This window comes from Balaenoptera physalus, assembly GCF_965194825.1.
Source record: "Balaenoptera physalus genome assembly, chromosome: 1".
NCBI lineage: Eukaryota > Metazoa > Chordata > Mammalia > Artiodactyla > Balaenopteridae > Balaenoptera > Balaenoptera physalus.
In genome coordinates this window covers 162783167-163359882 of record NC_138882.1, presented here as the reverse complement: position 1 = coordinate 163359882, position 576716 = coordinate 162783167, and the positions used below count along the sequence as shown (strand labels likewise).

The 576716-nt window shown below is 45.3% G+C and overlaps 7 protein-coding genes, 2 long non-coding RNA genes and 1 pseudogene across 52 annotated transcripts; 4 read left to right on the top strand and 6 right to left on the bottom strand.

Moving 5' to 3' along the window:
* Positions 1-1487: 1487 nt before the first annotated feature.
* Positions 1488-5495, bottom strand: LOC309653443 (general transcription factor IIF subunit 2 pseudogene; annotated as a pseudogene). Its single transcript, XR_014268811.1, has 2 exons — positions 4006-5495; positions 1488-2908 (listed from the first exon to the last, which is right to left on the bottom strand). The product of XR_014268811.1 is annotated as a general transcription factor IIF subunit 2 pseudogene (transcript).
* A 20414-nt stretch (positions 5496-25909) lies between these two features.
* Positions 25910-60471, bottom strand: RIMS3 (regulating synaptic membrane exocytosis 3). 9 transcript variants are annotated; one of them, XM_082447135.1, is made up of 11 exons: positions 60153-60471; positions 58347-58436; positions 57724-57870; positions 44621-44797; positions 39376-39540; positions 38761-39008; positions 33285-33426; positions 30210-30322; positions 27557-27658; positions 27088-27227; positions 25910-26381 (listed from the first exon to the last, which is right to left on the bottom strand). In XM_082447135.1, exons 6-11 carry the CDS (start codon positions 38975-38977, stop codon positions 26169-26171), a joined length of 927 nt encoding a protein of 308 aa, XP_082303261.1. In that variant the 5' UTR covers positions 38978-39008; positions 39376-39540; positions 44621-44797; positions 57724-57870; positions 58347-58436; positions 60153-60471; the 3' UTR covers positions 25910-26168. The 9 variants fall into 9 exon arrangements, with proteins under 9 accessions (XP_082303261.1, XP_082303256.1, XP_082303258.1 ...); XM_082447130.1 differs by lacking the exons at positions 57724-57870; positions 58347-58436; XM_082447132.1 differs by lacking the exons at positions 57724-57870; positions 58347-58436 and having other exon boundaries at positions 39376-39546; positions 44625-44797.
* Positions 60472-78624: 18153 nt separating this feature from the next.
* On the top strand, positions 78625-141220 carry NFYC (nuclear transcription factor Y subunit gamma). Of its 4 annotated transcripts, none has more exons than XM_082444433.1 (10): positions 78625-78862; positions 111527-111639; positions 119262-119333; positions 120748-120861; positions 124442-124537; positions 129397-129570; positions 133075-133233; positions 136390-136497; positions 138993-139052; positions 140322-141220. In XM_082444433.1, exons 2-10 carry the CDS (start codon positions 111535-111537, stop codon positions 140439-140441), a joined length of 1008 nt encoding a protein of 335 aa, XP_082300559.1. In that variant the 5' UTR covers positions 78625-78862; positions 111527-111534; the 3' UTR covers positions 140442-141220. The 4 variants fall into 4 exon arrangements, with proteins under 4 accessions (XP_082300559.1, XP_082300557.1, XP_082300560.1 ...); XM_082444431.1 differs by having other exon boundaries at positions 78667-78862; positions 140010-141220; XM_082444432.1 differs by lacking the exon at positions 78625-78862 and adding an exon at positions 91540-91662 and having other exon boundaries at positions 140010-141220.
* Positions 141221-152979: 11759 nt separating this feature from the next.
* On the top strand, positions 152980-209697 carry KCNQ4 (potassium voltage-gated channel subfamily Q member 4). 9 transcript variants are annotated; one of them, XR_014257185.1, is made up of 15 exons: positions 152980-153610; positions 185757-185847; positions 186505-186631; positions 186838-187013; positions 187656-187781; positions 188173-188283; positions 188466-188561; positions 191446-191534; positions 193274-193435; positions 200215-200435; positions 202158-202257; positions 204411-204542; positions 206823-206952; positions 207527-208111; positions 209496-209697. XR_014257185.1 is itself a non-coding variant. In XM_082439661.1 (14 exons), exons 1-14 carry the CDS (start codon positions 153297-153299, stop codon positions 207737-207739), a joined length of 2085 nt encoding a protein of 694 aa, XP_082295787.1. In that variant the 5' UTR covers positions 152980-153296; the 3' UTR covers positions 207740-209697. The 9 variants fall into 9 exon arrangements, 8 of the variants coding, with proteins under 8 accessions (XP_082295787.1, XP_082295786.1, XP_082295793.1 ...); XM_082439661.1 differs by having other exon boundaries at positions 200218-200435; positions 207527-209697; XM_082439660.1 differs by having other exon boundaries at positions 207527-209697.
* Positions 209698-228036: 18339 nt separating this feature from the next.
* Positions 228037-232118, bottom strand: CITED4 (Cbp/p300 interacting transactivator with Glu/Asp rich carboxy-terminal domain 4). Its single transcript, XM_082448176.1, has one exon. The coding sequence runs from the start codon at positions 229125-229127 to the stop codon at positions 228582-228584; it is 546 nt and encodes a 181-aa protein (XP_082304302.1). The 5' UTR covers positions 229128-232118; the 3' UTR covers positions 228037-228581.
* Positions 232119-307028: 74910 nt separating this feature from the next.
* On the top strand, positions 307029-337343 carry CTPS1 (CTP synthase 1). Of its 5 annotated transcripts, none has more exons than XM_082466313.1 (19): positions 307029-307306; positions 310508-310687; positions 312619-312789; positions 315088-315188; positions 316003-316119; positions 319227-319310; positions 319788-319868; positions 323217-323368; positions 324478-324610; positions 327155-327243; positions 328060-328154; positions 328838-328900; positions 330787-330830; positions 332081-332177; positions 333132-333187; positions 333291-333387; positions 333967-334111; positions 334697-334788; positions 336464-337343. In XM_082466313.1, the coding sequence occupies exons 2-18, from the start codon at positions 310522-310524 to the stop codon at positions 334779-334781; spliced, it is 1776 nt and encodes a 591-aa protein (XP_082322439.1). In that variant the 5' UTR covers positions 307029-307306; positions 310508-310521; the 3' UTR covers positions 334782-334788; positions 336464-337343. The 5 variants fall into 5 exon arrangements, with proteins under 5 accessions (XP_082322439.1, XP_082322440.1, XP_082322442.1 ...); XM_082466314.1 differs by having other exon boundaries at positions 307050-307185; XM_082466315.1 differs by lacking the exon at positions 307029-307306 and adding an exon at positions 307390-307911.
* LOC309663166 lies at positions 321177-323209 on the bottom strand. The gene is made up of 2 exons (XR_014265135.1): positions 322984-323209; positions 321177-322697 (listed from the first exon to the last, which is right to left on the bottom strand). It is a non-coding gene; the product is annotated as an uncharacterized lncRNA (long non-coding RNA).
* Positions 337344-340392: 3049 nt separating the features above from the next.
* SLFNL1 (schlafen like 1) lies at positions 340393-347036 on the bottom strand. Of its 6 annotated transcripts, none has more exons than XM_082466404.1 (4): positions 343835-347036; positions 341909-342424; positions 341656-341799; positions 340393-341020 (listed from the first exon to the last, which is right to left on the bottom strand). In XM_082466404.1, the coding sequence occupies exons 1-4, from the start codon at positions 344219-344221 to the stop codon at positions 340898-340900; spliced, it is 1170 nt and encodes a 389-aa protein (XP_082322530.1). In that variant the 5' UTR covers positions 344222-347036; the 3' UTR covers positions 340393-340897. The 6 variants fall into 6 exon arrangements, with proteins under 6 accessions (XP_082322530.1, XP_082322527.1, XP_082322526.1 ...); XM_082466401.1 differs by having other exon boundaries at positions 341656-342424; positions 343835-344412; positions 344972-347036; XM_082466405.1 differs by lacking the exon at positions 340393-341020 and adding an exon at positions 341032-341546.
* Positions 347037-350409: 3373 nt separating this feature from the next.
* On the bottom strand, positions 350410-548426 carry SCMH1 (Scm polycomb group protein homolog 1). Of its 15 annotated transcripts, XM_082466139.1 has the most exons (17): positions 548247-548305; positions 502518-502595; positions 494561-494690; positions 490019-490203; positions 489549-489572; positions 480965-481035; positions 468640-468874; positions 450509-450597; positions 432253-432496; positions 393316-393548; positions 389362-389488; positions 374049-374249; positions 371705-371896; positions 360317-360511; positions 357292-357357; positions 352595-352725; positions 350410-351541 (listed from the first exon to the last, which is right to left on the bottom strand). In XM_082466139.1, exons 4-17 carry the CDS (start codon positions 490110-490112, stop codon positions 351416-351418), a joined length of 2028 nt encoding a protein of 675 aa, XP_082322265.1. In that variant the 5' UTR covers positions 490113-490203; positions 494561-494690; positions 502518-502595; positions 548247-548305; the 3' UTR covers positions 350410-351415. The 15 variants fall into 15 exon arrangements, with proteins under 15 accessions (XP_082322265.1, XP_082322273.1, XP_082322276.1 ...); XM_082466147.1 differs by lacking the exon at positions 357292-357357; XM_082466150.1 differs by lacking the exon at positions 480965-481035.
* Positions 548427-548552: 126 nt separating this feature from the next.
* Positions 548553-564784, top strand: LOC309663169. The gene is made up of 3 exons (XR_014265136.1): positions 548553-548653; positions 548889-557692; positions 557731-564784. It is a non-coding gene; the product is annotated as an uncharacterized lncRNA (long non-coding RNA).
* The last annotated feature ends 11932 nt before the right edge of the window (positions 564785-576716 follow it).

Below are 576716 nucleotides of genomic sequence, written 5' to 3'. Positions count from 1 at the left end.
ACTCCCCTGACTGGAGTTACTCCCGCTACCAGTTGAATAAGCAACATTCAAGACTTAATCAAACTAATTTTCTTTTTGCCTCTTACCATCTCTTTAATATTCATTTATGGAGTAACCTCCTTCCCTGGAAGAGACTCTGGCAGACCCGCCCTTTTCTTCTCTAGGAAATAAATAGCCCTACAGTCACTTTAGGTCCCAAACAGTCTTGATACGGTGATAAGAACACCCAGACATGGCTCAGGGTTGAGCCCTCTCACCTTCCCCACGTGGGAACAGCTTCATCACTCTGCTCCCTCCTCGCTTCCTGCTGTCTCCTCCCCTATTCACTAACCACTGTTTGGGACCCGCCAACGTGTAAGGATGGAGGAGAAAGGAAAGTAGTATGTGAACTGGTACTCTTGAGATCTGATTTCAAGCCCTCTGGTGTAAGCTGGCACTCTGGTTGGCTCTGGTAGATGAAGAAGGTCAGTGCTCTCACAGGTGCTGAGCTGGTTATTCGGAGGTTTCCCATCACTGACACAGCTCTCCTTCAGTAAGCCTGACGCAGAGGAAGGCACCTCTGCTCTAGGTGTCTGCTTATGGTTCCTTCCGCAACCCTGGCATCAGATGCCACTTCTCAGCCTACGTCGACCAAGGTGTCTCCACCCCTCCAGACAGCCCTGTTGGACCCTAGATAACAGCACGCCAACTCCCTCTCTAGCTCCTGGCCCAGAGGAAACATTTGTACCCCTTGTCGCGGCACATTCCGGGAATGAGACCGGTCCCCGTGCAGCACAGCACCCTGAACAACGCAGTGAAACAGACCTCCTCTGGCCTCCAGACTTCCACGTCTAACTAAGACCCGGCACAGCCAAAATAAATGAAAATAAAAACCCTTCCTCAACCCCACATCCCTCAGCAGCCTTTGAAGGATGGGGTGGGAGAGCAGAAGAGAGACTCCACATCTCCCTCGTGGAGCTGCTGAAAGAAAAAAATTATCTAAAAAATGACATCAAGTCCTAAGCACAGCACCTAGCTTACACCAAGTGCATAAATGTTAGCCATTATTATTGTCATTGTTGCCATTTTTCTTGTCAATTTTCATTTCAGTGCTTGCTGCCAGAGTGGAATCTCTTTAAACGATGTTTCAGGCAACGATCAGGGATCCAAATTTAAGATACAACTCACAACTCCCTTGAAGTAAGGAAAGGATCTCTAATACAGCCTGTTTCCACTCCATCAGTCGGAGGCCATCCTCCTCTACCTGCCAACTGCCAGTTTTAATTATCTCACTCTCTTACTCTAAATATTTTTTCATTGATGTTTCTGCATATGAAAGGACCATATGTTTTAAACATTTCAAAAACAACTGTGTTCTTCAGTAATTTTAGAATGTAGAATTTGCTTGCTTCCACCCCTAACCCCAGCCAACCCTACCCTCCACCCCAGGCCCACCCCTGGCCCCACCCCTGTCCAGTTTCTGATGACACTTCTTTTTTTTCTTTTTTTTAATTATTAGCACCTTTTAATTACTATTTATTTATTTATTTATTTATTTATTTGGCTGTCTTGGGTCTTCGTTTCTGTGCAAGGGCTTTCTCTAGTTGCGGCGAGCGGGGGCCACTCTTCATCGCGGTGCGCGGGCCTCTTACTATCGCGGCCTCTCTTGTTGCAGAGCACAGGCTCCAGACACGCAGGCTCAGTAGTTGTGGTGCACGGGCTTAGTTGCTCCGCGGCATGTGGGATCTTCCCAGACCAGGGCACGAACCCGTGTCCCCTGCATTAGCAGGCAAATTCTCAACCACTGCGCCACCAGGGAAGCCCGACACTTCTCTTTAGACTGAGAGGAGCTGAGCTCTTTGGGGATGCAGCAAAGACGGGTAGTCCTCAGACAACATTTTCTCAGTTTACATCTTTTTTTATTTCCCTGTTTTACAATCTAAATGTGAATACTTAAAAAGATATTTAACCGCCCTAACTCTTAGCAATAACAGCACAGCCTCACATCACTTTTAGCGTCGGAAGATTGTCACGCTCATATTGGCACTTCTTGACAAAGGGCTGTCTCACTCACTCTTGGCCGCTGCCAGATAATACCGGTACTCTGCTTTTAGCTCCCATGTGTTTTTGTGGGGCCCTTTTACATTCCGAACACCGATTTCATTCAAGATTTCCTTCAGGTACACCACAGGTTGCATAGTGATGCCAACCAAGTCCTTTATGTTATAATACTGGTGTTTCTCAAAGGCAGCAAATAGCAAGGTTAAAACTTGATCTTTATCAGCCTTCACTCTCTTTCCATTTTCTTTCTTTTTCTTCTCATATTCAATATTGTACTGATGATTGGCAACAGGTTTATAATTGGTCGTGACTACCTTCTCCAGTTTCTGTACAGTTCTGGCAGGTTTGGAAGACTCCTCTATTTGCCTTCTCTTCAGCCTCATGTAGTTTTCACTCAGAGCAGGTCTGCATTCTCCCCGATGTACCACCGTTCCTTCCAGGGAGAGCTGATCCGGTGCACGCTCAGTCAGCGCTGTGAGGACCTGCCCTCTGACCCCCTGCAAGACAAGCTGATGCTCCCTGGGAGCGACGACCGGGGCAGGTTGTCCATCTGTACCCCGAATGTCTATAAGTTCCTTATTCAAAATAAATGAGATTTCAGACTTCCCTTGATTTTTGGCAATCTGCAGCTTCCCTACTTCACCGCTTCCAGAAGCTTCGGACCACTGCTGTGACAGGTATTTAGGAAGCTTCACCAGCCATACCCGCTGGTTCTGTTGGATTCCCTCCAAGCTGAGTGGAATGCTCTGGGGCTTGGGTCTGCTGCTTCTGGAGGCCATGTGCACCTGAGCTGAGGGTGCAGAGGGTGGGCCAGCTAGGGATGAAGAGGGAAGCAGGACACCAAAACCAGCTGCTGGAATCCAGGAACCTAGCGAGGAAATATAAAGCACATGCTGACTTCAGAAATGTTAAAAGATAGAGTCTTAGAATCTAAAGAGTGCTATACAACAATTGTCAAACGATTCATAATAAGGGAAGGTGGGAAACCATCATAAAAGTGGGGAGTTTGATAAATAAGTGTGGCACATCCTGAAAATGAAGTACTTCAGCAATTAAAATTACAGGAGCTCCTATCTACTGATGTGAAGAGTTTTCTAAAACACAGCCATCTCCTAAACGCCTTCCCTACAACCCTGTTTCCCCCTGTCCTTCTTCCCTGCTTTATTTTTCTCCAGAGCACCAGTCAATGTGAAATATCCTGGATAATTTATATTTTATATATTTATTATTTTATCGTATCTCTTCCCCACTAGACTGTAAGCGCCATGAGGGTAGAGTTTGTGGCTTTCAATGCTGTAGGCGTTTAATAACTTTATTTTATTTTTTTGAAGGAACGAAAGGTCTTATTTGATTGGTTTGTTTGTTGTGAAAAAATGGAGTGGAGGTGGACACCACGCCCCGCGCCCCGCCCAGGTCCCACCGCCCAGAATTCAGATATCCTGCCTTGCCCTCCTGCCTCCACACAAAATAAGAGGCACGGAGGGCCTTGGCTTGGGGGCACGTCCTCCCTGCCAACCTGGCCTGAGCACAGGGAGAGACCCTGACACCAGCTGTTGGCAGAGACATCGAGGCCACAGAGCTTAGCAGGTTCCAGGCCTATATTTTGTTTCTTCTTCTTCTTCTTTTTTTTCCCCCAGGCCTATATTTTGAGGTCCAGAGCGCAGGCGTCTGCATCTGACTTGCAGGCAGAGCAATCCTGCCTCACAGCTCCTAAAGCCCACCGTGGATCAAACACCACCACTGTAGCTTCAACAACCTCTGCTCTGCCATATCCTCTCTGACCTAAGTGGGGAAACCTTCCAATTCAAATCCAAATCCATTTAAACCAGCAGGAGCCGAGAGGCTGTATTTCTTAAGATAACCTCTCTGGGTGCCCTCATGCCTAAGGCATAGAGAGCAAAGAGTGAGCATAATTTTACAAAAGGAAGCCGGGAAGGAAGCCCCTTCTACCAGGCTGAGACTCACCAGAGCAGGCAGAGAGCTGTGCTGAGCAAGGCTTACAAGGAAGGGTGTTCCCTGATGAGCAGGGCTCACTCAGGCCCCAGGCTGCCTCCCCCTGGAAGGAAGAACCCACTCCCTCCACACAGCTCTATTTATTGCCACCTTTAGGGAGTTCCTTGATGGGATTGGGTTACAACCACCCTGGAAAGCCAATCACCTTGATTCACTTATGGGTTTTTCCCCAAATCTCCTAAAGCATACCCATGAGGGTGGATAGCTTAATGGATTATTTCCTCCACTGAACCCATTTTCCTTAATTCTCCAGTGTAGGGTGGGTTCGAGGGAAGGCAGCTTGCTTCAGCATCTTTAGAAAGGCTGGAGATGCAGGTACTCTAAGGAGTTATTCCTAGTCCCTGACCAGCTATTTTGACTCTGAATTAAAATTGCTCTCACCATCTTCTGGCTAAATGCAGAAAGCCCTTATTTCCCCTCCTGATTGCTCCCTTCATCTTAAAACATTCTCTTCCCGTGGGTTCCATGATGCCCCCTGCTTCTGGGTTTCCTCCTGCCTCTCGAACTGCCATGTCCAGTCTCCTCTGTGGGCACCTCAGTGTGTCTTGGGCCATAACTGCTGTTCCTTGGTCCCAGGTGCTATCCTTTCTCACTCTACACACCTTTTGAAGATTATATTTCTGCAGAATCCTCTCAAAAGGGCAACCATAGTTCAGATCTCTCTCCTGAGCTTCTGGCAGACCACCCAAATGCCAACTGATGTCCTGCAGTGCACACGATTCCTAATACGTCAAAACCAGGACCCATCACCTTCTCATGCCTTCTCCCCCGAAACAAACCTGCTCTTCCAGTATTCCCCATCCACCCTGTTTCCTAAACCAGAAACTTGAGTGTTAAGCTTACTTCTCCCCATATCTCGCTCCAGTGAGCCAGCAAGTTCTGCCCATTCTACCTCCTTAATTCATCTCAAATTGCTCACACTATCCCTATGCCCTGGCCCAGTTGAGGCCACTCTACAACTTTTCTCTCCTGATTCAGTGCAATCGCTTCTTCACTGAATTTGCTTCCTCGGTCACTATATTCCACATGCTGGAGTCAAGGTAGTGTTTCTAAAACATGTTTCTGGTGGTTTTTTTTTTTTTTTAATTTTATTTTGGTTGCATCGGGTCTTAGTTGAGGCACACGGGATCTTCGTTGCGGCATGAGGGATCTTTCGTTGCAGTGCGCAGGCTTCTCTCTAGTTGTGGCGCGTGGGCTCTAGAGCGTGCAGGCTCAATAGTTGCAGCGCGTGGGCTTAGTTGCCCTGTGGCATGTGGGATCTTAGTTCCCTGACCAGGGATCGAACCCACGTCCCCTTCATTGGAAGGCGGATTCTTAACCACTGGAACACCAGGGAAGTCCCTAAAACATGATTCTAAATATGTCTTTCTCGGGCTTCCCTGGTGGCGCAATGCTTAACAATCCGCCTGCCAAATCAGGGGACACCGGTTCGAGCCCTGATCCGCGAAGATCCCACATGCCACGGAGAAACTAAGCCCGTGCGCCGCAACTACTGAAGCCCGCACGCCTAGAGCCCGTGCTCTGTAACGAGAAGCCACTGCAATGAGAAGTCCGCGCTCCGCAACGAAGAGCAGCCCCCGCTCGCCGCGCGCAGCAACAAAGACGCAACACAGCCAAAAATAAATTAATTAATTAATTTAAAAAAAAAAAGAAATGTCTTTCTCTTTCTTAATAGCCTTCGGAGCCTCCCCACCTGTCATAGAATGAAGTCCATTCTCTTTCCGGTGGCTTACCAAGCCTTTCTAGAAGGGACTGCTGCTCAGCGTCATCTCTTGCAGAAACTCCCTAAAACTCCGCTTGTAAGGAGCTTGTAAACTCAATTTAACCTCCATTGCTCTCTCTCGCCACCAGGTCTTCGTTATTATTTCCTTTCACCGACCTTGCTGCCATAATAACCCCACCCCACTGGCGCAGCTAATTCTTCTTCCCAGCCCCTACTCACGCATAGGCTCCTCCCCGGCCACGTGACCCGCGCGATGCCGTTCTTCTTGCAAGGTCACCTGAGAAGTTTGCTCTCTCTTTCCTGAACCACCAAGTCCGACACAGGTACGCTCCTAGGGCTTGACAGTGTCTCCTCTGTCAGAACTGGGCACATGTTTCCTAAGGACCTTTTGTTTATTTGTGTCCCCATTATATGGTAATCACTTTGTGACAACAGATCGTGTCTGTCTTGTCCCTCACTGAATGCCAGCATAGGAGTTGCTAAATAAAAAGTGGTAGCATGAGTGAAGGATTGATGGAATCCTAAACTGGCATTGCCTTTTTGGAAAACCATTTGGCCGTATGAAACTAGAGCCTAACCCTTACAGATGTCGCCTCTGGACAACGGAAGAAGACAGCATAGTGTAGTGAGGGCTTGAAGCGCATGCTCTGGAGATGGGACGCCCAAGTTCAAACCCTGACCCTGCCACTTACTGGTTGTGTGGCCTTGGGGTGGGGGTGGGGAGGTGTCACTTAACCTATCCATGCCTCCTCTTCCTCATCGGAAAAATGGGAATAATAGTAGTACCTACCTTATAAGGTTGTTATGAGGATTAAATGATTTAGTAAAGTGAGTGAGGTAGTGAGGGCTCAGTAAATGTTAACTTGTTATCCACTAGAGTGTCAGTTCCATAATGGTAAGGGTTTTTGTTTTGTTTACTGCTGTATTATATAAACAGTGTCTGGCATCAAATATGTGCTTAAAAGATATTTGTTGATTAAATAGGCAAAATTCATATGAAACTAATTTTATTTCAGCATACTCATAATGGGAGCCATGATTCCAACCCAAGCAGTCTCTTTCAGCATCCAGGTTCCTAACCTCTACTTCTACTGCCTTAAAGAGCTAAATGTAAACATTTTAGGGGAACCAAAGGAGAACATTTTTGTTGTAACCTGGTGGTTGTCAGGTTTTCCTGAGGTAAACACAAATCATGAAGTAAGACTTAGGCAAGCCTAACTACACAAAAATGAAAATGTCTTTACAGAAGATTCCATAAACTAAAAGGCAAATGACAGACTGTAAAGAAATAGGTGCAACATCCAAAACCGACAAAGGATTAATAACTGGATTATATATAAAGGTCCTAACAATCAACAAGGACATTATTCTGTGAGGGTGTTTTGGGTTGAGGTTAGCATTTAAATAGGTGGACTTTTGTTAAAGCAGATTGCCCTCCATAGTGTGAATGGGCCTCGACTTATCAGCTGAAGGTCTGAATGGAACAGAAGACTGGCCTCCTCCAGGCAAGAGAGAATTCTCCAGCATATGGCCTCCAGACTCAAACTAGAACATCAGCTTGCCTGGGTCTCCAGCCTGTGGGCCCACACTGCAGTTTTTGGATTTGCCAGCCTCCATAATTGTATGAACCAACTCCTTATAATAAATTCCTATATAGTAAGTATCACATTAATATATTATTTTAATTAAACATGTTATAAATGTTATCTAAATATATAATATATTATGACTATACATATACTATAATAATATATTATCACTAATATATTATTATAATATAATTAACATAAATTTATATAATCTATATCTATCTATATCCATATCTATCTATGTCTCCTATTGGTTCTGTTTCTCTGGAGAATGCTAATTAATACAGCCTATTAAGAGTTCAGGGAAAGGTGCATGCACACACACATATACATACATACATAAGGTAATAGCACAGAATACACTGATAAAGCAGAAGTTCTGGTCCCAGGTGGAAGGCTTAATAATACTATAGCCTCCCTCTTCTGCCCTGAATCATAGAAAAGAAAGAAAAAATATTTTAATAAATCTATTACAATGCTAGTAACCAACAAACGTTTCTTCCAGTGGACCAGAAACTGTTAGGAATCCCTGAAAACCATAACTAGGTTAGTTAACAGGACATGTCAGTGACAAAAATGAGTGCACAAGAATCCTAAACATTTGATGAATTCTAAAATCATAGACGAGAGAGACACAACAGAGACAGAAGAGCCCAAGGAAACAGAGCAAGCAGAATAGGACTTCAGAAAAATTAGTATTCTCAGAGATGAAAGAGGTTATAGCATCATAGACATTAATCAGCTAAAGAGCTTGGAGATCAAAAACTTAATCTGAAATAAAATATTCACTAGAAGAGGCCCTATAGCACCATGGATGCAGGTGAAGATGAGATCAGTCAGCTGGAAGATTAAGCTGAGGAATTCTTTCAAAAGATATCCCCCAAACACAAAGATATAAAATGTTTTAAAGAAAAGTTGAGACAGGTCCAGAAGTTTCAACATCCGTCAAATGAGAATTCCAGAAGAAGAGAAGATACTGGAGAAGAGAGACCCTCTCAAGCAATTCTGAAAGGGATTTCCCAGAACTGATGAAACCCTCAAATGGAAAGACCTCACCAAGGACTTGGCAGAATAAACTGAAAAAGGGATATTGTAATGAAATTTCAGAAACCAAGGGTTAAGAAAAAAAATCTTAAAAGCACAAAGAAAACAGATTCCCTATCAATGGAGTATGCATCATGTTGACTTCAGAGTTCAGATGAAAATTTACAATACTCATTCTAAAAATACAGTGAAGCAATAGCTTCAAATTTCTGAGAGAAAATAACGTAGAACCTAAAATTCTAAACTCAACCAAATTCTCATTCTGGTGCGGGGGCTTGTCCCTTTGTGCTCCCATCCCACTTCCCAGTGTAGTCGTTTAATGGAAAGAGCACAGAACCAGGTGCCAGGATTCTGGTCTTGGTATTGTTACTCAAGGCTGTGTGCCCTGGGCAAGTGTCTTTGCCTCTCTGGGCATAGTTTCTTCTTCCTTAAAATGGAGGTAACATCCCTGTCTGGTGAACGTCTAATGAGACAAACAGTGAGAAACGTGTGGGAGCGTCTAATGCAATGACTAGAGGGAGGCTCTAAATTCTCCTTGACCCGTCCCCATCCCCCTGCTCCAGGTCCTTCTTCCCCCAGTGCCCATACCCCAGTGCCGTTTGAGCTCAATTATTGCTTGGTGAACCGGTCAGCATTAGCGTTTCCTTCACGTTCAGTCCTTTTCTGTGCATATGCAGCGGGCTTTTCAATGGTGGGAAGATAAGAGGCTTCTTGCAGGTTCTGACGACGGCTAGACAGGGATAGAAGGTGCCTTTCAAGGATGGAGAGTGGGCACCTCCATTGCCTCTATCCAGGGTGGGCCCTAATGACCAGGGGGGCCCCCTCCACACGCTGGAGAGCCCTGCACTTTGACCCACTCCCTGGTCAGCCTGGGATTGTTTTTATGAGCTCTGGATTGGATTCTACCCAAACTATGCCCCTAACTAACTGTTGGGTGACTTTGGACAACCCTCTGGACCTTTGTTTCTTAATTTATAAGATGGAGAAAGCTGTACTCATGGATCTCAAAGGTATCTTCCAAGTCAAAATGTCAGAGAATTTTGGACTCTCTGTTGATGGAATCTGAGTCATAATGACATCAAGCAAAGAAAGAATGCAGAACACTGAGCCCATCACTTCTCAGCGGAGAGCCATGAAGAAGAAGCTGCCCTGTCTCATTCCTCCTCAGCCTCCTCTTCATCATCCTTCTCCCCTTGCCCCAGCTCAGCTTTCAGCTCACTTCCTTCCTCCTGTCCTGCCTCTTGTCCCTAAGACTTCCCTGTCTCTTCACCCTGTGCCTGCCTCAGTCACCAGCTACTCAGACCAAACTGGTCCTCTTCCTACCACATGCGCAGACTGTCTCCCTCCTCTTACCAGTTTTGCCCCTTCCCACCTCCCTGCCTGGGTCACCTCTACCCTGGCCTGTCGCCCTGCTCCTCCTACCACCTGCCTTCCTCCTCTCCCTCTCCCTTTCATTCGCCGCCCCTTCCGCCTTGCTCCCCTCTTCTCCCACACTCCTCCCTTGACCCCTGCCCCTCCTCCGCACCCTGCTTCTTCCCCAACCTGCATGGGCCTTGGGCCCAGATAAGCCACCCCTGCTCCTGCTAGGACATCTGCCCCAACCAGCCCTCACCAGGCCTGATGATTCCCACTCTCCATCATGGGGCCTTGTGTCCCTACCAGTGGGGCACCTTGCCCATCCCAGAACTCCTGGGAATGTGGTACGCAGCATCCTGTTGACCTGGTGGACATGGGGGATACTGGATGATGACCAGCAGGCATACAACCTGGAGGGGCACCTCCCTCAGGTAAGGGTCTCTTTCTCAAGATGGGGTTCTCAGCTGCTCCCATGTCTTGGTTATCTTGCTGCCTGAGTTTAGCGTATGTCTCCATTCCGATTCCTTACATCAAATATAAATGGAGATCGTATTATTTTTATATAAGAGACTCCACAGGGAGTAAAGCTTAGGGAAAACTGCAAGTGGACTCTGAATTCTAACCCATGTGCATCTCAACACCGATGTCATGGGCACTGATACTCACGCAGACACACGCTGTCCTGCGCTAACAGTTCCCAGTCGCCATAACCCTGTACACAGATCAGCTCGGTAGCACGAGGCAGCTTTGGCCTGAGGATGGTGTGAGTGGAATTCTCCTGAGACATTGTGTTCTCCCGGCCCTTTTATACAGTCCAAAACTCTTGGTTTGGAGCTCTCGGTTTGCTTCTATAACATGTCGATCAGTTGAGGTCCATTTGGCCACAGTTCATAACATGCTTTTATCATCAGCCTGTGCAAGGTCCCTTTCTTGTTCATTTAGATACTCCCTTTTATGCCCATTTCTCACTTCTACTCCCCTTATTTAAAAAAAAAAACTCTCAAAATATTTTGACGTGTATGTGTGTGTATTCTTGCAAAATATGTGGTATTATTTTGTGAGCTGTACTTTTTTTTAAAAGATTTTTTTGATGCAGACCATTTTTTAAAGTCTTTGTTGAATTTGTTAACAGTATTGCTTCTGTTTTGTCTTGGGTATTTGGCTATAGGCATGTAGGATCTTAGCTCCCCAACTAGGAATCAAAACCATACCCCCTGCATTGGAAGGCAAAGTCTTAACCACTGGACTGCCAGGGAAGTCCCTGTGAGCTGTACTTTTAATTTTCATACATGGTATTATATGCTAGACTTTATTCTGTTTACTGCCTTTTCACCCAGCACTCTATTTCTAAGATCTATCTATGTGTGTGTATGTCATCTGTGCTTCTAACTTCTGCACTGTATCCCGCTGAGTGTCTCCTCCATGTTATACTCATCCATTTCCCCAGACAAATGGATACCTAGATTACCTCTAACTCTCCACCATGGCGGACAATTCCAAAACGACCATCCTTACACATGCTCACTTTTTTCTTTCTTTTTTTATTGAAGTATAGTTGATTAACAATGTAGTGTTAATTTCCGCTGTACAGCAAAGTGATTCAGTTATACATATATATACATTCTTTTTTTTTTTTTTTTTTTTGCCTATTTATTTATTTATTTTTATGGCTGTGTTGGGTCTTCGTTTCTGTGCGAGGGCTTTCTCTAGTTGCGGCAAGCGGGGGCCACTCTTCATCGCGGTGCGCGGGCCTCTTCACTATCATGGCCTCTCTTGTTGTGGAGCACAGGCTCCAGACGCGCAGGCTCAGCAGTTGTGGCTCACGGGCCCAGTTGCTCCGCGGCATGTGGGATCCTCCCAGACCAGGGCTCGAACCCGTGTTCCCTGCATTAGCAGGCAGATTCTCAACCACTGCGCCACCAGGGAAGCCCCTACATTCTTTTTTATGTTCTTTTCCATTATGGTTTATCTCAGGATATTGAATATAGTTCCCTGTGCTATACAGTAGGACCTTGTTATTTATCCATTCTATATATACTAGTTTGCATCTGCTAACCCCCAACTCCCACTCCATCCCTCCCCCACTTCTCCTCCCCCTTGGCAACCACACATCTGTTCTCTATGTCTGTGAGTCTGTCTCTGTTTCATAGATAAGTTCATTTGTGTCATATTTTAAATTCCACATATAAGTGATATCATATGGTATTTGTCTTTCTTACTTCACTTAGTATGATAATCTTAGGTCCATCCATGTTGCTACAAGTGGCATTATTTCATTCTTATTTATGGCTGAGTAATATTCCATTGTATATATGTACCACATCTTCTTTATCCATTCATTTGTCGATGGACATTTAGGTTGTTTCCATGTCTTGGCTATTTGTGAATAGTGCTGCTATGAACATCGGGGTCATGCCCAATTTTGATGCCATGTGGGAGCTCGCTGGGATGGGTGCCCAGCACTAGGAGCACTGAGTTAAAAGGTGCTCTAGTCTATCTTCCGTTATTCACATTAAGTGTTCTTATTAGGAGGAGAAATAGTTCATTGTATACATATATTCATAAGGCAAGTTCAGTAAACCCCCTCTGGGCCATTGATATGCCTGAGACCTAGGAATTGAAATTCTCAAACTCACAAGATTTCTTTTGGTTTTGCTGAGGTGAAGACTTTTATAACCAGCCTATATTTTACAGATTTGTGGAGTTTTGAGGCAAGTACACACATACAAATCAAGACTGTGGGCTCTCCACTCGACCACCAGCACCAGCAAACATTAGCTACTGGGTCACTACCCATCATTAGGCCTCATTTATAAAGGAGCTGCATGCCAGACTTCTGCAACTCTAAAGCTGATTATAATGATTCTGGGGCTATTTTCATATACTTATTAACTTTTGGAGTTTGCCTGTTCATTTCCTTTGCCCATTTTCCATTGTTTTCTTTTTATCGTCGATTTGTAGAACTTCCTTTTATATTCTAGCTATTAATTCCTTGCCATTTTTGACATTGTAAATCACTATTCTGTAATCTGGTTATTTACTTCTGTCCATAATGCCATTCATTAAATAGAAATCCTTACTTTTAATGTAATCACATTACACAGTTTGTAATGTATGATTTGTGCTTTTGAAATATTAAAAGTTCTTCCTTGTCCTTAGTTCACAGAACTATTTCTTTTACATTTTTCTTTTATTTATTTATTTATTTATGGCTGCACCGCTCAGCATGCAGGATCTTAGTTCCCTGACCAGGGATTGAACCCATGCCCCCTGCATTGGGAGCTTGGAGTCTTAACCACTGGACCGCCAGGGAAGTCCCTACATTTTTCTCTTATTAACTTTACATTTTAGGGACTTCACTGGTGGCACAGTGGATAGGACTCTGTGCTCCAAGGCAGGGGGCCCAGGTTCAATCCCTGGTCAGGGAACTAGATTCCACATGCATGCCGCAACTAAGAGTTCACATGCCACAAATGCGGAGCCCACGTGCCGCAACTAAGGAGCCGCAAGCCACCACCAAGGACCCCATGAGCCACAACTAAGGAGCCTGCCTGCTGCAACTAAGACCCCGTGCAACCAAATAAATAAATAAATAAATATTAAAAACCAAACAAACAAAAAACTACTATGCCTTATCCCTTAAAAAAAAAACTTTACATTTACCTTTCAATCTTGGGTCTAAGATAAACCATCTAGGGCTTATCTTTGCATCTTGGTGTAGGAGAGTGTATGATCAGGCCACTCAAGATGGCTGTTCTCTCTCTCTTTTTTTTTTTTGGCTGCACTGCACGGCTTGGGGGATTTTAGTTCCCCTACTGGGGATTGAACCTGCGCCCTTGGCAGTGAAAGCACAGAGTCCTAACCACTGGACCGCCAGGGAATTCCCTCAAGATGGCTGTTCTCTTGCTCTCTGTACATCCCCTGCTCAACCAGTCCCTGTTCACGTGACTATCCAATCCACTTAATAGTAGGGCTTAATCAGTAACTGCCTACCTGCTTGTCCCTTGCTCCAGACGCTGGTTTCCCTGGTAACTGATGAGCCAACCTGACATCAATTCCCCCTGTAAATGGTAGCCTCCCTCTTCCCTGAGTAGCGAAGGTTGCTGCCATGGCCCGCCTGCGTGCCTGCCATAGTGGGGTGTTGCTCCAGGACTTTTTGCTTCGGACGTGTAAGATTCCCCTCCAATAAGCTATTGATGTCTCTGTCGCTGTCTCCAGGCTCTTCTTCCATCTCAAGGCTAAACAATTACAAGCCTTACAGGCCTGCGGGGCGTAGCCCAACAATTGGTGAACCAGTCAGGAAGCTGATGTAACCCGTGAGTGCCGGGATGTCGGGAAGTAGGATGGGGAATGGAACATTGGGGGGGGTGATGCTGGTGGCCGTCCACTAGCACGTGGGGCCCTGTGGCAGCTGACGATCATGAGAGATGTCTTTTTCTTCCATTACGTTGATGATATTCTGTTAACCTCAGAGTCCCTTTCCAGTTTAAAAGTAGCAGCCCCGTGCTTGTGACTCATCTGACTTCACAGGGATGGCTGGTGAATACAGACAAAACACAAGGACCTGGATTATCTACAAAATACAAGCCCCTAAACAACTACAGACACAGGCTTTAGGGATATTAACTCAGGGACAGGCTTGTGAATTGGACATGGCCAGTTACTCAGAAGGGTTTGGTAAAGGCCTGTGGCAACGGCAAAATAACGAGAGTACCCTTGGACTTCTGGTCCCAGCTGTGGAAGGGGGCGGAGCAACCACATAGTGTGATGGGACAACAGCTATGTTCAGTCCACAGTGTGTTACAACAGGTGGAGGACATTATAAAAAGCCTACCCAAGTCTTTGAACGATGCAAAAAAAAAAAACCTGTTCCGGGTCTAGAACAGCTGTGTGTGACATATGGGATCCCCATGGACATCGATAGCAACCAAAGATCCCATTTTCCTGGCCATGAACTTCAGGAATGGGCCGATAAAAATGACATACACTAGCATTTCCACCTACCTTACAAGCCCACTGCTGCCAGGCTAATTGACTACTTAAAACAACAATTGAGACGGGAACCCCGCTCTCAACATGTGGACCAGGAGGCTAACTCAAGTCCTACGAACGATAACTTAACAACCCAGGAGCAATCATTCCAGTGCCCAAGCCATGTTAACCCAGAGGCAACTACTCAACACCATCTGAGTTCAACTGCTGACTGCCGAAGGACTGAAGGACCATTGCCAGCTGTTGGTCAGGACAATAACTCGCTTTTGCCCTTATCACAGGATCTACCCATAGTGCGGGAATACGTTATAAAATGGCCCTGGGACTGGCAGGTAAGCCCCTGGTGGTTTGGGTTTGCTGCCCCGTGGGGAACAGGATTAGAAAGGGACTTACAGATTTCAGCTGTCTTCTACCTGGCCCCACCTAAAACTACTAAGGTAATTAACCCAGGCCCCCTACTAGAGAAAGACATCATTATATTAACCCTGTGGTCCGTTGTTATACCACCTCTCCAGTATTCGGCACTGGCTATGGGGACAGATGGTGGACAGATGATATGGCAGGCCAGGACAGAATCCACAGGCAGGGGTGGTATTATCTCAGAATGCTGTTACTGCTTTTATTTTGCGTAATGGTCATGATCTCCCCTGTACGGTGCCTGTTAAACATCTCATATTTCGTCCTAGCCTGAGTGGAGGGAATCAGTTCACGGACTGGGTGACAACCCATGTAGGGACAACTGAAGACTCTCGCCTTCCTTCTGTCTTGCATGCCAAGTGCCTGGCTCCAAAATCGCCCACCTCTTGGCGAATCCTTTTTTTTTTATGGCCACATCATGCACCGTGTGGCATGCGAGATCTTAGTTCCCCGATCAGGGATTGAACCTGCGTCCCTCTGCAGTGGAAGCACAGAGTCTTAACCACTGGACTGCCGGGGAAGTCCTGCAAATCACTGTTTTTAGTGTAGTAGGTATCTTACGCCTGATGCTCTCTAGCTGCTGCCGTCTGTATTGCATTTGTGGTACCTGGTTGCAGTGCACCTCTACATACCTGGCCCCAGGGATATCACGGAAGAGGGGTGGACCAAGATTGTAAGGGTCGTGCAGGGTATATAGGGGTGGACTGTATAGTCAGGCCACCCATGGCTGTTCTCTTGCTCTCTGTACATCCCCTGCTCAACCAGGGCCTGCTTCACTCACATAACTATCCAATCCTCTTAATTATAGGGCTTAGTCAGTAACTGCCCACGTGCTTGCCTCCTGCCCCAGCCACTGGTTTCCCTGGTAACTGATGAGCCAACCTGACATCAATTCCCCCGTAAATGGTAGCCTCCGTCTCCTACCAAGTAGCGAAGATTGCTGCCATGTCCTGCCTGTCATATACAGTGGGGTGTCACTCCAGGACCTTTTGCTTTGGACGTGTAAGATCCCCTGTCCAATAAACTGTTGATGACTCTAGCACTGTCTCCAGGCTCTTCTTCCCTCTGAAGGCTAGGCAACTACAAGGCTTGAAAGTCTGTGGTGTGCAGCCCAATAGTAGGGATTTTTTTGGTCCAGATAGTGAACCAGGTTTCCTAATACATATTTTAAACAATCCACTTTTCCCCGTTGTTTTAAGGTGCCCCTCTTGTCATATGTTAATTTCCCAGATATACACATCATGCCAATCTTTGAGTTTTCTCTTCTTTGAACAGAAGTTGATCTAACCATTCATAGACTTATATTATTGCACATAAGTTGTAGAGTAAGTTTAGTTAACATACCAGCTGAAATTTTTAGATTATGTTGAATTTACAGATTAACTTGGAGAGTTAATATCTTTATATTAAACTGCCTTATCCAAGAATAGGGAATGTCTCTTCATTTATTCAGATCATCAACTCTTAGAGTTTGAAAATTCTCTCCATAGAGGTCTTACATATTCTTAAGTAGTCATTACTTAATAATTTAAATTGCTATTGTGGATAATATCTCATGTTTGCTGGTTATAGCTGTTACAGAAAAATGCAACTGATTTTTGTAGCGTGATCTTGTATCCAGCAACTTTGCTGAATGCTCTCATTAGTTCTAACAATTTTTTCTTAATTAGGTAGTAATCAGATTATCTATAAATGATAGCTTTATCCCTTTTTCAATCCTTTGCCTCTTTTTTTGTCTTTGTGGCTTTGTACAGGATTCCTAGAACTATTTTAAATGGTAATAATGATAATGGGCCTCCTTGTATTGATCTTTTTTTCCCCTAAATATGATATGTCTAGGTATAAGCTTATTGGTATTTATCCTAATTGATGTTCTCTGAGCTTCCTAGATCTATGGTTTGGTGTCACTAATTTTGGAAAATTCTTGGCCATTACAAATTTCAAATATTTCTGCTCCACTTTTTCTCCTTCTGGTATTCCCAATATGTACATGGTACACCTTTTTAGAAATCCCCAATAGTTCTTGGATGTTCCAGTCTGTTATTTTCACTTTTTTTTTTTTCTTCCAGTATGGGAAGTTCCTATTGCCTTATCTTCAAGCTCACTAGTTCTTTCCTTGACCATGTCCCATTTAATGATGAGACTATCAAGGGCGTTCTTCATTTCTGCTAGTTTATTTTTATTTTTACCATGTTTTTTGTTTTTAGAGGTTTCCTCTCTATGCTTGCATTACTCACCGTTCTTGCATGTTGTCTTTTTCATTAGATGCCTTAATATATTAACAATAGCTATTAACCATAGCTATTTTAAATTGTCTGCCTGATAACTCCCCATTGTGTATAATATCTGATTCTGGTTCTGCAGCTTTTTCTTTTCAGGCTGGGTTTTTTCCTTGCCTTTAGTATGTCTAATATTTTGTTGAAACCTGGACATCATGTATTGGGTAACAGGAACCAAGGTAAATAGGCCTTAATGTGTGATTTTATGTTAGTCTGGCTAGGAGCTGGGCTGTATTTAGTGTAACTATATGTGTCATAGATTTCAAATTTCCTCTGGTGACCTTATTTTTATCTCCCCTCTTTTTTTAAAATAAATTTATCTTCATTTTATTTATTTTTGGCTGCATTGGGTCTTTGTTGCCACACGGGGGTTTTCTCTAGTTGCGGCAAGCAGGGGCTACTCTTTGTTGCAATACATGGGCTTCTCATTGTGGTGGCTTCTCTTGTTGCGGAGCAGGGCTTCTAGGTGCGTGGGCTTCAGTAGTTGTGGCTCAAGGGCTCTAGAGCGCAGGCTCAGTAGTTGTGGCGCACGGGCTTAGTTACTCCGCGGCATGCAGGATCTTCCCGGATCAGGGCTCGAACCCGTGTCCCCGGCATTGATAGGCGGATTCTTAACCACTGTGCCACCAGGGAAGCCCCTTTATCTCCACCTCTTGATTTGGGGCTTCCCTAAGAGGCTGTGTCTGGGGCTTCTCTCAGAGGCTGTGTCTTACAGCTATTTCAACTGTAAGCCACTAGGTCCCTGTTCATATGGGGATAAGTTGTGGGGCAGAGGAAGCATTCTGTAATATGATTGTGCCTCATTCATTTAATGGGTCTATTTCCCTGTGTTGTGACTTTTTTCACAAGTGTTTCTTAGCTTTTCCTCTCCCCTTAGGTGAGACAGGAAATCTAGAGGGCCCTAGACTGGGGAAAATGCCCTTCTCCAGGGTAGGGTGGGCTCTGGTTAAGCGTTTTCCCTGGAGAGTAGGCTTTTGTCATGGAGGAGGTTCTGGATGTTTTTCAGAACTTTTCTCTTCCCCTCCCCCTGATAAAACCACTAGATCTTTCTCAGGTCTTTACTGTAGGTGCCTAGAGAAAAAGTCCATAAAAATATGCACCCTTCCCAGCCTCCAGTTGTTTGTCATTCTCCAACTAGTCCACACTCAGCCTCCAGCAATTAGTTAATATTAACATTTAAGTGTTCCATCAGTTTTTGGCTCCAGTGGGTTCTCCTGGTAAGCATATACTAGCTCTAATTCTCTGTATGTGCTTGGCTTTCCAGATTTCAAGGTAGCAGTTTGCCTTGCAACATCAGTTCTCTGACAGGTCCAGGAAACATCATTGATTCTCCTTGCATTGATCTTAGAATATGTTAAGTGTTTTCATTAACATAATATTTACTATAGGTTTTTTGGTATATGTCTCTTATCGAATCAAGAAAGTTACCTTCTATTTGCCAGTAGTTTTATTACAAATAGGATTAAACCTTATAAAATGCTTTTTCTGCATTAGGATAATTATTTTTCTCCTTTAGTCTATTGATGTGGTGAATTACAGTGAATTTTTCTAATGAACCACCCCTGTATTCTGGGGTTAACACCAGTTGATCATGATGTATCATTTTTTAATACACTATTGGACTTCATAGTTTGTATTTAGGATTTTTGAATCTACTTGGTTCTATTTCTATTTTCTTAGTATGGATTTTAGAATGGATACTTAAGGAAGATTGAAGTTATTCAATGTCTTTAGCCTCCAAGAACATTCCAAGGACCAATTTATGTGCTACTATTCTCCAATATTTTAGTATACTTTTTAATTTTAAAAAGTAAGCATTATTATAGTTTTATAATATATAAATATTTACTAATCTTATTTCTTTGCTCACATTTCTTTCTTACATCTCAGCCTTTCCATCATTTCCTTTATAATAGTAAACATAGTAAATGCTATGTGCCAGGCATGTTCTGAGCACTTTAAACATATTACCTCACTTGAATTCCCCCAAAACCCTATGAGGTATGTACAGTATTCCTTCTGTCTGAAGAATTTCTCTGGATCTCAGTTTTTGTTGTCTGTCCCTCTTGTCTTTTCTTTTTTTGAAAATTTTACTGGCTAGAAGCGCAGAAGTTCTTAAATTCATGAGAGTGCATGAGATGTCTCAGAGAGCAGAAGTGGGAAAGAAGTAAAAGACAGAACCCTGGGGAGCACCAGAGCTTATATATAGGTCTCATGGGCCTTACATCTAGAGGTGGTGCCCACTGGAACTTCAAGGCCAAGGCCAGAGCCAAAGCAGTGGAGGTCACTCTGAAGGGCTCTTGGGATGGCAGATGTCCGCCTTTCCCCTGGCAAGCATGTGCTATGACATTGCTATACTTTGTCCATCTTCTGTACTCCCAGACCCAGTCCTAGGAGGACAATGGCACTGCCCAGAAGTGGCTGTGTCCCTCCTTGAGGGAGGGGAAGGGGTGTTCCAGGTGTCACAGCACTGGAGGTCAACAGCTATGTTTACTGCTTGTATCAGGTGTGGCTGAAATAAGCAAGAGTGCCCCAGCCACATGCCTGAGAAGAGCTACTGGACCCAAGAGCTCAGAAAGCAGCAGTGGGTCAAAAGCAGTGGCCTTAGCTCCATATTATCTTTCCCTCTATTTGGCTCTGGGCATCGTCTGTGGAATCTGTGGGAATAGAAGGCTTTGAGGGCTTGTAAACAGGGATCCTGGGAGACAGAGCCAGGAAGCTGCCTGGAACAGTCAGATTCCATGGCTCAATGACATCATTGTGGCAACAGATTTCCCAGACAGGAGTCAGAAGCCCAGGTCAGCCTTTTTCTGAAATGTACTTCTCTCTGCCTCTCAGACAAGGCATCTTCTTCCTCCTTGTTTAGTCACCTGGAACCCTGTTTTCTCTCTCCTAGAATTAAGAACCGTCTTCAGAAAGCAACACATGGAACCATTTTCAAACGGACTTTAATCATTTTTTGCTGCCCAAATACTGTACATGCAGAAGCCATGTGAAGAATTTTCTCTTCAAGGGAATTGGCAAGAGTGTTGTAAGAAACAGCCGGCAGTCCTTCCCATCCATCCACCTGCCACCTGGGAGCCACAACGAGTTTGGAAAGATGCTGCACATAGAAAATGTATAGAGCACAGATATAAAAGGCTAATTGCTTCTTATCTAAACAGTGTGCTTCTCAGTCCCTATCTGCTCTCTCTCTTTGCAGGATGCATTTGGAAATTCTAAAAAAGGGGTTCTTGCCTCCTATGAATTTACATTCTAAAGGAGTGGATGGAATAATCAGGCCAACTTTTCCTAAGAAAGCAGCAGCCACTCTGCCTGCTGAGATGGTGTCTGATAAAAGACATTCTGGAGAAGAGTAATTTTTTGTTTCAAGAAGCAAATTACTTGGAAGGGAAATAAGTTCCCTCTCTCCTCCCATCAGAGAGCATCTCCCTTTAAAATTCTCCCATTTTCTCATTCTAGAAGCAGAAATGAGGACCAACCCAGCCTCATCTGCTGGTGGGGATACTGACCTACGCAGGATGCATCTGAGGTTGTGACATCACATCAGCACCTTGGAAAAAGTCCATTGTAGACAACCCTTAATTATCTCATTACGTAAGAAAACAACAACAAACCAGGAAGAGGTGGAAGAAGAAGAGTCTGTTAGGATTCCCAGAGTTCTTGTCGGAAGCAGCATCTGGGCATGGACGGGTGAGGACCTGCACCCAGCTTGGGCACCCGGGTCTGGAAGGAACCAGCCTGTGGAACCAGGTGCCAGGTGCACCAGGCTCACGACCCTCATCAACTCCAGATTAGACTCAAAACCTGGAGGGAACCATGGAGTAACTAGCAAATGCTCTGGTTTTGCACATGAGGAAGCTGAGGCCCAGAAAAGTGAGCAGTCTTGCACAAGTCTTGCACAAGTCTTCTCTGTATATAATAGCCTTTGATTCTCTGTAGCCAGCTGTCCAGGTCACTGACCATTGGGGCGGATGCTCTGTTGCCTTTGGAATTCCCAGGGCCCATTTCTCTTTGCCAAGCTCTCTGGAACCCAGTCCCAAGGACCCTTCCTGGCATCCGTGTGAGCTCCCAGGGAGGGCGAAGGCTCCTGTCCTTACTGGCCAAGTTTCCAATCAGAGCCTGGGAAGGTTTTCCCAGAGCAGTAACACTCATGCTTTTTGACAAGCATCCTCCCCAAGTCAGTCTGGGCCTCTGCGAGAATGCAAGTTTCCTTCACAGGCACAGCCTTGCTGGGCCCACAAAAGCCTGAGCTCAGGGTTTGGGGGAGGGGAAGTTGCTTTGCTACATGGAAAGATTAAGCCCTTTGTCAGAGAACGAGGTCCCACCATCGGGCATGCTGACACCTGAGCTGCACGTGTGCGGCTCAGCTGGCAGAGCTGGTGCCCGAGGAGGCCAAGTTGCTCTCTTTGGCATCACTGACATCGCTCTGAGATGCTCAGGCACTCTTTCAAAATAACCCTTTCCCAGCCAGACTAGGCTGATCCAGCCTCCATCAGGCCTCACTGGATCGGGCGGGGTTCCCCTGCCCTTCAGTCATGATTGCTTTGTTTTGATCCAATTTCTTCTGACCTGAGTGAAAAGCAGACTTGAGGGAGAAGGCAGGGGATGAGTCTATATTCCTATCTCCTTCCTGATCATTCAGTGAACAGTAATCCAGTATAGGAAGCAGCATTTTAAAGAACCTCTTTCTGTGTCAGGATATTGGAGAAGAAAACTCCAGGGAGAAGAAGAGAAAGGGAGCAGTCGGCAGGGCAGCAGGCCTCTTCTTTTCCCTCTCCTTGCAGCCACTGCAGAAACCCTGCTGGACCACCTCCTGGCCCTGAAGGACACGCCACCTGTCTCCACCATCAAGCAAAGGCAGCAATTGCTTGCACGGGCTTCGCACAGCGCAGGAAGCAATCAAAGAAGCGGAAGAGCAGCCTTCCTGAAGCCCTGATGCTTTCTGGGCTGAAGAAGATGGGGAATCGGAGGTATCAGGAGCTCTGGAGCCCTGGCGGGGGAGGAGCACGGCATCTCCTGGACAGCAGGGTGTGGAGCAAGAAGCCTGGTTGCGTGCCAGGGCTCCTGGTAACGCAGTCGAAGATTGTGCTACATTTCATTTCCAAAAAAGTACCCTTGGAGGGCTCTAGTGTCTTTAAAAGGGGTGGGAGGCTTCTGCTCTACTCAAGGCTGGCAGTAAAGAAGAGCTCAGGCATGCTTGCCCTGGTGGGGGTCAGGCCCCTGGGAGAACCAGTGATCCCACGAGTGATGAGCTAGAGGGGCACCCTCTCTCTTGGCCCCCTGAAATGCTGGCAGTGCCTGGGCTCGTTGCATACTGAGAGTCTCCTAAGGGCTCCTTTCCTAGGAGTGCTGGGTGGGGGGAGAGACTGGGTGGGGAGTAGTTTAGGAGATGGCTTGACAAAGGGGATGTGATTCTTCAGGGAAGAACCAAGACTTGGCCCCATTTGCTGGAGCCTGATTCATACCAAAGACCCATCACAGACTTCCCTTTAGGGAAGGAGTCTATGAAGGAAGTGGGACAGATTGAACAGAGCAGAAACGTGAAGACAGATGTTCTGAATCATCTGTCATGGTTCCTGCCCTCAGCCCAGCATCGCTGCAGGGCCACTGCTGTCTCTGCCACATCTTCCACGAATCCCGCCTGAGCAGAGGAAGATGGAATGACAAAGAGCCCACCCTGTCATCAGCCCCAGGGTCCCCTGGGGTAAGGCGGGGGCATGTGGAGTCAGGACACCGCATCTAACAGTGTCTGGGGGGCTCACGTTCCTTCCCTCCCCGCCATGCCTTCTTCAAGGGACAGGTGCTGCCCCCTCCAGGGAAGGCCAGCAGTCACACGTGTGCTCCCTCCTCTCCTGGGACAGGCTAGCTCCAGAACAGCTTTTCAAACAAGCCCCTGCCTCCAGGAGGCTGAGAGACAGACCCTTAAATCCAGCCACTCACCACCACCCATACACGGAGCCTCACTTGACTTTACCCTCATGGGAGAAAAATCCAGGTGGGGATTAGTAACAATTTGGTACAAAGGGTTAAAAATAATTCCCCAACATCAATTTGTGCAGGGAATGACTTCCCATTATTGAGGTGTAACAGTGGAGTGGCCCAACTCTTGGGCAGTTTTTGGCAGCTGGGGGTCATAGGCAGGTCAGCCCAAGTCACCGGCATGTCAGGCCCCACCTCTGGCTAGAACTTTCCCTGTGCCAGCCAACCTTCCGCAGAGGCAAGGGGCCAGCAGCCTTCAGCTCCCCAGCAGCAGCCTCTGCTGGTAGCTCCTTCTGTCTTCCTGGGCCTCTAGAGGAAAGAGGGTGACACCCCTCACTGATACCCCCATTCCCTGGGGGTAACCGCATGGTCTGCATATCACAGCTCGGTGCCACATCAGCAAATGCCTATGCTATCCTATGGGTCACTAATCATCCCAGCACCCCAAAGGCGTCAAGGATTTTCAGCCATTCTGAGCGTGGCTGCTCTGCATCACCCACAGGACACAGAAAGACGCTTGTGCAAGCGAGTTCCCACCCCCACTCCCCGCCCTGGGATCTAAGAGCGCAGAGCCCTTTGCCCTATTTTAGAAACATGAGAAATGCATGCATTACCCAGTCTGACCCTAGGAGAGAATCTCTGCAGCAAGAGAAAACTCAGCCTAGCTGTCTCTCTCTCCACACCCACAAGGGTTCCCACCATCATAATACAGGAATGGAGTCTCCAGCAGGAGCCAGGAGCCCAGGAGCTTATCTTGTCCTTACTGCCCTCACCCACTTTTTGTCTGTGGGCAGGACCAGTGGGGACCTGGCTTCTCCCCCTGGTTTTCACGGGAGGGAGGTGGCCAGGCCCTGGCTTCAGCCTAACATGGGTCCTGCCAGAAAGGAACCCCCGTGGGGATGGCTCTGTCTCAGCCTCTGTCTCCACCTGCCTGCCTCGGAATCCACCTCCAGGCCCGTCTGGCTTCGCTTATGGATGGAGTCCAAGCCCCTCTCCACGGATCCCCACATACGCGGGTTAGAGTCAGTGCAGCTCTCAGGGGTGATATCTGGGGAAGAGGCAGAGCGTGAGCCTGTCCCAGACCTTGACCCCTCCTGCTGCCTCTTTCCACCCCACCAGACATGAACCCAAGGGCTGCTGTGTCTACCTCCTGGGCAACCTCTTGCCTTTCATGCTAGACCTGAGGAAGGAGAGGGACAGATTTGGGCACTCCCGAGCCAGACTTCAGGATTCCCAACAGACATCTCACAAGGTCCAGTCCAGGCCCTGATGCCCACCCCCAGGGCCCAGCTGTCCAATCAGGTCAGGGTTTGAGTGGCTTTGGGAAGCTCCAACCAGACAAGGGTGGAAAGAAAGCAGAGGCAGGCACGGTGTCTACAGCAGGCCAGGCTACCCTCCAGAGGGCAGCAGCAGAGGGCAGGGGGCAGGGAGGCCAAGAGGGGTGAGTATTGCTTATACAGAGCTGGTGACTGTGATGGTCTAGAGTCTACAGCCAAGCTGTCCATGGAGCCAGGAGGCTGAAGCCTCAGTGAATCTGAGCTCCCAGACATGGACCCTGGTCTGGAAAAGAGCCAAAAAAAAAAAAAAATAGAGCCCCCAATAATCAACTTCATGCAGCTAATCCCCAAAGGTTGGACAGGATTCTCAGAGCAAGTCAGCCCCAGCCCTCCTCATTCCTGCCAGCATCCCTGCCCTGGGCACATCCTCAACAAGCCAGGCCCCTCCAGGACGAGCCCAGAGGGGCACAGGGCCACCCTCAGGGCCTGGGATGGACACAGGTGCCGCCAGGGGCTGCCCACTTTGGCAGGTAACATCCCTATGAGGTCAATCTCTTGCATGTCAAGACCGTCCACTCCACACCATCTGGGGTCCACTGGGAGAGCTCCTTTGGCATGTCGCAGGTGAGGAGGCTTGGAGGGAAACAGGAGGTGAACAATTCTAAGGGAGGTACCAGCACTTTCCTCCAAGGTACCTGGCCTGCAACCCTGGGAACTGACACCTCCTTGAATCTCACTTGTAGGAAGGAGGTGGCGCCAGCCCGAGGGAGAAAGCGGTCTTTAAGCCCTCAGCTTCCCAGCATCGTCTGCCCCCCAGAGCCCTGGCCAGGGCGCTAGGTGAGATGCTACATGCTGTGGATGCATTCGGTGGGAAGAGCAGCCGGAGTGCTCAGTGAAGAGGAGGGGTGTCAGGGTTCCCAGAGGGGCCTCGGTGTGGCCAGCTGCAGTGGACGCTACATTCCTCAAAAAAGAGCAGAGGCGCTGGGAGAGGCAGAGGTGGAACAAAGAACAAGACAGAAAACTAAGCAGGGACCACCAAGAACAGGCACAGGCGGGGACACGCAGGCTCTGCCCTGAGCCTAGGACCAGGTGGGATGGACCAATGGCTGCGTCTCCCACTTCCACCCCTGGACTCAAGGGGAGTCCTGTCCACGCAACTCTCCTTTGGGTTTCTTTACAACGAGACACAGAGAGACATGGATTTCAGCCCATATAGTCACTAAGACCAAATACACCCAGACAAAGGAACAGATCTAACATGGTCACACACAGACACACACACAAACACACACGCACACATACTAGAGTCTCCACTGCCAGCTGGGACAGGCCCAGTAGCCAACAGGCATGCAGCAAGGCAAGGGGTCCAGAAAGACGTGAAGACTATGTACAGGGGAGGAGACGGGGGGTGGCAGCACCCCTTCCCACACTGCATCCAGGCCTCTTCCTGAGGTCCTTAGGAGCATGAGGGGCTGGTGGCACTCTCCAGGGAGGACTGGGACAGGCGCCTGGTGAGGGAGCCGAGCGTAGAGTCTGCCACTGAGGACGTGGGGAAGAGTTTGTACCAGCCGGTGACCGCGGCACTCAGGTCCAGCTCGTCCAGCATGATCTGGGCCATGCCCATGAAGCACTTGTGGTCCATGCGGCCATAGTCTCCCCAGACGATCACCTGCCAGTGGGGAGGAAGAGAGAGGAGCTGAGCCACGTCTCCAACTCCAGGGCTGTGCAGTGGGCCCAGGAACCATGTAGAAGCTTTGCCAGGTCACAGATGGGACAGAGAGAGGCAAAACTCACACTGACTTTGGGCAGCAACTTACTGAGCACTTAAGGTGTGCCAGGCTCGACCCTACAGACTTTATATACGTTATCTCAACTGTTACAACCATCTAGGTAGAGGTGCTATGTATTATTATTTCCACAAAAAGGAAATGTATCTCAGAGAGGTTAATTAACTAACCCAAAGATACACAGTAATTGGTGGCTGGATCAGAACCTCTGACTTCCAGAGCTTCCCAGCATCCCAGGTGACAACCTTCCTGAGGGGGCAGCAGACTGAGAGTCCAGGACCTGGGTCACAGCTCCCGCTCTGCGGCTGGATCACAGTGGGACAATCAACATTAGCACCAGGTGGAAGAAGATGGTGGTCAAACCCTGCTTCTACCTACCAGCTGTGCAACCTGGGGGCAATCGAGTCATCCCCCCGAACCTTGGTGTCCTTATGAATCAACAGGGAGCAAAAACACCTTCACCGGGTTGTAACAAAAAATGGGTAAAGCATATTTAAGGCGTCTGGCACAAGATAAATCATAAATAAGACAAATTTTAAATCACAGTCTTTGAGAGTGGCCCCGCCCCACTGGCCCCATGACACTCACCTGCAGCACCTTGCCCTGGGGCCCCTCGTCAAAGAGCAGAGCCTGCTGGTACAGGGGATCACAGGTCTTCTTGGCCACCTTTGTCTTCTTCTTGGCCAAGCAGGCCCCGTTCTCAAGCAGGTAAACCTTGATATAGGTGGCTGAGGGATGGAAGAGAGCATGACGGGGAGGTGTCCAGGGGAAACTGCTGTGGCCCGCCCCATCCCCTAGCCTCCATGTGATCCTGGAGGGGAGCAGGATGAGCTGACCAGGGGACAGCAGGTGGAGAGACGGGCTCCAACACCGACTCCTCCGTCCTCCCCTCCCCCGCCCCCACTCACTGGCCTTCCAGGCAATCTGTGACTCCAGTGTTGAGAATACCGATTAGGCCAGTGGGGAGCTGGGACTCTCTAGACCCAGAACTCAGCTGTATATCCCTCCCTGGCAGGACCTCATTTCCACAATCCCTCTCCCAGCTGCTCTGCTTCACCTGGGAGGGATTTGGAGCCTGGTTTGGGGGTCAGGCCCCGAGCCTCAATCACTTCCACCTCCAGCTGGCCGCTCCGGTCCATGATGGCAATGTGCACATCCCCTGCAAGGGAGAAGAGGGACAGTTCAGGCAGAGCCAGACCAAGGGGCAGGCCGGCCAGCCACCGTGCAGCACGCCAGTCTGCAGAGGATGTTCCACCACTGGAAAGGGCACAAGATGGACAAAACTGTATGCGCCGGAGCTGCTCTCGGGAGACCACTTTAGAGCAGCTGAGAAATGCTTGGATAGGGCCCTTACGGTGGGATGGAGGCATGACCCTCAAGGGGCCGGTTTGGGGAACAACAAATGTAAGCCTGGTTATGGGCGGTGGAGGGGTGTTCTGCTTCACTGAGCAGAATAGCAAGTTTGGGCACAGAGCTTCCTGTATCAGGAAGACAGAGGGGAGGCTGTGGGCTCAGTGGCTCTTCTTCACCTGCTACACAGTTGTCATCAGCCACTCCCCTAAGTAAACATCAAACAAATATTTAAAGGATATCAGTTTGGAGAGACGCTGAGATACAAGCCTGCCCAGGACACGAGGCACGTCCTGGAAATGAGGGCCTGCTCGTACCCTTGATAAAGGATGGGGGGGGGAGGTGGCAGATGTCCCGGGAGCACAGAGTGAGAACTCCTCTCTGTGCCCCACAAGATGGATTATCCAGCTGGGGCAAGTTCTGTGTGTGGAGGCATATCAGTCGTCTGACTTCTAGAACTCTTGGCTTTGTTTGACACAGGTTAGCAGAATTTGTAATTCTGCACTAGTCACTTGGGACGTCCTTCAAAGGGGTGCAGAATCATAAGCCTGATGCAGAAAAACTAAAATGGGCCAGACTTTGGGTTTAGCCACCCATTTTAGATTCTCTGAGCCGTCATGCAACTGTTTGTATTTGCACACTTTGGAAGATGGAGATTTATGACTTTCAGGAGACATCCTGGAATTCATCCCTCTCCCTCTAGCTATTCCTGACCTCCCCATGGGGAATAGGGAGGGGGAGGTCTCAGGAATTAATCTCCACGTCTCACTGTAACATCCCTAACAAGGTGAGCCAAGGCAAACCGGTCCTTCCCAGTTTAGGACACCAGGGGGCACCACACACAAGTGTTCTAGGCTGTGATGGCGTATTAGCCTTGTGGAAGTGGCTGATTCCTCTCACTGCCTCCCAGCCCTTGGCCCAAAGCAGACTATCCAGGCCCTTGAAAGCCTGAAAGCGGACTTCCCTGGTGGCGCAGTGGTTAAGAATCCACCTGCCAATGCAGGGGACACGGGTTCGAGCCCTGGTCCGGGAAGATCCCACATGCCATTGAGCAACTAAGCCCGCGTGCCACAACTACGGAGCCTGTGCTCTAGAGCCCATGAGACACAACTACTGAGCCTGCGTGCTGCAACTACTGAAGCCCGTGTGCCTAGAGCCTGTGCTCAGCAACAAGAGAAGCCACCGCAATGAGAAGCCCACGCACCGCAACGAAGACCCAACACAGCCAAAAATAAATAAATAAATTAAAAAAAAAAAAAAAAAAAAAAAAGTCTGAAAGCAAGGGCTGGGAATTAGCCAAATCCCACCCAAGAGCCCAGTGGGAGCTGACATTCACCCTCTGAGGGTCCCTGTGGACCCCTCTTCCAGCAGACAAAGGCTCCTGTGTGAGCAGTTTAGAGGAAGACAGGGCAGTACAGTGGGAGGAGTCCTGGCCTGGAATGGAATGCCAGCTCCACCGCATGGCTCACAGCAGGGCTGTCTGCACTCAACTTCCTCATTTGCTGTGAGGTCAAAGGTTAGACACTGTCTATGTGAGGGCTGAGTGCAGACGTCTGGGTCAGACACTGCTCAGGTCAGACTGATGGGGAAGGAAGGGTGGAGGTGAGGAGGCATCTCTGGGGAAGCTAGCCTGGGAGTTGCTGCTTGAAGCCAACACAACCAGGATCTAAGGGAGAGAGAGAGGGAGGGAGCCAGAACTGCAGCTAAAAGGACCAAGAATAGACTGTGGGGAGTACTTCCTAGCTGCAGAGAAGAAGGATGAGAAAATTACTAAAAGTCTTCTAGGTGTCAGGCACTGTTAGAAGTAACAAGTCAAATAAGACACAGTTCCTAAGGCGTAAATGAAATATTTCATGCGAAGCATCAAATAGGGACTCAATACATTGTCTTTAGATCGCAGAACTACGGCAGGCATTATTATTCCCATCTCACAGATGAGGAAACCGAGGCTCAAAGAAGGGATGTGACTTGGCCAAGGTCCCACAGATAATCAGTGATGGAGCAGACTCCATGGATGTCAATGCCATGATGATTTTTGTTCACCATTTTATGCCTGGCACTTAGCACAGCGGGGCACACAGTAGGCGGTGAGAGAGTGGGTGAGTGTGTGGTGATGCGAGGGAGGGAATGTGCTGGAAAAGCTGCTGCAGGGCGGCTGGCAGAGAAAGGCTGGAACCCCTTTCCTCTCTGCTGCGGGAGGGATTGAGGAGTGCATGCTGACTCCTCCTCACTGGCACAAAAGCCCGAGTGAGGACTCCTTTCTGCTGCTTGCATCGCATCACGCAGGGCCCCCGCTGAGCTCACCCTTTCTGCTGCGTGGCTGCCGTTGCCCCACTCACCCTGCCCTTGAGAAGACTCACCCATTGGTGGCGTTGCCAGCGTCTGTCGCCCGACAATCTGGGCTGGTCCCAGGCCATCCAGGAAATCGCTGAACTGGCTTTCACCTCCAAGCCGGGTGGTGGGGAAGATGAACCTGGAGAAGGAGGCGTGAGGTGCGTGAGGGCATCTGGATGGCGGGACGCAGTGGTTCTGCCCCTGGGGCACTGGGCACTCCCTCTGTGCCTCAACCTCCCCTCTACTGTGGCTGGGGTCAAACAGAACTGTTCAGCTCTGCACATTAAAGAAAAATACTTTGATGCCACCTGAGAAAAGAGACTAATAAACACACATAATCATGGTATTTAATCCTCAAGCGCCAGAATTTCTAAGGTGACCCTGAAAAGGCAGGGCTTGCTGGACACTTGCATCCTCACCAGAGGGTGTTAATACCAAGAACCAGAGACAAAGGCCAGAAATTACAATGCCCGGAACAAGTTCTAAGAACTGAGTTTGAGTTGACTATAAGTTTGAAATCCAAGTCAATAATGTGAGGTGGTATCCAAAACAGCAACTGAGACCAAAATAACACAATTTCAGGTTTGAGATTAATGACAAGTGATGGTGGGTGGCCCATGGCTGTGGGGAGCCTGGAAATAGTAACAGAAAAAACTGACAGTGATTGAAATTTGGCCAGATGCCAACAGCGCACTAAACGCTCCACTGTATCATTTAACCCTTACCACCACTGTGGGTGGCAGGAGCTATTATCCAGTTTTACAGATGAGACAACAGAGGCTCCAAACGGTAAGAGGCTTGCCTTGCCTACAAAACGGAGATGAAACCCAACTCATACAGGGTGATGGTGAGGATTAGGGCAGATGGTGCAGGAGCAGTTCCAGACAAACAGGAAACAATCAGCGGCAGTTATTGCGTCTGTTGGTGTGATCATCATGGGAAATGTGCTACTTTTGCATGTCCTCAAGCCTAGATGTTCCGGGGAGGCCAGCAGAGAAAGGACAGGTGAGGGAGGGCTGGCCCAGAACTGCCCAGAGGCTACAGTGGACCAAAGAAAGTTCTAAGATCTCCTAGAATAGCCCAGGCTCCTGCCTAGAGAGAGAAAATGTTGTCCCAGAACCAATCCCCTGTTGGACCATTTGGCCTGAGGCCCCCTTGGCCAGAGACAGGCAGGAAGGGGAGACAGGCTACATACACTTATTGGAAAGGACCTGTGTCTCTCCTCTACCAGGCTCAGCCTTCACACCCCAGGAAGGGGCTTCAAGGCCCATCCATTTTTATTGGCCACAGTCAGCAATAGCCTAATATCACATTTTTTAGGATAATGGGATCTGAAAAGGTTAAATGAATAGCCAAGATACGGAAGCAAACTAAGTGTCTATCAACAGATGAATGGTTAAAGATGATGTGATATATATATATCACGTATATGTATATCATATATATATATATGATGGAATATTACTCAGCCATAAAAAAGAATGAAATAACGCCATTTGCAGCAACATGGATGGACCTAGAGATTATCATACTAAGTGAAGTAAGTCAGACAGAGAAAGACAAATATCATATGATATCACTTTTATGTGGAATCTAAAAAATAGTACAAATAAACTTATTTACAAAACAGAAACAGACTCACAGACATAGAAAACAAACATGGTTACCAAAGGAGAGGGAAGGAGGGATAAATTGGGAATACGGGATTAATAGATACATATTACTATATTAAAAAATAAACAACAAGGACCTACTGTATAGCACAGGGAACTACATTCAATATCTTGTAATAAACTCTAACAGAAAAGAATCAAAAAAGAATATATATCTACACACATATATACGTATAACCGAATCACTTTCCTGTACACCCGAAACTAACATAATATTGTAAATCAACTATACTTCAATTAAAAAAAGAAAGAGAGAAAGGATAACAACTATAACAAAAAGAAATGTAGATTCTTGAGGTCACAGAATTTCAAGAGCTTAGTATAGAGTGTGTGGAGATTGTGAAAAAAGGTTTTAGGGTCAGATGTCCTTAATTCAAATCCTAACTCCACCACCACTTAATAGCTGTGACCTTGGAAAGGTACCATACCCTCTTCCTGTGCCTCAGTTTCTCCACTTGTAAAATGGAAATAATGGTAGTACCAACATCCCTCAGGGTTGTTGTATTAAATGAGACACTGTTTTTGGCCTGATAGTGGCTGGTAGGTCCCAGAGTAAGAGGCACTGATCTGAAGTGCCATTCTGCATATGGTAAATCCTAGCAGCTACTCACATTCATAGAAGCAGGCATAGTAGCAAGACACGTGATCATAGAATTTAAATAATATAGCCACAGAATCCTGAAATCATTGGGCCTTGATGAAGCTGATTCAGAAAATCTTAATCATATAACCATCATTTCATAGATTTAGAAGAGATCCAAGAGAATATCTAACCCAGAGACTTTCAAATTTTTGACTGCAACCCATATGCATATGTAAGAAATACATTTAACGTCATAGACCTACGTGCATCTATACATCTATCTATTGAAAAGTTCACAAGGTAATTTTTCCTTCCTCCATAGGATACATCTGAATTTCCTATTTCCTTTTCTAATGCTGGTTTTGACCCACTAAACAGATTTTACTTCCTGCCTGTGAGTCATCATCCAGTTTGAAAAACAGTGATCTAGTCCAAACTCCTGCCCTAAGCTCCAAGCAAGTCCACCTGTGAGAACTCCATTCAGCTGAGCTGTAACAACTGTTTCAGATTTAAAAGATTTTAGGATCCCATTTTCCTTTCCAACCCTTTCCTCTGGAGCAGGATGGTATGGAGGTCTTGGGAGGTGGGAGGCATGAAACATACTGGTGGGATGAACTGCTCCTGGGCCACTGGGGTATTCTGATGGGAAACAGAGGCCGGCCCAGAGCAATAGGAAGACTGGGGCCCAGGCAGCGGGTGTCCAGGGGAGGGGGACAGAGGGAGGCGGGGATACAGAGGAACTCAGATAATTGGGCTGGAAACGCAAGCAGATTTTCCAGCCCTGTGCCTGTGACCAGAGGACCCAGGTGGAGGGTGGGTACACGGTGGGGGTGGGCTAAACGCACGTGCCATCGGAGCTATTGCTGTTGGTGCTCCCGTCCGTGGACTCCCGGCTGCCCTGGCGAGGGACCCGACTCCGCATCTCCACGGCAACACCCGTCTCCGTGCTCCGCCGGATGTTGCTGCGCAGTTTCTTGGTGGCCCCCTCTGTGACACCCCCCGAAGCACAGACAAGGAACAGGTCAGATCACTGAGGAGGCTTCTCCGAGATCACTGCTAAAGTCATCCTCTTGGGAGGGGGCAGGATAGGCAGGGCTCTGACTGGAGACAGGGCCGCTGCTGAGATGACCTCTAGAGCCGGTCTGCAGCCTGACCCCTGGCCCTGCTCAAGGCAGTGACGCAGACAAAGCAGACTAGAAGGATGGCTGGAGGCAGAGTGGAGATGGTGGGGCTACGGGTGGGGAGTCAGCAGGCAGCGCTCAGCCCTGCAGCCCTCCACCCTTGGTCTCCTTCCTGCCAGGCTCCCCTGACCCACACCTTGCCACTCAATTTCAGCCCTTGCCCCAAAGGGTTAAGTTTCTTCTTCTGGAAAGTTTGCCTTCTCTGGAATTTCCAGATTTGCTTTTCCTCTTCCAGGTACTCTCCTGAACCCTGTCACTCCCAGACATCACAACCCACCTCTGTGATAACTTCACAGGTCCTATAAAAAACAAACAAACCCATGTGAATCCTGACCACTGGCAAACTAACACCCATTCTCAAGGTGGGTCTGAATGTGGAGGGGCATGTGTGTGGAGACGTGGAGAAGCCACTAGAAAAATAAGACTGAGAGAGAGACTCCTAGGCTGACCTGAACTGACTTTGGCTTTGAGGGAGAGGTCTGCAGAAGAACCTCAGAAGCTGTGTGGTGAGAGTTCACCCCCAGTGTCTCTGTAGCTCCTGTTCGGGGGGCCCTCTACCCCTAGGTCCCCTCTTCAGCCTTGCATGGAACACGGGGCACTTTGCCTCTCCTAGCAGCGCACCATCCTGCCTGGGTTTCCATGGCAACCTCCTCAGCACTGCAGTGTGGTCCCTTTAGACGCTCTCTCTGCCTGGCGGGGGCGGGGGGGGGGCGGGGGGGGCAGACAGAAGATGGGTTGTGGGTTTTCAGGGACTTCCCCTCCTGAAGCTTGGCTGCCTGAGGCGCTTGATGGGGAGGGAAGTGACGCTCAGATAGGGACTATACCAAAGGAGTCTTTTGCTGTCACTGGTTAGAGGTCCAGGCAAATTAAGAGTGGAGTTGCTTACAGGGATGGGGAGAGGCCAGGGTGAGGCAGGCAGCACAGCCCCTGAAAGCAGCAGGGAAGGGGGAGCTGGTTATCCTGGAAATTCCCTCTCCCACTAACACCCAACGGCGGGTTGGGAGGGGACGTTCGAGACCCCAGTCTGGGAAAAGGGGGACTTTATTCCTCCTGCTTTGCCCTACTTATCTTTCAGGAAGTCCCATCGGGAGAGGAAAGGCTGAGAGGATGGGATGGGGGGACTGGGAGTGGGGTGCTGTAAGGAGGAATGTCTTCCCTGAAACCACCCCAGCTTCTGGGATATTGGAACAGCTACTACCCAGGAATCAGTGAGACCATCAACGTGTCTGTCTCTCTTACACACACACACCCCCCACACACACAGAGTCTTATTAGCTCATGCATATTTCTTTCACACAGGCATAAGCAGACACACACGAGTGCCAACAATCACATAATGTTTATACAGTGATCTCACATACAAGGTCATGTGTATGTTCATATAACAGTCACACAGCCACAAATGGTCTTACCAAGTCTTAGTCATACGTACACATGACACAGTGTGCCACACACATGTGACCTTCACACCATAATAACACTAGGAGCTGAACCCATCCGCTCAATCACACACATAGATGCAAACCCACAAATGGTGTGTGACCCAGCACACACAGAGGGCTGGGCAATAATTGTGGGTGGGGGGGACTTGCCCTGTCCCTTGCTCCTAACTGCCACATCCCCTCTAATCCAATTAGAAGACAGAAGGGCCTGTGGGGGCCACACTTCACCCTCCTTCTCCTCAAACCCCCCCAACATACACCCTGAGCTGAAGTCAGAGCCTCACCACCTCGTGACCCCAATCCCCCATCTTCTAGAGCTTAGGAAAGCTTTGACCCATTTGGGAGAAAATTTACCTTCTTTGATCTGGCCAACCTACTGTGAGCCACTGGGTAGGGAAGTTACAGAATCCTGAAATGCCATTTCACAGATGGGGAACCTAAAGTCCAAGCACCCATAGAGCTGGGGCTAGACCCTAGGCCCACTGACTCCCAGTTCACTGATATGCTACTTTTCACTCCCCTCCACCAACTCCACACTGTTTTGAGATGTGATTCAGCAGAGATTAAGTTCCATGTCTCTGGGTGAGGAGGAAGGTCTTGCAAACTCAGAGAAAATTCCTCTACTGGTTTCATACCTGTCCAGTCTCTGAACTCTGTCGATCTGGGGAGTAACTTCATATAGCCTCTCTCCCTAGAGAACTGGACCAAGTTGCTTGCAATAATTCTGTGGTCCTTGGAGACCAAAAGACTCCAGGGACCATCCCATCTGTCCCACCATGAACAAGGGAGAGGAAAACACAGCCTCCAGCAGCACTCCCCATGGGATCTCCTGGAATGATCCTGAGCCCTCGCCCCAGCCTGGTCCAGGGCCCAGAGACTAGGAGGGGAGAGCCACTGTCCTTGGTACTGAAAAGAGAAGCTCCATTTGGGCAAAGGCAAGGACAGCCCAGGATGGCCCTGTGTAGACCCAGCCTAAGGCCAGGCCAGAACCCACCTGTGTCCTGGGAGCCCAAAGATCTGACCCCACCTTCCTCTCTGCTCCCACAACTTAAAGAATGTTAAATCTAGAAGGAAGCTGGGAGACAGCCTTTTAAGCTCCATTTTACAGAAGAGGAAACTGAGGCCCAGTGGGAAAGTGACTCTACCAAGGTCCCATGAGGAGTTAGAGCCAGGACTAGTCCTCTAAAGTTTCAGGGTGAGTTTCTGGAAGGCAATTCTAGGGCAACATAAGGAATAAGATGGAAGGGGCAGGCAGAGGGCAGGGGAACTAGAGGGGAGGCTGGCACAATAGACCAGGCTTTGAAACAAAGAGGATAGGATGGGTGGGGCTCAAGCCAATGAGCAGTATGGAGGACCTGGGAAGGGCAGACTCATAGCCCAGAAGACTGGGTCCTGGAGAGGAGTTCCTCCCCACTTCACACAGCCCCGCCCTGCAGGGAACTGAGCCATCCCACCGGGGGCAGTAGGGTCACCCTGCTAGGATCTTATCCCAGAACAGAGTTTCCGGGGCCAATGCCCACAGTGATCGGCCCCATACCTCCCTCTGAGGCCAGACCCAGGATGGCGCTTTAAGCTGGGACACGGGCAACCTCAAGGCCTGGGAGAACAAAATGGGGACAAGTAATTATGAAGAGGAGAGGAGTATTCTACAAGCAAGGGGCAGAGCTGTGGAGGCCAGAGAAGTCACTTTTTTTTTGGCCCTACTGTGTCCCCATGGGTAATAATAACACCAACAGTTTACCAAGTGTCTAGTACGTGCCAGGCAAGAGGCTGGGTACCTTTACACATCCTATCTTATTCAATCCCCTGGACAACACAGCAAGGCATTATTGTCCTTATTCTACAAATGAGGAAGCGGGCTCAGAGAGGTGAAGTAACTTGCCCAAGTCTCCCAGCTAGTAAATGACAGGGTGTATCTCTGAAGGCCAATTTGAAGTCCTTCTCCAAAAAAGTGCCTTCTCGTCTCCAGGCTCAGATGCCTCATCAATAAAATGAGTACATCAGACCAGAGGATCTCCAGATCCCCAGGGCCCCTTCCTGCTCTGACATTTGGCAACTGGATGATTCAGAGAGACCTTTGGTTAGAAGGGCAGTGGGCAATTCCCCTGGCTCCCCAGGCATTCAGCCATGCCCTTGTATACCGCAGAGACAAGTGATCTGGAAGCCCCATCATCGTTCATTTCCCCTCAAGGCTGGAGGTCATCCTGGTGTCTGCTCCAATCCCTGCCTGCTGACTGTGGAGCCTAGGTAGGTGGACAGTCCCAGGCAGATCACTGATATGTCTCACAGTGACTCGGGCACCTGTCCTGGCCTTGGAAGACTGTCCCTCCAAATCATTTGGGCATGAAGAGACCTTTGGGTCTGAAGCTGAATCAGCCGATTCAGCCAGAGATCAGCAGGGCTTGGTTTCCTGAAGCCAGACTCCTGGGGGCCCTCCTAATCTTAGTCCCCCAACCTTAATGCCACCCCCTTGGTCCTGTCCCAGCCGAACTCCTGGATTCCTAGATCCCCATCTTCCTGTCTCCCTAGTGTCAAGCATATTCACAGGGGCCATGCTCATCCTGGGGCACTCATAATCTCAAGCCCCCTCCCCATCTAGCATTTCTCTGAGCCAGAAACCATATCGCAGCTTGATTGCTGGAAAAGACCATCCCACATGCTCCTGTGGAGGGCTTTGTAAAAATCTATTTTAAGGCCTGGAAAAGTCCCCCAGCCCCAGCCCCACCTGGGAGTCTTGATGGGCATTCTCCCCGGATCCTCCAGTGCCCCACCCCCTCACCACCCGCATCCAGCGACCTATTTGAAGGTTTCTTAGAGAAGTTGTTACTCTGAGCAAAATAAGCAGGAAGAGATTTTAAAACAAAACCAGCTGGTGTCTGGGCTGATGCCACAAAGTGAGGAGGTCTTGGTGGGGGGATGACGTGAGCTCCAGGTGTGACTGTGTGTGACAAGGTGGGTCACCCGCCAGGCTGAGCATAAGTAGGATTCTATAACCACCTGTCTGAGAAAGCATGCTGTATTTATCAGGAGGTAGCTGTGAAGGTAGTGTGTGAATGTGGCTTTGTGAGGTATATGCATACACACGTGATGTGTTTCTATGACCACAGGCCACTGAGTGTGCATGTGCGTAAGGGTAGGTTTCCTGAGCAATTGAGCATGCTATTTATGTGGTTATGCAAGGCATGTGTCTTTGTATGTGTGTGTCTCTCTCGTGGCTTTGTAACATATGCGTGCAGCTACTTGTACTTAGGAAACTCGAAGATTACAGGTGAGACTGAATCTCGTAGATGTTTCTGTGAAGCTGTGGTGTCACTCAGCACAGTGCCAGGAATATGATGGCTGCTTAATGAATAACTGCTGGCAAGTGTGTAAGTCTGTGCAGAGGCAGCAGAGCACCAAGGTTAGGAGCGTGAACTCGGGAGCCCAATGCTGGGGTTTGAACCCAGACTCCACCACCTACTAGCTGTATAGTTTGGGGCGTCTTACTTCCCTTCTCTGTGCTCCAGTACCCTCCACGTAGAGTTACAGAAGGAGTCAGTGAGTAGGACACGGACTAGACCCAGAGCAGCACCTGGTACATGGTAAGTGCGACATAAGGATGCGTGGGGGGTGGGAGTGCCCACCCACGAGAACCGGCCCTGGGAGCCCCGTCACTGTGAGGCGCCCCGCCCCAGCACGGGGTGCCCCACACCCCTCACCAGCCTGGGGGAGCTGGAGGGTGCTCCTGCTCCACTGGGTCAGGCCCACGACGGCCACCATCTTGGCCCCGAGGCTGCTGCGCCGCTTCTTGGCGGTGGTGGTCCCGGTCCCGTCCCCAGCCTGCTGGGATCCGCAGATTTCGCCGCTGATGCTGGAGCTCCGCACCACGTTCCTGGAGGCCGCAGCTGAGGCCGGACCTGGCTCCCCGTTAAACATGATCCACGGGGCGGCAGGGCCTCAGGCAACCCTGTGGGGCAGCGGGAGAGACAAAGGGGTCCCACGTCAGACCCTGGGCCCCTCTACCGCCGCCCCACCCCTTCCTAGCTGTGTGACCTCGGGCAAGGCGCTCAGCCTCTCTGAGGTTGTGGGGATGAAATGAACAAGTCAATGTAAAGGGTGTGCCCAGAATCTGGCTCAATGAACGGGACTATTCTCATTAGCGTGTGGCTGCCCCGACAAGTGACCTGGTTTGGCGGTGAAGGCGGAGGCCGTGCAGTTATGTGACCCACTCTTGAATTCCAGAGGCCTCTACCCACTAGCTGTGTGACCTCATGACCAAACATCTCGGGGGTTTCAGTGAACACCTCAGCAAAATGAGAAATGAAAGCACTTACCTCGTAGGACTGTTGTAAGGATTAAATTAGCGCAGGTGAAAGTGCCTGGAACGGTATCAGGCACGGAGTAAGTATTCAGTAAGCGTGACTGTTGTTTTCACAGCCAAAAAATGAGAACAGGCAGAACAAAACTGGCTCCAGCCTGGGCAGACTGTGGAAGGGGTCCTCCTGCTTGAAGCGGGTGGGACAGAAAAGTGTAAAGAAGCAGGGAAAATCACCCTTACTGGGAGGCGGCCACTGCAGGCATCTTAGCCAATTTCCTCCCAGTCTCTTTTTCACACATTTCAAAAAATAACTGAACTCATACTGCCAATACAATTTTATATCCTGCTATTTCTCATTTAATGTTATATCACAAGACTTTCCAGTGTTGTTAACACTTTGTAGAAATGTTTAAATGCCACCAGTATGTTCCATTGTATGGAGGCACTATAATTGACTTAAATGTTTCAATACGGTTACTGCTTAGATCAAGTCCAACTTTCTCCTCTCTCTCTCTCTCTCTCTCTCTCTCTCCCTTTCTCTCCTGTCTTTTAAACAACACTGCAATAAAGATCTTTGTACACTGATTTTTATCTGCTTATTTCCCTAGGATCAACTCCTGGAAATGAGGTGACTGGGCTAGTGAGTGTGAACGCCACTGGTAGCTTTTCACTTCCTGCTTCCTGACAGAGCTCTGGTTTTGTCCACCTCATCCCTTGTTTTAGAGGCAGATCCTGATTTGTTTAAAACAATCAGTGAGTGGCATTCACCTTGGTAACTCTTACTGATCCAAGGGTGGGCATATGACTAAGTTGGCCCAATCTGACTTAAGGGGAAGATTTGGATTCCAGGCTTACAAGAGAGGTGGGTGCTTCTCCGTCTGTCTGTCTGTCTTTTCCCTTCCTCCCTTACTACCTCTCTCCCGAGACAGAGCCCACCCCAGGATGAAGCCAGTGCTGCTGAGGGTGGCACGGCACAGAGACAGAAAGGACCTCAGGCCAACCTGGAGCCTGCCTTCTCTGGCCTTCGTGCTATGTGAGACAATGTGTTTTCCATTGCCTAAGCCAGTTTGACTCAGGGTTCTCTGTTACATCCAAAAGCATCTTACCTAATACTGAGAGCATAAACATTTTTCTGATTCTTGGAATATATTGCCAAATTCCTTTCCAAAGTAGACAAATTTTCTCTCTAATGCTGCATTCAACAAATACCTAAAGGGAATATAGCCAATATTTTATAGTAACAATAAATGGAGTATTACCTTTAAAAATTGTGAATTACTATACTGTACACCTATATAATACTGTACATCAAGTATACTTCAATTAAAAAAACGATTCCAAAAAAAAAATGTCAGTTATTCCTAAATTAATCTTTAGATTCAGCACAATCCCAATCAATATTCTAACTGGCCTTCTTGTAGAAACTGGCAAGTTGATGTCCTAAAATAATCAAGGCCATTTAAAAATTTTTATCTATTCCTTTTTAAAAACTGAAGTATAATTGACCTACAACACTATGTTAGATCCAGGTACACAAGATAGTGATTTGATAGTTCAATACATTACAAAATGATCATCACAAGTGATCCCAAGTTTTAAGTATTATATTTATGCTAAAGGTCATCATTTTATTTAATAATATACTTTAGAAAGATATTTTGGGGGGAATTTACTGGCGGTCCAGTGGTTAGGACTCCGCGCTTCCACTGCAGGGGGCACGGGTTTGATCCCTGGTTGGGGAACTAAGATCCTGCAAGCTGCATGGTACAGCCAAAAAAAAAAAAAAAGAAAAATATTTTTTCTCTGAGTATAAAATTGAGAAAAAAATGTTAAAAAAAATTTAAACCCCTAAAATTCCAAGGCCTCTGCTGAGTGTCAGTGATACAGTAGTGAGCCAGGCCGACTTCGTCCTGCCCTCCCAGAGCCTCCAGTCCAGGAGAGACAGACAGTGAATAACTAGTTATGCAATTAAATATTTAATGGCGGTTCCAACGAGTGCTAGGGAAGAGGACAGAGGGCGCTGGAAGTCACTCCGGGGAGCAGGGCAGCAGGTGCCCGTGGCTCTGTTTAGTGCAGAGGTGGGATCTCCAGCTGTCGCCCTCTACAACTTGGCTGAAAGTCCTAGGCTCGGACAGAGTACAGGAGAGACAGCTGCAGGCAGGCTCCGCCCCCAGCCCTTCCCAGCTCTGCTGCAGCCCCCAGAGCTTTCCCCAGGGCAGCTCCCATCCCAGGGCTCAGGGCCCCATCACCCTGAGGAATCCGACTTTTCAAAAGGACATAGAAAGGAGAGGGGAGATGGGGGTGGGAAGGGAAGGCACCACTCCAGCTGACGAGGAAGACAGTCCCCAGACAGCCGAGAATGGCCACCTGGGCTCCTGATCAGCACGCCTCCCGCCGGCCTGGTGAATGAGGGATGACAGTAGGGATGAGTTAGAGCCATGTTTTGACTTCTTTGTGGCTGTTTAGACTGTTCTCGCTGGCCCTGTGATGTATGCAGAGTCTCGGATTGTGTTTCTCCATCCATCCCCCATCAACCTTGCAGCTAATGGAAAGTCCCCCTGGACTTGGGCCTATGATGACCTCTTCAGTTTCCAATTCTAGTGCCAGTTTGTGTGTTTTTTTGGTATCTGCATGGTCTTTTGGTGGACGGTGGGAGAGGGCTTATCTGATACTTTGAACCAGCTAGAGCAAAAGCCTAATTTACTCCTTAAAGTATTTCTGTTACATGTGTAGTTATCTCCATGTCACAGATGAGAAAACCCAGTCTCAGAGAAGTTAAGGCCTTGCCCATCCAACCCAGCTAAGAAGTGGCCAGGCCTGGACTCCTGTTTCCGGGTCTCCTGTTTCCACGAAGAGACAGACACGCTCAGCAGCCCTTACTCCTTCACCCCAGAGCTCACCCAAAGAGGGGGCCCAGGCCTCCTGCTCAGGCTTTGCCCCGGGTCTCCAGGTTCTTTGAGAAAACTGTAAGCAAAGTATCTGTGATGAGAAAACCCACTCTGGCCCAGGTTCCCACGGCTGGCGTGAGCATCTGAGGGGCAGCAGAGATGCCACTCAGACCACAGCTGGAGAAGCAACTGCTTCCCTGGTGCTGCCGACAGGAAGCTCAAGAACACTGCTCCCAGGGGAAGAGAAGGAAAGAGGGTAAGGGACAAAATTCTTGACCCTGCCAACCCAGGGGCTCATGTTTCCTCATGAATAATGAATGGAACCGACAAGCAGATGGTTTGACATCCAGGACTCTGCACCATCCGCAGCCACATTCTCATCTTTAACCACCCGGGGACCACCCAGGGGGCCTGGAGAGCTGACGAATGTTTAGGAGGGCCCAGCAGGCAGGGGCTACCCCCAAGGGGACAGGAGGAGCCGAGCCTGACCCAAAGCACTGGACCCAGGATCTTAGGGGCTGCCCCCCGGTCCCAAGTCCAGGGTAGGGCAGCCTGGGAGAGTTCAGAATCAGGAGGTGGGATTAGAATGTATACTGTATAGATTAGATTCTTTGTGTGACCTTCTCTGGGCCTGGGTTCCTCATCTGTGTGTAAACTGAAGGGGTCAGATGACGTGCTCTCTAGAGTCCTTTTGACACACATGGCAGCAGCAGGCTCAGCATTCGGGCTCTAGCTGATTCTCTGGCAGCCAGTCTGGCTCAAGACGGGCAAGACAGAGAGCCAGTCAGAGCTGACCACCTGGCCCCTGTGAGGAAGGCAGTCGTACTCACAGCAGTGCCCCCAGCCATCAGACCTCAGGGATGGGAAAGGGGCAGCAGGTGGATATGGTGGCAGAGTGATGAGGGGCCGGCAGGACACAGAACACAGCACTTCACATACTGGTGGTTCTAAAAGATTGCTGAATGAATTTCTACAAAAGTCACTTCAACAATTCCCTGCCTCTGAGCAGGACTGTCCCTTTCCCAATCCAGGTCATGGCTTCTGATGGAAGGAAACCCTCCCATGATCTTGCTGGGTCACAGAAACCTTACTCTGAAGTTCTCCCTGCTGACTCCCATCTATTGCTATAGCAGCATCTATGGCCACAGCTTGGACATCCCCTCCAGGGATCCCTTCCTACTGCCCCCCCAACTCCTGCCAAGCTCCATGCCAGCAGATACCTTCCGAGTTCCCCAAGGAAGGAGCCTAGTGTTTTCTTTCTGGCCTTCAACGTTTGACCTCTACCCTGGGGTCTCAGTACCCGAAAGGCTCACAAAACCCTCTCCTGATTCCTGACGATGGCAGGACTCCGGGCTCTGCCTGGCCACCCTGGGCCCCTTGGTCCTTTTGACCATGTGTCTAACCAAGTTAATAAACCTTTTTTGAGCATCAGTAAGGCAATCCAAAAGCCCAAGATGAAACTAGCTACCCACGCCTTCAACAGAAAAGACCAAGGAATCTGTCACAGAGTGACAGACTGTTAGGCTGGAAGGGATGGCAAATTCCTAAGGCTCTTACCACCCCTCCCTATCCTCTGCACATAGCAGACATCACTAATCCTTCTCTCTTTCTCATCAGGGCCAGATTTAACCTCAGAATCCCTCTTAACACAGTGCTGCATCACCAACTGATGAGAACCAGCTCATAAGGTCAAACTGACTTGCCTCCCTATTCCAACCTGAGCCTTTCATTTTGCAGAGGAGGAAATCAAGGCTCAGAATGGGAAAGAGTAATGGAAAACTGATGAATTCATAAAAGTGCTAATAGAAGATCAAGATGAAAAAAAAATTAATTACATGGGACTGAGTGAACTGATGAGGATGATTATAATTTTTGTGACTTTCTGTTTGAATAAAAAAAAAAATCCCACAAGGACTCAGAGGCAAAAAATATACAAATCAATTTTCACTGCAAAGTAAAGGAGCTGTTACAGTGGAGGATTACTGGACTGAATGTCAATATTATGACATAGTATGAGTGTGTTTCGTGTTTGGTAATTGCAATCATTGTTGCTTTTGTTGTGGTCATCCATTTACAAGGCTTGGTGTCAGTTTATTTATCTCTTGTAAAAATAAAATACAGTGTGTGTGTGTGAAAAAAAAAACAAACAGAAAGCTAATAATGGAAAAAAAAGATTATTGTGATGATATGACATTATAATTTTAACATCTTAAAAAAAAAAAAAAAAAAAAAGAATGGGAAAGAGACACACCCAGGGTCACACAGAAAGCTGTTGACAAAACCAGAGCTCCAAACCAAGACTCCTAACTCCCAGGTCCTACATCACCTGTCAGGTGCTTCCTCCCCACCTCTCACCTCGAAGACAACCCAAACTCACCAAACTGATGAATCTGAATGTGGTGTTCCCATCACAGGGGGCTGTGCCCCTCCCAACAGCACACACCTAGGGCATTTACACAAGCCTTCTGTTAACTTCTGAGACACCAGTTTTCAAGAAAGGAGGTGAAGACAATCAGGGTAGCTTCCAGGAGGAGGTGATGTGATAAGAGTCTGGAAGGAAAAAGGGGAGCTTAGAGGAAGGGCTAGAGAGGACATGTGTCCTCCAGGGATTCTAGTAGCTTGTGGAGTAAAGAGACGGACTTTGGAGATAGTTGTGTGACCGTCAGCAAATCATTCAAACTCTCTGATGCTGTTTCCTCCTTGTCCAAACTCCTGGGTCCCCTAATCTGCCTTTAGGCACTTTAATGTTAAATTGCTGGTGCTAATGCCAAGGGACTCATCCAGGTCCAACTGCTAAGGAGCTCAGACCCTATTCTTCCTCTGTCCTCACCCTGACCGGTGGGGTCTGTGTCCCGCCCCAGACACTCTGTGACACGACCATCGGTCAGGAGTGTGTGTACTGGGGGTGTATCAGGGGGCCGACTCCCAGCTCCACCCGCAGTGTGTGATCCTGAGCAGGTCATTCAGCTTCTCTGAACCCTCATCTCCTCTTCTATAAAATGAGTCTACTGGCCATCTGGACCCAGCCTGACTCTCCGGGCTGGACCGGGGATCAGATGGGTTAATGAGGAGGATAGCACAGTAATTAAAAGCACAGGCTTTGGAAGCAGACAGACTTAGTTCAAAACCTAGATCTGTCACTTACAAGCCATATAACCCAGGGCAATTTCCTTAACAAACCCCCTGAGCCTAGAGCTCCTCATCTCTCAAGTGGGGATAATAATGCCTGCCTTAGGATTCTTAGATGAAATATTACAAAAATAAGGATTGGTACATGCTAAATGCTCAGCTGGGCAATTATATTATTACTATTCATAATGTGCCTTTGTAAATGGTAAAGGACTTCACAGGTGTTGGTGCTTATTAGTCTGGATTGCAACCAGGTGCAACCACTTCATGGGAAGGCTCGGAGACCAACAGGATCACCTCCCACTCCAGCCCTGGGTGCAGGATAAGTGTGGGATCTGGGTCCCTGCACCTCTCAGTTGAGGTGGGAGCTGACATGTGAGGCTGTGCTTTTCCCTGCCAACATCTCAGCTCCTGCTCCCTCAGCGGACGCTGGGTCTGGCATTGGAGACCCCTGCCCCAACCCTTATCTAGCACTAGGGCTGCCCACCACATTGCTCATGCCAATCTGTGCCCATGTCAGAGGCCAGACTTAACCTCAGAATCCCTCTTAACACAGTGCTGCCTCACCAACTAATGAGAACCAGCTCATGAGGTAATACTGATTTTTTTTTTTACCTGCATCTACAGAAGGTGGGGGTATCCCTTGTTTCTAGCCTTCTCTTTCCCCCTCAGGAAGAGACAGGTGGGTGACAGAGCTGGTGTGTGGTGGGGGAGGGTAAGCTGGACCCAGGGAGCACACCCAGCCTGAGTAGGGAGCACTCTGCCAGCTCCTCTCCTGGTTATGTGACTTTTATCTCCTCCAAACCAGGCTCGCACACACACTACGCATAACCGGGAGAGGCACAGGGCACAGAATTTCAGATGTGTGATTACACACCATGCAGACCCACACAAACGATACACACTTGAAGACACAATCACATGCGTACACAGACATGCACACCCCCCCCTAAGATACTCATCCACACAAAAGCACACAGGAGTAGCCACACTGACAGCCACAGGCAGGCAGACACACACACACACACACACACCCTCCCCCTGACCCCCGGCCCCTGCCCAGCTCAGAGGCAGGAAGAGCCCCATCCCTTCAGTGGGCAGGGAAGCAGGAAGTGTCTTACTTGGATCTGTGGGTTCCCTTGGCCAGGCATGCACACCAGCTCTGAGCAGGCGCTCGTGTGAGCTTGCACACACACACACACACACACACACACACATACACACTCTGGCCCCCAATCTCACCCCTCTGGCCCCCATCCCCACAGGCCGAACAAAGGATGTCATCATGAGGTCTGTGGCAAGGAGATGAGAAGGCTGGCTGGGAGCAGCTGCGGTCGCCATGGCTACTGAGCTGACCCACTTCTCCTCCACCCAGCCTGGCCCACTCAGCCCAGGCAAGAAGGGACAGGCAGCTTTGGGCAGGGGGCCCTCTCCCATCACACACAGTAAAGGGGCGGCCCTCTGAGTGTGTGGTAGGGATGGGCTGAGCAGACAGACTGGGTCCTGATACAAAGGCAAGAGCCAGACATCTCCTGAGGAGAGCCGGGTGCTCAGGCCTCCCCCAGCCTCAGGGGCCCATACGGGTCATGCACTTGCCCTGGACAAGTTCTCAGACACAGTCCTCACAGCAGGGCAGGGGCTTGGGTGGCTGGGCCCAACCAGTGTCCTCCAGACTCCAAGGACTTGGGACACCGAAGGGTGAGGCAGACCCAGAGCTGGGTGAGCCCCGTCTCCTGTTTGGAGCAAGGCTCCTGAGGGCACGGTTCGTCCTGCCCACTTGGACTGAGGGCTGCTGGGGGCATGGCCAGGCCTTCCTTCCTCAGACAGGGCTGCCGTGTGTCTTCTCTCAGCCAGGGGGCTCCGGAGGCCATGGCCGCACATCTTCCCTCAGAACTGGGTTCACAGAGGAACAACTCGGCCTTCAGACAGCTCAGTCTTGTGAGGAGATGGCTCACAAGGCAGAATGAATCCCTCCTGTGGGACAGCCTCCCGTAGCTCCCTGCTTCCTCCAGGAGAAAGTAAAAACCCCTCACAAGGCCCACAAGTGAAGTGACCCAGCGCATCTCGCACTCCTGCCCCTCCTCCGTATTCCAGCCACACTTGCATTTTTTTCATTCCTCAAAAGTGCCACTCTGTCTCCTGCTAGCCTGGAATGCTCTTCTCCAGTCCGTCCCCACCCTCGTGTCCTGCGGACCTGGTATGTGTCGCACCACCTTTGGGGGCTAATGCCTTCTCCAGCGCTCAGTCCCAGGCTGGATGTCATGTCCTAGGAGAGTCTTTGCAGACAAGGTTAGTCCCCCTGTCATGCTCCCCCAGACCCTATACCATCCTTGCCTGTTGTGCGATGAATTGTGCGCTCCCCCTGCAAAACAAAGACATGTTGAAGTCCTAACCCTTGGTACCTCAGGATGTGACCTTGTTTGGAAATAGGGTTGCTGCAGATGTGATTAGTAAAACTGAGGTCATACCTAAGGAGGGCAGGTCCCTAATCCAATATGACTGGTGTCCTTATAAGAAGATGGCTGTGTGAAGACAGAGAGAGACCACAGAGAGAACCCATGTGATGATGGAGGCAGAGACTGGAGTGATACAGCAACAAGCCAAGGAACACCAAGGATTGCCAGCTGTCACCAGAAGCCAGGAGAGAGCCATGGAGCAGCCTCCCTCGGAAGGAACCAACCCTACTAACACCTTGATTTTAGACTTCTAGCCTCCAGAACTGTGAGACAATAAATTTATGTTGTTTTAGGCCATCCGGTTTGTGGTACTTTGTTACAGCTGTCCTAGGAAACGAATACACTGCTGGCCCTAACTCGTTCAGTGCCCGTTTCCCACACCCCGCCCCGCTGGCTGTACGCTGCTTAGAAACAGAAAGCATGCCATCTTCTTCATCCTGAATCCCCTATGCTTGGCACATAGTAGGGCTCTGTAAATATTTGTTGAATGAATGAATGGTGATCTAAAATAAACTTTAAAATAAAAAATGGTATTTATAGCTGGATAGCAGAATTGTGAGTCATTTTTATTTTCCTTATGTGACATATTGTGTTTTCTAAAGTTACTACTTTAGAAACTGTATTAATGATCTCATAAAGAAAAAATGAAAATACATATTTTTCTTTTCAAAACATACATTAAAATAACAGACATTTCCACCAATGTGTAGTTGTGAAGAGGGAAAAGTTCTGCTCTCTGCTTGATAACTGTCTTTTTATTGATTAACTGATTCCTCCTCCTGTCACTCTAGTGGATTTACAGAGCTTGAGCTCCAGAGCCTTGTGGGGCATAGATTCCAGGTGGAAGCATCCAGAAAGAGTGCACATGCTTCCTGACCATCTCCATCACCCATCCCTTCTCATAGCTTGTGGCCAGATGTGGCAGCTGTTGCCTGACAGGGGCTGCTAGACTTGGCACTTGAGAATGCCACTAGAAAACACCCTGGGGCTGAAGCCACTCCCGAACAGAAGCAAGATGCCGCCCTCAGTGGATGCAATGTCCAGTGCCTCTCAAACTTAAATGTGCACACAAATCACCTGGGGATCTTACTGAAATGCAGTTTCTCATTCCATGGGTCACAGGAAGGTGGAGCCTGAGTGTCTGCATTTCAAACAAGCTCCCAGGTGATACCCACGCTGCTGGTCTGAGGACCACCCAAAGCACTGAGAGGTAAAGATAAAACACCCTGCCTGTTCTGCAGAAAGAGTGGACACTTCAGGATGGGGAGACCAGAGCAGGCATCACAGAGAAACTCTCTGCAGAGCAACTCGAAAGGTGGGTGGGATTTAGAGAGGTACAGGTGGCAGGAAAGAGGTGGAAACTAGCTGGGAAGGTCCAGAGAAAGAATGGTATGTTCAGAGGCTGCTAAACAGAGCAGTGCAGTTGGAGCAGGAGGTATGTGCAGCTGTGGAAGAGAGGGCTGGGAACGTAGGCTGGGAACAGCCAATGAAGGGCTCTGAATGTAGGGTTAAGAAGTTTGGATTTAATCCTGAAGGAAGTGAAATCTGACATGGTTGAGATGTAACATTTTACAGAGATCAGTCCAACACAGTGCAGAATCAGAAGAAAGCCCGACAGCAGGAAGAGCAGTCAGGAGGCAGGTAAGAAGCGCTGCACTGCTTCAGACAGTGCTGGTGGAAAGAGGAAAGGGGTGCAAGAGTTGTGGGAGGGCTTGGGGGACTGCCTGGAGTTAGCGATGGGACAAGGCTGGGGGAAGGGCAGAAACCAGAATCCAACATGATTTACAGCAAAGGTGAGGGCTGACAGATGCCATCCCCACAGCGTGAGGTCCTAGAGGGAAAAGTTGGCTTGAGGGAAACATGAGTCCCTATTTTAGATATGATGAGCCTGAGATAATTTTGCAACTCCCATATGGAGGTGTTGGACTGGTAAGCAGATTCCTTGGAGTTCAGGAGAGCAGTGTGAGTGGGCAGGATTTAGGTGTGTTCCCCAGAGGGAAAAGTGAGGTGTGGAAAGGAAGGAGAATGCCTGGAGGAGGGTACAGAGTGAGGAAAGGGTGAGAGGTAATACCTACAGTTAGGGGTAGGAGGAAAATGGAATCCACTGAAAGAGGGAGAATCAGCAAGTCAAAGTAGGAGAACTCAGAGAAGATGTCGTGAGTACACAGATGGCCAACCTGGAGGCCCTACACACCCTGACATCGAGACCAAGGAGAGGTCTGCCCAGCCCAGGATGCAGGAGGGCAAAGGAAGCCCAGGCCTGAACAAGAGCACAGCTTGAATGGAAAGCAGAATTTGGACTGGTAGAGAAGGGAGCTGGATGCCCTGCGGAGGGTCTGGGTTGCAGCAGGATCCCAAGGGGCCTGGGGCTCCCAAGCCCTTATTCCAGCTCAGCCCAAGCACAGGAAAGACAGTATCCCCACTCACAAACACACACACCGCACTTGCACACCCATTGACTACAGAACCCCCGGGACAGAGCAGAGAAGCAGGGGAAGAGGTCTTTGGGGCAAAGCCTCATTGCTGGGGAGCACATAATTTATCATCCAATTAGGACTCTTTCAAAGAGTGAACAGAGACACTACTAACAATCACACCAGAACCACAAGTGTAAGTTAGGACTGTCCCAGGCAAACCCGAGCCCTGAGGGATACTGGATCCCTCCCCCCCGCAAATACTCACTTGGTCCCTGTTCCCCCTTCCTAGAAAGGGTGGTAGAACTGACAGATAGGTGAGAGGGACGGGCTAGCTCATCCTCAGAGGGAGGGGCCCCGCTGAGGGTGTTGGTGGATGGGGAAATATCGCCCCCTCCCAGCCCCGCCCCAGCCTGAGCGCCGACGCCCCCGCCGAGGGGGAAGCGGCAGCACCACGGACAGCGGCCGGCCCCGCTCTCCCTGTTCCTTGCGGGTCTGGCCTTATTTGGCCAGGGCCGCCGCTAGGCCGGATCAATATTTCATGGGGGAAGGGGCTCGGGTTACCAGCCCCGCTCTGAGCCGGAAGGCGCCGCCCTCGCCCGCCGCCCGCCCTGGGGACGCTCCCCGGGAAGCCAGCATACCCTCGGCCCCAGCCCAGGCAGACACTGCCCTCAACGCACTCGGCCTTCCCAGGCACGCCCCTGGCCCCCCGCACCCTCTCTGGAGCACAAAGCCCCAGGTGCACGCCACACACTTGCACACAGCCACTCGGACACACCACAGAGCCAGACACGCGCTCTACAAAGACGACGACACAAACAAAACAACAGGCACACACCACACCCAACGTGCAAGCCACCAAGACGCACAACACACACACATACACACACCAGATGCCTCACAGACACACATTACACAGAGATACATTCACCACAGACCCACATGCACATCACACACAAGACACCCTGCCACACATGCCCAAACTCACACAACGCACAGAGCCTCCCCACAAAGACCCTCAGACATATCACTCAGAGGTCCTTTCACCACGGACACGCACACGTACATACAAACTCTCTCTCTTACACACATGCACACGCACACACAATATGCCTCCACAGAGACCCTCAGACGTTCGCCATGGATACACAAGCACACACCCCACACCGCCCAGGGCCACCACCCCTCCTGGAGCCAAGGCCTGCCCTCCCGCTGTGGACATGGGAGTGGGGAGGGGCAGGCAGGACTTTCCTCCTGCCCACCTGGCCCTGGTCTTGCGCCCTGTGGATAAATCCTCTGTGTCCTCTGAGGCCCCCTGGGGTTGCTGCCCCATCTCCAGGGGCAGGCAGTGAGCGGCACAAAGAGGTGGGAAAGGGGAGAGCAAGGAGAACAGGACCTTTCAGACCCCAAAGCCTCCTGGCTTTGCCGCCCCTGGGCCCCAAGCCCTGGGGACACCCTCACCCTAACCCATGGCCCCCATAGCCTCCTCACTCCCTGGGACTCCTGCCCTCTGGGAGGCCCTAAGGCCCATGTTGTGCATGGGGACCTGGAGGATTGTGGAGTCTGCACCCCCCGCCCAGGAGTGCCCAGGTCCTGCCTCAGAGGCAAGAGGCATCCTACCCCCATCCAGACACCCCAACTCCAAAAGCCCCCCTCTCAAGCAAGCTGGAGGACAGCAGCCCACGTTCTCCTATCTACAGGACAATCACAGCACGATTCTCTGAAAGCAACCCAAGCCACGGCACAAGGTGAGGAGAAGGGAGTAGGCTGGCACAGCATAAGAGACCCCCAAATTCTCCAGGTAGGTGGAGGGGATCTTAAAGATTATCTAGGTCCACATCCCTGACATCCCTGTACAACTTCCCAGTTTTGCATTATCCACATAACATTGTGTGTCCCTCAGTGGTTTATGCCAAATCTCCATACGCTTGTAAGGCTCATTAATTATTTTCTTAAAATTGGCACTTTTAAGTTAAATGCATTTATTTTAAATAGAAATTTTGTGTTACTACTATAAATGGAAAGCCAATACCAATTTTAATAAATAGAAAATGACAGTAAAATAAGTACAGTGAAAACAAAGCTATATTATTAAAGTTTAGCTACACAGAGCTGCCAGTCACGATCTCTGTGGTTTTTTGGGTGTTTTTCTTTTTGGCTACACCGCACGGCTTGCGTGATCTTAGCTCCCCGACCAGGGATCAAACCCAGGCCCCGGCATTGAAAACGCCAAGTCCTAACCACTGGACCACCAGGGAATTCCCCAAGATCTCTGTTTAAAAGGAAGGGCAGGGACTTCTCTGGTGGGGCAGTGGTTAAGAATCCGCCTGCCAATGCAGGGGACACAGGTTCAATCCCTGGTCCAGGAAGATCCCACATGCCGCAGAGCAACTAAGCCCGTGGGCCACAACTACTAAGCCTGTGCTCTAGAGCCCGTGACCACAACTACTGAGCCCTCGGGCTGCAACTACTTAAGCTCGCGCGCCTAGAGCCTGTGCTCCACAACAAGAGAAGCCACTGCAATGAGAAGGCCACGCACCGCAACAAAGAGAAGCCCCCGCTCGCCGCAACTAGAGAAAGCCTGTGCGCAGCAACAAAGACCCAACACAGCCAAAATAGAGTAAATAAATAAATAAATAAAATTTTAAAATTAAAAAAAAAAAAAGGACAGCAAGTGTTGGAAAGTTGTTAAAGACACACCAGCATGGCACTGACACTTTCTTCCTGGGACAAACTTGGACCTGATAGAGTTGAAAGGGAACCAACTTTCTCAGTATGTGAGCCAATGCCATGCAGTGGCATGTGCACAAGCCACTGAAAGTCATCTCAGGTCTCAATGAAGGGACCAAGCTCACGTTGGGAAGGAAGCTCTAGGCTTGCCTGCCTCCTGTAGGACCTTGGATGGCACGGTGGCAAGCTGGCACCCTGTTGCCACATTCCATTCCCGTAATAACAATCCTTAGAAATTGCTCAGTTCTCTCCTATTTACAAATTGTCCTTACACCTACCATCTAATAGGAGCCTCACAGCAGGAACTACCATGCATGGTTCTTCCCTGAGAAAAGGAAATGAGCTGAGTCTTAGGAGATGAATATGATTTTGACAGAGAGAACTGTCCTGACTGCTCACGCCCTCCTCATCCCTCTCTCCCCACTCCAAAGAGAGGTGAGAAAATCAGGGTCTCATCTCCCTAACTCTCTGCTCAGGCCTCTGAACGACATTTGACAGGCTCTTCGGAGCCTACCCTGGGCACTGCTGCCCCCGGAAAAGACTCCTCTTGAAGTCACAATGCTAGGTCTGTTTTTACCAGCTGCCGTCCTGATGGAAGGCTGGGGCCAGGCCCACCTGGCACTGTAAGAATTATAGCAGATGTCTTTTGAAGTATAATACTTGCCCAGATTACAAACAAACAAGAACCATGTCTGCATGTCTGACTTTGTTTTCCTTCCCTGCAGGCTGCAGTTGATTGGACCAGGGTGGGTACTTGACCCCCTCAGAGCCAATCAGATCCTCTCCTGGGAGTTTGGACTTGGATCTGCCAAGCCCTGGGTTCTATCTCTGAATGTAGCTGGAACTGAGGGATGAAATACAGGAACTATAGGTGGTCCATTATCTGGAGAAGCTGAGAAAACCCAGTGTGTGGAGACAGAAAGGTGAAGGCAGCCAACAAGGTACAGAGAGCAGCTGCTTCAATTTCTCCTGGCCTACAGGTCTCACCATCCAGAGGCTAATGATTTTCCTACTCCTCAGTTCCCCCAAACCCCTTGTGTTCTCGTAATAAACCCTTCTTTATTACTGAGGCTGGCTTGAGTGGGTTTCTGTATACAAGCAAAGACCTAATTAAGGACAGGGGAGAAGCTGGGAGCTGGAGGCACAAAGATGAACAATCTCTGTGCCTGCACCGGAAGAGTTCAGTTTCATGGGACACAAGGAGGAAAAGATGTAGACTCTGTGTGGATGTGGCGGAGGTGGGGGGGGGGCGCTAACTCTGCCCAGGGAGGGCCGGGAGGGTTCCTCAGAGGCTTCCCAGCAAAGGTGGCAGCTGAGCTGGTTTTGAAGAATGAAGGATGTTCTCCAGGGAGACAAAGCAGGGGTGGGGAGGCATTATAGGCAGAGGGAACCACAAGGGCAGAGGCACAGAGGCACAGAACAACAGCCTGATGTGTTAGAGGAACAGGAGTTCAAAGTGTGGGGAGGTGGGTAGGTAAGCAGGGGAGATGAGGCTGGAGGGGCTCTCGGGTGCAGATCATAACGTGCTTTGAATCCCATGCTAAGAAGCTGAGGCCCTTCTTGCCCTCAATGGGGAGCTATTGAAGTATTTTAAGTAGCAGGGTCAGTTCTGTGTTTTAGAACTCTGGGGCTATACAGAGAAAGGACTGGAAAAGGCAGGCCTGGAGGCAGGGAGGCTAGTTAGGATGCTGCAGCAATGATTCATCTATTCCTTTCATTCACAGAACAATTCATTGTTTACCTACTCTGTGCTGGGCCCAGGCAAAACTGGATTCCTGACCCCACAGAGTCCACAGTCTAGCAAGAAAGAGAGATGAGGAAAAGCAAGTCAAGTGTGATGAGTGTCGTAAAGAAGTACAAGGTCCTATGGAAGGGGCTGATGTTTAGTTTCCAGTTTAGGCTTCTCTGCAGAAATGATGTTCAAGCTGGTATCTATCTGAAGGAGACAGATAAGCAGGGGAAGGGCATTCCAGGATAAGGGAACAACATGTATGAAAGTCCTGCAGCTTAGGGAGAGGGTAATTGGTACAGACGATCCAAAAAGGTAGGCAAGGACCAGATCCCACAGGGCCTTGCAGACTACGTCAGTCTGGCTTTTATTCCAAGAAATCTTGGAAGGGTCTTAAGCAAGGAAATGACACAATCAAACATTTATCTTTAGAAGATCACTCTGACTACAGTATGAAACCTGAAATGAAGCCGGGCAAAAACAGAAACATAAGGAGACCAGTTAGGAGGCTGTCACAGTGGTCCAGGTGAGAGCTGATGCTGGTCTGGAGTGGGGCAGTGGGCAAGGAGAGAGATGACGGACTGGGGAGAGATATTCAGGAGAACCAACAGGACTTGCTGAGGACTGGCTGTAGAATGTGGGGGTGAAGGAGAGGGAGGTGTCCAGGAGAACTTCCAGCTTTCCAGCTTGAGCAAGTGGGTGGATGGTGGTGGCAGAGATGAGCTAGGGACACGAGGCAGAGCAGGTGCCAGCAGGCAGAGCTGGGACCTGAGTTTGGACCTGAGACTGATCATGAGACATCTAAATGTGGTCCAAGAAGTAGTTAGATTTGCAGGTCTTGAGCCCAGAAGAGAGCATTAAAGTCAAGTAAATGAGATTACCTGGGAGTGGGGGAAGAGTGGGCAATACAGGGCAGCTCTGAGGAATCATGGTTGCAGCAGGGCCTGGGCACAGAGTGACCGGAAGCTCTGAGCTTGGAATATCAGAACCATGAAATCCAAAGGCTTCCTCTCTCAGCCCTGGGAAGCGTCTGGCTTTGGCTCCACCTCCCCTGGCCGAGTATCACTCCTGAGCACAGGCACTTCCCGGATGAGACAGCCCTCCCTTCCCCACACACCTCTTTCCTCCTTGGCAAACTCCAAGTTATCCTTCAGACCCACCCAGCTTAGGAGGTGCCTCATCCTAGCGAAGTCCAGCTATGTCCAGGACTGGACATGCCTCGTCCAGGCATGTGCTCTCCCATCTGACAACCTGGGTTTGATGCCACTTGATGGCTGTGTGACTTTGGCCAAGAACCTGAATCTCACTTTCTTCATCTATACAATAATACAGATGAATAATAGGAAATAATAATCGTACCTACCTCATAGGGCTGTTTGAAGATGAATATGTCAAGTGCTTAGCAGAGAACCTAGCACACAGTAAGCACTAAATAAATGTTACTATTATTAACATCCCACCCACCTTGGGACAGTTAGTCATGCCCTCCATCTTACACCTCCTCCATTTGGGGACTAATTTGCAGGTCTGTGTCGCTCCCTGCCTCTTCCTATTCCAACCCAATTTGTGGGGCCATATAATACGCAGGGCCCAGGGCTAAATGAAAAAGCAGTATCCCTTGTTCAAAATTATTAAGAATTTCAAGATGGTGACAGTCAAACATTAAACTAAGCGTGGGGTCCCTCTAAGCACAGGTTGCCCTGTGCAACCACAGACTGGTGAATCTCGCCCTGCCTCCACCCCCAGTCAGCCCTAGGCCTGGGCCTGGCCCAAAGCTGGTGTCAACCCCCCTGCAAGAGAGTTAAAATGCCAACTGACATTGCAATAGGGTTTTGTGATTTCCATCTGGAATTTCATTTTATCCTTCCCATGGACAGATAACATCAACCCCCTTTTACAGTTGAGGATACTGAAGTTCAGAGACAGGTGTGCCTTGCCAGAGGTTACCCACCTCAGAACCGCAGAGCTGGGATGTGAATATAGGCCTGGCTGGTGCCAAAGCCCTGCCTCTTGCCCTCTGGCTCCCCAGATAGGTCGGGAGAACCTGGGCCCAAGAGATAAACTTCATCAACAAGACCCAGAGAGAGGGAGCTGGAGGGACTGGGCCTGGCCTCCTCCCTCCTGGGGTGAGTCACATAAACAACCTGCTCCCTGGGCACAGGGAAGGGGGCATGAGAGGGCAAAAGGTCACTGCTGAGAAGGATCTGCCTGAGGGCCACAGACCCCAGCCCACGCTTTCTGGAAGTCAGCCCCTGCTTCTTCTGCTTCAAATCCTTTAGAGGCTGCCATCGGCTTCAGGATAATTCCCAAGTCTAAAGTATCCTGCTAGATAGACCAGGAGGTCTGGTCTGGCTGTACTGACTCCTGCCCCCTCTCTTCCCTCTCTCCACGACTGCTGCCCTCGCCACCATACCAGGCCTGTTGCCGCCATCACCAAGGCCTTAGCACACCTGGTTCCCTCCTTCTCTGCCTCCTCAACTCCTTGTCACGCTACCGTCGCTGCATCTCTCCTTTCAACACATGTCACATGCTCTGGGCCGTCTCCCAGCTAGAATGCCCGCTCCATGGAGGCAGGAGCTGCCAGACACACAATGCTTAGTGCATCAGGTGTCTGAGCACATCGTCCTCCAACAGAGGCAGGAGGGCCTTGTACTCTTTCTCCCCTTCTCTCCACTCCTCCTCAACCCTCCTTTTCTTGTCCAGGCATCTTGAACTCAAGGTGCAAGGAGCCCAAACTTGCAAAGGGAAGAGAATCATCACACAGCCTGCACCCTTCACCTGCCAGTCCTGGGCTGGGTGCTGTACATCCAGTTACGACATTTAATCTGCCAAGCACCTTCCAGATGGGGGTGGGGCAGTATGGGTGTAAATTACTCCTATTTTTCCAGAGGTGTCTGAGACCTGAAGTGTAACAGAGTCTGGAGGTGGAGGATGCGGGACTTGAACCCAGGTCTCTCTGGTGCCCAAGAACCTGGAGTCCTCTCTGCCGCTGTGACTCACTGTTCCCAGGCAGCTCACCTCCAACCAGAGAGCAATTATTTCTAACCCGTGGCCTCCCTTCACACACAGCCCAGGCAGCACAGCTCCTTTGTTGGGTCAGCAAAACACCAGTGCAGGAAACAGCTCCACTGTCAGTGAGAAGCCAACGTAGAAGTCATCCCTCCCCTGGGTCAACAAAATGCCAGTGGGGGAGAAACAGTTCCCAGGTCAGACAAACACTAGTGGCGGAGACACCCCCATGGTCAGCAAAATGCCAGTACAGGAGGCATACCCTGCAACCCCAAGTCAGCAGAAGGCCAGTGTGACAGACACTTCCCTACAGCCCCCTCTACGTGTCATGGGCGTGCACAGAGTCCTCCAAGGTGATGCTCCCGGGGTGGGGTAGGGGAGGCAATGGGGCTGGGCTGCCACCCTGGGGAGAAGGCTGCAGCCTGGGAGTGGGGCAGACCTGGGTGAGAGTTGTCACATGGCACTAATGAAATCAACCACCAGCCTGCCCCCTCCTCCCCAGGGACCCTCCAGGCTCCAGCTGATGCAATGCCCAGGCTGGATAATTGTTTTCTTCCCTCCTTAAAGGGCCAGCTGCTGTTGCAGCTGCAGACATCACCCAGACCCCTGACAGACCCCAAAGAGCTTATCACCTGGTTAGGAACAGGGTGAGCCCAGAAAGTAGCAGCTCAGCCCTGGGCTCAGCAGAGTAAAATCCAATTATGTCCAGAGACCAGATGTGTCTGTGAGCAAGGAGGGAGGGAGAGAGAAGAGTTCAGGCCTGGCCCGCTGAGACCGTATGCCCCGAGGGATGGGACCTTGGTCCCTGCTGGATCCTCAGCCCCTGGCTCCTGCCTGCCCATCCGTCAGGTCCTTGGCACAGGGGTTGCTCAGGAGTTCAGCAGTTACCTACTGAGCTCTCCTGAGTGCCAGCCTCTGTGCTAGGCAGCTCAAATCCACCATTTCATTTACTCCTCTCAGCTGACCTAGAAGGTGGGTCTGTTCTACGAAGGAGGCTCAGAAAGGGGAAGTGATTTCCTCAATAGTGCATAGCCAGAAAGTGGCAGAGCCTGGGTTTGAAGCCAAGTTTGCCTGACTCTGGGCTTCATACCTGCAGAAGGTTGGGTAGGTATCAGACCCCATGGCTGCAGGTCCCTAAGCCAAGCAGCTGGCACAGAGGGCGGGGAAGGGGTCTGTGGGCCCTAAACAAGCTCTGAAGGGCACGAAGCTTGGACTGAGCACAGGTTTCACAGACTCCTTCCCCCACCCCCTCACCTCCACCAGAGAATGCCCCATTAGGCTGCCCACATGCCCCCAGGGACAGTTGGCAGCTGCCTGATTACAGACTAATTGGTGGCTGGCAGGAACTGTGGGGCTGGCTAGTTAACCCCTTGGTGACCAGGCCTAGCCCAAAAAGGCCCTCTCCTCACCACTTCAGGCCCCAAACTCAAGGAGCCCAGACAGAAGAAGTCATCACAGGCAGAAGACAGGACCAAAGAGGCAGCAGCCTTCTTCTCTACATCCAGACAACACCCCTGGGGCTGGGGCTAGACACAGATATTATATTCACCCAGGCTCCCCACTCACGAAGGCCCACATCCAAACAGCCCCCAGGTGGCAGTGCAGCCAGCGCCCCTGTTTTCTGGCCCTGGTATGGCATTGCCCACCCCATCCAGGACCACAAGAGCTATGGGCCTTCCCTGGGTTTCCAGGCCCAGGGTACTGGGAAGAAACCCACTCCTCAGGGATGGGTTATCCAGAAAAGGTGACGTGGACATGGGTCCAGGCAGCCTGGGGGCCAGCAGGTGAAAACACCCTCCCCTTGCATGAGAGGGTGCCCAAGTTGCCCACCAAGGGTCTTGCCAAACCTCCCTGAACCCTGGATTTCCCACCGTTGATTGACCAACTACCTTTCCCAGCTTCCCAGAAGCCCCCTCTCCCCACCCTAGGGCTGGAGTGGGCATCACCCCTTTTCTTTCATAGGGTGGGGGGTAGGGGTCCTCTGGGCACCACAATGGTGTCTCACTGGGAGGAAAGAGTGGCCAGCTTCTCAACCAGGGCACAGGCAGGAGAGAGAAAGGGAGGCTGCCTTCCAGCTCCCTTTCCAGGAGAGATTTTAAGCACTTTCCAAAAATGCCATGGGAGACAATGCTGTTGAAGACCAGGGCCCCAGGTGCTCTGAGCATCAGCAAAGAACTCAAGACTCTGGGGCCTTCTACTCCATTTTCCGGGCTTCCCCAAACACCTCATGTTCCCTTCTCATACCTTAGCCCCCCAGAGTCATCACACACACTGTGCTCCGCCCCCGGGCCCCCGCAACCCCCACCCAGACCTTGCACACTTAAGATCCCTACGTGGCGCCTCACGACCAGAGACCCCTCCCCCGCCCCGTGGTCCCCCAGACCTCCGCAACCCCCTCCTCACGTCCACTCCCAGGCGACCAAGGCCTACTGACTTACCCGGAGGTGGGGCCGGGGTCCAGACAGGGAGGGGTCTCCGCTGGCCGAGGCGACTCCGCAAGGCGGGGCAGGTGCTCCGGGACCCCGCCCCGCGGACCCGGCGGAAGGCGCGGCCCGGTCCCAGGCGCGCTGCGGCCTCCGAGGGGCAGGGGCGCGGGGCGGGGAGGGGCGGCGGGAGAAGCTCACGGGGGCATCGCCCGCAACCGGGCCGGGCAGCTCTGCTCCGCCCGCCTGCGCTGCCTGCTCCGCAGCCGCCACGGTTCTCAGCCACCGCCGGGTGCAAAGCCCAAGCCCCGGCTGGCGGGAGGCAAAGAGGGAGGCGGGGCCTGCTGGGGGCGGGGTCTCGATCGGGGGAGGGGCCATTGGAAGGGGCGGGGCAGGTGGGGCAGGGCTTGTGGTGGTGGGCGGGGCCTAAGGGAATCTGGAGAGTCTGGGTTTGCCGGGTTGGGGGCGACCTACGCTAATAAGGCCTCGAAGGGGCGGGGTGGAGAGGATGCCCGAAGCCTCTCCAGGTCTCCAGAACGCTCCTGCTCATGCTTGCCCCCCCTCCACCTCTACATCTATCTGTTCTTTCTCATCTTCCTTCGCTCTGGGAGACCCTCCAGGACCTCACTGGCACCTCGGTACCCCTGTCACACCCTGGACCAGATCCAGGAATGTCCAGGATGGTGAGAGAAGGGGGAAATCACCTACAAACATCAAATCCAGTTTACAGATGGAAAACCTGAAGCCCAGAGAGGAGAAAAGACTTGCCCAAGTGCGTGCTATGAAGAAAAAGACTTTACGGTGTCCGTTTCAGACAGAGGGTATGGGAGTAGAGAGTGTCTTGCCCTAAGACCCATGTTAACCTCCCTCCCCTCACCGCCCCTCTTCTCCTAGAACAGTGGTTTTCAACTTGGAGTGATTCACCGCCCCCCACCCGGGCCCAACATTGGAGAGTGTCTGGAGACATCTTAGGTTTTCACAACTGGGGGTTGCTACTGGCATCTAGTGAGAAGAGATGAACGGTGCTGCTAGACATCCCTCAATGCACAGGACACCCCCAAATGTCGCTAATGCCAAGGCTGAGAAGCCCTGCTCTAGGATCTAGCATCTGCCTAAATGGAGCTTCCAAGTGGGCTCCCTGAGCACTGGGACTTGAGGAGGATGCCGTATAAAGTCTCTCCTAGAGTTATGCCTGCCCCCATCTTTCTGTGCTTAACCTTGCTCAGCTGGTCAATTCCACTTTGGGGCTCCAGTGTTCTTAATTCACTCATTTACAGAGCGCACAATATTATTACTATTTGCCTTCCTAATTGTTTGCTGAAGGCAGGCAAAACAAGTAGTCTCCCTGCTGAGGGCATAGATTAAAATGTGAATGGGGAGTGGAAAGGTGTCGGGAAAAAGGAAAATAATTGAGATTATTTAATAAAAGTGACCCTCCTGAGGATAACTAGCTATACCTTCTACATACCCCTCACCCTATCTCATCCCTCCTCACCTGGTCTGTGAGAAGGGTAAACTGCGACCCAACAATGTGGTGAGCCTGAAGCTGGGTCCCAACAGCTGACTAGTGGTGGAGCTGGGACTCACAATTTTATTCACTTATTAACTAAACTTTTGTTAACATCTAAACTACATCAGGCCTACAGCTAAGGCCTGTGATGTAGAACGGTTGCTCTGGAGCAGCAAGGAGGATTAGATTTGGGGAGGGGGGACAAGATGGAGGGCAGGGAAGTAGCTGGAATGATGGTGGAGGTGAAGGATGAGGAGAGCAGAGCCTGTGAAGATTTGGAAGAGAAGGGAGGAATCAAGATTTCTCTGTGCTCCTCCCATGCACCCCATCACAGAGACATGTAAACCAGTGGCTGCCTTGGGAATCAGGTTCCGCTTGCACATCTGATGAAAATTTGGACTTTCCCTCTGGAGAAATGTGCAGACGACACTTCACATATAATTTCAGGGGTTCCAAAGCTCCATAACAGCTACCAGAAGGATTAGTCAGGGGGTTAGGGGTAGGGGTAGAGGTTGATTCTTTTACACACACACACATATATATATATATATATATATGTGTGTGTATATATATATATATATATATATATTTTTTTTTTTTTTTTTTTTTTTGGCTGCATCTCATGGCTTGTGGGATCTTACTTCCCCAAACAGGGTTTGAACCCAGGCCTGGAAGTGAAAGTGCTGAGTCCTAACCACTGGACCACCAGGTAATTCCTGCACCTTACCTGATATTAAAACGTACTTTAAAGCCAATGTATTTAAAGCAGTATGGTATTGAGGGAGACCTAGAGGAATCAGTGAAACAAAATGGAGTACAGAAATGGACAACCATGCAAGGGAATTCCGTGTAGGATAAAGATAGCACTTCAGGTAAATGAGGGGAAATATAGGACTTTCAACAAATGGGTGGAATATCAGGCAAGTTATTTGGGAAAATAAGAGAAAGCTGTGTCCTTACCCTACACGGGAATAAATTCCAGGTGGAGCTCATATTTAAATTATAACACCATAATGTACAAGAAGAAAACATTGAGGAATGTTTTCACAATCTGGGGGATGGAAAAGACTTTCTAAGCATGATGAAACCTGGACGCCAAAGGGAAATCATAAATTTGACTATAAAAACTACAAAACTATAAAAACTTCTACAGAGAAGTGATCATACTCAAGTTTGAAAGACTTGAATGACAAACTGGAAGGGATACATCCCAGTTGCCCTCTACTTTTGCTTCCTCTGGCCCGCCAGCCCCTCCCCCAAGCCGCGAAGGGCATGAGCGGAACGGACGGCCGTGGCTGTGACAGTCAAGGCCGAGTACATCGCAGAGGCTCCTCCCACGACACCCTGGCCAGCGCCCACCTGTTCAGGGGCCGGGAAGCCCCGGAAATCCCAGCCGGGCCATCTGGGTCCACAGCAGGTGCTTTAGCAAAACGGAGCCAGAGTCCGCGCCGAGGCTGCTCACCACTTCGCTCCTGTGGCCATACTGGGAACTGCAATCCTCGGTTCAGTTCATGCAGCTTCCCAGAGTGAAGGCGGGAATATTTTTCTTAATATAAATAAGAGTTAAATTTTTGAGGAAGCTAACAATGTTCCAGGCATTGTGCTAAACACATAAAATAGAATATTTCCTTTGACCCTTAAAACAACTCTTCTAGGTGCGTCCACTGTATTATCATTTGACAGATGAGGAAACAGGATTTGACAGAAGTAACTTGCCCAGTCTCTAAGTGGTGGCGTAGGGATTCAAGGTCCGACTCCTCGCCCCACTTTTAATGCAAGAAAGCCAGGTTCTTGGCGAATTCAATAAAACAAAGTTTTTTGAAGTTAACCTTGATCAGGCCTCATCCCAGGTGCTGGCAATTCAGAATTGAGAAAAACAGCCATTAGGAGAGACAGGCAGAGAAATATTTCTGATTCAGTGAATCCCGGAAACAGCAGAGAACATGTTATTCCTGGTAGGGGTTGGGGCAGAGGGCAGGGATCCCAGAGATGTCCTTGAAGCTGTGGAGTTTGAGGGAGGGGGAAGGAGTGGGGTAGAACTTACAAGCCCACTGCAAGAAGGAAGAGTGAAGCTTTGGGGAGGAGCAGTGGTTTATGTGCCCTGAGTCTGGGGTAGCTGGAGATGAGGCTGGACAAGTACACAGGACCAAGCTAGAGTTTGGGTTCAGAGGAGTTAGGGCACAAAGATTTTGAGAACTTTTCCATGTTTCTGTTGACTTGGTCTAGGGACCACCTGCTCTGCCAACCCAGCCTGCCTCGTTCCTCCCAGATGCTCCCCACCTGGGGTCAAGGTACCAGTTGCCTAACCCAGAAACCTGGGAGTCACTCTTAACTCTTCCGTTATCCTCACCTCCGTCCAGTTAATTATCAGGGCCTGCCCGATCTACCTCTTAAATACTCCCCAGGTTCACTGTCTGCTCTCCATCCCTGTGGCCGCTCCCCTCCCTCCAGATGGCCTTCCTCACTCCTGAATCCAGCTGCTGGCAGTGACTAGGGCTCACCACCTCCAAACTTTCACATAAGAGAAATCCTTATAAAGCAAATCTGACCACATTCCCTCTCCTACTGAAAACCCTTTCACTTTTATATATAGAATGGATTAACATCAAGGTCCTACTATATAGCATACGGAGCTGTATTCAGTATCCTGTAACTATTACTATTATTGTTATTATAATTAACACTTATGGAAAATTTATGTCCTAGGACCTGTTCTAAGGACTTTATACATAGTAACTCAGTTAATCCCCATAGCAGGACGCATGGGTGATGTTCTTCACCAGATCAGGGGAGCCCAGAGGAGGACCAGGTCGGGGAGATGCTGGATGTGTTCAGATTCAGGTACGGTGGGGCATCCGGATGAGGGGCTGCAGAAGGAGCTGATTAGGTCTGGAGTTCAGAGGAGCAATTGTGGCTGGAGACATAAGATTGAAATTGTTGGGACTTCCCTGGTGGCGCAGTGGTTAGGAATCCGTTCGAGCCCTGGTCTGGGAAGATCCCACAGGCCGCGGAGCAACTAAGCCCATGCGCCACAACTACTGAGCCTGTGCTCTAGAGCCTGCATGCCACACCTACTGAGCCCGCACGCCTAGAGCCTGTGCTCCGCAACAAGAGAAGCCACCGCAATGAGAAGCCCGCACATCGCAACGAAGAGTAGCCCCCGCTCGCTGCAAACAGAGAAAGCCCGCGTGCAGCAACGAAGACCCAACTCAGCCAAAAATAAATTAAAATAAATAAGTAAATTTATTTTTAAAAAAAGAAAGAAATTGTTGGCAAATACATGAAAATGGGACAACAATCAACCCGTCTGGAAAAGGTAGGAGGAAGGAGATAGCTAGATGCTTTTTAAGGTTTCTCCTGGTAGAAGAACATGTGTAGGATTCCAAGTGTTGAGGTTGGTAGGACCCCAGAGACAAAGAGAAAAAATCCACGTGGCCTGAAAAACTTGACAGATGCTCCTTGGAGGCTGTTATTCTTTCATCTGACTTTCTTTTACTGAGCAGCTACTATGAGCCACATGCTCTGCTGGAGATGGAAGGATCAGAAGATCCAACCCCTGTCCTCAGGGACTCCACAGCCTGGCAGGCAAAGGACAATTCCAAAATAGGAATCCAAGTGCCCTAAGGCAAGCCTGGGAGACCTAGGGATGAGTCCTGGAGGACATGCCATCCAAGACAAGAGCGGACGGTCAGCAGAAGAAAGCTGTGTGGGGAATCCGGGCAGAGAGGATTGTTCATGTGGTTATTTTAAAGATTCTCATTCCTCTTGGATTTTCCACTTTGGACTCTACTCATGTGCCCTGAGAGTCCATTGCAGGTGCTGGGAACCAGACAATAGTACTTGCATCTCTTAGGCTGTGTTGAATTTGCCTTCCTCTCCTGGTTCCTTCTCCTCAAAACTCTTCCTGCCTCAACTCTACCCTCCCTGTCAGGGCTTGGATGAGGGTGGGGCAAGAGAGGCACCTAGGGCACAAATTTAGGGAGGCACTCACTCGCAGGGGCATGCAACAGCTCCTGGCCCTGCACCCTGCTCACACCGGTACTGTTCACACATGTGGCTCCTTCTGTTTACAGTGACCCTCCACCCACCCCTATCCTGCTCCAAGGCTCAGCTCAGCTCAGATATCACCTCCTCCTGGATGGCTGCTGCTCTCCCCAGGCATCCCTGCCTCCTCCCTAGGCGAAGGTGGTCCTCTGTGCTCCAACAGCATGGTGAAGGCTGCACAGCATAGTGCTTGCCAGAGCAGGCTTTGGCATCAGAGCCCTGCTGTGCTGTTTATTATCTGTGAACTGCTCTCTGAGCCTGTTTTCACATGTGTCACACGTGGTGCCGACTCCACAGGGGAGCTGTAAAGATTAAATGAGAAAAATGTACGTAAAGTGATCAGCAGTGATTGGTACAGGGTACTCGGTAAGTGGTAGCTATTAGGACTTTGTTTATACTTCTAAAGCACTCATACACTTAAAGATGTAATCTAGTTATTTTCCTGCCTCTGTCTTCACTATATCATAAGTTCCTTGGGGCAGGGAGGAGAAGGAGAGGAAGGAGGAGGAAGAAGACCTTCACAGATGACATTTAACAGGCTTGTCTGCTACACAACTCAAGGAAAGAAATGACAAATCCTCTGGGGAAAGTTCTGGGCAGGAAATCTGGAGCTTTGGGCTCCAGTCACGTGGTCCCAGGGATGGCACCGTGCCTGCCAGACTCACATCCACTTTGAAGAAAAGCTCCCCAGACCACAAACACAGTTGGGGCCGTGCTTTAGACTACTTGGCCCCTCCAGCTTCTAGACGTAGCAGATGGGGGCCAGCACAGAGCCAAGGGTTGCCGTCTCATATATTAGCTGGTGACCTTTAACTAATGGCCCAGCACAACAATCCGAGACAGGGCAATTAGAGGCTCTCTTGAACCAAGGAACAGAAAGAAATGGTCAGGCAGCAGAGGGAGGTGAGGTAGGGAGGTCAGGGACAAGCGCGCCTGAGCCAATGAAGCCACATGCCAGCGAGCGGAGATAAGAAGGAGCAGGGACCAGGAGTGAGCAGCAGCCTGGCAGGAGGGAGGGAGGGAGGGAGGGAGGAGGAGGGAGGAGGAGGGAGGAGGAGGGAGGAGCAGTGCAGTGCAGAGACGGGGAGGGTGTGGGCAGAGGGAGCATGAACAGAGCAGTGAGTCCTAGAGCTGCCTCGTTCCTGCTGGTGTGTCAGTGTCAGTCCTTACGAGAAACTCCTTTACATGTGAGTTGGAGGAGTTGGTTTCTGTTCCTTGCAGCCCGTTGAGCCCGACTATTTGTTACCTTGGCAAGTCTTTGCCCCTCACTGGGCCTCGGTTGGACTAGACCATCTCTAAGGTCCTCCCCAGATCAATGTTCTCTTTGAACACGACATAGGATGGTTTTTAGACTGTGGGCAACTGAGTTCAGTATTAGTTACAGCATGCCCATGACATCCTGGGTCCCCAGATAGCTTGGTGGCTGGTTAACGAGCCTGGAGGAGGATCCAGCACACACCGGCTTTGAACCTCAACCTCCCTCTTCCATTGCATTCTTTGTTGGATCACAGAGGAACTGAGGAACCAGGCCTGGTGTTTCTCCAGCATCTTTTGGCTGTTGAATGCCCTACCTGGCCCCTGAACACTTTCCTGGACCCATGTCAGCATTTCAGAGGATTCCAGTGCCAGGTCTGCTCCAAAGAAAGTGCCACTCCAGGAAGAATTTGAACAAAGAAAGTTTCCTTTTTTGGTGTTAAGATTTCTTGCCTTCCAGCTGTTTGGCTCTCAGCCTGTGCCCTGCCTTCATCCCTCTAAGCTAACAACTATGTTGATAATAACACTTTCTTGCTTTTGTATGGGGCTTTGTACTTTTCAGGACATTTTCATGCTTGCTGTCTTATTTGATACTCACAGAAACCCAGGGAGGATGGGCAAGAAGGAGGGGTAGATGGTAACACCTACCATTTTTCCCATCCCATCCATCCCCTTAAAACGATTTATTTTAAAAGAATTTAGAAAAATTATCCCTCTGCTCTTTTTCAAACAGATGGAAATGTTGAGATCGAGCTTGATTAAGTGATCTGCCCAAGATCACAGAGCAAGTTAATGGCTGACTGGATCTAGGTTTCCAATCATGGATCATACTTAAGTGGGACTGACTTAATACCATCGTGCAAGACGCTACTGGCCGTGGCAAGGGGCCTCTGAGAGAAGTGGTGTTTTTGGCATGGCTGCCCCTTTGAGGCCTCCAGGAGTTATCCACAGTCTTACCTCTCCAGGCCCTCAAGAGGCCTGACTACCCACCAGTGGCCTGGGTAGCAACAGGAGCTCACAGAAGTGAGCCAGGTTAGACATAAGGATTCAGTAACAGTTCCTCTGGTATCAGCCAGGATAAATGTCGTTAAAAGAGTCAGTTTTCTTGTTTTGACTGCAGAGCGCTTGGGGGGAGGTAAGACAGGAAACGTTGAGAACCACAGGTCTATCCCTCCATCAGCTCCTCTGAAAAAGAGGATGCAGAGGTCATAGTCCCTGCCCCTCGTCCCTCCCTAAACTCTACTCTGCAGCAAGGGCACCCTATCCCGGCTTGTCCATTTTGGGCCCCCTTGCCAACTGTGCTCCTTGCTGTATTCCCACCCCATCATTCCACAGCCCATCCCTTTCAGTCACAACGTGGAGTCAAGTTATCTTGGGAGGCAGGCAGTTAAGTTCTCCATCACACAGTTCTAATAGTTAGGGGAAGATGAGGAAGCAAAAGGAGTAGGAGGCTTTCTCTGTGCTTTCTCCAGGGTCTCCCTTGCTCCTGTCCCAATGCTCCAGCAGAGAGCTTAATGTTCTGCTCTGTGGCATCACCCAGCTCAACACCTGCAAACAGCACACCTGGGAAATTAATCATGGCAGTCAGCTAATGGCCAGGGCAGTACCATGTCAGTCAGGGTGAAGACAAGAAAACAGAAAACGTGCTTGGAATTTCAAACAGAGGTAATTTATTTCAGAGAACTGGTTGGCTTGAGGAAGCAAAAGGGTAAGGTGAGGAAGAGTAGAGATGAGTAGTTGCAGGAAGCTTCTACCACCCCTAGACCTGGAGGATCAAATGGAAGGGTGTTTACTAGATCCAGAAGTGCACTTGCTGCTGATGCTACTGGACTGTTGCTTTTGAAATGATGCTGCTGGCAGAACTGCCAGAGGTCACTGGAGCCTAGAGCTATCCCTCCAGTACCACTGACACTTTTGGAAACACTGAAGGTCTCTGAGCCCATAACCACCAGCTGCTGCCAGAGTCTCTAGCGGATGCAGAGAGAAAATGGCTTTGCCTCTCCTCCAGCCATCCCATCTCCAGCCAAACAATTTCCCACCTGTACTTCCCATTGGCTGAATTTGACAGGAAGCCAGCTAGCAAGGGGAGTCTGGGAAGTGTACTTTTCAGGACCTTTCAGGGCCTGGCACTCTTCAGTACAAAGCAGAGCATGGAAAGGCTAGATTAGAGCTCAGAGCAAATAGGCAAATGACCAGCACAAATGTTATTGAAACTTACAACTAATTTTGGCACCTCAAAGGCCATGTGTATTGGACATTAGTTGATTACCTCATTTCTCCATTTCCCCCTTTGCAACAGCCCCTGATTTCCTTTCTAGGATCCATGTGTTTCCAGGAAGCTGACTCCATCAGGGAAGAGGAGGGGTGAGCTGGTCAATCTCACTGGCCAGAATGATTGGTTCAGGGTGGTGGTATGAACTCAGCCTGTCCAATCATAGTGAATCTCAGGATTTTCTTCTCAGGAGGAAAGAGTAGCCCAAAGACTAGGAGACTAATGTTTAGGCACATATGGAATGCACATGCTGTAGCCACTGCTTAGGAAGCTCTGGCATACTTCATCAGGCTCATGTCCCTTAGGGTGCCTACTATTGGTCACAAAGCAAGACCAATTTACAAACATCATAGAAGAGAAAGAAAGTTCTAGGAATCAGCCACTCTTCTCATGGTCTCATCCTGGAACAGTGGCTTTAAAATATGTTTTACTGTACCCTCAATAAGAAATAAACTTTGCAGTATACATGTAGCTGGATATATAACTGAAACAGAAGTTTCACAGTAGTTTTCACAGTATTTACCCTTGCTATGTGTAATTAGTTCAAATTTTCAATTCTATTCCATTTTTTAAAATAAAGCTGGTTGCAAACTTCTAAGTGATTTCATGGTCTACTAATAAGCTAGGACCTGCAATTTGAAAAACACTGTCCTAGACCATGCCATCATCAATTGCTGCAAAATTTAACTTTTGATTTTAAGCTTCTTAACCTTTATGAACTTTCCTGCTTCTGTATCCATATTCTCTGTCTTCCTTTGCTCTGAAGAAAAGTCTCAGGGTCCCAGCTCCTATCAGAGGTCAAGCTCTACCCAATCTGTGCCAAGGACCCCAAAAACTTACCTCTGCAGATCTTTTCTCTCTTTTGCATTGTCAATTTCTGCCTGTCTACTGGAATACCTAGTTTACAAAATTGCTCTAGAGTTTTCCTTCTTAAAACTAAAACAAACCAACAAATAAAAAGCTTCCCTTGACCCCATTTCAACTCCTATTTCTTAAGTCGAAGGAGAGTATATATGGTTGAATGGGACAGGAAACAGAAGGGTGGCCTAGAGATGAACTCAGTAGAAGGGGTGAGGACCTTGTCAAGAAGGCAAGAAGTGGGCATTCAAGGGAGAAGAAGGCATCATGATTTGTGTAAATGTATAGAAATCAGAAGTGAATTTCGACCCCAGAACTGCCTTCCTTAAACTCCTCTTTTGGCAATCCTCTTGCCTCCCAAATCTTTGCTGCTGGAGCCTAGACTCTGGAATCATGGAAGCTCAGGTTCAACTCCAGCCCTGAGGTTTCTGAACTGGTTAACTTTGGATAAATTACATCTCTTCTTTAAGTTTCCTCATCTGTAAAATCAGTCTAATAAAATCTATCTCGTTGAGTGGGCTAAGGATTAAATGAGATCAACATAGGTTAGCTCTTATTATTATCAAGGCTTTCCCCAATCATTATGCAAAAGCTTTCTCCCCCACTAATAATCATTACCCTTGTGACCACTCATTGAGCAATCCCTCTGTGCCAGGCAATATGCTGGGGACCTTACAAACAGGGTTTCCAAGCCAAGAAGGATACCCTGGCACCTTCTCACTGCAGAGTTTTCTCCTTTTGATAACTTAACATTTTTAGAGTGTCTACCATGCACCAGGGAGTGGACTGGCTTACTTGCATTCATTCATCCTACAGATGTTAATTTAACACCTACTATGGTGTCTGGAACTTACTAGATGATGGGGATACCAAGAAGAACACGGCCCTGAACCCTGAAGGGATCACAATCTAGTCACACAGTAAGTGCTATGTAATGAGGGTATTTTATGAGGTGTTCTTTTCTTCTAGCTTCCTGGTCTAGGCAACCCCAGCTTTGGCTCCAGACCCCATGGCTGACTGTTTATGACTCTGTTTTTCTGGCTTGACCTTGGAGCCCTACCTTCAGGACATGCCTTTGGGTTTTTAGCTCCCCATGTGGCCATCAGGATTAAGAGAAAATTTTTGTGTTCCCTGTCTCTCCGTGCCTGGGATCCCCCTCCAGAGGAAAGATACTTAACAGATGTCCAAAAGACAGGTAAATTGCTGGTCTGGCTCTTACCCCAACACACTGAACACTTCTCTGTCTTAATTCACTCAGTCTCCTAATTGCTAAATCCAACTGACTTTTTGTCCCTTTGCAGAATCTTTTGCCCCTTTCTCTCTTTTTGGTATCCTATGTTGTTTACTGTTCTTTACATCTTTTAACTCTACAGCTCAAAGGGGTCAAGTAATCTGTTCAATTTATAAGAAGCAGAGTTGAGACTTGAACCTAGGTCGGGCTGACTCCAAAGCAGACGCAATAGCCAATATTCCATGCTGTCTTCCCAAGCAGATCAACAGTGTGGTCTGTACTGTCCAATATGTAGTCATTAACTACATACAGTTATTCAATTTATTTTTTTTTAAACATCTTTATTGGAGTATAATTGCTTTACAATGGTGCGCCAGTTTCTGCTTCATAACAAAGTGAATCAGTCATACATATACATACGTTCCCACATCTCCTCCCTCCTGCATCTCCCCCCCTCCCACCCTCCCCATCCCACCCCTCCAGGTGGTCACAAAGAACCGAGCTGATCTCCCTGTGCTATGCGGCTGCTTCCCACTAGCTATCTATTTTACATTTGGTAGTGTATATATGTCCATGCCACTCTCTCACCCTGTCACATCTTACCCCTCCCCCTCCCCATATCCTCAAGTCTATTCTCTAGTAGGTCTGTGTCTTTATTCCCGTCTTGCCACTAGGTTCTTCATGACCTTTTTTTTTTTCTTTTTTTTTTCCTTAGATTCCATATATATGTGTTAGCATACGGTATTTGTTTTTCTCTTTCTGACTTACTTCACTCTGTATGTCAGACTCTAACTCCATCCACCTCACTACAAATACCTCCATTTCATTTCTTTTTAAGGCTGAGTAATATTCCATTGTATATATGTGCCACATCTTCTTTATCCATTCATCCGATGATGGACACTTAGGTTGCTTCCATGTACTAGCTATTGTAAATAGAGCTGCAATGAATATTATGGTACATGACTCTTTTTGAATTATGGTTTTCTCAGGGTATATGCCCAGTAGTGGGACTGCTGGGTAAAATGAGGAAAAAAATTCAGTTGCTCAGTTGTATTAGCTGTCTTCAAGTGCTAAATAACCACATGTGGCTGATGATTACTATATTTAACAGCACAGATATAAAACATCTCCATTATTGCAGGAAGTTCTATTGGATAGTGTTGGTTTAGATAAAGTGTAGGATAGCATTGGGTTAGATAGTGTTCTGTCCTCAGACCCCTTCTCTTTACCCTTTCCCCCCTTATTTATTCTCAGAGAGTGGGCAGCCATTGGTTGGTCTGCCCAACTCTCTGCTCCCACTTTTCTATCCCTACGCGCTACCACACCTTCATTCACAGGTTTACAGTGGCTACAGCCATGTGTATACATGATCCTGTACCTCATAATGATGTTGATTGGTTCAGGGGCAAATTTCTGGCTAAAGTTAGTCCAAGGGACAGCTCTCTCTCCCAGGAATTTGAAATTGAGCCCAAAAATCTAGTCACCTGACTGATCTCTTTAATGTAGGTAACCTGGGATCTAGGGATGACCACATTTTCTTTGATTTGGATTGGGAAAACTGGTCTTTAGGGAGGTAAAGAAATGACAAAAACAGTTACACATATCGGAGAGAGTTGGATCTCAGAGCCCAAAGGATGTCTGGGCACTGTGTCCTTCTCTTTCTCTGAGCTCTGCCTTCCTCTGTGATGCCTTCATGCTCAGGCAGGCTCTGTCCATAGAGCAGAAATGATAGCCACCCACAGATCTTTATGGCTCAAGACCTACAGAAGAAAAGTCCTGTCTCTCCTATATTTCGCACCTTTAGGAAGGCCTTGCTTAGCTTAGTTTGGGTCATGTGCCCATCTGTTCAGAAACTGTGATCTGTCTAAGCAAGGGTTCCTAGAAAACAAAGCCTGAAGAAGGGGTTAAGTGCTAAAGCTTTATATGGGATGCACAGTCCTAGGGCAGTGAGGATAAGGGGATAGGGGAAGCAGGAAAAGATGGCAAGCAATGCAAGGAAATGTTTGCTGCTATTTCTTTACGATGAGCTGTGAAGAGACACATCTAGTCTCTGGACAGGTCTACCCACTTGGCCATGCAGAATGCCTATAGATGGGTTGTATAGAGAAACTATACCTTGAAAGAGTCCATCAGAGGAAGAAAGGGAGAGTGGATTGTTCCCCCATTAATCATAGTTGGCCCCATGGGCAGTTAAATCTCCTGTACTTCTAGGTTGCTTCATTGACCCCTTCAGCAGCTGCTTAGGAAGCCAGATCTCATGCTCTGTGAGGTGGTGTGTCCTCAGGGTCTGGAAATTGCAGGAGAAGCCAGAGAATCCATGTTTGCAACTAGTTGGCCTCAGGAAGTGGAACTGTGAGGCCTCACTCAGAGTTGGTCAGCCACGTCTGTGGTTGAGGTGGACCAAGCAGCTGATGGTCTGGGAGCCAAATGATGCAGAGAGATTCTGAGGAGGCACTGGGCCAAGATGTGGGGATCATTATGATTGGTCAGACTGGGTCATAGGCTTACCCCTATGGCTGATGGGGTGTAGAGGAGATACTACGATCTCATCCTCCCTCCCCTCATGTCAGTTCAGATCCTCAGAAAACAGACACCTAGACAGGGTTAAATGCAAGACATTTATCACGGAAAACACCTGTGAGGGAAAATGGGGGCAAGACCTAAAAGAGACCGGGAGAGGACCATCTGACAATGAGACAGGCCTGACCCTAAGTGAAGAAGAAAGAAGGCAGGAGTTCCAGGTGGAAGCATCTTAGACTGCCGTGCAGCTCCAAGGAAAGGTTGTGAGGTCACTGAGGAGTCCTTGAGCCAAAGCTGTCCATCAGAAGAGTGTCACTTACCCCAGGAAGAAGCCTGTCCAAAAATCCCTGCTGTGCTCAGTCATCGGCCAGGAGTAGCTTGTGGGAAGTGAGGCCTGGGGGTGAAGGGCAATGGATTTCAGAGCTCAGCAGCTGGGCTGCAAGTAGAGTGCCATTACCATTGGAAAGGGCAAGGGTGTTGAGCAGGCAAGACAACAAGTGTCCATCCTAGAGTTTACAATGTCCCACTCGCCATGCTCTGGAGAAGTCCAGAAGTCTGCATCTGGAGACTACCATCCTCCCATGTGGGAAACCTGGGGGTCATACTACACACCTTCATTTCTCTTGATCTTCACCCCTACAGCAGCTGATCAACAGTCCAGTCCTTCCAATCCTACATTGGCAATATCACCGCTGCATTTGTATCTTCTTCCCTCCATTCTCACTGCTACATATGTGCTCAGGCTCTTGTTACATCTTGTCTGATATGTTGTGGAAGTCTCTAACTGGTCATTCTGCAACCCTATTCCATCCTGTTATCTCTGCCAGATAGTCTTTAAACACAGTTTTGACCATGTCACTCCCCTCTGTAAAAACTTCTATCACTGGGAATGTAAAATGGTACAGCTGCTGTGGAAAACAGTACAGTGGCTCCTCAAAAAATTAAACATAGAATTCCCATATGATCCAGCAATTTCACTTTGGGGTATGTATCCCAAAGAATTGAAAGCAGGAACTCAAACAGATATTTGTACACCAATGTTCATAGCAGCATTATTCACAATAGTCAAAATATGGAAACAACCCAAATGTCCATTGATGGATGAATGTATAAGCAAAATGTGCTATATACGCACAATGGAATACTATATTCAGCCATAAATACAAATGAAAGTTTGGTACGTGCTATGACATGGATGAACCTTGAACACATTATGCTAAGTGAAATACGCCAGATACAAAAGGACAAATATTGTGTAATTCCACTTATATGATACACTTAGAATAGTCAAATTCAAAGGGAGAAAGTAGAACAGTGGTTCCTAGGAGCTGGGGGAGGGGAGGATGGGGAGTTATTGTTTAATGGGCACAGCGTTTCAGTATGGGATGATGAAAATATTCTAGAGACAAATAGTGGTGATGGTTGCACAACGATGTGAAAGTACTTAAATTCTATGAACTGTACTCTTAAAAGTGATTAAAATGGTAAAACAAAATAAAAACAAAAAAAACTTCCACCACTAACTCTCCTTAGCAGAAAATAAAACCCAAGAGCCTTAATCTGACCACAATGTATTTTTCCAGATGATTCTTCTTCCTTATCCTCTTATTCTATATTTCCTCCATCAATCCCCTGCTTCCTATATTTGCTCTAGTGGCCACCTACACATGGCATGCTCTTCCCCTAATTCTACTCATTTTTTAAATGTCACATCCTCACAAATCTTTCCTGAACTCTTCCCACTATTTCATACTAAATGGAAGAAATCTCTCCCTTTTTGAACTCCCACAGCACGTGAATTATATCTTTCTTTAGCACTTACCGCTCTTCTTTGAGATCAAAGAAGGCACACAACGAGATAGAGGGGTGTAGCTTAAGGTAGTCTAGCTGGTTGTGTAGACAGGTCCCTCTACAGTTCTAAAACTTCAAGGAATTTACCATCATCCCAGAACTGGTCCTCAGCCTTGCAAACTCAGAAGCCTGATTTTAATAGTAAGCACAGAATGGAACCATCTCCCAGGGGGGCTCTTGTATTCTCTAAGTTCACAAAAACTGATAGCTACATAAACCAGAATCCAATAGATTAATTTACAATGAAAAATGCAATTATCAAAAGAACTTGGATCCTCTAGGTGACAGATCGCTAAATTCTGTCCCTGCAGGCAATACATTTGCTGGGTGAGCATAGAATCACGCCAGGAAAGCACATTGATCTTAAGAAGCATTTCTTAGCTGAGGCAGCCTGAGATATTCTCACCCACTATAGGGATGACATGGACAAGGAAATGTTAATGCCCAGGTCGGCCTGACTGAGACAGGGCTCAGAGGGACAATGCTAATGCTTGCCTCTGTGACTGCACTGTTTTGAGTTGTCATGGCTGATTAAGCCCTTTGGTTCACAGACTCTCTCTCCAAATAGGACACAGAATGATTGGTTGACAAGATTGATTAGGCTTCTGTTTATTAAATTACAATCACATCTGCCTTGAGATTCCTTTCATATGAACTGGATCAGACTCTGGTTTATTTTGTGATCATGCTTGTAGCTAAGCTCTTGGCTTACCCCTACAGATAGCTAATTTCAGAACTGTATTTGCTAGTTCAGGCCAGCTAAGTTATGTTGCAGTAACAAACAACTAAAACAATCTCGGTGGCTTATAGCAAAGGTTTATTTCTTACTCACATTACATGTCTTGTGCGTTAGCTGTGGCTCTGCACATCTTCATTCTGGGACCAAAGCTAGAAAAGCAGCTCTATTTGCAACATGATCCTCTCAGGGCTGAGGAAAAATATGGTGGAATCATGAGATGGCCCATACATTTCTGCTCAGAACTGGATCAAGCTATTTCTACTCACATTTCACTGACCAAAACAAAGCCTAGCTTGATGGCATTAGGGTGAGAAGTATAACCTCCTAAGGACAGGCCAGATGGGGAGGGTTTTAGAAAAGGAAGGGCAGAGAATATTGATAACCACAGTCTACAGCAAGGACTAATATTCAGCCTGTATGTACTAGTGTGACTGTTGCCAGTTATAATACCGACTATTAAAATACTGAAATACTTTGGTACTAGCTGGTAAATAGCTGCTGTTTCAACTCTCCTGACAACTCCCCTCCCCTGGGACCTATTTAAAAACTAGCAACTGAAGGGTTAACACTTAGCACAGAGGGATGTCTCTTGGACCCTTCCTGGAATTCACATCTGGTAGATCAGTGCTTGAGCAGTACCAGTTGTTAAATATGCTTACTATCACCATTAGCTAATTTCTTCTACTATGTAAATTTTTATTAGTTTAATTCTGAGGGCAACCTGATTTCCACGCTCCCGGAGGGAAACTGACTGCAGCCCCTATATACTGTCAATACTTAATTATAATAATGATAACTAATAATACTAATTTGTGCTGCTTCCTGCACATTTTTCTTCTCTTTCACAAGCACAGTATATGCAATAATTGCTCAATAAATATTTGTAGAAAGACTTACCTAGCTTTTTCCCATTAGCTAAGCTTATCTATCTCAACATACTATTTCTTGAGTCTGTTTTTAATTTTTTACGCCATTTCTCAGGTCTGAAAAATCATTATCACTAACTTCTTTATAACACTTTTGCAATTTACAAAGCACTCTCCCTTATGCGATTTCATTCAATCTCCCCAACACTCCCAGGAGGTAGGAATTAGATCATTTTACAGATGAAGAAATCGAGACTCAGTGAAGTCAGGTGTCTTATAACTAGTTAGGTTTTGTTCATTCATTCATCAAATATTCATTGAATGCCTGAAGTGAGATTTATTAAAGTTGGAGTTGAAAACAATTTTCCTGAGTTCAAGTCAAGGGTTTATTCCACTATTCTCAACTACTTTATCACCAGAGTCATAAACTCAAAGGAAGGAAATAATAATAGTGTATTGATTTTATTGTTGAGGACCCCTGCAACACAAGTCTCAGAAAAGTCATTTGTAAAATTCAAGGTAACCACCAGCAGAAGCAGCCTCACTTCTCTTTGTGCCTGCAACCTAATGCAAACTGTCTCACTGTAGATAATTCTACTCAATACATATTTGATGTATTTATCTACAGGTTTGGGGGCTATTTAAACTGAGTCTCAACACTTACTAGCTGCGGAGCCTTGATCAATTTAACCTTTTTTGCGCTTCAGTTTTATCACCAGTGAAATAAAAATAATGCTGATGCCTTCGACCAAGTAGTTGTGGAGATTAAAGCAGTAAAGTATGAAAAAGATATAATGTTCATTGCAGTTTAGTTTCCAATTGTTTTTGAAGAAGTTTTAAACTCTGCATTCAAGTGAGAAAAGCAATGTCCATGTCGACGTAAGGTTACAAGTGACCACTATTGGGAAGTGCTGCTCTTTATTTTGGAGTATATCATTTTACAGTTTTGGTGTTATAGCCCTTCTTTTACGGTACTGGTAGCTATCATTAAAGGCGCACTTAATTTGGCATTCCCATGTCGCCCTCCAGTCCCCAGCTTTGCTTCCGCCCAAATTAAAATAAAAAACTCACAAAAACTTTATTCCCCTAAAATTCAAAAGCGTGCGCACCACAGCAGAGGTCCACAAAGGTAGAACGCTCTATGCAGATCACTACTAAACGCCTCCGGATCCCCCAAAGGGGGCGGGGTCAGAAGGTTCTCGCCTCTCATTCCGCCTCACCAAGTCATCCCCCCCCTTCTCAATTCTCGCGAGACTTCAAGCAACTAAGCTTCTGCGCATTAAAGACACTGGGAGTCGAAGCGCCAAGGGAGGGGAAGGGGGAGGGGGAGGCGAGGGGGAGGGGGGAGGGGGGAGGGGGGGGAAACGGTGCAAACGGCGTGGCCGCCATCTTGTTTGTACCCCCGCTTCGCGCGCGCTCCGTTCTCCGTGACGCACGCTTCCCCCTCCCCTCCGCCGTGCCCAGGTCTCTGCATTGCCCGACTCCGCAGGAGCGCGGGGGCGGCTTCTGCTCTTCCTTGGACTTCTAAGCAGAGGCGTGTGAGTGTGCGGGAGCATCCGCGGGAGGAAGGGGGAGAGGTGAGTAGCGGTGGCGGGAGGAGGGGCGGCGCTTCCCGCCTTCGGCGGAGACCTCACTTCCCTCGCGCGGCTGCTGCTGTAGTTCGGTGCGGCCTGCCCGCCGCCATGTTGTGTTCTCGCCGTGCCCGCCGCTGTCGCCGCCGCTGCGCTCTTGGGGTCCGTACGCCTTGTCGGCCCGGCCCGCGGGCTTTCTCCCATTGGCGGAAGGCGACGGCGGGGGGGCTCGCTCGTGATTGGTCGGTGGCGGGGAGGCCGAGGACCTGGCACGTTATTGGTCGCGCTGGCTCTGGCCTAGGGGGTGATGAAGGAGTCGGAGGCTGTAGGGATGCGCGCGTCTGGGGCTCTCTGGCTGCAGGGTGATGACCCCCTACGGCGCAGGCGTGGGGTGGAGGTTGGGGGCGAGCCTAGAGGCCTTAAGGGGGAAGAGTGGGAAATGGTCTGGCCAGTACTTCGCGGGTAGCCTGTGCATGGCCGGGAGTGGGAGGCACTCCAGATTCCAGAGGTACCATCCATGGAACGTGCATGGCCCGGGATAGGGCCGTGCAAGCGCCAAGGGTGCCAGGTTTGGAAACACTGAAACCCGAGTTACAGGTTGAGAGGATCTTCGAGATCCAGGGGTGCTAGACTTGGAGTGTAACACAGGGAATGACCCTGATGTCCACGGGTGCCAGGTCTGAGGTCATGGTATAGGAGGAGAGGGCATCAGGGCCCTAGAGACATACCCGACGAACAATAGGATCAGATCAGGAATTTTGCTAGGGAGTCCCAGTTTTGAAACACTGAGGTTTTGGTGGAGCCCTGGAGTCCGTAGTTACCAGACCTGGGCAGTGGTGTGAGGAGCAAGTAAACAGACCCAGACCGAGAGAGGGTTTCTACTGGATGGGTGTGCATGGTCTTAATAACTGAATGCCGAGTCTAGGAGGCACAGCATTAAGTAGTGACAGATCTATAGGAGTGAAAAAGTAGAAGCATTTTTGGAATTTTACGATTTGGGGATTATATTAATAGAGTAGTTATAGATTATCGGGTCTCAGCACCATGCTGCTAGTTTTGAGATGTTCTACATGAAGTTTTACTGTTCTAGGAAAGATACAGTTCAGGGCTGAGTTTCCAAGTTTCCAAAGCTGCTCTTCTTAGCAAATATCAGATACTTGGCAATTATTTGTTTGAAAGGATATTGTTAGGTTCCTCTTTAGTGGAAGAGCGCTTGACAGAGATCCTGGATCTTGGCTCATTTATTTCTTTTTATATATGACTAAAAAATGCACCCACCTTCATACACACTTTTTTTTTTTTTTTTTTAAATAAGCAGCCGGGAATGAAAATAAGCTCGTGCATAGCTTCTTGCATCTTGTCTTAAGTTAGAGGACTTGTCAACTCTCTGTGGTTCATATTTCAAAAAGCTTTTGTTCTAATTGAGAGTTGTTAGAGTCAGCTTGTTGGGGGTACCTTACTTTTCCATTGAATTGTGGTAACTTGGATTGTTCTACATTTGCTCCTTCCAAGGTTTGGGGATCATGGAAACACATTTGTTAAACCTCTGTGTTTTCCTAATTTGTTTTTCCTTGTCTGTCTTAGGTGGTTCTTTCAGCCTTAGATAGATGTTACACTTCAGTTTTTATACCATTTTCAAGAAACTCCTGTGATTTTCACATTTCTCAGTTTTATGTGAATGCAATTGAATTTTCAAGAGAAAAGGGGAAAGTGGTAGAGGAAGGGAATTGACATTTTGGAGCACATTTAACACATTTCCTGTTAGGTAGGCATTATCATCCCCATGTTGCAGATGAGAAAATTGAAGATCAGAGAGGTTAAGTAGCTTGTCCAGTGTCACTCAGTGGTCGAGCTGGGACTCACATCCAAGTTGCCTGATGTCAAAGCTTGTAGTTTTATCTACTATGTCATGATATCAACGTAAACCTGACTTGTCAGACTCCCAGGTAGTTTTATATTTCACAATGGATCATCTTTCTTTGACTTCTGGGTGTTAGGAGTGTATTGAGTAGGGAATTTGAGTAAGAATTTGTATTTATTTGAATAATTACAATAAGAATTTTTGTACTGTTCAAATCACAGAATAGTAACCATATAGATTATAATTTTTTCAACTAGGTATTTAAATTGTATCCCTTGGTTTCTATTGTGAAGGGAGGGATTTACAAAGTAAATTGCTGGAGTTTTTCTGAACCCAGGTAGATAATGGGGAGAATATGTATGGAAAGCTTAAGAATCTGCATCCTTTAAAACCAGGCTTCAGAATGTTGCTGACATAGTCTTTCTATATATGGAAATGATTAATGCCAAGCAGTGAGGAACTACCAAGTGCATAGTGTAAAGAGCTCACTGGGGAGCTTTTTCAAACATCACCAGTTCTTTAGGATGTTTGTCCCCAAATACTGGGACCTATCTAAAAACCTAGTACCTTCTTCAAACTGTGGGGTGATCCTAGGATATGCTTATCCTCAATGATGTGTAAAATTAAAACTGGTCACAACAAAATATTTGCAATTCCAGTTTTGCATGGAAACCTTTAAATAATTCAAGTTTCAAGGGGAGACCAGTGAATTGGAAGTCTTAACTCCTCTGTGTCTTGATATGATTAGGTGAGGGTCTCCTCCCTCATGTTTGTAATTACATTGCAGTGTGGAAGATAGAGTCAAAAGTATGAGGGAAAACAGGGCTTGCCATACATTTTGTACATTGGTCATCTCAGCTTCATTTGGCTTAGTCATTAAGTTAATCAAATATGAAGACTGTTATGGCATCCATAACTTAGTTTCTTTTTTAGCAAATCTGGTCGAGGTTATAAAAACAAGTGTATACATATAAATATCTTTTTTATTCAGCAAGCATTTCTTGGCGGTAGTTCTTCAGCACCAGTGACACTTTCATTCTACATTAGCCCATGTACATTCTGCATTAACCCAGGGCCAATTGCTGGGCCTTGTTATTGATATAATTTGGAACTGACCACCCTAGAAATCTTGAACTCCCAGGAGGTCTGAGTAGATCTGAGTTTATACTAAAACCTTGTGAACATCAGCTTTGTCTTCTAAGCAGAAAGCATACTAATGCTTTGTACTTTACAGACTGTGTCTATGTCATCTTATTTAATCCTTATAACAAATAATTGTTACTTCATTTGCTTATACATTTTCCATTGGGCAAAACTGATTCATGGCACTAGAAAAGATTCAAGGTTCCTTATCTCCACTTACGGAGAAGGCAGAGTGAAATGTGGGGCCATGGTAGGTGTCTTTCTGAGGCAGTTTTGAAATTCCCCTTTCTAACTTCTTAGTTCAGAGGTACTGAGCCACTAAAGATATATGAATAAAATTCAGGAATGTCATAGTTACTGCCTTTTATTGAGTTCTTACATTGAACCAGCAAGCGTACAAATATATATATTATCCTCACACAGTATGAGATAGGTACTATTACCACCCTTATTTTTACATATGAGGAAACTGAGGAGTAATTTGCTCAAGGTCACACAGCCAGTCAGTGGCAGAGCCCAGATTCAAACATAAGTCTGTAACTCTTAATTCTTACACAGTTTGTGAAACCCTTACTCTTAAACAGTGTTTTCTCTTTTTAAAAAAAAATTTTTTTTAAATTAATTTATTTATTTGGCTGCATTGGGTCTTAGTTGCGGCACACGGGATATTCATTGGGGCATGCAGGATCTTTCGTTGCGGTGCAAGGGCTCTCTAGTTGTGGGCTCTAGAGCCTGTGGGCTTAGCTGCCCCGCAGCATGCGGGATCTTAGTTCCCTGACTAGGGATCTAACCTGCATCCCTAGAAGAAGAAGGCGGATTCTTAACCACTGGACCACCAGGGAAGTCCCTTAAATAGTGTTCTCTTGACACCATAGAATATGATGAGAAAAAGAAAAACTCTTACATCTTAGCTCAGGAAGTGACCTTTGGTTCTTTCAGGCACACCCTTTGTACTGAGGCCCTGAAGAGTGTGATGACCTTGAGAAGGTCATTTCTATGTAAGGGCAGAGCCAAGTGTATGCCAGATTACTGGATTCCCAGGCTAGTGCTCATTCCACTGGACAGCATTTCCTGTTGGAAGCATTGACTTGATGGCAGAGGTGACTCTAAGGCACCTTTTTTTTTTTTTTAATTTTATTTATTTATTTATTTATGGCTGTGTTGGGTCTTCGTTTCTGTGCGAGGGCGTTCTCTAGTTGCGGCAAGTGGGGGCCACTCTTCATCGCGGTGCGTGGGCCTCTCACTATCGCAGCCTCTCTTGTTGCGGAGCACAGGCTCAGCAATTGTGGCTCACTGGCCTGTGGGATCTTCCCAGACCAGGGCTCGAACCTTTGCCCCTGCACTGGCAGGCAGATTCTCAACCACTGTGCCACCAGGGAAGCCCTAAGGCACCTTTTTTATTTTGACAAGTTTGCCTCATTCACAGGAGGGAGACTAGCAGAGGACATTATTAAGGTCACAAATGACCTCCTTGAGGTTCATTCCAGCCTCAGGCATACAACCTAAGAAGAACATTCCTTAGCCAGCAAGTTGTTCTTTTCCATTCTATTTCTTGTGCTTACAGCAAACTGATTGTGAGTTATCTGATGTCTTACAGTCTCTCTTTTCATTTTGTTTATTCAGTTTTGCATGCATGTACTGTGACTAGTTAGGAAGGCTACAAGGTCATTTTAGTATTTTCCCACAGAGACTCAAAGCACCTAACATAATATTAGTAGATTAATTGTAGGAGGAAATGGATTTGAAATACTTTGGCCCAAAAGTGCCTTTGGGAGGGGCCAGTGTACTTGCTGACCTTGGAGTCAGACCTGGGAAAGAATTCTGTCTCTGTAAGTTGTTTACCCTCCGTGGGGGAGCGGGGTGGTCAGATTCTTAACCTGTCTGAGCCTTGGTCTCTTCCTTTGTAAAGTAATGGTTAATAATACCTATCTTATAGAGTACTTACTGAAAAATGAATACAGTAGCATATGGTAGGTGCCTGTCACTGAATGGACCTTAATAAGTGAGAGAACACATCACTTTCTTTTGAGAATAGCATAAAATCTGCCTGACAGCCAATTAGAGCTTCCTTGATGAGGAGGCTTTGTAATCATCTGCTGTGTTATGTACAGTAAGATTTCTACATGGCGGGGGGTGGGGGGGGGCGGGGAGCCACTTGACATGAAAGAAATAGTCTAATTTAGTTGTGCTGTTGTGGTTTAGGAGCTGATTTCTAGTGGACCGCTGTGAGGTCAGTATTACTTATGAATCCGCAAAGTCGTAGGATCATTTGTTTCAGGGTTAGGTTGTTTCCTGATCCCCTCTGTTAATCCCCAGGTGCTGAGTGGTAGTGATTCTGATGAGAAGAAAAAGTCTTCGTGTTTGCCAAAGAGCAAGGATTATTGAAATCAGAACAACCAGTTTTATCATTTTGTCCGGGAAGGGACTTGCATTATAGTCATTTGAAATTTTTTCTAGTTATAGAAATAGTCAGTTGAAGTAGGACTGTCAGTTTGATTTGTAGTCACCTGGATAACATTTTCTTTGAAGTAAGCAGAAAGACAACATTGTGGAATGGTTCAGGAAAAAAATCTCCCTGCCTGCAGAAATTTTTGCCAGGTTGCAAAATTTGCTGCATCCTTCCCACACCTCTCCATGTTTTAGCAGTGCTGCACCTGATAGCAGTGAGGTAACCTCTTTACTCATTCTCAGCATGGGAGTTGTATTTCCCATTTTGGTTTAAGTTCTTACTTGTCTGCAGGTTGCGTTTAAATCTGTTGTACTTTCTTTTATACAGTGAGAGCTTTCTGATGGATAAACTTAAGGTGCAGTTTTTAGAGAGAGGGACTAGTCTAACCTTTGCATTTGAATGTTTCCAGTAGAATAGGTTTAAATTAAAGGTTCAAATCTTCATGTTCAAGGTATATAAGGTGTCCTATTTAAATGAACACCCTTATTTAAAATCAACAGTATATTGTTATAAATCAGGTTCAAGAATTATTCTTAAACGCATTCATGAATATGAGCTAAAATAGTGATCTTGAGCAGTGCTTCAGTAAATGCTTCAGTGACTCATAGGAAATGATATTGGAGCATAGAATATTTTATATCTTATCATTGGCTTAAATTTGTTAGAGTTACTGAAGGTTTTCAAAATCCCCTAATTACTGTTAACCCTGTCCTCAGGAGCTGCAGATTTTCCATTATCTATATGAAGTGAGATTCTTTGCCCAGTGTTAAGAAAACGTATCCCCTTACCAGTGGCATGATCTGTCCATTTAAAAGAGAAAAAAGAAAGTACATGCAATCTGAACATTTTTGTCATTTTTAACTGTCTCAAACACTATTATTGTACCCTGAAGGTAAGTAGCTTAGAATTTGCTCATTATCAAATGACAAAGTTGGGGCCTTTTTAAGAAGCAAAGCATACTCGGTTGGCAGTTATTTGAGAGGCAGAGGATTGCTATTTATGGTGATATTTAAGGTCATTTTCATTAAAAAGGGAAATGCCATAATGTGTGTAAAACTCCAACCATTTTTGAAGAATAAACTGACCATTCTGACCAGAATAGACTTGCCTGTGGTCTTCCTTTCATTTCACTAAAATTTGTAAGTGGCTTAGAGCAGCATTTCCCAAACTGTTCCATTGAACATTAGTTCTTATACAATGCTAATAAGTGTCCTCTGGGGATGAAAAAAGGATCCTTGACAAAGTAATGGGCAACGTGAAATGCATTTCTTTTCTGCAGAGTTAGTATTGAGAACGTTTGTGCTCATATCCCTTAACAGCCCTTCAAGAGAAAGGATACATTATGCATTGTTTCTCGAACTTATTTGGCCATGGAACCCTGTTTGTGAGAACACCTAATAAGCATTTCATGTTATGACTGGTGTGGAGTGGAGCCCAGTTGAGCAATTCTGGTGTAGAGAGTTTATGAATAAAAAAATGAATCCTTTTGTATAGGATTCATAGTTTGGCCAATAGTGGGAAGGGACTTTTCTGGGAACATGTAAGATATGTTTCCAAACTAACATAGACTCTTAGGGATGAATGTGATTTCAAAGGCCATCTAGTCCCATTGCAAATAACAGTAATAATAGTAGCAGCCTCCATCTTTTGGAGCATTTGCTGTTCATCAGTCACTGTGTTGTCCTTCTACATGCATTATTAACCACTGGACTCTCTAGAGTAGTTTACCATCCATTGGTCTTCATTTGTGCTTTGGAGAATATAATTTATTTTTAAAAAACAAATAATTCAGAATTTATAATCCACTTATGGTCTCATATATTAGTTTACTTTATTCATTTATTTATTGAGCAGCCATTTACTGAGCACCAGCACCATGTTCCTTATTCTAACGATGTTATCATTGCTCAAAATGTTTCTGGGACTTCTTTGGGGATTATCTTCAGAACATCTGTCAGATACTTTCAGATATGTGTCGACATACCTTTTTTTAAACCTTGAAGGTGATTTTGATTTGCTAAATAGCTAACAGTTGTTCAGAACCAAGTCAGGTGAAAGATACGGGTCAGAAGTTACAATCTGGCAGCGCTCAATTTTCTTTGATCTGCTTATACGTTTTTTAAAAAATTGAAACAAAATTGAAAATGGAAAGATTTAACATTAAAACAATCTGGTTTCCTTTTTCTTTTTCTTTTTTTTTTTTAAAAACCAGACAAAATCATGCTATTTATGAAGCCGTTGCAAGGGTTCTGGAAGACATAATGAGGGTAGTGGCACAAGGAATGGGCATAATGGATGTTCTCTGTGATGCTATTTACAATATTTTAAAATTGAAGACATTGAAATTATTCAGTAATATGGAACTGATTAAAAAATTATATCCAGTGGAATATCATTCAAATATTATAAATGATACAGGTCTGTATTTGATAGGGAAAATTTTTCACATTATTTAAGTGAGACAAGATTACAAAACAGTTTGTATAGTATTTTTGTATGGTATTATCTAATATTGGGGGGACTAACTCAACCTCACATCTCATTTACATGAGAAAAAAGTGTATAACCCAAAATACTAATGCTGCTTGATTCTGGCTGCTTGGATTAAAGGTGTTCTTAAAAAAAGTACCCCAATCCCACTAACTTATAACAACATAAGTGCAAAAGAAACTGCTATATACATCCATCTCATCAGCTTAGTATATAATAAGGCACACAACAGATTTAATAGTCAAATGAATATGGCTTCATTTCCCCATCTCAACATATGAGAAGTTCATTTTTCTCTAGAGATTCTCTTCTATGATATTTCCTGGGACCCACAGGTTTGCTTACTAGTCCAAAAGGGTGAGTTAAGGACACCATCAATAAAATGTTCAGGCCGCTGAAGAGCCCAGTTTCTTTGCTGCTCTTTTTGCTTCTGCTGGAATACAGTGTAACCTCCAAGATCAGGTAATCTGGGGTACTGAGCAAGACCCTGTCCTTGGCAGGAATTGTCATGGTGGTTGAGGCCAACTTCTGCCATAACTCTGGTTCTTTAGTCATTCTTCAGGATGCTATATCAGGAGTTATGCTAGCATCAACTTTTTGTGTCCAGGATCTGGCTTTTGCTTCTTTTATTGAATCCGAAGCTCTTACCGCAGTGGACCAGCATTCTTCCATAGCCCTCATCAGTTGGAGCTCAGTAGTAGCTGCCCCCTACCACCCCCACCATTGGCTGCGCCACATGGCTTGTGGGATCCTTGACCAGGGATCGAACCCAGGGCCCTGGCAGTTAAAGTGCCGAGTCCTAACTACTGGACCACCAGGGAATTCCTCAGTAGCTGCCCCTTTAGATGAGACATGCACTCTCCAGTTTTCATCAGTCCCCACTACTCCCTGTTATTTCACTGACACTATGGCCAAGGTCAGGTGTGATTTATATCTCCGTACTGAGCACTGAGGATATATGTAGATATAAATAAGACACAGTTGCTGCCTTCAAGAAGCCTTCCTCTGGTAATAGAGACATGATAAAAAGTAATTATATGATAGGTGCTATAGTCAAGTGTATATTTAAATATTAATTGAATACCTACCACATGCTAGGTATTAATGCTGAGTGCTTTAACTCACTTAAGCCTCAACACTTCTGTGAGTTGGTGTTGTTTTTTCATTTTACATGAAGAAAATGAAATGTTACTTGTTTCATTTTACACATGAAGTGAGCTCAGAGATGGTTAAGTAACTTGGCCTAGGTCATACAGCTAGTAAGTAGGTAATTGTGATTCAAAATCAGTTTTCTGACTAAGCGCATCAGTTCCCACCCTGCCTTCTTTGGGAGCATTAAAGCTTGACCCATGTAACCACATGCACTCGTTTTGTCTCAGGGTGTTTATTAGGGCAAGATGATGCAATTGTCTGGTGTAGAGGGCTGTTGAGATGCAGGACCAGGGAAGAATATGAGTTAGAATCTCAGAGATCCAATGAGGCTCTTAGTCCACAGTAATGACAAGCTAGAGAAAGCTATCCTAAGTGAGAGTGCCAGATGGAAATTCTAGGATAATTTGAGTTATCTTCTCACTAGTGGCTTGAATTCTACTAAGATGACTGTTGATGAGAAATAGGGGTTGAAGTGTTTTTCTTGCAAACTGCCAAGAACTAATAAAAAGTATGCCAAAGACCTTCACAAAGTATCAAGAGACATGTTTGGTTTAATCTGGTACATCAAAAGCAGAGTCAAAGGGTAGGCTTTTGGAACAATAACCAGACTTCAGCCAGGATTGGTGGTGAAAGGCACGGATTTCCAGCATAAAAACTGGGGAAGAGTTTTTAGTAGCAGCTGGGAAGTCCTCCTGTACTGCCCTTTATGGCTCAGGAGTTTCTGCAGGGTTGCAGGGTACGCTGGAGATAGAAGAGAGACATTGCTTTGTGGTAGCTTTGGGGCCCTAAGGAGCTAGGCCTTTCTGAATCTTAACCGCTGCATAAAACAAGGAATTTGGATTGGATGACCTTTAGTACTTTACATTTTTTTTTTCAATGTTTATTCAGACACGGTACAGTATACTTTATATATGCTGGCTCATTTAATCCTTACAGTGGCTCTGTGATATAGATGGTGATAAACATATATTAAGATGAGGAAACTGAGGCTCAGGGTTAGCCCGGTGTCATACAGTTAATAAATAGAGGAATCAGAATTTGCAACTAGCTCTGCCTGACTTCCAAGTGTTTATTGTTTTGCCGTAGTGACACTAATTAATGATCAGTGATGTGAACATGTTTTCCATATTCCTGTGCCTCCCACCCTTCAAAGGAGCTTCTTTACTTCCTTGCAGCTGACTTGACCCCCAGTGTTGAGGTTAAGAGAGGCCCTAGTGTGAAGAAGGCACACAACTGGCCTGTTGGCTTTCTGCCTTCTCTTCCGAGGCTGGTAGCTGTTCAGAATCTGTGATCTAAACTTTTCAGAAAAGAACTACAATACCTGTAACTCTGTGAAGCTTCAGGAATCATCCAACAGCACACCCTGTTAGCATAGCTAAGCTCTTATTTAGATGCCATAGTGAAATTGCCATGCATTTCCTTAATATTTTAATGTAAGGTGTTTTTAATGATTTAGTTGTTTCAAGTCCTTATAAATTATACAAGTGATTTGCTACTGGTTAAATGTTTCTAGTAGTTTAGTAATAAAATTTGTATCAACTTATAGAGTGCTGTTTGTCAGATACTTAGCTAGATCTCTAACCAACATATCAAATTAAACATTAGTCGAATTTGTAATTTTTAAATTAGTGAAGTTGGGTGTAATGATTTATGCTACCTATACATACAGTCAGGCTGTATCTGTGAATGCTGAACTCAGATACAGAGGGCCAGCGATATTAACACCATTTAATATAAGGGACTTGATCATCCTTAGATTTTGGTAAATGCAGGGGTCCTGGAACCAGTTCCCCATAGATAACAGTGAAGGACTGTATGTGACACCTGAGATTTTCCTTGGATGTGCCCTGAGGTGCTCCATGTCTTGGTAAGCAGTGTAGTGCCATGGGAAGAGTACCACCCTAAATGGGACCTGAGTTTGACTCCTAGATGAATGGCTAGGGGCCAGTTGCTTAACTTCTCTGCACCTCACTCTTTCTCTAAGAGAAGTTAATATGGCAAAGTGATTGGAGAGTCTGCCTTGCTTCTATTTCAGGGACCTGCTGGATCTCTGCGTATACCTATAATGACCGCTCATGTAAGATCAACCAGGGTTTTTCTAGAAAAGATCTCATCTACCTGGCAAAACAGTTATGTTGTTTAGTCCTGGGATACTTTGCTTTGATGAGAGGAAGCAGATATAAGGAGATTGTTAAAGGCCTCAGGTGATAGTGAGATGTTTCTATTTGAGTATTAAAAAAATACATATTAACTGATTTTCACCATATTAGGAGGCTCCTCTTAAAACCTGAACAGTTGGGCCCACAATCCATAAACAAGTCTTTGACTGCCACTGGTTAAACTTCCGCACCCCAGAATGTCTTCAGTAACCACGATACTTACAATCTCTCTTGAGATCACCCCTGCTGCTTATTCTTGAAAATGTGGTAGAAAAGTTTATCTTCTATGATATCAAAACTGTTATATTAAAAGCTAATCAGCAACATTTTATAACCACTCTAAATAAATTAGTTAATCTGTCAAACTATATTGTGTTTTAAACAGTATATTCACTGATGTTCACTCATCTTTGCCAATTTTTTTTCCCCTTTATCATTATATTTCCCTCTTGGGTTCCTGGTAGACTTTTTGAAAATGCCACTGTTCCTGTCACTAACTTCATACATTATCCCAGAATTTTCCTATTTAGATTAGTTTGTATTTCAAAATAAAGTGATTTATTACACATCGTGGTACTAATGTGTGCTTTTAAAATTACCATGGACATAATGATAGATGCCTTTTTGGAAATCTTGCAAACTATTGTATGACCATTGATATCACTCTTCGTTACTTTAAAGAAGCTGTATTTTCTTTGGTGACATTGGATTTAGCCCACCCAGTTTTCTTTTTCTTCTTCTGCTAATGCTTAACAGAAAACTGAAGATAGTTAAGTCACAACTTTCCGACCTTGTGCACATTGCTTCTCTGGTTTACTGCCATAGGATACTGTAGCAGTATCTTACAGACATCTCTGATGGCCAATCAGCAGCAGTTAAATTACCTTAAATTTTTTAAATGGAACTCTGACAGCCAATAAGAAATCCTTTGGGTGGGAACTGTAACAACCCTGTCGCATGATTTTAAGAACAATTCTAAATTTTCAGTATCTTCTGTTTTGGAAGCACATGTGGCCCTAGTGCATCTGCTGTGTGCATTTGCCAGGCATTTTGAAGCCTTAAGTTCTTCGTAGTTTGAAGTCTGGATCTGACCCCTGTTCTGCTGCTCAAGGTAACTTTAAAACAGGAAGTGTACGAAGGAGGTAACTGATGACGTGAACAGCCAATCATGGTTTTGTGTTCTTAGCTGATAAAGCAGCTCAGCCAATAGGACCACTCTGGAGGCAAGGTTTGGTGTCAAATAGCATGCTAGATTGAATGCCTTTGACTGTTAAAGTGGAAGGAGGCTGCAGGGCTTCATTGGAGCCTCGGAGTTTTTCACTGAGGCAGGGGTCAGCTGAAAGACAAAGAAAAATGGCGAATAGTTTGCTGGGGGGTGGGGGGACAGCTGTTCGGGTTTTCACTGGAGTGGACATTCCAGACTCAGGTTTCTGCATCTCCTGCTGCCTTTTGTTTCCTCCGTCCTTTTTTGGGGGGGAGGGATAGGAGTGACTTAAATTCTCCCTGTCCGAGGAGATATAAATAACTACATGTAAAATTAATGCAGTTCCCGGTAAGTTTAATTCTTTGTTTTGTGTTAAAATGGTAGAAACTGTTTAGCTTCAGAGAGTGTAGACAAGTTGCACTGTTTCAGAAAATGGCCACTTTACATTCCATGCATACCTTTTGGTGCACCTAGAATACCTTGCTCTGTTTAGATTTTGCATGCCCTTCAACTAGGATTTCTTTTCCTAGTTGAGTATTGACTAGAGCACGTACATGAAGAAAGGCTAATCATTTTTCAGGGGCACACAGAAGCAAAGCACTTTCTCTTTGCATTCGGTAAACTTATCTGTTTTCCAAATAATTTTCCTTTGTTCAAGTGCACTGAAGCTTTCCTACAGAATAAGCTGAGTTGTTGTAAGACTTTTTCTGTTTCCATGCACTTTGTTGACATTTGTGTTTTCAGAGGTGGAAGCAACACCATTGCTGTTCTAAATTCGTGTGAAAATATGATTTGCAGTGATGCAGGTTCTAATGGTAAAGGCCCACATGCCAGTATGACATTCTCCCATAACTTTCTTGATTTACCTGTCTGCTTCTAGATTCTAATAAGTACCGATTAATTAACAATCTTTGTTTTAAAATGCACATTTTAGCTTATAATGCTGGTTAGAAACATCTCCACTATATTGGCAGTGACAAGAGCAGATCTTTTTCTGCCAGTTTCACACATTTTGTCAGGTGTTGATCTGGTTCCTTTAAATGATGTGAGCAAAATGCTTTTCATTTTCTGTATGATATCTTTAAAATCCTAATTTACCTGCAGTTTGTGAATAGGAGAGTTAAGAGTACAGGCACCCTGTCTTTTGCCCTTGGTATTTTTTTTTCCCTCTTTAGGGATATGAAACTAATGTAGGTTGCTGGCTAATCGGTAACCAGCCTATTCTTGTGAATAGTGAAATCTTCCATGCCGTGTACTAAGATCTATAATACACTTGATTTGAAAAAGCAGTTCTTTGTTTTCTTTTTATTTGCAAATATGGAATGAAGGTCATTGGAACATTCCTGCAGCAGACTCAGCACGGAGCAGTGAACTGGCGGCACTCAGCCTTCGGGTAGGGAAGAGGAGCAGGCCCTGTTAGGGGAGAAGTTTGGAGGGTGTTGGTTTGCCTTCCCCTTGAGTAAAGGATTTACCTGAGAGGATCGATAGGGGTTTAGATTTTGGGCTCTTGGAATTGGAGTGGTGTAGCAGTCAAAGTTGCTAGATGGAGGCCTCTGTCGTTGCTCGCAAAAGTGACCTTGAAAAACTGCCGAGGAGTTGAAAGATTGAAGGACAAAGTTTGTTTATGCAGATTTGGACTGAAAAGCTGTATTTAAGATGAAAAGAAGCTGTACTTCTGATGTTCAAGTCCAGTGGTTAGTAGGAATATGTTATAGATTCAAATTAGGAGTTTTCAAGCAATAAGACAATGGGGCTGTATTCATTCTCTCCCACTCTTCTTCATTCCCTCCCCCCAGCAAAAAAAATTTAAATCCTTTTGGTATGATAGTTGAGTGAACTGCCTAACAGATTGAGAATTCCTTGCATGCTACCTTGTCTTCTATGTAATCTAGAGGGTTCTTAGTGAAGAATGGTATTTCAGGAGTTCAAGGTAGTTATGTTTGTGAAACTTCTTTTGGGAAATTGGAATGCATATGGTAAGAAAACAGTCATTCTGAAAAAAAAAAAAAAGGCAACGGTCATTCTGGGAAGTTAAGTCCTAAGAGAAAGGCATATGTGTTAAAGATTACGTTTTAACAGTTAGTTATTTTAACTTAAATTTATTGTTTACAAGTCATTGATCTATATGTTACCAGTTACTCCAGTTTTTAATAATGGGATTTAAAAAACAGTTGTAGATACTGAATGAGCCTATTGGCCCTGGGAGAAGGCCTGGAGCGGGGGAGGCAGAAGGTAAATGGCTCACAGAATGAGGCCTAGATAAAACTCTTTAAATTAAGAACTTTGTGGATTTAGCTTCTTGGAAAGATACGTAGCTACTGCCTCTGGTCTGGGTTGTTAACCTTCTTAGGGTCATGGACTCTGAGAATCTGCCCTACAGCCTGGGAAAGTGCACATAGGCATGCCTATGCAGAGCCCCTGGTGACTAAGATATTTTCCAGTATATGTTGAATGGTGTTAATATGATCTCCTCATTTAACACTTTAGCCAAATAAATGTTTCCCAGAGAAATGAAGAAAACTCTACTTCCATAAGGAGCAAAGACCTACAGCTAACTATAACTTAGGCTGGAGGGTGGGTGCGTGTGTTGGCGGGGGAGACTTAGATGGGGTCTGAGATTTGGGCATTTATTTACTCTGATTACATTATTTGAGGCAGCATCGTGCAGTAGCAAAAGCAGGAGACCTGTGTTCAGCTATCACCAGCTTTGTGAGCTTGGGCAAGTCAGCCATTTAGTGGCAGCTTCCTCACATGTAAAAATGGAACCTAAAAATAGCACCTTTCTATTTAGTGGTGAGTCTCAAATGAGATCATGTATGTCAGAGTGCTTTGCAAGTTGTGAAGTACTGCATTAACGTTAGCTGTTACTAGTCTAAACTAGGGGTTAAATGCTTATGGAGTTAGGTGTGACATCAAAGAGAAAATGCCATTATTTTAATATGTTTACAAAAGAGTTTGTTTAAACCTGGTACATCTCTTTTTAATCTGGTTTCACATACCTTCACCTGCATATACCTGTTTATGCTGACAGGACCCTATGTAATGCAGACATTGAGACCATCAAACATTCCTTTACCAAGATTCCTATGGAAGAATTTTAACCCTTCTGTCAAAAATTAAGGGCCTCTTAGAACAAGATGAAATGAGAACACTGACATTTTTAAAACCCTTGTTAGATTTAGGAACCTCCCAGAATAAAAACTGGGAACCTGTTCTGATTGGATACTAAGATTTGCAATATAATGCAGGTAGGTTGTGATATTTTCAGATGTTTACCAAGCAGGGGTTAACATTTTTAGTTTGTGTACCAAATATTTATAAAGTAAACGGGAGCCACTTTTTGTTTGCTTTGTGGTCATATGATCTCTTTTCTGTCAGTTTTCAAACTTGGGAGGTAGTTTTAGCTTGCAAAGTAATAGTAAGCTAGTAAATGTTGGGATGAAGACTTTAAAAAAAATACTTGGTCTCATCAAAATATAAATGCGGGAATGAATTTCTCACAGTTGATACCTATTGTGAGATACATTTCCAGGGTAAATGGCAGGAACCCATGGGGGTTTCTTTCTCACCCATTTTACATGCCTGGTGTCATCTATTTTTAGGGTTCCCCCACCCCCACTGGGGGTGGTGGTAGTGGATATTTTGTGATCTATTTGATTTCCTGTCCAATTAAGTAATTTCCTCTCAGGCATGGTCAGTCAGCATTGATGTCTGCCTCCTTTCTGTGCATTGAAAGAATCATAAGAAGATGGAATAAGGTTTGGCAAAATTGGCATTGACCTCTGCAAATAAAATTCTAGTTCAGAGATGTGTATGTTTGAAAACAGCAGTCATGGTCACTGGGAACTTTTTGTTCCTAAAACAAGATGGGGGTCTCCTTTTAAAGAAGCTATATACTTTTGTGGAGGCTCCAGTAACCCAAAAAGCATTTTTAAAGCTAATCATTTATACATGGTCTTCTTCGTGAAAGAAGTTATTTTTGCCTATCCCTATTCCCAATAAAATATGCATACAGAGTTTATATAGTCTTAAGTTAGCCTAATGGAAATTATTTAGGGATCTAGCCTAGTTCCCTTGTTGTAAAGTGGGGAAGTTGAGGCCCAGAGAGGTTAGTTGTCTCAGTCTTTCAGCTTTTTAATGACTGGCCTTTTTAGTGGCTGGTCAGAGATTCAACTCCTGCTTAGTTCATTCTATGTTTCTTTTATTCCTCTAGGCTGTGTTTATTTCTTATTTTTCATATTTGTCTTCCTTTTTGGTACATCTGTACAGGTTTGCTCTTTGAACACAGAAGGAACAGAGAGAAAGTGGGCCATGGAAGAGGTTCAGAAGTCTTCATGTGGAGTCTGGTGGTTAGAAAGTCTTCTGTGGCAGCAGACTTACTGTCCCTTTTGGGATCTGAAGATCTCTTGCCTCAGCCCGTTGCTTATTCAGAAAGCTGAGAATAAGCTAGGAAGCTAATGGTACCCACCTGGCTAAGCTGTCCCAGAGAGCTGGGTCACTTATATGCATTACAAGGAAGTAAACTAAGGTACACAAATACGACACCTGCATGCCAGTTAGTCTTGTTGTTGTTGTTAACACACCTCAAGAACAAGCTAATTCCCAAACAGGTTAGGGCCTGCTTCTTCGAGTGTGTCCTTAAAGCCAACCTGTATTTAATAAACAGAGATCCCAGGATCATTTTAAGGATTTGACAAGACTGAAATAGAAATCATTGTCTGTATACTCCCAAAATAATATTTTAACTATGCTAACTTTAATCTTTACTACCAGCAAAGTAGTATTATGTATCTGCACGTGTGTGTGTTTGGGTAGTTGTAGGTTTCATTTTTGTTCTTATTTTGCATATTCTGTGGTAGAGCATAATCTACTTGAAATTTTTAAATTTTTCTCTTAAAGCCAGACTCCACTGTTCAGTAATTGACCAAAAGTTTTTCTCTAAGAGTATTTACTATAAATTAAATTACAGTTCTACATCCTGCAGTGAAAAAGGGCAGTTGAAGGATAAGAAATGAAGGTAAATTCTAGTGTAAAGGCAGAAAGAACTAAAGGAAAAAAAAAACCTTGTAAATGTTTAACTTTAAAGTGGCATAACATAGCTTGTGACCTTGTGTTCCTTAGTTCAGAGTAAGAAGGGAGACTAAAATAACCACAGCAAACAGCAGTGCTGATTCACTTGGTTATCCTTTTTTCTTGGGGGTACTGTCATTTTGGTCTGTCTCCATAGTTTCAATTACATAGAAAACTAAAGAGAAGACCCTCTTGACTGGAAGTATCCAGACACAATGAATTTTTCTTTTATCTACCTAAGCTATGTAGTTCTTACCATTGAGAAAATACTAAAGTTGGATGCTTTATAGTTTTCACTAATTGACCTGCATGCATGTCTCATTTATGTGGAGATTTTTAAAATGTATACAAATAAAATTTTACTACAGGATCTAACAATCTGATAGGGGAGACAGGTGATATATATCAAGTATATGAAACTGATATGGAAAGTACAAGCAAAGGACACAGAATTCAGAGGAGGGGAGACCTTTTCTTCTGGCTTAGGAATGAAGGAAGGCAGTTAACTGGGTGTTGGACTCAGGGAGGTAGGCACATGGGCACTTCAGGCATGGGGAACAGAAGGAGGAAGGTCATGATTCAGAAAGTGTAGTGTGGGCTGAAGAGAGCAGTAAATGGTCTAGTCTGCTTAGAACATACGGAGATGAGTTAGGGACAGGAAGGAGTGGCAAAAGAAAGAAGTCTGAAGAAGTAAGTTGGGGTCAGATATTGGAGGGCCTTGACTGCCAGGCTAAGAAATTTGAACTGTCTCTGCTTGATAATGGGAAACCATTGGAGATTTTGGGTAATAGGTTGATGTGGCATTATCAGAGCTGTGCTTTTGTAAGATCTATTAAGCATCATTATGTAGAAATGAGTAGAGGACAGTAGAAACAGTGAACATTATGCATTGAGTTCACATACTAGGTTCACAATCCTTAGGATTATTATGAGGGTTAAAAGAGATAGCAGTGTAAAAGGCTTAGAACCATACTTGGCACACAGTCCTAAATGAATAGCATTAGTTATTACCGTCATCTTTATTATTACATGGAAGTGATGAGAACCTGAACAGAGATAGTGGCAATGTGAAGAAAGGTCAGGAGATGGACACTGTTATTACAAAGTTTAGCAGTTGATTAGAATTGAACAGAGTCTAGGATGACTCAGATTTCAAGCCTGGGAAACTGGAGGATAGAAACAGAAAAGTTAGAAGGAGCAGGTTTGGGGAAAGAAGATAGATGTAATTTTAGACAAAAGGAGTTTGAGTTCTGGGTGGCTTTCCAGGTGGAGATGTTTAGCAAGCAGGACTGGAGCTTTGGAGAAGTACCAGAATTGGTAACATATGTTTGGAATTTAAGCTCATAAAGATCATAGCTGAACCTGGAGAATGGATGGGAGAATCAAGGGAGAAGGTGGGCAGAGGCCCAGAAGAATAAAGCTTCTTGTTAATGATGGAAACGCAAAAAAGTTTGGCCCCTGAAGTTGAGACATCTAGAAATGGGCATGGCGGAGTCCTCTAGGTCAGTGTTCTCTAAGCTGTTTTGGTTGTGCACCCCTATTATCTGAGTGTGCAGCTGTCATATATGAGTTAGTATTCTTTACTCTAAAAAGTCACTTGTTCTGTTTTGGAATGTTAATTTAGTTAAAACTAGAGAATATCTATATCTTCCCTTATCTAGGGAAACATAACAAAGTGAAGGTATCGCTACCAGCCCACATTTTCCTCTGAATACTTAGAGTATCCGTGCGTGATACACGATCTTGTCACAAGTTAAACTGAGCGAGGATATCAGTATCAGCCCATAGGTTAAATATTCAGAAAGCTAATACTAACACATTTTCTGTGTGTGCCTTGATATGAAAAAGATTAGAAATACTGCCCTACGATCTGGCCTTCACTTTTTCTGAAGAAGTACAAGTATTTCCTTGAAATGTTATGCATTAGCTCCTTGAGATTAGTTATGTGTATGTTTATGTCTGTGTGTGTGCATGCATAACCTCAAGCTTTCTTGTTTAAGCTCTAAGTATACACCCACATCTCCATCCAATGCAAAGACTTTTTTTTTTCCTGAGTTGCATCAGGCTTAATCTTACTGGTGTTAGCTTTGTAAAGTCTTAAATGACAGCATTCTGCATGAAGCCAGCCATAAATACACAAGTAGGAATTTGGCAACATTTACTTAGCAAGTAATTTATATACACATGGTCATGATAACACTGAAGAGCAGCACACACAGTAAATTACCAGGAATAGGATAGCCTCATCTGTAGGATTTAGCAGATTTCTAGGCTAGGTATGTTGTAATTATCCTCAGTCTAAAATAAAGGCAATAAGAAACTTTTCACTAGAGAAACAGTGGTAAATTTCCAGCCATCTTACTTGGTTATTTGTATCTTGAACTCCATGATTATTTCTCTCCTGGTAATTAATTGGCCAAATGCCCATGAAACTACCCTTGAGGGTAGCTAAGCAATGTAATGTGTTTGTATGAAACATAGTACTTTGCAGTTAATGGAGTGATTTTTAAAGTTTTTGTCAAACAAGATAGGTGAACACAACCCTCTTTTCAGAACAAAACATAGTGCAAATAGATTATATACTAGTATGAGTACTACCAGTATGTTGGGAAATTGTCTTGTGTTAATCCTAAATTCACTAAGGTCAGATAACTAGTTGAAGGATTTCCAAATAGATATGAGGTTAGAATTGTGTTAGGTGTTCTATAGTGTTCTTTTCTTCCTTCCTCCTTTCTTTCTTTGTTGGGTCTTCGTTGCTGTGTGCAGGCTTTCTGTAGTTGCAGTGAGCGGGGGCTACTCTTCGTTACGGAGCACGGGCTTCTCATTGCGGTGGCTTCTCTGTTGCGGAGGGCGGGCTCTAGGCGTGCAGGCTTCAGTAGTTGTGGCATGTGGGCTCAGTAGTTGTGGCACACGGGCTTAGTTGCTCCGTGGCATGTGGGATCTTCCCGGACCAGGGCTCGAACCCGTGTCCCCTGCATTGGCAGGCGGATTCTTAACCACTGCACCACCAGGGAAACCTATAGTGTTCTTTAGCTGTGCAAATCTATACTTTGTGGTATGTATTGGGCACCTTTTATATTTGAGTTCTTATCTTGAACCACAGAGATTGATATTTTTAGATGAGTCATGGTGTTCGTAAATAATCAGTTGCTTTGTATTTCTTAGCTGTGATTTATGATCTTAGTTTTATCCCTAGTAAGGTAGTTGGAACAGGGATTTTGATTCTGAGAGTAATGGCTGCATAATCAGAATAACATCGTCACCATGTTCACAGTGTTGCAAAGACTGTAATTTTGAAACACTGCATAGAATTTAACCAGATGATTCCTCCTATAAGTGTGCAGCTATGAAAACAGCTCCAGTAAGGGGGGCTAGGCTAAGGCTATTCCTCTGAACTATAGTGAAAAGATAGAGTGACTTCTCATCACCAGGCCCCCAGAGAGTGAACTTGATCTACTGGACCTTTTTATCTCTCCTCTTGGTTGGTGACCAGATATCCCCAAGTCCCAGTCCTTGTGGGCAACTGCAGCTTTAACAAGCTTGAAAAACTTAAGCTTTCCACTTCGAAATGTGTAAGAATCTGACATCTTGGCATTTTGGAGTACTTTATTTATTTACCTATCTATCTGTCTATCTATCTATGGTGGCATTGGGTCTTCGTTGCTGCATGCTGGCTTTCTCTAGTTGTGGTGAGCGGGAGCTGCTCTTCCTTGTGGTGCGTGGGCTTCTCATTGCTGGGGCTTCTCTTGTTGTGGAACACGGGCTCTAGGCACTTGGGCTTCAGTAGCTGTGGCACGCAGGCTCAGTAGTTGTGGCTCGCAGGCTCTAGAGCACAGGCTCTTTGGTTGTGGCGCACGGGCTTAGTTGCTCCGCAGCATGTGGGATCTTCCCGGACCAGAGATCAAACCCGTGTCCCCTGCATTGGCAGGCAGATGCTTAACCACTGTGCCACCAGGGAAGTCCCTGGAGTACTTTTTTCCAGGAGAATGATCAGGAAAACTAAAGATAAAAGGCTTGATGGATTTATGTTCCAGGCTGAGAAGATCCACAGGTTCTTAAATTCTTAGTCCTCTACTGAGTTATCAATTCTAAAGAGGGAAGAGAACATGCCGTGAAAGAGCACGAAACTGAGAATAAGGGCATGTGGGTTGTGGTTCTGGCTCTGGCATATACTTGCCCTGTAACCTAAGGCAAGTCCCTCAGTCTACCTGGATAAAGTATCTTTATCTGTCAGATGGGAGTATTAGTACCTGTGTTGTGTTTGTAGTGAAAAACAAATGAGATAATGTAAAGAAAGCTACTTTCCAAAGTGTAAAGCATGTACAAACGCAAGGGATTAGCATAACCATCTCAGGTGCTTTGCATTCTTTGAAGTGATCTTTACATTCTCTGTTCGTGACAGCTGTATACACGGAGGTTGGGAGATTTAGAGTTTGGTTGACTTGGAGGATTTGTTTATTCTCATGCCCTTTCTTGCTTGCTTTCTTTTAACTTTCAAATCAATGCTAAAAGACGCTAAGCAGAGGGGAGAATTCAGTGTGTCTGTGAATCAGCAGAATCCATACAGCCAAATCAATACAGCCAGGCTCTTACTGACACTCTTATAACACCCTCCAGGTTTTTAATCGAGAATTCTCCAGTATTTAGATAGATTAACTCACCAGCACAATATTCCATTTTCCAGTGGAGTCTATGATTAGATAATTATGTACATTTCTGCTACATTTTCTAAAGTAGAACGGATTTCTCCCCATCCCCACTCTTTTTTGGCTTTTCCATTGTATTACTACCAAAGGTCATTGCACAGCTGAGCTCAGGTACTTGAGAAGGGATTTCCCCGTATGCACATTTCAAAGAAAAGAACCCAGAGTAAAGTCAAAGATACTTGGGGTCTTGAAGTAGTTCTTGAGGAGCTTGTATTTGTTTATTCAGTATATGTGTCCTATTCATAGGTGCTACTGACTGTCCCCACTATGTGCAAGGCATGTTTCCCTTGAGGATGTGTCAGAAACAAAGACAGTTACATAAGAACTGGGGAGAAAATAGGAGCATGGAAATTTTAGGCTTAAGAAATAATGTGCCTAATAATAATAATATTCAATATACGTCTGAAGAAAGTGAATATGATAATTGTAGAAATAGATTTTATTGGGTGCCAGGAATGGTTTCTTAGGGAGAAAAAAGTTTAGTGGTCACTGGGTATATTTATTTCTTATAGTTGTGCATACTGTGAGAGCAAGCTTCTTATCAGTGCTAGTCCCAAAAAACTTTAAAAAGTTGGTTTCAATCCATGAGATAGTCTCAAAAATTACTGCTTTCAGAATATATTCCCTTTACTCCAAGATCTTGGATGGAGATAGAAGCAGCCAGAGCTCTCTTCAGAGCTCAGTGTTCTGTTGAATTTTCTTCTTGGTTGGTGGGGCCAGATGGGGTAGGATACTGCCTAGACTTCAGGTCTCCTCTGCCTTCCTTCTGCAAGACAAAACAGCCACATACTTTCAGCTTACGGAAGTCTGAGGTGTACAAGGAGACAAGTTCTAAGAATTTTTATATTTTTGGGTTTGTCTAGAGGGAGAGCCCGTATGGCTACTGATCATTGACATTCCCAAGGATTTAAGTTAAGAGCACTCCTAGTCATTTCCATCTTGAATTCTTTATTTGGAACTAGTACATTCATTCTAAATTCAATAGTTTAAAGGGCTTTAAAAATTATTTTATGCTTATAAAAGAGATGGAAGAAGATTTCTCACTGCATTTGTTTCCATGCATCTGATGCAAGACTCTTAGGACACATGTTAAAAATAAAGTTAAGTAGTCTAAATTAGAGAGAGAAAGAAGCAAATTGGGTTACTTGTTACAGTACGTGAGGGAGATTTGTCTTTGGGCTTGGTACTGTGTTTGAGACTGTTCAGGCCAGGAGTAGATGTCTTATCTAGCTCTGAGCAGTGATTTTGATATGCCATCTGGCATTTATATGATGCTTGGTATTTTTCAAGGCCTTCTAACGTGTCTTTCCCATTTGTGTGCTGCAGCTGCCCTGTGAGGTGAAAGAGGCCTCAAGAAGTTAAGTGACAAGTTAGTAGCCAAAGAGCAAGAACCTCCAGGTCCAATACATTTTATTTATGTATTTACCCTGTACTTTACTGCCCCCCACTGTTTGCTGCTGAGTATTCACAGGTGCTACTGACTGTCCTAGAGACAAGCAAGAGGGAAGGATAAAATAGAAAAGAGAGTGATGGAGCAAGGAGAGAGACAACAGAGAAATAAGAGAAGGATGTTTATATGATAGGAGATAGCAGTGCCATTAGCATCTCTGTGATTGCCACAGAGATTTTGTGAGCAAGTGGATAAAAATGATCTTTTGGGTTGAGGATTTGAGTCAGTGATCCAAGCCGACTGCTCATCTCCCTGGATGGTTTGAATATACACATACCTTAAAGCAACAAAAAGTGAGAATGAACAAGCTGTACTAAATCAAGAACAGAATTTTAGAGCTTTTGTATTTCCAGCTGCACCATTTACTATATTGTGACCTTGAGCAGGTGATGTAAGATACCCAATCCTCGGCTTTCTTATCTGTAAAATTGGAATGATACTGATATCTTTGGCACTGAGCTGAGTGAAGACCAATTGAGGGTAAAACTCTAAAGCTTTTAAGTTGGCATCTTTGAAACATTCTTCAGAATCACACTTTTCACCTCTCCTGGGCATACATTAACACAGGATCCTGCTAGAAGCTGGGCAAAAGATTGTTCTTAGAGTTTCTGAGTCTCAGAGGGGATCCAGTAAGCAAAATGGCTCTTTGTTTTAGATTACGTTTTAGCTCAGACTACAGGCACTATTCTTTCTCCAGCTCATGTTAGAATTCTCTTTGAGGCTCAGGGTCTGAAAACCCAGTTACGTACTTGTCATTCTTCCTTCAAGAATTTATTTACTTTCATCAGGTTGGAGTGTCAGAGAGATTAACAAATATTTCTGTAGGGTAGAGAGGGCTGGCCTAGTTTACTCCTAATGGAGGTTAAACAGGTGAGGAAGCAATGTAACAGCTGTGTGATCTAGGGCAAGCTTTTCAAACCTCTGACACTCAGTTTCCCCATCATTATATTATCAGATCCTTTTTTTTTTTTTTCCTAAAGGGCCAGATAATATTTTCAGCTTGTGGGTCATGCAGTTTCTGTTCTGGCACTTCAGCTCTACTGTTGTAGCGTGGAAACAGCCATAGACAATGTAAGTGAATGGGGGCTGCAATCTTCCAGTAAAACTGAATTTACAAAAACAGGCTGCACGCAGATTTGGCCTGTGGGCTGTAGTTTGTGGACCCTTGCTTTAGAATACTTCACTAAAGTATTTGGTCTTTTTTCTCCATCATACAAAATACTGATAGTGTTTTGTTGCTGTCATACATGCCAGCGTATAGACGTACATGTCATGTAAGCTGAATATCAGTAAAGGCATGAGGAAGATACTATGTGAAGTAAGATGTTCACATACCATTTCTGTTCCACAGGAACAGGTTTTTAAATGTTCTGGTCATGCCTTCCTGTTAAGTTTCATTGCTTATACCAGTTGCTCTGCCTTCCTTTTTTTCCCAGATACACTACGTTATGATCTAGCCCTTGTTTGAAAGATTATGTTGTGGTAGACAGCAAACAGAAACATGTTTTGTTTTTGAAGGAAGAGTATCTCTGCTGCCAATTTGAAAATGTATCTTTGTGAGCAGATCTTTAGGGAGAGTTGTATGCAGCCGCTTCCAACCCATAGTCTTTTGGAAAGCATGATTTCTCCTGTAAGCAGTTTGAAAAGGGGCTTCATACTTAACCGTTTGGAGCTCGAGACAGACACACCCTCAAACACTGAACTTGGCATTGTTTGGGATTGGGGAAAGAGATCTACATTATTCATTCTTAGAGTAGTGGGGTACTGTGTAATAACCTGCCAGTAAGTATGACCATCTGGTACCCAGTTATGTTTAGAATTTAAGTAGTAAGGTTTCTGGCACTAGGCTTAGTGCTTTCTTGCTTCAGTAGAAACCTTAGATGAGCTTAAATAAAGACTGTTGAGGGACTTCCCTGGCGGTCCAGCAGTTGAGACTCAGCGCTTCCACTGCAGGGGGTGCGGGTTCGATCCCTGGTTGGGGAACTAAGATCCCGCATGCCATGTGGCACGGCCAAAAAGTTAAAAAAAAAAAAAAAAGAAAGGACTGTTGAACCCTCTTTTCTCTCTAGTCACCCTGCCTTCCCTTGTATTCATTCATTTATTACATCTTCAAGCAGTGACGTGTAGGCCTTCCGTACCAGACCACCCCTTCGGCCTTTGGAGTGTGTGTTCAGTACACATTGCTTCTGGAATGGCTTAGTGAAGTGACTGGCCCGAGGCCACCAGCTTGTAGGCAGCAGACCAGTTCACAAACATAGATCTTTTTATTGCCAGAACGTTGTTATTTTTCTCCTGAAATTGTCAGTGTAAGGTTGGCTTTATTGTGGAGAACATATGCCTCCTTAAGGCTTGAAATGCTTTTTAGCCATTGTGATTGATAATGGTCCTTATGTCCGTCTGTATAAACATGAGAACCAGCTTGATGTTGGTGGAATTGTTTTGTTTTGTTTTAAATGTATTTATTTATTTATTTTTGGCTGCGTTGGGTCTTCGTTGCTGCACGCGGGCTTTCTCTAGTTGCGTGGAGCGGGGGCTGCTCTTCGTTGCGGTGTGCGGGCTTCTCATTGCGGTGGCTTCTTGTTGTGGAGCACGGGCTCTAGGCGTGTGGGCTTCAGTAGTTGTGGCACGTGGGCTCTAGAGCGCAGGCTCAGTAGTTTTGGCGCACGGGCTTAGTTGCTCCGCAGTGTGTGGGAACTTCCTGGACTAGGGATCGAACCTGTGTCCCCTGCATTGGCAGGCGGATTCTTAACCACTGCGCCACCAGGGAATTCCGGTGGAATTGTTTTGTTTCAGAAATTTTAGTTCTCAAATTTAGTTTTCACTTTTCTTTGTAGTTTGGAAGAATATCTAAAATAACAAGTACAAGTTAGCTTAAATCTTACCCCCTTTCTTCTTATTCATTCATATTAATATTCTTTCTTTATCTCTCATTCCCCATTTGAAATATAACATCCCAACAGTTTTAGCCAATTCAAATAAAGAAGCCTGGAACTAATGTCAATAAATACCTGAGCAGTACTAGAACATAAAATGCATGTGATAGCGCTGCTAATTGGGCAAAATAAAAAGCATGTCATCTAATGACAGGAAAACATGATCAAAATGCAAGTCAAAAAAGCAAGTGAAGAAGTTAATTTGCTTTGAACATAGGGAGATGCTTGATATATGTTAAGTTGGAGACACATAGGAATGATTGGGGACATTCTCAGCCTGAAAGGCCTAAAGGCTGCAAGTTGGATTGGGGTGGTGGTGCATTAAGATGAAAGATGGTACCAGTGTTTAGATTTGTTTTTCAGTCACAACTGAGCTAAGAGATACTTGCTTGCATTTGACAATGAGAGCATTATTTTTAGGTAAAATTTGACTGCCTGGGATGGGGCAGCTCTAGTATTTTAATAGGAAGCAGCATTGGGCAAGGATTGGGCTTCATTTTAGGGGAACTTTCTGTGGTCCTTTTTCCTTGAATAGTTGTTGTGATGATAGGGATTTAGGTATTATCTCCCAACAATATCTATTTGGTTTCAGTTGTGTCAGAGAGCTGTGTTGTGGGTTTAGGCATATTATAATGTAAAGGATTTTTGTAGAGAGAGTGAGGTACATGCCAAGAAATAGAGAGCCAAAACCTAAAGGTGCAGAGTTTTAGAAACTAGGGAATATTGTAGTAAAACCTTATGTTTCTTTGTATTTTATGAGGTTGGTCATTTTGATACATCCTGTTCCATGTCTAGCATATTACTAAGGGAGGATTTGGTGAGAATGGTAACTGGTCGAAAGAAAGAGCTTGAAAGACTTCCAAGGGAATCTTAAAGGAGGAGCACTCTGCTTCTGGGATATTTTGAAAACTCCTTAGGTCTCTTTCTTCAAGAATGATAAAGAGTAACCCGATATTAGAATGACAAATTGTCTATCCTTGAGTGATCTGATTGAATCATCCCAATTTGATTGAATCATCCCATTTCCTCCATGATTTTCTCCTTATCCTCCTGGCAGTGGCCTAACACAGGTCTCCCCACTGCCCCTTCTTCTCCTACTTACCTATTGTCATTAATTTTTCAAACTTTGCTAATCTATCCTGGTCACCTTTCTGAGAAGATTCTGACTTTCAAAAGGTTTACGCTTGGGAATGGTATGCACCCATGTTTCTAGCCTTTGCAGTCTGCCTTGCAACTTCCAGGACGTACGTGTGTGTGTGTGTGTGTGTGTGTGTGTGTGTGTGTGTGTGTGTGTGTGTCCCCTTCCTATCATGCCCTTTTATCTTTAAAAAAAAAAAATTTATTTATTTATTTATTTGGCTGAACCGGGTCTTAGTTGCGGCACGCAGGATCTTTAGTTGCGGCATGCGGAATCTAGTTCCCTGACCAGGGATCAAATCCAGGCCCCCTGCATGGGGAGCGCAGAGACTTAACCACTGGACCACCAGAGAAGTCCCATGCCCTTTTATCTTAAATTCACTTCGGCAAGTCATGTGGATTTCTGATTGTAGTCCTACTTATACTTTCAAGGCCCAGAGAGAACCTCGTTTATTCTGAAACTCCTAGGATAGTTTGTAGTCCCAATAAGTCTTATTTCAGGGCCAGACTTTCCAAGAGGCCTCTTTTTTCTCAGAAAGGCCATATGCAACAACTCTCTTGCTCCTTCATTCAGAAGTAATTATTTTTCAGGCTTTGAGCTAGGTGCTGTGAGGGAATCCAGAGATAAATCATGCTCAGGTCCTACCCACAAGCTTATAAATCAGAAGGGGAAATATGGTAAGAAATACATAAATAATGATCATACAAGGTAATGTGGTGAGGGCAGGAAGAAGTACAGATTAAGGGCTCTGAAGGTTTACAGGAAGGAGTGATCACTTGGGGTTATTTAGAGAACACTTGTGGAGAGATGGCAGTTGATTTGAGCATTGCAGAAGTGGTCTTTTCTTGATGGACTTTGATTCTTCCCATTTTAGTTTTGGAAAGCAAACTGTTTTTAAAACCAGATAAATTAAGAGATAATGGGAGTTGAGATTTCTTATAGCAACAAACATTCAATATTTCATCTGGTCCTTAAGTCTTTATTAAATAGTTAAACAGGCAGTCTTATTCAAGTGTTTATAATCTAATTAATGAACATGAATAATAAATCTAATATTAATTATGAACTAAATCTGGGAAATTCTATTATGCATTTTTCATAAGAGTCATCTAAGCTAATGCGGCTTGGTCTTACTATATATAAATAGCTTTATCTCATGATAGTGATAGCAATTTAACATGGAATAAAAAGGATCCTGGAATATAAATCTCTTTCTTACTTTTAAATACATACCTTTCTTATCACTCTAGAAGATGAACCTGGCATATTTGACATGGGTTGTAGATGTTGTAAGTAGGCTACTTCTGTAGCAAAATCAATTCAGTTGCAATTTATGTATTAATTATTAAAATAAGTGATAAAATTAACTAAGGTTACTGTATATTTTTTAACTTGTTGGGTGTTTGGTGAGCAAAATTTGTTTATGATTAGGTTTTATTATTTTAATGTTAAGTTTTGCCACGGTCAGAAAATATTGAGAACACCAACTTGTTTTTGTAAGATCTGTTGTGTGACATTTGATCTAATTTTTAAAGCCCCATGTGAAGACTGGATCTGCTTTGGGGAAAGCCTTTTGAATAAAAATACTCACTTTCTAGGAATTTATAGTAACAATTTATGTTCTTCCAAGAGTTTTTTTTTTTAAGATTTATTTATTATTTATTTATTTTTATTTTATTTTTGGCTGTGTCGGGTCTTAGTTGCAGCACGCAGGATCTTTGTTGAAGCATGCGGTAGCTTTCGTCTTGGTGCCCGGGCTTCTCTCTAGTTGTGGCGTGTGGATTTTGTCTTCTCTAGTTGTGGCACGCAGGCTCCAGGGTGTGTGGGCTCTGCAGTTGTGGTGTGCGAGCTCTGTAGTTTGCTGCAAGCAGGCTCTAGATGAGGCACGCGAGCTCAGTATTTGTGGCGCACGGGCTCAGTTGCCCCGCAGCATGTGGGATCTTAGTTCCCTGACCAGGGATTGAACCTGCATCCTCTGCATTGTAAGGCGGATTCTTTACCACTGGACCACCAGGGAAGTCCCCCAAGAGATATTAGGATAATTAGCTACAAATCATCTCTGTGTAGAGATGCTAGAAAACATGCTCCAAACCATTTTCTCTTTTTCCTCATGAGAGGATCTTCTGTCCCTGATGAAAGTATAGTAGTACCTTTATTTTTTTGGAGTCAGGAATTTATGAAAAGAGGTTTCTCAATGGAAAAAGCATAAAAGTTGTAACTCTAAATCAAAAGCTGAAATGATCCTTTGTTTGTAAATTCAACTTAATGTAAAGAACAGTGAGAGCTGTCCAAAGATGGAAAAGAATGCCTTACCAGTGAGCCAGTTTCTTAGAACTATAGCGGGAGGAGCTCCTGTTTAAGCTAAATGACTACTTAGGGTGGGATTGAGGGAGGTGGGCAGAGCTTGAAGTAGAGCTGTAAGCATCTTTTAGAGGAGCTGATCTGGGTGGTTCTTAATGCCTTTTTTTTCTCCCCCCAGTTTTAAACTTCTATGATGAAGTAAAATGTAAATGACATTATTACTGACTTGAATTTCTTTTACCATTATCCATTTATGATTTTCTAATTCAAACAGGTCTCTCAAGTTAAAAACTTAACCTTTAATACATTTGTCAGTTCCAGAAAGATTTGTTAACTTCTGTTCTGTACCCAACCCCCACTCTGACAGTGTGTGGCTCTGAGACAGCCAAAGATTCATTCATAATCTATTGACTGCACAGATGTTTGGAAACTGATTGCGCCAGCACATCCTTAGTTGGGGCAATTCAAGATTTAAAAGCAGACTGTGCACAGATGGTTTTAAAAATGCTTCTTGAATTGTGTACCTTGGTAATGTTTGTGGGAAGAGATCAGAGGACAATCAAAACTGGTTACCAACTTTCTAAATCTCACAGGCCTTTGCACTCAAACTACACCTACTCATCATTAGCAAGTTATACAGAGACATCACACTGGCAGTTGTGCATCTTCCTCCTTTGACCATAGCAGTTTTCATGGCAGATTCTGTTAAGATCAGTCATGTACAGGGGTCCATACAATGAAAGGTTAGATTCTTTTTAAAGTTTTTTGGTAATTATTTTCATTTCTAGAAAGATTTTATTTGCCCCATTTAAAAAGGTTAGAGTCTCACTCTCATCATTGTCATGAGTACCTCGTAAGAATCTATTAATACAACTAAATAATTAAATTTCTGTAGATTACCTTGGTTTCTTTGTTCTCAATACATCTAAGAGAATAGTGTATAGGCCATGTGCATATGGTGATAAGTGAAAATGTCATGGGAGCTGAGTTGAGAGGATCTTACTTGGTTGTTTAGGACTCAAGATTTTATCTAGTCATTTCCAACTGTGATTCAACATTCTCCACTTTAATTCTCTCCAGAAACTCCAAGATCATATTGCTTCCTAGCACTTAGAGTTCCTGTTGATGTATAGAGCTGCTTGTAGGCCTCCAGCACCAGAAATTGGCTCCAAACCTTTTCCCATTACATCATCAGCCACTAATGTCATTACACCAGAGTGAAATCTGCTTTGAAGATTGTACTCTTGTTTTCCTTTCATTTCTTTCCTCTCATCATTTCCTTTAGAAGAAAAAGGGGGAAAAAAATTAGAGACCTCTAGGACAATCCCAGGCAAACATTTAAGAGTGAATCAAACATCCTCACAGTCTAAACCTAGATTTATCAGCCTTCATTCCATTCTGCTGATAGAGAGTGATGTGCCCAGCATGCATCCACATGAAGCCTGGAAAGTAGCAATTTGGTCATGTGACACCTGGCTTTGGTGCTTTTCTTCCAGCCCTTCAGAATTAGTTCTTAATGACTTACATAGCTGTCCACCAGCATCCTGTCACTGGCATGTCAAACCTTTTCAAATAGTTTCCCAGAATAGAAATTCTTAGGACATCACTAAGTTTCTTGCTCTTTGTGTTTAATTAAACTGTTTCTTGGGTGTAAGTATTTGCCAGATAAGCATTTAAGCCATCTGGAGTTTTTTACTTCCCCCCTGTAAATCTTTTAAGACATTACAGTGTTACCTATATTTATAGCTGAGGTGGGGATCCTTATTCATCTTCCCTCCCCCATCACAAAGCAATTGACCAAATGCAAGTTCTGACTCTCTTTTCTCTGTCCTAAATTTAATTCTTCAATGTTTTTCAACCATCTTTAAAGCTTCCAGTTGGTCGTGTGCTTTGTTTGGCTTTGTGCCTAACAGCATGGTTCAGGTAAGGAAAGAACTGGGAAGTGATTTCAGTTCAGAGACTTTGTGTCATCCACTCAATTATTGGCCTAGGCTTTAGTGCTTTTGTGTCCTTTGAGGCAGATTAGCTTGAGATTAGAAAGAATAATAATCATCAGTAGCCCCAAAGAAATGGGACCACAGTGTCTAAAACAAAAGAATAAACTTGACTTTTATTTTTTAAGACTTTGGGTTTACATTTCTGTACAGTATTAATCACTGGGGACCCTTAATGTATGTGCTGCAGGCTGTGGCATGGAGTGTGAGAAGCCACATAGAACTTGAAAAACACTGGAGAGAATGGCATTGAAAATTATGGACCAGACTGGGGCAACCAAGTGCCTTTTATTCTTTCCCCTCCACAGAATAAGACATTAAAAGTCCTTGATTCACATTAGGATTTGAGTTTGGATTTCTAGCGATTTTTAGATTTTCTGCTTGGAGCTCCTTGTTAGTCTCTGCGGTATGAGCTGGATAGAAGGGAAAACTTTCCTCCTTATTTTTTGCTAAGACTTAAGTCGGTGTGAAAAACCCCTTCAGCACAATTTTGTATACCTTCTCAGGCTGAGAAATGGAATGAATTAGTGAAAACATCCACAAGGAAAGCTATAAATAACCTGGACAGAAAGTCTGACTTTATTATTTCTAATGTATCTCATGTATGTGTTTGTTTTTAGTTGTCAGAATGTCCACAGAAGGAGGATTTGGTGGTGCTAGCAGCAGTGATGCCCAGCAAAGCCTACAGTCCTTCTGGCCTCGTGTCATGGAAGAAATCCGGAATTTAACAGTGGTAAGGAAGAATGAGAAACTTCTAAAGAGTGTAAAAGCTTTGAGATGAATAACCAAAACTTAGACTAAAGTATTTTTAATCTCAAGCACATTTACAAAAATAGAGTTCATTTCTGACCTTTGGATAGGAAAATGAAAATATAATTTACCTTAGGTGAGGTAACTACAAGGATTTTTTTAATATCTTAGTGGCTCTCTTTAGGCATGTGGATGTATAGTGGATGCTTTGACTTGGAGATACTTTAATGTGAGGCAGATCTTTTAGAGAATGCAGAAAAGCAGAGCTTACTTTCCTCCAGTAGCTGTAGGTCATTTCTTAAGCCTGACTTAGTGGCCCTGCCAAATTCCTAGGACCTGGTGAAAACTATTGGGCAGTTTATTCAACAACAAATCTATTGTAAGCAGGCACTCTTTCCAGATGTCAAAAGATACACTTAGATTGGGGTTTCTTAACAGCCTTATTGACATTTTGGGCCAGATAATTCTTTGTTTTGAGGGGCTCTTCTGTGCATTGTACGGTGTTGAGCAGCATCTCTGGCCTTTAATCAGTAGATGCCAGCCAGTAGCACTCCCCTTCCAGTTGTGACAACCACAGATTTTGCTAGACATTGGCAAATGTTCCCTGGGGGCCGAAATCATCCCCTGTTGAGAACCTCTGACATAGAAGCATCAAATAAAACCCTGGCCCTTGAGGAGCTTACAATGTAGTAATTACAACCAGAGTCATTTATTTGATAAGTATTTATTAAATAGTTACTGAGTCAGGCACAGTGATGAATCTGAAGCAATAAAAGTCAGAGTATGGTGTCATATCCTTAATGAAGAATGTTCCATTTGGTGTCATTTCAGCAAATGCTGAAGGAGCTCTCTGTGTTAGATGTGTCATTCCCGCCCTGAAGGTATCAATGTTAGCATCCTGGCAGAGTAAACACCGGATTCCTTCTTGATGTAGAACTCATGTTGCATTTTCTTAGAGTTTTGGTCCTTAACCTCTAACATACGTAGTCAGTTTATTTGTTCACTCGACAAATACTTATGCACCTACTATGGCTATGCTAGTTACTGTGGATCCAATTGTGAACCAGACAGATGGAATCATTGCGCTCACAGAACATGTATTCTGGTGGGAGAGACAGACTATAAACAGGTAATGAATGAATAAAATAAACAAAATAACTTACTGTGATAAATGCCCACTTGACTTCAGGGGTAGAGAAACTAATTTATATTCTGAATGTACCTGTGGGTCATGTTTGTTTATATGGGGGATTTTCAGCAGTTGAACTTGGCTTGAGCTTTCTCGGAGTGGCCTGTGTTCACAGGTGGATTTCCACTGAAAAATCATTCTTTCTCTTCTGCGGTCTAAAGGTGGTAGTTATCTGTACTATCTTAGATATAAAACAGAAGGAAGGAAAAAAATGAAATTATAAAGTCAAAAGTGGGGTATTTTGTGCATGTTTTGAGGGGATAATCTCATGGTTAAGCTTATCAGGTTTTAGTGCTGGGATCAGCCTGGTGTAAAACTAGTGCCCTCCTGGGGTATGGTGGGACTAGGCCAGTGCAGCAAGTCTGTCCTCCAGCTTGAGCGCAGAAAAAATCCAGGATCAAGCGAGCGGTCAGATAAACTCTGGAAGTTCAAATTCAGCACCTAACTTTTCTGTATTTTGTTGGACTTTGATTTTTGATTTTTTTTTTAAAGATTTATTTTATTGATTAATTGATTGATTGCTTGATTGATTGCTATGTTGGGTCTTCGTTTCTGTGCGAGGGCTTTCTCTAGTTGCGGCAAGTGGGGGCCACTCTTCATCACGGTGCGCGGGCCTCTCATTATCGCGGCCTCTCTTGTTGCGGAGCACAGGCTCCAGACGCACAAGCTCAGCAGTTGTGGCTCACGGGCCCAGTCGCTCCGCGGCATGTGGGATCCTCCCAGACTAGGGCTCGAACCCGTGTCCCCTGCATTGGCAGGCAGATTCTCAACCACTGCGCCACCAGGGAAGCCCTGATTTTTTTTTTTTTAATTGTGGTAAAATGACACAATGAAATTTACCATCTTAACCATTTAAAAATGTACAGTTCAGTAGTGTATTTACATTGTTGTGAAACAGATCTCCAGGACTTTTTCATCTTGCAGAACTGAAACTTTATACCCTTAAAACAACCACCACCCACTTTTCCCTCTCCCCAGCCCTTGGTAATCACCATTCTACTTTCTGTTTCTATGAGCACTCTAGGTACCTCACGTAAGTGGACCCATACAGTATTTGTCTTTTTGTGCCTGGCTTATTTCACTTAGCATAATGTTTTCAAGGTTCATCCATGTTGTAGCATGTGACAGGATTTCTTTCCTTATTTAGGCTGAATAATATTTCCTGTGTATGTGTACATACCACACTTTGTTTATCCATTCATCTGTCAGTGGGCATTGGGGTTGCTTTCATTTCTTGCCTATAGTGAATAATGCTGCAGTGAACAGGAACGTGGGCTTTGATTTTTATCCTACTTGGTTTAATTTTCAAGTTTGATTGACATCAGAGCAGATCGTGGTGTTGACCAACTTTTTGTCGCTAGACAGCTAGTCCTTCAGAGGTTAAAAATGGATTTGGGGCTTCCCTGGTGGCGCAGTGGTTAAGAATCCACCTGCCAATGCAGGAGACATGGGTTCGATCCCTGGTCCGGGAAGACCCCACATGCTGTGGAGCAGCTAAGCCTGTGCGCCACAACTAGAGCCTGTGCTCTAGAGCCCGCGCGCCACAACTACTGAAGCCCGCGCGCCTAGAGCCCGTGCTCTGCAACAAGTGAAGCCACCGCAGTGAGAAGCACATGCACCACAATGAAGAGTAGCTCCTCCACCACTCACCACAACTAGAGAAAGCCCACGCGCAGCAATGAAGACCCAACGCAGCCAAAAATAAATAAATAAGTAAATAAATTTATTTTTTTAAAAAGTGGGTTACTTTGAGGAATTCACTTTTAGTTCAAGTTTTATGAGTAAGGAGAAAGAAGATCAAGGAGGAAAGTCATCTTTAATCATTCTCCTACTGATTGCTAACTAAAATTTTCCTCCTGTGTACCCCTGAGAAAAGACTCCTAGACTGCTACCATCATATCTCTTAACATCAGATGCTTAGAATGATGTTTGGCATATAATAGGTGCACGTTAAATATTTGAATGAATCAGATTCCTCTGCCTCAGATTTAGTGTGAAGCAACATAGTGCCAAGTTTGAGTGAGAATGCAGTCCAATAAAGTCCGTTTGTAAAACTTTTATTTTCCCTCTGCCTATGGCACACGAAGAAGGCATCTGCTTCTCTGACTGCACTTCTGCCTGTGTAATGTGGCTGATGTTTTAGTGTTTAGTCTGTGCCTTTCCAGAACTCAGCAGCACTTACAACCAGACTTCCTCAGATACATCAGAGCCTCTTAGGTTGACATCTCAAAATGTCTACCAGATTTTTTTAAAAATCCATATGTTCAAACCATCCAAACATAAATAAAACTTATGAGAATACTCATAAGGTGTTGTGGTCTCTCTAAGACTGGGACAAAGATGTTCCAAAAACAAGTAATTGACGTTTGCTAGATGATATAGTTCATGATGTATTGGAGACATTGGCCCCAGTCGTTTTGGTCTGTGTTCTGCAAAAGCAATTTGTCTTTCATCTCAGCTTGGCCATCAGGCTCTCCTCACTCTTGAAAGCTCTGCATTGTCCATAAACCCAGATGGTGTTCAGCTGGAATTGAAGTTGGTTAAAAATCATACCAAAATGATTGTACACCAGGATGATTGTGTAAAATACTGTATTCCTGCTTAGCAGAACTCTGGGAACAATAATTAATAGACTTCTTGGCATTGAATTTTACCCTTCTAGACCTCTTTGAAAGGGGGGAAGAAGAAGCTAACTTTTGTCTTTTGGGGGGCAGGTGGGGAGGCAGTAATGCTGAATCTTAAAGAGAAATCTAATCCTCCTTTAAGCTCCTTCCGTACATCCCATTTAGCCTTCAGTTAGCTGTAATTTAATGCTTAGGTCACTTTCTTTTAATCGCCAATTATATCTTTTCATTCTTCAATGCCTCCAGATTGGAAGATGACATTTCCACCATTACAATCAAATCAGATAACCATTTAAACAAGAACTTGGAGGTAAAGGTTGGTGGACTGTTAAAAAATAGGTCCTGTGCTGTTTGAGCTCTTCCTGTAGAACAGTGCTTCTCAGAATTTATTGTCTATATGTGAACAACATAAGGGTCATGTTGAAATACAGATTTTGATTTAGGAGGTTTGGATTGGAGCCTGAGATTCTGCATTTCTTTTGAGTTCCCAGATGATGCCATTGTTGGTCTAGGGACCTCACTTTGAGCAACAAGGCTTTAAAGCAGTGGTCCTTAACCCTCACTGTGGATTACAGTCACCAGGGTAGTTTTCAAAAAATGTGATGCCAGGACTCCACTCCCTAGAGTTCCTGATTCACTTAGTCTGGGGTAAAGCCCAGACATCTTGTTTTTCAAAAGCTCCCCCAGGTGATTCTAACATGTTGCCAAGGTTGAGAATCACTGCTTTCGAGAGGATAGAATCTTGACTTTGCTGGAGTGAGTGCCTGACTAGGTAGGCCTGCAAAAGATTTCTCATCATTATTTGAAACTGTGGATGTTCTTTAGTGCAGCCTGAGACCCATTGACTTTTCTTTGGCTTTGAACTCTCATTGAGTGAATTCAGACTTCTTGAAATTCGGCAATTTCAGTTGGCAGCATTTTTAAGTGTAGTTCTTTGGTTGTGGTCAGGAGCACGAGAATGTTCTGAGAGAGAATCTGCTCTTCTACCATGCTGATGTCACTCCCAAGAGTAAAATGTGTTAGTTGTTCTTCCACTTGGATTAGCATCAGGAGAAGTTTAATGTTACTCATGTCAGTTGCATGGTCTCCAATGACAAGGGGAGCATTGACTTGAAAGCCAATTTACTGATAGTGAAGGGGCTCCCCTCTCCAATAAGCTTGTCGTAAACCCTTACATGTGACTGGAAAGCTAGGCTGAGATTATAGAAAACTGGGCTGTCGTCAGCGATAATGAGCCACACACGCACATCTGAAGATCCTTTAAGATCTCAAGGTTTGGGGATCATGAGAAAGTTTCTCACAAAAGAAAAGGTTGGTGGGGCTTAGAGCAGAGCTTTTTGTAAATTTCTGCCTGATTTTACACCTCATCAAGGTGGGGATGATATCCTTGACCTTTTCTTGTTTTTTCTTTTAATTAAGGACTAGTCTCATAGAAATTCTAAAAGTAATATTTTATTCTTTCAAGTTGGGGAAGGAGGTCTTTTTATTAGCTTTGGGCTTTAGTTAAGTAATCTTAGAGCAGTCTTGTGGGAATTATATTAAATAACCAAGCCAAATGAGAGCACACTTGCCAGAGACCTAAATCTTGTGGTCATAATCTTGTTCTTTGTGTATCATCCTGGGAGGCCTTCCAAAGGAATTATCATCCCTAGTATTCTCTTTGGCATTTCTGTTTAACATCATCATTTTGTGTGATATGCCACACAAGAAGGAAGACCAGTGATTGATTTCTGTAGTTAAATGTTTTTTAAAAAAATCCCTTTAGAGTCTGGCCCCAATCCAGCATTCCCTTTCCTGCTGTTCCCCTCTGTACTAAGGTCATACATTGAAAACTTAAATAGGCCAGGTTTTTTGTCTCTGTGCTTCTGTGCATGCTGTTTCCTCTGTCTGAATAACATACTTTTCCAGCAAGCAAATTTGCAGTATCCCTAGACATAATTCAGATTCAGCCCCTCTGTGGAACATTTGCCAGTTCCTCTCGCTCACTCCAGCGCCCCACACCCCCCATTGCCAGCTGGTCACTTCTTTCTTTTCTGTGTGGGATTTTACACCCCCATTCTAGTATAGGATAGGGAATTATAATGTTCTTATGTGATAGTCTCTAACAAACTATTTGGCTATTCAAAGGTAAGAATATATTTGCATCTTCCACATAGTAGTAGGTATCATACATTTGCTGTTAGTTGAGTTGCATGAAGTAATAAATGAAAGAGGAGGAGAAAAAATAAGAATAGTATGTGTCCTGCTGTCTCCTTTTGGTGAAACTTTAATAAACTGGACTTCTAAGCCTCTACCACTCCAGGGTTAGATTTTTAGAGGCTTATGGAACATGATACCTAATTTGGAAAAGGAAAAGATGAAAAATTAGTGTTGGAAATTTGTAGAGGTGAGTGGTAGCCAAGCAGCTTGTTGGGTTTGGGTGGAGAAATTAGACGTCTTGGGACTTCCCTGGCGGTGCAGTGGTTAGGACTCCATGCTTCCACTGCAGGGGGCATGTGTTCAGTCCCTGGTCGGGAAACTAAGATCCTGCATGCCGCCCGGCATGGCCAAATAAATAAATTAAGTAAGTAAGTAAGTAAAGTAAGTAAGTAAGATGTCTCGGTGTACATTTTATCCTAATAGTTGCTCTTCTTCTGTATTCATAAAATAGATTCTGGGAAGGCTGGTGATGTTTTTCCAAAATGCCCCACTGCCTTCTTTGATGTATAGTTGAGGTTTTCTGTTGGTCTTGGAAAAGAAACTTCACTAATGCATGTTAATTATACCAAATCTCAAATAAGAGCTGCTTCCTCCTTAACGTGATGATGTAAATTCCCAGGTGAGCATATTGGGTTTGGTGAGTCACGTTTCAGACCACTTATAGAATCAATCATTTGACACCTAGTCCCAGTAGGGATTTTGCTGATTTTAGCTAATCTCTACCTTTGCACCTTTCTCTTCATTGCAGCTCTGAAACCCAAAATTGATTTTTATTTCTAGAATTGCATCCATCATTGGTCATGTGTTTAAATACCAGTAGTATCAAAATAAAATGAAAAAGCACTTAAATTGCAAGTAATTGAGTAGTGCTAATCGAAAATCCCTTTCCTAAATCCTATCCACAATAAAGTTAAATGGTTTCTCCCCAGCTTAGTCTTGTTTGTTAAGAAAAAATTGACAGGGCTCTTCCTAAATGACAGCTGGTAAATTCACCCTCACCCTTTTTCCATACTCTTCTACTCCCACCCCCACCCCCAAGCAGATTTTGGAGACAAGGCCTTTGCTGCTGTGATGGGAAAGGAGCTCCTCCCCAATTTCTGGTGTCACATTAGTGCAAAAGTCAGAAATAGGCAGTGCCACATTGGCTGATTAGAACAATCACTATGGTCAGGTGCTGCTGGCACTTGCCCTTGCAGTCCTTGATTAGAAGGAAGAACTGGAGGAAAATCCCTAAGACAAAAATCTCATTTTAATCTGCATGCAAGCTGGTCAACTTTCTTGGGGGTGGGAGAAGACACGTATAATACATCTCTGTATCGTGCTGGCAAAGAGTCTGGTATTGTTTGGGGCCGCTTTTCATGAGGGCACTGTTAGAAGCCATCATAAGTTTATCCTGAAACCCTTTGTTTGAAGCTTTGCATTGGTTAAGAAGTATTTTGCCTCTAGAGCTTGTATTTTGTTAATTTCATTTGTACTTCCTCTCCTGCCATATTTTCTGAAAGGAGGGACTAAACCAATCAGAGTGTTTCTTGCTGCCTGTCATGCCCTGTTGATTATTCCTACCATTTATGTACCTGTTGTTACTCATTTCAGAAAGATTTCCGAGTACAGGAACTCCCACTGGCTCGTATTAAGAAGATTATGAAACTGGATGAAGATGTGAAGGTGAATTCACGTTCGTTTTCGTTATTCATATTGAAAGTAGAACGATGGGAAAATTATTGCTCATTTCTCTAGAGCTCAAAGTTTAATTAAACAAAAATGAAAATATTGTGTTGCTTCTTTATTTGGATCCTCTCTAAAATTGTTATGTGAGCTAAAATTGAACAGTTTTAATTGTTGTATGGTCTTCTCTGAAAATTGGGGATATCCTGTTTTCCAGATGTTGAAAGATGCTGAGTATTTGCGTTTTGAATCGCCCGATTCTTTTCACTGTGTAGTGTAAACATGTATCATCACATCAACAGGACAGTGACGTCTTCCTAGCGTCTTATTGCAATCTCTAGTTTGTTGATCTGAGCTCTAAGAAATGTTTGATAATGATATTGCACTTGTTCTAACTTTTCAATCTATGAGTTGTTTCACATGATTTATCCTTGTGAGAGGATTTACTTGGGGGTGGCCTTATCTGTATTCCTAGGAGTCCACCTCCTGTTACAGTCCTCACAGGAAAAGAGCAACTGTCTCTCTTTCCACTCAAAATTGATAGTCTCTTGTATTTGTGTGGGAAGCTAACAGTTTACCACAGTTTTCCCTTTTAGTAGCTCACTTCTTCCTCATAGTAACCCTGTGAGATTTGATAGGATAAGAATTGTTAGTTTCACCATTATATAGATATGGAAAGAGACACAAAGAGGTTAAAAGTGTCTCCACCCAGAGTAGGAGAACCAAGATCCCAATTCTCACCTCCTACTTCCTTAACTCCAGAGCTCTTCCCCTGGCTATATCCTGCATAGACCACCTCACCAAGGGTTCAGAGCTTTGTTTGACCAAGAGTTTGAACTTTGAATTCAGACTTGGCAAGGCAGCTTGCATTACTTGAGCACTTACTGTGTGCCAGGCCTTGTGCTAAGTGCTTTTATATATATTATCTCATTTGATTCCCACAGCAACCCTGGAAGGTTGTTATCCTCTTTTTCACTATGTGAAAAATAAAGCCCAAAAGGATGGGAAGCCAGAGATTTTCCCTAAATCCATTGGCTCTCATACTCATTATCTTTCCCCACATTGTCTCCCTTTGGATTAGAACCTAAATCCTACCACTTACTGGCTCTATGGCCATAGGCAAATCACTTCATCTCTCCTAAACCCTAGTTTCTCTGAAAGGCTACTATGAGAGAAAGAAAGTGCATGGTAGGTGCTAGATAAATATCCTTTTTCCCTCTTCCCTTCTTCTATCCGCTACCTGCTTTGTCCCCTACTCATGGATTTATTTTACCTTGGAATCTTGTAAGGCTACCACCTTCTTGCTTTCTAGCCCTTGCCCCATAGCCCAAGAGCAGGACATGAGGTAAGGGATGAACTGACTGGTTTGAATGACTTGCTGGTGATTGACAGGGAGGGCCTACGTCTGTTGCAGATGATCAGTGCAGAAGCCCCTGTGCTGTTTGCCAAGGCGGCCCAGATTTTTATCACTGAGTTGACTCTTCGAGCCTGGATCCACACAGAGGATAATAAGCGCCGGACTCTTCAGGTAATATTGTAGAAAATTAGGCAAGAGCTGCCTTTGCCTTCTTCTGTTGCATGGCTTTGGACCAAAGTTTTTGTTTTTCCTTAGGACTCTGTCAAGCTGATATGTTTAACTGGCATCTTCCTCTACTGGTGGGAGGCAGGCAGACCATATATAGCCAAGATAGTCTGTATTTCCCCACCAAGAATCTTAATTTCCAACTCTCCTGTTTTTCACAGCTCAGTGACTGAACTTTGTACTTGGTGAGCTCTCACTATAAACAGACGCTAAAGGGGTATTTATCTATTTCCAGATCTAAACAACTTCTGGTTGGAAGCCTTGAGAGACTCCAGAAAAGAACAGTCCTAGGAAGAATAGTCTCACTAACCTCATTAGCCTTTTTGTTCCTTCCCTACTCTCCTGGGAATCCTTTTCTTCTTTCATGTTTCCTTTTTTATTTTAATCCAGCAAATCAGCATTCATGTTGTATGAGGACCCCTTGGTCATTGGCTCTAGAGGCCCTCTGCTCAACATCCAGGCCCTAGTTGTTAGAGGAAACGTTTCCCAGACATAAGAGGAAGGGTGTGACAGATACAAGAGTGACAGTATTTTAACAACAAAGCCAAGGAAGTAAATTATGCTTTCTGTTTCCCTTTATCTCCAAAATTGAAAATACATGCTTTTATTCATTTATCTTACAGATATTAAATGAATACCCACAATGTGCCAAGCACTGTTCTAGGCCCTGGGGACTAATACACAAAACAGACAAAAATTCCTACCCTTGGGAAGTCTATATTCTAGTGTGGCTAGACATTGAAAACTTATTTTATGCTGTCTTGAAGGAAGTCTATGAATCTAGAGAGATCCAATTAAAGCTACCTTCAAGATCAATTCAGATAAAAAAATAAAATGGGCAAAGCACTTGAACAGGCCCTTCAAAAAAGAAGATACCCAGATGACCAATAAGCATATGAAAAGGTATACAATATCATTTGTCATCTGGGAAATACAAATTAAAACCACAGTGAGATACTGGTTTACACCCACGACAATGGCTAAAATAAAAAAGACTGACAATACCAAGTGTTGACAAGGAAGTGAAGTTACTGAAACATTCATTGCTGGTCAGAATGTAAGGTGCGATCACCTTGGAAAACTATTTGGCACTTTCTAATAAAGTTAAGCATGTTCTTATTCTAAGACCCAGCCATTCCACTCCTACGTGTACACCCAAAAATGTGGACATTGTTGTATTAGAATGTTCATAACAACCTTGTTTATAATAGCCAAAAACTGGAAACAACTCAAATATCCATCAAGATGTAAATATATTAACAAATTGATATATTCATAAAATGGATTACTACTCAACAATAAAAGAAGCAGACTATTTATTCATACAACAACATGGATGAATCTCAATAATATTAAGCAAAAGAAACCAGAGGAAAAAATTACATAGCACGTGACCCCATATATTATCACCATCTGTGATGATAGAAATCAGAGTTGTTGTTGCCTCAGATTGGTAGGGGAAGGAAGTTGACTGGAAAGGGATAGAAGGAAACTTTGTCTGTTCTTATCTGGGTGATAGCTACCTGGGTGCATATATTTATTCAAATTCATCAAGCTGTGTACTTAAGATTTCTGTATTTTTTTTTTTTACTAAATATGATAATCAGTAAAATACTAGCATTAAAAATGGCAAAATAAAAATGTTAAAAAGACCCATTTAAGTATATCTGTTTCCAAAATTCTGTAGAACACTTTGGTGTATGTTTGGAGGTGATTTTTTTTTTTTCTCCCCCTCATTCTATCCATAGATGAGCCATTTGGGTAGCTCAAGTAGGTGACATCATCAAGAATGTGATACTATATCGTACTAATCTTAAATGAGACCTGGCAGCCTTAAGATGTGCCCTGCTTCGGTTGGGAGGGTTTATTATCAAGCTGGTGGCTGGCAAGAAGGGTGGACTGGAGTTTTGCATTTCAGTGGCTTGGGGCCATCACAAAGACAAGGGAAGGAAAATTTCCATCCCCTCCTATTTTGTCTGATGAGTCACCTTCTTTTAAGATGTGATATATAGAGCTTGCTAAGGATTTCTGTTAGCATGTTGACTTTTCCCTCCAACATTTTATTATGTTGGAGGGAAAAGTCAACATGCTAACACACAAAAAAATTTAAACATAAGCAGAGTTTACAGTGAACACCTGTATACTTAGACCGCCTAGATCCTACCGTTAACATTTTACTTGTTTTGTTCCCGTGTCTGTCTTTCCCTCTATCCATCAAGTCATCTGTTTTTTTTTTGAATATGCATAGCCACCATTGCTGCTCCAAAGTCAGTTTATTTATTTATTTTTATTTTTTATTTATTTTTGGCTGCACTGTGTCTTCATTGCTGCGCGTGGGCAAGTGGGGGCTACTCTTCGTTGCAACGCGTGGGCTTCTCATTGCGGTGGCTTCTCTTGTTGCGGAGCATGGGCTCTCTGTGTGCGGGCTTCAGTAGCTGTGGTTCGTGGGCTCAGTAGTTGTGGCTCGCGGGCTCTAGAGCGCAGGCTCAGTAGTTGTGGCACACAGGCTTAGTTGCTCCGTGGCATGTGGGATCTTCCCGGACCAGGGCTCGAACGCGTGTCCCCTGCATTGGCAGGCGGATTCTTAACTACTGCGCCACCAGGGAAGTCCCCAAGTCATCTATTTTTAAATGCATTTAAAAGTTTACATTCCCCTGAACACTTCAACATATGTATCACTCACCATAGTTCACTATTTTTTTCTGTTTTTTTCCTTTGCTTTAAAATTGTCATACAGTGAAGTACACAAATCTTAAGTAGACATAGTGTGTTGGTTTTTAATTAAAAATCTTGTGATTCTATTATTTAAAGAAAGGGAATGTCACTCTTAGAAAGAATGCCATCAGAGCAGGCTGTAGCATTAGGCAGCTGACTTGGTCTCTACCCACCCTGCCTCTATTCTAGTGGCTTCAGACTTCCAGTGTTCATGTCACGTGGAACAAGATTTAAACTGTGGATTTGACATTGTGATTTTGAATTTCAAAATAAAAATTGTAGCCTTGTAGGAACTAACCTATATAGATCCAATGACTAGAAAATATTGCAAAAAGTTATTGAATTAGGATTTCAGCTAAGAGATTCAAAATAGATTATAACTACTTGTGAACCAAAGAGCCAAAATATTATTTAGGGGCTTAAAAAGGTTATAAGGTCGAATGATAGTCTAACCTTGCTAACCACAGAATGACCAGAAACGTGTCAGTTAAGATTGCTAGATTTGTACAGATGTATCTGGAGGATGATAATTTAGGATCCAGCTGAGGTGGTAATAGTTGGAGGCTCAAATATACAGTTTGTAGAGCATGAGCTACATTTCTCTCTTTTTTGTCAGTGTTTGTCCATCAAGTCTGATCATTTGAAGTTTGTAAGAGTTTGGTTGTACTTCTTTTGGCTGTAGGCATGGCCATGGGTATTTAGTTTGGCTTAGCAGTCATCGTCTTACCTTATTTGTAACTTGGAGAGTAGAAAGCCAGGTGAACTAGTTTCTCCCCAGGCTAATTTTTCACTCTGCTTTTCTTTGTTACAGAGGAATGATATCGCCATGGCAATTACAAAATTTGATCAGTTTGACTTTCTCATCGATATTGTTCCAAGAGATGAGCTGAAACCACCAAAGCGTCAGGTGAGCTGGGAAGGCATTGCTCCTGCCGCTGCTGCTGACTAGAGAGTGCCTTGCATCCTGGTGTCAGATACGCTCCTTTTCCAGTCTCAGCACAAGTCATTTGCTCTTCTTTTGCTTTTCTTTCTGTAGACCAGATCCATCCTTAACATCTCCTTCTGTTACTCATTTAGGGATGCTTTTAACTCAGTGCCTCTGAGGTGGTATTTCAGTGAAAATAGACAAAATGAAAATGAAAGACTTTAGTTACAACAGTAAAGTGAAGCTCATTTCGAGGTATCCTAGGAAGTCTGTCAGAGTTCTTAATCTGGGATGGGAGAGCAAGTTACAGATTTTAGATTTCCAAGAAACAGCTTCTGTGTGTGCACAGTGGTGTTTGGAGTGAGTGGACTGGGTTTTCTCTTACTCTAGATTGTGGTTCTCTGCGCAGTGCACTGGCTGCACATTAGAATCACCTGTTAGGGTTTAAAAACTACCAGTCCTTAGGCCCCGCCCCTACACCAGCTGAATCAGAATCTGCGAGGGGGAGGCCCAGGCATTAGTGCTTTTTAAAGCTCTCCAGGTGCTTTTAATGTGCAACCATATTTGAGAACCACCACTTCAGCGACCTTTCTAAGCAGTCATGAGAAAGAATGTGCGTGTCTGCCTTTCCTGCTCTTCGGTCTGTTCCTCTCCATAGGTCACACCATTGTTTTTCAGCACTTTGGGTGCATAAAGCTCTTAATTGCAATTGTGATAGACCCCTCTCCTGTATAGCTCATCATTTTAGGCATGCAGATTGCATGACTCACTAGATGCAGTAGAGATGCTTGGGGAATAGTGGCAGAGTCTGGCAGGAGCAAAGCTGAGCCTTGATCTGCTTTCTCTGTTTTGTTAATAAAATTTTAAGTGTTTTTAATGAATTATTTCATAGTGTATTGTCCTGAGAAACAGGAGTCATTCAGTGACGACCATTCTCCTGTGCCGTCTCATGTTAATAACGAGTAAGAGAGTGTAGGAGAAGTGGGCATCTTAAACACCCTTTGTAATCCCGACCCTGCCTGAGGGTCTTTGGGTTAGCAAGCCCTCTGCACCTCCTTCCTAGAGCGGGGTGCCTCACTGCGTCTTCGTTCTTTCTGGGCAGTCTTTGCTACTGTAAACATCCTTGACTGGAAGCTGTAAGGCGTTCCAGGGAGCTTTCAGTCGGATGTTTACAGCGGCAGGCTGCCACGGTCGTCCCGCTGTGCATCGCCTTTGAAACATTGCAGGTTTGTGCCCACGGCTCAGTTCCTCCTCTTAGTGCTTCCCTCCTCTCTGAGAAGTCACTACAACAAGAACTCAGACCACTTCTCTTCCTTCAGAACAGTTGATACCATTCCATTCACCCATTCTCCTTGTTGGAATTTGTTTCAGAAGCCCCCTTTAAACCAAGGTGGTGAGCTCTGTGACAAAATCAGGCCTTGCTCGGGCTCCTTGCACCAACTCCTGCTTGTTCCCTGGGGCTGCCTGCCAAGCCAGCTGGCTAGAGAGAATGGTCATGTCCTCTCCCTTCCTCCAGCGTCCTCAGTGCTTGACTCTCTTAGGGTGTCAGAGAGCTCCTTGTTACATCCTAGCCTGACTCAGAATGCTATGATCCATCTCCTTTAAAGTGTGTCTAGCTGAAACAGCTCAGTTTCTGAACTGAACAGGTTCAGTTCTTTGCAGGTGTTCAGGCGATTGATCGACATCCTATTCGGGACAGCTACTGCCTGGCCTTTGAAAGGTTGAGATTGCTGAAAGCTGGCCTGAAATTCTAAGATAGCACTTTTAATCCTCTGTAGACATGACGTTTTCCCAAGCTCCAAATTGGCTGGCACCTTCCTTAAGTCCTTTAAAAGCGCCTACTCTCCAAAACTCACCCTTTCTGAAGGAGGCAGCAGTTCATTCTTGCTACTGAAGCAAATGTGCTTTTTCCCAGTCTGGGGCTGGCTGCACAGCACTGTGGTGATGGCTCTAGGATGTGAGGCTGCGCATTCTCTGGCGTTGTCTATCAGGCTCTACTTCTGAAGAGATTCCAAGAGCAGGCACTCTGGTTGGGGAGGCCACTGCTAAAGCTGGGCAAGTGCCCCATTCTGGATTGATCCAGTCATTCAGAGATTGTTGTAGCACAGGGGGTGATTTCCCACTGCTGGGGAAAGAAACGAGCCAGAAATACTGAGTTGTGGATCTAAGGCCCTTGACTTCTCTGAGATGCGTGGGGATGTCTTCTTGTTCTTCGGGAAAGCAAGTAAAGACTACTCAAGCAGAAGATAGTTGAGGCCTGACTTCTGCCCCATTAAAACTGTGAGTTGGAAGTTCCTGCTCATTGAAATGTCATTTCCTCTTCACCCATTTCTTTAAACCAAGCATAATCACTCCCTTGCTAGCTTGACCTCCATTGGCAGAATGAGTATTCATAATGCAGAAGAAGCTTAGATATGCCTCCTTCCATTCCAGTTATTTGAGAACTGTCATGCCTGTCCTCACAACACAAACCTTGGTGCCTCTATTTGATACTCACAGAAGTGTCCTAGACACTGCCTAGTTCATAAACAGTTTAAGAGCATACAGTAGGCATCATAGGAGAAGCTCTTTACATGTTCTCACAGCTTTTGGCAAGGGATATTTTAGCTTCTGAAGGTGGTACTTAAAGGGTTTGCTATTTGTCTGGCAAAAAGACCATATTCACTTGCAGATTAGCTACAGTCAAGGATAACTGGAGACAGAACAATGACAGGTCAGGGCTGGTAAATGCCTGTGGCTCCCTACTCCCCAAGACGTCCTACATGTTAGTTCTAGGGGTCTTAGTCCTCTATACCCTCTCATCACCCAAGAACTTTTCCAAGTTAGTTTGGATTTTAGTGGTTGATGTTTTTTATAGAATGGGAAGGGATTTCTGAGTGGAAAATAAATTCACTGAACCTATTTCAGGAGCCTTGAAAAGAGTAGTTGGCCTTTGTTTCTTCGCTAAGGAGGGTATCAGTATTATCCCTGTCACAGCCAAGATCAAGTTGACTGGCTGACCTTTATTTATAATGTGAGAAGTTGGGGTTGAAGTGGAGGTGATGTTGTCACAGTTAAGTTGTTCTGGAAACTGAGACCTAGATGAAAATAAAAGGGGACCTCCTTCTTCTTCTGCCTCAGCATGATCATGTCCAGGGTTCAAACTGTTTGGGCCTGAAGCACAGAATACATTAACTTAGAAAGTTGGTTCATGTTTGAGGACTAGCTTAGAAACCCAGAATGTTACAAGTGTCTGCCTAGACTGGGTGAATGGCCATTAGGGAACCTTGTCATGCAGAGATCCAAGTTTCTCAGGGGCTAGATATCAGGAGTCCTAGTTTTAGTATCCTGGGCCCCCAGTCACCGGGCAAGCAAAAGAATACCCAACCCCGTTCTTTAGCGGACAGGAGTGTCTCCTGCACTATGGCCACAGAATCCTAGAGGTAGCAAGAAATTAGGGATTCTTTTCTATTGCTAACAGCTGTTGGATTCAAGAGAATTTGTCATACTCCCAACTTGGGTTAAAAAAAGTACTTTCCTACCTCCAGTTGTCTGCCTGGCTCTATGAATCCATTCATCATTCAGCAGCTGCTTATTGAGTGCCTGCAAGGAGACAGGTGGTAGGGACAGTGGAGAGCAAGAGAGAGCGAGGCCTTGCCTTCACAGGGCTTTCATTCTACCAGGGAAAGTAGTGGAATTTGGCAAGCAAGTACAAAAAAGTGTAATGAGAAACGGACTGTGGAAGCACAGACTGGGGATGGGGTCAGTACCAACTTTGTAAATGTCACTTTGGAGAGCTTTGGTCCACAGGGTCTCTATACCTTCAAGAAGTATCTTCTTTTCCTCTTTCCTTGAACATGGCAAACTTAGTCCAGAACATGGAAGTGAGTAAATTTAGCTGATATTTTGCTCAACAAGCCCAAGTGGTTGTATGTTTCTGTTGTTTTTGTTGTCCCAGGCAGGGCACCATGTGTCGCAGGGCCCTCCGGAGCAGACGCCGATCTGTGTCAGTGGTCAGGGGCCGGCCACCCCTGGACCCTCAGGCTGTAACCATGCCGTAGTGTGTGTAAACATCCTACACTCTCAGCTGTGAGCTCGAGGTGGCTGGGAGAGGGTTGTTTACTCCTTCTGCCATGGAAAACGTCAGCTGAAGAAGGAACGGTCTCTTCACCCAGCAGATCGGCCAGAGGCCACCCCAGTGGAGGGCTGTCCCTCAGGCCCCCTGGGTTGCGCTTCTGTGGCTAAGTACCACCTAACCAGATGTGATGCTGGATAGACATGGCCTCAGTGACCACAGAGCTCTCGACATGCTCTGAAAAGCTGGGCTCTTGCCTACCAGTGTTCTTGATCCTGACATTTGATTCTGAAATTCCAATCCAGAAAAAGCCCTGTTTCCCTTTCCCCTGCTCTTTCCCTCCTGAGGTGGTGGGAGCGAAATACGGAGAGCGCTGCCTGTTTGGGAGATTGGGAGCCAGCCTGAGAGCATGGTATTTGGGGTGCTTGCCGTTAGCACTGTTCTCAGATCATAGGCCTTGACGGCATTTACTATCAAGCACTGCTAGTGCGTGGTTTTTAGTTACGGTAATTATTTGCCCATTTGCAACTCGTCACGCAGTGGGTGATTACTCTGTACTTCAGAAAATTGGCTGTATGTTTTGTGAAGCCTATGGAATCTGTTATTTTTAGTTTGATTTAGCGCAACTGGTCTCTTCGAATTCCACTTTCTCTTGGCTTCAAATGTGGAGAGCTCAGCATTCAGCAGGCAACTGCACAGAGCCCGTTTGGGGGAAGAGTGGAAATTCACTGTGGCGGCTGCTGAGCCGGTTCTTTTCCTCTTACCTGCCCCTCCTTCTGCCCCACAGGAGGAGGTGCGCCAGTCTGTGACTCCTGCCGAGCCCGTCCAGTACTACTTCACGCTGGCTCAGCAGCCCACTGCCGTCCAGGTCCAGGGGCAGCAGCAAGGCCAGCAGACCACCAGCTCCACAACCACCATCCAGCCCGGGCAGATCATCATTGCACAGCCTCAGCAGGGCCAGGTCTGTGAACCGCGGAGGGTGCCGGCCCAGCCAGACAGCACCTCTTAGGTTTGGGATGGGCAAAGTGTGACTAGGGCAGAGGGGCAGTCAGATCACTGTAGAGTACTGGATTTGAATTCTGGAGACCTGGGCTTTTCCCCAGATTCAGCCACTGAGGTGATGTGTCACCTGATCTCTCTGGACCCTGGTTTCCTTGTGGGTCATATGAGGAAAGTGCAGTGAGCAAGACATTCTCCAGGATCCCTAAAAAATTTTAGGAGGAAAAAAGTCTTTATAATGCCCCCATGAAGAATAGTGACATCTTTTAAGTGGACTCCGTGCCTGCTGTCTGTGTCTCCCACCAGAATTGGAATTTGTACCCTCAAGGGGGAGATCAGGCATCATTGCCAGCTTGCATACCTCTCCTCCCCTTTTCCCCATCATTTCTGTGTCCCACCAAATTTGTGTCAGGTGACTTTCTCTTTTTACAATAGTAATCAGAAGATTCCTTCTCTGTCTGAAAGCAGTAACATCCACATTGTTGGGGATCATGAGAGGCTGAAGAGAACTCTGTGTTTTTGTTTTTGTACATCTTTATTGGAGTATAATTGCTTTACAATGTGGTGTTAGTTTCTGCTGTACAACAAAATGAGTCAGCTATACGTATACATATGTCCCCATATCCCCTCCCTCTTGAGCCTCCCTCCCACTCTCCCTTTCCCACCCCTCTAGGTGGTCACAAAGCACCGAGCTGATCTCCCTGTGCTATGCAGCTGCTTCCCACTAGCTATCTATATTTGGTAGTGTATATATGTCAATGCTACTCTCACTTCGTCCCAGCTTCCCCGCCACCCCCGTGTCCTCAAGTCCATTCTCTACTTCTGCGTCTTTATCCCTGTCCTGCCCCTAGGGAGAACTATGTTTTCTGAGCTCTGACTCCAGATTCCCTGCCAATCATTAATTTATTTATTCATCAAACATTGAACGTCCTCTTAGATAAAGTCCAATGCTATGTGTTGGGGATACAAACATGAATAAAACAGTCCCTATTTTTAAGAATTCAAGAATCTAGTTGGGGCTACAAATACTTGAAGGTTACACCGCTTGCCACGTGGGAAGTGTAAGATATTCTTAGGATTGTGTAGAGGGTGTTATGGGAGCACTTCAAAAGGGGTACCTAACAAAGATGTGAGGGAGGTGGAAGAAGATGTCAGAGACAGTTCCCTGAAGGGAATAATATGAGTCTTAGAGGGGACAATGGAAATGAATCAAATAAAGAGGGAAGGAGGGCTTTCCCAGGAGAGGGCACAGCACGAGCAGAGGCTTGGAGGTGAGAAACAGCACAGGGAATGGTAGGAGGGGAGGGTACAGTCAGCATAGCGGAACGTCTAGGCAAGTTGAAAAGATAGGCAGAGGGCACATCCCAAACAGCCATGTGTATTCTAGTAAGGAGCTGGGTTTGCCTAAAGAAAAAAAGGTTGGGACAGGGGTAGATTTAAATATTAATTATGATTTTAGGGTTTATTCCCTGCTCGTTTTCTTATCCATGTAACAGAAATTTATTGAGTGCTTGCTCTTTGCAAGACACAGTGCTAGGCAGACGGGGTTTAAAGATGACCACAGCCCAGTCCTTGCCTCAAGGCATCCACTGCACCATGATGCCTGAGGGACCTTCTTTGGCTAATGCTTGTACCTCTGCAGTGGTGAGAGCTTTACCTGCCAAAGGCTTATCCCTGTACAGAGCAAACTTCAAGGGAGTCTGCCAAGAGCTGGCTCTGATTGGCTGACCATCCTAAGAAGCTCATGGCTATTGTGCCCCGACAGCAGGGCATCTGCCATGCTAACACGAGCCCTCGTTTTCCTGAAATGATTTAGAAATACCTTGGAAATCCTCTTGGGGAAATTGAGTTGGTAGTACAGTGATGAGTTGGCAGTATGCATTTTTTTTAGTCAGCGAGAATTTCACCTGCCTCTTCTTTGCCACCCCAGACTTGCTCAGCTTGGAGCTGATAAGGCTTGTGAGGGCGGTGAAGTTGGTTCCTCCCAGCATCTCTGTTGTTTCGCTGTCTGGCTGGTTCAGGGTGGCCTTGTGCTGTGTCACACCTCCCTGGACCTATAGGAATTGTTGTTTCAAATTGAGTTCAGATATCTTCGCAGGACCAATACATATTAAAGTTGGAAGAAAAACATATTTTGTTAAAGTGAATCCTGTGTTTTCTGTCATAAAATTGGAAACATTTATTACTGGAGGTTTGGGGAACAGGCTGAGTTGGAAATCATGGTGTGAGTATAGGAGATGTTTCCTGTTGACCTAACCCACTGCATGTATTGCCCTCTGTCATCTTTCTTCCCTACCCTCCTGCAGTTTTTAGTAATTTCTCCTTATCTAGTAATCCCTTGAGTCCCATCTACAGTTCTCAGAACATATCCCCTTCCCTTGTAACTTTAGATGCAGAGTAGACCTGTGCAGTCAGAAAGTGAGAGCATCAGAATTAACAGCATCGATTGAAGCCCAGGATTCATTAAGACTCTCAGAGTTGTCTTAAGAGGTGATTCTTAATTCAGAGTGGGGAGAAATCATATCCAAAGTGAGGGGTTGGGGTGCAGGTGTGGTTAAAAGGCTCCACTAGCACCACCACCAGATGAACAAGATATCCTGGGATCTGTAAAGGTCACATCTAGGGCTAAAGTTTTGAGATCTAAAGAAATGACTGATCCTTTTGACAGTTTGAATCTACTGTCTCTCAAAGGAGCAAGTTTCATTGGGCAGTCCTCTTAAGTATGTGTGAAACACAGAATCTTCATATACATTAGACAGAAATTCCTTAAATCTGCGATTCCTGTTTCTAGAAAGTTAAAATTCTGGCTTTATAAAATTCCGTTTCTTACGGGTAGCCTCAGTGAAGGTCCAGGTCTTAACAGTGTCCAGGTCTTAAGGGTGTTTGCCTCCCCCGTGGGAAGCAGTGCTGTGATCCAGAGCAGCCGGCTGGCCAGAGTGGGCAGGAGTCGCTCTGCTGCTTGAATCGGGGTGAAAGCCAGTGTGCCCTGTATGTTTCTTCCAGTGAGAAGGAGCCCAGGGTCCTGAGCTTAGTTAACCCATACTGACCCCACTTTCCATTTAGTTTGCCCTGTAAACTCACCTGCTCCAGACTTGACTTCAGCCATGTCTCAGGCAAATTATCGTGGTTGCTTTTGATTCTCTTGTACCGTATGTGCCTTTCTATCATTGAAGGGGCTGTGAAGAGTTGCAACATTTGAAGCATAGAGGTATTTGGGGCCGAGGCAAATGTTCTGTACTCTGAGTCTAAAAATCCGTTTGGCCTTCCTGTCTTTTATTTTGGAGAGTGACTTTAACAGTGCTCTAAGCCCAAGGGATTCTGTAGGTTGAGTATTGTTAGTGTTGCGATGAGGTCAGGCATTCATGGAGGGGTTTGCTCCTGCTTAACTGCTCGTTATTAACCCCTTGGTAGGCCTAATGGCTCTGGGCTGGAGCTCAGTCAGCTTTCTCATGACTCTTCCTTCCAGACCACACCCGTGACCATGCAGGTTGGAGAAGGTCAGCAGGTGCAGATTGTCCAGGCCCAGCCGCAAGGTCAAGCCCAGCAGGCCCAGAGTGGCACTGGACAGACCATGCAGGTGATGCAGCAGATCATTACGAACACAGGAGAGATCCAGCAGATCCCGGTAAGTCCTGCCCTGCCTTAAGGTCTGCGTGGCACTGTGCTCAACAGTATAACAGGAAATAGTTAAAGATTTTACACACACACACACACACACACTTTGTTATAAACCTATATTCCCATTACCCCAGAACACAACTTGCTTCACCGTATACGCCCTGCTTTCCTTTAATCCAGGTTCGGGCTCACCACGATGGGGCAGCTCCTCTCCATTTCCCCTCACTCCACCTACGCAGAGAAATCATTGTAACCACTATTCTGTGCCAAGGCCCAAAGGCCCTGTGAGGCAGTCCTAGTCCTGTGTTTTGATTTGCAGAGAATAAGAGGGAGGTGTATAGAGAAGGCCATAAATACACTTGTTGCATATTCATGAGTCAGTTCCCAGTGGAGCCTGCAGCAAAGTGTATTTTTGGCTTTCATTTAACTTATCCATTCCTTCACTGTGGACTGCTACTTCCTGTGTGCCTTGAGGGATTTCATTTCTTAGATTTGTTGGCTTTTTCGCTTGTACTTGTTCTTTGGTGGAAAAAAAAAAAAAAGGTCCTTATCTTAACACTTGCCATCTATTCATTGGTCAATTTGCCACAAAAAAATGTGGAAAATGAGTGACATGGAGCAGGCCTGTTCCTGCCCCTTGCCCTTCCTATTGTAAATGAAATGTAGGCAGATACAGAAACTCACTTGGACTTGGTTAACCGCTTCCTCTTTGAAGAAAGTTCAGAAAGTATCCTCAACTCTGTTTTGGGGACTGTTCTTCTTAACAGAGTAATAGGCCAGGAGAAAGCTTAGGAAAGGGGAGTGTGTGCATCCCTCTGTTTATCTCTTTCCTTTTCATCTCTGTCTCTCTCTCTCTCCCCCACCTCCCCCGACCCCCCGCTCCATCTCCCTTTCCCCCCTCCCTTTCCTTCCCGCACGGGGTGGGGCTGGGGGTGGTGGCGCCACACACACGCGCCCCACCCCCCCCCCATCAATTCCAGATTCCTTGCAGCCACCAGCCCATGACTTCTCTCATAAATGGTTCTCATTTTTGCATGTGAGGACACCAAAACAAGTTCAGCTAAGCCAGAGAAGAGTTCACACTTTGTAGTAACTTTAACTTGAGTCTTTTAAAGCCTCTGGGGCACAGAAGACTTGTTGCAGAATTTAGGAGCTGGTCTTCACTGTATACCTTCTGCAGGAGTCTGCATTCCTAAACTCACCAGAGTGCTTGTATTAGTGATGACCTTTAGGAAGGAAGCTTTGCTCCTCTTTTGAAAGCCCAGGGGGTAGGCTTCTGTGCTCTGTAATTTTAAAAAGGTGTGAGGGTCCCCAGGCCTACCCTTGTGGCAGAGGACTGAAGGGCAGAGCATCACCAGTACCTAAACCCAAGCCTGAAAGAAGAGCTTGCTTCTAAGAACTGCTTGGAACTGTTCGGCTCACAGCTTTTCAGTCACATTTGAGTTTCTGCAAAAGAGCTCTTCCCAGCTGGGAAATGTGAAATCCCTATGGCCAGCAGTATACCTTCCCCCACTCCTGGGATGAGGCTTCGGTCTTTCATCCCATGTTCCTTGGCAGGAGTTCTGGTGACTCCTGGGACCAGCCACCATCAGTCTTGGCGGATGAGGTTTCCCAAGCCTCCACCCAGCTGTCTTCCTCCCCATAAGCAACTTAATGTTGCCTGGAAGCCGCATTGTGGGATTTAGTGGGGAGTTTAGGCTTGGCATCACAACTTCCCAGCAGCTCCTCTTGGCGTGTTCTCAGGAGAGAAATGACTACAGGTCACAATACCTTGCCCCGTCTCCTTTGAACCAGATTATTAACGGGTTTAGATTTTGTGTCCCTCCATCTTGCCTTAAGTGGACAATACTGGAATGTTCTACCAGGAACTTCAGTGTTAGTCTTTTCTTCATGGTTCAAATCCGCATTGAGTCTGAAGTTTCAGAGAAGCAGTTTGATTTAACACTGCATGCAGAAGCTTCATCCTGTCAGCATTTTCCTCACAGAAGTAAAAGCCCCTGCAATGAGGTTAGCTCTTGAAGGCAAGGGGAAAATTTGCTCCAGGACAAAGAGGCATGACTTGCCTGTTACCCTCAAGAGGCTCACCCTTACAAGAAAATCAGGCTAGGCAGCCAGGGAGGGTGATGTCTGGGCCTCCAGATAGAGAGAGACCAAATCTGCTGGTCCTCCTGGAGCCGCTTTCATTCCCCACACCCTGAGTGTGACTGTCCGTAGTCCTCCTTTGCTGACTGTTTTCTCTGCTGAGCCACAGTTCCTCTCACCTTGTAGCTGCCTTGGTCCTCTCCTCATCCCCATGCTTGAAGCACTAATGCTTTCATGGTACGCTGTAGCATTAAGAGCCTGAGTTAAGGCTTTTAGCACACAATTAAATGCAGCATGTGGTATTATTGTATTATCTGAGACTTATTCTTAAGCATGAGGGACTCTAAGGGCATTTTTGTAGCTTTGGTTTCCCATGATGGGGTTTTATGTGAAAGGTTTATTGATTCAGCTTCCCTTTGGGAGGTATTTGGCCAGAAGCTAGTGCTGAACACCAAGGATCCTAAAAGTCCCACAGACCCCTATTGGTCCTGGCTCTTGGGGACAGAGATAGTAAAGCGGGCCAGCTTTCTCTTCCAAGATGTGCAGCATGGGGCTGGGCAGTTCTAGGGCTGTGGTGCGGGGTGATGGCCATCTGCTTTAGGCTCCTGGCAGACTCTGGGGCTCTTCTCAGTATTAGATCAGCCGTCCCGGGAACAGGGGTGGGGAAGGGTGGAGACGGAGGGGAGAAAGGCCCCACACTTAAGGTATAAGCGTTCCGATAATGTCAGACAGCTTTTGGCATCAAATCTTAACATAAACTGTGAGCAAATAGCTAAGAGCCAGTGAATGTTGAGGGTCCAGCCATGCTGTCCTCGCATATATGACAAGATCCTCTGGGAATTTTTCCCCAAGTCCATTCAAGGAACATATTCTCTTTTGTGTTGTATGACTTACGGGGTAGGGATATTATGGTTTTGCTTGTTTGGGTTTCTGTTAAAAAGGGACTTTTCAGGGTCGGCCTTTTTGGAGGGGTCAGGGTGGGGACGGGTAGGGGACAGTCACCATTTCTTGTCATGGAAAGTTTGCTTGTTTGAGGTTGCATTCAGTCTCCGGTGGTTTGCTTGTCTCTGACCCTGCCTAGGTGCAGCTGAATGCCGGCCAGCTGCAGTATATTCGCTTAGCCCAGCCTGTATCAGGCACCCAAGTTGTGCAGGGACAGATCCAGACGCTTGCCACCAATGCTCAACAGGTATGTGCTGCAGAGATTCAGGGCTTGAGTTGGGAACCAGCAGGAGCTGGCTTCTGACAAAGGAGTGCTCAGCACACAACTCTCTCGCCACCCCATCCTTCAGCAAGAGCCGCCTCCACCCCCTGCACATCTGTTCTGCACCCCAAGGGACAGATGGGGTTTATCGGAGGATTGGATTCAAAGTGTGTCTCTTACCATCGTGCTCTTGAGCGACAAGGAAACTCAAGGCAGGGGAAGCCTCAAGGATACTTGAAGAAAGCCCAATGTGTGTGTGCGCAGGTCTGACTGGAGGAAGCCTTCTGACAGACTGCCTCATCGTCAGGCTGAGTTTCCATCTTTAAACCTGGATGACTGTTGTGATCTGGCACCTCCTGTGCCCTTTGGAAAGCTACTTAGGTTTTTACTTCTACCTTCTCATGCACCCGTAACCAGAGACTGCCCTCCTCATCTCCTCTCATGCCCTGAGATATTGAAGGCTGAGCCACAGGTGCTGAGGGGGCTGCCTCCCTGGGCTTTGGGGATTGGGGGATGTGGGTATTATTTACAGGGGACGGGGGATGCTGGACAAGGGGAGGCATTGTTAATCAATTCTTTTGCCTCAGACCCAAAAAAAGAAGCAATCGTTAAAGAGCTGGACTTGTCTGGCCCAATTGCATTTCTGGTGATGTATCTATTGACAGTGGTGACAGAGCTGAGTTTGTAGAGCAGGTCTCCAAAGATGTCATTTGGGAAAATATGAGGAATGAGCCAAAAGCAGGGTTTCTGAGTTCCATATAGTCTCTGGGATCTTTAAAGGCCCACTCTAAACCCATTCCTTGGCTTGCATAAGGATTTGGGCTTTTCCCTAATTTCCTGGGGATCACTGGCATGGAATCAGATCTCAAGATTGGTCCCACCCTTTAGTGTACCCCTCTTTTTTTCTTTTTTTTTTTTAAACTTGTAAGATTCTAGCCTGGGATCCAGAAACTTTCTGTGGCACAGGGTGGGAGGAAATGAGAAGGAAGAGTTCTTGGTTCCCCAGAGGTCAGTTTTGAGACCAGGAACTAAAGCCAGAAAGTGGGGAAAGTTGGCTGTATAGAGAGGAAGGAGTGAAGCAAGAAGAGGGTGCCTGAGGACAGAGTCTATGTAACAACAGATTGTAATTATAACAACGTGGCATTTCGTAGGTGCTCAGTAAATGTTCGTTGAATGAATGTTGAATGAATGTTAACATGTAAATGGAATTTAAAGGTGAATGAAACTCCTCTCAACTGATGTGAAGGACAATCCTGCTGGCCACAGGGCACAGTTAAAACCTTCTCATCTATGACGAATATTTTCCATTTGTCTCAGGATCATTCCTTTATTCTGCAGATATTTCTTCAATACTTACTTTGCACTGGGAGATAGACAAAACTTAGCTCCTGCCCTCAAGCAGGTGGGAGGAGAAAGACCCAAAACAAAGAACACTAGTAAGAAACACTCATGAAGCCCTTTCGTACCTGTCCCCTTGTTTTCCTCATAGCCTCATGGGTAGGCCCATGGCCGACGGGTTGTTTTTGGCCATAGTGAGGACACTCGAGAAGACAGTCCTTACCTTGCAGGGTGGCTGTGATGATTCCAGGAGAAGGTACACAGAAAACATCAGCTAGTCAGATGTTCCATAGATAACATGCACGCACACAAACATTCTTCAGTCTTTTTTCTAGTCTACCAAGCTGTCTGCAGCAACTGGCATTATATGATGCAGTTCTCTGTGTCCATAAATTTCCTTTAAAATGTATTTAAAATGCCCACATAAGATTTTAAGTACATGTGATAAATGTTTTCCTTACCCCCCCTCCCCCTGCCTTGGCCCAGAGGGTTGCACGTGGCCTCTCTCGGAAAAAGTACTTCATAGGTTTGCCACAAGGGCTTCCAGGGCCAAGGCCACCTGCTCGCCAGGGTGTTTCATATTCCAGTCAGATAATCTGGGTGATACGGGTTTGGTTTGGAGCCCACCTTCCAAGAATGAAAGGGACCACTCACCACGTTGCCCAGTGTTTTGCAATCTGCCTTCACTGGTTGAAAGACAGACTCTTAGGGTTTCTGCCTAAACCATAAATGCTATGCCCTGTCCTATCAGTACCTAGGAGCTAGGTGTTTTTGTTTGACTAGAGCCTCAGGCCCCAGAAAGACTTTTTTAGTAAGGGGCTGGTTTCGGTGGGGCGGGGGTGGTTAGGTGGACATTAAGAGAGATGGTTGCAGAAGTTGTATATTGCATGCTCCGGGGTCCTCTGTGTGGTGCCAACGCTGAGTAGCTGTCTGTGCTAGGGGGTGGGGAGGGACCCTTGTTTTCCTGCTGCTCATCAAGCCCCTGTTCTGTGCCCGGCCTCATTCTGGGCACTTTATGTGCATTGTCCATTTGATCTTCATGACCCTCTCCTGGCTGGTGGGCTGGTGGGCTGGTGGGCTGGTGGACCGGTGGACCAGACCCTGCAGCTGATCTGCCTGCTTTGCCGTCTTGGTTCCTACAGATCACACAGACAGAGGTCCAGCAAGGACAGCAGCAGTTCAGCCAGTTCACGGACGGACAGGTAGGACACCCGGCCTAGGCAGGAGCAGAGGGTGAGGAGCTGTGACAGGGTAGCGGGGGACATCTGTGGGTTTGCATGGCTAGGGCAGCTGTCCCATCATCTGTTAACAGTGAGTGGACAGAAATTGTTAAAACAACAGTCTTGCCTATCCTCTAGACTTATAGACTTGGTGGGAGTTGACGATAATCCTAGACATTAGGTAGCCCCAGTCCGCGTTTTACAGATGAGTGAACTGAGCCCTGGAGGTGGGAAGTGCCTTGTCTGTGCTTGCTTAGCTGTTCATTGCAGAACCAGGACTAGCATGCAGGTCTCCTGTTTCCTTTCTTTAAGAATAGTTTTTCTCTAAGCCATGCTCTTTTTAATCGCATGGATTAGTTGAAATGCAGAGAACATGTGACCTCTCAAGCTCTCTAGGTGCCTGGAATTCAGTAATTCTAAACTCGTGAGGAAGGGATCTTCCCTTTTCCTGCCCCCCTTCCCTTCGCACTATCTTCCCAGAGACCCCTGAGGACATGATAGGATGACATGCCTAAGCCTATGTTCTCTGCTGCCCAGAAGGGAGAGGAGCTGGCATCAGGACCCAACTCTGGCTTCTGCCAGCACCAGATGCCAGGCTCACGTGCCAGGGCTGCTGTGGCAGGGGGTCTTAGCTTTTGGTTTCTTTTGGAAACACCTGAGAAATCATGTCCAGTTGGCCCTAACCTTCCGTAGTGGCTACGCGAGCATCTTCGCGGGTCTTCGCTGTAGTAAGCGTTTAATCCCAGGTGACCTGCCTCCCCATCAGGGCCCATGCAGGAGATGGAGATTCAGTGTAGCCTCAGCCTGAGCCAGATATTCTGAGGAAAAGAGGAGAGGGGGTAATCCCTACTGCCCCTGCCAGTGAGGATTACTGAGTTGGGGAAATGCTGACTTCCAAGCTGCTGGTACAGTGGTTCGAATTGCTTGTGTTTGTCACAGAGGAACAGCGTGCAGCAAGCTCGAGGCTCTGAGCTAACGGGAGAGGCAGAGCCCAGAGAAGTGAAAGCCACAGGAAATGCAACTCCCTGCACCTCTTCCCCGCCCACCACACATACCCCCTCACACCGGGCTGGTGCCTCCTGTGTCTGCTGCTCCCAACCGCAGCAGAGCTCCACTTCCCCTCCTCCCTCTGACGCCTTGCAATGGGTGGTGGTTGAGGTATCTGGGGCCCCCAACCAACTCGAGGCCCATAGGGAGCTGCATGCCCCTCTCCCAGGGGTGACCTCACTCTCTCCTCTCCACCCCTCGCAGCAGCTCTACCAGATCCAGCAAGTCACCATGCCTGCCGGCCAGGATCTCGCCCAACCCATGTTCATCCAGTCAGCCAACCAGCCCTCCGACGGGCAGGCCCCCCAGGTGACCGGCGACTGAGGGCCTGAGCTGGCAAGGCCAAGGACACCCAACACAATTTTTGCCATACAGCCCCGGGCAATGGGCACAGCCTCCCTCCCCAGAGGACCCTGCCGACCTCAGCGCCTCCTGCAGGCTAGGACACTGGTGCACTACGCCCGACGCCTGGGGGCCGAGATTCTCCAACAGAAAGATGCAATATTTTTTATTTCCTTTTTCCCATTTTTTTCTCCACGGAATCAATATTTCAATATGTTGAGCTGTGTGTCCAATGCTATGAAATGAAAATATTAAATAACATATTTATGGCATTTTCTTGAAGCGTGTGGTTGAAGAAATATTTCTTTTGTTTTTCTTTTTTTGGTTCTTACTGCCACTTCTTTTAGGAGCAGATCTCCTCAGGGGTGTATGTAATCTCCTGACTCTTAGAACAGCTGCTGCCCCAGGATTTACCACCTTGTTCTGCCCTCAGGTAAAATTAGGTGAACGTGTATAGCTTCATTTTCACTAGTGCTCCTCTCCCCGCGTCCCTGCTCTTGCCCCAGAGCTCTGTGGATATGCATCAGAGGCCATGGAAACATTCCATGCATTTAAGAGACTTATTTGCCATGGGGAGTGGATGGTTTCATTCCCAAACCCTTCTCTTCCAGGGACTCAAGGAGACTAGGACTTTGTGCATTTGCCCCCCACCCCCCAGTTTTAATTTTATTTTATTTTTAAATGCATTAAAAATTGTGCTAGTCTCCTTTGCTGCATGGACTTCAAACTGCATGAAATGCAATAAATCTCATTTTAGATAATTTGGAGTCTGGGTTTCTGTGTCTGGGGACATTCATGGGACCACTTTGCTTGGGAAAGGCTTGGAAAGGTTTGTCTGCCCTCAGGTTGGGTGTCTGTGAAGGAGGGGGACACCTTTATGAGGAGGGGGGATGTCCAAAGCTAAGGGAACTTGAGCTGCATGTCTGATTCAAATTGAGATCTTCAGCTGATTTAAAAAAGGAACTTCATCAGAATGTTTGCTGCTCAGAGTTGCCTGCCTGCCTTATTTCCTGGACTACGTTATGACACATGGGCCAGATTCAGCCTGTGTCCTTCTTGGCTGAGGGTGAAGAGAGCATCTCTCATGGAGAAAGCTTTCTCTGTCCTTAAGCAAGGACTGAAGTACATCCCTCTACTCCTGTCTCGGCACAGGCTGGCACTCTGAGCTGCCTGCTGTGACCATGCCCATTACCAAAGGCATGGATGGCATCTGCCATGGAAGGTAGCCCAAGCCCCTTGTCAGCCAGCAGGTCAGAAGGGTTCTACAGCCAGGGCTTGAAAGTAGGGAGAACAGAAGGAGCATTCCACTTCTTCATGGCCTCTGTTGGCCATAGAGGCCAGTGGTGAGCCGTCTTTCTTCCCTTCACCATGCCATTTACAGCCAGAATGAGGCCTGTTGTCATGGGAAGAGCAGAGAACTGGCTGCCAGGAAAAGTACTGATTTCTTCTCAGTCAGTAATATGTCATAAAACCTTAGGCAGCTCCCTTCTTTTTGGGACTCTCTTACAGTGTGAGGCAGAGATAGGGAAGAGGCTTTAATATTCGGTTATTTCAAGTCTGACCCTGATGCTCTCATAATTCCCTCACCGAATATCCCCCACTGTTAACCATGGTAAGCACTTGGACATCTGTCTCATCTGTTTCATTTTCAGTTACTTACCTAAGTGTACCTTACCTTACTCCACAAGAAAAAATAAGACGGCTTGCATTGAAAACATACACAGTGAAAAAATATGACAGATGAGAATTAGGAAGAATACTGTTGAATAGGAAATCAGGATCATCGAAAACAAGAACAAATATTCTGGCTGCAAAGACCTACAGAGTTCTTAAAACTAGGTTTCACGTTCGATCCTGAGCTTCCTGACCACCAAAGCAAAAAGAGAGATGGGGCCAGGTAAGAGATTCACATCTAAAAGAAAGAAAGGTAACATTGTTCAGCAAAAGCAAAGACTTTCCTAGCTGTAAGGTTTTGGATACATGGTACCCCTCCAGTGTCGTCAAGGTAGATGAAGCAGGTGATACTGTCACCATGAGAAGTCAGGTCTGCCCCCTTCATTCTAGCCCTGGACTTTTCTCTGAAGGGGATCATCTGGCCTTTCCCACTGTCCGATACCCAAACACGTCTCAGTGAGACCTGCAGGTAATTCACTGACAGCACGTGCCCAGCCCCACGTGGAGAGGATTCAAGAGAGCACTTGCGAATGAGAAGCACCCAGAAGGGAGGCTGGGATCGGAAAAGGCAGAAGCTCAGCTCTTTTCATTTCCTGGCTAACCTCTCATATTGAGGTCACTGCACAGTCCCATCTTGCTGCTCTTCCACCCATTCCTGAAAACCCAAGCATAATTGAAATTTCAGACCAGTCAGTGGGTCCCCATTTTCCTACAGACTTCCATTCTTATTTTGGAGATGTTTTGATCAGTTGCCTTACTGAGCACGTTCCCTTTAAATTTCCCCGCCAGCAGGGCCCATGCGGGTGTAAACAAACACTTTGGTGCTGCCCAAGAGAGCCCCTATCTAATACCCAGCACGATCCCCTTACATCCGGAGCACTCTTAAACATTTTTCCTAGCACTTGCAGCATCTGTCCTCCCAATGATCTTCACAATGACCCTGCAAGGGGAGACAGGAAGAGGGATGGTGATCCCTGTGTTACAGATGGAGACGTAGGAGGCCCAGTGAAGTGCAGTGACTTGCCCAAGGTCACTCCACGAATAGGGGTAGAGCTGAAACCAAAACATTGGTCTCCTGACCCCCTGTGCATACATAGTTGCTTTCTGGCCAAAGGTGGGTGTGTGTGTGTGTGTGTGTGTGTGTGTGTGTGTGTGTGTGTGTGTGTGTGTGTGTGTGTGTGTGTGTGTGTGTGTGTGTGTGTGTGTGTGTGTGTGTGTGTGTGTGTGTGTGTGTGTGTGTGTGTGTGTGTGTGTGTGTGTGTGTGTGTGTGGTGAGAGAGAGAGAGAGAGAGAGAGAGAGAGAGAGAGGGACAGGGCTTTATAAATATGAACTGTCTCCTTTCGCTCTGCCTCCCCAAACCCGCTGGCCCAGCCTTGAGTATATGTGGAATAAATAGAGCAATTAGGTCTGGTCTGTGGACAGCTGGTGGTTGGGATAACTTTCCCAGAAGGCGATGCTGGGGGCTGGAGGCCCTTGGGATTATGAACAGACCACCTGGCCAGCCTCCTTACTGCTTAATTCTGCTGAGGCCACAAGGGGGCAGCATGTAGCACTCGCCCAAATCTGGGAGGTGCCCTGTCCCACCCTTACCCCAACTTCAGACAACTCTAGGAACTATGGGGTATGACTGTCCCCTTTCTCAGTGGGTACTAGACCTTTAACCCCTTTCCTGATAAGACCCTTAACTTTTGAAGGGAGGGGACTTCCTGGGGCAACAGCGAGGGCTGGAAACACTATCCTCTCCAGAGTATTACATCAGGGTAGGTGGTTAGATTTTAATAAGGAGACTTTTTGACAGCCCTTCTTATCTCCCCAGCTTTGTGTCTTTCCACTCTTCCTCCCCCCTGCACTCTACATTCCTGTCACACTCAATTACTCACTGGTCCCTGAACTCACCTCCTTGTTTTCAACTGGCCCCAACGCCTGGGTGTCCTTTTACTTCCTTTTCCACTTATTGATCTCCTATACATACATCAAGGCCCAGTTTAAATGGCCCTTGCTGAGAAACTTCTAACTCCTAGGACAGAGTTAGCGAAGACTTCTTTGATGCTCTCGCAGCAACTTCTACAGCCTCTATTATTAGTGCTCATATACACAGTTGTTCAACAAATGTTTCTTTGGCACTTTCTGTGTTTCAGACATTGTTCTGGACATTGTGAAGACAGCTGAAAACAAGCCAGATAAGGTTTGTGCTATCATGGACCTTATATTCGGTTGGGGGCAGGGGGAGAGGTGGGAGTGGGGAGGGGAGAGATAGACAACAAACACAAGACCAGTTAGGCTCTGAACAGTCTGTTAGAACTTTCTGGTTTTGGCTGTCTTACTCACCGATGGTCCTCCAGCTCAGGGTCATCTCCATGCTTCCAGAGCCCAGCTCAGGGCCTGGCACCAAGAGAATGACAGTAACTGATGAGTGAATTAACAAACACGAACTCTTCCCTGAAGATGGGGCCTCCAACACTGCACACATTGCTACCCCTGCTCATTGGCTCTCACTGTCACTTTTTTGTTGGGAACAGTTTTCTACTGAGCACTGATGATATGCTAGGCAGGGGTATTCGATGGAGATTATTCTTTTAAGAAACTTCTGTGTAGGAAAATACATCTAAAGCTAGATGGATTATCTCATTTCATCTTCACATCCTCATTAGGTAGGTATCCTGCTCATTAGTGAGAAACTGAGGCTCAAAGAGGTTAAGAAATTACCCAAGGGCACCAGCTGGTTGAGTGGAGACAGATGCTCCAAGAAGTCTCCTGTCCCAGGCAGCTCAGCCCCACTGGTCTCGTCCCCTCTGATAGTGATTCTTTTCCTACAGAGAATGAAAGTCCTCGCCCCCCAACTCCTGCATAGGGACCTAGCTTTTGTCCCATTGCTCACTGACCTCCCAGGAGGAGAGGGCCCCAGGGTAGAGGGCCAGGCAAAACCTGGTCACATGAGAAACTTGGGCCTGGCCTCCTCAGGGAGGCCTCTGAGCCAGACTGGCAGTGGTACTCCCCAGCTTGGGTGCTGGGCCACTACCATGAGGGGATAAGAGGACAGCAAGGCTGGCACTCAGGAGGGGAGAACCTGAGCTGGGCCGCGGCTGAGACAGGCTGGGCTGAGCTCCTCAGGCTGGCTGGTGCTGAAGACAGGTCCAAAACAGAGCCCAGTCTCCCTCCGCAGCCCTGAGCCACATCACCTCTCCAGCTCCCAAGCCCTTGTGCCTCTCTCTTTCAGCGAAGGTCCATGTGACAGAAGCTTTCTAAGATATTGAATGTGTCAAAATGTCTTTATTTTGCCCTTTATTTAAATGACAGTTTGGCAATGTGTGGGATTCTAGGTTCACAATTATTTGCCTTCAGCACTCTGAAGATACTATTCCATTGTCTTTTGGCATCTGTTGTTGCTGATCAGATGCTTACTGTCAATTCAATTATTGGACCTTTGTAGATAAGCTATTTTTTCTTTCTGGTGGCTTTTAAATTTCCTCATTATTCTTGTTATTCTACACTTTGGCTACAAGGTGTCTAGATGTAGTTTTGATTTGTTTTTAAAGCTATCTTACTAGGCACTCTGTGGGCCTTTTTTTTTTTTTTTTTTGGGGGGGTGCCTTTTAAATCTAGAAATTCATGTCTTATTTCTGGAAAGAGCTTAGTCACTCTTTCCAGTATCTTTTTCTGGAAGTAATAATATGTATGCTGGAGTTTCTCATTCAATCTTCTTTGTCTCTTTTCTTTCATACGTTTAACTGTTTTATTGTTCTATGCTTCATTCTGGAGGATTTCCTCAGTTATAGCTTCTAATTAACTTATTCTCTCTTCAGCTGTATTTACTAACCCATCTATTGATTTTTTTTTTAAAATGTCAGTGACGTTGATTTTTATTTCCAAAATTTCTAGATAGTTCTGTTCATATCTGTTACATGTTTCTGTTTGATATCTTTCTGTTTTTGTTCTATAGATGTTATTCCTTCCTTTATCTTCTTGAAGATTTTAACTAAAACTTCCTTTCAGATTGCTCCATTATCTCTAGATCTTTAAATATGAATTCTTCCATGAGAGAGGTGCCTCTTAAAATATTGTATTTCTTATATGTTGTGAAGTTTATCCTTGAGATAGTTAGTTTCAGCACATTTTCCTGACTGTACCCTGGGATATGGAGGCCACCCTTTGGGGCAATTTCTCAGCTGTATCTGCCCAAGCCTTGTAGAAAAGCACCAGCCCCAAACTAGCTCTTATATAAGTGTCTTTTGGGATTTTTATATGTCGTGAATATCAGATTCTGAGACCGCATTCCATGTGAATGGGCTTAAGGTGTCCTAATCATATGGGTACTCTTTCTACCCAAAGCCAGGACCAGGCAGCCAGCAGGCAGATATTTTAGTCCTGTTTATGGCAGGCAGCACTTTCCCAGGCCCAGCTTTAAGCAGGGATCCTACCACAGCCCTTGCCACTAGTGGGGTCTGCAAGTGTACTTCCCACCCCGCTGGAATGCTGAATCCCTCCTCAGAGGTACAGCTGCAACTCCTGCTCACCACCAGAATTCCCTCTCATTTCTGGCCCTTAGCGATTTCTCATTCTTGGCTTTGAGCTTGGATACGTGTTTTTGTTTATGTTTTTAATTATCCAGCATTTATATTGTATATCTACTATTTTAAGGAGGAGGGACTTTAATAGGTGTTCAATCAAGTTTGACCTGGCAGGGCTTCCCTGGTGGTGCGGTGGTTAGGAATCCGCCAGCCAGTGGAAGGGACACGGGTTCGAGCCCTGGTCGGGGAAGATCCCACATGCTGCGGAGCAACTAAGCCCGTGCACCACAACTACTGAGCCTGCGCTTTAGAGCCTCTGAGCCACAACTACTGAGCCCGTGTGCCACAACTACTGAAGCCCGCGTGCCTAGAGCCCGTGCTCTGCAACAAGAGAAGCCACCGCAATGAGAAGCCCATGCACTGCAACGAAGAGTAGCCCCCGCTCTCCACAACTAGAGAAAGCCCGCGCACAGCAACAAAGACCCAACGCAGCAATAAATAAATAAATAAGTAAATTTATTTTTAAAAAAAAGTTTGACCTGGCAGTCCTGCTCTCTGGGCCTCCTATCCCTGTCATTGAGCCCCTAGCCTCCCTTCTGAGCCCCCATTCTCCTTTCTGAACCTCTATGTCCCTTACCAAGTCTCATCCCTTTTCAGAGCCCCCTTCCCTGACACTCAATCTGCCATCCCTCCTACTCACGTCCTCTCCCTCCCTGAACCCTCCTCCAGGTTTCTCTGATCATGGGACCAGAGAGAAGGGAAGCTTTTTCCCACTGTACTCTCAGCAACTCAGAAAAGGCCTTCCTCCTCACTTTCCAAGGAACTCCACTGTCCCAGTGGCTCTCACTGAGAACGTGGAGCCTGCCAGCAGAGCTGCAGTAGTGTTGTTTTCTACATGGTCTTCCAGGAGTTGGGGTCATAGAGGAAGAATCCTGAAGGCAGAGGAGAAGCAGTGCAAGAAGGGATGGCTTTGACCTTCATTTCCACACCTCCTTCTCCCTCAGTGTCTCCTCCTTGTGGGCCCCCCTCCAGCCCTGAAGATCAATGGGGGTTCACTTTCACTGAGCTCAGTGACACTGCTCCCTCCGCTTTCTGTGGCTCTGAGCTGACTGGCCCAGAAGGCTAGCAGGGGCTGGGCTAGGGACAGCTCAGTGGCACACCCAGATAGGGGGGAGAAACTCCTTGGGCCCCTCTAGCACCTCCACCTGCCAGGTGGCCTCAGTCTCTTGTCCTCTCTGGCCTCATTGGGAAAATGAAGCAGGTTCGATCTTTCTCTCATATTTCCTCCTGCTCTCAGTGGAGGTGGATCTCTGGAGGCAAATAATGCACATGATGCCGACACCCATGAGAACCCTCCATTCCAATCCCCTCCTGCTAGGAAGACTTCCCACGAGGAGAAGAGGTGCTAGGACTAGGGAATTCTCACAGCATCTCCCAGCCCCATCCGAACACACACCTGAAGGGTGATAAGATCAATGGTTCACCTTTGTACAGCTCCCTGCACGGTCGTGAACTTTTCATGTATTACTGCATTTAGTCCTCCCGATAGCCAGGGAATTTGGGGCAGAGGTGGAGTGACCAAGGTCACCAACTAGTCCAAAGGTAGAGCCAGGAAGCCCAGACATAACCTGTTGTTCAGTGATCTTTCTGTCCCCGCCCCCCAACTGCCGACCTCCCTGGGTACTGGCACCTCCAACTCTTCCTGTCCTGAGCTGTCTCCTACAGAGCCCGAGCCTCTGTGGCATGCTCAGTCTCAGCCCTGGCCAGTCTCCCTGTTTCCTATCAGGCCGAACTGGACCCTCAGCACAGCATTCAAGGTCCCTTCTGTCCCCCTTGTCAAACTTGTTTTTCCTCCCCCATGTTCTGTAACATCCTCCCCATCCCCACACCCCACCTACACACACACACACACACACACACACACACACACACATTCACTATAGCACAGGGGTAAAGAGCTACACTAGGCCAAGTTTCTTCACTGAGTCTCAGCCTTCTCGTCTGTAAAATGGGGGTGTGAATAGAATTACCTCAGAGGGCTGTTGGGATGCTGAAACAGAAGATGCAGTTAAGGCATCCTACACGAGGCTCTGGGCCTCATTCATGGTAGCTGCAGGCATTATTGGCTGCACTTCTCTGCACCTCTCCAAGTCCTCCCTACTCCTGTGCCCAAGAAAGCTTCCTCTGCCATTGCCAGTGGAGACTTTCCCTCATCTGACTTCTAGCGACACTCAGAGCTATAAGAAAACCCAAACAGGGGCTTCCCTGGTGGCGCAGTGGTTAAGAATCCGCCTGCCGGGCTTCCCTGGTAGCGCAGTGGTTGAGAATCTGCCTGCCAGTGCAGGGGACACGGGTTCGAGCCCTGGTCTGGGAAGATCCCACATGCCGCGGAGTAACTAGGCCCGTGAGCCACAACTACTGAGCCTGTGCGTCTGAAGCCTGTGCTCCGCAACAAGAGAGGCTGCGACAGTGAAAGGCCCGCGCACCGCGATGAAGAGTGGCCCCCGCTCGCCGCACCTAGAGAAAGCCCTCGCGCAGAAACGAAGACCCAACACAGCCAAAAATAAATAAATAAATAAATTTATTAAAAAAAAAAAAAAAAGAATCCGCCTGCCAATGCAGAGGACATGGGTTCGAGCCCTGGTCCGGGAAGATCCCACATGCCGCAGAGCAACTAAGCCCGTGTGCCACAACTACTGAGCCTGCACTCTAGGGCCCGCGAGCCACAACTACTGAGCCCGCGTGACACAACTACTGAAGCCCGCATGCCTAGAGCCTGTGCTCTGCAACAAGAGAAGCCACTGCAATGAGAAGCCCGTGCACCGCAGCAAAGAGTAGCCCCAGCTCGCCGCAACTAGAGAAAGCCCGCGCGCAGCAATGAAGACACAACGCAGCCCAAAATAAATAATTAATTAATTTTTTAAAAAAAAGAAAGAAAACCAAAACAGTTTCTGGGGTGTGGAGAGAAAGGAGGGGGAGGTCTGGTGGGTGGAACCTTGACCTCCTCACCTCAATTCAACCAGAACACCTCTGCTTGAATGCTCTTTACATATTGGGGTGCTACCTTAAGATTCTGTCTGTACAAAGGATTCCATGGCTAATAAAGTCTGAAAACCACTGACTTAAAACCCCTTTCCCACTCCAAGAAAGGAATCTGCATCCTTGGTTGACCTGAAGTCACATTGGCAGGGCGTCAATGACAGGCTTGAACCTGGCCGCAAGGTCCCCACCACTTCTAGACCTCAACCCTTTGAGACCTAGGAGTCTCCACCCCTGGCAGGAATAAGTCCTAGAGAACTAAGATGGGGCCATCTATGGTTCCCCTCAGTACTGATCCCAGGACCCAGTGCACAGTGGGTAGGTGCCAGCCAGGGGAGAGGACGGGTCACAGGCAGTTCTGGATACTGGCTGTGTATCCTTAGGTGAGTCCCCACATGTCTCTGAGCCTCGGTTGGTGCTCAGCAAATGGGAGCTCTCTCCCTCCCCACTCTTCCTCTCAATCAATACTTGCTTCATTGATGGATGGAAAGGGACAGTGATGAATTACAGAAGATCTTGGAGCCCCACCCCCTCCTTATGGGCAGATGGGGAAACTGAAGCCCAGAGCCAGGAATGGACTTGCCCAGGTGGGACAGAGTGAGTGAGTCAGGGCACAGCGGGATGTTTTTTTGGCAGTGTTACCTGGGAGAGGTGTGGCGGCTGGTGGGGGTGGGTGGGAAGGAAGCTGCTGAGGGTGAGGTGAAGGGAACAGGTGGGAGAGAGGGAAGGAGGAGGGTGGGAAACCACAGCTCCACGCCCCCCCACCCCCCACCCCCCAGCAGGGAGAGAGCCTGAGACAGCTGTGTGCTCAGAAAAGTGTCTTAGTCACTAAAGGCTGCTGTGGGGAAAGGCCTTCCTCCCGGTCATGCTCATGTCCCGGGAATCCGGACAGGGCAGGAAGGCCGCCGGGTGACCCTCAGAGTGGCCACCTGTCCTCTGGAACTGGACTTTCTCCTCTGCCTCCTCCACCTTCCCATGCACACACATACACACACCAACCTAACTTTGCTTACATCCTCCTAGAACCATCCCCCCATCCTCCCACCCCTTAGGAAGAGTTCCATGACTCTCCACTTTATTTTTTATTTATTTATTTTTGGCCGCACCGCACAGCTTGTGGGATCTCAGTTCCCTGACCAGGGACTGAACCCGGGCCACGGCAGTGAAAAACCCAAAATCCTAACCACTAGGCCACCAGGGAACTCCCACAACTCCCCACTTTAAAAAGTGGTGGGCCTGTCCCATTACACATACACCTACAGGAGAAACGGGCCTCTGTGCCCCATGAAACTCCCTCCTGAGATCTAACTTCCCTCGCTCTAGCTGCAGCCACAGTCTCTTTCTTCCTCTTGCTGCCTTTGAGGGGCTCATCCGGAGCTGGAGTTGGGAAAGATGATGAAAGACCCTCTTCTCGCAGTGAGGGCTCCTCACAAGGAGAGGAAGGGACTTTTGCAGTCCCCTAAATGGGAAGAGAGGCATGGCATCCAGGGGTGATGCTGAGCTTGATGATCATCTTTCCCAGAACAGACCCAATTTCAGATATTCTGGGTGTTGATAAAGGGCAACCTGTGTTCAAGTGCCATTTCTGCACATAAGAAGAGCCTCAAAAAGACCCCCAAGAAACACCCCCCAGATCCCTTACAACTGCTTTCCCTCCCACCATTTCAAGTCCCCAGACCTTAGTCCACCCCCCAGGACCCCTGACTGAGGAAGCCCAGTCAGGCAGTCCCATAGCTTCTGGGAGGGCAGTGCTGCCTATCTAGGGAGTGCTAGCTTCAGCTCATGGGGAGACGATGGGTTAACACAGCCGGGACAGTGCATCCATAGCTGGGCCCTGGGGTCCAGAAACCTTTCCCAGCTACCAGTGAGGAAGGGGCATAAACTGCCCAGGGGCACCGGGCTCTGGCCCTGGGCACACCTGGAGCCAGGAGCAGCCAGAGGGATTCAGGTCGGACCCCAAAGGCAGCCTCTGCTATGCAGAGGGAAAAGGGTCACTGTTGGGGTAGGGGTGTAAACGGCTGTCAAGCCCAGTTTGGGGTCCCCCAAGTCCCTGCAGCCCCCTCCCAGCACGCCGGCAGCTCTGCCTCCTTCCCTCCCCCACTGGCGCTCAGCAGATCAATGCTGCCTTTGCTGACAGCTGAGAATCGAGCTCGCCTTCCCACCCCGTCCCCCGCCCCTCCCGCTCGGCTCCGTCCCCCGAGATCCTCCCGGAGGAACCGGGAAGAGTTTGCTGCGGAAGCGCTTCACCCTGGGGCAGGGCCTGCGGAGGGAGCGGCTGGTGTGGCCGAAGCTTTCGTCAGGGGACGAGGGAAGGAGGATCGGGAAACCCAAATGACCACCGTGTGCTGGGCCAACAGGGCTAAAGGGAACGAAAGGCCTCCCCCAAAGCTAGAGAGAGTAGGTCAGGCACCAGGAACTTTCCGGCTGGAGAGGGAGTGCCGTGGGGGCATGTCCCGCCGCTTTTGGGTGTGATTCTGTGAGCCTTTGGGGAGGAGGCTGCCTGGCCTCCGCGCTGGTTCAGAGCTCACTTCCCAACACCTGTGTGCCCTGAACCCTGCCCTGCCCTGGAAGCGAGGCAAGGGAGCGCTTCAGACTGGGCTGGTGCGGAGCAGGCCCCTCTGATCAGAGGAGACTCTTCTTTGGGGCAGAGTGGCCTAAGCGGGGTCTCTTCCCTCATCCTGAAGAACGGACGCTCAGAGGCGGGGGTGGGGTGGGCGAAAGAGCAGACACACCTGAGGCCCACTGTGCTACACACACAGGCCTTTCAGGCACGAGCGCACCCCGCTCCACGCGCACGGGGCATGGCCCGACGGGGCACACCTCGCTGACGCCGCCACCGCCAGCGGCCCGGACCCTGCACGCCCATCCGCACCGCACCTCCTCACTCAATCTCACCATCACAGCCACCCACTGCGCCCACACAGCAGGCAGCTCTGCATCCACTCACACTTAAACTCTGCGGGACCCGGGTCCCATCCGCGACGGCGGCCACGACTCCTCGCCCCACTCGCCACAACCGCACATGAGGCATCCCGCCCCCAGCCCGGCCTTCGGGTCCACGCAGCCCCGCGCAGCCCCGCGCAGCCCGGCGCTCCGCTCGCACCAGCCGGGGGCCGCCGCCATGCGGTCCGGTCCCCGCCCCAACACGGCGGCCCGCGCGGCGGGGACGCCCTCCCGCCGCCTCTCCGCACGTCCCCTCCCTCCGCCCGGCCTCGCCGGCTCGCTCGCTCCCTCCCGATTTGGGAAGGCGGCCGCGGGGCGGGCGGGGGCGGCGGGGGAGGGGCGGGGCGGGGGAGGCTGACATGTGAGCGGCGCGCCGGCGGCAGGTGGAAAGGCGAGCGGCATGGAGCGCGTAATAAGAGAGTTGGAGTCGGAAAGAGCCGCCCCAGTCGCCGGGGAAGCGGGCGGTCAGCGCGGGCTCCGGCGGCCCCCCGGCTCTGAGCGCCCGCCCCCGGCCCCGGAGCGGCCCCGGCCCGGCCCCTAGCCCCCGCCGACCGCGCCCGCCTCGGGCCGCCCCGCCGGCCCTGGGTCCGAGCCATGCGCCGCTGAGCGCCCCTCGCGCGCCCCCGCCCCGGACCGGACCCGGGCCCCGGCCCCCCCCGCCCGGCGCCGCCCATGGCCGAGGCCCCCCCGCGCCTCCTCGGCCTAGCCCCCCCGCCCGCGGACGCCCCCCGCGCCGAGCTGGTGGCGCTCACGGCGGTGCAGAGCGAGCGGGGCGAGGCGGGCGGGGGCGGCTCCCCGCGCCGCCTGGGCCTCCTGGGCAGCCCCCTGCCGCCGGGCGCGCCCCTCCCAGGGCCGGGCTCGGGCTCGGGCTCCGCCTGCGGCCAGCGCTCCTCAGCCGCGCACAAGCGCTACCGCCGCCTGCAGAACTGGGTCTACAACGTGCTGGAGCGACCCCGCGGCTGGGCCTTCGTCTACCACGTCTTCATGTGAGTTTGCCACCCCGTGCCCCCGACCGTGCCCTCGCGCTGCCGCCCCGCGCGGCCCCTGCCGGAGCCTGGGGTCCCGGGGGACGGCTGCCCCGCCTTGGCTCCGCCTCCTGCCCACCAGTCCCCGAGTCGGCCGACCCTCATCGCTCTGCCCCCAGGCCTGAACCCGATTTCCGATCCACCCCTTCCCCCCCAGCCTGACCCTAATCCCCCCTCTCTCCAAGTCCTGACCCCTGCTTGACCTGGCTTCTGACCTCCCCCACCTCAACTCCTGATTTCCATCCTGATCTCCAACCCCTGCTTCTCTGTCCCAGGAACGCCCCACGTCCAGCTTCTTGTCCCCCATCTCTCTCCAATCGGGAGCCACTAAAGTGCGGCTCCCTTTTTCTCTTCCTCACTTCTGTCTCCCTGTGTCCCAGACACAGAGGGCCCTTTGGCCCCCGCACACTGTCACCTTCTCCCCAGTTCTGTAGCTACAGTGGCCTCCCCCCTGGACTCCCTTCGGAGATGTCCCTCTCCAGGGACGACCTCCACCCCAGCCGAGGGCTGGTCCCCAATTATAGGTGTTTGGGGGTCCCCTTGAGCCACCAGAGTTCTGATACTGGCGTGTGCTGTCTGATTTTGAGTCTTCACTCAGTCTTCCCCTCCACCCTCAACTTCCCAGCGGCAGCAGTGGGCCCTGCCGCCTGCCCTGCAGGCTCGGCCAGCTAGCCTGCCCAGCTTGCTGGCCGCTGCACCAGGCCTGGCTCTGGGCACCCTGGGGGAAAAGAAAGAGGAGAGGAGTAGGTTTGGAAACACTCACGCTGCGGGCCCCCTCCTCCCCCTCACCAGGCTCCTACAACTTTCAAAAACACTGACCCTTCTTGGACGTAAAGAGCGAATTTTGGCAGCTCAGAGCTCAGTCTTGGGGGACGGCCTGGCCCAGCCGGGAACATGAGAGGCCCCGCAGATATCAGTTGAAGGGCTGGGCCTGGCTCTCGGACGCTCGAAGGTGCCCGAGAGAGACCTCTCGTCCCTGGGAAATGTGCTGATATTAATCCCTTATTGCTGCCCCCAGAGAGGGCCCTCTGGTCTTGGGGTCTCCTGGGTGGTCCCCTTGCCTGTCCACCTGACTGTCCCACAGTCCTTCTGCCTGTCTGGCTGTCCCTCTGCCGGAGTGAGTTTCTGCCTGTGTGTGAGTTGTCCTGTCTCTTCGTCTCTCCAACTATCCAACAGTCTTTCTGCTTGTCTGTTTCCATCCCTCTGTTGGCCTGTCCAGTTATCTGTGTGCCTGTCTGTCCATCTGTCTATCCACCTGTCCACCTGAATCTCACTCTTCTACTTGTCTGTTTCCACCTGTCTTTTGGTCTGTCTTCCTGCCTGACCCTCTGCTGCCTGCTTGCCTGCCTCTGCCCCATCCTAGCTGGCTCACAGAATTTCAGAGCGGAGGGGAGGAAAATGCTGGCAAAGGAGCCCCCTGACCACAGGGAGGGTAGCGGAAGGGAACTCTTTCAGCCTGTATGCTCCTGAAGGTAGCAGCCACGATTCGGTGCAGAGACCTCCTGTGGTGGGCCAGGGGTGGCGGGGGCAGAGAGTTGAGATCGCTCTGGACGTGAGGTCACACTTAGGGTCAGGGTCAATGGTTAGGAGTAGCCCAACCCCCAATGCCCATTGGCAGGGCCTGAATGAATCTTTTTCGCTGCAGAGAGGGCTGCTGGAGTGCTGCAGGTTCTCTGCTGGGGTAGCAGGGACGGTGGAGTTGGGGATGAGGGGCAGGGGACTGCTAATTAAGAGCCGCTGCGTTGAGGCGCCCTTGCCCACCCTGCAGCCTGGGTGCCCACGGAGGCTGAGACACTTCGCAGGGAGCAGCTGCATCCTCTGCGGGCTCCTCTTGGGAGATGACTTTTCCGAGGCAAGGCTGGGCCTGGGGAAGCAATAGAGTTCTGAGGTGGAGGTCCTCAGTCCCCGGGCCTGGCCTCTCAGCCCATATGAGGGTGAAGGACTCGCCTCGTGTCCTCTGGCCAGCACTGTCTTCACCTCCTCTGGAGGGGCCTCTCCTTCCTCTCCAGGAGCTAAATCCGCTAGTACCTTTGCCCCACATCCTGCCCTTTCTGGATGCCAGAAATGCCCTGGCCAGGGACATGGTTGTTCTGACCACTTGTCCCCAGGAGCCCAGGGCTGAGGCATCTCTCAGGAGCTCTGGGAGAGGAAATGTGGCGCAAAAACGTCCAGACATTTGGGGATCTCGGGGAACTGGTCATTCATCTTAGAGGTCAGAGTGGGCTGAGGGGTCAGGAACCCCACCTCTTGCATGCTGTGCGATCTTGGGTTGATCACTGCGCCTCTCTGAGCTTTAGATCTCTAGGCCATCAAAGTGGGTAGAAACCCCAGCCTTGCGGGCCTCCCTCTTGGACGAGTTAACGGGTGGGAAAGAACTTGGTGAGCCGCAAGGGCCTGTGGGAGTGTGAGGGGTTGGTGTTATTATTGGGCCTGGGGGAGGGGGCCGCACAGGAGGCCTCTCCTGTTCTTGAGGAGCTCCAGATGTGGGGCTTTGCAGTCACTCACTGCAGGGTCTTGGGCGAGCCAGGACGTGCTTCCTGCTGTTGGACTTCTAGCCTGATTATTGCACTTTTTGGTCAAATCCTTCCCCCATCCCCAGTGACTCTCACAGGCAGTCCAAGCAAGGGGAGTCCAGTGTGCATAGGTAGCTAGGACCCCCTTCCCAGAGACTCAGGCCCTGGTGGGAGGGGCCCCAGCAGAAAAGCCTGCCAGAGAAGGACTCAGCATGGAGGGAATTGAGGTGAGCCGGGTCCGTTCACCCCAGGGGACACCTCCCTCACACCTGCCAGCCATGTCCCTCTGAGCCCCACCCAGAACCTGCACCTTCTCTGGCCCCGAGGTGTGGAACATCACCCAGAGGACCAGCCCCAGTTCCACCGCTTTTGCCAGCAGCCGCAGGCCTCTGGGAAGTGGGAACCGCTGACTCCTGTCTTCTTCTCATTGAGACCCAGAAGGAAGGATTGCTGGCCCCTCTCCAAGCTCTCCCTCGTCTCTTTAGGCCCTTGGTCCTGTCACCAAGCCCCTACCACACCCCCTGTGCCCCAGTCCCTGATTTCAGCCCTCAGCCCTTCACAGGCCCCGCTCCCTGAATTTTGAGAAACACCACATCGCTGCCCATCCTGCTTCTGAGCCTTTGGGAGGGATGTTCGCCTCCTTGCTGCACCCTGTCAAAGGCCACCCTGGCCTCCCTTTTGAAGTCAGAGGCCTGGAAGGGGCAGGTACAGACCAAAGCCCCATCTCCCCTCATCTTCCCCACACCGCCTGCCGCTGCTGTGAGACTCTTGTAGCTCCCAGCCCCCAGCTGCCCCGAGAACTTTCTCTAAGTGAAGGTTTGTGCTCTGTAAACATCCTTCGTCAGCCTTGTCCCTGGGGTCAGAAGCTGTGGGAATGGAGAGGAGAGGAGGTAGCAGCAGCTCCTGGGCCCCTCAGGCTCCCAACCCCGGTGCCCCCGACCAAGCTCCCACCCTGACCGTCTGAGAAAGAGCATCACCTGCGTTGGAAATAATCCCAGCAAAAGGTGCCCAGAGCCCCCAGGCAGGCATCCCTGCTAGATGGGTCCGCACATTTTGACAGCCCCATTTTGTTTCTGAGAAAACTGAGGCTCTGGAGACTAACGTCGCACAGTGGATCAGTGGCAGATGCAGGCCCAGGCCGAAGACTCCTGATTCTCTGTGCAGGGCCTCCCCGCCGCTCCCTGAGGCTGCCTGGGTTGGCTCTTGGAGTTTGAACCGAAATTGCTGATCACACGTGGAGCCATCAGCCATGTGCCGGGCACCGTGCTGAGTGCCCTCTATAAACCACTCTCACTGTGTCCTTCAGCAGCCCGGTAAGGCGGGTGCTGGGGTCCTCCTTATTTGCAGGTGAGGAAACAGGCTCAAGAGAGGTCCCCCCAGTCAGCGTGGAGGAGCCTCAGCCCAGAGCTGGTGCTGCCTCGGTGCTGTCTTCCTCTTGCACCTCAGCTCCAGCCAGCACCCCAACCCTGGGCTCCTCAGGAGCCACACTCCTGCGTCACTGTCCCTCTGTGCCCCCAGCACACAGGCTGTTGGTGGGGGGGGGAGGGGGTGGGCAGCGGCAGAATTTTGTGGAATCGGGTGGAAACTGCCCAGCCTCACCCAGTGCAGTCACACTTTTGTTGTGCACGGCTTTGCACACACACATCCCTGCTACATGCCCGACGGTCTGTCTCGTGCATGCACTCCTGGCCACTTGGACACACCTGCCCAGGGATGTCACAAGAGCACACACAGCATACATCCAATGCAAAGAAATCTAATGCACAGCAGCTCCCACCTTTTCTCTGCCTTCACAGACGCACACCTGGGCCTGCGCCCCAGCCTAGACCTCTAGGACAGAGCTGAGTCGGCCCCATCTCTTGCGTTTTCTGCCTCCACCTGTTCACAGCTACAGGTCTGCCCTTATGGATCTGTGTGCGTTTGTGCATCCGCCTTGGAGGGCAGCCCCAGACCCTTGTGGGAGTGGGTGGCTGGCTTCTTAGGACTTTGCTGGCCTTTGCTTCTCCTGAAGGGCCCTCCGAGGTCCTCTGTCCAGCCCTGCGGTGCACTGCTGGGTTTACCAAGGCACAGAAAGGGGCAGATACTCGTCCGAGGTCACCTCCGATGAGTCGGTGGTAGAACTATGCCAGTAACCCAGGCCTTCTGCCTCCCAGATCAGGACTTTAGATAGTATTTTTCCTCCCCCAGCCAATAGGGAAGACTGCTCCAAGAACTTGGCTTTGCAATGGAGAAAGTCTTGGGGTGTGACCCATATTTTTCATGCTGCTATTTTTCAGTCCTGGTGCTTTTGTTTGGTCTTTGTAAGAAGGGCGTAGTGGAGAGACCATCCTGCTGGGCTTCTAGCCCTTATTCTATCTCTCTCCCTACCCCTTACACCCCCTTTGCTCCTTCCTTTCCACGTTCTCCTTTGGGGTCACTGGAGCAGGTTGGATTTCTCACTGTCTTCTAACCCACCCCAACTCCATGGTACATTCATTCCTTCCATCGAGGAAGCCCTGCTGGTTGTCTAACTTCAATCTCTATTGCTGCAGAAGCCTATATTCTCAGAATGCTGGAGCCAGGAGAGTTTCAAGAGGTGATTATTCTTGGGCTGATGGCAGCAGTTTGAATGGGTGATTAATTTAAGGTTCTCTGAGCCAGTCAAGGGAGCTGAAATTGTCTGGGGAACAAGGAGAGAGGAAGGCTCTGCAGAGCGGGCCAAGGCCCTGCCCCCAGAGGAGGCTGTGCAGGGAACTTCCCCAGACTTGGAGAAGCCAGCTGGAGGTTTTCTCATCCCACTTCCTCCCCTGCACCCATGTGGGTCTTTGGCCAGGGCCTACCGTCTTGTGGGCTAGGGGGCCCAGCGGGGAATGCTGTGTCTGACCTGTAGGCAGCCCCTTTGTTAAAGGCCCCGGTATGGGAGTTGTGGGGCTGAGGTGGAGGAAGAGGGGCTACTTTTCATTTCTCCAGAGGCTGCCCCTCAGGGGGCTAAGAGCATGGGATCTGAGTCTGACGGATTTGGGTTCATTTCTGGCTCCACCCTTAGCAGTTGTGTGTCCTTGGGCAAGTTACTTAACCTCTCTGAGCTTCCATTTTCTCATCTGAAAAATAGGACTAATAATACCTGCCTCTGGAATTGTCAGGGCCGAGTGAGTTAAAGCACCTGACACCATGCTGGGCACAAATAGTAGCCGTTATCATATCACCATTATTATTATATCGTTATTATCATCATCGTGCCCCTTCCTGGGGAGCGGTTTGACGGATGTCCTCGTCAGCATGGTGAGTGTGTCTGGGTGTACCTGGGATTCAGCAGGAGCTGCGTTCGCCTGGGTCACGGGGTGAGCGGCTCTGCGCGGGGAGCCTGAGGACGCGTTTCTGTGCACCTAGGATGCGCCGTGCCCTGCCTCTTCCCGGCATTCTCTCACTTAACCCTCACAGCCATTACATCAGGTGGGCACTATTATTATCCTCATTTCACGCTTGAGGAAAGTGGGGCTGCTGAGGAGACATCACCCACTTGCCCAAGGTCACACAGCGAGTGTAATGGTGGCACCGGGACATCAACCTGGGTACCTAGGATCTCACTGACTGTTCCTCCCTTCACTTGACAAACAGAGTTAAAGAGCATCAACTCTGTACCAGGTCTGGGGAGGCAGAGGGAGAGACAGAGCACGCCTGCACTCCGCTCCGGAGTGCGGGGGGAGGGTTGCCCAGTGAGGAGGCTGTAGAGGCTGCCTGGACCACTGGGCTCTCCTGCCTCCTCCCCAGGGACTTGCAGAGAAGGAGTAGGCGTGAGCATGTCTGTGTGCGTACAGGGAGGAGGGCGCATGTGAGGGTGTCGCTGTACGGCTGAGATGTGGGCCTCGTTATCAAACTCTGCAGCTGGTCTGGCCCCAGGCAGGTGGCAGTGAAGCCGTGGTGCCCAGGGGGACAGCTGGGGACTCCTGGGAGGGGAGGGCCATCCCCCACTCTCTCCTGAGCCTTTCGTTCTGGGGAATAGGGACAGGGAATCCCAAAGGAGACTTAGAGGTCTCAGTCCCAACACTTACTGGGAAGGTGTCCACCCCTACTCTACCCCAATCCCTGAGCCTCACTATCCCCCTCTGTAAAATGGGGCTGAACAGGAAAGTGGATCCTAAGGGCTGCCCGGCCCAGAGGGACTCTGGATGCATGGGAGGAGCCGCTGTCTCAGACCTTGAGTTTTTTAGGGTGGGGGTAGGGGTGGGGTGTGGGGTGGTGGCACTTCTTCTCCAGCACCTTCTTCCTGAGCTCCTCAGAGGACTGAGCAGCACTTAGAAGGGCACCGGGAAGGCTGCCTGCCCCCAGCGGGGACTCTGAGGGGCTGGGGAGAGGGTGCTGATCACACTTCTGGGGCCTCTGTCAAGCACTCCCCCCAGGACTCTAGGCTTTCTGGGCAACTTGTCCCTAGGGCAGGATCTGCGTGCCCTGGGGGTTGGCACCTGGGGAGGTGAGACTGGGAGGGGCAGCCCCAGGCAGCAGACTAATTGGGCAGTGCCTGAGGGAGGGAGGCAAGGGAGCAGGGAGCTCAGCGATACCTTCCTCTCAAAGATTTGGGGAACAGTGGGTGGAGCGGGGTCTCCGGCCCAGGGGCCCTCCGCAATCCCTGCAGGGAAATTTGGGGAACGCTTTCTCCTGAGACTCCTCAGACATCTAGGCCACGCAGGTGAGACAGGGGGAGAGCAGCTTGCTGGAGATAAATGGGCCCACTGAAGCAGACGAGATAGAGGTCAGACAGGAGGAAGGACTGACTGCCCCAAACCAGGAGGTAGAGTGAGATTCCCTGGGGTACTTTTTCCAAAACTTGGGAACCCATGTCTAGCTGGCCTGGACAAGATTTACTCTGCTCATTGTACCTATCAAGCAGGTGGCACCCAACCCTCCCAGTGTGATGGAAGGAGAGTGGATGGAGCTGCTCCCTTTGAGCCCCTCTGTTGGTGGGGGGGCAGGGGGGGATCAGATCAGGCACCCTTTTGCTTTTCGTGGGGCGGTGATCATCTCCTCCATCTTTGCTTACCTGCCACTCCGCCCTGGGAGCCTCAGGCCTGTCCAGGTCACTGTCTTTGGGTTTATTTTTTGCCGGGCTCGGCTGTCCCCTGGGAGGGGAGGGGTAGGGAGAGAGGAGGGGAGAAGGAACAGCTTTGTCAGCACAATCCTGGCACCTCTGCTTCTGCCCTCCTTGGCCCGGCTGCCACCCTCTTCTGGAGGGACCAGTCCCTGGGGACAATGGGGACCCAGACCCCTCTGGGACCTCCTCCCCTGGGGCAGGACCAGTAGGTCTGGACTAGGTCTTTCTCCCCTCACCCTTCCTCCGTTCGTCCTGCCACAGAGCATCAGAGGCAGAAGGGCCTCTGAGCTCAAGCAGATTCATGGCTTTGTTTCCCACATGGGGAAACTGAGGCCAAGAGGAAGGACACAGCACACCTGGGGCCTTCTCCACCTCCCCTCCGCGATACATGAGAGTGGTGCTGGAGCCGCCGAGAACCGAGGAAAGCTGCCTCCCATTCCGCCCTCTACTCTGAGGGAGGGGGGCAGCCCCTGATTTCATTCACTCATCCAATCTTCTGGCCTCTGGGGACTGCTGCCAGTCTGGTGGGAGAGACCCAGGATGGGGGCGGGGGGAACATGTGACCCAAGCCTCCCTCCATGCCCTTTATCTTCCTTTTTGTCGAAAAGTAAATTAGCCCCATGTTACAGATAGGGAAATTAAGGCCCAAAGTCAACATAGCTAATAAGTTGTAGAGACAGGATTTGAACCCAGACTGTGGCTCCTGGGATGCTGCCGGGCTGCTTCCTGAGGGGCCCTTCCTTGCTAGCACACGCCCTTCCCTTGACTCTCCTCAACCCGCCTCTGGCTCTTCCCTGGGTTCTGTCAGCAGCTCTGCCCCCTCCTTCTCCCCTTGAATGTTGGGTCTCCTGGGGACTCTGTCCTCCTCTCCATGCACAGTTTCCATGTGTGTGCACGTACTCCTGTGACTTTGGGGGGTCAACTCTGTGATGACAGCCTCCCCCTCTGCGATGACAGCCTCCCCCTCTGCAGTTTCATCCCTGAGCTTCCGGTGGATGCCTCGCCTTCTCATCCCCTGGGCACCTCAAACTCAGCATCTGTCTCCAAACGTATCCACCTCCCCCCAACAGTGACTCCTCCACCGGCAGTGCCCAAGTCAGGAACCCCTCTCTCGAGCATCCTTTGCTCCTTGCCTAAGAAACAACCTAGAGTGTCCCCAGGTGTGCTTTTAATACTCCAGATGCTTTTCCTTCCACCCCACAGTCCGTCCCCTCTCCCGCCCACCCCATCATCTAGCGAACTCCTATTTATCCTTCAGATCCCAGTTTGAGCACCACCTCTTCTTGGAACCGCTCCCTGCGCCCCCCCACCCCTGGCTTGACTGGGGGCCCTTCGGAGCCCCCTGATCTCTACTCACCCTCCCTTGTGTATTCTGAGCTCTTCTGTATGGCGGGGTTGAGCACAGTGCGTGGTCGGTAATTAGTGAATGTTTGCTAAGCCAGGGAATGAAGGTGACATTGAGGCTGGTTGTTAGGATGAGAAGGGTTTTGCCGACTAGAGAGAAGTGGAAAAAGGACTCCTGGGTCCTCGGTGCAGGCAGTGAGCTGGAAGCCCTTGTGATTTTTGTCCTGAGCGCGCTCCACGTGGAGGCCACAGCTAGAGCAAAGGCTTTGAGGCAGGACTCTGTTCTTCTACCCTCTTTGCCCCAGGATCTGCAGAGTCTGGTGTGTCCAGAGGGTCAGGCTACAGAGGTGGGCTTTACCCTGTGGACGACGGGGAGCCATAGGCAGCGTCAGGACAGGGAGGCGCCGCTGGCTGGGAGCCTGGGCTTGATTGATCTCATCTCAGAACTAGTGCTCTGCAAACTCTAGACCGCTTAGCTCTCCAGGTACCACTGTGTGGCAGCACTATTCATATTCCCATTTTGTAGATTGGAAACTGAGGCTCAGAAAGGGGAAATAATGTGCACCAAATGACACAACTTGTCCGTGGTGGAGTCAGGATTCAAACCCATCTCTGTGTGACTCCCAAGCCGAAGCTCCAAAATGGTTCTCACACGCGTCAGCAGACCCGGGCTTTTTTCAGTGGCCTAAGGCAAAACTGAGAGAAATAAGGACAACGTGGTGACTTTTTCACAAAGCTAAATTTATTTCATTTAAAGGACTGTCTTTTAGTCTGAGATTATGTCCTTTCTTTTATGAAATGATGGGCCTGGGAATTTTTAAAAAATGTCCTTACTTGGCAAAATAAAAAGCTGACAACCTCATGCAGTCCCTAAATTGTTTTTGAAAATTTTACCGGTGCGTGAAATCCCTGAGTCTGGGCGCCATCCTGCCTTCTCCCTCCTGAGCTCTGGGGCCAGAGGTGGGAGGAGTCTGGGTGGGGATGAAAGGATTAGAGGGATGGGGCAGCCGACAGTCTCCCCGGTCTATTCCTCCTGGGCCTCAGGGCCTGCCTGCCCTGGAGTGCAGTGAGGAGCAGCCCAGGGCTCTTGCCAAGATTGTTCTCGGGGCGGGGGCATGAGGGGTAGGTCACCCAGAATCAGGGCTTACCCCGCAGTTAAAGGAACATTGAACCAGCTGTCAGCAGGCTGGGGTTTGGCTCCCGCCTCTGTTTCTTAAAGGTTGTGTAACCCCAGGCAGGTGACTCAACCTCTCTGAGGCTCCAGCTTCCATTCATGTAGAATGACAATTATCATCTCCACCTGCCCACCTCCCAGGGCCGCTGCCTGCATCAAGTGCTTCATGAACTACAAAGTGCTTTGAAGAGAAGAGGGCCTGTTGTGCTTTTACTCTCCCTGCCCCCCAGCGCATGCTCCCTCTTCTCTTGGGTCCTGGACCCCTCATCTCACCCTGGCCTGCACTGGTTTCAGCCCTGAGGAGGGGACATTGTGGGGGAGGGTGGTTGGTATACAGGTCCTGTAAGAGCATATCGGCCAGACTGGCATTTGCTTTCCTCAGGAGCCCCCTGCACAGCGGCCGGGGCTCTGTGACCACCTTCCTGGGGGCTCAGAAGCTCAAGAGTTCTAACGGTTTTCACATAGTAATGAGTTTCATAGTCTAACCTATACGGGGTATGGTGCCAGATCCGGGGTATTTTCCACATGCTACTTCATCTGATACTTCTCAGAGCCCTAGGAGGTAGGCACTGTCATTACCCCATTGTACAGAAGAGGACACTGAAGTTTAAATGGTCAGCATATGCCCTGTCATGCAGCCACTAAGCGGTGAATGTCCAGGAGGATGGAATTGAAGCCTGAGTGTGCGGGGACTCTGGAGTGAGCGGGTGGGAGCAGGTTTGCCGGGCCACCGTGGGCGGGCTGGTGTGGGGGGCACTCGCAGTGTATGTGGGGGGAGGGGGTTAGGGTGGGAAAGCAAGAGACACCTTCCTGCTGGGTGGCTTTGGGCAGTCACCTCCCTCTCGGAGGCTTAGCGTCCCCCGCTGCTATGGCTCTCAATAATAATAAAGACAGTAACAGCCGATGCTTATGGAGCGCCTGCTGTACGCCAGATGCTGCTCTGAGGACTTGCCCTTTTTCTCTCACTTTTTCCTCTCAACAACCAGAGGAGGTAGCTACTGCGGTTATGCCCATTTTTCAGAGAGGTTGAGTGATTTGCCTGGGTGTAGGTAGTGGGGCCAGGATTCAAACCCCGCAAGTCCAGCTCTGGAGGCTGTCATCTTTTCCACCATATTATGCCTAACTGGCCCTGATGGGCCTGCCTGCTGGGAGGCTGCTGTGAGGACCAGTTGAGCCTTAAAGTTCAGGTCCTATCTCCACCCCAGTTCTACACTGGGGACTCATTCCTTTCTTCCTCTCTCATTTGGGAAGCCTTGACTGGCAGTCCCTGGGGGCCAGGCCCTATCCCATGTGCTGGGGACAGAGCAATGAATCAGACCCTCCCGTGCTCCCGGGGGGAAGATGCACCAGGAGGCTGGCAGCTGTCTGGGTGGAGTCCTCTGGGGGCTGGCCCAGTCCCAAACTGGCCGTGGCTGGGAAGGCTTCCCAGAGGAAGAGGTTTCAGTTGAGACCTGAAACGTGAGCAGGAGTAGGAGTCAACCAGGCAAACAGGAGGAGGGAATAGCATTCCAGGCAGAGGGACTAGCATGGGCAGAGCCCAGAGGTGGGTCTGAACATGACATTTGCAAAGAACTGAAAGACGGCAGGAGAGTGGGAGCCTAGACGGGGCAGGAGGTGTGCAGAGAAGGGGCTGGAACGTGAGCAAGGCCAGGCGGAGGAGCTGTGGCTTCCTGGAGGAGGCTTGAGTTCAGGAAGGAACTGAGGACGGGAGTGCCATGGGCAGATTGGTATTTTAGAAACACCTCTCTGGGTCTGGCGAGGAGGATGGTTGGGGGAAGGCTCTAGAAGGGTGCCCTGGGGATGCCAGCCATTTGGCCTCTTTTTCCCTTCGCCTTCCCCTCATGGCCCAGCCCCCTGAGCGTCTCCTCTGGAGCTGCCCACTAACCCTGCCAGGGCCTGGCCAGACCTGGCCTGAAGCCCTTGGATTTTGCCTGTATGGAAAGTTCAGCTGCATATGCAAAGCCTGGCTTGGGGGAAGGTGTGTGTGAATGAGCTGAGGGAGGCCTTGGAGGCAGAGGGGGTGGGTGCAGGCCCTGAGGCTACCTGCAAAGGGGGTCTGGGGTCTAAGGGGGTCCCCAGAACAGTGACCTTAGAGCAGCCCCATGAAAGCACCGGGTTAGGCCCAGTTGATGGCGGGGTGCCCTGGGGAGGGGGCAGAGCCCAGGAGGCCCAGCCTGCCGAGCTCCTTGCTCCCTCCCTGTCTGCCAGCTCAATAGGGTGTGGAAGTCACAGATCCCACCCAGCCCCCTCACTCTACCTATGGGGAAACTGAGGCCCAGAACAGGGCATAGACCAAACTTAGGTCAGTGGCAGAGCCTAGGCTCAGCCCAAGAGTCTCAATTGTCCCCAACAACAATAAATAACAGTGAAAACCTCTCTGCAGAGCTGGCCTGGGCTCAGGTCCCCTCTGTGTTGTCTTGGGTAGGTCTCTTCACATCCCTGAGCCTCAGCCTCTGGGTCCAAAATGCTGCCTCATACTGGGAAGAACATCGCCTCTCCCACTTGATGCTTTAAGGCATGCCTGGCCCATTGTGGGGCTTAATTAATGTTTACTCAATGAATCCCATTGAAATCTCATAACTCTGGAGGAAGATATTTATTACACTATTTTATACTGAGGCTCAGAAAGGAGAAATGACTTGCCCAAGGGCATTCAGCTGAGAAGTGGCTGATATGGGACTGGAGCCCAGGTGTCTGGGCACCTGTCTAGGACCCCTGATGGACACAGCTCCTATTTTGAGCTCTCAGTGAAAAGCAGCTGGTGTCCCAAGCAAGATCCATCAGTCGGTTGGGCAGAGTGTGTGTGTGTGTGTGTGTGTGTGTGTGTGTGTGTGTGTGTGTGTGTGTGTGTGTGTGTGTGTGTGTGTGTGTGTGTTTTAGGCTGGGCTGGCCTGCAGGCTGGAACTCAGCTCACATCAACTCCTGTGCCTCTGTGCTTGGGCCAGGCTGCAGCTGCTGCCCCATGGGGAAGGGGACCTTTCCACTTGCCCTCCTGCATTGAGGTTTTTTTCTCTTGGCCTGGCTGGCTGGGGAGAGGAGCTGGTCGTGGGATGACCAACAGGGCACCTGCCAGCCCCTCCCACGATGGAGTCTGGCCAACTAATGCCCTGCACATGACAGGCATGGCGTGGGCACTGGGCTGGGGAAAGGGATTTGCACTTTCCTAATCTGGGGGCCGCAGCCCTCCTCTGTCTTGGCCAGGGCCGTGGGAGAGGTTTGTCTGTGCCCCCGTGCCCAGTGGCCCCAGCTCAGATCCCTGGCACACACCCAGCTACTCTGCTTGGGGCCTTCCCTTGCCCTGTTCACGCTCCCGCCACCCTCCAGCCCCCCACTGATTTAGGCAGAGTTGGGACTTATGGGGGCAAATGCTGGGGCATTTATGGCTGGTGGAGATGCAGTGCCATGCAGGATTTGGGGCTGAAGGATGGGGGCAATGTCAGGGAGGTTTTGGGCCCATGTTGGGGCAGAGTTAGGGGGAAGACCTCATAGGGGTACAGAGCTGGAGTGTTTGGGGCTAATCCTGGGCAACCTCTTCCTGGAGAAATTTGGCTACAAGTCAGGGAGGCAAATGTGTGGGCTATGCCCCCCCTCGCTGGGCGGTAAACACAGCCGTCGCCCAGGAGACGGGCCCAAACATGTCAGCCCCCCACGGTTATTTATACCAGGACTCCCTCTCCTTCTTGGGCCTGGTTTGGCCTCTCAATCCACTCCTGAGCTGAGCGTCCTGAGTGGAGGGTCCAGCCCCCGTCAAGGCAGGAGGCCCCAGCAGCAGGCCTGCTTAAACCCCACTAGGGACTGGGTACTCACCACCTCCCAGTGGCATGTCCGTTGGAGGCACTGGGTCTTACTGATCGGAAATGTGCCCATGGAGGCCAGGGCCTGGCCAGGAAGCGGGAGCCCTGGGATCGAGCACTGGATTTGCTCTAAACTGCTGCATGACTGTGGTCCCTGTAACCTCAGCTTCCCCATTGTTCAGTAGGAGGGAAGGGTCCTGACTGGTGCTTTGCAAGCTTTTAAGCAGTAGATCTGGTTCTTTAAATGAAATGTGACACAGGAGCACAGGAGTGACACAGTATATAAAATACATTAAAGCAGGGCTGCTCTAGGTGAGTCAAAGGCGGGGGTCCAGGATTCTGCCCGCTCACTCTGTGGCCCTGCATACCACCAACCTGGAGCCTGTGCACGGCCCTCCTTCTTCTAGAACACCTTCCAGGGGACCCTGGAGTTCCCACTCCAGGCCTTGCACAGACCTCTTTGCTGGTTCGCCATCCCAAGGGCCACTGTTGTGTGAGTGCTCCCAGGCCCAAGGGCAGCTGTTTGCAGCCAGTGTAGTTGAGAGCAGGCTGGGGGCAGCCACAGGAATGTACCCAAGGCCCCCTCCGGTGAGGGATGATCCCAGTGTGGGAAGAGAAGTGGGCACACCATGGGCCAGGGACTGGAGGGTAGCAGGGGCTGGCTGTCCCCTCCCTGCCAGATTCCAACATGGGACTCCAAGGAGTCCAAGATTTTAAATTCAAGCCTAGCCTTCCAGATCGTTATGAAGCTATATGTGTCAGGAAGGATAGATCATATTTTATTTAACAGCTTGTTAGCTTGATTTAAACTTATAAATATTCAGACTTATAGTGTGTGCATCTCCATTTGTACTCTTTCCCAGCCCCACCAGAGTTTGAGGTGGGCTTGCATTGGCCCTCCCTCCACCCACCCACCCACCTCTGTAGCAACCCCAAGATGCCCTTGCTGAGAACTCTTGGGCTTCAGAGGACAGTGGGACATTCCTGACTCACTGATGCTTAAGGCCCTGGAGACCTGGGCCTTCTTGTTGCCTCCCAGATACTGTCTGAGCATGTACTGGCCAGCCCGCGGGATGTGGAGGAGTCAGAACTGGCTTTGCCCTTGATGGTTGGATCCTAATGAGCCTGTGGGGGGTGGGGAGTGGACAGAGGTAGGAACTATCTCAGCACAAAGAGGTCCTGGGGTGCCCAGAGGGGGCCAGGAATCCCAACCAGGGGCTGGGGGAGCACTTCTCCTCAGAGCAGATCAGGGATTTTTGGGGAGGAAGGGGGAACATCCCAAGGAGAGGAGAGAGCATGAAAGTCACCAGGGTGGAAATAGACAGAGTATGGAGAGGTGGAGCGTGGCTGATGCCTAGCATGTGCACAGCCTCAAGCTCTGGGCTGAGGACCTCAGGTTGTGAACCATGAGAAGCCACTGTAGGATTGTAGATGGGGGAGGGGTGCACAGACTGCAAGGTAAGTGGACTGGGGGTGAGGATGGGGATGGTGCTGGAATCGTGGTCAGTGAAGAGGTGCTGGAGGGAGGAGGAATGGGGTGAATGCTTGACTGGATAGGAGTAGGGGGGCTAGGAAGAAAGAGTTGATCTCAACTTTGCCTTCTGGAACCTCTTCGCTATGTCCTCCTTCGCTCTGTCTTGGTTCCTGCCTCTGTCTCCCACCATTCTGCTGCCCTGGGTCTCCATGCTGGGGAGAGGAGTTCCTCTTCCCAAACTCCCCTCCCCAAATAGGTGGGGAGTGTGAGGGGACCTGCTCATTCATTCATTCACTCAACAAATATTTATCGATAATCTGCTCTTGCACCAAGCCCTGTTTTAGGTATAGGAGAGATAGTGGTGAACAAGATAGATAAGTCACTGCATTCATGGAGCTTACATTATGGGGGGCCAGGGGCCCAGAAACTGTGTCTTTCCCTGGTGTCCACCCTCTGGCCCATACCCCTGGATACCCGGGAGCAGGGACTCTCTCCATTACCCACTCGTTCATCCCAGCTGCCCTGGTATCAGCACCCATCTTCAGAACATTGAGGAAGGGGGTCCAGTGCTCAGGGTCCCAACCCCAGGAACCACCCATCTCTATTAGACGAGCCCGGGCCTGGGGGCAGGACCTGGGCTCAGGCCCTAGTCCTTTTCATTTCCATGTGACTTTGAGCCCCTTACAAGAACCTTCCTGGCCTCAGTTTCTTTATCTGTCAAGTGGGGCTTTGGGGAGGCCCTGAGGAAGTGAGGGGAGGGAAAGACCTGTCAACTCCAGTATTCCCCATTGGTGGACAGCTCCTTTGGCTGTGGGTGGAGGTGGAGGTGTGCCCAGGGCTCAATATCATCGTCATTATCAACCCAAGATAATAATAGCTACTATCTATTGTGTTCACTGTGGCCAGCCTCATGCATCTTCTCTTTTAATTTATTCCCCACAACCAGCTCTGTGTGGTCGCTGTATCTTCCCTCCCCATTTGCCAGATGAGAAAACTGAGTCTCAGTAAGGTGAAATGACTTGTTTGAGTTCACGTGCGAACCTACCTGACCCTGGGAGCCCTTAAGGACTGTGCAATGAGGGTGCTGCCTGGCACCTGCCCCTCCTGGGCACTCAGCCTCGAGAGTAGTAACCCAGCCCTAGTGCCTCCCCCCACCCCCCTCGGGGGCTGGCACCACCCCGAGTCTGGGCACTGGGTCCTACAACACTGGCCAGGGCAGTACCAGGGGCCGGATCAGGCCAGGACCCGATTTACGGTCCTTGGCACCTCTGGGTCCTGGGGCGCTCAGTCCCCAGCACGCAGCGTTGGTGGGTGGGCGAGCCGCGGGCAGTCGGGGTGTCGCGTCCCCATCTCCGCCCCCGTCCTCGGGGACGCGGCGGCACCTTCACACTTTCCGCTTGGCCCGCTGCTCGCCTTTCAGGCCGCCGCGTTTTCAATTGTTAATTTGGAAACGGAAAAAGAAGCCGGCGGGGCGGGGGAGGCCGCAGGGAGGTAACCGGAGCCTCAGCGCCGCCCGCGCCCCTCCCGCGAGCGGTGCCGGGTGTCGGCGACGCTCCGCCCCTCCCAGGGACAGCACGGGGCCCCGCCCACCACCGCGTCCCGCCCCTTCCAGTATGCCCCTCCCCGTGCTGACAAGGCGGGGACAGCCCCGAGGACCCCTGAGCTGGAAGGGGCTCCTGAGGGGGAAGGGGCGGAGGCCGTGCCGGGGGAGGAGTCCCCCAGGAGCCCTCCTCCCCAGGAATCCCTCCCTCTCCCGAGGAACCCGGCCTGGTGTCAACCTCCTCTGCGTCCCGAAGTGAACCCAAGCCTTTCTGCAACCCCTCAGCGCGGGGTTCATCGGGGCCAGACCCCTGCCTCCAGGCTGCCGCACTAGGGATCATTGGCCCCATTGGACAGACGGAGAAACTGAGTCCCAGAGAGGGACAGTTCACTTGCTCAAGGTCATGCAGCCAAGGCTGAATTCTTGAGCCTGGCAGGGGTCAGGATCGGAGTTGAATTCAAGCCCTGTTCTTTTCGCTCTCAAACGGTTAGGGTTCTGTCTTCCTCAGAAGAGGAGGGGGCTTCAGGACCAGAGGTGCAATTTGTCCCCTTCCCCCGACCTCCAGCACTGTTTCTGTGGTTAATGAGCTATTGGAAGTCCTGCTTTGGTCTACCCTGACTCCTCCTTGCTATGATTATTCAATCATAGGGGAGTTTTGGAGGTAGAAGGAGGTCTCTCTAGACTTTCCACGCACAGGAGTGCCATGCAAATGAAATGTAAAAGACCTTCCACCTCTGGGAGACTCTAGAAGTGCCTCAGGACTGCAGCTTCAGGAGCTGCCTCATTCATTTCCCTTTGGGAAGTCAAAATCATCAGTCCCAGATGGATCAGCAAAAAATGGGGCTCTTGGAGACCCTTACTCAACCCCTTCCTCTCCCTGAGAAGTAAACTGTAACTCAGAGACAGCTTTCCAACCCGTCCTGAGTGGTGGCAGACTCAGGATAGAGAGCCTGTTGACCCAGGTTCCTAGCTGTGTCCACATCCTGTGCCTCCCCGTCTGCTGCCCCCAACCCTGACACCTTTCTCAGAGCCACGAAGCAGGGCCTTGCCTTTCAAGGGACTCTGAATCAGGCGGAACCTCCCCGCTTAAAGGCCGAGGAAACTTGCGGGGGGAGATGTCTGCAGATGTGCTTCCAGCTTCCAGCCTAAGACCCTCCTCACCACTCCTCCACCTTGGCTGTGGAGCAGGCCAAGGTCACTCAGCAAGCCTTTCCCAGCTGTCAGGGCCCATTGGAGCCAGTCTTGCTGAATTCAGTCTGGCTGGTCCTGGATTTGGGGTTCCCATGGTGAGCAATGCTCTCAGGGCAGCTGTAACCAACTGCCCCAGGTGTGGCCTGTGTGTTTGCATGCTGCTTTGCTTGTTAGTAGCAAATGCATCCAAACGCTCCCCCCCATCAATCCCCCTAAACCTCCCACTGGGTGAGATCCTCAATGGCTGAGTCTGCAGGACTCCCAGGCTGTCCTCCCTAGGGGGCCCAGCCCTCCCCAAGCTCCTGTTCCACCCTGTCAGCTCTTGGTGCCCTCTCTGCTCTGGGAGAACCAAGTGGCGGGCACTAAGCTCTCTTTCCCCTCTTTTGACTCTTCCCTCCCTTCCCCCTTCCCCCTTTGCACAAGTTCTGCTGATTCAGAGGACAGAAAGCTTCTAAGAGGTGACCCTGACCCATGCCAGGCTCAAGTGGCTGGAGGCCTGGGTAATCCTCGAACCCAGTGCCACCCTGACACATACAGCAGGAAGGGCAGGGGCGGGCCCCAGTCTGCCGCCAGGATGAAGGAATTTTCAAGGTGGGGATGAGGGACAGGTGCCTGGGTCCTTCTACAGAAAGAGGAGAAATCAAAAAACATTACCTTAGGAATAGGGAACTCTGGGTGCCAGTCCCAGCTCTGCCACTGATCTCCTGTATCATCACAGGTAGGTCATGCCCCTCTCTGGGACTCAGTTTCCCAACTATAAAGAGAGGATTCATTGACCCTAAGGGATCTTTCTTTCAGTGCCAAAATATAGTCAGTATCTGCTCACCTTTTGCCACCTCTATTCCCGTTGTACAAGTCACCATCACCTGTCGCTTGGATTAACCATTAGCGTCTCAACTCAAGACAGGGGTGAACGCCATTGCTTTCCCCATCCCCTCTCCGTGCCATAGTCTGTTCTCCACTCAACCTCCTGTGTGATCTTCTGCAAACATAAGTCAGATCACGTTACTTTCTGCTCAGAACTCCCCATCTCACTTGGACTAAAAGCCCAAATCTTCACACTAGCCAGTAGATGCTCTGCTTCCCACCTCCCTCCACTGCCTACTACTCTCCCCCTTCCTCACTCCGCTCTGGGAGCACTCCTTTCTTGATGGTTCTGGAACACACCAGGCACCCTCTGGCTCAGGTCTCAGGCACCTCTCTCAGACCTCATTTCCTTCTGCCCAAATGTCAGTTTCTCAATGCTGCTTGCCCTGACCACCCTCTAGAGAATAGCTCCCGACTCCCATGCCAATGTTCTTTGTCCCCTTTTCCCGCTTTATTTTTCTCCGTCATCATCTGACATTTTGAACATTGTCTTATTTATTTATTATCCATCTCCCCCCATGAGAACGTAAGCTCCATGAAGCCAGGGATGTTGTCGGTCTTTGTGCCTGGCTCACGGTGAGCACTCACTAAATACGTACTTACTGAATGAGTGAGTGAATGCTCTGTGGCTCTGGACTGTGGGATTCCTGGGTGTTGCTGCCCGCCCCAGTTCCCTCATAATCCCATCTGCTGCGGGGAGGGTTGAGGTGTGGAGCTGGGAGCGGCCAGCAGGGTGTGGGCACACTGGGTACCAGTACCAGTCAGAGGTCCGGTGCTGGGTCGTCCCCTCTTTCAGGAAACTTTTACCCAGCTCCCATCCTGAGTTGGGAACAGGGCATTCCAGGTGAAAAGGACAGGACCTCAACGAGCTCTTGGTCTAGGGGAGGAGGCTGGTACTCAAACAGTGCTTTTCATGTGTTGAGGCAAATGCCATGATGGAGGTGAGTGTAGAGCTGGAGATGGGGGATTAAGGGAGCATAGAGTGGGGGCTCCCACCTAACCCAGCCAGATTGGAGGAGGGGCAGATACAGCATGAGCAAAGGTGAGGAGCAAAAAAACAGAGCAAAAAAGCTCTGTTTGCTTTTTTGGGGGGAACAGAGCTGTGACAATGGAGTATTGTGTGCCAGGTGGGGCACTGAGTGGTGGAGAGTCAGGTGGCCGGGTGAGTAAGGGCCTGCCTTGCAACCATGCTTAAGGTGCTTGGGCCTGAGCCTGCAAGTCGGTGGATTTCACACTTTAAACAAACAAAAAAAAGCAGCAAAGCTCTTTGTTCAAATGAAATCTTATGCCAAGCTCAGCATGTAAAACTGAGTCACCCAAATCCACACAAGCTGCTCAGGTAGAACCAGGGGAAAGTTTCCATTGGCCATCTTGTTTAAGTTTCCAAAATTCAGGCTGCCTGAATTCCACCCCTTAGTTTGCTTTCACTTTGCTGGCCTCCTGCTTGGGAGGCCACGCTCCCTGTTTATTTGAGGAGTCAGCGCTGCCTGGCCAGCCCTGAACACATGCATAGCCCCTGCTCCCTCCTCGTTGCCACCCTTGACATGTTGCTCAGCCCACTTACCTGGTGCACCAGGTAGTCTAGCTGGCATGGCAGAGGGAAGCAGCAAGAACAAGCAGGAGGGTTTGGAGCTGGTTCAGGTGGGAGGGCATGAGGCTGTGACTCATAAAGCACCTTGTCGAGAAGACACCGCCTTCCATACCATCCTGGGACCAAGACCATTCACACTGGCTCAAGAAAAATTGGCATGTGGAGGTGGAGAACACCTACCGGAAGGAGAGGGAGGAATTTGTAGAGGCTTCATAGCAGGAAGCACATCTGGGCTTCGTGGAGTCAAGAGGGGGAGATGAGATTCTGGAGCGACAGTCTCATCTCCACTTCTCTCTGCACCTCCGCCAACGTGCTTCTATGGTTCTTTTTTTTTTTCCTAAGTCATACGTAATCTTTTCCTAAGTCATACGTAATCTTTTATTTTTTTTCCCTAAATCATACGTAATCTTTTATTTTTTTTTCCCTAAGTCATACGTAATCTTTTATTTTTTTTTCATTCATTCATGTATTATTTCTTTAAAAAATTTTTTTTAAACTTTAAAAAAAAATTTTATTTGTTTATTTTTGGCCGTGTTGGGTCTTCGCTGCTGCGTGCAGGCTTTCTCTAGTTGCCGTGAGCGGGGGCTACTCTTCGTTGCGGTGCGCGGGCTTCTCATCGCGGTGGCTTCTCTTGTTGCGGAGCACGGGCTCTAGGCGCGCGGGCTTCAGTAGTTGTGGCTTGCGGGCTCCAGAGCGCAGGCTCAGTAGTTGTGCCGCGCGGGCTTAGTTGCCCCGCGGACTGTGGGATCTTCCCAGACCAGGGCTCAAACCCGTGTCCCCTGGACTGGCAGGCAGATTCTTAACCACTTCGCCACCAGGGAAGCCCTAAAAATTTTTAGTGGAATCTAGTTGATTTGCAATGTTGTGTTAGTTTCAGGTATACAGCAAAAGGAATCAGTTATACATCTACAGATACCCACTCTTTTTTAGATTCTTCCCCTATATAGGCCATTACAGACTATTGAGTAGGCCTCTGTGGTTCTTAATTCCATGCCTAAGAGAAACAATCTGATCGGCTCAGCCCAACCTATGGGGGGGGGCGGCTTTCTTGCGTCAGTGTCCGTCTCCCGGAAGCCGGGAGAGGGGCACGGAGCCACGTGGTACCACATGGGGTTGGCCCTTCCAGGGCTGTGGTGGCTGTCAGGGCCATCTCCAGGGCTGCCCCATGTCCTGTGCGCCCTGTACGATGCAAAGGGCTGGGTTGAGAGGGTGAGTGGTGCCGAATCCAGCCTGTGCTTGAGGGTGGATCAGCCCAGAGCAAGGGTTGCCTCGTTCTAATGGGGTCATTTGGAAGGGTCAATTTCTATCATTTTTCAGGCTAAAGGGAATGCCTTTTCTAATTGGTCCTCCAAGAGCGCGCATTTTTTTCATAGTTTGTACTATGTACTGGCAGCTGCTGTCCCTCCAGGGACATCCTCAAAGAATCTGGAACTGAGCTGAAGGCCAGCCCTTTCCCTTCTGCCCCACGGCTGGAGAGTTGTAAGGCTAAAGGGACTTTAGCCGTCGCTGAGTTGTCCCCTACCTTCATGTTGCAGATGGGGAAACTGGGGCTCCACTGAGACCTCACCCCTAGCCCTGAGCTCCAGCGCAGGCCTCTGGCCCAGAGAAACGGCGGCCGCGGCAGCAGCCCTGGTGCGGGGCCCTGGGTCACGTGCTTTTGCTCCCTTTGCCATATTTAGAATCGCTGGATCAGGGGAAACTTCTCGTCCCAGCCCCTGAGGATTCTTGGAAAGAGCCTCGCTCTGAGGCCTGGCTGACTGCCCCTACCCTTTATTCCCCTGCAAGAGACAGTTCGAGCCTCTTCTCCCCAGAGGAGCCTGGGACCCTCTGGGCCACACTGCACCTCTGTCCGGAAGTGCCTCTCGGGTCTAGTTGAAGTTCCTTCGTCAGTATCAGCTTGGGTTTGGGGTTTAAGAAGCCCTCTTCTGCTGGAAGGTGGTGGGGGTCATGGCCTCTGCCCTCCAGGAACCTTGGCTGAATGGGGACAGACTGGCCCCAGGGTTCCATAGCCAAGGGAAGGTAGAACCTTGCATTTGGGGTCCTGGTCTGGGAGGCAAGGAAAGAGTCACACACTCCCAAAGCCAGATGCAGAAATGAGAGAGCCGGCTGGTGGCCACGCCGGGGGCAGACCCTGGCAGGGCTCAGTGTGGGAGGAGGGACACTGGAGAGAAGGAAGGAAGGAAGGAGACCCAGTGGGAAGGAAGGGGCAGGGCCTGGAACTGCATTTACTTTGGCCTTGTGGGGAGCGGGGAGGTCCCCTCATCCCACACAGGCTCCTTCCTCCCTCAGAATCATCAAGCTTTAAAAACCAAAAAAAGCCCAACCCAACCCAAGCCAAACCAAAAATGCGTGTGTGGAGCACCTGCGATGTTCTAGGTCTTTTCTCCTATCCTGCCCTATGGGGATAAGGGTCCTGTGTTCCCGCTGGACCCCTCTCCAGGGCCTGGTCAGCTCACTTTCCCATTCTCCACACCTGCGGTTTCAAACCTCTTCCCCCTCTTCAGACCCCCACCCACTCTGCTCCCTACTGAAAAGTAGATCTGGCCTCCTCTTCCCAGAGAAAGTCGAGTCCCCTGATGGGGGCTCTCTAGGCTTCTCGCATCTGTCCCCCAATCTCCTCTTCCACCTGGTCTCTCCCTCTTCCCGCCTGTCACCATGGAAACTGGCGGGGTCCTTTCTGCTCAGCACCAGCCCTTCCCCTGCTCTGGATCCCAGCCTCCCAGCTGCCCTGGGGACTTCACTCCATTGATCACTCCGTCTCTCTCTCACATCTTCAACTTCTCCCTCTCTCCTGGCTCCTTCCACGCTGGCTCTCTCATCTTAAAACAACAACCACAACCACAAAAAGAACAATGGCTTATTCCCTGTGCTCCGTATCCTTCTCCAGCTACCGATCTCGGCCTCTACACTTTAAACTTCTTTAAACAGTTATACCTCCACTCACTGTCTCCACTTCCTCACTGCCCCTCTCCCTTTCTCATCCCATCTAGACCTGCTCCAGCCCTCCCCTCCCTCTGTGGCTGGCCTTGCCAAGGTACCCAGTGACCAACGTGTCACCGAATCCAGTGGACATTTTTCAGGCCTTAACTTGCTTGACCTCTTGGCAGCATTTGACACTGTCATCCACACTCCCTCCTTGAAACACTTACTTCTCCTGGCCTGGCACCTCTCTCTTCTGGTTTCTATCCCATCTCACTGGCTGCTCCTTCCCAGTCTGGTTAGAGGGTCTCTCCACCCACCGCACCTCTGGGGTTCCATCGGTTCCTCCTCTAAATTTGCCTCATGCTCTCTGGACTGTCTCAGCCGCACCCATGGCCTCAGTCACCACCTCTCCCTCGATGTCCCCCAGATCCACATTTCCGGCTCAGGTTTCTCTCTTCATACCCAGAGTGTTTGCCCAGCCCTCTCCATCTCAACATGTCCAAAACGGAGCTCATCACCCCCACACCCGCTCCTCCACTGGGCTCTCCCATCTCAGTTCAGTCACGGCACCTTCATCCATCCAGTCCCGACACCAGAAATATGAGTTATTCTCTCTCATTGTCCCCATTTCCAATTAACCATCAAGTCCTACTTCCTAACACTTTCTAACACTTTCTCCAGTCCATTCACTTCTCTATCGTGTTGCCACTGTCATCTCTCATCTGAATTATTGTGGAGCTTCCTACTTGCTTTTCCTGATCAGTCTCTAATCCATGGTCCCCACTGCCCCTGAGTTGTGGTCCTGAAACACAAATCAGACCATATCATTCCCTCTGTTAAAACTCTTCAGTGGCTCTCCATTGCCTTTAGGTAACGTTCATAAGGTCTGAGGGTGCCTGATCTGGCCGTCTCTGGTTTCTCCTCTGCCCCTTCGTTTTAGGCCCTCACTTGCCAGAACTACCGGCTGCCCTGGGCTGCCTCCAGGCTCCCACATCTCTGTTGCTTGCACACACATCCTGCTTCCTCTGCTTGGGTCACCCCACCCCTGTCCTCATCACCTCCACCTCTTCACTGATCCCTCTACTTTGGCTCTGCTAAAGCCATCTTGGGGTTCCCCCCAACCCCTGGATACACTGTTATCACTTCATCCATCATATCACCACTGTGTTACACTTGTTAATTTCTTGGGGGCCTGTATGATTAATTGCTGGCTTTACAATAAAACTGGCTGAGTGTGGATGGCAATGAACAATTTCTTTTATTATTATTATTATTTATTTATTTTTGGCTGCATTGGGTCTTCATTGCTGCGCATGGGCTTTCTCTAGTTGCGGCGAGCGGGGGCTACTCTTTGTTGTGGTGTGCGGGCGTCTCATTGCGGTGGCTTCTCTTGTTGCGGAGCATGGGCTCTAGGCACGCCGGCTTCAGTAGTTGTGGCGTGCGGGCTCAGTAGCTGTGGCTCGCGGGCTCTAGAGCGCAGGCTTAGTAGTTGTGGCACATGGGCTTTGTTGCTCCACGGCATGTGGATCTTCCCGGACCAGGGATCGAACCCGTGTCCCCTTCATTGGCAGGCGGATTCTCAACCACTGCACCACCAGGGAAGTCCCTGCAATGAACATTTCTTAAGTAACTGAGGCTCAGAGAGGTTAGGCGATAACTTCTTTTCTGCTCCCTAACCCACCCCACCCCAGCCCTCTTGCCTTCCATATCCCCATCTCTCCAGCCTCCAAGCATCTGTCTCTCCAGGGACATCCCCAAAGAGTCTGGAACTGAGCTCATGGCTCACCCTTCCCTTCCACCCCATTGCTGGGGAGTCGTAAGGCTGACACTCCCCACCTCATATTGCAGACAGGGAAACTGAGGCCCAGAGAGGCACTATGCCTTGGTGGTCCAGGTGGACTTGGGTTCAGGTCCTGGCCCTATGACTTTGGACAATCTAGTATACCTTTCTTTCTATTTTTTTTTTTTCCTTTTAAGTAACAGCTTTATCGAGATACAATTCACATACCATAACCACCTGCCTCCCTTTTAAAGTGCACAGTTCAGTGGTTTTTAGTGTATTTACAGAGTTGTGCAGCCATCATCGTACACCTCTCGGAGCCTGTCTCCTCACTGATGGGCCATGGTGACTGTGGTGCTGCTCTCATGGAAGTGCTGCGAGGAGGGGTTAGGAATATGCACAAGGAGGGCTCCACCAGTGCCTGGCCAACAGGAAGCCTTGGCCAGCAGGACCAGTTATGGGGTCACACAGCGAACCGGGGTGAAGCTGAGGTTGGCATGAGACCCACCTCCCCAGCAGGCTTTTCCTCCCCCCACCCCACCCCCCCATCCGCCTTCTTACACTGTGGCTAGGGTTAGGGTTAGGGTTAGGGTTCCCTGGCAGTAATTTGGGGGTGGGTGGGGGAGGCCATAATTACAGCTGGTTAAAAAGCCTTGAGTTGGCTAATAACTGAGTCAGCCACAACCGCTCCCATTCACTAACCTAGTGATTCTCAAAGTGTGGTCCCTGGGGGAGAAGCATTAGAATCACCAGGAACTTTGTAGAAATGCATATTCTCAGGCCCCAATTCATACTTACTGAATCAAATGCTCTAGGATGGGGCCCAGAAATCAGTATTTTAATAAGCCCGCCAGGTGATTCTGATGCCCGCTGTCGTTTGACAACCATGGATCCAAGCAAACCATTCACCTATTCATCCCTAATCTCCTTGCTGCCTTCCTGAATGAGTGGGATAGTCACAGAATGGGTGAGTGGGGGAGGAAGGCTTGCAGTAAGTCTCACAATAAGCTCTAACCTGGGAGAGCCAGCCAGGCATCACCCACCCGTCCCAACTCTGCCTGCTGGGCTGGGCAAGGGAGAACATGGGCCCCAAGTTGCAGCCGGGCATGCTGGGTAAAGATGCTCCAGTAAGCGGCTGCCAGCCTGGCCTTTCTGCTGGAGTGATTTTAGAGGGCCCAAGCCAGCTCCTGTGTACCATCTATACTTTGTAGATGGGGAAACTGAAGCCTCAGAAGGGGCCAGAGACAATCCTTAGACAATCCTTATTTGTTGTATGAATGAAGTCACACGCTGGTTCTGGCAGACACGACCAGATCCCAGCTCAGGGCTCCTTCTCCCTGTCTCCTCCATCTCTAAGCTCCAGACATGATCTCTCTCTGCTGTCCCAAGAATGGGTGGCTGTGTGAGGACCTCTCAGGAAGGCCAAGGCAGCTTGGGCCCTAGCTCTGCCATGGATTCACTGAGTGATCTGGAGCAAGTCTGTCCCTCCCTGGGCCCATTTCCTCAACTGGAAGATGGGGATAATTATTCAGCTGCCTGGAACACAAGATGTTCTCTGACAAACTAAGTATATCTTTTCAACTGTGTCGAGCATCTAACCCCCAGCCAGTGTATGAAGGCTGGAGGAGGTGAAGTTCAGGGGTTTTTTAAACAGTGTCTACCAAACAGAGCTGGTCAAGGTTGAGACTTGCCTTCTCTTCGCTTCTCAGGAAGGCTGCTGGGGAGCCCAACGGGTCAGGGATGGATGTGCTTGGAACTTTGGGAGCCCCTGCAGTGGGTACAAACTGGGGGCTTTGGTGACATGATGTTTTGAGGTTTGTTTAAGGTGAATTTCTGCTGTTCGTTTACTCAGTCTATGAAAAAATAAATAAAGCAGATTCAGGGGAGAGAGAGCGGGGATGGGGCCATTACTTTGGAGAGGGGGTGGCTGGGGAAGGCCTCTCCAAGGAAGTGATGTTTGAACAGAGATCTGGATGAGTACGGGAGCAATAAATAGGCAGAGGAAACAGCAAAGCAAGTGCAAAGCCTGGAGATGGAAAAACTTTTGATGTGTTCCAGGAATGGCAGGGAGGTAGAATGGCTGGAGCACAGTGATGGAGGGGCTGGAGAGAAGCAGATCAAGTTCAAGGGCTGGGTGGGACCGGATCTCGCAGGGCCTTGCTGGACATGCTGAGGAATTTGACTGCCGCTCTCTAAGTGCCATAGGAAATCAGAGGAGAGTTCTGTGGAGAGTCCTGGTTTCCAGCTTTGCTTTGTAGGAAAATCACACTGATTGCTTTGAAGAGGGTTCCAGTTGGGCTAGAGTGGAGGCAGGGAGACCAGTCGGGGTGAGATGATGGGGGTTAGTCTGTCCAAGGCTACATTCTGTAGTTAGAGCCAATAGAAATTGCTAAAGGACAGGATGTGGTGGGTGAGGGAAAGGAAGAGTCAAGGGTCACTCTTAGATACTTGGCCTGAGTCCCTGGATGGAAGGTGGTGCCATTCCTGAGATGGGGCGACCGGAGAGGAGAGAGATTTTAGGGCAAATTGAGAGTTTGTTTTCAGACACGTTGGGTTTGAGAGGCCCCTGGACAACCGAGAAGAGATGTTGAGCAGGCCGTTGACAGGTGAACTGGACTTGGGGAGAGGCTGCCACACCCTCACACCTGCTAAATGGCCAAGGCTGGGGGCGTCCCTGGTGGCACAGTGGTTAAGAATCCGCCAATGCAGGGGACATGGGTTCGATCCCTGGTCCAGGAAGATCCCACATGCCATGGAGCAACTAAGCCCGTACACCACAACTACTGAGCCCATGTGCCACAACTACTGAAGCCCATGTGCCTAGAGCCCGTGCTCCGCAACAAGAGAAGCCACTGCAATGAGAAGCCTGTGCACCGCAACTAAGAGTAGCCCCCGCTCACCGCAACTAGAGAAAGCCCACGCACAGCAACAAAGACCAAACGCAGCCAAAAATAAAAAAAAAAATAATAATAATAATAAATAAATAAATTTATTTTTAAAAAATGGCCAAGGCTTTTGTGGTAAAGGGGTGGGGACAGAATTTAAAGTTTCCCCCCCCGTTTGTATTTTTAAGGAAATGCATTTTAAAATTGATGTTAGTTTGTTATTACCCAGGCAGCCCATGTTTATTCTTTAAAAATACTAAGAAATGAAGATAAGCAAAAAGCAAAACAAAAGCCAAATCATTCTTAATTTTGCCACCCAGAGATCAGCCCTGCTGACTCTTGGTATGTGTATAAAAAAAAAATCTATATTTTAAAAGTTGGAATCACATTGCTTTAAGGTTTCATAATCTGCTTTTTTCACGTAACCTATTGTGAAGTGGACATTTTAGAGATGTGTACTATCGACATGGAAAGAATAGTGGTGAGAAAAAAAAATTCTTGAAACACTCAGCAGGAAGCCCCAAACGTGACCCATTTACCTGAGGTTCTGAGGTCAGCTGAGCAGTGGGATTGAAGGATTTCTGTCCAGGGCTGGGGTGAAGGCCCATCAAAATTTGGCTGCAGCCCTCCCAGATGAGGGGGCTGGATGGAATAACCTCAGGAGTACCCTTCCGCCCCGAGCCCTGTGTCGGTGGTGGTCCCCATTCCCGGTGGATATGTGGTGCTGGGTTCGCTGCGTTTTCTGTGGTTAATTACTGAACGTGAGGAGCTGGTGTTCTCCCCCACCTCTCCCTGTGCCTTACGTCTTTGCTGACTCAGCTCCTGCCTGGAACTGGCACAGGAGGCCTCCTCTTCCTCATTCATTCAACCAAAACCTTTTACTGACATCTACCACCTACGTCCTACCCCGTGGGGCATGTGCTGGGCTGCAGCCCTATACCTGCCCTCCACGCAGCCTGTCCAGGGAGGTGTAAGTGGGCCAGGGTGGAGCCACGCCCTTCCCATGTTCCACCCCATCCCCCCGTCAGCCCCCACTTTACGGATGCCGAGACTGGCTCAGAGAAGGTAGGTGACTTTTCCAGGGTCACACACACAGCAGGACCAGAATTTGAACCCGGGTCTCTCTGACTCGGAGCCCATGCCCATGCCGCGATGAAATATGAACACAAATAAAGCGCCATAGACAGTGACTTGGGAGGCAAGCACTGGGAGGGGGCGTTCTGAGGGAACAGTGGGATGGGGGCATCCCAGCAGGAGCGTTGGGGCGAGGGGAGCGTGAGCAGCATCTCATCAGGCTCCAACGGTGTGTCGTGAGTCGTTTCAGGCAGAATGCAGTGTCAGCAGTCCCAGGTGGGGACACTCTGGGAACACTTTGGAGAGGCTGTAGGTCTATGCGTTTCCGGAGAAGCCCATTCCCTCTGGAGTCTCTTCCAGGAGCAACACCCCCATCAAAAGGAGGAGTGCTTCCGGGAGGCCAGCCTCGTTCCCTTTTGCCGCATCTGCAGCCTGTGCCCCACATCTTGTCTTCCCTCACATATTCACATTCTCCCTGAGTCCAGCAGCTTCTCTCCTCACGCCCTTTCCCCTCTTCCCATCCACTGGGGAGTTGGAAACCCTGGCTCTAATCTCACCCCTGTCCTGGACATCCTGGGTGACCTTGGGTGAATCCCTTTCCTCCTCTGGGCCTCAGTTTCCTCATGTGTGCAATTAGGGTTGAGGGAAGTGTCGGATGAGTTGGATTCTAAAGTTCCTTCCATTTCTAACCATCTGGTTCTGGGCCACTCAGTAGCTTCCCACTGCCCTCCGGGAAGTTCCAGGCCTGGATGGCATGGCTCCCTGCTGCCTGATTGCCCTCCACACACCCTCTCCCCCTCTGCATGTTCCCTCCCTACCTGTCTTCCCCAATCCCCTTTCCTTCCGTAGCTGTCTCAGTATTTAATTCCATCAGGCTCCCTGACTTCAGACTATACTACAAAGCTACAGTAATCAAGACAGTATGGTACTGGCACAAAAACAGAAACATAGATCAATGGAACAGGATAGAAAACCCAGAGATAAACCCACGCACATATGGTCACCTTATCTTTGATAAAGGAGGCAAGAATACACAGTGGAGAAAAGACAGCCTCTTCAATAAGTGGTGCTGGGAAAACTGGACAGGTACATGTAAAAGTATGAAATTAGAACACTCCCTAACACCATACACAAAAATAAACTCAAAATGGATTAAAGACCTAAATGTAAGGCCAGACACTATCAAACTCTTAGAGGAAAACATAGGCAGAACACTCTGACATAAATCACAGCAAGATCCTTTTTGACCCAGCTCCTAGAGAAATGGAAATAAAAACAAAAATAAACAAATGGGACCTAATGAAACTTCAAAGATTTTGCACAGCAAAGGAAACCATAAACAAGACCAAAAGACAACCCTCAGAATGGGAGAAAATATTTGCAAATGAAGCAACTGACAAAGGATTAATCTCCAAAATTTACAAGCAGCTCATGCAGCTCAATAACAAAAAAACAAACAACCCAATCCAAAAATGGACAGAAGACCTAAATAGACATTTCTCCAAAGAAGATATACAGATTGCCAACAAACACATGAAAGAATGCTCAACATCATTAATCATTAGAGAAATGCAAATCAAAACTACAATGAGATATCATCTCACACCAGTCAGAATGGCCATCATCAAAAACAACATCTAGAAACATCTAGAAGCAATAAATGCTGGAGAGGGTGTGGAGAAAAGGGAACACTCTTGCACTGTTGGTGGGAATGTAAATTGATACAGCCACTATGGAGAACAGTATGGAGGTTCCTTAAAAATAGAACTACCATATGACCCAGCAATCCCACTACTGGGCATATACCCTGAGAAAACCATAATTCAAAAAGAGTCATGTACCAAAATGTTCATTGCAGCTCTATTTACAATACCCAGGACATGGAAGCAACCTAAGTGTCCATCATTGGATGAATGGATAAAGAAGATGTGGCACATATATACAATGGAATATTACTCAGCCATAAAAAGAAACGAAATTGAGTTATTTGTAGTGAGGTGGATGGAGTTAGAGTCTGTCATACAGAGTGAAGTAAGTCAGAAAGAGAAAAACAAATACAGTATGCTAACACATATATATGGAATCTAAGGAAAAAAAAAAAGTCATGAAGAACCTAGTGGCAAGACGGGAATAAAGACACAGACCTACTAAAAAATGGACTTGAGGATATGGGGAGGGGGAAGGGTAAGCTGTGACAAAGTGAGAGAGTGTCATGGACATATATACACTACCAAACGTAAAATAGATAGCCAGTGGGAAGCAGCCGCATAGCACAGGGAGATCAGCTCTGTGCTTTGTGACCACCTAGAGGTGTGGGATAGGGAGGGTGGGAGGGAGGGAGATGCAAGAGGGAAGAGATATGGGAACATATGTATACGTATAACTGATTCACTTTGTTATAAAGCAGAAACTAACACACCATTGTAAAGCAATTATACTCCAATAAAGATGTTAAAGACAAAAAAACAAAAAACCCATGAAGGCAGAGGCAATTGTCCTCATTCTGCAGGTGAAACCATGCTTCTGCCGTCTTAGAGTTCATAGGGAAGGGGGGATTCCTGGGTCCCTCCGTCGACCAGCCCAGACAGACCTACCACCCACAGCTCAGTGACCACCTCTGTGAGCGGCAGCTGCCTCAAGGGCAATTGAGAGAGCTGTAAGGTGTCTGTGAGCTCAGCAGCCTCCTGGAGCTCTGGGGCTTCTCCCTTTGGTGTCCAGCACCAAGCCACAGCTCCAGGGAACTCTGATTCTTAGTCTGCTTTCCAGATTATTCTTCCCAAATGAAGCTTCCCTCCTCCTCCTCCTCTGACTCTGCAGCCCCCTGCCAGAGGCTCCTTGGCTGCCCTGTCCATCCAGCAGTCTAACCCTCTCCTTCATGCTGCTATTGCAGATTTTTGCTGGTCTTCAGCTGCCTGGTGCTGTCCGTGCTGTCCACTATCCAGGAGCACCAGGAACTTGCCAACGAGTGTCTCCTTATCTTGGTGAGTGCCGGAGTCTGGGTCTGAGGGAGGCTGTGTCGGGGTAGCACCTCTGGTCTGAGGGTGAAGGTGGAGTGAGGCTTCTCATACCATGGCTCAGAGAGTGGCTTGCTGTGCTGTGTTCTCTGACCTGGTGGCTGCCCCTCTCTGGGCTTCATCCCTTGCTTTATAGCAGGTGTTGGGAGAGCTCCCGCCTCTATGCCAGGGCTTATGGTGGGCCCAGAGGAGAGCCACTCCTTCTCAGGATCAAAACTGCTAACACCACTCCTGGTGTGATGGGGGTTTTCCCCCTAACGGGAAGCACCTTGGAGGGTCACAGTGACAGACAACCAACCACCCCTTATGTCACCTGGTCAGGGTTACAGAGGCTGGGATGGCTGGGAGGGGGAGGGTGGGATGAGGAGAAGAAAAACCCAGACAGCTCATGGGGACAGCAAGGGAGGACAGATTTGGGCTTTCAGTCTCTTTGGAAGACATGGAAGAAGCCACTTCCTTCTGGAATCCTCCTCAGGTCCATCCAGGCTTAAGAACCTCCAGGAGAGGTGGTCTGAGGAAATCCTAGTCCCCCTAACCCAGGGACTCCGGGCTGGGTGGGTGCTGTGTGACTTAGACCCCGGTCCTGAAGAGTGGGGACCAGAACTCAGGCCCCTGGTCCCACAGGAATTCGTGATGATCGTGGTGTTTGGTCTGGAGTACATCATCCGCATCTGGTCCGCTGGATGCTGCTGCCGCTACCGAGGATGGCAGGGCCGTTTCCGCTTTGCCAGAAAACCCTTCTGTGTCATCGGTAATGGGCCTACCCAGCCCCGCCTGACTCTTGACCCCAAGCCCCAGGGTTAACACCCTGACCCCAGGACCCTGGCTGCTGACACAGACTCAACAGACCTTCCCAATCGCCCCCTCGGCCCCAGGAACCCCAACGTCGGGTCCAGGCATGGGGTAGGTTGGCTCCCCGGCGCTGGCCATGACCTCGCCCGCTCTCCGCCCCTGCAGACTTCATCGTGTTCGTGGCCTCAGTGGCCGTCATCGCCGCCGGCACGCAGGGCAACATCTTTGCCACGTCTGCGTTACGCAGCATGCGCTTCCTGCAGATCCTGCGCATGGTGCGCATGGACCGCCGCGGCGGCACCTGGAAGCTGCTGGGCTCGGTGGTCTATGCTCACAGCAAGGTGAGGCCGGGCGTGTCCGGGGGCGTGTCCGGGGCGGAGCTGGTGCGGCAGCTGGAGGGGCGGGGCCGAGCGGAGGCGGGGCCGTGGTAGGGGAGACCAGGGACCCAGCGCGGGCGAGGCCACAGGGGCTACCTCGGGGGGCGGGGCAAGGGCGGGGTCTGGAAGGGAGGTCAGGACCAGGCCAGGAGGCGGGGCCTGAAGGGCAGGGCTTGAGAGTCTCAATTGGAAGCTTCGGGGTTTGGGGGTCTACGCTTACAGCGAAGTGGGGAGCTGGAGCGGGGTCTGAGGGTGGGGCTGGGGCGGGACAGGATGTGGGGCGGGATGGAAGCCTGAAAGTGGGGCTTGGGGGGCGGTGCAAGATGGGCTTGTGGGCGGAGGTCTGAGCATGGAACCTGGAGGGTCAAGGGCAGGGCCGGGGCGTGCTCTGAGGTTTTGTGAGGGCCTGGCTCTTCCGTGAAGGTGGGGCAGGGTCTCCCTGAAGGGAGTTGCTGAGAAAGAAAGGCAGGCAGAGCCACCTCCGGGGACTTCCGAGAGGTGGGTACTCTTATCCCCTTTCAGAACGCCTCCCATAGGCCATTCTGGGAGCCGTCCACCTCCCCACCTGTGCCAGGTGTGTGGTCTCATCCCTTGCTGACCCCACAGGAGCTGATCACTGCCTGGTATATCGGGTTCCTGGTGCTCATCTTCGCCTCCTTCCTGGTCTATCTGGCTGAGAAGGACGCCAACTCCGACTTCTCCTCCTACGCCGACTCGCTCTGGTGGGGGACGGTGCGTGAGGGTCTGTGCAGGGCTGCCCTTCTCTCCCTGGGACCCTCCCAGGCCTGATCATCGTGACCCCGACCTAGGAGCCTGTCCCTGTCCTCTCGACTAAGGCTGGGACCTTCGTGACCCGCCTCTGTCTTAGTCCCCCAACTTCCCCAGTGAACCAGCATGTGAACCCATCTAGTTCCCTACATCAAGCCCTTGTGACCTGTACCCCTCTCCCCCTCCAGCACGGGGGAGGGGGAGAATCCATTTATGCTTCTAACCAGCCCCCGTGACAAGTCCTTGTGACAGTCCCTGTGGGCAACCATGGAGGCCCCCACCTGCCTGTGACCCAACAAGCTCCTGTGGGTGACCCCCGTAACCAGCCCTGCAGGTAACCTGTTTGTGTCCCCAGATTACACTGACGACCATTGGCTATGGTGACAAGACGCCACACACGTGGCTGGGCAGGGTCCTGGCTGCTGGCTTCGCCTTACTAGGCATCTCCTTCTTTGCCTTGCCTGCCGTGAGTCCCCCTCCGCTTAGGATGGCCCAGCCCTGGGCGGGGGCGTCCTGGGGACAGATCCTGCTTAAGCCCCATCCAGCATTTGCATGGGTGGTGGCGGGCACCTCAGATGGGCAGCGGTGGGGGCACCTTTTGTTGTCCCCACCATCACCATATTCCGCGAACCATGCCTATCGTCCTAGGGCATCCTTGGCTCCGGCTTTGCCCTGAAGGTGCAGGAGCAGCACAGGCAGAAGCACTTTGAGAAGCGGAGGATGCCAGCAGCCAACCTCATCCAGGTACCCGACGCCCAGGAAGCCCCTGAACTGAATTGGTGTGTCAGCTCTGTATGGTGACCCTTGTGTTCCAGCTTCACAACTATGACTCCACTTTGAAGCTCAGAGAGATGTGACTTTTCTGGGGTCACATGCCAAGTCAGGGACAGAGCTAGGATGCTGGCTAAGATTGTCAGAAATTTCTCCCTGCACCACATGCCCAGTTCAGGGCTAGCCAGAGCTGTCCCATTGACCCACTGCAACTCCAACTCCACATGGCCTGAAGTGGAGTGGAGCCTGGACAAGAGGCCCTAGGTCCCTAGTGGAAACCCAGTCCTGCCACCCATCAGCTGTGCAGTCATCAGTAAGCCTGTTCTACTCCCAGCACCTTAATTCACCCCGCAAGCACTCCCACAAGTGAATGTTGTAGCTACAAACCGAGAGAAACACCTTGAAAGAAAGAAATGGTTCTCTGAAGAGCATTTTCCAGGGGACCTGGCCTGATCTGACCTTAAAGGGGAACTCAGGGATGACTACACTGGGAAACTGACACTTGAGCAGAGAGCTGGAGGATGGGTAGGAGTTAACTAGGTGAAGAGGTGAAGAGGGAAGCCTTCGAGGTAAGGGAACAGCGTGTGCAACGGTCCCGTGGTGAAAGGGAGCAGGGTGTGTTTGATGACCCGGAAGGAAGCTAGTTAAGACTGGAACAGAAAGCTCAAGGAGGAGTGTACAGTGGAAGGGTTTGGATAAGTGGGCGAGGCCTAGACCTGAGGGCCAGAGAGAGGAAGTTAACATTTTCCTAAGAACAATGAGGATCCATTAACAGGTATGGAGCAGGAGGAAGGGGTGACATGATCAGATACGTGTTTTGAAAAGTGGTGAGTGGATTGGAGGGTGACCCGGGTGTGTGGAGGGAGCAGATAAGAGGCTCTGGGAACAGTCTGGGTGAGGCGGGGTGGCGGGTGACTTGGACTAGGGTAGCAACAGATGAGACGGAAAGAAATGGGCAGATTCTGCATATTTAGGAGGTGAAATTAGTGACATCAGGAGTGAGGGAGAGGGAGATGGCAGGGTGACTGGCTTGCCTGACTGGATGGTCGATGACCCTCCTCACTGGAGGGGGACCAGACTTGGGGCATGGAGAATGTGAGTTTGGCTGGAGCATGCAGAGTCTGAGGGGCCTCTGAACCCCTGAGGGGGGATGTTGAAGAGGCCACTAATGTACTGGTGTGCAGCCGAGGTGAGGAATGTGCTGGGCCTTGTGTGCAGATGATAATGAAGTGCTTGCCCAGTGGGGAGAGGAAAGAAGGAGGAGAGAAGATGGTCCAGAGCTGGGCTTTAAGGAACCTCAGCATTTCGTGGCTGGGTGGGCAGAGTTGAGCCAGCCAAGGAAGCAGAGAAGGAACAGCCAGAGGGGTGGGAAAAAAGCAGGAGTGTGTGGGCTCAGTTTTCCCCACTGTCTGAGGCATTCCGATGGGGCACGGGCTGAGGCAAAACTCTGATTTTTTTGTGACTCCGTGACTCAGCCTTGTGCAAGAGAAACCTCTGCGAGAAATAGTTCAGGGAACATATGCACAGCCCGCCTCGGCCTGCTCCCCAGCTGGCCAGGGCTCTGGCCCCCCAGCCCAGGTCTGACTCAACGCTCCCTTATCTTTCCTCCCCAGGGTGGAACCCCCCTCCCATCTCTGCTATCTCCAGCCACCAGCCCAACCTTTCCTTCTTAGCATCCCTTGGGGCACAATGGCTGCTGTTCCCTGGGAGCTGGCCTTCCGAGGGGCATTGTAGGGGCAGGTGGCTGGCACTGGCCGGGCCGAGAGACAGCTGGTATTGTGGTGCCCATAATTAATGAGACAGCTCTGGCAGCTGCCCCCCAGCCCAAGCCAGGGGCCTAGGCAAGCAGGAAGTAAAAATATTCCTGTCTTGGGAGGGTGCCTGGCCAGTGAGGTCACCAGTGGGCCGTCCCTTAAGGACAAGAGGCACCGGAAGAAGGGTCCAGTTCTGCTTCCTCCTGCCCAGCACCTCCCATGCCTTCTTGCCCTCGCTGATCACTCCACTCACAGTCCCTACCTGGCTCTTCTCTTTACCTGTGGGGAGAGGGACTGTCCTTCCTCTTGTCTGACCGTCATCCCTCCTGCTGCAGAGGAAACCCTGCAACTTCATGGATGCTGAGGGGTTGGTAGGTGATGCTCTTTCCTCCCCTCGTCAATCCCATGGGCAGTGACAGGCAGCTGGGAAGGAGGGAGTGGGGTTATTATTAGTAACAATGGTTTATTCAGGCAGTGTTCATTCCCCAAACATTTGCAGAGCACCCATCAGGTGCCAGAGGATACGGTGCTGACCAAGACACAGCTTACAGTCTAAGGAGAGAGAAAGACATTAATCAAATACACAATGAATAGGTATTTATCAGCTGTGGTAACAGGAGATAACAGGAGTGTTTAAAGGGGGCACTTGGTATTAAGTGCCATGCACTGCGCTTGGCATTTAATATACATTTGCCCATTTAGTCCTCACAACACTCTGTTAGGTAAGTAGTATTATGTCCATTTCACAGATGAGGAACCTGAGGCTCTGCACATTTACTTAATTTGCCCACGTGAGTCGGTGGCAAAGCTGGGATTGGAAACCCACTTCTACCTGGTGACAAAACCGCAGCCCTTAACTCCCATGCTCCAAGGCCTCTGGCTCTGATGCTGACTGTGTGTCACCTTGGGGAAGGCTTTTCTCTCCAGGCCTCCTTCTGGCCCTGCTGGTGGCTATGGAGTTGGAACTGGCCTCTGGCTCTGAGTACCCTTCACCTGGCCCGAGGACTGGGTTCTTTTGGGGGCAGAGGGCTGGTGGGGGGCTGAGAGGCCCCTCTGATGCCTTGTCCCCCACCACGTCCTTCCCCTTTCTTCCACACCACCAGGCTGCATGGCGCCTGTACTCCACCGACACGAGCCGGGCCTACCTGACAGCCACTTGGTACTACTATGACAGCATCCTCCCATCCTTCAGGTAGGTCCTACTGCAGGGGGAAGGGGAGGTGGGTGGCTGGTAGTAATGCCCCTTGGGGACAAATGGCTGGGACTCAACCCTGGAGGGGGGCAAAGGGGTAGACAGCTCCCAGGGGAGCATCTGGGGCTGGCTCTGTAGATCCTATGTCACCCAGAGCCTGGAACGTCCTCTCTCCCACTCTGCTATGCCAGGGAATGCGGTGACACTGGACACAGGGCATGGGGTGGAACCCTGCCCTGCTGGCTGAGCCCTAGGTCCTGGGGTGTTGGCAGGCCACATGCTCACCCAGAGTTGTTGCCACTCAGGGCAGTGGCCCAGGCGGCTCACTCCCCACAGTCTGAGTTGGGGGCAATGTTAGCTCTTGCCAGCCTGGCGTATTGCAGCTGGGTAGAGACAGCGTGGTGTGGGCAAGAACGTGTGTGCCATGCTGGGTACAAGCAGCCACCCCAGCACCCCCATGCGTAACTGATTTTACTGTCCCAGGCAGCAGCCTTAGGGCCCAGAAGCGGGTTCGCCCCACTGGCCCAGGCTGGGGTAAGACTGCACGGGGGTGGCTCCACACAGGGGATCATTAATAGCATCACCAAGGTTCGTGTGGCCAGGTGCCTGGCCAGGCCCTGAGGCAGGAATGAAGACCTTGGAGAGCGGCTCAGTCCCGTGGGCAGGCAGGCAGTGAGCAAGGCAGGGCCAGGCTGCTGCGCTCAGCGTTTCTGCCGGCGCCTTTTTTGCCTCATTAGTTCTCCAAGAGCAGCTGTTGCGTGATCCCACTCACCCCTGCACCTTGCTGCCCCCATCCCCGCTCCCTCTCAGCCCCAGGGGCTTTCCAGAGGAGGAGCAGGAGAGAAGGGGCTGGGAAAGAGGGGCTCCCAGAATCACACTGGTTCCCCCCATCTCTCCACCTGGCAGAGGCAAGCTCCCACCTTAGAGAGGGATGGTGGTTAGATTAGAAGGAGCCGTCCTTTCTAGAAGTAGTCCTAAGGACTCAAGGCCAGGCCTTGGGGAGTGGGGCAGGGGCTGGTTTGTTAGAAATATGATGTGTGTGATGGGGAGGGAAGATTTGGGGACGTGGTCTTGGGTCCTCTGGAAAGAGGAACAGAGCTTGGTTTGGAAATTCTGGGTCCACTGATCCTCCTTTTCCTTGGACCTCAGTTTCCTCATCCATGCAATAGACAAAGAGGACAAAGAGGGGAGATATCCTTCTTGGGTTATAGAAACAAGAAATGGCCTGAGAGTTAGGAAGAAGCTGAGCCCTCAATCTAGTCTCCAAAAGCCCAGCGGGAAGAGTGAATGCTGCAGGAGAAGGAAGCTGGGCTGCCCTATCAAGTCTCCCTCCTCAGCCTCAGTTTCCCCCTAAAATCCAGTTGGATCTGGAGGGCGAGGATTTCAGGGCTGCCGCTGGCCTCCGGGTGGGCAGAGCTCCATGTCCAGGTGCTCGGCTTGCTGAGCAGAGAGTGAGGTGGATTTGAGCTCCCACCTGCCCCCTTGGGAGGGTGCCCTCGAGTGGCGCCCATCCTGCACAGTCACACTTGGCACCCTTGAGGGTTTCCCAGAGGCTGAGTATAGAGAGAGAGGGAGGAAGGCTAGTCTCCCACCCCCACCCCTGCCCATGCGGGCCTGGGGTGTTTGCCGAGCACCTCCAGAGAGGCAGGGCCTGGCAAGATCTGTCAGGAGCTCAGTGCCCTCAGGTGAGGGGGCAGTGCCAGGGCCCTGCCTGCTGCTGACGGTGCCCTGTCCTGCAGAGAGCTGGCCCTCTTGTTTGAGCACGTTCAACGGGCCCGCAATGGGGGCCTACGGCCCCTGGAGGTGCGGCGGGCGCCAGTACCCGACGGAGCGCCCTCCCGTTACCCGCCCGTTGCCACCTGCCACCGGCCGGGCAGCACCTCCTTCTGCCCTGGGGAAAGGTAGGGGCCCCCCGGGGCTGCCACCTCCTCTTGCTTCTCCTCCTCCTCTTCCATTCTCTGTCTCATCCTCTCTCAGACCTGCCTCCAGCCACTATGTGGGTGTCTGGGCCTGTGCTGGGGACTCCCAGACCTTGTCATGAGGCCTGGACCAGTTGTCATCAGAGGGTCTGACAGGTATAGAATGAGGGTCTCTCTGGAGAGGCCAGAGTGGACTCATCGTTTTGTCACCTTGGGTTCCAAGGGTCTGAGTGGGGGATATGTCCACATCATCCTTTCCCATCACCTCCTCCATTCATTCCATTGTCCTCTTTCTTTCTCTGTTTCCACGTCCCCCTCACTCTTCCATCCCTGCACCCCCACCCCTCCCGGGAAGCTGGAGAGAGGAGGAGGCCGCTGGCCACAGGTGCTTACGGCTCAGGTAATCGTGGACACCATACTGGGGTGTGAGGGCAGGGACCCCCCCTCCCCCAGCATGTTCCTCTAGAAGGGGCTTGACGCTGAACTCGCCTCTCGGGAACTAGATGCCACCTGGAAAGAGAGCTCTGTGACTAAGAACTGCTGTAGGGCCTATGTAAACTCAACCAATGACTAATGCTCTTGTCTTGTGCAAGCCTTGTCCACAGCTTTGCTAATCCCAGAGGGTCCTCCTGGGATTCTCCCACAATGCCTTTCTTCCTTACAGAGGGACATTTTGCCGTCCCAACAGTCTCTTTCCCCTTGACCTGCCTCTCCTGGAGCTTTTGCATCTTGAAAGAAGAACAAAGAACAATGCTTACCCTCATGTAAATGTTCATAAATAGTGGAATTTCAGGCATATTTGGATAAGGGAGGCCCACTAACTCACAATATGGGAAAGCGGCTTCTCCTGTAGAGGTGTAGCTTTGAGGTCAAGGATTCAATCCCCCCACCGTCACAATCACCCCCTGTTGCCTACCCATCTCTTTGTTTTGTCTCATCTTTACATATCATCCCGGAATCAGCCAGGTGGACATCTGGGCCTTGAGCCTCAGGTGTGATTCTGAGTCCCAGGCCCAGAACAAGGGAGGGGAGAAGAGGTGAGCCACTCGGGGATCAGAAGGAGGTGCAGTGAAAGCCTCTGCTGCCTGGTGCTGTGTGTCCTTGAGAAAGTCATCAGGCCACTCTGAGCCTCTGGGTTTCTGGGCTAAAAGGGCCTGGGGAACAGGGAGGAGGGGGTTCTGGTGCAGAGGATGCTGGGAGCAGAATTCCTTTTCCGGTCTCAGTGAGGGCACTTCTGGCCAGGGGCTGAACAGGAAGTGGGTAGAGAGGGAGAGCCCCTCCAGGTCTCTGTGGGGAGGGGAAGCATGATTGGCCAGGGTAGGCTGGGAGTTCACTGGAAGAGGGTCCACGGTGCAGCCCCACTTGTATTCTTTGTCACTATCTGAATGTCCTACAGTGTTATCCCCACACCCACCCAACCACAGCTGACAGGTAGAAACTCAGAAGTTTTGGCATTTGAGCACCATGGCCCACGGCCTGAGCCGTAGCTTCATTTCGCTCTGGTCTCACTCTGCCTGAGTGGGAAGACACTGAAAATGGACATTATCCTGGACTCCAGCACTGGTACCACCCCCCGCAGCTGCTCTGGGTCTCTGGCCCCTCAAGGCCTAGGAACAGATGACTGCCGAGAGCTCGGCCATCACTAACTCCCAGCCTGTGTCTATCTGCCCTGCAGTGTCTGTGTGGCTGGGGCTTATGGTGCTGGTGGTGGAGTGTCCCTTCTTCCCAGGGACGCCGGGGGCTGAGCTGGGACTTCTAGGAGATCAGGCACTAGCCTCAGGCCAAATGGCCATATCCTTAATCTTGGCTCTCTGGGCCCTGTGGGGTGGGTGCCCAAGACAGGACCACCCCCCCAAACACACACACACACACACACACGCACACACACACACACACACACACACACACACACACACCCCTGGTTGGCCACACCTTTAGTGGTGCTTGTGGGTGGATCCAGGCTGAGCACGTTCCCAGGGGCACAAGGAGCAGGACTTCCTGAGGGGTGGCATTGCCAGGGCCAGGACCTCTCTCTGTGGGTTTTGTGCTGAGGTGCTAAGACAGTGGTTCTCAAAGCATGGCCCACTGACTTCCTGCATCGGCATCCCATGGGACATTTGTTCAAAATGCAGGGATACTGGACCTCTCCCCACGCCCACGGAATGAGCATCTCTGGAGAAGAGGCACAGAATTCTGCATATTTAACGTGCTCCCCATGAGATCCTTGTGCAAAGCTGGAGAACCTCTGCATTCTGGGCATGTGGGCTGGAGGATGATTTGAGCTGGGGGGTCCTTCTCTCCCACCAGCCACAGGAGGCCAGCCCCATCCTGGCAGCTCCCCATGCTCTGCCCACCTGCCTCATTCCCACTAACCTCTGTTTGTGTCTTGTTCTCAACTTTCCAGCCAGATGTTTAGTAATAAACGGAGTTTCTTTCGGATCCACGCCAGCTGGAGACCGAGGTACCCCCTCGCCTGCTCCTCCAGTTCCCGCTTCTCCTTGCCCCACCCAGTTCTGGGGCTGGAGAGGGGGACAGGATGGGCCAAAGACAAGGTGCATGTGCCTGCCGCCTGCCATCTGCCTTGGGGCCCTGACGAGCCCCTCGCCTTCCTGGGGATGCCTCTGCCAGGTCTGGTGCCCAGTCTGCCAGGTCTGGTGCCCAGTCTGCCAGGTCTGGTGCCCAGTCTGCCAGGAGGGACACCTGCAGGAGCCTTGGGATGAGTTCTGGCTCTGCCGCTGACCACCCCTGCGTGATCTTGGCCAAATTGCTTCCCTTCTCTGGACCTCAGTTTCCCATCTATGGAATCGGCAGATTGAACTAGAGGCTCTCTGAGGGTCCTTCCCACTCTGACTTTTGCCAGGCCTTTAGCTTCCTGGCTCCCCACTGCCCACCTAGATCCCAGCAGATGCCTGAAGGAGCTGGGACTGGGACCTCCTTCGCTAACTCCAGAGCCCAGTTCTCTAGCTGCCTCATTTAACCACTACATCCCTTGGTACCTGCCCTGTGCCAGGCCCTGCACTAGGAACACAATGATGAATAAAACATTGTGCCTAGAGAGTTGCAACGAGTAACTGCTATTCGGCGTGATGAGCACGGCTAAAGGCAGAAGCAGAGGGCCTGTGGAGCTTGGGTCAGGCATTTCACCCGGAGAAGGCCCCCAAAGGAGTGGGTGTGAGGGAGGGCCTTCCAGGCCAAGGAAGCGGCGCGCACCAAGGGGAGAGGGTGAGAGAGAGCGTGGCTTTGGCAAAGAACAGGCAGCCCAGTGTGGAGGTCAGGAGCTGAGGCTGGGTCACGAAGAACCCAAGGGCCCCATGTGAGCTTTATCCTGTTGGCACTGCCTGGCAGCTTGGGCTTACAGAGTCCTGGGTTTCCCAAAGTGCCTCAGGAGCCTTGAGGATCAGGGGCCCATGAGGAGGAGACGGGTGACAGAGCTCCTGGCTGCTCTATCAAGAAGCAGTGTTTCTTAGAAACACGGGTTCTGGATCTGAGCCTGGCTAGGGGACCTCGGGCATAAGCCCTCTGTGCCTCCGTTTCCTCCCATGTAAAATGCGGACGATCATAGGGTCTGCTTCCGTTCAAACTGTGCCTGGCTCAGAGGAAGTGCTATATAAATGTCGGCCTCATGCACTTTGGTATGTTATGATATGAGCTTGGAAACCATGGCTGTAGGACACGGGCACATGCTGGAGGATAAAGCTGAGGAGTCTCTGGGCCAGATCTGCCCCTTTGCAAGATTCCTTGGGCTGTGTGGGTGTGGTGGGCAGGAAGGGCGAGGCCAGGGTAGAGAGGCCAGCCACGCGCTGTTTCCCAGTCCTGAAGAGAGGGGCTGTATGCAGCACCAGAAGGGGTAGGCTGCCTCCCCCCACGCCTCCACCGCCGAGCTTGGCCTTCGGCAGGCAGATGGGGTCCTTCAAGAAATCCCTGTGGGAGTGAGCACAAGGGTTGGGTCCAGCAGAGCAGTCAGAGGGCAGCCAGTGCCCCGAGCTTACCCTCTCGCACAGGGAAGCCCCAGTCAAGCCCACACATCTGTGCCCCAGACACCAACAGACGCTGCAATCAGTTTCTCACTGGCACCATTGATGTTTTGAGTCAGAAAATTCTTTATTGTTGGGGGCTGTCACATGCATTGTTCAGCATGTTTAGCTGCGTTCCTGGCCTCTACCTAGATGCTAGGCGCACCCCCCAGAGTGACAACCAAAAATGTCTCCAGCCAAATGTCCCCTGGTGAGCAAAACAGCCCCCACCTGAGTATCATTGCCCGAGACCCTATCCTGGCGGCTTGTCCCAGAGAAAGAACATAGTCTCTGCAGTCACAGAAAACTGGGTTCCAGGCCTCGTTCCATCCAGAGGAGCTCTACGACCTGGAAGCCGAGTCACCCCCTTCCGTATCTGTAAAATAGGGGTGGTAACTCTGGAGCCCGCCACCTGAAGTGGCTGAGAGCTGAAAAGGCTCAGGTAGTCAGACTGGACCTTGTGTGTTCTGAGGAGCCGGGGAGGGAAGGAGCTCTTTCGATGTCCACTGTGTGCCAGGTTTCTTTCCATTTTCTTTGAGCTTTTAGGCTCCAAAGAGGCTGACATGAGCCATTTTCTGGGCGCTGCCCAAGGAGCTGGAATCCAGGGCCGCCCCTGGGAAAACAGTGCCTTCTTACCTTGAAGAGGAGCCCAGGGTCTCTGGCTGGCTGGAAAGTTACAGAACCCCACAAACCACGCTGGAAGCTCCTTCAACCATCACAGAATCAGAGCTGGAGAGGGACCTTTCAAGACCTCTAGGGCAAGCCCCCACCCCCTTCCTTTATCAGTCCTGCTGAGTGCAAACTCAGTCTTGCTTGCACACTTCTCGTGACAGGGAGGTCACCCCCTTCCCCCAGAACACCATTGGAGCGTTCTGACACTTGGCTGAGTGTCAGGGCCTTCTCCACCCCCCTCTCTTCCTCTGCCCCTTGGAAGAGTGGAGGACAGAAGGAGGGGCTGCACGGATGGGGTTGGGGGTGCTTGCCAGCATGAGGAGAGCCTGAAGGAACAGCTCTGCGGAGGAAAGTTTGGGAGAGCCATCCTCAAACTTTGGTTGGAATCTTTGGGATGTGCTGAGGGGATCCTGGGCCAGCAAACAGCATGCTGGATTGCAGGGGCCGCCCTGTCCTTCTCTTCTGATATCTTCAGGGCCCCCATCCTTGACCTGTAACCTCTCCCCTCTGGGCAGAGGTTCCTACCCCTAAGGATGGCCCTACATCCCAGTTGCCTTCCTGAAGGCACCTGCTGAAGGTGCCCCTGGTTTCGAGGTCTCCCTCACCTCAGCACCTCGGCTCTATACTCTGTCCCCCATGCCCTGGGCATGGAGGACCATGGCTCCCACTCTGCCCTGAAACCAGAATCTGTCCTCTCCTCAACCCTGGATCTGAAAGTTCCAGAGACTAGGTGACACAGTGTCCTCCCCCAGCCCCGGCCCCATCTCAGAATTCCTCCCAGACTGGCTGGTGCTCTCCTGAGCCAGGGCCCTGGACATTTGGGGTGGAAGGGCCCCAAACGTGTCTGAAGGGGGCCCTTCAAGTGGCAAGCCACAGCAGGGAGGCAGTGGTGACACCACAGGCCATGGGGTGGGGATGTTTGCATAGGTCCTATTCAGACAGCGACAACGTGGTCCTTGAACCTCTTGGACACAGAGTTACTCTACCAGGTATTGGTTAAGCAGGGCCTGTCGCGGGGAATCTGAGGCCTCCCCTCACCTGTCTTCCTCCAAGATTTGGGGAATGGGTGAGGAGTTTGGATGTGGGAAGGGAAGTCTGAGTACACACACAGATACGCACACGTTTGTTCACACATACACAGACATGTAGATGCTGTTGAACTGCAGACTCAGGAGGCTGAGGGGGGTCACATGAGCAGGACGTCCGTCTGGGTGGGCAGAGCTCAGGCAGGGGAGACCACAGAACAGGTTATAGACCTTCACTGGGAGGAGGGGCACCAGGCATGGTCTGGGCATACTTGTGGGCCCATGCTGGGCCAAGAACCCCAGCAGGCCAGTGCACTGCACACCTCCAGGGGCACCATTCTCACTGAAGTCTGAGTGATGGAGACTTTGGAATTTTGCAGTGCACTGCCTGTACAACTGTACCAGGTCCTAAGGCCCTGACCTGACCAGTGTGGGGTCAGATAGCTCCAGCGGTGGACAAAGGAGGAAAATATAAATTGACACGTGTATACACATGCTGACGTAGGTACACACACTGGCACCTGTGGGCATGCAAGCACACACCCTACACATGCACATGCCCTCAACTCCACACAGCCCGCCCCTGTGTACAGGGAGGAGCTGGGGGCCTAACTTAGTGTGCATGGCCAGGTGAGCTTCTCCATCCCTCAGCAGCCTGTCTGTCCTCAAAGGGGTCACCACCTCCACCCACCCACCTGCCTGGGCCAGGCCCAGCTCCCCCGTCCCCCTGTCTGTCTCTAACTCCCTTCTTGGGTTTCTGTCACTCTTTCCACTCTGACATCTGTCTCCTGTGCACCCCTTATCTGTCTGGGCAACAAGGGGTGGGAGGTGGGAGTGGGGAGGGGAGTTGTTCAGACTGACCCTGGATCAGCTTCTCATAGGAGTCAGGGCCCCCCTCACCACACCCTTGTCCCATCCCAGGAAGTCTCCCCTTGGTGGAGAATCAGCCCCAGTAGCTGCCCCCAAGCCCTAAGTCAGCAGTGTCCCCACTCTCACCGGCCCCCAGCTCCTGCTAACTCGGCTCTCTCCCCCACCCAACCTGCTGTGCCAGCAGCCGGATGGGTATCAAAGACCGCATCCGCATGGGCAGCTCCCAGCGGCGGACAGGCCCCTCCAAGCAGCACCTAGCACCTCCACCGATGCCCACTTCCCCGAGCAGCGAGCAGGTTGGGGAGGCCAGCAGCCCCACCAAGGTGCAGAAGAGCTGGAGCTTCAACGACCGCACACGCTTCCGGGCCTCCCTGAGACTCAAACCCCGCGCCTCCACTGAGGGTGAGCCCGTGCGGGTCTGGGGCCAGGACCTGCTGAGGGTGGCAGGGCGGACACAGAGTCTGGGCTGGGGGTGGAAATACTTGGTTCTAGCCCCAGCTTTGCAGCAGATTGACTATCTTTGGGCACCAGTCTTCCGGTCTGTAAAATGGGCATCATAATACCTGCTTTGCTGATGCTCCAGACAGTTTGAGAATCAGAGGAGAATGTAGAGGTGGCATTTGGTAGTAGTTAGGAGCACAGGCTTTGGAGCCAGGCTGCCTGGGTTTGAATCCTGGCTTTGTCACTTATCTTGGGCAGGTAACTTAATCTCCCTGGGCCTCATTTTCCACATCTATAAAATGGGAACAAGAAGCATATCTACTTCATAGGATTGTTGTGAGGATTAAATGAGATTATCCACAGTAGGTGAACGGAAGAGTTCTGGAATATAGTAAGTGCTCAACAAAAGCTAGAAGTATTATAAACATGCTCTGGAAGGAGCAGGAAGCCATCCTTGCTGAACTGAGCCCTGACTGTGTACAGCCCCATGCTGGATTATCTCGTTTACTTCTCTCAACAACCCTGGGAAGTAGGGTCTGTCTCTATCCCCATTTTATGGATGTGGAGACTGAGCTCTCTCAGCTAGTGAGTGGTAGAGCTGGTATCCTCAACCACGTCTGTCCAGCTCCATGGCCCACACTCCCAACCCTGGCCCTCTTCGCCAGCCCAGCCTGGGGATGTGAGGCTGCGAACCTGGTGGGGTTGCTTTTAACTGGTTAGAGAGGTCACTTTTTTGAGTTCGAGCTCCATGACCTAGGTAGGATACTGCCCCTTTCTGTGCCTCAGTGTCTTTTTCTGGAATACAAGAGGGTTGGACCAAGTCCCCTGGAAGACTTCTCCCAGCTTTGACCTGCTTCAGGGCCCTGGGTGGGAAAAGGAGTTGGGGGGGTAGACAAGGATGGAGGTTGGGGACGGGAACCTCGGAGGGAGGGGACCCAGCCATGCTGCCTCTGTCCGTGCTGTATCAGCCCCCAACATGCTGCTGGCTGACCACTCGGGCAGCCCTTTCCTGGAAAGTTACAGAACTCCACAAACCAGTCTTTGGGAGGTGCTGGAAGTCTGGGCATGGCTGGTGCCCGGGGCCTCCTCTTCCCTGCCAAGAAGCTGCCTGGCCTCCTGCCCCTCCTGCCCCTGTGAGGCCAGGATAGCATTACCTGTCTGTGCAGTGCAGGGCACCAGCCTCGGAGAAGCTGTTTCTCTCATGGGGGCGGGAGGGAGAATGACTTGGTTTAGGGACTTTGTCAGTAGCAGAGCTGGGGGTGGGAGCCAGCCCCTTGATTGGCTCCAGGCTGAAGGATGAGGCTGTGTGCGCCAATTGTGTGCAGAGGCCTCGAGCCCCTTGTCTTTGGGGCTCACCGGCCTGCGTGCTGGGACAGGTGGGACTTCCTCTAGGGCTGTGTGCGCTTTACTCCGGGCCAGACCACATGTGCCCCAAAGCAGCTCCTGCTCACCAGCCACCAGGCAGATGTTTACACGGGGCAGATGGGCATGCAGCAAACGGAGGTTTTCACTCTGGGTAGGACAGCCAGGGGGGCAGGAACCTGGTCTGCTTTGTGCCCCCAGGAAGGTTCTGGGCCCTTCCTGAGGCTCTGTCTCCCTCTCCGTACCTCTAAGGGTGGTGGTAGGGGTTGGGCATGGCCCCTTCTGCTGCCACCACCTGTCCCCCTGCCCCCGACTTTTCAGAGGGCCCCTCGGAGGAAGTGGCAGAGGAGAAGACCTACCAGTGTGAACTCACAGTGGACGACGTCATGCCCGCTGTGAAGACGGTCATCCGCTCTGTCAGGTGAGGCTGAGGCTGGAGGCGGGCCGCCCACTGCTGCTCCCCATCTGGGGCCTGCTCTCATGGCCAGGCCTGGCCTAGCTCCCAGCACGCCAGCTGCTGCCTGCCTGGTACCCTCAGTGGAAGACGGGCGGGGTGGAGAGGTGGCATATGGCTCCCAGCAGGCTTTGTGCAGACACATCGTGTCTGGACGGCTGGCCGGGTGGGGCGGTGGGCACCGCTGCCCGTCGTGGTCCCTCTGCTCACACCTGCAGTGTCCTCTCTGCTTCTCTCCCCTTCTTCTCTCTTACTTCATGTCAGGCTCTCTTCTCTTTATTTCTCTCTGCCTAGCTGGTATCGGCATCTGCCTGTTTCTCCCTGGGTCTCCGTCTTACATGTAGTTTTGCTCCATCTCTGTGTCTCAGTCTCATCCTCCTCTTGCCTCTGTGACTCAGACTTACTGTCTCTCCTTGGGTGTCTTGACCTCTGCCTGTCTGTTTCCCCCAGGACTTCCTCCAGAGCAGTGTTTTTCAAACCACAGGTCACAACAGTTTGAAATCAACTTAGTGAAATCAACTTAGGGGGCCATGGTCAACATTAAAAAAAAAGAATAGAAAGTATCAGAGTGCATCCCTCATAGTAAGAATAAAAATGTTTATGAAACTTCTATTTCAGTTGTGTGTGTGCGTGTGTGTGTGTGTGTGTATACTAGCTTCTGTAAACTGTATTTCTTATGGTGGGTCTTGGTCAAAAAGTTTGAAGGCCCCTGCCCTACTGGCTTTACTGGCTGTCTCCCTCAACAATTCAGGGGGGGCCAGAGTCTCCTGAGCCCTTTAGCCGTACAGCCAGGGATCTGGCCCCAAGCTCCTTGGAATGGAGTTCTGGCCTAGTCTCTGTCTCCACCCTGCCGCTCCAGATTCACCCCTAGGCCTTCTAGACTCACGCCCTCTCCTCCCTGCCTCATGCACCTGCCTGGACACCCTCCTCCCAGAGAGTCTGAGGCCTCTCCCCACCCACTTTTTACACATCCTGTCTCGCCCCTCCAAGTGCCCAGCTTCTGAAACACAACGCCTGAGCTGCCCCCTGGCTCAGGTCAGCTCTCCTTGGCGCCTCACACCCAGCATGCCCCAATCCTATTCCTCCTCCCATGTCCCTATGTCAGGCAGTGGCACCGCCATCCACCCTGTGCCCAAGCCATGGGGTCGTGCTGGACTGAGACTCAGAAGCCTTTCAGTCCTCTCTCCTGCACAGCTCAGAGCTGTCCTGTGTCTCCACCCCACTGCCCTCTCCCAGCTCTTCCCCTGCAGTGGGTCTTCCCACCCGGGACTCTGCCCGTCCGGGGCATCCTCCACACAGGCGTGCAGAGGATGGTTATGCTGAAGCAGAGGAAGCCCCACGGCCGTCCCCACTGCCCCGACCTCCCAGTGCCCAGTCGCTGCCAGGCATTCAGAGCTCTTCAGAGTAACCCCCCACCCCAGCCCCGCAACACATACACACACCTCCCCTGCCTCCCATGGATTAACCCTTTTCCTTCACATCCTGTTCCAGCTACTCTGAACTGACTCTCACTCACACATCTCCTTGCCTGTCTGTGTCCAGAAAGCCTCCCTTCGTTCCCCTCCTCTTGCCCTGGGACTGCAAAGTATCACTCTTAAGACTTGTCCCCTGACCTCCCCACCCAAGCTCTCCCTTCTCATGGTCCCCAGTCCTCTTTCTCCATTCCTTGACATCACCCTTGTCACCCCATAATTGTCTGTGTCCTCTCCGTCTCCCACCCCAGACCAGTGTTCCTGAGGCCAGGGATTGGATCTGATGCCCTTTTGGGTGCCCAGGGTCCAGCACAGCAGTGCTAACAGGCATATGCAAAAATGTCTTCCCCTGAGCTGTCATCAGCAGCAGTGTTCACAGATGCCTACCTTGTGTCCCACCCAGCAGAGAGAAACCAGGCCCAGTCCCTGCCCTCCCAGGTGACTGCAGATACAGGCACATTAAAGAATACCAAACAAACTTAGGGGACCGGGGCAGAAGCGCGGTGGGTAGGTAGGCAGGCTGGACACCCGGCAGTGGCTGTCTGCGGTGGCCCAAGCAGGAGCTGCCCTCGTGCTGGACAAGGTAGCAAAGGACGGAGAGGGGGCTGGAAAAGAATCCCTGTCCTCTGAGACCCCCTCCCCCAACAGGATCCTGAAGTTCCTGGTAGCCAAAAGGAAATTCAAGGAGACGCTACGACCATACGACGTGAAGGACGTCATCGAGCAGTACTCCGCAGGGCACCTGGACATGCTGGGCCGGATCAAGAGTCTGCAGGCCCGGTGGGTGAGCCGGCCCCCGACGGGGGAGGTGGGCAGGGCGGCTGCGGCACCAACCCCCGCACGAGGTCCGCTGGAGCCCATCTGCCGGTGCCCGAACGGAGCCCCAAGCGCCCCCTAGGGGCCGCTGCGGGAGCTGGAGTTTCTGGCCTGCAGCGCGCTGCAGCCAGAGCCCGCACCTGTTATTGAACCTGAAGAAACGCCAAGCCGCAGGTCGTCCCTGCGAACCCTACTGACCTGCTTGTCTCAGGAACGTCTTTAGATGACTGTTTTCTCGTCCTGAAGTAACAGGCTTAAGATAATCAGTGACCTCCCATCTCCTAAGGGAATAGGCAAATTGTCCTCAATACTGCTCACCTCTTGCCTCTGGAATCCTCCAGCACCTCTTCTCTCCACCCAGCGTATAGGAAGATTCTCACACCAAGACCCCAATCACCTACAACTCTTCCTTTTCCTCTTGTGGCTTGCATTCTCACTGCCCATTCATTTGTTCTCTCAAGAAATAGTTATTGGGCATTTATTTGTTACTTACCAGACAGTGGGGATATGGTAGAAAGCAAATGGCTCCTGCCCTCATGGAGCTTTCATGCCAGTGGAAGGAGAACAGATGATAGTAAGTGAAACTAGAATATGTCAATTGATGATAAAGGCTAAGGAGAAAAATAAGGGTTAGGGTGTTGGGATTTGTGATTTTTAAATAGGCGAGAAGGTGACATTTGAGAAAAAAAAAAAAATTGAAGGTGAGGCAAACAGTCCCATGGTTGTTGTTTAAATAAAGAGTTTCCAGAGGGAACAGCAAGTGTAAAGGGTTTGAGATGGGCAGGTGCCTGGGATGATGATTTAGGAACAGCAAGCAGGCCAGTGCGCCTGTCCTGGCACGAGGGAAGCAGGAGATGAGGTTAGAAGGCTAATGGCACTTAGACTATATAAAGCCCTGTAGGCCACTGCAAAGATGTTGGCATTCATCAGAGTAAGATGCAAGCATTGGAGGTCCTCGAGCAAAGGACTGATGAAATCTGAGGTATATTTTAAAAGGATCACCCTGGATGCTGTGTTGAGAATGGCCTATAAGGGGCTAGGGTGGAAGTAGGGAGACCATTGAGGAAGCTACTTCAGACATCCAGGCAAGAGATGATGGGGACTTGGACCAGGTGGCAGCAGTTGAGGTGGGGAGAAATGGTCATATTCTCGATATATTTTGAAGGTAGAGCTGACAGGGTTTTTGGACGGGGTGTAAGAGAACAAAAGAGAGAGAGGGAGAGAATCAAGGATAAAGCCAAGGTTTTGGCTTGAGCAAGAGGAAAAAAGTTGCTCTTTATTGACATGGGGGAAGTCAATGAGTGGAGCAAGTTTTGATCAGGAAAGTTGGGACATGTTGGGTTTGTGATGCCCATCAGACATCTAAATGGAGTGTTGATCTGGCAGAGGAGTGTGGAGTTTGGAGGAGAGGTATAGGCTGGAGATATAGATTTGGTGTCAACAGTGTATAGAGGAATTGAAAATCTGGAACTGAAGACATCAGTTAGCGAGTGAGAGTAAATAGAAAAAAAGAAGTCTCAGGAATGAGCCTTGGGTCCTGCAATGTTTAGAGGTTGTGGAGATAAAGGAGGAACCAGCAAAGGAGACTGAGAAGGAGCGGTGAGTGAGGTAGGAGGAGAACTGGGCGAGGCTGATGTTTGGGAGTCCAGATGAAGAACATGCAGGAAGAAGGGGTGATCAGATGTGCCGAGCACTGCTAACAGGTCAAGTATAATGAGAATCAAATTTAACAACGTGGAGGTCATTTGGGAACTTGACAACAGTAGTTTTGGTGAAATGGTGGGAATGAAAGCCTGATTGGGGAGGTTTTGGAGAGGAAGGAAGGAGAGAAATTGAAGATAGAGGATAGAGCTAACACTTTCAATAATTTTGCTATAAAGAGGAGTAGAAAAATAACGTGCATCCAGCTCCAGCCTTGTCCCCCTTATAACTCACATTCCTACTTTCGTCTCTCCCTCTACCCAGTCCACCGTTGCCTGCCTGTGCTCCCGTCAGGCAGCTGTTTTACTTGTCATGCTTGCGTGTGGTGCCTTTGCTCGCCTGGTTGGAAAACCCTCAAAGCAGCGGCCGGGTACCTCCGTTTAACTCGGCCTCCATTTGGCAGATCAAACCGGCCCCTCCCTCAGATTGCCTGCTCCCACCGTGCAGGATGTCTCTCTCCCCTTTCTGCAGGCAAACTCGACTTCTTGTAGGAGAGAGTTGTGGCGAGTGTCTGGGCCCTTTGACAGTTCCCTTTCCCCACAGGGTGGACCAGATTGTCGGCCGGGGTCCCGGGGACCGGAAGGCCCGGGAGAAGGGCGACAAAGGGCCCTCCGACACGGAGGCGGTGGATGAAATCAGTATGATGGGACGCGTGGTCAAGGTGGAGAAGCAGGTGAGTGTCGGAGGGAGTTTCGCTGGTGTGGTGGAGCTAGTCGTCGATCAAGAAGCTCTGGAATGCCCCCGGGTCAAGCCCAAGGGGAGGGTGCGTTTCTCAGAGCAGCCCGGAGCACCCGCGGGGCAGGCATCCACTGCCCGACCGACCCCGCCCTACAGATAAGCCCCGCCTCCCAGGAGGCCCGCCCACTCCTGCTAAATGACCCCGATAAACCCACCCCCTCTGGCCAAGCCCCGCCCTACGTTGCTAGCGTCTCAGATAAGCCCGTCGAAGTCCCACCTACTTCATCTGACCCCCTCCTCACTTGTCTCTGTCGATCACCCGGACTATCCCAACCAATCACAACTGAATTTCGTTCATGGGGGGCGGGGCGGGGAATAAACCCGAGGTTCCCAGCTTCGTTCCGCCCTCCGGCCAAGCTCCGCCTTTCCTGTCGCACTCCCTCCCGGAGGAGTCGTGTCTCCCAGATGTGACCCTCCCCGGGCAAGCCCCGCCTCCCAGCCGCGTCCCGCCCCCAAGTCCCGCCTCCAGTCCCGGCCAGGCCCCGCTTCCAGCCGCGCCCCGTCCCCAGGTGCAGTCCATCGAGCACAAGCTGGACCTGCTATTGGGCTTCTACTCGCGCTGCCTGCGCTCTGGCACCTCGGCTAGCCTGGGCACCGTGCAAGTGCCGCTCTTCGACCCCGACATCACCTCCGACTACCACAGCCCTGTGGACCACGAGGACATCTCCGTCTCCGCACAGACGCTCAGCATCTCCCGCTCTGTCAGCACCAACATGGACTGAGGGGCTTCTCAGGGGCGGGGTAGCACACGGCCAGCCCCTCGGCCTGGCGCTCGGACCCTCCCTCTGAGGCCTCCGGACTCCTCTCTTACTTGAACTCGCTCCCTCGTGGGGAGAGAGGCCACACGCAGTATTGAGCTGCCTGGGTGGGCGAGATACCCGATGTGGGTGCCAGCGACCCTCCCCACCTCAGGAGCGTGAGATGCCAGGCCGCACGGAGGGCAGCAGCGGCGGCTGTCCCGCGGCCTCTGGGCCCCCCAGTGCCCTGCCCGTTCCATCAAGGCCCGACACGGCCCGCCGGGCAGGGGCATTGCTCCGGGAGTGGGAGCAGGGCACTGGGGCCTTGGGCCCTGACTCAGCTTCCAGCTATGCAAGGTGAGGTCTTTGGCCCGCCCTTTGGACAGAGCAGGGAAGCCTTCCCGCCAAGTCCCCGCCCCACTTGGGGGTGGGCCCACGGTGCCCACACAGGTATCCACAAGCACAGGACCCTGCCGCAAGGCAGGTGGGCACCATATATGCAAACTATGTTAAATATGCAACTTTGGGGACCCCCATGGGGTCCCTCTGCCCCTCCCCCACTGGGAGATGGGCCCCCAGCAGTAGCTGGTCTCAGGCTGCTTGGCTATGACCCCCATCCCTGTTCTTTGGCTTATCAACTGCTCACCTCCCAGCATGGGGCCTGTTTCTCCCTTGCCTCCCAAAGGGCAGTGTCTGGGCCTTTCTTCCCATTTGCAGGTGTCCCCTCCCAGGGGCTCCCTCTTCAATGTTCACTCCCCTCTGGCCCTAGACACCTTCGACAGCACAAGTTTCTGTGTTCTCCCCCCAACCTCCCACAGACAATGCTCCCACGGTCACACAAACACGCCCCTACAGTTTCCCCAGATGTGCAGGAAGTCTCTCACACTCGCGCTGACACGCACAATCACCCACACTTGGAGACTTGAGCACAGAGCCACTCAGCCTTTCCTGGGCCTCTGCAGCTGAGGCCAGTGGACTGGCCTTGCAGGGCAATGTCCACTCCTACCAACTACATCCAGGCAGGAGAGGGAGCTCTGATGTGACTCCAGGTCTCCAGAACTTTACCAGCTCCCCTTTCTCAAGAAGATCTACTCCTCACAGGTCCAGGAGCCCTAACTGCTGCCTCTGCCTGCCCCCGAGGGCCCTCCTTAGCATCCCCACAGCACAACTCAGGCCTAGGCCTCTGGGGCCTGGACAACACTGGAAAGACCACAGACCCTTCCCCAGGGTTATCAGGCCCACTTCCATCTAGGCTTGCCCTCTTCCTAGTTACTCTAACTCACTCCCAGAGAGAATAAGGCATCTAGCGAGTACCATTTGTCAGGCACCAACTGTGCATATGGCGCTCACATGCACTGTTTCCCCTCCTTCCATACTCCACTTTTCACTTCATTTGGCAGCCCCCATACTGCATAAGCCCCCATCCACTCCAGGCCCCCAGCACCTCTTTGGTATCCCTACCCCTTCGTCCTTCTTCTGCAAAGCCAGTGCAGGTGGCAGGAGGGTGATGGGTAGTGGACCAATGGTGACCCTTTGTGGGGCACCAGGGAATAAGGGGCTCAGGCCCAGCTGCCTGCATCTCATGACTGGGGACCTGCATGCACCAGCGCCAGGGCTGGGGTTGGATCTTGCTCAGCCCCATGGTGCCCAGCCTCTGCCCCCACGTGCCCTCTGCATGTGACCGTCATGCCCTGGATGGAGCCTATCCTGGCTCACCTCACCTGCACTGCACTGTCCCCAGAGAGCCACACCTCCGCCCCCTGAGAGACAGAGCTGTGGAGAGGGGCAGGAGAATGGGATTATCCTATGACCAAAGGAGACTCGGGAAGAAGCCCTTCCTGCTTCCACGATCAAGGTTCCCCACCAACCCGGTTCTCGGATATGCAAGTACCTCACTTTGTTAACTTATTAACTTATTGATTTCATTAAAGTTTTCAGCAGGAGGTGGTTGGTCTTGGCTGTTCAGTGCCTGTGGAGTGGGGCACCTGGTCTGGGGGTGGGGATGAGGAGATTTGGAAGGCAGCTATGCTCACCACTATACCACCAATGCTGCACAGGAGGACGAGGAGATTTGGATTAGTCAGGACTCTGGTTGTAAACAACAGAAACGCAACCCGATAAGCCTTAAGAGGAAGGAAGGGAGGGGGGGGAGGGAGGGAGGAAGGAAGGAAGGAAGGAAGGAAGGAAAGGGAGGGAGGCAGAAATTTATTGGCCCAGATAACTAAGAAGTCCAGGGGATAGATTTGGCTTCATGCACAGCTAGATCTAGGTGCTTAAATGTGTCAGGGATCTCTCTTCTGTCTCAGCTCTCCTCTTAGGCAGGCTGACCTCTCAAGATGACCCCCAGCACTTCCAAATTTACTTTCTTTTGGTTTAGTGCCCCAGTGAAAAGTGAGTACCACTTTTCTAATAGTTTGTATCAGTCAGGGTCCAGTCAGAAAAACAGAAACTACACTAGGTTTTTCAACACAAAGAATTTACTCTAGGGAATGGGTTACACTGATGTAGGTGGACTGTTAAGAACAAACAGAGCCACTGCAGGAAGCAGCTCCCACTCTTAAGGCAGGAGTACAGGGGAGACGTTGGGGCTAGCAGAACCTACAGGCTTGACTGGGGGAACCCTAAAGTGCTCGGGCTCAGAGGTCTGGAGAGGGGGTGCTGTCTGGCTGATGCTAGTACCTCCCAGGGGACACAGTGAAGCTTGTCTGGGAGCACAGAAAAGTAGCTGAGGGCTGGGAGCAGCTGTGGCTACCAGGCTGTTGCCGATGAGGTTAGTAAGCAAAGGAAGAAGGAAAGTCTCCACTCCTTCTGCCTTCCAGTGTTTCCCCAGTGTACCTTGTTGTCAAAACTAGCTGACAAAGCTGATGTGGTTTGCAGAGTCCCAGCTCCAGCTTCACAGAGCAGAGTACAGAAGGCTGAATCTGGAAAAGACAGATCTGTCTGATCTGACAGATCTGAATCTGTGAAAAGACAGTAGCTTCACACCTGGCACCGCCCACCCCTTTGGACACTCAGTATCCATACACGTCAATCCACACGTTTGAAGGTCCATCTAACAACTATCCTGCATACAAATGAAGAGACTCTAACTCACTCCCTGGAAATGAGAAAAACAAGTAGTCCCAACATCCAATAGATGTATCCAGCTCCAGGAGTCAGTCACTGAATCCATATTAGAGTGATGTTAATTACTCTAATTCAGTCACAGTTGCACCTGCAACTGAAGAGTAAAGTTAGCAATTGCTTACAATCTTAAAGTAATAAGGGAAAAGGAGAGGGGAGGGAAAAAAATCACTTAATATCACACACACACACACACACACACACATACCCCAAGCAAAGAAGAACATATGCATAGCTGCAATAGACCTTCTGGTAACTGATCACGGTGCCATAGTTGTTAGATGCATAGATACATAGATAGATACATAGATACATTCAACTGAGTAAATGTTTCTCTTTAAATATTATATATATTTCACTAATTGAGTGAAATGTATGTGTGTGTATATATATATATATATATATATATATATATATATATATATATATATATATATATATATATATATATATATAAAAACTTCTTTCTTCCACTGTCCTTCTATGTTCCCTTTGCCCTCGCCAGGATCTCAGCTAGTTGGAGTTTGTTACATGGTGGAGTGACCCAAATAATCATTCCTGAAGGGTCTGAAGCTTCAGTGGTCCTGCACAGTTTTGGGTGCCATAGCTTTTTGTTAACTTTTGTACATGGAAGTACTCAGAGGACCCACAAGAATCCCCCGGGTCCCTTCCTTGCCCTTGCTGTATATCGGCACCCTAATTTCCCTTTAGCAGTGAGGATCAGTCCGGCAGCCAGCATATTAACTCTTTCTTTGCCTGCTGTTTGAGTGGCATGAGAAGCCCAAAATAGCCAGTTAGAAGTTTCAGCTTCCAATTCAACGAGAACTGTGTTGCTTCCCTTCTTCCCTTGATAACTGAGACCTCCAAACTATCGGAGGCCAATGTCGTGGGGACACGAAGCAAAAGTTTCACGAGCGGCTGTAGTAGCCTGAATAATGACCACCCAAAGATATTAGGTCCTAATCTCTGGAATTTGTAAAATGTTACCTTATAAGGAAAAAGGATTTTTGCAGATGTGATTAAGTTAATGATCTTGACATGGGGAGCTTATCCTGGATTATCCAGGGGCCCTAAATCCAATTGCCAGTGTCCTTTTAAGAAAGAGGCAGAGGGACTTCCCTGGTGGCGCACTGGTTAAGAATCCACCTGCCAAAGCAGCGGACATGGGTTCGAGCCTTGGTCCGGGAAGATCCCACATGCCACGGAGCAACTAAGCCCGTGCGCCACAACTACTGAGCCTGCGCTCTAGAGCCCACGAGCCACAACTACTGAGCCCGCATGCCACAACTGCTGAGCCCACGTGCCACAACTACTGAGCCCGCCTGCCTGGAGCCCGTGCTCCGCAACAAGAGAAACCACCACAATGAGAAGCCTGCTCACCTCAACGAAGAGTAGCTCCCGCTCACCACAACTAGAGAAAGCCTGCGCGCAGCAGTGAAGACCCAATGCAGCCAAAAATAAATAAATAACTTTATTTAAATAAATAAATAAATAAAGAGGCAGAGGGAGATCTCACACATGCAGAAGAGGAGGAGGCAATATGAAGACAGAAGCAGAGATTGGAGTAACGTGGCCTCGGCAAAGGAATGCCAGCAGCCACCAAAAGCTGGAAGAATCAAGGAACGCATCCTTCCCTAGAGTTTTGGAGGGAGTGCAGCCCTGCTTACACCTTCATTTAGACCCAGTGAGGCTGATGTTGAGCGTCTGGCCTCCAGAACTGTGAGAGAATAAGTTCTATTGTTTTAAGTCACCAAGTTTATAGGAATTTGCTATGGCAACTACAGGAAACTAATACTGAGGGTTACTTGGTGTAATCATGAGAGACGCCACTCTCACTTACCTTCCTTTGATTCCTGGAGCCGCATATACTGGCTATGTCAGTGAGGATGAACCACTGCCTCCTCCATGAGAGAATAGATCCAGTGGGATCAACCTGGTACCAGGTGGCTTGATGAATTCCCACAGAATGGTGATATTTTGGGTATTCAGCACCTGTCCCTGCTGATGGTTGGTTGGACATACATACAGTTGTGGCCTTAGCCAGACCAGCCTCGGTGAGGTAAGTCCATATCGTTGAACCCATAAGTAGTCTCATTCTTGCCGCCATGACCACATTATACAAGAGCGTGTTGAGCAAGCACTGGAGGGACTCCGGAGAGAGGCTGACTGACACCCACAGGATGTGCTGTCTTAGCCTCTGAATATCCAGAGCCTGCTCTCCATGGATGCCCTTTGGTGAGATTTTTCCTTGGGATAGAAATATATTCACACCCTGCGCCCATTTCCGAATGTCCACCTAAATACCTCTTTCCAAGTCTTCCTTATCTGCAATCCACCAATTCTGTGCTTTCTGAGTCCTGACCATCTAGCCAAACCGTGAGCCACTACTCAGAAACCAATGTAGATCCACACTTTTTTTTTTTAATTGAAGTACAGTTGATTTACAATGTTGTGTTAATTTCTGCTATACAGCAAAGTGATTCAGTTATACATATTATATATATATATATATATACATTCTTTTTTATATTCTTTTCCATTATGGTTTATCTCAGGATATTGAATATAGTTCCCTGTGCTACACAGTAGGACCCTGTTGTTTATCCATTCTATATATAATATCTTTCATCTGCTAATCCCAAACTCCCAATCCATTCCTCCCCCACGTCCCTCCCCAGCCCACCTTGGCAACCACAAGCCTGTTCTCTATGTCTGTGAGTCTGTTTCGTAGATAAGTTCATTTCTGTCATATTTTAGATTCCACATATAAGTGGTATCATATGGTATTTGTCTTCCTCTTTCTGACTCACTTCACTTAGTATGATAATCTGTAGGTCCATCCATGTAGCTGCAAATGGCATTATTTCACTCTTTTTTATGGCTGAGTAGTATTCCATTGTATATATGTACCATATCTTCTTTATCAGTTCATCTGTCGGTGGACGTTTAGGTTGTTTCCATGTCTTGGCTATTGTGAATAGTGCTGTTATGAACATAGAGGTGCATATATCTTTTTGAATTATAGTTTGCCCAGGAGTGGGATTGCTGGTAGATCCACACTTCTTGTCATCTCTCAATCCAGGCAAAGTGGGTGACCCAATGTACTGAAGGGTGAGTAGGATTTAGCCAGGCATGGGAACAGGGATGGTGAATGTTCCAGCTAGAGGGCATAGCACGTGTAAAAGTCCAGCGACACTCATGTGTTACATGAGTGGGGAAGAAAGAGATCCCTGGCTGGGCCCAGAGGGAAAGGGAGAGAGTGGTGCAAGATGAGACTTTAGAATGAGACAGGAGTCAAGGTTTATAGGATCCACAAATCATTCCAAAGAGATAAGACTTAAACATGAGGGCAATGGGGAGTCAGTCAAAGATTTTGACCAGGGATCAAACAAGGATAGATTTGCATTTTAGAAAGTTTTCATCCCAGGGTGAAAGATGGATTTGAGAAAGTAAGCCTGGCTGCAGGCAGACCAGTGAGGAGACTGCTGTAGTAATCTGAGCAGGAGATGCTGGTAATCTAGACAAGTCCCATGGCATTTCACTAATTGAATAAATGTGTATGAAGCACCTGCTGTATGTCAGACCCTGGCTCAGCACAATGCACAGGATGATCAGACGCAGGAGACCCAGTTATGGCCCTGAGGTCATCCAGCCCCTGGAGGAAACAGATGCACAATTACCCAATGCACACACCACTCTTTATCTTCTAAATTTGTCTGGCTCAGCAAGGAGGGTTTGCAGGTGGCTATGGGAGTCCCCAGACTGTCATCAAATATGGCCTTGAGAGCAGATATGATTTTAGCTGGTGTGTCACTCATCTACTGCTAGGTAACAACTCACCCTACACCTCAGTAGCTCAAAACAACAACAATTTTATTTAGTCTTGATTCTGTGGGTCAGCAATTTGAGCTGGTCTCAAATTCTGAGCAGTTCTGCTGGTGTCACCTAGGATCCGGGGTGCTCTGTATGTGTTACAGTTTTTACACTCTTGCAGATCAAAGAAAACCATGCCACATAGTTCCCAATTTGGATAACTTATTTCATGTACTTTGGACGGTTCCAGTTGTTGAAACATCTTCTTATTTTCCATCTGAGAGGGATGTCTCTTTCCCTTCCACACCTCTTGTGTGCAAGAGGGTCCTGAAAGCTGCTACCTGCTGTATTAGTTTGCTGGGGCTGCCATCAAAAATGCTGCAGGGCTTCCCTGGTGGCGCAGTGGTTGAGAATCTGCCTGCCAATGCAGGGGACACGGGTTCGAGCCCTGGTCTGGGAAGATCCCACATGCCGTGGAGCAACTAGGCCCGTGAGCCACAACTACTGAGCCTGCGCGTCTGGAGCCTGTGCTCCGCAACAAGAGAGGCCGCGACAGTGAGAGGCCCGCGCACTGCAATGAAGAGTGGCCCCCGCTTGCTGCAACTAGAGAAAGCCCTCGCACAGAAACGAAGACCCAACACAACCAAAAATAAATAAATAAATAAATATTAAAAAAAAAATGCTGCAGACAGTGGAGCCTTAAACAACAGAAATTTATTTCCTCACAATTCTGGAGGCTGAAAGTTCAAGAAAAAGGCATCAGAGTGTTGGTTGCATTCTGAGGCCTCTCTTCTTGGCTTGTAGATGGACGTCTTTTTCCGGTTTCCTCACGTGATTGTGTCTCTGTGCATGTGTTTGTGTCTGATCTTCCTCTCTCTCTCTCTGTGTCCTATTTTCCTCTTCTCATAAGGAAAGCAGTCATAATAGACTAAGGCCCACCCTAACAATCTGGTGTTAACTTAATCACCTCTTTAAAAGCCCTATCTTTGGGGACTTCTCTGGTGGTCCAGTGGTTGAGAATCCATCTTGTAATGCAAGGGACGCCGGTTCAATCCCTGGTCGGGGAACTAAGATTCCACATGTTGTGGGGCAACTGAGCCCGCGTGCCACAACTAGAGGGCCCGCGAGCCTCAGTGAAAGATCTGGCGTGCAGCAACGAAGACCTGACTCAACCAGAAAAAAAAAAAAAAAAGGCCCTATCTTCAAATACAGTCACATTTTGAGGTACTGGGGATTAGGGCTTCACCATATGAATTTGGGGTGGGGTCACAATTCAGTCCATAATACCTGGAGTGGGGATTTGACCCACCTACCTGGCCCCCTTTCTGCTCAAGGTGCACAGAGCTGAGGATCTACTCTGGGGCTTGCCCCTTCCCAGCTGGACAGATCCAGACACACGTCTAGACATCACGGAACCCAGTGGTTTGGAAACCTTTTTTTTAAGCCGCAGAACTTTTGCTACAACATAACCTTTTATGGGACCCTAATATAGAAGATAAAAATCAGTGCAACCAAAAAATGGGACCTCTCAGATGTGGCCCCAATTCTCGCCTCACACACGCATTGAGCATGTGCCCAGCATTTTGTTGCAGCCAAAATAAATCAGATCCGTCTCCAAGATGCATTCTTTAACTATTATAGTAGACTGTATTATTTGTCCCAAAGGCTTCCTTTCTTCCTCATCATCGCCATGGCTACCTTTGGGTGGAGTGTACTTCCCTACCTGTCTTAAAATGGCTTTCCTACAAACAGATTCTGAGAGAGAGAGTGGTGTGCAGAAGGTTTATCAGGGAGTGTTCTTAGGAGATTCATCTGAAGGATGTCAGGAAGGCAGGACCAGGCAGAGGGAGAAGCTGATAACGCAATGTGATTTCAGCTGAGGCATCTGCAGATCTTCAGGAGCTCCAGGGCTCAGAGTTGTGCCAAACTGAGGGAAAGAGGCAGGCCTTTGTTTCCATGCATCAGCCAATCACTGGTCATGAGCCTCTGGGAGGGGCGTGGCTTTAGATGAGGCAGTTCCCAGGGGTTGACAGTTGTAAGCCAGCAGTGGCGACTCCCAGCAGCTGGGGAATGAGTGCATAGTCCCTGAAGGGGGGGATCTGAGCACCACAGCCTCCACTCTACCATCCCATTGACCTTGGGCTTGGCCATGGGATTTCCTCTGGCCAATGGAATGTTGGGAGAAAGGACAGTGTGCTTGTTCCAAGGTAAGGCCAAAAGAGGCCTGGTGAGTTCTGCCAGACCTTCTGGTGCTTCCTTCCTCCACCATGAGAAGACTCAGATAGCCGTTGTTCCTTCATTCTGGGTCCAGAATACAGACTCTTGGAACAGACCTGAGCCAGATTCAAAGTCAGGAGTCCAGCCTGGTCCACCAAGCGTCAGCTAAACTGCAGTTGATCTAAGGCTCAGGAGTGTGAATTAATCTCTGATTTTGTAGGCCCCTGAGATTTGGGGGTTGCTTGTTTCACAGCATTATCACAGCAAGACCTGGTTAATACAGCTGGTGAGGTGGATTTTACAGGAAGCTGTGCCGTGGAAGGTTTACATTGCCCATCACAAAGCAGAATGTTGTTTATACTCTCCTCTAACATCTTTGTTTTTGTCCCAAATGGCTTCTCTGGGCAACAGACACCTCCTCTTCTCTTTCTCTTTTTCCTACACAGCCTCTAAAGTGGATAGGAGACATGGAGGATTTCCTGGAAGAAAGTGGGGAGATTGCTGGAGAACAGATATCCTGGGAGGAGTATCCTGAGGCCCGAGATGCAGGCTTCCCTGCCTGCTCAGAACCGGGGTGGGGTGTGCACTTACCTCCTACCCTCACTCCCACTAGACTCCCCATAGCTCCTCTCTTGGATCTTATGACCCCCTTCCCCGCCTCTCCTTCCCCAGGTGTCACTTCAGCTCCTGGAGGGCCAGAAGCACACCTGCTTCTCATCTCCGGTCATCACCATCACAAGGTGATTAAGAAATGCTGGTTGGCAGGAAGGGAGGGAAGCAGGGTCACCTGGGACTGATCATCTTTCCCGGGGGAATCCTCCTAGCCCCTGTTATGTGTCCCCATGGCCACAAGGCGTCAGTAAAGACCTTGGCTTGGTGTTGCAGTGCCAGTCTGGAGCCAGGAGGGAGGCTGGACTTCTGGCACCAGGGCACCCCACAATGAAGGCCCAGTAGTTAGGGCCAGTGTGTCTGGGAGAGAGAGAGAGAGAGAGCGAGCGAGAGATGCAGAGCTGAACAGGGACTCCAGGACTTGCCTTAGAGAGTCAGGGGCTGCATTCTTTGTCCTTCACTCATTTATTCTACAATTGTTTGTTCATCTCTACTACGTGCCAAACACTGTTTGAGGTGCCAAGGTCAAAGCGGCTCTCCCAAACTCACAAAGCCCCTGCTCACGTGGAGTAGACAGTAGATTACTGTCTAGACAGAAAATAAACAAAAAACAAGATAATTTCAGAGAGCGATAAGAGCTATGAAGAAAAATTAACAGGAAATGGGATAGTGACAACGTTGAGGGGGAGCAATTTTTCGGGGGCAGGTGGGGAAGCTCAAGGTGGAAGCAAGAGCCTTCAGAAAAACATCAGAGCTGCCAAGGCTCCCAGGGGCTAGGCTGGTCCAACAGACGCATTTTGCTGATGGGGAAACTGAGGCCCCGTAAGACAGGGCAGAGCCTAGAACTGAGTCCACGTCTCCTGACCTCCAGGCTTGTCCTCGGGTGGCCTTCCTCCTCTCAGGTCCTTAACGTGCTCGCGCGTCATCTCGGGGGGAAGGAGCAGACGTCGGGGTGCTCTCAGAATGTGAGGGTCAAACAGGGACCAGAGGAGAGAGACACTCAATAGTTCCGAGTGCGGGAAACACAGAACCACATTATCGTGGTAGAAAAGTCCCGGAGTTCTGATTTTCCCCATGATACAACTTCAATGCTTTTAAAAAATATATTAGACATCAAATTCTTTTCCAAATTTTGGTTGTGGTGCCTCTGCTTTGCCTGCTTGCAGGGCGTGACCCTGGGAAAGTCATTTCCCCTCTCTATGAGCCTCGGTTCCCCCAACGGCAAAATATGAACCCAGCTTTCCTGACTCCAAAATCACTGCCAGGACAGTCCTCGTAGGACCACACTCACCACTGCCTCCACCGCACCCCCGCCTGGGCTCATCTGGTCTGGATTCCCTCCCTCGGTTCCTGAGCCTGTCCCCGCTGCCCACAAGACCATCAGACACGACCATAGTCGTTTAGAGACTCCCAGTGACCCCAGAGGTAGGTTCGGGCTAGTTATCCCCAGTTTCCCAGCCAGGAAGCAGGACTTGCTCAAGGTCACACAGCCAATAAGCAAGAACTAGGATTTGAACCTAAAGTTCCATTCAGTTTCCTCTGCTCAAGGCTCTCATCCAAGATGGCGACCTTTTCCTCCCACAAAGCTTTGGTGTTCAGGGAACTAAGCTTTACTTCCCTGGAAATATATTTACGTGCCCTGTGTCGGTCCAGGTGCTGTCGCTTGGTGTGGTGCTGCCACCTCCTGAGCAAAAGGGGTATTGCACCCTATCTCGAGCTGGAACCGTCTCGGCTAAACCCACGCAGACATGGGTCACTTGACCCACGAAAGCACTGAGGTGGGAGAGATGACTTAAACAAGCCATGGACCCTGGCTGATTCTTCTTGCTCTTTCCCACCTCCTGCTGACCCCCTGCAGCCTGACTCTGGCCCTCCGCTCCCCTGAAGCTGCTCTGGCAAACTCAGTTTTCACTTCCTGATTGATAAATTGAACAGCCTCTTTTCAGCCTTCATTTCACTTGACTTTTTAGCAGCATTAGACCTCAGCTTTCAGGACCTCTCTGCTCATTCGCCTCCTGCCTCCCCAGATGCTTTTTCTCAGGTTCCATCCCTCCCTTCTCTTAAATGTCTGTGTTCTCTCCTTGGCCACTTGCTTCTATTACTCGCCATCATCATCCCTATGGCAAGCACGGATATACTAATAACACAAAAAGTGTTTATTCTCAGTCCATACCTCACTACTGAGCTCTTGGTGCATTTATCTGGCCTGCCTCTACCTGAACATCAACCCAGGATGACCCCATATGTCCATTCTGACCTTATCCCACTCTCCCCAATCTGTTCTTTCTCCTGGGTCCCGCCTCAGGGAAGACCTGTCCTGTCCTCCACCCACATTCCATTCCTGGGAATCATTTCTGGCTCCTCTCTTTCCTGTAGCCTCCACTTCAACAAGCCATTATTAGGACTGCAAGTTGTCCCTGATATCCATCCCCATCTTCTTCCTTAGTGGGAGAACCTCCAAAGTTTACTTAGACACATGGGTCACCCAAAATAAAGACCACATTTCTGATGCTCTCTTATGGTTGGGGGTGGGCACCTTCCAGAATATGCCCTTCTCCTTCTCTTTTCTTCTTCTTTCTGGCTGGAATGTTGATACAGTGGCTAGGGCAGCCTTTTTGGACCATGAGGTCTGACTCATGAGTGACAAAGTAATAAGGTAAAGAAGTGTGGATATTTACATATGATAACCACACCAGTCCTGGACCACCTACCTGGTTCATTTCATTTAAGCTGCTGTTATTCTGTCACTCAAAGGCACACACCTAATCCTAAATAACCCAGGTATAGAGTTCCTTCAGCAAGCGTGTCTTCTTATACCAGATTTTGTGTTCCATTCTTTTTCAAACCAAATCTCCCTTAAGGCTTATGACTTCTGTCTTTACCATCTCTCCCTTCTACCCCACCTTGCCACCACTTGTCGTAGGGCCCTTATCTCTACCTGAATTGGTATGATAGCCTTCTCAGCATTCTCCATTTTTCCAATGTGCCCCTCTCAAATCCATTCTACTCACAGCACAAATTGGAAACGAAGATTTCCAAAACACAAATCTTACACTTTTTCCATCCTGCTCATAAAATCCAGGGCTCCCCATTACCAAAAAGATCAAGTCCAAGCTCCTCAGCCTGCCACTCAAGGGTTATCCTTCTTTGACCCTTACCAACTTCAAGTATATCCCTTGCCTCTCTGAATATCTACCACACATGCTAACATTTCCTTGTTGCCTTTCCCAATCAAGTCCTATTCATTCATGCCACTTGGCCATTGCACACATTGACACCTCCCCTGGAATTTCTTTCCTTCATGTGCTCATATACAAATTCTACCCCAACCATTCTACCACATGAGCACCTAGTATGTTAAAAATTTTGGTAAGTGCTTTCTCAGCAGCAAACTGAGAGTAAGTCCCATTATTATCTCCATTTTACAGATAGGGAAACTGAGACTCAAAGAAGGGAAGTGAGTTACCCAAGATGCACATTTACAAGTGATGACTGACCTGATACCAACTCAGTTCTCTTTATATATGACTCAGGCCTCTGACATCTTCCCCACTCCACCAAGTGCTCTGGGACAGAGGAGACTTGAGTTCTAATCTCAACTGAGCCACTCACTATGGTAGAGACTGTTGGTTGCCCACCAAACGCCATCCTTCCCATCTTCCATAGTAACTGAGTTGTTGATGAACACGATTGCCACCTAGAAGCCATATTGCCCAGCATCCCTTGCAGCTAAGTGTGGTCATGTGAATAAATTCTCGTCAAGAGAATCTGAGTGGAAGTAATGTGTGTATTTGGGTCTTAAAAGATTGGTTGCGCTCATCTCCTCACTCTCTTTCTCCTGAGAGCTGGACATGACCCAGCTTCCACTCCACAGACAAAGACCAAAAATGAGAAACAAAAAAAAGAAAGCAAACTTGGATTTGAGCTGTCATCTTGGTTCTTGAGGTTGGGGTCACGTAAGGCAGGGCAACAAGAAGGAAGCAATCTGGGTCTAAATGACTGGGTGGAACTAGAATGAAATATTTTCTGCTTTTTAAGCCACTTAAAAAAATTCCCCTTTGTTACAGAAGCTGAGCTAACACTTAAATATCTCTTACTACGTGTACCATCCTAAGTACATTAAATACTTTAACTCAATAAATGACTAGCTGTGTGGTGGTAGGCAAGTCATTTCACCTCTACAAGCCTCGGCTTCCTCACCTCTATGTGACCTGGAGTAATAGATTAAGTCAGATCACTGAGAGAGTTAGGTGAGATATTATGAGATATTATGAGTCAGTACTGGATTACATAACAAGCAGACAGCTCATGTGGTTAGGGCACTAGCTGCAAATCTGAAAGAATTTGACTTGATGAAGGAAAGGAGGAGGAGGAGGAGATGAAGCATTGCTGTTTCAAAATAGTTACGGAAAACTGAAGAACTTTGGGGGATTCCTTACACTAATTTTACAGCTTAGTATTATTTTATTTTGAATCACATATGGGGGGAACAGGCAAACTTGTCCAAACTTTGATAATCACGGAAATAGAAATGAAATACCCTTTTTTTTTTTTTTTTTTTTTTTTTGCTTTTAGAAAGGTAAAAACTAAGACACTGCTAATGTCCAGTGTGGTCAAGGGCATGAGCCAATAGGCACAGTCACAGAGCTGGCAGGAAGGCGAATGGGATCAGCCACTTCAGGAACTACTTGGCAGCAGCTGTCACAATTTTATTTGCTCATCTCTTCTGATGCAGTAATCTCCCTTTGAGGAATCCACTCTACAGAGATGTTCCCGTAAGTGTTCCAGGGTAAATATACAAGGATGCTCCTTGTAGCATTATCTGTAACAGTGAAAATTTGGAAACAAGCTAAATCGCCATCAGTTGGGAACTGGGTAAATAGATTATGCACAGTGCAGTCATTAAAAGGAATTTACTGACGTGGAAGATTTCCAAAATACATTAAGTGAAAAAAATCCAATGATAGAAAATTGTATAATTCCATTCATGTGAAAGAGAGATGTATATTATGTATGTAACACATAACATAATGTTCTCATTAGATGTGTGTGCGGGCGAAAACTTGGGGGAGGTCTTTGACTTTTCACTTTACATTTTCAAAATTGTTTAAAAGTATTGTGCCTCCAGCATATATTATTTTTGACTAAAGACAAGGTGTTTGTTTTAAAAACAAACAAACAATGATTGGCTCAGATTCTGAGATTCCGCAGCCAGTGTAAGCTGGGGTGCCCAGGGGGAGTCTTGCTGCCGGATGTGCCAATTTTATGGCAGAGCCCCCAGCCAGAGCTGCTCACCAGGAAGAGGCGAAGGAGTGAGTCCCTCTGGAGACCACCCTCTAATCAGCTGTGTAGGACTCCCTGCCCCATCCTGGCCACATTCCTGCTCCCTGAGGGGTATCTGGACTGCACGCTTATTGGTATCCAACCTCCTCCCATCCTACAAAAAAGAGGGTCTTCTCAAGAGCCCTGCCTGGTTTACCATGTGTCTGTCCATCCATTGCACTGCCTGTGTGTTGTTAAGTAGGTTGCTTAACCTCTCTGAGCCTCGGCTGCCTAGAATGAGGCCAGCAGAATAAAATGAAGCCAATAACTACACCCGCCTCCCGGAGTTGTGAGGACCGCAGGAGAGAGTGCACATCAAGCCCGCTGCCCCACCACGATGCTAGGGAAGCATCGCACTTCCTTGCCCTCCTCCCTCAGGCCAGCCTCACCGCCTCCCAGTACCTTCGAGGCAAGAGGGCTGAGGAATGTAGTCCTCCTCATACAGAACTTGGAGAGCTCAAATGACATGCCCAAGGTCACAAGTTTGTGGTTAAGCTGGGACTAGAGCTCAGAACTCCCAGTGCTAACTCAGATGCCAGCCCTGGGCCATCTTTCAGCCCAGCTCCCAGCTCAGGGCTTCACTCCAGCACTTCCTAATACCCACTCCGAGCCACACATGGGGTGGAGGTGGAGGCGAAGGGGAATCAGGTTCTGATTCCTCAGACCCTTACAGTCTAGGGGGAAAGACTCCCCACCAATCCTTCTATGTGATGAAATAGGTCTTTCACAGGCGGAAAAGGCCCCGGGGAGGGCATTTCTGGCTGAGGAAGCAGCATAGGCCGAGGTATGGAGGCATAAGGAGCATCGGGTATCAGGAACCTGGGTGGCTGGAGTGGAGGGTGGGGAGGTAGCTGGAGGCTGGCTGGGACAAGGCTCTCTCATCCTCGTCCCTGTGGTCATGTTTCCCAGCAACAGCTCCCATCGGAGCCACTCATGGGGGCAGGCACTTCACATCACCTTCATTCTTTCTCACAGGTTGCCTGTGATGTCTCCAGTTGACAGATGAGAAGACTGAGCTGAGAGTAGCTTCCTTTATTTTCTCCATCTGCCAGGGCACACGTGGGGCCTCGGGACTTTACCTGGATGTCCCCCCTCAAGGTGCCCCACACCTTACCCTTTCATCACCACCAGTTCTCAGGGCTTCCCAGAGCTCAAGTTGCTCAGCAGCACTTGCCCAGAAGCCCCGGCATGTGTCTCTGCTTTGCACACTCCAGGCTGGCCCAGATCTCAAGTCCCAAAGTGTGTGCAGGTCTCCTGTCTCCAGACCAGCTGCAGGGTAGAGGTCATGGCTAGTCACCCCCAGCTCACCCCAGCCAAGCAGTGCTTCACTGTTTGCAATGTGCTCTTAGAAACCCAGTCTCATTTGAATCCTTGCACACATACCTCGGAGGGTGGGCTTATTCTCCCCCTTGTACAGAACAAGAAACTGAGGCTGAAAGAGGCTCAGTGTGACTTCTGCATCGCATGGACACAAAGTAGCAGCACCAGGTCTGGGACTCTGCTCTTCTTTCATTCAGGCTCAGGTCCTTGGCCAGCCCCAGTCCCGGGAGGGAAAGGGCCCTGGATAGATGGGAGTGGGCATGCTCACCCCATCACTTACTGGGGTGTGACTTAGAGGAGTAATGCACTGTCTGAGCCCATTTTCTGACATCTGGAATGGGAATAAAACCACCTAGTGGTGCTATATGCAGGCTTGGGTGATAGTTAAAGGAGGGGCTAGAAGAGAAAGAGCACCTACTGTGTGCTGTTAGGTCCCATCATGCCTGCACACAGTAGGCACTCAATAAGTCTGACTTAGTCCCACAGTCAGCCGTAATCCTGACCCAGCACTTGTAACAGCGTGGTGGCGTAAAGAGTTAGGCAAGGAAGGATTAAGGAATTCAAGAGGATTACATAGTAATCAGCTAAACAATCTAAGCTTCCTGGGAAAAGACCAGGCTCAGACTGTTCACTTAATTTACTCAACAAATGACTGTTGAACACTTAGCTGAGCTGGAATGATGGCGATGATGATGGTGATGGTGATGATGATGATGATGATGATGATGATGATGGCAGCTCTCTATTGAGAATCGACTATGTACCAGGTATTTATATAGACTCTCGGCACATCAACCCTATTAAGGTCGATATTCCTTAAAAAGATTTTTTTTTTCCTTCTAATAGGGACGGTGCTAGTCAGGTCTGGGACTAGGGAGAGGCGAACGAAGCTGCCAGAGACAAAGTTAAAGAGGCAGTCTTATGACACTCGCCTCACCCTAGTTCCCACTCCAGTGCTTGTGGTGGACACTGTGATGTGCTGTCCAGTCCCTGCTTCCTTTAAATTGTTCCCTGGGCTGCTGGGAGTGCTGCCGGCAGATGGTCTTCCCCTCCTCACCCGCCCACAACTCCCCCAGGGATGGCTCCGGCAGGGGAGAGCTGCCCTGCCCACCGTCACCCCACTTCCCTGGGCAGCCATATCTGATGACTGCTGGGGGAAGGAATAAAAAGGAGTATAATGGTCGGGAGAACTCTGAAAGGCCCTTCCAACTCCAGATCTCCCTGTGGGGTTGGCCAAGGCTCTTGATGGGTCTGCCACGTAGCTTCCTTTGTTAGCTTCTGCTCTGGACCCTTCCTTCCCTAATAAAATTCTTGCAGGCTAAACATCATCTCAGAGTTGGCTACAGGCAACCAGCAACAGTGTTACTGTTGGAGTAACCCTTCTTCCTAGCTGGTTACAACACAGCCTTTCTAAAGACTCTAATATAAAGTATCGCCAGAAAGCCAGGGCTCAGAGATGGTAAACTACAAGCTACACTGTTCTAAATACTTTATGGGAATTAACTAATTTAATCTCCACTGCAGCTCTATGAGAGAGGTACTATTAGCATCTCCATTCTGTAGATGAGTTTGAGAGAAGTCATAGTTGGAAAAAACTACTTGCTAATAAAATCCAGTCAACCGAAAGATGATTCAAAATAACAAACTTCAGCCTGGGGAAACTTTTATATGAAAAGGAAAAAACAAAACAAAAAAAAGATGAAATAATGTCTTGCCAGTCCCATGACTCAGTTCCCAACCCTGAGGGAGCCTGACGCCCAACCCCAAAGACCCAGCCCAGGTAGGAGAATGAAATCCACAGGATTGGGGGACGGGGAGGTCAATGGGTTATTTTAAGAGGTAACCTCAGTAAGAGGTAAAAAGTACCTATTGAAACCACAGGAAGCTGGTTGCAGAACAAGACTCAAAAGGTAAGTGACTTACTTGAGGTCAGGCAGCTAGTAGGATCTGCTTCTGGAAATGGACCCCGAGGCTATCAGACCACAAGCCTCCTGGCAGGATGGACACTCCATCCTCCTCTCCAGCTGGGAGGGTCAGAGTCCTGCAAAGTGTCAGGGATTTGGGGATCCAGGTGGTGGGCTGCCCCAGCCTTGCCTTTTCCTCTGTCCATCTGTTTGCTATCCAACTAGTCAGCAGCCCCTCTGGGAGGGATGGTGGGTGGGAAATAGCTCAGGAGCTGGACTCCCTCTTCTATTCTTTTTAATTCTAGGAAGAGGCGGGTGTTGGGTTTCCATTGTAACCCCTTCCATATGGAGAGCTCTTCAGAGCTTACCTACTGCTTATCCTCCCACCCCCTGAATCTGCTCCCCACTTACTATGAGGCTTATTGTCTTGTGAAATAGTAGGGCAGGGTTATTAGCCCTATTTTACTGGTGGAGAAACTGAGGCCAGACCAGGGCCAGACCCTCCCATCCCAATCCAACCATTTGGTTTTTATCTCTGGCCTGGGATCTTGGGCAAAGTGGAGCAAACACTGGCTGTTCTAAGCCCAGAGCTCGGGTCAGTTCTTGCTCAGAAGCCTCTCTGCCCTTCCTCCCCGACCTGTTTGAGGATACCTCCAATATCCTAGGGGAGACCTTCATTCATTGGCCAAACACCTCTGTTGCCCACTCCATGCCTGTCCTGGTGGCTCGGGAGCTGGTGCTGACAGTGTGCTCTGGGTGAGCTCACAGGCTTGGAGGGAAAGGCATGTCAACAAGCTCGGCATGAGGGTGAGGCCAACCATGGGGCACCGAAGGTCACAGCTCCATGTTCCTCTACACAGGGTCTCTGGAATTCATTCTCTCCTCTCCATCCCCACTGCCTTGTTCTGGCCCGGTCCTCAGCCTCTCTTCCATGCTTTCCTTTCCTCTCTTCCTGCCTTTCTTCCACACCCCTGAAGCACCTAGGGATCTTTCCAGAGAGAGGCAATAGCAGAGGGTGGCCAAGAGCTCACGCTACCAGGTCTGGGCCAGCACCACATCCTTCGTCTGTAGAACAGGGACGGTGCCTACCTCCCAAAGTCACCATAAAGCCAATAGACCTTTCTAGAGACCCCATGCCTTCCCGTACAGGCCCTGTACTTGTATGCCTCCCTGCCTTTGAGTGGGCTCTCCACTTGCATGCCATCTTCTCCAAGTCCTAAAGACATACTCATCATTCAAGGCTCTTCTCACCACATCAAATACCACTGCCTCCCTGAAACCTGACCGGACCTGACCCCTTGCACCAGCTGAAACCACTTCCTCCTCTGGGTTTGCCCACTAGGCCGTCCTACCTATTTTCTAGTCCTCATCCCGCTATTACTTGTACCAAGATGAGTTGATTTCCAGGCCTGTCACCCCCTACTCCCACTTGGACTGTGACCCCTTGAGGGCATGATTATTATTGTAGAATCATCATCATTATCACTTATTGAGGGCTGCCTAGGTGTCTTGCACTGTGCTAAAGGCCTCACGTTGCATGTGATCCTCACAACCACCTAAGACCGGGACCATCTGTCTCTGAGGAAATGGCTTCAGAAATATCAATGGATGGTGTCTTGAACAAGAGAGAGAGCTCCGGTTCAAAGCCAGAACCTGAACCCTCAGGTACACCCCGCTCCCCTCTAGCCTCCATGCTGAGCAAACAGTGAGGGCAGCACCCCCAAGCTCCCCCCACCCCTCCCAGGAGCCGGGAAGTCCTTTGGGTTACCTTGCCACCCGGTGGCGGCAGCCTCTGCCTTCCAGATTATGACATAACAATTGCACAACTCACAGATATTTTCGAAAGAAACTGTCAGTTTCCTCTCCTGACCACTGCCAGGGGCTGTGTCCTCCATCCCACCCAGGGCCTCCAACAGCCTCAGGACTCTAGAAGCCAAATATAGTTGGAGTTATAAGGAAATGAAAACACCAGACTGGAAAGTGACCCTGTTTTATTGTGGTGCTGGAGGTCAGATGGGGTATTGCTCCACTCCGCAGGGGTGAGGGCTGTACATTCTGCCCCTCCCCAGGGCGGGAGGCCCAGCGACCTCAGGGCCCAGGCAGCGGGCTGGGGGCCTGGCGGGTGGGCGGCTCCAGGCACCCGGTGACCACAGTGGTTTGCACAAGGAAAGGGGGAATCAGGCAGAGGCCTGGGATGGCTCAGATTGGGGGTTGGGGCGGGGGAGGGTCCGAGAGGAGAGGACACAGAATCTAAGAACTGGGAGTCCGGAAGGGGGCGTCCAGTCCCCTTCACTTTACCGCTGAGGCTCCGGGGCAGAGATGAACCCAAACTGTCATTCTGCAGGAGGCAGGGCCTGGAGTGAGGCCAGGCGTTCCAGCCCGGCGTCGGCTCGGTGCACTAACTGCTGCCTCCACCCTCACGGAGGGTGCGTGCGGGGTCCAGGCGCTGGGTGCGGAGTCCGGCGGGCGGGCGGGCCGGCCTCCTTCTCTCGGGCACGCCAGCAGGCGCCCGGCCTCGCTCAGCAGCTCACCGAGCCGGCGGGCTGCGCCGACCCCAAGTCCGAGAAGCAGTCAAACTCGCTCTGGCCCAGGAAGAGCTCGGGCAGATCGCGCACGCGGTGCAGCCCGAGCTCGAGCTCCAGCGACGTCAGCGCCTCCTCGTCGATGAGTTCGGCGTCCATGCCTCCCAGGGCGTGCGCGGGCGGCGGCAGTGGCGGGGCCGGGGCGCCGGGCACCGGCTGCGAGCCCGGAGGTCCTCCCGGGGCGCCGGGGGGCGCGGTGGCGCGGCCCGGGTACAGCGTCGCCACGGGCTGCAGGTGCGCGCTGCCAGCGGCCGGCGGTGGCACGGCCGGAAAGGGCTGGAAGGCAGGCGGCGGCCCGAAGGCCCCGTACGCCAGGGCCCCCGGTGGAGGCGGCGGCGGGCCCCGCGGCCGCAACCCGCTGTCCAGGCCCGGGCCCGAGTAGGGCTGCAGCGTCCGAAGCGCGTGAGGGCCATGGGCGGGCGCGGCAGGCGGCAGCCTCGGCACCCGGCTGTAGCCCTCGGCGAGCATCAGGTGGTCGGCCATGACGGCGGGACGACTGCCGGCAGCGGCGGTGGCGGGCCGATGGTCAGCGCGGGCCTCCCCGGGTCCCGGCCAGCTGTTCCTCTGCAGCGAGGGATCCGAGCCCCTTGCCTTCACCGCACCTCAGCCGGGCAAAGGAAAATCGAACCCGACCCGTGCTCCTGCGCAGCCCTGGACACACCGAACTCAGAGCTCTTGTGCACCCCAGCTCAGGTCTGAAATGACCCGGCACACCTACACAGTCCGGCTGCTAGACCTCTGCGTCGTGCCCCCGGACTCGGCGCCCTCTTATACCCAGAGGCGGGGCTGCCCCGGTCCCGGGCGCTCATTGGCTGGATGAGACGTTCCTGGGAGGGTCGCGCCGCACCTCCAGGAGGCCTCAGCCCCGCCTCTGTCAGAGCTCCGCCCTTTGGCCCTCAGGCCGCGCCTCCGGCTTTGAGTTCTGTCTGGGAGCGGGGTGTTTGGCACTTTTCAAATGGTCTGGTCTTGGCTGCCCTACGCTTAGTCTCGGGGCTGGCTGGGGCCAAGCTTGCACGTACCAGAAAGTGGAGTAGGAGGGCCAGAGGTTTAGGCCCTCAGAACTGCAGGATCACAAGCCCAACCTCTTAACCTCTTAATTTTCCAGATTAAGAAAACTGGCAAGGCTCAGCGGCAGAAGGGGTTTCCTGGGAATACACAGTAAAGCCTTGACAGAAGCGAGACTCGAACCCAGGCCTTTTGATTGCTACCTCTACACAGGGCACAGGCACCTTGGTGGTGCAGGGTCCCGCGGAAGATCAGCTGCCCGTCCCCATAATCCCAGGAGAGCCAGTTGCTCCTCCTCCGGCCCTCACTCACTTGTCTGTGGAAGCATGTACTGAGTTGTCATTAAACTAATTTATGGGCTTGTTTCCTGAAGGACTTGTTCATCTTCATGTCCTCAGCACGTAGCCCAGAGCCTGGCCCAGAGCAGGTTTTCAGTAAAAGTTGGATGAATGAACAGATGATGGAATGAATTGCAACTCATTCCCCTGAGCGTCAGTTTTTTCATCTGTAAAACGGGACAACGACAGCATCAATCCCACTGGCTTGTGGTGAGGGTTAAATGAGGTGATGCGTGCACAGTGTCCAGCACAATGCCTGGTGCATGGTAGGTGCTCAAAAATGTACCTCAAATGAATGAAAGGCTGGATTTAGTTCTGTCCCTAGAGCTCGTCTGAGTGGGGGATGTTGCACCTTCCCTTGATAAGAATAGTTATAACTTGGGCATTAGAATGCTATATATTCTACAAGCATCTTACTGGAGGCAGGGCATGGATTATCAGCCCCATTTTGCAGATAAGGAGACTGAGGCACATAAAGGGAAAGTGAGTGTCTTGAGGTCATACACAACCAGAGTTAGCATGTGAATGCCTGTGTCCTTAGAGCAGCTGGAGTCTTTCCTGGTGGCCAGGAGACAACTTCCTGAACCGTGCCCTCCACGTGTTTGCCACTCTGCCCCTCCCTTCTCTGGCTCTCCTCCCCTGGTAGTGTTCTTGGGATTTCCTGGAACTTGGGTTTATCCAGTTTGTGCAGAGGGGAGAACCCTAGAGTGAGAAGCCAGGGGCCCAAGTTCTAATTGTATCTCTACCACCCACAGGCAGTATGACCGTTGGGTGTCACGAGGGGATGTCACTTGGTTCCCCAGGGCCTCAGCTTTCTACTCAGTGAAAGGGAGATTGTAGTCCCTGCCGGGTCACCTGAGAGCTTGTGAGAAGGTCACAAGTGACCATGGGTGTGATCACATTTTTTGCAAAGTGTAAAAGCTGCACATGGGAACTGAGTCTCCTGAGTCCTTCTCCAATAAAGATTTCACACAGAAATTCCTAAACCTGGCTGCACCTCAGACTCACCTGGAGGGGTGGAGGTGGGAGGGAAGCAGGAGGCTTTGAAAAATACTGAATTTCTGGCCCCACCCAAACCCCTGACTCAGACTCTCTGAGAGTATTTTGAATCATAAATTTGTATTTTTAAAAAGCCACCCTGTCATTCTGACATAGTTGTCTAAGAACACCAACATTTGGGAGCCAATGTGCCACTGAACAGTTTTCCTTTTTCAAAAAAATACGTGTGTGTGTGTGTGTGAATCATGTTTTAAAAGGTCTTTAATTTAGTCAACAAGTATTACTGAGCACACATTCTATGCCAGATATTGATCTACAAGTGGTTTTCAAGCTTTGGGGATCAAGTAAGCCTTTGAGAATCTAATGTAAGCTACTGATTGAAAATTAATAAAGGGAAACCTCACTAAAATGGAGTTGGGAGCCCAGAAGGGGGAGCTCTCACAAAGGTGCCACTGGGGCATCAATACAGATCCTAACAGGAAGAGACCTACCTTGCATCTCCAGCAGGAAGCGACGCTACTTTCCAGCAGAGGAAGAAAGATTTTTCTCCTTGCCTGGTAACAGCTCAGCCAATGAGAGACTGTCACAAGTCAGCCAATGAAAAGTCGCTATACTTCAAACTCCTAGTTTCCTCCAATGGACTTTTTGTTTATAACAACACTTCCAACTTCCCTCCTCCTCTATAAAAGAGTTTCCTCTCCATTGCTTTACCTGGACTTGTGTGTGGTTCACCATAGTTGTATGTCCCAAATTACAATTCTTTGCTACTCCTGAATAAACCTGTTTTGCTGGTAAAATGACTGGCTGTTTTATTGTTTTAGGTTAGCACTACAGACATCATGGTCACAAACTACTGCGTAGAAATTTGGCAGTTAGCTGATCCCTGGAGGATCCAGGGGGTCCTCAGGGGTTCATGGGGTCTGGGTTAGAACCACTCTTGGGTACTTGGGGACATATAGTTAACAACAAACTAAGTAAAACAGTTATTCACATGTTAGAAAGTGGTAGACACTATGGAAAAAAGGAAAAACAGATTAGGGAGGAGATTGGGGGTACAGGGGGCAGTGTGCAGTACTGCACAGAATGGTCAGGGTGGGCCTCATTGAGACCGTAAGGTTTGAGCAAAGACTTGGAGGAGGAGAGGGCAGTAGCCACGTGGTATCTGGGGCAAACTGGTTCCAGCAGAGGGGACAACTGGAGTGTACTGCAGTACACTGGAGTGTGAGTTAACCAGGGACTGAGGCATCAGCATGACCAGGGACCTTGTTAGAAATGCACATCTGGGGCCCCACCCCAGACCTGAATCAGAAATGGCTGGGGCCCAGTCACCTGCATTTTCATCTGCCCTGCAGGTGATTCTGAACCCGTGAGTTAGGGTAAATCCTGGAGGCAGGTGTGAGCCACAGCCAGGAGGGAGGGTGGCTGGAGCAGAGGAAGCTTGGGGTGGGGGAGGTCAAAGAGGGCAGAGGGAAGAAGACCATGTGGGGCCTTGAAAGGGTCCTGTTAGGCCCTGTAAGGACTTTGGCAGGGGAGTGACGTGATCTAACTTATGCTGTGAAAGCATCGCACTGGTTGAACCTGGTTTCTTTCTAGCGTTTCCATGAATTGCTTCCTTGCTCTGCTTGGACCACCCAGGCACATTCATCTCTCGGGACTCATGCTGTTCCCTCTGCCTGGGATGCTCTTCCCTCAGACATCCACAGGATTCACTCCTTCCTTTGGTTCTGATCTCCTTCTAAATGTCCCCCCTCACAGGGACCTTCCCTGACCACCTCTAACCCACTCTATGTCCTCACCCTGTTCTGCTTTTCTTTTCAGCACCTACCACCACTTGGCATTATTTCAAAGACTCTCTCCCTCCCCCTGAGAGCAGAGGCCTTGCCTCTCTTGTTCTGCACCGTATTTCTAAGGCATTAGAATGGTGCTTGGCACATAGGAGGGACTTAAGTGTTCACTGAATGAATAGATTAGGCAGAGTGAAAGTTATTATCTTTTTTGACAAAGAAGAAAACTGAAGCACAGAAAATAACTCAGGAAGTTGGCCAAGGTCACAAGGTGTGTGTGGTGGAGCGAGGGCTGGAAGGGACATTTGTAGTCCTGGAGCAGGGCAGTCCCCACTGATCCAAGCTGCTTTCACCCCAAGCCATGTCTTCATGAGCCCATGGTGGGGAGCAGGGGGAAAAGCCCTTGAGTCTACCTGGCATGAGTTGACAGGGCCACATTAATCCTTGACCCACTTGGGCACTGGTCAGTGGTCACCAGGAGAAGGAACTAGTAGCTCCTAGGGACCATCTTGTGTCACCAAGTGAGAATGCAATTCTTCCCTCTTCTTCCTTGTGTCCAGTCCTTCTTCTTGAGGAGTTATAGAAAGATCCACCCCAAGTGGCTTCAACTTGTTTCAAAGACCCCAGGTTCTGGTTGGCAAGAACTTTTGGGTTTTACTCGTGCGACAGCCCCCTTTCTAGCACCCGAGGCAAAGATTGCCTGAAACTGGAGGGCTCAGGAGTGGTACCTAGGGAAGACCTCGCTCTGGCACCTCTGAGCTGGCTCCCCAGTCCCTGGCTGAGCAGGGTCCCCAATCCCGCCGGGCAGCTTGGCAGACTTGGCATTTAACCCCGGTGGCTGCTCTGAGACCTGAGCTCCAGGCTTTGACCGGCAGGCAAAGTTCATCTCTTCTGCAGCTTTTCCTCAAGGTTGTAGAGCAGGGGAGATATTTCTGCAGATGCCCTAAGGGCCATGTCCTCCAAGAGCCCCTAAATGGTGACTTGCACCACTACTAGATGCTCAGATGATGAGAATGTGGCTTCTGCACCAGATCATAACAAGAATAGCATTAGCTAATATTTATTGAGTGTTTACTATGTACCAGACATGAACTGGATGCCTTACATGTAGTATTCTTTTAAAAATATTTATTTATTTATTTGGTTGTGCCGGGTCTTAGTTGTGGCAGATGGGCTCCTTTGTTGCAGCTCCAGGGCTCCTTAGTTGCGTCATACATGCGGGATCTAGTTCCCGGACCAGGGATGGAAGCCAGGCCCCCTGTATTGGGAGTGCAGAGTCTTATACACTGCACTGCCAGGGAAGTCCCTACATGTAGTATTTTATTTAAGCCTCATAATCAACCTGTGGGTAGTTACTATCATTTCCATTTCACAGACAAGTGACTTGCCCAAGGTCACACAGCTAGTAATGGAGGAAAGAAGTGTGGCAGTGCCACTAGTTTCCTCCTAGTGTCACTCTCTGTTTCTTCATTACCAGCATGCCAGGTAAGCTCCTGCCGCGACAGCTCCAGGTCTTCCCTCTGCCAGAACAATCTGCTCCCTCACCCCATATCTGCATGTCTAATTCCCTCACTTCCTTTGAGTCTTTGCTCAAATACTACCTTTCTCTTGACTACTCCATTTAATTGTAGTGGTTTCCAAAAATTTCCACAAATTATTTAAGAGACCGTCTCAAATTCCCCTCTCCTTAAATGTGGGATGGACATAGTGACTCACTTCTAACAAATAGAATATATAGCAGAAGTGACAGTGTCATTTTCAGGACTAGGTCATAGAAGATAGTGTGGGTTTCTCCTTGCTCTCACTCTTGAATCATTTGTTCTGGGAAAGTTAGTTGATAAGCCATGAAGACACTCAAGCAGCCCTAGTGGAGAGGCCCACATGGCAAGGAACTGAGGTTTCCTGCCAACAGCTCGTGAGGAACTAAGACCTTTTGCCAACAGCCATATGTGTGATTTATCTCAGAGGTGGACCCCCCCATCCCCAGTCAGCTTTTGGATGTCCACAGCCTCAGCTGACATCTTGTTTGCAACCTAGATAAGCCAGTTGTGGATTCCTGACCCACAAAAACTGAGATAATACATGTCTGTGGTTTTAAGCTCCTAAATTCTGGGGTAATTTGTTACATGGCAATAGATAACTAATACATTATTACAGCAGCCAGTTCCTTGTCCATCTACCAAATGGACCTGATTTTGCTCTAGCTTTAATTTTTTCTAAGCAGTTACCATCTTCTAACACATTGAATAATACTCTTATTTATTACATTTAATTGTTTATCTCCTCACCACTAGAATGTCAGCTCTACACAGGCAGGGATTTTGTCTGTCTCATTTATTGATTTATCCCCAGCACCTAGAAGAGTGCCTGACACTATATTTCGTTAAAAAATGTGATACAGTCATCCCTTCATATCCACGTGGGGATTGGTTCCAGGACCCCCGTGAATACCAAAATCTGCAGATGCTCAAGACCTTATATAAAATGGTTTAGTATTTGTGTATAAGCTACTCACATCCTCCCATATACTTTAAATCATCATAGATTGCTTAAAATACCGAATACAATGTAAATAGTTGTAAATACATGTAAATAGTTGCCAGCATGTGGCAAATTCAAGTTTTGCTTTTTGGAACTTTCTGGAATCTTTTTAAAAAGTATTTTCAGGGGCTTCCCTGGTGGCGCAGTGGTTGAGAATCTGCCTGCCAATGCAGGGGACACAGGTCGAGCCCTGGTCTGGGAAGATCCCACATGCCACGGAGCAGCTAAACCTGTGCACCACAACTACTGAGCCTGCGCTCTAGAGCCTGCGAGCCACAACTACTGAAGCCCGCGTGCCTAGAGCCCGTGCTCCGCAACAAGAGAAGCCACCGCAATGAGAAGCCTGCACACCCCAACGAAGAGTAGCCCCTGTTCGCCGCAACTAAAAAGAAAGCCCGTGCACAGCAACGAAGAGCCAACGTAGCCAAAAATAAATAAATAAATTTATTTTTAGAAAAGTATTTTCGGGCTTCCCTGGTGGCTCAGTGGTTGAGAGTCTGCCTGCCAATGCAGGGGACACGGGTTCGAGCCCAGGTCTGGGAAGAACCCACATGCCGCAGAGCAACTAGGTCCGTGAGCGACAACTACTGAGCCTGCGCGTTTGGAGCCTGTGCTCTGCAGCAAGAGAGGCCGCAACAGTGAGAGGCCCGCGCACCGTGATGAAGAGTGGCCCCCGCTCGCAGCAACTAGAGAAAGCCCTCGCACAGAAACGAAGACCCAACACAGCCAAAAAATAATTAATTAATTAATTAATTAATTAATTAATTATTTTTAAAAAAGTATTTTCAATCTGTGGTTCATTAAATCCAAAGATGCAGAACCCGCAGATGTGGAACTAGCGGATATAGAAGGCCGACTGTGTTATCAATATAAGACGATTCTTATTTTGGAAAAATTAATGTGTAAAAAGAATTCATGAAAAAAAAAAAGAATTCATGTGTCTGAGGATCAATAAAATATGATTGTAGGTGCTAAGTATTAGAATATGAAATGACCGAGTGCTGATTTTGTTGAGAGCAGCAATGTGCCCAGTCAAAAATCAGACACATTCCTGGCCAATGAGTTATAAGCAGAAGAGGCTGGGTGGGGCCTCCTGGAAAGCTCTTTAAAAATAGATGGAATTATGCAGACGAGGTAAAGCCACAGAGACAAAATGAAGATTGGTGGTTGCCAGAGGCTAGGCAGCAACCGCTCGATGGGTACAAGGGTTCCTTGGAACTAGATAGTTGGTGGTGTACAACATGGTGAGTATATTAAATGCCACTGAACTGTTCACTTTTAAATGGTTAATTTTGTGATATGAATTTTACCTCCATTGGAAAAGAAAAAACAGATGGATTCATCCAGTGCTCACGTTTTGTGCTTTGCCTTTCCTCCTTTCCTGCCAGGGATGAGGATGTGATGCCTAGAGGGGCAGCAGCCATTTTTTCAGCATGAGGATATAACAACAATGACAACAACAACAACAACTAACATTTATAGAGCACTTAACATGTGCCAGATTCTGTTCTAAGCTCTTTACATATATCAACTCACTTAATTTTTACAACAACCTTATACAGAAGGTAGTTATTCCCATTTTATAGATGAGAAAACTGGTACAAAGAAGAAACATGATGGCATATGCTAAGGATGGCAGAGTGGAGTCTAGGAGGAGCCTGGGTCCTCCATGTACTATGGAGCCTCTGTAGCAGTCCTGAAAGCCCTACTTTGGTCTTCTTACTATTTGAAAAAAAATATGCGCTATTTAGTTACGCCACTGTAGCTAGGGTTCTGTTCCAGGCATCCTGAGATTCAGAGTCAGGTGTATCTGACTTTAGTGCAAGTGCACCTAACGTCTATGCTCTCTTAGCCTGCAAATCAGTTATCAAGGGCTGTTTGGTCCTTCTGATCCCACTTGGTGGTGTTCCTCTAGAGTAGAGATGGGGTCTCCCTCCACTTTGAAGCCGCATTGCCCACTACAGGGCCTGGTCTGTACAAAATAGTGCAGTGTGATTTTGGGATTAGCAGTTTGGACCAGGGAAAGGAACTTGGAGTGCAGGAGGGAGATGGTCCCAGGTGTAAAGCAAACATCAAAGATGCAGTGATCTGTGAGGTGGGGGAAGATATCATGGAGGAGTGAGCCTTCTCATATGGGCTGGATCTGGACAGATGGAGAAGGCAGGGAAACGGGCTTTCTTGACAAAGAGCACAGCTTTTGAATGGAAACACCAAAGCATGAAAGTACACAGTGAAGTTCAGGAAGTACCAGGTGGCTGGGTGGGGCCAGAATAATGGTCATTTGTATCTGGACAGGGAGAGATCAGACCTGAATGATGAAGGCCCTTGAAAGTCGGCACTCATAATACTGAAAATCATCTGTGCAGAGGTTTCTATATCTTCTCACAACAACCCAAGAAAGAGAAAAGGCAGGAGGTGTTTCACATAGAAAGGAACTGAGACAGAGAGAGGGGAATCAATTTGGCTACTTTTGCATAGCTAGCAAGTGCCAAGGGTGAGACTTGAACCTGGGTCTTTTAACTTCTGTCCTATGTTTGCCTGCTTAAGCAAGGGATTGTCAGCAACTCTGTGTGCAGGGAGGGGCCATGGAAGGGCTCTGAGCAGGGGAATGATGATCCTCCTGTTGGTACTTTCTCTCTTGCCAGTGGAAATGGACAAGGATGGATTTGAGGTAAACTGCTGGGGCACGGCCACTCACTCATTCATTCCTTCATTCAACAAATACTGAGCTCCTACTGTGTGCCAGGTACTTCCTGGCCTCATAGAGCTTACAATTTAGTGACAGGAGAGACAAGAGCCAAGTGATAAAACAAAACGATTACAAACTGTCAAGGACTAGGAGGGGAACAAGCAGGGTGATTTGAACTTACTTTAGGAAGAGGGGTCAGGGCCTGCCTCTTGGGCGGGGGACGTTAGGTTGAACCTGATAAAGAGGAGGAGCCAACTCTGCAAAGAACAGAGGAAAGATGTTCTGGGCAAAGAAGCAGCACATGCAAAGGCTCAGGTGGGAAAGAGCTGGTGCATTTGAGGAACTGAACAAAGGCCCTGAGGCTGGACGCTGGTGAGCCGAGGGTCAGCGATCAGAGAGGTAGGCAAGGGTCAGGTCAGCTGAGGAGGTGAGTCAAGGGCTTGGGTGTGTTTCACGTGGGATGGGAAGTTACTGGAGCCAGGAGGTGCCCCATCAGGACCAGAGTCCTGTGACCCTGTGGAAGAGGCGGATTGGTAGCAGGGAGAGCTCAACCACTTATAGCGGAGTCAAATTTAATAGGGGCGGGGCCATTAAGTTCTAAAATCAACATGTAAGGCAAAAATCACGTGTAGTTCTTAAGGATCCCCTGTGGAACTTATTACATGTACATTTTTGCATGTTCAATCTTTATAATAATAGGTATATTTGTATGTACTATATGTAGTAACATACAGTGTATGAAAAATCATACATTTTGGAAAAAACACATATTCAAAATATAATTTAATATTACTCTTAAACACACAAAAGGGAGAAGTAAAGGCAAGAGTCAACTAGTGCCCATGTATATTGGCGTGAGACTCCCTGTAATGGACGCTGTTGGCACCCCGCATGGATCCCCTTTCCTGGCTAGCGCACCTGCCTGCCAGCTGCCGGGATGTGGGCTGCTAATAATCACAGCGGCCTGCTTCTCTTGAGAACTGCCCTCAGTCCAATGGAAGCCTCTTCCTCCCTCACTCCAGCCCCCACCAGTCCTAGGGACTGACTGATGAGGGTACAATAGACAAGTCTCCTTGCCTCAATGTGACACTGACTCTGTAGGGCAATGGCCCCAGCGCTCCCCGTGAGTCAGGTTGGAACTCCAGCTTTCTGTGAACCCTCCTTTCTTTTCCTCACTCCTCTTCTCCTGAGAGCTCAGCTTCTAGGGGATCTGACCTAAGACCCTCCCTTGAAGTGCATGCCTATTAGGTGCTGGGGGCTGAGGTCCATTGTCCTATTTAATCCTCACAATAACCCTTGGGGGGACACTCCTCTGAGAAGTGCCCCCTTCCTCATTTTACCCATGGGGGTCCCCGTTATGCTATATGACCCACCTTTGCTGGACAGAGCGTCCTATGCCATAGACCAGAGCGGTGGAGCTTAGGCCCAGATGGACCAGATTCTTTCTCCCAGTAGTTTGGAACTGGGACTTGAAGACAGCAGCCAGACTGAATGAGGTTGGGAGTGTCACACATAAACCTCTGAGTGAGCTCTGCGGGCAGCCAGCTTTGGCTACAGGCACTAGATAAACGGAGGAAACCCATCTGCAGAGGGAGAAAAATGAAGCAAGCATGGAGGGAAGAGAAATGAGAGGCGAGATGGGGAGGGAGTCTTGCCTGAATTTCTGGTGGCTTTACAGGCGGAGTGTCATGTGCCCTTCTGCCTTGGGGTTTCAGGAGGTGCCCTGGTCTCCTGAGACAGTCCTGATTTTGCTTAAGCTAGCTCGAGAAACATAAAAAGTGTTGAGTCAGATGGGGAGTGTTGTCCCCATTTTACAGATAATGAGAAGAATACTCAGGAAGGGTAGTCGCCAGCTTATTATTATTATTTATTTATATTATTATTATAATCGCCAGCTTATTATTTCCAGAACACAGCCGGAAACTGGCACAGCTAGAATTCATCGCGGGGTCTGGCTCATTCCTAGGTCAGGTTCCTTCCACTGCTCATGCCTGCCCACTGGGGACAGGGCTCTGGGCACGTGGATGCTGCATCTTTGAGAATCCCAATTCTGGGCTGGCAGAAATTGCTTCCTTGGGCTCAGGAGTTCCCAAGCTGCTTCGAAGGTGGCAAGGGTGTCCCCTCACCCTGGAACCTGCTACTTCTGACCTGGCATCCACAGATATCCTGTGAACACATGGCCTGTACCAAGCTTTGTAGCCAGGATCAAAGGATGGCCACAGAGCCCTGGACCGTCCCCCTGAGGATGACCTTGACCTGTGATTGCTGTGTAAGTGGGACCCTGAGACCCTGCACATCTGTGGGAAGGGGAGTTTGGCCTGAGTGGCACTTCCTTACCAGCATCGCCCATCCCTTAAGAATCAGGCTGATAAAGAGCCACTGCTGAACCCAAAGCAGGTGTGATTAATCACTTCCTTCTCCACACTGCTGCCACTGCATCCTGTGTCTGAGTCATTTCCGCATCCCTGTACCTAACATGGTGCCTAGCACAAAAGAGGTATGGGGGCACTTTTGCTGAATGAATGGCATTGAATCTTACACTGTTGGACATTGTGTCCACTCGATCCCCTTGATGACACTTAAAGCAGCATGAGGGTAAGGCCCAGTTTTACTCTGTGATGGGGGATGGGCCAGTATGGTGCAGTGCAAGAGTGTGGGCTCTGCAGAGAGTCAGGAGTCTTTGGTTTGAATTCCATCTCTGCCCCTCTGGGTCTTGAAATCTTAGGCAAGTTATTCCTCCTCTCCGAGCCTCAGTTTCCTCATCTGTAAAATGGGGGTGGTAATAATAACAACTATGTGATCATGCAGTCAGGAGGATTTAGTGGGATAATATATCTAAAATTCCATCACGGGCCTAACACAAGGTAGGAGCTCAGTGAATATTGATTTTCTCCACTCTGTTATTTCTCACAGTGCCTGGTATATGGCAGACATTTAGTAAATGCTAGGTCACCTTCAGGCCATCCTGGACCAAGCAGGTCAAGCTACCAGCTGACAGCAATGGCATGAATGGGCCCAGGAGATGCCAGCAGAGCCCAGCCCAGCATATAGAATCAGGAGCTAATAAATGATTGCTGTTTTAAACCCTAAGTTTTGAGGTAGTTGTTAAATTACTAGGTAAGATACTAAGTTACTGAGACAAACACTGAAGTTGTAGGAAGGGCTGGGATGGAGCTGGTCTTAGGAGCAACTGGAACTAGTACTCTCTCTCTGTGTCTCCTGTCTTTGGTTTTTTCTAAACGTTACCTTTTTTCTCTTTCACGGCACAGTGATTTTCTTCATGGTGTAGAAAATATAGCTGAGTGTTATACCTTGCGCCTTCAGCTCATGGAGGAAAACTGACTCCTTTCCCTGAGTCTGCAAGTCCCTGGGAAAAGACCAGTTGGCTCAGCTTGGGTCAAGCCCCACCCCCGCCCAGTGATGGGATGGGGAGGGCGAGATCACAAAGCACATCCTAGATGACACAGGCTGAGCACAGGGTGGGGCCAAGCACTATTCTAGGGCAGGACAATCCTATCTGAGCTGTTATATCTCTGTTTTGAGGAGAGGGAGCTGAAAACCGAGAGCTGGAGTAACTTGTCCAAGGTCACAAAGCCAGAAGGAGGTGTAGCCAGGATTCATACCAAGACTGTCTGACTCCGGAGTCCACACCCTTATCAACCACACTGCTAGCCTCTCAGATTGAGCTCCTGAGGAGATCCAAAGGATTGAGGGGTGGGCAAGGTGGAGGCCCTCCGAGGAAGGAACTGGAAGGCTTGGCCCAAAGAAGGGAAGCCTCCAGGAGGCCTTAATCACACTGTCTTCAGGTCTCGAAATGGCTGTTTCTAGGTAGTGAGAGTGGAACATTCTGGGTGACCGCTGAAAATGAACCTAGGACTACTGGGAAGTGGGTTTCAGTTCAGTGGAAGGAACTTCTTTAGAGTCAGAGGTGTCTGAGGGTAGTATGGTAGCTTCTGGAAATGTGAGTGCCTCGTTGCCAGGAGTTGGAGGAGCCCCACTGTCAAGGGAATGGTTTCGAGGATTCCCGCTGTCCCTCTCTCGTCCCTGTACCCCTGAGGGTACAGCCTGGGCAGGACAAGAGGAAGGCTCTGGGGGGTGGGAGGCTGGACTCGCTCAGTGGTTCCCAGATCTTTGGATCAGTAAACCATCCCCTTCCAAATTACAGCAACTGCTGTAAGGTGGCTAATTTTTTATTTTGCCAAGTCAGGACATAAAACAGCCCAACTAGCCAGCCAAACAAACCAATAGCAACTACCGGCCAGCCACTTCACCACTTCATAAGAGGGAAGCCATTTCAACACCAAAAAATCCAAACAGACATAATCTCAGAATAAACTATTGTTTTCTTTCAAGGATGAGCAGTTGACAAATTTGCATAAACATGACCAACAAAGGACTTATTAAAAACCAATCTACAGGCAGAAAAATTAGGGCCTAACACTTTGTCCAACATGATTATGTGCTAATATGATTGTTTTCTTGATACGAGTTTTTCTGTTTGAGGATCTGGAATTGCTAGGACAACAGACTCGTTTGGGGACTTAAAAAAATTCCACTTATTGTTGAAAATCTTGTTTTAAGCAGGAATATTGAGGGAAATGGAAGCAATACCCTTCCAGTGATTTCATTTTGCAGGTGAACTGAGGGGAATTAAGGAAAAAATAGCTTCTGGGTTTCTCCAGCCCCTTTTCCCTTCAGCATCACTCCACCCCGCCGGACCCTGCTGTCTGGGGGCTAGGGGGAGGGGGAGCACAGGAAGGGGTTGCCCGAGGGCCAGGGTCCTTCTCGCCCCGCTGCCACCCCAGTCTATGCTGCTTGAGGACTTGGCCTGCCAACGCTCAGCAGAGGGGACATTCAAACTGTCACAGATTCGTATGCCTGGTCTTTAAGAAGGACTGGACCAGACACCCTGCAAAACCCCTTTCCAGTCAAAACTGTGTCCTTCCAACAACTGGTTCTTAGAGTCCCTGAGAAGCCCCTATGGCAGCCTTGATTTGGCTGATTTTATAAAAAGAAGTCTATGAATGAGGAAGGATTCTGTTTTTATTAATAATAGTAACAGTAGCCGATGTTTTATGAGCCCTTTCTCTGTCAGGCCCCACACATGCATTATTTCATTCAGTTCTTACAACAACCCTGCAAGGTATGTACTAGGATTGTTCCCATTTCATAGATGAGGAAACTGAGGTCCAGGGAGGTTGCTCAAGGTCACACAGCAAGCACCTGGCCAAACTGGGCTTTATCCCTGAAGGAGTGCTAAGGTTTCACTCTTAACCACTGTGTCCTGTTCTTAATTTCCTTCTCAAAATGTGGAGTGGAATATTGGTGGGCGTGGGGCTGGAGAAACAGGGCCTATATCTGCCCATATCTCAGTAAAGATCTGCTGTTTTCCAGCAGATGGAGGCTGCTGTGATCATCTCCAGTTACCCTGTGGGTGTGACCTGCCTCCTTGGCTGGTGTGTAAATTCCCTGGGGGAGAGTCATGTGCCCCCTTGAATCCCTAGCCTGGCTGGAGACTATGGGATAGGGGGCCCCCCCGGAGCCTGGCTCCAACTTAGGGGACAAAGCTGGGCCAGGCAGGAAGAGGCAGTTGGGGGTTTCCTCAGGGTGGGTCGGCCTGGCTCTTGCTGGGCTGGAAGCCAGCCTGAAAAGGAATTTCCTAGTCATGTCTTTTTTTTTTTTTTTAATTTATTTTTGGCTGCATTGGGTCTTCGTTGCTGTGCGCGGGCTTTCTCTAGTTGCGGCGAGCAGGGCTACTCTTCGTTGCGGTGTGTGGACTTATCATTGTGATGGCTTCTCTTGTTGTGGAGCAGAGGCTCTAAGTGCATGGGCTTCAGTAGTTGTGGCTCGCGGGCTCAGTAGTTGTCGCTCACGGACTCAGTTGCTCCACGGCATGTGGGACCTTCCGGAACCAGGGCTCGAACCCATGTCCCCTGCATCGGCAGGCAGATTCTTAACCACTGCGTCACCAGGGAAGCCCTCCCAGTCATGTCTTAATTCTGTCTTCCTTGTGGAGCGAGCACACCGTTGGAAGATGGGCTGGGCTCTTCACTTTCCCAGAAAACAGCTGTTCAAGGGAGAACAGGAGACTTGAGGTACCTTCCATTTGGGGAGGAAACAGCACTGTCTCATAAGGTATCAGGGTCTGATTCTTCCCTCCTGGGAAGAGAATATACCCCAGCAACTCCAGAGCTGATTGGTGCCCAGGGAGGAAATCTTGGCTAAGCTGTGACCACCAGCTGTTTATCCAGAGTTGTGTAATAGAAATACAGTGTGAGTCACGTGTGAAATTGTAAATGTTCTAGTAGCCATATTTTTTTTAAAAAGGAAACAGAAACAAGTGAAATGAATTTTAATAACAAATTTCATTTAACCCAATATATCCAAAATTACATTGTAACATGTCACCAGTATAAAAATTAGTGAGGTATTTCACACTTTTCATATTAAATATTTGAAATCTGATGTATTTTTATCCTTACAGCACAATTTGGATGAGCCACACATCAAGTGCTCAGTAGCCCCGTGTGGCCAGTGGCTACCACATTGGACAGAGCAGTTTTACACCATGGATTCTGGATGCGAAGACCTGGAAGTCTCAGAATTTTTGTATCCTAAGATTGCCTTTGGAAGGATTTCAGGGTCATCCAGTCACACCTGTCGCAAATAAGGAAATGACTTTCCTCAAGGTGACCTACGGCCCCTAGCAAAGCTGAAGTCCACACCTGGATGTCTGTGTCCCAGGGTCAGATAACTCCCCTATCCCATCAGCCCCCTGCCTGTGGAGATGGTTTGCTGACAGCCTCCATCAAGGTGTAAAACAGGGGCAAGAGGAGAGGCGGGAAGACCCCGGAAGGAGGAAAACATCCTCTCCTCTGCTACCTTCTCCCGTTCTGGAGGGAACGTCTGGGCACAGAGTGGGCAGGAATTCCTTTGATGACCCCTCAAACCTGAACATAAACTCAGGCCCACGTCCTCCCTTCTGATTCTTCTCTTTTCTTTTCATACATATTGCTGCCTTCAATGAGTTAGACCCTGTGCTTGGTTGCAGATAAAAGATAGGTCATGGGAATGTAAGTTGGTGCAACCACTATGGAAAACAGTGTGGAGGTCCCTCACAAAACTAAAAATAGAGTTGTCATATGATCCAGCAATCTCACTCCTGGGCATATATCCAGACAAAATTATAATTCAAAAAGATACATGCACCCCCCTATGTTCATAGCAGTACTATTCGCAACAGCCAAGACATGGAAACAACCTAAATGTCCATTGACAGATGAATGGATAAAGAAGATATGTACATATATGTGTATATATATGTGTGTGTGTGTGTGTGTATGTGTGCATATACACACACATACACACACACACAATGGAATACTACTCAGCCATAAAAAAGAATAAAATAATGCCATTTGCAGCAACAAGGATGGACCTACAGATTATCATACTAAGTGAAGTAAGTCAGAAAGAGAAAGACAAACACCATATGGTATCACTTATATGTGGAATCTAAAATATGACACAAGTGAACTTATCAACAAAACAGAAACAGACTCATAGACATAGAGAACAGGTTTGTGGTTGCCAAGGGGGAGTGGGGTGGGGGAGGAAGCATGGTTTGGGATTAGCAGATGCAAACTATTATATGTAGAGTGGATAAACAACAAGGTCCCACTGTATAGCACAGAGAACTATATTCAATATCCTGTAATAAACCATAATGGAAAAAAATATGAAAAAGGATATATATTGATATATATACGTATAACTGAATCACTTTGCTGTACAGCAGAAATTAATACAACATTGTAAATCAACCACACTTCAATAAAATAAATTAAACAAAAACAAAAACAAAGGTCAGACTTCCTGGGGGAAAGAGCAGTTAACTCTACCTGGGGCAACCAGGACAGGTTTCCTGTTGGACAGAGGCAGAGGAGCGGTGGAACTCGGTGGGGGTGTGGGGATGATGGGGGCAGGGCATGAAGGGAAAGAGCTTTCAGGCAGAGGGTGACAGTCGGAAAGAGGGGAGGTGTGAGGGAGCTGGTCTTCTGTTTTCCCAGGGGCAATAGCTGCTGTTATTCTTTCTCCTCCCCCCGACCTGGGGTCCTAGGAGTTGCCATGGCTTCCCATGAAAGAAGGGGCCTCCATTTTTTATATATCTGCCCCATCTGAGGTCCTAAGAAGACCAGCATATGGTGGGTACCCAGTGGATGGAGGGGAAAGAGGGAAGCAGATGAAGGGGACATTAGGGAGACTTCCCTGGTGGCACAGTGGTTAAGACTCTGCACTCCCAATGCGGGGGGACCTGGGTTCGATCCCTGGTCAGGGAACTATATCCCACATGCATGCCGCAACTAAGAGTATGCATGCCGCAACTAAGATTTCACATGCCATAACTAAGGAGCCCGCCTGCCTCAACTAAGACCCGGCGCAACCAAAAAAAAAAAAAAAAAAAAGAGGGGCTTCCCTGGTGGCGCAGTGGTTGAGAATCTGCCTGCCAATGCAGGGGACACGGGTTCGATCCCTGGTCTGGGAAGATCCCACATGCCGCGGAGCGACTAGGTCCATGAGCCACAATTGCTGAGCCTGCGCGTCTGGAGCCTGTGCTCCGCAACAAGAGAGGCCGCGACAATGAGAGGCCCGCACACCGCGATTAAGAGTGGCCCCCACTTGCCGCAACTAGAGAAAGCCCTCGTACAGAAACAAAGACCCAACACAGCCATAAATAAATACATAAAATTAAAAAAAAAAAAGAATTTGGAGATTTGTAACACAAAATTATTTAATAAAAAAAAAAAAAAGAGGACATTAGTTTGAGTCCAGACCAGCTGGGCCAGGGAGTACAGGGACCAGTAAAAGGGGCAGGAAGGGAACTGGTGTGTCCTGAGCACCTCATGGTCAGAATCTCATTCACAACACCAATGGCGGGAGGTAGGCGATATTTCTGCCCTTTTAGGTGAGGAAAATGAATCTCAGAGAGGCCCAATGACCTGCTGGGGTTAAGGTTCATTCTGTCTATTTCAAAGGCCAATCTTTCTAGGTTCTTCCTGGGACATCCTCACCTGGCTACTGCCCAGAACCCAGCAGTGACCAAGTTCTTAGCAGGTACCCCCGCCTTTGGGGAGGCCTGCTTCACTGGGAGTTCCTGGTGAAGTAGAGGGTACCTAGAAGAGCCTCCTGTAAGAGTCACCACCCACACTGGGCTTGGAGATACCCCATCACCCCCACGCCCCACCCCAAGGTGAGGATGGGAAGCAGCTCGGAGAGGTAGAGTGGCTTGTTCAAGGTCATACAGTGAGGGGGTGGGTAGAGAGAGGTGAGATTGACACCCCTGCCCCTGGGTGCTGACTTATGGCAGCTGCTGTGGGAAAGCCACTGCTAGGCTCTCAGCCTTGGCTTTCCCAGCTAGGCAATGGGTAGGATTGTTTTGGTGTATCTGCCTGCACCTGGCGCCAGGGAACTGGGAAAAAGGTGAGCACGGCGCATCACCAGGGCACCTCACCCTCACCCTGTTCCAGTGCCAACAGCTCATGGGGCATTCCTCCCCACGGGCAGGAGCCTTTCCAGTTCTCAGAGGGACCAGGCCAGGCTCTGATGTGGCTCAAATCCCCAGCACCCAGCACAGGCAGGGTGACCAACTGTCCGGGTTTGCCCAGGACTATCTCAGTTTAGCATTCCAAGTCCTGCAGCCTGGGCATTCCTCTGTCCTGGGCAAACAGCACCCTTGATCACTCTAGCCCTGGCACGAAGTCAGTAGTTGGCACTCAAGAAGTATCCTAAGTGAATGAACACAATCAATGGACTCAAGAACAACAAATGAGCAGCAGTGCTGGGACGGGGGCAGAATGGGGACTGCTGTGCCCATTTTATAGATGAGGAACTGAGGCCCAGAGAGTGTAAACTTTCAGGTTGCTGGTATATATCTCATGCCTTTTCCTCAGCATCAGATCTCCTCTAAACTGTCCCCTGAGTATTCTGAGCTGGTCCCTGGGGTGGGAGGCAGCTTGGCACAGAGAAGGCATTCAGTGGATTTTGCCCATCCTGAACTTGAGGTTAGAAAGGACAAGGGAGAAGATGGGCTGCTCTATTTCAGCTCCACAGTGGAGAGCTTTGGTGTCCCTGCTGGGTTTGGTGGGTTCAAACCTCACTTCAGCCACTTCAGCTGCGTGGCCTTGAGCAAGTGACTTACTCTCTCAGTTTCAGTTTCCTCATCTGTAACATGGGAATTAAATACGAATGCCCAGTGTCTGAGGTTGTTGCGAAGATTAAATGAGATAATGCACAGAAAGCACTTAGCACAGGGCCTGGCACAGAAGAAGTGCTCCAGAAACGTCAGCTGCTGTAATTTTTCTTATTTGGCACCGCAGGCATTGGTTGTGTACTACTCACTGTGTGGTGGAGCCCTAGGAGATGCCTTGAAGGACAGACGTCTGACACTCTTGTTACTGTGTGACCTCCGCAAATCCCACCGCCTCTCTGTGCCTCCGTCTGTGTGTCTGTAAAACGGAGTTTTACCCCATTCTGGGTGTTTGTGAGGACTAAGTGAGCTGGTGTGTATTTGCGATGGTGAAGCACAGAATAGATTCTTAATTAACGAGCCGTCCCTTTCCTCTCCATGCCCACCCTAACCCTCAGAACCTTCCCGTGAGACACATTATTATTCCCATTTTACTGAAAAGGCAGCCATAGCACAAGGTACTCCGCTAACGTCTGTTTGGTGAATAAGTGAACGAAGGAGTGGGGAGGGAGTGGGTGCGTGAATGAATGAACGGATGAATGGCGCGTGGGAACCCGCCTAAGAGCTTGGCCCCTCGCCTTTCCCAGCCAATCGGGGCCCGGCGCCTCGCCGCCGCTCCCCGCCCAGGTGTGGGGATGTGCATTACGGGGCGCGGGGCCCTCGGAGTCGCCCTTGAAAGGAGCCGCGAGCTCGCCCAGCTCCGCCCAGTAATCAGCGGCGGGAGAGCGGCGCGCGGGCTTATCGGCCATCGCGGCCTCCCGAGCGGGCGGGCTCCCCACGCCGCTGCCGCTGCCCCGGCTAAGAGCATGGAGGTTCCCACGCTCGGGTCCGGGCCGGGGGCGTTCTCGGGACCGCTTAGCCGCGCTCGCCACCGCCGCGGAGGCAGGGCTGTAATTAGGGTAATTGCGCGGCTCCCCAACCGCGGTTGCTCGGGACCCCAGGCTGCGGGGAGGGGCAGAGGCCGGGGGGCGCCCCAGCCCCTGGCGAGGCTCATTCCTCCAGAAGAGTTGTCAGCACTCCTGGGCCGCCTGGGCCGAGAAGGCGCTCCTGAGGTCTGCTCTCTGGGGAAAGGAGGGAAGGGAAGAGGACTAGCCTTGCTGACCACCTGCTGGATGCCTGTGGTTGGCTAGGCGGTCCCGTTCCTGCGCAACACCGGCTACTGTCAGGAGCAGATGAGAACATCTGGACCGCCAGTGGTGCCTGGCCCAGAGAAGATGCTCAGAACGTAGCATAGTATCCTAATCCGCCCAGCAGTTTAATAGGTGGGAATTGGAAGGCCCAGAGGGGTTAATTGACTGTGTCCAGTATTTCACAGCCAGTGCATCCATGCTTCAGCGAGCAGGAAAATGAAGACTCCATGCCCAGCAAATGTTGGTTTTGCTTCCTCCAGTACTTCGATTTTACTGCACCTTGAGTCTCAACCCTAAAGCCCATCCTTGATTTTTAGGTTCTTGGCAGCCCTAATCATAACCATCCTTACCACTGATACAAATTACAGAGAATCCTTCTGGAAAGGCAGTTAAAAAGAAATAATCCAATTTCAAGCTCACTCTAATCCTAAACCCAAACCTCCTCCCAACCCATACTTTAACCCTCCTCTACATTTAACTCCCAGATTAATCTTGACCTTGGCCCTTGCCCATGCCTTCAACCTTCTCTCTCAATTAACCCCCATCAACCCTCTAATCCCCTCCCCCAGGTACCCTACGTCTGGAAGGTCTGCTGAAGTTCTCCAGCAGCTACTTCAAGCCTCTGGACCTTTGCACATGCTGCAGCCTCAGGCTGGGTTGTCCTTTTCCCAGGGCCACCTGGTAAACTTCTCTTACCTTTTGAGGTTCACTGCAAGCCCTTTAGGTGCCATCTTGTCCCCTGGCCAGGCTCTCCACAGACTCTGAGCTCTTAGAGGGTAGGATCAGAGCCTGCTGGGAGTAGAAATTGAAAGTGGAACCAATTAACTGATTATGAATGAGTGAGTGAATGAATGAATGAGAGAATGAGGGAGTAAATGAATGAGTGAGAGAATGAATGAGTGAATGAATTTATTGAATAAACAAGTGAAGGCCTATTCTGAGCCTAAATCTTTAACCCTCTGCCTAGCCCTAGATCCCTTCCCAAGTAGGGAACAGTTGACAGACCAAGGGACCCTGAACCTACCCCACTCTCCCACCCCCTAGGTGCCCTGAGACTGTTAATTCATTGTGTCTGTGACATGTGTGCATATGCTTTTGAGCCTAGGACTTTGAATCAGACAAGCCTGGAGGCCATTCCTGGCCACAGTGTTTTCCAGCTGAGTGACCTGCACAAGTGACTTCACCTCTTTGGGCCTCTGTTTGCTGATCTAAAACATAGTAACAATAATAAAACCCATCATGGAAAATTGTCCTCCTTCAAGCCCCTTTTCTGTACCTCAGGCTTGTAGTTCAACGCTGCAGGAATGGGGATGGAAGGAACAGGGCAGGTGTGTGTGTGTGTAAGGAACACAATCTTTCTTGAGGGCAAGGAACACCAGTGAGGGTAGGAGGCAGGGCCACAAGGAAGGGAGGCAGCCCCCTGGGTGGGGAGGGAGGCTTCGTAGAGGATGTGAGAATCAGTTGGAGTCTGCTGCTGGACAAGTCATGGCAGAGGCAGCTGCATGTTCAAAGACATCAGGCTGTGAACAAAGGGTTCCCTATTATTGCTGGAAGACAAAGTGGGAGGTGGGGGGTGGTGGCAGAAATTGGGGCTGGTGAGAGTGGCAGTGCCTGGGTAAGGAAAGGCCTTGAGGGGCCTTTGGCTGTTGCACTTTTTCTTGTAGGCAATAGGGAGCCATGGCAGGCTTGGGCAGGGAGGGATGGTCAGATTCGGGCTTTAGAAAGATCGCTCTGACCAGCAGTGTGGAGGATGGCACGGAGGTAGCCCCGGTGGGAAGCAGGGAGGCCTGTTGGGAAGCTAGCTGGGGAGTACAAGTGACGTCAAATGATGTTGGTGATCAGCCAACCTTTACTGAGTGCCTGCTACGTGCCAGGTGCTGTTCCAAATGCTGACCTTTAGTTTTAACTCACTTAATCCCCACAGCACCCATACAAAGCAGGTGCTCTCATGACCTTCTAGAAATACAACCTATACGTGAAAGTCTTCCATAGGTCTATCTCTGGCCTGCACCTCCCCTCTCTTGGATCTATATGTCCAACAGAGCATTAGCTTCTCTACGGATGTCTAATAGGAATCTTAACCTCCACGTGTCAAAAAAGGATCTTCCCAAACCTGCTCCTCTCTGCATTTTCCGCATCTCGATAAACAATGACAATTTCATCCTTGCAATTGCTCAGGCTAAAATCTTTGGAGTCATCCTTGTCTAACTCTGCCCCCAGCCCGACTCTCACCCCTGGCACCCTTCCTCTCCCTCCTCACATCCAATCCAGCTGCCAATCTTGTTGATTCCGACTTCAGCACATTTCCTCAGTCTGACGGCTTCTCACGTCCCCTCTGCTGCCTGTTGGGCTGGGTCCCACTCTTTCTTGCCTGGGTTATGGCAGTGGCCCCATTTCTGACTGGTCTTCCAGCCTCTGGCCTTGCTCCAGCCCCTTCAGTCTATTCTTCACACAGCAGCCAGTGTGACTTTAACATACAAAGTCACATCAGGTCCCTCCTCTGCTAAAATCTGCCCCCAGTTCCCTAGCATCAAAGTCAAGGTCCTGACAAGAGCAGCTAGATCCCTACATGACCTCATCCTTCTCTCCCAGCTCCTTATCAGACTTCTTCCATGCTCTCCTCCCTCCCTCTATTCTGGCCACACTGACTTCTTTGCCAAATCTCCAACTCTCCAAATCCCCATTTGCTTCAGCATTCTGGTACTTGCCCTTCCCGCCACCTGAATGCCGACTCCCCAGCTATCCAGGTAGTTTGCTCCTTCAAATTTCTGCTCAAATGTCACCTTGTTAGTGGTACCTTCCTTAGCTGTCCTATTTAAACTGAAAACCCTCCTTCCTTCCCTGACCAGGCACTCTTATCCCCACACTAAAATGTCAGCTCCATGAGGACAGGGATTTTTGTTTGCCTCACTGCCATATCTCCAGTGCCTGGAATATTGTAGGTGCTCAATAAATTGTTTTTGAAATTGAATGTAGAATCCTCATTTTACAGATGAGGAAACTGACGCACAAAAAGGTTAAGTAACTTACCCAACACCGCACACTAGTAAGTGATTGGGCTGGGCTGATGAGACCAGAATATGGGCAGTGACCACAGCGAGGATGGAGAAGAGGGATGGATGAAAAAGAGGACCCTCCCGATGGGCTCAGGTGACTGGCTCCAGAGTCTGGGGGCTGACTGCTGCACCAGGGGGTAAACTTGATATTGTGGGACCTCTCAGGGTTGACATGAAGCTTAAATCAGTCTGGAATTGAAAATACATTGTAGGGACTTCCCTCGTGGTGCAGTGGTTAAGAATCCGCCTGCCAATGCAGGGGACATGGGTTCAAGCCCTGGTCCGGGAAGATCCCACATGCCGCGGAGCAACTAAGCCCGTGTGCCACAACTACCTTGCCTGCACTCTAGAGCCTGAGAGCCACAACTACTGAGCCCACGTGCCGCAACTACTGAAGCCCGCGTGCCTAGAGCCCATGCTCCACAGCAAGAGAAACCACCGCAATGAGAAGCCAGCACACCGCAACAGAGTAGCCCCAGCTCTCTGCAATGGGAGAAAGCCCGTGCGCAGCAACGAAGACCCAACACAGCCAAAATAAATAAATAAATAAATAAATAACTGATTCTTTAAAAGAAAAAAAGAAAATACATTGTATATGTAGTAAAAGAAAGATTTTTGAAAAGCTATCCCATGAATTTTTAATTCCCAGCAATTTACCTGCCCTTCCTCACCCTTGACACTGAGGCATCTATTGCTTCTAGGCGAGAGGGGAGAGAGATTCAGCAGCTGACAATCCTCAGCTTTGACTTTCTAAATGGCTATTTTGAAAGAGTAGAACAAACATAACAGTTTCAGAATCCACAATTTCAGTTTAAAGACCTACACACTTGGGAGCGATAAAGAGTTTTTCTGAACCGCCCCCTTGCCCTCAGCTTCCTTTTACATGTCAAGACCTGGAATCTGGCCAAGTTAGAGCATGGACTTTTCACGATGAGCTCCAGGGGGAGGAAAGGTATGAGGTAGGGCAGTGATTCTTGAATTTGACTAGGCATCAGAATCACCTGGAGGGCTTGTTCCAATATGGATAGACCCACGTTGTGTGGGCCCCAACCCCAGAGTTTGTGATTCAGTAGCTCCTGGGTGGGGCCTGAGATGTTGCATTTCTAACAAGTTCCCAGGTGATGGTGACCACACTTTGAATAGCCCTGATGTAAAGGATGTTTCTCTAGCCATGCAGGGCGGCCTCACAGAGCCCACCTCCTCCAGGATGGAGGTATGGAGAAGGGAAGGCAACCAAGAGTTTCCGGGACTCCAGGAGATGGGGATGTATTGTAAAAATGTCCAGGAGGACGGTGGGCTAGAAGAGCCGGGGTCAGAGGAGAAGGTGCAGAAGCTATGGCCAGGAGCAGTCACGGGCAGTGGATGCCAAGGGACCAGCCCAGAGGACAGGTGAGGTGTAAACATCAGCCACAGCTGCAGAGGCCAGAGGCAACACTGGAACCAGAAGTACCCTCCCCCACCGTGAGGTTATCCAAGCCCTCCCCTCTACCCTGCCTCTTCCTAGAGAAGGGAGGGAGGGGAGTGAAAAATCCCGAAAGACTGAGGATTTTACCCCAAAGGAGCCAAGTGGACCTGGAGTGGCACAATCTAGAATTTCTTGCCAAACGTTGTTGATTAATTCCTCTGCTCCTATGAGAGCACAGGGAAGTGGCCCCACGGTTGCAAAGTGGTGATTAAGAACCCAGGCTGATAAAAAGAAATGAAATGGAGGTATTTGTAATGAGGTGGATGGAGTTAGAGTCTGTCATACAGAGTGAAGTAAGTCAGAAAGAGAAAAACAAATACAGTATGCTAACACATATATACGGAATCTAAGGAGAAAAAAAAAAAAAGCCATGAAGAACCTAGTGGCAAGACGGGAATAAAGACACAGACCTACTAGAGAATGGACTTGAGGATATGGGGAGGGGGTGGGGTGAGATGTGACAGGGTAAGAGAGTGTCATGGACATATATACACTACCAAATGTAAAATAGATAGCTAGTGGGAAGCAGCCACATAGCACAGGGAGATCAGCTCGGTGCTTTGTGACCACCTAGAGGGGTGGGATGGGGAGGGTGGGAGGGAGGGAGATGCAAGAGGGAAGAGATATGGGAACATATTGTATGTGTATAACTGATTCACTTTGTTATAAAGCAGAAGCTAACACACCATTGTAAGGCAATTATACTTCAATAAAGATGTTTAAAAAAAAAAAAAAAAAAAAAAAGAACCCAGGCTGTAGAGTCATTTACTTGCTATGCAGCCCTGGGCAGGAGATACCCTCTCTAAACCCTATTCTGCTCTAATGAAAATTGAACGTGAAGCTCGAGAATGCTTTACCGGAGGTCGTGCCTGTGGTAGAACACCAGTGTCTGACACAGAGTACACATTCAATAAATGGTATTCATTCTTATTATGGGTTTTAAACATTCTTTCCCTAGAATCTTTCCTTCTCTCTTCCTCCTTCCTCAAACACTCACTGGCGCCTACTATGCCCCTGACATAGATTTTGTTCTACAAAGGGGAGCAGACAGGTCAACAGGCGATTACAGACTGTGGGCTGGTGTTGTGTTGGGTGAGCCCAGGGTGCTGGGGAATCAGAGACGGCTTCTTGTAGGACAGGAGGGAGTGTTTATTTAGCTGGCTTTGTTAAAGCTGGTAACAAATCAAAAGAAGATTTTTAATGAATAATAACATTTGGGAAGGAAAGAGTAAAAATTATAGAATTTCTCCCTTAGTCAAGGTTCAGAAATGTAATTCCAATGAGCATCAGTTTATAATGGAAGGCAGGAGAGCATGGTGGACTTTGGAATCAGACTAAGTTGGATTCCAGACTCTGTGAAGTTTAACAAACTATGTGTCCTTGGGCTAGTTACTTAACCTCTCTGAGCCTCAGTTTTCCTTACCTGTAAAATGTAACTAAAGATATTTACTTGATATACGGGTTGTCGTAAGAATTGAAGGAGGCAGGGTGGGGGACATTTCCCTCAAGATGATCCTCCCCTTTGCTGTGATTCCATTGCCCACTATCATCAAGGAACTCTCAGACTTCCCTTCCCAAGTCCCTTGATCCAGGAAAGGAAGGGTCCCAGGTTAGGGAGAGAAGGAAAGGGGTGTCCACCCTGATGGAGTGGCTTCTGAGTTTCACATCACAGTCCTGCAAATTTTAACTGCTTCCTGGGCATCGCAGGAAGAGTTAATAAGTCCTGGAGAGCCTGGTTGGAGGGCCTGGTGCTTAGTGAGTACTCAAAAATGTCAGTTCAGAAAAAGGAAATGTGCTTTAGTGTGATTCCCTGATGCCAGCAGTGTGTGATGGAAGTGGTGCTGCGTGACCTCTGAGGGAAGGTCAGGCGCAGCCTTGCATCTTCTTCTTGCTGTCCTGGATCTCTGGCTCCCGCTGGACACAGGACCCAAGTCCAATTCACCCGATTTAATTTACAAAAGCTTTTCAAGGGCTCAGTGACTTGGCAAACCCAAGACAGGGGACATATTCTTTGGGGAAATTCCTCCAGTGGATGGGGGCTTTCCTGGTAGAAGGTTTCCAATGGTGCCCAGCCCTGGCACTCCAGGGACAGCCACCCACTACAGTTTACCTCTGGAAATTGCAGCTTTTCTGAAGCCTGGATCCCAGATTCCAAATTCTGGAGGGATTCTCAGGGCTTTAATTTAGGAAACCTTGACTCCCCCAGGCTATGGTACCCAGGCAGGTCTTGGGTCCTCCCTGACCCTCAGATCCCTCAGAGGTAAAATGTGGGGAGCAATTCTTGCCTCCTTTCTCCCACCCCTACCTCAGCTCCTCTCTCTCCTTCCTCATCCCACTACCTTGTCCCCTTCTCCCATGTTTCCCAGTTTGGGAAACACTGCCACTGGGAAACTCCTGCCAGTGGGAGTTTGGTGGGGGTCATTTGCTGAGCATTCCCAGGGCTCTGTGCAGGTGATGAGCTTCCCTACCACTGGCTGGATCCCTGCACACTGCCTGTGTCACTCCTGGTCAAGGTAACCCTCACTAACAGTGGCCTGGCCAGGCCTGTACCTGGGCTGGCTTTGAAGTACCTTGACTTGTGCTGTGGGTTCAAGCTGCTTCTCCTCTGCTAATTCCTTCTGCTCTGGTCCATCCCATGCCTCTCTGTTCTAGTTCATTCAGTTTCTTCATGTGTAGGATAACATAAGGATTTTAAGTGTACCTACATAGAGGTTCATGAGGCCCAAATGAACTGTCATGGGTCTAAAGGGCTTAGAACATGGTGGGTGCCATGTAGGTGTTGGTTGTTAAGCAGATTCTGGCCTATTCTGTTTATTAAGTGCTGTGTAATTCTGAGTCACCTTGATAAGAATCAAAGCCCTTCACTCAATTTCTAGAATCAGATCAGTTACAGACTAAAAGCTCCTTGAATTCAAGGGAGGCCTAGTACCCTTGAGCTGGGACCCTGAAGTAACATCACAAGCGTCTGCTCTACATCTTCTTTCTAGCCATCCCAGAGGGAACTGGGACAATTAACTAGGGTAAATGTGCTGGGGGGAAAGGGAAAAATCCAGATCTTTGGGACAGCTTAACCCTGAGGTTAACACTAGTCCCTGGAGACACGGTGACACTTTGGTCCACAAGTCAGGGTGATAGAGCCTGATCTTCTCACCACCCCACAGGGCACCATGCTGGTCCACCACCTTAATGATACCATGCAATAAGACTTGCTGAGCAGGAAGTAGCAGACACCCTAAATTCCCTGGTGAGTTACATGCACGCTGGAGCTAGGAGGTCAATGTCACAAAAATTCAGGGGCTGGTACCTTGTGATATTTTTGGAGGACTAGAGGTCTGGGGCATGTCATATTCTCTCCTCCAAAGTGAAAGGCAAGTTGCTGCACCATAATCCCTACCACTAAAAATGGAGCATGGCACTGGTGGGCCTATGGAATTTAGAGGTATGGTGTTCCATATTTGGGTGTGTTATTTCTACCCATTGACTAAGTTATCCACGAGGCTTCTGCTTGGAGTGGGGTCCAGAGGAAGAGAAGCTTCCAGATGGGGCAGGCTGCAGTTCAGGCAACTCGGCCATGTGGGGCTTTTGACCCAGTGCACACAATGGCACTCAATGAGATGGGTATATTAGGATGTAGTATGGAAACTGTGGCAAGCCCTGGATAGAAGAAGCACAGGGCAAGCCCTTGGTTGTTGTGTTGTTTTTTCAAAAACAGCTTTATTGAGGTGTTACATCCACATATAATAAACTGCATGTTTTTAAAGTGCAGAATTTTATGTTTGATACGTGTATATACCTGTGAAACCATCACCATAAACAAGATAATAAACAAACATATTCATTACCACCAAAAGACTTCTCTCTTCCTTCTATAATCCCTCCCTCCAGCTCTTTTTCTCTGTCCTCAGGCAACCACCAATCTGCTTTCCATTTTTGACACTTTTTTTTTTTTTTAAATTACTTTATTTATTTATTTATTTTTGACTGTGTTGGATTTTTCGTTTCTGTGCGAGGGCTTTCTCTAGTTGTGGCAAGCGGGGGCCACTCTTCATCGCGGTGCGCGGGCCTCTCACTATCGCGGCCCCTCCTATTGCGGAGCACAGGCTCCAGACGCGCAGGCTCAGTAGTTGTGGCTCACGGGCCCAGCCGCTCCGCGGCACGTGGGATCCTCCCAGACCAGGGCTCGAACCCGTGTCCCCTGCACTGGCAGGCGGACTCTCAACCACTGCGCCACCAGGGAAGCCCTTGACACTTTTATATAAATTGAATCATGCAATAAATAAATGTTCTTTATGTCTGGCTTCTTTCACTCAGCATAATTATATTGAGATTTATCCATCTTGTTGCACCTACTAGTGTCTTTCTGTTTTTATTGCTGAATAGATTCCTTTGCATGAATATACTGCAATTTACCCACTCCTCTGTTGATGGACAGTTGGGTTCCCAGCTTTTGGCTATTACAAACAAAGCTGCCATGAACATTCATGTACAAGTCTTTCTACGGACATATGCCTTCATTCTTCTTAGGTATATTCGTAGAATTGGAACAATCAAATCAAATGGTAGGTGTATGTTTAAGTTTTTAAGAAACTGCCAAACTGTTTTCCAAGGGGGTTGTACCAGTTTACATTCCCACCAGCAACATCTGAGAGTTGCAGTTCCTCTGCCTCCTCACCAACACTCAGTATGCTTAGTCTTTTTAACTTTAACCACTGTCATAGACATGTAGTAGCATCTCATTGTAGCTTTAATTTGCATTTCCCTAATGACTAATCATGTTGAGCACCTTTTAATGTGCTTATTGGCCATCCATTTATCTTCTTTAGTGAAGCGTCTGTCCAAATATTTTGTCGATCAGGTATTGAACAGTGAAAGCATCCAGTCCTAACCACTGGACCGCCAGGGAACTCCCAGAGTTACTCGTTTTCTAATTATTGAGTTTTGAGAGTTCTTTATATATTCTAAATACAAGTCCTTTATCAGATATATCATTTGCAAACATTTTCTCCTAGTCTCTAGGTAGTCTTTTTATTCTCTTAACAATGTCTTTCAAAGAGCAGACATTTTAAATTTTTATGAAGTCCAATTTATCTTTTTTTTTTTTACTTTTATTTACCATGCTTTTCATGGTATATTTAAGAAATCTTGATCTAACCCAGGACCACAGAAATTTTCTCTTATGTTTCTTCTAGAAGTTTTATAGGTTTAGGTTTTACATTTAGGTCTATGAATCTGTTCTGAGTTACTTTTTATATATGATACAAGTCGATTGAAGATTTTGTGTGTGTGTGTGTGTTTTAACATATAGATGAACAATTGTTCCAGCACCATTTGTTGAAAAGACTTTTTTCTCTACGGATGTGCCTTTGCGTCTTTGTCTAAATCAGTTGTACATATGTGTGTATTTCTGGACTCTCAATTTTGTTCTATTGATGTATTTGTCTGTTTTTATGCCAGTATCACTGCCTTGAATATTGTAACATACTGTAAGTACTCCAAGACAAAAGCATAACTGACTGATAAGCGGGGGTGGGGAGAGAGAGAGAGAGAGATATTTTTAAATAAGCACACTTGCCAAGGAAGATCTTTTATTATCCTTGGAAAGTGAGAGGTTACATGCCCCCTTCCGAGGTTCCACCCTCTTCCCGTTTCTAGATAAGACAAACACCTCCCATCTTCTAGAGACAATACTTTTCTTTAAATTGGTTTTTTTTTTTTGTTGTTGTTGTTCTTTTTTTTTTTTTAATTTTTATTTATTTATTTATTTATGGCTGCATTGGGTCCTTGTTTCTGTGCGAGGGCTTTCTCTCGTTGCGGCAAGCGGGGGCCACTCCTCATCGCGGGGCGCGGGCCTCTCACCATCGTGGCCTCTCTTGTTGTGGAGCACAGGCTCCAGATGCGCAGGCTCAGTAATTGTGGCTCACGGGCCCAGCCGCTCCGCGGCATGTGGGATCCTCCCAGACCAGGGCTCGAACCCGTGTCCCCTGCATTGGCAGGCAGATTCTCAACCACTGCACCACCAGGGAAGCCCCAATACTTTTCTTAATATGGCCCAAGATTACATTAGGTTTGTGGTAATTACTGTTGACGCGCATAAAGCTTGCTAACAACTGAAACTCCTTTGTTTTGCAAGTGATCCTGCTAAGCCAGGTCCAGTCAAACCCTCTGTACTGACCAGTGTGCACTTTACAATACATAACTTTTGGTTAATAATTGTGTGTCAAGACTCATGCTAGGTACTTTGCATAATAAATTACTGTTACGGCTACCATACACTGAGCACTTTTACTAAGTACCAGATATTGTGATAAACTATTTTTTTTTATGCTACGGGAATTTATTGGCTCATGTAACTCAAATGTCTGGGAATTGTAAGATTTGAGGCACAGTTTGATCAGGCCTCACGAACTAAACATTTGGCGTGCTTCATTCAAGCTTAACAACAACCACTTAAAATAGGCTTTACTGGCCCCACTTTATTGTTGAAGATATTGAGGCTTTTAGAAGTGACATCACTTTCCCAAGGTCATCAGCCGGCAGGTGGCAGAACCAGGAGGAGTTGATTCCAGTGCCCACACTGTCCTGCTTTCCAGTTTGTAGAAATGAGGAAGCAAGACTCAGAGAGGTTAAATAACTTGCCCAGGGTCATACAGGTTGTAAGCGATGGATAAGTAGGGATCAGGACCCAGGTCTGCCTGGCTGCAAACCTGGGCTATTCCCCCTATGTTCTTGGGAGAGGAACCTTGGGCATGAGTAAGTCTGGGGCAAGTCCCCTCAGGCTGTAAGTGATGACCCACAAGTTAGGGACTTTTAAAGTCATAAAGCACCAATCCAGTGTGCAGGGAGTCGTTCCTATCATTATTGTTACCTTGGCTTGCAAAGTCTAATTCAGGAGACTGAAGAACCAGCGTCACCACAATAGTGATTGATTTGGTTACATGAAACAAATTCCAACTAGTTTAAGCAAAAAGTGTAATTCAGTATAAGGAGTCAGGGCTATCTCCAGATCTCAAGGACAGGCAAGTGACCCAAAGACGTCACTCCTGGGACTGGCGAGGCATCAGGACGGAAGGCCCTCTGGGAGTGCCCAGCTTCTCCCACCCCGCCTCCGTGCTTCTCTCAGAGCCCTGGTTTCCTTCCTCTCTCTCAGACCTGGGTCCCAAGTGGGACTCCTCAGCAAGTCTGTTATCTTGCCTGACCCATGCTGAACTGACCAGGCTCTTCTCATCCTAATTCCAAAGTTCAGGAATCTGACTGGCCCCATCTGGCCAGGTGCCTACTTTTGGCCAATCAGCTGGTCAAGGAGGGGCTGGGCTGCAGAGAACAAAGATGGGCCCAAGACCCCCCTGGGTCAGGGTCAAAAAGGGGTTTGTGAACTGAGAAGGTCCCCAAAAAAGAATCTACTTTCCTCTTGCCTGCCCTGGAGACTAAGAGGAGGCCAGCTGGGTCATTTTTTCTGCCAATCATTTCTCAGTGTCAGACTTCTTCAGGGGTAATGTTCCTCTATCTGGGATCCCAGTGCCTCTGGAAATTCCAGAAAATTCTGGAAGAGTCTAGTGAAGAGTGTGTAGCTCATGTTTTGGGGGCTGATTAAGGCTCCTGGGGACTTGCCTACTTGTTTTTCTTAGTCCCTGAACAGTGGTTTACAGACCAATCCCAAGGAATTTCCTGTCTTGCCTCCTGAATCACTGCTCAGCCTTGGAAACATGACAGATAAACATGATACTTTTGACCAGCTCCCTCTCCCGCTGATTCCATCTGGTCTCAGTGTTTTCCTTCCCTGGGTGTGACTCTTTGAATCATAGATTCCTAGAATGTCAGGACTGGAAAGTCATTGTGTCCCAATGCCCTCTACCTCTTGGATGCAGAAACTGAGATGCAGAGAGGAGAGGTACCCGAGGGTGCACAGGAGAGGATTTTAGGTCACGTGGTCAAACGCGTGGTTATCGTAACTGTATTTAAATGAACTATACTATTGCTTAGGCCGAAGCTAAATCTACTGAAGTAACATAGTCAAATATAGACAAGCATGGAGTAAACAGGCTTATAGGTTGTAGTGGATAAGGCAAAGTGATGAAAGTAGTCTGGGAATGAGTGAAGTTTAGGAAACACAATACTGACAGATGAGTGAGTGAGTGAGTGAACGGACGAATGAATAAATGAATAGATAATGGGCAACAGTGGAATCTTTGGGTTTCATTCGCTAGTAGACTCAGAATTACTTCCCAGACCTTTCCTTTCAAATCAGAGAATCATCACAGGCCCAGCCTCCGTGGGCACTATGCCTGTCACTAGGTGGAAGAGAAACTGTTTACCACACTGTTCTCATTTTCCAGGTCAGTAAATTCTAGCCTCGGGGCAACTGAGTCTACCTTTTAAGGTGAGTGTCTTAGGGTCCAGTTGCCCAGCTCCTTTGGGGCTTTGTCCCTGATGTTACTGAGGGGAGGGTCTTGAGGGACCAGAAGGGTTCTTGACTTCTGAACCTCAAATGCAGTCCTTGTTGGCAAAACTGTGGACTGAGTAATAGAGGGGACTTCACCCTGGATGGAAGTCGAACAGGCCTAAGTGACCTTGGGCATCCAATAAACACCTACTGAACCCCTACTACCTTCCTGGCATTTGCTTGGCATGTGGGCAGATAGAGGAATTGGACTCAGTGTCTGGAATAACCCACATTCAGTGGGGTGGGGGAGAAGGCACGTATAACATGATGACAGCCACTTCTGCTCAGTCCTGGGTGATGTGGCCAGCCCCTGCCAGATCCGGAATCCCCAGAGTGTGTCAGTCCAAGGAAAGGAATGTGGGTGCACAGGGCTGCACCGGAGAGGTGTTGGTTCTTAAAGGTAAGGGCAGCCCTGGGCCCAGCTCCAGATCCTTCCTCCGGCCCACAGCAAACCCAATGAACATGGGCTCTGGAATCAAGCAGATCCATTGGATCCCTGAGCAACTAGAGCAGGTGGCTTCAATTTCTGGGCCTCGGTTTTCCTCTTTATCAAAAAATGATGGTAACCCCAAGCTCCCCAGGACTTATGAGGTTTCCATAATTAGTATAAGGATAATGTCAAGAGCCTGGCACAAGGCCTGGCACATAGTTTGGTCCCACCATCCAGGCAGGAGGTGGAGGAGCTGGACAGCTCCCCACCAGGGACACACCTACCTCTCCCTCTCGCCTCCCTTGGCTGGTGTGGCGTGGGCTCCCTGGCTGAGGGCCTCCTGCCCCAAGAGGTCTTGTTCCAGCCCTTTCTTGTTCCTACAAATGCTATGGTGGGTGAACATCCCCCCTCCCAGGCTAGAGCCCTTTCCACCACGCCTCTCTGCTCTCCTGATCTGACCTTGAACTTGGTATTTGCAAGGGGGAGACTGGCGGGGCTGGAGCCAGTGGGACTCCTCTGGGGAAAACCTGCCAGGGCTGCGGGTTCCTTCTTCTCTTCCCAGCAGTGGGTCAGCACTGGAGCTGCCCTTTCTTGCCCAACAACTTGCCCAGGACAGGGCGATGTCCTTCCTCCCTTCTTAGAGGTAGGACTGACTGGCTTCCTAGAAGAAGGCAGGCAGGACAAGCCCTGTGTCAGATGCACCAGGGGAGGGAGGAGGGAACCTAGCTGGGGTGAGAGGATGGGAAGGTCTGGAGCCCCAGGAAGTGGAAGAACAGGTTTGCCCGCATTCTTGGCAGGGCTCAGGATTCCAAAGCACTTTCTGTTTTTGTCAGCCAATCGCTTGCTCTGCCAAGGCCACAGGGCACTGGGCTTTCCAGAGTCCTAAATCTTTCCACCTGCAGTTCTCATTCTTCACGAGCCAGAGATGGTACCCCTGGCTCTATTTTACAGATGGAGAAACTGAGGCCCCAAGAGAAAGAATCACATGCCCAAATCCAGAAGGGCTGACGGAAAGGAATTAAGCTTTCATTGAGAACCTGCTACGAGCCAGGCCCATGCCATACAAGAATGATCCCTCCTTTCAATAGCCCAGAAAAATGCCTTGTTGGTGTTTCCCCACTTTGCAGATGAGTAGACAAAATCCACACTGGTGAAGGCACTAGCCTGGGGGTCCCAAAACTAGTAGCACTGAACTGAGATGTGAACCTGGATCTGTCTGGCTCCAGGTCCCGCTGTGCTGACCTCACCTCCATGGTAAAGGCAAGGAAGCTGAGACTCAGGAAGGTTCAAGCTGGACCCAAGGTCACACCACCAGCAAGTGGCAAAGCTAGATTTTTTTTTTTTTAAACATCTTTATTGGAGTATAATTGCTTTACAATGTTGTGTTAGTTTCTGCTGTATAACAAAGTGAATCAGCTATATGTATCCATATATTCCCATATCCCCTCCCTCTTGAGTCTCTGTCGCATCCTCCCTATCCCTCCCCTGTAGGTGATCACAAAGCACCCAGCTGATCTCCCTGTGCTATGCAGCTGCTTCCCACTAGCTATCTATTTTACATTTGGTAGTGTATATATGTCCATGCCACTCTCTCACTTTGTCCCAGCTTACCCTTCCCCCTCCCCGTGTCCTCAAGTCCATTCTCTACATCTGCATCTTCATTCCTGTCCTGCCCCTAGGTTCTTCAGAACCATTTTTTTTTTTTAGATTCCATATATATGTGTTAGCATACGGTATTTGTTTTTCTCTTTCTGACTTACTTCACTCTGTATGACAGACTCTAGGTCCATCCACCTCACTACAAATAACTCAATTTCGTTCCTTTTCATGGCTGAGTAATATTCGATTGTATATATGTGCCACATCTTCTTTATCCATTCATCTGTCGATGGACACTTAGGTTGCTTCCATGTCCTAGCTACTGTAAATAGAGCTGCAATGAACATTGTGGTACTTGACTCTTGCAAAGCTAGTTTTTAACTCAGGTCTGTCCAACTCCAGAACTCCTGCCTTTTCCACTAAGCTACACTGTCTCAAGGAAAACTTTTTTCATGGAGTAACTGGCTGATACGGAATGACTACAGATATGTCTCAAAGACAGAAAGACCCAGGATGGAGAGGGCCATGAACTCTATTACTAATATCATTAACACTACTATTAATTGTTAACATAACATGTTCAGCATTTATACTGTATGGCTCAGATGTGCAGAAATAAAACTTATTTCTTCTGCAACTAAACCCAACTGATCACAGCTCCCTTTCCCCTCTCCTTTTATTTCTGGGTGAAAAGTTATTCTCTTCACAACTGAATGCAATGCCTGATCTTGCATTTTATTCCGTTATATAGGACATTTGGGGGCAATTGGTAAAACCTGAAGTAAGTGTATAGCTTAGATAATAGTGCCATATGATGTTAATTCCCCAATTTTAATAATTTTACTGTGGTTATATAGGAGAATGTCCTTGTTTTTAGGAAATACACATTGAGGTATTTAGGGGTAAAGAGGCATCATGTCTGCAACTTTTAAATATTTCAGAAAAAAATACACATGCATTTCAGAAAAAAAAAACGCACAGAAGAATAAAGCAAATGTGGTAAAATGTTAACATTTGGAGAATTTGGATGAAAGGTATCTTGGAATTCTTTGCACTATTCTTGTAACTTTTCTGTAAATCTGAAATGTTGTCAAAGCAAAAAATTTAAGTAAGGGTATTCCCTGGTGGTCCAGTGGGTAGGACTTGGCCCATTCACTGCCAAGGGTCCGGGTTCAGTCTCTGGTCAGGGAACTCAGATCCCTCAAGTTGCACGGTGCAGCCAAAAACAAAAACAAATTATTTAAGTAAAAAAATTTACTCTCCTTTGGAAAAATAATCAAATCAGGATCCAAATTCTCTATTAGGATTTCTCCGTCTCATGGTGGTGCCCGCCTCCCACCCCTCAGGATGACATCTGGTGGCAGAGGAGCCTTCCATGACATCCATGGCCTCGGGCCTAGGCTTCTGGGCTTGATGGCCCTGCTGGCTGCCTTGTCTTCTTGGGTCTTTGGCGTCAGCTTCCCTCCGCATCACTTCTCTGCTGGTGTAACTGGTTTAGCCTGACTTTGGGCCTGAGCATGACTCTGCAGTCACGGCCTCCGGTGTCAAGCCTATGCCCTCCAGCCCTCCTCATCCTGACCCCAAACCTCTCACAATCATGCCTTATCAGTGCTTGGATCTGCCCCCACTGGAAAATTTTGATGCTTACCACGACCCACAAAAGCCTTGGGGGAATCAGGTTGTTGCGTGACTCTGTCCCATCAGGAAGACAGAAATCACATGGGTTGTTTTAAGGGAGAAAATTTAATATAAGGAATTGGTTAGGTCGTATTTGACAAGTAGTAAAGCAGACAGTGAGATATCACAGGTAGTAACTGCAGGAAACAGATACCACCCCTAGGGATGGGAGGACAAGGGAATAAGTGGAGGTTATTAGAACCTAGAAATGGGGACCCAGACCCCTGAGGAGGGCACACCTGGTGTTGGTGCTGATATACCTGAGGGGCCATGATGAGGCTGGCTCTGGGAATGTGGAAAAAACTTGGAAATTGGAACCAGTTGCTACTGGGACCAATTGCTTCTGCCAGAGCGAACGGCTACTGTGAGGTGATGCTGCCAGGAAGGAACAGCAAGCAGAAAGCATGACGTCCTTTCTTCCTGGTCCAGTCTTGCACTCTCTAGTGCCCCCTATGGACAGAGCCATGGAAACAGCTGGCACAGTGCCAGCCCCAGCATCCCAAGACAGAATATAGAAGGGTGGGTTTGGGGCTTAATGACTGGCACTGGGAGAGGGGTGGGATGTGGACTGGAGCTGGGCAGAGGGAACGTGAGATTCTCTCTCCCTAAATAAGCCCACAGCCATTGCATCTCCATTACGGCTTCCCCCACAGGGCCCTCTGTGGGGAGGGGTCTTCTCTAGTACCGGGGGGAAGAGAGGCACAGCCCCTTTGCTCTGGGGTCGTCTGTCTCAGGGGTCCCCAACCCCTGGGCCGTGGACCGACACCAGGTTGCACAGCAGGAACAAGGAACCGGGCTGCACAGCAGGAAGCAAGCGGCGGGCTAACGAGAGAAGCTTCATCTACCACTCCGCATCACTCCCCGTCACTGGCATTACCACCTGAACCATCACTCACATTACTACATGAACCATCCCCTTACGCCCCCAGTCCGTGGAAAAATTGTCTTCCACAAAATTGGTCCCTAGTCCCAAAACTGTTGGGGGCCGCTGTTATCTGTTTCCGCTGGACGTGCACCCTGGGCAGAAGGTTCAGGGGGCAGTTCCCAGACTTGAATCCCCTGCTCTTGTTTTTTTTTCTCTCAGTTTCTCCATCCAGCTAGCAAGAGTTCCTCATCTGATACGAGAAACTGCCTGCTCTATGACTTCAGTAAAACGTTTATTCGCTGGGTTGCCCAAGTTGTATTTAAAGTTTTATGTTAAAGTTTATTTAAAGAGAAGATTTTAGAATTCTGGAAAAAAAATTTTCTCTCTTATACATGTTGACTCTTGCAATTGAAAGCCTGGTCCTTCAAAACAGTTTTGCTTTGGACTCTTTTAAGAGTCCAGTTTGATATTCAGTGCTGAACAATGACTTCTTTCTCCGAGGCTGTTCTCCACCGTCCCCTCAACAATGAGGCCATTAAACAGCAAGAAACATTTCTTAATTTAGAAACCCCAAATATTATCCTGCTCCAATAACATGAACTGAGTACTAACTATGTGCTTGGCGCCATGCTAAGTTCAGCAGCCGTCATCATATTTGTCCTCTCAACAGCCCTGTGAGCAAAGTGCAAAGGTCTCTGTGACTTCAAAGCCTGAGCTTTTTCCCACTGTGCTACATCGTTTTCTGGGGCCAGTTCTATCCTTTCACCTTTTGGAAAACTGAGGCCTAAGTGGGGGCGAGGCAAACTAGTAATGAATACAAGCTCTGGAACAGTCTAGCATTGGGCAAGTCCCTGAGCCTACTTTACATAATGTAGGGATGCTGTAAGGATTTGAGATAAGGGATGGGAAGTTTTTGGCACAGTGCCTGGACAATAATAGATATGTGATCAATGGTAATGCTATTAATAATAATAATGATGATGATAATAATAAATGTTTATTGGCCAGTTACTCGGGCAAGCACACGGGTAAGCACTTTACATGTGTTAATTATTTTAGTCTCCACAATCTCCATCCGTTCATGCTGGGATATTCTGCCTCCTCCCACCCAGCCCCTCTGGGAAAACTCACAGTTTCTGTCTTGTACATGCTGGACCCCACCCCTAGGTCACAGCTCTGAGAGTGAATAATGCCAACCCACAAGAGGACCACCACTGCACTCAGAGTGCATCCATCGGGATGGTTGGAACCATCTACACAGCCTATAGCTTTTAGCTAGTATTGTGGTTTTCTTTCCTTCAGCTATTTGAGTGTTATGTAAGCTGCAGTTCCCAATCCTTGTATGAACAATTTTGCTCGTTTGAGAAATTTTGAAGGCTTTGTGATTTTAGCCTTCTCCTTGTTATTTATTTTTTTCTTTTTTTAAAAATTTATTTATTTATTTATTTATGGCTGTGTTGGGTCTTCATTTCTGTGCGAGGGCTTTCTCTAGTTGCGGCAAGTGGGGGCCACTCTTCATCGCGATGCGCGGGCCTCTCACTATCGTGGCCGCTCTCGTTGCGGAGCACAGGCTCCAGACGCGCAGGCTCAGCAATTGTGGCTCACGGACCTAGTCGCTCCGCGGCATGTGGGATCTTCCCAGACCAGGGCTCGAACCCGTGTCCCCTGCATTGGCAGGCAGATTCTCAACCACTGCGCCACCAGGGAAGCCCTCCTTGTTATTTTTTTATACTATTATTTGGACAGTATTTTAGATTTACAGGAGAGTTGTAAATGATACAGAGAGTTCACCTGCTTCCCTTAATGTTACACAAAGTTTCATAACCAGGGCACATTCATCAAAACTAAGAAATTGACACTGGCACAACACTATTAATTACCGACTTTATTTGGATTTCACCAGTTTTTCCACTCATGTCCGTCTTCCTTTCCAGGATCCCACATAGGATCCTGCATTGCGTGTAGTTATCATGTTTCTTTAGTCTCCGCCATTCTGTGACAGTTTCTCAGTCTTTCCTTGTTTTTTCATGACCTTGACTTTTGAAGGGCACTTGTCAGGTATTTTGTAGAATGTCCCTGAGGCTTTGTCAGATGTTTCTCATGATTAGACTGGGGTTATGGATTTGGGGGAAGAATACCCCAGAGGTGAGGTGGCCTTCTCCTCACACCGTATCTGGAGACATGTGATATCAACATGCCTTCCTTGTTGTTAATCACATGGTTAAGGTAATGTCTGCCAGGTTTCTTTACTGTAAAGTGACTCTTTCTCCACTTTCCATCCTTTAGAAGCGAGTCACTAAGTCCAGTCCGAGGGGAAGAGAATTAAGCTCCACTTCCCAGAGGGAGGAATATCAAAGAATTTGTGGACGTCTGTTTAAACCACTATGGTAATTAGTATTTTGAAGAAGATACTTTGAGGCTAGGGAAATATTCTATTTCTCCTTAAAATTTTACCCACTCTTTTAGCATTTATCAGTGGATCCGGCCTGCAGCAAGTATTAGTGTGCTATAGAAGAACAGTTCTTAGCATAAAGAATACCACAGTGTCCATTATTTAGAAAATCCATAATGTCAGTAAGCTATTGTGAAATCAGTTTTTGTATTGTATAAACCACAATAAAATCTCCATGGTCTAGATGGATTTAAACCTTATTGTATTCAGGGCTGATTCAGAGCTGGGACCCACCACTGCAGTCAACTTGGCTCTGAATTTTTAAAATCCTTTTGCCCTCATTGGTAAATAGTTAGTTATTGCCTCCACCCTGCTCCAAGTCCCAACCCTTCCCAAGTCTTTGGAAACCTCTCTTCATGTCTCCACAGTTAAAAAAAGAACAAAAAAAGCAAAACTCTCCAGACATTTCGGTTATGAGTACATTCAAAATTTTGTTATAATCTTGCTGCAAGGGAAAAAGTCTTTAGCAGGCCAATTCAAAGATTCACTCCTGGAAGGGACATTTTATGGGAAAAGAGAATGACTGGAATAATTATTGTTAGATTGGCAAGAAAAAGAGAATATTGTCTGGTTGTCTGTAGGGTGGGAGCATGGGCTTTGGAGGCAATTTTGCTTATTTGACACTATCCAGCAACTGAAGTGTTAATATTCGGCACAGGACTGCAGCTCTCCTCCCCTTTTTCTCCCAGCTTGGGGTTAGACAGCTTCCATTCTGAAGGTCATCCCTGTGCTGAGCTGGTTGTTAAATACTTTGGCTAGCACCCAAGTTTTGTGTATTTACACAGGACATATTAAATAATCAGTCTACAGTTTGGTTCAGGTACAGTTAATTCACTTCAGAGAAAGCAGGCTTGAGAGCTTTCAAAACCCCAAAAGAGCGGGTTTTGAAAACCGATATTGAATACAAATTCTGGAACAGTCTACCATCAGGCAAGTCACTGAACCTCACTTTATATAAAGTAGGGGTGTTATAAGGATTTGAGATAATGGAGGGGAAGTTTTTAGTCCAGTGCCTAGAAAATACTAGGTATTTGGTAAATGGTAATACTATTAATAATAATGATAAACATTTATTGACCAGTTACTACGTCAGGCACAGAACTCAACACTTCACGTGAATTAATTTTAATCCCTACAATAATAGTGAGTTAGGTGCCTTTAGTATCACCCCCCACTTTATAGATGATGACATTGAAGCTCAGAGAATTCAAGTAACACATTTTAAGTTCACACAGGATAAAATGTTGGTGGAGCTGAGATTCAAACACAGGCAGCCTCACATCAACACCTCTGTGATAAACATGCGGGACATGGGTACCCACTAAGCCCTTGTAATAACTCTGAAGCCTTCCAGAAATCTACAGCCCACAGGGAGGGAGCTCTTGCTATAGACCAGAGAAAGACCTCTGGCTTCTTACGAAACACTTCTGACATCAGCAGGCTTTGGTACTTATTTTGATAACTTTATAGCAAGAGGAAGACAGATAAAAAGATACAGAGATTCACGCAGTTACCCAGAAACAAACACTGAATGTCTTATGATACTTGGCAGGCAGAGTGCAACAGTTCAGAAACAGTCATGGACAGTGCTTCTTCCCAAAATACGATCTCAGGGTGCCCGCTCGAGATTTACGGCCCAGTCATCCACTTTCTCAGATTTCACAAAACTTTCTAAAAGTCTGAAGGTAACGAACTATGGGGCAAAAAGTAAAAACCGGGCGTCTCTTGAATAAAAAATAAAACTAGGAGTGACATGCTGAGAACATTTTTTTTTCTGCTTTAGCATAAAAGGTGTCAAAAATTCTTTCTTGTTTCTCTTCCAAAGGGTGAGGTGGGATGGGAGGTATTTCCTCCACGACCCACCCCTACTCTACTCCCACAAGTGAACTGTTTTCAATTTCTAAGTTCTGGCCCTGCTTCGGGGCAATTCAAGATCTATTGTTCAAAAGGAGTTTCCTGAATCTTTGGGGTCTGGGATCGAGAATGAAAGTGGTTGATTCAGACAGTGGATGACCAGGGACACTAAGAGGCACAGCCGGAGAGGTGATGGGGCTGGCCTGATGCAGCGGAGTGATGCCCACAGCCTCTCAGTGCTTGGAGCAGGGACCTGGAGCCACTAACAGAGAGGGAGTGCAGTGGGAGTACTGTATCCAGGAGCAGTGCTGCCTGGCAGGAATGCTGGCATCACACGACTGCCTTTGGACTTTAAGACTCTCGTCCCCATCTTGGGAGTGAAAGTCAAGCAGGTCTTCTCTTGGATTTTAGAAGCCCTAGCTGTTCTTGAATGATTCAAAGAGGTCAGGGTGGTGGGAGAGGGGAGGCACTGTCCACAAAGGGTGATCTTAGACTCTCTGCTAATCTAGCCAGGGGATGCTCAAGAAGATTTAAATTCAATTTGGATAAAAAATTTTAAAACACCCCACAAGTTCTTTCCCAGTTACAGAAGGATAACAATGGCTTCCTGCCACATGGGGACTTGGCAAGAATCAGCACTCCTGGTCACCAAGTTTTTCTTGTCCCCATCACCCATTGGGCTTAATTCACCGGGAACCCACAAAGCCCCTTTGTGTGTGGTGAGCCGGAGCCCAGGCAGTTGGAAGGGCCTGGGCTGGCACTGTCCTCAGAGTTAGCAGAGAGAGGTAATTCTACTGATGAGTCTGGAGCCAGGAAAAATAGAAGGTCTAGGAGGAAAAATAACCTGTCACCAAAAAGCTCCAGTCTTGTGGAAGAGCAGTATCACATCGGACGATCGCTCCTGCGACACAATGGGACTTTCATTATTCATTGTGTTTCAAGACAAAAGATCTTTCTGTTCAGGTTTATGCTGAGCCATTTTTAAATTACCTGGAGATGGAAACCTGTTTTGAGAGAACAGCCTCTATTGGCAACTTGCATCCACTCTTGAGGAGAGCCTAGCACTTTAGCCAAGACCCCAAAAGCCGATCCAAGTACATCACAAAGCCTCAGTGAGTAAAGTCAATTTCACTGAAGATTTCGTTGAAGGTGGAAGACAGGGCTGCACGGACACCACAGAGCAAAGCTCAGTAAAAATGCTGAGTAGACTCTTCTGTCCTCTCCTCTGCCCCAGAATGTCCTTCTTGACTGCCGGCCCCCGTCTCCTCTTGCCCCCTTGCCCCTGGCTGCACTCCACACTCTCATCCATGTCTTCCCATTGGCCCCCCTCCTGTGGGCAAAGCAAAGTGGAGACCACCTGGCTCATCCTACTTTGTGAACATCACCCCTCCCTCCAGACAGACGACCCTCTTTAGGAGCCTTGGAGTCTACTCTCTTGGTTTGGGGTGCGGCAGATGTAAAGAAATAATTTTTCCCTTTCAAGGAGATTTTTTTCTACTCCCTTTTTTAGACATTATAAACACAAATGTCACTCCTCCCCCCAAAGCATCACACATGAACTCAGAGTCTAGAATTTGAAGGCAGAAGAAAATGGCAAAAGAGGCAAGGTTGGAGAATTAATTGATAATCTCTTGCCTAAGTGGGACCTGGCAGGCATGCACAGGACCTCCACCAGCATGCAGCAGGATTCTTAGGTGGGCCCGGCTCCTGGCTTCCGTCTGGTGACCTAGGCTCAGCCTCATTCAGCTGTGCCCCAGGACCAGCTCCTGATCAGGTGTCAACAAATGTTTGCTGGACGAACGCTCTTGGGCACACCACCTCGCATCTCTGCCTCAGTTTCCTCACTTGTAAAAGGGGGCAATAATCCCTTTCCTGTCTACTTCTCAAGGTTGTGGTGAGGGTCAGATGAGTTAATGGATGTGAAGGCACCAAGGAAGTGTAAAGAAATCAAATCCTTACCTGAATTCTTGATACCACTAGCCTTGGCAAAATTGTGGGGAAGGTAAATAGCCTTTAGAGGTTACCACTTTCCCCTCCTCCCCTTCCTGAGTCATTTTCCTTTACCTTGCTCAGGTTCTCCTCCTTTCCATCTGCCCTCCTCTCCCCCTTTATCCAGATTCTGTCTGGGTAAAGGATCAGCTGTCAGCCATTTACACCTGAATGCGAATTTCAACCCACATTCATCCACTGAGGAGCCTGTGGGCTTTAACCCTGGTCTCTGAGTGTGATGCGAAAGGCTTTATGGCAGTTGGCCCTCATGCTCCAGTGGGCACCAGATGGCAGGTTCCGGGACCAGGCCCTGCGATTTTGGGTCTTCAGGTTTGGGTCAAGGCCTAGAAATCTGCCTGTCATATGAGCAATACAGGTGATTCTGATTCAGGTGCTGTGCTCATGGAACATAGAAGAACACTGATTTCTAGAGTTGGGGACTTTAGGAAGAGATAGCGGAGGTGTGTTGGAGTGGGCAGGGGATCCCACTGAACTCCTGCCAAGGCAGAGGCCCCAGTCTTCCCAGGGCAGGTCTCCTTTGGGCATCAGAGAAAGCCATCACTGTGTCAAGAAGAATAACAATCGTCGCTATTGTTAAAAGCCTTTTTTATCCCAGCCATCCTTCCCTAAAACCTGGGAGGGCAGGTGATACAGTGCCTAGCACTGGGGGACAAAGCTGAGGCCTCCAGAAACCGAGTGATTGGTCTCAGTCTCCCCCCCTTTACAACCCCCCACACCCGCATGACTGAACCCAGGGGTGCTGCCCCCAGGCCAGTGTACATACCTGTATTTTGCATTGCTGATCATGGGCCCAGAGCTGTTGGATGACTCCTTCTGGGTCCCCACTTCACCTCAGCCGTCCTGGTCTGGTCAGGCATGTGGTAGGAAGTGGCAGGGGTCCCTTCTGAACCTCATTCCCCTCTTCTAATCCTCATTGAATCACGTAATGTCTGCTTCCTAAATACCTCTGGAACCCACCCACTCCTCCCCTTCCCCACCCACCACCGAAGTCCTGGTCCAGAGGCCAGCTGTGCTCTCACGGGTCCACTGTGCTGGTGTAGTAGACACCAGATAGGGCACCTTCCTGGCTGCAGTTTCCCCTTATTGGGCAGCACAGCTGACAGCATGACTTCGTTTGCCACATCGTCTCATGTGTTCCTGTCCCCGGAATAAATGATTGGTGCAGAGGTGGGCCCCTGACCCGGGATGGACCATGCAGGGTCCTTCACAAAGAAGGGAGTGGTCCCTCTTCAGTGGTGGGCACTAGGGTGAGGGGCAGCCTCCCAGCGTTTGGTGGCCATTTCCCCACAACCTGGCCAGGAGAACCAGTCAGGAGGCTGAGGGGAGCAGGTGTGTCCAGGAGGGGGTGAGGACTGAGAACTGACCACTGGCCTTGCCGATGTGGCGGTCACTGACAACCAGACAAGGGTATTTCAGTGGATGGATGCAGAAGCCTGCTGGGAGGGGGCTCGAGAGAGCAGGAGGGGAGGAACTAGAGATAGCCCGTGTAGATCACTCTGTGGACCTAAAGGGCAGATCGGCCCCAACAAGGGGTCTCCATAAAGAAGTGGGATCAAGAATGGTTGGTCGCCTTGCTGCAGATGAGAGAAACAATAGCTTGTTTGTAGGCTTATGAGAATGTCCCAGTCAAGGGGGGAAATTAGATGCTCTGGAGAGAGAGGGGGATTACTGAGGGGTGTCCCTGTGTAGGTGAGAAGGTGGGCTCTGAAGTCGACACAGGGACTGGCTTGACTTTGTGGGAGCTCAATTTCATCCCAGAAGGAGGGAAGGCTAAGATTACGAGCAGAGATGCAGGCGGGGGTGATATGCTGGTGTGGTCAGGCTCTTCTGTTAGCTTTTGTGTTCACAGTGAACTAGACGAGGAGGCTGAGGTTTGAGTAGAAGGTAGGAAGTAGTCAGCTGGGTGAGTGGCTGATCTAGGGACACGTGGAGGCATTGCCAGGCGCACCAGGACACACCTGGGGTGAGCGAACATGAATGAAAGTGAGACATGTCAGCATGGGTGAATCCAGCCTCACGTCCTTCTCTCTCCTTTTTGGCTTTTCCAGAAGGGCCCCATCCTCTGGGGAGACAGAAGAGGAAGCCCCCCATGCAGGTGCATCTACAGCAGGTGGATGCCCAGGTAAAGGTCACCTTGGCCTCCCTCAGCACCCTCAGTGGTCCCTGCTGGTCTGGGCTGCAGACCTTCCCCCTCCTCCTGCCCCTCCCCTCTCCTGTGTCACACCCTCTGTCTGAGCCAAGTGTCCTCTCCAGGGGTGGATTTTGGGTCCCTGACAGTGAAACAGACTGCCTTGGGAGGAAGCCCGGGCTTTCTCTCTGGAGCTGGCCGCTCAGAGGGGGTGAGCAGGGAGGGACAAATTTTGGAACGGGGAGGAGCTGCGTTAGCCGACCTTGGAGTCTGAAGATGTGTGTTTCGTTCCAGGCACAGACACTCTCTAGCTGGACATCCGTCAAGTTCATTCACGACTCTGAACCTGTTTCCTCATCTGTAAGACGGCGACAGCGACTGGGCTTAGTGCATGGGCTGCTGCAGGGATTCAGGGGGCTCACACTCCCCAAGTGCTTCGCATGGCGCACTCTCATAGTGGTGGCTGTTTCTTTCCAACCCTATGAAGTTTCAGTCTGAAATAAACGGCCAGTGCAGGAAAGAAGGAGCGTTGATCAGAGATGGGATGTGTGCTGGTGGCGCAAGGAGAGAAGATAGGACTAGAGAGGTGGGCTGTCTTCTTGCTGCCTTTCTCCTAAGCAGCGGGCTCCCAACATGGGTCAGGTCTGTGCGGACCCCGTTCTGCTGCTTGGCCGAGAAGCTCAGCCTCTCTGCAGAGTTCTCCAGTGGCCAGCCTCTTCCCAGCATCCTAACCTGTGCAGACACTCTGCAGTTTCCAAAGCGCTTTTACGCACACTGTCTCCTTGGATCTACCCAACCATTCCTTCCTGTGCTGGGGGTATTATTTGTCCCATCTTTCAGATAAGGAAATTGAGGCTGGGAGAGATCACAGAGCCGGGACTTAGCTCAGGTCTTCTGCTCCTGATCCAATCGATGCTCTTCCCGAAGCCAAGCAGCTGATGCTGCTCTGGATAAACTAGGCCCTTCAGCAAATGCACTGAGTGACTGTGGACGAGGCATGCTCTCTGAGCCCCACCTGCAGGTGAAGATGGCCCTGGGTGTTCTCTGGAGCACCTCCCTCCCCCATTCTTTTAAGATGTTGGGTGTGGCTCTCCCGGGGCCAGAACAATGCTCCAGGCTGGCCAAGCTCAGGACTCCATGTTCCCACCCCACTGCCCAGGTCCCCTCGCCAGCATGCGTGGCTGCTTCCCAGACAGCAGGCAAACAAGCCTCTACTAACTCTGGGTCATGGCTAGAAGAATGACCCTTTGCTGGGCACGTCGCCCCTCTCTTCTCTGTGTCCTTGCCCACAGGAGAGGCATTCAGGTAGGAAGCAGCCTGGCCACAGCTCCTTCCCCAGGGACCCTAGAGGGAAGCAAGGGACAGAATCCCACCCCAGCCCCTGGGGGAGGCCTCCACATCCTGCCCTCTCTCCTCTCTGTCACTTCACAAGCTCTCTGCACACTCTCCCATCACCCTGGTCGCCCTGCCCTTACTCAGGGGAGGTCCAGTTCCAGATGTCTCAGTGTTAAAATCCTCCCCACCTTTCCAGGCACTGCTTGACTACCAGCTACTCTGTGAATCCCCCCTAGAACGGGAGCTTGTCAAGAGAAAGAAATGTGGCTTGTCAATATCTGTACCCCTGCGCCCCACCTGGAACTTGGTCCAGAAGAGACAACTCAGAGTCTCAGTCACCGGCCTGAAACCTGACCAACCCGATACCTGGTTGGTCACAAGTTCTGTTGATTCTTCTTGAAAAGTCACCCAAACTCCTTAGCCTGGGCCTCACAGCCCTCCTCTGTGTGGAGTCAACCTACCCAGCCGCCTCCTGCACAGCCCCTCCTTCTCCTGGCCCGGACTCTCTGCTGTTTATTCATCCTCCTGCTTTAACCCTGTTTATTGAGCATATACTATGTGCTGCCATTGCTCTAGCAACTGGGGATGCTCCAGGAAATGACGCAGACAGAGTCCTCTCCCTCAGGGATCTTACAGTCTCTTTAGGGTAGACAGCCAATAACAAGAGCCAAATGACTAAATTATGTAGTATCAAAGAGTGTGATAAGAGCTCTGAAGAAAATCACGAAAGTTAAGGGGATGTGTGTGTGTAACAGGGAGGCTGCCACCGAGGTGAAATGGGGCCGGTGACGGAATCTGTGGGACTTGAAGTCACAGAGGAAAGGCCATAGTGAAGAGCTGACATCTTCTGCAGAGAAGATGGGAAGCTACTGTGTCATGCTCATTCCTGACCCCAGGCTTTGTCCCATGGGTCTTGTGCTTGACATGCACTCCCAGAGCCTCTCCAGCTATCTGTCACACTTGGATTTCTGGACCCAGTGCTAATCTCATCATCATTCTGAAGTCTTCTTTGTTTCCTCCAGCCCACAATCATCTCTTCTTCCAAATTCCTAAGACGGTACCTCTGGGCTTGAGGCTTAATTGTCTAGACTGTTCAAGTTCAGAGTCTCAAACAATTACTCAGCAAACAATTACTCTCAAACAATTACTGGCTCTGTGCCTGGCTCCATGCAGGTACTGCACGTGGGTGATTCATCCAACCCTCACCAACTCCCCGTGAGGTTCATATTATGCCCATGTTTTACAGATAGGTAGACTGAGTCTCAGAGAGGTTCAGCAACTTATCTGTGGCCTGACATTGAAGGAGTGGTGGGGGCAGGGTTTGAATGGATAGCATCTGACTCCATGAGTCCAGCTCCATTCTTACGGGCCCAGAGGTACTTCTCCTTTGAGGTGCTTGGTGATGGTAATCAGGGGTCTCCACGCCTGCCCCTGATCTCCTTCCCCACCTTCTCTTCCCCAGCGACCCTCTCCTCACAGGGACCATCGGGGTGGGCACCCTGCCCTTCTCTGCATTCCTTGCCACTCACAGAGTAATGAGCACCCCACAGGTGTCAGCCTGGGACAGGGGCATCGAAGGGTGGGCACTGCCCCCTATACCTCTCTCCCCTCCTATGATGGGTTCCTGCCACGAGAGTCAGGGAAAGACCTCACTCTAACCAACACCCTCACCCCAGGACCACTCAGTCATATAGCAGAACCAGGGCCCAGGACTTTGGAAAAGTTGCCACATCCTAGGGTTGTATTATTGTAAATACAACTGTTTCTCCCAGGCATGTGGCATGATGGTGTGGGAAAAGCCATAAAGGCCTTTGTTACGGTAACTCTTCACTGGCACCAACCAACCTTAAACTTTTCCTTTTTGTTTAAATTTGGGATGTCAGTGATAATAATAGTAAAAAACAATAATAGCTACTTTATCAAGGACGTGCAAAGTGAGAGGAACCTGCTGGGCATTTTGTGTACATTATCTCACTGATTCCTTGTAACAACCCTAGGATGCAGGTGTGATTATTAGTCCCATTTTACAGACTCAGAAACTGAGTCTCAGACAGGTGAAGAAACTCACCTGAGGTCTCAGAACTGATAAATGCTGCAGTTCAAACCCCAGCCCCAACCCTGGTCTGGCGGATCTCAAAGTCCTCGATCTCAGCCTCTGCAACCCAAGTCTGCCTCCAGGTTTCGGGAGCCCCATCCCAGGCACTGGACAGGTGAGGAAGGCATAGTTACTGGGGCTCCTAGAGAGGAGCACTGCAACCAGGGACGCTCAGGGCACTGCAAAGACACTGGTCTTGGTGTCAGGCAGCTCCTGGCTCTGCCTCCTCCCAGCTCTGTGTCCTTGCTTACATTGCTTACCCTCTCTGTGCCTTCATTTCCTCAGCTGTGAAATGGGATGATAATAAGTCCTCCCCACCTGCTGTGAGAAGGAAGTGTGAGGTTTGTGAACATGTTTTGAGGCCGTGAAGCACCACACTCAGGGTATAATTACCCATCCCCCAGCCATCTAGGATAAGTGGACAGCGGGAGAATCGGGAGCAGCACGGGGGAAGGGGGAGAGGAAAGAGCTGGATCAGGCTTTCTCTGAGCAGGCAGAGGCAGGTGAATGTCTTGCTCAGCCAACCTCACATGACAAGAGGAACCTGCTAACTAGGTCACCTTGCAGTGGGAAAGAACTATTCCGGGATCCGCCTGCCGCCTCCCAGAGCAGGAGCTGGGGAGCTGGGCTATTGCAGGGGTAGTGCAGAAAGCTCACCCAACAGCTCCATCTTGGCTCCTGGCTCTGCCTTTGTGCCTTGGGCCTTGAGAGGCCAGGTGGCTCTGGTGGGCCCGGTGCTGGCACCCCCTGGGACAGGCAGCGGCAACCTGGGCCCATCACAGCACAATTCTCCCCACCCCCTGGAAACCACCATCCCAGGCGAGGATGACGAATGAGGACAGCAAGACGCTAGGCTTGCCTTTCCCAGCCTGGCTGCGACTCTCAGCTCTTGAATCCAATAGCCCCGTGATCCTGGGCATTTCACTTTACCCTTCTGGGCCTGGGTTTCCCACCTGTAACGCAGGGGTAATGGTGCTTATGTCGTAGGACTGTTTTGAGGACTGCAACTAAATGAAATAATGACATAAAGCACCATGCGCAGGGCCTGGCCCAGAGGAAGACAATAAGTGCCTATTGTCTCTGACTGAGCTTGCGGGGTACTCCATGCTGCAATGGTGACCGTGACTGTGACCTGCTCAGCAGGCCTGAGAAGAAGCCTGCGTGGGGTAGGGTGGGTATGGGGGTCCCCGAGGGAGAGGTTATGCTGAAGAAGTTGGGCTTTTGAGGCCCTGGCTCTGGCTTGACGAGCACAGTAAAGAGAAAAACTCTTTCAGAAGGAACGTGGGCTTTGAGACTAACTCATGTGAGAATCGCTCTGCTCCGTGCAGTGTGTCTGTGCTCTGGGCTCCAGGTGCCTTGTCTGCAAAACGGGGTCAGAAGCACTTCCGTCCTACGCTCTGGCGAAGAACACATGGGGTCACTAATGCAAAACCTTTAGCACAGTGCTTGGCACCTAGTAAGCACTGGAGAAATGCCAGCTGTTACTATTATCTCATTTAATCCTCACAGCCACCCCATGAGGAAAGTGTTATTCTCCCCATTTTATAGATGAGGAAATGGAGGCACAGAGAGGTGAAGTAATTCACCCAAGATCTCACAGTTAGGAAGAAGTCTTGCTGAATCCAGTCTGATTCTAGGATTTGCACTTTTCACCACCATTCCCCTTGCCTGGCATGTAGCAAGCACTCGATAAAGTGCATATAGATGTGCAGATACGTACTTATGACAGGTGCTCAGTATGGCAGAGCTATGTCGTCTGCACTCAGAAATGGGCACCTGTTGCTACTGTGATCATTAGTCTCATCATGATCGTTGTTCAGAACTGAATTGGAAATTATAAAGTTTGAGAGTGGCTAGTGAAGGTAGAGGGTGTTCAAAGATATTGAAAAGGCAACAATCCCATTCTCAAGGGAATTGTCAAAACTAAGGGGCAAAAACTAGAGTCATAAGCAACTTCCTTGCAACATTCTCTGTAATTACAAGAAATGTAGCAAACGTATACATCAAACAGTAAAGGAGTGGTTAAGTAAATTATGGTTGATCTTTGGTAGAAAATTACACACCCATTTAAAATGATGATAACATGACTTAACATGGAAAATATTTAATGCGATTACTATTAAAGGGAAAAGGCTGGATATAAAATTCTATTTCTGTTCTAATTATACCTCTATTAAAAATATCAACTGCATGTAGAGAAGAGCAGCGAGGGAATATGCAAACAGTCGATGTGTTAAGTGCTGGAGTTGAGGGTTTCTCTTTTTGCAACTGAATTAATAATTCAACCATAATTTATTGAGCACTTACTAAGTGTCAGTCACCATGTTAAGCGTGGTTATTAGTGTGGGTTACATTAGGCTGCAGGAAGGCTTAAAGAGAAAAGAGGTTTTATCGCCTCTCAGAATATTCTGAGGGTAAGCAATTCAAAGGTGATGTGGCAGTTTCAGGGAGTCAGGGACCCTGTATCTCTCTATCTGGAAACTCTGCCATTCCAAGGGAGTTACCCTTTTCCACATGGTCCAGTAGGGCACACCACCGTGTCCACATTCCAGCCAGCAGGACCAGGATGGGGAGGGGAGGGCATGCCCCTTCCCAGGAAAGGTGTGCCTGGAAGTTGCTCACACCACCCCGTTCTTATGCATCGGTCAGAACTTTGTCACTTGGTCACCCCTAGCTGCCAGGGAGATGGGACATGTCATTACTTTGGGAGACCATGAGCCTAGCCAAAAATTCTAGCTAATGTAGAAGAAGGGAGGACAGCAACCGAGGGACCTCTGCTGCAGGATGTCAAGATAAGTAAGTCAAGGTCACGGTCATTGAAGAGCCTACTGTCAGTGAAAGAGAAACACATGTCAAGAAATGATGGCAACATAGTGTGAGCAGCTCTGTGATTGAGTGATGGGATTACTGGGGATAGGATGGCCGACACTGCCTGGCAGGATGTTAGCAGCTCCATCTTCCATGAGGATTTTGCCCCATTTGTTCCACATGGCGCAGTGTCCCCCTGTGCCAAGGTCTGATTGATCTGAGCAAGGGTGAGTCAGCACTCCTGACTCAAGCCAGGAGCACCCAGTACCTTCTGGGCACGTGAATGGAGTGGAGAGACACAGGATCTGGAGTCACGGCAGCCTGTCCCCTGAGGGCAGCAGACTTCCACTGCATTCTGGACCCACCCTTCCTATTGATCGTTTATTCAACTCCTTATCCTTTCCATCTGTGAGGTGCCTCCGTAGCCTCCCAAGAAATCCATCAAACCCCCTTCCACCTTTTTTTGGGGGGGCGCTTAAAGTAGCTACTTGACACCAAAATAAGCTGAACTGATTCAAGGTCAGGATGAGTTTTGCTGAGATTCAATTGAATTCAGGTGGATTCCAGGTGGATTTTTTTCCCCCAGGTGCCATGAGAATCCAGGAGGGTCTTAGGGAGGACAAAGGGGATGGTTTTCCAGGCAGTGTAAAAATCTGGAAGCCATTTACGTCTGTTAGTGGTTTATTGATTATGCAACAAAATGACCACTGAGCAGAGAAAATACTTAAGTCACTAGAGGGACCAGGGAGCTGGCAGCTGATGGTGGAACTTGGGGTGAAGAGGCTGGAGGTCCGCCATCCAAGGCAGATCTGGTTTCCGCTTTGCTGTGTGATCGTTGGCACCCCAGGAAATCTCCCTGGACCAGTTTCTTCCGTCCTAAGAGAAAATCAAGAATATTTAAGTAATTAAATAATCCACAGCCATATCTATGAAAACTCTGCACCACTATGACCTGGTTTAACCCTTGTGGTATAATCATCAGTCTCTTCTGCCCTGATCCTCCCTCTGCAGTCAGTCTATCAGCGGCTCCCAAGAGCCCAGCCTCCACAGGTATCCGAGTCCATGCACTTCTGCACACCAGCTTGGCCACGTGCTTGTCTGAGCCCCTGGACCGCCCCCTGCTTCGCCTCCTGACTGGCCTGCCTACTGTTATTTTTGTTCCCTTCCAATCTGTTCTCTGCAAACCAGCCAACATGATCTTTTAAAATAATCAGATCAAGTGAAAGAAGCCAGTCTGAAAAGGCTACATATTGTATGATTTCAACTACATGACATTCCAGAGAAGGCAAAACTCAGTAAAAAGATCAGTGGTTGCTGGGCTTTTGCAGGGAGGGAGGGATGAATAGGTAGAGCACAGGGGACTTTTTGTGCCATGCAACTATTCTGTGTGATACTGTGACAGTGAATACATGTCATTCATTACACATTTGCCAAAACCCATGTGCAATACAAAGAGTCAACCCGAATGTAAAGGATGGGCTTCAGTTAAAAATAATGTATCAATATTGGCTCATTAATTGTAACAAATGTATCACACTAATGCAAGATGTTAATAATACAGGAAAGTGTGTGTGTGTGTGTGCACACCCATGTGAGTTAGGGGGTGAGAGGATATATGGGAATTATCTGTACTTTCTTTTTTTTATTTTTTATTTTTATTTATTTATTTATTTATTTATGGCTGTGTTGGGTCTTCGTTTCTGTGCGAGGGCTTTCTCTAGTTGCGGCAAGTGGGGGCCATTCTTCATCGCGGTGCGCAGGCCTCTCACTATCGCGGCCTCTCTCGTTGTGGAGCACAGGCTCCAGACGCGCAGGCTCAGTAGTTGTGGCTCATGGGCCTAGTTGCTCCACGGCATGTGGGATCTTCTCAGACCAGGGCTCAAACCCGTGTCCCCTGCATCGGCAGGCAGATTCTCAACCACTGCGCCACCAGGGAAGCCCCCTATCTGTACTTTCAACTCAATTTTTCTGTAAACCTGAAACTCTTAAAAATAAAGTCAATTAATGAAAAAAAAAATCAGATCATGTCATTTCCCTGTTCAAAACCCTCTAACTGCTTCCATTACACCTTGAAAAAAAATAATAAATGACAAAAGATAATAAAACTCCTTTCTCTGGCTCATGAAACCTTCAGGATGTGGCCCCTGTGTCACTGTTCCCCTTCACTGACTGTACTGGGCTTCTCTCTGTGCCCCAAACACACCCAGTTTGTTCCCGTCTCAGGGCCTTTGCATGTGCTGTTCCCTCTGTCTGAATGCTTTTCTCCCTAGTTCTCAGATGATTGGCTCCCTCATATCATTCAGGGCTCAGCTAAAATGCCTAACACTGACCACCCATCAAAAGCAGCCACCTAGTCACTGTTTGCCATATAATCCTATTTTAACTCTACATGAATCACTGGCTGATATTTTTCTTGCTTGTGCATTTGTTTCCCTAATTAGTAGCTGGATCCCCACTAGAATATAGTTGCCATGGGAACAGGGGGTCTTCTCTGCCTTCTTCACTGCTGTATCCCCAGCTCCTAGAACAGTGCCTGACATATCACAGGTGCTCAGTAGATTCTTATTGAATGAATGAATGAGTGAGTGAATGAATGAATGAATTCATTGAAACTCACTCAGGGCTAGGCCTGAGCTGGCTCCTGGATCCTGTAGAAGACATCGTTCATGATCCCTGGGATCTCACAGTCTAATACAGAGTGGTTTATACCGAGCCTCCTGAATGAAATAGTGGAGGGTTAACAGCATGGGCCATGGAGCCAGATGGCCTGGTTTCAAATCCTGGCTCTGGTCCATAACAGCTGCAGTCTGTAAAACACTCAGAAAAGTTCCTAGGTCCTATTATATGCTCAGTAAATGCTAGGCTTTATCATTTTCATGCAGGCCATGTAAAGACACACAAAACAGCACTCCTCTGCCACCAGAGTTCAAAGAATGTAGGAAATCACTTGGTTTATTTATTCATTTGTTTCAGGATCATTCATTGCAGGTCTTTGGACGTGGGCATAAGAGGTAGGGTGTTTTGGGGAACCTTCATCCTCCCAACAACTCTGGGATAAGTACTAGGGCTATTTCATAGATGAGAGAGCTGAGATTCCGGGTGGTGAACTGATTTGCCCCGTGTAACACAGCTAGTAAGTGGCAGGACCAAGAATCACACCCAGGTCTGATGAGTCATTTGGTACCCTCACTCCACTTCCCCTCTCACCATTCCCGCTCGGGAAGCATGGGATCTAGCCCGGAGCCTGGGCTTCCACAGCTGGCAGCAAACCAGAGTGGGCAGGAGGTGGGCTGTTGGTGTAGATAGACTTGATTCAAATCTCAACCTGGGCGAGACCTGGGGCAAAGCTCCACATTGGAAAAGCGGGGACTACAGTAGTTTCTGCCTCACGTACCACAGACGGCGGCTCTCAGGACGGTAAATACTCACGGGCTGAACGCTTGTGGAGTTGTTGTGAGGGCTGTGAGGTGAGGCCGGTCTCTCAGATACGTGATAATTCCCCAGATTCCATAACAAGGACTAGATCTGGTCTACTGCACCGCAGGCAGTATGGATAGGAGTTCTGAAGAGGGCCTCAGAGCTGGGAGAAACAGGGGCAATTGTCCTGTTGACACATGAGGTAACAGAGGCCCAGAGTGGGGCCTGACCTGGCCTGGTCACCCAGCAGGTTGGTGGCAGACAGCTGCAGAGTGTCCACGCTGGGAGAAGGCCACGCTGCTCAGGTCGCAGCACGCATGCGCACCGCATCCCGTCCCAGCTCGGGCCCACCCCTTTGCTCCCTGGCCGACCTGGATTCGAGAACCGTTCTGCCCTTTGCTAGGTGTGGGCTGCTGGTTCAACCACATCTCTGAGCCTCAGATTCCTCAACTTTAAAGTAGGGAAAATAGCTCGGAGCTTCGCAGAGTTGTAAAGATCAAGTGCACGTGTGTACGTAAAGCGCCAGCACAGTGGCTGGAACGTGGTAAGTGGACCATAAATGTTAGTTCCCTTCTTTCCTCACATCCATTCCCTACACTGGCATCAGAGGCAGCCTCCTTACCCTCGCCCTGCTTAAGAATCATTGACTCTTCCAATGGCCCCTAAGACAAGGACAAAATTCCTTAGCTTGGCATCTGGGACACCCCATGCTGTTTTACCTACCAGCTTTTCTGCCACCTCTTTATAAGTAATGTGTTGTCAAGTTAATAAACGGGTCTATAACCATTTTCGGAAATGTTGCACACATATCCCAGTCTTGCCGATTCAGTGAACTTTAACGTATTAAAGGTTCTGAGAAAACCTGCAGGAAAGAAGTCTATTTAACTTTGTTCAAACCAGAATTTTCCAAATGAGTTTGACGGCGGAACCCTATAAATATCCCACAGAACATGCTTCTGTTTCCTGAACACCCTTTGCAAGTTTCCTGCCTGCAGGCTCTGCGTAGGTTGGTCTGGCTTCCCACAAAGCCCTTCCTCTCAGCACATGTTCACTCATCCCTGGGGGCCCAGATCAGAGAGCTCCCCTCGGTCTGGTCAAGTGAGCCTGTCCTCTGGGCTCCCTCAGCTCTGTGTACGGCCCCTAGGCTCACTCTTCCGCCCAGCCCCGTGGTGCCTCTGCAGGCTGCCAGCTCCCACCCTCCCCTCCCCGGCATCTGCCTCCCTGCCGACCCTGCCCACGAGCCTGTATAAGTCCTATCTGTGCTCTGTTCTTGGAGGACAATCCAAAAGCACCTCCTTTAAGAACCCTTTCTATGTACCCCTATCAAGAAAGATCTCTTTTTCTCAGGCTTTTAGAGTTAGAACAAAAGCTTGGTGAAGGTAGGATCCATATTTTTTATCTCTCCAGTGTTTTGCACTTAGTATAGGTACTCAGTGAATGCATGTTTATTCATACATCAGCCAATATTTATGGAACACCTATTATGGGTTCTATGCTGAGTGCTGGGGATACGATGGGAAACCAGACAGACGTGGAAGGCAGAAAGGGCAGTAGGAAAAAGCAAGGACTCTGGAAAAGTCAGTTCAGCTCAGGTTCAAATCCTGGTTCCACCATTTACTAGCTGTGCATCCCTGGGCAAGTTACTTGACCTCTCTGTGTCTCAGTTGCCTCATTCGTAAGACAGGGAAAGATACAGTATCTATCTTAAAGGGGTAATTATGAGGATTAAATGAGATGATAAATGTAAAGTGCTTACAGTACCCAGCACATAGTAAGGGTTGTATATATGTAGGCTATCATTATTATAATAAATGTTTTTTTGTGCCTCATAGGGCTAGATGTCTAATAGGGAAGACAGACATTGAGTAACTAATTATACAGATAACTACTTACCTGTTCTGAGAAGTGTCAAGAAGGAAAAGAACAGTGCACAAGAGAAGCATAAAATGGATGGCCTGGGTTTGTCTTAGAGGGTCAAGGAAGCCTTCTCAGAGGAGGTGACATTTAAGCTAAGACTGAGGATGAGCAGGAGTTACCAGATGAGTTGAAGGCCATTCCATGCAGAGGGAATAGCATGTGCAGAGACACAGAGTCAGGACCGGAGTTGGCATTTTGGAGGGATGCAGAGAAGGCCAGAGGGATGGAAGGGCAGAGAACAGGGGGCAGCGGTAGAAGGTGAGTTCACAGAGGCAGGGGGCAGGCCACGCAGAGCCTGGGGTGTCTTCCCAGGAGATCAGGAGATCTGCGGAGCCTTCAAAGGTCTAGATCAGGGCAGTGATCACATGCAAGTGTTAACAGACCATTGCAGAGACTGGCAGAGGACCCAGCAGGAGACTGGTCCAGGTGCTTAGTGTAGGGTGCTGGCTGTGGGGAAAGAGAGAGATGCATGCATTAGAGAATGGTGAGGAGATCAAAGAAATGACAGGAGGTGATGGAAGGAAAGAGGTGGTGAGGATGTTTCTAGATTCACGGTCTGAGCAACTGAGAAACTGCAGAGGAACCTGCTCCCATGCAGGGACCAGGTGAGTTCAGTTTGGGCACGCTGTGTCTGAGATTGCAATGTGATTAGTGGTTTAAGGGGAGTGAAAATAACACTTTAAGCCAGATTGTACTATATTAAGAATACAAAAGTAGGCGAAGGAATTAATAGGTTGAACAGAGACTTTGGGTTGAGTGAGAACGTGTGTATTATATCAAAAAAGGGTGGGTCTGTTCCTTTTTTTATGGAAAAGAGTTTACAAATAGAGATGGTATTAGTAGAGAGGCGATGTGGGTGGGCAGTTTGGTGGGGTTGAGGCCATAGCAGGCTCACAGCAGACCCTGTCTTTCACCAGCCCTGGAAGTGGGCGGAGCAGCTTGACAGGAATCACAGCGCAGACTCACTCTGGTGCCGATTAGGAGACTCACTCACTCAGTCACTCAACAAACATTTATTTATCTACTTATCCATCTATCTATCTATCCTTGTTCTAGGGCTCGGGAACATAACTGGTCTAAACATTCCTTAGCTTCTCCTGGAGGAGACAGACAACAAACACGTCAGTACTAATTTAACATTAGATCAACTGCTAGAAAGGAGAAAGAAGACAGAGGATTGGAAAGAGATGGGAAAGCTCCGTGAGTCCAGTGGTCAAGGCATCTCTGAAGGAGAGGCCTTTGAGTTTCAATAAAACAATTGCAAAATTACAGATTTCTGATATGGAAATACAGATAAGGGTACCTTCAAATTTTGTCATCTTTAAGTGTATATTATTAAATAATTGGCATGACTATTTAAAACTTAATAGAGCTTGAAATAAAAGCCGTAAAAGTGAACAATGTAACCAATACAAAATCAATGGAAGAAAATGGTAACAAAAAAAATTTCAGGTCATTCCAAAAGTAGTAACTCATTAAGACGAAGAGATAAATTTGAAAAGCAGGTTATGAAGAGGCTCCTGGAATCTCTGATAACCCTTTGATAAGATTGGATCACATGGACACACTGGAAAAAAATATGTACTTTTTTTTTTTTTTTAAAGATTTATTGATTGATTGATTGATTGATTGCTATGTTAGGTCTTCGTTTCTGTGCTAGGGCTTTCTCCAGTTGCGGCAAGCGGGGGCCACTCTTCATCGCGGTGCGCGGGCCTCTCACTATCGTGGCCTCTCTTGTTGCGGAGAACAGGCTCCAGATGCGCAGGCTCAGTAGTTGTGGCTCACGGGCCCAGTTGCTCTGTGGCATGTGGGATCTTCCCAGACCAGGGCTCGAACCCGTGTTCCCTGCATTAGCAGGCAGCCTCTCAACCACTGCGCCACCAGGGAAGCCCCGTACTTTTTTTGCACTTGACACAAATCACTGAACTAAGAGAACATAAAACGCGTAATGAGCTGCTACAAACAGACAGTGACGACAAACTGGACAATGTTTCATCAGTTGAGAGGGTTTATGATTAGGATTAGTCATTCCACAAGAAAACTTAAAATGTCCTGAGAGAAATTTGCCAGAGGTTTTCCCCAGTTTGATAATAATCCTAAAAATTTATACAACATGACCACTAGCAAGTGGTAAAACTGGAAGAAACTTTTCTAAATTATCACTAAAAAGTTGTTTTCCATGCTGGAAAATAAACCGTGCTAGAGGGAAGGCTGAATCATCTCTCTCTTCTGCCTATGGAAACACAAAATTACAAAATTATTGTCATGTGTGAAGAGGCAACCAAAGAAAATGCAGCCCCCAAATGAAGGAATTTATAAAGCTATGTCAGACAGAAAATTCATAAAAATGTTATGTACTTTTCCAGATTTTGTGACTTTTGTGCTGTCAGCTGCTAAAATTTAAGAATCTGTTGCAATTTATTCTCTTATTATGAACAAATCTTCACTTTTATAACTGCATTTGTTAGCTATTGCTACAATTCTGCTGTGTAACATCCCAGCCCAAAATTCAGTGGCTTACAACCACAATTCTTTATCTGCATAGATGCAGATCAGCTGGGGTCCTGCAGCTGGGAGTCGGGTGATCTGGGCTGGGCTCAGGGGGTTGGCTCTGCTCCATGGATCACATCTTTTTCCTGGGACCTGGCTGTTAACCAGGGAACGTCCTTCTTATGGTGATAGAAAGGTCCAAGAAGGCAAGTTCCAGCTTCAGCAATGGCATGCTGTCACTGCCATCCCACTTCACTGGCCATGCAGGTCATGCGGCCAAAGAGTCAAGAACCGTGGAAATGTACTCTGCCGCTTTAGGAGCCAGAATTGCAAAGTCATCCAGCAAAGAAATAGACACAAGGAAGGGTGAAGAACTGGGCCCAATAATGCAATCTCCTGTCAGACCTACTTGTACATTTGTAATTTTGTAATCTTTTTCTTAAAGAGCTCCTCCCCCCAAATTGTATAAACCTCAGGCTTCCACAGAACCTAGATCAATCCCTGGTAGCTGTGTTCTTTTGTTGGTGCCCAGGGCAGCTGCAGGGTGGCTGCTCTAACAATGAACATTCTGCAAATAAGAACTTCATTAGTCCTTTGAAATACTTGTTCAAAGTTGCACAAATACTTGTGCAAAGTTCAAAGTCCACTAACACTCTTTCAAGCAATTTCTTTCATCAACGACAGAAAAGGAAGTGCTGTTAGATTCTTTAAATAAAATTTCAATTACTGTAAGTGCAAAAATGGTTGCAAAAAAGTGGTGATGGTCATTTGTAGAGGTAATTATTTAAAATTTTTGGTCAGGAATTTTGTGTAGCCATAAAATCTTATCTAAAAATTTATGTTCATAGAATTCAGCTCAGATCTCTTAAGTTAAAACTTTGAAAACATTTTATTTAGAAGTGTTTACAAATTCAACATTTGGTATCTTTGCTAATTTTTTTTCAGGGGGATCCCAGATGCACTTTTTTTTTTTTTTTTTTTTTGGCTGTGCTGTGGGGCATGCTGGATCTTAGTTCCCTGACCAGGGATCGAACCCTTGTCCCCTGCATTGGGAGCGCAGAGTCTTAACCACTGGGCCGCCAGGGAAGTCCCCTGGATGCACATTTTATGGTGAGTCCTGATTCCTGGTGGGCAAGTCCCTTCTTCCTGCCCTTCTCAGAAGTGTCCCATAGTGCAACAGGGCACCCTGGAGGGAGTGGGACAATCTCTTACATAAAAATGAGACATCTGTGGTAAAGTAGAAAGGGTGAGGGATTCAGAACCAAATTCAGATTGAATCCTAGCTCTGCTTTTCCTAAATGAGCGGCTTCAAGTACGTCAATTTCCCTTTTGAATGTTGGGTGTCAGTGTGTAAACCTGGGGTGATGACCAGCAAAGGTGTCCTGAGGATCAGACAAAACCTTGCGAGAAGAGATCTTGCCACAGCGCCTGTCTGTTGACCCTGAGTGTGAGATGGAGCCCAGAGAAGTTAAACGACACACTCAAGGTCGCAGGACTAGATGGAACCTGTGCTGCCTTCTCCACTGCCAGAATTCAAAGATAATTTCTAGATAAGTTAGTCTTCTCAGTTCCTTTCTCCTGTTTTCTTCCTCTCCCTTCAAAAAAAAAAAAAAAAGAAAAATTTCCGAAAACTCACAGCACACCATAGTTCCCAATGACCCTGTCTGCTTTGGCTTTTTCTTATCTGATGGGAACAGAGTGAACTGGATAAGGGTCTCTCTAACAATGGTGGAGAGGAAGCCAGGTTTATTTAAAATCGAACTTTTTTTGGCCCCGTTACCACTGGCCTTGGCTGAGCTATGGCTTGGGGCATCTGAAAGCAACCAGGTCTGGATGTGGCTTCCAGGAGAGTCCCTGGGCTGACAGTGAAGAGCCCCTGGAACTTGAGAATCGTGGAAATCCCAGTGGCCTGGAGGGTTAATTGCTAAAATCATCCCTGAAGCAGAGCCCATGTGTGTGTTATTCCCTCTGTCCCTCCTAATCCTGCCATGGCCCCTGGCATGGAGCAGGTGCTCAGAAGTATTTGTTGAATGAATAAATGAACGCGGTCAGAGACATGAAGAGTCACCTTGAGGAGACAATTTGACCTCATTTGAGAGACACTAACACTGCCAGGGGGGAAGGTGGACAGCTTACCAGAAGATCTGGTAAAGCCTTACAGAAAGGTTAGGAAAAGAGAAAAGGAAATTTGGTATATGATAAGGGTGGCATTTCACATATGTGAATGGAAAATACATGTTAGGACAATTGATGGGCCACCTGGAAAAAACTCTAGCTGTGTCCGTAACTCATTGCATACGCTAAAATAAACTCCCCACAGAGTAACTATGTATAGATAACAAATAAAACCATAAAAATTCTAGAAGAAAATATTAGAGAATGTTTTCCTAATCATGGAGTAGGAAAAAAATCTTTCTAAAACATGACACAAATCCCAGAAATTATCAAGGAAAAATGGATAGATCCGACTACATAAATATTTTTAAACCTTTATAGGGAAAAAAATACACAAAGCAAATGACAAACCCTACTCTGAAGAATATATTGATTTCCTTTCCATATGATAGATGAAGGCTAAGAACCTGATATGCAAAGAGCTCTTACAAATCAACTTTTAAAAAAGGTATAAAGAAAGGAAAGTAAAAAAGAAAAGACGAGTAAGAAAAATAGGCGAATAACATGGGAAAGTACACTTTACAGAAGCTGACATTCAAACAGCTAATGAACACACGAAGAGATGCTTGATGACACAGAAAAACCAATCCAAATGAAAACAACGTGATAATATTTTTCATCTATCAGGTAGGCAAAAACTTAAAGGAACCCAGTGTTGGGGAGGAGTCTTCCCAGGCTCTCTCAAATTTGGTCCATTATTTTTGGAGAGGAATTCATCAATTCCTATCAAGACTTTATGTTTATGGGTCTTTTGATCCAGTCAATTCCGCCTTTCAGAATTTATTTCATAGAAACGCTGGCAAGATTGAGCAAAGATAAATATACAGGAAGTTCTTTGCAGTATTGTTTGTAATAACAAAAGACTGGAAATACATGGGTATCAGCAGAGGATTGAAGAATTCATGGTATGTTCATACTGCACAGCTGATAAAGAATGAGAGAGAGCTATCTAGATATGCCAACGTGGGAAGATGCCCACAACTTAGTGTTCTATTTTGAAAAAAAGAGCAAGTTGAATAATATATATATTGTCTCTCTATATAATACTATTATACAGGCAATTTATATATATTTAAATGCCATTCTATTTTTATTTATGTTTTTAAAATGATCTCTCACTCTCTCCGTATATATTTGTATGTAAACACACAGACGTGTATATATATATATGATTAGATGTGATTAGATGTATCTGGAAATGTACACACCAAAGGCAAAGGTTGAAATTCACATTTATTTCTCTATCACTTAACATTTTTTCGCTGAGCACATGCCACTTTTGTAACAATGTTAAAAATCATTTTTATTAAAAGGATTTTAACTGACAGTTTGGTTCACATACCGATGTTTGTGAATTGGTTACTGAAAGTCCGTCTCTGAGGACAGACCCCCAGCCTGCTAACAAACAGGGTTTTTTTTTGCTGGATCACGTTTCCCTCCCCTGGCTATTAGAGACTTCCCCCAAAGTATCCTGGCTTCCCTTTGCAGGTAGAGTTTGCAAGGATTGCCCTCTTTCCTGAGGGAGCCAGAGAGGCCACTTGTGTTTGCACAGTACTCACTGGGGCGTAACATATACACCCAAGTGCAGTCCAGGTGAACCCTTAGCAATTAAGCTCCCTCGTTCAGTTGCCCTTTCACAACGTGGTCACAGAAGCTTTCCCTTCCCGCCCCAGATTTTGAGCTCCCCCAGGGCAGACACTAGGTGCAACTGCTGTCTGTATTCCCAGGAGCCAGCACAGAAAATGTTTCTTGACCTTATTTATTAACACAAACATAGACCAAGAGAACTCACCCACTAGGCAGATGGTGAAGCCTGGCTGTAAAACTGACCTAAGGAAGGGAGAAAAGGGATGAGCAGTGGGCCATCTATGGCAGGAGGGCAGGAGGGAGGAAGGCAGATACAGCAAGTCAGTTTACCAAATGGTCCCTTTCGAGAAAGGGAGAAGGCAGCACCTCCTATACACTTTAGTTAGGACTAATGGGGCATGGAGCTTGCCCAACTCAGGAAGAGAAGGTGGAGAGGTGGGGGGACAGAGTGGGAGGTGGGACAGGCTATACTATATTCTATCGTACAAAGCCAGTGGGTGAGGATATAGTTGGTGTTGCTGCTGATGACAACTGCAGGGAAATGGCTTTTGTGATGGAGATAAATTAATAAAAGCATGTAGCGGCCACTCACTACAGCCCGCAAGAAATTGAAAGGCTGGCTTGTAGGACTTATTTGTCTTTGTATCCCTGGTGCCAGGTCCTGCCACAGAGCAGGGTCTCAGTAGATGCTTGAGAAGGAAGGAAGCTAGGGAGGGCAGCAGAGAAAGGGGAAGGGAGCAGATGGGGAGAGATCATGACCCAAGGACCAGCAAGCTCTTTTTTAGTTTCAGGCTATCAGGGAATGCTTTGAGGGGGTCCTGGAAAGCTGCCTCCACCTCACTGCCTGTCCTTGGGCTTTCATATTCTTATCTACGTAGCAGGAGTTGGAAGAGAGAGAATGTTGGACTAGTTCAGTGATTCTGACCTGGAGTCCCAGAACCCTAGGGGACTCTCAAGATAGAAATAGGTACCATGAGCTATTTTAGTACTTCTAAATGCATAACAGGGACTGTGCATTTGCTCAGGATAAGGCTATGTGTGCTGACAGGCCAAGTATCTTTCTTTGGGGCTGGAACGCCATCACTCCCAAGAAACAGGGAGGCTATTGGTTAGAGCCCACTCTGCAGGAGGGCTGACCCAAGGTAGAGCATATCCAGTTGGGCCTTTGGCCAAGTGACCAGCCTCTCTTGTGCTAGTTTCCTCTTCAGTGATAACAGTACCTCCACTCAGAGGTGTAGGGTGGCGATTAAATGAGCTAGCACACGTAAAGCACTTGCCAGCCCTCGGCAAATGGTTGTTACTATCATTATTAATTCAGGGTGGTGAATATGAACATCTCATGCTAATCAGAAACTCTGACTGGAGCTACAGATATTGATTAATAAATAGCAGGAAATGGATGAATTATTAACTATTTAGAGCAGCTTTTGGGAAAACAACACCTTTCAAAACATGAGACCCCTTGAAGAAAAGTCAGGAGTGTCCAAGGGGGGAACAAAGATTGAGCCCCTCTGGGTAAGTCCCCTTCCAGCTGGGGTGTACTAAAAGACTAAGCTCTCCCTCTTATGGGGCTTGGCACAATTGTTCTCTCTGCTTGGAATGCCTTTCTCTTCCCTCCCCTGCCTGGCTGCCGACTCCTATGACACCTCCTCCAGGAAGCCTCCCATGGCTCTTGCTCATCTGAGTTGGGGCCTTTCGGCATCACACTGGACTCACTCCTTCGAGGGCACCACTACACTGTACAGTACTTTCTTTTTTTTTTTTTTAATTTTAGAATTTCATCCATTCTTCCGTTCAGAAAGCTCTCATTAGCTACCCACTCCACACACATCAGTGTATACATGTCAGTCCCAATCTCCCAATTCATCCCACCACCACCCACCCCCACCCCCGCCACTTTCCCCCCTTGGCGTTCATACATTTGTATGGAAAGTATTTGCAGTACTTTCTTAGATCAATGATTCTCAACGTTGACTCTGCATCAGAATCAAACTAAGGGCTGGTGAAATCAGAGATTGCTGGGCCAGAGTGTCTGATTCAGTAAGTCTGGAGTGGGCCCTGAGAACATGCATTTCTTACATGTTCACAGCAGTTGTTGTTGCTGCTGGCCCCAGGAGTCCCACTTGGAGCACCTCTGGTTTAGAGCATACGCTCTAAGACATGAAGTTTATTCCCCATTGCACCGCCAGCAGCACCTCAGTCTCAGTCATTATCGCATGGAAAGAGAAATCAAATAACAAGATGCAATACAAAAGACTTCCCAAGGCTTTGTGTGCTGACAGCCAGACAGCAGTGGTGACCCAGCTGGAAGTGTGACTGGTCTCTGAGGGCTGGAAGCGCGGTGACCACAAACGTGGCAGGGAAGACTAGAGGCCCTTGTCCTAGGTCATAGCGCCCTCTGGTGCCAACAGCTCAGCTCTGCACCTGGAGCTGTGAGTGGATGGTTGGCAGAAGGGACCTGTTTTCCCCTCTGGACTTCGTTCATGTCACCACCAGAGAAAATGTGCTAAAAGCCAGCTCTGACCCTCTACCAGGTTAAACCCCACCCATGGCTCTCCACTGCCTTCTGGACAAAGCTAAACACTCAAAGTCATTGCCCACCTTCACCCCTACTCCCCCCCACCCCCACCCCGCCTTGTCCTTAGTAAACTGCCCCTCTCTGGGGAGCCCTCTGTTTTATACACACATACAGGCCATGATTTTATGCCTTCCCATATGCTATTCCTCCCAATAGGACTGCAAACTACGTTCTCTCCCTGAGAAATGTACTCTTTCTTTAATGTCAAATAGGGCCTCTTCCATGAAGCCTTCCTGGATTCTCCCAGGCAGAAGTGATTGCCTGTATCACCCTGTCCATAGACCACTACAGAGACCTCGCAGTGCATGTAAGTACAAGCTTGTGGAGTCTGGATCCTCCTTGAGACCATGAGTGATTTGGGGGCTCCGGACTCGGCTTTGGTGCTGATGTGGAAAACTCAGCCTCTGTGCACTGGTGACGAATTGAATCTTGGAAACAGAGGCTTTTGGTGAAGTAGAAAAGAATAGCTTTATTGCTTTGCCAGCCAAAGGGGAACACAACAGGCTCATGATGTGAAAAACTGTGTGTCCCAACATGGGAGGATTTGGTGAGGAATTTTATAGCAATGGTTCAAGGGCGGGGTTGCTGATAAGGATCAGGGTGTGTGCAGGGCCTGCACTCCTTTAATCTGGCCTCAGGTGGTCTCCTATTAAGCTTCTCTGGTTCCTTTAATCTGGCCTCAGGTGGTCTCCTGACGAGCTTCTTGAGGTTATCAAACTGTGACCTTCCCTGGAATGAAGAATGCTAACATCTTCCATTTGTTAGGGGTTTTAGTTCTGTAAAAGAGCTCAAAGATACTATGTGTATCCCTTGAGGTGGAACCAGGACCTACCTCAAAGCTGCACTATTGCTTCTTGACTGCTCCTCCTTTGTCTCTGCATCCCCTCCTTTCCCTGACTAGCAACTGTTCCAAAGTCTTCCATGCCCAGGAACCCCACAGGGTCCTGCTCAGTTTCAGTGCCTCATTAAATGCTAATGGAATCTAAAGAGCTGTTTTCTTACCTAAAAAATAAAATATATTATATCCCATTAAAGCAGCGATAAATGAAATTTAAAGAAAATTAAGCAGGGATAGAAATTAATGGAGGGGGACTCTTTTAGGCAGTGTGGTTAAGGAAATTCTCACTGATGAGGTGATATTTGAGCAAAGACCTGAGCAAAGGGAAGCTCTGGACTGTGCATGTTTCTGAGAGATACATGCTTTCCTGATGGTGTACAAAGGCCCTGTGGTAGGAGCAGGTTTAGCATATACTAGGAACAGTGAGAAGGCCAGTGTCTTAAGTCAAGGAATCCAGAAGCAGATGTTAAGATGAGAATTTGTGTGCAAGTGATTTATTAAGTGCTCCCTTAGGGATGGGGGTGGGGAGTAACCAGCAAGGGCACGGGGGAAGCAGGGCTGGAAAACGAAGCCAAGAAAAGATTGAATTCAGGCAGAATCCTGCAGAGGGTGGGCTCAGCCTGATCTCAAAGGGAGCTCTGGCTCATGAGTTACGTCTTAGAGTTTGTCCCAATCGAAGGCAACTGAGACTTTCATATTCCCATCAATCCCTGATTTAGGGTCACTCCAAGGAGATGTAAATGCTCAGGCGCTTTATGTGGGCAAAGTGGGCTTCAGCAGACTAAAGGCTGCCCTGCCACCCAAAAGAGCTATGGGTACTGGGTATTGGAAACAAAAGCATATCAAAGCTGGGGGCCACACACACAGTGGGAAAAGGGGATCTGAAGGGCTCTTGATGGAGCAGTAACATTGTCTGTCATAATCAGTAAGGTTGAAGAACAGAAGTCAAGGGGAAGAATTATGAGATGAAATCTGAGAGTCAGTTGAGGCCAGATTAGGGAAACCAATATCTGATTTTGCCCAAGGAGGCAATGTACCAAGCTAAAAAACTACATTTCCCATCTGCATCTAGGGTGGCTAGCTCTAGACACTGAGATGTAAGTAGAGGTGTGCTGAAGGCTTCTGAGAAAGCAGTGATTTCCTGATGGAGGCGCCACTTCCTCCTTGCTGCACCGTTCTTCCTGCCTGGAATGTGAACCTGAGGCTGGAGCTAAAGCAGCCACCTTGTGATCATGAGGACACATAGAGGCAAATGTGAGAATAAAAGCTTCATGCTAAGGATGGAGGAGCAGAAAGACAACACCTCTGCCTATACCTAACTGCAAACTGCAGGAAAAGACTGGATCTTTGGTAAATGTCTGTCATTGCAAAGCAAGAAACCAAGTCCTTTTATAAGCTCTGTTACAACACTTTCAGGCAGAGCACAAGAAACCGGTTGCAAGTTAATAGCCTGCACTTAATAGCCCAAGTCAAATATCTCACCCATTTGCAGAATCACTCAATTCACCAGCCTACATGAAAATCAGCAGCACTAAGTTTGGGGCTGAAGAAGCAAATAGAGAAGTTGCCATTTCCAAACAATCTTATGGATGCACTGAAAACATCTCAGACATAGAACCAAAGCTAATCTAGAAGCTCCAAAAATTTTGCATCGCAGAGTGACGAATCTACAGGCATCAGTAACCACAGTCAGTTAGAAGCAGCAGCAGAATTCTCAGAACCCAGTGAGGAGGAAGTAGTCAGAGGTAAATGAGCACCTTGAATGGACCACACCAGGTGAGTATGTGGTCTCCGGGGGTGGCTGCAACAACACAATGTCAAGGCTTTACTTCACAAGTTCATTCCCCAAATCCTGAGATTTCAGGAGCACATTCTTTCATTCATAGAAAGTTATCGTCTGTAAAGATTTCCTGAATTCCACAATCAATGATATGATCAAAATGGTGAATTAAAACCCAAGGCTCTCAGCCATGTATATTTTCAGCCTTATGGGAAGAAATAGGACAATAAAACTACTTTCTGCTGTTTCATACAGAAATGGGTTGACTCTCCAAAGAGAGCTTTATCAAGACTTTATGAGCTTAAAAAAATAATAAAAATGAAATGTAAAAATTGTGAACCAGGCTCGCTTTACAATTTTTTTTGAAGGATAGTAATTGGCTTCAAAATATGACTTACTTAATTGACATTTTTGAGTCTAAATGAACTTGATCAAAAATTATAAGAATCCTAGGAAAGTGTCTTTGTGTAGTCATGAGTTAACGCAGCAGGCATGGGTGGCCCAAAATTGCACATTGCAAGGGTCTTTGGGACTAGCCTTTGACCAGCTCCTGGAAGATGATCACTGTCATAAACCATAACCATGAATATACCACCTTTTCTGAGTTCTGTGAGTCCTTCTAGCAAATCACTGAGCCTGAGGGTGGTCTTGGGTCCTTCCACACAATATTAATATGTGCTAACAACATTTATGGAAACAAAGAAAAAATTTACTTTTGGAGAAGTGAAACGACTGGGGAACTAAGTTGGAGTTATTGTTTGAATCCTAAAGAAAAATGATTCAGACTAATAGAGCATTGTCCGTGTAAGCTGGAAGAAATTTTCATCATAATTTTAAAGTACTTAACTTGAACAAAGTACTATTGTATTCTAAAGGCCTTTATATTATTAAGAGAAATTTCAACATTACATTTTTCAGTGAAAGAAAGAGCCGAATCACTAGATTTAGAGAACAATTGCATCATTAAAGTAAAATTCAAAGGATCCTAATTCTATTAAGAACAAGAAAGGAGTTTCTGACAAGTGGGGGAAAAATGATAGATCTCACTGCCATTCACAGCATCTGCTTGTGAACATTTCTTGTCAATTGTGATGTTCATGAACTCGAAGAGACCATAATTGGAAGAACATAATCAGGAACTTTGTGGCCATTTCAAATATAGAACCTATTATAAAATGTTCATGGAAGCAAGCTGATTTCTTATCAAAAATTTGAAAAGATGTTATTTGGAAGTTTTCTCCTAATTCAGTGGTTACTATTTTCCTAAATACTTTGTATTTTATTTCTTTTCATAATTATGTACTATCCAGAAAATGTACTTAGTATTTTCACCCAGTCCTATATACACATTCCCAAATCTTGAGTACACCCTGATGTGTCATATAAATACTGTCATTTTCTACATGTTCCACGATGTGAAAAGCATTGGGAAGCACTGAGTTAAAAGAGTCTGATTGTTATTAAAAAATTCAAAATAATGGTGGCTTAAAAATATTGAATTGTATTTGCCCCCAGGTAACAATCCACATGTAAGCCATCCCGGGGATGGTGTGGTGGTTCCTTAGCTCTCCACCTAAACACATCCTCTCCAGCAAGAAGGTGAAAGAAACTATCCTCTGTCTAGTTTCACATGTTTCTTTGTTGGGTTCAACATAGATTGTTAGTTATTCCCTTACCCACCCTGCTTTCAGGCCAGGGAGCATCTCTCATCAGATTCAGTAGTCCTGGAGTCAGACAAACATCTCTGCTGATTACAAGCTGGGGATTTGGGCAGGTGTTAACACTTCCTAAGCCCCAGTTTTCTCATCTGTAAAATAGAGTGAAGAAGAGCACCAACCTCAAAGGGCTGCCTTGAGAAGTAAATGAGGGATGCAGGTAAAGCAGTCAGGACTGAGTCTGGCATCTAGCATGTGCTGATGGAGCTCTGGGCTTCTCTGCATCCTTGGTATCCAGCATGGAGCCCGGAACAGGTGGGCTTGCATCAGCATTGGTTGAGGTGAGCTGAATTGAATTGGACTCAGGGGAAGGACGTTAATTCTCCAGTGCATCAGGCCTGCCCTGTGTGTGTAGCTGGCTCTGGTAGCCACAGAAACTCCTAGGTGAAGATTTTCAGGAACAAAGAGCTGGAAGGCAGGGTAATGTGCCCTGGAGGGCTAAGGATGTGGGCAAGGTGATGACAGCATCTGCTATACCGGATGATGCCATTTTTATGTTTTTCTAGAAAACTTAGGTCTGAGTAGACTGTAAATTTTGTCTGGGATGGGGAAGGGGAAGGGATATGACCAGAAGTGAGCAATGCAAGCAGAAGAGAGTGATTATCCCTAGGCCTTAGGTGGCAGCCAGGCTGTGGTGGACTTCTGTTTTCCCCCCAAATCTATTCTCCACTTTTTCCATAGTCGTAAGAGTTTACCTGGGCAGATGGTCACCCTGCTAGGGATAACATTTCCCAGCCTCCCCTACGGCCGAGACATGGCCCTCTGATTCTGTTCTGACCAGTGGGATGTGACAGAAAAGGTGTGGGCAACTTCTACATTATTTGCTTAAAAGGAAATCGTTTTCCCTTCACTTCCTTTCTTTCCCCACTCCTGCAGGAATGTGAATACAGCCACGGCAGGAACCCAGCCTCGACCACGCAGATGAGGATGACACCCTTGGGAAGGCAGAGTAACAAGATGGAAGGAACCTGGGTCCCTGGATGAGCAGCCTGTCAGCCAGGACCACTCACCTGAAAGCTGTTACGTAAGTGAGAGAGAAATATTTATCTTAGCTAAGCTATTAGGGTGTCTGTCACGGAGGCTTAGCTTCCTGTCGGCCGGGGGCAAGGTGGCCTTTGATTAAGGCAAGAGAGTACACCCTGGGCCTGTAGGAACAGAGTGAGCCTTCAGGACCCTTCACACACTGGCTGTGGAGGAGGTCTCTAAAGAACGCAGGTGTTCACACTGGAGAAGTGAGTTATGCGGAGAGGGAGGCTGTGAGGCAAAATGCAGACCTGAGGCCAGCGCTTTCTGGAGAAGGTAAGAGAGGCAGGCTGGGCTCGCTGGAGAAGAAAGAGGATCTTCACGGCTGAAAGCAGCGTTTCCCTTCTGCCTGAAGGAAAGGCCTGGGAGGCCTGGGGGGAGGATTCACTGCAGCTCCGCACCCCCTGCCCCTCTCCTGCCCCGCCAAGCAGTGACAAGACTTAGCTTGGACTCTGAGTGGCTATGGGTACGGGAGCTGCCAACCAGAATGGGAAGCCAGGGTCTGACAGAGAATGAAAGGCAAAGAGCAGAGCCACGACTTGGAGGCATTCAAAATTGAAAGTGACAATTCCAAGTGGAAAAGTCGAGGGTGTTTTAGTTGGGATATGCATTCAGTGGAAGGAGAGCCCCAAAGCTACAGGAGCATTAGCCTAGATGGAATTTCCTTCTCTCACCCCATATTCCAGGCACGAGCAAGCCGGGTCTGCTGTGGTACCCCTGGAGCCAGCATCCAGCCTCCTTCCCACTTCTTGTCCCCTGCACTCGAGGTGTTCCAAGTTTTACTCTCAACTTGGTTAAAGTGGAACCATATTTCCTGGAAGCCCTTTCCCTATAGAGTTCTGTGTGAGAGAGGGTCCAACAGAGGAATTGCTGTGAGGATTGGGGGGTGGAAGCACAGCGGCACCATTATTGTCTGAAGGGGGGACATGGTGATAGATGCAGACATGCTCGGTGGGGTCCAACTTGTCCTCTTAGCCACACTCAGCTCCTCTCCCCAAATGCCCACAGTGGCCCTGGGCACACCACCAGAGGCTTGGGCCTGCTGCCGTGTAGCTACCCGAGGCCCCAGCACAAGCCCCCCTTCCCAGCGGCCGGACACGCCCTGCTTCTCTGTTTCCCAGTAAGCTCCACGTTGTCCACTTTTGATCATTTTCTAGGAGGATTTGTTACCGACTTCTCTGATCCCCCTTCTCCCCACTCTGGACCTTCACTTCCTCAGCTCCCCCTACAGTTGTACAAGGTCTCATTCCTGTAATAATCCCTCCTGCCCTCAGTGTAAACCGACTCGGTTCTGTTTCCCCACTGCTGGCTGGGGTTTTGTCTTTGTTAAGTTTGCTCAGTTTTCGTTCATTCATCTAATTTCTTGCTTCCAAAATGTTTACTCCTGTCATCTCTCCTGTTCTCCCCGCCTTTACATGGATTTACGTATTTTAAAAAATCATTTCTTGGGCTTCCCTGGTGGCACAGTGGTTAAGAATCCACCTGCCAATGCAGAGAACACGGGTTCGAGCCCGGGTCCGGGAAGATCCCACATGCCGCAGAGCAACTAAGCCCGCGTGCCACAACTACTGAGCCTGAGCTCTAGAGCCCGCGAGCCACAACTACTGAGCCTGAGTGCCACAACTACTGAAGTCCATGCGCCTAGAGCCCATGCTCCGCAACAAGAGAAGCCACTGCAATGAGAAGCCCACGCACCGCAACGAAGAGCAGGCCCCGCTCGCCACAACTAGAGAAAAGCCTGTGCGCAGCAACGAAGACCCAATGCAGCCAAAAATAAGTCAATAAATTAAAAACAAAGAGAACCCCCCCCCCCCCCCCCGCAATCTGTAGGTGCTATGCTTGGGGAAATCCAGGCAACAATAGAAACATGGGGGAGAAAGATGAACCCCAACTCAAGGGAAGGAGGCTGTCCAGATGAGTTACTTCGGGGACGTGAAGGCCAGGCTGAAATGTGACTTTAGTAAGACAAAGGGGATATTCCATCGGTGGTCTGTGTGAAGATCCAGATGTGAGAAAGAGAACAAATGGCATGTTCAGGGTACTCATGAGTGGCTAGAGCCTAGGGTGGGTCATGTGGCTAGAGGGGTTAACTGAGGCCAGTTTTTGCACAGCCTCATACTTCAAAGTGCAGTTTTGACTTTATCCTGAAGGCAATGGGGTATCATTAAAGAGAAAAAGTTCCTACCCTTATTTTTCCTTTGCTTCATTTTTCTCTCATATTTTACACACACACACACACACACACACACACACAAATGGCCTTAAATCCTTTCATGAACAAAGTGAGGGTATACCATCTAATTCGCCAAATAACATCATTAAAGAAAGCTAGCTCAAGGGAGGAAAATCCAACATAACACATTCATGCTAAAACAATATATAGCCAATAAGAAAGGATACAAACATGTGCACAGAGTGTCTCTTGAAGGATAAACAAGGAACTGGTATTAGTGGTTGTCTCGAAGAGGAAAACTAGGTCGCTGGGCATAGGTATGGGGGGAAGGCTTTTACTGTGTATTTCTTTTTACCTTTTGAATTTTGTACTGTTTACATATTTATTAAAAACTAAGTAAAATGTAATTTTAGAATAAATAGCTCCAATCTGGTAAAAAAAACCCAAAAACCAAAAAACAACAAATTTAAGTCAATAGTTGTAGGCTCTCTCCTGCCCCATTGTTCCAGCAGATAATCTACCAGAATGCCGGGCTAGGATGACAGCATATTGATGTGAAAGCGAAAAAAGTAACTCAAAGGAGCCTTGGCTAGAAAACAATAAGCAAGATCTGGTGATGGGTAGAATGAGGGGTGCAAAATGGAAAGAGGATTCAAAGTGAAACTTTATATGTGCTCTTGGGAGGGCATTTATGCTTTTCAGTCTTGGCTCCATCATATGAAGTACAGCAATAATGGTGGCATGTATATCACAGGGCAGTAGTGGGAATTAAATATGCTGGATCCTGGTTATTAAAAAGTGAACAAGACTGTACCTGATAAGGGAACTGAGACACAGAAAGGTCAGGTAACCTCGGGGAGATTACAATCTGGTGTGGAGGAGACAGACAAGTAAGTAGTAGGAAATGTGAGCCCACTGTGAGAAGTGTTTCAAGGTAAGCGAGTGCACTACCGGGGGGGACCTGCAGGAGGCGTGCTGCCTTAGGCTGGGCTCCCTAGGAACCAAGTCTGAGATGGGGTTCCCGGGTAATAATTGAGGAATGCTCTCAAGTGCACCCTGTAAGGGAATGAGGGAGGCAGGATAGGGCAGGAAGAAGCTGGACAAGAGGTGTGTTTAGCTTAGGGGTTGGCAAACTGGCCTTCAGACCAAATCTGTATTTCTGTAATTAAAGAGTTGTACTGGAACACAGTCACACTTATTTTGTTTACGTATCATTTATGGTGGCTTTTGGGCTATGAAGATGGAGTTGAGGAGTTGTGACCGAGACGGTATAGCTCACAAAGTCTAAAATATTGACTATCTGGCCCTTTACAGAAAGGTTGCAATCCCTGGTTTAGCTGAGTCTAGCCTCAGACTGATCCCAGGGGGAGCTCTGGAGCATGAACAGCAGCACAGAATTGTCGCAGCTGAAGACAAGGTGCGTGGCCTTTTGTACATTTGCTCAGGGCAGACTTTGGGACCTCGTGCTTAGAAGGGCCCTAAAACTGGAGATAAGGAGAGAGGTCTAGGCTGGAAATACAAATTTGTGAGTTGTCAGAATATAGATGGTATTTAAAGCCTACTATTTAAAGTCTGGTATTTAAAGCCTGAATGAGATCATCCAGAGAATGATTATAGGTGGAGAAGGGATCTTCTGAGCCTTGAGCCATACCGATGTTTAGAGGTCAGGAGGCGGAAAGGAGATGCAGGAGAGGCCTATGAAATAGGAGAAAAACTGAGAAAGTGGTTTCCTAGAAACCAAGTAAAGAACACATTTTAAGGAAGGAGTGACCAGCTGTGACAAACACTGTTAGCGAAGTAGTAAGTTTAGGGGCAGGATGTGGGCACAGGATGGCTGCACCCAGAAGTCCACAGGGAGTCTGTGAGCTCAAGGTGGGTGAGAGGAGCTGCCCAAATATGCAAATACACACACACACACTCACATCATGCATATGCAGCCACACTGGTGTCTTTATCTGGGGCTTGTGAGTCTAGGCTGGTATACAGAGATGAGGTGGGGGAAGGTAGAAGTTAATTTTTGACAAGAGCAGTTTCAGTGGAATTACATGAGCAATAGCCTGACAGAATGAGTTCAAGAGAGAGGGAAGAAATTGGAGACAGCAAGCGTAAACAACATTTTCTAGTTGTGTTGAAAAGGGGCACAGAGAAATGGAGGGATAGCCAGAGAATTACGTAGCGTCAAGGGAGGGGTTTGGTTTTAAGATGGGAGAAACTGCATCATGTTAGTGGAAGTGATCTAGGAGAGGGGAAAATCAATGACGCAGGAGGGGAGAACTACTAGCGGGACATTCTTGAACTGATGAGAGGATATGGCACTTGAAGCAATGAGAAGAGGCTTATGGACAGTTTGTCCACAGCACAGAAGACAAGGCAGAGCTTGTATGCACAGACGAAAGTAGGTTGATGGATAGGGTGGTGGGAGCTCAAGGAAGTTCTCTTGATGGCTTCTATTTTCTCAGTGAAATAGGAAGCAAGACCATCCGCTGAGAGAGAGGAGAGGTTTACAGAAGGAGAGGAAAGGGTAAAGTGGTCACCCAGTAGAGTGGCTAAGTGAGGGGCTAATTTTATCTCTTCTACAGCTCCTTCGTTACTTCGACAAGTATGTTCTCAGTGTCTGTCACGTCCCAGGCACTTTGATAAACACCAAATGCTTCTTGAAAGAAGTGTGGCTGTAAAACACCCGAAGCATGTTTTAGGTCTGGAGCTGAGTGCAGCTTGCAGAGCAGGAGAAGTGGTGATTCAGATGGAAGAAGCCAGAAGCCTCTCTTTGGGGCCACTGCAGAAACCTCCTAACTGGTTTCTTGGAATCCATTTGGTTGAGTCATTTCCCTGAAATACAAGTCTGATCACGTCACACCTTTTCTTTACATCCTTTAATGAAGGTATACAAGAACTTTTGACAAACTGCTTCTAAGAAAGAAAACAGAACACTGGGATGCAGAGACTTACATTTTAAGTATACACTTGTATAGTGTTTGGAGAAAAAAACGGGTGTATGTATTCAGTATTCAAAGCAAAACCAAGCCGCCTCCTCAAAAAACTTTCTATGGCTTTCCACTGCCCTTAGGGGGAAAGAAAATCCTTGGTCTATAATGCTCTGCGCGGTTAGGCCACGCCGTATTGATCTCTCTTCCCCTGGCTCTCTCCAATGCAGCGACACAGGCCTCCAACTTAGCTGGGCGAGGCTCTCCTGGGCCCCAGGGCTTTCACACCGGCTGTTCTTTCTGCTTCTCTCATTCTTACTCCCATCAGATGAGGAAGGAGCCAGCGCCCAGCCGCCGTCTTGGCCTTCCCTGTAATAGAGGCGGAGAGTGACACTGTCGGCATCCCTTGGTTCAGAGGGCGCCGCGTGAGAGAGAGAGATGGGTTGGGGTCGCACCACCTTGCCCACAAGGTCGGACGGTTCAAGGACACGGTGTGACGGATCTCGCCTCTCCGAGAAGGCCTTTGGGGAGGTGGGGCTGGAGCCAGGCGATGGATTTGCCAGGTGTGAGTCAAAACATGGTCTCCTCCCCCTCAAAAGAGGAAGCCTGAACCACTGGCTGTGACAAAGGCTGCAAGGCAGAAACGCCTGACCTGCCCCGTCTCGTACCTCTTGCGTCTGCCGGGCGACAGCAGCGCTGGGAAAATGATCCGGAGTAGCCGGCCGCGCTACTAGCAAAGCGCGCCGGCCTCGCGCCGGCGCACTCCGGACCCTGAGCCCGGCGCACCCAGGTCCCGCCCCGGGGCGGGCCCGCGCCCCACCCCGCCCCCCGCCTCTGCGTGCGCACCGCCTAGAGCCCGCCTCCGTGAAAGACTGCCCGGCGCATGCGGTCGGGCTGGTGCACTGGCTGCCGGGGGCTCAGCGTGAGCGTCACCCTCTTAGCTCTTTAGCCGACGGCAGGATTTAAAGGCGGCCTCAGGTAGGCTGACTCGAGGGATCCCGCGGGAGCTGTTCTCCCGTGCAGGAGTCAGAGGCAGGAGCAGAGCCCGGCGCGGGACAGCCCCACCGCCGGTGACAGACACAGCTCCCACCAATCAGGGGTGAGGTGGCCCGCCGGCCTGCCCAATGGGCTGCGTGCCTACAGGGAGTGGGGCGGGCGGCCAGGCCGGCGAGGAGCCGGCTCCCGCGCACGGGGCCGCGTGGCCGGGCGCCGCCGGGGAGACCGGCCGCGGGGGGCGTGGGGCGGCGGGGAAAGGCCGCGGGGCCCGGGCTGCGGGGCCCGGCAGCGTCCATATCAGCGCGGCCTGGCTCGCCTGACCAGGGTGCCAGGGTGGCTCGTGGGACGGAGAGGGCCGTAGAGGCTCGGGAGCCCCCGCTGCCCAGCCCGCCCCGAGCAGCCCGGCGGTCGCCGTTCCATTCGGACTGCCGCGGCCCTCGCCCCTTCTGCGTCAAGGCACGGCCTTAGCCTCGCTGGAGGGGGATCAAGATCCGAGCCAGGCCCGCCGCGGTGGGGGATGGGCTCGGCGGCCTGGCTGCGGCCCCCTCCGGCGCGCCCGGACTTCTGCAGGCGGAGGGGGCCTGGGAGCTCGCGGAGCCGGACGGCCTCCAGGTGCTGGGGAAAGGTCGGCTTCGGCCCCACAGCTGGCCTCCGTACTTCCCGGCCGCCCGGAACGAAGATGCTGCATTTTAAAGAAGTTCACTACGTGTGCGTGGCGCAGTTAGGTCCACACTAATTATAATTGTGAATCCTCAGCAGTCCTGTGACACAGGCGATGCGGAGATTCTCAACCCGGTTTAACAGATGTAAGGACTTGGGCTTCAGGCGGCTTCTGTGACTTGACAGGTCCCAGTACACAAGTGGTGGAGCTGGAACTGGATCTCAGCATTTAACAACAACATCTTTGTTGTTGTGTCATCTTTGATGAATTCCTTTGATGCATCTTGATTTCTGTTACTTTTGTGCTTGAAAACCTTCCCATGTCTCTCATCACCTTCAGACTAAAGTTCAGATTGAGCATTCAGGTTGCCCCATGATTTGGCCCCTTGCCTAAATTTCCGATTTATTTCCCACCATCTCCCCCTCACCCCCTCACCCCCAGTCCTTCCTTGGCCCTGCCTCTGTGTTCTGTAGATAGCTGTACCTCCTGTCCACTCTGTTCCCTTTCCCTTCAAGGCTGTTGCCAAGTCTCAGGTCAACACAGTGGGAGCCATCTGGATCCTCTCCTCCCTTCACTTCTCTCACCTTTCTCTCATGGGCCATGGTCCTTATCCTGGGCTTGCCACTGAAAGCTTTCTGCTCTCTCTTCTTCTCCATTTATACCTGTCACACATCGTCCCTCTGCTTCCTACCATCACTGGATTACTCATTTATTTGTAAATGTTCTGTCTCTCAAAATGGATTGCAACTTGAGCTATGGGCCCAAATCTGAGTAATTTTTGTAGTCCCCGAAGTGTCTAGCACAGTAGCACTTACCTACAGGGTAGTCCATACATGGGGGTGACTGGTTCCCATCAGCCTCTCCTGCCTGGTCTCTGAGTACATGGGAATATTTATTGCCAGGCACTGTGGGGGACTGCAGGCATCTCCCCTAAAGAGAGGTGTTATCTTCTTAGAGTAAAATTGGGGCCAATCAAATGCAAATGGATGAGATGAGTCTTCTAGAGAAGTAACCCACTCTATAACCCACGCGGGATGGCTGAGGAATTTCTAGAACATCCAAAATTTAGTCAGTGAGTCCAGGGTATAGTCTCAGGGATATGCCTGGTTAGGATGTCTCTAAAATGTAGCCAGGTCTGATGTTCACATGTCAATAAGACACTGTTCAGCTGTGAAGTGACAGAGCAGTGTTTCCCCCAAATATTAGGGACTTGGGGTCAAACAAGTTTAGGGAAACTGCAGACTGTATATCCCTTTTGGGAGATCGCAGTGCACATTAGCTTATTAAAGGCTCCCAGAGGTCTTGCATTAAAGAAACCAGTTGACTGTTTAACCAGCATTTCTCTGATTTATCTGTCCATAGAGCCCTTTTTGGGTATCCCATATGCATTTTGAGGAAACCAAGGAGCATGCTTTTGGGAGTGCTGCAACAGAGACTAGAAAGAGCAGGACATGTTTGGGTGTTTTCCTTGCTGTCCGAGGGGGGAAGACATTCTGAGCATTCTCATCTCTTTGCCAAGTATGTTTATTCCTGCCTTGGGGAGGAGCGGAGCGGAGCAGGGAGGGGGAATGCTTCAAGCAGAACTCCCCAGTTTCCTTGTTCCCTTCTGAGCTTATTTTTAGTATAATTTGGCTTCACAAGAAGTGTTCCCAGAGGAGGAAAATGTCCCAGACCATGCCAAAGCAAGCATTCTCTTCTACTTGTGATTGTGTTTCTCATTTTGATCACATTCAGGTTTACTGACCAGATGCTATTTCTGAGCCTCCAAAGCCGGGGCCAGTGATAAATTCTCCCTGGCGAGCCGGTCGCTGTCTGTCTGCTCACCTCTTGCCCCTGCTGCTCTTGCATCCATCCATCCCTTTTATCTCTCACCAAGTCTGTTTCTTCCGTTCCCTGCCACAACTGTCCGGCTCTTAGGATTTAATCTAATCTCCCCTCTCTTTGAGTCCTCTGCCCATTATGTGCTTCAGACTGGTTTATTGTCTGATGTCCTTTTCCTCCAATATATATTGTCTCTCTTCATGGCATACCTGGGAGAGATTGCTGGCAAGGAGCAAGTTATTACATCTCAGAAGAGAGCTACCTTTAATTAAAAGACCTTTAGTTTTAACTGCTACTCCTTTTAAATGTTGAAGTTCTTTTATGCTGTCTTCCATAACCTAGAGGAGCTGTGTTTTCTTGGCGATAAATTTTAGTTTAGCCAAAGACATTATCTCTTCCATGGGGAATCGGAGTGCTCATCCAAGATTGAAATTTTTTTCCCCATGTAGGGAAAATAATGAAACACCTGCCTGACATCCCAGTGTCTGGCGGCAGTGTCAGCCAGCATTGGGGGCATAATGTTCTATCAACAGAGCTGGCTTTTTTTGTTTTAATTATGTTGGCTCTCAAGGTTGTTAGCTGTCAAAGTTTTAAACAAAAGCTGCATTATTTAATTAGCAGTTGTTTTTCAAGTCATACTTGATTAAAGCCATTGAGTGATCCAAGAAACATTTGTTAGGATCCCATATAACAACCTTCCAAAGTCATGTGACAGATAGGGAAACCGAGGCTCCTAGAGGCTTCATAGCTAGTAAGTGGCAGAGCCAGGATTTGAACCCAGATCAGTTTGATTTGTTGAGGTATGTTTTTTCTTTTTCCCAGGTCAACAAGTAAAAATGAAGTACATTCTAGTTACTGGTGGTGTCATATCAGGAATTGGAAAAGGAATCATCGCCAGCAGTGTGGGCACAATACTCAAGTCATGTGGTTTACATGTAACCTCCATTAAAATTGACCCGTATATTAACATTGATGCAGGAACATTCTCTCCTTATGAGCATGGTAAGCAAAATGCATTTCTTTTTTCTTATTTAAAAATAATTATGTAATATGTGAAAGAAAATGTCAGCCCCTGGAAATTGTGTGTATTTTGCATTCCATGACCTCCACTTCCTGCCTTCTGAGAAGGGTCCTTAGCATAGCAGAGTGATGCTTTTCTCACTCGGACAGAGAAGAAGCAGAAATCTTAATAGGCAATGGAATGATTAGAGTTCAGTGGTTTCTGTAATAGGAATGATATTTTAGGTAGCTGAATGAAAGTTTGTCTCTTCTCTTGAAGGAAGATATCTGGTGACACAGTAACTTTCTTCAGATATTTGAGAAGAGGGATTATGTTTATACTTTGTGGCCCCAATCTTTAGGAATAGGGTGGGTGGATAGAAGTTGTAAGGCCATGGATTTTGGCCCAGTGTAAGATCTTTATAATAGTAAGTGCTCTCCAAAAGTGGGGTGAAGATTTTGTGAGTTCCCTTTGGTAGAGGTGTTCAAACAGAGACCAAAGGACCACTTTGTAGGGATTCAGGCAACAGATAGATGTTGAATTTGGATGATCTGTATGCTTGAGATTCTGTTTTGCTAACAGAATTTGGATAGTAAAAACAAGCATCTTTCGAAGTGAGTGAAAAGTAGAAACTGTTAAGGTAGGGTAGGAAAACAGCACTATACTTCTTTGTTATTGCTGATTACCTACCAACTGTGTGATGTGTAACTGTGTCTGAATTGCCTAAGAGAGTAATTTCTTAAAATTGGGGGTAGATGTACTATTGAGACATGTTAAAAAATACTTCTCAAGTATTTATTTATTTGTTTGTTTATTTATGGCTGCGTTGGGTCCTCGTTGCTGTGCACGGGCTTCCTCTAGTTGCAGTGAGTGGGGGCTACTCTTCGTTGCAGTGCGCGGGCTTCTCATTGTGGTGGCTTCTCTTGTTGCGGAGCACGGGCTCTAGGTGCGCGGGCTTCAGTAGTTGCGGTGTGTGGGCTCAGTAGTTGTGGTTCGTGGGCTGTAGAGCGCAGGCTCAGTAGTTGTGGCGCACGGGCTTAGTTGCTCCGCGGCATGTGGGATCTTCCTGGACCAGGGCTTGAGCCCGCGTCCCCTGCATTGGCAGGCAGATTCTTAACCACTGCGCCACCAGGGAAGTCCCTCAAGTTTTTAATTGTTTTCATACTCCTACTTTCTAATGTGAGGTAAAAATCTATGAGTGTCCTCAGAGCAAAAATCTTTATGTAATAAATAGTGTCAGGAAGGATGGAAAAAATTGGAGCAATATTTCAGCATTCTTGAGAGCAGAGGATGAGGGAAAAACAAGACCATTTTTACTTTCCTGTTTTTGGGCTTGTCTCCCATTGTGATGGTAGGAAGGCCCCATTTGGGGCAGAATTTCTAGAATGACATTTCAAGGTATGAATGTTAAACAAAGGAATAGGAGGAAACTTGAGCAATTTCACACCTTTGTTTTGGACTAAAGTGTGGCCCAGAAGCTGGTTTCTATAATCAACACGACTGTAACATATATACCTTGTTTTAAGTTTTTGGATCAAATCCTACTTTTATCACATTCAAACCTTTCTCTGCTCAGGTAGGAGACTTGAGCCGAAAGTTCTTTTTCTTTAGATGGCGGATGCCATACCATGTAAAGTTCTCTGTGTCTTGCTTGGCTGTAGTTTCCTTCTGTTCATCCCATGCTGTTTCGTGACAGAATCTTCTAATTCAGACTGAGTTTGGTGGTAAACTGGAAGTATGGAGTTAACCTTTTGCAGAATGATTGGTGATTTTTCTTTCTTGTCATATTTACTTTTCTAGAAATAAATTTCCCTGCTTCCTGTCAAGTTAATGCAGACTTTGTTCTGTTCAAGTGTTTATATTTGGGAACTCAAGTTGGGCCATGGTATGTGTATCTTTCATGCCCCCTAACCGTTTTCACTGTTCACTGCAGGTGAGGTTTTTGTGCTGGATGATGGTGGGGAAGTAGACCTTGACCTGGGTAACTATGAACGTTTCCTTGACATCCGCCTCACCAAGGACAATAATCTGACCACCGGAAAGATCTATCAGTACGTTATTAACAAGGAACGCAAAGGAGATTACTTGGGGAAAACCGTCCAAGGTAGTACTGGATTTGCCTTCAAGATTTAAAAGTCTTAGCCAGTTTAATTTCTTTTGTGTATAAAAATGTGCCTTTTATGCAATTTCATCATGAAAGTATCAAGGTATTGTTACTGAACTATGTCTTCAGTTGAAAATTCAGAGTTGCATGGCTGATTACTCAAAAGGGAACTTGAGTAGGCTCCCGCCTCTCTGTGAATGGCATTGAAGCTGACAGTCCAGCTTCATGATTTGAGTTCAGAGAGCTCTTGTTTTTCCACAGTGATGAGTGTGAAGTGATGACGGCAACTAGGTGAGGGCCGTAAGCCAGACGGTGTATGTCGTGCATCTGGGACGTTCTGTGTATAGACAGGGAGAAGGAAAAGGACTCCCATTGTGTCCATTGGTCTTTGGGCTGGTTATGGGCTAGAGGGAGTCTGAGAAGCGGGTCTCTGGGTCCTCCTGAGCTTTCACCAGCACAGCGTCTGTCTGTCTGCTGGGTGGAGGTTTTGCACAGCGATTATTTGAGCCTAGTGCTGCTTTTTAAAAGTGGGTGTTGGAAGGCCACAAGTCTAGTATGATGGCATAAGTCCAGATTTGGGGGCTTGCTGAAGAGTGGCTCTCATCTGAGTTATGAGAATAAATCTGCTTTTGACTTTGGACTTTATTGGACTGAAGGCTGAGGGTCACGCTGACGGCTGTCTCTCCCCTGGGGCCACCCTGGCCGGATTCTGGGCTAGGGGGTCATGTGTAGGTCTTAGCTCTGCCACTTAACCAGCTTCGTGAACATGGGCAGATTACTTCCCCTCTTTGAGGTCTAATCTCCTTTTCTGTGAAACGGGGATAATAACAGTACCTGCCTCTCCGGGTTGTTGGGAGAATTAAAGGAGCTGAGTCAGTGGAGTATTGCTCTTGAGCTCCCAACACACAGAACGGGATCAGTTAGGAGTTGCAGGGATCTTGATCAGACAGTCTGCTGTTCTAGGCCTCTAGTGTGTTAATTCATTCATTCGCTCATCAGCGATTTCTTGAGCGCTCAGTGTGGTCACACCCTTGCTGGTACTGGGAGTGCATGATGAACAAGCCCAGTGAGGCCGCTGTCCTCATGGAGGTCACCTTCTGGGAGAGAAAAAACCAAACTGGTGAAGTGAGTTGTCTGATAGGAGCTGAGAGGGAACTAAATAGAGTGCGGAGAGAGAGAGAGAGAGAGTGGTGCGGAAGGCAAGTCTGGACAGGTGGGCAGGGAAAGCCTCCAAGAGAGGGCGTGTGAGCTGGGAGGCCAGCCCTGGGAAGGGCAGAAGGAGGGGGGCTCGGCGTGGACAGAGGTCCCTGGCCGCAAGGGGCCTGGTCAGGGATCAGGAGGGAGACTTACGGCACTGAGACCAAGGGGCAGGTGGGAGAGGTGGGCTGCAGCCAGGTTCCACGGGGCCTCCCGAAGGGCCACGGCATGGAGGTTGCATTTTACTCAGAGCCGTGGGAGGCCATTCAGGAGGTTAAGCCTGGGAGTGGTGAAGTCTGAGTTGCATTTTAAAAGACCACTTTGGCTGCTCTGTGTGGAATAGGTAATATCCTGTGCTTGAGGCACTGCCGGTTCTATACATAGCAAGTTAAACAGCAATCTCTGCCCCATAGGAGCTGGCCTTCTGAGCCCCACGACTGTGGTTTAAAAAGCGCTGAGCCATGGCTGGGGTTGATGAGCACCGTCACGCAAGGGCTCTGCTCAGCAGCTCACCAGTGCTCTATCGCTGCCATGACTTCAGGAAGTAGAAGCTCTTACCTCCAGTTAACAGATAGGGAGGTCGAACTTAGGAATAGTTAGGTAATTTGCCCAAAGATCCACACCTAACGAGTGGTGGAACTGAGACTTGAATCCAGGCATTCTGGCCCCAGATGCTGTGCTTCCGACCACCCTGCTGCACTGCCCTGTCTCTGCAGTAGGTTATCTACCCTTGGGTAGACTGGAAATGCAATGGAACAGGGTCCTGGTGCTCTCTTGTCCTTGAAAAAGGGTGTGATGTGCTTCCCCCACCCAGCCGTAAGCAGTAGGAGTGGCCAGAGTAGATTCTGCTTTGAACCCACTGCTCTGAGGTGGCTCAGGTCACCCCTCGAGGCCCTGCTCTCCTGTAGGGCTTCTAGTCACAACCGGGAAATCTGGAAGGGAGGCCGGGGGTAGTGTGATTTGTTAAGGGCATTTGAGAGGGGTCTCAAAAATATTGTTACGACCCACTGCTACTCTGCAGTTTGTTGTCACAAAGGGTGTGTCTGCCTCAGTCGATGCGGATGGGACGTGTGGGTCACGTATGTCCTTTCTCTTCCTCAGTCGTCCCGCACATCACAGATGCAATCCAGGAGTGGGTAATGAGACAGGCGTTAATACCCGTGGATGAAGATGGCCTGGAGCCTCAAGTGTGTGTTATTGAGGTTTGTTGAGTCTGTTTGGAACTCTGTGGTACCTGCGCATGTGACCAGGTGTACATTTTCTCCTCCTTAGTCACCCACCAGCAACTGATAAGCCAGTTGCCTGTGAAGCCCTTGACCCTCCGAAGGGCAGCGTGGCAGGTAAGGGCACAGTCACCGTCATGTGGAGTGACTGCACCATCGAAAGCAGTAGTTCGTCCACGCAGTTCTCCTTGTTCAGCATTTATACATTTGCTTGGTATGAATTGTACCGATAAGAGTGGCATGACGCATTTTCGTCTGTCTCTTGAGAAAGTCAGGTGACCCAACCTTCAGCTTTCCTCTGGCAGGAATGTTCATCCCTCTGAATGAGCCTTTTTTGGTTTTAGTTTCTGTACTCCTGCTTTGCTGATCCCAGCTGTTGGATCTCAGTGTTCCTGTGAAAACAGGAGACTCAAAAGTTCCAGCAGTTTGTTTTATAACTGCTTTTTAATATAGAAGTTATTTATGGCTAAGTAGATAAGATTACAGTTTCTTTGCTTTGTGACTCTTCATACAAATAAAATTCCTAGTGCATCTTTCACCTGACCGTTTTCTTGAAATGATGTGGAAAGATCCATGGTAACCTTGGGGAATGTTGAACCTATCATAAAAAGTAATCTTTTAGCACAAGGAAACGTCCAGTGTCAGTATGTTAAATGACATTTTACAGGCCCAGGGAGTCTGCATCACACTGTTACTGATCATTGAATTGAGATGACAGAGTATGTTTGTTAGACACCTGAACCACAAAAGGAAGGTTTAGTGCTTAACCTCTAAATTAACTTTGTTCTTCTAGCTTGGTGGGACAGTAGGAGATATAGAAAGCATGCCCTTTATTGAGGCCTTCCGTCAATTCCAGTTCAAGGTCAAAAGAGAGAACTTCTGTAACATTCATGTCAGTCTAGTTCCTCAGGTAAGGCATTCAGAGCTTTACTTTGGGGGATGGAGAGGAGGGAGGAGAGGATGGTTTTCATTCCTTATCTGTTTCAAATATTTGAGGTGCAGGAAGCAGGGAATAAAACACTTCTTTGTGAATTTTAAATTATTACAATCATACTTTTTGAAAAGATCAAATGGAAAACATTTGGAAAATTAATCAGGGAAATTGCAGTTAAAGACAGTGGGTTGCATGTGTCCATTTGTCTTTACTATGTGATGAAACTCCACTACAACTGGAGTAGAGGGAATTTCTTTTTTTTTTTTTTTTAATTTATTTATTTATGGTTGCGTTGGGTATTCGTTGCTGCACGCAGGCTTTCTCTAGTTGCGGCGAGTGGGGGCTACTCTTCATTGTGGTGCGAGGGCTTATTGTGGTGGCTTCTCTTGTTGAGGAGCACAGGCTCTAGGCGTGTGGGCTTCAGTAGTTGCAGCACGAGGGCTCAGTAGTTGTGGCTCACAGCCTCTAGAGTGCAGGCTCAGTAGTTGTGGCACATGGGCTTAGTTGCTCCGTGGCATGTGGGATCTTCCCGGACTGGGGCTCGAACCCATGTCCTGCATTGGCAGGTGGATTCTTAACCACTGTGCCACTGTGGAAGCCGGAGGGAACTTCTTTTTAAGACAAAAATTCACAAAGATAATTACTCTGAATGGAGTCAGTAGTGACAAAAATTAGGAAGGCAGAAAGCAGATGGCCATGTAGAAATGGACTGAGCAGACCTGGGAGAGCTGGATTCTAAGCCTGCAGTGGAGAAAGCAGGGAAGCAACCCTGCTCGCCCTGCAGAACCCCGAAGACTCAGGAATGGGCAGCACCGGGCACCTCTGGGGCTGGGGGTGGGGCTCGTTATAACTGCCGTTTCAGAAGCACTTAGACCCTGGCATCCCCTTCCCTGTTATGCACAATTGGGCATCAGTCCCTCTCCCGTCTTGGCAGAGACTGTAGGCTTTTTCTGGATGAGCAGGCACTAGGGACAGTGTAATTTCTGCTACTTGATTTGCAGAATCATCACAGCCAGGCAGGGACCGTCTACGTAGGAGACTGTAAGATTCTTCTTGGGCTATGCAGCTAACCCAGGAGAAAACACACTGCCCTCAGAGGCTCCTCAGTGAAAACAGACCAGCCAGATTCCCGCAGTGAGGACCCTGGTGGACAAGCTCACCCACTCACAGAACTTCCGGTTAGCTTTTAGAGTGAGCCGGCAGCCGGTGATCACCAGACATTTGGAGAAAGCACTTAGCGTGCAAGAGACCAGAACAACAGAAAAAGCAGAGGAAATTGAGGCTCTGCAGGGAGTAGGAAAAGGAAACCTTAAAAAAAGAAAACAAAGCAACATATCGTTAATATCCTCAGAATTAAGAGGAGATAAACTACATCTGTTAAACAAGAGCTGTATACCTTAAGAAGAGAACATTCAGAGAATAGAAAAGAATTCTTGGAAATTAAAAATTGGATAGCAGGAATGAAAAAAGTTTAAGGAAATACCCAGGAATTAGAGAAGAAAGGTCAAGAGAGAGAAAATAGGAGAGAAAAGGCAAGAGAATTAGAGGCTGGTCTAGGAGTTCTGATCCAAATAATGGGATTTTCAAAAAAATAATAGAAATGGAGAGGGAAGTGTGATGTGAACCAGAGGTCAACAGACAGGCCAAATTAACCCACCCTCTGTTTTTGAAAATAAAACAGCTCTGCCCATTTATATTAAAACATTAATAAGAACCTACTGTATAGCACAGGGAACTCTACTCAATACTCTATAATGACCTATATGGGAAAAGAATCTAAAAAAGAGTGGATATATGTATATGTATAACTGTTTCACTTTGCTGTACAGCAGAAACTTACAACATTGTAAATCAACTATACTCCAATAAAAATTAATTTAAAAAAAAATCAGAGTTGGGTAGTTGTGACAGAGACTGTGGCCCACAAAACCTAAAATATTTATTGTCTGGCCCTTTATAGAAAAAGTTTTCTGATTCCTGATCTAAATAATTAAGGAAATTTTCAGATAGGAGTTTCTAGATTGAAAGGGCCCACTGAATGCTCAGCCTATTAAATGAAAAATGACCCCCACCAAGGCACATTGTTGTGAAATTTTGGAATAATGGGGCAGAAATTCTAAAAAAACTCTAAAGAAAAAAATCAAGAGTCATTATGGCATTAGACTTCAACAGCAATCCTGAAAGCTAAAAGGTAGTGAAGCTGTTTCCTTAAAAATTCTCAGGGAAAATGACTTCTAACTTAGAATTCTATACCCAACAAATGTATCTTTAAGTGTGAGAGGAGAATAAAGATAATTTAGTACATAGAAAACTCAGCATATCAACAAAACAAAACCAAAAAACCAACCAAGGAAAACAAATAATTGGACCAGAAAGGAAAAGTTATGGCACGTGGTTTTCATGGTACACAGTATGTAAATACCCAAAAGTATGTAAACACTGAAGAGGGATCATGAAATAGGGGTTGCATACACAGGGCAGGTGCATGTAATGGAGGCAGGGGAATGAAAAGAGTGGATTCCTTACCCAACAGGAAGTCAATAGAAAATGCCTCAAACTAAATGTCAAGAAGTAGCAGTAAAGCATACCAGGAGGATCATTCAAGAGTGGAAAAGTGAAGGACCTACGGTATAGCACAGGGAACTACATTCAATATCTTGTAATAACCTATAATGGAAAAGAATCTGAAAAAGAATGTGTATATATATATATATATATATATATATATATATATATATATATATATATATATATATATATAATCACTTTGCTGTACACCTGAAACTAACATAACATTGTAAATCAACTATACTTCAAATAAAAAAAAAAGTGAAAGAGTGGCTATCTCTAGGGTTTGGAAAGGGGAAGGGGTAGATAGGGCTGCTACTACTGCTTTTAGGACAAACCTTACAGAACTACTTGACTCAAATATGTGCATGTGTAACTTTGACAAAGATAAAAACTAAACTAGGTAAATGGTCAAATTATCTATTTCCGTATTATAAAAAGAGATTCGGGGAAAAGTCACACCTGAAAATTCCTTTTCATAGAGAAATTAACTTTTTTTTCCTTCTGTAAAATAGCCAAGTTCAACAGGGGAACAGAAGACTAAACCCACCCAGAACAGTGTTCGGGAACTCAGAGGGCTTGGGCTTTCCCCAGATCTGGTAAGATTTCCTGGTTACCTGGTTTCAGAGTGATCTTATCTGTCTAATTAAGATCTCACTTCCATGGCAGCCAAAACCTTTTCTTGGCCCCCATTTAGTTAGCTGATGGTGGAGAAGTAGGGTTAGTGCTTAGTGAACTGGGTTGTGGTTTGCAAAGATTTCCTTAACTGGTGTGTGTGAGGTCATGTCTTCTCCTCCCAGCCAATCATTCATTCTCCTGTCCCTCCTACCCAAGAACATTGGTTGAGGAAAACCCCAGTTGGCTCATTAATCTGTCTGTTTGTCCTGCCACTCTCATGTTTCTCCAACTTGGGATTTAGGAATTTCAGTTCTGAAAACAAGTAACATTTTTACAGTTTATGTGCATTGTGCTAGGAGTTAACATTTTCATCCAGCTTGACAATGTGGTGTCTACTTTAATTTCAATCAGGAGAAAAACCCAATTTTGTAACCCCTTCTGTCCATCCAAATGTCTAGGTTGTGTGCAGGTGCTCAAATCCTCTCGACACATCAGTGAAAGAGAAAATATCAATGTTCTGCCATGTTGAACCTGAACAAGTAAGTAGAAATCCCATCTTCACATAAATCATTTTTTGCTGCTAATTATCCTAATGTCTCTTAGCCAGTTTCATGAGGCTTGTTATTTCATAATTTGAGACAGTAGACTGTTCCGTAGAAGAACTGATGCCCACCGGCCCTGTGATTCTCCATCACCTTATCTCCTGTGGTTGCGCGAACATCTTTTACCTCTCCTGTCTGTCCCCGCTCCTCGTGCTATTTGCTCCAGCCATGCTGAGTGGGTGTTCCCCTCTCCCTGTAATAGGCCTGGCAATCTCCTATTCATTTTCATCCTTTGGAGCCCAGCTAGGACACAGTATTGTCTGAGTAGCTTTACCTTCCAAACCTCCTCAGACCTCAGGGTTAATCTTCTCTGGGTGACCTGTGTGTCTCACAGGTCCTGGTGGTAAGCCTGTCATACTGCCCCTTAGTGTGTATGTGTTCCTGTGTGTGTGTGTGTGTGTGTGTGTGTGTGTGTGTGTGTGTGTGTGTGTGTGTGTTCATCCGTGTTTGTCTCTCCTCATAGACTGAGCTTCTTGAAGGCAAGGATCACTTTATTCAACTTTATATTCCTGTTGCCTGCTGTCTAAGGTGTTGTAGGCTCTAAACATATAGTCTTTTTTGTTAGTTGTGCTAATGGAGGTTACCTATGGTACAGGAAATTCAACATTTTGGAACCTGTGATATTTCTAAGTATGGTGCGTGTAATGGAAATTCCAGTGGTGCTAAGTTGGGATTGTGGCTTTGGTCAGGTTTGGCTGAAGGAGAGTAGAAGGGAAGTTGAGGTCAAGGAACGTATGATTAGGTTATGGATAGTTTGTTCTACTGCTAGGTTATTTGAGGATCAGGAGACTAAGCGGGGAGCCCACCTGGCCTAGAGAGGAGTGAATGAGGCAGCAGGGTTAAAATAAGAGAAATCCATGTGAGGGTAGCCTGACACCTGAGATCAGTGTTCCTGGGCACGATGCCTGAGCCAGGAGCCCATCAAAGGGATTCTGCTTCGTACTAAGTACATGGAACATCAGAATACTTTCATTGTTATGAACAGCCTTTTTTCATGCACTTCAGTTATTTTAGATATTTCTGTCCCAGCAAGTGAAGTACTTCAATTCTATAATAGGATAGGTTATCATTAAAATTAGTCACTATTAAAAATGTGACAAGTGTTTCTATATTTAAATTAGAACTTCACATCTTTTGCCTATTTTTAATTGGGTTGCTTATCTCATTGAGTGATAGGAGTTCTTTATATATTCTCAGTGCAAGTCTTTTATCAGATATATGATTTGCACATTTTTTTCTCCCAACTTGTGGTTTGTCTTTTCATTTTCTTTTGTTTTTTTTGTCTTTTCTTTTTTTAATTGAAGTATAGTTGATTTATAATGTCATGTTAATTTCAGGTGTATGTCTTTTCATTTTCTTAATGGTGTCTTTGGGAGCATAAAAGCTTTTACATTTTGATGAACTCCCAATTTATTCATTTTTTTCTTTATAGGTTGTGCTTATGGTATCATATCTAAGAACTCTGCTTAACCAAGGTCATGAAGATTTTCTTCTGAAGTTTGATAATTTTAGGGCTTAACACATAGGTCTAGGATTCATTATGAGTTAATTTTTATGGATAGTAACTTTTCAGTAAAATTTGCAATTCATCTTTTTGCATGTATAGATATCTAGCTCTTCCAGCTCCATTTGTTGAAAGAACTGTCTTTCAATAATATCCTACAATTTTCTTTTTAAAGGTGGTTTTTAGACTTATTTATCTTTGTGAATTGTGTTTTAAATTTATTTATAGGTATTCATAATTTTTGTTACTATGTGAATGGTGTATTTTTTAAAATTATATTTCCTGATTAAATAAGACCCATGTATAGGAAACCCTGCTGACTTTTGCCCATTGATCTCAAGCTTAGCAACCTTACTAAAATTGTTAGTTCTGATTTAAAAAATTTTTTTTTTTATTTTTAAGTTTTTTGGCTGTGTTGGGTCTTCGTTGCTGTGTGCAAGCTTTCTCTAGTTGCGTCGAGCAGGGGCTGCTCTTTGTTCCAGTCTGCGGGCTTCTCACTGCGGTGGCTTCTCTTGTTGCGGAGCACGGGCTCTAGGCCCGCGGGCTTCAGTAGTTGTGGCTCGCGGGCTCTAGAGCGCAGGCTCAGTAGTTGTGGCGCATGGGCTTAGTTGCTCCGCGGCATGTGAGATCTTCCCGGACCAGGGCTCGAATCTTTGACCCCTGCATTGGCGGGCAGATTCTTAACCACTGCGCCACCAGGGAAGCCCCGTTAGTTCTGATTCTTTGCCTGTAAATTCCTGTGGTTTTTATGGGTGAGCAGTTATATTATATGCAATTAGTGGCAATTGTTTCTTATTTTCCAATTCATGTACATTTTTTTTCTTATCTAATTGTAATAGCTAATATCTGTAGTACACTATTGAATAGAAGTAGTGATTAGTGACCAGTTTTGCCTTGTTTCAGACTTTAAATATTAAGCATTAATATTAAATATCAAACCAAATGATGTTTGCTGTGGGGTTTTTATATTTTCACATTTTCTCTAACACTCCTAATTTACCAGGAATTGTTATTATGAACTGGTTTTGAATTTTTATTAAATCTGCATCCACTGAGATGATTTTTCCCCCGCCTTTAATCTATTCATGTAGTGAATTCTACTGTTAAATGTAAGTGGTGTGGGGTGCAGTATGGGCTTTTGAATTTTTAGAAGCTCTCCCAAGTGATGCCAATGGCAGCCAATTTTGAGAACCATTGTTCTTAGGACAGTTCCTACTTGGACGTGATTTTTTTTTTTTTTTGGCTGTGTTGGGTCTTCGTTTCTGTGCAAGGGCTTTCTCTAGTTGCGGCGAGTGGGAGCCACTCTTCATCGCGGTGTGTGGGCCTCTCACTATCGTGGCCTCTCTTGTTGCGGAGCACAGGCTCCAGATGTGCAGGCTCAGTAGCTGTGGCACACGGGCTTAGTTGCTCCGCGGCCTGTGGGATCTTCCCAGACCAGGGCTCGAACCCGTGTCCCCTGCACTGGCAGGCAGACTCTCAACCACTGCGCCACCAGGGAAGCCCTTTTTTTTTTTTTTTTTTAACTAATTTGTGGTTTGGTTTATGAACTTTTTTTTTTTTTTTTAAGGATTTTTGCATCCATGTTCATAGGAGATTAGCCACTATGTATTCTATTCTTCTTGAGTCAGTTTGGTAATTTATATTTTTTAGAAAATTGTCGTTTCTTTGTTTTCAAATTTAAAACAGTTATTTTCCCAAGGTCCTAAGAGCTGGTAGGAATCCGTCAGCCCAGTTAGTTTTTGTTTGTTTTAATTAACTAACCTTTGCTCATTTTTAAACAGGTGATCTGTGTCCACGATGTCTCGTCCATCTACCGAGTACCCTTGTTGTTAGAAGAGCAGGGGGTTGTAGATTATTTTCTCCGGAGACTTGACCTTCCTATTGAGAGGCAGCCACGGAAAATGCTGATGAAGTGGAAAGAGATGGCTGACAGGTTTGCTTCATAATAAGGAGCTGGGAGTTCGAGCCTTATTTCTCTTTTTTTGTAGGAGCTCAGGGAATTCAGCTCTTTCTTACTTGTGCTATCAGCTCACATTAGAAAAGGCCTTCATGGTAAGGGGTGTAAAGAAAGGATCTTAGCCCTCGTGTAGCTGCATCATGGATGAGGAAGTCCCAGTAGAGCTGGCCCGGGTCCCAGGTCTCAGGGAGTTCAGATCACACAGCTATCACCCTTGTCTCCCACGCAAACAGGCCTCCTTGTGGTGGGCTAGCACTGGTATCCGAGGCCCACATGGATGGCTGGATGTGGCTGGAGCACTCCTGGCTGCTCCCAAATACCTGAGCTGTGTTTGGGAAGATGCTGCCCACCCCATACTACAAAAGGATCGACAAGGGTGTCCAGTCGTTCCTTACTGCTACTTTCAAAACTCATCAGTTTGAGAGCTGTCCCCACTCTGCTTGCCTCCTCGCTCTGTGATGCTTGCACAGCACATCACAGATCCTCACACGGCGCCTCGGAGCACTGGGCGTGTGGTACCGTAGCTGCCGAGTCATCTGGATGGCACTAATGAGCATTTGTGGAGGGAGCACTTGCGCCGTTGTTCAGCGATACTTATTTTCATCTTGACATTTTCCCTTTCAGTCTGTGTCCATTTGCTTGTATATCATTATGCAGCCACAAAAATGGCACAGTTTTATTTTTGTGTTACTAATTATACTTTATAATGAAAAAGTTTAATGAGTATGGACTCCTGTGTGGCTGCCCCATAACTTGACTGTTCCCTTCATCACATTAACTCTTGTGAATTGTCTGTGTTTGTTAATTTTTTAACTTAAAAAAAAAAAAAAAGAAAACCAAATTTGGAACAGATTTTGAAGCCATCTCTTTGTAACAGGTTCCAAAATCCTACTTTCTTTACAAAGACTGCCATGTTGATCTGAAAATTGCTTCCTCTTTACTGTTCAGTACATAGAGCACAGACAGTAGTTGCTCCTATCATATTCTTCCCAGACATGTTTTTCTTCTCTTTAAAAGGTGATTTTGACCTCACAGGAGTATGTACATTCTGAGTGATTTGGTATTTCTTGACCTTTGTGTGATAGATATGATCGCCTGCTAGAGACCTGCTCTATTGCCCTCGTGGGCAAATACACCAAGTTCTCAGACTCGTACGCCTCTGTCATTAAAGCTCTGGAGCATTCTGCACTGGCCATAAACCACAAATTGGAAATCAAGGTGAGGAGGTGTCACACAGGTACAGGGAGGCCGTCTCTACTCTCATAGGTGCTGCGTGCACACCTGCTTTATATTATTGGAGCTTAGAATTTCTTTTTTAGGAATCAAAAGGATTTATGGTTGGCTCCTGGCTGGGAGAGAACAGCCGAGCATTTTCAGGAAATAAGGGAAGATGTGGTCAGAGTAGAAGCCAAGAGAGTGAATGCTTGGATCTGAATGTCAGGTGACCCTGGGAATGGGGAGTCCTGGTGGCTAAGCATGCTGCACAATTGCTGGCACCTGTGCCAGGGTCCACCCCGTGGAGCTGGGAGGTTTCTCAGGAACAAGTGTCCAGTCACCCAGCCAGTGCCGGGAACACGGGCAGCGCCCAGTGAACGGTAGTCACTGTGTTCTGCTCTGGACGTGCCAGGCAGAAGCTGAGCTGCTGGTATGTCAGGCTGGAGGCAGTGGAGTGTCGAGGTTCAGGGCAGGGGTTCCAGAGCCAGGCGGCCAGGCCTCCGAGTCTGTGTGATGCTGGGCAAGCTACTTAGCCCTCTTTGGGCCTCAGTTTTCCCATCTTTAAAAAGAGTTGTCACAGGGCTCTTATTATAAGAATTGAATGAGTTCATATAAAGTGCTTAGAACTGTACCTGGCAGGGAGGAAGTACCATATGGTTCAGCTCTTCCACTTGTCCCTTTATACCTTTTTCCCAGCAAAGTAGCTCCCAGATGGAGCTTTTCAGGAAGAGATGGAAATTAGAAGTGAAGCTGGAGCTCAGTGCTGAGGGGTGTTGACTGGGGGGGCGGGTGGGGGCAGAGCTGATGGCACCGGGCAGCTGCCCTCGCTATTGGCACTGGAGTTGGCCTCCTACTTTCCAGGGGCTTCTCGGTGTGAAAATGTAGCTTGCTTTATGCTGGTGAACAGGTGCTGAGAGGATGAGCAGTTATACGTGTTTTAAGAATCGTGGGATCTCATTACCGTGCCCTGACTTATTTTTTTGTTAGTTCTTTCAATCATTCATTTATTTTATCTCCTTGGAGGTAGCCTGTGCCGGTCATGTGTTAGATGGTTGAGGCCGAGAGGGGAATCCGAGTCAGTGAGGTCTCTCAGGTGTGAAGGGAGCAGGCAGAAGAGGGGGCGAAACTGCCCTGAAAGACATGTGAGGAGGGGCCCGTGGGCAGGTTGGGAAGATGGGTAAGGCAGCAGGGAAGGGCATTGCCGACGGCAGGGAGCGCATATCCAAGGACTTGGAGGTGTGGAGTGGTTGGGAACTCAGTGGATGGAAAAGTGTGAATTGGAGGGTGTCTGGAGACAGGCTGGCGAGGGCCTAGTCATGAATCCCGTCAACTGGGCCACTCCTGGATTTTGCCCTGGGGTTCAGGGAAGTCACCGCAGGGTATTAGGAAGGAGCAGGAAAAAAATGAACAACCTAGTAGAAAAGTTGGCAGAAGATTTGAACAGACACTTCATAGAAGATGCACATGATATACACAAAAAGATGCTCAACGCCTTTAGTTGTCAGGGAGATAAATGCAAATTAAGTCTCAGTGAGATACCATCACCCACCCACCTGCGTGGCTGAGCGTGTCAGTGAGCGTGTGGGGGTGTAAACTGGAGCAGCCGCTTGAGAAAACAGTCTGGCGGTTTCATATGAAGGTAAACACACGCCTACTGTGTGTGACCCAGCAATCCCACTCCCAGATATTTACTCGAGAGAAATGAAAACGTGTCCACCGAAAGAATCTTATTTTTATACAAATGGACCAATTAGTCATAACAGCCAAAATCTGGGGACAGCCCAAAAGTCCAGGACGAGTCGGTGGATAAACATGTCGTGTGGTGTATTCCTACAGTAGCAAAGTACCCAGCAGTAAAAGGGAATAAACTCCGTGGTGATACACAACAACACGGGTGAATCTCAGAGGCATTGCACAGAGCTGAAGGCGGCAGACACGGAAGGCTACACGCTGCATGGTTCTGTTTGTCTGAAGTTCTAGAGGAGCTACAACCTGCGGTGATGAAAGCAGAGCCAAGATTGTCTGGGGCAGGAAGCAGGGAGGACGGTGTTTGCAGGGGGCAGAGGGAACTGGGGGGAGGTGACAGGAACTTTCTAGATCTTGATCGAAATGGTGGTCATACCTTTGTGTGCGTGTGGGACAAAACTCATGAAGTGCACACTTAAAATGCTTGTGTTTCATTGTGTGTAAATTATACTTCAACACAGTTGAGAAAAATGAGAAGTGACCTGGGGGGAAGATGGACTTGGGGGGAGACATCTTGAACAGAGAGGACACTTCAGGGTCTGCGCTAGCGGACTGAGTGTAGAGCGGATAGACAGCCAGAGTTGGGAATTAAATGATTCGGGAAGGAAACTCATATTTTAAAATATAAGAAAGATCTTAAAGTTTATTTAAAAAAGATTAGTAAGTGTAAATACATTAAGGTTGTTTTTAAACTTTATTTTAAAATTAAGAAAGATGGAGTGTTGGTAATATTGTTTAGAAATCCTGAGTGCTCAGGAGTCACGAGGCTGCTGCTTTTCTCTCCGCTCTGACTGCTCCCAGTACATAGATTCCACGGACCTGGAGCCGAGCACCTTGCAGGAGGAGCCCGTGCGCTACCACGAGGCCTGGCAGAAGCTGTGCAGCGCTCAGTAAGCGGAACTCGCTACCTTTGGTTTCCAGGGGTTTGGGGTTTGTTTTAATGAACCAAGTGCTGTGCTCTCTTGTGCTGGTGGTAGGTAATCGGCTTGTTTAAATGTCTTTTAATTGTTGAAAGGACTACATACATACTGGATGACCGAAGCCTCACAGAAATATAGCTTATCGGTTTCATTAAATGTGAAGAAAACTCGTTCTGATTTTATTGATAATGTTTACTGAATGCATCTGTGGATAAGGCTTATTTAAAGGTGTTTCATCCAGAACATTTGCTGAGTACCCGTCAGTCGAGTCTCATAAATAGTTCGTTTTGGGCAGCTCTTGCCTACAGTAGTAAAAAATCAGCCTGAATATCTAGTTCACTAGAACAGCTGAATCTTACGGAGCCATACAGCCATGGTCAGTGTGGCACGCCGAACTGACCAGCAAAGGCCCCCTTCCTACTCACGGGAGCGCTTCAAGCCAAGAGGTAAAAAGCAATTGCAAACTTAAGGAAAGAATCCCTGCCTGGGACAGATATTGTGCAGAGGTGGTATTACAATCATGTACAACATCTTTTTTTTTTTTTTTTTCTTGACTGGTTATAAGCATTTTCTGATGTTAGTAAGAAAAGTGGATGGTTTTGTGTGCATTTTCTAAGTCCATGGTGTTTCTACACGGCTCATTGGCAGTGTTGAAATTACAGTCCTAGCCCCAGCAGCCAAGGGTGTGGAGTGACTTCATGGCACCAGTGTCTTGGAAGTGACTCCTTGGAGGGTTATTGCGAGCTGGACTGGAAAGGGGTGCTTGTGGTATGCTCTCTTGCACAGTGGTGTGCTGGTTCCAGGAGGATTTGGTGTCCGAGGGACTGAAGGAAAAATCCAAGCGATCTCCTGGGCTCGGAAACAGAAGAAGCCTTTTTTGGGTAAGGAGTAGGAAAGACAAGAAAAGGTGCCCCGTGGGAGCCTGTAAATAAAACGGAGATCATCGAAACCAAACATAGATGCCATCTTTCCAGATAGCAACTCAAGTACAAGCCTTTTTGGTTCTGTTTTTTGAGAAATTCAAACTGGTCTTTAAAAGGAAAAATTTAAGCTTGAGCTCCATGTAGCTGTCGTGGAATTTTGAGAGAATGAAATAGCAATTAGGAAATCTTGTCCATTTACTGAACCCAGCTGTTTGGCAGGACATGTGAGACTGGGTTTTATATGCTTATTTGGAACACCAGCTGTCTAATTGGGCAGAATGATTTTGGATGCTTCCTGCTGCTGTAAATTTTAGTCATTTTCAACATGACCAATTGTAACTGGGAACTTAATAAGATAGGGTAAGAAGACTTGAATTTTAAAGTACTGAAGAGAATATTATTTATTTCTAAAATCGCATGACTTCTAAAACCTGGAATCATCATATACTCTTAGACCCCGTTTTTGAAATCTGGTACAGATAAAACATAGCAGGGGGTTGCATGTTTATAGCAGGGAATTACGAGAGTTTGTAATTGGAATTCTGGGAACAATCAGGACACAGAGTCCACGTAGGCGGGTTGGAAATGTGGGAACTGACTTTTCAGTGGAGTTTCATTTGTTTTTCCCCTCCACCTGCAAGGCGTGTGCTTAGGAATGCAGTTGGCAGTGGTTGAATTTTCAAGAAATGTGCTGGGATGGCAAGGTAAGTAAGTGTCTACTTAAAAATTTGTTAAATTCTCACTTAAGTGTTTCTGGCAGCTGTTGGGTGAGGGGGAGCCATGGAGGCCAGGCCTGGTTTCTCAGTACCTCGCAGCTGCAGCTAGGGGAGCTGCTGAATTTATTGAGGGAAAACGCTGTCCTCCAAGGGAACCACCAACCACCGGAGGAGGGAACACGGCTGAGCAAGTCGCCTGGCTCCGCCCCTGCACCTGCTGCTCTGGAGATGCCCGCGCTCCTGTCATCACCGCCACCGTCCCTGAGCTGGTGTCCGGCGAGAAAACTAACTCTGGCTGGTGTGAGGTTGTGTGGTTATTATGAACTTGGGCGCTGGAGCTGGTCAGACCTGGGCTCAGATTTTGACTTTATCACTCAGGATGGGTGATGTTAGGCAAATTACTTACTTAGTCTTTCTGGACCTCTGTTTCTTCTGTAAGATGGGGGTCCTAGTGGTACCTACTTCACATGGTTGTAGGAGTTGAATGAAATAATGCCTATAAATAGTCCCAGCACAGTGCCTGGCACTTGGGGAATACTCACTAACACTGGCCCCGTGCCTCACGGACTATATTACTGCGTCCAGACCGAGAACTCAGTGGTTTCCATCTCTCAGCACCCTGTGGGCTGAGTGGACTGGTACCGGCTGTGTGGTTTTCTGCTCCCCGTGGTGCGTCTGAGCTCGCCCTGTCCAGCGGGGACAGGGGTTCGGCCTCATCGTTCACTAATTCAGCTGCGCTTCCTCACAGCGTGGTGACTTTCTGGCTCCCGAAATGCCAGGCTTGCTGTGCAGGCTCTTACTGAGCTTGCTCGTGTCCCACGGCCGAGCCCAGCCAGTGGGGCAGCGGGCCACGCACGGCGTGAGCCCTGGGGTGCGGTGGCCCCATCGGGGCTGCCAAGGGAAGGGCCTGCTACAGGACCCTTATGAGCTCTAAGAAGACTCAGCGGAGCAACCCGAGGAATAGAAAGACCGCCCAGCTTTACCAGTGTGATTCCCTGTGCCCAGCTGACCGTCAGGGCTGGGTTCACGGCACGTTTTTCACGTAACCCCACGGGGACGGTGGCTGAGTTCTGTAGGCATCGTGCTCCCCGGTGCTGGCTTCTGAGCTCCTGGCAGGCACTGTCCTACCACCCGCCACCCTAGAGGTGGCCCTCGGGCACCCTGGACCCCTTCACGGCCATGATCTCCTGCTGCTGCACCCCCTGGGGTCCCCAGGTGGATGAGTGACCTGGTGGTGAGCTGACTCGCATCTGAGGCCTGGCCCTTGTGTAGGCCCCAGAGGGGAACGATGTCTCGCGTGTCGCACAGAAAGAGCAAGCAGACGCGCGGTGCCAGGGACTTGGTTCTTTCCCGTTTAGTCTTCAGTGGTTTCCCTTATGGTTAGTCTGTAAATTCAGTAAAGGATAGAAAGGTGTTTCGGTTTTGAAATCAGTTAATTTTTGATTTAGCTCTTGAGTGGGGCAGTTGGGTAGTGCAATGCATAAGATGCCGAGGATGAAAGAAATGAAGAAACGGTATTTGCCCATTGAGGAGAGATACAGTCTGAAATGAAAAGTGAAAAAATTGAGACAACAGTATAAGAGCCATCGAAAGGCTTGCACTATCTAAATAAGGATTGTTAGGTTATGCCATCGGCTTTGATTTCCCCATTTTGTACAGCTTGACTTCCCAGAGAGTTACAGGTTTAATGAGAAAAAATTCACCTGTGTTTGTGTGTTGAGTATCTTACATCTTAAAAATGTTATCCCTGGTTTTGGTTCTAATCACTGAATAAACTGAGGAGGGAAATTGTGATTTAGAGCTTAGGAATGAAACTTTTAAAAAATCAGTTTTGTTGTAACTATTTTTATAACAAAGGTATTTTGGTTTCTCAGATGCCAATTCTACGGAGTTTGACCCTAACACCAGTCATCCTGTGGTGAGTCCAGTGTCTGGAGCATCTGGAAGGGTGTGGAAGGGGTGTTTATGAAAGTGATTGAGGGTTGGAGGTGGGAAATGAGACCACTGGGTTCATTCCAAAGAACCCTGAGGTCCCACACGTTCAGACGTCCCAGATAGGGAGAACTTTTATTTTTCATCGTGTAATTTCTCACTACTCTTCCCAGTCTGCCACAGAAAGTTTTTAAGACAGGTGCCACCGCAGCCTGATTGAAGTAATTCTCCACCCCTGCCCTCTTACCTCCCAGGAGCGCTTTAGAACAATACTGACATGAAACACTTAGGTAGGCACTTATTATGTACCAGGCACTGTGTTCACTGCTTTGATTATATTAATTCACTTAATCCCCAACAACCCTCGGAGATGGGTGTTTTTTTAAAGAACTGCTGGAATTTAGTACTGATTGTTTGACGTAGGCCCGAGCCCTAGGAGGCTGGCGGCATTCCTCGTGTTATGTCTCCCGTCAGAGGAATTTGGCTCGTGGGGGACAGACAGTGCCTTTATTCATCTTTGAATCCCCAGCCTAAGCGTGACAGGCCTGTTCTTGATACTGAGGATGTTGTGATAAACAAGGTGGACAAGACTCTTGACCTCAGGGCATTTGAACAGCATTAGTATGTGTTTATTGACCTGAAATTGAACTTTGCTAATACTCAGACCTCAGGAAGAAAAGAGCAGAGGTTTTGAAGCGTGGGACCCTGGGGAGGTAGGGGAGCACAGAGAAGGTCTGCCAGGTCCGAAGGTGCTCGGGGGAGCAGGGGAGCGGGCAGTGGGCTAGGCTGTCACAGCTGGGGGGCCTCGGCCTCCGTGTCCCACAGATGTTCACCAGACTCCTCCTGGTTCACAACCAACCCCAGATGAGTATCCCTTTCCTCTGAGCAGCTGTCAGTCTAGTGGAGGAAACATGTGCGCACACGTCTGGTCTGGTATCCACGCTGCTGTGTTAGTCTTTATTAGAACAGGCACTTAGGATCCAAAGTGCCGGGGCAGGAACGGCCAGGGGAGGGGGCAGCTGTGTCTGGTCCTGCGGCTCAGGAGGACGGGCTGAGGATTAAACACTTACCCAACAGAGGTTTAAGAGTGATCATTGGGAGGCATTTTCCTCTGCAAGTATCACTTCTAAGGAAAGGCTGGGCCTCCTCACAGGCTCACTTCGCTCAGTGCGGGCGGTCTGTCTCCTAACCGAAGCAGGGTTTGGTAGAGCATGTTTGTTTTTGGAACGCCTCCAGGTCATAGACATGCCAGAACACAACCCCGGCCAGATGGGCGGAACCATGAGGCTGGGCAAGAGGAGAACCCTGTTCCAGACCACGGACTCTGTCATGAGTAAGAGCTGCCTCCCATGGGCCCAGCCTGTGGCTGGCATGTCCAGGACGCACGTCTTGGTGCTGTGGCCAGGCTGGCATTTTTGGTTTTGTTCTTACATTTGAAGTTCTTTTTTCCTCTCCTGGTGACACTCCTTAGGATGCACTGTAATAGCCAAAGAAAGCACTGTGGCTCTTAGAAAGGTCACAGGCAATACAGCTGGGGACCTGGGGGACTTTGGGTGTGGACCACTCAGCAGAATGAGGCGGTTAGGTGAAGTCCACTGCAGTCTTAACTTTCCTATCCTATTAGGTTGAACCAGATGAAACTGCTGATCTTGGTGACTTTTGTCCCACAAAAATGGCAGTTTCATCTGGTTCAACCTAAATAGATTTTATTCTACAAGTACTAATATATGCTAAAGACGTAGGGGAAATTTGAGGAGGAAAATATTTAAAAGAACTCGATTGGATTTTCTTTTCTTCCCACTGGGAAAACTGTCATTGTTGGCAGGGCACCCGTGCATCTATCTGGGGTTTGTAGGCACCGTAGTTTGCATCACTTGAGTAGGTGGTCGTCCAGTCCTCTGGCTCTAACGTCCTGTGGTTTGGGGGTCTCACCTGGCTCAGGGAAGACACCCCCTGGCACGTGCTGCGCTGGGTTCCTGGGCACAGCAGGTGCCGGGCGGCTTTGGGTGCCGCCAGAGCACTTTGTGCCTCTGTAGTCACGTGTGAGAGGTGGTGGTGAAAGTCTGTTTCTGTTAGTTTTCCTTGGTTGCAAAGAGTCAAAGCCCAAGAATTAGTCTGAACTGTGCTGCTAGAGCAGGCGGTGGGGTCGGTAGGAGAGTCATAGAAATAACCTTCAAAGGGCCTGGCCGTGTAGGTGATAATAAGCAACCCGGGAAGCAGGATGTGGTTGTGAATAGGCTCCTTTGTGAAATCGGAATCCTTTAAGCCAGCCTGCTTCTTTTGCCAGGGAAACTCTACGGAGATGCAGATTACCTGGAAGAGAGGCACCGCCACAGATTTGAGGTGAGGATTTGAGCTTTGTGACCTTTCACATTTTCTCCTTTCTGTTACGCTGGAAACACAGTCAGCTGAGAGCCCAGCAAAATTGTTCTTCATGCTTCGACAGGTGAATCCAGTCTTGAAAAAGTGTTTGGAGGAGCAAGGCTTGAAGTTTGTTGGCCAAGATGTTGAAGGAGAGAGAATGGAAATTGTGGAGTTGGAAGGTGATCACTTGGGCCGTTGTGTTTAGTGGGGAACTTAGTCAGGCTTTCTTGGCATGTGGGGGAAACACAGCAATGTAAGTTGTTGTCCTTGACCTAACCAAATCAGGCGGCAGCGCTGTCTGGGGAGCGGGGAGGGGTCTTGGTGAGCGAGGTTCTGGAGCCCTGGGAGGCTAACCCTTGCGCTGCGGCCTTGCCATTTGACCTCTGGCTTCAGGTCCTTGTTCTCCAGAACGAGAGCTTGGACTTGGTACTCAAGTCTAATCTCACGTGACCTGCAGGACTCAATCCCGTGCAAGTCAGGGAGCTGGGGTGGGGTGGGGGGGGTGGGGGGTGGCGAGGGGAAGGGTGGCAGGAACCTGGAGAGGAGGCGCCTTTGGCCGCAGGGTGACAGCGTGCAGGTGGGAGAGCATCGGTTCTCCCGTGCTTTGGGGTTGCCTCTACCCAGGCTCCCAATAAGAAGTTGTTTTCAAATCATTTTAGGGTCTGCAGAAATGTGGAGCATTTAACAAGATTTTTTCCCATCTTTCACATGTTATGCAGACACACAGTGAAGCTGGTTCTTTTGCATTTCTGTTTCAGATCATCCCTTTTTCGTTGGAGTTCAGTATCACCCTGAGTTCCTGTCCAGACCTATCAAGCCTTCTCCACCGTACTTTGGCCTCCTCCTGGCCTCCGTGGGGAGGCTCCCACATTACCTCCAGAAAGGCTGCAGGCTCTCGCCCAGGTGGGGTTACGCTCCCTTAGTCCCTCGAGTGGTCACTGATTCCTTCCAGCGGGCCATCATCACACCATCAGTGATGAGCAAAACCACAGGAACGGGGGGCCTTGCTGGGGCACTTCTTCTCGTGCTGACACGCAAGCATCCTCTCCTCCTCCGGGGTTTTCTCAGGCTGCTTCTGTGCCACCCCTGGCCTTCCCCAGCCACCCGGCATGGTGGCCAGGTCTCCCCCTCTGCAGCATCTGGCGCCACGATCACATCTGGGACCCTGTGGTCAATGGGGAACTGTGTTTTTTCATCAGGGTGTCGGCCACAGCCTGGGTGGATTTCATGCCCCACTGCTACCTTTATCTGGAACCAGTCGGTTACCGTGTCTTGGTGGTTAGGGCATCATGACTGAAGTATAAAGCGAATGTGTATCTTCTGTAACAAGAAGAAGAAAATCCCTCTGCAGCTTTCTGCTAAATATATAATGTCTCTGATTTCTGCTGTGTGCAGACAAGCATCCCTGTGGTAGTGGTGGCTGTAGAATGAGGGAAGTAAAGCGAGTGTTTGGTGGGAGCTGACGAATAAACCATCTGAATTCTACAGGGACACCTACAGTGACAGAAGTGGAAGCAGCTCCCCTGACTCTGAAATCACTGAACTGAAGTTTCCATCAATAAATCATGACTGATGGTAACGTAAGTGATATTTTTAAGCTTTAGTTTTGTTTTGTTTTCAATGGTGATAACACTAGAATTGTAAGGATATCATGAAAGTTTAGTGTTGAAAATTTTCATCTGCCAGAGGATGTAAGTGGTCAGGTCAGCGTGGGCATCAAATGGGTGAGACCCACCCGCCACCCCGTCCCAGTTACAGTACATCTACCCACCCTGCTTTGGGGACTCCAGCAGGGGGACACCAGGCACGGGGCAATTGTCTCCTTGCCGATTGCTACATTCAGGTGCCAATCTGACCAAATCTGGGGGAACTGGATTCTTAGAGCCATGTTATTTCATGCAGCCGTAAACTTGGAGATCTTGAAGGAGGTGACAGGTATGAAAACATAGTGTCATTTCTGCAGACCCTCAAGCTTGCACCAGGAAGTGCTTTATTTTTAAAAATATTTTTATTTTTTGTTTTTTTTTTTTTTTGCTGCATTGGGTCTTTGTTGCTGCGCACGGGCTTTCTCTAGTTGCGGTGAGCGGAGGCTACTCTTCATTGTGGTGCGTGGGCTTCTCATTGCGGTGGCTTCTCTTGTTGCAGAGCACGGGCTCTAGGTGCATGGGCTTCAGTAGTTGCGGCATGCAGGCTCAGTAGTTGTGGCGCACGGGCTTAGTTGCTCTGCAGCATGTGGGATCTTCCCGGACCAGGGATCAAACGCATGCCCCCTGCATTGGCAGGAGGATTCTTAACCACTCTGCCACCAAGGAAGCCCCAGGAAGTGCTTTAAAACCAATACATACAACACTTTTGTGTTGATTGCTGCTTATTCTTCAAATCTGTTAAAATCGGAGCAGTTATTGAACAAACTTGGAATGTTTGTCTTTTGTGACCACGTAAGTTTATAAAGTGCAGCAGCTGTGGACGACTGCCGAGAATTGTATAAATTCCCATTAAGATAACTGAGCGAACTGTCAGCAGAAATATACAGTCAGAAGGGGGCTGGGGCATCAGCCGGAACTTTGTGGGGTTCAAGGGAGAACCAGGGATGTGGGGGTAAGATGAGCCCCCGCCTCAGGCACGGGCAGGTGACCTCCCCGAATCCTGCACACCTTGCCTTCTCCACCAGGGGGCCTCTTCACTCGCAGGTCTGGTCTCACGGTCCCATGGCCGTGCCCCTCGGCCTTGGCTCATTAGCTGCCTGGCCTGTGAAAAGCTTAGTCGGGTGGGTGATGTGAGAAGTAGGTCTAAATCAGGAGGAGGGCATTGGTTGCCTACTCTGCCAGGTCAGCATTTAGCACTGATGTACTCATTAATCTTCACCGGATAGTTTGCTGTAGGCAGTTTGATAGTCTTAAGTAACTGCCGTGGAGAGAAAGGAAACTTTGTAACAGTAAAGGGGTAGATATTTGGTCAATGATATGGAATTTCTAACTGCCTCCCCTGGAGCATGTATTCCCTGTCAGTGGCACTGTTAAGAGCCTGGTGCTGTGGAAAAGAACGCTTGTATTGGGGCAGAGGTGGAGTCCATGTAAGATCTTGAAAATGTATAATTCCATAGGGATCAGAAATTTAGCTTCTCATCATGTTAGGCTCCTACTATGACTGGTCCTCGATAAAAAGCAGGCATAGTTTACCGTTGCAGCTGACTACAAATCCTAACTTCTCTAACATACATCATGTAATTGCTCAATTTTTTTTTTTTTTAAACAGGGATGATTCTTGAAGAGAGGCTTTGGACTTCAAGAGTTTACAGCTTTGATTTTACATTCAGCTTTTGACACTTCCTTTAAATTATGTTTTTATTAAGATTATTTTATTTTGAGGGAAGGTATTTGTGACTTGCATGTCCCACCATGTGTACCGGTTCCCACACCGTGTGCGGACTGGTGTCCCACACTCTCCTTTGCGGTCCTCCAGCCTCGGGCGAGAAGCAGGACATCCGGGCGGAGTGGGTGATGGCCGGGCGCCAGGGGAGCCCATCGTTCACCGCGCTTCTCCAGCCACCTTGCGTCACTGTGGCTTCGAGCGTGTAGCTGTTCCTTCCCCCGATGCCGAGGCCATTGTAAAAGGTGGGCCGTGCGGCCTGTGTGGGCAGTGAGGGGCGAGTCCAGCTGGTGCCCACAACCCAGTGCCGGAACCCTGCTTGACCAAGAGCAGTGAAACCAGAAACAGAGTCGGCTCTGCCCTATGCTGGAGGACTCGTTGTCCAAAAGGACAGTCAGTTTGGCGTCACACAGAACGGCAAGAACTCTGTCTCTCTGAAGTCTGAGTTTAGAATCCGCGTCCTCTTGAGAAGCCGCGCTTCTCTTCTTGGGAATCACTCCTTGCATCAAGGGGTCACTTAACAAAGAATCTTTTGGGGAAACTGCCTCTAAACCCTGCTCATATGGGGTTTTGCTCGAGGGGACTTTACAGCTTTGCTCAAGGGGACTTTTTCCTTCCAGAATGGTGTTACTACGGTTGAAATGCAATATGAAAAGCTATTTTCTTAATGTGGTGTAACGACAGGCAGAGCTGCGTGCCCATTATATCCTGGCTGGACTCGGTGTATACTCTAACTTAAGAAATAAACAACGCAGAGCAAGAGACACACTTTGTTTGTAATGCTTGTGTCGCAGCCGGATGGGCGCCGTCTGAGCGCGGGGCCGGCCTGTGTGCGTCCCCTGAGCCGTCAGTGCCGGCCTGTCCTGGGGAGCAGCCACCTGAGGTGGGTGATCTGATTGTTTAAAAGCTAAGAGAGGAGCCTTGCTTTTTAATAGGAACCAGAATTTTCCAAAGAGGCTTCAAATTTAGGTTCTCAGCGTGTAGAGACACAAAGAAGCACGGTGCAAGTGTGCTGCTCGACCTTAAGAAAGGGCGGAACAGATGTAGTATTTATGAAGCAGGCCCGTCCGTCTGCCGGGCGTGGACCGGGGGCAGCAGGTCTGCCTCATCTCCCCCTCCGCTCCCCCGCCAGCCCTCCTGCACCCAGGCCTTCTGCGTGCAGGTCGTCAGCCTCACTGGTTTCTCCTCCAAAGTGAAATTCGAGATACTGAATCCACGCTCCTCGTGGCACGTTGGCAACATCGGGACCACCCGCCCTCTGGCTGCGGAGCACACCTGCCCGTGAGCCAGCTTCTCTGCAGAGCGTGTCTGAGGCCGAGGCTCAGGGCTCAGGCTGGGCTGTTTGTCAACGGTCAGCAGGCTTTGCTTGTTTTCATTTGAGAAAGGGGGGGTTGGGAGAAAAATGTTTCTCACCATTTGGCGCAGCCCCTCCATCAGAGAGATCCAGAAAGGAAGCGGGCTCCCTCTTGTCCCAGCATGCACTGGTCCAAGGCCACCATCATGGCTGAGGCCCCGAAGCCCGTGTGGGAACACCGCTTCCTGACCCAGGGCAACCCAGCTGCCTCTGTCAGTGTTTCTCATGGGCTGAGTTACAGTGTCTTCACTTACAGAGGCCTTCGTACTTGCTTAGGTACTTGGAATGTGGCTGACTGGGTGAATTCTAACCCCTTCTCCCATCTGGTGGTCCCATCAGACAGTCTTCAGTCGTTTTTATAAAAGCCATTCCCCAAACTGAGAGCTCTTACGCCTGTTGGTGACAGCAGCTCCCTACAGCAGTGGGCAGTTTTCAAAGCCTCGCAGGGTCGGCTGTGCCCGCCCCTGCTTGGAGAGGGCCTCCGCTGACCGGTTGTGAAGTGCTGGCTGCTTGCATAACCTTTCTAGAAAAGGGACCCCCCCCCCCCGCCCCCCAGGATGGCTCTCCAGGGGCTGCAAAGCCCCACCAGCCTACCACCCTGGCTGTGGAGACAGGGCAGTAGCGGGGCCGAGGGCTGAAGCCGAGACTGCCCGGAGGGTGGCCTTCACGCCCGGTGTTGGCTGCCCAGTGCCCAGAGGCTTCTCTTTGGGGAGGAAGCCTGGCCAAGTCCCCCCACCCTTCTCTTCAGCCCTGGTCATCTAGACAGGTTCTGCCTTCGTAGAGCACCTCCAAGGGCCGCTGTGCCTGGGCGTCCATGCGCCTGGCCCGAGGGGGGCGCTCAGCAGCGGGTCCCCTCTGACCTGTCGAGCTGCACATCCTCTGTGCAGTTCTTTTTGTTTTTTAATTTAATTAATTTATTTATTTTATTTATGTCTGTGTTGGGTCTTCGTTGCTGTGCGTGGGTTTTCTCTAGTTGCGGCGAGCTGGGGCTACTCTTCGTCGCGATGTGCGGGCTTCTCATTGTTGTGGCTTCTCTTGTTGTGGAGCACGGACTCTAGGCACGCAGGCTTAAGTAGTTGTGGCACATGGGCTCAGTAGTTGTGGCTTGCGGGCTCTAGAGCGCAGGCTTAGTAGTTGTGGCGCATGGCCTTAGTTCCTCCGTGGCATGTGGGATCTTCCAGGACCAGGGCTCGAACCCATGTCTCCTTCATTGGCAGGTGGATTCTTAACCACTGCGCCACCAGGGAAGCCCCTCTGTGCAGTTCTTAAGTGGCCTCTGAGAAGCTGGCTCAGACCCTAAGGTCAGTGACCCCGAGCAGTTCAGTGGGTTGGTAATCCATCATGAGATGGGCATCCGTTACCACCTTAGGGCCCTATAACCAGTGTGTTTGGTAAATGGGAAAACCAAGTTTCAGAGCAGTTGTGATTGGCCCACAAGGGGTCCTCTGTTGTCTACTCCGTGGATGTGGCCAAGGACCCCTAGGCTGGGGGAGGGAGAGGGGATCACTGAAGTGTGTTCCATGCACCCCCGGTCCTGTGAAATATCCTCTTTGACAAAGTTTCATGGTTTTCTAGTGCCTCAGACCCCAAATTTAGGAGTATCCTTGATTCTTTCATCAGCAAATATTTACTGGGCATCTACCACATGCCAGCTATGTTTTAGTTTCTAAACTTAAAGCAGTGGACAAAACAGACCAAAATCCCCGTCCCCATGAGCATGTATTCTAGTGAGGAGGAAACAACAGATAAAAGCTACAGAGTGGGATTGACAGGTGCTCTGGAGAAAAAAAGATGGAAGCAGGGAAGCGGGGAATGGAAGTGCTGGGGGGAGGGGGTGTAATTTGCAATAGAATGGGTAGGGAAGTTCCTTTCCTCGCCACTTGAGGGTGGAGCATTCCAGGCAGAAGCAACCAGTGCAAAGGCCCTGAGGCCGGTGTGCTCATGAAACAAGTGGGCCAGTGTAGCTGGAATGCAGTAGCAAGAGGCAGGAGGCCTTGAGGTCAGGGGGGATTGTGTAGACTATTGTTTGGGCTTTGCTCTTGATGAGATGGGGAGCTCTTGGAGGTCTTTGAGCCCAGGCATGTTCTAGAAAGAACCATTCTTGCCCGGGTGCAGATGTTGGCTTTATAGAGCCTCTGGCTCCACTGGTGGAGATGACAGGGGAAATGGCCAGAGCAGGAATCCTCTCCAGTGGCTGGAGGGTGCATGGAAGTCAGACCCTTCCTGTGCAGGTGTTGGTGTGTGCTGGAGAGAAGCAGGGTGCCAGCTGCCCCCTATTGTCCTGTAGCTGAAGAAACTGAAGCAGAGGTATTATGATTTGCCCTAAGGTACCCGTCTTCAGGAACCCAACCATCCAGGCTCCTTACCCCACAGCTTTGTGGCGGGGGAGGAACTCAGGGCCCCCTGGACAGAAATGGGCTGGGCATGGGACTCTACCCAGCTGCATCCAACCAGCCAAGTGTTCTAGAAAGAACCATCCTTGCCCGGGGGCATGTAATTTATTACAGAGCTTTGACAGTCCCAAATCCCAGCAAGCCAGGGGTGGGTCTGCAGGGTGGCCTGTCCACCCTGTAACCGCAGTTACCAATGTACTTTGCCATCTGCAGAGGGGCTTTCCCAAGATGACAAGTCCCTTTCTGGCCCTGCCTAGCCAACGGGAGTCAGAGACCCAGAGGAACGGTCCCTTACAGCTCAGCCCAAGGAGAGCTCTGGCCAAATTTTTACACGTTCTTTCTAAAAGTAAGTTCCCTTGGGGATCGTGCTAAGCACAATTTCTCAGCTACACAGATCGGGGTCTGCTCAGGACTGGCACCCCGTGGGGACCAGCCCCTGGGAGCACACTGTTGTAGAGGGAGCCAGCAAGTGCAGCGCTCCCATCCTCCTCTGAGCAGCCCAGACTGGCCTTACTGGGGGGACGTAGGGTCAGTAGGACGGCCCTGCGTGTTCCAGGTAGAGCGCTGGGGCCCTCACAGGACGCAGCAGGTGCAGGAGATGGGCTTGTACCGCCGCAGCTGCTGCTGGAGCTGCTCCTTCTCGGCCGTCAGCACCCGCAGCCTCTCCTCCAGCTTGCTCAGCTCGGCTGTCCACTTCTGAAGGGACATCGGAGAAGCGTGCCTAAGCTGACATCATCTCAGAACCGGGGCTGAACTGATGGAGGAGGGGAAGGCCCAGAGAGCCTGGGGGGCCTGCTCAAGGTCTCTGGGCACCGTACTGGCCCTGGCAGGTGGAGGAGCCAGGTCTCCTGACCAAATCAGCCCTGGGGTCTCGGGGAGAGTCCTGCCAGCATCCCAGACCCTGGGGTAACCCGTCCTCCGTAGCCTGCACAAGTACCGGGGGAGGCTCAGGCTGGCAGCCCCCCGCCGTGTCCTTCTCCCTCTCTGTCAGCCCCTTGCCCTCTTCTGTTTTTCTGTCATCTATGTTTCTCTCTTGAAAAGGCTTTTCCTTGGGACTGTGTCCAAGTGCTGTGTCCAGCACTCACTGCCTCCCCATCTTAAGGGCCTCCGCCCAAACGCAGCCCTCTGGTTTGTCTTAGAACTTCAACATTCCACTCTCCCGGCGGCCCCAGCTACACCGCAGAGGGATACCGGAGGTAGCGGGGTTGTTGCAGTCCAGCCCCTGGGGAGCACCAGAGGAAACCCGACGGCCGCGAGCCTACCCAGTGGGTGGCTGGGGGGCCCAGGGCCAGCGTGGCCCCGACCCTGCCTGCCCGGCCTGGGCCACTTACCTGCCTGCCCCACTCCTGGATGGCGCGTACGGACAGGGGGCCCTGGATGCTCCCATCCCGCCGCAGGAACACCTCCCCCTGGTCCGTCTCGTAGAGCTGCGGCTGGGCCTGGGCCTTGGGGGTGTGCACGCTCAGGCGGATCACCTGGGGAGGGGCAGCGGCAGCTCTGTGGGCGCTGCTCCGGCTGGTGTGCAGCCCCAATCCCACCTCGCTGGCTCCGGGGCAGCCTGGGGGCGCTGGGGGCAGGGCTCACCTTGAGGGGGGTGCCGGTGGCAGAGGTGCTGACCACGGGGATGAAGGTGAGCTTGTAGGCGTCGGGGAAGACCTGGGGCTTGAAGCCCTGCAGGATGGAGTCCACCAGCAGGCGCACGCGGTCCTCGTCGCGGTGGCTGCAGCGGATGCCCTGCACCAGGCCACTGTCCTCCACGCCCACCAGCAGGCTGCCGCCCTCGCTGTTGAGGAAGGCGCACACGTAGCGACGCAGGTGGTGCTTGAAGGCCTGGCTCAGGTACTCGCCGCCGCCCCTCTTGAACTCCACGTTGCGTGTCTCGCTGCCCAGGAAGGCGCCCTGGAAGAGGCGCTCCTGGCCCAGGATCTCCTGGTGCACGATGGCGCTGTCTGAGCGCGTGCCACTGGGCCGGCCCGGGGAGTCCCGCCGTGGGGTGGGGGCCTGGGTAGGAAGGGGTCCGGCGAGCCAGGCCGGCGGGAGGCTGGAGCCCAGGATGGGGCCAGGGCTGGGGCTGGGGCTCAGACCGCTGTCCTCCTCCTGCTGGGTTGGGGGATAAGAGCGGGGCGTATGGGCCCAGGCAAGAGCCAGGAGCCCTGACCTTGGCGGCCAAAGGAGGGACAGGCGGCCAGAATCCCCCCCTCCACCCACCCCATCCACCCAGGGCCCAGCCCACACGGGCATCCTGATGTTCCTCCCAGGCAGAGGGGGCTAATTCTGCCCACCATCCCAAGGCCAGTGCGGGAAGCCCTGCTGGGTCAAGGGCTGGAACCAGCCAGTGCTCCTCCCCTGAGGCTGCCCTCTTCCCAGGTGAACTGTGGGATGCACATGGGTAGGAGGAGCTCTCCTTCCCGGGTGGGACCTGGGACACCTGCAGCCATTCTCTTCCCACCTGGGTTGCGGGTCAACCTCTGAGGCGCAGGGTTGGATCATCCCAGGAGACACCTCGGCACCCTGAGGTCCCCTGTGACAGAGCTGCATGTCTCTGAATTGAGAGGGGTTCCCAGAGATGCCACCCTCTTCCTGATCTCCCTGAAAGCCTTGCTGAACCAGTCCTCCTGAATTTCTACTTTCCTCCGGCCTTCCTGAGTCCCTTTCACGGTTTCTGCTCTGTTCAAGGGCTCTGGGAGCAGCCTGCTCAGGGCCGCTTCCCTGCTCTGGGCCTCACCATCGGACTCCCGGCCTCCAGGCTCTCCCCGTCCTATCCATCCTCTTTGCTGACCCCAGATGCAAGTCACACTGTCATTCCTCCCTTAAAACCCTTCCCTAGCTCCCTGCTGCCCTCCAGCCTCCAGAGGTGGCTTCCAGGGCTGGGAGCTCAGTGTGGGCTGGGGTGTAGCGATGAGAGGCACATCCCTACCAGCCCTGCAGCTCCCAGCGGAGACAGACTTAGCGGAGACTTGAGAAAACCACCAGCTATCATACAAACATGCCATCAGGCCACAGGTCTTGAAGTGTAAGCCCGTTGAGCTGTTGAGCTCTGCAACAGTTTAAATGGCATGGAGTCTTCATCCCGAAGGCTCATCGATGCAGGGCTCCCTGAGGGCAGGGTGGAGCCTCTACTCTCTGCTGTACTGCCCAACAGAGCCGGTGTTGGTTTTTGCAACTGAACGGATGAGGTCGGCCAAGGAGAAAGCCAGGACCCTCGCGTATCCTCGTGCCTGGGCTGACCCGGCCCAGAGGCCGGATGCAGACGGGCCGGGGAAGGGTCCGACACTCGGGTCTTCCTTCATGTGCTTCCAGGCTGGAGGCAAACTCTAAGAGTCAGTGTCCCTCCAGTGTCCCTCTGGGACCATAGTCATTTGAGTAGCAGCCCCCAAGTTTGCAGATTTGTCCCCAGTTTCGCAAAGACACCCCTCACCCCCACGCAGCACAGGCCATCCGCACCCAGGCCTCCCACGAGTGAGGCTCGGCGGCTGGAGGGCCGCCTGGCTCGGGGAAAGCCTCACTTACCTCTCTGCGGTTTGAGGGCTCCCGGCCCTCACCCAGCACCAGCTCCTTCCCGGGGGCCACCAGCTCCTTGATGATCTGGTGCTCCTCCAAGGCCGTGTGTAGGCGCCAGGGCAGGGAGGCCAGGGTGTCCTCGTGGGCGGCCACCTGCACCAGCGCGTAGGCCCTGCGTGGCTGCCTTACCACCTGGATGTGCTCCCGCGCCACCGGCAGCTCCAGCCGCTCCAGGGCGTCTCGCAGCAGGCAGGCGAGCACGGGCACTGAGAACTGGGGGTTCAGGTGGCCCACGTAGAGAACATGCCTGCTGGGAGCCGCCTCGGTACTTGAGTCCTCAGACACGGACTCTTCTGCGGGGAGCTCCTGCAGGGGCCGCTTGCCTGGGGGCTCCATGAGAGGCTCCTGCACCTGTGTCGCGGTGATCTCTTCCTGGAGGTCTCTGGAGGGGTCTCCCTCGGAGGGGCTTCTGGGATTCCTCACCGCTGGCCACTCCTCCCGGGGCCCTGGGCTCTCGGGTCAGCCCAGGGCCTCCCAGGGGACTCGGAGGGGCCAAGGCTCCCGGGAGGTTCACAGATTGGCGGGGGCTGGGTGGAGCCAGAGAGCGAGGGTGGGCAGAGGGCCGGCAGGAAAGGGCTGCCACCCGCCCAAAGCCTCGGACAGGAGAAAGGAGAGTCAGACAGGGCTGAGCCAGAGAACAGAGCATGTGGGCCTGCCACTCCATCCCACAGGAGGGAAGACTGAGGGCATGTGCTCAAAGCGGGGCAGAGGGGACCAGAACTCAGGTCTCTGAGGCACGCCCCCCCCATCCTTTCATTGGCCCCAGTGGGCCTGTCTTCCCTCACCAATCCACGGGCTGGGGCCTCCTAGATGCCTTCAGGGTTTCCTGCCCAGCCTCCAGGCACCAGAGAAACCTTTTCAAGGGGCCTTTGGAGAAGCAGCCTTAACCCAGGGCTCTGAGGACTGGTTGCGGCCCCCCTGGGCTTCTCCTTGCCTGCTCTGAAGCCGGGGTGAACCCAGCAGAGTTTCTGAAGGGGTCAGGCTGGGTCAGAGGGTTTTAGAGCGAGGTTCTTCTGCTTTGGGCACACTGATGAAAGCTACGCCCCCCCCCCCCCAGAACAATGGCCTTTGCATATATATACATACAGTTCGAGGAGGCTCATCTAGACCAGATCCTCTGGTTTGGGTCCAGAGAGCAGAAGTGAGGAGGGGTGGATCGAGGGTCAGAGCTGGGCCCTTGTGTATGTCGCCCACCACCTCCCGCTAGGCCAGGGGTCCTCACTCCTGAGCTGAGCACACATGTGCACACACCAGCCCCTCCACTCGCCCCCATACACCCAGCCTCCGGTCTGCGTGGCAGGTACCGCTGGCCTGCATCTTTTCAGATCGGATCCTTGAGGCAATCAGGGCCTGGGCGCCACCACTGCTGGAGTGGGGACGTTCAGGGCAAACGGGAATAGGAGGAATAGGGAGGCCTGTGTCCCTCATGTCCTGATGGTTCCTGGGGGAGAGTGGGAGGTGCCAGCCCTCCGCTCCCACAGACCTCTGCCCCCTGCCCAGCAGCTCCCCAGGGTGCTTGGGGGCTTGGCTCAGGGAGGGGGAACCAGGGCTGTAGGAAGGGGGTGGGGCCTGTGCAGCCACCTCTGTGATCTCAGGAGAGTCAACAATGCTTCTAGGCTTGGCAAGTGAATCAGGAAAAGTCCTCCCTGACTCCCCACCCCAGTGTAAACGGGTATCTCATGCAGCTTCGTGGGGGGGCTTCTTCGGGGCAGCTCCTAGAACCCAGGGACTGAAGACATACTTCCTCCCTCTGTCAGGTCTCTCCGGGCCCTTGTGCCCACACAGGTCCCCGCCTCCCACCTCGGTCACCAATCCCAGGCTCCCCTGAGCATGGACAGGGCCCAGCTGCTCCCAGAATGGATCAGAACGCAGCTGGTTCCACGGCTCCCCTGACACCAGGCTCTTCTCTTTGCCAGAGATGGAGGTTGCTGTCCAGAAGAGCCCTGAGAAATAGGTCAAGCCCTGCCATCTCTTTTGAAGGACAGGGTTGTCACCTGCTGTTTGACCGGGGACCAGGACTCGGGTGATGCACAGCCTTTGTTAATGCAGAAATCTGTTCTTGGGTGGGTGGGGGCTTTGAAAGTGCTTTTCATGATGCAGGTGTAGGTAGCGCTTTCCCACACTGCTTCTGGAAGTCTCGATGGGGTGAGGGGGCGGAGGGTGGTGTCTGGAAGCGGATGCTGCAGACCGGGGAAGCTGCTTGACAGCGTGGAGAGAAGGCTGCCTCTTTCTCTGAGCAGCCGTTCTGAAGATGCTGATGAATTTGTTTCCCCGAGAGACCGAGGCAGAAGCTTGGGTGGGGAACTTGAGAAAGGAGACTGTGGCGTGGGGGAAAGGAGGAGGCCCGAGGCCCCAGGTGGTGGCAGTGTGAGGCTCGGGGGAGGGACCCAGCAGCCAGGGCTGACCCGCCTCTGCATCCACAGCCGAGAGTTACGGAATAACGGCTCTAAGCTCTCCAGGCTTCCCCCTCTTCTTCAGGCCTCTCTGGACTCCGCCATCAAGAGCTGCTCTCACAGTAACAAGTGGGGCTGTGGCTGTTTTGGACGGTTAACTCGAGTCATGATGAGTTATGCAGAGACAGACAGCTGGCCGGGAGAGGCACCCTGACAGATGAGCATACACGTGGTTGTACCAGAGAACATAACAAACACGTGAACATAACGTACTTCTCTAGGGGCCTCGCTATCAGGCAGCTGTTTGGCATGAAATTTCCCAAACTGATTTGAGTGCCAAATCTTTCCCCATTCTTACTGGAAATCTCTTTAAACGATTGTATTACATATTTCCCTGGGCTCTGTTAACAGCCTATGTGAGCTGAACATCAGTTCCACTTATTTTTTGGCGGGGGTAAAAATTGTCTTTCATCGTAAGCATTTACAAAATGATATTTTACGTACTGAAACGCACCGCGGTGTAAACTGGGTTACTTACAGCATCTCAGGCTAACAGCTGGGTGATGGCGGACACGAGTTCAGCATTGTGGAACAGCAGCCCCTTTTAGTCCTTTCCCTGGATGTCTGTGACCTTACTGACAACCCCTACTTGGCACTGGAGGAAGAAAACCTCTTGAATTTAAAGTTAAGAATGAAAGGTGGTGGGAAGCTGCTGCACAGCACAGGGAGACCAGCTCGGTGCTTTGTGTCCACCTAGAGGGGTGGGATAGGGAGGGTGGGAGGGAGACGCAAGAGGGAGGAGATATGGGAACATATGTATATGTATAACTGATTCACTTTGTTATACAGCAGAAACTAACACAACATTGTAAAGCAATTATACTCCAATAAAGATGTAAAAAAATATATAAAATAAAAGAATGAGGAAAAAAAAAAAAGAACAGAATGCAAGGTGGGCCCAAAGATGAGGGGCAGAGGGAGGCTGTGGATAGGGCTCTTCTCACGTTATCTGGAGAGTGTCCACTTGGTGGCGCCTGTGGCTGCAATCCTCCACACCGTAGCAAGCATGGGTGTCTGCGCGAACCGCCCAGGGAACCCCAGCTGAGGGGCAGGGGACGGGGCAGGGGCGAGGGCTGAGCTCAGCCGTTAACGTGGGAGAGGACAGGCTGTCAGGAGAACAGACTCTGGACCTCGGGAAGAGTGGTGTGGACGCGGCCTTCGCCATCCGGGCCCCGGGACGCTCCAGCCTCAGTCTTGACTCCTCCCCTTGCCTACCAGCGGCTGCCTGTTGATTCCTGCCCATCCTTTGACAGGACCAGCCCAGCTGCCCACAGATATCTCGGGCCCGGTGTCTGTACCCTGGGACCTGTTGGCCACTGGCCCCTGGCAGCATCCTCGGTGGCTTTGGTGCTGGAGGACAAGCACACACAGTTCTCACGCTTGGCCTGGAGGTTTCCAGCTGGGGAGCTTCCCTGATGGGATGGGGTGACTTGGGGCATTAAGGTAAGGAGGCTGCAAAATAGCTGAGGGACGACAGGGGCAGGAGGGAGTGTCTGGAGTCTCCTAGGCAAGACGGTTTCCCGTGCTTTCAACTTTATTTGTAAGACAAGGGGCAAGTCACCTGTGGCTCTTCTGAGGAGGGGTCGTGGCATCGGGCACGAGGGCAGAAACTGTGTCCACTTGGCCCGCCGGTGCCACAGCCCAGAGAAGGGTCTCAGGTTGTTCCACAAAGATGCCGAAGAGGGTGCTGTGGACACTTCCGCTCAGGACTAACAGCCTGGGCAACAGAGACAGAGCGGAGCCCAGGGCCACGGGCCACGCAGCTGGCAGGTGGGGAGGGGCCGCAGGTGGGGACGGGGCAGAGAGGTTCCCCAAGGATTCAGCCCTGAGCGGAGCCTGCGCTCTTCTCTTCTCTCCTGAAGTGCCTGGGTTTTTCCTTCCTGATGTTCCTGAGCACCGGAGGCAGTCTCTCCTTGTCGTGGCGATGAGGGTGGGCCCAGGAAGCTGCTGCCAGAGGCCTCTGTCCCCAGTCCCACTTCCCCCACACGCCTCCCCGCTTTATGGGTGGCTGCCCTGTCGGGGTCAGTGGTGTGGTCTCACCCGCCGGACACCATTTCAGCTTCTTTGCATGACTCTAGGTCACTATTAGAAGGCTTGGCTTTGTGAAACAGTTTCAAAAGTCGAGGTTTTGGGTTTTTGTTTTTGTTTTTGTCCTCCTAAATGACGTTCAATTCTGACCCCAGAGGTTCGGGCAGCATGAGTGGAACAGTAACAAATCCTTTCCCCTTCTGCAGAATTTGACATCTGGTTACCCTTCTAGTTCTGTTCCCTTGGAAACCAGATAATAATGGAATGTCAACCATTTCAAGGCAACAGTGCTTATGATAAAACTGACCCCTAATTGTAAATCACCTGGTCTAGGAGTGCTGTGCATAGACTGTAAATAGCCCTTCCTGCAGGGCTTCCTGAGCGCAGGGACCCAGTAGGCACGTCCCTGACGGGGACCTGGAAGCTGTGCCTATGGCACTAGGGAGTTACTGGCTGCCCTGGGGCACGATGCTTCTAAGCCAAGGTGAACCCCACTTCTCCCTAATATGTCTTATCCCCTTGCACCTGAGCTGTCACCTGGGCAACAAAGAATGGTCGTGGATGACTGTGGGCTCTGCAAGGACTGCTCCACCGGAAAGGCCTGCTTTATGCTGGCAGGGTGTCCGGTCTGTCTGCAACGTGAGCGCCACCCCCAGTGTAGCCTGTGGGAGTCGAGTCTGCACGGTTAGCAGGACCCAAGACAAAGGCTGCCTGGTGGGTGTGGCAGGCAGTGTGCTGTCTCGCACCCCTCGTCAGCTATGGAGTTTGGGGCAAGTATTAGAACTTCACCTCTCTGAGCTTTAGTTTCCTCATCTTTAAAATGGGGGGACACGGTGGTTACCTCTGAGAGCTGTAAGCGAGGTTTGAGCGAGCTAACGTACACAAACAACCTAGCACCAAGAAGCCCTTAACGAGTGTTCCCTGGAAAGCTGAACGTGCCTGCTGACGAGGGACGGTGGGGGTGGGAGCCGTTTTGCTCCACAAGCCCAGCCTGGCAGCACATCTGGCCTGCCTGCATGCGCTTGTGTTACCTCCACATCCAGAAGCTTGTCGCCAGGGTCCAATAAGGCCCTCTTTGGGAGTACCCTGAATGAACAGCACAGCCTGCGGGACACAGGTCCAGGAGTCTGTGGAAAATGGGCTTCTTCTAGTTCGGCAGCCCCGACCCTGACTGCTTCACGGAGCCCATGATTAGAACCTCACTGTGGCCAAGTGGAAAGCACCGTGCTGGGACTAGTCGCTGGTGAGGGCTGGTAGCAGCCTTAGAGGTCTCCTCGTCTAACCCCCTCATAGCCAGACGGGCCCAGAGGAGCGAAATGACCCATCTAAAGCATCGCAAAAAATAGCTGCACTGGCTGGAAGCTCGGCCCTGGCCTTGGAGTCAGATTCCTGGGCTTTAAATGCCTACTTCGGCAGTTCCTGGCTGTACGATCAGAGCTTAAGTTTCCTCATCTATGAAGTGGGTCTGCTGTGAAGATTAAATGAGACCGTTCTAATTCAGATGGAGCAGCTGGTGGGGCACACAGCGACGTGTTAGTCATTATCAGGTTACACTGCACTGCTGCTGCCCCACGCCTTCTCCTCCGGGGGCCCTTTATAAACAGGGAAGTGAGGTCCTGGACTGCAGTACTGGCCCCTGGACGGCGCCAGAGGTGCCCTGCAGGCTAGCCCGGGCTAGCCTGCATCTCTCCTCACCCCTGCCCCTGAGGCTCCTTGGAGCTGTTGACCCTAATATTGTCCTTCCTGCTCGGGCTTCCTGTGGCTGCTTCCTCCACACTGCTGTCTGGCTGCACCAGAGCACAAAGCCCTTTGAGGGCAGAGAACGGATCTCACACCGTCTCCCCAGGGGCTACGCCATGCTGGGGCCCCACTGGGCATGTGGCAGACAGCCTGTTCTCTAGGGATTGCTGGAGTCACGAGAACTCAGGGAGCATCTTGTCCAAGTTTCCTCATAGATAAAAACGAGGAGCAAAGACCAAGACAAGGGGAGTGACCTGCCCTTCGGAGGCACACTGATTACCTGTTGACTGATTACAAAGACACTGGCATCTATATTGTTTTTTATTTATAAACAAATTGACATAAAATAAGTAAGTCCAGATGGCAGCGGGGGCAGCTGTGCTGCTGACTTGCTTACAAAGGAAGCATGTGGACAGTGGAGTGGGTACAACCAGACTCCAGCCTAGAGACCCCTTTCTCCCATCCATCTTAGGGCCTTCTTGGCTTAAAATCATTGGGCCCAACCTTCTTCAGCGGAAATTCTGGCCAGGGCAAGGAGCTGCGGTGGGGACAGTGCAGGGCAGGGACTCCCATTCCCACAGATGAGGCAGAGGCTGCAGAGGGCCCAGCGGAGGAAGAGAGGCAAGGGGACAGGGACCCTAGGTAATGTCCTCTGAAAAGGGGCCACACCGCTCTGGAGAGGGCCTGTCTGGGGCCGGGGCAGGGCAGTCTCCCTCCTCCTGAAACCCAGTGTCTGGAGCGAGAGGGGTATGAACTGGAGGGCTTGCCCAAGTGCCAGAAACAATAAATTAACAATAAGAAAAGATCTTTTCTTAAAAAAGGTAGAGGTCTGCACCATGAGTTTGGAGTCCGCGGATCTCGTGAGAAGAAGGCAGGAGCCGTGGGGCAATGGGGAGCCACACCAGGCCCAGTGGGTGGTGAGGGGACCGGGCACGAGTGTCACTTCAGGGCCCCGTCTTCTGAGGCCTCAGGGGTCAGCCCCTTCCTCCATCACTTGGAAGGCGTTCAGTCTAAGCTCCTGGGGAGAGGCCGGCCAGGCCTGAGCAATAAATACAGGAGACCTCAGAGCCGAGGCAGGGCTGAGGGGAAGAGCAGCGCCAACCCGGGGCCCCATGCCCGCCTCGGCCCTTCATGGAAGGACATACCATGGCAGGAGGGGCAGTGCTGGCAGCTCCACACAGCCTCCTGGAGTCCTGAGGCAGCCTCGGACCCCACTGAGGTGCCTGGGAAGGGGCCGACGGCCCTCCTTCCTGGGAGAAGAATGGCCCCTCTGCTCGATCCCTCGGTTGTCTAGGCTGCGTCTCCCTGTTCAGAACTTGCCCTGCTTCAGCCGGTCAATGTGGTAGGAGAGCTTGAGTGCAGGCCCCAGCTTCAGACCCATGTACTTCATCATCATGTCACTGCGCAGCAGAAGCAGGGCCTTGCCATCGATCTCCTGGGGGGATGGAGGGAGGCGCCATCAGAGGCCTGGGTGGTCTGACCAGCCCAGGTTCTGATTAAAGGCCACCCAGGGAGATGCCAGCCACGTGGCAGTGAACCTGCTGCGATGCTACAGCCTACCTGTTCTCCCCAGCTTCTGTCTCCAGCCACCCCTCCCCAGCATCTACTACTGACCCCCCGGGTTAAGCTCTTCACACACGTTTATAGGAATCTCCTTTCTCTGCTGCCCGAGAGGCAGTCTCCCCGTCTCCCAAATCTCTGAGGTCAGCTCAATTCTGTCTCCTCCCAGGCGGCCTCCCCGGTCAGTGTACTTGTCACTCGTCACGGACTATTTTTGTATTGACCCTCAAGGGCTAGCCGGTGAGTCACCTTCCTTCCTGAGCAGCAGGGACCCCCCCGTGTGAGCCAGGCACAAAGCAGGCACTCGCTGAGCAGCTGTGAGACCTTCAGGCCTGATCTAAGAGCGCCCTCCAAACCCACTGGCATGAAGGAGTAAGTGACCACTGAGAGGTAGCAGAGCTGTTCTGAGTGCCCCAAGCACAGAACAGCACCAAGCGGTAGGGGCTACAGGGAAGTGGGTTTGAGCCCCAGATGAGGAGTACGGTCACTGCAGGGGGGTCAGCAGCAGTCCCTGGCCACAGGGCCAAATGGCCACTTGAAGAGATGGGGGAGGCTCAGAGCGGAGAAAATGGAGGATGGGGTTCTGATGAGGTAGGAGAGTTGGGGGTCACTTGGCAAGAGACTCTTTAACTCGGCCTTAGGCCACAGCAGGTAGCTAGGAGAGCAAGTGCTCCTAGGAGAGTCCTGTCCCTGGGACCCAGTAGGAGTGTGGCTGAATCAGATCCTACACTAAAGGAGTGAGCTGAATTCAGTGCCCAGTGAGGGCTGTTTGGGACCCAAGATTCTGTCTCTAAGTTTGTATGGTGTCACCTGTGCTCAGTTTCAAGGGACCTAGAACAAGTATATAGCTCGTGCCCCTTTAAAAGTCTATAAGTTGCAGAAGCAAGACTCCCAGCGGACACAGGAGAGGTCAGGCAGGGGCACCTACGTGTTTGCGAAAGAGGTCAGCATGGGGTCCAAGCTGAGGATCAGCTTCCCGGACAAACTGCATCACGTCCTCGACTGTCCACGAGGAGGGGTCCCGGCCACTCTGTCGAGAGGCATCCCGGCGGTCCGACCCTGCAGGACAGGAGGACACCTGCATAACGGGCCGGGACTGGTCTGTCACTCCCCAGCACTCTCCTTGGCCTGTCCCAATGGCCCTGTGTGACCACTGAGGCTCAGCAGTGCCAGAGCAGAGGAACCAGAGGCAACCGAGGGAGGGAAGGGTTTTCAACAAAGGGACCAAAGGCCTGAGACCCTCTTCACTCAAATCTTAAGGGTAGGTCTGATTCTGGAAATGGTTAGAAGGAATTTTAAACTGAGGTTGTGATCCAGCCTGGACTTGAATCAGGAGTAGCAATGAAGTAAGGGGATTACCTAGATTGGGGGGTGGAGGAGCTGGTAGGTGAGGCTGCTTTTGCTTTGGCTCTGGGGACCATTTCTAGAGAGACCTCGAGAGCTGGGTAAGATTATAGCCAAGTCCTTGGGGCCCAGGAAGGGAAAAAAGTGATGGATAGTTATACCCAGTGCCTCTTCCAAGGCTGTAGCAAAGTCAGCCAAACACTTGGAGGCAGAACAGTTTTGCCTTGGCTGCCAGGAATCTCAATGTTAATCTAGTGGTCTGCTTAGAGCTTTTATCTCAATCTTGGCTCAAAAACAGCCCCTCCCATTTCCCCTGTGGGATCTGAGCTCTCTGTATGATCATCACCTGCACAGATCTCTGGCATGCTTCATCCCCTCTGCCTGGAATGTGCCCCCTTCTCTCCCTTCAGTTTCTCCTTTTTTTTCTGGCAAACTCCGACTTAGCTAAGCAAGGGTCGGCTTCAAGGATCAGCTCCTTTATGAAACTTTTCCGGTCTAATCCTGAAATAATTGGTCTCACAAAGCATTTCATGGATCTCTTGGTTACAGCTCAATCTCTACACACTTTCCCCCATCACATCACTCTAATAATCTTTTCTCCATAAAGCAGTCAAAACAAGCTTTAAAAAGTAATCGGATCATGTCAATAAATGCAATGGCCTCGAAATGCGTACCTGAAATAAAGTCGAACCCCTTACCATGGTCTAGAAGGTATCCCATCATCTGGCCCTTTCTATCTCCTCTCTCCCTTCCCCCCATCCTTTACTCACCAAGCTCCAGACACTCTGGCTTTCTTTCTGCCTCCTGAATAAGCCATGCTTTTATTCTTTGACCCAGACACACAATTTCCTCTGTCTAAAATTGTCTTTTCCCCACATCTTTGCATACCTGATTCCTTCTCAACATTTGGGTTTCATCTCAAATATTGATTCCTCTGAGAGGCCTTCCCTGATATCCTAATAAAAGTACTCACTCCCCACATAATCACTCTCAATCCAGTTACTCTAGTTCCCTCCACCCCCAGCACATATCACAACCTACAGTAATTTCATGCATTTATGTTTATCTGTCTTCTCCTGTTCCCTGCTATGTCCTTGTGATACTGTGATTAATAAGAAGAAACATATGTATTTGTCTTCATCCCCTTTTCTGACACAGAACTCCTAAAACTCTAGGAATTTCCTAAGTGGTCCGAGAAATAAAGGTGTCTTTTGCTAATCATAGCAATTCCCTTTTAGCCACACCTGGGTATGTTAATGAGGTGACTTTTGGAAAGCCCCTAAGGATGGGGGCCGGTTGCCAGAGGGACCAACCAGGTGATTAGAGGGTGGGAAGTTTCAGCCCCACCCCCCAATCTCTGGGGAAGGGAGAGGGGCTAGAGATTGAGTTCAATCACCAACAGCCAATGACATAAGCAACCTTGCCTATATAATGAAGTCTCCATAAAAGCCCAAAGGACAGGGCTTCAGAGAGCTTCTGGGCTGGTGAATGTGTGGAGGTACTGGGAAAGCAGTGTACCCAGGAAGGGCACAGGAGCTCCACACCCCTTCCCCCATACCTTCCCCTACACATCTCTTCCATTGGGCTGTTCCTGAATTGCATCCTTTTAATAAAAAACTGGTAATCTAGCAAGTAAACAGTTTTCCTGAGCTCTGTGAGATGCTCTAGCAGGTTAATCAAACCCATGGAAGGGATCACAGGAACCTCTAATTTAGAGCCAGTCAGTCAGAAGCACAGGTAACAATGTGGACTTTGAACTGGCAGCTGAAGTATGTGTGTGTGGGGGGGTCAGTCTTGTGGGACTGAGCCCTTATCCTGTGGGGTCTGACGCTTCCTCCAGGGAGCTAGTGTCAGAACTGAGTTAAACTGCAGGAGGCCCAGCTGGCATTGCAGAATTGCTCGGTGTGTGGAGACCCAAACGTCGGCAGGGAAAGTGAAGCAGTGCTGAACAGAGTACTGAACGTGGGCAGACAGGCAGGAGGAGGGCGTTTTCCTTTCACAGCACAGAAAAGAGCGCCTGCTCTGCCACAGCAGATGTTCAGACACGTTTGCTAAGTGAATGAACGATCCTATGTAATAGTTCCACGTATATTTTTCTGTCTCCCCGCCAGACTAGGTCTGTCTTGAGGCAGGGACCTTGCCTTGCTCGTGTCGGTATCTTCACCACCCAGGAGATGCCCAGTCAACAGCTAACTGTCAGAGGTGAAACACCAGTGAAAGTAGAAAGGCCCTACTCTTCAACTATGTCTTGCAAAGGCTAAAGATCTTCTCTCATATTCCTTCATTCCAGGTCCCAGGTCTAAAAGTCAAAGCACACTTGGCTTGGCACCCCTCCTGCTCCCTGGGGAAGAGATTGGAACATATTACCTCTCAAGCTTGTAGCTGGGCACTGACCAGACCAGAGAGAAGTGTGCTGGAGCAAGCAGGGTGATTAGCGCCATAGACATTCCAAAGGCTTTTTAGAGGGGTGGTAGACAGGGAGCTGGAGAGGGCTGTGTGAGCCAGCCACTTCTCCCTGCCCTAAAAAGTCCACTGCGATGCTGAGACAGAAACCAACTGCACGGATGATGGAGAGCAGGGAGCAGATACTACACATGAATATGTCCATCTTAGCTTCTTGGACCATCTTAGCTAATTCCTCTACCCAGGGGAGCTAGGAATCACACACACACACACACACACACACACACACACACAGTTATACACATACTTATATAATGATATTATAAATATATACACATATATACTCACATATAATACTATTATATATTTACATGTTTGTCTGCTAGCCTACTCCATTAGAACATACACTCCATGAGGGCAGGAGGCAGGAAGTTGCTAATTTATACAGTGGTCAGGAGAGCATCTCTGAGATGACATTTGAGCAGAGACCTTGAGCAGAAGACTGGCATGTTTAAGGGTCAGCATGGAGGCCGGCGTGCTGGAGCAGAGTGAATGAAGAGAACATGGCAGGAAATAACATCTGAGAGTATGTATGTATGTGGTGGGGTGGGACGAGTGGCAGGGCACATCACAGAGGACCTTGTAAGCCACTGACAAACCACTGGCTTTTTTGAAGGTTGGTTTTGAGCAGAGGAGTGACACGAACCAACTTATACTCTGAGTCTGCGTTGATAACAGTCGTTAGGGGGGGCAAGGACAGAAGCAAGGGAGACCAGTTGAAAAGGAGGCTACTATAATAGTCCAGGCAAGAGACGACTGGGATGCACCAGGTGGCGGTGGTGAATGTGGCGGAGAGTGGCCTGATATACCCAGAACTCCCAGCAGTGTCAGTTCATTTGACCCTTAAAACAGCTTTTGAAGGAAGTATCATCATCTTTAGTTTAGAGATGAGGGAACTGAGGCCCAGAGAAGTGAAGTGACTTGCCCAGGACCACACAGCTAGGAAGGAGAGAAGTTAGTGCCCTGTCTCTGTCTTTTCCTATGCCCGTTCCTGCAGACAGACTATACCAGGATTCTCTCTCTCCACCCAATGGGCACAGCTGGTGGTCACTCTTCACGCAAGGCAGAGTGTCTCAGTCTGAGGATGACCAAGGAAGGTGGGGCGCATCCACAAGAGGCCAGACTGACAAACTGAGGCCCGACCATATGGATCAATGATATAAGGGAGGGCATAGACTTGTCATCTAAATTCTTTGAGAGAAACAATTCTAGGGCCAACCAAAGAGAATTCTCTCATAGCTTTATGAGGATCTTCAGGGTCAAAAGAGATTCAGACTGTGACTTGGCCAACAGACTCCCAGTGTATCCCAAGGGAAGAGTGGAGATGCCTGGGAGACAACAGTGGCATCTGAGGCCAGTGCCAAGCGAGGCAGCCTATCAGTATGATGTCACTTATGTGTGGAATCTAAAATATGGCACAGACGAGCCCGTCTACAAAACAGAAACAGACTCACACACATAGAGATCACACTTGTGGTTGCCAAGGGGAGGGGGTGGGGGAGGGAAGGACTGGGAGTTTGGGATTAGCAGATGCCAACTATTATGTATGTCAATAGGGTTGGATAAACAACAAGGTCCTACTGCAGAGCACAGGGAACCCTATTCAATATCCTGGGATAAACCATAATGGGAAGGATTATAAAAAAAAGAATGCCTATGTGTGTATAACTGAGTCACTCTGCTGTGCAGCAGAGATTGGCACTACACTGTAAATCAACTGTACTTCAATAAAAAAAAATAAAGTTAAAAAAAAAAGGAAGCACTCCTAACAGAAACAGGGCTTTGGGGAAGAGAACACTAATAATAACCCCCTCACACCTCGGGAATGATTTAGTTTCCAAAATGACCCCATATCCCTGCTTCCATCTGATCCATTTAACACGCCTGTGAAAAGAGCAGGTCAGTATCACCACCTCCACTTTGTGTATGAGGACCATGAAGACCTGAGAGCCGAGGTGACTGAAGGCTCAAGGCAGGGCACCAACTCTCCGCTCTGCCTCTACTTCAGAGCTCCTCACGCTGCTCCATTTGGGGCCTTGCTGGGGTTAGGGGCGGGGCATCCCAGGCTTCTCTCCCTGTCTCAGCCTTCCTGAGAACCCCCTCTGCCACTGCAGGCCTGGCTACTGGAGTCTTCTTATTCTTTCACACCTCATCCATCCCTGGACTGGGGGAGGCCACAGTGGGTGTGGAAATGGCATTCTCCTGTCTCCCCACTGCTGCTTTTAGACCATCTTTTGATGGAAGCTCGTGTTCTTCAGAGGCCAAACTTGTACCGACCATCTGCTCTTCCTGATCACTTTCATCTCTAGATCTCTGGGTTTCTGCTCTTTGTTAAACGAAGACTTTTGGGTACTTAACTCACTACCTTTTGTTCCACCCCAATTCCTGCCATAATCCTCAGAGGCAATCCATTCAACTGCTGCCTTGCTTCCAGAGACTTTCATCTCTACTATACTTCAAATGCTTACTGCCAAGGTTACTGTCTGGTTCTTGCATCACTTGGAACAAATCCACTTTGGAATTTTAAGCACCCCCCTCTCCGATCCCAACATCCCACCTTTGCAACTCTCTTGGGACCTATGTCCCCATAATCATTATGTCACAAAGATCTTTAGCACATCAAACTTATAGTCTCCCCATCCTTCAGCCTTCTCTCAGCCTTGCTTCTTCCCCACCCTGCCCAGATCCAGTGTTGATGATCTAAACTGCTCTTCTTCCAGCTCCACTGAGTACATGCTCCCCCGCTCCCTGCCCCCTCCTGCCCTGCTAGCTCAACATAAAAACTTAACTCTCAAACTGTCTTTTTTCACTCCACACCTAGGTTTCTGAGAACCACACAAGAAAACCATAGCTCTTGTAAACTGGCAAACTAGCCTCCAAGCTCCAAGCATCGCTGGGCCTTCGTGTTTCCTGCAAACCATCCCCTCCTCCTTGACCTATTTCCTCCTGTCTTCTTTATGGCTAGTCCAATCTGGCACTCTGGAGCCCTTCCCTACTCAGCCCTCTCTCCATTCCCTCATGGCCACAGTCAATTTTCCCTCCAGTCTCAGGGAGCAAGGTGTGCCTCCTTCTGTCTTAAGACTGATCCCTAATCCTTTCTACCACCCCCAAGGCCTTACTTTCTCCTCTTTCCTATATTCTTAATTTCTTCTTCTTGGAAGGCTCAAGTTGTCTTCTGATAAACATGCCCAGCGTGCACCCACTCTAGAAGACCTTCTTTTGAAGGTCACCTCCTTTTTTCTCATCAAACCCTCCTTGATATCCCCACCCACTGCAATCTGCCCTCACCACCCTCCAGCACCACTGAAGCTGCTCTTACTAAGATCACCAATTACTCACTAATCACCATATCCAGTAGATATTTCAGTCCTACTTTACTGAACCCTTTTGGGTTGTACTCGTCTTAAAACACTCTCTGTACTCCTGGCCACCACAGTATCAAATTCTTCTGTTTTTCCTCACGTTTGACTACTCCTTTGTCCCCTTGGTGGGATCCTCTTCCTGTCCCCTCCTCCTGAACTTTGTTGGTCCCCAGAACTCCTTCTTTGGTCAACTGTTCTTTTCATTCTAGACATACTCCTGGGAGTTGGGTGTCATTCACCCTACAGCTTCAACTTCCATCTATTTGCTGATGACTCCCAAATATTTAACTTCAGCTCAGTCCTCTTCCCTGAGGATCAGACCTGCACAGCCACTGCCTGCTGGGTATCACCTAGATGACCCACAGGCTCCCTCCCCTTCTTTCTCTTCTATGGTTGGTTCCCTCTCTCAGTGAATGGCACCACCATCTATCCAGTCACCCCTTCTAGAAACCTGGGAGACATTCCCACTCCTTCCTCACAACCCTTGAATCTGACTCAATTTACCTCATGAAGAGTTTTCAAATCTATTCTCTCTTCTACAAACCTTCTACCACTGCCCTAATCTAGGCCTTTATCATTTCTGGTCTGGCCAGAAACCTAAGTAACCTCCTAAGTGGTCTCTCTACTCTTGTCCTGCCTCAGCTCCATCCACAACACAGTAGTCAATGATCTATTGGAAACACAAACCTGCTTAGGTCTTGCCTCTAAGTGAAAGTCTCCAGAGCTTCGCATTACCTATAAGATCAACTCCAAACTCTTTAACGTGGCATTTAAGGTCCTCTGTGATACAAACCCCTGACGCTTCCAGGCTTTTCCCTTTGAAGTCCCAGAATTACATTTTGTTTTTCAGCAATACCAAACTGCATGTAGTTCCTGGTACAATCTGTGTTAGTTCTTATCCCTTTGCCCTTGTCCATACTGTACTCTCTTCCCTGGAAAGCTCTCCTTCCCCTACCAATCCTAATACATTAATATAGTCAACGTTTAAAATGTCAGACACTTTCTCAAGGAAGCTTCCCCTGGATACCAAGCTTGGGTTAGGTGTTCCTTCTTGCAGTTTTCATGCAACTCAAAGTGTATCTCTTTAGCCACATTCAAGATGTTGTTTTCCAGTTATCTATTTAAGTGTTTGTCTCTCCCACAAGACTTTGAGCTCCTTAAGGACAAGAAGTGATTGATTTTTGCGTCCCCATGACAAACACAGACGGTGTTCAAATAAATGGCTCATGAATGAATGAAGGACTCCTTCCCTGTCCCTTTGGCTCTAGGCCGCTGGCTCTTAGTTTCCGTTATTCTCAAGCTAATCCCAGAGCTTCAATTGCTCCCCAGGTGCCTAGTCAGGCACAATGGTAGCCCAGACCCCAGTCCAACCTCCAGGCAGCAGGCAACAGAGTTAAGTCCTTTCTGGCCTCCCAGGGTTCAGGAAGGAAAGAAGGAAAGAATGAGAGAGGGCAGGAGAGCCAGAACTCCGAAAAGCTTACCCCTGGAGCAGAATCTGCGCACAGCCGAGGCAGTGCTCAGTGGGAGGCCACAGGATGGAAGCAAAGGCCGGTACCCAGGGTTTCGAAGATTTTGGGAGGTGCTGACAAGGTTGGTGGGATTCAAGGTGGAGTCCATTGAGTCTGAGTGTGGCTCCAAGGACCGGGCCAGACTATTTCCCAGGGCAAAGGTCTCACCTGGAAAACAGTAAAAGCAGAGTTACAGCAGGGACTAGCCTGAAAGGACTGCCAGGGCGCTGGCTCCCAGGAATCTGTTTGGGTGGAGTAAGAGGCAGCAAAGCAGAGAGCCCTGGGCTGGGTCACTGGATGCCTGTGTACCAGTCATGGCTCTGGCTCTCACTAGGTGGCCTTAGTCAAGCCCAATGCCACTCTCTGGACATGGATCTCCTCAGAGACTTTTAGACTAGATGGTCTCTGAGTTTTCTTCTGGTTTGGATGTCTTAGGCTTTTTCTGACAAGGAGAACCTTAAAAAAAAAGAAAGCTAGTCTGGGAAGAGTCTGCCCTAACACAAGATGCTAGAGCAGGGAATAGGGGTGCTGAAGAAGAGATACATTTGCTTAGAGGAGGGCACTTTAGAAGCTGACCCTCTTAGCCAGCAGGACACCTCAGAAATGCTTCTGGATGCCTGGCTAAAGGCCTGTCTGCAAAGGATCTGCTCCTATGTTTCCTCCCTCCTTTCCTATTTGCCTTGTTTTATGGAAACATTCCAAGGAAGCTGGGGTTGTACCGTAGTGAGACCACGGGCGTGGAGCACAGAATCTGGGTTAGAATTTGACTCAGCCACTCAGCAGACAAGGTGCTTCCCTCAGAACCTCAGTCTCCTAACCTATAACATGGGAGGCCCCTTTCTCCCAAGGGGTTTGTGAACAGCAAAAGAGAATGGCTATGAAAGCCTTCGTAAAGGGCACCTCATCCTGACATTTCTACACCCAGGCCACGGCCCAACCCCACGCAGCAGCCCCTAATCATTGCACTACAGAACCGGAAGCAGACTCCCTCTCATGGTTGGGTTCTACCCATACTAAGTCAGATCCTCTGGCCACTGCCTTCTCTGCTTATGGGACATGTCTTGGGTCCTGGACCATATCACACTGTCCTTTGGGGTTTTTCTTAGAGATTAGGTGTTTAGATAATGCTTGGGATTCATACAGGGCCTCTGATGAACACTAAATTCAAGGAAATTGTCTGGTATACAGTGAGACCTCTTTGGCAAGATGGTTTAGGATTTTAGGACTACTTTCTAATTCTCACCTAAAACTGCTTGGTAAACCATGGGATTACAGTCAAATCTAGCACGAGACAGCTATTCATCCATATCTCAGGAAATTTAACTGATGAAGCCCTTTCCTAGAAATGATTCTGAAGAGAGAAGTCTCTGAGGCTCTAGGATACCTAAACCATATCCCACCCCATTTCTGCAGGTGAGGTTTCAGATTCCTATTTTCCAGGAGAGATGATTATAGCAATGTCCCACTTTGAGACAAGGACAGGAATCCAATCCAGGAAACAGGACGCCTGGGTTCTACTTCTGGGCTCCTGCCTCTCACTAGGTATGTGATTCAAGGCAAGATATTTGTCTTTTCTGGGTACTAGTTTCCTCATCTGTAAAATGGGGAAAACTCACCCTTTGTCATGCTGAGAACATCAAATGAGAAAACAGAATGGGATGGACTTTACAAAGGTGGGGAGCTGTATTTTATTCTTCATTCAGAGTTAGAGTGTAAACCGAAGTTCTCTGCAATAGCTCAAGTAAAAAATGAACTCTAGTTTCTGTATTTATCAGCACAGTAATAACCTCACCTTTCTAGTACTCATTTTACTCAGCAAAGACCTACTTCACGTGAGCTAACAGATGTGAAGAATAATTATGATGACAATGCCAGGGGTTCACCAGATGCTGATGCAAAATCAGTAAGTGTCTCTTCTCTTGGCAATGCTAAGAATGGTAAATGAAATCTGGACTCTGAGTTGAGAGGTCTGAAAATCTGGACTGGTGGCACCTGGACTAGGCAAGGTCATTAAATCTTATCCTAATGAGATGAAGAGGAAAAATGAAGCATCATGCCCAAGGCTCTGAGAGGTCCTAGTCAGCTTAAGGCTGATCAAATGAGGCCCTGGCTGCCTTCAGTAGGATGATGCCAGGGCAGAAGACTGCAGTGCTTTCCAACTGCGCTCCACAGAGCCCTGCAGAACTCCCAGCTCCTGGGTAGAGCCTGGGCCTCATCCCAGCTTCTATCAAAACAGCTCTGGTTTTAGCTTTTATACACCAGAGTTTCATATAATCTTACTTTTGCAAAAAAAAGGAGTTCTACTGCTAAAACAAAACAAACTTTGAAACCACTGGCCCAGGGATCAGAAGTTGGGGCTGGAACACTTGAGTTCTATTTCTGGCATGATGATTAGTCAATGATCACCACCTTTTTTCTGGGATTCAGCTTCTATAAAATGGAGATGAAATCCCTTAGCCTCACAGGATCAACATGAATTAAATTCACCATTGAATGCTGGAGACATGAGAACAATCAGCACGAGAGGGAGCTGGTTCATTCATTCAACAAACATTTGTTGAGCACCCTTTGTGTGCCAGCCACGGTGCTAGGTACGGGGTATGCAGAGGTAAACACAGACAAGGACCTTGCCCTTACACAGCTATTTTCAGTGAGAAGCAGGTCTTCTGAGTATCACATTGCACGGCTGACCTTAAAAACTAGAGTTCCCAGTGGAGGATGACCAGAACGGTGGTGAGAGGCCTAGAGTTCATGGCAAAGGAGAAAGAGGGTAGGCATATACAGGCTGGAGAAAAGTCAGAGGAGACAAAGACACCAAGGGCAGTCATGGGTAGAGAAGAGGGCTGGAGGTAGATTTGCTTTTTGGAAGGCAGAGAGTAGAGCAGGGGTAGGAGTTATAAGAAGGTAGATTTCAGCTCAAAAAGGAAGGCATTTGGTAATCAAAAGTATTGAACAATAAAACTGATTGCCAAAGGTGACTGTGAGCAAGATATCATTAGGGGTATTTAAGCAGAAGTCAGATGAACACAACTGTCTGCTGGGCTAGATACTAGATCATCTCTAGAGCCATTTCTGCTTCTGAGATTCAAGGACTCTACGCTCAGAAGCATGCTTTCCCCTTCATGGGGGTAGACTGAATGATCAAGAAACGACTACAGTTGTGGATCTAAGAAACTTCTTACACCAACACAGGACTCAGAGGCTAGCACAGTTCTTACGTATCCTTAAGACAGACTTAAGTCTGTCCCATGTTAAAAAAATATCCTTCTCTGAACCACGTGTCCCACATCCTCTACTAAGTATCCTTTCATTCAACAAATATTATTAAGTACTTATTATGTGACAGTTAGGGTGATGGATACTGAGAATGGTGAAAAAGATAGATTTCACCCTTCCCTTCATGGAATATTTAATTTAGTGGGGAGGATGACAAAATACAAGCTCATAAAAAATAGAAACTGTTGTAAATATTCCTAAGAAAGGAATAGGGAATTAAGACAGAAAATAACAGGGGGACCTTTTTAGATGAGGAGACCCTGAGAGGCCTCCGTGGCAACTTGACAAGTTGTGCTCTGAAGAAGAGTCCAAGTGGAGGTGTGCCAGATAGTGTGCTTGGTTTTAGGGTTCAATGGAGGCCCTAAATGAATCCCAAAGCATTAGCTAAACAGTTGATTTCTAAGGAAAACTACAAAGGATAAGAATGTGGTCCAGGACTCAGGATACTCCCCACATGCAGAGAATTTTATGGGTCTGGGTAGATCACGGGAAAGGATCTGCTGTAGGTTCCCTGGTGCAATGGCTAGGGGCTGCTGCCTGGTCACATACAGAAAGACCCTGAGGTAGAAACAGCTGGAATATTCAGGGAAATGGGGAAAAACAATATAGCTAAAAGGTAGGGAACAAAGAGATGAATTTGGAGAGGTAGGCAGGGGCCAGATCATGCAGGACACTGCAAACCAAAGTAAGACATCTGGATTTTATTAAAAGTGCATTAGAGGGACTTCCCTGGTGGTCCAGTAGTTAAGAATCTGCCTTCCAATGCAGGGGAAGCAGGTTCGATCCCTGGTCGGGGAGCTAAGATGCCACATGCCGCGGGGCAACTAAGCCCACGTGCCTCAACCACTGAGCCCGTGCACTCTGGAGCCCACGTGCCATAACTGGAGAGAAGCCAGCGTGCCACAGTGAAGAGCCCACGCGCTGCAATGAAAGATCCCGCATGCCGCAACTAAGACCCGATGCAGCCACATAAATAAATAAATAAATAAAAGTGCATTAGAACACCACTAAAGAGTTTTAAGTGAAGGAGTGCCATAATCTAATTTATGCTTTAAGAAGACCATTTGGGCTATTAAGTAGATAACGGACCAGAGAGGAACAAGAGAGGGAGTAAGGGGACCAGATAGGCCAGAAAGGATCTCTCAGGCCAAGAGAGGGAGGATGATGGTGAAGGCAGTAGAGATGATAAGATATCCATGGATTCAAGATACATTCTGGATTTCCGCTGCTAGCTAAGGATCAGACATAGCCTACTGCTTCAAACAACTAAAAGAAAAGACAAAATATATAAAATAAGTTTTCAGACACTGGGCATTAGATAGTGCAGAATAGAGACTCCTGAAAGAGGAGAAACAAATGAGATGAGCCCTAGGCTTGCTCCCAGCTTACTGTGTGGAGAGCTTCCTGGCTACAGTGCAGGGAGGGGAAGATCAGACAGTGCCCAGTGATCTCCCTGAGTTGAGGAGTTGGAGCTGAGAGTCCAGGTAGAACATGGCAGCTAAAGTTCATAGGCCAGAGTACTGGAGAGGTGATTATAACTATATTTCATATGTTCAAGAAGGTAAAGCAAAGACTGAGCAGGTTAAGCAGACACTGAAGATATAAAAAGACCCATACTGAACTTCTAAAAATGAAAATACAATGTTTGAGATGAAAAATACATGGGATGGATTAACAGTAGATTAGACACTGCCAAAGAAAAGATCAGCTAACTTAACCATATCTGTAGAGTTTACCCAAAGTAAAACACAGAAAAAGGGCTAAAAAATATTTTAAAAGCATCAGTAAACTGTGGGAAAATTTCAGGAGGATTAATATATGTCTAATTGGAGTCCCCAAAGGAGATGTGACAAAATATATATGAAGAATGAATGGCAGAAATTTTTTCAAATTTGATGTAAATGACAAACCCTCATATCCAAGAAGCTCAGTTAACCCCAAGCACAAGAGGCATGAAGTAAACCTCACCAAAGTACAGCATAATCAAATTGCTTAAAACCAATGATAAACAGAAAACCTAAAAAGCATCCAGAGGGAAAAGACGAATACAAGAGACCAAAGATATGAATGACAGAAGACTTCTCATCAGAGGCAACGCTAACCAGAAGACAGTAGAGCCACATCTTTAGCGTGCTGAACAACAAAAAAGTCAACCTGGAATTCTAAACTCAACACAAGTGCCTTTCAAAAACAAAGACAAAAAAAGACCTTTTTCAAAGCAACAAAAGCTGGAAGAACTCAACTACAGTAGACCTGACTATGAGAAATGTTACAGAAAGCCCTTTAGGCAGAGAGAAGATGATGGTATGAAATGGCTCTACACTAAAGAATGAAGAGTAGCAGAAATGGTAACTATAAAAGGGTAAATATAAAACAATTTTTTCTTATTTGAAAAAAATCTTTAAAAGGTAAATACCTGTTTAAAGTAAAATAGTAACAATGTAAAGTGGAATTTATAAAATATGTAAAAGTAAAATGGATAATAACAATAGCATAAAGGCCAGGAGGTGAGAAGCATACTGTTTTAAGGTTCTTATACTATATGTAAAGGGATATGATTATTACTTTAAAGTAGATGGTGATATGTTACAACAAATGTATAATACAAACTAAAGCAGCCACTAAAATAACAAAACAAAGAGTTATAGCTGACAAGCCAACAAAAGAAATAGGATAGAATCATTAAAAAACTGGATTAATCCACAGGAAGGCAGAAAAAAGGAAAAAGGGAACATAGAACAGATGGAACAAATCTCTCCACCCACAGCTTTTCCCTTTGTTCTTTGAGTTGCTGAAAGTATAGATCTGGGCTAGCTGGTACTTTCTTTTAGATAATTACACTAATGGTTCTTTTGGTATGAAAGGCAAGGTCTGGGCATTGTGTAGAAGGGGAAAGCTGAGACAAAAGCAAACAAAATTATTTTGCACCGTAAATTAATTTGGAGTTGCCTGCTGATAGCTTGGAAGGGAGGAGGTATGGGATGGAGGGAACAGAGAAATCAGAGGGCAAAGGGAATTCCTCCAAATCTAGAATGGGTCGCAGAAAATGGCAATAGGCGGAGGCCTAAGGTGAAAGAGGCCAGTAAGATATTTGCTATAACATCTGATAAACACTAAAACAAAAATGTTAAATTGCTTCCTTTTCTTTGTGGTAAGTATCCTTCTTTCTACCCACAACTTCAGTACAAGTCTAGTACACTTAACAGACTTCTGTTGGCTTTTCCTTAGGGAAATGAAGGATGAGGAGATGGATCAAACTGTTGGGGCAAAGCACTGCAGGAGAGACCGTCAACTACAGGAACTGACAGGGGAAAAAGGGATTAAGAACCAACTCAGAAGCAGGAATTCTGAGCTAGAAGTATGCACTACTACGAGGAAAATGTAACCTCATCCTGGGTTATGTGGGATGGGCGGGGGGGGGGTCATTTAATTTTATTTAGATTTGGATATCAAAGGAAAGGACAATCCCCAAATCTAGGAGGCCTTGCAGAATTCAAAAACCTCCAACTGGTTTCCCGGCCTACCTCTTGCTCTACTCCAACTCTTCTCCCACACAGTAAGTACCCTGAGTGAGCTTTTGAAAACACAAATCTGATTATGTTATTTCCATAACACAGTCATGGCTTTAAATACTTCAATAGGTCCTCACTGCTCAATGATATAAAGTCTGTAACCTGGTCAATTAGACCTTTTCTGCCTGGGCCTTTGCTACCACTCCAGCCTCATTGCTCACATTCTTCTTTTCTACCCTATATTTCTGAAACAAGTCAGGTTTCCTCTTGCCCCTCACAGTCTCACACGCTCAGTCAACAAGAATACTCTTCATCATTCCCCTCTTCCATCTCTTTGGGTCTGTGGCATCTTTACCTCATTATCCTACTCCTTCAGGTCCAAGTGTATATATCATTTCTTCTGGAAGGTCTTCCCTGACACACCGGGTTTGAACTCTTGAACTCTGAACTTGTTCCAGTAAAGCGCTCATCACCATGAATTAATTTGTTTGCTTATTTGTTCATATTCTTTACCAGGCTGTAAACTCCGTGGGTGTAACGACCTTGACTCCTAGTTTACAATGGAACCCTCTATACCTAAATCAGAGCTGTCAATAAATACTGGGTTGACTGACTGTCTGACCGAATAATGGAATCACTACAGTTTCAATTAATTATAAACATTTGAATCTTCTTAAAACTCTGACAGTTCTATGAAGAAACCTTGTGTGGGAATGAAGGGGCATCCTAAGAAATTATGAGTTCTTATCTGGCTTTTATTCTGTGAATTTTGGGGTTTTGTCAGGAGAACCACTTTATAACCCGCTTAGAAGACCTGGATGGAACTGGAAAGACAGGCACGAGGAACTCACTGTCATGGGACAAATGAACTACTTCCTTCAGCAGAGAGGAACCAGCAGGCCCAGAGGTGACTGCTAGGTGGATTTCAACTACAGCTAACATTAACAGTCACTGGGATCAGCTAAGTTAATACAATCTCCTGTTTAATACCATTAGTTTCTAGAGGACCAGAAAGAGCTCCTTCTCACTTAATCTTTATAGGCCTCGTACTTGATCCAACCACATGTGTAGTTCTTAAGAAGGGACTCTGAGCTGCCATTGCCTCCCTGAGGGATCCTTCCCTGACCTCTTCTTTCACCTTACTCCTTGCTCATCACTCCTGGCTGGGCCAGAGTACCTTTGGTTCCATGCTCTTACCACATACATGTTTACCTGTATCTCCTCTCTCAGCTGGGAACTCTTTTAGAGCAGGGATTGAGTCGGTTTTCTCTCTGTCTCCCCAGAGTCCAGTATAGGATCTAGCACAGAGTAAGTATTTGATAAATGTTTGATGATCTGAACCAAAACAACTGGCCTGAATTCTTCAAAATGCCAATGTCATATCATGGAAGGTAGATAAAAAAGGCTGGAAAACTGCTCTAGATAAAAGAAAACTAAAGAGACAGGATAACTAAATGCAGTGGATCACCCTTCACTGGATCTTGGATTAGGAAAAAAAAAAGCTACAAAGGACATTACTGGGACAACTGGGGAAATCTGAATATGGACTATATATATCAGCTAGTAGATTTTATTAATGCTACACTTCTCGAGAATGATAATAGTATTGTGTTCCTTGTTCTTAGGAGATACATACAAACGTGTTTAAGGATCAAGTCTATCATCTGCACTTAACTCTCAAATGGTTCAGTAAATAAACAAAAAGTATACAGAAACGCATACATGTATATATACTTAGAGAAACAGATAAAGTAAATACTGCAAAAAGCTAAGTAGCAAATCTAGGCGAAGAGTACCATGCTGCTCACTGTACTACTGCATAACTTTTCTATAAGTTTGAGGTTTTTCAAAATAAAACACTGGAGGAAAAAACTAAGTCTCAACTTAGGTAAGGAAGCCTAATAGTATGTACACTTGGTGACTATTTGCTATACTGGAAATGTGTAGTCAGTCACCCTACTCAGAAATGGGTAGGGTAGCGTGGAGACAGGGCTGTAGGGAAGGAAGAGGGGGCTGGTAAGCTCCTGGATAAGAGAGGTGGTATCTTCAGATGTGGAACTAGTAGAAGCGTGTAGCCAGGCAGAAGGGTGGGAGTAATAAACACCAGATCCAAAGGGCAAAGCAAAAGAAAGCCCTTATGCACATCAAGCTCTTTGGCAGAGGTCTGAGTAACTAATCAGAAAACTGTAGGAAATGAAAAATGATCAGAGGTGGCACAAAGGGTCAGTAAGGCAGGGAGGGAGGTAGGTAGGCAGGCAGAAAAGATAAGCGAGGGAGCACAGAAGAGTTAGAAATCTAGGCAAAGGTCTAGTTTGTCTGGGCAGAGTTAAAACATTTCAGGGAAGCAAACAGAAACTAGGGTGAGAGCAGCCAAGTTGCTGAGCACCCACTATGAGAAACAGAGGTTAGAGAGCACAGGAGAGCACAGAGAGTTGGCTGAATCTGTCTGAAAAAGAGGGAAGGGAAGGGGGGCAGCCAATGCGGAAGGTGATAACCCTGGTCTTTGTCTCTTCTTAGTTGGTAAGGCAAGAAGGAAGAGTGGCTAAAGCCTGCTTCCTCTTATCTGGTAGTTGAATCAGAGAGATGCAAACTGGAACAGAATTCCCAGGAAAGGTCACGCGCCCCAACCCCAAACTATCATCACGACTGCAGGCCCATGATGTATACCCCTACCAGCCTCTGCATGCTGCTACCAGTGCGTTTCTCTTGGTTGTTAGTGGTGTTATTGCATTTAAGAATTCTGGGGCTTCCCTGGTGGCGCAGTGGTTAAGAATCTGCCTGTCAACTCAGGGGACACAGGTTCGAGCCCTGGTCCGGGAAGATCCCACGTGCCGTGGAGCAACTAAGCCCGTGCGCCACAACTACTGAGCCTGCGCTGTACAGCCTGCAAGCCCCAACTACTGAGCCTGCGCGCCACAGCTACTGAAGCCTGTGCGCCTAGAGCCCGTGCTCTGCAACAAGAGAAGCCACTGCAATGAGAAGCCCGTGCACCACAACGAAGAGTAGCCCCCGCTTACTAGAGAAAGCCCGTGCGCAGCAACGAAGACCCAACGCAGGCAAAAATAAAATAAATAAATTACTTTAAAAAAAAAAGAAAAAGAAATGTTTAAAAAAAAAAAAGAATTCTGAGTTCCTATTTCTTTGAGAAATCTCTCTTTAGACTAGCAGCTACACTCATGGACATGCTACCCTCTCTCGTGTATCCATTCTTCCAGAATCTCAGGTAGGGCTAATTTTAATTATTGAAGTGAAGCTCAGAGTTCCTGAATGCCAGCAGCAGGGGATATCTAACAACCTGCCTTTGTGTGCACCAACTCCACCGTGCCCAGCCCAGACTCCCAGGGCAATAGCCTAACTACAAGTAAGAATGCCCTTTTCTGTTCTCAGAGAGTGTGACGCTGAAAGAAAGCAATCTAGAGTAGGTCAGATGAGAAGTTCCCTCTGAAGAAAAGGGTCAGTGAGAGGTTCACAGATATGTCTGCAAGGACCAGATGGTGGGGCCCCCAGAAGGAGCGTCTGAAATTCAGGCAGCTTTTTGCCCTGCCTGCAAGTCATATAAGCAATTCTCCTTTGGGTGCAGCAGTACAGATAGAGGCGATGGATGGGGGGTGCTGGGTGAGCAGTCACTTCCCCAGCACATTCTTTCACAAGTGGCACTTTTATCAGGAGTGGTTCTGACAATGATGAAAAGACAACAGGGAAGACAGTGTGGGAACAAGACTCGTGCAGGTCAGAAGGGACCACCTTTTAGAGTTACGCTCCCCCATCACCAGGCAGCACAGCCCCAGCGCTGACAGCACTGCCTCTCTATTCCTCTGGCCAGGACAAGGTCCACAGGACTCTTTTAAAGAGCCTTTCCTCCCTCTTGCCATAATGACCTACCTCGCTACGTTTAAGGCCAAGCTTCCCTTCCCTCCCTGTTGTTCTGTGTCCTGTGCTCCAGATTAGAGATGCTGAGTTCCATTCACTCAAACCTCTCAGAAGTGCTTAGTCACTGATCCGGCCACGTGGCATCCGCTTTCCCGTTGTGGGTCTGGTATGTTAACTAAGAAAGTTATTTTCCAGCCTAGTTAGAAACAGCAGGAACTTGAATTGACTTGCTAGACTGGCGGTGCTGGAGGAGTTATGGCCACGTGCCAAAGGAAAGAGTGGATGGCCAATCACCCGGGAGCAAATTTCTCAATCTGTAGCCTGAGACTAAACCTTCCCGCTGGCAAGGGAGTTCTATGTTAGGCCTTTGCTGCCAGATTCACACGGGGAGATGTCTTGTGACTTCACGGTGGCTCCACATACAGATTCAGGAGAATCATGAACCACCATTTTTTTAGGGATAAAAATCCAGAGGAAAGAGGGTTAATCCTAAAGATAGGAGACAAAATCCTGAAGAGACAGTAAAGATGAGAGGAGACCAAAAAGTGCCAGACACGGCAAAGTTAAGGGACAGAAAACCAGATCTTGGGGTAGAAGGTGCCAGGCTAGCAGATCTGAGGGCCTGGCCCTGGGCCCTCGCTGCTGCTGCTACCGCTACTACCCTGCCCCCCTTTCTTAGCCCAGACCCCGTCCCAGCTCCTACCTGGTAGGTACCTGTCGTGGCTGTGGCTGTACTCTGTGGTGGTGAGTGACAAGTGAGTCTGTGTAAAGGGCTGGTTGCCAAACAGATTGTCACTGCGAAGGTTGTGGCAGAGTTTCTCCAGGAAGCGGAGGACGTAGGTGATGCTGTTGACTGCTGGGAGGTTGAGGGTGTGCTGCTCGCGGTCAAACACGGCTGTGGAGTTAAGCAAACAGGGCTGAGCACGTCAGCTCCTCAGCTCAGCAGCGCAGGCAGGGCAGGAGGAGTCCAGCCCACTGCTTGCCTCAGGCTTCCCTGGTTACACAGAGGCAATCGGTGCCCAGGTTTCCTCCCTCCTTCCCTTCCCCTCCCCTCCCTCCCTTGAGGGTTTGATTTTTGCCTCCAACTCCAGGGCTTGCGATGATGGGAGTGGCCAGGGCAGGTCTGTTGCACCTGGGGCTCTGGAATGATTTTACTTAGCCTGTGAAACAATTGTGAACATAATTCTATCTGCTCCATCAGTTGGCTGGGCCTCCTCCAGGAAATCTGTTCATTTGGGGTTCCATTTCCATAAGAACTGCCCAAGAACAGAGAAGCTGGGCAGAAGAGGAGAATACAGCTATTGCCAGCAACGGCTGAGGCGTACAATCTGATCTGGATAAGGGCAACTAGAATTTCGGCAACATTTGGAACTATTCCACGCCTGTTTTTTTTTTTTTTAAACTCCCCACCTATTTCTATTCAAAATGTATCTGTATAATCCTTAACAAGCAAAAGGCCTCTACATCTGTCTCTGAGGGCAGGAAGGAAATGGGGAGATAGGTCATTCTCAGGAACCAGTTTTGGGGCAGAGGAAGAACCCTAGAGAAGGTGGGTAAGAGCTGCTAAAGAAAAGTCGTAAAGAAAGCCAGGTGCCTGTAGACTGCTGCACAGAAGCAAAGGAGAGGCCAGGCAGAGGCCTCAGCCTCAGAAGGAAAGGGAGGCTTGATTTCCCATGCAGTTTTCAGCCTTTTATAGCAATTCCTTCCCTGCCTGCCCCCATCCTCCATGCAGCCAATTACTCCCTCGTCCGGGCTCCCACACCACCCTGCATGCATTTCTCACATATTATAACACCTCCCGCAGTTAGCTGTGAGCTAGTCTTTCTTTTCCATCAGGGCAGAGCCTGAGCATGTCCTCTTCTTTTCTTCCCTTCCCCTGGCCAGTGTCTGGCAATAACCTCTAACACAGAGTAAGGACTCAATGAATGTTTGCTAAAAAGTGGTATTTATGGGGTCTTCCATGTCAGCTGGGTTTCCTGAGGCTGGATAATGCAACTAGTTAGAGGGCAGGGGCAGGAGATTATGGAGTAGTGTACAATTAAGACTGAAAGGCTGGGGCTTCCCTGGTGGCGCAGTGATTAAGAATCTGCCTGCCAATGCAGGGGACACGGGTTCAAGGCCTGGTCTGGGAAGATCCCACATGCCGCGGAGCAACTAAGCCCGTGCGCCACAACTACTGAGCCTGTGCTCTAGAGCCCGTGAGCCACAACTACTGAAGCCCGCACGCCTAGAGCCCGTGCTCCGCAACAAGAGAAGCCACCGCAGTGAGAAGCCCGTGCACCGCAGTGAAGAGTAGCCCCCACTCGCCGCAACTAGAGAAAGCCCACATGCAGCAATGAAGACCCAACGCAGCCAAAAATAAATAAATAAATAAAATAAATTTATTAAAAAAAAAAAAAAGATTGAAAGGCTCTAGGTCAAGTCTTCACAGGTTTGGTGGGTAAAGAATGGGGTTTTGGACTTAGGAAAACTGAAACAGAGCAGGGCACAGCAGAAAAAGTGACTATTCTCAGTGAAAACAAACAAACCAAAAAACCATACGCTGTGCAACTGACTCAAACTCTCATAGCGGGAAAGAGAGGGATGATTCTTCCCACTCTGCCCTGAGATTCAATTCCCCTGTATCAGGGCTGGCTTAGGACTGGGAAGCTAAGGAGTCAAAAGAATGAGAGAAGAGTTCTGTGGTTCCCTGAAGCCAGCTAGGAGGCTATGGCAGTCTGGAGAAACTCTACTGTTTCCACAATACAGCCTCCTCTGGATTTTTTCTTTTGACCATCTTTAAAGCAACACAGCCATATACTTTCTGTATGGGAGAGGCTAGGCAGGGAGACAGAGTCTGCGTGGGTATTCTACTTGGCAGCGATATGCAGAAGACCTGGAGGGGTCTCTGGGAGTTGAAAATGAGGACTCTCTGAGAAATGGAATACTTTCATATTTCTCCAGAGCCTACAGGTGTGAAGTAGAAACCAGGATGCCTTGCTAGAAATTAGCCAGTTGAAAAGGCCCGCCCCTCTGACTAGGAGCCACACCAGCCCAGGGGCGCTTACCTGAGATAACTGCACCACCGTGACCCTGTTTGAGGAAGCCGAAGACGGTTTTCTGGTGATAAGCACAGTCGATGCAAGCCTGCACAGCCTGCTGCAACACCACGGAGGCTTGGGCTGGCCCAAAATGGTCAGGGAGCTGCTGGACCTTCTTCTTATCTAAGTGCGGGCCTGTGCTGCCATTCTTGTTCAAGTAAATACAAACTGCAGGAGACAAAGAATCAAAGCAGCTTATAGAGTATCCAGGGTAGAGAAGTCAGGCAACAGTGCTCTCTTCGTCTTTCATACCCTGGCTCTGGTCTCTACAGGATTCCCAGCTGCTAAGCTGTGAAACACCGTGGGAGGGGGTAGAGGGTGGCTGTACCCAGCTGCTGCCAGCCCAAACTGCATGACCAAAGCTCTGGGAACGCAGCCTGCTGGGAGAACAGCCCAGACCAGCCAAGGCACAGAACTTGCACTTTGTCTTCTGTACACTGAAAAGAAGATCTAAGCAATTTTCCAGATGTATGTACTTTCATTTTCGGTCCTTGGTTGCCTTACATATTCTTGGTATCTCTTACATGCTCTGTGTACGGAGCTGGGGGCTCTGGCAATGTTAGTGCTTGTGTGTGTTTGGCTTTGGACTTAAGAGTGGTCAAACCACCAGTCACTTGCCTTGCCTTCCATTCTGGGCCTTAGAGTCCCTTTGTTATCTTCTACATCAACACTCAAAGAACGTAGTGAAAATAGAAGAAAGGCTCAAAGAAAGTAGTGAAAATAGAAGAAAACTGGAATAAAGAAAAACATGCAAAGGACCTGAGGGTCCCACCTATGTGTTTCTCTGTTTCAGTAGTTTCTCCTGTCAAGACAGCTGGGCACTCTCCTAATTGCAACCTCCCACCTGGCACTGTGCTAGGGCAGAGGCAGGGCGAGCACAGAAGAAAGAGGCAGTCCTACCCAGACTTGCTTCTTGGTCTCCAGAGAGGACCCGCAGCTGCCTGGCCAGCTATGGCATTCCTTCTGCTGACCTGACTTCTAGGCTTCCACTTGAGTAGGGGGTACTCTGCTTCTTCACACTGTCCTGGCTCACTAACTGAAGGGCAGGAGGGCAAAAAGTCTCTTTTGTTATTAAAGGTAAAAAGATAAGAGCAGTAGCTGTGTGGGCTGTGGATGGACTACTGTCCTCTTTGGGCCTCAGGTTTGCCATCCACAAAATGGAGGGGCTGAGCCAGATGCTGTCTGAGGATTCTTCCACCGTCGTCATTCTAAATCTAAGGGGAAGCAAGATGGAAAGAAGAAAACAAAAAGAGAGAGGCAGGATGTGGAAGGTGACGGCTGAAAAAGAAAGGAAAAAAAAGAAAAGGGTAAACAAGATGCATTGAAATATAGATTTAACTCTTTTTTTCTCTTAAAACCCACTAAAATGAGCCAGATAACAAGAAAGGAGACAACTTAAAATTCCGGAAGCTGGAAAGCAGAGTGACAAAGTAGCAATTGACTCAGCAGACCCAAGAACGCTGAATCCTTAACCAAGAGTGGGGAACGATGAGAGCCAAGCTGCTCCATCTTATACTTCACAAAAGGCTCAAGAACGGGCAGGGGCCCCTGCAGGTCGGTGTGAAGGCAGACTTCATAAAAGAAGAATTGGCTGAAGTCTGTTAAGAAATGGTTAGAATTTCCATGTCATAATATGACTCTTTCATTGAAAACAAAACAAATAAAAATGAGGAACTCAAAGAGAAAAGAGTAATGAAAATAAGTGAAAACATTATGTCTGTGAAAAGACACTTATTAAAATGTTCATAGCAGGTTAGTCATAATAGCCCCAAACTAGAACCAACCCATATGTCCATCAACAAGAGAACAGATACACAAATTGTGGTATATTTATTTACTGGAATACCACCTGGCACTAAAAAAGAATGAACTATTGACAGAATGCTTCTCAAAACATTATTTTGAGTGAAAGAAACCAAATACAAAATAGTACACACAATCTGATTCCATTTATACATTAATTTCAGGAACAGGAAAATCTAACCTATGGTGACAGAAATCAGAATAAAGGTGAGAGTGAAGACTGACTGTGAGGAGGCATGAGGTAACTCCAGGGTGGTAGAAATGACTCTTATCTTGACTGGGGCTGTGGCTACATGGCTGCTTACGTTAATTAAAACTCATCAAATTGTATATTAAGATGTGTACATTTCACTGTATGTAAATTTTACTTAATTAAAGCACATAAAAAGGAAAAAATATAACCAGTTCAGTGATGATTTAAAAAAAAAATTCTATATGGATTAAAGGGTGAAATACAAAAGCCAAAGGATAAAACCTTCCAAAGACTGTGGTTCCCAGATTCTTTGACATTCCTTCCACTGATCTCTGTGATACTTGACCAATAAACTATGGTGGAAATGACACTGTGCCAGTTTCTGGACCCAGGGCTTAAGAAACTGGCAGTTTCCACTTCTTCTTTCTTGGGACGTTCACTCTTGGAACCCAACTGGCATGTGTGAGGAGGCAAAGCCACACTGTGGCGAGGTCCATATGGAGAGAAACCAACAGCCAGAGCCAACCTGTCAGCCCTGTGGTAGAAGCGGATCCTCCAGTCCTGGTCAAGCCACCACAGCTGACACTGCAGGGAAGAGAGACCAGCTGTTGCCACCCAGCACTGCCCACATTGTTGTTTTAAGCCATGAAGTTTCGTAGTGGTTTGTCATGTAGCAAAAGATTACTGGAACAGAATGTGGTATCAGAAATAGGGTGCTACAGTAACAAAAGTCCAACACACATGACATTAGCTTTGGGACTGGGAAGCAGAAAGAAGCATAAAAGGCCACAGAAAGAATGTGAGTGAAGCTGAAAGGGCCTTGAATAGAAGCCTGTAAAAGGTTGGGGTCTAAAGGATTCTGTACTAGTCTATTTTGCACTGTCTCTGGTGCTATTAGTCTGAGGTGGCAATGCTTCCACCAGAATGAAACTTGGGGGGTTTTCTATGAATACTACTGAAATTTACTTCATTAGCTAAAAGCCACAATCACAAATCTCTTGAAGATAAGATCTTCTCTACTTTGGGCTTCCTGTATAGCTGCTGTGAGACAATGCCCTTAAGATTCGTAAAAATCTTATTGTTTATGGAAGAGTATCTGTGAGACTTGCCCTTACGATTTTTAGAGGGCCTTTTGGTCTGAAAGAGGCTATGAAGCATAGTCTTAAATCATTCTGACATCTTAACTAAAGATTTTTTATTGTCCCATTCTGGATTTGACCCTTTCTTAATTTAGAACTATTTGCCTTCTGGAGAGACTGGAAATGAGAAGCATTTCCAGACTGTGAGTCCTGGACTTTATTTGTTATGTTTTTTTTTTAAGCTCATCTCTCTCATCTTACATTTTTATCATAGGCAGTGAGAAGCCAGGTGGCACTTCATTACTTTGTCTGGAAATCGCCTTATATTTCACTGAGTTCATCAGGTACATTTCCTAGTTCCATGTTACTGCAGGTGGCAGTGTTATCAGACTTTCCATCACTACCTAGCAGGTGTCTCCTGTCCGCCATCTTCCAATAAGATTTTCCTCACTTTCCTTTAAGCCCCCTCACTGACAGCCTTCTTAAGACCTTTTAGGCTTCTATTCTCAAGTTTCTAAGAGAATCATTCTGGCAGAAGCATTGCTAGCTCAGACTAAAAGGGACAGAGATGGTACAAAATGAAAAGAATTCTTTGGACCCCCAACCTTTTACAATCAGGAGGAAGACTGAGAAGGCAATCTCAGGTTTCCTATGGAAAAGGAAGGATGATTCAGAGGACAAAACCAAAGAGCCATGGAAACAACTCCCAGAGAGTAGTACTGGATCTAATTAAGGAATTGGCAACATATGCCCAGCTGGATTTCAGAATTTCTATAAACCAGTGACTGCTAAGTGCCTCCAGGTTTTTTCCCCTTTGAACGAATGTATCTATAAGTTATCCTATGCCTACCCCATCACCGTATGCTGGATATGTGGGGAGTAGACAACATGTTTCTTTAGGTCACAGGTCTTCGGTCTGAGAAGAACTACACTCAAGGAGCTATATCTGAGAAACTGCACCTGAGAGGTCTCATTTGCACCTGGATCTGACTTAGATGATGAGATGCCAGATCTGGAGCCCAATGTTGTAAAGGGATGAGACCTTTAATGGGGAATCTTGCAAGGGGAAGAATAAATTTTCCAAGTGGGAAAAATGTAAATAACTTATGTCCAGAACGTGGACTGAGGTGGTTTTAAAATATGGTCCATAATTCTTTGACCCTCCTCCCAGCAAGATGTGGGGTCTACTCCCCTTCTCTTGAATCTGGGCTCTGTGACCACTTGATCAATAGAATATGATGGGAATGATGCTCTGTTGATTTGGGGGCTCAAGCCTTAAGAAAATGGTAGCCTCCACTTCCTGTTTCTTGAGACACTTGCTCTTGGAATCAAGTCACCTTGGGATGAGGAAGCCCAAGATACCTTTTGGAGATATCCGTGCAGAGAAGAACCAACGGCCAGCACCAATTTTGTTAGCCGCATGAATGAATCATCTTGGAAGTGGATACAACAGCCCCAGTTGAACCACCTCAACTGATGCGATGTGGAAGAGAGATGAGCTGCCTCTGCTGTAATTATAGTGCAGCTGAATATACTGATATTACCTTTTCCAGGAATATAAAGGTTATATACTTTTTCTAATTTATGCTTATTGTCTTATTTTAAAAATCCTTCCCAATCTTAAGGTCATAAAGATATTTTTGTATATTGACATGTTTTGGTTTTCTACTGCATCCATGGTATCAGAATTAGAGGCTGAAAAAAAGATTCAGAGAAGGGTCCAGCGTGGAAGGAACTTGGAAGTAGCCACTTCATCCTGACAACAAGTATAAAGCTGAACAACCTGAAAAATCAACTATCCTTTTTAGATCCATCAGAGAACTGAGGTCACAGGGCAAACTGCTGCTCCCCACCAAGAGACAGACCGGTGAATACAGAGACTCACAATTTACTAAAAAGAAGCCGCCACAGGAACTAGTGCAGAGGTAGGAAAATCTAAACTATAGAATTCCTACTGGAAGCTCAGTGTGAACAAGTTTAAGAGTTAAAAACTCCAGGGGGGATCCACTCATGGGGTGGGGGTGGTCCCACACTTTTGTGAGTTTTACCTCCAGAAGCTCGACCAGAGGTTCTCACAGTGAATATCGGAGAAAAATCCCCTCATGCTTCCAGCAGGGGGAGGGGGGAAAAGGAGCCATTTAAAAATATGCCAGAGCATTCTGTCCTTCTTAACAAGGCCTACCCTCAGGAGAAATTATTTTACCAGAACTTAATCCGCTGGGATTTGATCAGAGCTTAACCTACCTGGGGGAAGGGAAATAACCAACTGCAGCCCCCTCCAGCCATCCTGCCCCATTTAAGGGGCATGAGGGGGACTAAGAAGCACTGGTAAAGTTCACAGTCCAAGAGCACAGTCTCACTGAAAGACTGAGACCTAATCATAGGACTATAGAATACTTATCCTCCCATCATACCTTACCATTATATTACTAAAGACCTATTTATAAGGTAAACTAAAAGGCAAAAAAATGAAGTTTGAAGAGACAGAGCAAGCATCAGAACTAGACTCAGGCATGGCAGGGATGTTGGAATTATTAGATTAAAAATTTAAAACAACTATGATTAATATGCTAAGTGTTCTAATAGATAAAGCAGACAGCATGCAAAACAGATGGACAATGTATGCAGAAAGATGGAAATTCTAAGAAAATAAAAAATCAACGCTAGAGATCAAAAACACTGTAACAGAAATGAAGAATGCCTTTGATGGGCTAATTAGCAGACTGGACACAGCCAAGGGAAGAATCACTGAACTTGAGGACATCTCAATAGAAACTTCCAAAACTGAAAAGCAAAGAAAAAAGAAGACTGAAAAAAAAAGCCTCTACCTCCATAGACTGGGTGCCCAAGAACTGTGGGACAACTACAAAAGGAGTAACATACACATAATGGGAATACCAGAAGGAGAAGAAAGAAAGGAATAGAAGAAATATTTGAAGCAATAATGACAGAGAATTTCCCCAAATTAACGTCAGACACCAAAGCACAGATCTAGGAAGGTCAGAGTACACCAAACAGGATAAATGACACAAAAAAACTACATCTAGGCATATTACACTAAAAAATGCAGAAAATCAAAAATGAAAAGTCTTGAAAGATTTCAGAGGAAAAAACCGTCTTACCTATAGAGGAGCAACAATAAAAAATTACATCCTTAGAAACCATGTGAGCAAGAAGAGAAGGGAGTGGAATATTTAAAGCGTTGCGAGAAAACACCCACCCACTTAGAATTCTGTCCCTTGAAAAATTAAAGTGAAGGAGAAACAAAAACTTTCTCAGGGACTTCCCTGGTGGCGCAGTGGTTAAGAATCCACCTGCCAGGGCTTCCCTGGTGGCGCAGTGGTTGAGAGTCTGCCTGCCAATGCGGGGGACACGGGTTTGAGCCCTGGTCTGGGAAGATCCCACATGCCGCGGAGCAACAAAGCCCGTGAGCCACAACTACTGAGCCTGCGCGTCTGGAGCCTGTGCTCCGCAACAAGAGAGGCCGCGACAGTGAGAGGCCCGCGCACCGCGATGAAGAGTGGCCCCCGCTCGCCGCAACTAGAGAAAGCCTGCACACAGAAACGAAGACCCAACGCAGCCAAAAATAAATAAATAAATAAATAAATAAATAAATAAAAAAAAAAAAAAAAAAAAAAAGAATCCGCCTGCCGATGCAGGGGACATGGGTTCGAGCCCTGGTCTGGGAAGATCTCACATGCCACAGAGCAACTAAGCCCGTGCTCCACAACTACTTGAGGCTGCTCTCTAGAGCCCACGAGCCACAACTGCTGAGCCCGCGTGCACAGCCACTGAAGCCTGTGCGCCTAGAGCCCATGCTCTGCAACAAGAGAAGCCACCGCAATGAGAAGCCCTCGCAACGCAACAAAGAGTAGCCCCCGCTCACCGCAACTAGAGAAAGCCCGTGCGCAGCAACGAAGACCCAACACAGCCAAAGATAAATAAATAAATAAATTTATAAACAAAACAAAACAAAACAACTTTCTCAGACAAAGAAAAACTGATGGAGTTTGTTGCCTGTAGATCTGCCCTGCAAGAAATGTTAAAGGAATTCCTTAGAGAGAAGGAAAATAACATAGGTCAGAAACTTGGCTCTACACAAAGGAAAGAGTATCAGAGACGGAATAGGTGAAGGCAAAATAAGAACTTATTTTTCACATTCTTTTTTTTTTTTTTTTTAAACATTTTTTTTTTTGACGTGGACCATTTTTTAAGTTTTTATTGAATTTGTTACAATATTGCTTCTGTTTTATGTTTTGGTTTTTTGGCCACAGGCATGTGGGATCTTAGCTCCCCAACCAGTGATTGAACCCACACCCTCTGCATTGGAAGGTGAAGTCTTAACCACTGGACCACCAGGGAATTCCCCTCATTCTTAACTGATCTAACAGATAACAGTTTGTTCAAAATAAAAATAGCAATGATGAAAAAAAAATAGCAATGATGTATTTGTGTATGCTTATGTATATATATATGTACATGTTTATACATACTTATGTCTAAGTGAAATGAATGACAGTAATCATACAAAGGATGGGAAGGAGGAATTAGGATTCTTATTATATCTGTGAAGTGGTATAGTGTTATTTGAAAACAGACTTGGATTAGTTATAATGTTATTTGCAAACTCAAGGGTAATCATTTAAAACAGTAAAAAAAGAAATATAACTGATATGCTAAGAAAGGAGAAAAAGTGGAATCATATAAAATGCTCAGTTAAAACCACGAAAGGCAGAAAAAGAGTGGAAGACAAAAATAGGAACAAATTACAAAGGCAAAAATATAAAAAACTGTAACACTTATGGTAGATACTTATCCAACTATATCAATAATCATTTTAGATGTCAATGGTCTAAATAAACCAGTTAAAAGAGATTCTCAAACTGGATCAAAAAACAAGACCCAACTCTATGTTGTTTATAAGAAACCACTTTAAATATAAAGACACATATAGATTAAAAGTAAAGGGATGGAGAAAGATATGCCATGCTAACACTAATCAAAGGAAAGTGGGAATAGCTGTATTAATTTCAGACAGAGCAGATTTCAGAGCAAGGAAAGTTATCACAGATAAAGAGGGGCATTACATGATATAAAGGTCAAATATCTAAGAAGACATGTCAGTCCTTACTGTGTATGCACCTAACAACAGAGTATAAAAATACAGGAGGCAAAAATTGATAGAACTGCAAGGAGAAATAGGTGAATCCACTATTACAGTTGGACACTTTGACATCCCCCTATCAGAACTGGACGGATTCAGCAGGCAGTAAGGACACTGTTGAACTCAACAGCACCATCAATAAACTGGATATAATTGATATTAGAGGCTACTTCACCCAACAACAGCAGAACACACATTCTTCTCAAGCTCACATGGAACATACACCAAGACAGACCACATTCTGGGCCATAAAACACATCTTAACAAATTTAAAAGAGCAGAAATCATATAATATGTCTGTTCTTAGACCACAATGGAATAAAACCAGAAATCAGTAACAGAAAGATAAGTGAAAAATCCCTAAATACCTGGAGCTTAAACAACACATTTCTAAATAAATAACACATGGGTCAAAGAAGAAATCTCAAGAGAAATTTAAAAATATTTTGAACTAAATGAAAATGAAACTATAATGTATCAAAATTTGTGGGATACAGCCAAAGCAGTGAATAGAGGGAAATTTATACCATTGAATGCATACGCTATAAAAGAAGAAAGATCCAAAGCCAATAATCTAAGCTTCCACTTCAGGAAATCAGAAAAAGAAGAGCAAATTAAATCCAAAGTAAGCATAAGAAAAGAAATAATAAAAATTAGAGCACAAATCAATGAAATTGAAAACAGGAAGTCAACAGAGAAAAATCAATAAAACCAAAAGCTGCTTCCTTAAAAAGATCAAAAAAATTGATAAGCCTTTAGACATGCTAATAAGAAAAAAGAGAGATGACACAAATTACTAATATCAGACATGAAAGAGATGGATCACCACATGGATCACTACAGATCCATGGTCATTAAAAGGGTAATATAAGGAATACTATGAATAATTCTATGCTGACAAATTTGATAATCTAGATGAAATGGACCAATGCGGTGAAAGACACAATCTACCAAAACTCACACGCACAAAAAAAGACAATCTGAATAGACCTATATTTATTAAAGAAACTGAATCAGTAATTAATCACCTTCCAAAATAGAAAGCATCTGGCTCAGACGGATTCACTAGAATTCCACCAAACATTTAAAAATGCATTTTACCAATTCTCTATAATCTCTTTCAGAAAACAGAAGCAGAGAAAATACTTCTTAACTCATTGTATGAGGCCAGCATTACCCTAATACCAAAACCAGACAATGACTTCACGAGAAAAGAAAATTACAGACCAATATCTCTCATGAACATACACGCAAAAATCCTTAACAAAATACGAGCAAATTGAATTCAACAATATATAAAAAGAATTATACACTACAACCAAATGAGGTTTATCCCAGGTATGTAAAACTGATTCAACATTTGAAAATCAATGTAATCCATCACATCAACAAACTAAAGAAGAAATATCACATGTTATCAATAGATGCAGAAAAAACATTTGACAGAATCCAAGACCCATTCATGATGGAAACTCTCAGCAAACTAGGAAGAGAGGGAAACTTCCTCAACTTCATAAATAACATCAACAAAAACCCTACAGCTAACATCATACTTAATGGTGAGAAACTAGAAGCTTTCCCACTAAGATCAGGAACAAGGTAAGGATGTTCTCTCTTACCACGAGTTTTCCACATTGTACTAGAAGTCCTAACTAATGTAATAAGACAAGAAAAGGAAATGAAAGGTGTACAGTTTGGGAAGGAAGAAATAAAACTCCCTTTCTCTGTAGAAGACATGATTGTCTATGTAGAGAATGCAAAAGCATTGACAAAAAAAATTCCTGGAACTAATAAGCAGTTGTAGCAAGACTGCAGAGTATAAGGTTAATACACAAAAGTCAATCACTTTCATATATAACAGCAATGAATAAGTGGAATTTGAAATTAAAAACAATACCATTTACCTTAGCACCTTCAAAAATAAAATACTTAGGTATAAATCTAACAAAATACATACAAGATTTATATGAAGAAAATTACAAAACTCTGATAAATGAAATCAAGAAAGAACTAAATAAATGGAGAGATATCCCCATGTTCATGGATAAGAAAATACTGTCAAGATGTCCATTCTTCCCAACTTGATCTATAGACTCAAGGCAATCCCAATCAAAATCCCAGCAAGTTATTTTGTGGCTATCAACAAACTGATTCTAATGTTTATACGGAGAGGGAAAAACCCTGAAGAGCCAACACAATACTGAAGGGAAAGAACAAAGTTGGAGGACTGACACTACCCAGCTTCAAGACAGTATGGTATTGGTAAAAGAATAGACAAATCAATGGAACAGAATAGAGAGCCCAGAAATAGTCCCACACAAATACAGTCAACTGATCTTTGACAAAGGAGCAAAGGCAATATAATGGAGCAAAGACGGTCTTTTCAACAAATGGTACTGAAACAACTGGATAGCCACATGCAAAAAAAGGAACCTACACATAGACTTTACACCCCTCACAAAAATTAACTCAAAATAGATCACAGACCTAAATGTAAAATTCAAAACTATAAAACTCCTAGAAGGTAATATAGGAGAAAACCAAGATGACCTTGGGTATGCCAATGACTTCAGATATAACACCAAAGGCAGGATCCATGAAAGAGATAATTGATAGGCTGGACTCATTAAAATTAAAACCTTCTGCTCTGTGAAAGACAATGTCAAGAGAGTGAAAAGACAAGCTACAGATTGGGAGAAATTATTTGCAAAAGACAGATCTGATAAAGGACTGTTATCTAAATACACAAAGAACTCTTAAAAACTCAGCAATAAGAAAACAAAAAACCTGATTAAAATATGTGCCAAAGTTGTTAATAGACACCTCACCAAAGAAGATACACAATTGGAAAATAAGTATACGAAAAGATGCTCTACTCTACATGTCATTAGAGATATGCAAATTAAAACAACAATGAAATATTACTATATACCTATTAGAATGGCCCAAATCCAGAACACTGACGCCAGATGCAAATGCTGGCGAGAATGTGGAGCAACAAATGAATGCTCATTCACTGCTGGTTGGAATGCAAAATGATACAGCCACTTTGAAGACAGTTTGACAATTTCTTACATAACCAAATATACTCTTACTATGTGATCCAGAAATCGCATTCCTTGGTATTTACCCAAAGGAAGTGAAAACTTATGTCCACGCTAAAACCTGCACATGAATGTTTATAGCAGCTTAATTCATAGTTGCCAAAACTTGGAAACAACCAAGAGGTCCTTCAGTAGGTGAACGGATAAATAAACTATTGGTATAGTCAGACAATGGTATGTTGTTATTCAGCACTAAAAAAAACCAAACAAACAAACAAAAAAGAACTATCAAACCATGAAAAGGCACAGAGGAAATTTAAATGTATATTACTAAGTGAAAAGGCAATCTGAAAAGACTACATACTGAATGATTTCAACTTTATGACATTCTGGAAAAGGCAAAATTATAAAGACAGTAAAAAGGTCAGTGGTTGCCAGAGATTAATAGGGAGGAAAGAATGAATAGGCAGAGCACAAAGGATTTTTAGGGCAGTTAAATTATTTTGTAGGATCCTATAAAGGTGGATACATGTCATTATATATTTGTCAAAATCCATAGAAAGTACACCACCAAGAGAGAACTCTAAGGTAAACTATGGACCTTGGGTGATAATGATGTGTCAGTGCAGGTTCATCAATTGAAACAAACATACCGCTCGGGGTGGGGGGATGTTGGTAATGGATAAGGCTGTGCATGTGTGGGAGCAGGGGGTATATGGGAAAGCTCTGTACCTCCTGTACTTAAAAAAAAAACAGTCTGGTAAAAAGTTCAGAAAACAAAAAAGAGTTCTTCATAGCAGATGCAAACATCCAAGAGTGGGTAAGCAGAGTGTAAGCCTTTCCTAAATGTTATGTGACCAAATTCCTAAATGTATGTAAAATCCCTTTATGCAGAGCATTTTGCAGGACTGGTTTTCTACCAAATACCTTTTGGAAAATGCCACTAGAGTAATAAATAATGATACTTTTACAAGCAAAATGCCAGGAACAAGAAACTCAATACAAAGTTTAGAGGACAGAGTTGAGGAAAGCGTGAAGAAAGTTGAGCAAAAAGACAAAGAGAATAGGAATAAGAATAAAGAGGGTCAAGAATATAGAGGACGACTTCAGGAGGTTCAACATCTGAATAACATGTATGCCAGGAAGACTGAATAGAGAAAAAGTGGGAGAAAATCACTGATGAATTTAAGAAAGTTTCAAGAAATCAAATAATGGAATAGGCACACTATGTGTCCACATGGTAGGTAAAAATACATCCTAGGTGAAATTTCAGAATAATGGGGATGAAGAGAAGCTTCAAAGGGAATAAACAGGTTTCACACAAAACTAAAGATATAAATTTAAGAAAGATTACATGGGAAAATAAAGATGTGGGAAGGAGCAAACTGGGGATAACACATAAGAGAGGTGACGAGGTTGTCAAGGAACTCAGAAGGCTCCAGGAGAGATTTCTTTTAGAGTTTGAAATGGATAGAATATAAAACGTGCTTGAACATAAAGAAAGATGTATACGGCAGTAAGAGAGTTTAAGGTTGAGTTAATAAGTATATAGCAAAATAAACACATAACAAAGAAATCAAGATTTACTCTAAAACAAAATTTTGTACAATAAAGGAAAAGTAATCGTAGTACTCTATGGTTCAGTTGAGAATAGCCTATAACAAGTTACAATACAAATTAATGAATTTCAATCTAATCAAAATTATAATATCATAGTATTAAGATAGGGAGGTATGTGTGGGTGGGTAATGGGCAAGGAGATGAAGAGTTAAATCCTGGGTTGCCAAAAAAAAAGAAAAGGAAGAGGTAAAGTGTGGTGTCAGTTGAAAATGCCTCAAGCTAAAAAAAAAAAAAAAAGCAATATAAACATTCCACTTACATATATGGAGATAAATAAAAGAATCAGCTAAATTAAAAGTGATTGCCTTTGGTGAGAAGTAAATGACAGGGGCATAGAGGGGACTGTTCGTCTTGTTTTTGTAATAATTCTTGTAGGCCTATTGTTCCTTTAAACTATTAGTATGTATATAACTCTGATCAAAATAACTCTTAAAAAGTGCTGTGCAGTTAAAAAAAACCCGAAAGGTTGGTAATAAAGGATATAGTGTAGCACACAGCTTTCAATCTATGATAGCTTTAAAAAAAAAATTAATTAATTAATTAATTTTTGGCTGCATTGGGTCTTTGTGGCTGCACGTGGGCTTTCTCTAGTTGCGGCGAGCGGGGGCTACTCTTCATTGCAGTGCATGGGCTTCTCACTGCAGTGGCTTTTCTTGTTGCGGAGCATGGGCTCTAGGCGCGCAGGCTCAGTAGTTGTGGCTCACGAGCTCTACAGCACAGGCTCAGTAGTTGTGGCGCACGGGATTAGTTGCTCCCTGGCATGTGGGATCTTCCCGGACCAGGGCTCGAACCCATGTCTCCTGCCTTGGCAGGCAGATTCTTAACCACTGCGTCACCAGGGAAGTCCCTAGCTTTTATTGTTAACATTTGAAGGGTCTATAAAGGTAACTTGGACTAATCGTATCATCGTATAGGTGTGGAAACTGAGGCTCAGAAAAGGAAGTGACATCAAGGTCACACAGAAAGAGCAAAGGTCCAATTGGGATGGTGAAACAGTGATCAGTCAAGACTGTGATAGCCTGGCCAAGAACAGGAAACAGGGATACAAAGTCAAGTTGTCACTTTTCCTAGGCTATGAGATTCAGACCAAGGGAGGGACTGCCAGCTTTGTGACTGCCAGAAGAGATGGTCTACGTCATTTAAACCGAAGAGTGAGGCACAGTCATGAAGCTCCCACTGCTATGAATCTTCTAGGTTTTGTTGAAAAGGCATCCAGGCGCCTAAGTGATATTTAGAATGATATGGAGTAAACCAAGAAGGTACACAGGCATCTAGGGGGCATGTCATGAGGCTGGAAAATGTAATCAGTATCTTCACCAAGGTGTTCATCTATCTTTACTTCCTCATCCACGGAGCTTAGGGGCAAAGCTCCTAAGCTTTGTTCACTAATCTAATGACACTTTTGGACTAAGCAAACCCAGTAACTAACTGGGGCTAGATGCATGAGATACATTTGGAGAAATCACATGATAGTACCCTGACTAGAGCTGGACATAAATGCCACCTGCAGGCTCTGTTGTTTTCCAAAGGTTATTTGGGGAGGAAACTATGGCTGGCCTTCCCTTCAAGTGCTAACATTCTAGGATTTGGGTGGAGACAAATTCAACTCCTAAGAAAACGACTACCCTAACTTCCGTGGGGATCATCCCAATTGCTTAGACTTCCCTAAGAAGATGGAGTATCTGCGGAGTAACAAAAGTAAGGTTTCACACATGTATCTTAATTTACACATAAAAAATGAGTATTGTCCTTTTTAGTTACCCCACAGGGAGGCTGTATATCTATGTTTATCTATTCTAAAGGGGTAGCTCTTTCAGAGTTTCCTCCATATATAGTTTATGAAATGGGAACAGATACGCACAACCCAGGTGGTTACGCACCCACTTTAGTCACCAGATTTTGCTTTGAATCAAACATGCACTGAAATACTTTCACAGCACCAAGATTTGCCACCATCAATGACGTTAAAGAAAAACAGAGCAGTGTCATACATATATGAGTGGTGGCAGAATTATTATAGTGCTGGAAGGGTTCTGGAAGGGATCACTAAAGAGGGAGTACCCCAAACTGGAAAGGATGGGTATAATTACAAACTGGGCCAGGGAGCTCCTGGTGCTGGCCCCATGTCCACCCCACCCCCATGCCCCAGATCCCCAATGCTGAGTTCACAGAACATCTACCCAAGTTTCTTTGATTGTTTTGACAGAATGGAGGTTTCTCTGAAGTTATTTCAAATGTCAAAGTTAAAAAAAAATTTTTTTAAGATTCTATTTAGATTTATAAATGGATAGGGGGCTAATTATTGGTACAGTAAAAGAGAAAGTATAGACACTGGGGCCTGGGGCTTGTTGCAGCTAATACTGTGATCTGCTCTTACCTGTGGGGGCCTGCATGGCTGAGCTGGGGATGGTGGCAGCATCTTGGGGTACAGTGCTGGTATCCGGTTCAGGGGTGCTGGTTGTTGGTGAGGTGGGTGGTGGGTTCAGCAAAGTCCGAGGTTTCCTCTGTCAAAATGGATGGGGAAAAGTTTCTACCCATGATAGGTAACTTGTCTTCTCATTCCTCTATTCTTAGTACTTAATTCACCCATGAAACTGAAATACATTTGTGGATGGGACTGTTTTACAGTTGATATATAGCTGATATATAGTTGATTTTCTTACAGTTGATATATAGTTGATTTACAATGTTGTGTTAGTTTCTGGTGTACAGCAAAGTGATTCAGTTATATATTTACATATATGTATTCTTTTTCAGTTTCTTTTCCATTACAGGTTATTACAAGATATTGAATATAGTTCCCTGTGCTATACAGTAGGACCTTGCTGTTTACCTAACTTATATATAGTAGTGTGTATCTGGTAATCTCAAGCTCCTAATATACCTCTCCCTGCACTTCCCCTTTTGGTAACCATAAGTTTGTTTTCTATGTCTGTGTGTCTGTTTCCTAAAAGTGTTACAAATAAGTTCATTTGTAACACTTTCAGATTCCACCCATAAGTGATATCATATGATATATATATTTTCCACACAGCATCTTGCCCAAAGCTGAAAATACAGTAGATGTTTAATAAATATGTATAAGATTCTGGGCTTCTGTATAGCCACAGCTTAATTCACTATGTTTTCTACTGTATTCAATATTATCATCTGAAGTCCAGGTTCTTTATTAGTTAGACAGAAAAAAGCAAAAAAGGAAAAAAAAATGCTGTGGCTTAAGTCTACTTTGACATTAGTTTGTTTTACTGTGTTGAAAAATGGAAACGTCCCTTCCCCTAACTCCACAAACTACTTTCCCCTGCCTACCTCTTCAGCTTATTACCTGTCATTTCTTATCTTAAACCTTTTACTCCAGTAATCTCTAACTATAGTAGTTCTCTCAAAACCTGCAGTTTTACCTGGTCCCTGCCTATACAGTAATAAACCATCCCTTTTGCCTGGAATACCCTTTCTTTCTTTCTTTTTTTTTTAACCTTATAAATATCTGTTTATCCAGGAAGCTTTTCTGGATAAGCTTTACTGTCTCTTTTGTGCTATTTCTGTACTTTGTATTGTTGCATTTATCACAGTGTATTGTCAATATATATTTACATACTGATGTCCCCTATTAGCCTGGTGCTCCTTGAGGGTCTGATTCTGTTTACCATTCCTACATGGTACTTGGCATATGATAAGTGTCAATAAATGTCTTTCAATGAAGCATATAGAATACCAATAATGGGGGAAGTAATAAAAATGATTTGAGAAGAATCTAGTATCTCCTCTATGCTGGTCCAGGCAGTCTCTGGGGGACAGGGATCTCAGAAGGCTTTTTTCAAGAAACAGTTTTTTAAAAGCCTTTCTGAATGCAAGGAAAACATAACCATTTCTGAGATCCAGAAATCCCTTCTTACTAAATGTCACATGTAGGGTCCACTCTGGGAGCTGTATAAACCTGACTGACTTCTAGGATGGCTCTGCTTGTGAAAGCAGTCATGCAAACTCTTACAGAACATTCAAAGCACACACAGGATATGGATGTTTCCTCTCATTTTTTGATATTGCCACAAGTAAAAATCCAAATAAGCAATGAGTCAGGGAAGAAAGGAAATACCAGTTCAACTTCATTGAGTTGGTGGTAGGACTTCATGGGGTCCCTGAAGAAACATACCTGGTGAGTTAGGTTCCCAAATATTGTAGAAAAAAAGCAGAAAGATGTAAAGCTTTATTACTATTTGAGATAGGTGCATTTACATGTATTATATCTATTCATATATTAACGCAACTCCATTTTATTGGTGAGAAAACTGGGGCTCATAGCCTTACTCAAAGCTTTCCCAAAGTCACACAGGTGGTAACAATTGGAGATGAGATATAAATCTAAGCTTGTCTGGCTTCAAAGCCTATGCTCTTGTCACAAGACCACTTTGCTTCAAAAATGAACATGAGGGTTATATCATGGGTTAAGTGAAGGCATATACACTTACAGGAATAGGCAAAAGGACAGGAAAGGGAAGTAGGGAGTCAAATGCCATGCCATAAAGTACAGTATTAGATGAGAATTACTGCTATCAAGAGGACTGGAAAGAAAGAGGACTTTGGCTACTATGTTTAGAACTTCCTGAGAAAGCAGAGCTGAGGCAATCAGAGAATCATAGTTCTTAGGTTTTGAAGGATCTTAAAGGTTACTTAATCCAACTACCCATCTAACACTTCTACTTTCCACTCCTTGAAAACATCCCTCCCAATAGTCATCTGGTACCTGATGAAATATCTCTAGTGATGGGAGATTACTACTTGCATTTTGAAATAGATTTAACTGTTCCTTTTATGTTGAGACAAAGCCTGTCTGCTTGAGTTTCTGCTCATTGGTTCTGGTTCTGTCTTTGGAACCTCAGAGACAAGTTTTCTCTGTTTTTAATCTGTCAAGGTGCCTTCACATCATCAAAAGCATGACTTCCCTGGCCTTGGAATCTTTAGAGCCTTCAGCCTCTCCTCCACAACATGAGAATGAGAAGACCGCAATGGAGACAAAAATGAACCCCTGGGTTTGGGGTTAGTGGTAATAGATCAGGAGCATTATGTGTTACATAAGAAGGATTAGGATGTGACATCAAGAATTCAAAACCAATAAGTAAGAGATAATCTCAGTTGGAACATCATCACTAAAATCCATCCATGCATGCATACATCCATCCATCTTGCATATACTGAACATTTCCCAAGAGATTGAGATATAGGGCATTGCAGAAGAAAAAGAGAAAAAAAGACTAGATTCCTGACCTTGAAGAGCTTATATTCTAGAAGGACTGAGGTCAGCTTGAGCTAATAAACAAAACAAACCCAACCAACCAACCAAACCTAGGGAGGAACTTATGAAATTGGAATGGAATGCCTAGGGAGAACTGGGTATCATTTCTACACTGGAACTCAGGTAGTCTAGTTTGGGAGGGAGTTGCAGAGAAATTCCCTGATAGTTAAGAAGTGAGTGGAGAAAGAAGGTGATGCCAAAGGAAGCCCTACAGAAGCAGCTGAGTAAGTTTCATATCAGTGGTTTCCCTAGGAAAGATACACATGGAGAACTGGTCATGACTAAAAGGTGATACTTTCGGTAACAGTGCTCAGTGAAGCTCGACCCAGCAGTCTTTTCCTACACCAGAGGTAAGTGTTAACCTCCCTCAGGAAATGTGAGAGAGTGAATATGTGGTAGGGCAGCAGTGACCTTAGAACTAGAAGATCCGGAGACCCATCTCTGTAGCCTTTGCCATTTATTAGCTATGTGACCACAGGGAAGTCATTTCACATCTTTAAGTCTCAATTTACTTGACTATTTAATAACATTAACACTACTCATCTCCAAGGGTTTTGTGAAGATCATGTGATATGTAGTGGTGCCAGGTACAGAGCCTGATACTTAGTAAATATTCAATAATTTTCTTTCTTTCTTCTTCTTCTTCTTTTTTTTTTAAAAGAAGGTACAGGGACAGAAAAATAAATACATTTACAGAGTCAGTTTTCTCTTTCTGTTCACATACCTGGGCATCCACTCTGGGTAGGTTACAAACAGTTAGGAGCAGGGCCTTCCATCTATGGAAGATACTAGACCAGAATTCCCATGAATGTAACTTTCAAAGTAAAAATTTGTTTCTTATCCATACTATCTTATCTCTAACATTACCAACTCCCAGGTAAGTAGCTAAAGTAGGGATGACAATATAGGAGATTCTTCTTAAAAGCATACACAAGGTGGAGAATAGGGCCAGACACATCCCTTTCTAAGATGTATGGATATGGATGAGTTACCCCTTTATAACCATTTATCCCTTGCTGGCAAACCCACATTTTTACCTACCTTACTGCCAGGTTTGGGACCCCTCTTCTTTGGGAATTTCAAAGGTTCAGCTGACTTGGATGGGGTAGAGATGGGATGGGGAATTAGGGGCTTGGGTGTCCGGCCCCGCTTCTTTCCTGGTTTACGCCCCCTCTGCCCTGGTTGATGATCCAAGGCAGTTTTGGTGTTGCTGTGGATGCTGGGCTTCTCAGTGTTCGCCTCGGATGCAGGATAGGGATTCTTTGGAATCACAACTGCAAGAAAAAGACTCATTCTAACAACCCCTCTTCCCACTTGCATTCCCATCCCAGCCAGAGGGGAAAAAAGGCTTGCTACTTCTGCTTGGATAGTTTTATCCCAGGAAGCTAGTTTCTTGGCATCTGACCTAAATGTTAGAAAATCTCAGAGGAGAATTGAATTTTGATCGGCCAGAATTGGAAGTTTTAATTATTTCTGGCAGATGCAGAAAAAATCAAACTGTTCTCCCCAAGGAATCTAGTTAAAGCATATAAACACAGGCTCAGAGATGGAATGGATCTTACCTACAATCTTTTCCTGCTAAGAATGAAGATCTGAGGCTCAGAAGAGGAAATGATGCCTTCCCTACGTTACCCAGTGAGTTGGGATAAGGACTTATGTTTTGAAACTGGGCCCTGACAACCAAATCAGGGATTTTCTATATCAATCTACTTAAAGTTTTAGTGTGATTATTGCAGTGAGGAGTAGTGAAACACATGGAAATATATACATCTGATAGCATATTCCCTTACCTTAAAAATCTTTGCTCCATATTACCTTTAAGGTAAAGTCCAAATTCTTTATTCTGATATCCAAAGACTTTTGTGACTCTGCCTCTGCCTTGCTCTCCAGTTATGTCTGATGTCATTTCCTATCACCCACCCCCATGTTCTAGCTCCTCTGTTTTCTGAACACCAATTTGTTCATATATGTTGAGTTCTCTATTCTTCCTGGTCCGACATACATCAGTACTCAGTTTTCAACACTCAGCTCCAGGGCCACTTCCTTACTGAGGCCTTGCTTGACTATGTCCCAACTCCATCAGTACTCCACTTACTCCAAAACATTCTGTAGACACCTATGTTAGAGTACTTTCAGTTTTACTCCAATCATTCTTCTCCTTAATTGAGAATTTTTCATGGTAAGGGGTATCTAATTCATTCCACAAAGTTATTAAGCACTTACTACAGGTTATGCACTAATCTAAGCACTGGGGTAGAACAGTGAACATAACAGACATAGTTTCCACTCTCATGGAGCTTACCTCCTAGTCGGGGAAGACAGAAAATAGGCAAATAAGTATACAGTATAATGTTAGGTAAGTACTATGATTAAAACTAAAGCAAGGTAAGGAGACAGAGGGGTGAGGAAAGTCCTCTTTGAGGAAGTGACATTTGTACAGAGCTCCCAAATGAAATAAAGGCAAAGCCTTATGAAGATCTGAGGAAGATCCAAGTAGAGGGTATATAACAAGTGCAAAGATTCTGAGATGGAAACATGTTAATGTGTTTGAGAAATGGAAAGGAGGTCAGTATAGCTGGAATTGAGTGAGCAAAGGGGAAAGTGGTGGGAGATAAGGTTAGAAAGGGAGTAGCAATAAGATTGTGTGGGATTTTGTAGACCATGAAAATGAATCCAAACTTATTTTAAGTCTAAAGGGAAGCCACTGGAGGGTTTTGAGCAGGGTGTGACTGGGTGTACTTAAAAGGAACACTCTGGCTGTTCTGGGAGGGGACAAGAGTAGAACTAGGGAGACAAGTTAATAAACTAATTACAGTGGGTAGGTAGAAGATGGTATTTCTTGTGCTTCCAGGTAGGATGTAATAGATCCTGACAGTGTAACATTGCTGATGCAACAACTAGAAAAAGTCAGATAAATTATTTTTAAAAGACATTGCATTGTTGTAAAAATCATGAGGATGAGATGAACTGGAATTCCAGACCTGGGTGGAAAGGGTTCCTGAAGTAGCTGACACTGTTTTCTTTCCTGAGAACATCTGCCAAATTTGGGCATGAATTGACAGTCAGGCTTGGCCTGTGCAGAGGAGCTCCACTGGTGGAAAGAAAAATCAGAGAGGCTCTGTGACAGATTGGAACTTGAGGAGTTCCATCTGTGTGGCCAGTTTTTCCCAAGGGACATTTGCTGAGTTCTGAGCCTGCACATTGGAGCCGCAAAGCTAGGCTGAGAGCTTCTAAAAGGCAGAGTGAAAACTGCTATAATCTTGTGATTTCAGGAGACAAGGTTCCACTAGAAGGAGGAGGTCTACCTCTAGCATAGCTGATCTCCTCTTCAAGATAAATGCCATTATTTTGAAATTGTAAGGACTGAAAGGTCAAAGAACCAAGCCCCAAACCTCTCAAGGGTAGGACAATCTCTTGCAGTTTTTCAGGACTATGAAGATGGAGACCCATTAGGTTCTCAGTCGAGAGCCCAAGAGGGCCCAGGTGCAAGGAACAGGGATACGAACCATAGGTACAATTCAGATCTGAACTAGCTCAATCCATGATTAGACTGAGGGGATCAGGCCCTTATCCTATTAGCTTAAAGGAAAGAGGAAAGGAAGAATTCTTTCTGATGGAAAATATCAGCTGGAGTCTCAACAGTTCTTTTATATAAAATATCCAGTGTGCGTGCATGCACGTGCGTGCATGTGCGTGTATGTATGTACACATGATATAAAAAGAGGCAGAACAATGTGACTGGTAATCAAGAAAAATACAGACAATAGAAGACTCATGTATGATCCAGATAATGAAACAGACTTTAAGATAACCATAATTAATATGGTTTTAAAAAGTAGAGAAAAAGATGAACAAAATGTAAGAAAAGATAAGTAATACTCACAGAAAACTGGAACCTATATAAAAAATTAAATGGGCACACTAGAATAAAAGATACAATATTAAAAATTAAGAACTCATTGGATAGATTTAAGGGCAGACAAGACCCAGAAGAAGAATTACTGAATTTGAAGAAAAATCAATAGAAAACATGCAAAATGAAGCAAAAATACAGAAAAACAGGTTAGAGCATTAGAGACATGTGGACACAGTCAGTAGATCCAAAATATGAGTAACTATAATCCCAGTGAGAGAAGACAGAGAGAATGAGGTAAAAGCAATATTTGAAGACTAATGAAAAAAGAGCTCAGCAATCCACAAGCAGCAAAAATACAAAAAATAAAAAACAACAAAAAATACCCCCCAAATATACCAAAACACATCACTGTTAAACAGCTGAAAATAAAATACATAAAATACAAGTGAAATGAAAGACAAAGATAAATTTTTAAAAGCAGTTAGAGAGAAAAGGATTACTCTTACAGAAGCAATTGACTTTTTAATAGAAACCATGAAAGTAAGAAGCGATAGTTTTAAATGATAGTTTTCAAGGGCTAAAATATATAAATTGCCAACCTAGAGTTCTATGCTCAGTGAAAATATCCTTCAGAAAAGAAGGTGAAATAGTATGGAAACAATCTAAGTGCCTATCAACAGATGAATAGACAAAGAAGATGTGGTGTATATATATATATATATATATATATATATATATATATATATATATATATACACATACACATATATATATATATATAGAACAGAATACTACTCAGCCATAAAAAAGTGAAATTTTTGCCATTTGCAGCAACATGGATAGACATAAAGAGCATTATGCTAAGTGAAATAAGTCAGACAAAGAAAGACAAATACTGTATGATATCACTTATATGTGGAATCTAAAAAATACAACAATCTAGTGAATAATACAAAAAAAAGAAGCAGACTTACAGATATAGAGAACAAACCAGTGATTACCAGTAAGGGAGGGGAGGGGCAATATAGGGGTAGGGGGAAGAAACAGGGTTACCATGCAATTATAAAAAATCATCTGTGTGAAACTTTCTTTCATTCAATTAAAATATTTTTAAAAAATGAAGGTGAAATAACTGTTTCAGAAAAATCAAACCTGAGAGAATTTGTCACTAACAGACCTAAACTACAGGAAATAAAAATGAAGTTCTTCAGGATGAAGGAAAGTAATCCCAGATGGAAAAAATACAACTGCAGGAAGGAAGGAAGAACATAAGAAAGGGTAAATATGTGGATAGATACAAGAGAATATTGACAATTTAGAAAAAGAATTTTAAAAATGGCTTGTAGGGTTTATAATATATGTATAGTTGACCCTTGAAAAACATGGGTTTGAACTGTGTGTATCCACTTGTATGCGGATTTTTTTCAATAAACATGTGCTACAGTACTGCATAATCCACAGTTGGTTAAATCCATTGATGTGGAACCATGGATAAGGAGGGCTGACTGTGAAGTTACACACAGATTTGACTGTACAAGGGGGTGGTGCCCCTAATCTGCGCATCATTCAAAGGTCAACTGTATTAGTAAATTATATGAAAGCAATAGCACAAAGGATGGAAGTGGGAGGGTAAATGGAGCCAAAATTTGCTAAGAACTTTGCATTATTTGTGGAGTGGCTAGAGTGCTTATTTAAGATAAACTTTAATAAGTCCAGGATGTATAATTCTAACTAGTTAAAAAATTGTAACAAGAATGTATCAGTAAAAGCTAAGGAGAGAGGAATGGAATAATAAAACACACTCGATTAATCCAAAAGAAGGCAAGAAAGGAGGAACAAAGAAATGAGGAAGAACTTAGGCAAAGAGAAAACAAAAAGCGAAATGCAAAATGGTAGACTTAAACCCAAATAAATAATTACGTTAAATACAAGTGGTTTGAATAAAACAATAAGAAAAAATTAACATACAAGACCAAAGCCCCCCCCCACCGAACCTGATTATATCTGTTTATAAGATGGCATTGAAATAAGAAAACTTAAAATATGACGACACAGGAAGGTAAAAAACAAACAGATGGAAAAATATACACCCTGTGAACATTAACCAAAGAAAGTGCAAGTGGCTATATTAATATCAGACAAGACAGTCCTAATACAAGAAGTATGACTGGACTAAAAGGGACACTTCCTCAAGAGAAAACAGTCAATTCATATCACCAAAACAAAAAGGCAGTCTACTGAATGGGAGAAGATACTTGCAAATGATATATCCAATAAGGGGTTAACATCCAAAATATACAAATAACTCATACAACTCAACATCAAAAAAACAACCCAATTAACAAATGGGCAGAGGACCTGAATAGATATTTTTCCAAAGAAATATCACATGACAAGATGCTCAACATCACTAATCATCAGGGCAATGCAAATCAAAACCACAATGAGATACCACCCACATTTGTCAGAATGGCTATTACCCATAAGAGAACAAATAACAGGTGTTGGCAAGGATGTGGAGAAAAGAGAACCCTCATTCACTGTTGGTGGGAATGTAAATTGGTGCAGCCACTATGGAAAACAGCATGGAGGTTCTTCAAAAAATTAAAAATAGAACTGCCATATGATCCAGTAATTTCACTTCTGGGTATTTACCCAAAGAAAACAAACACACTAATTCTAAAGGCATATGCACACCAATGTTCACTGTATTATTGTTTACAGTAGACAAGATATGGAAGCAACCTAAGTGTCCACTGACAGATGAATGGCTAAAGAAAATGTGGTATATACATGCAATGGAATATTTACTCAGTCATAAAAAAAAAAAAATGAAATCTTGCCACTTGTGACAACATGGATCAATCTAGAAGGTATTATGCTAAGCGAAATAAATCAGACAGAGAAAGACAAATACTGTATGATCTCACTTATATGTGGACTCTAAACAAAACAAACAAAAGAAAACAAAAACAGACTCATAGATGCAGAGAGCAAACTAGTGACTGAGAGATGGGAGGGCAGCGGAGGGTGTGGCAAAACAGGTGAAGGGGCTTAAGAGGCACAAAACCTCAGTTATAAAATAAGCCACAGGGATGTCACACACGCATAAGAAATATGGTCAATAATGCTGTAATAACTTTGTATGGGGAAAGATGGTGGCTAGACTTATCGTGGTGATAGTTTCCTAATATATGCAAATGTTAAATCACCATGTAGTTCACCTGAAATTAACATAATATTATACATCGACTATATTTCAATTAAAAAAAACTCCAGTTAAAGTGGAAATGAAACGAATTAAAATTACTTATAAATAAATGATAATTATAGCAAAAAATAGTCAATTCAAAAGGAAGCTATAATGACAAATTTATATGTACCTAATAACACAAAATATAAAAGCAAAAGTTTAAATAACTAAAAGCAGAAACAGAAAAATCCACAATTATGAGGTGGATATTTTAACACATTTCTCTCAGTAATTGATAAGTCAAGAATGTGAAAAAAAAAATCAAGAAGGATAGAAAATATTTGATAACACAATTAACCAACTAATAACATAAATAACTAATTAACATAGATAACCAAATAACAAATTAACCAACCAATGTAATTGACACATATATGACACATTTTTATCAAAAAAATGTTATATGGTTAGTAGTTTTCCAAGTACAGTCTGGGAATCTCTGGGGGTTCTTGAAATCCTTTTGAAGGTCTATGAGATGAAAATTATTTTCGTGATGCTAAAACATTACTTGCATTTTTCATTCTCATTCTCTCACAGTAGAGTTTTCCAGATGCTACAAGTGTGATATCATCACTCTGACAGCTAATGGAATGCGTGCCTGTATATTCTTATGTCTTAAAAAGTTCTAAGTTTTAATTTATAATATAGTGATATTGATAACCCACAAAATGAAAGCTCTTTTGGGTTAAGGATATAAAGGTTTCCTGATACCAAAAGGTTTGAGAACCACTGATCTATAATTATAATCACTTCCTTGCCCTTCTTTTTCCAACACATTTGCCTAGAAAAAACTCCAATCCAACTCTCTACCTATTCCACACTTAACACTGAGTAACTGAACATGCCAAATGTTTAAACTGATTACTGCAAACCCCAAGACTGACCCATATATCTCCAGTAACAAACATGGAATCTGAGCTGAGCAGTGAGGAAAGTGATTTACTTTGGAATTCCTACTGTCACATGGTAAGATGCTGAGTTCTTAGTTGGTATCCAGAACATGTTTGTAGAATAAGAAAGTCAACAGATGTAAGAGAAGAACTGAACAGGGCTTTAATTGGCTTTCTAAGTGTCAGAAAAGAGTTTTTCTTCTTTTTTCCCTTAAGGCTAGAAATAAAAGTCCATGACGCCAACTGGCAAAGGGGTTGCTCTCTCTGGCCTGAAAGATACAGACAGAAGAAACGAACCAATTATATTTAACAGTTCTGAAAAATCAGGGCATGCTGTTCACGTGTGAGTAGCCACCAGCGAGATTAAGCTTCATACTAATTTAAAAGCTTCTTAATAATGGATTTCTTAAGCTATCCTGAGGGATTCCAGGATTTTGAAGTTTTCCCTATCAGGAAGCCCTGTCCTGCCACATTCTAACTTAATTATCCTAGTTGGAAAAAAATTGAGTTGATGCCAGGGGACCAGGGATCTAATTCTAGTTCTGTCCCTTATGGTGTGACATTGAGTTTGTCATTTAAACACAATCTTTTCTTATTTTTCCACATGCAAATAATTAAATAATTTAATGTCTGTCCTACTTCAGAGAAAGGTGAGAGATGGGAATATTCTCCAACACATTTTGATGCTACTAAGGTTGATGGAATTACTCTCTTAATCAACAATACTAAGACAAAATTCTTGTACACTTGTAATTTCATGTGGCCTTCAAAATCTTGTGAAGGCTGACATTATCCTCTCCTTTGACAAGTAAGGAAAGCAAGCCTCAGAGAAGTTAAGAGTGGCAGAGCCAGGCATGATTCTAGTCTTAGGGGTCTTCTCTGCACACATTCTCTCATGTAGCCGAGGAGAAAGGAAGCAATCTCTCTTCCTTCTGGAGCCCAGGAAGTGGCAATTCAAATTACATTAATTAATTTGACCACATCAGTAAATTTCAGCTAAATTTTTCATTGAAAATTTAGAAAATGCTAAGTGTCAAGGCTTGCCAATTATCTAAGGTGAAAAAACCCAACATGATTCTTGTCCTGGAGGAGCACAATCTTGAGATGGTTAGGAGTGGATCTTTATACAATTAATCACAATTCATTGGGTATGGACTGGGATAGGGAAGATGAACCTGGAACACACTGGTCAGAAAACAATGATGGGGCCATGTCAAAAGGACACATGAGACAACTTCAAGGGGCTTCCACTGGCTACATCTGGGGCAATTTGAGCATCAAAACAAATAATGACAATAAGAAATTGTTACTGAATAAAATAAGAATCAAGAGTCCATAATGATGTAACTAAATGAATAAATTAAAAAAGTAGAGAAGGAAAAACTCTTGCTTACAGTAGAATCCAAACTAACAAATGTAGAAGAAATGAGGGAATTATAAAATAGCCATTTGGGCAATAACTGATTCAAGCAACACTCATCAATGGACGCTAAAACTATTAGGTGAAAGTTTGAGGAGAAACAGGATATTTATAGTCTCAGAGTATTTACCTACAAGACTATTAACTAATTACAAAGGAATGAAGTGAAGAAACTTGGTAGATACTACGTGAACCAAGTAATCAAAGTTACTATCTGCAGTTAGGACCAATGATATGTATCTCCAAATACAATGCTTTCAGAAGACTATCACTTGTAGAGCCTTCCTGTCAAAAATGTATAACCTGAATCTAATCATGAGGTAACATCAGACAAACCCAAATTGAGAACCAGTCTATAGAATAACTGGACAAATATTTATAGAGAAATATTAAGGTCATGAAAGACAAGGAAGAATGACAGAAAACAGTTCCAGATGAATGGAGACTAAAGAGACATGACAAATACAACTCATGATCCAGAATTTTCTTTTCCTGAAAGGACATTATTGGGACAATTGGCAAAATATGAATAAGGTTTATTGATTAGCTACTGGTACTGTACTGACATTAATTTTCTGGTTTTAATAACTAGAAGGTCTGTAGATTAGCTCTTAATACTATATCAATAATAATTTTCTGATTTTAACACTAGCACTATGTCTAGAGAAAAGTATGCCCTTGTTTTCAGAAAACATACACTAAAGTCTTTAATAGTAAAGGGACATTATATATGCAAGTCATTGCCAAATGGTTCAGAAAAAATATGTATTATGTATTGAGAGAGACTAATAATGCAAATGTGATAAAATGTTAATAATTGGAGAATCTTGGTGAAGCGTATATGGCAATTCTTTGCACCACTGTTGCAATTTTTCTGTAAAGCTGAAATCATGTCAAAATAAAAAATTCCAGAAAAGATTCAAAATGTATACACACATAGGGTTATAAGAACCTGAAGGAGGGAGTGGCTAACTGCCAGGGAAGGACAGGGAGCAAAGGAGACAGGCAAGAGAGACTTGTCAGGCATGATTTCAAATTAAGTGACATTTTAACTTTTTTTTTTTTTTTTTGGCTGCGCCATGTGGCTTGTAAGGTCTCAGTTCCCTGACCAGTGACTGAACCTGGGCCATGGCAGTGAAAGCCTGGAATCCTAACACTAGGCCACCAGTGAACTCCCTTAACTAATCTTTGAAGAATGAATGGTTCTTGCATTAGGAAAGGGCAAGGGTGGAGGGTGAGTAGGGTACTTCAGACAGAGGAGACAGTATGTAGAAAGGCATGGAACTAAAAAAGCATGGTTATATGAGGACTTGTGGGTACTTCCGTGTGCCTTAAGTCCATAGAAGTGAAACAGATGCTGGAGCCAGCTTGAGAAGAGTCCATGTGACATTTAAGGAACTTTCCAGCTCTAATACATAAAGAATCTGCCAACAGACAAACGGTAGGTACCACGACTCTACATGTGGAAAAGGTAATGATGAGGTTCACTCTAAAGGCAGAAGCTCATCTAAGTTAGGGTGGTAGCACATAAAGATGTGTATAACTGATCTCCTCTCCTTGATAAACTTCTTCTGATACATGAGCATATGTGTATATCTGATCTTATTTCCTTGGACATTATAATGATCAATAATGTCACTAAAAGGCAGACAGAAACTGTTAAGACCAAGATTGGAGAAAGGAAGTAGTTTACAAATGGGTGTCCCCTGATGATAGCTCCTTTAAGCAAAATTACTCCAACATGTATTGAGCACCTACTATGAAAGTGGTGCCATACTATCTGCAATGGCAGTATGGACAATAATTATCGTTAATAAAATTTACTAGGGTGCATAAATAGTAGTATATACTGGCAGTAAAAACAATGAGCTTTGAAGTCTTTCCTACGAAGCATATATTATCTTCACTTAACTGATGAGGCAACTTAAACTTGAGTAATTTGGCCAAGGTCACATAAGTAATGAGGCAGGTCTGAAACTTAAATCCAAAATGTCTAACTCTAAAGTCCTTGCTCTTTTCATCATATTAAGGTTCCCTCTTACTAACTCAAGATCCATTCATTCACTCGCTTGTTCATTCATTCCTCCAACAAACATTCTAAATTGAGAATACATTATGTGGTAGGCTCTATAGTATAATCCAGGAATATAAATAAATAAAAAGGTAATTTCAATTAATGATAAGTGCTATGAAGAAAGTAAAACAGCAGTGTGACTGAGAGTGACTGAGGGATGGTCAACAAAGGCTCTTTGAGAGGTGACATTGGAACTGACTGGCATGACAAGAAGGCATTGGGCATGTGAGGATCTAGGGCAGAGTGCTCCAGGCAGAGGAGACAGCAGGTGTAAAGGTCCCAAGAAAATAATGAAATTGACTTGTTTAAGAAACAAAGAGACCAGAGAGACTGAAGCAGGGTGAATAGAGGAAATAATGGCATAAGATGAAGTCATAAAAATAGGTGGGGTCAGATCATGTAGGGCCTTCTGAATCACGGAAAGAACATGATCTAATTTACTTTTGAAAAAGATCACCCTGGACGCTCTGTGGAGAATGGACTATAGGAAGGCAAGAATGGAAGCAGAGACATCAGTTGGGATGCTGACTGTAGAAGTCCATGCAAGAGATGATGGTGTCGGAGATTAATGTGATAGCCATGAGGGTACAAAGAGGTGAATAAATACAAGATACATTTTGTAAGCAGAGCTGACAGCACCACTAAACTAGATGGGAGAGGGAAGGGAAAGAGCAATTCAGGATGAATTTTAGGTTTTTGATCATTTACCAAGATGGGGAAGACTAGAGGAATAGGAGGTTTGGGAGGAGGTAGGTTGGGAATCAAGAATCTGCTTTGGCCATATTATGTGCTAAATGACTTTTAGATATCTGGAGATAAGTAGGTAGCCAAATAAATGAGTCTAGAGTTCGATAGAAAGGTCAAGGGTAGAGATATAATTTTGGTAGTAATTAGCATATAGACAGTATATAAAGACATGGGACTGACTGAAATCATTTGGGAGGAGACACAGCATATAGAAGCGTGTAGGAGAGGGCCTAGGACTGAGCCCTGGAACACTCCAACAACCAGGGGCTCAAAAGTGGGGGAACCCAAGCCAAAGGAGACTGAGAAGGCATACTTAGTGAGACAGGAGTTGAAAATATACAGAGTGTAACATCCCAGAAACCAAGAGAAGGCAGTGTTTCAAGAAGGAGAGACTGATCAACTGTGCTGGAAGTTACAGAGAGACTGGGCAAAATGAGGGCAGAGCAGGCTTTGTCAACATGGAGGTCGCCGTGTTCTTCATAAGGGCAGTTTCTCTGGAACAGTGGGGCCTGAAGAGCAATTGGAGAGCACTGAGGAGTGAATGGAAGATGGAAATAGAAATAGTGACTACAGGCCAGGTTTTTTTTTTTTTTTTTAAGTTTTACTGTGTGGAATGGCCCTCCAAAGATGTCCACACACTAATCTCTGGAGCCTGTAAATATGTTACTTACATGGCAAAAGGGATTTTGCAGATGTAATTAAGGTTAAACTCTTAAAATAGGGAGATTATCACAGATTATTCAAGTGGGTTCAATCTAATCACATGAATCTTTACAAACTGAGAACCTTCTCTAGCTGGAAGCCTGAGAGAAGCAGAAGCGGGAGAGCAGAGAGATTCAAAGTGTGAGAAGGACTCAACCTACTCTCAATGACTTTGCAGATGAAAGAGGCCACAAGCCAGGGAATGTGAGCAGACTCTAGAAGTTGAGTATCCCCCGGCCAACAGCCAGCAAGAAAATGGAGACCCAAGCCTACAATGGCATGGAATTGAATCCTCCACCAACCTGAGTGAGCCTGAAAGTGATTCTTCCTCAGAGCCTCCAGATAAAAGCTCAGGCTGGCTAACACCTTGATTTTGTCCCTGTAAAACTAGAGCAGAGAAACGAATGATCTCACTCAGACTTCTGACCTACAGAACTAATAAGTCTGTGTTGTTTTAAGCCACTAGGTTTGTTGTCACTTGCTACAGCAACAACAGGAAATTAATACACTGTGAAATTCCAGAGACATGGGGCATTAGCTGGAAGGGAGACGCAAAGTCAAGGGAGAATTTTAAAAGACTGGAGATAGAACATGTTTGTATGCTGATGAGGATGTTTCAGAAAGGAGAGGTTTGAGGAGGAAACTAGTGAGACAGATGAAAGAGAGGCAAGAGAGGATGAAATCAAGAGAACAAGTGGAGGGGCTGGGCCTTGATAGGAGCAGGGACTTTTTATCTATTACAATAACAAGGCCGGCACCATAAACTGTGCCATAGCCTCTCTATGCTGTTCTCCAAAACCTGCCTCTGGGCAATCAATGGCGATACTGGACCCTTCCCTTTGAATGTGTTCTGTTGGCCCCTTAAGTGCAATCCATTCAAATCCAAAGACCTGTTTGGAACATGGATGTGGGTGTGCACCTGATATTTCTTTAGAGCTTTCTTCACAGTTAATCATTCCAATTTAACCTGGGTCGATGGCTAATGCTTGTGCTTTGGAGTCATAAAGACTTGGATTTAAATCTCAGCTCTACCAGATACTAGTTGCGTGACACTGGGAAAGTCACAAACTCTCTGGGCGTTTAAAAAAAAATTGGGATTAATAATATTTACCCCAACACTGTAAGAAGCAGAATAATGTAAACTATCTTGCACGGTGCCTATCACATAGTAGATGCTCAGTAAATGGTAACTACCATAATTATTCTCCTACTCAGCCTGTTCTTTTATATGTTAGCAGTTCTCTTTTATGGTGCAAAAATATTGGCAAACAATAAATTGATGGATAGAGTCTAGTAAAAGACTGGCATGATTCAAAAGTCAGACTTATTGAAAAGTTCGTGGGCTTTGGAATCAGAACAACCTGTTTTCCATCTTCAGTCTGCCATCTGCAAGTGGTATGATTTTGTATAAATCATTTAACATTTCTGAGCCTACTGTCTCCTCTGGAAAATGGAGGTAATCTCATTCACAGTGTTGTCTGAAAATTATATGAGAAGTTATAGTAAAGTGCCCAAGACATATGAGCTCCACAACCAGTGTTTATTTCCTTCAGTTCTCTTAACCCTCAGAGCAATTAGACAAACATACACATATTCTCATTAAATTTCTCTTGAGGTCTTGGACTTTTGATGAAATGAAGTTGTTTTTTAAAAAAATTGCAAGCATTTCCTCTAGAAGAAAAGTGACAGCAGAGGTAGATAAAGAATTCAGGTCTCTTGATCTCTTGTCCAGTACTCTTTCCCCACTCATGCAGGAGCATTCTCACTCAGACAAACACACTCTTTCCATCAGTATACTGGGTCTACATCTACTCTACTGCTTATTGTTTGACCTCTCAGTTCTGCCTGTTTCTTTTTAAACTCTTAGCTATTCCAAGTTTAATTTGCAGGATGGCCTCATGAATCTATTAGTATTTTGGCTGTATACTACATTAACATAACTTCACATCTTGGGGGACTAGGAGGGGAAGCTGTTCATTCTCTAATTACTTTCACTACTCTTAAGTCTTGTCTTTCCAACTAGCTATATAATTTAACCAGAGCATACTTTTTTAGTGCTAGGAGTACCATATCCATTTCAAACCTGCAATAGCAGGTCCACTGGACCCATACTAGTAGAGCAATGTCTGGGAAACATCATCTGGACTTCCTCCATATGTTTTATATGTTCTTTGCAATTTGTCATTAGCCCTTGGTGGTTCTCATTTCTAACTGACTTTGGGTTCTAGGCTTTGCTGATGCCTGATTCCTGTACTTGGCTTGCTCTGTGATCTACTCTCCAACACTTGGCTTTGGTGAGCAGCCTAGGGTTCCTAGGATCTGATCTTGGCTTGTATTTTGCTTTCAGCTATACCACTCTTTTGTCTATGTTGATATCCCAAAGGGACCCTATGCCCAAGGTTAGACGGCATGTATCTCAGCACCAAAGTTCTGCCAAACACGTATTAGTAGTTCATGAAAACATATCAAATTGGTGGTGGTGGGAAGGAAGAAGAGAAGGTGTGTGTGTTAAAATGTGTGAAGTCAATGTGTGAAGTCAGCCCAAAGGTGGTCTGGAAACAGGGAAGCTAATCACAAATACTTTCGTGAGGAATGAGACATAAGGAATGAAAGCTTATAGCTGTTTCCATGGAAACATATGACAGCTCTCTTTGGCACTAAATAACCAACAACAAATTAAATACAGCCAAGTATATTTGAGGAAAAGACAAAGAGACTTGGGGTCTTAGGAAAAATTATATGTAAAGCCAGTCTTCTGGAAGATCCCAAACCAAAAGATGAGAAGAAATCAGGGAAGGACATAATAAAATAAACCCCTAACATTCACATCCCAATGAACCGTGGTACAGTAAAAAGAACAGTGGCCCAGGATATAGCAAACATAATTCTGTTTCTGAAACTAAACTGTTATATCATTTTGGCAAATTTCTCTGTGCTCCATTTTTATGGTCTGCCATTCCTTCAACATGTATCTCTTCAGAATAATAAGGATACTATTCTATATAACCATAATAAACCTGTCATACTAAGCTATAAATATTTCTGTACCCCCTCCATAGTGATTAGTTATATTGGTAACAGGTCTTAGGAGAAAAATCATATGATGACTATCCCCATAAATATCGAAAAAGCTTTTGACAAAATTTAACACTCAAGAAAATTAAGAATAGCTGGTTACTTCCTTAACAAGATAAAATACATATACCTAAATCCTAAAGCTAACATCTTTTTTTTTTTTATTTGCAAATATTTTCTCCTATTCCACAGGCTGTCTTTTTTTTTTTTAAACATCTTTATTAGAGTATAATTGCTTTACAATGGTGTGTTATTTTCTGCTTTATAACAAAGTGAATCAGTTATATATATACATATGTTCCCATATCTCTTCCCTCTTGCATCTCCCTCCCTATCCCACCCCTCTAGGTGATCACAAAGCACCGAGCTAATCTCCCTGTGCTATGCGGCTGCTTCCCACTAGCTATCTATTTTACGTTTGGTAGTGTGCATGCCACTCTCTCACTTTGTCACAGCTTGCCCTTCCCCCTCCCCATATCCTCAAGTCCATTCTCTAGTAGGTCTGTGTCTTTATTCCCATCTTGCCACTAGGTTCTTCATGACCTTTATTTTCCCTTAGATTCCATATATATGTGTTAGCATACTGTATTTGTTTTTCTCTTTCTGACTTACTTCACTCTGTATGACAGACTCTAACTCCATCCACCTCACTACAAATACCTCCATTTCATTTCTTTTTATGGCTGAGTAATATTCCATTGTATATATGTGCCACATCTTCTTTATCCATTCATCCGATGATGGACACTTAGGTTGCTTCCATGTCCTGGCTATTGTAAATAGAGCTGCAATGAACATTTTGGTACGTGACTCTTTTTGAATTATGGTTTTCTCAGGGTATATGCCCAGTAGTGGGATTGCTGGGTCGTATGGTAGTTCTATTTCTAGTTTTTTAAGGGACCTCCATACTGTTCTCCATAGTGGCTGTACCAATTTACATTCCCACCAACAGAGCAAGAGTGTTCCCTTTTCTCCACACCCTCTCCAGCATTTATTGTTTCTAGATTTTTTGATGATGGTCATTCTGACCGGTGTGAGATGATATCTCATTGTAGTTTTGATTTGCATTTCTCTAATGATTAATGATGTTGAGCATTCTATCATGTGTTTGTTGGCAATCTGTATATCTTCTTTGGAGAAATGTCTATTTAGGTCTTCTGCCCATTTTTGGATTGGGTTGTTTGTAAAGCCAACATCTTAATGGAGAAAGACAAGAGGCATTCCCACCAAGGTAAGGAATAAGGCAAGGATGTCTACTATCTTCACTAATATTTAACACTGTACTGGCAGTATTAGCCAATGTACTTAGATAAAACAATTAGGAGACTAAGAAACTGGAAAAGAAGAAGTAAAACCCTGTATATCTGCAGACGACATGCTAGGATACCTGGAAAACTCTACACATATACCATCTAATATAGTAAGTACTAGGTATATGTAGCTATTGAGAGCTTGGAATGTGACTAGTTCAAATTGAGATGTGCTGTAAGTGTAAAATATACACTGGATTTTGAAGACTGAGTAAAAAAATGTAAAATATTTCACTAGTAACATATTACATCAATTACATTAAAATGATCATGTTTTAGATATTATGGAAAAGTAAAATATATTATTAAAATTAATTTTATGTTTCTTTTTACTTTTTAAATGTGACTATCAGAAAATTTTAAACTACATAAGTGGCTCAAATTAAATTTCTATTGTACAGTACTTTTCTAGAGAATCAGTGATAAAGCTAGATCAAACAGTAGAAGAATTCAGCAAGATAACCGAATGTATAGTTAACATGTAAAACTCAGCAGTCTTCATATACACAACTAATAACCAGTTAGAAGATGTTATGGAAAGGAAAATGCTGTTTACAATAGAATCAAGAAAAACGAAATACTTAGGAATAAAGTTAACAAGAAATACGCAAAATCTTTATAAGAAAATTAGAAAACACTCCTGAAAGACACAAAAGCAGACTTGAACAAATAAAAAGACATCCTTGTTCTTGTATGTCTCAGCATCAAGTTGTTAGTTCTTGTAAATTAATTTACAAAGTTAATGCAATCTCAGTAAAAATACCAAGAAGGCTTTTTTTTTTCTGGAGCAAGACAAGTTGATATTAAAGTTCATATGAAAAAAACATGAGAATAGCTAAGAAACAATGAAAATGAAGAACTATGAGAAGAGACTAGCCCTAGCGGATATTAAAAAAAATACAAAGCTTCTATAATTTAAAACTGTGGAACTGATGCATAAATAGACACACAGGCCCAACTATACACATAAACACAGTATACGACAAAGGTGGTATATCTCAAATTACTTGGGCAAAGATGGACATTTTAATAAGTGATGGTGGAACAATGAATGGCCATTTGGAAAATGATAAAATTAAATCTATTTCTTATGCCACACACAAGAATAAAGTCCAACAGCATCAGAGATCTAACTATAAAAACTGAAACTATACAAGTACTAAAGGAAAATATGCATGAATTCTTAAAATAAAAGGTTGAAAAATTTAACTGTAAAATAAAACTTGTGCATATCAAAAAAACATAAGCAAAATACAAATTGGGAGAAATTATTTATAATATGTATCACAATAAAAGAGTCAATATACTTAATATACAAAGGACTTTTTCAAATTAAGGGGAAAAAAGACCAAAAATCCTACAGGTAAATGAGCAAAAGAAATGAACACATGATTCCCAAAAAAAGATAAAACGGTCCTTATGCATGTGAAAACATGTTAAACTTCACTCATAAAGAGAAACACAAATTAAAACTGTACTGAGAAACCATTTCTCAGCCATCAGATTGGCAAAAAAAAAAAGTCTAAAGCTTGATAATACACTCTGTTGTGGAGGCCACAGGAAAAACAGGCACTCCTACTTTGCTGATGGGAATAAAAAAGGGTATCATTTCTATGGAGGGGAGTTTGGCAATACCTAACAAAACTATATTTGTCTCTACCCTTGGACCTAATAAGACCACTTCTTTGGAAATTTACTTTGAAGACATGCCTCCAAAATACGAAAATACATGTGTACAGTTTATTAATTGCAGCATTATTTGTAATGATGAAATACTGGAAACTATCTGATGCCCAAACAAAGGAGACTGGCTGAGTAAACTATGGTGGATATACACAATAGAGAATTCTACAGCTTAGAAAAAAGGCGAGCTCCATGTACTCACAATGGAGTGAGCCCCAGCATGTATTGTTAAGTTAAAAAAGCAAGCAGGGGCTTCCCTGGTGGCACAGTGGTTGAGAGTCTGCCTGCCAATGCAGGGGACACGGGTTCGAGCCCTGGTCTGGGAAGATCCCACATGCTGCGGAGCAACTGGGCCCGTGAGCCACAATTACTGAGCCTGCGCGTCTGGAGCCTGTGCTCCGCAACAAGAGAGGCCGCGATAATGAGAGGCCTGCGCACCGCGATGAAGAGCGGCCCCCACTTGCCGCAACTAGAGAAAGCCCTCGCACAGAAACGAAGACCCAACACAGCCATAAATAAATAAATAAATAAATAAAAATTAAAAAAAAAAAAAAAAAGCAAGCAAAGTGCAAAAGAGAATAAAGTGTGCTACCTTTCGTGTAAGGAAAGAAGGGTAGGAAAACACACTTGTATCTGCTTACTTTATGAAACACTGGAGGGATAAACCAGAAAACAATGAAAGTGATTAAGTACTTACAAAGGGTAGTGGTGGTGGAAGGAACAGGGTGGAAGGAAAGGGAAGGGAGGACGATGCTCTCAGTAAGCCTTTTTGTATAGTTTTGACTCTTGAAAGCAAGTTAATTTTGTATATTTCAAAGAATAAAAGTAAATTAACAAAGATGGGGAAAAAACTAAACCTAAAACTGAATGTAAACATAATAAATCAACCCAACTGTATTTTAAATAAAAAACATAATCACACTGAGGGAAAAAAGAAAAAGGTATTTGACTAGGGAGGAAAATGCCAACAAATCTTGAGCTCTTCTTAGTAGGTTTTTTTTTTTCTTCACAGTGGTATGTGTGTAGCAATTCTGAAACTGTTTTATGAGCAGTATAGGACTGGTGTTGGTGGAGCCAAGGTTCTTACTATAGAAAAAGGGAGATTCAAACTATTTCACCAACCTGTAAATGTTGGGAATGTTCCAGGACAGTTGTTGGAGAGTTTCTTCTCTATCCATACTCATACTCCTTAAATCAGTGGTTCTTAAACTTTAGTCTGCATCAGAATTACCTGCAGGGCTTGTTAAAACACAGATTGCTGGGTCCCAGCCTCTGAGTTTCTGATTCAGTAGGTTGGGAATTTGCTCTTCTAACAAGGCCCCAGGTGATGCCAATGCTGCTGGTCTGGGGACCACACTCAGAACACAACCCCATTAAAAAACAAAACAAAACAAAACACAACCTCATATGACCTCCTCTAGCCTTGTGGCTTTAAATTCTATCTATAATTAACTTCCACATTTATACCACTAGTTTAGAAATTTCCAGACTCTTATTTTAATAACATTTCTGACTTGAAAATCTATTAGGCATTCCAAGCATAGTATGTCTACAACCAAACTCCTGATTCTCCCACCTCTTGCCTTCAAACTTGTTCCTCTAAGTCTTTTCTACCTTATTCCATCCTCTCAAATGACTCAGGCTAAAAACCTTGGAGTCATCCTTGACTCCTATCTTTTTCTAATATTCCATGTCCTATCAGCAGTAAATCCCATCACCTGTAACTTCAAAATACATCCAGAATCAGACCATTTCTCACCATTCCCTCTCCTACTTCCTTATCTAAGTCACCATCATCTTTAACTTGGGTTATTGCAATAGCCTCCTAAATGGCTGTCCCCGCTCCTCTAGTCTAATTTCAACATAGCTACCAGAGTGAGCCTTTTAAAACATGCCTCAGATATCATTCCTGTGCTCAAAGCCTCCAACAGCTTCCCATCTTACTCAGAGTTAAATCCTTACGCAGACCTACTGAACCCTATAAGATCTGATTCCTCATTATTCCTCTGACCTAATTCCCTACCACTCTCCCTTGATTATTTTAATAATACTATCCTTCTTGCTGTGTATACTAAGCTAGTGATTCTCAAACTTTTTGGTGTTAGGACTACTTTACACTCTTAAAATTTATTGAGGGTCGCAAAGAGTTTTTGTTTATGTATGTTGTATCTATCACTATTTATCCTATTAGAAATTACTGACAAATTAAAGAAATTTTAATTTTAAATGAACAAAAACATGTTAATACAACATACATTTATGAAAATCACTGTATTTTCCGAAGGAAAAAAATTCAGTGAGAAGAATGGTATTGTTTTATATTTTTGGAAAACTCTTTAATATCTGACCTAATAGAAGACAGTTGGATTCTCTGCTTCTGCATTTGATCACCACTATATATCATTTTGGTTGAAATATATGAAGTATACAAAGAAAATCCAGATTAATGGAGATATGTAGTTGGAAAAGGGAGGAGTATTCAAATAAAATTATCAGGTAATTGTGGATATCCCCCTCTAATACTATACTAAAACTCAACCAGTTTCCTAAATGTTAGTTAAAACATAGAATCTGAAGCCATACAATGAACTTTTCATATTCTGTTAATGTTAAAATCCATTGGTCAATCTCACACTTTGAATGGATCTTTTATCCACACACGATTTTGTAACATCACGCATTGGTCATTTGGAAAATATTGTTTCACTGAGTTATGCAGATTTTCCAATGTTGATACATTTCAGTATGCAATATCAAAAATTCACAATAGTTGCTATCATCATAATCCCATCAGAAGAGTCTGTATAAGTGCTAGCAAGCTGTTGAGATCATGGTGGCAGACACAAGTTTTCAAAAATTCTAATTTTCATTTGAATTTTAGCATTGTCTGCAAATGCTATTAGTAGTTGTCCTTGAAGTGACAGGCTCACTTAATTAATTTTTGAGAAAATGTCTGCCAAATACCAAATCTGAATAACCAGTTTGTCTGTCAGTCATTCTTTCAAGTGAAAATGGTGTTCAATTAAAAAGTGGCTGACAGGTCAATTATACAAGTGCTTTTTCTCAAGGCAACCACAGTACTTCAGTATGCAGCAGAACTGTTTTATCCATACTTCTCATTTCCTCACATAGAATATTAAAAAGATTGAAATTTGACAAAATGAATCAAACTTGATTAAACTGATCAAATTCCAACCTTTGAGTCTCCTCAAAGGTTGGAATATGATATAAAGAAATTTTGCTGCTTTATCAAGGACAACTTAAGTGAACCTGGCTTCTTTTTTCCCCCTGCAATGTATGCCAGTGAAAGATATTACTGTTACTACAGTTTAGTGTCATTGCTTTGATTTGTACCAAGTTGCCAGCAGTTTTACACACCATTGCTTTTATACCATCAATGTAAACAAAAACCCAGGGAAAAAGACAAATAGAATCAGTATTACTATGAAAATAGTTTGACCTCAGATCCTGTGAAAGAGTGTTGGGGATGTGATCCAAGGATCACAGTTGGAGAACTGCTGCACTAAACACTCTATTGGTTTTGTGCACTTAAACTTGCATCTCCCTTTGCCAGGAAAGAACTTCTTTTTCCCAGATATCCATATGGTACCATGGTACCTTTCAGCGGCACTTTTCCTGATCACTCTGTATAAAATAATACCTCCACTTACCCCCTGCCTCCCACACCCCAACCCCTGGCACTTTCCATTTCCCTCTTTTTCCACAGAGAAATTATCACTGCTTACTTGATTATTTTCTGTCTCTCCCAACTAGCATATAAATTCCTAACGGCAATGCTGTTATCTCCACCTCCTAGAATTTTCCTTTATACATGGTAGGTGCTCAGTAAATCTTAATTGAGTGAATGAATGTAACCCATAATCTGGCATTTGATTCTACGATTTTGGTTTGCTTAGATTGCTTTTTCAGTGGTTCATGTCTAAATTCCCTAGCAGGGTTAAAAACTCCAAGAACAGGCTAATCTACATTCCACATAGTCCCCAAAGTTTCTGGCACAGGCCTTGGACGTACTATGTGCATTCCCTTCCCCAGGGAATACTTCAAGTCCCGTAGTCAACTCTGAGTAAAGCCTATTTCCAAAAGACAGCACACATGTGGAATGGTAGAAAATTGGCAAAATATTTAACCTACTTTTTTCTGGTTTGCAACAACTTCTATTGTAGGAACACTGTAATTGGTATATAAAAATGATGATCTCTTAGCTCCTTGGCTCTGGGTTTCCTATCCAAATACATGCTGGAAGAAAAAAAAAGTCATTCTGATGCTGTTTTCTGGTTGGTTTTAAGCAGAAGGTTCTTGGTTGAACACACAAATGTATATTTTAAAAATGAGCAGATTTGGCTCTGTGCAGCCAAGATCCTTAGAAGTATTCAGTTTCTTTGACTTGTATTTCTGGGAACCTATCTTAAGGATATGTTCCTCAGAATTGAAAAATGCTTAAATATGTTTATCATAGCATTATTGTAAGAGAATATTGGACTATCAAACTAAGGGAATAATTAGGCAAACAACTGTGTATCCATTCAACCAAATTATGTAATCACTAAAAATGATGGCCATAAAAAAAAAAAAAAATGATGGCCATAAAGACTGTGGAACAGGGCAGATGATATAATGTTAAGTGTAAAACAATATAAAATTTAACATATAGTGTAATTAAACTGTATTTCAAAGAATTATTTGTAAAGAATGAAAATCAGAATAAAATATACAAATTGCTAACAATGGCAAAGGAAACGAGGAAGGTGGGAAATTCAGATTAACTGACTAGGTCCAGTAACAATAGCAATTTTATGAACAAATAGACACTAACCTCTTATGCCTTTTCCAGTAACTAACTGGATAATTTGCCCCAAACAGAATCTTAATATATTAAGAGCTGGAAGGGAGCTTACATATCATCTAGTTTAATCTCCTTTTTTGGATAGATGGAGAAACTAAAGATTATAGGGAAAAAATACTTGCTTATGATCTTTCAGGAAGTTAATGGCTAAGCTAGAGCTGGAACCATGGACATTTGAACATGATGTGTGAGTCTGAGGAAGTTACTTCATTTCTTTGCAGTGTAGTTTCTTCATTTGTAAAACAGATAATAGTACTTACCTAATGTGTTACTGTCAAGATCATACGAAATAACAATATGGTGGGACCACTATGGCGCTGGCCACATAGTGACCAACAAACATTAGAGCCTTTTCCCCTTTCTGCTGCTCTGTGGGAGGTAGAAGTGCAGAATAGATTGGGGAGGGTTAGAAAGAGAAAGGGAAAGAGGAAAGTGCCAAGGGGTACCTAAGGCAGAAAGATGTTTCTGATCCTGTTTGCTGTGGACCCTGAATCACTGTTCTAGTAGAAGATACAGCCAATGGGAATCCTGTCCTAAGACCAAAGTGAGCCCACTTGAGTCGCTAAAGAGTGTGGACAGGTCAGTGTCCTGCCTCCCCTTCCCCACATTTTGCTCATCCCTCTCATGCTAATAATTAGTATGAAACTACTCTGATGCTTTCCATTTCACAGGGGGTAATGTGGGCAGTATCTGGGACCAGCTGCGATAGGGGTTCCACACATGAGTAGCAATTTCTAGCCTTTTAACCTAGTTTACAGTCTCTGTGATAAAAGAAATATGAAACTTTTCTTACTGAATTAGAATTAATATTTTTCTCTTGAAACATTTTCTAGTCATAGAATATATATATATATATTTTTTTATGGTGGTACTCTCTTAACATACATCTCTGTTACCCTTAGGATTCCTAAACAAATCATCTTTGTCATTTGATCATATTTGTTAAATAATTCCTTTGATTTTTCTTTATTAAAGAAAAATTTGAGTAACATTTAAAAAAAAGAAATGCCTATTTCTTCACTTGCTAGTTTTTAATCACTCTGAGAATCTTCAGTTCTGCTCCAAAATTGGCAACGTGCAATATGTCTAAGTATACAAAAGGTAAGTATATATTAATTAAAATAATGGATGTGCAGTAGTTATTTCAGTCCTTGAAATAAAAGGTGCTTGATCTAGAAATCAAGTTAGCCTGTCAGAATCTGGCTCAGGGTACTGTGCCGTTAAGGTTGGGAGAAACTGTATCTTTCATCACAAATTCATCTGGACAACTGGTCTTCTTGATTTGCAACTTTGTTGACTGATTTCAGATTTCGTTTCCTGGATTTTATACCTGCCTATGCTTAGATATGGCATATTCTGCTGATAATACAGTCTATCTCCAACTCTGCATTTATTCCATTTAGTTTATTCTAGTTTGACATCAAATCCATGGTTTCCTTAGCATCTCCCCAGCATTTTAGTCTGCTTGCAGTTCTAAGATTCTCTAACACTAAAAGCATAAAGGACTGTAGCTCAAAAAAGAAAATGCCTTTTCCCAGAGAATTGTCCTCTGAATGTCTCAAATTCATTTCTTTCACTCCAGCCCCACCTGCCACTACCTTAAGTCAGATCCTCATCATCTCTTGCCTTGATCACTGAAATGGCCAACTAACTGGCCTCCTTGCCTCTAATTTACCCCCACCCATCATTATCTCTATCCCTTACCTAACAGGTCATAAAGATCTGTCTAAAACACAAATACGATCAGGTCACTCCTTTGGTTAAAACCCTTCAATGGTCTCTTCTAACTTTCTGGGTAAAGTCCCTCTGAACAGGCCCTGCTTATTAACTTACGTCATCTGATTTTAGTTTTCCACCATACGCCCTGTGTTTCAATTCTCAGAATCTTTTTTTTTTTCTTAGCTTGTGCCTTGTACATGTTAGTCCACCTGGAATGCCCTTTTCTATTGCATCTCTAGTAGGCTAACAATTCTAGGCATCCTTCAGCAAATGACACAAATCTCAAGAAGCCTTCCCCAGTCTTCCCTCTTTTTCACCTATTCAAGTTGTATGGTATTATTTTGAACTTTACTTCTGGGTAACTCTTAAATATTTCATTCTATTTTTGACAACAATTTTATAAGCACCTGTTTTTATAATACACAAAAACTTAAACTTTTAAATACTGCCAATGAAAAGTTCACCTTACTTATCATCACACAAACAACATATCTGATAGCTAACCCAAATAAAACTTGATGAAGTGACTTACTCTTCCTGGGTCTCAATGTCTTTATTTATAAAATAACAGCTTTAGACTATAAAATGATGCACATTTCTTGAGAGCTTAGTATGTGCTAGCTGTTGTTCTAATATACAAACTCATTCAACTCCTTACAACAACCATGTGTGTAGGAACTATTATTGCCTCCAACGTACAGATGAAGAAACTAAGGCTAAGAGAGGTTAAATAACTTGTTCAAAGTCACACAGCTAGCAAATCTCTAAAAAGGTCCTTCCATTTTGAAAGTTTTATGAGAATTCTATGGTTCTAAAAAATAAGCAGGATGTAGAAGAAAGTCAAATGAGCAACTGTTTCTACTTTATATTTTGTTTATCTATATCTCATCTCCTCTAATAAAATTATACTCCCTGCTCTACCTAGCATACTGGCCAACACACATTAGAAACTCAGTAAGTATTTTTGAAATTCTCAATTTTTAGCATCATAGATTTCACTGAAAGCCAGGTGCAGGCCAACAGATATTACTGGGAAAGATTAAAAAAAAATCCAATTAATCCTCAATGTTAATGTGGAAAATAAAATTAACAGTTTTTATTTGTTTTGACGGGGTTGGGGATTAGCTTCCGCCAAGTTAGTCAAGATGAGAATGTTATTTTATTTGAGATATGTTAACATAATTTTGAAGACAAAAACACACATAAACAAATATGAGAAAAAAGAAAAAAAAAAAGGTGTGGTGATACATTGTCACTAAAAAGCACAAGTGACCAGACAGGCACCACAAGCCCCCATCCAAATAGGCTTCCAGGCCCGTATAAAGCAGAGAGCCAGACTACCAGTCGCTATACCAGCAGCAGGAAGAAAGGACAGAGAAACTTGCAGGTACTCCAACTATCCTTGGGGAGGGGGCACGGGGGAGGGGTTCTACCAGTGCCCTTAGATGACTTTTCCAATCCCTTTTATTTCCATGAAGGTTAAATTTCCTAGGAATACCTCAACTGGCACAGTTGATTGAACAACTATATATACAGGTGGTTCCACTCAATTATGAATGACTTCTCCTGTGAGAACTATTGTATTTCATTTTCTATGACTGAACAGCTGGCAGTGACTAGCCTAGAAAACTGACTTTTCTTGTCCAGATGTACAGTAACTAGTTATTGGTGCTCTAAAGGATCCATTTCCCACTCTTGATCTTTCTCATTCTACTCCCAACACACATTTCAAACTCATCCAAATCCCCAGTTGCTGGGGTAAAGCACACTGGAGTTTCTGGTAGATTTCACTATGCTTTTCCAAAATCACTGACGGAAACCCTTCACCTGAGAATCACACTTTGCAATTCTCAAAGTACCTTAACATTCATTAACTCACTCAATCTTATTCACAATTATCTCAGACTTATTTACCTACTGGTTATCTCTAAACCTCCTTTGAGGCATAGAGAAGTGAAGTGTGGTGTAATAGAAAGAAAAAGATTTTGAACTCAGAAACCATTAGGTTCAAATCCTTGCAAATCACTCAGCCTCTCTGAGCTATGAGTTATTGTGAGGTTTAACTGAGATAAAGTTTGAGGATATGGATGTGATAAGCACTGCGTCTGATATAACCTAGGGACTCAACAAATTTTAGTTCTTATTCCTCCTGGGAAACTTCCTGAGCCTCAGTCTCTTCGTATGTAAAACAAAGGTAAATACTATAAACCCCACAGTGGGTTTGTGAGATTTACTAAGATAATGTATCAAAGTGTCTGCTATATTTGAGACCGTGTATGGGTTTCCTTTCTCTTTTTTTCAAAAATATTTATTTATTTATTTTTGTCTGTGTTTGGTCTTAGTTGCCGTACACTGGATCTCTCCTTGCAGTGCGCGGGCTCTTCGCTGCAGCGCGTGGGCTTCTCTCTAGCTGTGCTGCGCGGGCTCCAGAGCGTGTGGGCTCTGTAGTTGCAGTGCGTGGACTTAGTTGCCCCTCAGCACGTGGGATATTAGTTCCCTGACCAGGGATCGAACCCGCATCCCATGCATTGGAAGACAGATTCTTAACCACTGGACCACCAGGGAAGTCCCTAACTTCCTTTCTTGTTAAGATGGTGTTCACTAAACATCCGTCTAAAAAACATTATAAAAAGTAATTAGTTTAACATAGTACTAAATAGCAGATACAAAAAAGGTTATATATTTTTGTGACCTATATTCCTTTTCTTTGTAGAAAATTTAGAATTGATGTTATGATTTAAATCCAATCTTTAAAAATTTTTTAATTTTATATTGGAGTATAGTTGATTTACAATGCTGTGTTAGTTTCAGGTGTACAGCAAAGCAATTCAGCCATACATAGACTCATATCCATTCTTTTTCAGATTCTTTCCCCATTTAGGTTATTAAAGAATACTGAGTACAGTTCCCTGTGCTATACAGCAGGTGTGACCTACATTCTTTTCCATGGAAAGTTCCAAATAATTCTGGCTCTACAGTATACTATGAATATTGACCACGTGTACATGAGTAAATTCAGCTCTAAGGCAGGCTTCCATGTTTCTACAGAGCAGATACTATATGATTCTTACTGATTTTTTAAAAACTTAGTTTAATTTAATTTAATTTAATTTTTTGGCTGCGCTGCATAGCATGCAGGATCTTAGTTCCCCGACCAGGGACTGAACCCATGGCCCCTGCAGTGGAAGCGTGGAGTCCCAGCCTTTGGACTGCCAGGGAAGTCCCTTACTGATTTGAATGAAGAAAAATTATCATGGAGAAAGAAGAGGCATCCTCCTAGCTGATGAAAACTTTTACTGAGGAAAATACTTGGTTTATCACAACTTGGGTACTGTCATAAAAGATAATTGTAAAAGCACTTTCTAAATCTTCTGAATTACCACCTTACCCCTCAGTACAAAAAAAAAAAAAAAAAGATTTACTAGAAAATCCCCTTACCTAACATGGCCATTATGTCCTGAAGTTTGGTTCAATTTGTGCAGAGACTAGATAAGGGGTAACATTAAACATCTACTGTGACCATTTGAGAATACAAAAATAAAAAAAAATGCAATCCCTTATCTTTAACAAGTTAGGTCACAGTATAGTTCCCTTTTAAGGGAAGCGAGAGTGCCACTCTATTCTGCGCTAGCTGGACCATTCCCGACGTGTGGAGCTTGCTCTAGGAACAACACTGTCAGCCAAAGCGGATCAAGAAGAGAGTCCAAGATGATGAGGGCCTTAGAAACTGTCCAATCTCAGAAATACCTTAAGAAAAAAGACCTGGAGGAACAAGAGTATCAAGAGTCCTCTGAAAAGGTTTCAAGTGAAACAAGAAATAAAATTAGAGCCAACAGATAGATACTGGGGGAAAGCAGATTTCACCTCAAAATAAAAAAAAGAACACTTTTAGCCATTAGAGCTATCGTAAATGGAAGGAATATGCTCCTTTGGGAGGGTACATAGTCTCCCTGTCTCTGGAAGAATTCAAGTAAGGGATAGATGAGTATTTACAGGGGATGCTCTCAAGGAATTAGGTGGGAGGTTGAATTTGAGGACTTCTGAGGTTTCCTCTAACCCTGAGATTCTAGGATTCTATGCCTTTTTACTTTCCTGACATCTCATATTTAACACTAAGGCAACTAGCTGAATCTTAACCAAAGTCACTTCTAGATGGGAGAGAACATGGTAAAGAATGACTCTGAATTCTTTACATATTGGGAAGATGTTAAGCTCATATTGGTGGATACAAGTTTTCCAAAATTCTAATATTCACTTGTAAGTTTAAATTTATCATTTACAGCAAATGCTTATATGTTGTCTTTTATTTATTTATATTTATTTATTTATTTATTTATTTTTTGGCTGTGTCGGGTCTTAGTTGCGGCATGCAGGCTCTTTGTTGCAGTGCTCGGGCCTCTCCCTAGTTGTGGCGCACGGGCTCCAGAGCGCGTGGGCTCTCTAGCTTAGGTGCGCGAGCTCAGTAGTTGTGGCGTGTGGGCTTAGTTGCCCCATGGCATGTGAGATTAGTTCCCCGACCAGGGATCGAACCAGCGTCCCTGAATTGCAAGACGGATTCTCAACCATTGGACCACCAGGGAAGTTCCAGGTTGTCTTTCTTGAAGTGACTGTCTCACTTAATTTTGGAGAGAGTGTCTGCCAAATATTCAAGTCAGTTGTTCTTTGAAGTAAAGATGATGTTCCATGAAAAACGTGGCTACTTCAGTTTGCAACTCAATCACATAAGTGCCTCATCTCTTCCTGAGACAACCATTATATTTGGTTATTTTAAGGATGGAGAAACTGAACTCATAGAGGTTAAAAGACTAGCAAAAGGACACACAGCTAAAGCTAGGATTTGAATCTAGATTTTTCAGTCTCCAAAGTCCATGCTCTTTCCACTATGTTACTCTGAAACCAATAAACAAGAGTGTATCCCCAAATAAAGGAAAAGATAAAGAACTAAACATGCCTAGTTATAATAATGAAGGGCATCAGGGAACTGAGGACTTCTATGTCTCCAGTAATCCTTACTTAGGAGTCTTAACTGCCCCCAAAGAATTCATTATCAGATCTTTCCTCTCTGCAGCAACAACACAGCATATGGAGTTGGAAACTGATTCATAAAATGTAAGTCCAGCTTGTGTGTGTGTGTGTCTACAAGACATAGAACATGAACAATGGAAAAGAAAAAAAGAACAGGGGGAAATCCATTTGGTTTATCAGTTTCCTGGACTGGGATCTTGTTTTCATTCACAGCAGTGTATCCTTGGTCTTGGCATAGTAATTTAGACGATGTGTTCCTTATTAGCTTTGCTCAACTTGGCTGGGTTCAGCTATGTACTGCCAGTTGGGCTGATGCCCAGGCTGAAACTCCACTGCTCTAAATTCCAGTTCACGTAATAAAGCATGGGTTGCCTCCTGCTCCTATCTAGCTGAGTTAACACATTCAGTTCCCCATATCTAGCTCCTTCTTTCCCTCCTGAATCTTATTCCCACAGCAATGGATAGAGGACCTCTGCAACTGTAAAGACATTTCATGTTTTCCTGGGGACTTCTCAGGCTGATAAATCTGTAGAGAGTGGGAAAAACAGAAGGATAAGAAAATCATGCACGATAGGACCAGAGTCATCTTCAAAAACCTCATATTACTGAAACTCAAAGGAGTGTCTGGGGCAACAGGTAAGAGGATTCAGGAACAATTTCAGCAAGTGGAGGGCTACACATTCTCAGAAGATGGCCTGCTAATGTGTCTGGTCAAGTCTAGGCCACCTGGAGAGGTGGCAGAAAAGCACATTGTGATGAAGCACCTGCCGGTCAGCCATACAGTCAAATGAACACATTCCAGCCTTCCTTAGCATAAGACTATCTATCTAAAAAGCTTACAGTTAAGCTCCTGCCTTCTTGCCATATCACCCCCATAATCTTCTGTTCTTCTCTGCTCTGTTTAAGAGTTTGCCCAGTTTCCCTCATCTTCCTGATATACATGAATGTTTACTTTTTGTTTGTCTCCTAGTAAGTCATAATTGAGATTCAGAAATTCTTATTTATAACTGTAGTATCTCCTCAAAAAATCATCTAGCGAATTAAGGGGAAAAATGCAACACAAGGAGTTTACATTACTGGTTTCCAATATGACTTTATTAAGAACCACCTACACTTATTTAAAATAGGGAATTTTGCAAGTTGATATATATTGATGCTGGCACACAGTAGGTGTTAATAAAAGCTTGCCAAAGAAAACTACATGGGTCTAAGTGTTCCCAAGAAAACAGCAGGTGTGGTCAAATTTATGAACTGCCTACGTCACATCGCACTATTTCCAGGAGTTTGAGAGATGCCAGTTGTTTCATTATATGTGCCAGAAAATTGCTACCACTCTCAGGCATCTGTGGTTGGTGAAGGCAGGAGAGAGAACTGGGCAGAGCCAAGGGGCAGCTTAAGGAAGCTGGAAGAGAGACATGGGGTTTTACTGTCCCTTAAGCAGATATAATTAGAATCAGTGAGAGAACCCAGATCGCCTGCTTCATAATGTAGTGCCACTCATTTCATTTCTTCATATTCCCATTTCTATCTATGTACCATCAGCATACAATCAAGAGAAAAGCAGTCATGGGAGTACTAGTTCACCATACAAACCTCATCTCATAAATATTTTTCCTGACCAAAATAGAGCACTTAAGTGTCTCTCTGTGCAGTTCCCTTTTCTTGGGATGTCTAGACATCTAAATTCAGATATAACTAACAGAAAGGGGGCATCTACTCTGTGCTATATGGTTCTACGCATTTGCACACCCATTTTCTCGTTTCAGTCACTCAATCAACCTGGGAAGTAGGTACTTCTCTAAAATCTCCACTGAGCCTAGCACTGCTAATATGGGGCTGCTCTACAATTGTTGGGTAGATGGATGAATAAAGGCCAGAGTTTCTAAATGTGATTAGAATACAAGGCCAAAGCTAGAATAATGACAGAGAGAGAGAGAGAGAGAGAGAGAGAGAGAGAGGGAGTGTGTGTGTGTGTGTGTGTGTGTGTGTGTGTGTGTGTGTGTGTAGGGAGGGAATGGTATATTAAATAAAGGCAAGGCCTGGAACTAGTATGTCTGAGAGGGTAAAAGGAAAAATTGCCAAATAGCCAAGTGGCTGTCCTCATTAAGGGCACCAAAGAATTTGTTTCACTTACTAACCAACACCCCCCACCCCCCGCCTTTTCTGACATGGTTAGTGAACACAGCTTCTCAGGAGAGGAGAGGGGTATACTGGCCGCCAGAAGCTTCCTGCAGAGTGGACATTCTCCTGCTTGCTGTGGCTTAGTAGAGAAAGAAGTTGGGTGGAAGAGCAGGGGGTAGTCCAGGTGTACGTGTGTTTTGTGACAGAGACATGAGTGAATATGGGTTCGAAGATATACCCTTCTGGTGATGAGAGCCCTCTGCCACTCTTATTTTTGGCCACAAGGTTTCCAAGATTTAAAAAACAGAAACATTAGTTTAAATAAATTTTAGTCTGCTGTTAAAATCGTAGTAGCACTCTCACTTTTGTACCTGAGTGAATAATGGCTTTAGATGATGATGAACAGAAATGGAATCAGAAAATATAGCATGATCTATTTTATTCAACAAATATTATTGAATAACTACCTATGTGCCAAGTGGTGGGGATATAAAGATGAAGTTAATAAACTAGTTCCACTTAACAAGGACTCCAAACAGAAGTGAATCCTAACTTTCTAGACATGGTAGAAAGAAGAATTTTAGCTCCCTCATTAATCCTTATACTGAAAAACTAGTATGATTTTACAGGTTGCAGGGGTAACTTTGTTAAATAAATAAAATAGTTGTGATAGGTGTTAAAATAAACTTTAAGAACTCACATTTTAGCTTCTTTATTCAAAGAATACTCCATGCCCCCATCTTATCTTTTCACCACAATGTCTCTGCCTCAATTCTCTCTCACCTGAAATATAATATTATAACGGCTTATTAACTGACATCTCTGACTCCCGCTTCTGGAAGCCACCCAGCCTTTTATTGCTATCAGAATCGTTCTTCTGAAACACAAATCTGACCTGTAACTCTACTGATTAAATCCCATTCAATGGCTCTTACTGCTCTTAAGGAAAAGACTCAGATCCTTAAAATGGTCTATAAGGGAAGCTGTATATTTCCTGTGCCTTCCTTTCCAGCTTTATTTCTTTCTGCTCCTCTCCTTACACCCTACAATCTAGTCATTTAAACATTTTTGAGGTCTTCAATCACACTTTTTAAAAAATCTTGGGCTTCCACTCATCTTTCCCACTGCTAGCTACAACTCTTTTCTCTACCTCCCCATCCCTCAGGTTTCAGCTTAGATGTCACTTCATTTGAAAGCCTTCCCTGACCTTCAACTTTTAATCCTGCAATCTAGGTTAGGGGCCCTTCTGTACTTTATTACTCCAAAGTAATAATTCTCCATTGGTCTATATGCTCACAAAACTATAAACTCTAAAGGCAAAATTCCTATCAATCGACCCAATGACGAGCACTTAGTCATGACTTTATATTTAGAACTTGAATGAACTGATGGCTGGCTGAAGAAAATCAGCCCATTAGTTGACCTCATGACAGCCTTAGTTGTGTTATTCTTGCCTCTATCTAGTTTTTCCTTGCATAGTTTAGGATTACAATTTAACCAACCCTCTTTCTGACCCAGAATTCCAAAGTGATTACAGTATAGTTTCTTATGTAGTTTTATAACAGAAAGAGACCATCCATCCATAAAGTATGGGACACACTTTTAAAAATGTTTCACAGAAAAAAAAATGGAAGAGATATTCTGAGTTTTGTTTTTAAGTATCAAATTCTTACTCTCCAGCTCAGAGAGAGTACTCTCCAACATTTCAGCCACAGCACTAAGTCAGATTTTGAAATTCTTCTCTTCGTATGATGCTGCAGGTAGAAAGGGTAGACCGAAGGGGTAAAGGAAGCCTGGCTGACCACTCACTCCAACAGGTGTGCTCAAGGGCCACACCTCTACCGGACCACCATATTTGCAACAGCATAGAGAGCAGCCAGACCAAATTCACACTATATGAAGACACAAGAGACTGATGTATAATCCAGAATAATAACATATTAACACATAATAAAAATACAGGGACTTCTCTGGTGGTCCAGTGGGTAAGACTCCACGCTCCCAATGCAGGGGATCCGGGTTCGATCCCTGGTTGGGGAACCAGATCCCACGTGCATGCTGCAACTAAGGGTTTGCATGCCGCAAGGAAGATCCCATGTGCCCCAACTAAGACCCAGCACAACCAACAAATAAATAAATATTTTTAAAAAATGAAATAGCTTGGATCTCATTACATAGGAAGCTAAGCTATAATCTGAAACTGTCTTGCCCACCTGAAATCAGAGCAAAGGAGAGGGGAGTTTAGTAGATTATTAAATGCCTAATTAACATTATAGTCATGCCAAGTAGACTGAACTCTTTATTTGGTTTTATAATTTTAAAAAGTAAAGCTTGCCTCTGTTTTAGTTTTATTTTAAGTCACACACAAAAAAAGTGATCAGCTAAAAAAAAAAACCTTCAGCCTTTTATAACCAGTACCCTGGATTAGCTGCAAGCTTGGTGTTTGCTGCTCATCAGAAGTGGCTTGGCCCAGGAGTTTAGGACCTAAAAAAGGATTCCTACTGGCTTAACAAAGGAGAAACAGCTATCATGCAGAGTCCCCTTAGAGAGGCAGAGTCCTGTGTGGGTGGAGTGCAGAGTTAGGTGGGAGGTGAGCCGATGGATCTGGAATCAAGTAGAAGACAGTCATAGGAGTCACCTGTTACCTATCCTCAAGGTCAGGAACCTGTACACTACACAGGGGTGGAAGGACCCTCAAGGATCATCTAGTTCAAACTAGATGACTTGCTCAAAGACAAGGAATGACGTGCTCAAAGACATAAAACAAGTCTCACTTTAGGAATGACTGGCTCAAACACATAAAACAAGCTTGTGCCCTAGCTGGGGCTAGGCTTCAGTTCAATTCTCTGATGTTACGCTACACTGCTTCTTTCCTATTTCATATCAGGATCTGGACGCCAAAACCCAGGGTCTCAAATGAAGCTTTGAAGAGAGCCCAAAGGAGAATGGGGAGAGTATACAGGAAGATGTGTGAAGGTAATATGGCTCAAAGTGATGGCCCTGACAGATGGCCCTACCAAAAGATCTCCATGGCCTCTCCCTCTAGACTCAGCTATCAAAAGAACCAAGTCACTTAATCTTTTGAACTTTGCTTTTCTCATAAATAAAATGTATCTGAAAATAATACCTAGTTCAGATTTAGCAGAAGATAAAAAGAAATAATGTGTGTAAAAGAACATCAAATGAATATTGGAATTTTTCCTACTTACTGTGGGCAAGAAACAATCGTATAATACTTGAATTTTTTAACATTTGCACACTAATGACCAGAAGGTAGAAAGGAAAGAGATAGTATGATTAGAAAGAGAACAGGCTTACACATAGAGAACATCTTGTTTTGTGAAATGAATTGAGTAATCACATTTTTTCCACGTTGTATCACTTGCTTCTTAGCCAGGACACTGAGATGGCTCAAGTTCTATTACTGAAAGCTACATTATAAGCTCTACTGAGGGTATGAGGTGTGGGAGGAGGGAGTTGTTGCAGGAAACAACCCAGTTGCTGGAATGATGGCCGAAGGACCTGGTCTGGAAATGCCAACTGGAAGAACCTCCTAACTTCTAAGCCTGGTCCTTCTGTTAAAAATCTAAGGTCTCCAGAGATACACTGAAGAGAAGGAAAGAGCCAGCAAACACCTCTGCAATCATCAGCCACATGGTGTGCCATATTTCTTATCAGCATAGTGTGCAGTCAGAAAAAAATACGTGTCCAGTAATTTCTGAACACAAAGATTCTCAAGCTCCTCTGGCTTTTGAGAACTGCCCAATTGCCCTAGAAGATTTACCAGTCAAAATAGCAGAGTTTTTTAAGCAAGAAAGTAAGAAAATCAACCTACTAACTGAATATAGCCTGGAGTACCAAGGCTTATCCTGTCTTAGTCTCAAGAAAGCAAAAATGACTCTATTATCACTTTTAAGGCACTTCTCTTCCTGCTACTTCCACAGAGAGATTATCTCACAGAGTCTGCAGAGGGAGGGCAATGGATTTCTCACACTGACCCCAGGGCACTTGTTTCTGGAAGCATACAGAGGAGTAGCACTTTCCTGAGGCAGGAAGTCTGTCTTCTCTCCCCCACACTGCCCCCATCTCAAGTTCTCTCCACTCAGTGCCACCAACCTAATCCAAGCAACCCTATCTTTTCCTCCTCCGCAGTCACCATGGCACAACCCATTCTCCATGAAGCAGCGCAAGTGATGTTTTACCTAACAGCTTTATTGACATGTAATTCACATACCATAAAATTCACCCTTTTAAAGTGCACAATTCAGTGTTTTCAGTAGATTCACAGAGTTGTGCAAACATCATCCCCATCTGACTTTAGAACATATTCATCATCCCCCAGAGAAACCCCATACCCATTAGCAGTCACTTTCCATTTCCTCTCCCCCCGCACGCCCCTAGAAACCACTAATGTATTTTGTCTCTATGTTTTTGCCTATTCTGGACATTTCATATAACTGCAGATGTGTGGTCTTTTGTGACGGGCTTTTTCACTTAGCATAATGTTTTTAAGGTACATCTATGTTGTAGCATATATCAGTACTTCATTCTTTTTTATTGCCAAATATTTCATATGGATATAACACATCTTATTTATCTTTTTATCAGATGAACTCTTGGGCTATTTCAACTTTTTGGCTGTTATGAATAATGCTGCCATGGAGTTCATGGTACATGTTTGTGTGGGCATATGATTTCTATTCTCTTGGGTATACACCCACAAGTGGACTTGCTGGGTCACAGGTAACTCTATGTTTAACATTTTGAGTAACTTCCAAACTGCTTTCAAAGTGGCTGCAGCATTTTACAATCTCACCGGCAATGTATGAGAGTTCCAATTACTCCACATTCTCGCCAACACTTGTTATTGTCTGTCTTTTGATTATATCCATACCCATGGGTGTTAAGTGGTATCTCATCGTGGCTTTGATTTGCATTTCCCTAAAGACTAAAGATGCTGAGCATCTTTTCAAGTCCTTATTGGCCTTTTGTATATTTTCTTTGGAGAAATATTCAAGTCCTCTGCCCATCTTTTCAGCTGCATTATTTATCTTTTTTATTGTTGAGTCATAAGTTTCTTTTGTATTATTGGATACAAGTACAAGTGATTTTTTAAAAAAGTAAATCAGATTTTGTTACTCCCTTACATAGTACCCTCTAATGATTCCCCACTATGTTTAGAATAAAATCCAAATTCTCACTCTGGCTTACAAGGTCCTACACGATTTTGCCACTTCGCCCCTCGCACAGTGCACTGTAGTCAGAGCAGTGTTCTTTATGCCCTTGAAACATAATAAACTCATTCGTGTCTCAGCACCCTTGTAGGTTTGTCACATCTGCCTGCTTGGAATTCTCTTTCCTTGGATGGCTTCTTCTTGTCATTGAATTCAAATATCCCTTTCAGACAATTTTTCCTTAAAAAAAATTGTATCTAAAAAAGCTCCCGCTCCACAAAGAGGAACAAGGGGACTTTTGGGGATGATGGATATGTTCATTATCTTGATTATGGTAATGGTTTCATGGATATATACATATGTCAAAACTTTTCAAACTGTATACTTTAAATATGTGCCATTTATTTTACTTCAATTATATTCAATAAAGCTGTTAAACAAGTAACTCTCTTCACAATCACACCTTCACTGTCACACTCTTATCATACTTTATTTCCTTACGAGAAACTGTCTACCTGAAATCATCTTGTTTACTTCTTGATTTAAATGTTTATTGACTATCTCATCCCTCTAGAATGGAAGTGTCATGAGAGCACTTGATGAATGTTTTTTATCTTGTAACTGCTGTATCCTCAGCTTGGCTCACAATTGGGTGCTACATAAATATCGGGCTAATTGAATGAATGAATTTGATAGAGGTTTAGAAAAGAAACCCAAAGACAATAGGAAGGGTGACTTTCCATTCCCTCACTCTCATGAGTACTTTGAGACTTGAGGGGATGAAATTCTTATTATTTATTTTCTTTATTAAGAGCTACCTTGGCTACCTTGGGCTTCCCTGGTGGTGCAGTGGTTAAGAATCCACCTGCCAATGCAGGGGACACGGATTCGAGCCCTGGTCTGGGAAGATCCCACATGCTGTGGAGCAACCAAGCCCGTGCACCACAACTACTGAGCCTGCGCTCTAGAGCCCGCAAGCCACAACTACTGAGCCTGCGCTCTAAAGCCTGCGAGCCACAACTACTGAGCCCGTGAGCCACAACCACTGAAGCCCACGTGCCTAGAGCCTGTGCTCCGCAACAAGAGAAGCCACTGCAATGAGAAGCCGAAATACCACAACGAAGAATAGCCCCTGCTCGCCACAACTAGAGAAAGCCCGCGCTCAGCAATGAAGACCCAATGCAGCCAAAAATTAAAAAATTAAAAAAAAAAAAAAAAAAGAGCTACCTCAAATTCTATCCTGGATGATCTCCAACATCATGAACATTAGAAATATCACTGACTGTTCAACTACTCTGTGGTACTATTCTAGTACTTTATATATACTCTCCCATAGGTAGTGGTTATTTTAATAATAGTATTATAATGATAATATAGCATATTATATTACATAGTAATTATAATAAATATATAATAACTATAATAATAGCAGCAGTAATACAATAAAAACATTTGTTTAGCATTTGGTATTTGCCAGATATTATGCAAGCATTTTACCCATGTAATCTCATTTATTCTTCACAGTAACTTTATGAAGTAGGTATTTTACAGACGAGGAATTCTGAGGTTTAGAGAGGTGAACTAACTGACCAAAGCCACACAGCTGGCAAAAGGCAGAGCTGGACCTCAAATCTAAGTCTATCTTACTTCAAAGCACACGCTTTTTCCATTATGCTACAGTGTTTGTTAAGTATTTTCATATAATACAATGTTACTCCAGCTCATCTACAAAGCCAGAATGTGCACCTCAAGAATGATACTACTTAAACTCTGAAACAGTCTAGTAATAAGAGTAAGAGAGATGAGAAGCTAGCTGCCTGAAAATAAGCCAAGATATTTAGAGCAAGGAATTTTTACTTTATGCCAAACTCCATGTCTAGCTTCACGTGACATTTAAATTCTTACTGTTTCTGATTACTCTTCAGTAGACATTGGTTTTACCTAAGTTGCTGGCCCTTGCTCCTCCTTTGCCTATGAGTGAGGTTTATCGGTGAAGGTATGCTGACCATGAGAGATCTAGGTAGGCTCCCTTACCAACTTGGGTCCCAACTTTAAAAGCCTTTACCTTTAGTGCCAGGCGGCTGCAGGTTGTCTCCAGTCAAGGAACACCAGCCCACAGGGAAGATGTCCCGGGAGTCGAAGCGGCACCAGTAGTCAAAGGCCCCTCGCCACCCATCAAAAGTGACAAGCACCTCTGAGCCCCGCACCTCCCCAATAGTGGCTGGGCAAATGAAATGAGGGTTCTTCCTGTCCACAGCTTCCAGCTTCATTCCCATTTTGAAGAAGTTGTGAGAAGGCGATGGTGGTTCCTAAATGAGAGACAGAAATACACAGACCTAGACGCAAAGAGAGAGGCTATGTATGCCAAAAGACTGCTATTTCATTTGGATGATTAAAAAGTGACTGCTGTATAGGATTTATAATGGAGCTTGTCTTTCTTTTAAATGAATTTCAAAGTATACCAAAGTATTACTTTGTTAATCCTAATATTTTGACACCTTTGCTTCAGATCTTTTTTTTTTCAAGAAATAAAGGGTAACAGATAAGGCTGAATCCCCTTTTGTGCCCTTCCCCATGCATGTTTTTATACTTTACTATATATGTACAAACCATTTGCATACTTTTAAATTTTATATAAATAATATTATACTGAACATATCATTCTACAACTTGCTTTTTTTGTTCAACATTATGTTTTTGAAATGTATCCATGTTGATAAATTTAGCTCTAGTTTATTTTAACTGCTAATAGCACTCCATTACATGTATATATCATAATTTATTCACTCTCTTTTGACAGACATTTAAGGTTGTTTTGAATTGTTTACTATTTCAAAAGAGTTTTAATGGCCATTCTTGCACTTGCTCCTTTGTTCACATGTGGCAGGATTTCTTCAGGGTGTATACCTAGGAGTAGAATTGGTGGGTTATAGGATAGATATATACATCTTCCACTTTATTAAATATTGTTAAATTGCCCTCCAAAGCAGTTGTAACATTGTACAGTCTCTCCAGTAGTGTAGCTAGTTCTTGGGTGCTGAGCTGCAATGCAGTTGCATAGATAAAGTTTCCAAAAAAGTGTTGTATACTCTATTCTGTTTCCCTTCGTCTTACTGTCCGATCGTGCACCAATAACGTCTTATTAAACGGATATCTGGCAGAAAAAGTCTCCTTACTTTGTTATTCTTCAGTATTGTTTTGGCTATTCTTTCTCCTTGACCTTTCATATGAATTTTAGGATCAGCTTTTCAAGTTCCACAGAAAAACCCTACTTGTATTTTGACTGGAATCCCAGTGAACTTATAATTTGGGAAGAAATAACTTTTGTATGTATGATATTGAGCCTTTCCATCCAGGAACATGATAGTATTTTCCATCTGTTAAGTATTCTTTAACATAAATTTCTTCTTCAGTATAAGTTTAAACATTCCTCTACAAATGTCTCATGCTTTTTACGAACCATATTGTAATTTTTTTTTTCTGGCCGTATTGTAATTCTGTTGCTATCTTAAAGAGTATCTTTAAAAATTTTATTTTCAAACCACTTGCTGCTGTTAAATAGGAATGCAACTGATTTTTAAAAATTGATCAACACTTAATACTGATTAGCTTATGCTGATTGATATACCATTTTTTCTTGTCTGTTTGATTTATCAATTATTGAGAGATGTGTATTAAAATATTTCCTAATGATTGTGGATTTTCCAATTTTTCCATGTAATTCTGTCAAATTTTGCTTTACCTACTTTGAGGCTATGTTTTTGAGGAGCATGTATATTTATAACTTTTATCTTCTTGGTGAACTATATTTTTTTATCATTAGATAGTAACCTCTTTAATGCTTTTTAGCACCAAAGTCTTCTTTGTCTAATTTCAGTATAGTTAACACCAGCTTTATTTTGATAAAGGTTTGCATGGTATACATTTTATATTCTTTTACTTTCAACACCTTTCTGTTGTATTTCAGCAGTGTCTCTTGTAAACAGCATGTAGCTAGATTTAAAAACAATCTAATCTATGTCTGACTAAACTGATGAGTTTAAGCTAATTTCTTGTGATAACTGATGTATTTAAATTTATTACAATTATCATGCTGCCTACATTTCTATTTAACTTGATTTTTCAAGTTGTACCTTTAACTTCTTTTTTCTCCTTAACAATCAACTGAATTTTCTTCCCCTTTTCCCTTTCAATTGATTTCAGATTTTTAAAAAAAATAAATTTATTTATTTTTGGCTGTGTTGGGTCTTTCTGGCTGTGCGCGGGCTTTCTCTACTTGCGGCGAGCGGGCTCTAGAGCGCAGGCTCAGTAGTTGTGGGCACGAGCTTAGTTGCTCTGCGGCATGTGGGATCTTCCTGGACCAGGACTTGAACCCATGTCTCCTGCATTGGAAGGCGGATTCTCTCTCCTCCCCTCCCTCCTCTCCTTCCTTCCTTTCTTTATTTATTTTGGATGCATTGGGTCTTCATTGCTGCACGTGGGCTTTCTCTAGTTGCAGCAAGCAGGGGCTACTCTTCGTTGCGGTGCGTGGGCTTCTCATTGCGGTGGCTTCTCTTGTTGTGAATCACAGGCTCTAGGTGCGTGCGCTTCAGTAGTTGTGGCTTGCCGGCTTTACAGCGCAGGCTCAGTAGTTGTGGTGCATGGGCTTAGTTGCTCTGCGGCATGTGGGATCTTCCCGGACCAGGGCTAAAACCCGTGTCCCCTGCATTGGCAGGCAGATTCTTAACCACTGCGCCACGAGGGAAGTCCCTGGCAGGCAGATTCTCCTTTTTTTTTTTTTTTTTCAAATATCATGACTTTATATAAATGTATCTAAACATACAATAGCAATTTGCTTTCCTTTCTAGGTACAGGTATATAAAAAAGTTGAATGATCAGTCTCTTTCGTCTCAAACAGTTTACAGATCTTTTTTTTCTGTAAGAATGGCTTTTTAGGTAGTAAGGTTTGTCCTTTTTTTTTTTTTTTAACATCTTTATTGGAGTATAATTGCTTTACAATGGTGTGTTAGTTTCTACTTTTTAACAAACTGAATCAGTTATACATATACATATATCCCCATATCTCTTCCCTCTTGTGTCTCCCTCCCTCCCACCCTCCCTATCCCACCCCTCTAGACGGTCACAAAGCACCGAGCTCATCTCCCTGTGCTATGCGGCTGCTTCCCACTAGCTATCTGTTTTACGTTTGGTAGTGTATATATGTCCATGCCACTCTCTCACTTTGTCCCAGCTTACCCTTCCCCCTCCCCGTAACCTCAAGTCCATTCTCTAGTTGGTCTGTGTCTTTATTCCCGTCTTGCCCCTAGGTTCTTCATGACCTTTTTTTTTTTTAAGATTCCATATATATGTGTTAGCATACGGTATTTGTTTTTCTCTTTCTGACTTACTTCACTCTGTATGACAGACTCTAGGTCCACCCACCTCACTACAAATAACTCAATTTCGTTTCTTTTTATGGCTGAGTAATATTCCATTGTATATATGTGCCACATCTTCTTTATCCACTCATCTGTCGATGGACACTTAGGTTGCTTCCATGTCCTGGCTATTGTAAATAGAGCTGCAATAAACACTGTGGTACATGACTCATTTTGAATTATGGTTTTCTCAGGGAATATGCCCAGCAGTGGGATTGCTGGGTTGTATGGTAGTTCTATTTTTAGTTGTTTAAGGAAACTCCATACTGTTCTCCATAGTGGCTGTATCAATTTACATTCCCACCAACAGTGCAAGAGTGTTCCCTTTTCTCCACACCCTCTCCAGCATTTATTGTTTGCAGATTTTTTGATGATGCCCATTCTGACTGGTGTGAGATGATATCTCATTGTAGTTTTGATTTGCATTTTTCTAATGATTAATGATGTTGAGCATTCTTTCATGTGTTTGTTGGCAATCTGTATATCTTCTTTGGAGAAATGTCTATTTAGGTCTTCTGCCCATTTTTGGATTGGGTTGTTTTTTTGATGTTGAGCTGCATGAGCTGCTTATAAATTTTGGAGATTAATCCTTTGTCAGTTGCTTCATTTGCTAATATTTCCACCCAGTCTATGGGTTGTCTTCTTGTCTTGTTTATGGTTTCCATTGCTGTGCAAAATCTTTGAAGTTTCATTAGGTCTCATTTGTTTATTTTTGTTTTTATTTCCATTTCTCTAGGAGGTGGGTCAAAGAGGATCTTGCTGTGATTTATGTCATAGAGTGTTCCGCCTATGTTTTCCTCTAAGAGTTTGATAGTGTCTGGCCTTACATTTAGGTCTTTAATCCATTTTGAGTTTATTTTTGTGTATGGTGTTAGGGAGTGTTCTAATTTCATTCTTTTACATGTAGCTGTCCAGTTTTCCCAGCACCACTTATTGAAGAGGCTGTCTTTCCTCCACTGTATATTCTTGCCTCCTTTATCAAAGATAAGGTGACCATATGTGCGTGGGTTTATCTCTGGGCTTTCTATCCTGTTCCATTGATCTGTATTTCTGTTTTGGTGCCAGTACCATACTGTCTTGATTACTGTAGCTTCGTAGTATAGTCTGAAGTCCGGGAGCCTGATTCCTCCAGCTCCGTTTTTCTTTCTCAAGATTGCTTTCAATATTTGGGGTCTTTTGTGTTTCCATACAAATTGTGAAATTTTTTGTTCTAGTTCTGTGAAAAATGCTAGTGGTAGTTTGATAGGGATTGCATTGAATCTGTAGATTGCTTTGGGTAGTAGAGTCATTTTCACAATGTTGATTCTTCCAATTCAAGAACATGGTATATCTCTCCATCTGTTTGTATCACCTTTAATGTCTTTCATCAGTGCCTTATAATTTTCTGCAAACAGGTCTTTTGTCTCCTTAGGTAGGTTTATTCCCAGATACTTTATTCTTTCTGTTGCAATGGGAAATGGGAGTGTCTTCTTAATTTCACTTTCAGATTTTTCATCATTAGTGTATAGGAATGCAAGAGATTTCTGTGCATTAATTTTGTATCCTGCTACTTTACCAAATTCATTGATTAGCTCTAGTAGTTTTCTGGCAGCATCTGTAGGATTCTCTATGTGTAGTATCATGTCATCTGCAAACAGTGACAGCTTTACCTCTTCTTTTCCGATTTGGATTCCTTTTATTTCTTTTACTTCTCTGATTGCTGTGGCTAAAACTTCCAAAACTATGTTGAATAATAGTGGTGAGAGTGGGCAACCTTGTCTTGTTCCTGATCTTCATGGAAATGGTTTCAGTTTTTCACCACTGAGGACGATGTTGGCTGTGGGTTTGTCATATATGGCCTTTATTATGTTGAGGTAGGTTCCTCTATGCCTACTTTCTGGAAGGTTCTTATCATAAATGGGTGTTGAATTTTGTCAAAAGCTTTCTCTGCATCTATTGAGATGATCATATGGTTTTTCTCCTTCAATTCGTTAATATGGTGTATCACATTGATTGATTTGTGTATACTGAAGAATCCTTGCATTCCTGGGATAAACCCCACTTGATTATAGTGTATGAGCCTTTTAATGTGCTGTTGGATTCTGTTTGCTAGTATTTTGTTGAGGATTTTTGCATCTATGTTCATCAGTGATGTTGGCCTGTAGTGCTCTTTCTCTGTGACATCTTTGTCTGGTTTTGGTATCAGGGCGATGGTGGCCTCATAGAATGAGTTTGGGAGTGTTCCTCTCTCTGCTATATTTTGGAAGAGTTTGAGAAGCATAGGTGTTAGCTCTTCTCTAAATGTTTGATAGAATTCGCCTGTGAAGCCATCTGGTCCTGGACTTTTGTTTGTTGGAAGATTTTTAATCACAGTTTCAATTTCAGTGCTTGTTATTGGTCTGTTCATATTTTGTATTTCTTCCTGGTTCAGCCTTGGAAGGTTGTGCATTTCTAAGAATTTGTCCATTTCTTCCAGGTTGCCCATTTTATTGGCATAGAGTTGCTTATAGTAGTCTCTTAGGATGCTTTGTATTTCTGCGGTGTCTGTTGTAACTTCTCCTTTTTCATTTCTAATTTTATTGATTTGAGTCCTCTCCCTCTTTTTCTTGATGAGTCTGGCTAATGGTTTATCAATTTTGTTTATCTTCTCAAAGAACCAGCTTTTAGTTTTATTGATCTTTGCTATCATTTCCTTCATTTCTTTTTCATTTATTTCTGCTCTGATCTTTATGATTTCTTTCCTTCTGCTAACTCTGGGGTTTTGTTGTTCTTCTTTCTCTAATCGCTTTAGGTTTAAGGTTAGGTTGTTTATTTGAGATGTTTCTTGTTTCTTAAGGTAGGATTTTACTGCTATAAACTTCCCTCTTAGAACTGCTTTTGCGGCACCCCATAGGTTTTGGGTCGTCATGTTTTCATTGTCATTTGCTTCTAGGTATTTTTTGATTTTCTCTTTGATTTCTTCAGTGATCTCTTGGTTATTAAGTAGTGTATTGTTTAGCCTCCATGTGTTTGTATTTTTTACAGATATTTTTCCTGTAATTGATATCTAGTCTCATAGCATTGTGGTCGGAAAAGATACTTGATACGACTTCAATTTTCTTAAATTTACCAAGGCTTGATTTGTGACCCAAGATATGATCTACCCTGGAGAATGTTCCATGAGCACTTGAGAAGAATGTGTATTCTGTTGTTTTTGGATGGAATGTCCTATAAATATCAATTAAGTCCATCTTGTTTAATGTATCATTTAAAGCTTGTGTTTCCTTATTATTTTTTTTTATTTTAAAATTTTATTTTATTTACTTTTGTATACAGCAGGTTCTTATTAGTCATCAATTTTATACACATCAGTGTATACATGTTAATCCCAATCACCCAATTCATCACACCACCACCCCCACCACCCCGCCCCGTTCCCTGCTTGGTGTCCACACATTTGTTCTCCACATCTGTGTCTCAATTTCTGCCCTGCAAACTGGTTCATCTGTACCATTTTTCTAGGTTCCACATATATGCGTTAATATACGATATTTGTTTTTCTCTTTCTGACTTACTTCACTCTGCATGACAGTCTCTAGATCCATCCACGCCTCAAAAAATGACCCAATTTCATTCCTCTTTATGGCTGAGTAAGATTCCATTGTATATATGTACCACAACTTCTTTACCCATTCGTCTGTTGATGGGCATTTAGGTTGCTTCCATGACCTGGTTATTGTAAATAGTGCTGCAATGAACACTGTGGTGCATGTGTCTTTTTGAATTACGGTTTTCTCTGGGTATATGCCCAGTAGTGGGACTGCTGGATCATATGATAATTCTATTTTTAGTTTTTTAAGGAACCTCCATACTGTTCTCCATAGTGGCTGTATCAGTTTACATTCCCACCAACAGTGCAAAAGGGTTCTCTTTTCTCCACACCTTCTCCAGCATTTGTTGTTTGTAGATTTTCTGATGATGCCCATTCTAACTGGTGTGAGGTGATACCTCACTGTAGTTTTGATTTGCATTTGTCTAGTAATTAGTGATGTGGATGGAGCAGCTTTTCATGTGCTTTTTGGCCATCTGTATGTCTTCTTTGGAGAAATGTCTATTTAGATCTTCTGCCCATTTTTGGATTGGGTTGTTTGTTTTTCTAATATTGAGCTACATGAGCTGTTTATATATTTTGGAGATTAATCCTTTGTCCATTGATTCCTTTGCAAATATTTTCTCCCATTCTGAGGGTTGTCTTTTTGTCTTGTTTATGGTTTCCTTTGCTGTGCAAAAGCTTTGAAGTTCCATTAGGTCCTATTTGTTTATTTTTGGTTTTATTTCCATTACTCTAGGAGGTGGATCAAAGAAGCTGTTGCTGTGATTTATGTCAAAGAGTGTTCTTCCTATGTTTTCCTCTAAGAGTTTTATAGTGTCTGGTCTTACGTTTAGGTCTCTAATCCATTTTGAGTTTATTTTTGTGTATGGTGTTAGGGAGTGTTCCAATTTCATTCTTTTACATGCAGCTGTCCAGTTTTCCCAGCACCACTTACTGAAGAGACTGTCTTTTCTCCATTGTATATCCTTGCCTCCTTTGTCATAGATTAGTTCATCATAGGTGCATGGGTTTATCTCTGGGCTATCTTGTCCCATTGATGTATGTTTCTGTTTTTGTGCCAGTACCATATTGTTTTGATTACTGTAGCTTTATAGTATAGTTCTGAAGTCAGGGAGTCTGATTCCTCCAGCTCCGTTTTTTTCCCTCAAGACTGCTTTGGCTCTTCGGGGTCTTTTGTGTTTCCATACAAATTTTAATATTTTTGGTTCTAGTTCCATAAAAAATGCCATTGGTATTTGATAGGGATTGCACTGAATCTGTAGATTGCTTTGGGCAGTATAGTCATTTTCACAATATGATTCTTCCAATCCAAAAACATGGTATATCTGTCCATCTGTTGGAATCATCTTTAACTTCTTTCATCAGTGTCTTATAGTTTTCTGCATACAGGTCTTTTGTCTCTTTAGGTAGGTTTATTCCTATGTATTTTATTCTTTTTGTTGCAATGGTAAATGGGAGTGTTTTCTTAATTTCTCTTTCAGATTTTTCATCATTAGTGTATAGGAATGCAAGAGATTTCTGTGCATTAATTTTGTATCCTGCAACTTTACCAAATTCATTGATTAGCTCTAGTAGTTTCCCGGTGGCATCTTTAGGGTTCTCTATGTATAGTTTCATGTCATCTACAAACAGTGACAGTTTTACTTCTTCTTTTCCAATTTGTATTCCTTTTATTTCTTTTTCTTCTCTGACTGCCATGGCTAGGACTTCCAAAACTATGTTAATAATAGTGGCAAGAGTGGACATCCTTGTCTTGTTCGAGATCTTAAAGGAAATGCTTTTAGTTTTTCACCATTGAGAATGATGTTTGCTGTGGGTTTGTTGTATATGGCCTTTATTATGTTGAGGTAGGTTCCCTCTATGCCTACTTTCTGGAGAGTTTTTATCCTAACTGGGTGTTGAATTTTGTCAAAAGCTTCTTCTGCATCTATTGAGATGATCATATGGTTTGTATTTTTCAATTTGTTAATATGGTGTATCACAGTGATTGAGTTGCGTATACTGGAGAATCCTTGCATCTCTGTGATAAATCCCACTTGATCATGATGTATGATCCTTTTAATGTGTTGCTGGATTCTGTTTGCTAGTATTTTGTTGAGGATTTTTGCATCTATATTCATCAGTGATATTGGTCTGTAATTTTCTTTTTTTGTAGTAACTTTGTCTGGTTTCGGTATCAGGGTGATGGTGGCCTCATAGAATGAGTTTGGGAGTGTTCCTTCCTCTGCAATTTTTTGCAAGAGTTTGAGAAGGATGGGTGTTAGCTCTCCTCTAAATGTTTGATAGAATTCACCTGTGAAGCCATCTGGTCCTGGACTTTTGTTTGTTGGAAGATTTTTAATCACAGTTTCAATTTCATTACTTGTGATTGGTCTGTTCATATTTTGTATTTCTTCCTGGTTCAGCCTTGGAAGGTTGTGCATTTCTAAGAATTTGTCCATTTCTTCCAGGTTGCCCATTTTATTGGCATAGAGTTGCTTATAGTAGTCTCTTAGGATGCTTTGTATTTCTGCAGTGTCTGTTGTAACTTCTCCTTTTTCATTTCTAATTTTATTGATTTGAGTCCTCTCCCTCTTTTTATTGATGAGTCTGGCTAATGGTTTATCAATTTTGTTTATCTTCTCAAAGAACCAGCTTTTAGTTTCACTGATCTTTGGTATTGTTTTCTGTTTCTATTTCATTTATTTCTGCTCTGATCTTTATGATTTCTTTCCTTCTGCTAACTTTGGCTTTTGTTTGTTCTTCTTTCTCTAGTTTTTGTAGGTGTAAGGTTAGATTGTTTATTTGAGATTTTTCTTGTTTCTTGAGGTAGGCTTGTATAGCTATAAACTTCCCTCTTAGCACTGCTTTTGCTGCATCCCATAGGTTTTGGATCGTCGTGTTTTCATTGTCATTTGTCTCTAGGTATTTTTTGATTTCCTCTTTGGTTTCTTCAGTGATCTCTTGGTTATTTAGTAATGTACTGTTTAGCCTCCATATGTTTGTGTTTTTTATGTTTTTTTCTCTGTAATTCATTTCTAATCTCATAGAGTTGTGGTTAGAAAAGATGCTTGATATGATTTCAATTTTCTTAAATTTACTGAGGCTTGGTTTGTGACCCACGATGTGATCTATCCTGGAGAATGTTCCACATGCACTTGAGAAGAAAGTGTAATCTGCGGTTTTTGGATGGAATGTCCTATAAATATCAATTAAATCTATTTGGTCTGTTGTGTCATTTAAAGCTTCTGTTTCCTTATTTATTTTCCTTTTGGATGATCTGTCTATTGGTGTAAGTGAGGTGTGAAAGTCTCCCACTATTATTGTGTTACTGTCGATTTCCTCTTTTATAGCTGTTAGCAGTTGCCTTATGTATTGAGGTGCTCCTAGGTTGGGTGCATATATATTTATAATTGTTATATCTTCTTCTTGGATTGATCCCTTGATCATTATGTAGTGTCCTTCCTTTTCTCTTGTAACATTCTTTATTTTAAAGTTTATTTTATCTGAAATGAGTATTGCTACTCCAGCTTTCTTTTGATTTCCATTTGCATGGAATATCTTCTTCCATCCCCTCACTTTCAGTCTGAATGTGTCTCTAGGTCTGAAGTGGGTCTCTTGTAGTCAGCATATATATGGGTCTCGTTTGTGTATCCATTCAGCGAGCCTGTGTCTTTTGGTTGGAGCATTTAATCCATTCACGTTTAAGGTAATTATTGATATGTATATTCCTATGACCATTTTCTTATGGGTTTGTTTTTGTAGGTCCTTTTCTTCTCTTGTGTTTCCCACTTAGAGAAGTTCCTTTAGCATTTGTTGTAGAGCTGGTTTGGTGGTGCTGAGTTCTCTTAGCTTTTGATTGTCTTTTGTAAAGGTTTTGATTTCTCCATCGAATCTGAATGAGATCCTTGCCAGGTAGAGTAATCTTGGTTGTAGGTTCTTCCCTTTCATCACTTTAAGTATATCATGCCACTCCCTTCTGGCTTGTAGAGTTTCTGCTGAGAAATCAGCTGTTAACCTTATGGGAGTCCCCTTGTATGTTATTTGTCGTTTTTCCCTTGCTGCTTTCAATAATTTTTCTTTGTCTTTAATTTTTGCCAATTTGATTACTATGTGTCTTGGCGTGTTTCTCCTTGGGTTTATCCTGTATGGGTCTCTGTGTGCTTCCTGGACTTGGGTGGCTATTTCCTTTCCCATGTTAGGGAAGTTTTCGACTATAATCTTTTCAGATATTTTCTCGGGTCCTTTCTCTCTCTCTTCTCCTTCTGGGACCCCTATAATGTGAATGTTGTTGCGTTTAATGTTGTCCCAGAGGTCTCTTAGGCTGTCTTCATTTCTTTTCATTCTTTTTTCTTTATTCTGTTCCACAGCAGTGAATTCTACCATTTTGTCTTCCAGGTCACTTATCCGTTCTTCTGCCTCCGTTATTCTGCTATTGAGTCCTTCTAGTGTAGTTTTCATTTCAGTTATTGTATTGTTCATCTCTGTTTGTCTGTTTTTTAATTTTTCTAGGTCTTTGTTAAACATGTCTTGCATCTTCTCGATCTTTGCCTCCATTCTTTTTCCAAGGTCCTGGATCATCTTCACTATCATTCTTCTGAATTATTTTTCTGGAAGGTTGCTTATTTCCACTTCATTTAGTTATTTTTCTGGGGTTTTATCTTGTTCCTTCATCTGGTAATAGCCTTCTGCCTTTTCATCTTATCTATCTTTCTGTGAATGTGGTTTTTGTTCCACAGGCTGCAGGATTGTAGTTCTTCTTGCTTCTGTTGTCTGCTTGTGTTTCCTTATTTATTTTCATTTTGGATGATCTGTCCATTGGTGAAAGTGGGGTGTTAAAGTCCCCTACTATGATTCTGTTACTGTCGATTTCCCCTTTTATGGCTGTTAGCATTTGCCTTATGTATTGAGGTGCTCCTATGTTGGGTGCATAAGTATTTACAATTGTTATATCTTCTTCTTGGATTGATCCGTTGATCATTATGTAGTGTCCTTCTGTTTCTCCTGTAATAGTCTTTGTTTTAAAGTCTATTTTGTCTGACATGAGAATTGTTACTCCAGCTTTCTTTTGATTTCCATTGGCATGGAATATCTTTTTCCATCCCCTCACTTTGTCTGTATGTGTCCCTAGGTCTGAAGTGGGTCTCCTGTAGACAGCATATATACGGGTGTTGTTTCTGTATCCTTTCAGTCAGTCTATGTCTTTTGGTTGGAGCATTTAATCCATTTACATTTAAGGTAATTATTGATATGTATGTTCCTATGACCATTTTCTTAATTGTTTTGGGTTTGTTATTGTAGGTCTTTTCCTTCTCTTGTGTTTCCTGCCTAGAGAAGTTCCTTTAGCATTTGCTGTAAAGCTGGTTTGGTGGTACTGAATTCTCTTAGCTTCTGCTTGTCTGTAAAGGTTTTAATTTCTCTGTCAAATCTGAATGAGATCCTTGCTGGGCAGAGTAATCTTGGTTGTAGGTTTTCCCCCTTCATCACTTTAAATATGTCCTGCTATTCCCTTCTGGCCTGCAGAGTTTCTGCTGAAAGATCAGCTGTTAACCTTATGGGGATTCCCTTGTATGTTATTTGTTGTTTTTCCCTTGCTGCTTTTAATATTTTTTCTTTGTACTTAAATTTTGATAGCTTGATTAATATGTGTCTTGGCGTGTTCCTCCTTGGATTTATCCTGTATGGGACTCTCTGTGCTTCCTGGACTTGATTAACTATTTCCTTTCTCATATTAGGGAAGTTTTCAACTATAATGTCTTCCAATATTTTCTCAGTCCCTTTCTTTTTCTCTTCTTCTTCTGGGACCCCTATGATTCGAATGTTGGTGCGTTTAATATTGTCCCAGAGGTGTCTGAGACTGTCCTCAATTTTTTTCTTTCTTTTTTCTTTATTCCGCTCTGCAGTAGTTATTTCCACTATTTTATCTTCCAGGTCACTTATCCATTCTTCTGCCTCAGTTATTCTGCTATTGATCCCTTCTATAGAATTTTTAATTTCATTTATTGTGTTTTTCATCACTGTTTGTTTGCTCTTTAGTTCTTCTAGGTCCTTGTTACACGTTTCTTGTATTTTCTCCATTCTATTTCCAAGATTTTGGATCATCTTTACTATCATTATTCTCAATTCTTTTTCAGGTAGACTGCCTATTTCCTGTTCATTTGTTAGGTCTGGTGGGTTTTTGCCTTGCTCCTTCATCTGCTGTGTGTTTCTCTGTCTTCTCATTTTGCTTAACTTACTGTGTTTAGGGTCTCCTTTTCGCAGGCTGCAGGTTCATAGTTCCTGTTGTTTTTTGTGTCTGTCCCCAGTGGCTAAGGTTGGTTCAGTGGGTTGTGTAGGCTTCCTGGTGGAGGGTACTAGTGCCTGTGTTCTGGTGGATGAGGCTGGATTTTGTCTTTCTGGTGGGCAGGTCCACGTCTGGTGGTGTGTTTTGGGGTGTCTGTGGCCTTATTATGATTTTAGGCAGCCTCTCTGCTAATGGGTGGGGCTGTGTTCCTGTCTTATTACTTGTTTGGCATAGGGTGTCCAGCACTGTAGCTTGCTGGTCGTTGAGTGGATCTGTGTCTTGGCGTTGAGATGGAGATCTCTGGGAGATTTTCGCCATTTGATATTACGTGGAGCTGGGAGGTCTCTTGTGGACCAGTGTCCTGAATTTGGCTCTCCCACCTCAGAGGCACAGCCCTGACGCCTGGCTGGAGCACCAAGAGCCTGTCATCCACATGGCTCAGAATAAAAGGAAGAAAAAAAAGAAAGAAAGAAAGAAGAAGATAAAATAAAATAAAATAAAGTAAAATAAAATAAAGTTATTAAAATAAAAAATAATTGTAAAAAAGTTTTAAAAAAGTAAAAAAAAAAAAAGAACAGAAACAAAGAAGAGAGCAACCAAACCAAAAAACAAATCCACCAATGATAACAAGTGCTAAAAACAAAGAAACAAACAAACAAAAATGGACAGACAGAACCCTAGGACAAATGGTAAAAGCAAAGCTATACAGACAAAATCACACACAGAAGCATACACATACACACTCACAAAAAGAGAAAAAGGGAAAAAAATATATATATCGTTGCTCCCAAAGTTCACCTCCTCAATTTGGGATGATTCGTTGTCTGTTCAGGTATTCCACAGATTCAGGGTACATCAAGTTGATTGTGGAGATTTAATACGCAGCTCCTGAGGCTGCTGGGAGAGATTTCCCTTTCTCTTCTTTGTTTGCACAGCTCCTGGGGTTCAGCTTCGGATTTGGACCCGTCTCTGCGTGTAGGTTGCCTGAGGGCATCTGTTCTTCGCTCAGACAGGACGGGGTTAAAGGAGCAGCTGATCTGGGGGCTCTGGCTCACTCAGGCCAGGGGGAGGGAGAAGTACGGAACATGGGGCGAGCCTGTGGCGGCAGAGGCTGGCATGACGTTGCATCAGCGTGAGGCACACCGTGTGTTCTCCCGGGGAAGTTGTCCCTGGATCACAGGACTCTGGCAGTGGTGGGCTGCACAGGCTCCCGGGAGGGGAGGTGTGCATAGTGACCTGTGCTTGCTCACAGGATTCTTGGTGGCTGCAGCAGCAGCCTTAGCGTCTCATGCCCATCTCTGGGGTCCATGCTGATAGCTGCGCCTCACACCCATCTCTGGAGCTCCTTTAAGCAGCTCTCTTAATCCCCTCTCCTCGCGCACCAGGAAACAAAGAGGCAAGAAAAAGTCTCTTGCCTCTTCGGCAGCTCCAGACTTTTTCCCGGACTCCCTCCCGGCTAGCTGTGGCGCACTAGCCCCTTCAGGCTGTGTTCACTCAGCCAACCCCAGTCCTCTCCCCGGGATCCACCGAAGCTGGAGCCTCAGCTCCCAGCCCCTGCCCATCCCAGCGGATGAGCCGACAAGCCTCTTGGGCTGGTGAGTCCTGGTTGGCACCGATCCTCTCTGCGGGAACCTCTTCGCTTTGCCCTCTGCACCCATGTTGCTGCGCTCTCCTCTGTGGCTCTGAAGATCCCCCCTCCGCCACCTGCAGTCTCCGCCCGCGAAGGAGCTTCTAGTGTGTGGAAACCTTTCCTCCTTCACAGCTCCCTCCCACTGGTGCAGGTCCTGTCGCTATTCTTTGGTTTCTGTTTCTTCTTTTTTCTTTTGCCCTACCCAGGTACGTGGAGAGTTTCTTGCCTTTTGGGAGGTCTGAGGTCTTCTGCCAGCGTTCAGTAGGTGTTCTGTAGGAGTTGTTCCACATGTAGATGTATTTCTGATGTATTTGTGGGGAGGAAGGTGATCTCCACATCTTACTTTTTCGCCATCTTGAAGCTCCCCTGGCAGGCAGATTCTTAACCACTGTGCCACCAGGGAAGTCCCTGATTCATATGTTAACCCTTCTATATTTAGTCTTTTGGTGGATCCCCTTCAGATCATAACTGTATAGTTGACATAATTAAGTCTAAAGCTCATCTTTAAACAATACAAGAACCTCAGAATATTTAAACTACTCCTGAGTTAACAGGTGTTTGATAATTTAGTTCCACATTGTTATACTGCCAAATGATCACTTCTGTTAGTATAACTGGTTTATACAGTTATAGGCAATGGTTAATTAGTTTTACTCACATGTTAAACAATCTTTCTTCAGCAGTACTTTTTGCATCTCATTCTTACTTTCCAGGTTCAATTATCTTTTATTTATTTATTTATTTATTTATTTATTTATTTATTTATTTATTTATTTATGGGTGCACTGGGTCTTTGTTGCTGCGTGTGGGCTTTCTCTAGTTGAGTCGAGAGGGGGCTACTCTTCGTTGTGGTGCATGGGCTTCTCATTGTGGTGGCTTCTGTTGTTGCGAAGCACGGGCTCTAGGTGTGTGGGCTTCAGTAGTTGTGGCATGTGGGCTCAGTAGTTGTGGCACACGGGCTTAGTTGCTCCCCAGCATGTGGGATCTTCCCGGACCAGGGATTGAACCCATGTTCCCTGCATTGGCAGGCGGATTCTTAACCACTGTGCCACCAGGGAAGTCCCCAGTTATCTTCTTCCTGAAATATACTCTTCAGTTGTTCTTTCAGCAGATATATTAGTATCTATTTGTATTAGTTTGCTGAAAATGTCTTGATTTTACATTCATTCTGAAATAACAGTATAATCAGATATAAAATTCTAGGTAGACAACTATTTTTTCTTAATCCTTTGAAGATATTATTCTATATCTTTGGCTTGTACTGCTGCCGTCAAGAAATGTGCTGTCAGCCTAAATGTAATCCTTTTGAAGATTCAGTCCGCATGGACATGGAAGCTGCAGATACGGAGGGCTGACTGTAGTATTCCATTTTATATAAGGGAGTTGAGTATGTGTGGATTTTCGTATTCAGGGGGTCCTGGAACCAGTCTCCCACAGGTGCAGAACCATCCCTCAGAGAGGATGACTGTATTCTGTGTGATTACTTTGCTCAGATCTTTTCTTTTGACTTTAGTTATACCATGATGTTTTAAGGTATATATTTGTCTTTATTACACATTCTGGAAAATTCTGTCATTATCTTTTCGAATATTGACTCTTCTTTATTCTTTCTAATTAATCTTTCTAGAGGTCACGTTCAGCATATATTGGACCTTCTAACGGTGTTCTCTTTGTCTTTTCTCTTTAATATATTTTCCATATCTTTATCTCTCTGTACTGCACTCTGGGGAAAGTCCTTACACGTGTCTTTCAATTCATTCTTCTCTATCTAGATCTAAGTTGCTTATACACCTACCTAAGGTTTTAAAATTTTAATGGTTAAGGTTCATTTCTAGATATTCAATTTGTTGTTTTTTCAACTTTGCCTTTAAAAAAAATAGAGGTTTGTACTTTTCTCATTTTTAAATTCCTTCTTTTCGTTCCTTACTCATTTTCAAATAATTTATAATCTCTATCTGATATTTCTATTATCTGAAAGTGCTTGAGGTTATAGTCTTACTGTTTGTTGTGTCTACTGAAGTCTCATCATGCAGGATTTGCTTTGTGAGTTTTGTGGGCTCTGTAATTATGAACTGAACTGAACTCATCTTCAGTGGTACTTCACTTTTGGGACTTCTATGACATCTGGGTTGAAAACAACCAAACCCTCTAGAGAGGTTTTGGGTTTGCTTCTGCCAGGCACTCAGAAATATCCCATACAATTTTGGAGTTCTGAAACAACACAGGCACTATATCTGAACCCTGGACTTCCATGGGGAAAGACTGTCTTACCAGAAGAGATGACTTACTTCCTACCCCTACCCATGGCCCAGGCAGAGACTCTTCCTCATCAATGCAATAGTCTTTTCACTAAGGAGTAAACATTCAAGGGATCCAATCTGATTTTTTATGTGGCAGTCCCAGGTACATTTTTCTGCCTTGCATGGGCCCAAGGCCTCAACTTCTATCCTACTGTGGTTGTTAAAAGACAAGGTCCTTGGAAAGTAAGACTGGCAAAGCCCCTTACGGCATCCGCAGGTTCAGTACACCTAACACTCTGGTTTTCCTTCCTCATTTTGGCCTTGGAGTTATCTTACTTTCTAGTAAGGTCAGCAAAGCCTTTAAAAGAATACTTGTTGGCCCCTTCCCCCCCCATCATTTTTAGGTATTCTGCAGTGGAAGGGTTTCAAGTTGTCCAGTATACTGTATTCTGGGAACCAGGGTACTCTCAGGGTTTATTTAGACTTAAATGGCAACATAGGCAACCCTAATTCAGTCCCCTTTATAGTAACTTTAACCTCATTAAAGATCAACTAAGAGCAGAATGATTGCTTCATCCCTCGAGAAATCAGGAAGAATGAATACAGGTTTTGGATCCCTGTTTCACCACTTACTAGTCATGCGACCTTGGGCAAGTTCCTTATTCAAAAGTATTTGTTTCCTTAACTACTAAATTGGAATAATAATTCTTGCTTCATAAAGTTAACTGTGGGTATTTAAATGAGATAGCGTAGATAAACTCCAAACATACTGTAGGCACTCAAAAAATAGTCTCCTTCCTTTCTCTCTGTTTAGAATATGGACCTTATGGAACTGCATGATCTATAATAATAGCTCCTTTAGATTTATACTATACTTTACATGTTTTACTAATAAAAAAAATGTTTAACTTCTTAAAACCCTATGAGGTAGACAGAATCCCACTTAACAGATGAGGTCAAAACTTACTATTGGCAGAGCTAGGACCCAAAACCCAGAAATCCTAATTTACCAGTCTAATATTTCTCTGGGGATAATTGCGGCTTTGTAAGGTACTTAAAAAATCCTTCTGCTGAACTAGTTTCTGAGAAGGCATCCTCAGGCCACATATATAATGTAGACATCAGAGGCTCAGTAATTGAAAGAATGTAAGCATTTGACCTTAAGCAATTTGGAGCTGGTGATAGCTGAGGGACACTGTACCTTGTGAAAAATCCTGATGGGAGCCATCTCTGCTCCATTTAGCGTCTTCAAAAGGAACATGGGCCAAGAGGAAGCATTCAGCCGAAATCCTGCAGCAAACATAATGGGCAACAGATAAAAAAATATGTCTCAGAGGGAATTGCTATATCAAGTTTTCCCTTTGGAATCCAGCTACGCCTGCCACAACCTATGCTGTGATAGTTATAGAATCACAGATGGTTAGGGAAGGACTTAAAGGTTAAGTAGAAGAAATGCCTCATTAGACAGATGAGGAAATGAGGCATATAAGAGGGAATGTAACTTGCCCAAGGTAATGTTGCAAAGTAAGTAGTGGAGTAAAGTCCCCAACCAAGTTTCCTGAAGCCAAAACAAGTATTACACAACAAATATCATACCTAAAAAGCTTCCTTGAAAAATACAAAATAGATTTGTGATAGGAATAACAAACACTTAGAAATGATCTAGACAGTAGAGTGTGAACGGGGATATAATAATCTCTTAAGAAGAAACCAGATATGTCTGATAAATCCAACATACAAATAAATCTTTTTGGTTTATCTCAATGTAAACACACTCTCACTTTTGCTCTCACTTTCTCTTTCTCGCTCTCTCTGTCTCTCTTTCCCACTCTCTCTCACACATACACACATACACAGAGTACAAAACACTTTTTGATATTCATTTTTACTTAACGAAGGATCAGGCATTGATGAAAATAGAAGGGATCATCTTACCCAAAAAAACCCATTTTCCAAAAGAGTGAAAAGAAGCCTAGGGATGTTAATTGTCCATTGTCATTCTGCAATGACCAGTCAGTAAGAATATACCATTTAATTAACAAACTGTAAAAATAAGATCATTATCATAGTTAAGTCTTCCAATTAGAGCTCCAAATGCTTCCTTCAATTTGGCTTCAACCCTCTGTCCTGAGATACCAAAATCTAGTGCTTTCTGATAGTCTCCCAATCTACCTCAGCTTTCCCATTCCTGACAAAGAACAGATAGGCTAAACCAAAGCTGCAGAGAAATGGCAACAACAACAGTATCTGATGTTACTGAGTACTTCACTGTGTGCTAGATACTGTGCCAGGCACTTTCTACCGACTATCTAATTTAATCCTCAAGACAACCCAGTAGGGGAGAAATTATCTTCATTTTATAGATGAGGAAAGAGGTATAAAGTAAACTGCTTAAGATTTCAAAGTGAGCAAATGACAAAGATAGGATTGAAACCCAGGCAATCTGACTGTTGAGCCCACACTCTTTACTACACTAAATTATCAATGTGCATGTGAAATAAAAAAGGAAGAATCAGCTTTTGGGATAAAGTATTAGTTAAGAACTATAATTAAATTGAAGGGGAGGATGTGAGAAGAGAGAAGAAAATGGAAATAAGAGAGGTACCACCCCCACATGACTTAAACTTTTAGTCTCAAAGCTGGCTAGGCTACCAAGTGAGGTTTCCCAGGGTCAGGAGACTTCTTGGGATAGCTCATTCATAAACAATGGAGATAGCAATTCACACATTCCTGTCAAACTGCTACCACTTCTTTTTTGCTTGTCTAGTTCTTTTTCCTTCTGCAAAAAAATCCCAAAAGACAAAAAAACCCTAATTTTATGTGATTTGGTGGGGATGTCTACACTGGGCTCTACCTACCTGGCCATGGAATGCAAAATAATGCCATTTAGAAGCATCAGATTCCCCTAGACCAAAAGTGTATATGTATGTATGTCCCAAGTTGGATCAACTGTTTTCTGATATGATATGCACGTTGGAGAGAGCTTTTCTTTCTCTGAGATCATGGTTATAAGGAAGTTTGTAGATTTGGCACTGCTAAATGGAGAACATAACTGAGAATAAAGCCAATGTAGAGCAGGAGATGGAGACACGAGAGTGTTTAAAACCCTGTGCCCAGACACACTCAGCACCAGGTCTTGGGCTTCGCAGTTACACGAGTCACTAATTCCTGCCTCCTCCTATTGCCCTCCTCTAACCTGGTCTGGGTTGGGGTTTTACACTCCAAAAGAGTCTTGACTACTACTCTTCCTTTGACCACGGTACAAACAAACAGACAAACAAATTTCTCCTGGTTTGTGTGTGAGGAAAACAACTCTCTTTAGGTCAGGGAAGGGTTGAAGCAAGCCGAACCTAGTGCAGATCTGCCATGAATGATTCACTACACCTACGGATAAGGCAAAGCTGTTCTAGAGAAACGCTCCCTCCACCTTCGTATAAGAAAGGAGTGGGGAGGAATGACTGCACAATTAGAAAATTCTGATTCATGCCCTCAGTTCCCAACGAGAGTGCCTCATCATGTAATTCCCAATTCAATTCTTTAGAAGTGGGTTACTGAGAGGCTTCTATCTCATCTGGTACTTGAGTGAAAAAGAAATCCTCTCAGCTCTGGAAACCCTTATAATAATATTATAATAGTTAATATGTATTGAATGCTTATCATGTATTAAATACTTTACAGGCACTTTCTCATAGGATATTTCAAATAATGCCATGAGGTGTGCACTATCATTATCCCTAGTTTGCAGATGATGAAAGAGAAACTCAGGAGAAGTAGCTTGTCCAAGGTAGTAAGTGGTAGAAACAGATTCCACTACATGACAGTCTTACTCCAAACCTCATGGTTCTTAACTACGTTTCACTATATCGTAGCAAGTTTCTTCAACAGTAGAAGGGCAAAGTAGAAATGTTGTCAACCCAAGGAATTACTGAGTACCTTATTCCCCTACCAAATTCAGATGTATTCACAATCTGTCTTGGGGAGTCATAGATAGAATGTTTAAACATTGAAAGGGATTTCAGAGGCCATATAGTATGAAGGTTTTATATTGTAGATGACAAAACTGAAGTCCAGAGAGGCTAAGAAACTTGTTCATGATCACATAAGTTGTTCCTGTAGTCAGGCTGGAGTCCCAGGACTTTCCATCTGATTCTCTTTCACTACGCTATGCTGCCTCCGTAAGAAAACATTTATTATGCTCATATTATTTGCCAGCCTCCCTGTGCTAAGCACTTTTAAGTGGGTTATCTCATTTAATCACTTCTACAACTCTGTGAATTTGATACGAGAAAAGTAGCACTGGTTTTGGAGCCAGGCTCCCTAGATTCAAATCTACCTCTGCTACTTACCTGGTGTGTGATGTTTGGCAAATTATAAGACCTCTCTCTGGCTTTCGTTTCCTCAACAATAAAATGGGTAAGAAGAGTAACTACTTCAATGGGTTGTTCTAAGGGTTAAAATAGGTTAATACATGCGAAGCACTTAAAACGATGCCTGGTATATGATAAGTGTTAAATGAATGCTGGCTTTTATTTTGATTATTATAGATGAAAAGACTGAGATTAGAGAAATTAAGTAAACTATCCAAGGTCGCTAAGCTAGTAAATAGCAGAGGCAGGATTTAAACCGAAGTCCTCTGTCTCCAGAGCATTCATTATTAATCAGCACATTAATGTCTTCAAATACAAATATTTAATTACGCAGTTCTACTATGCTGTCTCTCTTGGTAAAAGAAATGGAGTTGTAAATTTGTGCAAAAAGGAAGAGAAGAGTAAAAACAATAATTTGAGGGTCTCCTCAAATTAAACAATGGCTTGCAAGGAAAAGGCCAGGTGGGTAAGAAATCCTAACCTCTAAAGTGGGAGTACCTCAGTGTCTGGCCACTGGTTCTCTCTTCTTGGTCCCCACTCTTCCCATCAACGATGACTGCCAATTTACATCTCTAACCCAAACCTCTGTCCTGAGTTTCATGCTCATATTTTCAACTGCCTTATTCTATAACTCTACTTGGATGCCAAGAGATCTCAAAATCTAAAACAGAACTCTTGATTTTACTACCCCCTTTCCTCCAGTCATCTCATCTCAGTTAATGGAACCACTTATTTAAACCCAAGTGCTGAGACCAAAAAGCCTAGAAGTCACTCTTCGTTCCTCCCTTTCTACTGTCTTTCAAATACAATTAATCAGCAAGTGTTGATGGTTCTTACATCTAATATACCCTAAACAGAACCATTCCTTACCATTCTATATTTCTCCCCACTAACACCCTAATCTAAGCGACAGTCAAACTTTGCCCAGACTACTAAAACAGCCTTCTAACCCTTCTCTCTGCTTCTACTTTTGCCTCCCTACTGTCTAGTCTCCACACAGCAACCAGAATGATATGGTTATGTTTTTAAAACTATAAATCAGATCACATCACTCTTACGCTTACATCCTATAACACAAAATAAATCTAGAGTCTTTATGTATTTAACAAAACTTACATGATCCGGAACTTGCTTACTTCTTATAACTCATCTCCTGCCACTCCCCTGCCCTTCATTCACTGGTCTTTGTTTCCCAAGCACACCAAGCTGTGTCCCTCTGCCTCAAACACCCTTCACTTTTCTCAAATCTTTGATAGTTCTTTGCTAAAATATCACCTCCTCAGAGAGGCATTCCTAGACTACCCTACCTAAAATAGCCTCCTAGATCCTGCTCCCTTCTTTTCATCCTTACCTTTTATCACTGCCTAAATTTTCTTTCTTTTTTCCATGTAATGTGTATGTCTTTTCCAACCAGAATATGAGCTCCATGAGAGTTTTACTGAACAAAAGAAAAATCTCCACTTATTAAATGGGTGCCAGGAATTGATAAATGCTTTATCATGTTACCACATTTAATCCTCAACCATGTGTGGCAAAGTTTATTAATGATGTGGCAGGTGAGGCAACTGAAATTCACGGTTAAAAGTCAAGGTAGGGGCTTCCCTGGTGGCGCAGGGGTTGAGAGTCTGCCTGCCAATGCAGGGGACGTGGGTTCGAGCCCTGGTCTGGGAAGATCCCACATGCCGCGGAGCAACTGGGCCCGTGAGCCACAATTACTGAGCCTGCGCGTCTGGAGCCTGTGCTCCACAACAAGAGAGGCCGCTAATGAGAGGCCTGCGCACCGCGATGAAGAGTGGCCCCCACTTGCCACAACTAGAGAAAGCCCTCGCACAGAAACGAAGACCCAACACAGCCATAAATAAAATATGGAAATAAATAAAAATTAAAAAAAAAAAAAAGTCAAGGTAAAGCAACTTACCATTGGCCACACAACTAAACTAGTAAGTGGCTGGGCTAATATTATAAAGCCAGGTCTCCAATTCTAAACCCAGGCATGCTGCAAGTGTTCTGTGCTTAGCTAAGATTTCTTTTTAAAATATTTATAAACAACCAGTCACAAAGATCTTTCATATGCTCCTAAGACTGTGGGACTACGGAATAGGTTAGGGTTCATTTGTTTGAACTAACAGTGATCTGAGCAAGCTCTGAACTGCAATGTAGATCAGCAGGTCTAGAATCTAATCATAGTTCATGCCCTCTGGTGGCAGGTAACAGAACAGCACTCATACCAGGAAGCACATGAATGGGCCCTACTCCTTACCCCACCATTGTCCTATATAGTAATTCCAAGCTTTATGAAGTTATTAGACTCTATGGCTGTCAAGATGATTCCCAAATCATTCTCTTCTCCCAGAGGAGCTTTACATACATGTACACATACAAATACATGTACAGAAACATGCCACCAATTCACTGTACAACTTTGGACAACTAACTTCCCTTTCCCTATTTCTGTATTTGTCAGATGATGACACTGAACTAAAGCAGTGCTTCCAAACTGAGGTTGGGTGGGCTATCTAAATTTTACCCCAAGAGTGAGAGAAACGAGAACTGGAAGAGAGGTGCTGAACAAACTGTCTTCTCTGAGGAAGAAGTGAATGTTCAGTCAGGTTGTATTTGGGAAGGACTGTTAGAATTCCTTTTGCTTCCGCCAGGATGCTGTCACCACTTCAATGCTCCACTCTTATATACACACTCAAACACAAGTTAATCCAGATTTATTTAATTGGGGGTGGGGTTATGACTAGTCTTGAGATAGGTGTACGTATAGATGGGTCTGGCGATACTCAATGTCAGGGGTCTTGCAGAGAAGTGAGTTTGGTGAATATTTTTAAAATTACCTTTGTAAAATGAGTATTTAAGATACCATAGTTAAAGTTACTTCTCTCTAAAATTTCATCCCCCCTCCCAAATTTCTATAAACAGAGTTCAAATTTCCATAACCATAAATGAGATACGCATCTTTTAAAATCCCCCTTTTTACTGACAGGCCCTGGAAGCTATTTAGCATAAGAGAAGACTGATCAGTGTCAGCAACATAAGAGGGTTCCTTTCAAGTCAATGTCCCACATAGACATCAGAGCATGTGACTAAGTTTGCTGAGCAGGCAGTTTGTACTGGGATCCTGACACACTTGACTAGAGGCCTCAGCAGAGGCCAGCTCTGCTCTAGCCTAGGGACTCTCAAACTTGGACACTGAAATCCCCTGGGGAGTATTAAAGAACGCATCATCCCACTCCCAGAAATTCAGATTTAATTGATCTGAGGTAAGGCCTAGGCACTGAAATTTTTGAGAGCTCCCTAGGTGATTTTAACTGGCAGCCATGTTGGAGAATTAGTGATCCAGACAGCCCTGTTTAGAAGAAATAACCTCAGTCTAAGTATAGAATGGACCAGTAAAACAAGGGGATGTGAGGAAAAGGTTGACATCACCTGAGAATCATTCTACCTTTTCACCTTTTTTCCCTGGAGGACTCTGCAAAGCAGTAACCAATGCTCCTATGTGAACAGAACACACACACATACACACACACACAAACCACACAAGATTTTAATGGAGAAGAATGCTCTTCAGAGCAATGCTTCCCAAATATAGACCAACTGTGTTAGAGTCTCGGGAGAGCCATTTTACCATGCAGAATCCCAAGCCCCATTACCTAGAAATTCTGATTCAGCAACTCTGGGGAGAAGTCCAGAGGAGGCCTGGGGAACATGAACACACACACATATATATGTATAATTATATACATAAATTATTTAAAACTTTTTATCTTGAAAAATTTTAAACCCAGAGAAAAGTAGCAAAAAACAATACAAGAACAAACTATGTACCCTTCACCTAAATTCAGCAACTAATAACACTTCACCACAATTGCTTTCCATCTATCTACACACACTTTTTCCTCTGAACTATGTGAAAGTTAGAGACATCATGATATAGACTTCACCTCTACATACGTCAAGACATTTGTCCTCAGAACAAGGACATTCTCCTTTAGAACTGCAATATTATCATATCCAATACATTTAAATACAAATATCTTCAACTGTCCCCGAATCTTTATAGGTGTTTAATTTTTAAAATACATCACGGATGACATATTGCATTTGGTTGTCAAGTTTCTTTAGTCTCCTTTAATCTAGGATAGTCCAGTTGCCTTTTGATTTTCATGAAATTGTTACTTTTGAAGAGTCTGGCCTGTTTTATAGAACGTCCCACAATTTGGATGTTTTCTGATTGTTTCCTTATGATTACATTCATGCTAAACAGTTTTGACAAGGATACTACACAAGGGATGTTGAGTACTTCTCATTTCATTGCTTCAAGCGGTACATAATGTCAGTTTGTCTAATTATTAATGATACTGAATTTGATCACTTATTAAGGAATGACTGAAAGATTTCATTGTAATTTCCCCTTGTAATTAATAGATAATCAGTGGGGAGAAACTTTGAGAATGTGTGAATATCCTATTCTCCAATAAGCTTTTTTTTTTCTTTGTTTTAGCATTCATTGATTATCCTGGTCTGAATCCATCAAAATGGTGGTTGCCAAAATGATAATTTTCTATCATTCTTTATATTTGTTAGCTGATATTCTGTAAAGAAGAACTTTCTCTGCAACTTTAATTTTTTTCCTTGTGTATCACTAGGGACCCATGAGACTATTACTATTGTTCTTCTATTTTTATTATTCTCTTTGATGGTCATATTTTTCCAATTTTGGCTAGTCAGAGTCCCTTTAAACTGGCTCCTGTATCCTTCTGATATGTACCCATCATTCTTTGAGACTTCTTTGCTTTCTGGCAAAATAAGATCTTCCAGATTCACCTTACGTTTTCTCTGTTGCTCTGTCTTGGAATCAGCCATTGCTCCAAGAAGCCATGATTCCTTTTAGTGGAGAATGGGATTTAGAAATCAAATCAAGGTGCTCCCATTGCTACTGAGGAGTCATTGTTTCCAGGCCTTTTCAATAGAGCTTGGCATATATACATACATATACATATACATGTATTATCTTAGAATATATACATATACATACGTATATATTCTAAGTGAATAAGTATTATATTAATATATATTTATGTATATTTTAATACATATTAATATATACTTATATACCTATTTTAAGTTAAGAGTTCAAAACAAACCTCCAATTCAAATCCTACACTGCAAGGGTTCTTCTTCATCTTTTCCATCCCATACTTGTATCTTATTTACTCATTTGCTCTATCTTCAATACATGCAAAATAGTTTCAGATTATTAGGGTGAAACCACTAACATTATTAAGAAAAAGTCAGAATTTCTTTGCAGTTCCATTTTCCTTTGAAATATGTCCCATTGAGGGTGTACTGTGAAGGTTCTGTGTCCAAGTTGTTTGAACTCTTTCTTCAATGTGGTTATGATATCCATTTGATACAGAGTTCAGTTTGTTTCTGTTTATAGTCAATTTTAGGATATGGTTTGTTCATCTTTTTTTTTTTTGGTTTAATTTTATGTATTAAGTAAGACATTTATATAATTCAAAAGTCAAAAGAATATAAAAGGGTATTTTTAGAGAAGTCTCACTCTCATTTCTATGCTTTCCACCCTATTCCCAGACACTCCCAATAGGTGACCTTTTCATTATTTTCTGGTTTTAACAGTCCTGTGTTTCTTTTTATAAAACTAAGTATACAAAATATATGTAAGTTCATGTACATTATATATATGTGCATGTGTGTGTATACATGTGTATTTCCCCTTCTTTCTCAAAAGTAAATGGCATTAAGTACATTCACATCAATGTGTAACCATTACCACCATCCATCTCCAGAACTTTTTCATCTTCCCCAAATGAAACTCTGCCCATTAAACAGTAACTCCCCATTCCCCTCTCCCCTTTCCCAGCTCCTTGCAACCGCCATTCTATTTCCTGTCGCTATGAATTTGCCTATATTCGGTACCTTGTATAAGTGGAATCATACAGCATTTGTCATTTTGTGACTGGCTTATTTCATTTATAATAGCATAATATCTTTAAGATTCATCCACATTGTAGCATGTGTCAGAATCTCCTTACTTTTTAAAGCTGAATAATATTCCACTGTGTGTATATATACCACATTTTATTTATCTATTCTTCTGTCAATGGACACTTGGGTTGTTTTGACCTTTTGGATATTGTGAATAATGCTGCTAAATATAGGTATACCAATATCTCCTTTAGTCCCTGCTTTCTATTCTTTTGCCTATCTACCCCAAAGTGGAATTGCTAGATCACATGTAATTCTATTTTTAACTTCTTTGAGGAAACATATTGTTTTCCATAGTGGCTGTACCATTTTACATTCCCAATACACAACAATACACATGGTTCCAATTTCTCCACATCCTCACCAACACTTGTTATTTTCTATTTATTTGACAATAGCCATCCTAATGGGTGTGAAGTATTATCTCATTGCGGTTTTGATTTGTATTTCCCTAAATGATTACTGACGCTGAGCATTTTTTCATGTGCTTACTGGCCACATGTATATCTTCTTTAGAGAAATGTCTATTCAAGTCCTTTGCCTATTTTTTAATCAGGTTATTTATTTGCTGTTGTTGAGCTGAAGGAGTTTTTAAAAATATATTCTGGATATTAACCCCTTACCAGATACATGATTCGCAAATATTTTCTCCCATTCCATGAGTTCCCTTTTCACTCTGTTAAAAGCACCCTTTGATAAACAAAATTTTAAATTTTGATGCAGTCAAATTTAACTATTTTTTTCTTTTGTTGCCTGTGCTTTTGGTGTCATATCCAAAAATCATTGCCAATTCCAATGTCATGAAGCTTTTCCCCTATGTTTTCTTCTAAGAGTTTTACAGTTTTAGCTCCTACATTTAGGTTGTTGATCCATTTTGAGTTAGTTATTGTATAATGGTGTAAGGTAAAGGTCTAACTTCATTCTTTTGCATGTGGATATCCAGTTTTCCCAATACTCTTTGTTGAATCGGACATGTGAGTTTGAAAAAATAATAGCTTTAGTGAGACGTAACTCAATTTATACTTTTAAATGTCCGATTCAGTGGTTTTTAGAGTTATGAAACATCATTCTATCTAATTTTAGAACATTTTCATCACTCCTCCAAAAAGAAAACCCATATCTATTAGCTGCCACCCCCCATTGTCCCTTCATCCCAATCCCTGGAAACAACTAACCTACTCTCTGTCCTTTTGGATTTGCCTATTTTCTCCCATCGTGTGGGCTGTCTTTTCACTTTCTTGATAGTGTGTTTGGAAGCACAAAAGCTTTTAATTTTGAAGTCCATCTATCTAGTTTTTCTTCTGTTGTTTGTGCTTTTGGTGCCATATCTAAGAAACCACCGCCTAATCCAAGGTCATGAAGATTTACTCCCATGTTTTCTTCTAAGAGTTTTATAGCCTTAGCTCTTACATTTAGGTCTATTATCCACTTGGAGTCAATTTTTGTATATGGTGTGGAGGTGGGGTCCAACTTCATTCTTTTGTATGTAGATATCCAGTTGTCCCTGTGCCAGCTGTTGAAAACCCCTACTGAATTATCTTGGCACCCTTGTTGAAAATCAACCGAGCATAAATGTATGGGTTTATTTCTGCACTCTCAAATCTAATCCTCTTATCTATAAGTTTATGTTCAATTTATGCCAGTACCACAATGTCTTGAGTACCGTTGCTTTGTAGTAAGTTTTGAAATCGAGAAATGTGAGTCCTCAGTAGTGTGTTGATTTTTGCTGAAGTTCATATGACTTTCTTCCTTAGCTATTTTAATATGGTGAAGTCCATTAATGATATTTCTGAAGTTAAATATTCTTTTCATTCCCAGAAAAAAAAAGCTACTTTGTCTTGATGAGTTATTGTTGTAAATATGTTGAACTCTAATTCCTAGTATTTTATTTAGGTGTTTTGTAATAATATTCACACATGAGGCTGTGTGTGTGTGTGTGTGTGTGTGTGTGTGTGTGTGTGTGTGTGTGCATGCGTGTGTTTAAATCAGGTTTAAGTATCAAAGTTCTACCTGCTTCATAAAAAGAATTTGGATATTTTCCTTTTTCTATGATCTAGAAATGCACTGTCTAGTACGGTAGCCACCAACCACATAGGTTTTTAACTTTAAATTATAATTAAAATAAAATTAAATATTCAATTCTTTAGTTGCAGTAGACACATTTCAAGTGCTCTATAGACACATGTGGCTGGTGACTACCATACTGGACAGCAAAGACACAAAACATTTCCATCATCACAGAAAGTTCTGCTGGGTATCACTGACGTACAACAACTTAAGTAGCATTGAGATTATCTGGTCTTCAAGGTTTTGTAGGATTTCCCTCTAAAATAATCTGCATGCAGTGCTTTAATGTAAGTGCTTTGAAAACATACGTGATGCTCCTAGGGTCAATTTTGACAAACAGTATTTTCCTATTTCACCTAGCTTTCCTAGTTTACATAGAGCTATTCCCCGCCTTTGTCATTTCTACTTTTGTATATCTGTGCTTATTCTTTTTTTTTCTTTATTAGGCTAACTAGTGGTTTGTTATTTTGTTGAGGTTTTCTCCAAAGAAACAGTATTTTGATTTACTGCTTTTCTATTTTCTACCACATTAATCTCTCTTTCTATCTTTATTTTTTCTTCTACTTATTTCTCCTTTGTATTTGCTTTGGAGTGTAACTTTTTCTAGCTTTTTGAATTGGGAATTTAAATTCGCAATTTTTATCCTTTCATTTTCCTTTATGTCAGGTATTTAAGGCTATAAATTTTCTTCCAACCACTGCTTTAATTGTATCTCAAAATTCTGATGTGAGGTTTATTATCATTATGTTTTAGGAATTTTAAAATTTTGGTTTATATTTCCATTTTTCAAACAAAACTTGTTTAAAGAGTTTTAAATTTCAAGGTGGAAGGGCATTTACCAGGGTATAAAGTTTGATATGCATACATACATACACACACACACACATATGATCTTATTCATTAAAGTCTTCAACCCCTTTACTTTTTGTCCTCTTGGTCTGTCTTGTCTTGAGAGAGGTGTGTTAATTCTCCTATTAGTGTGTTTGTCTATGTCTCCTTGCATCTACCATAATATCTATTTTATTAATTCTACCATGTCTAATAACAGAATTGTAACCTCTGCTATTATATTGTTTGACGTTCCTTCATATATCCTTGATCATCCTTTTATTTTCAGCTGTTCTGACTCACTTTACTTTAGGTATGTCTCCTGTACAGAGTATAAAGTTGGGTTTGACTTTGAGCACCAATCTGAAATTTTTTTCTTTGAATAGGTGAGTTAAAACCATTTACATTTATTAATATAAATTACACATTTGGTCTCAACTCTGTCACATTATGTTTTATTTACTGCATTTTCCATATTTAGTTCATCTCTTTGTGTCATCTGTTTCTTGATCTTTTTCTTCCTTTGGTATTTAGGAAGTTCTGGAATTTTGTTTTAGTAGTTACCTTTATACTAACATATGTTATAATGTCCTTAATTCCCTTATTTCCTCACTTAGGCTTCTACTATTTGGTTTATCAGTTTTAAGTGATACCCGGGACCCCATCTACAGATACGACAGGAGGAAAGGGGCTTGCTTTCTGGCTGCATTGTGTTGGCTTGGCAGGCTCCTGCAGCACCCCATCTCCCCTGTGGCCCAGGTCCGGGAGTGCAGGGCAGCCAGTAGCAGCACCACCCTCCTCATCTTAAGTGGTTTTGTAGCAGAGTTTCTCCAGAAACACACCTCTCCATGAACAGCTTTCTCAGCACCCTGGAGGACAGAGTTCTAGCAAGTTCCACTGCTGTGGCACCACAGTGATTTCCCTCATCCAGTGAGCCACAGTTGTGCCGCCTCCAACGGGGGAGTCTACATCTCAGCCCTGAGATGGGGGAAGGGAGGCTCTTCCTTCAGTGCTCTATCTCTGCCCCAGTGTAGTGGCTTCTCCTTATGTCTGCTCTTCTTATATTCTTTAGAGTTCTCTTGCCTTTTGACTAGCCAATCCCTCACTCCAATCCTCTGTTATAGTTAACACATATATTAAACTTTCTATGTTTAAACTGCTGTGTGGGTTCTCTTTCTTCACTGGACCCAGACTGATACCATACTATTCTACTCTTGTCCCTACCTTTGTTTTTGTCTTAGATTGATCATCTGTTGTTTGGATGGAGCTGTTTCCATAATTGATTCCTTAGGAAGGGCTTGGGGTCACAATATTTCCTGAGTTCTTGCATGTTGAAAACTCTTTCAGTATAATCTCAGTACTTGAAAAAACAGCTTGTCTAGATATAAAACCTGTCTTTTCATTTTCTTTCCTTGAATTTCTTAAAAACGCTGCTCCACTTAGTCTTGCTTTGTATTTTGCTGTTGAGAAGTATGATGCAAACCTGACTTTCTTTCCCATGTGAGTAATTTGGCCTTGTTGCTGGAGGCTTAGATGAATTTTTCTTTATTCTTATAGTATAATAGTTTTACTAGAATATGTCTTAGAGTTGACCAATCTAGATCAATCTTTCCAGGAATAAGGTAGGCCCTTTCAATAAGAAGGTTTAGGTGTTCTTTAATTTTTGGAAAATTTCCTTATATTACAATTTTAAGTATTAATTCTGTTTATCTTCTTCAGGGACTCCAAATATATATGTACACATACATATACACATTGGATCTTTGTTGACTATGTTCTATATCTAACAGTTCCTTTCTGATACTTTTAAACCTTCTCTAATATTTATTTTTATTTCTCTTCTCAATGTCCCTTATTATATTTCCAGTTGAATCTATTGTCCCAGTGGGTACCCTGAAATTGAGTCTTCAACTGAGATTATTTTTCTTTCAATTTTTTTCTTGAGTTTGAACAATTCTATTTTCACATCTTCTTGTCTATTGTGCATTTCTAGTCTGACTTAAAATTTTTGATTCAAGGTATTTTTTCATATCTGTCAATACTTATTTAATTTGAGATGGGTTATTGTGCAACAGTTTTCCTCTGGCTAGTCACTGATTTTGGCTGTAGAATTTTCAATAGTTAAAATGGTTTTATCCTCTATTTCTGTTTTTCTTCACGTAGAAGCTTTTTATAGATGTTGACTGCTGTTTCTTAATCCTTTGAAATGTCTTATATTCTCCTGGGCTTGCAAAAAACAGGATGTTCCATTTTGGCAGGGAACTTGGGTCATGAGTTTTCTGTTGGCATAGTGAAATGCAGTTTCTTTAGTAGATGAGCCTATTTGGGATGGGATGGGAAGGTTTGTAGGTCTTTTGATTTTATGATTCTTTTTTGTTCCTGCATAACTCTAAATTACTACCCATGGTTTCCTTCTTTTCCTTCAGTATTATAGCTACCTCTCCACAAAGGTAGTTGTCTTCCCAAGACTGCTATCTCTAGTCCCTCACTCTTTTAATTCACTCTCTTTCTTCTGATTCTCCAGTAGCCAAGGCTCTAATCAAGTAGCTCTTAGCTCTCTTTCAGTATTTCCCACTCTGGATGGGACTGTCTTTTTCTGGGGGTGATTTTGGCTGTGTTAGGCTCCCATTGCCCTCTCCCTTTTTAATGTAGTTTCTACCTACATAAAACTCTTCATTCTGGTATGGGGTGGGTACTAGCTCTAGTGGTTTCAGATCTTTATATCTGAACATGTAGACAACATGTTACTGAAATCTGTGGTATTCTTTTTTTTTTTTAAACATCTTTATTGGAGTATAACTGCTTTACTATGGTGTGTTAGTTTCTGCTTTATAACAAAGTGAATCAGCTATACATATATATATATCCCCATGTCCCCTCCTTCTTGCGTCTCCCTCCCTCCCACCTTCCCTATCCCACTCCTCTAGGTGGTCACAAAGCACCGAGCTGATCTCCCTGTGCTATGCGGCTGCTTCCCACTAGCTATCGGTTTTACATTTGGTAGTGTATATATGTCCATATCACTCTCTCACTTTGTCCCAGCTTACCCTTTCCCCTCCCTGTGTCCTCAAGTCCATTCTCTAGTAGGTCTGCGTCTTTATTCCCCTCCTGCCCCTAGGTTCTTCATGACCATTTTTTTTTCTTTTAGATTCCATATATATGTGTTAGCATACGGTATTTGTTTTTCTCCTTCTGACTTACTTCACTCTGTATGACAGACTCTAGGTCCATACACCTCACTACAAATAACTCAATTTAGTTTCTTTTTATGGTTGAGTAATATTCCATTGTATATATGTGCCACATCTTCTTTATCCATTCATCTGTCGATGGGCACTTAGGTTGCTTCCATGTCCTGGCCATTGTAAATACAGCTGCAATAAACATTGTGGTACATGACTCATTTTGAATTATGGTTTTCTCAGGGTATATGCCCAGTAGTGGGATTGCTGGGTCGTATGGTAGTTCTATTTTTAGTTGTTTAAGGAACCTCCATACTGTTCTCCATAGTGGCTGTATCAATTTACATTCCCATCTGTGGTATTCTTGACTCCTGGTTATGTTTAGGCATGAGTTATGGGTGGTTTGATTTTCTTTCCTTTTTGATCTGTATGTTTCTGGAGAATTTATGGAAAGATTTTGATTTAGATGGTCACCATTATCCCTAGGAACTTACATTTTTTAATAGCCTATCAAGATGCTTCTAAACAGTGATTCATAAAGTAGGTTGAGAATCTTACGGTACTATGCAGCTACAAAAAGGAATGAGGAACATCTTCATACAACTAAGAAGTCATCTTTAGGATATATTGCTAAATGAAAAAAGTAAGATTGAAGAAAGTATGTATAATATGCTGTCATTTATATAAGAAGACAGGGAATACATATGTATGTATGTACACACACACACTCATACGGATATATTTGCTTATTTTTTAAAAACTGGAGTATAAACTATTAAATTAAAAGAAAGTGGTTACCCTATAGCAGAAGAAAGGGATAAGGTGAAGGGGATTTCTCTGAATATACTTTGTTTTATAGATTTCACTTTAAGAATGATTTATATATATATGACGCCAAAGATGGGATAATTCAAGAATCAATAAGGACAGTTAGTGCAATGGAGTGAAACACATCAATTATGTATGAAACTTTGAGTTTATGATACTAAACAACAACAACAACACTAGCCATAAATAATTTTGGAGGATGATGGTAATCCAATTTATTATTTTGAAAATCGGTAAATAAAGAAAAGAATCAAGCATTTAAACTGTCTTTCCTGCATGAACTGTACTTTAGGATAACCAAATAGTTGATGAAAGTTTATTTAAATAGACATGTTCCATTTAATTTATGTGGACCGAATGATAATATTAAAATTTCCCATTTTGCAACCATAATGAAGTGATGGGTCTAAATCAGGGGTCAGCAAACTATAGCCAGAAGGCTGGCCACCTGTTTTTGTAAATAAAGCTTTACTGGAGCACATCCTTGCCCATTTGTTTATGTATCATCTATGGCTGCTTTCACATTACAAGGACAAAGCTGACTAGTTACAACGGAGAAGGTATGGCCCATAAGCCTGAAATACTTACTACCTGACTCTTTAAGAAAATCTGTCAACCCCTGCTCTAGACCACAAGCAGTAATGGCTGCTACATTATAAAATGAGAGACAACCAGACCATATATGCTTCCTAATAAAGACCACCACCTATGAAATATTCTTATGAAAAAATTGAACCTTAACCTGATCAAGCCTCTAGATCTAGTTACCAATTTCTAGGAAGAGAGGACATGTTAAATGATACCACAGAGATACAATCAGCAAAATCTAATTGTGGGAAAATTTAAAGACAAATGACTTAGGTTTTTCAACAAATAAATTGCAAGAAAAAATAAGAGAGACAAGGAGAACCCATAGACTAAAAGAGACTTAAGGGACATATCAACCAACTGCAATATGTTGATTTTATTTGGACCCTGATTCAAAGAAAATGGAATAAAGAGAGAGAGAAAGAGAGAGACAGATAGACAGATAGACAAACACTAGGGAAAATTTAAACACTGAGTAAATATTCGTTGATATTAAGGAATTATCATTATTTACATGTGATAATGTTACTATGATTATGCTTTTAAAATATTAACTATGAGAGATACATACTAAATATTTAACGATAAAATGATACTATGTTTAGGCAATTGGGCAGGAGCAGGCAGGGAGTGTGTATAGGATACATGGACATTCACTGTGCTATTTTTTTCTACTTTTGTATACATTTGAAAGTTTACATTACAAATAATTTTTTTTAATGGAGGAAAATGTTAAATAACCACCTGGGGAGGTCTTTCAAATGATACTGTCCTCTAATGCTCATTTAATTTAGCACAGCCTCCTGAAGGGAACATAGCCTATAACCCTTCTCTCTCTATCCTCTGTTGAGACTCACTGCAATAGTGATTAATAGTAACTGATGAGATGGGCTAAATCATGCAGGTATACTGAGGCAAAAAAAAGGTGAATCTGATCTTGAGGAGAAAAATACAGTGGGGTTATTAGTTTAAGTAAAATAATGCATTTTACTTAATAATTGATTCAAAGTGAGAAAATTCCAAGGACCAAGTAAAAATTTAGGGGAAAGGAGATAACAGATCTTTGTAATAGTCATCCTTTCTACTGGGAGATTTTTCTCTCACTTCCTGTTATCACTGTAGGATTTGGTGAAAACTCTATGGTTTTTTGAGGCAAGTTAAATGTCAAGATCTCCTTCCATTCTTTTTCTCAGGGTAAAGGGGAAGTGATAAAGAAGGATGAAATGTGCAGCTTTTTGTTAGAAAAAGAAGAGCTTGAGAGAAGCTTGGATATCATAAGTTAATGTAGAATGGATAGGTCCAGATTTTTCAGGTCATTTCATTTTAGGTGGGCCTTTTCTTTTGCACCATATGAAAAAGACGGGATAGGCAGAGGACCCTATGTTTTCCTTTAACAGGATGTACAATTTAGGGAAGATAACTAATGGGCTAGGGAGAGCTTGGGTCTAGTTACTCACCCAGAGGGGGCTGCAGCATACCCCCATTCTTCTCACAATTCCCGATAGGCTGGATTTCAGCTGAGTCAACCAGACGCCAGAAGTCATTCTTGTTGTCGCTGCCATCAAGGCGAAGGCGGAGGCGAGCGCCTGTCAGTCCAACTACTGTGGCAATACAGGTAGATGTGGTGTTCCTGGGATCCTGTGCTTCCAATTTCATGCTGATCTTGAACTCGTTGCTTGGAGGTGTGTAGGACTGAGGAGAACAAGCCATGGGGATTAGGCAAACTAAGAATAAATGGCATTTTCAGTAAGGATATTAAGAGATGGAACCTGAAAGTTTATGCTTTGGACTCAAACTGGTTACAGCTGGGTTAGGAACAACCCCCTTGAATTATTCCCTAATACTTAGGAAGGGTTTCATACAAAATAAACACTGAAATGTAAAATGAAAGGGAAAAAATTACTTCCCACTGAAGCATCAAATATTGACTCACCAGTAAGAAAAGGACAAGAGTGTCTCAAGTGGCCCTTGCTTAAATGCTGTTTTTCATCCTATCGTCTCCAAATCCTTAACCCTCCAGGTGTTCTTAACATTTTCTTTTTAGAAATCATCCTATTAAATTATCATATCCTTAGTGCCTCTTCATGGAGCATTTCAGTGTATTGGTTTGTATGTCTACCACACAGACTAACCATTGGCAGTTGATTTTTTTTCTTACTTTGACATTAACTTATAAATCAATTCCTATTTTTTAAAACAACTTTTAGTTATAATTGACATACAATAAACTATACACTTTGGTAAGTACCGACATATGTATACACTCATGACACCATATACATCACGTACACCCTGGAAAACATCACCACAATCAAGATAAGGAACATGGACACAGTCTCAAGTCTTGCATATCCTTTTATAATCTCTCTGTCTAGCTCTTCCCAGACCCCTCTTTCCAGGCAAACACTGCTTTACTTTCTATCAGTGTAGACTGGTTTGCATTTCTAGACTTAAATGGAATCATAGAGAATATACTCTTTTTTGGGGTCTACTTTCTTTCACTCAGCATAACTATTCTGATATTCATCCATTTGTTGAATATATCAATAATTCATTACTTTTTTGTTAAGACCACATTTTTTTACAGCAGTTTTAGGTTCAAAACTTAGCAAAACTGAGAGGAAGGTACAGAGCTTTCCCATAAACATCCTGCCATAACAGGTGCAGAGTCTCCCCTATTATCAACATCCTCTACCACACTTGTTAAAACTGATGAACCTACACTGACACATGATAATCACCCAAAGTCCACAGTTTACATTAGGGTTCTCTCTTGGTGTTGTATATTCTATGAATTTGGTCTAATGTAGACATGTATCCATCATTATAGGATCATACAAAATAGTTTAACTGCACTAAAAATCCTCTGTACTTTGCCTACTCATCCACTCAGTTATTGGCAACTGATCTTTTTACTGTCTCCATAGTTTTGTCTTTTCCAGAATGTCATATGGTTGGAATCATACAGTACATAGCTTTTTCAGATTGGCTTCTTTCCCTTAGTAAGCTGCATTTAAGCTTCCTCTATGTCTTTTCATGGTTTGATAGCTCATTTCTTTTTAGGGCTGAATAATATTCCATTGTCTGGCTATACCACAGTTTATTTATCCATTCACCTACTGAAAAACATCTTGGTTGCTTCCAAGTTTTGGCAATTACAAATAAAGCTGCAATAAACATCCATATATATATACAGGTTTTTGTGTGGACATAAATATTCGACTCCTTTGGGTAAATACCAAGGAATGCAATTGCCGGATTGTATGGTAAGAGTATGTTTAGTTTATAAGAGATCACCAAACTGTCTTACAAAATGTCTGCAACATTTTGCATTCCCACAAGCAATGAATGAGATTTCCTGTTGCTCCACATCCTTGCCAGAACTTGGTGTTATCAGTGTTCTGGATTTTGGCATTACAATATGTATGCAGTGGTATCTCACTGTTGTTTTAATTTGCATTTCTCTGATGACATATGATTTAGAACACCTTTTTTATGCTTTTTTGTCATCTGCCGGTCTTCTTTGGTGAGGTGTCTGTTAACATCTTTGGCCCATTTTTTGAGTTTTTTTTTATTTTGAGTTTTTAAGTGTTCTTTGTATATTTTGGATAACAGTCCTTTGTCAGACATGTCTTTTGCAAATATTTTCTCCCAGTCTGTGGCTTGTCTCCTCACTCTCTTGACAGTGTCTTTCACAGAGCAGAAGATTTTATTTTAATGAAGTCCAGCTTATCACTTATTTCTTTCATGAACTGTGCCTTTGGTGTTTTATCTAAAAAGTCATTGCCATACCCAAGGTCATCTTGGTTTTCTCCTATGTTATCTTCTAGGAGCTTTATAGTTTTGTGTTCTACATTTAAGTGTGTGGTCTATTTTGAATTAATTTTTGTGAAGGGTGTAAGATCTGTATATAAATTCCCTTTTTTTCTTTTTTTTGCATGCAGCTCTCCAGTTGTTAAGACCTTTGTTGAAAGGAAAATCTTTGCTCCACTGTATTGGCATTGTTCCTTTGTCAAAGATAGGCTGACTATATTTTTATGGGACTATTTCTGGGCTCTCTATTCTGTTCCATTTACCTATCTGTTGCTAACACCACAATCTCTCTTTTTTTTTTTTTTTGAGAATTTTAAGCCTTTTAATTAAAACATTAGAAAACTTAAATGCATAATAAATACAACTATTTGATCATTTAAGGGGGTCTTAATTTCTATCAGAGAGCATTTCTTTAAACACAACTACTAAAATTTGTAGGCAAGGACATGTGTACTCCTTTCTACCCTAACCATCAAATCTGTGATATGTGAATAGGACAGTCTTCGGGAGGGAGCATGTGTCAAAGGGAAAAACGCAACACAGGAAAAACAACAATAAAATAGGTCCAAATAACCTATGTTAGTAGAGCTGATACTTTATATTTGTACTACATTTTATAGTTTATGAAGTGTTTTCCATTCATAAGATTACATAATCTTCACAACTCTTTAAGGTAAAATTGTATTGTCCCTGCTGTACCCTTAAGGAAACCACAGCTGGAAAAAATTAAGTAAACTATGGATTATTAAAAGTATTTATAAATAATTATTACTTCAATTATATTGTTAAGAACTGATGTTCTTAAAAGAAAATGCAAGAAGGCCAATGTCTCCTGTCAATCTATGAATTTTCAAAAAAAAAACAATTCAGTTAAACTTTCAGGGATAATAGCCCATTAAGGAAATGGTAAACATGTAGCTGCTAATTAGATCTTGCATTGGGATAACTGCTTCATTTTGTTTCACTGGCCAATGTATTTGGCTTTTAAAGACAAGTTCTCAAACACAGAAGTCAAATAAACTCAATTTTCAGTAAACTGGGCTACTGAGATTTTTTTTTAAGTAAAATGTTTCCTTCCTATGATATAAAATGAACATTACATTTCTGAAAAGTACGACATTATGAAAAGCCATTTAAAATAGATGACATTCAGAAAGTGTATAAAACTGAGCTTCCTAAGTACTATAGAAAATATGAATTAAAATATAACATGCATTCTACTCTACTATTCTTTTTTTTTTAACATCTTTATTGGAGTATAACTGCTTTACAATGGTGTGTTAGTTTCTGCTTTATAACAAAGTGAATCAGCTATATGTATACATATATCTCCATATCCCCTCCCTCTTGCATCTCCCTCCCACCCTCCCTATCCCACCCCTCTAGGTGGTCACAAAGCACCGAGCTGATCTCCCTGTGCTATGCAGCTGCTTCTCACTAGCTATCTATTTAACATTTGGTAGTATATATAAGTCCATGCCACTCTCTCACTTCGTCCCAGCTTACCCTTCCCTCTCCCCATGTCCTCAAGTCCCTTCTCTGTCTGCATCTTTATTCCTGTCCTGCCCCTACTTTCTTCAGAACCACTTTTTTTTTTTTTAGATTCCATATATATGCACCACATCGTCTTGATTACTATAGCTTTATCGATAAGTCTTGAAGCTGGGTAGTGTCAGTCCTCTGACTTTGTTCTTCTCCTTCAATACCGTTTTGGCTATTCTACATCTTTTACCTCTCCATGTGACCTTTAGAATCAGTTTCTCAATATCCATAAAATAATGTGCTGGAATTTTGATTAGGCTTGTATTATGTATATTAACCTTGTGTCCTGCAACCTTCTTACAATTGCTTATTAGTTCTAGGTGTTTTGTTGTTGTTGTTATTGTTGATTATTTCAGATTTTCTACATAGACAATAATGTCACCTGCAAACAAAGCCAGTTTTATTTTTTCCTTCCCAATCTGTATATCTTTTATTTCCTTTTCTTGTCCTATTGCTACATTTAGGACTTCCAGTGTGATGCTGAAAAGGTGTGGTGAGAGGGAATATTCCTGTTCCTGATTTAGTGGGAAAGCATCTAGCTTCTCACCATTAAGTATGATGTTGGCTTTAGGTTTTTTGTAGATATGATCACTCATATAGCATAGAGTAGCATAACTACTCTAATACTCATCCATACTGCTGCAACTATCAATAATTAATTTCCTTTCACTGCTGAGTAGTATATCATGCTGATGAACATTTGTTGTGTTTCTAGTTTTTAACTATTACAAATAAATCTATGAACATCCTTCTATAAATCTTCATCGGAAATACACTTTCTTTTCTCTTGGGTAAACATCTGAAAGTAGAATGGATGGGTCATATGGTAAGTATTTGTTTAACTCATATACCAGAAAATGTACCTTTTTACAGTGTATAATTCAGTGAGTTTCAGTATATCCACAGAGTTGTGCAAATATCACTCCATCTAAATTTGGAACATTTTCATCAATCCCCCCCAAAAAGAAACCCCATACCCATTAGCAGTCTCTCCCCATTCTCCCCTTAACCCAATGCCTGGAAACCATTAATCTACTTTCTCTTTCTGTGGATTTGCCTATTCTGGAGGTTTAATATAAATGAAATTACACAATATGTGTGTGGCTCCTTTCTTCACTTGGCACAATGTTTTCAGGTTGAATCTATGTTGTAGTGTTTATCAGTACTTCATTTATTTTCATTGCTGAATAACATTCCATTGTAATGCATATACTACATATTTTGCTTATCCATTCATCAGTTCATGGACATTTGGGTTGTTTCCTCTTTTTGGCTTTTATATATAATTATGCCACGAACACTTGTGTATCAATTTTTGTGTAATCATATGTTTTTATTTCTCTTGGGTATACACCTAGGAGTGAGATTGCTGGGTCATATGCTAATTCTATGTTTAACATTCTGAATAACTTCCAAACTGTTCTCTAAAGTGGCCACAGAATGTTATAATCTCACCAGCAACATATAAGGGTTCCTATTCTCGATATCCTCATGAACACTTGTTATTGTCTGCCTTTTGATTTCAGCTATTCTAGTATTTGTGAAGTGATATCTCATTGCAGTTTTGATTTACATTCCCCTAAAGACTAATGATATTAAGCATCGTTTATGTGCTTATAGGCCACTTGTATATATTTGGAAAATATCTATTCAACTTCTTTGCCAATTTAAAAATGAAATTATTTGTCTTAACTGTTGAGTTGTTCATCATATCTTCTGGATACAAGTCCCTCATCAGATCCGTGATTTGGAAATATTTTCTCCCAAAAGGCAGCTGGGTCTTTTCACTTTATTGACAGTGTCTTGGGAAGCACAAAACCTTTTAATTTTGATAAATTTTGAAGTTCAGTCTATCTACAATACTTTTTCTTCTGTTTTTTGCTTTTAGTGCCATATCAAAGAAACCATTGCCTAATCCAAGGTCACGAAGATTACTCCTGCGTTTTCTCCTAAGAGTTTTATAGTTTTAGCTCTTATGACTATCATCCACTTGGGAGTTAATTTTTGTATATGGTGTGGAGATAGGATCGAACTTCATTCTTTTGTTTGTGTATATACAGTTTGTCCTTGCATTAGTTGTTGAAAATCCCACTGAATTGTCTTGGCATCCTTGTTCAAAATCAATTGAACATAAATGTAGGAGTTTATTTCTGGACTCTCAAACCAAATCCACTGACCTATATGTCTATCTTTATGCCAGTACCACACTGTCTTGAATACTGTAGCTTTGTAGTAAGTTTTATATTGGTTTTTTAAAATTAATTAATTTATTTACTTATTTTGGGGTGTGTTGGGTCTTCGTTTCTGTGCGAGGGCTTTCTCTAGTTGCGGTGAGTGGGGGCCACTCTTCATCGCGGTGCGCGGGCCTCTCACTGTCGTGGCCTCTCTTGTTGCAGAGCACAGGCTCCAGATGCGCAGGCTCAGTAGTTGTGGCTCACGGGCCTAGTTGCTCCGCGGCATGTGGGATCTTCCCAGACCAGGGCTCGAACCCGTGTCCCCTGCATTGGCAGGCAGATTCTCAACCACTGCGCCACCAGGGAAGCCCTGTAGTAAGTTTTTAAATCAGGAAATCCTCTATTTTTGTTGCCCTTTTCTGAGATTGTTCTGGCTACTCTGGGTTCTTTGTATTTCTATATGATTTTAGGATCAACTTGTCATTTTCTGCAAAATAGCCAGCTGGGACTTTGATAGGAATTACATCAAATCAATAGATAAATTTGGAGAGTACTAGTATCAGCTGTGTGATTTGTCAATATTTTCTCCAAGTCCATGGCTTATATTTTCCTTCTCTTACCAGTGTCTTTTGAAGAGCAGAAACTCTTAATTTTGACATTTACTTTATGAATTTTTTAAAATGAATCATGCTTTTAAGGTGTTTTCTAAAGTTTTCTTTATATAAGTGTTTTTTATATTTGTTAGTTTATTCCTAAATATTAATTTTTTGCTGCTTTTGTAAATGGGAGTCTCTCTTCCATTATATCTTCTATTGAGTTACTTTTAACCATTGAGTAAAATGCTGGTTTTAGTTCTGAGGTATACATATTTTTTCATGTTAAGGATGTATTATTCAGTTCCTAGTTTATTTAGTGTTTTCTTGGTTTGTTTGTTTTGCTCAATAGCGTGTTGAAGTTTTTCTGTCAAATTATATTCTGAAGTAATTGACCCATTTTACATTTTTACCAGTATTTTATGAAAGTTCCATTTATCCCACATCCTTGCCACTATTAGGTATGGTCAGTCTTTTTTTTTATGAGTGATATTTAAACAAATGTACAGAGATATCTCATTGTTATTTTACTTTGTATTTCCCTAATGAAATAATATTGACCATCAATTCACTTATTTGCCACTGATTTATTTTCTTTGGTGTTTGTTCTAGTCTTTCAATCTGGATTGCTTTTATTTCTTTTTTCGGCCTGGTGACATTGGTACTACAGCAATGAATAGAAGTGGCAAGGGCTGACATCCTTATCTTGTTCCTGACCTGAAGGGAAAACATTTAGTCTTTTACCATGAAGTATGCTATTACTAGATTTTTCACAGATACCCTTTAGAGTATAGGATTTAGGAAATTCCCTTCTATTTCTTGTTTGTTGAGAGTTTTTATTAGTAATGGACATTGGATTTTTTTAGATACTTTTTCTGCATCTATTGTGATGATCATAATTTTTCTTCATTAGTGTATTCATATGGTGCTTTATATTGATTGGTTTTTGAATGTTAAATCAACCTTGCATTATAGGAATTAAAACCCACTTGGTCATGATGAATTATTTTTATATATCGTTGGAGTCAATTTCTTAAACTTTTGTATAACTGACTCCCTTTGCTATACACCTGAAACCAACACAACATTGTAAATCAACTATACGCCAATAAAATTTTCTAAAAAATAAAAAAAATCAAAATATAGTAGCAGAAAAAGGTAAGGATGTTTGATGCTGAGAGAATAAAAGTTGAAACTGAAAAAAATGTTTGTTTAGAATTTTTAATGTGTTTTCATATGGGATGTTGCTTTGTAGTTTTCTTTCCTTTCCATGTCTTTGCCTGGTTTTGGTATCAGAGTAATGCTTACCACATAGAACGAGTTGGGAGGTATTCCTTTCTCTTAAACTTTCTGGAAGAGTCTGTGTAGAATTTGCATTACTTTTTCCTTAAATGTTTGGAACAACTCACCAGCAAAGTCATCTAGGACTGGAATTTTCTTTGTGGGAAAGTTTTTAACTACAAATTCAACTTCTGTAACAGAAATAGTGCTATCCGGATTTTCTATCTTCTTGAGTGAGCTTTGGTAATTTGTGTCATTTATAAAAATTATCCGTTTCATCTAACTTGTCAAATTTTCTTTTTTTATTTATTTTTGGCTGCGTTGGATCTTTGTTTCTGTGCGAGGGCTTTCTCTAGTTGCGGCAAGCGGGGGCCACTCTTCATCGCGGTGCGCGGGCCTCTCACTATCGCGGCCTCTCTTGTTGCGGAGCACAGGCTCCAGACGCGCAGGCTCAGTAGTTGTGGCTCATGGGCCCAGTTGCTCCGCGGCATGTGGGATCTTCCCAGACCAGGGCTCGAACCCGTGTCCCCTGCATTGGCAGGCGGATTTTCAACCACTGCACCACCAGGGAAGCCCTAACTTGTCAAATTTTAAAGGCATAAATTTGTTCCTAATATTCCTTTACTACCCTTTTAATATACGTAGAATTAATAGTGATGTTATTTCTTTCAGTTCTGGTATTAGTAATTTGTGTTTTCTTTTATTGATTAATCTATCTAGAGGTTTATCACTTTTATTGATCATTGCAAAGAACCAGCTTTTGGTTTCAATAATTTTCTCTGTTGTTTTTCCTTTTTATTTCATTGACTTATGCTCTAATTTTTATTATTTTCTTGCTCTTTTGAAAAATTATTTTAAAAAATAATTATTTTTATTGTTAACTTTTTCCCTAGTTTTTAAAAGTGGAAGCTGAGGTCACTAAATTAAACTTCTCTTCTAATATAGGCGTTTAGTGCTATAAATTTCCCTAAAAGTACTGCTTTAGCAGTGTCCCAGATTCTGAAATGTTCTGCTTTCATTTCGTTTAGTTGAAAATACTTTCTAATGTCCCTTTTTGTGTTTCTAAATATCCATGAGGTGTTTAGAAATGTGTTAGTTTCCAAATATTTGGAGATTTTCTAGGTATCTTTCTGCTATTGATTTTTAATTTAATTCCAATGTAATCAAAGAACATACTTTGTATTACTTAAATCCTTTTAAATTTATCAAGCCTTATTTTATGGTCTAGAATATGGTCTAACTTGGTAAATGCTCTGCATGCACTTGAAAAGAACGTATATTCTGTTATTGGGGAGTGTTCTATATATGTCAATTAGGTTAAGCTGGTTGATAGCATTGCTCAAGTCTACTATATACTTGCTGATTTTCTATTTGTTCTTTAACTACAGAGAGCCCTACAGACAAATTTTAGATTTTTCTCTCCTTACAGTTCTATCATTTTTTGCTTCATGTAAGGACTGTGTGACCCCTTTTCATGATGAAATTACTGTATTTATACCTGATAATATCCTTTGCCTCTGGAATATACTTTGACATTAATATGCCATTTCAGCCTTATTATGGCTTGATGTCAGCATGGTAAAATTTTCCATTCTTTTACTTTTAAACTATTTGTGTCTTTACATTTAAAGCATAATTTCTTGCAGGCAGTATATAATTGGGTCTTACTTTTTATCCAATGTGACAATCTCAGCTTGTTAACTGGGGCATTTAGACCATTTATAATTAGATTATTGATATGGCTGGACTTAAATCCACCATCTTGCTATTTGTTTTCTATTATTTTAGTGGTTGCTTTGGGGTTTAGAGTAAACATATTTAAATTATCAGTCTATCTTCAAGTAATTTTATACTACTTCATGCATAAGAATTTTATAATAGTATACTTAAGATTTCTCCCCTCTTGGCTTTTATGCTATTGTTATTATACATTTACTAATACATGGTATCATCACCTCTACAACACAATGTTATTATCATTGTTTATACAGTCAATTATCTTTATAGAGACTTAATAAGAACATCTTAAGTATTTACCCTTGTAATTACAATTTCTAGTGACTTTCATTCCTTTGTGTAGATCTGTAATTCTATCTGGTAACATTTTCCTTCTGCAAGATGGACTTCCATTTAACATTTCTTACAGTGAGTCTGCTAGTGATGAATTCCTTCAGTTTTTGTGTATCTGAAAGTATCTCTATTTGGCTTTCATTTTTGGAAGATATTTTTGCTGGATATAGAATTCTGGGTTGACAGTTTTTCTTCTGACACTTTGAAGACGTTACTCAACTTTCTTCTTGTTTGAATTATTTATGACAAGAAAATATAATGTCATTCTTATCTTGGTTCCCCTGTATATAAGGTGCCTTTTTTTCTCTGGCTGCTTTTAAGATGTTCTCTATCCCTAGTTTTGATAATTTATGACATGCCTTAGTATAGTTCTCTTCTTGTTTCTTTTTTTTTAGGGGATTCATTTAGCTTCTTGAATCTGTGGATTTACAGTTTTCCTCAATTGTGGAAAATTTTTTGCCTTTTTATATTCAAGTACTTTTTCAGTCCCCCATCTCTTCTCTCCTTTGGGCACTCCAATTACATGGTCTATGAAGTTATCCCATGCCTCACTGATCTCTTTTTCATCTTTTAAAAATTCTTTTTTCTCTTTGTGTTTCATTTTGGATATCTTCTATTGCTACGTTTTCACATTTATTAATCTTGTTTTCTACCATTAACTGTTTCCCATCTAGTGTATTTTTCATTTTGCACATAGTGATTCAATGTATCTTTTTATATCTTCCATGTCTCTGCCTAACTTTCAACCATATGGAACATAATTAAAATAATTAATTGTTTTAATGTTTTTATCTGCTATTCTAAGATTTGTATAGGTTCTGTTTCAATTGATTGACTATTCTGTTCATTATTAGTTATGCTTTCCTGCCTCCTTACATGCCTGATTATCTCTGACTGGATGCCAGACATTGTGACTTTTACCTGTTAGGTGCTGGATATTTTTGCATTCCCTTCTTGTGCTGTGTTCCTAGATGCAGTTAAGTTACTTGGAAATAATTTGATCATTTTGAGTCTTGCTTTTAGTTTGTTAGGCAGGTTCAGAGCGTGCTAATCCTGAGGCTAATCATTTCCCACTACTGAGCAGGATCTTTCCAAGTATTCCACCCAATGCCACATGAATTATGAGATTTTCCAGTCTAGCTGGTGGGATCAGGCACTATTCCCAGTCCTGTGTGAACACCAGGCTCTATCCTTTTACTATCCTTCTAATCCTTTCAGACCGTTTTTCCCTTGTCTTGGATGCTCACATGCATATACTGAACAACGGTGCTTTGATGAACACTTGAAGGGGGGTTTCCACAGTTTTCTTTCTGTGCAGCTTTCTCCTCTCTGGTACTCTGTTCTGGAAATTCTAGTTTCCCTGGGCTCTCAGTTCCATCTCCTAAACTTAGGGAATCTCCCAGGCTCAACCTGGGTTCCCCTTCCCTGGGCCATGGTCTCAAAACTATCTTAAGGCACTAAATATAAGGGGGCTCAACTCATTTGTTTTCCATCTCTCAGAGATCACTGTGCTTAGTTGCCTGATCTTCAGTAACTTGAAAACCATTATTTAATATATTTTGTCTTTTTAAATCATTTCAGGTGGGAGTATGAATTTAGCCCCTGTTATTTCAAATGAGCAAAAGTCCTAAATTTGTACTTTTATTTATTTAATTTAGAGCATAGACAAAATTAAAATTCAAAGTGAAACACTGACAGTTTGTGGAAATAACGATTGAATACTAAAGGGAGGGAGATATAAACAACTTCCTGATGCGTAGCTCTATTTAGCAACAGTACACTTCTTTGTTTACTAGCCTTATCACATACTGATATAGTCAACATCATCTGTACATTGTATGGGGCACTTAATCCTATGTAGGAAGCTCTGAATGTCCTCTGATGAGGTCCTAACACACTCCCCAATGGGATTCAGTGCCAGTATTCTTATGGAAAGATAAGACTGTGGCAGGGGAGTTGAATACAGAGATATGAATACTGCTCCACTTTCAAGAATTGTCTAAGGGCTATAACTCTGTTTCCTATCCGCCTGAACTAATAGCTGCAGTAAAAATTAGCGACTGTTTTCAGTAACACAGAATAGCCTCAAGGAGGTGAAGAGATGGAGAAGGTGTTACTTGGGATGAAGTTGGGGAGAATGTCTAAAACTCACAGTGAGTTTTGAGTCTTGAGTTGTATTCTTCCCATAGAAGTTTATTCTGGGGACTTCAGGTGAGAAGCCCAAGGGCTCCCACCTCATGTTTTGCTTGTCTAAGGACCAGAAAAGACTACTTGCCTCCCACCTACTAAAGATGTTGAGAATCAATTACCTGCTTGAAGCAATGGACAGGCGCTGGGACTGAACATGTTTCTTTTAGGTATTTGTCCCAGGTAAAATGACCTGTAAAGGAAATAGAAATCTCTATCACAGTCAACCTCCTAAAAAATGTTTTCAGGTTGTAACCTACACTAAACATTAGGCTATTTTCAGACTCGTCTGGAGCATAAGAAAACTTATTTTGCCCTGTTTGGGCTCAAAGGAGTATTAAGGGGAAGAATCAAGGTGACCTGAGTGGATCATTTTAGATCAATGTTTTTAAGCCATGGTCTAAGATGACCTGAGGTGTTTTTCATGTCAGTCCCTAAAGTGATCCAGAATGCTAGAGCAAGTCATACCAGTGTCTCAAAGAAGTATCCAGGAAGCTCATGGAAAACAGAACAGAAGAGGCAGAAAGTGCGTGAGGAGATTCCTTCTGAACAATCCGACTCCTGTAAAGGTTCCTTATTGCCATCAAATGATTGCTTTTAACACCTAATGTGGTTGAATCCTACCATCTCAGCTCAGAAAGAATAAAGAAGAGTCTATCTTGAGACATTGGGTAAGAGGAGCTGTCGAGGGCAGGAAAAGCCAGAATGAGTGAGATTATACTTGAATCCTCACTCTAAAAACTGTTTCTCTCTCACCCACCCCTAACCCACTCCTATCCCTGCCACTGTTGCATTGCTCTGAGGTGCAAAATGACAAAGATCTGTTAATTTAGAGAAAAGTAGATCCTCAGAAGCATTTCTGATGACAGTAACTAAGAATAGGTTGGGAAATTTACAGAATCTTTTAGCCTCTTGAAGTGGCCTTAGGGCCTCTCAAAGTTTGAGGAACACTGTGCTAGAGAAACAATCTTTAAGGTGACACTTATTGGGGTCAGGGAAAACATTTTAAGGGATAGGCTATTAAAGACATATCTTACTGGACCACAAAAGATTACCAAGTTCTTTATTAAAGGTTAAATCAATTACGAATCTCCCTCTAATACCCACCTAGAGGTGACCCCATGATGGAGCAGGGAAGGTCCCAGAGACTCTCACAAGCTAAAACACTGTAGCAAACCAGCATTTCTTGAAGCTTCCTCTGCAGTGGAGCAGCACAGGGCCCCTTTGGGCCATGCAAAAAGCACTAGATGCTGGGAATAAAAACGAGTCACTGAATGATGAAGTCTAAATCACTCCAAAGATGATGCCAAGACTTTATACTCTATTGACTTTATAGCTTCTGTTTTAAAACTGGTTCCTTTCCCACCATCATAACCAAGCCAAATAGATTTGGCCAGAAATCAGTCAGTTCTGAACTATCTCATGCACTGGCCAATGATTAATCATCTTGAATAGACAGTTAGCCCATAGGGTAAATGAGATGGGTATTTCCTGGAGTCAAGATTTAAAGAGCTTATCAGAATTTAATAAAGCGTTTGCTCTTAGCTGAGATGGCTCTAAAGCAAAGACCGAATACTTTCATCACTATTGGCTGTTAGAAAAAGAAAACATTAAAAATTATTTTTCCATTCTTACAAATAAATAAGTCAAATAGTAAGTCTTGGATCTGACTAGACTGCAGCTCTTGAACTCTAGCATGTATAGCAGCACTGCCCACTAAAACTTTCTGTGATAATAGAAATGTTTTGTATCTGTGCTGACCAATAAGGTAGCCACTAGACACATGTCACTACTGAACACTTGAAATGTGGCTAGTGTGAGTGAGGAATTAAATTTTAAATGTTATTTAATTTTAACTAATTTACATTTAAATACCTACATGTGGGTAACAGCTACTGTATAAGGAAAGTGCAGGAAGAGATTTGGTCAGTCTTGGGTTGCTTGTATAAGTTTGCGTTCTGACCAAAAGCATCCAAAAGACTTTGGCTTTAGGAATTATAGCAGCATTGGGATACCAAAATAATTAGGGTATGAATTATAGTTCTCTATTACACATATCAATTATGGTAACCAATCCTTATTATATAGGTAAGAAACCTCACATCTTCTACCATTTAGGGAGCACCCTATTACCAACTGAATGAAAAGGAACCTCTTTGTTAAAAGCAGTTCATCCACTGTTGAAGGTTCACTAGCTTGAACCATACCTAGATTAGTATTTTCTTAAATTTGACTGCTTAGGCTATTTATAGCTTAGTCCCTTATTATCAGGTAAATTGCCAAATAATTTTTATTGACTCAATAAGAATATCTGAGCACCTATTATAGTGTCCCATAATGAAGCCAAACATCACGTCTACCACATCACCAAGCACTAAAATATCACAAAAGAAATAGGACAGGCAATAAAGTATAGATCAGGGGTTGGCAAACTTTCTGTAAAGGGCAGACAGAAAAAAATTTTATGCTTTTTGGGCCATTCAGTCTGTGTCACAAATACTCAACCTGTACGTTGCAGCGTGAAAACAGCCACAGACAATATGTAATTGAATGGGCATGGCTGCGTTCCACTAAAACTTTATTTATAAAAACTGGCAGTGGGTTGCATTTGGCCCCCAAATAGTTGTTTGCCAACCCCTAAGATATAATGTTGATTCTCAAATGCTACTTACCATCAAAATCTCCTAAATAATTTTTCTTTAAATACAGTTTTGAGACCCATCTTCAGAGGTCCTCATTCAGTAGTCTCTGAGTGTGGTCTGAGAATCTGTATTTTCAAAGGCTCCCTACATAGTACTGATCAACTTCTATGCCTAGAAACTAATAGTGTAATTGAAAGAATGATACTGAGAGTCAGAAGATGCTGGTTAAAGTCCTGTTTCTATAACTAACCATCTTGAATAAATCACTTAATCCTTCCAAGCATCAGTTTACTCATCTGAAAGACAGAGACAATATCCCACAAGATTGTACACACACTCATTCATTCAATAAATATTTATTAAACTCCTTCTAAGTGCAAAAGCACTGTGTTAAATGTTAGGGGAACAAGACAGACATGGTTCCCAAATTCATGGAGCCTGCAGTTTAGAGATAAACAGAAGTATTAAATAAATAATAACACAAATAATCTGGCATAATTATGATAAATTTAAGTTAATGAGGTAGTACAGGTTGCCCTGAGAATGCAGAACAGGGAAATCTAATCCATACTTGGGTCAAGGATTACTGTGAAGATTAACATTATTAACTAATATTTTATAATTTACAGAGTCATCAATTATTCATTCAACTGACGTTGGAGTATCCTCTATGTGCCAGACACTTTTTCTAAGTGCTAGGATAAGCAGGAGGTCCCTGCCCTCATGGAATTTACATTCTGGTGCATGATGAGGCACAATTAATCCACAAACAAATAAATAAGGTAATAAGTGATAAGTACTTGAAGGAAATAAAATAATGCGATGTGACAGATAGAGACTGGGAACCATCTTAGGTGGTGAAGTTATGGACAGATGTTCTACACAGGAAACATCTGAGCTGACACCTTACAGATGAGAGAAAGACAGTCATCTCATTTGTATTGCTGAATAATGCTTATGAAAGTGTTTTATAAACTATAACAAACATACCACATGATAGTTACATTTATTATTAGGAAATAAGATCCCTGCCCTGAAGAGACTTACAAACTGCATAGAAGTACCTTAAAAAATTAGAAGTCCCCTAAAATGTAAAGCACAAGAGATCCACTAGCTGAATGCTTTAATCCCTTTCTCTAATATTCATTCATTCAACAAATATTTATTGTGCAACTACTACTATATGCCAAGCCCAGTTCTAGGCACAGGTGATACAGAGAAGAACAAAACAGCCAAAATCTCTGCCCACATGGAGCTTACATTCTAAGGGGGAAGAGAGACAATAAATAAATAAACAAATAAATACAATTCAATTGGTCCAGAAGGTAACAGGGACACCAGATAATAACTGTACAGTTTCTGGCCCTTTTCAAATAAAGAAAAAATAAAGCAAGGTAAGAGGGAAAAAGAGTGCTGAGAGTGTGTGTGCTGTTTTAAGCAGGATGGTCAAGAAAGGCATCTTGATGAGGTGATATAAAAGCTGAGATGTGAATGGTCCCTCTAGCCTCTGCTTAAATAATTCCAATGATGAGAAACTCATTATTTGGCTATAGTTCAATAGCACAAATGGATAGATTTTAACCGTTAGATTCAGCCAAAGTCTGCCTTCTTCTAACCTTTACCCACTGGTCCTAGACATAATATATCTAATCCCCTAAATATGTCCCAAATCCCTCAACTGCTTCTAATTTAACATGGTTATGTCAGGCACCTCCATTCATGCTGGCTATTGTTCTGTCCACATTCCTCTACAAGAACTCTACTTTGTTCCACCTAAAGTGTGGAACAAATTCTTAAGAGCAGTAAAGACAATCATAGTCTTTAGACCAGAAATTGGACTCCAAGATTACTGCCTGAAAAGTGTTCCATTGTTTATGTGCACCATAATTTACATAACAGAAGTATTTGTTAAATACTATTGATGGTCATTTAAGTGTTTTCTAATTTTTGATGTGTATCTTGGTGTACATATCTTTAACACCTTTACGATTATGTCCTTAGGGCAAATTCCTAAGAGTGGGATTAATGGTCAAAGAGTATGCACATTTTATGTTTTGATACAACAGAATTCCTACCAATAGTGCATAAGAGTATGCTTCTTATATCCTTGCTAAAACTGTTTTAACAATTTCTATAATTTTGATAATCTTATCAGTGAAAAACAAAACACTGTTATATTTGCAATTCTTTGACTACTAATACAGTTGAAGATCTTTTTAGCCTTATTAGTTTATATTCTGTTTTTGCCATTTTTCACTGAGATATTCTTTTGTTTTCTCACAGATTCTAAGAGTTCTTTGTAGAGTGAAGATATATTAGTCCTTTGTCATATATGTTGAAGACACTTGTCTCAGTCTGATAGGATTTGCCCTTAAATTTCTCAGTCTTTTATTTTATGACTTCTTGATTTCATATCATGCTTTCCTCACTTCAGTATTATAAAAATAGTAACCCATGTTTTCTTCTAGGATTTCTAAAGTTCCATTTTTTTACATTTAAATGTTTGATCTATTTGGAATCTGTTTTGTGAGACAAATGAGGCAAAGATGCAGCTTTCCTTTTCACTTTTGTTCAATAAATGTGCTTCAACTTCACTTATTGAACAAATCATCTTCTCCCCACAGATCTGAAATGTCACCTTGATTATATATTAATTTCTTATATACACTTGGATCTATTTCTAGACTCTGTACTCTGTTCCTCTCATCAGTTACTCTCTTCCAGCACCAGGAACACTTTGTTTCATGTAATTTTACAATCAATTTAAATAGAGCAAGTCCTTTTCATAACCCTTAACCCTAGGTTTTCTTGGCACTGTCAAATGATTACTAAGTTTTGGCATATCCAGCACTAATAAAACCCAGTTATTCTAAAATGTCCAAAGCTAAGTTTATAAGATACACAGTAGTTCATTCTTAAAACATGGTCCATAGGCCTTTTAGTTCAATTGCTTGACGTTTTTTTAATGGATCATCTAAACATAAAACACCAAGCCAAAAAAAGAATTTTTACTTTACCTGTCTTCCCAAGACAAATCCCACCATTCCCAATTTCCTATAACATCCTATTCACACCTTTATTTCCATACTCTCTACGTCGTATTATCATAATTATTTATGTAAGCTCTTTATGGATTGAGGATATCTTTTATAAACTTTTAAAAATCTTCACTGTTTAACCCAGTGCCTGAAACTTAATAGAGGTGCCATAAAAGTTTGAAAAGTGAGTGAATGAAAAGAAGCAAACCAGTAATAGTCCTACTCTTTTCTGGACTAGTAACATCACATCACACCTGGGAAATTAAATGTTCTGGGAGCTATACTTTGAGAGGGATAGAACAAAGCAAAGCCTAAATGGTGACCTAAGTGATGAAGAGACACAAAACCATGTCACATGAGGACCAGCTGAAGGAATAATGAACATTTAGCAATGAATAAGAAAGCAAAGTCTCAGAGCCATTGCTTCATCCATCCATCCAACAAATATTTATATTGTGTATCAAAGCACTGTGCTGGAGATACAACCATGATCAAAATACTGTTCTTGCCCTCATAGAGCTTCAATCTATTGAGGGATAGAGACTAAACAGCCAACTGTAATAAACTGTGATAAGTGCTACCCTTGGAGATGCAGTGTGCTACAGGAGGGTTTGGGAAGGATTCCCACAGGAAGTAACTGCTAAGCTTCTAAGTTAAAGTATAAAAGGATAAGCAGGGAGTCAGCCAAAGAGAGAGGGAATTCTTTTGTTGTTGTTTCAGACAGAAAGAAAAGCATGTATGAAGGCCCAGAAGTGAGAAAAAGCAGTTCTAAACCTGAATCTTTTGGTATGGCTACTGGGTAGATAGATAGTTTAGAAAAGAGGTTGTCGATAAGAGCAGTGTTCAGGTTTCGGAGAGTCTCATATACCACACTACTGAGAAGAGGAAGCACAAAAGGGTTTGTGGGAGGAGTCACTCTGTCTGCAGTGTGAAGAATGGATTGGAGGAGGGTAAGGCTGCAGGCAGAAGACTAGTTAGGAAGATTTTCTAATAATCTAGGTATGAGATGATGGTTGCTTGAACTAGGAAAAGTAACAGAGTGGCAGTGAGAAAGCAGCCCTTAGAGCTGCTTTCAAATAACTAGAGGCCGGTGAGTGAAAAACCGGCTAAACCTATACCATAAGGCTCTAAAAGTTATAGGTAGGACTAATAGAATTGACAAAGAAACAGATTTTGGCCCAATAAATATTTGTCTAAATATAAAGTGAGTTGCTTGGGGAGTTTAAGACAAGACATTTTACAAGAAATACAAAATGCTGGATTTTGAAATGCTGAGTCAAGTTGGATTATTTTAAGCCCTCTTCCAAACTCTGAGATTCTAAAAATCTACTGAATTTTCTTTCAGTTTGGTATTTGGGACTACTCTCTATGCTTGATGGACAAAATGAAATATGCAAGATTAATTTATCAGAGGCTATGCCTGGCTGTACTACCTCTACTCTCACAAGGAAAAACATACTTTCAAATTTTAATATCACTTTATGTACTTCATGTTAAATTCAGTATCCACTTTTCACAATTCCCTGTCAACAGAATAGGTTGTTCACAACATACCTTAAATGTCACTGAACTAGAATTGTTATTATCATTCACATTAGCAACAAACCCCAGAACAGCAGCAGCTATCACTCAGTGCCTTCTGTTTGCCTGCACCATGCCATACTATGTTCAATATTTCCCCTGTTAATTATAACCTGAAAAGTAGGTTTAAGTAAGATGGGTTTTATTTAGGCTCAGAAAGATTAAGCATTTTTCCTGAAGTCACAAAACTGGTAAGTGGGGAAAAGGAATTTGAACCAAGGCCTGTCTGATTCTTATGTCCATGCTTTTTACCACACACCAGTACCTTAGAAAGCTTGAGGAAAGTTTTAAGGAATAATAAAAAGTGACTATCATTTATTGTTTATCAAGTGTCAGGCCCTTTACCTGCATTATTTCATTTCATTCATTTCTTCAGCTCATATTCATAGAATGCTTCACTTCAAAGAATGTCACAAGATTTGACTTAAAGTCTGAGGATAGTCGCTGAACAAATGAAAATAATAATCCTCCAAAGTTGAAAAGTATTTGAGAGTTTTTAAGATGTTTTCACATCCATTAGCTCATGTATTCTTCTTAACAACCCTGTGAAGTAGGTAGAATGGGATTATTATCCCCATTTACAAATCAGAAAACCAAGGATTAGTGTCACAAAGTTACTAAGTGGCAAAGTTGGCTTTCCTAGTCTAGTGTTCTACTACTTTACGTTACCTTCTTTGTCAGTGGGCAATGAAAGTAATATGTTACTGGTAGAAAAGGAAAGAGGGAGCAAACAGAAAATGATAATAATAGGGCTGAACACAGTAAGTTGCAATAACAAAATATATAACAATACTTCAACAAAAATTAATGAAGGTATCAGGATATTAATATTTAAGGAACATGCAGAATTTTAAAGGACTCTAAGAAGTTAAGACTGACATTTATATAGGAACCCTGAAAGTTGATTGAGAAATATTAACATTAGTTTCATTTCTAAAATCCTAGTGCGGAAGTACACTATTCAGGGATGAAAACCAAATGCAGTATCAGTCTGACTCCTGTTGTTTGATATTTTAATATTTCAGTTTTTATGTAGTTAAAAAATTTAGAAAATCTTTAGGTTTAATTTCAGTTCAATATATCTCCTGAATAATTTCTTTTGAGAAAATCCCAACAAATTCTGATTTATGGACAATGGAGGTTTGTTTTAGTTCTGGATTTAGTGAATTAAGAAGTAACTTCCAGTTTGGTTCAGTTCCCATTCCTTCTTGTACTCATGTAATTAACCACCTCTCTCCCTTTTTGTTAGCGTGGTCTGTGGCCTCTTGATAAGGAGAGTTCGTCATGACAGCAAAGATGAATTACGTGGGCTCATTAGGCAGACAAGAGCACAGGATTCACTAGTTCATGAGACAGAGACACATGGAATTCTTTACCTAGTTACAATCTAATCCCTGGCTTAGTAATTCCCCATATTTAACAGAAACACACAAAAAAAATCTTACCTAGCTCCAGGATGTCAGTAGCTTCTATTAAAGAAAAAAATGTTACAGCATAAGTCATCATGACAAACACACCAAAATGACAGAACAGTGAAATTCTGGGGTAAAATGAGGGCTTGAGAGCTTGTGTAGTTCAATTCTCTCATTTTAAAAGATACTCAGTTCATTACTAGTAGTTATGGAAGTACACCACCCAATTCTGCCTTACTCTTAAAAACTATGGAAATCCAGAGAGGCTAAACAACTGTTCCTAAAGCTATGAAGCTAATTTGAGATTGTCTGGACTCAGAATCTAAATTTCCTGATTTTATGCTCAAAACAAAGCATATTGCTTTTGACAGGTACCTCTACAAACTATATTTGCTTGTGCTTTAACCAGTGAGTTCTTGGTACACTCAGACCTCTAAAAACAAAGGTTTTATGGTAAGAGATGTCAAATTAAATTTTTCCATGCTAAATAGAGTTTTTCTTACCTTGATATTGGGATGCTGACTCTGATAGGTGACCATATTTATGTTTTCTAACATCATTCCAGTCTATTACTGCAGGAAGAGAGAAAACAGTCATGTGGAAAGAAAGTACAAGATTCAGTACTTCTCCAATTCAGCAGTATGTTGCAATAGTCTTTGATAAAATAATCAACTTCTGAGATTCTAGTCTAAGGAAATAATCCAAAATACAGAAAGAGGTTTTACTTAAAAAGCTTTAATATGGTTATAATAACAAAAAAATTGGGGTGGAGGGGGCACCTAAATGTTCAAAACAGAAGACTGATTAGGATACTGCAATACATTTGTCACTTGACAAAGTATTCTGCAGCTGTTACATTTTTACAAAGGTTAAACAATAAAATGGGAAAATGTTTAAGTTATAACATTATCTGGTAAAATATGGGATCAAAAATTATATTCAAGGAATAATCACAATTATGTAAAAAACTGAAACCAAAGAACGCCTATGTTACGGACTGAATTGTGTCCCCCCCAAAATTCATATTGAAGTCCTCATTCCTCAGTACCTCAGAACGTGACTGTATTTGGAGGTAGGGTCTATAAAGAAGTAATTAAGTTAAAATGAGATCTAAATTTAGGGTGGGTCCTAATCCAATATGACTGGTGTCCTCATAAGAAGAGGAAATTTGGACAGAGACAATGATAGAGAAAAGACTATGTGAAGACATAGGGAGAAGACAGACATTTACAAGCGGAGGAGAAAAAACCAACCCTGCTGAACCTTGATCTTGGACTTGTAGCCTCCAGAACTTTAAGAAAATAAATTTCTGTTGTTTAAATGACCCAATCTGTAGCCTTTGTTATGGAAGGCCTAGCAAACTTAACACAATCCTAAAAAGTTATCGCCAGGAAAAAAAAAAAAAGGAAGTAAACACAGCAAATATAAACAAATGGTTATCTTTGGATGGTGGTACTGTTTTTCTCCCCTTTCTAACCTCAAATATTTTCAAATTTTCTATACAGAGTATATATTACTTCTATAATGGAAATACCTTTTCCTTGTTTGAAAATTTAGATTCATCTACTGACCCCACCACTTTCTCACCATTATTTACCCATCATGTTTTCACTTCTCTTCTTACCCAGCTCAGATTCCATGGTTCCTCACTAAAATCACTCCATGGCAAATACTCTTAACTCCTTCCCACCTCTTTTTTTTTTTTTTTTTTTTTTGTGAAACTTGCCTAGTAAAGCCTCAACCCTAACTGGTTAAAACCACTTCTCCACCTATATCATGCCTAGCCCAATAGCTCACGCGTGCTAAAGAAAAACAAGTGCAAGCTTACTGGTCTCACCCTAAACTCATGGCTACAATTCTCAAATGCTACTTCCTTAACACTGTCCAGAAATCAAACCACATTTCCCTACTATGTCTGCTTTTCTCCTTTCCAAAAAAATAAATTCATATATTTTTCTCTCTCCTCATACTACAAATATTCCCTACTTCACCTTCACTCTTAGGGGATGACTTTAATTCAGCGTTCATTGAGAAAACAAAAATAATAGATGAGAACCTTCTATATGCCACTCATTTCAGGAAGATTCAGACTTGATCTTGTTTAGTGGTACATCCCCAAAGCATAGTATAGAAGCAGGTGCTCAGTTAATATCTGGTGAATGAATGAATCTACTTATTCATCATTCTTTCTGATTTTTCTTCTGCTGCTGTGGATGAAGCATCTCTGTTTTTAATCAACAGTCCACCCTACAATTTTTCTCCAGATCCCATTTCCTATCATCCTCTTAACGACTTTGCAAGTATTTCATTTCTAACAGATCGTTTGCATCAGTATTCTTACTGCTCCATCATCTCCTATCAAAACAAACACACAAAAATCCCAAACAAACATGCTCTCCCCCAACCTTCTCTTAATTCCACATATATGCTTCCTGCTATATCTTTCAATTTCTCTGCTCTCCTTCATGGGAAAACTTATTTTAAGAGTCGTCTTAAAGGCAATAAATTATTGCCTCCTCACTTCCTCACATTATGTCCTCATTCAAATAGGGTTTTACTGCTCACCACTCCACTGTGATTTCTTCCAAATTCATATTTCCAGCACTGGCCTCTTCTTGGAATTCTACGCTTACACATACGTACAACTACCTTTAGGCCACCTCTACATGGTTATCAATCAGATATTTCAAATTTAACATGGCTGAAACAGAACCCTATCTCTTGCCAAGCTGTTCTCCTTTTTGTCTTCCCCAAACTAGTAGATGGCATCTCCACCACCTAGCTCCTCAAGCTAAAAATCCTTGAAATTATCCTTGATGTCTCTATTTCCTCTACACTCAAATTCAATCCATCAGTAGTTTCTGTCGGGCCATATCCCAAATCCATCCACTGCTCTTAATTTCACCACTCACACTCTAGTTTAAGTCACTATTATCTCTTATCTGGACCGTTACAACAGCCTGCTAACTTGTATTCCTGCTTCTACTCTTGCCCTATTCCAACCTATTCTCCACAGAAAAGTCAGAGTGAGCATTTTAAAACACAAGACAGATAATGTCCTTTATCTGCTTAAGGACCTCAAATAACTTCCCACTGAGTGAAGGGTGCCTTACAAAGCTAGGCAGGATCTGGCTACTGCCATTTCTGTGATCTTGTCTGTTATGACTTTTCCCTTTTCCACTACACTCTAGTCACATTGGCCAGTGTCCCACTCCAAGTGTTTGCATTTTCTCCTGGTTTGATGTCGCCAGTCTTTCTAGTAACCTGCTATGTTTGTTCTTCTCTAAATCATGAATAAAGATTACAAACTTGATCAGGCTTAAAAATTGCTGACAGAGACAAAAGATATTAGGGTATCATAACTGAATTTGTGTTTAAAATTTTTCATAATTATTTTAGGTAAGGAAAGAAATGATGCCATGAAACACTATGTCAGACCTGCTCTGTCCAACATGGTAGCCACTCGCCATATGCAGCTGCTGAGCACTTAAAATGTGGCTAGTGTCACTAAGGAAGTAAATTTAATTTTGCTTTAATTTTTATTAACTTAAATTCAAAAATTGACATTTGGTGCAGTTATTGGGAAAATTTTTTAAGTGTGTTTGGAACAAAACTGGGTATGAGAATCTATTTTTTCAATGATAGATTTTTTTGAAATCTAAATACAGATCAAGTATTTCTGATAAAACTTTAGTGTCTGAATTGAGATTTACTGTAACTGTAAAACATATACCCGATTCTGAAGACTGAGTATTAAAAAGGGAATATAAAATAGCTCATTATGTATTTTTATACTGGTTACATGTCAAAATAGTATTTTAGATATAGTAGATTAAATAAAATATATTACTAAAATTAAATCCCCCCTTATTTTTTCACCTTTTTCCATGTGGCTATTAGAAAAATCTAAATTACATATGTGACTTACATTGTATTACTATTGGACAGTGCCATGTTGTCCAACTGTAGTTCAATGTGGCTGCAGCAGAAGGCACGCAAAGGGTATGATAAGAAAAGTGAAATGTGGTCATTGTCAGTGGCTATAATTTTTACTATATCTGAGAAAGCAGATCTACAAGCAAGAAGCCAATGGGCAAGAAGCAGAGGTGAGGGATGGAGGAGAGAATATACTACTGGCCCATGGGATCTTGGTTCTGGAGGCTCATTAAACCCTTGTTTTCCACATGGCTTGGTTGTTCAACCTGCTTAGTAATTAAAAAAATTCTAACTATTTCAGATGTAGAGGTAGAAGAAAAGGCTTTACAGAAAATATGATTTTAGTGTCAAGTGGAAGAGCAAGCTTGACTTAATCTCAGACAAAACAAGTCATCCCACCTAAGTAAAAACCAAGTAAGGGTTAAGACACAATAAACTAGAAAACTGTGCTTAAACATAAAGAGATCTTATCTTTAAAGATTTCTGATAAGGTTCTTAGTTTCTACAATACTAAAATTTTATTTAGACTCTAAACTCTGAAGTTTGTAAGGTAGTTTTCTACTAAATTCAACTAATACTATTAAAAATATGACTATAAAAAAAGGCAAGAATGCATACCTTCCAGAAATGACAAGTTTTAATGACATTTAAGAAATATAATACAAAGTGTCTAGCACAGTGCCTAACACAGAGAACAAATTCATTAAATAATAAGTTTTCCTTTCTTTCCTTTCTTAATAATAATCTCTTATAGAAATATTATAATATTATAGAAATAATAGAAATAATAGAATTATAGAAATATTGTTATAGAAATATTATAGTATGTTATTATATGTTATAATATTATACACATTAAATATTATAATTATTATAATATTATAATATGTTATAGAAATTGTTATAGAAATATTTTTAGGTATTTAAAAAGCAAAACTTCCAACCTCCTCTTGCAACCTTGAAAATTGATGCTAATGACAAAAAAGACATCATGGTTAAAAGAAAAAGATAACGAGTGACATAATTAGTAGTGAGGAATTCCTTAAATTCACTCCTTGCCAAGTCTCTTAACCCCTCTTACCTCCAGGATGGGGTAAAAATATACTTACCGCTAGGTTGCATAGTCAATGGCCTAAAAACTGGTCAGGGAGTTAAGAGGTTTGGGATTTACCCCTGGATCCACCAATACCTTGCTCTGACCTCTGACAAGTCAGTTTCTCTGTATGTTAATTTCTCCATCTGTAAAATGGGGGTGGGAGGAAGGGGGACACTTATTACCCTGTAAAGGACTGAGACTTTACTGGTACTAACAAATTGGACTACATTATAAGAAAAGTAGGACATTTAGATATAATGCTTTTGCTTATTAGAATATCTCAGGGTTGGATAGTACTTTATGGTAAGTACCACAGGTTAAATTGAACTAAGCCTCAATATTCACAGAAATAAAAAATATAGATATTTGCCACATTTGTTCCCATGCAAATACCAAATTTCCAACTAACCAGGTTAGGCCAAAAAATCAAAAGATACTAAAAATACATTAACACGGCGTTATAAACTGAATTACGTACCACCCCCGCAAATTCGTATATTGAAGTCCTAATCCCCCAGTGTGACTGTATTTGGAGACAGGACTTTTAAGGAGGTAACTAAGGTAAAATGAGGTCATAAGGGTGGGGCCCTAATCTGATAGGACTGGTGTGCTAATGAAAAGGAAGCGGTACCAGAGATTGACTGGTCTCTGTCTCTGTCTCTCAACACCCTCCCCACCAACACATACAGAGAAAATGGTCAGGTGAGGACATAGCCAGAAAGCCAGAAGGTGCTCTGTCTATAAGCCGAGGAGGGAAGTCTCACCAGAAACCAACCCCGCTAGCATACTGATCTTGGACTTCTAGCCTCAGGAACTGTGAGAAAATAAGTTTCTGTTGTTTAAACCACCCCACTTGTGGTATTTTGTTATGGCAGTCCAAACACACTAATACACATGGTCATAGGACAAATGAAGCTATAGCAGTTCTTTGAGAGTACCTCATATAACACTATTCAGTTTTCAAGTTGTCCTAAAGAATCTTCACTCTTCCTTGTACTACAGTCTGATTGGTGGTAAAACAGAGCATAACAAAATAAAAACAACAAAAGAAAACCAAACTGGAAGTTAAAATTTTATCCTGTTTTGAATCACAAGACTATTTTCCCTTGACGATTTTAGGCAAGTTGTTAATTGCACTGAACCTGTTTTTTCTAAATCAGTAAAATAGGGATGCTCATCCCAATGCTACTTGCTTCACTAGGTCGCTGTGAAGAGCAAATGAAAAAATGGCTTTAAAAGTGCATAATAAAGATAACAGGGATCATTAAAGGAAAACTTGCTGTTTACTACCTTTCTCAGAGGGAAAGCTCAGATCCTGACTAATACAATGTATGTACTTACAAAAAGGACATAGGACATTAGAACCTCCTGTTACTAGTTAGCCCCTATGGATTCTCATATTCACATATGGATTCTCTAGTAATTTGCTAGAATTACTTCTGCTCTGTCCTTTCTTCCTTTGGCCTCCTCTTACTGCAGACTGGGACCTTTAAAAACTTTGGTAATGCATTCTTCTCAGGAGAAGTAAAAGTGCCTGTATTAATTCCAAAAGACAGTTAATGACACTAAGGGGCTGGAGTAAGAAGAGTAACCTGAATCCTTAAAATGGATGTCTGGAGCACTGAAACATTTAAGAGAGTAATCTCTGGAATTCTAGAAAATATACCCTCTTTGATTTCTAAGAAAAGAGCACAAGAGCATATTCTAGTAATATCTAAAGTAATGCTGTCCAATAGAACTTTCTGTGATGATGGAAGTGTTCTATATCTGTGTCATCCAACGGGTAGCCACTAGCCACATGGGGCTATTCAGCACTTGAAATATGGCTAGTGTGACTGAAGAGTTGCATTTTTAATTGTACTTAGTGCTCCTTAAATTTAAATAGACACATGTGGCCAGTGGCTACTGTATTGGGTAGTGCAAATCTAGAGAACATAAAGACTCTGGTATTTCTGGAAACACTTGAGGGAAAGACAGTATGTAGTAGAAAAATCTACAAGGCCATGGAAGCATCCTTTCAAAATGTGATAAAACAATCACAATAGAGCATCCCCCGAAGCAAGGAAAAGTCAACAAAATTCTTCATGTATTATATTAAGAAAAAACCTAGTTGTAAATTATCATTGTATATTAACAACAGTAATAATATTAATTATTAACATTATATAGCTATTATTTTTAAGTGTTTACTATGTACCAGATATCATGCTAAGTATTTCAATAACACCATCTTGTTGAATCCTCACTAGTATGATACCACTTAGTATGGTATCATTACCCCTTTTTACTAATGAGGAAATAATATTCAGAGAGGTTGAATAACTTTCTGAAAGGTTACAGTCAGTAGAAAGGCCAGGATTTGAACCTGAACTATGTTCTTAACTACACTGCCTTCTCCTCAAAAACAAAACAAAACAAAAGCAAAAAAACTAACAAAAAATAAATCTTAACAAATGCTTCTAACATAAAATAGCCCAGCTTGGACAGTCTACCCATTTTACTACAGTAAAACTGAAGCACTGATGCTTATGAGCTTGATCTGTACGCTGAATAATATGAGGCATATCTGGGATTTAATGAGGTAAAACTAGATTAAGTGGAGGATGTCCATAGGTACCATGTTTCAAATATTCATAGAGCTTGGAAAATATAAAAGAAGTAATGCAGGCTTACATGCACATACTAATGAGACAGTGGGGATAGGCAGGAAGGGAAGAAGGGAACAGGGAAGGAGGAATATTTCCCTCAGAAATGAAAACTGGAGAATAGAAAAATCAAAGGTACTTCTGAAAATCCACTAAGACAAGACAGAACTGCATCAGTGGTAGAGAGCAACTGTGGTTTTAATAAACCATAATCCTACGCTGGTAAGCAGAGATCAAAACAGAAAAGCTGGAAGCAGAACACCTGTCCCACTGTGGTCACGGAGGACAAGCTACAGGGGAGGCAGGAGACAGAAAAGGGACTGGTCTGGGTTGTGCCACTGATTAGCCATGCCCTCTTGTTAGAAAGTATCCCTAGTGCCTCTCAGCTGATTCTCTGCCTCCAGCTCTTCTTCATTTATTTTTACTCCATTCAGAGATAAGGGTGATGAGATGGTGATATTCCTCTGGGATGATCTGCCAGAAGAAGGGGGAGAGGAAGCAAGCTAGGCAATCCCTTTCTCAAAGAGAGCAATAAATCCTGTCTTGTGCATGTAGCAGATGTGAACAAAGAAGATGGAACAGATTTCTTCTTAGCGATCATCCCTACCCCCACTCCCTCTTTAGCAATTATATATCTCTGCACTTGCACACAGAGAGAAGAACCCCAGAGAACATCAATATTTCCTTTAACAAGCAAAACTGCTAGCAATGAATGGCTAATGAAAATGCAGAAAAGCCATAACTCCCTTTGTCTTACAGGCAATCCTACTAGACTTCAACTATGTATAATGTTAACCTTTCCAGGAGGTGTGATCCAGGACACAGAAGAAGCTAACGTTTTTTAGAATGCTTCTGCCTCATGTTTCTTGAACAGGGAAGAAGTTTAGTGGTACCAATGGTGTCACATCATACCTCCTGGCAGACATATATGGATCTGTTATCATGAAATAAAGAATGCGCCACCATCATCACCACCATCGTCATTCCAGTCAATATTGGGAATGAAGCAGATGACACCACGGGATCACCTACTCCCAGTTAGAACACTTTGAAGGTAGAGCTTCATGTTCCAATTGAGGTCCTAGACTCTGAATAAGATACAGGCATACAATCTCATTTAAAGGAAAGCAACAAGGATACTGAGGGTTTAAGAAACTGAGGAGGTTTAACTAGGAGAAGAGAAGACTCAGGAGAAACAGGAAAGTTGTTTGCAAATATCTGGAGCGTTCTCATGTAGAGAAGAGATTTGCTTTGCTTGTTCAAGATTACCCCAAGGGAGAGACCTAGGATCAGTGGGTGGAAGCTATAGGTAGACAGGCTTCAGCTCATTACTAGGAGGAACTTGCTGGCAGTCGGAGGTATCTAACAGTGGGATGAACTCTCTGGGAAGGGAAGGTATGAATCTGTCATCACTGAGGGCGTAGAAGTAGAGGTAAGATAACCTCTTGGTGGAAATACTAAATCATGAGAAGGAGGAGGGAGGCTGGACTAGGTAACCTTTAAAGGTCCTGCCCAAATCTGAGGGCCTATAATTTTATGGGGGTATGGAGCTCCTGCTTTCATCATTACAACACTGTGCAACTTGAGGTTTGCAGCATGGACAGTGTACATATCTACATTACCAACTTTCTCTCTGAAGGCTTACAGAAGAGTGATGGGGGGGGGGCAGAAGAAATAACAACAATATCAGTACCATCACCATGATCTTATTTCCCTTCCGCATCTTCATCTACCACATACTTGGCACTGTGGCAGGCACTTTATATACTTTATCGCTAATCTTTGAGAGTCCAGCTAGGCTACTGTGAGACTCTGAGCTGGTAAAATATCGTCTTTGGTTTTTATTTTCCTCATTTGGAAAAGGAAGGGGTTGAACTTCACTATTCATTAAAGGGGACATTAAGGTCCCCTTTAATTTCCTTTATACTGTGAGTCCGAAGGGTGAGTAGCACTAGGGACCCAGCTCAATTATTTCCTCCCTATGCACCACAGCTTAACCTGGCAGATACTTTGAAATATCTTCCTTCTTTGGAATAATGAACAACGTGTGCCACCTTCATTTTACACAGTAAATACAGTAGTGAAAGGTTAAGTGTAAACAGAATTTTTAATAAAAAATGAAGTACATTTTGAACACACCACAATGGTTAGTTAAAAGAAATCTTTATAAAAATAAGTTCAATGTTTGCTGCAAAGTAACTTGTTCTATAAATTTGGATTTTATATTTTGGATTTTCTCTTATCACTTTGTCCTCCACTCAGTCTGTTGGGGTAATCAGTCTGTTGGTATGAACACAGAACTATAGGTTTGAAAGGAATATTAAAAGTCATTTAGCTCAATGCCTCCTCCTCTCCCTGCCTCTAACTCCACTAACCCTAGCCAATGCTTGAATCTTCTTTCTAACATCCCTACCAAGTCTTTGCTTACTCTTCTAGTGATGAAGATCCCACATCTCCCCCGGAAGTTCCTTCCATTCTTGGCAGTGGACCTTGGCTTTAGGGAAGTGATTCTCAATAGTTTTTCTATCTCAGCAACCATGAGGGAATCCCAGAACACTTCCATCCATAACAGTAGTTTCACATACATCCAAATTTTAATAGAGGTTCTCTCTAGAGAGCAAGATGGTGATGGGAGGGACACTTTCTCTTTTCATTTGGTATACTTCTGTTGGTAATTTTTTTACACTGCATATATATTACTTTAATACATACATGCATACATTTTTGAAAAGTGGTCCAAGGGGATAAATCTTTATCACAGTAGTGATGGGCGTTGGACAGGAACAAGTTCCGCTACAGGAACAACACAGAACGAAATGCAATGGTGTGTTATGATTTGACACCTCCATCGGCTGTTAATATACTCAGGTGTAGAGTGGGCACTGAATTGACTGTAATATACTTGTTGCGGGGAAGTTGAATGCCTTCTAGCTCCTTGAAAACCATTGCTAAGCTCTATCTCAAATGAGTAAGCCAGCTCTTCAGGCATTTTAAGACAGCTTTCATGTGTGCAAGGAAAGTTAACTGCCTTCTGGCCTCACCAAGGTTAAACTCAATGACTAATGGTATAACGTGTCTCACTATGTAATGAATCTGCCTCTTTTTCCCTGCCATTCTGATGAATCCATAGTACACTCTTCTAATTGGACCCTCTGCCTTCCAGTACTATTCTTCTATAGTCTGTTCATTTTCTCTTTTTCATGATGGGAGAGCACACTTCCTAATTACTAAGACTAGTTACCTTACTCCAAGCTTATGGTTGTTTTTTACCAAATATCCCCAGATTTCCCTCCTCTACTATGAAGACTCTGCAGACAGACTGCCTGGGTTCAGATTTGGTTCTCTCATTTACTAGTTATATAACCTTGGCTAAGTAACTTTAACCCCCTGTGCCTCAGTTTCCTCATCTGCAAAATAAAGACAACAGCAGCAATTAGCTTATACAGTTGCAGAAGTTTAACTAGGATACATATAAAGCACATAGAACAGTACCTGGCATACAGTGGATGCTCAATCAACATTAATTTGTACTGCTACTTCCTTCTCCTTCATCATCATCATCATCATGCCCTACTACTACTTAGGAAACTTTCTTACTATAGGCCCAGAGTGTTTACTTGACAACTTCTTTTCATTAGATTTCTATGTTTCCTCTTTCTCAATCCAAAGCATTCTTGACATTTCATCTCTTCAACACAGTTCTCTCTGACAAACTGGATTACAGTCAAACTTTCCCACTTGGCATTCCTACTACTATGGCTGTTTTTGTTGCATTATGATGCACACTGATGCTTCATCAATTCACATTCCTCTTCTTTTCATACCTCTGTTCAAAACCTATCTTTTAGAGCAGGGAGTAGAAAACTTTCTGTAAAGAGCCAGATAGTAAATATTTTCAGTTTTATGGGACATATGGTTTCTGCTACAACTACTCATCTCTGCCATTGTAGCATGAAAGTAGCCATACACATTAACAAATGAACATGGCTATATTCCAGTAAACCTTTATTTACAAAAACAGGCAGCCAGCAGGATCTGGCCTATGGGCCATAGTTTACTGATCCCTGATCTAGAGGAATCCTTCCCTAAATAACTCCGCCTGGCTGTGATCATTCCACTATTCTACTTCAAGTATGTACTATATTCATTTACAAATAGTTATAAACTTCTGAGTATTTTTTACGTGGTCAGTCTTCCACTTAGATTAGTGTACAGATCCTTTAAGGAAAGCTGTTATTTCATTCATTAAACAAAACGTAGCTAAGTCTAGGAGTAACACTGAGTGTTAAGAACATGAAGACAAATAAGTCCCAGTCTATGCTCACAAAGAACTCACAGATTAGTAGGATAGACAGCAACTCAAATACACTATCATAATACAATGTGATTTTTGCTATAAGAGAGATTTGCTATACAAAGTGCTCTGAGAAAAGAGAAAGGAATGATTGACTTTGCTTGGGGAGAGGAGAAAAGCTTCACAGAGGACATGAAGTTGAGCTAGGATTGTCAGAAGAAAGATGAATAGGCATTTGAGGCAAAGGGAATATAGTATAAAGGTACTAAGACATGGAAATGGACCATGTGTTTGGACAACAGCCAGCAGCTGCTGTAAAAGGAAAGTGGTAGGGTAAGCTACAGAGATAAATGACAGGAACTGAGGAAGATGAGAATACAAAGGTAAGTACCAGCAAACGAAGAGCCTCATTTGCCATAATAAGACAATGGTATGTACACAATAAGGAGTCTGGTATCATCCCAAAGATTATATTTAAACATTCAATATCAAGATCTGATTTATTAATTATATTTTACACCCATAAAGGGGTTTTAACTTTTTCATATATTATTTTAACTTTTATGTATATTATTTCCAATGTTCATAGAGCATCCATATTTACATATCTATTAAATTCTGACTAATGATATGAACTAAATAATCTAAATAATGATTATGAACTTGTGATGTAGTGAGAAGGGTACGATTTAGAAGCAAAAAATTCAGGACTAAATCTTGCAGTTTATACTAACAACATTTGGAATAAGTCTCTTAACCCTTCATTGTTTCCATAAAAGAGGAATAGCAACAGTCCCTATTTCAAAAGCTTACAGTAAAGACTATTTGAGATAATTACATGAAGAGTACTTTGCAAACTATAAAAGAGTTGTATAAATGACGTGCAGGATATGTGAAAATTGCAGGGTAAGTTGGCAAGAAAGGGTGAGATTTTTTATTTACTCAAACAGCTTTTTGTGACACATACACTCATACACAGCCTGACAGAAGGTAACTCTCCATTTCTATTACATATAAGAACAGGTTCTGACCTTTCCAAGGATCTGATTTTTGCATGGTACCATCAGCTATACCCAATAGGAATTTCCTCCTTAGCGAGATGGAGAAATCTAGAAGCAAAAGATAAAAAAAAAAAAAAAAATTAGAAATGTGAACTACTGTAGATCGAAGGAGACCTGCAGTGAAATTAGGTTTTAATCAGAAGAAACCAGCAGGCTGGACACCTAGAAGGGCTTCCCAAGGGCAGTAATTTAGTTAGGTTTCCAGTTTCCAGGATCCTTCCCTCAGCATTTCGAGTTCAGAACCCCGATTCTGTTAAAAATAGAACATATTCTTCAGGGCATTAACAGGTCACGCAATAATAATGGATAAACCAGAACGTTACTCTATTAACTCACTGTGAGAAAGATAACAGCCACAAAACTAAAGTATTGCACACTGAAAACTACAAACAACACTGAAAGAATTAAAGAAAGAAGTAGAAAGACATTTACGTTCATGAATTAGAAGACTAATGTTAAGATGACAATACTACCCAAGGTGATCTACAGACTCAAGACAATCCCTATCAAAATCTCAATGATGCTTTTCTGTAGAAATAGAAAAAGCCACCCTAAAATTCACATGCTATCTCAAACAGCTTAAACAATCTTGACAATGAAGAACAATGTTGGAAGACTCACACTTCCTGATTTCAAAACCTCCTACAAAGCTACAGTAATTGAGACAGTGTGGTACTGGCCTAAGGACAGGCATACAGACCAATGGAATAGAGAGCTCTGAAATAAACCCTAATATATACGGTCAAATGATTTTTGACAAAGGTGCCAACACCATTCAATGGGAAAAGGATACTCTTTTCAACAAATGATGCTAGGAAAACTGGATACCCTCATGCTAAAGAATGAAGATGAACCTTTACCTTACACCATATATAAAAATTAACTCAAAATGCATCAAAGACCAAAACTTAAGAGCTAAAATTATAAACCTCTTAGAAGAAAACATAGAGGAGAATCTTCATGACACTGGATTTGGCAATGATTCTGGAATGTGACATCTAAATCACAGGCAACAAAAGAAAAAAGATAAATCGGACTTCATCAAAATGAAAAACAATTTGTGCATCAAAGGGCACTATCACATGGATGAAAAGAAAAACTACAGAATGGGAGAAAATATTGGCAAATCGTTTATCTGATAAGGGACTAATATCTAGAATTTATAAAGAACTCCTACAATTCAATAACAAAAAAACCTCAAACAACCCAGCTGAAAAATGGGCAAAGGACCTGAAGAGATATTTCTCCATTTATCTATACAGACGGCCAATAAGCACATGAAAAGATACTCAACATCATCAATCATTAGGGAAGTGCAAGTGAAAGTCACAATGAGATACCACTTCACACCCATTGGGATGATTGGGATGGTTATTATGAAGAAAAAAAAAAGAAAAATCATAAGTGTCGGCAAGGATGTGGAGAAATTAGAGCCCTTGTGAATTGCTAGTGGGACTAAAAAATGGTGCAGCTGCTGTGGAAAACTTTAAAAAGTTAAAAATAGAATTACCTTGCGAACAAGCTACTACCCAGACATCACTGGATCGTTTTTTTCAAGAGGGTAGATAGAATGGAATCCAGCAAGGAACCAGAACCTGTGCTATCAACGTCAGTCATGAGTGAAATTGCAGGTTGCCCTCCGTCTCCTATTGCTGACGATCCTTCAGCTCTACCATCTCCCCTGTCCTCTCCCTCCTCCAGTCGGTAACTCTTCTTGCCTGTTCACTTGATGCCAGCCCCTGTATGCCAGCTGTTATGCTGTACTACTGTACTTTTCAAGGTTCTGAAGGTGACCATTCTCTTGCTGTAATGCCTGGGCACCACACTTTTTACCACCCATCAACACTTCTACTGCAGAGTGTCTGCATGTCATTGCTTGTGGAGTCGTGAGGCTTGATCCTCCAGGCCCATATTCCCTGGTAGGCTGGATTCGTCTGCCTTCAAAGATTTCTGCCCTTTCAAGCATTCCAGAATTTGCCTGTGTTTCAATGGTGCCTCACATTATGGAATCCTTTTACTCTCAACATTATTAGGGTCTATCTTAGGGACAACTGGTCCAATCCAATTTCCTTTTGACCCGCGGTGCTATTTTATATTTCCCAGTGCTTTCAATGAAGCTTCAAGTAGACCTAAACTCCTGGCTTCTAACTAGCCATGAATCACACAATTGTTCATTGTTTGTTATTTGTGAGAAAATGACAGTAATTAGTAGAAAATAAAAAAAAAAAAAATAGAATTACCATATGACCCAGTAACTCCACTCCTAGGTATATACCCAAAAGAATTGAAAACAGGGACTAAAACAGATACCTGTACACTAATGTTCATAGCAGCATTATTCACAATAGCGAAAGGGTATAAAAAATCCAAGTGTCCACCAATAAATGAATAAATAAAAAAAATGCGGCACACACATAAAATGGAATACTATTCAGCCATAAAAAGGAATAAAATTCTGATACATGCTACAACATGGATCAATCTTGAAAATATTATGCTAAGTGAAATAAGCCAAATACAAAAGGATAACTACTCTCTGATTTCACTTATACTTGACAACCAGAATAGGGAAATTCATAGAGAAAGTAAGTAGAACAGAGGTTACCAGGGGCTGGGCAGAGGGGGGAATGATTTAATGTGTACAGAGTTTCTGTTTGAAATGATGAAAAAATCCTGGAGTTGGACAGCAGTGAAGGCTATACATCACTGTAAATGTACTTAATGCCTTAAAATGGTTAAAATGATAAATTTTATGTTATATATATTTTAACACAATTATAATTAAAAAAAAAAACAAGCAACAGGTGGATCTGCATCAGGGTTTGACAGCTCCATTCAACCATCTCACAACAGGAACACAAACAGCTTCACAGGGACTTTCAAGAAACTAAGTCTTTGAGTCACAGCATTCCCTTTCCTGGGTGGTCCTAGATGGAACCTGCTATCAATTTTCTTTATGACCTCCCATTTAGCATGTTTCCAAGCTAGACTATCTTCTGATAAACACATCCTTTTATTTGGATAATGTTACTCTCTCTATATAGCATGTAGTACAGATGGGCTCTGGATTTGAATATCAACTCTGTCACTAGCTATGTAAACTTGAACAAGTTACTAAATGTCTCTGGCCCTCAATTTCTGTATCTTTATTTTTTAATTTATTTTCTAAATTATTTATTTATTTATTTATTTGGCTGTGTCGGGTCTTAGTTGCGGCACGTGGGATCTTCATTGCCACATGTGGGATCTTTTTTTGCGGCACACGGGCTTCTCTCTACTTGTAGTGCACAGGCTCTGGAGCACGCGGGTCAGTAGTTGTGGCACGCAAGTTCTCTAGTTGTGGCGCGTGGGCTCTAGAGTGCACAGGCTTAGCTGCCCCGTGGTATGTGGGATCCTAGTTCCCCGACCAGGGATTGAACCTGCGTCCCCTGCACTGGAAGGAGGATTCTTAACCACTGGACCAGCAGGGAAGTCCCAATTTCTGTATCTTTAAAGCAAAAGTAGTAGTGTCTACTCCAAAGGCTTTGTGAAGGTTAAATTACATTCTCTATGTTAATGAATTAATATAAATAAGTGTCAACAGACAGAAATTACTTCCCCACTTCCCTAACTCTTCCCAGTATTACTGATCACTGATGAAATCATAGTCAGTTCTCTGTCTCTTGGCTACATTGGCATCCATACAATCATCACCACAACTCTCTGTAACTTGGAGGCTTGCTAGTATCTCTATCAGAAACCTTCTCTCAAAGGCCAACATCCAAAAGAACAAAAACAAATGTAGACAAATTTTTCTGCCTACCTCACAAACCTCTCCTAGAGGAGTCTGCCCTCCCTGAGGGCAGGTAGGCTTACTTTATATCCCACGTATTACCTAGCAGAAAAAAAGAACTTTATCAATTTTTAAAATTGAATTTTCAACAATTCTAAGTTTTTTATAACAGGATCTTACATAAATATCCAAATATACAAGTTCTATTTCTATACTTGTATTACAAAAACAATAAGGTAAAAACAGTAAGTATGGTTCTCTGTCAGTGATAAGAACCTAAGCAAAATATATAAGGTGTTACAGGGTGTGGTAGTGACCATTTCAAAGCCTGCTACACTATGGTGGGCTTATATTAAAAGTGCCAGAAATAACAGAATAAGTTCAATATCCCACCATGAAAAAATACAATAATAAAGCTGATCTACCAGATAAAATCATATTACACAAATCAGAAAAATCTCCATTTAATTTTCATTTAAAAGCAAAATATCAAATCACCTAAAGATCAGAAAATAGCATCAAATCAAACTTCATATTCCTGACTTATTTCTAGACCACAGTGGTCAGACATTCAATTTCACCTTGTCTGAATGACCTAAACTCCTTCAACTACGCCAATTAGAACTGCCATCAGTAAATATTTATTAAACACGCCTAGGTATAAAATTGGAATTAGGAGACAGAACCATAACAGAACAAAGAAACTGAACGGTTAGGAAAAAAAATGGAACCGTCATAGGAGAAGGGAACCAACTATGTGATAGGTTCTGTGCTAAATACTTTAAAAAGAACTTTTTGTTAAAGTATAATATACATACTGAGAAGCACACGCTTCATACAGTAGCCAAGATATGGAAACAACCTAAGTTGATGAATGGATAAAGAAGATGTGGTATATATACACAATGGAATACTACTCAGCCATAAAAAAAAAGAAAACTGGCCATTGTGACAACATAAATGGACCTGGAAGGTATTATGCTAGGTTTGAATAAGTCAGATGGAGAAAGACAGTTACCATGTGATTTTACTCATTATGTGGAATCTAAAAAAACAAAACAAATGAACAAACAAAATAAAACAAAAACAAACTCACAGATACAGAGATCAGATCAGTGGCTACCAGAGGGGAAGCGAGTTGTGGGGGGATGTGTGCAAAATGGCTGAAGGAGGCCAACTGTATGGTGACAAATGGTAACTAGACTTGTAGTGGTAATCAGTTTGTAGTATACATAGCTGTTGAATTATTATGCTGTCCACCTGAAACTCATTATTTTAAAAAAGTAAATAAATCATAAGTATGAAACTCAATGAACTTTTACAATGTGTTTCCAAACCAAGAAAGAGATCATTACTAGCACCAAAAGAAGTACCCCTTTGAGCCCTCTCCCAGTCATTACTCCACCCAAGAGTAAGCACTGTGTGGACTACTATTGTTAGGTTAGTTTTGCCTGTTTTGAACTTTATAGAAATGAAATTATATCTCATGTCCTCTTTTATGTCCACTTTGTTCCACTCAACATTTTGTTTATGAGATCCATCCATGGTGCCCCTACTAAGGCACTTTTGTCTTCATTACTTGATTTAAAGCACCCAACAATTCTGGCATTTCCCATTTAGGTTGGGGAAAAAAAAAAGAGCTGAGGTTCTGAAGTTAAACAAGATTAATTAAAGCATCCAAGGACATACGAGTACTGTATGGAAAGGCTAAAATTAAAGACTAATTTCAAAGTCCATGCTCTCTTTGGTTCCATTAGGCTTGCCTATTATAGTTTAAAAACAACAAGAAATCAATCCCTTCCCTAGTTTACTTTTCATAGGCCATATTATAGAGGGAAGTTTGGCAAACAGTCAAGTACTACGCAATGTAAGAAATTATTATTAGCACAAGAAAAGAGTTCCCTAGGGCAGTGGCTTTCAAACCTTTCTGATTGTGACCCACAGACTTAAATCCAGGAGTTTTTACAACAATCAATATGCATTGCTAAAAACCTTACATCTTGCAAAATTATGCACTAAACATGGGCTTGTGGTTAAAACAGGGTTAGGAATATGCTACTAGAAGCCCATGAAAATTTGTATCCTTTATACATATACACACATACCCCACAAGGATTTCAGTCACTAAGAAATGGTTAAATTGGACCCAAAAAACTAAACAGAAGGAAGAAGGGTATAATCCACTTTAGGATAATTTCTAATTAAAATGATTTTTTAAAATAAAGTTTTAATGTGTAATGGAACAAACCTGTAGCAATCCAGAACACTCAGCTTCTAAGAGGGACTTAATTCTCCAAGTTTTTCTAGAGTGAAGATTTGAACGCATGTCACCATCTGCAGACAGGAGCCACTCAATAAAAGCTTTTCATAGCGACAAAATTAAAACTTGAGGTCAGACTCATATGGCTTTGGGGACTGATAAGAGACTATTAACCTGTTTATTATTTTTTATCTATTCACACTGCCCAAGCAGACCTTTGAGAGATGTCTATGCTACACAGTACCAGAGATCTCAAGATCAACTTTATTCTGTTAGAGTGTAATAGGATAGAGTCCTACACAGGAAACTAACTCCTGAGACGTAGAGACCTGAGAATAGAGTAAATCCTCACTGCTTAAGCCACAGAGACAGGTACATAAAGTAATTTGGGCTCATTAACAGAGCAGTATCTATAAACCATTCTGTAAGTCCCGCTCCCCCCCCACCAAAGTCTCAGGTTCTTATCCTAAAAAAGTGAGTTATGAATCCTTGACATTATCCAGGATCTTGTAGGAATCTGATAGAATTACAAACTTGGGGCAAATACGGTTTCTCTGTACCAAGAAACTGAGATGCAACTTAGACCTAAACTTGGCCTGGTTCATTCTGTCACTGAGTAGTCACTTCCTCAGGGCTTCAAATTCTTCACTTTAAAACCAAAAGATAAGAACTCAGGTAGGTCCCATGTTTACTACAAACTAGCTGCAAGCCTCTGTTTCTTCATCAACCACCTCTACAAGTGTGTGATTTTATGGTTTCATAGAAAATCCTATTGCTATTACAGTAACGGAAATTTATCAAATGAGATCAGCTGTCTTCCTGTGAGCTACTCAGGCAATTGTCCTGACACCCATATCTGGCTGGGAAACAGAGACAACTTTCTTCATGGTAATAGCAAGGTTAGACAATACAAAGGGGCTTCCAGGGAAATGTGTCTTATGTGAATCCGAAACAGCAACCTCAGGAAAGGGCTCTCTTCTCTAGAAAACTGACTTGACTGAGAGGGCATGGAATAATCTTTGAGATAGGTATTAAGCTAAGGCATATCGGATTAAAAAAAATTATTTGGGGGTGATACAGAAAGAATATATAATACGCATTCTAAACAGCTAAGGCAGAAGAGTGGTACCACTTGCTAGCAGTCACTCAGCATTTACTAGAAACCTTCTTCATGCTAATTCCTGAGAATAACACCTTTTAAAGCAAGTCAGAAAATGTTTGTATATAACCACAGAATCAGCAGGAACCAAGAGGCACGAGAAGAAAAAAACATGTCCAGTTTCACTTCAGAGACAGAAATTTATGGTTGTTTAGCTTTCTGAGTTTTTTTTTTTTTTTTTTTTTTTTTTTAAATCCCGGAAATTTAGCTTTTAGGACACAAGATGCCTTTCTCAACTTCCTCAGCTTTTGACCCAGCACTCATCCCTTAATTAAAATCTACTTTAATTCTTCTTCATTTTAAGTCTCTGGGGTTCACTAGACCAGGATTAGTGGTACATGTTATTTCAGAGAACAATTTTATACGCTAGTATTAGTTAAGAGAACTCCAGAAATTTATTTCATCGAAATCACTGATAGGTGTTGAACCTGTGCGATACTCTTTAACATACAGCAGTGACTCATAACTTTTTCCCCCCCGACATATCTGAAGAATACAAAACCCTCCTATCAGTGAGGGCAGGCTCATTAAAGGCACTGATTTTCAGCAAAAGGTAGGAGACAGGATTAATTTGACGGGGAGGAAGGCTCCACTGGGTGAAGGTGTTTTGGAATCTCCAGGGGTATTTGTGTAATTAGAAAAAACATTTCCCCCAGTCTATATTCCACTGCTCTTCCCCCTGACCCAGGGTCTAGAGCACTGCCATCCAACAGAAATATAACTGAAGCCACTCATGTCATTTTAAGTTTTCTAGTAGTCACATTTTAAAAAGTAAAAAAAGGACGATGAAAATAATTTTAATAATGCATTCTATTTAACCCAGTATATTGAAATATTATCACTTCAGCTGGTAATCATTATAAAAATCAATGGAAATACTTTACATTCTTTTTAATATTGTCTTCATAATCTGGTGTGTATTTACGATTACAGCTTATCTCAATTCAGATGCTAAATTTTCATCAGAAATACTTGATGTGTATTTAAATTTCATAAAACTTACAGTTGAAAAGAAAATTCATACACTCAAGTTTCTCAAAACATACTTTAAAGTTTTCCAATAACTGTATGGAGGATGTTTTAAAATTTAATTAAAATTAAATAAAATTTATAATTCAGTAATTCAGTTACACTAACCATGTGGCTATTGTGTTAGACAACCCATATCTAGAGGAAATAAATAATAAAAGTAAACATTAAGTACTATGTGCCAAGCATTGTTCTAAGCACTTCACTTGTGTTAAGTTGTTCGATACTCACAATCCTTATGTAGGTACTATTATTATCTTCATTTTATTGATAAGGAAACCAGTGTAGAGAAATGTCTTATAACCCGAAGTTACACAGTTAGTAAATGGTGGCGGTGGGATTCACAGCAAAGTAATTTGGTCCATTTTTTGTCTCTGAGGCATAGGGTTTTTCCAGGAAAACTGAGCTATTTATATTTAGTATGCCCTAGGAGTAAATGCAATCTTTGCATATGTTTGGTTAGGGACTCTCAGCACTGGCTGATTTTCTCCATTATATGGCCCTATTTTGATTACATGTTAATATGAATTAGATCATGTCATTCCCTTGCTTAAAATCTTTCAAACGCTCTCCACAGCAGCACTTAAAAGGAAGTCCAAGCACCTTATCCTGACCCACATAATCCTACATGATCTGACCCCACCTCTACTGCCTCCACTCCTACAGCTCTCACGGTTCACTTTGCTCCAGCCGGCTGACCTCTGCTCCTGATGCAGGCCTCTCCTTACTACCTTAGGGCCTGTACACTGCCTGGAATGCACCACCCGTATTCACAGGGCTGGCATCTTATCATTCAGGTCGAAGTTTAAATGTCACCTCCTCAGAGAACCCTTCCCTGACCACTCAATCTAAAGTAGTCACCCAGACTCTGTCACACCACTCTTAATTCTCCATAGCAGTTAGCACCATTTAGTATTTTCCTTGTCTATTTATTTGTCTCATCCACTGGGGCCTTGTCTGTGTTATTTATTCAGCACTATATCCTAGCACTTGGAATACTGCCTGGTATACAGGAGGCACTCAATAAGTATTTTTGAATGAAATGAATGAAAGCTAGTCGTTAAGAAAAAAAAAAAGGCATAAAATTTAAAAATTACATGACCAGAAAGTGACTACTTTCTGAATTTAAAAAACATATTTGGATGGTTTGTAATTAAAACTCATAGTTGATTTCTGAAAGAGAAATTAAGAAAAAAAAATCTCTAAAAATGAAACAAAAACAAGCCGGGTCCTTTAGTATCTGTAAGTCACTCTCAAATCTGACAAGATCATTTACATAAAGGTAATGAGAGGATGTAAGGAATTGATAGACATAATCATGAATATAATTCTCTTTTCAAAGACTTTTCTGAATACAGTCCTCACAGCTTATTAAGGAAATCCACATAACACAATGGCAAATTCTTTCTGATTAAAACTCATTTAAAAGACATGCATTGAGATGACAAAAGAAGATTTTAAAAATATGAGAAAGTATATAGCTACTTAGCAGCATTGTGAAGTAGGGAAGAGTGCCATCAAAGACTCAGAAACTGAAGGATTTCTGTAACCTATAATCAAAATTGAGCTATATACTAGAAAATCAATGCTGAGCACCTCTAACCAAACATAGGTAAAGGACTATATTTACTCCTATAGCACACTAAACAGACCAAGCGTCCCAGGGAGAAAAACCCAAGCTCAGAAACAAGAAATGGGAGTTGATGAAAAGTACTGAGATACCTGAGATTTTAAGACCTGTGTTGGCACCCCACTCTGCACACAAAGGTTCTAGCTGCAATGTTTGCCACTAGGCACAAAATGTACAGTATTTTTAAAAATTAATTTTAAAAGATACTTTAAAAGAAGAGACAAGGACTACTAAAAAGAACCTACTCTAAATGCGACAATAAAAAAGATTAGCTGAAGGCATTCTCAGGAAAATGCAAATGGGATAAGGTTAGAAATGATAGTGCAGGGACTTCCCTGGTGGAGCAGTGGTTAAGAATCTGCCTGCCAATGCAGGGGACATGGGTTCGAGCCCTGGTCCGGGAAGATCCCACATGCCACGGAGCAACTAAGCCCATGCGCCACAACTACCGAGCCTGCACTCTAGAGCCTGCGAGCCACAACGACTGAGCCCACGAGCCACAACTACGGAAGCCCACGCACCTAGAGCCCATGCTCCGCTACGAGAAGCCACAGCAATGAGGAGCCCGCGCACCGTGACGAAGAGTAGCCTCCGCTCTCCGCAACTAGAGAAAGCCCGCGTGCAGCGACGTAGACCCAACACAGCCAAAAGTAAATAAATAAATAAGTAAATAAATTAAAAAAAGAAAAAAAGAAATGATAGTGTAGGAGCACAGATAGTACAGAGAGACCCAAGTAATGAATAAACTTGTAAATAACATTCTTTGTAGGTATAGAACAATGTAAATAGGAGAAATGTAATGTAATTACAAATATTTGAAATGCATTTGCACTCCTGGCCTCCAACCTAGTTTAAAAAACGTCTTCCAGAAAAGTCCTAAAGAATCACTGGAGAAAATTTAATATAGCTGGGTGGTAGAGGGATAGATAAACTGACATGTGATCTTTACAAGCAATGGTAAAATTTAGGGTGTGGACATAAGGTTTTCCATGGCAAAATCCTTTCAAGTTTATCATATGTTTGAAATTTTTCATAAGTTTAAAAAAAAAGAAACCTTAAAACATCTCAAAGAAGCTGCTGTCTCAGAGCTCAACATTGAGCAATAGTGAAAAGGTGGGTAGATTAGAGCAGAGACTGAAGGAATGAATGAACATGATTTTTTTTTTGCACTTTTACATATAATTGCCATTTCATCACAACAAAGCTGAAAGGTAGGTGATATTATCTCCATTACACACACACACACACACACACACACACACACACACACAGAAACACACACACATGCCTCTGAAGCTCAGAGAGTACCGTAAGCAAGTTACTTGGATATAAGTGAATATTAAGCCTGATCAAGCCTGGGATCAAAATATGCATGCAGGTTTAAAAATATCTAACTAAAATCTGAATCTACCTTTATCATCTATTTTCCACAGCTATCTGGAAAGTGACTGTCTCAGCTCTACGTGGAAAAGCACTTTAAATAATAAGAACACGTGAGATACACTTTGTAAAACAGAACAATATATTTTTAAAATTAATTAATTTATTCTATCCTTGGCTGTGTTGGGTCTTTGTTGCTGCACGTGGGCTTTCGCTAGTTGCTGCGAGCGGGGACTATTCTTCGTTGCGGTGTGAGGGCTTCTCTTTGCAGTGGCTTCTCTTGCTGCGGAGCACAGGCTCTAGGTGTGCGGGCTTCAGTAGTTGTAGCACGTGGGCTTCAGCAGTTGTGGCTCTTGGGCTCTAGAACGCAGGCTCGGTAGTTGTGGTGCACGGGTTTAGTTGCTCCGTGGTGTGTGGGATCTTCCCAGACCAGGGCTCGAACCCGTGTCCCTTGCATTGGCAGGTGGACTCTTAACCACTGTGCCACCAGGGAAATCCCACAATATTTTGTATAATATGACTTCCAGCTTCAAAGTCCTTCATAATTTTCAAAGTTAGCTCACTCACAATTATCCTATTTGTATTAGTTATCTGTATACATCTTTTACAGTTCTTTTAGCACTGTGATTTCCTCGAAATTAGGATCCAGATCTGATTCATTTCTACATTCTTTATAACAGTACCTGAAATAGTAGTTTAATGAGTGTTTACTTAAAGAAAGAAGGTGATCCTCACAATAGAGATGCAAGGTAGCAAGGGCACCTATTCACATTATTCTTATTAATAACACTTGAAGAAACAGAGTCAGAGTAAACTCTGATGCTACTTCTCAGCTAAAAAGCTCATTTGTTGAGCTAGGGCTCCAGTCTTTTCCGATTACACCACTGACTAAACAAAGACACTAAGCCTGTTCTCCAATTGAGAGTCTGGCAGGGCATCCAAAGGCAAAAGCTTTAGTTATGTTGTTTTTTTAAATGTTTGGAAAATCCTGGAATGTAGATCTTAATGTGATATAAAATGTTTGTAAACGTTCTGATTTCTTTGTTTTATTGGGACAGAGTGGTAGAAGGAAAGTGAAAATGCTTCTTAAAAATCCTAAACTAGGTTATAAGTTACCCCAAACTCAACAAAAACAGAAGTTGAACTATAACAGCTAACATTTATTTATTTTTTTAAAATAAATCTATTTATTTATTTATGGCTGCGTTGGATCTTCGTTGCTGCGCGCAGGGGCTACTCTTCGTTGTGGTGCGCGAGTTTCTCATTGCAGTGGCTTCTCTTGTTGTGGAACACGGGCTCCAGGCACACGGGCTTCAGTAGTTGTGGCACGTGGGCTCAGTAGTTGTGGCTCATGGGCTCTAGAGTGCAGGCTCAGTAGTTGTGGCACATAGGCTTAGTGGCTCCGCGGCATGTGGGATCTTCCCGGACCAGGGATCGAACCCGTGTCCCCTGCATTGGCAGGCGGGTTCTTAACGACTGCGCCACCAGGGAAGTCCACAGCTAACATTTATACTCAGCTCTTTGGAGCAATTCTACGTATATATGTTATTTCATATGATTTTTCATAATATCCAGCGAGAGATTACTATTATTCCCATTTCACTGATGAGTAAATTTCAGGGTTAGTTTAGAAAGTCAGTAGGTGGTTGAACCGGGACTTGAAACAATCTGGGTCATGCTCTTTGTAGTACACAAGGCGTTACTTGCTTGCACAAAACTAGTCAATAGCCTTCTAATTGGTCTCTCTCTACTTCCATTCCACTGTGTGTATGGCAACCAGAGTAATCCTTCTAAAATAGAAATTCAATTATGTTTCATCCCTGCTTAAAATCCTTCAGTGCGGGCTTCCCTGGTGGCGCAGTGGTTAAGAATCTGCCTGCCAGTGCAGGGGACACGGGTTCGAGCCCTGGTCTGGGAAGATCCCACATGCCGCGGAGCAACTAAGCCCATGAGGCACAACTACTGAGCCTGTGCGTCTGGAGCCTGTGCTCCGCAACGGGAGAGGCCGCGACAGTGAGAGGCCCGCACACCGCGATGAAGAGTGGCCCCCGCTCGCCGCAACTGGAGAAAGCCCTCGCACAGAAATGAAGACCCAACACAGCCAAAAATAAATAAATAAATAAATTTATTAAAAAAAAAAAATCCTTCAATGGACCCATGCAGCCTATAGAATGAAATCCACCAAAGTCCTTGGCATTCCATACATAGGCCCTTCAAACCTAAATCCTTTAACATTTGGCCCCTGACTACTTCTCCAGCCTCATCTACCCATCTTCTCCTCTTTACCTTCTTCCCCTAAGTTATTCTACATGATCTACAGTCCCTCAACTTATCTGCAATGAAATCCCTTTTCCCATTGTACACTCTACTTGTCAACTTACAACTCATCTTTCAAAATTTAACTCAAAAATCAATGAATCTCCTCTTCCTCAGCCTTCTGAGTTCTCTTCCCTAGATAATCATTTCCTCTTCTATGCTATTATTTATATCTGGTTCATACTTACAGCATTTAAATACTGTATTACAATTATTTGTTTACATACTTCTCCCAATTTGATAGTGAAGACCTAAGGGATGCCTTATTCATCTTTGCCTCTGGGGTCTAATACACTGCCTGACAGTAGTAGGCATCAGATACATCTTGTTGGGTTGAATTCAAATATACTCACTTAGAAAGTATACAAGTGATAAAACAGGATTTGGATTTTGCAAAATATATATGTTTCAAAGAAAAAAAAAAGCCTAAAACCCTTTAACTGAACTGTGTATAACAATGGCAGTTGCCCTGAAGGTCCCTGTTAATGCTCTGTGACCCAGCTGGGCCTCCAGAAGGTTCATTACTTTCATATTACGACTGTGGCAATTTATTAATGAGCTCAGTGCAAGCAAAACAAATTGAAATGACAGCTTTGGCAACTAACATCTTTTATTTATCACTAGAGCTAGTCTTTCACTAGCAGTGAGATGCATAAGCCTTCTTCAAGGCAAAACAATATTTATGGGGTATCTTCTAAGAGGCCTACAAACACTGTGATTGGCTAAGGGGAATTCAAGAAAATATAGGTCTTCATTAGGATAGGAAAAGAATGTGTTCTTGAAAAATAACTCAAAACTGAAAAACACAGATGTCCATTAGAAGTAGTGGTAAAGGACTTATTATGCAATTCATCATTTATGCGTCAACTGCCTTTTCAAGGGCTAATTGAAGTGCCATTGCAGCTCTTCTTATTTCACCCTGATGGAGGCAGGTGTTACAACAGTATTCATGAGGAGGAAGCCAAGAGCCAGTACTAGGCATTCTGGCAGAAGGAAGGTCTATAAAACTAAAGCCCTTACCCTTTCAAAAGTGTGTAGTCTTCATGGTACCAAAGGATCCCTACCAACCACTTAAGGCTGCTCTCCTGAGATAAAACAGAGCCAAATCATAAACTGTTAGCATAGCGAAAGTAAACTTTATAGTGCAGCTAGACACAAATATGGTTTAAAAGAGAGAAAGAGAAATAGCAAGAAACCCTGTGGATACAGGGAGATACCATGTACTCACTGTCTTTCACTAATGACTACAGTACCTCCAAATAAAACCCTTGGTTTTGACTTCTTAGGACTGCCATAACAAAGAACCACAAACTGAATGTAATAAACAACAGAAATTTATTCTCTCACTGAGTTAGAGGGCACAAGTCCAAAATCAAGGTGTTGGCCGGGTCATGCTCTCTCTGAAGCCTGCAAGGAAATATCCTTCCTTGCTTCTTCCAGCTTCTGGCATCCCCAGGAAACCAATACAGATTTTGGTACTGATGAGAGTGGGGTGCTGCTCTAACAAATAATTAAAAATGAAGTGGCTTTGGAACTGGATAATGAGTAGAGACTTGACAGGAAAAAAAACTAAATTGCCTTAAAGAGATGGAAATATGAACATTAAAGGTGCTTTTAAATGAGGCCTTAGAAGGAAATGAGGAACATGTTATTGGACACTGGAGGAAAGGTAGTTCTTGCTATAAAGTGGCAGAAAATTTGAATTGTGTTCAGCCATTGGGTGAACTTATAACTGATGAACTTGGATATTTAACTGAGGAGATTTCTAAGCAAAGTGTTGAAATGTGGCTTAGTTTCTCTTTGGTTTTTATGAATATGAGAAGAGGTAAATTGAGGATTGAACTGTTAAGCAAAAAGGAACCACACTTGATGATTTGGAAAATTCTCTGCCTATCCAAACAGCATGCTCTGGAAACAGGGCCAAGGGTACGGCTGGATCATCATTTGCCTGACTCTAGCACACAATCAAACACCTCAGAAGCTAGGAACAGAGACATGGTTATCCAGGAAAGATCTGTGGAGGACCCTCTTGTCAGATGGTTTGGACACCAGTAAATTGCATGGGAGACTTACAAGGTTTTTGAGAATTTTGTATCAGCAGAAGTGCTGCCAGCCTGGACTGAAAGGAAGAGAGATGGACTGAAAGGAACAGATATGGAATGAAATGAAGACTAACAACAAGGGCAGAGCCACAGATGCAGATGCCTGGGCCAATGGGACCTTCTTGGGTTAAAAGGGTGGGCCTGCCCACGCAGGCCAGAGGACAGAGCACTGAGCCACAGAGGATTATTCCCAGGCCTTGAAGTCTAATGGAGTTAGCGCTGTTGGGTTGTGAATTTGCTTTAGACTAGTGATCCTTTTATTCCTTCCATGTCCTCACTTTTGTAATAGAAATATCTTTCCTAAGCCTGTCCTACCATTGTATCTTGGAAGCAGATAACTTGTGTTCTAGATTTCACAGGTCCACAGATGGAGAGGAATTTTGTCCCAGGATGAACCATAGCAGAGTCTCACCCATACCTGATTTAGATGATTTAGAAGATGAGATTTGAGACTTTTTGAGTTGATTATATTTAGGTGAGTTCTGGACTTGGATTGTATGCTGGAGTGGGTTAAGACTTTGGGGGATATTGGGATGGGGTGAATGTATTTTGCACAAAAGAACATGAATTTTGAGGGGCCAGAGGGTAGACAGTTATGGGTTGAGTTATGTTCTCCAAACTGTATACTCCTGGTATCTGTGAATGTGACCTTATTTGGAAATAGGGTCTTTGTAGATATAATCAACTTAAATGAGGTCATTAGGGTGGGCCCTAATCCAATATGACCGGGGTCCCTATAAGAGAAAGAAAACACCGTGTGAAGACAGACATACTCAGAGAGAACACCATGTGGCAAAAGAGGCAGAGATCAGAGTGATGCAGCTGCAAGCCAAGGACTGACAGCCACTACCAGAAACTAGGAAGAGGCAAGTAAAGATTCTACCTAGTCTCAGAGGGAGCATGGCCCAGTTAACACCTTGATTTTGGAGTGCTACCCTTCGGACTGTGAGAGAATAAATTGCCACCTAATTTGTGATACAATTTGTTACAGCAGCCCTAAGAATCTAAAACACCCCTTAATAGTAGCTAATATATATTCAAGACTTACTATGTACTGTGTAAAGTGCTTTACACTGATGATCACATTTAATCTTTATCATGACCTCATGAGGTAAAGAAATAAAATAACCTTCTGGAGACAGGAATCAGCCAGTGCTGGTGGGGGCTGAGTGCTAAAGCACGTTAAAACAGCGGATCCCTGGACAGGACCACTGTTGGCTGCGTGGATACAACAAAGGGAATGGGAGTGAGGGGCTCTGTGGCTGGGAATGGCCCTAGAGGAAACGTGGTCTGCCTAGGAAACACACCATTGTTGAGCGGTGTGCAAGGGGCGGAGCCACCACTGGCCCCTCACGCCAGCCCCTGCCTCTGCGGGCACTGGGAGGGACTCCCACCAAAGTGAGCACGCCCCAGTCTGTTACAACTGCCTGCTGGGCCCTGCAGGCAATTCGTGCACATCCCAGTTGTGGCTGCCATACCCCTCTCTGGCCTGAGGGAGTAAGTGTGCCCCTATCAGCCGCTGCTTCCTCCTGCCTGGGCGGGGAACTGTCCTGAGAGTGGCGCACACACAGAGGTGGGGCGTAAACCAAAAGTAAGGCAGTGCGACTAAGGAAGAGGAACTTCTTTCTGTGCAGCTGCACAAGCCATGGATTAAATCCCTGAGATCGTGATCGGCTTGGTAAATCCTGTGTCTGTGGAATACCTGAACAGACAACAGAGCATTCCCACAACTGAGATGGGTCTAGCCTTAGCAGCAGTGCACTTTGGGGGCAAGAACACACGGGAGCTGGGCCAGGTCAGAGTCTGAGCTGGCCCCACAGGGCCCACAGCAGGTCCAGAGACCTGCTTAGAGGTCTTGGAGGGCCTCCGGGGGAGGCGGGGATTGGCTGTGGCTCACTGTGGGAGCAAGGCCACTGACAGAGGAGGCCCCAGGAAAATATTCCTATTACTCTGATTCTTTTTTTGTCTCTTTTGTTTTGTTCAGTTGATGGTATTGTTGTTTTTATTATTTATTATTTTTTTAATATATATATTTTTTGTTTTTCTACTTTTACTTTACTTTTTTTTGCTGTTTTGTGTTTTTTTCTTGTTTTTGTTCTGTTTTTTATTTTATTTTCCTTTTTCTTGATTGTTTCCATGTGTTTATTTTGTTTGCTTTGTTTGCTTTCTGTTTTTGTTTTATTTTTCTTTTTTTTGTTTTTGTTAGTTTAGTCCTTATTGATTGTTCTCATTTTTAAATTCTTTTCATTCTTTGTTCTCTTGTGTTTGTTTGTTTGTTTGTTTCCTGTCTGCTTCTTTATTTGTTTCCGTTAGTTTGGTTTTGTTGTTATCATTTGTCTTGGATATGGTGTGTCTGCTTTCTTTCTTTTTTTTTTTTGTGCATGTTGTGTTGTTGTTGTAGTTTGTTTGTTTTTGTTTTTGCTATTTGTCTTGGGTTTTGTTTGTTTTCTTTTTTCTTTTTTTCCTGTTTCTTTTCTTTCTTTTTTCCCTGGCCATGCAGTGTGGCTTGTGGGCTCTCAGTTCCCTGGCCAAGGCTTGGGCCTGGGCCTCCAGGGTGGGAGCGCCAAATCCAGGATGCTGGACTGCCAGAGAATTCCTGGGCCCAGGAAATATTAATCGGTGTGTACTCTCCCAGAGGTATCCATCTCGACACCAAGACCTGGTTCCACCCAACTGCCTGCAGGCTCCAGTGCTGGACACCTCATGCCGAACAACCAGCAAGACAGGAACACAGCCCCACCCATCAGCAGACATGCTGCCTAAAGCCATACTAAGCTCACAGACACCCCAAAACACACCACCTGACGCAGCCCTGCCCAATCCGAGGGAAAAGACTCAGCTCCACCCACCAGAGCGCAGGCACCAGTCCCTCCCACCAGGAAGTCCACACAAGCCCCTGGACCAACCTCACCCACCAGGGACAGACAACGGAAGCAAAAGGAACTATGACCCTGCAGCCCATGGAAAGGAGACCATAAACGCAGTAAATTAGACAAAAGGAGATGACAGAGAAATATGTTGCAGGCAAGGTAAAACCCACAAGATCAAATAAATGAAGAGGAAATAGGCAATCTACCTGAAAAAGAATTCAGAGTAATGATAGTAAAGATGATCCAAGATCTTGGAAACAGAATGGAGGCACGGATCAAGAAGATACAAGAAATGTTTAACAAGGACCTAGAAGAACTAAAGACAAACAATCAGTGATGAACAACACAACAACTGAAATGAAAAATACACTAGAAGGAATCAATAGCAGAATAACTGAGGCAGAAGAACAGATAAGTGAGCTGGAAGATAGAATGGTGGAAATAACTGCCACGGAGCAGAATAAAGACAGAAGAATGAAAAGAAATGAGGACAGTCTCAGAGACCTCTGGGACAACATTAAACACACCAACATTCAAATTATAGGGGTCCCAGAAGAAGAAGAGACAGGGAAAGGGCCGGAGAAAATATTTGAAGAGATTATAGTTGAAAACTTCACTAACATGGTAAAGGAAATAGTCAATCAAGTCCAGGAAGCGCAGAGAGTCCCATACAGGATAAACCCAAGGAGAAACATGCCAAGACATATATTAATCAAACTAATACAAATTAAATGCCAAGAAAAAAATATTAAAAGCAGCAAGGGAAAAGCAAAAAATAACATACTGGGTTGGCCAAAAAGTTCATTCAGGTTTTTCTGTAACATCTTATGGAAAAATCCAAATGGACTTTTTGGCCAACCCAGTACAAGGGAATCCCCATAAGGTTATCAGTTAATTTTTCAGCAGAAACTCTGCAGGCCAGAAAGGAGTGGCAGGACATATTTAAAGCAATGAAAGGGAAAAACCTGCAGCCAAGATTACTCTACCCAAGAAGTATCTCATTCAGATTCGATGGAGAAATCAAAAGCTTTACAGACAAGCAAAAGCTAAGAGAATTCAGCACCACCAAACCAGCTTTACAACAACTGCTAAAGGAGCTTCTCTAGGTGGGAAACACAAGAGAAGAAAAAGACCTACAAAAACAAAACAAAAGCAATTAAGAAAATGATAACCGGAACATATTGATAATTACCTTAAATGTAAATGGATTAAATGATCCAACCAAAAGACACAGACTGGCAGAATGGATACAAAAACAAGACCAGTATATATGTTGCCTACAAGAGACCCACTTCAGACCTAGGGACACATACAGACTGAAAGTGAGGGTATGCAAAAAGATATTCTATGCAAATGGAAATCAAAAGAAAGCTAGAGTAGCAATACTCATATCAGACAAAATAGACTTTAAAATAAAGACTGTCGGGACTTCCCTGGTGGCACAGTGGTTAAGAATCCACCTGCCAGTGCAGGGGACATGGGTCTGATCTCTGGTCTGGGAAAATCCCACATGCTGTGGAGCAACTGAGCCCATGTGGCACAACTACTGAGCCTGCGCTCTAGAGCCCGCGAGTCACAGCTACTGAAGCCCTCACGCCCCAGAGCCCGTGCGCCGCAACTACTGAAGCCCATGCGCTCTAGGACCCATGTGCTGTAAGTACTGAAGCCCGCGCACCTAGAGCCGGTGCTCCACAACAAGAGAAGCCACCGCAATGAGAAGCCTGCGCACCGCAATGAAGAGGAGTCCCTGTTTGCCACAACTAGAGAAAGCCCGCATGCAGCAACAAAGATCCAACACAGCCAAAAAATAAATACAAAAATAGAGACTGTTACAAGAGACAAAGAAGGACACTACATAATGATCAAGGGATCGATACAAGAAGAAGATATAACAGTTGTAAATATTTATGCACCCAACATAGGAGCACTTCAACACATAAGGCAAGTGCTAACAGCCGTAAAAGGGGAAATCAACAGTAACACAATAATAGTGGGGGATTTTTAACACTCCACTTACACCAATGGATAGATCATCCAGACAGAAAATAAATAAGGAAACATAAGCCTTAAATGACACATTACACCAGATAGACTTAATTGATATTTATAGGACATTCCATCCGAAAGCAGCCGAATACACTTTCTTCTCAAGTGTACACAGAACATTCTCCAGGATAGATCACATCTTGGGTCACAAATCAAGCCTCAGTAAATTTAAGAAAATTGAAATCATATCAAGCATCTTTTCTGACCACAATACTATCAGATTAGAAATCATTTATAGGAAAAAAAAAAACCTGTTAACACAAACACATGGAGGCTAAACAATATGCTACTAAATAACCAAGAGATCACTGAAGAAATCAAAGAGGAAATAAAAAAAATACCTAGACACAAATGACAATGAAAACCTATGCAATGCAGCAAAAGCAGTTCTAAGAGGGAAGTTTATAGCAATACAATCCTACCTCAAGAAACAAGAAACATCTCAAATAAACAACCTAACCTTACACCGAAAGCAACCAGGGAAAGAAGAACAAAAAACCCCCAAAGTTAGTAAAAATAATCAAAAAGATCAGAGCAGAAATGAATGAAATAGAAACAAAGAAAGAGTGCAGAACACTCTGGCATAAATTGCAGCAGGATCTTTTTTGACCCACCTCCTAGAGTAATGAAAATAAAAACAAAAATAAACAAATGGGACCTAATGAAACTTCAAAGCTTTTGCACAGCAAAGGAAACCATGAACAAGACAAAAAGACAACCCTCAGAATGGGAGAAAATATTTGCAAATGAAGCAACTGACAAAGGATTAATCTCCAAAATATACAAACAGCTCATGCAGCTCAATAACAAAAAAACAAACGACCCAATCAAAAACTGGGCAGAAGACCTAAACAGACATTTCTCCAAAGAAGACAAACAGATGGCCAACAAACACATGAAAAGATGCTAGACATCACTAATTATTAGAGAAACGCAAATCAAAACTACAATGCGGTATCACCTCACACTGGTCATAATGGCCATCATCAAAAAATCTACAAACAATAAATGCTGGAGAGGGTGTGGAGAAAAGGGAACCTTCTTGCACTGTTGGTGGGTATGTAAATTGATACAGCCACTATGGAGAACAGTACGGAGGTTCCTTAAAAAACTAAAAATAGAACTACCATATGATCCAGCAATCCCACTACTGGGCATATACCCAGAGAAAACCATAATTCAAAAAGACTCATGCACCTCAATGTTCACTGCAGAACTATTTACAACAGCCAGGACATGGAAGCAACCTAAATGTCCATCAACAGAGGAATGGGTAAAGAAGATGTGGTATACATATACAATGGAATATTACTCAGCCATAAAAAGGAACGAAATTGGGTCATTTGTAGAGACATGGATGGACTTAGAGACTGTCATACAGAGTGAAGTAAGTCAGAAAGAGAAAAACAAATATCGTATATTAACGCATATATGTGGAATCTAGAAAAATGGTGTAGATCATCTTATTTGCAAAGCAGAAATAGAGACAAAGACATAGAGAACAAGCGTATGGATACCAAGGGGGAAGGTGGCAGGGGGATGAATTGGGAGATTGGGATTGACATATATACACTATTGACACTATGTATAAAATAGATAACTAATGAGAACCTACTGTATAGCACAGGGAACTCTACTCCATGTTCTGTGGTGACCTAAATGGGAAGGAAATAAAAAAAAAGATGGATATATGTATACATATAGCTGATTCACTTTGCTGTACAGTAGAAACTAATACAACGTTGTAAAGCGACTACACTCCAATAAAACTTAATAAAATAACCTTCTACTACACTATTCCTAACTACTATGCTAAACTTTCTTTTATATGCCAGCTGCTGTATAATAAGGAACTTGTCTAGTCTTTGTCCTAGGTTCCTAGCAAAGAGCTTCTAAAATCCCTGGAATTTTCCAAGTGATAGGAGTATCTTTGTTATTCATTAGCCCCTTGGACACATGTGAGTTTATGCTAAAGAGATCGCTCAGGATGGGGGCTGGTTGCCAGAAACACCAACCACGCAGGCCTACATAATGAAACCCCAGCCAAAATCGAACACTGAAGCTCGGTGGAGTGAGCTAATTAGTAAACACATCAATGTGCCAGGAGGGTGATGTGCCCTGATTCTACGGAGAGAGGACAGGGAAGCTCTGTGTTCAGGACTCACCCAGACCTTGCCCTATGTGTCTCTTAATTTGGCTGTTCCTGATTTGCATCCTTTACAATAAACCTGTAATCCTAAGAATGGCACTTTCCTGAGTCCTGGGAGTTGTTCTAGTAAATCACTGAACCTGAGAGGGGTCACAGGAACCTGCCAGATTTGTAGCCAATTGGTTGGAAGTGTAGGTGGCCTGAGGATCACACCTGAGGCTGGCATCTGAAGTGGGGGCAGTCTTTTGGGGATCATGTTCCCTTAAACCCACTGATGGTAGTACAGATGATAGGAATAGATGAATAACCTTAAGCTTGCAGCATTAAATCAAAGAGATATACCTACATATGGCTTTAGGAAACATTATTTGCATCATCCTGACATATCTTACTTGGAAATATGAAGGGGAGAGAGAGGGAATGAGAGAAGGAAGGAAGAAGGATGGGAGGAAGGGAGGGAGGGGGAAAGAGAGGGAAGAAAGAAAGGAAAGTGAAGGGAAGAGGGGATAGAGAAAGAATGAAAGAAAGAAAAAGACAAAGATATTGTTTAAGTGTAAAACAACTGCTTTGAGTGACTTAGTGCTTTGTCCTAACAATGGGCAATAAATGTTATAAAGTGATGCTAGCGGAGACAGGCAAGGAAAGATTCTTTTGCAAAAGTTAAACAAAAACAAATACTGGATTTCCTCAAAATTTTAGATTTTATAGCCATATAGTTAGAGCTATATAAGCATCTTTAATTTCATATAGGAAAAAAAACCCCTTAAACAAGTATTGTCATACTAATTCTCCATGACACAAAGCTTCTTAGGAATGCACCTACGATATTACAGCAAAAGAGACTCTTCTAAAACCCATCACAGAGCTAAGGGGGAAGACAGCATTATGCCAAGGAACACTGCAGAGGTAATGCTTAGAAAATCCAGACAGCTGACACCTAGAAGACTTTTTTAACATGGGCATTAGGGTCCAAACATCTAGGCTGATGCGTTTGGGGGCAGAGTTGTCACTTCTGGGAAGGGGTAATTCAAACACTTAAGTGTACTGGGCGGGTAATCTAAACAGAAAGTGAGAATGGGGACCAAGGTTGCACAATGGGACTTTATGACTCAGCCATTTTCCAAAGGACATTTCTGTTGAGATGAAGAATCACTTATTCATAACAACAGACTAGTAGAGAAAACTAGAGATCCTGATCCACAGCTAATCTAGTCCAATCACACAATTTATCCCTAAATTTTATAATGTCTTTTATGAATCTGAATTTTTTGAGAATTAGTCTTAAATTCTATAAGGAAAAATAGTGAAAGGTTTTTTTTTTAATTTTAAAAATTTTATTTATTTATTTATTTATTTTTGGCTGCATTGGGTCTTTGTTGCTGCACGCCGGCTTTCTCTAGTTGCGGCGAGTGGGGGCTACTCCTCGTTGTGGCACACAGGCTTCTCATTGCAGTGTCTTCTCTTGCTGCAGAGCACGGGCTATAGGTGTGTGGGCTTCATTAGTTATGGCATGTGGGCTCAGCAGTTGTGGCTCGCGGGCTCTAAAGCGCAGGCTCAGTAGTTGTGGTGCACAGGCTTAGCTGCTCCACAGCATGTGGGATCTTCCCGGAGCAGGGATAGAACCCGTGTGCCCTGCATTGGCAGGCGGATTCTTAACCACTGTGCCACCAGAGAAGCCCCAGTGAAAGGTTTTGAAATGGCATGTTCTATCAATAGAAGGATGGAGGCTTCCAGATTCTCTGATCCTACAGAAATGTGTTACTTGGTCTATCTCTGACTAGGCAATTTTACAAGTTTGTTGTAAACTGATAGCTTTGCTGAAAATTGATATTAATGGAAATAATTCCTGTCCACTGAAATGCAAACTGTGTACAAGGAATTCAATTGATATTGCTCTATGAATATTGAGCACTGTTGCATTTGTTTGTAAACTAATTTCAGAATACCCTGACTATAAATATGTGGTACTTTGAGTCCTCTTTTGAACCATTTTTTGTACTCTTTCTGTTTACTACATTAACTAATGAGTTAAATAAAATTTTTGTTCATTTTGTATTTTGTGTGAGTCATGATTTTACCTCCCCCCCAACCCTTTTACCAACCTCTCCCCATTTCTTCCACCCTCCAGCCCCTAGCAACCACCATTTTACTCTGTTTCTAAGAGTTCAATTTTTTTTAAGAGTCCACATACTCTTAAAATACACCACGCAGTATTTGTCTTTCTCTGTCTGACTTATTTCACCTAGCATAATGCCCTCCAGGTTCATCCATGTTGTCACAAATGGCAGGATTTCCTTCTTTTTTAACTGAATAATATTCCACTGTATATATACACATTTTCTCTATCCATTCATCCATCGATGCACACTTAGGTTGTTTCCATATCTCGGCTATTGTGAATAAATGACTTTACTCTTTTAAAGAAATTACCCTTTAACATCCCCAACAAGTCTTCAATCTCACTTGGGAGCAGGGATTGTGAGTTTCAATGTATTGTGGTGAAACTAAAACTAGATTGGGAAAAGGCCTAGGTTTAGTCCTTGTTCAATAAGTACTGACCCTGACTAATTTCCAGTGCCATCTCTAATTCTCACTGGTTCATATGTCAAATGGGATTAATTCTTGCTTTGCCAACTTTCAAAGGCATGTTGGAAGAATCAGATGAGTATGTAATCTGAAAGCATTTAGGTAGTCTGTAACGATCCCAGGTCCCGTCATCCACAATATCATCAAAGTGATTTTCCTATAACGTCTAAGAGATCCTCTTTGTAGTCTACTCCAAACTCTCACAGATTCCCTTTGTCTACAGGGTGACATTTAAACTCCTAAGGATGGTGTACAGATCTTTTAGATGATCCAGCCCTTGCCTACCCTTTCACTTCATCTTTTTTTTTTTTTTCCAAAGTTACTTCATCTTTATTAATCTTCTTTTTCCTTCTAGTACTTGCCTATCCTCAAAATTTTTCACTAAACCTCAGGTTGCCACCTCAGATGTGAACAGATTCACTTCATCTTTAGTCACCCCTTCTCAACCTTAATACCATAGTAGCACTCAACTACTTATATACGTAGTCCCAAACATTGCATATGCTGATACCTTCCATCTGGAATGCCCTCTCCTCCAGTGCTTCAGTCCACCTGATAAACTTCCATGCATCCTTTAAACCTAATTCATATATTACCTCTTCTGAGAAGCTTTCCTCATACTCTCATACATAATCATTCTCTCTTCCTTGGAGTGTACACATTTATATTATAGCCCTATACTGTATTACAATTTATTTATTTGTCTAATATTATTTGTCTGCTAAATTATAAGCCTTGATGGGTGGGTTGCTTCATGTTTATTTCTTTATCCTCTGTATCTAGCACATGGTGAGTGAGTGCTAAATAAATACTGAATATCTAAAACGAAATGTAAGGCATTGTTATTATATCTCCATTTTTGCCACAGCAACTAGCACAGAATTAAGCATAGACCAGCATTTAGTAAATAAATAATTAATCTCTGCTTGCTGTCATTTCTTACCATTATTATTATCCAATCCTAATTCAGGGTGGGGGATGAGAAAGGGTGTATGCTAAAGACAATGTAAATTGACTGCTAGTCAAACACCCAAGTCAATCTGCTAGACATTTTTTTATGAATAACTTAATTCTCACAACAAACCTATCATACAGGTATTATTATTCCCATTAGATAAAAAAATAGGCTAAGGTACAAACAATTTAACTTCTCTGAAGTCAAACAGCAAACAGTCAATAGTACACTTTCTGGGGTTTCATATACTCTCATATATACTTTCATATACTCTTACCTCATTTGGCCCTCACAATCTTGTGAGGTGCAAAGGGCTAATATTAGTATCCCTTCATTACAAATGAAGAAAACAAGATTTAGAGAGTTTAAATGACTGATAAAGTTTACAAAGCTAGTAATCACTAGGTCTAGGATTAGAATATCTAGGTCATGTGACTCCAAATCTTGTACTTTTTCCATAGGCCAAACAGTCACCACAGGAGATCACTTATAGGTCACTCATAAAACTGCAAGAACAGACAAAGTCAATTAGATAAAACAAAACAAGGGTGCTATTTAAAGGATCAGATTTCTAAATTTTCAATCAAACCAATTTCAAGGTTAATCCAGTTTTAATGTCCTTCTCTATATACCCTATACACACAGAGCTTCAATGCAGGAGGACCATTACTTGTATTTTTCTAGGACCAATATTTCAAACTTTATTATATATGTCATACTCAACACCCAAGGATAGGTCCCCTAGTGAAGAGAAAATCACACAGCTTGTTCAAGACCAAATAAGAAGCTTCTATGTCTGAAATATGCACCAAATATTGATGACTTTCCCAATTTATCCAGTCAATACTTATTGACTATGTGCTGGTCCCTGGGCTAGGGATATAAGGATGGCTAGGACTTGAACCATGTTAATCTATATGGAGATAGATAAGCAAATATATTGTAACAGAATGTAATATGTAGTTATTAAAGGTATGTTAAAGGTGGAGACCAATTCTGTCTAAATGAAATGAAAAGGCTTCACAGAGGAGGTGATTTTTGAACCCAAATTTAGGGAACTCATCTTATTCCAGACAGAGAAGGAAGTTTAGGAAATTCTAACTAAGCAGAGGGAAGTAGAAAAGTACAATACTAAGTAGTAAAAGGGCTTGTGTGATGTTCTGTGGAAAACAATAAATGATCCAAGCATAGGAATACATATCAGGAAGCAGTGACTGAATTAGAAAACTAGGTTAGAATCAGATAAAGATCAAGGAACATATTCTGCAGATTAGAGGTTTTCAAACCTTTTTTTAAAGATCTTCAGGGACTTCCCTGGTGGCGCAGTGGTTAAGAATCCTCCTGCCAGGGCTTCCCTGGTGGCGCAGCGGTTGAGAATCTGCCTGCCAATGCAGGGGACACGGGTTCGAGCCCTGGTCTGGGAAGATCCCACCTGCCGCGGAGCGACTAGGCCCGTGAGCCACAATTACTGAGCCTGCGCGTCTGGAGCCTGTGCTCCGCAACAGGAGAGGCCGCGATAGTGAGAGGCCCGCGCACCGCGATGAAGAGTGGCCCCCGCTTGCCGCAACTGGAGAAAGCCTTCGCACAGAAACGAAGACCCAACACAGCCAAAAATAAATAAATAAATAAATATTATTAAAAAAGAATCCTCCTGCCAATGCAGGGGACACGGGTTCGATCCCTGGTCTGGGAAGATCCCACATGCCGCGGAGCAACTAAGCCCGTGCACCACAACTACTGAGCCTGCGCTCTAGAGCCCGCGAGCCACAACTACTGAAGCCCGTGTGCCTAGAGCCCATGCTCCGCAACAAGAGAATCCACGCAATGAGAAGCCCACGCACCGCAACTAAGAGTAGCCCCCACTCACCGCAACTAGAGAAAGCCCGCGCGCAGCAACGAAGACCCAACGCAGCCAAAAAAAAACTATCTTCAAACACATTTTTATGCAAAACATAACAATAATAACTACAGAGCTTATCTGGTAGAAGGACAGTAAGGAAGCAAAGTCTATACATTCTGCCTCACCTTGAGACCCCCTCCCTGGTGTTCTTTCACAGAGATCTAAAGCAGTTTAGTACTCTTATGTACAGTTCTCATCAGCAAATGGTTACCAGCTTGCCATAAGTACAGAAATTGAGAGTAAGCACTTAGAAACTCTGTATTATGATTTAACAGAATAACTTTATATTGTTAAACCTAATAAAATGTTGTGGTTTATACTTAGATTTTTTAAAATGTCAGGTTTCTAACAATTCATTTTTATTATATTTATAAGATTATTAGTCTAAAATGAATGAAAAATACTGCTCCTTCAACATGCATAGTTTAAGAAGCACTGCCCTAAAGGTTTCACAACAGACCAGATTTGTAATTTAGAAAGTCAAAAAGTAACTAGTGGCTGTTTAAAAGGGGAAGACAAATTGGCAAATACAAAGGATAAATAATATGAAAAACCAGAAGATTTAAGATGATATAAGGATTACTCGTGTAAATGTTAAGCATCTGGCAAACAATGAATAAGGATTTTCAAGTTCATAGAAAAGGGACATTTCTTCAAGTCAAGTAAGGCTCGGATAAGTAGATTTTCATAGAAAGACCTTAAGCCATCAATCTCCAGAGCTAAATTCATTAAGTCAATAAATTTTAATATTATTTATTATATAGGTAACATTATTTACTGAAACGCCTACTACATACTTGGTGCCAGGGATACAATGTTGAACATAGGACACGGTCCCTGCCATCATGACAGACATTACTCAGCCAAGAAAACATAAATAGATGATTCATTTAAAACTATTATAAGTACTACAAAGGAAAGTCACATGGTACTATGAAATCATGTTACATAGAGATTAAATAGATTCTGGGAGATGAAGGAAGGATTCCCTGAAGAAGTTATGTCTTAGTTGAAACCCAAAGAATGAGCAGAAAGTAACCAGGCAAAGAAGGGGAAAGAACATTCTAGGCAGAGAGAACAGGCATGTAAGGGGGATGGGGCATGAATAGCCCACAAAACAGAAAAAAAGCAAGTATGACTGATGCACAGAAAGCAAGGAGAAAAGTGACAAGAGGTCAAAAAGGTAGATGGGCTAGTTCATTGAAAGTTCTATAAGCAACAACACAGATGCATCTTGAGGACATTATGCTCAGTGAAATAAACCAGTCACAAAAGGAAAAATACTGTGTGATTCCACTCATTTGAGAAACTTGGAGTAGTCAAAATCAGAGAGACAGAAAGAACGGTGGGGCAGGGGCTGGAGAGAGGGAGGAATGGGGAGTTACTGTTTAATGGGTACAGAGTTTCAGTTTAGCAGGATGAAAAAAGGTTGTGGAGATGGATGGTGCTGAGGGTTGCACAACAATGTGAATGTACATAATGCCACTGAATTGTACACTTAAACATGGTTAAAACTGTAAATTTTATGTTATGTTAACCAGAGTTGGTTTCTATTGCTTCTATCCAAAGACCCTTATGAGACAGAAATTGGTACGTGGAAGAGGGGTGGTATAAATGAGTCCCTAAGATGTAGAATTGACTGGATCAAGGTTGGGAACAGCACAGTGCAGACCTCTATCTCATGCTGAGGTTGGCCACCCTTATGCAGTAGGAGACGGCTTATCAAACTGTGGTCTTCTACCAGAACCCACCACTACCAAGGCACACTGCAAAAACAAGACGTGGTAGGGAAAACACAGGATGTACTGGCTATGCAGACAGACTTCAATCAGTTCCTATAAAAAACAAACTGCTTAATATGAAATAGGGGAGATATTAAAAGTATTTATAACCTGTCAGATCATACCAGTGCATAATGGAGAGTATCAGTCTTGAGTTAAACTGGTCAATCTGAAAGTACTGGGAAGAAAATATCACTTTTGTAAAAAAAAAAAAAAAATTCCTTCTGCCTAGAGCCTGCACACAAGCCTTGCTGAGTTGGGAAACTACCCCGGTCTAAAATAAAAATGGTACAAACAAAGGCAGAAAGGTAGGACCTACAGCTATGGAAACATAAGAGAGTTCCCTTGAATTCCCTAGGGTCCCCCCAAGCACCTCTGTTATGCATTCCTCGCCTGATAAAGCTAGGATACAATCCAGAAGCAAGGATCAGATTACTACCTTCCTTCCCTAGGCCCTGTTTCAAAATAAGTGAGACAATAAATTCCTTTTTTTTCCCCTTTGGCTGCAATCCATTTATGTTGGATTTCTGCCCTTTACAACCAAAAAGTGTTAATACACTACCAATATTTTAAAATGCACTGTTTTTTTCAAAAGCATCACCAGGGCACTACCCCAAATCTACAGAAACGATCTCCAGGTCAGGGTATCTGTTATTTCTTAATAAGTGTTCCAGATGATCAGGCAAATTGGGGAAATACTAGTTTAGGCTAAAGTTTAACACTCAACAAAAGTCTAGTTGTCTCCTCCTACACTGTATCAAACAATAGTTGTTATTTCCCAGTAACACAGAGGAAGGATATTATAACAATATTTATTTGGAACATACTATGAGCCCACCACTGTACCAGAATCCACCATGGTATACTGTGGGCACTAAAAGTTTAAGATGTTGCCTTGCCTTCCAGGATCTTGTGTTCTTTAATCTGTAGAAAAGACAAGACCTACAAATACATCGGGGACTGCTGAACCTGTCTGATCAACAGAATGATCTAAGGATCTTTTCGGTAGATTAGAGGTGGCAGACATGGGATTTAAACCCCTATCCATCAGACAACAAAGCTACTTCCAAAATGTGTTCAGTGCAAAATACAGTTCCTTCTCAATATAAGGTATAGGAGCACACAAAGAAAAATTTAGGTATAATGAATACAGTCCATTAATTCAAATTTGGATATAACTAGTATGTATTAAGTACTTATTATTTAAACATTTACTGTATTAAGCACCTAAATATAGGTTTTCACTAATAACTAATAATCAGAAACGAATTAGTAGATTGCCTGAACTGACATTTCTCTTTCAGATAATGATTAATTTAAATGCCATCATTAGGGAACTTAACATATTAAAAGAATAAAGAAGTCAATAAAAACATTACTTTTTACCAAATTCAACTAGCTGTTCTCAAGAAGGCAACTTTGACACCTAACTGTCAAGGTCAGCATAAAAAAAATCTATTTATTGTTAAGACAGTTAATAGAATTCAGCCCAAATAAGCAATCCTTGCTTATTCATTAAGTAAAGTTGCATTAAATAATTAAGTGGAGGTGTTGTGGAAATAAGAGCGTTAAGAGTTGGGGAGTCTGGAGAGTAAGTTCTGGATCAATAAAGAAGCAAGAGAATTGCTAGCTCTACTGGTATCTGTTAGTATTATTTTCTAAGCTTTCTATAGAGACAGGACATCTAAAGTCATTAAATAATTATTTACAGAATATATCCTTTGAAGATAAATTTCTGTGAGTGGTTTCCCTTAAATGTAGGCACAACTATAATTGATGAGGAAGATACACTTAGTGAAAGAACTGTAAACTCTGATTAAGCGATTTCTCAAGAAGTTTTTTCTTAAAACTAAGTCCAGGACTTTTAAATTGATCTCACTCCAAGAATCACACTAATCTTATAAAGCATTTTTAGAAAAAATAACTATCCAACTCACACTCATATACAGTGAAAATAGGTATTAGCACCTTTTTATAGTGTCACACAAACAGATCAAATAAAATAACATTCCTATGTGAACTGAATCATTTTTGCTCACAAGCCAGCGTGGGTACTTAGCCACAATCCCTACAAATAAGTGTTCTGTGTTTTCAATTAACGAGCAATATTATGTAGTAAGAATTTTTTTTACATTTGTGTGAGTCCTTTCTGTTGACTAGCACTTGGCATATTTCTGTCATCTGTATGTATAAGACACTGAGATAGAAAAGATTTATATGGCACGCACCTAGCATACACATGTAGCACATGCATCAATCAACAGACTGCAGTTTGTTGGTCCCATCAAATGAGTCAACCAAATTGGGAACATTTTATGAAGAAATGTGTTTAAATTCCAAAGAAATAGCATATAAAATTATTTTAACTTTATTATTACTTACAAAAAATAAGCTTTTATTTTAGAACAATTTTAGATTTATAGGAAGCCTGCAAAGATAGTTCAGAGTTCCTATATACTCTGCACAGTTTCCCCTATTATCAGCATCTTACATTAGCATGGTACATCTGTTATAATTAATGAACCAATACTGATACACTATTAACTGAAGTCCACACTTCATTTAGACTTCCTTAGTTTCCACTTAATATCCTTTTTCTGTTTCAGGATCCCATTACCGTTCCCAGGATAACATATTACATTTCGTAGTCATGTCTTCTTAGGCTCTTTTTGGCTGACTTTCCTTGCTTGATGACCTTGATAGTTTTGAGGAATACTGTTCAGGTATTTTGCAGAATGTCCCTCAATTGGGATTTGTCTAACGTTTTTCTCATGATTAGACTAGAGTTATAGGTTTTGGGGAGGAAGACCACAGAGGTAAAGTTATAATAACTTTTTATCCCAACTATCACCTGGATAGTAAGCTCACTGAGGGAAGGAATCTTATCTTATTCTCATCTTTGTATCCTTAGTACATAGCTGGCAAATATCTGTTGGTTAAGGAGGCAGTGGATGTACACCAAGGGTTGAGGGGGTACAGAAACTTTGCTATTTATTTATTTATTTATTTTTGGGGGCTGCATCGGGTCGTGGTTGCAGCACGTGGGATCTTCATTGCAGCATGTGCGATCTTTCGTTGTGGCGCGTGGGCTTCTCTCTAGTTGCGGTGCATGGGCTCCAGAGTGTGTGGGCTCTGTAATTTGCAGCACGCAGGCTCAGTAGTTGTGGTGCACGGGCTTAGTTGCCCCGTGGCATGTGGGATCTTAGTTCCCCGACCAGGGATTGAACCCACGTCCCTTGCATTGGAAGGCGGATTCTTAACCACTGGACCACCAGGGAAGTCCCTGCAATTTATTAAAATATGAGCACTAACCCTAACAAGGAAATTGTTCATAAGTTTGCTCAAATTAAAAATAAGAATGACTGATTCACTAAAGTGTTTCATTCTTCTATTCAGGGATCCTTCTAGTTTACCTATTGTGGTGGAACAGGATATATTCAGCTAAAAAACAAGGTAATTCTTAAGGTAAACCTTGCCTCTTGTACTGATGAAGCCTCAGAGATATATAACACTGCTTGTGGGAAGTATACATGGTAAAATGGAAAGATGCATTAGGGCTGAAGTCAGGATGGTCTGGGTTTGAAACTGAGTCCTATCACTAATAAATTGTATAATGTTGGCCAGATATCTTTGAGTCTTAGTTACTTTACATATACAATGGAGCTAATAATATTTATATGAGGGTGGGTGAGATCAACACATGTTTGCATTTTGCAGTGTGTCTGACAGACACTTAAGTTTATTCCCTTTCTAAGCATGGTTTGTTACACAGAATAGGTATGCTTTAAATACATTCTGGAATAAGGCAGGATATACATAAACAAACACAGATGATGATGGCTGTTACTTTTACACTGGATGAATAAACTGTGAAACGATTCATGTGCATGTATGTTTTTACGTAGCTAACACTTGCCTGATATACAGCAGCCACTCAAATGTTTGCTGATTCTTCCATCAGATTTCTTGGACCGAGTGTCAAGAGAATCAATTCCAGTTTTCATGACCCTGGACAAACCATGTCCCTCCTTTAGGCGTCATTTTCTTCACTGAATAGTTGACCTACTAGTCACAGAGCTTGAGAGTTGGAAGAAATCTTAGAGATCACCTACTGCACCCCCTTGCCTAAATCATAAAGCCTGTGAGTGGCAGACTAGGACATGAGTGGGGACTCCTAACCACCAAGCCTTAATTCTTTCCACATACCACGGTACTTATAAGGTATCTTTCACCTTCCCGTGTATGAAATATTGGAAATTGAACTACTGATCTTTAGAATATCACTCAATTCTGAAAATCCACTAAATCAACATAGCTTAAGTTCTATCTTTATTAAAACCAGAAGATACAGAAGAATAAACAAAATTTTCAGTATTAGTCCTAGTTTTAGAGAAACTATGATATAGACAGCAGAGGATGAAAATCCTTTCAGCTGTGTTGATATATCAAATACTTAAATAGAGAGAGGATCTATTCTGAATAGTCTCCCTGACTCCATCTTCTTCATTATTAAATGGAATTATAATCATTGGTCCACTGAACTGGTGGACTGAATCACTACTATTCTGAGATACCCACATCTCTATCATCTTGGTATCCCTTACTGTAACTGAGAGCACAATGATTTTTTTTTTTAATCCAATGGTCTCTTTGTAGTATTCCTACTTTATCTCCGTAGGGCCTTGCACACTGCTGACTATTCCTTTCTTTTTGAAACTTACTGCTGTTCCTTTGGCATTCAAAACACCGGTTTCCCCTGATTTTGCTTATAATATAGTGATCCAGAGAATAGCTTACTGGCCAAGAGCAGAGACTCTGGACCTACATCGCTGGAGTTCAAATCCTGGTTCCACCATCTGCTAGTCCTGTGACCTTGGACAGGTTACTTAACTGTTATGTGCCTGCTTCCCCATCTGGGAGGATTACATGAGTTTACAGGTATATAAAATGCATAGTAAATGCTATACAGATATTTGCTGTTTTTGTTCTCCTCCTTAGTCTCTTCCTCTGCTACATTTCTGTGACCTCCACATATTCCACCTGGGGGATTCCATCCATGCAAAGGGGTCTTTACTTCTGTCTATGTGGAAGGCCTTCTTCTCTTCATTCTATCTAGTGAATTCCTTCCCAACCTTTAAGATCCAGTTTAAATGTCATTCTCTCTCTCTCTCTTTGAAGCTTTTCCAAAGACCATCTCTCTCCTTCTGCCTTGGTAGTCAATTGTTCCTGCCCTTGTGTTCCCATATTACTTTGAATATATTTCAATGAGAGCCCTTGTTACATTAGATTGAATGATGTTGAGCCATTTGAAGTTGCCTATATTAGACCATTTCAGACCTGTAGAAAACAGTTACATGATTCATTCTAATAACATCTCTTTATATTTCTGCTGCTCCTTCCCTCCCTGCATTAAACTCATAACAAGAACTACATGCTGTTATTCTTTAAAAATACATATATAATACAATGTTTCAGATATATAAAGAATAATGAATGGACACCCATATATCCACAGCCTAGTTGAAAAAATATTTACCAATACAATTTAAGGCTCCTGTGTGCTCTTCCCAGCAGTATTACTGGTCTTTTCTCCCCACCTTACCCTTCAGAGATACCCACTATCCTTATTTTGATATTTATCATTACCATGCATTTATTTAAACATTTATTATGTAAGTATGCTTCCCTAAATAATACATGAATGTTGGGCTTTATACAATATAAATGTGTTCTGCCATTTGCTTTATTTACTTAACTTTTTACTTGTGAGATTCACCCAAGTTACTATATAGATCTAGTTCATTCATTTTCATTATTGTATGGGATTCCATTAGGTAAATATACTACAATATTTACTTTCTTTTATAAATAGACATTTGGACTAGTTTGAACTTTCTGCTATAAAAATGTTGCATAAATATTTATACATGCGTAGGAGAGTTTCTAAAGGGTATCTAGGAGTGGAATTGCTGGATTGTAGGTTATGTGTGTTTTAGTTTTAACAGATATTGCCAAATTTTTCTTCACTATGGTTGTGCAATTTCTATTTCCATCAACAGTGTCCAAGAGCTCCCTTAACTCTACATTCCCACCATTATTTGGTATTATCAGATTTCTTAATTTTTGCCAATCTAATAGGTATGAAATGACATCTCATTAGAACTTTAATTTTCCTACAGGAACTAATTACCAGCGAATGGCTAATAAACTTTTAGGTTGCCTCTTTTATACCTTGTCATTCTTCTATTGATTTGTCTTTTTCTAACCTATTTGTAGGAATCCCTAGTTAATACAGACAGTAATATTTAGCTGTTATATGTACCATAAATATATTCTTTAACTCTGTGGCCTATCTGTGCATTTTTAAAATTATGGCATTCACCTTGGTCACTGTACAGAGCTGGAAGACAGAGTGGTGGAAATCACTGCCATGGAACAGAATAAAGAAAAAAGAATGAAGAAATGAGGACAGTTTAAGAGACCTCTGGGACAACGTCAAATGCACCAACATTTGCATTATAGGAGTCCTAGGAGGAGAAAAGGGAGAGAAAGGGCCTGATAAAATATTTGAAGGGATAACAGCTGAAAACTTCCCTAACATGGGAAAGGAAACAGTCACCCAAGTCCAGGAAGCGCAGAGTCCCATACAGAATTAACCCAAGAAGGAACATTCTGAGACACATAGTAATCAAATAGACAAAAATTAAAGACAAGGAGAAAATATTAAAAGCAACAAGGGAAAAGCAACAAATAACATACAAGGCAATCCTCATAAGATTATCAGCTGATTTTTCAGCAGAAACTCTGCAGTTCAGAAGGAAGTGGCACAATATATTTAAAGTGATGAAAGGGAAAAACCTACAACCAAGAATACTCTACTCAGCAAGGCTCTCATTCAGATTTGACAGAGAAATCAGAAGCTTTACAGACAAACAAAAGCTAAAATATTTCAGCACCACCAAACCAGCATTACAACAAATACTAAAGGAACTTCTCTAAGTAGAAAAGGCCACAACTAGAAACAATAAAATTATGAAAATGGGAAAGCTCACCAGCAAAGGCAAACATACAGGATAGGTAGGAAATCGTCCACACACAAATATGATATCAAAATCAGTAACTGTGACAGGAGGAGGGTACAAATGCAGGATATTTGAAATGCATTTGAAATTAAGAGATCAGCAGCTTAAAACAATCATGTATACATATAGACTGCTGTATTAAAACCTCATGGTAACCACAAATGAAAAATCTGTAATAGATATACACACAAAAAAGAAAGGAATCCAAACACAACGCTAAAGATAGTCATCAAATCACAAGAGAAGAGAACAAAAGAGGAAAGGAAGAAAAAAGACCTACAAAAACAAACTAAAACAATTAAGAAAATGGCAATAAGAACATACATATCTATAACTACCTTAAATGTAAACAGATTAAATGTTCCAACCAAAAGATATAGACTGGCCAAATGGATACAAAAACAAGACCCATATATATGCTGTCTACAAGAGACCCACTTCAGACCTAGGGACACATACAGGCTCAAAGTGAGGGGGTGGAAAAAGATATTCCATGTAAATGGAAATAAAAAGAAAGCTGGAGTAGCAATACTCATATCAGACAAATAGACTTTAAAATAAAAACTGCTACAAGAGACAAAGAAGAACACTACATAATGATCAATGGATCAATCCAAGAAGAAGATACAACAATTGTAAATATATATGCCCCCAACACAGGAGCACCTCAATATACTATATAAGGCAAATATTAACAGACATAAAAGGAAAGTTGACAGTAATACAATAACAGTGGGGGACTTTAACACTACACTTACATCAATGGACAGATCATCCAGACAGAAAATCAATAAGGAAACACAGGACTTAAATGACACATTAGACCAGGTGGACTTAATGGATATTTATAGAGCATTCCATCCAAAAGCAGCCAAATACAGAGTCTCTTCAAGTGCACATGGAACATTCTCCAGAATAGATCACATGCTGGGCCACAAAGGAAGTCTCAGTAAATTTAAGAAAACTGAAATCATATCAAGCATCTTTTACAACTACAGCTCTATGAGATTAGAAATCAACTACAAGAAAAAAAATGCAAAAAACACAAACATGTGGAGGCTAAACAATATGTTACTAAACAACCAATGGATCATTGAAGAAACCAAAGAGGAAATCAAAAAATACCTAGAGACACATGAAAATGAAAACACGACAATCCAAAGCCTATGGGACATGGCCAAAGCAGTTCTAAGAGGGAAGTTTAGAGTGATACAAGCTTACCTCGGGAAATAAGAAAATCTCAAATAAAGAACCTAACCTTACACCTAAAGCAACTAGAGAAAAAAGAACAAACAGGGCTTCCCTGGTGGCGCAGTGGTTGAGAATCTGCCTGCTAATGCAGGAGACACGGGTTCGAGCCCTGGTCTGGGAAGATCCCACATGCCGCAGAGCAACTGGGGCCGTAAGCCACAACTATTGAGCCTGCGCATCTGGAGCCTGTGCTCCGCAACAACAGAGGCCATGATAGTGAGAGGCCCGCGCACCGCGATGAAGAGGGGCCCCCGCTCGCCGCAACTAGAGAAAGCCCTCGCACAGAAACGAAGACCCAACACAGCCAAAAAATAAATAAATTAATTAAAAAAAAGAACAAACAAAACCCAAAGTTAGTAGAAGGAAAAAAATCATAAAAATCAGAGCAGAAATAGAGATGAAGAAAACAGTAGAAAAGATCAATGAAACGAAAAGCTGGTTCCTTGAAATGATAAACAAAATTGATAAACCTTGAGCCAGACTCATCAAGAAAAAAAGGGAGAGGGCCCAAACAATAAAATTAGGAATGAAAAAGGAGAAGTTACAAATGACACCACTGAAATACAAAGGACCATAAGAGACTACTACAGCAAACTTATATGCCAATAAAATGGACAACCTAGAAGAAATGGACAAATTCTTAGGAAGATACAATCTCCCAAGGCTGAACCAGCAAGAAATAGAAAATATGAACAGACCAATTACAAGCACTGAAATTTAATCTGTGATTTAAAAACTCCCAACAAACAAAAGTCCAGGACCAGATGGCTTCACAGGTGAATTCCATCTTTGTCACTGTACACAGCACAGTGTCTGCCAGTTAGCAGACATTAATAAATATTTGTTGAATGAATGAATGAAAAACTGAAAAAACACACATAAAAAAATTAGACAATGTTTTAAGCTCTTATTTTGGAATTGTGACCCTCTATGCCTATTAGGTTTTATAAACTTTTATATTTAAAGAAATAAATTTAATTTAGCTTGGAGACTTTCTGGCAGTCCCTTGAGATAACTGGAGATAAGACAGAGCACCAAAAAATCAGGACTGGAAGTCCAAAATTTTAAATCACCTAAGACAAACAGCTGTCTGCTCTCTTCTTAAATATCTCCAAGAACAAGTATGCTTGTTCTCATGTTTTCTATTATACTTTGCAGAACATAATGACTAAAACAGCCTCTAGTTCCACCATGTTTGAGTGCCCCAGAGGAAAGTCTACAAAAGTGAGTGTAAAGCAATTCTACTACATAAGAAAACACTTAGAAATGTGCCCATAATACATCAATGAACAATAGACATAGTGATTAAAATGAATATACAATATGTATATGCTTCAATTTTAAAAGCTAACAATGGTAACAACTATAGTAAATACAGAGGGGAAAATAATGCATCAGCCTTTATATGATTTAAAATGGAAGGAAATTAATATATGACTACTTACAACAGAACCAGCAGGAGGTTCAGACAGCACAGAGTCTTAAAAAGGAAGTCATAGGAAGCAATGAGTCATTCTGGACAAAACACAGAATCTGTAGTAAGAAGACCTGGTTTTAAGTTGTCATTCTGACATTTACTAGCTATTTGGCATTGGGCACATCATTTGATCCACCTACACCTCAGTTCCTTATCAGTAAATAGAGTTTATAATGATCTGGCATCCTCTCTAACAGGGTTATTGTATGTTTCAAATTAAGTAGAAAAATGTGTGACATACTTCAATAATATGCAATTGTAATCACCTACCCTTCTTCATCTTCCCATCTCCCCAGTGGCAGCAATCTGTATAACTGTGTGATTTTTTTTCCAGCAGGGCTCAGTAGAGCTAGTATAGGCAAGAAGAGAGAGATTAGTTCGGGATTTTGCCCAGACAGGGACAGAAGGACAAAAGAGCAAGGGAATAAAAGATAATGATAAGAGAGTGAATGAAATAGCAAGAGACTAAGAAAATTAAGCTGGATAGGGAAGGAAGTGAAGACAGGCCTTGGTGGGGTCAAAGAAAAGATCTAGTAGATCCTCAAAGGTCAGGCAGGAGAAGAAATTTTGAACAAATCTGCATGTCTTCATTTATAATTTCAGAGGTGGGCCATCTTTGCGTGAGAACAAAGCTCATGGTGTGACTATGGGAGCTCATTAGCTAAAAAGATGATCACTTCAGTTGAAGAGGTCAATGTGTTGAAGAAACGATCATCCATGTGAATACTGAAGTCATTTCAGGGTAAGGCCAAAAATTGAGATGGAAAGGAAGACTGTGTGTGCTAGGTCCTAAATGACAGAGAAGATCTATTATATAAGAAGACAAGAGTGGTATAGCCCTTGTGCCAGAGAGCACAGGGATTTTAAGAACGCAGAGAAGCAGAGGTCTGGAAATGTGTGAAATAGTGGTGCATAAAAAATTACAGTCATCCTTTTCTCTCTCCTTTTGCAAGGAGTGGTCTGGGAGAATGAGCTGCACCCATTCAGAAGGGCTAGAGTAAGCGATCTTACTCCCCTGGCTTCCATTTAAGGCCAGAACACACATTAAAACATCCCATTAAATGGTTAACAGTGTAGAAAACAGGAGTTTCAGAGAACAAGTGGAAAGGTTTGAAAGGGAGAAAAAAAAGCAAGATTGGGAAAGAGGAAGAGGAAGCCGAGTCAGCACAGGAATAACAGTACAGAAGACAGATGATTGGAGGAGCTGGGACAAAGGTAACAGAGGATAAGACTTGCTGGGTTTATATGACCAAAGGTTATCAAAATAATTAGTTCTAGCAGTTCCCTGATAGCTAGGGAGTCAGCACTAAGGCCTTGACAATGGTTTGGTTAAATTCCCTCATTTACAGATTGCGGGGGGTGGGGGCAACATCTGAGTATCTAGTATGCACTTATTCACATTATGTAAAGTGTTAAGCCCTAGACCTATACCTTCCCTCATTTTACAAATGAGGGAACTGAGGATCACAGAAGCAAAGTGACCAGCCCTGGGTTGTATTATTAATATTCAGTGACACTGAGGACCCAGGCTTCTTTTTCAAATCTAAATCAGTATGGCAGTATAAAAAAGAAATTGAAATTAGAACATCTTTAGTCACTTTCTACCAGTGAGATCTTGTATGTTTCTTTTAACTCCACTAAGCCTATCTACCAAAAAAGGTTATTGCAAAGATTAAGCTACAACTCCAAAATAAATCCTAGTAGTTATTTTAACTGAAAACTGGTCTACATAGGAACTTATTTTCAAATGTGAATTTCTTACTTGATTTATTTCAAACACAAATCCAAAGTTTCTAAATTAATGCTTATAGATTTTACAGATAGGAAACTGAGGTAGAAAGGGAGGATGTACAATCTATGGCTCCCTCGTATATCTAGAATCAAGTCTAAACTCCAGAGTTTCAGGTCTTTAATACTATGGCCCCAGCCCACCTCTCTAGCCACATCTCTAACTACTGACTTACACAAATACAATACTTGACCTCTGGCAACTATCAATTTTTAAAAACATATCCTATAATTTCCCCATTTTGGAGCTCTACCTAAATTATTTAATCTATTTAAATTTGTTCTCCAAGGCTCAAATAAAATTCATCTTGAGTGTAAAGCCTAACCTTGTTCCAATTGTTGAGAAATGATGGCTCTACCCTCTGAACTCCTATATCACTTTGCTTTACCTCCCTTAGAGTACTTATTGCCTTACAATTTAGGTAAGCATGAAAAAATTTCATTTCTGCCATCAGAGCTTAAGTCCCTTAAAGGTAGTTGGAAGAGAACTAACATTTACTTTGCATCTCTGAAGTGCCAGTTGCTTTTCTAGTGTGTATACACACACACACACACACACACACACACACACACACATTATTTCATGTAACCTTTGTGACACTCCATGAAGTAGAAATCTATTTTTTACACATAAGGACACTGAAAGTCACAGAGGTTAAACAATTTGCTTATAGTCCTAAGGCTAGCAAGTGACAGAGCCTATATTTGAATCCATCTTTCTAACCCAAAGCCCAGGCTCTTGCCACTATACTCTTCCCAGAAACCATGAGTATATCCTCACTACTGACTGCTTCCTATCTATCCACTGACCATCAGGGAAAAAAACCTCCATGGACTTCATCATTAAGTATCAGCAGAAAGGATTTGATGTAGGATATCTGCCCTCTTACTTTCCAAGAGTTAGAAGAGACTCTTCAGAGCCAATAGAATGACTAATATGAGACCTGAATAAAGATGAAGAGATCAGAATCCTGCTTCTAGGAAGGAAAAGTCAAAAACCATTACTTTTCCATTCTTGTGTTTAAAAATTCCTCCTCCTCTGAGGTTTCCACCACCTGGCTATATCACTCCTTACCCCTCCTCCTCATCTGTCATCTACCACCCTCCAGATTAATCCCCTATATTCACTGCACCTGGGTCACAATCCCTCTCTCTTCCCTGCGTCCTAGCATCCTAAATCATTTCACTATCCATGCAGAAGACTCGTTCAATACAATAGCCTCGCAGTTCCTTGTCATACTCAGCTTCACCCGACCTTCACCTCTGCTGTACTTCAGCATCTCACACACAGAGACCTAGCTGTCCCCTAGAAGAGCTCCACATCAGACAATTTAACTCTAATATTCCACTTTCTGACCACAACCTTTTTTTTTCTATCTTACTTCTACATTTGCTCATTGACCTAACTCAAGAAATCACAGAACCTCTAAGTCCCAAACTGAAATCATTAACCAGTGTTTCCTGTCTCAGTTAATGTCACCATCATCCCCCAAGTCACCCAAACCAAAAACATAAGCATCACCCTGGACTCCTCACCCTCTGATCTACACACCCAATCAATCATAAAGCCTCACAGATTCTCTCAACTTCATCCCTCTCTCCTCATCCCTATAACCACATTTTAAAAATGTTATTCAAGCATATCTATAAAAACCTTTCAGTGATAAAAAAAATCACCCACTGAATTCATTTCAAGATACTTATGCATACAGGGTCTACCATGACATGGCCTCGGACTGTATTTCTGGCCTCACAACTTACCACTTAACATCTTCATTGTTATTTCTTAGCAGTCCCAAACTGCTTGTGGTTCTCTAGGCAAGCCATTCCTTTTCTCACAGTGATGCTTTTACTCAAGCTATTCTCTCTGTCTGAAGCACATTTTTTACTCATCTTTGCCTGACTTACTTCTACGTACCATTTAAGACTTGGGTCAGGTGTCATCTCTTCCTCAAGCCTTCCCTCAAGTCCTGGGCTAGTCTAAGCACCCTCCCCTTGATGCAACCACAGCATCACAGGCATAGCTCTCACCTTTTATCCTGAGATGACCTATTTCAGCATCTAATTTACCAACTTCACAAGGATTGGAAATGCATCTTATTCATCTCTGTCTACCCAGCTAAACATAGTACATAGCACAGTGCCTGACACATAGTAGACACACTAAGTATAGAGTAAAGGTTAGAAGATGTTGAGTTTACATTTTCAGTGGGATGTTCACACCAGTGCTTTCTCACAGTTTTTTAGTATTTCCTACCATTAACTCCAAGTCCTTTGAAGGGAAGGAACCAGAGCTTTTCCTGAGTCTGCACAGTTCTGTAAAGAATGATGCTATACAAAGTTTTACCCAACTTACGTAAAAGGGAAACAGCATTTGCACAAACATAACAGAGATCAAAACTTGATGTGTGCTAGGAACTTCAAAACCACTGACCAATTGAAAAAATGAAGATATAAGAACAAAGATAAAGAACTAATTCTGACCGCTGTGTTGTCTATGTTATGTGCTTGTCTATGTTATAAAAACAGTGAAATTTTGCTTAGAATATAAACAGCGTCCTGGATATAAGAGCTTGGCACTTTATCTACAAGGTCATCACATCTCTGCTAAGCTTAAAAAATTACTAACCTGCAGGGTTGCTTAGGCAGGGGTTTAAGTTGTTGGTAAAGACACTATTTAAAAACTTAACCCCACAAACCAAGGCTCAGTGATGAAAAAGCAAGTAAAAAATAATGCTGGTATATGAGCAACAACAAAAAAATGTTCTTTTCATAGTAATTTTGGGCCTTGTGTTGGCAGTTAGAAAGAGAGCAAAGAGTTCAATGTAATAAAGCATTTCCCTCTCCAACTAAATATTAAATTGCAGTCTGGCATCAAACTAGGGATGCCAGACTCAATTCTTTCCCAGTGTAAAAAATAATAAGCTCTTCTATTTGCATGGTGCATTCCAATCGATATACATTTGCTCATTTGATAAAGTGTTTATAGACATTTTTAAAAATGAGGGAAAACCCCAAATTTTCCACAAAATAATAACTCTTTTAGTTGGTTTAAACAAACAGGACTAGATTTTTTTAAGTTCAAAACACGGCACAGAAGTGAGAAACGGAATAGAGTACTTTATATTTAAGCAGGTCAATCCTTGGGGCCAACAGAGCTTCTTGCAGAAACTGAATAGGTTTTGGGTTTCCTTGGGAAGATATCGGTTTCCCATCACTGGAGGAGATGTTCAGACTGGTCAAATTATTAGGGTAGAATTTGGGATTTTCAAAGCTACTTTGGTATGGGATGAGGGAAAGGGACCCTAGATGACTTTTAAATTCCCTTCCAGTCTGGAGATGTTTTGGGGTTCACCTATCTCCTGGAAACCCCTTTTCATTCCTCCAGGGCTGGCCCACAGCTGTGCCCACGTGTCCAGCCCTCCTGGCCGCTGGCTCACCTCGGTGCCCAGCGGCTCCCGCCCCCGTCGGAGGTTGGAAACCCGCTTTCCGCGCCCGTTTCCGGCGGCACACGTGAGTCGTCCCGGCGAAGCTCCCGCCGCCGGAGCCAGCCCGGAGGACCGCTGCTGACAGCTCCCCGCCCTTCGCACCCCCGACCCTCGGATGGGCCACGCTGTCCGCCGACCTCGGTCCTCGCCCGCCCCGAACCGGATCCGGCCGGCGAGGATCCACAGGCATCTCTCAGCTCTCCTGTCCAAGCAGACTGACAGCCCCTCCGACTCCCGGCCCTCGGCCCAAAGCCAACACTCTCCGGCCGACCCAGCCCCGCCGGCCAGGACAGAGCGACCGCCGTTCGGACCGCCCGCGATGCGGACCCTCCAGAGGGTCCCCGCCCCCCCGTGTCCTTGAGTTTCCCTCGCGGGGCCCCCGGGGCGCCTCTACTGAGTCAGGGCCGCGGGCCGGACACTGGGCCCCGCTGGCCCGGCCGCGTAAGCAGAACGAGCCGCTGGAGCTCCGGGCCCAAGAACACGGCCGGGGACGGCCGCGCTCGGACCCCAGACAGGCCGACCGGCCGGGACACACAGACGAACAGTCGGGCCCGAGGGGCGGGGGCAGCGGCCGGGCCGGTCCTGGCGCCTCCTTCTCGCCCGGGGCGGCCCCTGGCGGCCCAGCCCCTCAGGGCGCGGGCTTTCCTGGAGAGCGGAGGCGGCCGCCGAGGCGCTTACCTGCGGGCGCAGCGGCGACGCGGAGCAGCTCACTCCCTGCCCGCCGCCATGTTTCCGCTGCGCAGCGAGCGAGGGAGGACGCGCGGAGGGGGCGGGCGGGGGCGGCTCCGGAGAGCGGCGGCTGCCAGCCGGCCGGCGGGCTGGCGCGCGGCTGGGGGCTCGACCGAGGCGGCGGCGGCGTTGGCTGAGGCGGGGGCGGGGCGGGGGCTTCCCGGCCCCGCCCCCCGGGCCTCCGGCCGCGGGGTGGCGAGCGCCTCGGCAGTTGGGCTCGCGCGGGGGGGGGGCGGTGCGGGGAGGGCGCCGCCGAGCGGCCAGGCCCCGCCAGCCTCCGCTGCCTCCCGCCTCCTGCCTTCGACCCCTGGGCCCAGACCCGCGTCCCCACCGGCCCTACGCGCCGCGTCTCACGGGTGGGTAAACTGAGGTCTGGAGAGGGCTCGGGTACTTGGGTTCGAGTCCCGCTGTCGCCGCTCCGAGCCCGCGCGTGGGCGGTTGGGGGAGATGGCGGACCCAAGAGGCGTCAGGTCGGGTTGGCTGACGCGGGGCGCCGCCTCGGGCGAAGAGCGGGAGCTCCGCGGCTCGAATCCCTGCCCTGCTAAGAGTGATGGATGACCTTGAGCGAGTTACCTCGTATTTCTACCCCAGGACCCTCACTTCTAACGGGATAGCATTCAATCCAGAGCGTTGGTGTGAGGATACATAAGTCAGTGCTTGTGAAGCCCACGGAACACTGCTGGAGACCTAGTAAGTAAATGCGTAGGAAATAGAAGCTCCCGCGGTCCCTTCATTGGTTCATCCATCCATTCAACAACTACTTACGCATTGAGCCTCTCCATGTGCCTGGAGACAGGCTCATTCTGTTAGTGAACACTCTGCTACACTCCTATGGTTAAACGCCGCGTCCACCTGGATCATCCCTATTTTAGCAGGGAGGAAACTGCAGCTCAGGGAGGTGAAGCTACTTGTCCAAGGTCACCCAGCCAGTAAATGAGTGGAGATTCATCTCCAACCTGACTTCAAAGCCTGTGCTCTGCCAGCAGGGAGTCATCAGCTGTTTGGATGGGTCAAAGGAGGCTCCCTGAGAGTTAAACACTTTCAGGTTGGCTCTTGAAAGAGTCTGCAAGGAGGAATCTCATTTCAGGCAGAGGGAAGGATGTGTGCAAGGGCGTAAAGACATATGATAGCAGATGGCTGGTTGGTGTGACTGGCAGGGTGGGAGTATGAGAGACAGTGTGGATGTGGTGATGATGGTGCTGAAGCTAGACAGGGAAAGGAAGCCAGAACATGGAAGGAGGTCTTTGCGTGCCTACAATGACATTTAATGTCCTTGTATGTCTACCTTAGAATTTATTTTGTAGGCCAGTGGTTTTCATAGTATGGTTCTGGGACTCCTGGGTGTCCCTGAGATCCTTTCAGGGGTCAGAGAGCTCAAAGTTATTTTCATAATAATGCTAAATGCGATTTGCTTTTTTTTACTCTGATTCTCTCATGAGCATACGGTGAAGTTTTCCATAGACTATAGGACAAATGATATTTCAACACATTAAATGCGGATACAGATTTGAGAATCCAGCTGTCTTCTTTAAGCCAGGTGTTAAAGAGATTTGTACAAATGTAAGACACCGCTTTTCTCATTAGTATTTTGTCTTAGAAATAGTAGACATTTTTCACTAAAAATGTGTTTATATTAACAGGTAATGGATTTATTGTAATTTTAAATGAATTAGTAAAATTTTAGAAAATTTAGAAAATTTCTCAGTTTTAATTCCTAATATGGTAAGTATTGTTAGAAGTAACAAACGGCACATAAAAAAGCTCTTCGAGGTCCTCAGTAATATTTAAGAGTGGGAAGGGGTCCTGAGCCCAAAAGGTTTATGAATGCCTGCTATAGGCAGTAAGAAGCTATTGAAGTTTTAAGTAGGGGAGTGGCTTAATCAGACTTTGATTTCAGAAAGAGTTTTCAAGACCCAAGCCCAGCCTTGAGGAATGAGTTCACAAGGCATGGGCATTCTAGGCATTCTAGGCAAAAGGATAGAAACAGGGAAGTGCAGGGCTGGTAAGCAACAGAGCTAGGACCCAGATGACTCTGGTCTTTTTATTCCTCATTTGGTATCACTTTACCTCCTGACAAGCGACAGGATGAGTGTTTTATTCCTTCATTTCCACTGGGTGCTGTGTAGTGAGGCTTTTGCTCACATTTGCTGTGGACATTAGCACCCTTTCTGACCCCAGCACACTGCTACCTCTCCTCATTGCCCGTTTTCTGAGAAGCAGTCAAGTGAGGAAGGCAGATGAGAGGAAAAGAGGAGGTTACCAATGCTAGTGTGAGTAGGCATGGGAATCCTGGCAGAGGGTTCTCCAGAGCTACACAGCCCAGGTTATCCTTCACATACTTCTAGGGCGCACAAGTGAGAGGGAAAACAATTGTATCAAAACCTGTGCTGTCAGGAAAGCCGCTTTTGAAGAGAAGTTCCCCAGAGTGCTGAGAGTCTGTTCCTTTAACATTAAAAAAAAAAAGTATCCATATCAGATGAAAATCTTTTAAAGGTATATTATAAATTTCCTAGCCATCTTTATTTAAGAAACAGAAGTAAACTTAGTATTTTCTTGATTTATTATAAACATGAATTGGTAGCAATCGTGCTTTATTATTAAGCAATCCTCTTGGACTATTGAGTTAATGACTCTATTCCACCTTAACAAATGGCCCCAGAATGCTGTGCTTTTGGGGCTCTCATGGTGGTTCCATAAAGTTTCTGGTTTTCAGCTGCCACTTCTCCTGCTGTCATTATGCCTATCCCTTTTATACCTGCTTCTAATTTGCTAAAGCTGAGAAGGTACATAATCTAAGCTTACTGGAGTTGCATCAAATAGCCTCTAAGCAAGGGTCTGAGCGACTGTCCTGGGATGAAGCACTGGAAAGGGCAGCTGCAAAGGCAGTAGAGGGGTAGTTGATGATGAGCTGTGGAGTTAGCCTAAATTCCCCTGGTTTCAGTTTCTTCCTTTATAAAATGGGGATACCTATCATATCGAGTTGTTAAAAGGATTAACCCAAAGCATTTAGTCTATATCATCAGCTCTGTCTACAGACCTATTTATTCTTAGCTCTGGTTCCATTAGACAATTCCTATGGAGTCCTCAAACCCTGTGGGTTAAAGACCAAAATCATGATTCTCCATGCTAAACCTTCTCTTACTATCTGTGTTCCCCATTTCAACAATGGCACCACCATACTTCCGGTCACCCAGTCTTAAAATCATGGTAGTGCTTCTTAAAATTCCTCCCTGTCCTCCACATCCCGTCAGTTGCCAAAGCACACTGCCTTTTCCCTAGTCAAGGTCCTATTTCCTAGGCTATTGGAGATGTAACCTAACTCTTGACTCTCTTCTCTCAACTTGCCTTCCACAGTTGCCAGATCCTGGAAGCATCATGTCAGTCCCCAGTTCATAAAACTTACTAAGTCCTTAGGGCCTACAGGACAAAGTCTAAACTTGTTAGCCTTGTGTTCAAGGGTCTTTATGATCTGGCCACAACCTTCCTTTCTAAATTTATCTCTCTCTCTTCTTTATTTACCCTTTGATTCATGTATAGTTTTCTACATTTGCCCTTTGCTGTCCTTTTCTACATATGTCCTTTGCTACTCTGGGCTTTTTCATATACTGCTCTATGTTCTAGAATGCCTTGCTCTCCACTTCTGTATGTCCAAACCATAACAACCTTTTAAAACTGATTTAATGTCACCTTTCCAAAGCCTCACATGATCCTCCAGCTTGAATAATAAAAACCAACATTTATGTAACGCTAAGTAAGAACCAGGAACTCTTCTGGGTGCTTTATGGGCACTATCTTATTTAATCTTTATGACAATTTAATTTCCACAACAAACCTATGCAGTATTATTATGACCTGCATTTTACAGATAAGAAAACTGAGGAACAGGGAGGTAAAGTAACTTGTCTAAGGTCACAGAGCTAGTAAATGATGGAGCCAGAATGGGAATCCAGGCAGCCCGGCTCCACAGCCCACTTTCTCAACACTGTGCCAATGTGAAGTGAGCTCTCCTGTCTCACTCCTATTAGCTCTCACGGTAGGCCACGCAAACCTCTCTTAGGACTTTGGTCACTTTCTGCCTCCTTATTGGTTAACACACCTTATCTTGTCTACTTACATAGTAAATTTTTTGAGAGTAGATCAGTGTCTGATCTACAGTAGTATCTACTGAATTTCTTGAACCTGGTAAATATTTAGTAAATTTATTTTTTATGAATGTGAAGTCAACAGAACACTATAGCAATAAAAATGAATGATCTAGAGCAGAATTGACAAACAATGGTCCTTGGGCTAAATCTGGCCTGACTTCCGTCAGGCCAAGAGCTAGGAATGATTTGTTTTGTTTTGTTTTTGACATTTTTTAAATGGTTGAAAAAAATCAAAAGAAGAAGAATATATCATGACATGTGAAACTTATATGAAAATGAAGGTTTATTGGAATCCAGTCAGGCTTTCTATGGCTGCTTTTGTGCCACAGTAGGCCTTCTGACCTGTAAAGCCTGCAATATTTACTCTCTGGCCATTTATAGAAAAAATTGGCAACCCCTGATCTACAGCTACATGTAATAACATGAAAATGTCTTTGAAACGGCACTGAACAAAAAAAGGATAAGCAGTATGATGTCACTTATATAAAGTTTAAAAATAAGCAAAACAGTACCATTGTTTTTAGGGACACACATACCCATGCAGTAAAAGTATAAAGACATGCATGGAAACAATAAACAATAAGTTCAGGGGAGAGGTTATCTCTAGGGTTTGGGGTGGGCATGCCATTGCGGGAGGAGTACACAGGGAATTTTAACTGTCTAAGCAAGGTGGAGAGTACACAGCATTCCTTGTGTTAAAGCATTAAAACATAACATAAACGTAACAACAACATAAAAATGTTTCATAAGAAATGAATAAATGAGGCTCAAGGACTTTTTAACTTCTATTTTGGCTGGTTGAAAATATGTTTGGCTTTCACCTATAGCTAAGGTGTTACAGTGAAATATAAATGTGAAGACCCCTGTTGAGATGGTGTGGCGTGAGTATAGGTATGATTTAGAACTGACTCCCAAGTCACACAGAGATCCCTGATTAATGATCCTCTGGAAACAATGCTCCTTGAAAGGAAGTCCACCTAAGCCAACTCTGGAGGAAGGTCCCATCCCCACAAGGCTGGGACCTCAGCTGGGGCAGCTAGGGCTAGGTGGCTTGCTTTGTCTCTGGAATAGACCTTGGAGTGCTGGACTGAAGGGGAGCCTCCTCTTTTTGTCTGGGCATTGGTCTCAGTATCAGTCTCCCCATCTTTGGGAGGAGAGAATGGACAGAGTGTATCCAGATCCTGATCTACATCCAGGTGCTCATTTGCATCCCTGTGTCTCATTTAAACACTCATTCGATGGAATTTTTGGGAGTACCTGTCTTATGAATAGCCTTCAGGCTACAAGGATAACTAGATGCAGCCTGAACCAAGGAGCCCACAGTTGGGGAAACTAGTTTGTAAACAATGAATGAGAGGAGAGTGTTGTAAGTGCCTATTGCCTCACAATGAATTACCACAAATTTAACAATTTAAAACAATAGTCATTGATTAGCTCACAGTTCCGTAGGTTAGAAGTCTGGCATGGTGTGGCTGGGTTCTCTGCTTAGGGTATCTCATGGCTGAAATCAAAATGCCAGCCAGCCATCTTCTTAGCCAGAGGCTTGATTAGGGAAATGTCCTCTCTAAGCTCCTTCAGCTTCTTGGCAGAATTTGTTTCTCTGTGGTCACAGGGCTGAGATCCCCACTGTCTTGCTAGCTGTCAACTGGGGACCACTCTCAGGTCCTTGCCATCTCATTGACAGAGAGCCTCTCTCATATCTAATCGAAGAAGAGAATTCTTCGAATCTCTCTGATTTCTCCTTCTTCAACCAGAGAAAACTCTCCGCTTTTAAACAATTTGTAATTAGGCCAGGTCCATCCAGAAAATCTCCCTACTTAAGGGCAACTGTGACATATAACCTAATCACTGGAGTAAAATTCATCCTCTTTACTGTCCCAGGGATTATTAAGCAGGACGAATACACCAGGGGACCAGGAATCTTAGGGGCCATCTTAAAATTCTGCCTCCTATACCCAGCGAGAAATGTTCTCTTAAACGTTTCTCTGTGAACTCCCCTGGCAGTTTGTAACTCTTTCATAGCAAGATATGCATTGTATCACCATTATTAGGACACATTTAAAAACACCTTTTCTAGGATGAAAACTTCCTGAGATCAGGAACCTTGTTCACACCTGTAGCTCTAATGCCTCAGACAAGGCTTTGCATGAAGGAGAGATTCCTACATGTTTGCTGAAAAAATTAAAAGTGTACATATTATCTTTTGGATCCCTGCTTCTTTTTTAGATCCAGATCAAAACTCCTTCTGACACTTCTCAAGAAAGATTAATAGCTTCCTCCTCTGTGCTGTCACTTGGTAACATCTCTGTATGAAGTGTGTCACCTTGAAGTATCTTAAGTTAGACGGTAGTTTTCTTGAAGGTAGTACCTCACTTGTATTCCACTTAGTATCCCAGAGCACAGCACATCATAGATTTCATTAAGTGCTTGATGTTTCAAATTTTTAAAAGGAGATGTAAGGGGTTTAAAAACCCAGAGGCAGGTGGAGAGTGGATTTGGGCTATGACCAGACCCTTGGAAAAGAGTCACAGCTGATGGGAAGCCAAGAAGTACAGAGGCAATGGACAGGGAAGAAAACAGGCAAATCAGGATGTAATTTTTTTTTTAAGAAGGGATACTAGAAAACCCCAGGTCTGCTGTTTTATATATCACATTAAGGAATAAACCTGCAGAGCCCTCCGTAAAGGAGTGCAAGAAGGAGCAATGATTCCAGGATTGACAATCGAGGGAACAGGGCTTTACTTTTACCATGTTGCTGGGGGGACAGTGACCCCAAGGGAGAGGTGTTGAATGAAGAGGAAAAACGGCTTCTGGTGCTTAAAGAAAGTGGGGATGGTGGTGATGGGGGGAGGCGCTGAAAAATGTGTGCGCTCTTAACCTCCTCCTTGATTTGGATGTTTTCCCTTTCACATCTTCTCCTGGTTGTTGGCCTTTTGTGACTCCTTTTTTGCTTCAAGCCTGCCTAAGATCATTAAATGGGCAGTTTAAACAGATTTCATCTGGTTGCTAAGTTTGGGATCAGAAGAATGGTTGGACGTTTTCTGACTGATTCATCGGGAGTCCTGAACCTTCTGGAAGCAATTAGGAGGATGGGATAACAGGGTCCACTGCTGGAACTAGAGGTGGGCTTGATACCACTGAAACACATGCCTGAGTGTAGGGGAATAATGCTGGAGAACCAAAGGATGACAGAAGGACCCCAGTTCTCCTTAAATGATGGTCTAAGGGCAGGTTCATTTAGACTATGCCTCTGATTGCTTTGCTCACAACCCATGTGTTTACTGGCTCTCTGGCCAGTTATTGAGTGTTCCCTGTGCAAGACCCTTGGGAGAGACCCCAACATGGCACAGCACTTCCCCTCAAGGAGCTTACAGTCCCATGAGGAAGAGTATTATATAATACAAGGCAGGAAGTTATAAGTGCCATGAGGGAAATGCAATCAAAATGATGCAGTGTTTGGAAGAGATTCAGTTTCATAGAGAAGGAGGACTTGAATGATGAGTAGGGAAAATTGGAGGCAGCGGAGGGAGTATTAGGGGAATGGGGCATTGTATGGAGAAGGTATAATGAGCTAGGGACAGAAAACTGAGGGGCACATTTAAGAAACGGCAAGTAGTTTTGTGTGGCTGGAGCCAAGGGTCCATATTGGGGAGATATAGTCAATAAACTGGACAGAGGGAATGAGGGTTAGCTATGGTGAGTCTCAGCTGTCAGCTAAGAAGCCTGAGAGTGGGTTGGGTAGGGTGAGCAGAGGATGTGCAGGGACGGAGGGGTGGAGAGGTCAGGAGGGGTGGAGAGGGCAGGAGGGTGGAGGGGATGGGGGGGAGGGGGCAGGTGGAAGCAGCAGAAGTACAGTTTTTGGTTGCCTTTGTTGGGCTTTTGCTGTTTCCTTTGCCTGGAATACCTCTGCTCAGCCTCCTCGGACATTCTGTGCGCCCTGTTGCCCATCACAAAGCCATCTCTTCCAGTAAGCCTTGCTTTGACCCTCCAAACTGACTGTGATCTCTCCCAACTCTGAGCTCCACACAGCTTACCATCTGACCCTTTCCACAGACCTTTGTCACAGCCCACCCTGCCGGATAGCTATTTTTAATCTGTATCTTTTTTTTTTTTAAAGATGCTTTTTTTAAAAAAAAATTTATTTATTTTATTTTTGGCTGTGTTGGGTCTTTGTTGCTGTGCTCAGGCTTTTCTCTGGTTGCGGCGAGCAGGGGCTACTCTTCGTTGCGGTGCACGGGCTTCTCATTGCGGTGGCTTCTCTTGTTGCAGAGCACGGGCTCTAGGTGTGCGGGCTTCAGTAGTTGTGGCACGGAGGCTTAGTAGTTGTGGCTTGTGGGCTCTAGAGCGCAGGCTCAGTAGCTCAGTAGTTGCGGTGCACCGGCTTAGTTGCTCTGCAGCACATGGGCTCTTCCTGGACCAGGGCTCGAACCCGTGTCCCCTGCATTGGCAGGCGGATTCTGAACCACTGCGCCACCAGGGGAGCCCTAATCTGTATCTATTTTGTATCCTACACACATTATATACTTGGTAAATGTTTTTAAGTCTGATAGAATTCACTTCCTCGTGAGTATTCAGCCTGTAACTCGGGGAAGTAGGGCCATGAAGCTGGATCAACCTACTATTACTGTAAACATGGTGGGTAGACCATATATTAGAATGCCTTTCCACTCAGGCCAGAGGCTGAGATTAAAGAGGACCTTGGAATTCATGTTGACCCCATTTTACTAGTGAGGCCCAGAGAGGTACAGTACAAGGTTACACAGTGAGTTAGTGATCTGAAACAATGTATGTGAAGGTTTTATCATAGTGCCTAACACACAACGGCAGTTAGTACTTTGGTCTATCTCTCCGCCTCTAGAACTTTAATCAAACACCAAACTGCTTGTAATTCTTCCCATCCTTTATGGGAACTTTATGCTGTTTCTTGCATTTGAGGTTCTGCTTATACCTTCTACTTTTTCTTCTTCCTTTATCTCTTCTTCCCACCTTCCCCAGGTTAACTCCTACTCATCAATTAAGATCACTCTGCCCAGGAAGCTTCCTCTGATCCCTTCTCTTCCATCCTCACCACAGAATGGGCTAAATGCCTCTCGTCTTGCTCTCCCAGTAGCCTGGAGAGCATTGCCCTTGCTCGATTGCATATGTATCCTTTGTGTCTGTGTCTGCCACCGGATGATAAGCTCAGAAGGTTGGAACTCTCTCTATGTTCTTTAGTACAGCGGTCCCCAACCTTTTTGGTACCAGGGACTGGTTTCGTGGAAGAACAATTTTTCCACGGACAGGGACAGGGGATGGTTCAGCCGGTAATGCGAGTGATGGGGAGTGGCAGATGAAGCTTTGCTCACTTGCCCGCTGGCTGCTCACCTCCTGCTGTGCGGCCCACACACCAGGGGGTTGGGGACCCCTGCTTTAGTACACACCCAGCTCCTCATACCATACCTGGAACACAGCTGTGCTCAGTAGATCTTTATGGAATGAATGTGCACAGTGGGGCCCTTCCAGGCCCAGGCCCCAGACTGGAGACAGGCCCCTCATCATCTCCTCTGTAACTCACAGGGCCCCAACTAGACTGGCTGCTCAGATTCTGATGGTGCAAGGGCTTTGCAGAGGAATGCTGAGCCTCAAACCTCACTGTTTATCTAAGACACTTCTGCTCTTGTTCCTCTTGTAAAATACCAAATAAAAATAGTTCCAGGAAGCTATGTGGCTGAGAAATTCCAGGCTCTGTCTGAGCTCCTAGATAAAGGCTGTTATTTTTAGGAAGTTGGTCATTAATCCAACCTGCCTTTTCTCCGTGCTTTGGTTCCACACCCTTCTATAGGCACTGATTCTTTTTGTCCTCAGTTGCCCTTAAACCCAGTAACTGGAAAAAAAATTAACTTGACAGCAGTTGATGTAAAAATGATCTAAAGGTATCAGCTGGCCACAAGCTCACTTTGTGCTCTGGGCTTGTGACTTGAACTTACTCTTGAAGTGCTTTACCAGATGGCTGGTATCCTCATCTAAAAGATGAGAGAAATAATACCGACCTTACCAGATTATTGCAAGAGTGAAAGAAAATAAGATAGACAGAGGTTCCTGGCACATAGCAATGGTTAAAGAAATGTTACATCTAAATCAGAGGTTGTGATCCTCTTACTATGTTCTGCTGTGGTCAGACTTCATCTGGGCTGTTAAGTTTTGTTGGTGGGACTCATATTTTACAAGAGTGATGTTGACAAGTTGTCACCCAGAAGCAAATGACCAAGATGATAAGACTCTGGAAATCAGACTTTATAAGAAACAGCTGAAGGAGTTGGGAATACTTAGCCTAGAAAAGAAAAAACTAGGACTAGAATGTCATAGGGCAAGGCTGTAGATGGGTCTTCAAATAATGGAAGGATTAACATTTGGAAAAGGATTACACCTCAGTTCTATTTCCTGAATATTTATGGAACACCTATTATGTGCCAGGAACTGGGAATGCAAAGAAATACCATCCCTGTCCTCAAGGATCTTAGACTACAAAGCACCATGACAATGCAAAAGAGGCTGTTACAAGAGGTGTACAATGTGCCGGGAGAAAGCAGGAAAGAGGCAAGTCTCTGATTCTGCAGAGAGACTAGGGAAGGATTCGCCAAGGAGGTGACACTTGAAGGGACCTTAAAAGGAAACTAGGAATTCTTTAGGCAGAGAAAGAGGGGAAGGGCATGCAGGCAGCAAGTACAGCATGTGCGGAGACAGAAAGGCATCCTCAGGGAGAAGCTGGGATGCACTGGAAGAGTAGAGGGAAGTGAACCTGGAAAGTCCACTTGGAGCCAGATTGTTAAGGGCCTTGGTTAGTCATCTAAAGAGTTTGGACTGTTTACCTCGAGTGGGTATTGAAGAGCCATCAAAGGCATTTAAGCAGGGGATTTTTATGTTAAAAGGAAAGCTCCAGAGTAGCGTGCTGAAAGGGCTTTGTGGAAGAGAGACAGAAGGCTGGGAGATGGGGGAATCTCGGCATTCTGGCTTGAATCTTCCACTTATCGTGGGTGAACTTGGGCACGTTATTTAAACTTTTTTTCCCAGTCTTATATTGGGATGATCACATAAATAAGTGAGCACCATTTCCTGCCTTCCCTTTCTCTTAAAGGACAGAGTAGATAGAGAAACGGAATTCTGCTCAATGAACCTTGGAGTCATGGCCAAACAACGGAATAAATTCCCTCAGGAGAAACAGATATGTTCACTGAATATGTTCAGAGGGTATTTCTTTGGTGGAAGGGGAGTTGAACCAGATAAACCTCTAAAATCCCTTTCTACTCTAAGATTCTGTGACTCTTAATTTTTTTTTTTTTGCCGCGTCGCTTGGCATGTGGGATCTTAGTTCCCCAACCAGGGATCGAACCTGCACCCCATGCACTGGAAGCGCAGAGTCTTGTACTATTTTTTTTTTAATTAATTAATTAATTAATTAATTTTTGGCTGTGTTGGGTCTTCGTTTCTGTGCGAGGGCTTTCTCTAGTTGTGGCAAGCGGGGGCCTCTCTTAATCGCGGTGCGCGGGCCTCTCACTATTGCAGCCTCTCTTGTTGCGGAGCACAGGCTCCAGACTAAGCGCAGAGTCTTAACCAGTGGACCACCAGGGAAGTCCTAAGATTCTGTGATTCTATCACCTTCAGGGCCTAAGTACTTAAGGACACAGTCAAGAACCTGAGGTTTGATATAACCTTTTAATATTGACCTTGTGGAAAGCAACCCATTGAACCCAAAGGAAATGAATCTTTAAAATGAACATCTATTAACTGAAGTGTGCAATTTGAAAAAACCCACCCTCAACTGACAACAGTCTCTCAGGAGTAAGTAACCATAGTACAGGAGAAAGAGCACTGGATTTGAAGCTTAGAGGTCTATGTTCCAGTGTCAGAAACTAAGGATTTTGCTGTATGGTCCTGGGCAGCTCATTCCCCATGTCTTGGCCTCAGCTTCTTCATCAGGAAGGTGTGGAGGCTGAACCTCTGAGGGGTCTTCTGTAACTAACATGGAGTCTAAGTTATTAAGGCCATGAAAATCATGGATGTAAAAATATTGAGATTCCAAGGATTCCCACAGCAGCAGTATCACTCACAGGTTATACATATGTCTCATTTTAACAGCGTCAAACTCCATAAAGTCTATTCAAAAATGTGTCACATGCACTGGGAGTGAGACTCAGTTAACATTCTCCTTAGAATCAGAACTTTGGAATTCAGTGCATTTTAATGCTCAGCATTACCTTAGTTGCAAATTGGATTATTTCATATTTCTGGTTGAGAGAAAAGGCACTTTCTCTAGTATGGCAACAGAAATAAAAACATCAGTCATCTGTCACAGAAGGAAGAGATTGTTTGATCTCTGTGTTACCTTCAGGGCTTAGAGGCCGCCTTACCCGGGAACAGACAAAAATGTAGATCAGGCACTAGGACAGCCCTGCTTTTGTACGTGCCATTCCCTCTGACTGGCATATCCTCCTGGCCAACCCCTGCTCATCCTGTTTGAAGCCTCCCCTTCCTCCTCCTCTGTTCAGTAGAACAGGTCCCTCCACTCACTATGCTCCCTCCCCCAGCACCTCATGTCTGTCACTGACGGCACTCATCTCAGTGTATGGTGAGTGTTGCCCGCATGAACAATGGTTCTCTAGGAATGGGGACGGGGCACGTGCCAGGCATATATAGCCTCTCACATATCCACACAGCAACATTTATGGAGTAGGCACTGTTATCCCCACCTTAGCTGAGGAAACGGAGGTCAGAGAAGTTAAATAAGTTGCTCAAGATCGTACAACTAGTAAGTAACCGAGTCTGGCTTTGAATCATGCCTTTTCTGTCTCCAAAGCCCAGGTGGCTTTAGATTTTGTCATGCCCTTTCCTTGCTTATTCATCACTGTAACCTGAACTCTGAGTAGAGGACCAGCTTGGGTGTACATCAACTGCAATTGTCGAATGACTATTCAAGTCTGGTCAATCAATCAGTAACTATTTACTGAATGGAACAAAGTGCTGGGGGAGCTATAGAGGAGAATGTAATTGGGTGGAGACTGAGCTAGCCTTTCCTTGACTTGCCATGAGCTTCTGGAGACATCTGCTTTGAAAGAAATACTCTCATTAGCCTTGGTAGTGTCTCAGCCCAGCAGGAGAGGCTGTGGCAGTCTCTTGACAAGGCCAGCTGTCAGGATAGACTTGTTTAAACCAAATAAGTTTCACATCTTTCTAACAACCCTGCTTTAAGGTCCTAGTGTCACAGGAGAAACAGAACTCAAAAACAACTATAAGGCATGCAAAAAGGGCTTATGAGAGGCTGGTCAAGATTCTGAGAGAGCAGAATGGAGGGAGTGATTAATTCTGCCTACAAGAATAAAGGAGGGTGTCACAGAGAAGGTGGCATTTGAGCTGGGACTCAAAGGATAAGGCTGTATTTATGTGTTGATTTGTTTTGTTTGTTTATTTCCTAGACATAGAAAGAGAAAGGCCTTCCTGATGGAGCATATGCATAGGGACGGAAGGACCCCCAGGTAGTCACAAATGGTTCTCTGTGAGGGGAGTGCGGTTGGCAAGGGGTGAGACAGAAAAGCTCCACTGGGCCAGGTCGTCAAAGGGCCTTGAGGGCCATGCTAAGGACTTGGATTTATTCTGTAAGTATTCCAAGACATTCCAGTGGTCACTGAGCTACATCTTCAGAGTCACCTTAATTTTTGTCTTTTGCCCCCAAAGTTATGACAATAAGCAAGAGAGAAGCAGTAGAGTACGGTGGAGATTAGGAGTCAGAGGGTTCGGAGTCTAGTCTGATCCTGCTGTATTCTTACTGGTGACTCTGTCTCTCTGGGCTTCTGTTTTCTCATATGTTAAGTGAAGTGGCTAGAAGATTTTTCAGAGCCATACTATCCCACAAGTCTGTCTACCGACTTCACAAGGAAGGTCCTTCACGAGGTTCATCTCAGCTCCTGTGATGGACAGACTCTTGAAGAGGTCACCCACCATCCTGCTGGCATTCATGACTTCATGTAATTCCCTCCACCTGAGTGTGGGCAGGGCCGGTGACTTGCTTCTAGCCGATAGAATATGGCGAAGGTGATCAGATGGATGACAGGCATGTTATTACATAAGTGATTATATAGTTACATGACAAAATTATAGCACCCATCTTGCCAGAGTCTCTCTCATACTCACTCCCTGGTTGGCTCTGAAGAAGCAAGCTGCCATGTTGGGGGATGCCTATTTTGGGGGACCCATGTGACAAAGGAACTGCAGGCAACTCTAGGAGCTGAGGGGGCAACCTCAAACTGACAGCCAGTAAGAAAGTGACAGGCCTACAACTGCAAGGAGCTGAATTCTGCCGACAGCCTGAGTGAGCGTGGAAACAGATCCTTCCCCAGGTGAGCCTCAGATGAGACTGCAGCCCTGGCCAACACCTTGAGTGCAGTGTTGTGGGACTCTAGACAGAGGACTCTGCTAAGATGGGCTTGGATTCCTGACCCATAGAACCTGTGGGGTAATAAATACGTGTTGTTTTAAGCCTGTAAGTTTGTGGTAGTTTACTATGCAGCAGTAGATACAATTCCCCATCCTAACACTTGAAACTGCTGACCCCAGGTCCTGTGCTCTATTCACAACTCCATGCCACCTGTCTGTGAATAATCCCATACCAGTATCTACATGTATCTGGGTGTGGGTGGTCTTATCTGTCTATATCTATATGTAGATCATTCATTCATATTCAGTCACAGACCTTTAGGAAATACCTATTATGTATGAAGCACACACAGAGATGGGTAAGCCCAGGGCCTGCTCTGAGGTGCCCACAGCCTGGTTAGGGAGACAGGCCAAGGTTCTAGAGCTGAGGAGGGCCCACCTGAAAGGGTGAGAGGGCAAAGGAAATAAATGTGCATCTAGCACTGTGTAAATGAGTTTGCTTTCCCAGCGTTATCTCGTTTGAGTCTTGTAAACCTCTAAGGTAGATGCTAGTTTTACAGAGGAGGCAACTGAGCCCCAGAGAGGTCAAGGGACTTGCCTTAGGTCACAAACCTAGTGTGGATCAGATCCAGGACTCTAACCCAGTTCTGCTGACTTCAAATTGTTTAGATAATTAAGTGTTAACTATACATTTCCTATGTGTTAATAAATGCTACTGGAACATCTAGTGGGCATGCTTACCTAGAACTCTCTGGGAGGTGACATGGTGGAATTTTGTCTGATTCCAATGTCGATAGACCAGTGAGCTCTCTACCATCAGCTCAGGGATGGGGAACGAGGACGGAAGCACACCTGGGCCTGTCTTCACTCACCCTCAGCAAACACACAGTGGGCATTCAAGAAATAGAGACTGGAGTGCATCTTCTATGAGGGCCTAAGCTTTGCCCTCTGTGTCTGAGGAGTCGTTTTACAACGACGAGGATGCAGAGCAGTGATACTCAAACTCAGGAACCAAAAGAATCATGTGAGGAGACCTGGTAAAATACAGGTTATGGTCCTGCCTCCAGGGATTCTGCTTCAGTGGGGCCCAGGAAATATTTTCAACAAGACCCTCAGTGATTCTGACACAAACACATCACAGATCACATGGATGTTGATCATAAAATCACAGCCAAACTAGGTTGAGAATCTGTTTGCCTGGACCCTGATGGGAGCTTTTCCTGACCATCTCCCCACTGACGTTTATAATTCCTTTTCCTTACAGCAGAGAGGAAGCCAGTGGTGTGCTGGTAAATGTTTTAACAACTGGCTCTCTGAGGAAAAGACAAACACACACACAAAAATCCCTGATTTATAGCATTTGCCAATTTTTATGGTGTAAGTAGTCACACCATGGCTGATATCAAGGACCAAAGGGACATCACTAACGCTGAATTGGGAGGAGATACATGCCATTGCCCTTGTAAGCTGGTAGGAGCCAGCTCCAGCAACCACTGGAGGAAGCCCAGATAGGACAGAGGACTTACCTCCATGAGCCTCAGTTTCCCCACTTATAAAGTGATAACTCATCAAGGGCTTCTGATCTCTGATGGATTACGCTTTGCTCACAACCAGTTATTAGGCCTTACCTGGGCTACTGGGGCTAGAGAGGCTGAATTCAGGTGGCCAGGTGCCAAGGCACTCAAGGATGGAGGGCAGAGCAGGCCCAGCACTGCTCATCCCTTCTTTCCCAGGAGGGTAAAGGAGCTCGTGGGCTGGGTGTAAGGAGCATGGGCTTTGGAGCCGGTACTGCTTCAAATAATGGCCCAAACACTTACCAAACTTCTGTGACCCTCACTTTCCCTATCTGTCAACTAGGGGAAATAATGCTGTACTTACCCCATAGAATGGTCATGAGGATTAAGTGAGATAAAGTCTGGCATGTGTCATAAATATCTGTCATAAATATCTGTCAGTCTGGCAGATAAAGTCTGGTTGGATTTATGTAAATATTAATCTGCCTCCTTGTCTCCATTTCTTCCTTTGCCCATGAGAGTTATTTCCCAAATTTTACCAAAGCCCAGTTAGACCGAAGGGCCAATTTTGTTTGTAAGCAGAGTAGTAAGTCACCCAGACTGTATACTTGAAGGAAAGATGCTTCAGACAAGAATTTATATGTATAATATATATGCATATACCTATACATACATATGTGTGTGTGTTCCTCCACCATTCTATCATGGGGACTGAACTTCCACCATTTAAATCTTGATCACTGCCCCACAGCAGAAGATCACCAGGAACACACCTGTAGTCAACAGGGTTGGGTTTATCACTTGCTGCATGAAGGCCATGGTGCTCCTTGTAGAAGCCTGTGGCATCCCAGGAAGAAGCTGGTAGGGCTTGTTATAAACAAGAGTTTGCTCTGGGTTAGGTGCTGTCAGAAGGCAGAGGCAATGGGGTGATTCGGTATCTTTATTTTTATCTGAGAGAGGGACCGGAGGAGGGCAAAGGCTGTGATTGGTGCAGAGACCACCATCACTCGTGTTGCCTGGGAGAGGGGGATGTCGGTCACTTTTATGATTTTGGTTTTGTCTATATTTGGATGTGGTGGTATACTTTTTGTCTCGCTGCATCACCATTACAGCGACCTTGTCTGGTGTCGGTGTTTTGTGAACTTGTTTATGTTTGCAGGAGAACGCCGTGGCCTAGCTGTGAGGGTCAGCCCAGCTGACCCCTCACAGGGCTGCTGTTGACTTTCTTATTTATTAACAAACATTTATTGATGTCTTTTAGGCATGGTCACACATATTATCTCATTTAAACCTTACAGCATAATCCTGTGAGGGATAATCTCCATTTTATAGGTGAGAAAACTGAAACGTGAGTGACTTTACAAATTCACCCATTAAAAAACACATACACAGATGTTTCTGGGGACTTGAATCGAGAACTGTCCGGCTCCGAGACCAGGGCTCATTGTATTAAGCTGCTCCACCAGGAGTGAGGACATGCGGAGGCCGAGGATCACCCCAAGGCCTCCTTTGCTATCTGGAAGAGGCTGCCGTTCCTGGCAGGACTGGCCCAAGGCCTTGACAACTCAAAGCGAGTGCTGGGCACACCAGGGAGGCACATGACTGGAGTTCAGTGGGCACAGTGGTTTGGCAGAGTGGAGAAGGTGGGCACCTGGGCTCTTTCCCATGTGACCTGGGATAAGTAATTTCCCCACTTTGGTCCTCAGTTTCTTTGTCTAATGATTTAAGAGCCCCCGAGTTCAGGAAATCTATGAGTACATGTTTTTGAGTGAATGTGTGGAATGAATGAATGAATGAATGGGAGTCTAACCAGAAATGGATTGGATTTTCTACAGTCAGTATTTTGTTGTGTTTCTCCATCTTTCTCCTTTGTCTTGTTTGGTTGGTTCCATCCTTTTCCTGTCCTCCCCTTTGGTTCCTACCTCTGCTGCTCTCCCAGCCCTCCCTCCACCGTGTCTAGGGCTCCCCTGTACATTCCTGGCCTGGTGGCCCAGCAGCTGCTGACATGGCTGCATCTCCCGGCAGCCCCTTAGCCTCAGCGACCTCAGGCCTCATTTCCAGCTGTTCCTTCCATGGTCTGTGGCCACCTCCAACCACCGTTCCCTGCAACCCCCTCCAGCCCTGCCCAAGTTGCTGAGCCAGGGGTCCCTCAGAGTCAGGCCCTTAGAGGAGGCTGGGACCCACCTTATATTTGACCCTTTCCAACCTCCTCAGGCCCAGAGAGGGGGCACAATTTACCCATAATCACACAGCAGCTGAGCATGAGTCGCAAACAGAACCCAGGCATCCTGATTGCTAGTTACAACTCCTTGTCTTCTGGGAAAGTTTGTTTTTATTTGAAACTTGCAAATTGTTGTACATTCAGTATGTTGATCCCACACATGTTTGTTGACCTGTCTCCTGTATTGGGTTCTGGAGATAGGAAGAAGAATAAAACACTGTCTGTACTTCCAGGGGATTCTAGTCAAGCAGGGAGACAAATAAACAGATAACTACATCATGAGTGCTCTGGTAGCTAAGTAGACAAGGTGCTGCAGGAAGATGGGGGAGGAAACAAGGAACTGCCAGGGTTGGAAATAAGGTCATGATGTTTGAGTTGGGTCTTGAAGTATGGGTAGAAGTTTACCAAGCAGAGAGCAGGTGGGTGTGGAGTAGGGGAGCTACCTAACCTGAAGAAAGGCATGGAGCCATTGAAGAGCAATGGCCAAAGTCTCCAAGCATGATGTGGGGAAAAAAAATGGCCTAGAATAAGAAGGATTTAGGTTCTGGTTTCAATCCTGCCAAGGAGTCACTGGATACCTTTAAGCACATTACTCTGTGTCTCAAGTACCTCCTCATCTCGCCAGGAGGATGCCCGTAAGGCCTTATAGCTGTAGAGCTGCTCTATCTAATATGGTAGCCACTAGCCACAAGATACTATTTAAACTTTAATTAATTTAAATAAAATGTGATGTAAAATTCAGTTCCTCAGTTGCACTAGCCACAAGCTACTGGTGAAGTGGCCTCCATGTTGGGCAGCATAGATATCAAATACTTCCATCATCTCAGGAAGTTCTATTGGACAGAGCTGCTCCAGCGACCTGGGATTCTGATGGGGGAAGGGAATTATCCCATCCCGTCACACAGCAAGCTCTCCAGCCTCCCCACCTGCCTGTTCAGGAGGAGATCCCTAAGAAGAGGATGGAGAGGACACACCATTCCACTGCCCAGCCCTGGTTCCTGCCTCACAGAGGCCCAGCAGAGGGGACAGTGTCCTTGGTCCCTTTGTCAGTGCATGCTATTTTCTTATTTAGCTACAGGAAAACCTATCACGGTGCCTGACCTGTAACAGAGGGCTTTGTAAATGATCAGATAGTGTACTCCCACCCCCACCCCCATTCCCTCACGAGGAAACAGGTCCAGAGGAGCCCAGTTTAGAACACCTAGAGTGATGGAACTTGTGGTACAATAGTGGTCTTTGGGCCTCAGTTTGTCCGAAGCATTTCAGGTTTTATTTAAGTTGTAGCCCACATGATCCTATGAGGAGCCTGTGTGTCAGACAAATGACACTGTCTTATCTGTGGCTACATGTATGATCATGTCTTGGAGCTTGCAGGAATAAAACAATGGAAAACCCTGTTTGTGATGCACAAGACTTTCATGTGATCTGGTTTAATGGTTTAGCAAAAATGAATTAGGTAGTGGATGGAATGGATATTTTTTAAAAATAACATGAAAGTATTACCTATTCTGTACCAAGCACTGTTTTGAGAGGGTCTAAGAGATAACAACCCTGTGAGCTCGGGAGGTGAGCACTTTCATTATCCTCGCTTTACAGACAAGGAAATGGAGGCCAGGGTAAGTGGCTCACCCAAGACATCACAGCTATTGAGTGGCAAAGCTGGGACTCACCAGTGCAGTGACCTCAGAGCCCAGATTGTGAACCCTCATCTAGAGCCCTCTCAACTTGGCAACTGTTGAACATCAGGACTTGAGGGAGGCTTCGGGACCGCGTAGTCCCATCCTTGTCTTTAATTATGGGGTTGCCGAAGACCACAGAGGGGCATTGATCTGCCCAAGGTGACCTGGCAAACTTTTCATGGCAAATCTTGAACCCCAGTGTGGGGCCTGACTCCTGTTTAGTGTTCTCTTTGCTTCACTACTTGAAAAGGGCCTAATAAATAAAATGATCCACCTGAGCATCTTCTGGCTGCCCAGCTTGTGCTGGATGCTTTTGTGGAAAAAACTTGCACTTGCAAAGAGAGGTCCTGGAATCAAATCTTACCTTGATTGTTTACCCAATGACTTCAAGTGAGTCACCTTTTATGTCTTGGCCTCAGTTTCTTCAGATGAAGAATAAGGATGTAATTGCCTTAAGGATTAAAGCAGAGTGCCTGGCACAAAATAATTGCTCAAGAAAGAGGAATGGATTCTGAAGACCTAGGTCCTGCCTTCTACAATCTGAATATGGAGGCAAGACTGTCATGCAAGGAGGGATTGGGGAACAGCAGAGAGCAGGCTTTGTTGGTAGATCAGAGAATGAATGTTAGGACAGTTAATGTGCTGTTGGCTGCATCTGGCAAAGGAGTCTTTAACCTTGCGGTGATTGATTCATGATCAAGACACCATCCAGGAAAGGCTGGCCTGCAAGAACCAGACTAGACACTAGGTGGAGCTGGTGGCCCACCTGGGAACCAGGAAAGACCAGCTGACAGCCTGGGGAACTGGGTGACCAGTAGTTTCACACTTTTTGCTTCAGTCCCATGTCCTACAGAGAGAGGGACACTGGGGGACTGAGGGTCAGGGTGCTGTGCTCTGGAAAGAAGGGTAAACAGGAATTTCATACTCTTTGCCTCATTACTCATCACAGCCACCCTTTCAGGTATTATCTCTGTTTTACACGCAAGGCACTACGACTCAGAGAGGTTAAGTAATTTCCCCAAGGAATACTATTAAGAAGTGGATCTAGGATTTAAATGCAGGCCCACTGATTCCAAAGCCCACCCTCCTTCTAGGAAAATCTGTTGCTCCCTGCCAGTGGAATCACTTTATCAACAGAGGCTAAACAGGATGTTAAGGGATATCACACCAGAAAATAGAACAGGGAACTAAAACTGCTTCCTTCCCATGATCTGTAGACCAGTTCCCATCCCTTTTTCACCTGGTCACTGCAATTGCTTCCTAATCCATTTCCCTGCTTCCCTTCTTGCACCCCTAGGGGCTGTTCTCCACACTGACCTTGTTTAAATGAAACCACATCACATTGTTCCGCAGTTCAAAACCCTCTGATGGCTTCCTATTCCAATTAGAACAAATTACTCACCACACCTACAAGCAGTGGTGTGCTGGTAAATGCTTAACAATGGGCTCTCAGGGATGGGGAGTGCTGATTTGTAGCATTTGCTAATTGGGGTGTATGTTCTCCCTCCACGGCCAACTTCAAGCTTACAACATGACATCACTGAACAACAAGCACTCCAGAGCCAGTCTGAGTTGGCTTCAGCCCACCACTGCACCAAGGCCCCCCATGGAGGATTTGGCCCCAGACTACTTCTCCAGACAGATTGCTTATCCCTCTCCCCTGGCTCACTCTGCTGGATCCCTGGCCTTCTCTCTGTTTCTTGAACATAACAAGCACTCTTCTGCCTCAGGGCCTTTGCACTTGCTCTTCCCTGTTTGAGATGCTCTTCCCCCAGATCTGTGCATAACTTGCTGCGTCACTTCATTCAGTGTTCTACTCAAATGTTACAGAGAGGCCTTCCCTGATTGACTTACCTAAGATATACTGACCCCCACCTTCCATCACTTTGACTCCCTTACTCTGCTTCAGTTTTCTCTAAGGTCAAAAATCACTACCTGATAATAAATGATAGACTTATTTATATTAATACTTACTTGTCTAGGTCATCATTGTAGTCCCACCCCTAGGACAGGCCTGCCTCAAAGAAGGCACTCAAAAAATATTTGTTAGATTAGCAAATGAGTAGTTACCTTTCCTCTACATGTAATGAGTCCCCTGTGAAGCCAGGCCAAGCCTCACACAGGTTCAGTGATGGGACATGTGAAACTCCTGCCTTGAGTTATGAGCATAAAATTGGTTCTGGATGGTGTCCCAGGATTCCAGGGAGAACCAGCCGTCCACTAGGCAGGGTGAGTAGGCAGAGAAAAATTGATCCCACTTGAGAAAAGCCTACAAACTAAAATTCCGAAACACACAAGGAAAATTAATGAATAAAGTCAGGAATAACATCCATCCATGAAAAGAGAATAATAAATTACAAATTAAAAACAAGTAGAAATGAAACAAAACCATTTAGAAACACTGGAAATGAGAAATATATTTATTGAAATAAACTAAAGAAACAGACTATGTCTAGAGTGGACATGATAGAAGATAGGATTAACTATTTGGAAGAGAGAACTGGGGATTTCACCCAGGATGTAGCAAGAGATAAAGAGATGAATTATGAGAAAGAACAGTATAGAAGTTAGAGGGAATCTAATGCAATAGATATGTTGCAGGCATTGCTGGTGCCCAGCCCACATTCCCTTAGCTGATACCAGCAGAGTACAGGATAACAGCGTCCTGCATCTCCATCCGAGTGCATTTTCTGGCTGCAGAAGCATGCTTAGCTTGCACAGGGGCAGTTAGAGTACTGGGGGAGTTAGCCCCAGGAAAGACCCTCAGCCAGAAGGGGACAGTAATTCATGGATAACGCTCCAGCTTCCTTGTTCCTTGGTTGGATAATTATACAGCCTGTTTCACATAGTTTCTCATAGGTCCCACAGCAGGACAGAGCCTGTAGCTAAAAGGAAGACTGAGAAATGTAGTCTTTATTCCAAGTGGTCATGTGCCTAATTAAAAACCAGAGATTCTATTACTAAGGAAAAAGGGAAAAATAGACCCTGAGAGATAACTGGCGTGCTATGCCCTAAACAGTTAAGAGACATGGAGTATCAGTTGACAGACTGCTATGCAGGAGTTCCAGGAGAACAGAGGAAATGCAAAAGAAGCAAGATGAAAGAATAAAGGCCGAGAATTTTCCAGAGTAAAAGAAATATATGAGAGCTCAGATTCAGATTGCATACTCCATGCTGCACAGAACAAATAAAAGTAAATTCACACCTACCCATGCTGTAGTGAAACCACAGCATATCAAGGATAAAGAGAAAACATAAAAGCTACTACAACAGCCCCAGACTTCTAGGACCCCTTCCAGAACCAGGTTTCATGCTGATGACTCAGGCTCTCATCCTTGATGCTGGGGGGCCGGGGCGGGGGGGTGGTTTACATCCAGTCACTGAACCAGCGTGAAGCTTGGCCCTGGCCTCACGCAGGCCGCATTTAGCCTCTTCTACCCGAGGGAGCCAAATTCCTAACTCCTCACTGCTCCCCCTGCTTCAGTGCCGGGACCCCTAGCTTCCATGCTACAAAGCCCTTTGTGTGCCTATTGCATTTCTGGTCCACGAAGATGTTTATCCTGGTTTGAACACGGCTATTCCTGCCTTGAATTTATCTTTTTATATTATCGCTCTGAGTTTAGTGCGTGGAGGTGGGATTCAAAACATGAACCTACAGTACCATCTTGACAAGAAGTTTCTGGACCCTTTGAATCTCTGTAGAGTGGAGACAGTCTGCCTGTGATAGGACTGTTTCCAGCAGCCAGACTTGTAGATACCAGAAAGGAAGGAGTCTGCCTTTCTAGAGGCTTCTGTTTTCTCTTCCAAGGAGACACAGGCCCTGGAGGACCCAAAAAGCCCCCTGAATAAAGCACATTGGGCCTCCTGGCCTCCCAGCCTCCTGGTTCATTGCACCCCGACTCTCCCAAGTCATTCCATCATGGGGCTTCCTGCCAACACTCCACCTCAAAGGTCTCCACTGATGTGGGGCTTTAGGTGTTCACAGCTATATTTGAATTTCAACCAGGGACTCATAAAGATGTTTTCATCTTTGAAATGTACAGGAATGGAATTCAAATGGCGGAATGACAGGTTGTGTGTGGGGTCGATCGGCTGGGTCAGAGACATCACACCTGGCTGGCGGGGAGAGCTTTCTGCCGACGGGAGCTGTCCAGCAAGGAGTGGGCTGCTGTCACTGAGGGAAGTCAAGCGGGGGACTGCTGACCTTCCACTGGGCACCGGGCGGGGCCCTGGATGGAGGGAGTCTTAGAGCAGGAGGGAGGATTCTGGGAGAAGCAAAGGCAACAGCTCCACAGAAGCATCCTGTACATTGAAAAGTGTCACTAAAATGTTCTTACTGTTCTAAGAGGCTGCACTGCTACTCCGAAATCCAGCCTCTCTCCTCATACTGATGTATTTCCAAAAGCATATCCTCCACTGCCACTTGTGGGCCCTGAGAATTGGGTACATTATCCCCCTTTTGGGGGGTCTCATCTGTGAATGGAAAGGATTAGATTCAACCCTAGCAACGCTCAGAATCTCTGTCAGCAGAGAGAGCTTAGGAGTCTTGGCGATGCGGGGCTTCCCCACTGCTCCGGAGACCTCGGCCGTCTCCTCAGGTCACCGCATGCATGTCTATCCACCTCTGAGACCCATTCGGAACAGGTGACCCCACCTACCAATACTACTGCACTTCAAAACCTGAATTAATGTTAGTGTTTTACAGTTACCATAGCAGTGAGATTTACCTTCTTCTTTTATAATTTAGAAATACTAACGGGATTGCTGTTTTTGTCTGTGTTTTAAAGCCATAGCATTTTTTCTCAATGCTACCACATTTGTGATGCCCTTAAAATTTACTCTGAAAGGTAAATATAAGGCCAGAAAGACTTTCTTGGGGAAAAATGGGTATTTTTTTCCCCCAAATTGTGGTGGGGCTCAAAAATTTTTATAGCATGACTGGTAGCATATAAGACATTTTATAGCATACTTGGTGGCATTTAAGGGATTTTCTTAATGGCCCTTTCAGCATTAATCTCCCTTGCTGGCCCCAGCAGTTGAAGGCAAGGTCCTTGCAGCCCAGTGTACTTGTGGCTGCTTCGAGAAAGGAAGGGACTTCATATTTGTGGAGCACTATATGCTTCAGAGTGCTGTCTCTTTTAATCTGTATGGGAACCCATTTTACAGATGAGGAATCTAGGCTCAGAGAGGTGAAGTGACTTGCTCACAGCCACACAGCCAGGAAGAGGCAGACAGCACTACCCTCTTAGCCATGCTTTCTCCAATCCTCCAATTGGTTTCTGTTCAGCCTTCTATTCTCCAGGAGGATTTCTGCTTAAGCAAGAATTTCTATGTGAATTATAACCCTTAGGTAATTACATATTGTCATGACTATTTTAGCTTTCATCTGCATGGCACTTAACATTTTGAGATAACTTTTCTGATTATAAGAATAATATGTGAGACTTCCCTGGTGGTGCAGTGGTTGGGAATCCGCCTGCCAATGCGGGGGACACTGGCTCGAGCCCTGGTCTGGGAAGATCCCACATGCCGCGGAGCAACTAAGCCAGGGCACCACCACTACTGAGCCTGCGCTCTAGAGCCCGTGAGCCACAACTACTGAGCCCACGTGCCACAACTACTGAAGCCCGTGTGCCTGGAGCCTGTGCTCCGCAACAAGAGAAGCCACTGCAATGAGGAGCCCGTGCACCGCAACAAAGAGTAGCCCCCGCTTGACGCAACTAGAGAAAGCCCACGTGCAGCAACAAAGACCCAACGCAGCCAAAAATGAAAATAAATAAATAAGTAAATTTACTAAAAAAAAAAAAAAATTAAGAATAATATGTGATCTGTTTCTTGCTAACTTTATTTGGGTAACTTTTTATTTTCACAGGAAGAGTGGAGAATTATAGATTCACAGGAAGTTGCAAAAATAGTAGAGAGGTCACATGACCCTTCACCCAGTTTCCCCCAACGGTACCATATCAAAACCAGGAAACTGACATGGTACATTGTGTGTGTATAGTTCGTGTCATTTTATCACAGGTACAGATTTGTGTAAGCACCACTGCACTCCAGACAGAGTGTACCACAAAGAGCTCTCTTGAGCTACCTGTATAGTCACACCCATCCACTTTCCTCCCACGATCCCTCACCCCTGGCAATCGTGAATCTTCTCCCCATTTCTACAATTGTGTCATTTCTGGGATGTCATATAAATGGAATCTTGCAGTACGTAACCTTTCGAGACTGACTTTTTTCACTCAGCGTAATGCTTTGAGATCCATTGTTGCATGTAGCAATAGTTGGTTCCTTTTTATGGTTAAGTAGTATTCCATCAGTGGTCAGTCTTGAAAAAAACTTGGAAATACAGAAAGTATATAAAAATATACATAGAAAAAAAATCCCAAGCCCCCAGATTGGGGGGCGTGGGGTGGAGGTCTCTCGGTTTCCTTCTTGCCCAGGTCAGGACTAGTGTAGGCCCTGGGACCCATGGGGCCAACCCTCTGCAGACCCAGGCATCAAGACGGAAGATGAGACAGGGAGAAGACAAGCCATTTACCCCAAGCCCCGCTGCTCCCTCTCCTCTGCTCCGTGGGGCTCCACCTGGCTGCTGCTGGCTCTCTCCTTGCATCTCTGTCTCTTTTCTTTTTTCCCCTCTTTCTCCTCACCCTGTGTATCTCCATTTGTCTCTGAGTCAGTCTCTCTCTTTTTCTCAAACCACAAAACATGGCTAAATGCAGTTTCCATTGAGTGCAAAATCTTGTGTCTGTGCTTCATTATTCTGTCTGGATTTGTACATGTTTTCAATTGCATAATTCCCCTCCTTCCTCATTTTCTCCCCAAGACTTTCTCCCACATAATATGAGCATTTGGGGGCCAGCTTTTGACAGTTCTGCCTTTGAATGCTGTAAAAAGTAGAGCGAGTGCTTCTTTCAGTCCTGCTCCACCAGGGAAGATTTGTTGGCAAATTCCCCGGGGTTCCTGCAGGGCTTTGTCCCTTAGGCCAGTCCTGGGGGAGGGAGAGCTCCTTTACCAGCATGTGAGAAGGCCAAGGCTTTGGAGAAGCCTGCCTTGGGAGAGTTCAAAGAGCATTCTGATGACCAGTTCCAGACCTTCCACCTGCTGGCAACCACAGTGTCAGATCCAAACTCCCCTCTCTGGCTTGTTCAGAGCCTTTAACTTCTGGAACTGAACCTGTTCGTTTATTCTTTCAGTCAGAAAGACTGGGTAGTATATCTTCTTGCTCCAATAGCCATTGCAGTTTGGAAACAGGGTTGATTGATAGATAATAACCTAAATATCCAACAAGAAGAGAATAGCTCAGTATGTTGTGAGATGTCCCAAAGGAACAAACAATACAAAATCATTAAAAATCATAGTTTGGAGAATTTTCAGAATGGGAAAATACTCATGATATGCTGTTACAGTCCAAATGATGTAAAGATACATAGGCATGGAAAAATGACTTCGAGAAAAGGCACCAAAGTGTTAACAGTTTTTATTTCTGGATGTGAGGTTATAGATGACTTTTGAAATTTTTCTTAATGTTTGCAATAAGCCTGTTTTATTTTTATAATCAGAAACAAATATCCATTATTAAAACTACATGAACTTTGCTGGATAAAAAGTCATTTCCACAGTTCTCCACTCAAGAGTTGGAGGGCTTCAGCGTCTCCCCTCCCCTTGACTCCACGGAGAGGTCAGACCCCATCCAGGCACCTTTCCTTGAGCTCAGGACCCCACTGCTGTGCCGGGGGGGTGGGGTTGGAAAGCACACTCTGCACTGCAACCACATGGCTGCCCTGTTCCCCCTCCCCGGCTGTGGTTACAAACGGAGTTTGCAGCGTGGACAGGTCCTGCTTGATGCTTCTGCATCTCTGCATTGCACTTCCGAAGCCAGGTGCTGCCCCACTTCCTTGATGCAGTGTCCTTGGTCCTCCTCAGAGTGGATTAGATGATCTTTGTGCCCTCTGTGTACCCAACACACACCCTTCAGAAGAGCAGCCATGCTGGGACCTGACAGGGACACGAGCCTTCCAGATGTATACACACCACCCAGAGCTCCCTAGTTCCAGCCCATTGTACTGGAGAGAGTACAAAGTTCTAGAAACCCCCCACTCTGCCATGAACTCCCGCCCGAGAGAAGAGAATCCAAGAAAAGGCTATCAGTCCCATTTGCCATATGGAAATTTACATACAGTGTGTGCCACATTTTTTTTTTGACCAAGGGATTTTTGAGCCAGTTCTGAGTGCAAGTGACTGTAGCCTGCAGTCTGGCTGCCATCGGGAATGGCTTAGGGCTGGAGCCAGGGAGCCAGTCTGCCTTGGTTCCAATCTCAGCCCCACCACCTTGGGCAAGTTTCTTCCCTTCTCTGTGCCTCAGTTTCCCCAACTGAAAATCGGGAGTAATAATAGTACCTGCTTCCTGGAATCATGGTAAAGACTAAGAAGTTGATTCAGCAAAGCCCGAG

What these genes read in the sequence shown, in the direction of transcription:
- RIMS3 (XM_082447135.1), bottom strand. Translation starts at nt 38,977, where the DNA reads ATGTTTAACGGGGAGCCAGGTCCGGCCTCAGCTGCGGCCTCCAGGAAC. An exon ending in GCTGGCAACGCCACCAATGG is followed by an intron (nt 27,659 to 30,209) that starts GTGAGTCTTCTC and finishes TCTCCCTTGCAG; the next exon opens with GGGATGTGCACATTGCCATC. An exon ending in AGGCTCCAAATCCCTCCCAG is followed by an intron (nt 27,228 to 27,556) that starts GTGAAGCAGAGC and finishes TCCATCCCTCAG; the next exon opens with CCACCTATATCAAGGTTTAC.
- NFYC (XM_082444431.1), top strand. Translation starts at nt 111,535, where the DNA reads ATGTCCACAGAAGGAGGATTTGGTGGTGCTAGCAGCAGTGATGCCCAG. An exon ending in CACAGCCTCAGCAGGGCCAG is followed by an intron (nt 129,571 to 133,074) that starts GTCTGTGAACCG and finishes TCTTCCTTCCAG; the next exon opens with ACCACACCCGTGACCATGCA. An exon ending in TTGCCACCAATGCTCAACAG is followed by an intron (nt 136,498 to 138,992) that starts GTATGTGCTGCA and finishes TGGTTCCTACAG; the next exon opens with ATCACACAGACAGAGGTCCA.
- KCNQ4 (XM_082439660.1), top strand. Translation starts at nt 153,297, where the DNA reads ATGGCCGAGGCCCCCCCGCGCCTCCTCGGCCTAGCCCCCCCGCCCGCG. An exon ending in CAGCAGCCAACCTCATCCAG is followed by an intron (nt 188,562 to 191,445) that starts GTACCCGACGCC and finishes CCACACCACCAG; the next exon opens with GCTGCATGGCGCCTGTACTC. An exon ending in TCCTTCTGCCCTGGGGAAAG is followed by an intron (nt 193,436 to 200,214) that starts GTAGGGGCCCCC and finishes CTGCTGTGCCAG; the next exon opens with CAGCCGGATGGGTATCAAAG.
- CITED4 (XM_082448176.1), bottom strand. Translation starts at nt 229,127, where the DNA reads ATGGCCGACCACCTGATGCTCGCCGAGGGCTACAGCCGGGTGCCGAGG.
- CTPS1 (XM_082466312.1), top strand. Translation starts at nt 307,979, where the DNA reads ATGCGGAGATTCTCAACCCGGTTTAACAGAT. An exon ending in CTTGGGGAAAACCGTCCAAG is followed by an intron (nt 312,790 to 315,087) that starts GTAGTACTGGAT and finishes TCTCTTCCTCAG; the next exon opens with TCGTCCCGCACATCACAGAT. An exon ending in GGAAATTGTGGAGTTGGAAG is followed by an intron (nt 333,388 to 333,966) that starts GTGATCACTTGG and finishes TTTCTGTTTCAG; the next exon opens with ATCATCCCTTTTTCGTTGGA.
- SLFNL1 (XM_082466400.1), bottom strand. Translation starts at nt 344,221, where the DNA reads ATGGAGCCCCCAGGCAAGCGGCCCCTGCAGGAGCTCCCCGCAGAAGAG. An exon ending in AGCCCTCAAACCGCAGAGAG is followed by an intron (nt 342,425 to 343,834) that starts GTAAGTGAGGCT and finishes CCCCCAACCCAG; the next exon opens with CAGGAGGAGGACAGCGGTCT. An exon ending in TCCAGGAGTGGGGCAGGCAG is followed by an intron (nt 341,021 to 341,655) that starts GTAAGTGGCCCA and finishes ATGTCCCTTCAG; the next exon opens with AAGTGGACAGCCGAGCTGAG.
- SCMH1 (XM_082466139.1), bottom strand. Translation starts at nt 490,112, where the DNA reads ATGACTGTTTTCTCTCTTCCTGCAGTAATAGACTGGAATGATGTTAGA. An exon ending in GTCAGCATCCCAATATCAAG is followed by an intron (nt 489,573 to 490,018) that starts GTAAGAAAAACT and finishes TTTCTTTAATAG; the next exon opens with AAGCTACTGACATCCTGGAG. An exon ending in TACTGACATCCTGGAGCTAG is followed by an intron (nt 481,036 to 489,548) that starts GTAAGATTTTTT and finishes TTTCCTTTACAG; the next exon opens with GTCATTTTACCTGGGACAAA.